The sequence below is a fragment of the Cavia porcellus genome, unplaced genomic scaffold (genome assembly GCF_034190915.1).
Source record: "Cavia porcellus strain 051 isolate PalLab524CR breed Dunkin Hartley unplaced genomic scaffold, mCavPor4.1 scaffold_9, whole genome shotgun sequence".
Taxonomy (NCBI): Eukaryota; Metazoa; Chordata; class Mammalia; order Rodentia; family Caviidae; genus Cavia; species Cavia porcellus.
In genome coordinates, this window is record NW_026947492.1 from 29,216,996 (window position 1) to 29,790,007 (window position 573,012).

Below are 573,012 nucleotides of genomic sequence, written 5' to 3' on the forward strand. Positions count from 1 at the left end.
TACGTACTTTGAAAATTTGCATTCTAATAAGATAGAAAATACAGAAGAAATAAACAGATTCCTAGATACATATGAATTAGCAATGCTGAATGAAGAAGATATAAAAATCCTAAATAATCCAATATCAATAAATGAAATTAAAGATGTAATTAAAAACCTATCAACTGCTTCTCTCGAACAGGAAAACTCAGCTGGCAGCTGGGGTGAGTCCGCGTGCCATCACAAGCCCAGGAGACTGTATTAAGATAATCACTCCCAGAGCTCAAGGACCCGCCCAGGTCCCAGCCACACTAGACTAGCCTTGGGAGGTTTTGCAACCTGAGTAGATTATGCCCAGTGACCTTCTTCAATTACGGGAGTTGAGAGAAGGTGAGGTGATTCCAGGGTATAGGTCTTTGCCCCGGGAGAGCTTTAGCCCATCATCCACAGTGGTTAGGTGCCTGCCCAGCTACTTGGAAAACAGTGAAGATGGCAAGGGAGGGCCTGAGGGCCTGACTGGACTATGCTCAGCAACCTTCATTCAGTCCCAGGAGACTAGGGCATAGGAGATGGTTTCCAACACATCCAGAAAACGACTTAGAAAAACACTTGAAACACAGAAACATAGGAAAAGGACAAAATGAAAGACCAAAATGCAATCTCAAACCTCCAGCCCATCCCAAAAAAGCCTAGGAGGCATGTACATAGAAGAAAACATATGATATACACCTGAAATACCTATAAAAATAGCAACTGAAATAAAGAAGCAACTCCCGGAAGCTTTAAAGGAATTCAAACTAGAAATAATCTCCCAGGTAAAGTAAGAAATGATAAAAATAATGAAAGAAATGCTGAACATATCTAAAGAAGACACAGTTTAAAAATTAGAGGAACAAAACAAAAACATAGAATCCCTGGATGAACAATATAAGAAACAAACAGAACATGAAGCAGATTCAAAGAGATATACAGGAAATCAAAAATTCCATCAAAAGTTGTCAAAAGAAACAACAAAAGTGAAGAGAGAATTTCAGACATTGAAGACAAGATTGCAGCTAGTGAACAGGAAAGAAAGATCTTTTAAAAAATAACAAGGAATCAGGAAATAACAATTCAACAGCTGCAACATGATACAAAGAAAAACAACATAATATTAATAGGGATACATGAAAAAGAAGGGAACAACAAAAATGATATCAAAAGGCTATTCACAGAAGACATAGCTGAAAAGTTCCCAAACATGAGAATGGAAACTGACATTAGGATTAGTGAAGCATATACAACTCCAAATAGACATAAAATAAAACTATACCCAGACATATAATAATCACCCTCCCAGAAATCCATCATAAGAATAGAATACTAAAAGCTGTCAGACACAAAAGACAAATCACCTATAAAGGAAAGACTATCAGAATCACAGCAGACTTCTTAGCACAAACAATAAAGTCAAGATGAGCATGGAGTGAAGTATTTCAGATCCTAAAGGAAAATGATTTTCAACCTGGACTGATGTACCCTGAAAAACTGCACTTCAAAATAGATGGAAAAATAAAATATTTCCCTGGCAAAGAACAGCTGAAGAACTTCATGAACATCAAGCCAAACCTGCAAAGAATACTGAAAGACAGTCTAGATACACATAGGAAAACACCACTAAGAAAGGTAGACAACTAAACAGAATGGAAAGATAAAGATGCAACAACAGAAAGATGACATGTCAAAAATAAGCAAATATATAACAGTTATAACCATTAATGTAAATGGTCTTGATTCACCAATTAAGTGAAAAAGATTGGCAGAATGAATCAAGAAACAAAATCCAAACATATGCTTTCTACAAGAAGCCCGTCTAACCCAAAAGGAAACTCACAGACTGAAAGTCAAAGGATGGAAAACAATACTTCACGCAACATGAACAAAAAAAAAAAAAAAAAAAAAAAAAAAAAAAAGCGGAGGTAGCTATCCTGTTTGCAGACAATGTGAACTTCAAACCAAGAATGATCCTAAGAGATAAAGAAGGTCGTTACATACTGGTTAGGGGAAAGCTTCAAGAGGAAGACATATAATATCATATATATATATATATATATATATATATATATATATTCCAGAGCACCCACTTAAACAAAGCAAGTATTAATAGAAATGAAAAATCAAATTAGCAATAACACAACTATAACAGGAGACCTTAACATACCATTAACACCAAGGGACAGATAAACCAGACAGAAAATCAGCAAAGAAATAACAAAACTGAATCATACCTGTAAACAAATGGACTTGGAAGACATATACAGAGTGTTCCATCCAACAACACCAGAATATACATTCTTCTCAGCAGTGCATGGAACATTCTCTAAAATAGACCATGTACTAGCCCACAGAACATATTTAAATAAATGCAAAAGAATTGAAATTATCCCATACATGTTATCAGATCATAGTGCCATAAAACCAGAAATTCATGATAAAAGAAACTGCAAAAATCCCACAAACACAGGGAAATTGAATAATTCACGCTTGAGCAATCAGTGGGTCACAGAGGAAAGTAAAAAAGAAATTAAACAAAATCTACAAGCAAACAAAAGTACAAATACAACTTACCAGAATCTGGGATGCAGTGAAAGCAGTTCTCAGAGGAAGATGTATTGCGCTGAGTTCCCACATCAGGAAAAGAGAACAAATACAAATAAACAACCTGTTGCTACATCTCTAGAAAATCTAGAAAAAGAAGAGCAAGTCAAGCCCAAAGCCTAAAGAAGGTACAAAATTTAAAAAATCAGAGTAGAAATTAATACAATAGAGACTAAAAATACAACCCAAAGAATCAAGTAATCAAAGAGTTGGTTGTTTGAAAGAATAAAAAAAAAAATGATAAGCCCCTAGCCAATCTTACTTTTAAAAAGGAAACTTACAGCTCAAATTCATGCAATAAGAAATGAAAAAGGCAAAATCGCTACAGACTCTGGAAATACAGAAGATCATCAACACCTATTACAAAAACCTCTACACTCATAGATTCCATAACAGAGAAGAAATGGACAGATTCCTAAAAATATGTGGTACCAAAGCTGGGTCAAGAAGATGTAAGACTGCTGAATAACTCAATTTCTATTAATGAAATTGAAAATGTATTTAAGACCCAACCTACAAAGAGCCCAAGCCCAGATGAATCCATTGCAGAATTCTACAAGAAATTCAAAGAAGATTTAGCGCTGACACTCTTCAAACTATATAATGAAATTGAAAGGGAAGCAATTCTTCCTACGTCATTCCTGCAAGCAAGTATTATTCTAGTACCAAAACCTGAGAAAGACACAACTAAAAAAGTGAACTATAGGCCAATCTCCCTAATGAACACACATGCAAATATCCTCAATAAAATATTGGCAAACAGGATGCAGCAAATCATCAAGAAGATTATACACCACAACCAAGTGGAATTCATTGCAGGCATGCAGGAATGGTTCAACATATGTAAATCAATAAATGCAATCCACCATATCAATAAACCCAAAAGTAAGAATCACATGATCATCTCTTATAGATGCAGAAAAAGTTTGGATGAGGTCCAACACTCATTCATGCTAAGAAACTTACAGAAAATTGGAATAGATGGTCTTTACCTCAATATGATTAAGGCCATCTACGACAAGCCAACAGTCAAAATCATATTAAGTGTTGATAAACTGAAGGCCTTTACCTTAAAATAAGGCACATGACAAGGATGTCCGTTACCACTGCTCCTATTTAATATAGTACTGGAAATACTAGACAAGAGACAGAAATAAAACTGGTGCAGATAGGAAAAGAGGAAGTTAAATTATCATTATTTGTGGATACTCTACATAGAAGACCCCCAAAACTCCATTGAAAGACTCCTAGCTATAATGAATAAATTCAACAATGTAGCTGGATACAAAATCAATAGTCAAAAATTAATAGGATTTCTATACACCAACAACAAAATCACTGAGAGACAAATAAAAACGACACACCCTTTATGCTAACATCCAAAAAAATGAAATACTTAGGAATTAACCTCACAAAAGAAGTAAAAGATCTATACAGGCAAAATTACAATACCCTGAAAAAAGAAATTGAAGAAGATCTCAGAAAATGGAAAGACATCCCATGGGCAGGGATAGGAAGAATAATTATTGTAAAAAGTTCATTCTCCCAAAACTGTTATACATATTCAATGCAATCACAATGAAAATACCATCAACATACCCCATAGATCTAGAGAAATCAATCCTAAAATTCATCTGGAACCAGAAGAGACCTAGAATAGCAAAGGCAATTCTAAGTAGCAAAGACAAGGCAGGAGGCATCACAATCCCTGACTTGAGGTTATACTAAAAGCAAGTATAAAATCAACATGGTACTGGAATAAAAACACAGCTGAAGATCAATGGAATAGATTAGAAGATACAACCACAACTACAAACACATTCAACCACATTATCTTTGATAAAGAGCCCAAACATATTCACTGGAAGAATGACAGTCTCTTTCATAAATGGTGTTGGAAAAACTGGCTCTCCACATGCCAAAAACTAAAACTTGACCCATGTGTATTACCATATAGTAAACTAAATTCTAAGTGGATCACATATCTGAATATTAAAACAGAAACACTAAATCTGTTGGAAGATAACATAGGTAAAACTCTTGAAGACATAAGGGTAGGTAGATAATTCATGAACTAGAATCAAATCACACAGGAAATACTTGCCAGAATCAATAGCTGGGACCACATCTTATTAAAAAGTTTCTACATGTCAAAAGAAATCTCCAGCATAGTGAAAAGTAAACCCACAGACTGGAAAAAATCTTAGTAAACTTACCCTCAGAAAAAGGACTTCTATCTAAACATAAAAAGAATTTTAAAAAGTCAGATGCCCAAAATTCAAAGTCCCAGTCCAAAAATGGGCATCTGAGATGAATAAAAAGTTCTCAGATGAAGAAATACATAGGCAAATAAATACACGAAAAAATGTTCATCATCATTACTCATTAGAGAAATGCAATTTAAAACAACACTGAGATTCCATCTCACTCCTGAAAGAATGGCTAGGATCAAGAAAACTACCAACAACTAATGCTGGAAGGCTGTTGGGAAAAGGGCACTCTCCTGCACTGTTGGTAGGAGTGTAGACAGTTGGAGCCATTGTGGAGGTCAGTCTGGAGATTTCTCAAAAAGCTGGGATTGGAAGTCTCATTTGTTCCAGCTATTCCACTTCTAGGCATATTCCCAGAAGAACTGAAAACATCATACCACAGTGATATATGTGCATCCATGTTTATAGCAGCACAATTTGTAATAGCCAGATCTTGGAAACAATCTAAGTGTCCATCAACTGAGGAATGGATAAAAAAGCTATGGTATTTTATACAATGGAGTACTACTCAGCTATATATATAATGATCACATTGAGATATTTATAAATAAATGGCCTCAACTTGAGACCATACTCATAAGTGAAATAAATCAAACTCTCATATATATATACCATATAGGCTCCCTAGTGTAAGAAATGGTAAGAGTACATAAGAGTTTATAGTAATAATGATTCTCCATTATATTGGTCTGAAGCCTTATAATGTCTGCTTTCATTAGTTGGAATGGTTTTATCCTAGTTTGTTTGATTTTATTATCTGTGAGAGTATAAACAGTTATTTTACAGAAAAGATGACATTAGAATAGCCAGAGATGATTTAGTATCATGTTACTCTGATACTATGCTTTTGTTTTTCTGTTGTGTTTGGGTGTATCTTGCCATATCTTATTGGATATTATTATATGTGATAGTATAAACAAATTTTCTATGGAAAATGAGATAATATAATAGCCATTGTTTGTTCTCTGCTCTTTGGTTCTGAAAGTCCTGAAACGCTTCAATTCTCTTGCATGATTTTATACTGTTTTGTTATGTTTTATATTATTGTATATGAAGTTTTGCTCAACTATTTCAAAAAAGAGACATTATGGTATTTACTGTTAATTATGAATTGTCTTGTGAAATGCTGTGTTACTTGCTTTGTTCTAATGTGATCTGCTTTGTTATGTCCTCTCTTGTCTTAATCTCTTTAAAATACAAATAAATAAAATAAATAAAAATAAAATCCTATCAACGAAGACAGGCCCAGGCCCTGATGTATTCGCTGCCGAATTATACAGGAAATTTAGTGAAGACCTAACACCACTGCTTCACAAAGTCTTTAATGAAATTGAAGGAGAGGCAATACTCTCAAATTCACTCCTGGAAGCAAGTATTACTCTGATTCCAAAACCAGAAAAAGAACTAACCAAGAACGAGAATATAAGCCAATCTTCCTAATGACCATTGATACAAAAATCCTCAATAATTTACTGGCAAACAGCCTGCAACAAATCATCACAAAGATTGTACACCTTGATCAAGTGGATTCATCCCTGTGATATAGGGATGGTTTGATATGCACAAATCAATAAATGTAATGCACAATGTCAATAGAGTCAAAAATAAGAATCACATGTCCATCTCAATAGATGCATAAAAAGCTTTTGATAAATTCTAACACTCATTCATGATAAAAACTTGGATCTTACAAAATTTTTGATGTACTATAAGGTTAGAATTCTTTGCATGTGGGCATCCAATTGTCCCAGTGTATTTATTGAAGGTACAATCCTTTCTTCACTTAGTTGCTTTTTGCTTCTTTGCATGAAATCAGTTGTCTGTTATGAGGGTATCTATTTCGGGACTTCATACTGGTACCTTGGTGGATTTTCTTTCTTGATATCAAACCCATTTTTTCATGATTGGTGTTACTTTGTGATAAGTCATGGGAATGAGGAGGGTTGAAACTAAATTTTTCCCTTTACAAAGTTCTTTAGGACTATTTTGAGTCTTTTATATTTGTACAGAAATGTAAGAATCAAATTGTTAATTTTTATCAAATTGACAGTATTTTGATAAGGGGTTGTGTTTGCTGATCTTTATTATTTTCTTCATATTTTTGGTTTATTCTGTCTTTTATTTCTTATTTAAGGAAAGATATGAGGATATTTCAGAACTTTCTTCTTTTGTATTAAATACACTTGGTGTTAAAAAATATCTGAATTCTGTTTTGTGAGTGGATTTTGAGTGTTAATTCCATAAAGATATAAACATATGATATGATAACATGTCAGATAACTCCATTTGTTCATTCTAGAGTATCTAAATATTTGAGAATACATGTTTATATGATAGATATATTTTTCAATTAATTAATAAAATCATTTTTCAGAGTCATGCACAATGAAGAAATGTTCCCCTTTGTTCTGTGTTCCTTTTTATATTTTTACTTTCTTTCTTATTATTTATTTATTTATTTTTATCTTAAAGAGAATAAAACAAAACAGAACAAAGCAAATCTGAACAGAACAATGCAAGCTACACAAAATTTCTAAAGACAAGAGGATATCGACAGTGGCAACCATAATGTCTTGTTTTGTTCAAAATAGTTGTCCATATGGCAAAGATTTCCTTTTTATATTTTTTAAGACATGAAGTAAATTCTTTGCCAACATTTAAAAACTCAGTTTTTGTATAAAAGTAAAAGCTCTATTTTCCTTTATAAATTGGATAATAGAATAATATTGATCACATAACTTATATGCAACCAATAAATTATAACATCGTTTTCTTCATTTTTGTCTTTTTAAAGACATTTAAGTGTTAAGACATTTGAAGATCAAAATACCTCCTGTACAGATGACAAATTTAAGGTGAAAGACATCGTATGGGTGAGCAGAAACAAGGGAGTTTTAATATCAAATCTCAAAAATATAAAGCTAGAAGCAGTGCTGGAAAAAAGCAGGCCTTGCTGTGCTAGGACCTGATTCTGTAACACTTGTCACATAGAGAAGCAGAGAGAGGAAATGCTCAAAAGAAGACCATGAGAACATTGAGTTCCCAATCCAGATCTTCCTTCAAACTTCAATAACACAATCATCATCTTTCAGAAAGAGTGGATGAGAACACAGAAAGAAAACAGGTGGACCCTCGATTTATTTAGAGAAAGGGGAAAAGAAATTCCTTGGTCTATTTTTGCCCCAAGATAATGTTACTTTTGGCTGTGTGGTCTTTAGCTCAGGGTCTTCCTCTCACAGCAGGTTCTACAGTTTCTCATTATACCTTAGCCAGCTTCCTTCATTAGCTTCATTCTCCACTTTGCCTTTCTGGTGTTCATTTGCAGCCATAAACATTGTTAGATATTATCAATGTAGTTATCACACCACAGAAGTTAATGAAGCAAATAATTCCAGTTCCACCCCTTTATTTTAATGGCACATAAGAATTAAATAGCAGTGTCAATAGGCTTAGGCTTGACTATAGTCAGCTCAGATGGACTGAGCAGAGCATGATGTGTAGGAATAACTACTTATTTCTCTATTTCTTACCTAAAGAATATTTGGCTTTGTTAGAATGGCAGGGACAGGTGTATTGAAGAATCAAAATATATAAAGAGGAAGCAGAGAGTGCTGAAGAGTAAATAAAATCTCTGACTCAGTCCTAATTTCTGCCTCATAGTATCTTACTCCACTTGACTGTCTTAGGCTTGTTGTTTGTCTTATCCATGACTGCACTCTATGTATTTTTATGACCTTCATAGAGAGGCATTTGATAATCTTCTGTTAAATACATGAACAAACATGTCTTGTGGAGTGGACATATTTCAAATAGGAGGACATTGCTTATCATGTATACAGTGACTAGTACTAGAATCTAGATAATAGTAGCTTGATCAGTTTCACTGTAAAACCTTCCCTAATCATCCCTCTATCTCAACTACAAGCAAACTAATATTGCTATGCCATGTAAATATTTATCATGCTTTGTAAGTGTGATCCTTCACTGTTTTGTCAACTTGAGTAAGAAATTAACTGGATTAGTACAGTCTGAGCATAGCTGAGTGAATTTACGGAAGTCAAACTACCTACCCTGGTTGTGAATGGTACCAGCCAACAGGTTTGCAGCTTGAAAGGAATAAAAAGCATAAAGAAGGAAATTTCACTTCAGTTTCTTTGGAGGAGCTCCAGGCTTTTCCATTGTTTCCAGCACAGACCCTCTGTGTTCTAGCTCAGTTTCTTTAGCTTTCTAGTGTAGACTCTTTGGCTACAGGACTCTGTAGTGAGCTCCAGGTTTCCTGAATTTGACTGGAGGATGTATCTTTGCATTGCACAGAGAGCCCTTTTGTATTCTTCCACACATGCTTCTGCTGGTGCCCATCATAAGTTTCACTTGTATATCACACACACACACACACACACACACACAATTTGTTTCTCTAGTGAGTCCTGACTGATACAGTAAGTTAATACTGAATAAGTGGTGATTTTTATATTACATGTGATTTTATCATTGTACTTAACAGTTACATTTAAAAAGGGAGAAGTATACAATACATAAATAAGCATATACAAACATATAAAACATTGAAGTTCTTACAAATGCTCTGAAGCACTTTAACAAACTGAATGCTTCAACCCTTACACCAAATTCATACTTTGAAAATTAATACTCATAAGATAGTATCTAGAGCTAGGAACTTTAGGAGGTAATTAGGAGTATGAGATTAATTCTCTTATACTTTACTCTAGAGCATTCCTTGTCCCTTCTGTTATGATGGGGATACAGAAAAAATGGTTGTATGCAACTAGAAACAGGCATCCATCCCATTCTTTGGTACCCAATTTCCCAAGTTCCTGAACTGTGGGAAATAATTCTTTGCTCCTTATACGTAACCAATTTTACAGTACTAGGAGAAGAATAATAAAATATTTTGAACATAGGAATATTATATGTTCTATTACTTAGATGGGGTGTCCCAATGAGAAAAGATGTTGGGGAAGTGATTGGAAGCTGGTTCGAAAATTATTACAAATAGTGATGGTATCTTGGATCATGTTTACCATAAATAATGTACTGAGTAGGGGTTGGATTTTTTAAATACATATATTTTGTGGCATAAAATGGATTTTGCATATGCTTTATAGAGGATTTATAAAAATATCATTGACATTTAGCCTGCATTTGGTTGAATGGAAAGTCCAATTACTGAGTAGGGTAAGATTATCATGGAAGGAAGTTTGAATGAGAAAAAACACCATCTGGCAATTATTTTTGTCTGCGGTCTGCACTATGCTATAGACTCATCATCAAACATGAAAGAGAAGTTCACTCATTTCCTTAGTGGTTGATGAATGAATTATTTGTGAATGTGAGACAATGTTTTTATTTCTTATATTCTACAGTAACATAAGCTCCACCAAAGGCATGGATTTTGGTTTTGTTCTTCAAGACTTATTTTTATTAGTACAAGTTTGCAGTACATAATGATACATTACTCACAGAGAGTTAGTACATACACACAACACATTTAAACTCTTTTTTATTATCCTCCTCCCCTCCATCCATCAATCCCTGAAAAAGGATTGTCATCCTCCTCCCCTCCCCGCCAAAAAAATCCCTTGAAAAAGATTTATAACCTACTTCATATTATCTATCTGTACTTCATTTTTTATTTATACTTTGGGTTTCTCATATGAAAGGAACTATGCAATATTTAAGTCTGTGCATCTGATTTTTTTTACTTAGCATTTTATTCTCAAGGCACATTCATTTTGCTATAAAGATTTCAAATTTTTATTCTTTTAGTACTACCCAATTGTGTATAAATACCACATTTTCTTTTTCCATTTATTTGTCAATGAACATGTAGGTGACTTCAAGTTTTAGTTATTATGAATTATGCTGCTAAAAATGCAACTATGCAGGTAATACTCTAATATGATATCTTTAATTCTTTTGGAAAGATATTTAGAAGGGAAATAGCTGGGCCAAATGGAATTTGTAGTTTTTGTATTTTGGGAGAATTTCCATAGTCTTCATACTAGTTTATATTCCCAACAACAGTGTGAAGTGTTCCTTTTTCACTGCAGCTTTGCCGGCATTTCTTGTTGCTTTTTTTCTTATTGATTGCCATTCTTTCTGGAATGCAATGAAACCTCAGTGGTGTTTTAATTTGTATTTCTTTAATGGTCAGTTATGGTAAACATCTCTCATGTATTTATTGGTCATTTGTACTTCTGAAAGTGTCTATTCATTTCAATTGCCTTTCTTTTGATTGAATCTTCACATTAGAAGGTTTAATTTTTTAGGGTTTTATATATTATAGATTATTATATCTATATTATAGAGAGTTGGCAAAGATTTATTCCATTATATAGGTTGTTCCTGCATTCTGTTGGTTGTTTTCTTTGCTCTACAGATTTCCTTTAATTTGATTTGTTCTTTTTTTATTCTTAGTATATCTATCATCTGCTATAGATTTCTTAGAAAGTCTTCGCTTGTGCTTATGTATTCAAAAAAGTTTCACATACTTTGTGTTCCAAAAGGTTGTTTCTATTTTAAAATTTAGATCATTGGTCTATTTTGCTTTTAGTTTAATAGTTGATGAGATACATAAGACTAAATTCAGTCTGAATTTAAATGGCCAGTTTTTCTAGCTCCATTTATTTTATTTCCTCCTGTGTCATTTTGGCCTCCTTGTCAAAGATCAAAGAGCTACATGTGCTTATGGTTGTTTCTGCATCTTCTATTTGTTCTGTTGATCCACATGTCTATTTTTGTGCCAGTACTGTGCTGCTCTTATCATTGTAGCTTTATAATATAACTTCAAATCCAAGTTCATGATGCCTCCGGCTTTGCTCTTACCGTCCAGAGGTGCTAGTTCTGTGAGGATTACTGTTGTACTGTGAATGAGATTGTGTTAAGTATGTGCATAAATTTTTGAAGTATGGACATTTAGATAGCATTCAAATTTAAAGAAATCTGTATGTAAAGCATCAACATATAGAATTTCATTGATTCGGTCTATCCAAGAAAATGGAATATCTTCATTTCTGATAATAACTTTGATTTACAGAATATTATAGCTTATATTATACTTTTTAATTCCTTTTTAGGTTAATTCTTATTTTTTCTAATACTATGGTGAATGGTATTACTTTACTGATTTCTTTTTCAGTGAATTAATTATTGATATACAGAAACACTACTGACATTATTCTCTTTTATTTTAGTTTATTAGTACCTGTGTATAGTTCATATTGTTTACATTCTTTGTTGGGAGGTAGTACATGTACTAAACCAAACTTAACTCATTTTCATCACATTTCCCTTCTTTCTATCCCCACTTCAACCGTCTCTTGATCCCCTTCCTTTTCTATTTTCTACATGTTTGTAGTACACAGTATTTACATTCCTTCTGTGGAGTTGATCACTTGATTTTTACATTGATGTTGCATCTTGCTGCATTGCATGGGATTAGTTTTTTGTAACGTGGTTTGGCCCCAGCCATTTAGAAAAGTAAGAAAAAGGAAAAGAGAGAAAAAAATAAACAAACCAAAACCAAAACAAAACAAAACAGAACAGGGAATGCCCTACATGTTTGCTTCTATTTTGTGTGTCTTTGTCCCCAGGCATAATGCTGGGTCACCTAACTTATAACCTTTGATGTAGTATTGTTATTGTGGCTTCAAACTTTTCACACTAAAGTCCATTTGTCCATCTTGTGTGCCCTTTTGGGACCCTGCTGTGTTGCTGGCATTCTCTCTGGCCTTCCTGAGCAGTTTGCTTCAATCATGGCAACATTGAGGGAAGGGACCATTCTCTGGGCCTTTGCCTGGTTCTCCTGAGTCCCAGTGGTGTTGTTGGTGATGAGAGTGGCCATGCTCCATGCTGTTTACCTCAGGCAAGAGTGTATAGTGGCAGAAGATAAAAACGTAATAACAGAGAGAGAGAGAGAGAGAGAGAGAGAGAGAGAGAGAGAGAGAGAGAAAGACAAGTCTCTTTCTATCCCTTTAACTGTATACAGACTACTCATCCTATTGTGTGTGTGTGTATCACTCACATCCTTAATCCTGGCATTGGATCATGAATCAATCACAAACTCTAGATTCATCTCTGAAAAGCCCATCCCTCATGACTGCATGAGGCTTTAAGGGACACCTAGACATAAATTATAAAAGTACATTTTAGATATACATAATGATAGTACTCATCATAGGGAATATGTAACCATTTGCGATATAATTTAATTCTTCTTTCCCCCGCAATCCCCTCTTCCTCCAACTCTGATATTTGTATCTTGATTTTTTTGTTCTAGTTGATCTATTTGTGACAGTGGTGTATTGAGATGACAAAATATGATTGCATTAATGTTTACATGATTTTTAATGTCCAGTAGTATTTGTTTTACGAATTTGAGTGCACTGTTTAGTGCATATGTATATATAATTACTATCTTTTCCTATTGACTCATTCCCTTCACCAATATGTAGAGCTGTTTTTTGCCCATTCTGATCAATTTTGAATTATAATCTACTTAGTATGGGAATAAGATAGCTATTCCTGCTTTGTTTTCAGACACCCATTGCATAGAATATTGTTTTTTATACTTTTATTGTTATTGTCTGATTTTTTAGGAGTTAAATGGGTTTCTTATGTATACTTCATGGTCTCTTGTTTCTTGACTCATTTTGTCCATCTGTGCCTTTTGACTAAGGAAATGAGATCATTTACATCGAGAGTTAATACTGAAAATTATTTCCTTTACTGTCATTGTGGTTTCTTTCTATGGTAGATCTTATTTTACCACTTCTGTTTCACAACTACCTATAATAAAAATAATTAAAAACATTCTGTGAAATAAACATATTTTTGTTCTGTTCTCCTGCTATTTCTTATTTCTGTATCTGTTTCTAGTAATTTTATTCTACCATATTTTTCCATCAATTAACTTACTAAAAAGCTGCTAAGAATAAAAACATAACTTTTATTTCTTATTCAACTGATAGTCACAAACACTTACAAATATGTTTCCTGTATCAAAATCTCTCCACAAATTTTGATCATTATGCATTTTCCTCAGTTTGCTAGATTTCATTGAGAAGGTCACTAGAATATCAGGAAATATATCCAGGCAATCAATTATATTCTGATGGTTCAAAGGGACAGATAGTTGGATTTGTATTTAAATCTTATTTAAATGCCAAACAAATTATTTTTGAACTATTTCTGATTTTCTGCCAATTAAAAGCCACTTTTAAGCTTTTATCTTTGTCTAGGACAAATGTCAAAGCTGGTGGGTGCATATCAGCTCAAGTATAAGCTGCCACTTTTTTTTCAAATTATTTTTCATAGTGGAGACTTGGCTCTCACATGGCCAGACACTAAAAGCCAGATCTGTCTTTGAGTCTTCTCTTATTGAATGGCAAACTTCACTGAAGTTCCTTTTTCAGAACTCCACTGTCTGAGAAAATGCCTTGGAAATTTAGGATATGTACTCCCACTGTCAGATGAATAATGCATTTAAATATCTTGCAGTTAAAATAAAAAAGCTTTTTAAGTCTAGTGCTTTCCTAACTCATGTAACTGTAGGATGATTTTATTATAGAAGAGAGTCACACAATTAAGTTTTGTGAATGTCTTCCTAAAGATTTAGATAGGCTGAGATAGATATGATACTCTTTTTTTTTTATCAACCCCATGTTTCTTGGACTTTTTTGTGTGAAATAACTCTCATCTGTGAAAAATGAAGACTGTGTATGAGGCTCTGAGTTTTCTACCATCACAGAATTATGTAGGAGAAAAAATTTAGTTTGAAAGGCAAACAGCTCCAATTTTTGTCTTTACTCTGTTGCTTGTTGAATGTATGATGTTTTGTAATTTCTGTTGTATCATCTGAGCCATAGTTTTCACATTTTAAAACTGAAATGATAAACTGTATCTTATGTATTATATATGACTGTGCTAAGAATTCCATATTAGAAAAAACTATAGTGAGATAGCAGTAATAAAAATTTTTTCAGAAAGTCTTCTTCTTAAAGAAATACTTATCCATGACACTTATTAGAGATGCTAATATTGTTACTGAAAAGGATATTATTATATTATATGTTCTGTTATATAATATATTCTATTTATATAATAATTATATTCAACTATTACATTTGTTTAATAGTAAATTATATACACTATTATATTTACTGAATAAGAAACTATATCCATTATGTCAAAAGAGGAAAAATGGAAGAATTTACCTCTAATTTTTGCTTAAATACAAACACATAGATTTTTTCACTGAAAAAATATCAATTATGTTTCTTCATCTTGTGTTTCCTTTTCAAATGAACCTAGAACTTTTCACATCTTGATTAGATGGGAAAAAAGAAGAAATGAAAGTCCAGGAAAAAAAAAAAAACTGTAGAGCCACGGGCCAGAGAGAGAACCAGCCAGTATCTCCCAAGATCCCACCATGATGGAACTCGAGGTGCTGGGAAAGAAAGCAACCTACTTGCTTCCCTGGTAGGCAGCCTTGAGCCTACCTGTGAGCACGGCCAAGAATCAAACTTCCCATCATTCCCCAGCTCCCCCACCATTAGCAAATGGGAGCCAGAAGTCTGAGCATCTCTTGGAGGTTTACTGCATGCAATATAGCAAATATGGGGGATTTCCTTCTACCATCTCTTTGAAAACAAATACTGTTTATCACTGTTTTGCTTTGTTCTGATCAATTGTATTGCTCTATTAAATATTCTGTTTTGATAAGTTATATTTGGTTTGATTTTGCTATAGTTGATTGAAAGGGCAACTATTATGAAGGTAATGAGATATACTATGGAATTTATTACTGTTATTTCAGTAACCTGCTGTGACATTCTGTAACACTTTCACTGCATTGTCTCAACTGGCTTTGTTCTGTTGTATTTTGCTACCTTTAAAATTAACAAAAAAATTGTAAGTCCATTGGCTGCTAAGAAGAGGGCTTTTCACAGAGACATGTACAGCAACATGCCACGAGGGGCAATGCTGTCAAGAGGTTGTGTAGCTGTGTCACATTTTGTCCACACTAACAACTTATTAACTCATTATATGGTAAGGGGACAGCTGGGAGGGACACACACTGTGTAAATGTGTGCAGGGTGCAATTTTCTTACTCATTTGCAGATCTGGATAGCTATATATCTATTACCATAATGTTTTTAACAATCTCACCTTACTTTTAAAAAGTCTGTTGCTATGTCATTTTATTTTATACACTCCAATTTTAAAACTATTTTCTATTAATATATTCTGTTTTAGTATAAATGTTAATGAGAATATCTCTATTTTCTAGCTCATTAAAAATTTATGTTTCTCATAACATTTTGAGATATATGGCACATGTCATTATTTCATAGGCATGTGAAAGGTATAATTTCATATTTAGTGTACTCAGAGATGTGTGTTATCATCACAGTAAATTTTAAAACACTTTCAAGATGTTACAAAAAAATTCTGACTTCTTGTCCATTCTGTTAGCTATGGTCAACCACATATCTATTTCTGTGGCTACGCCGTTCTTCACATTTTACAGAAATGGAGTCATGCAGTATGTGGTCTGCAGTGACTAATTTCTTATTACTTTCTTGTTTCCTGGATTTTTATAAATGTCAGCCTTTGTGAAATCTATTTTTGATTGGTAATTGTACACTCTTGAATGGATATATGGCATTTTGTTTATGCCAGTCATCGGATGATGAATGATATTTTTATCCATATTTTGCTACTATTAAAATTCATAAAGGGACTTATGTGAACATATTTTTCACATCTATATTCATTCTTTTCTGTATTTTCCAGAATAGAATTCCTCAGTACAATGGTGACATCATTTCAGATATTTGGAGGAAATGCCAACCATTTTTATTTCCAGTGAATCATTGTAAATTTCAACCAGCAGTTTGAGAAGCAAAATGTAAATAAGAGCCAAAATATACAAAATAATGAAATAGCAAGAAACTTTTCAAAAGAAAAAGAGAACTTGGGAGGATGAAAAGGAGAAAGGGAAAGAAAAAATGAGAAAATGAGAAAATGCGAACAGAACATTGTAGACAGGGAGTAGAGGGGGGTTTGAAAGGATGCAATGGGAATGGGAACAAAAGAAGAATCAAGATGCAACCTGTACAGGTTCCATAAAATAAGTGTGATCACTATGTATTGTTTTTTATTTGAAAAAAACAATAATAAAAACAATAATACAAAATTTCTAAATAAGATAGTAGGAAACTAACAGTGATTAATATGTTTCATATTGTTACCTTCAAAGTAGTTGCTCATATTACAAGATAAAGGCCTAAAAACTGATCAAAGAATATAAACACAAACTTTTCAGTGAACTACTAAAATTAATAGTATAATTGTCTTAACTATTTTGTGTATATGTATATATCTATTTTTTCCTTCCTCTTTTCTCCTTTCATTCATTCCATGTATACCTAAATTGTACCAGTAAACTTAATTAAATTTTAAAAAATCCACAAGAGATTGGTGAGCATTCCAATTTCTCCATGTTTTAATAAGCATTTGTTATTTCCTACCACCTTCATTATAGTGAATGCATTAGTTAGGGTTCTGTTGGGGAATACATTCAATAAATAATATGTGCATGATTATGCAAGAGATTTATAAGGTATGCTTACAGGATCAGAAATGGAAAAGTCCCAATGGCATTATATATCTTAACTCTTCAGTTCTGTTCTAGTGCAAATGCAGCCATAAATAACATGTAAATAAGTGAACATGACTGTATTATAATATACTGTATCAAAATAGAAAACAAACTACACGTAGTCTGTCAGCTCTGGTTTCCTGATCCTTTGTCTGGGAGGTGAAGGATCAAGTTATATTCATTCCTTTGTTACTTGAGCCTCACAAAACAAATAAGCAAACACAAAACAAAATAAGAACAAAAAAATCTTGTATACATTGTAGCCTCAATTAATGTTATTTTGTTTTATTATTTAATAAATTGACTCAACTTCTGTAAAGGACAACTTGGCAACTGATCATAATTTGCCCAAATCACCAACATACAGGAATTTATGCTCCAGATGGATTCTATTGAGTCTCTGAAGTAATGAGGCAAAAGCTTTCATTGCACCACTGTTGTAGTAGGCTAATTGCTTCTGATTTCCTATTTTAACAATTCTGAAACACAAACTGTCTAGATACTCTGGAACCTGAATGCTCAGCAGAGTTATTTCTAGGCCTGGAGGTTTTTACCAGGCAGTCAAATGTATCTTTCAGAGCTGTAAGTGAATATAGAATTGACAGAACACTAATTGACTAGCTCATAAAATGCCTTTTTGCAGATTCTTGGTAGTGCTGACTTTGGTGGAGTGTGAAATGCCAAAAAGTAGCCTATGGTTTCCTGCAGACTTGAATTAGGCAGCAGATAGTGAGTAGAGATATGGATAAGATGGTGTTTATGTTTTGAAAGTCCTCAGTACAGAGATCAGGGTCTCACTATCACACTATCTGCTGGCAACAGAAGATTTGAGGCAGTCCTGAGACATTGGTGTCTAAAACTCATCTATTCTTTGAACTAAAAGAAATGGCTGGTGTCATTTAATCTCGAGATTGCTAATTGGCAAACTGGGAGCTTGTGAGCAAAGATAAGGCACCCAGATCTGTTAAGTATAATATTAAGAATTATACGGTCTCTGAATAATACAGATGACCAAACTTTCTTGAAAAAATAAGAATAGAACAGATTGTCAGCAGATGTGGAAGCCAGAGACCAGCTGGCCTCATACAGGTGCCCCACCCCCAGTCTGGATATTGGAAACCCACTCCATTCCTTTATAGGCAGTTTGTTTGTGGCCCTTTTTGTAACCTAAACATTTTATTTCACAAGTAAGAAGGCCACTTGTTCTCTGGATATATTATTTTGAGTGAAAATAGAGATGAGATGAATTAACCAGAATAATAAAGCAAATTGGTGTCAGAGGGCAGACTACAATCCCAATTTGTTTTTTGTTTTGTTTTTTCTTCCTATCATGTGAGATTCTGAGCATCTCTGCTATATATTTACTGCATGAGAGGGTCAAATTAGAGATATGAATCCACCCAATTGTCTCACCACAGGGACTAATTTTTTTCCTCAGTTTACTACTTATGGATAACAGCTCCTGATCTTTTAACTCTTTGCTATTGCACACAGTGCTTAACAATGTGAGCAATAAGTAGTCAGAAACTGAATGGAGGAGTGTTGAACACCTCAGTGTTAGAGTGCTTGTGCAGCATGCACAAGACCCTTTCTCAAACATCCAGTATCACAAAAATTTGAATGAAGTTAGACTGAATACACTGCATGAAGCTGCTATCTTATCACAGTATCTTCTTCCCACTTCTTTCCATTTGAGTACATTTAGTTCAACTAAAGCTATTAGACAGATGAGCAAGGTGACATGTTGTTTTTATAGGAAATCTTCTTTTCCTCCTTCAATTTACTTAACAGGAAGGGGATGAGAGAGATGTTTACCAGTGCGTATGCACACATGTCAATGTATATATTTTATACATCACCATGTCCACACACATCTGTGTTCATGGGACATCTGGTTTTCTGTGAAGTCCTAACCTCTGACCTCTTACAACTGGCTTGGCTCTGAGTTTAGAGAACGACTGTCAAGGCTAGCTGAAGAACACATGTTTATAAGCAGTTCTCTGGTACTTTATCTTTTTGTGTGTAAGGGGTACATTGTAAAGGGTTACAATTAAAACCTTTTTTAAGTGGTCCTGCTGCCCTGAACAATTTCTCATGGTTGAAGGAATCATTGCCTAGAGACAGTGCTTTTGTGAAAAACTATGCTCTCTAATCTACTTTTTCCATACTTCTCTACCTTATCCCCCAAGCCATCAATAATATTTTACTTTTCAGGCTTTGTGTTGTGGTTGTTGTTTGTATGTTTTTGCTTAGTTCACTATAAACTACTTTGTCATGAAATAAAGGTTGGCAGCATTGGACAAGATGAGCTTTGTAGTTTCATTGTTTCAATGTCCTGCATGTCCCCAGGGAATGATTTGCCACCTCTGAACCTGTGATCACTGAGCAGACCTCAAACCTGGTTTTCTTCCTGAGTTTTTGCTATTTATGCTTACCTGCTAGATATCTTTACTTGATGTTGTAATGAGGGGTTTCAAGGAGGACAAGACAATACAGGATACATAATTCATATTATTATTTATGATAGTCACCAAGAATCAAATACAAAGAAATTATAGGAAATCTGTTCACACACTAAAGACCCAAAGAAATCCAATCAAGCACCTGGACCTCACCGCAACATCTTGCATGAGTCCAGCTGAAGTCTTAGAGCCCACAGCAGAGCACCCCCTCTCAAGTTCAACAGGAGGCTAGAGCCCATGACAATGACTCATCAAGTCTATTTCATGAATCTGTGCTGGGAAGGCCCAGTGATGATTGAAACTAGAAAGTGCCAGCTGAAAGAAGGATCTATGACAAAATGGTTTAGGGATTTACACTGGAACCAAGAAGCAACACTCAAAATAAGACCAGGGTTCCCCTGAAAAGTACCACAGACACACTCAGGGACAGTGAGGCCCCAAGCTCTTCCAATGAATGATGAGAACAGCTGAGTACATATCAGGAAGCCAGCATGACAAGCTTCTCCTTGAGATTAAATAGCACACATCTTCCCCTCCAGAGCGAGGAAATGATGCTCAAAGTAAGCACCAACGGTCCCCCAAAGTGAACTGCAACTATTCTCAGCAATCAGGTCCCAAGCTGCTCCAATGATAGCAGTTGAGTTCATGTCACAGGAGCCATCATGACAAGCTCCTCCAGAAAAACCAATAGCTTCAAACAACAACACTCAGAAGAACCCACAATGCTACTCTTCCTCTCCACTTCTTATGCTTGCAACAGTGCACAGTATGCTATTTCAATTTACTTTATGGTTTCTCCAGGTTGTTTCTGCATTAGTAATTTTTATCCCACAGAGTGAGAATACTGAAATCAGTTGCAAAAATATGCAGTGTAGCTTTCTTAGGATCCAAGTGTAGTGTCATTAGTGAGAGTATATGCTTTACACTGATCCTTGAGAGAAATAGAAAGGAAGGCTCATTTCACTAGTGAATCCAGAGAGCCACAGGGCATGGTTAAGTACTAGAAGAGACACCATGAATTAAAGATAGGCTAAGGGGTTAGGCCAGTAGAAACTCTGAGCATTTTATCCAATTATTCTGGTGGTTCAGAAATTATTATGCAATGATTAAATGCCAGACATAGTATTGAAAACAAAGTAGCAAATAAAGTGTAGCCTCAATCTCCAAGACCATATAAAATTGTCACCTGGTCAAGAAAGCACAAAGGCTTCTGTGATGACACGTGACCACTGCATGTACATGTAGGGCCTCAGACAGCATCCAGGAGACACGGGAGTATTCTAGAAGGAAAGAGGACCCCAGTAAATGGTTTACTTGCTCTGTGGGATTTTTGAGGTCACAGTGACTTCTGACCATGAACTTTTTCTGACCTGTGATTTTCTTTTTTTTTAAAGGAGATTAACACAAAAGAGAATATAACAAAGCAGATCAGAACAGTGCAAGTAACACAGCCTTTTACCACAAGACAACCCATAATTAACAGTAACTACCATAATGTCTCTTTCTTTGAAATAGCTGAGCATCACTTCATATAGGATAGTATCAAGCATAATAAAATAGTATAAAAGCATTCAAGAGAATGAAAGCCCTGAAGGGCTTTCAGGACCAAATAGTAGAAAACGAACAATGGCTACCAAACTATCTCATTTTCCATAGAAAATGTGTTTATACTATCACACATACCCAATAAGATATAATAGGATAGAACCAAATGCAACAGAAAAAGAAAAGCATAGTAGGACTTCAGAGTAAGATGATACTAAATCAGCTCTGGCTATTACTACTGTCTTCTTTTCTGTAAAATAGCTGTTTATACTCTCACAGATAATAAAATTAAACAAACTAGGATAAAACAATTCCAATTAATGAGTGCAGACCTTATAAGGCTTCAGAACAATGTAATGGGGAATCATCATTACTATAAACTCTTATGTACTCTTTCCATTTCTTACACTAGGGAGACTATGTAGTATTTATATATTTGAGTTTGATTTATTTTGCTTATGAGTATGGTCTCAATTTGTGTCCATTTATTTGTAAATATCTTAATGTGATAATTATTTATAGTGGAGTAGTACTGTATTGTATAAAAATTCCATAACTTTTTTAGCCAATCCTCAGTTGATAGACACTTAGGCTATTTCCAAGATCTGGCTATTACAAATTGTGCTGCTATAAACATGGATGCACATATATCACTGTGGTTTGATGTTTTCAGTTCTTCAGGAATATGCCTACCAGTGGAATAGCTGAAACAAATGAGACTTCCTATCCCAGATTTTCGAGAAATCTCCAGACTGACCTCCACAATGGCTGCACCAGTCTACACTGCCACCAACAGTGCAGGAGAGTTCCCTTTTCCCAACAACATTCCAGCATGTGTTGTTGGCAGTTTTCTTGATGCTGGGCACTCTTTCAAGAATGAGATGGAATCTCAGTGTGGTTTTAATTTGCATTTCTCTAATGACTAATGATGATTAACATTTTTTCATATATTTATCTGCCTTTTGTATTTCTTCATCTGAGAATTTTGTATTCATCTCAGATGCCCATTTTTGGATTGGGTCTTTGAAGTTTGGGTATCTGATTTTTTTTAATTCTTTATATGTTTTAGACAGAAGTTCTTTGTCTGAGGGACAGTTCATTAAGAATTTTTACCAGTTTGTGGGTTTTCTTTTCACTATGCTGGAGATTTCTTTTAACATGCAGAAACTTTTTAATAAGACCTGATCCCAGCTATTGATCTTGAGAAGCATTTCCCTTGCGGTTTGATTCCTGTTCAGGAATTCTCTACCTATCCCTATGTCTTCAAGAGTTTTACCTAATTTATCATCCAACAGATTTGGTGTTTCTACTTTAATATTCAGATCTTTGATCCATTTAGATTTTAGTTTAGTATATGGTGATAGGCATGTGTCTAGTTTTAGTTTTCAGCATGTGGAGAGCCAGTTTTTCCAGCACCATTTATTAAAAAGACTGTCATTCTTCCCACCTGTTTGGCCCTTTCATCAAAGTAAGGTGGTTGAGTGTGTTGGTAGTTGTGGTTGTAGCTTGTAATCTATTCCGTTGATCTTCAGCTGTGTTTTCATTCCAGTATCATGTTGATTTTATTATACTTGCTTTTTATATAACCTCAAGTCAGGGATTGTGATGCTTCCTGCCTTGTCTTTGCTACTTATCATTGCCTTTGCTATTCTAGGTCTCTTCTGGATCCAGATGAATTTTAGGATTGATTTCTCTAGATCTATGGGGTATGTTGGTGGTATTTTCATTGGGATTTCATTGAATGTGTATAACAGTTTTTGGAGAATGGCCATTTTTATGATATGTATTCTTCCTATCGATGAGCAAGGGATGTCTTTCCATTTTCTGAGATACACTTCAATTTTTTTCAGGGTATTATCATTTTCCCTATATAGATCTTTTACTTGTTTTGTGAGATTAATTCCTAAGTATTTCATCTTTTTTGGATGTTAGTGTGAAGGGTGTGGCTTCTTTTATTTCTTTGTCAGTGATTTTGTTGTTAGTGTACAGAAATGCTATTGATTTTTGAGTTTTGATTTTGTATCCAGCTACATTGCTGAATTTATTTATTATATCTAAGAGTCTTTCAGTGGAGTTTTGGGGGTGTTTTACATAGAGTATCATGTCATCTACAAACAATGATAATTTAAATTCCTCTTTTCCTACCTTTATCTCTTTTATTTCTCTCTCTTGTCTAATTGCTATGACTAGTATTTCCAGTAATATGTTAAATAGGAGCGGTGATAAGGAACATCTTTGACTTATTTTAAGGTAAAGGCTTTCCGTTTTTGGCCATTTAATATGATGCTGGCTGTAGGTTTATCATAGATGGCCTTTATCATATTGAGGTAAAGACCATCTATTCCAATTTTCTGTAAGTTTGTTAGCATGAATGAGTGGACCTTATCAAAAGCTTTTTCTGCATCTATAGAGATGATCACTTGATTCTTACTTTTGGCTTTATTGATATGGTGGATTACATTTGTTGACTTATGTATGTTGAACCACCCCTGCATGCCTGGGATGAATCCCACTTGGTCATACTGTATAATCTTGATGCTTTGTTGCATCCCATTTGCCAATATGTTATTGAGGATTTTTGCATCTATGTTCATTAGGGAGATTGGCCTGTAATTCTCTTTTTATTTGGTCTTTCTCAGGTTTTGGTACTAATGTTTGCTTCCAAGAATAACTTAGGATGAATTGCTTCCCTTTCAATTTCTTTGAAGAGTTTGAGGTGTGTCAGCATTAAGGCTTGTTTATATTTCTTACAGAATTCCACAGTGATTTCATCTGGGCCTGGGCTCTTCTTTGTAGGTAGAAAATGAATTATATTTTCAATTTCATTAATAGAAATTGCGTCATTCAGCAGATTTACATCTTTTTCACCCTAGCTTTAGTACTTCACATGTTTCTGGGAATCCGGCCATTTCCTCTGTGTTATCGAACCTATGGGAGTAGAGGTTTTTGAAATAGGTGTTCATGATCTTTGGTATTTCCACATAATCTGTAGTGATTTTGCCTTTTTCATTCTTTACCACATGAATTTGAGTTGTTTCTTTCCTTTTTTTAAAGGTTGACTAGGTGCTTATCAATTTTATTTATTCTTTCAAAGAATCAACTCTTTGATTCATTGATTCTTTGGATTGTTTTCTTAGTCTCTATTCCATTAATATCTGCTCTGATTTGTATAATTTCCTTCCTTCTTTTGACTTAGGAGTTTATTTGCTTTTCTTTTTCTAAATGTTTGAGATGTAGGAACAGGTTGTTTATTTTTTTTTTCATTCTGTTATCCTGCTGTGGTAACTCAGTGCAATAACTTTTCTTCTGAGAACTGCTTCCACTTCTTAATTACTTCTTTAGTTTTCTCTGTGACCCACTGATTGCTTAAGAGTGTATTATTAAATTTCCAAGTTTTTTTTTTGGGGGGGGGTTGAGGTTTCTTTTATCATTAATTTCTAGTTTCATGGTACTATGATCTGATAACATACATGGGATAATTTCAACTTTTTGTACTTATTTAAATATGTTCTGTGAGCTAGTATATCATCCATTTTAGAGAATGTCCCATGTGCTGATGAGAAGAATGTATATTATGATGTTGTTGGATGGAACACTGTACAATTCCATTTGTTCACAGATGTGATTCTTTTTTTTTTTTTTTTTTTTTTTTTTTTTTTTTTTTTGTCTTTTTCCTTTTTATCGGTACCGGGGATCGAACTCACGACTGCCTGCTTTCAGGGCAGGCGCTTATGCCGCTGAGCTAAACCCCCAGCCCTGATGTGATTCATTTCTGTTACTTCTTTGCTGATTTTCTGTCTGGATGATCTGTCCTTTGGTGTCAATGGTGTATTAAGGTCTCCTGTTGTAATTGTGTCATTGCTAATTTAATTTTTTATTTGTATTATTACTTGCTTTCTATAACGGGATGCTCTGGAATTTGGTACATATATATTTAAGATAGTTATCTCTTCCTCTTTATCTCTTAGGATCATTCTTGGTTTGAAGTTCACACTGTCTGCAAACAAAATATCCCTGCTTTTTTTGTGGTTCCTCTTGCATGAAGTATTGTTTTCCATCCTTTGACTTTCAGTCTGAGTTTTTTTGAGGGTGTTAGTTCAGTTTCTTGTAGACAGCATATGATCGGATTTTGTTTCTTGATCCATTCTGCCAGTCTGATTCATTTAATTGGTGAATTGAGACCATTTACATTAATGGTTATTAGTGTTACATATTGGCTTATTGTTGACATGTTATCTTTCTGCTGTTGCATCTTTATCTTTCCATTCTGTTTGTCTACCTTGCCTAGTGGTATTTCCTATGTGTATCTAGACTGTCTTTCAGTATTCTTTGCAGGGTTGGCTTGGTGTTCATTAAATTCTTCAGCTGTTCTTTTTCATGGAAGGTTCTTATTTCTCCATCCATTTTGAAGAACAGTTTTTCAGGATACATCAGTCCAGGTTGAAAATCATTTTCCTTTAGGAACTGAAATACTTCTCTCCATGATCTTCTTGACCTCATTGTTTATGTTGAGAAGTCTGCTGTGGTTCTCATAGACTTTCCTTTATAGGTTGATCTGTCTTTTCTCTCTGACAGCTTTTAATATTCTATTCTAATGTTGGATTTCTGGGATGGTGATTATTATATGTCTGGGTGTAGTTTTATGTTGGTTATTACTATTTGGAGTTCCATATGCTTCACTAATCCTAATGTCAGTTTTCCATTCTCATGTTTGAGAACTTTTCAGCTGTAACTTCTGCGAATAGCCTTTAGATATCATTTGTGTTATTCTCTTATTTTTCATTTATCCCCATTAATCTTATGTTGTTTTTCTTTGCATCATCTTGCAGCTGTTGAATTGTTATTTACAGATCCCTTGTTATTTTTAAAAGATCTTTCCTTTCCTGTTCACTAGCTGCAATCTTCTCTTCAAGGTCTGAAATTCTATCTTCACTTTCATTAATCAGTTTTGACAACTTCAGGTGGAATTTTTGATTCCCCGTATATCTTTTTGAATCTGCTTCATGTATTCTGTTTTTTCCTTATATTGTTCATCCAGGGTTTCTATCTTTTTGTTTTATTCCTCTAATTTTTTAACTGTGTCTTCTTTAGATGTGTTCAGCATTTCTTTCATTTCTTTTATCATTTCTCCTTTTACCTGGGAGATTATTTCTAGTTTGAATTCTTTTAAATCATCCTGAAGTTGCTTCTGTATTTCCGTTGTTAATATTACACCTATTTCAGGTGTATGGCATATAATTTTTTCTATGCACATGGCTCTTAGGCTTTCTTGGGATGGGCTGAAGGTTTGAGATTGCATTTTTGTCTTTAGTTTTGTCATTTTCCTATATTTCTATGCTTCATATGTTTTTTTAAGGCTTCCCCTGCATGTGTTGGAAATCATCTCCTATGCCCTAGGCGCCTGGGATTGAATGGAGGTTGCTGATCATGGTCCAGTCAGGGCCTGAGGCCCTCCCGGTTCCCTATAGCTGGGCAGGCATCTAACCACTGTGGATGATGGGCTAAAGCTCTCCCTGGGCAAATATCAATGCCCTGGAACTCACTTCACCTGCTCTCAATTCCCATAATTGAAGAAGGTCACTGGTCATACTTTACTCAGGCCACAAAACCTCCCAAAGCTAGTCTAGTGTGGCTGGGACCTGGGGTGGTCCTTGAGCTTTGGGAGCAATGATCTTAATAAGTCTCCTGGTCTTTGAATGGGGAGTGGACTCACCCCAGCCAACAGCTGAGTTTCCCACCCTGGAGAAGTTCACTGGTCATGGCCTGGGCAGGCCTGAACCCTGTGGAGTGAGTGCATCCTACTGTGGCTGGTCTCTGGGTATGTCCTTGAGCTCTGGGAGTGATGATCTTAACACATTCTCCTGGGGCTTGGCATGGGGAGTGTACTCACCCCAGCCTCCAGCTGAATTTCCCGGTTCTGGAGAAGGTTACTGGGTATGTCCTGGGCAGGCTTAAAACCTGACAAGTAGGGTAGCCTAGTGTGGCTGGGCTCCGGGCAGGCTTTGGGCTTTGGTAGTGATGATCTTAACAGTCTCCTCAGCTCAGGATGGGGAGCGGACTCTGACCTGCCATTTTATGCACCTTGCTTTGCACCATCTACACTGTCACTGTTTGCCAAATGTGACATCTCTTTTTCCTAGGGATTCTTGACCATATAGCATTCTTGGACACTGGCTAGTGAAGGTGAGCAAATTTCTTCCATTCTTTTGCCAAAAATTAAGTTATTTCAAACTGCATGTTAAATACCATGTTTTCTAGTGGGAAAAATAAATTTTCTAAGTTTGAAACTAAATATTGTGAGACTGAGACACCATCACATTACCTAGCAGTTGAAAAAGCAGTTTTCAACTCTGTCAAAGAATGTGAAATGAGAAATGTAGAAAGCAAAATTGCTTTTAAATGTCTGTTTTGTGCTACCATCATTTCATTATTCCCAAAAATATATTTAGAAATGTTAAACCTAAGTCATTATTCAGGTATTGTAGAAAGCCCCCAAGGAACTTGGAACTACATTTTCTCATAGTCAAATTACCAAACAATGATTTTTGTCCTTAGTTTACAGACTAGAGAGGATGGAAACATCTAAGAGAGAGAAGGAAGGGAGTTAAACTGTGCTTCCTCAAATGCAGAATTTATCCAATGTATCTCCAGGCTGCCCTTGACTACTTCACTATATACCCCAGACTAACCTCAAATTTGTTTATCTCAGCCTCTTGAGTGTTGGGATTAGAGCTGCACAGTACCACATCTGGTCAGAATCTTTTTTAGAATCAGGTACTGAAATGAGATTTATATTCAAATACTGAAAGAGTAGAACTGCAAGCATATTCCTCAAAATGAGCTCTCTGAGACACGGAGCATAATAGTTAAACAGGTTGTAATGAAGTGGGAAGAGTGTTGCTCTTTCTACCTGCAAAATACATAGATTAATTTTTGAAGCTTAGTTTTGGGTAAGGATGCATATGCAGTGCCTTATGAGCATTAGGGATAGGCTGCCAATTATAAAACAGGAATGGGGAAGATGTGTTCATCAAAACCTAGTATGTCACTGTGCCAACTGGTGAAACAGCATTCCATAGTGGCACAGGCACATCTAGTATGCATATGTTCAAGATTCATTTGCAAAACAATGCTTGTGAACATCCTTGTATTTCTGGAAATTCTCAATGGCAGGTAGGAAGGAATGCTAGGAAATTATCAAGTGATTGAGGATATATGTTAGGCAGGTAGAGCAAGAAATTTAAAACATTCTGTACAATATGATCTCACATGAACCTGTGTGTCTCAAGGTCTAGGTAAAATCAAAGTGTATGCCCATTGTATAGATATGTAAACCTTAATATAGAGTCGCTGGCTGCAGGCACAGTGCAGGGTTCAGCATGGATTCTTATGTGGAAGAATGCTGACTGCTAAGACTGCTCCTCCCAGGAAAGCTGTGACAATTGCAGATTTCAGATTGAAGTGCTATGTTTTTAAAGACCAGCAAGTCCTATCTATCACTTGAAGAAATGTTGGGCCTTCAATGGACACCCATCAAAAAGAAGTCTGTGTGCAGAGGAATTCACCTGAAGAATCTGGACACATCTTAACTCTCAATAGGGTTCATAAATCCAGTACATCTGGGATGGGAAGTGCACACCAGTGACTCTTGCATATTCTTTAATGAGTTATACTGCTGCTCCATTTTATTTTTCTTGATATCTCCAATAGAAAAGGTGATATTTAAAAAATTTTAAAAATTTTCTTTTCCCTATGTTTTCTAATCTTTCCTTTCCTCAAAAGTAAACTTTTGATCTATTTTTTGTCTTTGATTCCTACTCCTGTCCTGAATTCCATCGTTCCTTTCTTTCTTTTACTACTTGTCTCTTCTGTGGATGTGTGTGTTTTTTGAAAACTTAATATCATATTTTTGCATTTCTGAGCATCAGTAATTAAGAATTTTGCTGTCCAAATTATATATGAAAAAGAAGTGAAAGTTTTAGAACAGTGTGAATAGAAACCAAAATCCATCATATACTTTTAAAATTACCTTAAAATTGTTGTGGATAGAGATGGACAATGGTCCCATCACTCTCCACCCCTTGGCTTGACTCGTAGGACTCTGAGAAATGAATTCAAGTGAAAACTTTTGAAGTTGCAGATTCCAAACGAACTAGTTTGATTTTCAAAATTAAAGAAACTGTATACTTCACAAGGGATTTGTGACAGTATGATTATTCTTAGACATAACAACTTTATTTAAATATGGAGATCTGAATATGCTAAAAATCACCAGTATCTTCAAGATAAAGAACCACTATTTCAAATGCTTTATGTCACTTACTTGTTTACTATAATGAATCACCAATTAGCTTTATTAAATCAGACAAACTGAACTCTTAACTACCTGAATTTTCATTTCATACTTACTGAGAAAAACCTAACCAATCTAAGCAAATGGACCAATTTTAAGGTAACTAAAAAATACGATGGATTTGGGCTTCTATTCCCACTATTCTAAAATTTTTACTTCTTTTTCAGATATAATTTGGACAGCAAAATTTTTAATTACTGATGCTCAGAAGAGCAAAAATATGATATTAAGGTTTCCAAAAATACATCCACATCCACACTGGAGCTGACTGCTCAAAGCAGAAAGGCAGGCAACTAATTATTAAAAAATAAGTCATTATTTGCAATAAGTTTTAAAGTTTTCTGGTCACTCTTTAGTTAACTGGAAAGCAAGGATAAGTGGAATTTTCCATTTGAGGATTGTGTTTAACTATTGTTAACTAAATTCTGTTGCTCAGTGTGTAGGCTGAGACTGAATCCCTAATTCAAAAGCATTCCTGAAACTCCAGCCAGTGGCACACATAGGGCTGGACTAGACACAGGCCCCTCCTGCAACTCTGACCATCTCCGCAGATGATCTTGCAGGATCTGGGAACTTCAGCCAGCAGGATGCACAGGACTGGGCCAAAACCAGGCCCCTCTCATGTCCCACAGTCGTGGCTGCCCACCTCAGGACCTAGGAACTCCAACCAGTGATGTGCACCGCCACAGTCACACCACTGCTATCAGGGACCCCGGATACACACCTTCTGGACCTAATATTGCTATTGATTTTCAGCTCCTACACCTCCCCCCACAATCTTGGACTGCAATGGATTAACCACCAAATATTGAGGGGAGACTCAGGAAGAAGAACTCTGCAAGCTTCCATCAATGAGGTGGGTTTGCCCCTAAAATAGGTGTACAGTTTGCCACCTTCAGTGGGTAAACAAGAGCAATAGAGAAGCCTCCTCCTTAAGTAGGCCTTAGGCAATCTTGGCAAATGGGTGGGTGAGTCCTTCCCCCAGACAGAGAATATCAGGTAGATTGAGGAGGGTATCAACAAGACCTCTTCCAACCTGGAGAAAATTAAGGGGGCCTGTGAGACACCCAAGAGACACAGTAGAGACCCAGATGAGACAAACACTATAAAGAGGGAGATTTGAGGTGACTCTGAACAACCTGAAGACATAACAACAATAGGAACTAGGGGCTGATTACATCGGTACTGCTAGGCTTGTAAGTCTAGGAAGAACACAGGACTCACCCAACAAGCCCTGCCCACATATTCATTGTGGGACCCAACAATTGGACAAACATCAAAATTACAGTAGGACCCCCAAGATACACACTACCAACAGTTGACTGTAGTAGGATTGAAGGACCAAATATTAATCCAAAAGGGGGAAATGCCAAAATGAAAAAGCAAAATACAATCTCAAACATCTTGTCCACAAGGAGATAGTACAGGAAACACTGAAATAGAGAACATCAAAAGTAACACACTAGAAATCTCTGGAAAGACAGCAAGAGAAATTTTTTTAAAAAGCTTCATAAGGCTATAGAGGAAATCAAATTAGAAGTAATGTCTAATGTAAAACAGAAATAACAATCTTAGTAAAGGAGTTGCTTGATGCATCTAGAAATGAAATAAAAAAAAAAGTAACAGGAGCATGGGAAACTGACTGCACCCTTGAATGATCAATATAGAAAACAAGCAGAACTCAGGAACAAAATTCAAAGAGACATCCAAAAAACAAAAACTCTATTCAATCTGGCAAAACCATTTAATGAAGCTGAGGATAGAATTTTGGAGCTTGAGGACAGGATTACAATTAGCAATCATGAAAGGATAGAACTTTTAAAAATAACAAAGCAGCATGAAATCCAGCAGTGTCAAGATGATGCCAAGAGAAACAACATAGGACTATTAGGCATCAGTGAAGATGCAGGTGTCAATGCAAATGACATAACTAAAATATTCACAGATGCAATAGCAGAAAATTTCCCAAACATGGGAAAAAAATCGATATGCAGATAAGTGAAGCATAAAGAACATCAACCAATCACAACCAACATAAAACTAAACCTAGACATATAATAATTAAGATCCCAGACAAGCAGCATAAAAACAGAATACTAAAAGCTGTTAGAGAAAAGACACAACTCATCTATCAATGAAAGCCCATTAAAATCATGGCAGACTTTCCCACACAAACCCTCAAGTCAAGATGATTTTGAAGTGAGGTGTTTCAAGCACTGAAAGAAAACAACTTTCAATCCACACTAAAGTACCCAGAAAAAATTTCATTCAAATTTAATGGAGAAAAAAATTCTTCAAAGACAAAGAACAACTAAAAAAATCATGTCTACCAAAAGAACCCTAGAAAGAGTGCTGAAAGACATACGAGATAGAGATAAAAATGACCACTGTCTCCAAAACAACAACAGAAAGAAACCACCATGTAGGATAAGCAATGAAAGTTAAACCAGAAAGCAAACAACTAGAACATAACATGGCAAACTTGAGCCATAAATATAAATAATCTCAATTCACCTATCGAAAGAATGGATCAAGAAACATCCTACAATGTACTGTAAATAAGAAACATATCTAAACCAAAAGGAAACTCATAGATTAAAATTAGTCAAAGGATGGAAAACAGTATTCCATGCAACAGGAACCCAGAATAAAGCAAGGGTAACTGTTGTATTTCCAGACAATGTGAACTTCAAATCTACAATGAATAAAAGAGATAAAGAAGGTCACTACATACTCTTTAGTGGAAAAATTCAAGAGGAAGAACTAACAATTATAAATATATATGCACCAAATACAGGAGCATCAAACTACATAAGACAAATACTAATGGACATGAAAAACCAAATACACACGAACACAATTATAACAGGGGACGTTAATACCCCATTGTGGCAAAGATGTAGATCAACTAGACAAAAAGTCAGCAAAGAAATAATAGAACTAAATCATATCTGTGAGCAATTGCACTGAGTAGATATTTACCGAGTATGCCACCCAACCACATCAGAATATACATTCTTCTCATCTGCACATGGGACATTCTCCAAAATTGACTATATATTATCCAATAAAACATTATTAAATAAAGACAAAGGTATTGAAATTATTCCATGTGTAATATCTGACCATAGCACAGTGAAATTAGAAATTAATGGTAAAAGAAATTGCAAAACCTGCATAAATGCATGGAACTTAAATAGCAACCTTTTGAACAACCAATGGGCTACAGATGAAATTAAAGAAGGAATAAAGCAATACCTTTAATTCAATGAAAATGCAGAAACAACATACTGCCATCTGCGGGATGCAATGAAAGTGGTCTTAAGATGGATATGTATAGCAATAAGTTGTCATATCAAGAAAAAAGGACAAACACAAATAAACAACATAATGCTTCATCTCAAGTTTCTAGAAAAGAAGAGCAAGTTAAACCCAAAGCTCACAGAAGAGAGGAAATTGTAACGATAAGGGCAGAAATCAATGCAATTGAAACTCAAGAAAAAATATAAAGAATTAATGAGTCAAAAAGCTGTTTTGGGGGAGAATAAACAAAATTGACAAACCTCTAGCTAATCTTATCAGGAAAAAGAAAAAAAAAAAAAAAAAACTAGATCCATGCAATAAGGACCAAAAAGCGGAAAATTACTACAGATCCCAAAGAAATTCAAAAGATCAAGAATATCTACTTTGAAAATCTCTACTCACGAGATCTGGGGTGCCCTCACCGGCCTCTCTGCGTGTCTGGAGGACTCTGGATATCTCCGCCCAGACTGCTGGAGTTCCCCCAGGCTTCCACGTGCAGTGAAGGGGAGATGTGGGTTTGAGGCTTCCACATCAGCCTCCCCATTCCGGCTTCACTTGGAGACCTGCTGAGCTGCCGACGGATGGGCGGGCCCACACTACCAGCCTAGCCCAGCCTGTTTAGCTGCTGCGCCTGGCCATAGGTCTGCAGAGGAGGAGCTGGGCAGATTTGGGATGCCTGCATCGGCCTCTCCATGTGTCTGGAGGACTGTGGATATCTCTGCAACCAGGGAGGGTCCACAGGTTCCTGAAGCACAGCGGCCTGTGGTGAGTACCCTAACGCGGCTGCGATTGAAGAACTGTGGAGCTTCCAAGGGGCAGGTGGGCGCACAGTGTCCCTGAGGCCCAGCTTGTCTGGAACTGCGGAGTTCTGAGCAGGCAGAGGAGGGCAACTGGTTCTGTAGGCCCAATGGCTTGGGGTAGCGCGGTGCCAGAGTCTCAGTAGCTCCAAACATAAAAGGGGATTTTCAACAGATCCTGAGGAACTTTCAAATAACACTTAAAACACAGAAATATAGGAAAATGACAAAACGAAAGACCAAATTACAACCTCAAACATCCAGCCCATCTCAAGAAACCCTAGGAGCGATGTATATAGAAGAAAATATATCCCATCCACCTCATATATCGGACACAATAGCCACTGAAATTGACAAGCAACTCCAGGAAGCTTTAAAGAAATTCAAACTCGAAATAATCTCCCAGATAAAAGAAGAAATGATAAAAGAAATGAAAGAGATTCTAAATATATCTAAAGAAAACATAGATAAAAAATTGGAGGAACTAAACAAAAGATAGAATCCCTAGACGAGCAATATAAGAAACAAACAGAATACATAATGCAGATGCACAGAGATATACAGGAAATAAAAAACTCCACTGAAAGTTGTAAAAACCGCCTTAATGAAAGTGAAGATAGAATTTCAGATCTTGAAGACAGGATTGCAGCTAGTGAACAGGAAAGGAAAGATCTTTTGAAAATAACAAGGAATCAGGAAACAACAATTCAACAACTGCAAGACGATGCAAAGAAGAATAACATAAGAATGATAGGGATTAATGAAAGAGAGGGAGACAACATGAAGGATGTCAGGAGGATATTTAGAGAAGTAATAGCTGAAAATTTCCCAAGCATGAGATCAGAAACTGACATCAGGATCAGTGAAGCATATAGAACTCCAAACAGTCATAACCAAAATAAAACTACACCCAGACATATAATAACCACCGTCCCAGAAATCCAACACAAGAATAGATTATTAAAAGCTGTCAGAGAGAAAAGACAGATCACTTATAAAGGAAAACCTATCAGAATCACAGCAGACTTCTCAGCACAAACAATAAAGTCAAGAAGAGCATGGAGTGAAATATTCCAGATCATAAAGCAAAATGATTTCCAACCAAGGCTGATATATCCTGCAAAACTATCATTCAAAATAGATGGTGCAATACGACACTTCCATGACAAAGAACAGCTGAAGAACTTCATGAACACCAAACCAACCCTGCAAAAAAATATTGAAAGACAGTTTAGATACACAAAGGAAAAAACCACTAAGCAAAGCAAATAATTAAACAGAACAGAAAGATAAAGATGCAACAGCAGAGAGATAACATTCCTACAATTAACCAGCATTTAACAGTAATAACCATTAATGTAAATGGTCTCAATGCACCAATCAAAAGAAACAGACTAGCAGAATGGATCAAGAAACAAAATCCAACCATATGCTGTTTACAGGAAACCCATCTAACCCAGAAGGATACTCACAGACTGAAAGTCAAAGGATGGAAAACAATTCTTCATGCAGCAGGAATCCAAAAAAAGGCAGGAGTAGCCATTCTGTTTGCAGACAACGTGAACTTTAAACCAACAATGACCATAAAGGACAAAGAATGTCACTACATACTCGTAAGGGGAAAACTCCAAGAGGAAGAGATAACTATCTTAAATATATACGCACCAAACTCCAGAGCACCCAGTTATTTAAAACAATTATTAACAGAAATTAAAACTCAAATTATCAGTAACACAATTGTAACAGGAGACCTTAATACACCACTGACACCAAGGGACAGATCAACCAGACAGAAAATGAGCAAAGAAATAACAGAACTGAATAACACCTGGGAACAAATGGGTTTGATAGACATATACAGAATGTTCCACCCAACAACATCAGAATACACATTCTTCTCAGCAGTACATGGATCATTTTCTAAAATAGACCATATATTAGCTCACAGAACATATTTAAGCAAATGCAAAAGAGTTGAAATCATCCCTTGCATATTATCGGATAATAGCGCTCTGAAATTAGAAATTAATGACAAAAGATACTGCAAAAATTCCGCAAACACATGGAAACTAAAAAGCACACTCTTGAGTAATCAGTGGGTCACACAAGAAATTAAAGAAGAAATTAAACAATACCTAAAAGAAAATGAAAATGCAGATACAACCTACCGGAATCTGTGGGATGCAATGAAAGCCGTTCTGAGAGGAAAATTTATTGCACTGAGTTCCCACATCAGGAAAACAGAATGAATACAAATAAATAACTTGATGCTACACCTCAAACAGCTAGAAAAAGAAGAGCAAGTCAAGCCCAAAGCCAAAAGAAGAGAGGAAATTATAAAAATCAGAGCAGAAATCAATGCAATAGAGACTAAGAAAACAATCCAAAGAATCAACGAATCAAAGAGTTGGTTCTTTGAAAGAATAAATAAAATTGATAAGCCCCTAGCCAACCTTATTAAAAAAAGGGAAGAAAAAGTTCAAATTCACGCAATAAGTAATGAAAAAGGAGAAATCACTACAGACCCAATGGAAATACAGAGGATCATCAACACCTATTTCGAAAACCTCTACTCTCAAAAGTTTGATAACACAGAAGAAATAGACAGATTCTTAGAAGCATATGAAGTACCAAAGCTAGATCAAGAGGATATAAAACTGTTGAATAACCCAATCTCTGCTAATGAACTTGAAAATGTAATTAAGGCCTTACCCACCAAGAAGAGCCCAGGCCCAGATGGATTCACTGCAGAATTCTACAAGAAATATAAAGAAGACCTAATGCCGACACTCCTCAAACTATTCAATGAAATTGAAAGGGAAGCAATCCTTCCTAAGTCATTCCTGGGAGCAAATATTACTCTAGTACCAAAACCTGAGAAAGACCCAACTATAAAAGAGAACTATAGACCGATCTCCCTAATGAACACAGATGCAAAAATCCTCAATAAAATATTGGCAAATAGGATCCAGCAAATCATCAAGAAGATTATACACCATGACCAAGTGGGATTCATCCCAGGAATGCAAGGATGGTTCAACATACGAAAATCAATAAATGTAATCCACCATATCAATAAAGCCAAAAATAAGAATCACATGATCATTTCTATAGATGCAGAAAAAGCCTTCGATAAGGTCCAACACTTATTCATGATAAGAACTTTACAGAAAATTGGAATAAATGGTCTTTACCTCAATATAATAAAGGCCATTTATGACAAACCAACAGCCAGCATCATACTAAATGGCCAAAAATTGAAAGCCTTTACTTTAAAATCAGGCACAAGACAAGGATGTCCTTTATCACCACTCCTATTTAATATAGTACTGGAAGTACTAGCCAGAGCAATTAGGCAAGAAAGAGAAATAAAAAGGGTAAAGATAGGAAAAGAAGAAGTTAAATTATCATTGTTTGCAGATGACACGATACTCTACATAGAAGACCCCCTAAACTCCATTGAAAGACTCTTAGATACAATAAATAAATTCAGTAATGTGGCTGGATACAAAATCAATACTCAGAAATCAATAGCATTCCTATACACGAACAACAAAATTACAGAGAGGGAAATAAGAGAAACTGGACTATTCACATTAGCAAGCAAAAAAATGAAATATTTAGGAATTACTCTTACGAAAGAAGTGAAAGACGTATACAGTGAAAATTATAATACACTGAAAAAGGAAATTGAAGTTGATCTCAGAAAATGGAAAGACATCCCTTGTTCATGGATAGGAAGAACAAACATTGTGAAAATGGCCATTCTCCCAAAACTGTTATACAGATTCAATGCAATCCCAATAGAAATACCATCAACATACCTTATAGATCTAGAGAAATCACTCCTAAATTTCATCTGGAACCAGAAGAGACCTAGAATCGCAAAGGCAATTCTAAGCAGCAAAGACAAAGCAGGAGGCATCACAATCCCTGACTTGAAGTTATACTACAATGCAACAGTAGTAAAATCAACATGGTATTGGAATCAAAACAGAGCTGAAGATCAGTGGAATAGATTAGAAGATACAACCACAACTACGAACACACTCAAACACCTTATCTTTGATAAAGGAGCCAAGCAGGTTCACTGGAAGAACGACAGTCTCTTTAATAAATGGTGCTGGAAAACCTGGCTCTCCATTTGCCGAAAACTAAAGCTAGACCCATGTCTATCACCATGTACTAAATTAAAATCTAAATGGGTCAAAGATCTGAATATTAAAACAGAAACACTAAATCTATTGGAAGACAAATTAGGTAGAAACCTTGGAGACATAGGAGTAGGTAAAGAATTCATGAACAGGACTCAAACCGCAAGGGAAATACTTCCCAGAATCAATAACTGGGACCACTTCTTATTAAAAAGTTTCTGCATGTCAAAAGAAATCTCCAGCATAGTGAAAAGAAAACCCACAAACTGGGAAAAGATTTTAGTGAACTCTCTCTCAGACAAGGGCCTCTTGTCTAAAACATATAAAGAATTAAAGAAACTCAGACCTCCAAAATTCAAAGATCCAATCCAAAAATGGGCATCTGAGATGAATACGCAATTCTCAGATGAAGAAATGCAAATGGAAAATAAATACATGAAAAAATGCTCATCATCATTGGTCATTAGAGAAATGCAAATTAAAACCACACTGAGATACCATCTCACTCCTGAAAGAATGGCCAGGATCAAGAAAACCAACAACAAATGCTGGAGAGGCTGTGGGGAAAAAGGAACTCTCCTGCACTGCTGGTGGGAGTGTAGACTGGTACAGCCTTTGTGGAGATCTGTCTGGAGATTTCTCAAAAAGTTGGGACTGGAAATCCCATTTATTCCAGCTATTTCACTTCTAGGCATATTCCCAGAAGAACTGAAAGCATCATACCACAGTGATATATGTGCACCTATGTTTATAGCAGCACAATTTGTAATCGCCAGATCTTGGAAACAACCCAAGTGTCCATCAACTGAGGAATGGATAAAAAAGTTGTAGTATTTCTATACAATGGAGTATTATTCCGCTATAAAGAAGGATCACATTGAGATATTTATCAATAAATGGGCGCAGCTTGAGACCATACTCATAAGTGAAATAAATCAATCTCGCATGTGTGAATACCGAATAGTTTCCCTAATGTAAGTAATGATTCAAATATATAAAAATATGTAGTAATCATGATTCCCCATTAGGTTGCCTTGGAGCCTTATAAAGTTTTCACTCATTAATTAGAAAGGCTTTATTCTGGGCTTCTTGATATGAAAATATTTGAAGCTAGAGTATATGAAGTGTTATCCAAATATTTCAAGGAAAAAGACACTATGGTAACTACTATTAAGTCAGGTTATAAGGTGGTGAAGTACGAGGTTGTTGAAACAGTCATGCTGTGACCTCTATTGTTATATTGTTATGTCCTGTTTTATCTCAATCTCCCCCTTATTGTTTTAAAAAATTATTTAGTCATTTCTTATGTTTGTCTTAATTAAAGAAAAAATTCAAAAAATTAGGATATATAAATAGTAACTCTTTTTGATTTCCTATTAACTTGTTTTGAAGTCCTGTAGTACTCCCACGATCTTGTTTTGACTGATTAGACTCTGTTCCATTCTATATGATAGTATCAAGTTTGAAGACATAGGCAACTACTTTGAAGACAATAAGATTCACTAAGATACCCATTCTGGTTTGACTATTGTCTTCTTTGGAAGTCCTGTAATGTTTACAAAGCCTAAGTTTTATTGGTCTTGTTCTCTACTGTTTTGTCCAACTTTATAATATCTAATGAGATAGACAATTCTTTTTAAGGAAACAAGGGACAACGTTGATAACCATTGTTGATAAACTTGTACTCTGTTCTACACCATGTGCTATTTCTATCCTTGGTATTGACTGACAGCTTTGTTTCGCCATATTTGACTGTATTCTTCCCCCCCCAAAAAAAAAGTAATAAGCACTAAGGAGTAATAAAATCCAAAATGTGTAAATTTTGTTGTAAAAAAGAGAGCGGAAAAAAAAAAAAGAAAAAGAGCTCTAATGGATATAACAGCAAGTGTGTTTAGGGGTGTTAAATAGCTGACTATATCAATGTTTTTGGATCATTGAACACAGCTGTTTGCAGTCTCCCTGTTTGAATGTCCACCTTGTATTCTTTGATACTGTGATTTGAAGGACTATTTTCAAGATGATAATATGTAATCTACTAACAGGTGATTTCTTACTGTTATGTTTTTTTTTTTTGCTTGTTTGTTTTGTTTTGTTTTGTTGTAGTTCTGTATTACGTGTACTCTTACACCACTTTGTTTTGTTTTGTGTTTTTCTCTTTTTCCTCTTAAATAAAAAAAAAAAAAGAAAATCTCTACTCACATAGCATGGCAAACAAAGAGGAAATGGACAGATTTCTAGAAATATATGAACATCAAAGCTCAAGCGAGAAGATACAGCAATTTTGAATAACACAATATCAGCTATTGAAATTGAAAATGTAATTAAAAAGTTAGCACCAAAGAAAAGCCCAGGTCCTGATGGATTAACAGCTGAATTCTACAAGAAATTTAGAGAATATTTGATACCAATCCCCCTTAAACTCTTCAATGAAATTGAAAAGGAAGCAATTATCCCTAAATCATTCTTGGAGGCAAGTATTACTCTATATCAAAACCAGAGAAAGACCCAACCAAAAAGGAGAGGTATAGGACAATCTCACTAATGAACATTGATGCAAAGATTCTCAATAAAATACTGGAAAATAGAATGCCGCAAATCATGAAGAAGATTATACATCATGACCAAGTGGGATTCATTCATGGAATGCAAGGATGTTTTAACATACACAAATCAATAAATGTAATATACCACATCAACAGAGCCAAAAACAAAAACAAAATGATCATCTCAATAGATGCAGAAAGTCTTTTGATAAAGTCCAACAAGTTTATGATAAAAACCCTTTAGCAACTGGGAATACATCATGTCAACCTCAATCTCATAAAGGTCACCTATCACAAACCAACAGACAACATTATACAAAATGGACAAAATCAAAAGCTTTCACACTAAAATCAGGAACAAGACAAGGATGTCCACTATCACCACTTCTATTCAATGTAGTTTTGGAAATACTAGTCAGGGCAATTAGACAAGAGAGAGAAATAAAAGGAATAAAGATATGAAAGGAAGATATTAAGTTATCATTATTTGCCAATGACATTATATTTATGTAGAAGACCCAAAATACCCGTTAAAAGACTTCTAGAGGTAATAAATTCAGAAGTATAGCTGGATTCAAAGTCGATGCTCAAAAATCAATAGCACTCAAGTACATGAACAAAAATCTCAAGAGAGAGAAATTATGGAAATATCACCTTTAACTATAATGTCTAAAATAATGAAATACCAAGAACTCAATCTATCCAAGAATGTAAAAGACCAATATGCTGAAAAGTATACTACTCTAAGAAAGGAGATCAAAAGGATATTAGAAAATGGCAGGATATTCTTTGCTCTTGCTTAGGAAGAGCCAACCTTGTTTAAATGACCAAACTCCCAAAACTATTATGTAGATTTAGTTGAATCCCATTCAAAGTGCCATTAGCATAGCTTTCATATGTAGAGACAACACTCCAAAATTAATTTGGAAACAGAAGAAACTTAGAATAGCAAAGGTGGCTCTGGGCAACAAAGGCAAAGCAGGAGACATCTCAATTGCTGACTTGAAATTATACTACAAAGGCACAGTGCTAAAAATCAGCATGGTACTAGCAAAGAAATAAACCTGAAGATCAGTGGAGCACATTAGAAGATTCAAGCACAAGTAGAAAGACACTGTACAACCTGATATTTGACAAAGGGTCTGAACATGTACACTAGAAATAGGTTAGCTTCTTTAATAAATCATGTTGTAAAAATTTGCCTCTCCACATAGGACTTATATCCAGATATATGACTTATATCACACAAAGGACTTATATCCAGAACATATAAGGAATTTAAAAACATCAAGTCCCCCAAATTCAAAGACCCTTTCCAAAAATGGGCATGTGAGATGAACACATCGTTCTCAGATCAAGATATAGAAATGGCAAAGAAATACATGAATAAATGTTCACCATAACTGGTCATTTAAAAAATGCAAATTAATTTCATCTCACTCTGAAAAGAACAGCTGTCATCAAGAAATCAATGGATAACAAATGTTGGCAAGGCCGTGGGGGGAAACGGAACTCTGCTCCACTGTTGGTAGGAGTATAGATTGGTGCAACCATTATGGAAATCAGTATGGAGATTTCTCAGAAGACTAGGATGGGAAGTTGCATTGAACCCCAGCTCATTCCCTCCTGGGTTTCTTCCCAGAAAAACTGAGAAGGTCATATCACAATGACATATGTGCATCTATGTTCATAGCAGCACAATTTGTAATAGCTAAATTTTGGAAACAACAAAGATGTTCACCAATCACAAAGTAGAAGAAAAATAAGTGGTATTTTTATACAATGGAATATTACTGAGCTATAAAAATGAATGATCTTGAGGCCTTCATAGGTAAATGGAGACACCTTGAAACTACCCTCATAAGTGAAATAAATAAGAATCATATTTATAAATATCACATTGTGTCTCTAGTGAAAGAGAAATAAGAATTGTATGAGTAATAAAACCCAAAATGTGTAATTACTATTGTAAAAAAGAGAGGAATAGAAAGTGCTCTAAATAATATAACTGCAGATATGTTTAAGTGTGTAGGATTAATAACCATATTACTAAGTTTTTATTGAAGCATTGAACAGAACTGTTTGGGGTCTCGCTCTTTGAATGGCCACTTTGTACCCTTTTATTTTGTAACTATAACAACTATTTCTAAAAGGACAATATGTAATTTATCAACTAGTGATTTCTCACTATTTTTTTGAAATTATGTATTATTTAGTATTTCTGTTTTAATATTTAGGTCTTTGATTCATTTGGTTTTCCCTTCCTTTTCCCCTTTTCCATGAGTTATTTTTCCCCTTTGAGCAATTTCTTACCTTTTCACAATATTGATTGAAGATTTTGTACTTATTTACTCTTTCTGTTTCTTACACTAGAGAGACAATACTTTATTTACATATGTGAGTATGACTTACATATGTGAGTTGATCCCTTTTTTTACCTTATTTGCTTTTTCTGTTTCTTACACTAGAGAGACAATACTGCATTGGAATTGTCTTCCTGAATTTCTTGCAAAATTCAACTGTGAATCCATCAGGACCTGGGCTTTTCCTTGTTGGTCAGGTTTTAATTAAATTTTCAATTTCATTAGTTGAAATTGGCACTGGGGATTTAGCTTAGTGGCTTAAGCACTTGCCTGACAAGCACAAGATCATGAGTTTGATCCCCGGTACCAAACAATAAAAAAAAAAAAAAAATGAATTTGGGTTATTCAGCAGTTTCTCATCTTCTTGATCTAGCTTTGTAGTTCATGTTTCTAGGAATCTATCTGTTTCTTCTGTGTTATCAAACCTATGAGAGTAATGGTTTTCAAAGTAGGCATTAATGATCTTCTGTATTGCCTGTGGTGATTTTAGTCTTTTCATTCCTTGTTGCTTGAATTTGCTTTTTTTATAATTAAGTTGGCTAAGAACTTAAATATTTTATTTTTTTTCAAAGAACCAATTCTTTGATTTGTTAATTCTTTGTATGGTTTTCTTAGTCTCTATTGCATCAATTTCTGCTCTGATCTTTATAATTTCCTCAGGTTTTTGGCTTTGGGCTTGACTTTCTCTTCTTTTTCTAGATGATTGAAGTGTAGCATCAGATTGTTTATTTGTGCTCATTCTATTTTTCTCCTGCGGTAATTCAACACAATTAACTTTCCTCTGACAACTGCTTTCATTGCATTGCTGAGATTCCAGTAAGTTGTATTTGGTTTTTATTTGCTTCTGGATATTGTTTAATTTCTTTTTAAAATTTCCTCTGTGACCCGCTGATTGTTCAAGAATGTATTATTTACCTTTCATGTGCTTATGTACTTTTTGCAGTTTCGTCATTAATTTCTTGTTTCATGGCACTATGATCCATAATATGCTTAGGATAAGTTTGATTCTTTTGCATATACTTAAGCATGTTCTATGGACTAGCATATAGTCTATTTTAGAGAACATCCCATGTGCAGCTGAGAAGAATTTATATTCTGATGCTGTCAAGTGGTCCACACTGTACACACATACTAATGAAATTTGTTCACAAGTTTGATTCAGCTCTCAAAATTCTTTGCTGATTTTCTGTCTAGTTGATCTGTCCCTTTATATTAAGTGTTAAAGTCTCCTGTTCTAATTGAGTTACTGCTTATTTGAGTTTTCACTTTACTAATATTTGTTTAGTAGCTGGGTGCTCCCATATTTGGTGAATATATATTTAATATCGTTACCTCTTCCTTTGAAGTGTTCCTCTAACTAGTATGTGGTGACTTTCTTTGTCTCTTTTGATCATTCTTGGTTTGAAGTTCACATTGTCTGCAAAAAGAATGGTTACCCTTGCTTTATTTTTGGGTTCCTGTTGCATGAAGTGTTACTTTCAATCTTTTGAGTTTCAGTCTACAAATTTGTTTTTGGGTTAGATGGGTTTCTCTTATGCAGCTCATGGTTGGATGTTGTTTCTTGATCCATTGTGACAATATGTTTCTTTTAATGGGTCAATTGAGTCCACTTACGTTAATGGTCATAACTGATTTTTATTGGCTTATTTTTGTCATGTTATCTTTCCACTGTTGATTCTTTACCTTTCCCTTGTTTGCCTTGTTCAGTGGATTTTATTCTGCTTGTGTTCTTGAAATGGTATTTATTTTTATGTCTATGTAGAATATCTTTCAGTATTCTTTACAGGGTTGGTTTGGTGATTATGAAGTTCTTCAGCTGTTCTTTGTCATGAAATTATCTTATTTCTCCATCCATTTTGAAGGACAGTTTTTCATGGTACATCAGTCTAGATTGGAAGTAATTACCCTCAATGATTGAAATACTTCACTCCATGATCTTCTTGACTTCATTATTTGTGTTGTCTGCTGGGTTTCTGATGGACTTTCCTTTATAGGTGATCTGTCTCTTCCCTCTAACAGCTTTTAATTTTCTGTTCTTATGTTGAATTTATGAGGTTTTTATTACTAGATGTCTGGGTGTAGAATTATTTTGATAATGGATAATTGGGGTTCCAGATGCTTCATTTGTCAGTTTCATTGCCCATGTTTGGGAAATTTTCTGCTATTACTTCTTTAAATAGTCTTTTGATATCATTTGTGTTGTCACCTTCTTTTGCATTTACACCTATATATAAAATCTTATATTTTTCTCTGCATCATCTTGTATCTATGGAATTGTTGTTTTCTGATTCCTTGTTAGTTTTAAAAGATCTTTCCTTTCCTGTTCACTAACTGCAATCTTGTCTTTGAGGTCTGACAGTCTATCTTCACTTGCATTGAGGCAGTTATGCCAGCTTTTGATGGGATATTTTATTTCCTGGGTATCTTTTTAAAATTTGTTTCATGCATTCTGTTTCTTACTTATGTTGTTCATTGAAGGTTTCCATTGTTTTGCAGTGCATCTCAACTTTTTAAACTATGTCTTCTTTAGATGTGTTCAGCATTTATTTTAATCATTTCTTCTTTTTCCTGGGTGAGTATTTCTGACCTGAGTTCCTTTTACAGCTTCCTGGAGTTGTTTCTTTACTTCAGTTGCTATATTTTGAGATGTTTCAGGTGTATGGCTTACACTTTTTCTATGTCCATGTCTCTTGTTTGGGATAGGCTTTTTGGGATAGTATGGAGTTCTGAGATTTCATTTTGTTCTTTTTCTTTGTCATTTTCCTGTATTTCCCTGGAGAAGCTGAAGTCAAGTTCTCAGTTGTTTTCTGGCTATTTGGTATCTGTCCGTAGTGGAGGGAGTTTCCCAGTTGAGTGTACATCATTAGTCAGGCCTTACCAGGCCTCTAGTGGCACTCCAAGTTTCCTCAAATATGAGAAGTACACTGAACTTCAGCATACCCCACATGGTACTGTGATGCTTCCTGACTGCTTGATGTTAGTGGATCAGACTCTACCAGGTTCTGAGTGGCATATGTAGGCTAAATAGCTAGATGGAGTATGCTATGAAGGCCTTCAGCTCATGCCATGTGGTGCACCAAAACTCTGTAGCTGCTTGGGATCACTGGATGAGGCCTTAGCAGGTTCCAAGTGAGTTGCCGAGGTTGCACAGCTGAATGAAATTTGCTGTGCATCCCTTCATCTCATGTTGCTGAGGGAAAGTGATTCTCCAGCCACTCAGGTTTTCTAGGCAGCTGCAACCAGGCCCTTAGGGACATACCTGAAGGTCCATGGCTGATTAGGGGCCTGAGCAGGGCCTTAGAAAGTTCCATACAACTTGCCAATGTTGCAGGACTGGATGGGTTCACTATGCAGGTCTTCGGCTCATGCCACTGAGCGCAGACAATTCCCTGGCCACTAATACTGACTACTTTCATTGTAATGTTTGAGTGGTGTTTCTAACCTTGAGAGTGTTAATTTCTTTTCTGCAAACTCAGGAGAAAATATTTTCAAATATTTTTCCAGTGGTGCTGTAGCATTAGATGAGAAGAAATGCCTTTCCTGTCTTGTCATGTTCCGGTAAGACTTGTATTTGCAATCCCATAGAAAAATTGTTGGAATTCTAATGAGTTAATTCTAATTTACCACTTCCAGTGCAACCCAAGGCAAGAATAAAGACACTAAGATATATACACAATTAGGGGGAGTCATGGGTGATTCTAAATCCAGCCAAGATGGTAGTCCACCAGAACAAAGGCTACAACCCAGGTCCAAATCAGGATTTTTAAATTTTTCTATGAGAGGAGAGGCTCAGGGATGACTGACAGTGAGAGTGGTGGGAAATATGTTTCTGCCATGAGCTGGGCTATGTAGGAGGTCTGAGATCACTTCTGTGATATACAGAGGCCAAGAAATACAGAGAGAGTAATCTGTATAACACAATAAAGATGGCATCTAATAACCTGATACTTTACAACATTACCTCACTTAATACTTACAATATCTTCACTTTCTTTATTCCAATACAAAGAAACTCTAACCTAAGCTAAAATTATTGGGTCTGGGTCACCAATGCAGCTGAGTAGCAGAACCTTGAATGAGTATTTGTGCAGGATTCACTTCACATTCTTTATAGTCTACACTATGGAGGGGGCACTGTTTCACCAAAGGAACAAGCTTCATTGGATAGATCTTCAGGGAACACATTCTTTCAAAGGGGAACTTTCTCTTACAATAACTCTATTTGTCACCGAGACCATTTTTACTGCTGAAGTAACAAATTGACATAGACTTGTGATCTTCAGTAGTCTGAGTGGCACACCCTAGACATGTATTGCTCAGCCTTTTTGACTGTAGGAGCAGCCATTTACCCAGAATGACTGGACAGAGGATATTCAAGAGTTTGGGAGCTACATAAAAAGAAATATTTCTCAATAGATTAAAATATTATCTATTCAAGCTAGAAAGAGTAAAACTTTTTAGGCTTGCTTAATAATTGTACACAGAGTAGGATGGAAATCTCAGAATTTACTATTTATTCAAAGTTCATTCTTCTTCAGACATTAGAGGCAGAGAGCCTAAGAAAAGCTCTGCAAAGCTGCCCTTTTTGAGTATTTCTAGGAGTACAGAGTTTGCTATACTCTACAGAGATCAGCTCTAGTGGTTATGTACTGCATTGCTTTTAGGAGAAGAATCTGCTTCCTGCTCTTACCAATTTGGTAAATAGAAAGACTAGAGAATTGTATAATTCTGTCTTTATTAAAACATAATATAAACTGGGTCTTGGCATTTCTGCATACATACATTCCTGTGTTTGAGAAACAATTTCCCATTCTTTACAATCAGATTAATCTGGACTTAAATTTTTATTTCAGAACTATTTTAGGTAAATCATTCTAATCTGTATAGACTTGTCATCTTTGTATTTAAAGTGGGAAAGTATTTGCTACTTTGTTAGCTTGTTGTAAATATGAAACATAATAACAATAACAACATATCAGATGTGATTTAATTAGCACAATGATAATAAAGAATAAATATGCATCTACTGATTTCATGGCTAGGAGACTGTTTTTCTAAAATCTCCCACTCATTGATGGTCCATGTGCACTCTGGTGTTGGAAAGAGATATGAGAAATATTTGTTTTAAGAAGGAGCAAAAGGTAAAACCCTTTTGCTAGGGATAAGCTTGATGAATGGATTGAATATTCATATATAAGCTTCTTGTTTTATAATGTGAAGGTTTTGACTCTCTTTTGCAGACCTATGAGTTCGAATAGGAAGGATGAAACTTTTGGACTGTAATGATGATAAGACGTCACTAACATCTTCCCATGGATCTCAGACACACTAAAGTTTGAAAAATGCTGGGCTCGAGAAAACTAAGACATTTTAGTTTTTTATATATATAGAAAAAGGTATACATATATACCTTTTCCCCAGGGGCTACAATGACACTATGATGTCCCAAATTTTGAATTTAAAAATATCTGTGGACCTTAACTATTATCATGCTCCAAAGTTTAATCTATTTGAGGCTATATTGAAGTACTTTACACTTTTATAAGACTCTTATTTGTTGACATGACCACACCTTTAATGAATTTCTAAATTCCCAAATATATATTATTTAATTTTGTGCATACTTAGATGATGGTAAGTCTTGCTACCTTCTTCCATGCTAATTTATTGTTTTCTTTGTAACTCATATTTTCTGGCACTTAAGTTCTAATCCTTCTCATAATTGTTCTGTTTCAAGGAGCACTGCTTTGTGATGAAGCACATGCTGTGATTAACAGATACTGTGCTCTTCCCCAGTTTACGGAGAATCAAATAGTGAACACCCCAAGCAGAGAGTTAGCCCTATGGGAAACAAATCATATTTGGTGCAGACACACAAGACAAATGAACTAATTCAGAATGAATCACAGATTTCAGCCTGAAAGTTGTAGTTTCCATGAAGACTCTAAAAGAAAAAAAAAAAAAAGTGAGCATCTTTATAAATGTGACATATGTAAAAATTTCATGAAGAGAACACAAAAATAATGAAATATCACAAAAAACAAATGAATTGGAGTTAATTAAAATAAAAATCTTTTCATCAAATGACACCAGTAAAAAATAAGTAGATACAAAGCAGAAGAAAATATCTATATAATGTACATCTGATAAAGTATTTTCAAAATATAAAAGGAGTCCCTAAAACTCAATCTTGTACAAGACTCAACAAAAGATTTAAACAAATATGTTTACATATCTACACATATATGTGTAGTGTCTTAGTTACTTTTTACTCATCACTGAGTCAAAATACCTGATGCACAAATTTGGGAAAGGAAAGGTTTATTTCTTACAGTTTTTGGAAGTTTCAGTCCATACTCAGTTGGTTTCAAGGCAGGGTGGCATGGCAGGGCCACAGTTCATGGTGGCTGCAAACAGCAAGGAGGAAACTGCCAAGATAGTGAGACACACATTCTTCCTGTCATTACAAGTGTATGCTGGCTCCACCCCGATGTGGGTGTAGCACTGACACCAACAATCCATGCTCTGGAAAATGAACCAATCACAATTGCATAATTAAAATACATGAGGCCTTGGGGCCACACTGACCTAAACCATGACATTCCACCCCTGACTCTCAGGACTAATGCACATCTTTAAACAAAAGACATTTAGTCCATCTCCAAGAGTTGCCAAAATCCTAGAAGTTTCAGCATTGCTGCAAAGTCCCAGTCCCAAGTCTCCTCCAAGATCCATGGCAAACTCTTAACTGTAACCCCCTATATACATGAAACAAGGTTAAATATTTCTGAAATGCAAAGGTACAAGATAAACATTACCATTCCCAAAATTACAAACAGGGGAATATAAAGCATTGGAAACAAAGCAAGTCCAATTAAGTCGTAGAGTTCCATGCTAAGCATTTGAAGCAATCTGGTTGCAAGTTCTAAAAGGCTTGAGTGATTCCACCCCCAAGGTACTTCCAGGGATTTCAGCTCCCACAGCTTCTGTCTTCAACCATCTCTGCCCACTTTTGCAGCTTTCCTTGGATAATCAATGTTCTTGGCTTTTCCAAACTTCTGGGGTTTCCACTGCACCTTTGGCTTCACCTTTACATCTATACAAATTGCCCTCTCAGAGGCACTCTGCTTGGTATCTCAGGCCCTTTACAATCAAGGTGGAAGTCATCTTACCCTCAGAATTTGTGCATTTTCCTTGCACCTAAAATCAGCACCATGTTGATGTTGCCAAGGTTTGCTGCCAGCTAGAGCAGTAGCCATGCTTTTCTCTCCCTTGGCTGTAGGGGTTGATTGCCTGGATCACTGGACTCTGTGAACCTGATTGTGAAGAAAAGATTTTCTATGTTGCCACCACTCTGGAACTTCATGTGGCCTCTATCATCATGCTGGAGAATGGTGCTCTGCAGGTTTCTCCTCTGAGTAAATTCTTTCACTTTTACAGTTTTAAGGCTGCAAAGGGTAAATACCCACTGCTTTCTGGGATGCCCAGTGTCTATCTATCTTAACTCTCTGTTTCTTCTCAGCAATCAAAGGCTCAGTTCTATCTTTATAATGCACAGCTTTACTGGAGTTTTCATTTTGGCCAAACTCACAGTGCTGTAAATTAGTCTGCTGGGCTCTTTGCTCTTGATTTGCAACATAAAGCTGGGTAAAAGCCCCCAACAATAACCATGCCACAACCTCAACATTTGGCTGCCTTGAAATTTCCTTTGGCAGATTAATCAGTCCATTGCCCTTAGTCTTAGTCTCAGGCAAAATCTCTGGGCATGAGCAAAATGTGGACAAACTTTCAGTCAAGCCATAACACACATCATGGGGAGTCCAACAACCAATACAGTCCTTCTTCCCGGCAGAAACCTCCCAAGCGTGATCTTTACCATGAGGCTTTCTATCAGCCTTCTGGTCTCCTGAGCTCTGACCAGCATCTCCTCTACAGAACAGCCTAATCTGCTCCAGTTCTATGCATCCAGGAAACACCTCTGAACCTTTCCAAACTCTTCCCACAAGCCATTTTCAAAGTCTTTTGAAAAACATGGTCAGATATAGTCACAGCAAATGACCCCTACTTGGTACCAAATTCTATCTTAGTTACTTTTTCCTCCTCACTGAGACAAAATACCTGATGCCCAAAGTTGGAAAAGGAAAGGCATATTTCTTACAGGTTTTAGAGGTTTCAGTTTATTCTCAGTTGGCTTCAAGGCAGGTTGGCATGGTAGGGCTGCAATTCATGGTGGCTGCAAACAGCAAGGAGGAAAATGCTGAGAGAGAGAGAGAGAGAGAGAGAGAAAGAGAGAGAGAGAGGCCTGGGGCCACTGACATAAACCATGACATGTAGCTATAATATATCAATCTACCTATCTATAGATGGCTAATAAACACATAAATGGAAGCAATATAGATATTTATTTGGGAAATAAAATTAAAATTAGATGAGATACATACATAATAGAATGGCTAAAATGAAAAGTGACATACATCAATTTCATGAATGTGAAACAGAAATATTCAAATACTGCTGAGAGAAATTTAAAAATAATAACATCATTTTGGAAAACTATTTACTGGTTTATTGAAAATGCAGTTAACTTCAGCAATTAAACTAACAAGCATTCATCAGGTTGCAAGTCAACCTCTCGGTGTCTACAAAGGACAAATGAAATAATCTGTCCATAAAATCTTGTACAAGATTTTTTATAGTTTGCATTTACTATAACTTATGAGATGTTTGAGACGTGTATTTTATTCTGGGTAGAGTACACTAGAATCTTGAAGATATTAAGTTTGAGTAAATTGTGTGGTGTGTGTACATAAATGTACATGTGGCACTTAATTTGGCAACAAGATCATATAACTGTGCTCATTTAGAGGAAGAAGAATAATGTGACATACTAAACTGAATATTATTTACATTTAAATTTGTTATAAAAATTCCAAAAGATAATATGTTTTTATTACACTAGAAGTGTGTAAAAATTCGGGTATTGATTTTTTACTTAAATTTAGATGTTTATTTGGCAATCATATGATTATCAGGTATATTAAATACATCTAAATTTATCTATATTATGGGGATTAAAATTGTTTCAGAATCATTTATAAAATTTCTCCTGAAGAAACTTTTGACATTAACTTGACTACAATTACACAGAAATGCTAATCTGTCATCAATGTGCTTGCTTTAGTGTAGACATAAGATAGGTGATTAAAATTATCTTTAAATTATGTTATGCATGAAGCACTATCTGATTTCCTTTCCTAAGAATGCCGAGATTGGGGCTAGCATGTTTTTATTGCTGTGGTTGCACTGATGTTTGTCGTTTACCATTAAAAAATCATTCAAGTGTATGTAGGTGGAAAGAGGATAGCAATGGATAATCTGCGGTTAGCAAACAAAGCAAAACTAAGTGCCCAAAATAGAACCTTCCCTGGATAAAATAAGTTTCTGAGCTTTAACTATTAGTTTTGTCTGTCTCAGCAAGATATCAAGGTACCGAGTATGGATATATTCAGCCATGATGGAAAACAGTGGCATATTTTTTCCCAGCTAAAGATATAATTTTTTTTAGTGTTTGCTTATCATGATCATGAGCCTAATTAACCATGGGTTTCAGTTGTAGATCAGAACATTGGTCAGGTAGGAATTCTCAATGGAAAGCTAACAATTGGGACAAATGTTAGAGTTTAGTAAACAAGCTTTGGTAAGCGATTGATTGATATTTTATTTTTAAGTAGTTATAGGCCAAAATCAATAGTATTCATGGCTTTCTTATTTATTCGTAGTATAATCAGTAGTGGTGTTAAATTTTCATAGGAGCACAGACTATTGTGAACTGCACATGAGAAGCATCCAGGTTGTGCAGTTCTTAGGAGAGGCTAATTTCCAACCTTCCCACCTCACTTTCCTAGGTTCACGGAAAAACTATCTTCCATAAAGACATTTCTGACCCTGATGCCAAAAAGGCTGGGGACCTTTGCTTTATATTATCGGATTACCAAGGAAATATGCTACACATTCTATTACATGTGGAGAAGTGGGAGCATGATTGGTTTATACCATGCTACATATCTTGTGAGTGCCAGATGTGGGATTTAGCTCTAGGACTCCTGGTTGCAAAATTCATGATATAGTGGAAAGCAATTTACTGAAAATTGTACCATGCCAGCAATAATTTGATTGCTTGTTCTGTCTGAATTTGGTAACTGAAATAGATTGATTAAAAGCAGATGATTAACTACATTCTTTCATCATCCATGGCTATTAACATATGTAGTAATTTTCACCAGCACAGATTTTAAAAGTGTTTTCGCAGGGGCTGGGGATTTAGCTCAGCGGCATAAGTGCCTGCCTTGCAAGCATGCAGTGGAGGGTTGGATCCCTGATACAAAAAAGCAAACAAAATACTTAAAAGTGCCTTCACAAGTATTACATTGTCTTTGAATGCAGTCACCACCATGAGCACAAACTATTAGAGGCAAATGTTTGTATATTATTGCTGCTAATGTCTAGATGAGGAAATGAAAGTTCAGAGCACTTTAGTAATTCCACATTGTGTGAAAGTTGGACAATGTGCTAGCCCCACTATTTTCTTTCCAGTGTACATGTTAACACTACTACAAAAAGTACTCTTCTGGGTAAAAAAATTGCATTAACTTTCACATGATTGCTTTTCATAACTAAATAACTCTAAGCTTTAGGAAATACCCTCTTCTCACTCTTGTCAGTGTTAGAAAACAAGCTGAGACATGGAGGACTGCTTTTTTGCTTCCTAAAATTTGGTTGAGGCAGTGCCCTATAAAGGGGAAAAATAATATTCAATGGGAAGCTGTCACTTTAGAAAATAACATTTCATGAACTAGGACTTTGTTAAAGGGAATTAAAATGTGTCGATAGTTGTACTTTAAAGATAGCCATAGTGGTAACCACCCTACTAAGGAAAATAATCACCAAGACACTGAGAAGTTACTTAAAGCTAATTTCATTCTAAGGTTTCACTTGATTTCTCTCTATTGAATGGATAAGGTTCTTAATGTCCTCTTCATCTTGTAGATTGTACTTCATCTTGTAGATTGCAGAGTGCACTATAACTTGCTAGATAATATTTGCTAGCTAAGAAAAAGCTTATAAAAATATTTTTAGGTAAAAGGACTCAAGTCTCCTCACTTATCTAAATAACTTTCATCACTGCACTGAAAAAACATGGATTTGTGCTTATCAGGATGTTTTAGTTACTTATCAACAGCTGAATAATTACATTCTATTTTTGTATGAGTCAAATTAACCTCTTCCAGGCCATGCTCAGCAAACACTAAACAGTTGGCAGAGCCCTGAATTCAGTCCTGGACCCTGAGCATGCACAGGTTGAAACCCAGCACACATGCTCCTAAGTAATAAGGCCATGCCCTGCATCTGAAATCACAGGAGGGCACACAGAAGGTCCCCTTGGCCTAACTGACCCATGCCAAATGAACTCCAAGCAGCTGAACTAAGTCCTGGACCCTGAGCATGCATGGATTGAATTCCAGCACACAGGGAAGCCTTGGAACATTACTCCTAAGTGGTAAGAGCATGCCCCACACTCAAATCACAGGAGGACACACTGGAGTCCCCATGGGTCTAACTGGCTCAAGCTCAGCAAACTCCAAGTGGCTAGCTGTTGCCTGCTGTCTTCCCTGGGAGCCAAAGTGAGCCAGGTGATTCTCAGCACACAGGAGAAGCCTTGAAACATTGATCAAAACCCAGAAATATAGGAAAATGCCAAAAGGAAAGAGCAAAATGCAATCTCAAACTTCCAGTCCAAGCAAACCAAGCTTAGGAGACATGGATACAGAAGAAAATATAAGCAATACACTTGAAATTCCTGAAATGATAAAAACAGAAGTAAAGAAACAACTCTGGAAAGCTATAAAAGAACTTAAATCAGAAATAGTCTCCCAGGTAAAAGAAAAAATGATAAATGTAACAAAAGAAATGCTGAACACATCTAAAGAAGACATAGTTTAAAAAAAATTAGAGGAACAATGCAAAAAGATGTAAACTTTGCATGAACAATATAAGAAGCAAACAGAATGCATGAAACAGATTCAAAGAGATATACAGGAAATCAAAAATTCCATTGACAGTTGGCAAAACTGCCTCAGCAAAAGTGAAGATAGAATTTCAGACCTCAAAGACAAGGTTGCAGCTGGTGAACAGGAAAGAAAAGATCTTTTTTCCCTTAATTTTTTTTATTGGTACCAGGGGTTGAACTTATGACTACCTGGTTGCAAGGCAGGCACTTATGCTGCTGAGATAAATCCCCAGCCCCAAGAAAAGATCTTTTAAAAATGACAAGGAATCAGGAAATAACAATTCAACAGCAGCAAGATGATGTAAAGAAAACCAACATAAGATTGATACATATAAATGAAAAGGAAGGTGACCACACAAATGATATCAAGAGGCAATTTACAAAAGTAATAGCTGAAAATTTTCCAAACATGAGAATGGAAACTAAAACACAGATCAGTGAAGCATATAGAACTCCAAATAACCATAACCAAAATAAAACTATACCCAGACATATAATAAAAAGCATCATAGAAATCTAACATAAGAATAGCATATTAAACACTGCTAGAGAGATGAGAAAAATCACCCTTAAAGGAAAGCCTATCAGCAGATTTCTCAACACAAACAATGAATTCCAGAAGAGCATAGAGTGAAAAGTATTTCAGATCCTAAAGGAAAACAACTTCCAACCCACACTGATGAACCCTGCAAAACTGTCCTTCAAAATGGATGGAGAGGGGCTGAGGATTTAGCTCAGGGGCATAAGCACCTGCCTTGCAAGCAGGCAGTCGTGAGTTCAATCCCTGGTACTGATAAAAATGAAAAAGACCAAAAAAAAAAAAAAAAATGGATGGTGAAATAAGATACTTCCACAACAAAGAATAGCTGAAGAGCTTCATGACCACCAAGCCATCCCTGCAAAGAATACTGAAAGACATTCTAGATAGACATAGGAAAAAGACTACTAAGCAAGGCAGACCTTTAAACAGAGTGGAAAGGTAAAGAAGCAACAACAGAAAGATAACCTGTCAAAAGTAAACCAATACAAATGTTATAACCATTAATGTAAATGGCCTCACCATTTTAATTCACCAATTAAAAGAAATAGACTGTTAGAACAGAACAAGAAACATCCATGTACAGATGAATCCCATCCAACCCTAAAGGAAGCTCATAGACAAAGTTAAAGGGTGGAAAACAATACACCATCCAACTCGTGTCCTGTTCCCCCCCCCCCCCCCCCCGCAAACAGGAGTAGCTAGTCTGTTTGCAAACAATGTGAACTTCAAACCAAGAATGATCCAAAGAGATAAAGAAGGCCACTACACACTAGTTAGGGGAAAATTTCAAGAGGATGAGATAACAATCTTAAATATTTATACACCAAATTTTGGAGCACCCAGCTATACAAATTGATCTCTTCCAATATGGGGTTTGTCTTAGTTACTTTTTACTCCCCACTGAGACAAAATACCTGAGGCCCAAAGTTTGGAAAGGAAAGGTTTATTTCTTACAGTTTTTGGAGGTTTCAATCCATACTCAGTTGGCTCCAAAGCAGGGTGACATGACTGGGATGTAGTTCATGGCGGCTGCAAACAGCAAGAAGGAAACAGGCAAAAGAGAGCGAGACACGCCTTCTTCCTGCCATTACATTACATCCTGGTTTCACCCCTAGGCCAGTGTAGCCCAATCCAAGCACTAGACAATGAACCAATCACAAATGCACAATGCAAATGCATGGGGTCTGGGGCCCAGCAATAAAAACCATGACAGGGTTCTTGCTTTTTCTTTTCTTCCCTCTGTAACCTGTTTTGAAGTTCATCTCATTTTCCTCCTAATCAACACCATCTACTGCTGATGTTCAAGATCGTAATGAAGAGAAGGAAATGGAAGCAGATTATTTGGGAAGGTACAGAACAACAAGTTGGCTAAGACTAACTAGTTTTATCTGACTTGCTCATTCCTTGAAGGTGTTTTGTTGCTCTTATCATTATTTTATGTTATCAATTGTTTTTATTTGTCTACATCCCAAAGAGAAAACCACGATGCCCCTCATTAGACAAGTGGCAGCATGTTAAGGATAAAAGGTTTCTAACATATATTAAAATATCACAGGTACTTTAATATATACAGTTTTATATATCAGCTAAAGAATATATTTAAAAAATAAATTAAAGCTACGGTGAGAGCTAAGGCAAAGCCAATAAGCACTGCTAATGATTGTAATGTGTTAACATTATCATGCAGGACAAAAAGAAAATGTATTGATCTGATATTGGTTGACACATTTCTGAGAAACAATTTAAATTCTTTATAACTTTTGCAGCATTCATTGTCTTATTCACTTGCCCCAACAGCAAATTAACTGATTCTGAACACAAATAATAGTGACCACAGAAACTATCCCTTACTCCTTGGAACTACAATGTTTCCTATTCCCTCCTGTAGAACAAAGTTTAAAACTTTGGAAGTACTGATGTTAGAACTAGATAATTATTTGTGTAGAGATCTGTCCTGTGCACTATAGCATGTCAACAGTATCTTTGGCCTCTGCTTAAGAGATGTCCATATAGCAGTCCCACATTTATGACATTCAGAATGTTTCCAAACATCACCAGTGTTACTTGGAAGGTAAACTTGTTCCCAGCAGAGAAATCAGAGAAAATGCTGATTTCAAATTATTTTAGCTATCCCCTACCATCTTGGAACAGCCTTTGTAAGCTAAAAACAACTTATCCTCAGACAAGAGGATTTAACTCATAGAACAAATATGACAGCATTCTAAGACATAAAAACCTTGTACACGTCAGAGATAATGATTGTTGCAGCTATTTAGATACCTAAATACACTAGCCATGGAACAAACACATTTCAAGAGTATCTGATTACAAGCCCAAAAACTGTTCCAGCAAATGTAAGTAGAAAGGACAATCATGGAAAATTTATATTGAGAATAAATCATGAGGTCTTGTCTTTAGGAAGTTCTTGTCTTCCAAGTAATAGGAAACATTGAATGATCTGAAGGTTAATGCATTAAGAAGTTATTTTTAAAATTTAAATTCTGCCATAATTATACACCAAATTTGGAAGCCAGACTCCAAGAAGAGAGCCAGATAGCTTCCTTGTGTCCTGTGAACTTCTGTCCAGGAACAAAACACATCTTATCTTAGGAGATCTTGCAGAAATGTCTACACGTGAGGAAATTAAAATCTAGTACCTAAGATACCACAAAAGTTCACAAAGTTAGTAAATGACTAGAATAAGACTAAAATCAGTTCTATTTAACATCAAAAACTCTATTCGGTTTTATATATCCCATTGCTTTACTTAATTTATTTATGGAACTTCTATTTTCCTATTTATTTGCTGAATCAAAATAAATCACTCAATAGGTGTTTATTGAGAGTGAATATAAAGATACTATGAATACATTAGCAGACCACTCCAGCTAAGTTGTGGAAAACCCACAATTTAATTTGAGAGATAAAGCTAACCACAAATAAAAGAGAACATAAAGCTAACTGCCAAATTGTGTGCTAAAAATCAGAGTAGAAATATTGTTATCCAGTATTATACATTGAAACTGAAATAGAAGGAAAACATGGCTGATGAATATTAGTTGTGTGAGGCAACTTTATACAATCATAATTAAATTAACAGTTGAATATTAAATTAAATTGTGAGTCTTAAAGCAAGGTGTACTCATTTCCTAGGACCATTATAACACACTGCAAGAAACTTAGCATGGTCTGAGATAAAGTTGACAGCTGGGCCAACTATGTTTAAGGTATCGATTAGTTGGAGTGGTTAATTTCTAATTTCTAATTTTCTTGTTCTAGAAGATCTAAGGAATTTCTGTTCTTTTATCTTCTAGATTCTGGGGGCAACTGTCAGTATTACCTTGCTTGTGGTCATGTAGCTTCAATCTCTACTTCTGTTGTGTGGTTCTTCATTGTGGTCTCACCTCTCTGTCAGACTCACTCTTATGGTGACACTTGTCACTAACATTGGGGCCACCATCTTCAGATCTTTATTCATACCTTTATCCAAGTGAGGTTCCAAGGATTCAAATATGGCTCATCATGGAAGCACCATTTAAGCTACAACACAAGAGGGTATGCTTGTAGGCTCTGTCCCTTGATTCTGAATTTACTTCTTAGAGAGAAACAGCACACAGACTTAGAAAAGACTACTACATCATAGTTAAATCATAGATTCTGGAATAAAAGCAAATATTTCACTTAGAATTCTGACACATACAACTTGTGTGTAACTTCTCTTTAAAATTTCCTAAGGCCACTGTATCTCATATGTGTTAATCACCATTGTAATGTTTCTTCATTATACACACATGACACATTTAATCTTAGGAGTAATCATTTGATGTAGGTTATTATGATTGTACTGAAGTGTTATAGAAGTTAAAATGTCCAGAGCAGAAGGTAGAAATATCAAATTCATACCTATGATCTGTGACTATCTTTGCTTTAGGTTATAATATTCCCTAAGTTGGAGGAGGATTGAACATGCTAAGGGAAATTTTAGAGATTGATTATCAAGGTTATGTGATACTTTCAGCAAATAGTCACCATTAATATTGAAACATAACAGAACTTATCATATTTTAAATCATATTTTTAAAAGATAAATACTTCTGGTATTGAGTGTCTATATTTTATCTGAGGTCTCCCAATTTTCTATTGAGTGCTTGAATGCTCTCGCCCTTATAAAGTGTATTTGGGTATATATTAGTAATTCTCTTCATAACTAAAAAACCATCAGTTTTATGCTGCATGGACTCTTAAAACCACTAGCAAAACCACAGTTATTCTTAGGAAAAATTGCACACTCAGAGTTTATTTCAATAAAAGTGGTATGGAAAACAGAACCACTGTTGCCATTCCATTTCAATGCATGTGACCTCTTGCTATGTTGTGTTGTCTCAGTTGTCTTAGTAAGTCTTTATGTTTATGTAAGAATTGCCTCATGTTTATGACTAAGTATCACTTACTGAGTTGAGGGAATATGTTTCTGTTTTTATGCTGGCCAATATAATTTAAAAATGAAACATGCAAGCAAAGCATGATGGTTTGAATAACAATCTTTTAAAAATAAAATACTATTTTCATCTATCTTTGCATTTTATGGAAGAGATAAACAAAGTATTAACTCATTTATTTCATAAAAATTTTAGAGTGTAAAATTTCCACTATATTCTGAAGAAAGTAAATTCAGTTAAAACAATGAGTTGAATGTATTTCTTGTGATCAGAAATCCATGTGTTGTAATGTTAGCAGCACTGTGTTTTAGTTTTCTCAGTTGAATAATTCCTTTCTCTGTAAAATGGAGAGTTTATGTCAGACTCATTCTACTGCCAGAGAACAATGGAAGAATGAAATACAAAAAAAAAAATTAACAACAAACTGTAAGCATCAGAGGAATATTAATGCAGGTGGGTGTGAGATGGAGGAATCTGTTGTTGTCTACCCGCAGTCCAGTACTTTGCTGAAACCCTTGCTTGTTTGTTAGCAGTGAGGAACAAGATCCTGAGCAGAAAACCAGGGCTGAGTCCCACACTCCAGGAGACCAAAGATGCTGAAAATGTATGCAGCCCACTCAACAGGCTAGGGAATGCACTAAAAACTCAGGTATATGCACAAAATCAATAATAGAATTGGACACTCCTTAATTTCTTATTGTCCTCCTTTCTTTCTTGTTATCTAACTCCTTCAACATAACAATGTTAAATAATAAAGCACAAAACTTACAAAAATTGGAAAAATGTATGGGTATTACAAACTTACAAAGGATTCTAAGGATATAAACAAGGATGATTCTCGTCTATTAGATTTGGCTAAAGTAGAAAAGTCTGTCAAAGGCAAAACCTCAAGGATAAACCTTCAATATCCTCCCTTTCTTATAAAAACCCAATCTTGCTTCATTTGGGAGAGGTTTTAGGAATTCCAAGAATAAAGCCTTTTATCTCTGTTTGAGTCACTAAGAGTTCTTCTGGTAAGTGTGCCCTTGGGTCTGTGAGAAAGACTTACCATCATGAAGTTTGTGGGACCAATGCTGCAGGACCAATGGCTCTGAGGAGGAGATGGGAGGCTATCCAGGGGTAGTGAACTGAACATTCACATATGTGCAACAAAAGCCTAGCCAGCCTCATGTGAAACTCACTCTGTCAAGGGGTGTGGCCCAGCATGGATGTCCTCTTCTGGTTGGGGTGAGTCCTACAGATGAACCCAGGTACCAGCACTCATAGCAGCTGGACCAAGTGCCTTATTCTTGAAGTAGAAACCATGACACTAAGTGTAGAGTGACAGCCACCGTTTCCCACACATTCTCTATTGCTCTCAACATCACCCTTCAGAATGGGCTTATTTTACATTTCATTTGTCTTATTTTACAAATTGGTGAAGTCCTCAAAGGCATGAGAGCTAGGATTTCTGCCTGTTTGATGCTTGCTCTCTTGTCTTTTTGCCAGTGATGCCTATCAATGAGACCACTCAATTTTCATTCCCAAGTATATCTGTCCAGCAGCTGCCATGGCCTTAGCCATTTGTCTGGAGCTCCTGGAGACCTAACATGTCCTCAGCCTGACAGGAGATAAAGAACAGCTGGCAGAACCACAACTTCAGCTATGCAGTTGTTGGCATTAACCTCTGCTGACCTGGCAGGGGGAGGTCCATGACCTGTGCTGAGGTAGATGGCAGGCAGGAGGCTGAGTGGACACAGTCCTGTGCTGATGCTTCAGAAAGAATTTTGGCATCAGCTCTTCTAGATGTTTCCCTGCTTGACCCTCAGAGAACAGAGATCGTATTTCCAAGTTTAAATTTAATTTAATTTAACTCAATTCTGTTTTATTGGGAACATTTTATTTGTAAAGCTAAGTGCTTGTTTCTATAGGAAGTAAAGGGCAAATAAAAATCAAGAACTTTCACACAATAATCCTGTTTATAATCCTGTGTGGCTGCCTGTCATGCTCAAACTCAGAGAAACTTCTCTCTCCCCCTCTCTCTGCCTCTCTGTCTTCTGTCTTTTCTCCTTCCTTTACCTTTTTGTTTTCTTTTCCTTTATCTTTTCTTTCTTGTCTGTCTTCCTTCCTTCCTGCCATCCTTTACTTTTATTAAGCATAATGTTTTTTGTCTGGTTGTTTAGTTTAGAAAGAAGGAAAAAATTCAAGAGAGCTCAGAACATGGGTAATATATTTTTAAAAAATAACTGAAATCAAGTGCAAGCAAAATGTCACTTGATATCTACCTTTGTCTTGACACATTATTAGTGCTGAATATCATGATTTCTATGACCATTTGTGACTTTTGAGATAAAATAAATTTGACACAATGAGCCAATATAAAAATCAGAATTTAAGTCTGAATCTGGTCCATAGTTTCAGTATGGTAAATGTGTGCCTTAATTTCCTCTAAATTTTATTTCTAACACCATTACAAAGGAAGAAGTGACAAGAGAAACCATGCGCTGGTTAATGCGGTGATCTCTTTGTCCCTTTCTCTGAAACTGATTTACTTGCTATGGTCTGGAGTACACTTCATCGTCATTTGTGCTATGTACGGTGTGATGACTCATTACACGATGCTGTACTGAGAGACAATGAACACACTCAGTGGCTTTCAAGTCTCTGTAGATCTCTGACACTCTCTTGATAGCACTATTTTCCCGGACCAGCTATGCATCTATCCCTCCTTCTAAGGTCTGGTTTCTTTCATGTGCTGTTATCTGGAAGGCAGCACACTAGTGCCCTCTCACTAGGATTTCTGCTATCAGTGCTTGTTTCTTCTGCTCTTATTGTTCTAAAACAGGAGGGATTGAAGAATCCTTTCCCTGCTCTGTCCTCAGTTCCTAATTATTTGCCATTCCTTCAAGTCCCAAACCATAGACTTAGAAGATCAAAGTGTGATTTACCATTAGTTTTAACTCTAAATTTTTATTTCCATAAAATGTGAGCTCAGAATTTTTTAGCTGCTTTAACAGAGAAAGTGGGTACAAGGATAAAGAGATGATTTTGAGTATCAACAGTTCATGTTTTTAAAATGTATGACAGTTATTAATAACTGTCTTTGCTATTGTTCTATCTTACTGAGATGCTAGGTGTTTAAGAAGGATTTACATTTTATAAAGCAATTTTTTAACATTGCCCAGCAAACATTTAACTTGGGATCTGGTGTGGGATTCAGTAATCCTCATGATTGTCACTTAGTATTCCTAAATCATGTTTGCAAGTTTGTTGACACCTATGCTGTTGAGAAGTGAGGTCTCTGTCACCTTTTCAATTTGTGCTGACTTAAGTGACACACTTATAACCACTTAAGTACAAAAAGAGATTCTATCCTGCTCCAAAAGCAAGCTCAGGCAACTTCTTGGTTCCAGGCAACCATCACACTAGGACTCCTACAACACAATGTAAGAAATCTTTTACCTTGAAATCAATGTGCTGTGTGAGGCATTTCCTCACTTGAAAGGGTCTCCACAGAGATTCCACCAGACAGAGCAAGTGAAGTCCCCATTGATGGGGAATGTGAACCACCATGCACATGAGTGAAGAGCTTCCTTTTTGAGGCCTGTCTGGATTCTTGAGGTCACCCAGCCCTCAAGCTTCTTCAGTGGAGGCCCTGGATATTGTGAAGTTCTCTGAAATCTTGACCTTCAGAATTTGATTAAAAAGTTATCTAGAATGCTTTAAGGTAGTTTGCTATGGATCAATATTAATTAAGCACTTATTAAATTTTCTTCTTCCCTGTTCCTAACCATTGCATTAGCTTAAGTGCTTATGAAAATGTACCAGGCTAAGGAGACATTTATGTTAGAGGCTGAACTTCAGAGTAGTAGATCTTTAATTAACTTCTAACAAACTTCATGAATACTTCCATGGAGTAAGGGCAGTCTTATGAGATACCGAGGATTAAAAAGACTTCTAATATTTCCATCAGAAATTTCCCCTTTGAATGAATCTTGGCAATAACCCTGTCAACTCAAGCATCAATTTAAATGACTCATCCAATGCTATTCTGATTGTTACTATCATCATTTTTTTCCAACATTCCGCTTTAGGCACTCATTCACTTAACTTATTGTCATCTGCAATTTGTCTTCATCTGTTGTTTCCATTTTTACATATTTTTTTGTCTCTTCATTTATTTCTCTCTCTGCATCTTAGCCTAATTTGCTTCTCTACATAGGCTATATTTTACAGTTAATCCTTGCCACAACTCAAGTGCATCATCAACTCTTGCTCTTTTATTTCTGAAGAACTAGACCCTAGATATACTCACCTAGTTTCCCCTTATACTCTAAAATTAACTGATAAAGGAAATTCCAAAGTTAACCTCTGTAATATGTGAATTATGACCCCTTTTAATGTTTATTTTTTAACTTCATTCAGGTATCAACCTCAGTTGGCTTATCTTTTTATGAATCTTTTACCATTACCTTTTCCTGTCTCCTATAGAAACCTTTCAAGATTCACTTCTTTCTTAAACTTAGCATTCATGTCTCCTTCCTCAGATGGGCTCACCTCCTGTGTTACCATGAAAATTGGCTCATTCTCACTATATCTTCTTATTTAACTTTTTAACATTATTATTATTATTATTAAATTTATAGGTACCATTTAGATATATATAATGATCATATTCATCACAGGGATTTTTGTACCTGTACAAGATATATCTTGATTTTTCTTTCTTTCCCCGTTCTCTTCCTCTCCATCCAACCCCTCTTCCCATTTTATTTACAAAGATTTGTTTCATTATTTTTTCTCATTTTTTGCTTTTCCTTTCCTTCCTTTCCCTCTCCCCTCCCTAGTTTCTCTTTCCTTTCTAATTTTTTCTATTTTACACTATCTATTATATAGTTTGATTCTTATTTATACTGTTTCTCATACCAGAGAGACAATACAATACATACATGTTTGATTTATTTCACTTAAGAAATGGTGCCAAAGTACATCCATTTAGCTGCAAATGTCCCAAGTTTATTCTTCTTTATGGCTGAGTAGTACTCCATTATATTAATAAAAAGCACAATTTTTATTCTTCATCAGTTGGTGAGTATTTGGGTTGTTTACAAGATTTAGCTATTATAAATTACAAAGCTATAAACATAGGTGCACATATCATTGTGGCATAATGCTCTTTATTCCTCTGGGAAAACATCAAGAAGGGGAATAGCTAGGTTATATAGGAATTCTAGTACTAGTTCTTTTTAGGAATCTCAGACTGTTTTCCACAGTTATTGTACTAGTCTACACTCCTACCAATAATGCAGAGAGATTCCTTTTCCCCCACAGACTCTGCTAATTTGTTATTGGTTAACTTCTTGATAACAGCCATTGTTTTCTGGAGTGAAATAGAATCTGAGTGTTGTTTTAATTTGCATCTTTTGAATGACCAGTTAGACTGAGCATTTTTTTCTTATATTTAATTGTTCAGATACTACTTCATCTGAGAAGTATGTATTCATATCAGATGTCCATTTGGGGATTGGGTCTTTAAATTTAGGGGTGTAATTTTTTCCAATTCTTTATGTGTTCCAGATATTAATTCTTTGAGGAACAAATGGAAAAAAATTCTCACTCTGTGGGATGCTTTTTTACTCTGTCTGTGGTTTCTTTTGCTATGCCAAACTGAGCTGTGGATTCTGTATAGCATTTCCCATGTAATTGGGGTTTTGTCCTTGAAGTCTTTGTCCACAACGAGGTCTTCAAAACTTCTACTTATTCTATCTTCCAGTAGAGACAGTGCTTCTGCTTAAGTATTTGAATCTTTGATTCATTTTGATTTTAGTTTAGTGAATGGTGATAGATACAGATCTAGTATTAGTGTTTGTCATAAGCAAAGCCAGTTTTTCTAGCACCACCTATTAAAGAGGCCGTCTTTCTTCGAGAGAAGATGTTTGGCCCCTTTCTCAAAGATAAGGTGGCTGAGTGTGTTTATATATGTTTTGGATCTTCTAGTCTGTTCCACTGACCCTCAGGTCTTTTCTTTTTTGCCAGTACTTCAGTTTCATTTCATTTGTGCCATCCTTATGTACAGGACTAGTGGGGGTGTTGTTACTGCACGCATGTATCAAGTCTTCATCTACACTTTTAGTCCTGCTTCCCCTCATAGATCTATCAGTGATTTTATTGTATGTCTTAACCCATTATAATCCCCCCTCTCTCCTCCATCCCTCTCTCCCTTTCTCTAGTTTATTTTATCCTTTGAAAAGCTCACATGGCATCCCTTGGCTCTCAGTTTAAACATACGTAGGTCTCTCTATGTTTTTCCAGACTAAGCCTCTTGTTAATGTCTTTTGTATTCACTGCTTCTATTTCACTTCACCTTTATTCTTCCATGTTTCCATCAGATACCATGGTCTTCCATCAGAAAGTGCAAATAAATCTTTATGTATCTATTTTCCCCTGTAAGTCTAATTTCTTTTTTAATTTTTTTTTTTATTTTGACAGAATAGAACCAAGTGAAATAAAACTGAATAGTTTCAATCAAAACAAAATGAACATGATACAGAACTTCAAAACAAGGTAAAAGGAAATCAGTAATGGCTGCCATAATGTCTTTTGCTATATTCAAAATTACTGCCCATACCATCAGATGTAATAAAATAAATAAAGCAGAATAAAACAAAGCAAAACAAAACAATGAGAGAAGTACAGAACTTAAAAACAAGATAATAGGAAAACAACAACGGCTACCATAATGCTTCTTTATATCGTCAAAGTAGTTGTGGATACCATCAGACATAATAAAATCAAACAAAAAATAGAATAAAATCAATCAGAACAAAACAATGAAAGCAATACAGGGCTTCAAAACAAGATAATAAGAAATCAATAATGGCTACCATAATATATTTTGCTAACTTTTAAATAGCTGTTCATACCATCACATATCATAAAATTAAAAATAAATAAATAAATAAATAAAACCAAACTAAACAGAACAATGAAAATAATACAAGGCTTTAAAACATGATCATAGATTAACAATGGTCACTGCCTTCCCTGTTTAGACATTTCCTCCCCTTTTCCTTTCACAATATCTATTGTGCATTTTGGATCCCACTACCTCCTTTAGATTTTTTTATACTAGGGAGACAACATGATGCTCAGCCTTGTGATTCTGGACTATTTAATCTATGAGTATGGTTTCAAGTTGCATCCATTTACCTACAAAGAGCCTCAAGCTTATCTTTCTTTATAGATAAAGAAAAAATGCCATTCTTTATAATGGCATTATGGTAGCAATCGTTGTTTTCCTATTATCTTGTTTTTAAGTTCTGTACTGCTCTAATTGTTTTGTTTTGTTTTATGACTAGCTTTCCACTGTGTAAAAATGACATATTTTTCTTATCCATTCTGCTGTTTATTGGCAAGCTACTCCTACTTTTTTCTGGTTCCCCTTCACATAGAGCGTTGTTTTCTCTCTTTTGTCTTTCAGTCTATGAGTTTTTCTTTTACATAAAATGTGTTTCTTGTATAAAGTATATTAATGGATCTTCTTTTCCACTCTGTCTGTTTCTTTTGATTGGTAAATTGACGCCATCGACATTAACTCTTAAGGCCAACATATGTTGTCTTGTCTCTGCTGTGCTATTTTCCTGCTTCTGGCTACCTACTTTTCCCCTCCATTCAATTGTGCACCCCACTCAGTGATATTCCTCTTCCACTGTTCCTGGAACTGTGGTCATTTCTCTCTCTCTCTCTCTCTCTCTCTCTCTCTCTCTCTCTCTCTCTCTCATGTGCTTCAGTATTCTTTGTAGAGTTGGTTAGTTGTCATGAGATCCTTCAGCTGTTCTTTGTCATGGAAATACATTGTTTCTCCATTAATTTTGAAAGATAGTATTGCAGAGTACATCAGTCTAGGTTGGAAATTATTTTCTTTCTGGTCTTGAAGCATTTCACTCAAACCTCTTCTTGACTTGATGATTTATGCTGAGAAGTCTATTGTGATTCTGATAAGTTTTACTTTACAGGTAATCTGGGTTTTTTCTAACTGTTTAATATTTTGTTCTTGTGCTGAATTTCTAGGTTCTTGTTTATTATATTCCTAAGTATAAATTTATTTTGGTTATACCTAGCTGGAGTTCTATGTGCCTCACTACCTGAATGTCATGCCTTTTCCATGCCTGGGAGGTTTTATGATATTGCTTCTATAAATAGACTTTTTGTGTCATTTGCATTAACTCCTGCTTTTTTGCTGACACGTACTATTCTTAAATTTTTTTGTATCATCTTGTAGGAATTTTTATTTCCTGGTTCCTTTTTATTTTTAAGACATCTTTCCTTTTACAATCACTAGCTGCAAACTTGTTTTCAAGGTCTTCAAGGTCTACAAGTTTATCTTTAGTTTCTTTTAAGTGGCTTTTCCAGCTTTCAATGGAGTTTTTAATTTCCTGGATATCTCTTTGAATCCGTTTCATGCATTCTAAATCCATCTTATATAGTTCCTTCAAGGTTTCCCTCATTTTCGTATGCTCCTCTTTTTTAATGTATATCTTCGTTAGAGATGCCCAGCAATTATTTTATGTTCTTCATTTCTTCTTTTATCTGAGATATTACTTCTGATCTGATTTCTTTTACAGCCTCATGAAGTTGTTTCTTTACTTCAGTTGCCATCACTTTAGAAACTTCAGGTGTGTGACTCGGGATCTCTTTCTTGTTCACATCTCCTCGACTTGCTCTCCATGCATTGGAAGCCCGAGATTGCCTTTTGCTTCTTCATCTTGACATTTTTCTGGGTTCTTCCAGCTAAGTGAGGAGTGAGATCCCTGGCACTTCTTGTGTTGCCTACAATTTCTCCAAAGTATGACTGTATGGTTCTCCTGGCCAGTGCTGGCTACAAGTATTTGATGGTGGCCATTGGGTGTGCTGATGTGGGGCTGGCTGCTACTTTTTACAGCCTGTGCTGCCTTTTGGCAGAGGGAAGCATCCCAGATGGTGGCTGGTGTGTATGCAGGGGCAAGGCTGGGTGCTGCCTGATGGACCTGAACTGGTTACTGGTAGGAAGTGTCCCAGGTGGCAACTGGTATGTGCAGAGGCCCCAGTTTCTTTTATACCAACTTATGTAGGCATCCCTTGAAAGAGTTCCTTCTCTAACCACCACCACTCCTCTGATATTTCTTTTGTCCAGTCCATTAATTACCCCCCATTATTACACCCCATTGTAGTGTGCAACTGAAGTTTTGAACACTGTCATGACTGGTTGATAGCAACTGATGTGCTTAACCACTTCCACCAATCTTCTGTGTGCATTTTGTGTTCAAACTCTATGTTTTTGGGAGGTATTATTCCCTACTTCCAGGGCCATTCTTTCTCTATCTTCACTCCTGTTTTCTTTTTTTCCTGAGCACTTGTTGATGAAGAATTTCAGGGTTTGGATATTTGTCCTCCTTCTCTTATTGGTCTCAGTGAATCACAGAGTGTTAGTCCCTCTCTATGCTAGCAGAGGCTCAGATTGTTGCAGGCAGAATAAGTTTGTTTCCTCCTTACAGTCAGAAAATGTCCTGAGCTTCAGTAGACCAAAGGCACATGCCTGTTGGGATTATCCACTGCCCAACTGTATACTTAATGTAGGCTTAATGGGATTAATCAACACAGACCTGAGTTCTATAAGCCCACTACTTCTTCCAGATACAGCAGTGTCACACACTGAAATGGATATTTTTTCATTTTTACTTTTATTCCTTTTTATTCCTTTTCACTTTTTCTTCATTGTTTGTTCTTACTTTAATATGAATGTGAACATTGTCTTTAGATTTTTTTGTTGTTTTGTTTGTTTTTTCTGCTCTTTCCTTCTTTCCATCCTTTCTCACCATCTTCCAAAGTTTGTATTATCTTCCTTTTTCTCCATTCTTGTTTCTAATCTTTTACCCTTCTTCTATTATTCTATTTTTCCCCTAACTTCTATAAATTTGCCAACAAGGATACAATTGCCATACTGATGTGATATTTGCTATATAAAATTTTCTAGTTTGTTTTAGATTTTCATATATAACCACAAATATAGTTCATATAGTAAAAGGCGGACAATTAAGAGTTACCACATTTTATCATTTTCTAAGCTGTGTTTCATACAATTGTTATTGCTCATTGAACTACTCTAGTCAAGGTGATATAATTCTAAGCAGGTATACCTCCTCATGTGCCAAGAATGAAATTGCCTGAGTGTCATACAGTTTTATAGGCTGGAGCCAAAGACAGGGACTATATCAAATAGTTAGCAACAGCTACTCCCCAGTAAAATGAAGAGGTAGGATCTTGCTAGAGACTGAAAACCCAAAGTCAGCTATGTCAGCAATACATCTCTAAGTAGTCATTTCGAAGTAGTCTTGATATTAGGCATAAAGCTAAATATCATGAGCAATTTACAAGCATTCATGCAAGATTTAACTTAAAAAAAGAAATAAAGTGAGAAGACGTAGAAGCAAAATACAACCCCAGAGTTTCAGATAGCCAAAGGCAAACTCAGGAGCCTAGGTTCAAGACAGGTGAGGATTCATGGAACAAAGTCCTTGATCACAGGCATCGCCCTACAGTTATTCACTTGTGGAGAAGTGATGTGACTATGAATATGGCAGGAATTATCTGAGTAATATAAGCAGAGCTAGTCAGTTGGAGAGAAAGTATCTTTGCAATATGTAGGAAAAATGGTATACAGAAAGAATAATTTATGTAACTCAATTGAGGAAGCATTACAATGGTTTAGGAGGCTGTTTCTTCTGATACATAAACTTTTGTGTGCTGGGAAATCATAGCCTCTTATCTTGTGAATCGAACCCCTTTTTTATTCCTGGAGCTGACTGTCTCTGCCTAAGTGTTAATAGGGAACATGGTACAAGGAAACAGGAAGCTGTTGGCTGGCCTTAAGGATTACATATCAGTACATTATCTAGCCATATGTGTTTAAATCATGTGTTGTTTAGAAGTCTTTAGATTGCTTTCTCAAATTTTAAAATAGAAATACAATTGAACATTTGCATGGAGAGCACGCATAGGAAGAAAAGGCTTTTTGCATCCAAACTTTTGAAAATCTCCTCAAATTTTTTCTATTGTTTTGTTTAAAAAGTATGCCCAGTAGTGTATCTTTCTAATAGACAAAGTGCAGAAAATGAAAAATTTTTATAGTACTTATTATTTTAGATGTGTAAGTGAAACTTATCTAACTTAGCTGATTGGAAATGTTATCAAAAAGCTACGCATTTGCTTCTTACTGTTCAGAAGTGTCAAAGCATCCCTTTGCTGAGTGACTGATCTGTGTTTATTCTCTGAACTTATAGTGATGGATGTGATAAGGCACGATGTTGGTAAGCTGGTATGTATTTCATAGTGTTACTGAAATGGGGAAGAATGTTAAAGGCTTGGAGCTGAGGAGAGCTCTGCTTCCTCTGAGCAGCAGTTTGTCGATGTGTTCATGTTCCATAATGACCCTGTGTACCGCTCTGACACAGCTGTTGGGTTTACAATTAGGCTCAGAATTAGACTGAGCTGATGCAAATGCTCAGGAATTTACAAGGTAGAGTTATTTGTAGTAACTTCACTCCTGTCCTAGCCATTTCACCCTTTCATTCCATTTGATTTGGGGCTTTTTTTTTTTTTAGCATACTATCTATTACTGCCTAGGGCTGAATCATGACTCCCATAAATTCATACCTTGGAGTGTCAACATCCCCATGCATCTGTGTTTGGGGATAGGGCATTTAGAGAAGTAACTAAGGTTATTTAGAAGACGCAGTTAAGGTTGAATAAGGTTAAAAGATGGGGCCCTGACTCGACAAGACCAATGTTCTTGTGAAAACATAAAAAGAACCAGAGACTCTTCCCTTCCAAGATACGTAGCAGAGAAGCTACTCAAGAACAGAGCAAAAAGGTAACCCACAGGAGCCAGTAAGAAAGGCCCAGCAGAAAACAACCCCACTAACACCTTGTCCTTGAAATTCCACCCTCCAGAACCAAGGGAAAATAAATTGTGTGTTTAAATAACCCAGTCTGTGATACCCTGTTATGTCAGGCTGAGCAGCTCAATACATTACAGATAATTCCAAATTCATTGTTTCTTAATTTTTTTTGGTTCTGTTTAAGTTTTTAAAATCTGTATTAATTTTGAAAGCTTATAATCATTTCTCTATTTTCTTCCTCTCCACCTGACAAAAACTGTTTGTTGCTCCCCAAAGCTTCTTTAATAATTACTGTGTATGTTTTTAACTGTATTCAAGAAGCAACAGTAATTTCTTAAAGGAAAGACCAAACTACCTTAGTGAAATTGCCGAGTGAAAATAAGGAAAAGATCCTAAAATACTCAATAAATAGTCACATTCATAATAAATGAATTCCTTAGTTTCACATAAGTGTATTTAATGTAATTGTTGATACTCTCCCGTGTCAACTTGAGAAGTTTAGAAGTTTAACTAAGAGACTCAGCAGGGGACCAGGGACCTCATTTTGTAAATATGCTAAGCCTGTGCAAGAGGAGGACAGAATGATGGTGGGAGGGCTACACTTACCCTAGGGAGCAGTGGCTTGCTTACAATATAAGGGAGGGGAAAAAAGGTTGCTCTCCCCCTCTCTTTTTGCTCTTGCTGCTTTTGCTGACTTCTGCTGTCTTAAAATGTCTGGCAAGTGTGAGATCATGAGTTCAATCCCCAGTACAAAAAAAAAAATGTTGTCCCTGTGCCATGCCACCTTGCTTTGGAGTCAGCTGATTATGGACTGAAACCTCCACAAACTGCGAGTTAAATAAAACTTTCTTTCCTTAAAGTTGGGTGTCAGGTATTTTGTCACAGCAATGAAAGAAAAATAACCAAGACAACTATCAATGAAAATGCTTGTTGATATTGTCTTGAGAGTTTTAAAGTAAAATCAGAAAACTTTATTTTGTAACTGTCCTGCCTTCAGATATTATTGCATATTCATAGACTCCTAGATATTCCTGTATGTAAATTTTAAACAGCTATGCACTCAGTAGTTATAACACATAAAATCATATCCCACAAAGTTTAACCTGTAAGATGTCATCTATTTAATTTATGTCCTTTGTCCAAGTGTGATTCCTGGAAGCAGTAGCTGAATCATGCTCCTGACTCAGAATTTTCACTTAACAAATTCACATTCAATTCAGATGCACATAAAGTCTGAGCTCTTCTCTAACCAAGAATGCATCTGTCAATCACCTTTAAAATTTGCAAGTACAAATCTTTCAGGCCAGATTTACTGAATGCAAACCTCTGAAAAGAAACCAGAAGTTGCTAAAAATTTTCACAGGTGATTTTCCTGAAAAGCCAAAACTAGAAATTATTGATCAAAGAGTATTCTTTCATGCTGCAAAACAGTCACATTGTTTGACTTTAATAGGCTAAAGAATTAGTCTGCACTTTTGAAAAAGTAGGTTTTGAAAGCATAAAGGAGTACATTCTGTGTGCTCCATAGGCTGATTTAAAAATAGAAACTATCTCAATAGAATGAAAGGTTCACTAAAATCAATGTTTGTATAAACAGTTGTACATTAATAATTCTTTTGCAAAGGAAAATAGCTTAACAGTGAGCAGTCCAACTTGTTTAAATGTTAATATACCACTTGCAAAAGATGGGATGCAGCTGGCTTGCAAAAGATTCAGCAAAATGTCACTAACATAATGATAAGGTACAAAAAATGAAAAAAGCTGAATCCACTCATTTACTTATTTTTATTGTTATGTATTTATTATTAAAAATATTTTACTTTATTGACTGCAACTTGTATGTGTTGGGAGCCGCAGCCGACACCGGTCGCTTTACTTGGCGGACGTGAGGCCTGTAGAAAAGAGCAAAGCCTGAGCTAAGTTACCCCTCCCATCGAGTGAGCCAAGTTGGCGCCTGCTTCCTGCCCCCTGATTGCCCTGGCGACTTAAACAACCCGCTCTGTAAGATAGTCTGCCTAGCAACAACTGATGTTAGCCAGTCAGCCCGCATCGCGCGCTTTGAACTGATTGGCCACTGTTACCCTATAAAAGTGAATGCCTCTCCCGCCACGAGGGAGAAGCACAGAGAGAGATAGAAAAAGTCTACCGGTGAGAAAGGGCTGGTGGCAGAGCGGAGGCCTCGCGGGGCCCACGCGGAGACAAATAAAGGCAAGATTGCACACCATCAGAATCTGTCGCGTGTTCTTCCTGCAGGCCAGGAGCGACACCGACATGTATGTGCATATCTGTATCAGGAACTGAAATACTCTGAGATATTAAACATGTGGATGCAACACAGACATATCTTTATAGTTACATCATGATCATTGACATAGGACACAGACACCGCTTGTATACAGTCACACTTTTACAAAGAACTGCTGCACAAATAAGGTATGTTGACTCTTTATGTCTCATTTGTCTGCCATTAAAATAATATGTTAATAGGTAGGAATGAGTCACTCTATCAAAGGAATTCAAATTACAAAAGAAAAGTTGCTAAGAGAACACAGTTTTTTTTTGTTTGTTTGTTTGTTTTAAGATTAAGATAAAGGAGGACATAACAACACAGGTCAGAACAAAACAATTAAGCAACATAGTGTTTTACCACCAGACAATTTGACATAACATTACGTACCATAGTGTCTCTTTTCTTTAAATATTTGAGTATACCTTAATATACCACAGTATAAAACATAAAAAGACAGTGTAAAACCATTCAAGAGAATGAAAGTATTACAGGGTATTCAGAACCAACTAACACAGAATGAACAATGGTTACTATATTATTTCTTTGTTTACAACAAACTTTGTTTATATTATCACGTATAATAATATCCAATAAGATACAACATGACAAAACTGATGGAGACAAAAAAAACAAAAGCATGGTGGGACTTCAAAACAAGATGATATTAAATCAGCACTAGCTATTATAATGCTTTGTTTTCTTCAAATTAGCTGTTCATACCATCACAGACAATAAAATCAAACAGCCCAAAATATAACCATTCCACTTAATGAATGAAAACATTATAAGGCTTCAAAGCAATATAATGGGGAACTGTAATTACCACATAGCTTTATGTATTTTTACCATTTCATACAATAGGGAAACTATTCAGTATTTATGCATGTGATTTTCATATATTTCACTTATGAGTATGGTCTCAAGCTGCATCCATTTATTTATAAATATCTCAATGTGATCATTCTTTATAGCTGAATAGTATTCCATTGTATAAAAATATCACAACTTTTTATCCATTCCTCAGGTGATGGACACACGGGTTGTTTCCAAGGTCTGGCTATTACAAATTTTGCTGGTATAAACATAGGTGCACATAGTTCACTGTGGTATGATGTTTTCAGTTCTTCTGGGAATATGCCTAGAAGTGGAATAGGTGGAACAAATGGGACTTCCAATCCCAGCTTTCTGAGAAATCTCCAGACTGACCTCCACAATGGTTGCACCAGTCTACACTCCTGCCAGCAGTGCAGGAGAGTTCCCTTTTCCCCACAGCCTCTCCAGCATTTGTTCTTGGTAGTTTTCTTGATCTTGGCCATTCTTCCTGGAGTGAGATGGAATGTCAGTGTGGTTTTAATTTGCATTTCTCTAATGAATAGTGATGATGAACATTTTTTTCATGTATTTATTTTCTATTTGTATTTCTTCATCTGAGAATTGTGTATTCATCTCAGATGTCCATTTTAGGATTGGAGCCTTGAATTTTGGGGGTCTGAGTTTATGTAATTATATGTTTTACACAGAAGTCCTTTGTCTGAGAGACAGTTCACTAAGATGTTTTCCCAGTTTGTGGGTATTATTTTCACTATGCTAGAGATTTCTTTTAAAATGCAGAAACTTTTCAATAAGGCATGATCCCAGTTGTTGATTCTGGGAAGTATTTCCTGTGAGATATGATTCCCATGAATTCTCTACCTATCACTGTCTTCAAGGTTTTTACCCAATTTGTCTTCCAATAGATTTAGTGTTTCTGTTTTAGTATTCAGATCTTTGATCCATTTAGATCTTAATTTAGTATATGGTGATAGACATGGGTCTAGTCTTAGTTTTACGGAGAGCCAGTTTTTCCAACACCATTTATTAAAGAGACTGGCCTTCTTCTAGTGAACCTACTTGGCCCCTTTGTCAAAGATAAGGTGGTTGAGTGTGTTTGTAGTTCTGGTTGCATCTTCTAATCTATTCCATTGATCTTCAGCTCTGTTTTGATTTCAGTACCATGTTGATTTTACTACAGTAGCTTTGTAGTTTAACTTCAAGTCAGGGATTGTGATGCCTCCTGCCTTGCCTTTGCTTCTTAGAACTGTCTTTGCTATTCCAGGTCTCTTCAGGTTCCAGATGAATTTTAGGAGTGATTTCTTGAGATCTAGGAGGTATGTTGAAGGTATTTTTATTGGGATTGCATTGAATCTGTATAACAGTTTTGGGAGAATGACCGTCTTCACAATATTTATTTTTCCTATCCATGAGCAAGGGATGTCTTTTCATTTTCTGAGATCATCTTCATTTCTTTTTTTCAGTATAGTATAATTTTCCTTATATAGATCTTTCACTTGTTTTATAAGAATAATTCCTAAATATTTCATTTTTCTTTTTGCTAGTGTGAAGAGTGTTGCTTCTCTTATTTCGCTGTGATTTTGTTGTTATTAAATAGAAATGCTATTAATTTTTGTGTATTAATGTTGTATCCAGCTACATTGCTGTATTTATTCATTATATCTAGGAGTCTTTCAATGGAATTTTGAGGGTCTTCTATGTAGAATAAATATCATGTTATCCACAAATAATGATAATCCAACTTCTTCTTTTCGTATCTTTACCCCTTTTATTTCTCTCTCTTGGATATTTGCTCTGGCTAGTATTTCTAGTACTGTATTAAATAAGAGCAGTGATAAGAGATATCCTTGTATTGTTCCAGATTTTAAGGTATAGGCCTTCAGTTTTTGGCCATTTCATATAATACTGGCTGTTGATTTGTCATAGATGGCCTTTATTATATTGAGGTAAAAACATCTACCAAATTTCTGTAAAGTTCTGATCATAAATGAATGTTGGACCTTATCAAAAGTTTTTTCAGCATCTATAGAAATGATCATGTGATTCTTATTTTTGGCTTTATTGATATGGTGGATTACATTTATTGATTTAAGTATGTTGAACTATCCCTGCATGCCTGGGATAAATACCACTTGTTCGTGGTGTATAATCTTCTTGATTATTTGCTGCATCCTATTTGCCAATATTTTATTGAGGATTTTTGCATCTGTGTTCATTAGGGAGATTGGCCTGTAGTTCTCTTTTTAGTTGGGTCTTTCTCAGGTTTGGGTTCTAGAGAAATATTTGCTTCCAGGAATGACTTAGAAGGATTGTTTCCTTTTCACTTTCATTGAAGAGTTTGAGGAGTGTCAGCATTAAGTCTTCTTTGTATTTCTTGTAGAATTCTGAAGTCAATCCCTCTGGCCATGTGCTCTTCTTTGTGGATAAGGACTTAATTGTATTTTCAATTTCATTAATAGAAATTGGGTTATTCAGTAGTTTTACATCTTCTTGACCTAGCTTTGGTACTTCACATGTTTCTAGGAACCTGTCTATTTCTTCTGTGTTATCAAACCTATGAGAGTAGAGGTTTTTGAAATAGGTGTTGATGATTTTCTGTTTTTCTACAGAGTCTCTAGTGATTTTGCCTTTTTTATTCTTTTCATTTCCTTGCATGAAATTAAGCTTTTTCTTCCCTTTTTAAACTAAGATTCACTTGGGCCTTCTCAATTTTATTTATTCTTTCAAAGAACCAATGAATCTGATTCATTGATTCTTTGGATTGTTTTCTAATTTTTTTTTTTTTTGTCTTTTTCCTTTTTATCGGTACTGGGGATCGAACTCACGACTGCCTGCTTGCAAGGCAGGAGCTTATGCCACTGAGCTAAATCCCCAGACACTTTGGATTGTTTTCTTAGTCTCTACTGCATTAATTTCTGCTCTTCTTTTGGCTTTGGGGTTGACTTGCTCTTCTTTTTCTAGGTGTTTGAGGTGTAGCATCGGGTTATTTATTTGTATTCATTTTGCTTTCCTGATGTGGGAACTCAGTGCAATAAATTTTCCTCTGAGGACAGCTTTCATTGCATCCCACAGGTTCCAATAAGTGGTATTTGTCTTTTTGTTTGTTTGTTGTTATTTTTAATTTCTTCTTTAATTTCCCCTGTGACCCATTGATTACTCAAGAGTGTGTTATTCAGTTTCCATGTGTTTGTGGGGTTTTTGCAGTATCTTTTATCATTAATTTCTAATTTCATGATGCTATGATCCTATAAAATGCATGGGATAATTTCAACTCTTCTGCATTTATTTAAATATGTTCTGTGGGCTAGTATATGGTCTATTTTAGAGAATGTGCCATGTATTGCTCAGAAGAATGTGTATTATGATGCTTTTTTGATGGAACACTCTGTATATGTCTATCAAGTCCATTTGTTCACAGGTGTGATTCAGTTCTGTTATTGCTTTGCTGATTTTCTGTCTGGTTGATCTGTCCTTTGGTGTCAATGGCGTGTTAAGATCTCCTGTTATAATTGTGTTATTTATAATTTGGTTTTTTTTAAAAAATGGAATGCTTCACGAATTTGTGTGTCATCCTTGTGCAGGGGCCATGCTAATATTCTGTGTGTGGTTCTAATTTTAGTATATGTGCTGACGAAGTGAGCACGAACACACAGTTTTTTTAAATCAAGTTATGTCTGCAAAAGTATCTACTAATACACAACAAAAAATTGCAAATTTATTCCTAGAAATATTATAAGCCCAAAAATGTTACATTCATCTGACAAATGGCATTTGTCTTGTGACTGTGACTTTGCCTTTTCCATTATGCCATGAAATATTCATGCCTTCAATATTATTTAACTCCTATCCTTAATAAAACTCTTAGCAAAATCATCTTCTAACTTGACTTCTGGAAACACTTCAATTAATACCACTTAATGTCTTAAATATATTATTAACTTCACATTCTATCCCGTGGTATTTACGAGTCATTTGCTATCATTCTACAGAGAACTTTTAGGATTCCTGGATAAGATTTTGCATTAATTCCTTTGTTATTCAGATTCCATGGATTAACTTTCTATTTCTGAAAGCTATATAAATGAACTCATTCATTATATATCCTTTTATGTCAAGCATCTTTTGTTTCAATGTTATTGTTTACCTACATGTTGTATGAAAACAAAATTAATTAATTTTCCTTTTTGTACAATAAATACTATAATTTATCCTCCTCCCATATTGGTAGACATGTGAGTTGTATTATGCTGTGTGGTGCTGTTACAAGTACATATTTGTTACAAGTACATGTATTTATAGTGTATATATCTATCTCTGAAACGTTTGGGTCAAAGAATATGTGTATGTTTAACTTCAACAAATACTGACTGCTGAAGACATTTCCACAGAACCTGTAACAATTTATGTTCCAATTTAAAAAATATTAGCTGAATTTCTCCGCATTCTCACAAACACTTGACATTGCCACTTTTAAATTTTACAGAAATGATTAATATCATAATTTAGCACTTTTTCAATGTTTACTCACCATTAAATTTTGCCCTTTCTTAGATTTTCCCTTCAAGTTGTCATTGTTTGTTTCATTTTGCTGATTTGTCAATTGGGGTGGCCTGTTTTTTCCTACTGATTTAGAGGAGCTTTTATGAATATTTGAATGTAAGTTCTTAGATCAAAGTATTGAGTATATGTATTTAATTTGTGGATTTGCCTTTTCATTTTCTTAATAGATCTCAGCAGCCAAATTATTTCAATTTTAATCAAATTAACACTTTTTGAGGTTTTCATGTATCACGAAATTTGATTTGCTAACAATCTGCTTAACATATGTAAAACTGTTTACAAGAAAAAGACAAACTGTCACTGTCTTTTAGTAAATATATTAATTGGGTTTTGATAACAAGATCACACATAGCTCACAACATATCTTGGTATTTTATTCTTATTTATTCTCTAGAAATTTTTTTCTAAGATTGATATCATGATTTTATTAAAAGTTGTCGAGCATTGGTAGAAAATACAAAAACACAGAGTTGTCTTTTAGAGAATGTTTTGATTAGTACTTTCATAGTTATACTAATTTTATTTTCAGAACATATTTGGTAAGATTTGTTTTATAAGATTTTGTGTATTCCATCTGTATTATTCAGCTTTTCCATTACCGGACACAATACCTAATACTTACAAATAAAGGAATGGAGAGTTAATTTGGCTCACAGATTCAGTCTAGGGTCAGTTGATTGTGGGCCAGAAACACCATGCCAAGATGGGACAGCAGTAGGACATGGCAGGGGAGTGGGACAGTGAAACAAAGCTGCTTAGTTCATGGCAGCAGGGAAGCAGATCAGGAGAACAGTACTAGGAAAGAAAGGGTCAGGGATCCAACAGAGAACCAATGTTATGCCTCCATAACCCATCCAGACTCAAAAAGTATGATAGTAATCTGCTAGGTGTTTCTTAATCCAATTAATTTGACATATCATAATTAACATTCACTGATCCAAATTTGCAGAAATAGCACTTTTAACTTATCCATGTAATTCTATTTAATAAAAGTGTACATATTACATTATTTTCTTCCTTCTATTTTGAGTTAGTTTTCTGTTCTTTTCTTAACTTCTTTGATATAAATTCATAGGTCATTGCCATTGATAAATATACAGATCTTTGTTTATAAATTTTTCAAGATACAGATTTAGCTATATTCCATAAGGTATGTGTTTTTGTTTTGTTTTGTTTTGTTTTGTTTTGTTTTGTTTTCTTATTTTGGTGTTGATTTTATACTAAATCTTGAACCCAGATCCTTCACACTACTCTATATCTCTAGCCCATTTTTCAACTTTTTATTCTGGGACAGGATTTCACTAAGTCACAGTTGTCCAGGCAGAGTTATCCATCCTTTTAACGCAGTTCCCAGGATGCTAGTATTGCAAGTGTATGCCTCCACACTCAGTTTGTATTCCAAGTTCCAACATGAGGTGTTTTCACTCTTAATCAGCTCAAAGTATTTCATAAACTTCATTTTAATTTCATCATGAAATCACTGGTTATTTACAAGTGTTTCTTAACTTCTAAATATAAAATAATTTAATTATCGTTTCTATTATTCTAACATCATTCTACCATGGTCAGAAAACATTTTTTTTATATAATTTGAATAATCCTAATATTGTGGAAACTTGTCTTATTATCTACTGTCATGATGTCCCTTGTACATTTAATGAGTGTTATTAAACTTAAATGAAGTGTTATATGTACTCAGTTAGATCAAGTTTATTTAATAACACATTCTATAGTCTTAGTAATCATTCTGTCTTTTTTTTTTTAATCGGTATCAGGGATCGAACTTATGACCATGTGCTTACAAGGCAATCATTCTGTCTTCATTGTGCTACTGAGGAAAGTGTTCCAAAGGCTACCGTTCTTCCCATCAGCCAGTGGCAGCCATAGGCTAGGGGGAGAACCAGGAAGCCAATTTGCCCTTCCCATGAGCCAGTCAGCACACAGGTTGAAAGACAAGAATAGCCAAATCCTGACCCACCAGTAAGCAGCTGGCTTTTTCAGAGGAACACAAATTGAGTTGTTAGCATCTGAGGCACAAAAGAAACTTAATGTTTGTATTGTTTTACTAACTTTGCAAACCTAAAGCTGGTAGTCTGAACATCTATTTAGAGGAAAACAATATGCAGTATAACAACTATGAGGGATTGTCTTCTGTCTTGTTTTTGAAATTCAATATTGTTCTGTTTCGTTCCATTTTATTTTCTTTTATTAAATGTTTTGGTTTGATTATTTTATTCTGTTTTGTTTTGTTTGATTTTATTATGTCTCATGGTATGGGCAGCAATCTTGAGGTATCATGGTGGCAACCATTGATTTCCTATTATCTTGTTCTTAAGTCCTGTATCACTTTCACTGTTTTGTTTTGATTGGCTATATTCTATTTTATTTTGTTTGGTTTTACCTCTTTTTTAAAAAATAGCAGCTGAAAATTAAATGTGATAATCAATAGTTTACAAATCAGATCTTTTAATTTCAGTCGTATCAATAAAATATACTATTTTCTATTTGTACCTTGATTGATACTGTGTGATGTAAAGAAATGTTTTGGTTTCCGATTGCTTACTGGAAGCTTACTGCTGTGTTTAATGAAGCCCAGTCCAGAGTTCCAAAACTGGAAAGACAATGGACTCCGGACCACAATTAAACAATGGTGTTGGCATTAGTAGACAAAGGCTTAGGTCTTGGTATTTATTCCACATACAAAATAGCCATGGAGCATCACTGATCCATTAGTCACTCATTCTAACTGCATATGAAGTATCAAAATGATAACAATCAATTTGTTTGGGCTGCTTTTGTAACACTAAAATCATGGAATTGAGAACAAAGTCTTCACAGTTCTTGAGCATGATAAAAACCTTGGAAACTGGGCATTATCATCTCCCCAGTGACACCATGCCTTAAGATTTACTTGAGTCACAGCATCAAGTTTTTTACTGGGCATTTGGTGTAGCTAAGAACTATTTGCTGAAAGAAACTCTTTGTCTTGCATGAGCAAAGTGGAGAAAACAATAAATCACCTTTCAGTGAGCCTGTAAATCCATGAGACTAGAAGGGTCTCTTTTAGGTTTCAGGAATCTCAAGAAATATCAGCAGAACACAAAAGTCATATGAGAAGAAAAAACTTTTTCCTCTAGGATCACCTCTCCTATGCCTTAACTTTCTATGTCATAGATCACTGGAAGAAAATGTTACATGCATCAACCCTTAAAATTGTATCATCATACTTAAGCTAAATCTTGTTTGTCTTCTCTGCTGGTCCTCCACTTCTTGTGTGAGAACCTAAAGTGGATCCCTATGGATTGCCTTCCAAAGGCAACATCCATTCTCAAAAATGACTAACAGTGTTTCAAGATATATTTTACCTAGAGCCACATGCGTTAGAGCCATCAAAGTATATTTTCAGAAATAATTATTTTAAAGAAATATACCCTTTTAAATCATTTTGGTCAAGTTTTTCAAATCTAGCATTCAACTATCAGTCTTCAAGAAAACAGTACAGTTTGAACATGAATGAAATCAGGAAACAAGTCTTAGTACCTTTGTACACTGGGCTTATGACAAAACTTAGGAAACAGGAACTTCCTTTACCTGTTAAATTTTCAGTCTTCATGACACTACACCACAGAAAAGTTTGTTGTTTGCTTTTGAGGGCCCAGAAGATAAAGACTGAATGTATCCAGGTGTGGTGGCACACACTTATAATTCCAGTTGTTTAGGCAGCTGAGACAGGAAGACTTCAAGTTTGATCCTAATCTAAGCAACTTAGTGACTTAACAAAGCCTTGTCTTAGAATACAAATTTTAAAAGACGATGGTGGTAGGTCAGTGCAAAGGCCCTGATTTCAATCCCCAGTAACACACACACACACACACACAGAGAGAGAGAGAGAGAGAGAGAGAAGCAAATGCAGATGCTTCCCATGCTGAAATTTCCAAATTTAGTCATGACTTCTCAGCAGAAATGGATTGAAGATAATAGCTTTGGCAGGGCAAATTTTTTTAAAAGTCACTCACTCAGGTTGCTGAAAAACTATTTTGAACCAAGATAGGTAGCATTAATTTTGTCGAGAAGGGATTCCTATGATTGTTTACATACATGTTTCAATCATTAAAAGACATAATTCAAAGAATAGGAATTTCCAGGTATCTTCCTAAAGAGTTACCTCTTTCAGGGAAACACCAGACACTTCGAGTTACAACATTCTCTACTGTGTTTAGCCATTGACTCTAGCAAAATCAAGACCATCTGTTCCTGATGAGCTCTAGCCACCCAGCCAGTGGTCTTGAATCTAAGCTCTGCGCATTGGACAAACTCTATTATAAATACTGCCAAATGACTGAAAGTAAGATCAGGCTCACCTAGAATACCATGATAACTTTCACTAAAACCTTTTTCAGTTGAAAGTGACTGGTAGCAGTATTAATACACAGATCCCTGTTGCCTCCCTGCTATGAGTCAAACTCAATACACAGCTAGTAGATCCTTGATACTCCACCGATTCCCAAGATCACTCAAGGTAAGTCAATAGTTTTTCATTCCCTTGCCCATGTCCATTACATTAACATATCTCATCAAATCTCCCTTCTACAAACATTTTAAAGAAACTTATTTCTACATCTCCACTTGTTTATTTTTCCCAACTAACTTATTTCCTCCTCTAGTATGCTTTAATATTCCCAGACTGGCCGCCGACTGTTCACTCCTGCTTCCTTCAAGTCACACTTCACAGAGCTGCAGGAGTAATCTTTTAATAGACAAATCTGATCATATCGACCCTAACGCTCTCCACTGATCTCTTTCCTTTACCTCCAAGTTTATTATGACCTATATCTTCTCTTTTGAAGGGATTAGTTTCCTAAGTCCAGGGACTGTATCTGTTTTGTTCATCACTGGATTCTAAAACCTGAATTAATGAGTGGAGTAAAGGGAACTCGAGGCCAGTCTTCTGCCATAGCTACTCATCACAGGAACAATGAAGCAGATTACCAGCTCAATGCAAGAAACTTGTTTTCAGGTACGATTCTGTAGGCCAGGTCCTGGGATCCTAGTAGCTTTGGCAGGACATTGTGGCATCACCAAAATGATGGTGATGTTGTTGCTGCCCTACTTTTGCACCATGAGATGGGGAAAAGACTTACTGGATGCAGTGCGTAAAGAGAACTTAGTTCCATGCCACAGACAAGAACTAAGCTGACAATGAGACTGCAGATCACACAGGAATATGTGAAGAATAGAAAGGTAAGGAGGCAATTAAGTGAAAAATGAAGGGAACTGGAAAAAGTTTTCGAATCAGATACTGCAGAATAGGGACTTGTTTGTTTTAAATGTAGATAGAATTGTGGGCTTTTAATACTCATAGCCTGACTCTGCTAGGAGTGGAAAAGTGTCAGGAGCAGAATGTATACAAGTTCCAAACCCTGAACTTGCAAAATGTAAATGTAAAATGTAAAAATGAAACAATTCTCTTCAAGATGCACTTGTTTCCTCACTCACTCACCTGTTCTTTCATTCACTTATAATACAAAACCCATGGAGAAATTTTGAATATTTTTTGAAAATATTAAAATAGATTGAAATGCAGCTTATTTTTTTATTTTTATTTTTATTTTTTTGTCTTTTTCTTTTTTATTGGTACCAGGGATCAAACTCACGACTGCCTGCTTGCAAGGCAGGCGCTTATGCCGCTGAGCTAAATCCCCAGCCCCTGAAATGCAGCTTATTTTAAATTCCTGGGTTCAGATTCATTTTTCCCAATTTCTCATACCTTGTCTTCTCATTTTCCTTATCACTAAGCCCATGTCTTCTACCATTAGGATTTTTCAAATTTCCCTTGTTATTTTTTCCCTTATTACAGCTCTCTTGGTATCACATCTTTTAAATTTTGAGGAGTGGTTATCTTATGCATTAACCTGAAGGATTAGCACACTTTATGATGTCAGCTGTGATTCTTCCATGGAATTTGATCCTCCTATGGGAATTTGGTATTATCTCCAGTTTAGAACTCTAGTTAAAGTATTCCTCTTGTTTCTCTTAGTCAGGATATATGAAAAGAGTTTTTTTCAATACTGCAGGATCCTATGCACTCTGTCTGCCAGATACTACCCATTCTTATGTTCTTTCAACTCACTTCATAACATCTCTCCATCTTTCTATCCACAGTGGTAGATTTCTAGTTGGGGCACTAGGGTTACTGGATAGCTCAAATACTTTAAAATTACCTTAGAAATTTTAATACCTTGAAAGTAAATAGATTTTAAATGTATACACAAATTGCATATCCATTTAGAGTACATTAATTAATAAAATGACATTTTCATTTTTATTATATTCATTTCACTTTAAAAGATATACATGTGGCAATTTTGACTGAAAACAAGAAAATTTTTAAACCCCAGTATCTGTCTCTTTATTGTCAGTGAGACAAAATACGTGACCCTTAAAAGAGAAGCAGTTTATTTGGGCTCATATATTCGGACCCTAGACAGCTGGGTCCAAGGTAAAAAGGGACTGGCTGAAGAAAACCATTCATTGCATGGCAGCCAGGAAGCAGAGAAAGAAGGGAAGGGTGGGGAGAGAGATACACCCAGTGACCCACTTATCACTGAGATCGCCCCTTAATACTGAGTCGGCTGTAGTTGCCTTCATTAATACAATCACCTTCCACAGATGCTGCCTCTGAGTACTTGAGGCTTCATGTAGTCAGAAGAACACTTCTGATCCAAATCAGAACTCCTGGCTTCACAGTAAACTCTGTAATTGCAAGCTTACATTTTTATATCTTCTGTCAACTCTTTTTATCTATCCATTTTGAAGCCTGCTTTATTCTCTTTCTACTTCATACTGAAATCAACATATAATACTTACCAGTTCTGATATCCCACTCATATCGTTTACGTTACATGCTTTCATACGTATCTGTCAACTTGTCCTAAGAGGACTGAATGAAATGAGAAGTGCATTGGACAGAATATTATACCAGAAATATCTTTATGTTGTCACATATCCTCGAAACAAGTAATTTAAATATTTTTTAACCTCATGTGTAATTTAACCATTACTAATGTCAAAGTCACCAACTCATTTAAACAGAAGTCTATTTTATGTTGGCTTGTGTCACTGGCCTACTGCATTCAGATGTTTGTGGTGAGATTACACACAAAGACAACTGAAGAATGTGGCTCAGTAGTGGGTGAATAAAAGGGGCAAATCAGTCTGAGGAATCAAAAGAAGGGAGGACAGACAAGGCAGGATAAAACAGATAAAAGCAACTCCCAAGTGAAGTCCTCTTCAGGTTCAACAGCTTTTATGGCTTTTCTCTCCCTCTTTGTACAGATTGGAAGTATAACATTTTAAAGTTAGTTTTTATAGAAATAAATGTCAGGAGAGGTGAGTCATACTAAAAATAAACCCAGGTTGTCAAAAATAATCAAAACTTTTCCCTCTAGCTTAGCTGGTGGGAAAGCAAGAGTTTTCTCACCCATGGCCTGTGCAGCTGCTCGAGGTAATCCCAGAAGTTGAAAGCAGCATGGGGCATGAAGAGCTGAAAATAAGAAGCAGAGCGAATTTGATTTTGGCTTTATTTGACTGGAAATTGACCCTTAGCAAATGCAGTATATGTGTAGGAAATAAATGATTTGATTATTTCAAGTGAGGGCTATAATGGGCCTCATAAGGAAATGCACTCCATTACTCTGCTTTGGAATACACATATGCTTGTTAACAGTGTAAAGACTTATCATGTGATAATGAGTATTTGTGGTCATCTGAGTTCATAAGGAGGAAAAAAATTCCAAATCTGTAACAAGATGTTCAGAATACAAGGCTATGCCTATTCTAACATAGATATATCAATGCCTAAAGCAAGTAAAAATTTAGTTCCTCCTTTAGAAATAACATAGTCATCTGTATTAAGTTCCTTCTCAGATTGTTTCTCCCATTTCAATATTCATCCCTATGGCTAGGAACTTTTGATCTTCCAGGCTTGGCAACAAGGAACATCATGTTACACAGAAATACAGAAAGCTTCACAGCAAAACAAAGCCTCCCTGTGCTATTCTGGTGGTCCAGCCCTGCTAGATACTTCTAAGAGACTGTATAATTCCAGAGGCTGTATACCACCAGGAGACATGCTAATATGCCTCTAGGGGGCTACCACTGGGTTTTTAGATATCTTTCCAAAGATATTCTACATATATGTAAGTGTAGATTAATTTAAATTCCTATGCATATACCATTTTGTTATGAAACCTTTCAAACACAGTAATATGCCACATAATATTCCAGTTAATGGTTGGCTACATACATGATCATGTTCCATATGATTATGTTGTCTAATGTATTATAGCACAGCTGCCTAGCTTTTATAATCCAAGTATACTCTATGATGCCTGCATAAGGATGAAATTGCCTAACAATGCATTTCTCTGAATTTAACATTGTGCCAAAGTGACACATGATTGCACCTAGAAGGTTGAATAAATTGTAAAGTAAATAAATGGTGAGTAGGGCCAGGTGTGGTGTATCTTTTCATATTTTTGTTAAATATATATTTAATGTTTTTTCATGTTATTCATCTAGCATATTATGCAAGAAAACAAGATTAACTTTTTTTTCTAAAACAGGAAGCAAGACAAGGATGCTTGCACTTATTCAACAGTGTGACAGACTCATTTGGTCCCCAGTAATAAAAAAAAGGATGTCTTCTCATGCCAGTTCTATTCAACAAAATATTGGGGAAAATTAAATAATTAAATATCATGATTGAAGAAGTAAAATTACCTCTGCTTGCAGGTGACATAAAGTTACCCAGAGAAAACCCTGAATATTTTACAAAAAGAGTAAAAAATAAAACCTATTAGAATTAGTACACAAATTTATGAAAGAAGCAAGATACAAAATAAAAACTTAAAAATGTTAAAAAATTTAAGAAAACAGTTCAATTAAAATTATAACAAGAGGAAGAAAGTGTTTATGAAAAGTGCTTAAACAAGAGATGATTGAACTGGACACTGAAATAAAGAAAACATAGAAAATGGAAAGACATCCATTTTGTGAAATGGAAGACTGATAATTACTAAATTGTCAGTACTACCCAAAGAGATCTACACATATAAAGAAATTAGTATCAAAATCTCAAAGGTATTTTTAAAAATGAAAATAGTGAAATCTATCATAAAATCCAAGGACTCTCAAAGTACTCTGAATAGCCAGAATGCTGCTGAAAAAGCAAGAGAAAAGTTAGAAGTCTCATCTTTCCTGATTTTAATATTTACTGCAAAACTATAGAAATTAATATAGTGATACAGGGATAGAGATGAGCATAAAAACAAAAAGGTCAAGATATAGAAATAAATACATGTGCATACAATCAAATTTTTTAATAAAAGTTTCAATGTGAGGAAAACATTTTCCAAAAAAAAAAGTTTCTATGAAAACTACATATTAAATTAGATATTAAAAATTATGCAAAATAAGGAAATTAAGCTTTTATGCCATGTATAAAAATTAACTCAACAACACTGAACAAGAGATTGTGAAAGTAAAAAATCAAAAACTCTTACAAAAAAGGGTGAAATGATTAATGACGTTGTATTTAGTAGTAATTTCTTGGATATAATACCAAAAACACAAGCAATAATGAAAAATATAGATTAGTACAACTATATGAAAAGTAAAACCTTACGTGCCTTAAAATGGTGGTCAACACAAAGTAGGTAGATAATTTGAAGACACTGGGGCAGATAGAGTATTTATGAACAAAAATCAAACCATATGGGAAATACTTCCCAGAATCAATAACTGGGATCTCATCTTACTAAAAAGTTTTTGCATGTCAAAAAAATATCCAACAGAGTAAAAAGAAAACCCATGAATTTTGAAAAAATGTTAATCAACTGTACCTCAGACAACGGACTTTTGTCTAGAATCATATAAAGAATTAAAAAAATCAAACTGCTGAAATTCAAAGATCCAATCCAAAAATGGACAACTATGATAAATACAGTTTTCAGATAAAAAAATACAAATGGAAAATAAATACATGAAAAAATGTTCATCATGGTTAGTCATTAGAGAAATGCAAATTAAAACAACACTGAGATTCTATCTCTCTCCAGAAAGAATGGCGAGAATAAAGAAAACTACCAACAACAAATGCTGGAGAGGCTGCGGGGAATAAGGAACTCTTCTGCACTGTTGGTGGGAGTGTAGACTAGTGCAACCACTGTGGAGGTCAGTTTGGAGTTTTCAAAAAGCTGGGGTCGGAAGTCCCATTTTACCGATCTATTCCACATGTGAGCATATTCCCAGAATAATTGAAGACATCATATCACATTGATATATGTGCACCCACGTTTATAGCAGCAAAATTTGTAATAGCCAGATCTTGGAAACAACCAAAATGTCCATTAACTGAGGAATGGATGAAAAAGATGTATTACTTTCATACAATAGAGTACTACTCAGCTATAAAGAATGATCACACTGGGATACTTATACATAAATGGATGAAACTTGAGACCATACTGATAAGTTAAATAAATCAAACTCACATGAGTAAATACTGTATTGTCTCTCTAGTGTAAGAAATGTTAAGAGTACATAAGATACAGAATCCTCCATAAATACAGTGAAAGGGTAAGAATCTTCTTAAAGGGGGAAATAATATCTCAGGGAAAAGCAGGAAAAAGATAAAGGAAGGGAAAAGAAAAAATATCTATATTTGTATAAACACACTTAGGATTGCTAAAATGATTGTGCTATAAATCCTATAAGTTCATAAAATAAAGCAGTTAATATTCATAGGATTGGAACCATTTTGCATGTTTGTGTCAGGTGACATGAGAAACTCTTGAAATGTCAGCCTTAGTTCTGTTCCTACCACCATGTTTTTAAGGCCTGTATCATTGTTTTGGGCTCTTTGATATTTTTATTTATTTGTCTTTTTTATTTCTTATTTCTCTAATAATATGTTTTGTTTTGTTTTTCACTGTAATGCAGAAAGGATAGGTATACATGTAGTTTATACATGTCTAGAACTTCTCCTAAACAGTTTATGAGAATTGATTATATTATATGTGATGAAATGAACATCTATTTTGAAGAAAAACAGATGTTATGGTATCCATTGCTGATTTTGTATTATCATGCTGTGAAATCCAATAATGCTTCTATTCTTTGTTCAGAGTGGTTTTAGTCTGTTTTGTGTTGTTTAATTTCAACATACATGAAGGTATTTTCAGCTACTTTGAAGAGAACAAGAGATATTATGGCAGCCATTTTTAATTTTCATATTTTCTGGTTTTGAAGGCCTATAATGCCTTCGCTGTTCTGTTCTGATCAGTTTTATACAATTTTTTTGTATGAATTCATTATGTGTGAAGATAAAGACAACCATTTAGAAGAAAACAAGAGATATTATGGTAGCCACTATAGATCTCCTATTGTCTTGTTTTGAAATCTGGTCATTTACATTGTTTTCTTCTGATCTGCTTTGTTCTGTTTTGTTAGGTTTAGTTTTATCCCCTTTTTAAAAAATAAATTAAATTTTAGAAGATATGGTGGTCAACAATCCCCAGACAATGGATCTGTATTGGTCCATGTCCAATTAGGAGCTAGGCTGCTTTGTAGAAAATGAATGGTGGGTGAGTTAGTGAATCTTCATCTGTATTTACAGCCATACCCCATCACTTGCATTACTGTCTGAACAGTATGCCCTTTTAGATCAGCAGCAGCATTACATTCTCATAGAAATATGAACTCTACTGAAACCTGCATATGTGAGGAAACTAGATAGTACATTCTTCACTATCTAATTCCTGATGACTGAAGTGGAAGTGAGACCATGAGACTAGCACTGAGGAGCAGCTACAAATACAGATTAACATTAGCAAAGAGGTTTGATGCATAGAGAACATAGTAATTCAGTTGCTTGTAGACTCATATCCAATCACTATCAACAAGTAAATGACAACTGAGCTGCATCAGGCATCAGGCTTTGTAGTGGTGAGTTGTTATACTTCAGTTATACAACTGTATCTGGTATAGACATTAAATAAGAATCCAACATTTATTGTAATCTATGTGGTCTGCCCATGACTTTATTTCTTTCTTTTATTCTTGCCTTTTTCCTACTCTGTACTTGTCTCAATCAGTTTGGGTAAGCCCACAACCCAACCCTAGCCTTATTTGACAAAATATTGATATGTATAATTTTATTAGTCAGCTTTACTGTTGCTGAGACATGATAGGTGACAAAGTTAGGAGATGGGCCTAGAACATACATGTTTTATCCACAGAAATCAAATAACTTTCTAAAAGTAGGTGACTAGTCATAGTTTTTGAGCCATTGCAGAGATTTCTACTGGAAAAACAATCATTTAAGTGACAAAGGATGGGTCATAAAACTTGATTACCTATGAGACATATTCAACCTGAGTAGCAAACTGAATCTGCTGGGAGCATGATAACTGTATTCAAGTCAACAGAAAAAGGGACTACAGTCAAAACCAAACTGTAGTTAAGGGGATGGTGAGTTAACAGTGGGATTTTCTTTTTTACATTTCAAACATCAGGAGAGATATTGAAAGCCTGGTCTTCTGTCTCCCAACAGTAAACACAATCTGTTTTCAAGAGTTTTACTGTTGTTTCTCAGATCCAAAAACAAACTCAAACTAAGAGGCATGGATCTATGACCTATTTTTTAATAATCCAAGAGAAAACTCTGTCCATGCTAGAAGAGGATAAAAAGTTTGAGGTCACAGTTGATGGTGGCCTTAAAAGTATGACTGACAAAACTTTAATTTTATATACTCCAGAAAAGTTTATAGCCTATGATTGCCACCCTAGCACTGAGAAACCTGCTTTCACAAACAATATCCTATTTTTGTGAAGCTGAGTTTTCTGAAGTAAGAGGAACCAAAATGAAATTACAGAATAGATTAGAGATAAGCAACACACTTAGATGTTGCTGTTCCCCATCATTCCAATGGCACTATCTAGCTGCAGGAAAAAATCTCAGGACACCCATTGATTCTCCATTAATGTAAGTCATATAATTATTTTATTATGTATTATAATGCAATAATAGTAGAAATAAAATATATAATAAATGTAATACACTGCAATTATCCAAAATACCCCCTCCTGGTGCACTGAAAAATTCTATTAAACCAGTCCCTGGTCCCAAGAAATGTTGGCAACTATTGTTTTAAGGACAAAAACAATAAAGTGAAAGGCAACCCACAACAGTGGAGAATGTATTTACAAGTCATTTATTTGACAAAAGATTGATATGTATAATTTTATTAGTCAGCTTTCTTGTTGCTGAGACATGATAGGTGACACCCACACTAAAAGTAGGAAAGATCTAGTTGAGTTCACTGTGTCAGGTAGTTCAACCCATGGTCAGCTGGCACCAAGGCAGAATGGTCTGGCAAAAAGTTGCCCAGTTCCTAGAAGCCAGGAAGTAAACCAGGAAAACAGCCCCATAAAGGAAGGGGCAAAGTCTCACACATACCCAAAGACCATGCTCCAGACTTACCCAACATATTCAAAAGCATACTTTAACTTGGTTGGCTGTATGGCTCCCAAGCCAATCAAGTTGACCCAATTGAGCTTAACCACTATATTTTACCCCTTGTCTCCCAAGCATTTACTTAAACTGCATTTAATTGGCTTAACACAGTAACAAGTTAACAAGTATACCTAACATATCACAGCTATCCAGCAAGAACAAAATAATCTCTTCTCCAAGTCTCAACAATTTCAGCATTTTTCAAAATTCAAAGTATCTTCTGAGGCTCAAGGCAAACTGTTAGCTATAAAAATAAAAAATAAATTATGTAATCCCAAGGTATAAATGCACAGTTTAAACTTTCCTATTCCAAGATGGAAAAATAGGGGGATAGAAAAGAATTCAACTAAACTCAACCAAAACACACCAGGGCAAAGACTAAGTTAAGTAGCTCTGTACCTACTATTTGGGGTCTATGGTTGGAAAATGTGAGTTCCAAAAGACTTCATTGTTTCCATCTCTATGGTCATCCTTGTTGCAGGCCACCTGGACTCTCCATGGGCTGCCTCTGCTGAAGACCTGCAGCTTTCCTTGGCAGACAATATATGTTCCTGAAATCTTGAACTTGCTGAGGTCTCCACTGCACCTTTGACCTAATTCCGAAAGCTTTACACACTGCCCTCTCAAAGGCTTCTTTCCTGCTCCATTTGCCCAGGCCTTCCTTTGAAATCTGAGTGTAAGCCTCCCTGATTCCACCATTGTTTCATTCAGAATAGCAGTAAAACCAGTGTCACATCGATGATGTCAAGATCTGCTATCATTGAAAGCACTCAGATTAGGACCATAGCGGTCTCTGAGTTCCCAAATAACTGAACACAGTGAAATGAATCCTGCAGAATTAATTCCCTAGAAGAATCTTCTGGATAGAGTTCCAGAAACTTTTTTCTCACATGAAAGTTTTGCACTTTTATAACCTTGAGCCTATGTTGTTGCTTGAGTTGTGTCTTGCTGATTTATAAAGTGTTCTCTGGCATCTTCTTATCTCTATTCAAAATCATTTTTAATGGCTCTAATCTCAGTAGCCACATCTCTTTTCATCTCAGCTTTACAGATGGCTCTTTCAGAGTCCAAATTTAATCCCAAACCTTTTTTTTTTTTTTTTTTTTTTGTACTGGGGATTGAACTCACAACTTTGTACTTGTCAGGTAAGCGCTTATGCTGCTAAGCTAAATACCTGGCAAGGGTCCAAATTTAAGTATTTCAAATATTGCATTCTACTTTTGCCTACAATTCTCATTATAAATCTGTCTAAATGTAGGCAGCAATCCCCATGCAATGGCCTGAATTTGGAGCTGCCTTTGAATTTCCTCTACCAATTAAATTACACCACCATTCTTAATTTCATTCTCCTGCTGTCTTGGGGTCATGGGTAAAAGATAAAAAAGTTTTCTGCCAGCTGCCAGCAAGGGTGAGCTCCTGCACACCATTCTGAGCCCCAAAGAGTTTAATATCATTGCTCCCTGTGGTCAAGGACACACCCAGCTTCCAGCCACACTAGACTAAGGTCGGGAGGTTTTGTGGCCTAACTAGATTACACACAGTGACCTTCCTAACTCAGGGGAGTTGAGGGCACATGAAGTGAGATCCAATGCATTGGTCCTTGCTAGGTGAGAGTGTTGGACCATCATCCACAGTGGTTAGGTGCCCACCCAGCTTCCTAGAACACTGGAGGTGGCACCATAGGGCATGTGGGCCTGACTAAATGATTCTCAGCAACCTCCATTCAGTCCCATAAGCCGAGGGCATAAGAAGATGATTTCCAACATGTCTAGGGGAAGCCTAAGAACAAAATTTGAAAAAAGAAATATAGGAAAATGACAAACAAAATGCAACTTCAAACCTCCAGCTCATCACAAGAAAGCCAAGGAGCCGTGTACATAGAAGAAAATATGCACCATATACCTGAAATACCTAACACAATAGCAACTAAAATAAAGAAGCAACTCTGGGAAGCTTTAAAGGAATTCAAACTAGAGAAAATCTCCCGGGTAAAAGAAGAAATGATAAAAGTAATGAAAGAGATGCTGAAAACATCTAAAAAAAAAAAAAAAACAGGTTAAAAACTAGAGAAACAAAACAAAAAGGTAGAATGCCTGGATGAACAATATAAGAAACAAACAGAACACATGAAGCAACTTCAAACAGATATACAGGAAATCAAAAATTTCATTGAAAGTTTTCAAAACCACCATAATGAAAGGGAAGATAGAATTTCAAAACTTGAAGACAAGAATGCAGCTAGTGAACAGGAAAGGAAAGATCTTTTAAATATAACAAGGAATCAGGAAATAACAATTCAACAGCTGCAAGATGATGCAAAGAAAAACAACATAAGATTAATAGGGATAAATGAAAAAGAAGGGGACAACACAAATGATATTAAGAGGATATTTACAGAAGTAATAGCTAAAAATTTCCCAAAAATGAGAATAGGAACCGGCATTAGAAGTAGTGAAGCATATACAACTCCAAATAGCCATCACAAAAATATAAATATACTCAGACATATAATAATCAATATTCCAGAAATCCAACATGAGAATAGAATATCAAAACCTGTTAGAGACAAAAGAAAGATAACCTATAAAGGAACTCCTATCAGAAACAGAACAGACTTCTCAACACAAACATTGAAGTCAAGAAGAGCATGGAGTGAAGTATTTCAGATCCTAAATGAGAATGATTTCCAGTCTAGACTGATGTACCATGCAAAACTGTCTTCACAATGGATAGAAAATAAGATACTTTCATGACAAAGAACAGCTGAAAAACTTCATGATCACCAAGCCAACTCTGCAAAGAATACTGAAAAATAGTTTGGAGACATATAGGAAAAACCATGAAGGAAAGCAGACATTTAAACAGATAGAAAAGTAAGATGCAACAGCAGAAGATAACATGTCAACAATAAACTAATATATAATAGTTATAACCATTAATGTAAATGGTATCAATTCACCAATTAAAAGAAACAGACTAGCAGAATGGATCAAGAAATAACATGCAGCCATATGCTGCCTAAAAGAAACCTGTCTAACCCAAAAGGATACTCACATACTGAAAGTCAAAGGATGGAAAATAATACTTCATGCAATAGGAATAAAAAAAAAGTGGGGGTAGCCATTCTGTTTGCAGACAACGTGAACTTCAAACCAATGATGATCTGAAGAGACAAAGAAGGTCATTACATACTGGTAAGGGAACACCTCAAGAGGAAGGCATAACAATCTTAAATATATATGCACCAAATTCCAGAGAACCCAGTTATACAAAGCAAGTATTAGTAGAATAGAAATAAAAAATCAAATAAGCAATAACACAATTAAAACAGGAGACCTCAACACACCAGAGATGCCAAGGGGCACATCAACTAGACAAAAAATCAGCAAAGAAATAACAGAACTGAATCACACCAGTGAACAAATAGACTTGATAGACCTATACAGAGTGTTCCATCTGACAATATCAGCATATACCTTCTTCTCAGGTGTACATGGGAATTTCTCTAAAATAGACCACATACGAGCCCACAGAACATATTTAAATAAATGCAAAAGAATTGAAATTATCCTATGGATGTTTTGGGATCATAGTGCCATGAAACTAGAAATTAATGATAAAAGAAACGGAAAATTGAATAATACACTCTTGAGCAATCAGTGGGTCACAGAGGAAATTAAAGAAGAAATTAAACAATATCTACAAGCAAACGAAAATACAAATACAGCTTACCAGAATCTGTGAGATGCAGTGAAAGCAGTCCTCAGAGGAAAATTTATGGCACTGAGTTCCCACATCAGGAAAACAGAAGAAAAACAAATAAACAACCTGTTGCTACACCTCAAACTTCTAAAAACAGAAGAGCAAGTTGAACCCAAAGCCAAAAGAAGGGAGGAAATTATAAAAATCAGAGCAGAAATTAATGCAATAGAGACTAAGACCATAACCCAAAGAATCAAAGTTGCTTAATTGAAAGAATAAATAAAATTGATAAGCTTCCAGTCAACCTTATTAATGGAAGTAAAGAAAAAGCTCAAATTCATGCAATAAGGAATGAAGTCACTACAGACTCTGTGGAAATACAGAAGATCATCAACACTTATTCAAAAAACTCTACTCTCATAGGTTCAATAACACAGAAGAAATGGAGAGATTCCAAGAAACATATGAAGTACCAAAGCTAGGTCAAAAATAACCCAATTTCTATTAATGCAATTGAAAATGTAATTAAGTCCTTACCTACAAAAAAGAGGCCAGACCCAGACAGAATCACTGCAGAATTCTATAAGAAGTACAAAAAAGATATATTCCAACATTCTTCAGACTCTTCAATGAAATCAAAAGGCACACAATTCTTCCTAATAATTCCTGGAAGCAAATATTACTCTAGTACCAAAACCTGAGAAAGACACAACTAAAAAAGAGAACTAAAGGCCAATCTCCCTAATGAACACAGATGCAAAACTCCTCAATTAAATATTGGTAAACAGGATGCAGCAAATCATAAAGAAGATTATACAGCATGATCCAGTGGGATTCCTCCCAGGCATGCAGGGATGGTTCAACATACGTAAATAGATAAATGAAACACAACATATCAATAAAGCCAAAAATAAGAATCATATCATCATTTCTATAGAAAGCAGAGAAAGTTTGATAAGGCCCAAAATTTATTCATGATACGAAACTTACAGAATTTTGGTATGGATTGTCTTTACCACAAGATATTAAAGGCCATCTATGACAAACCAACAGCCAGCACCATATTAAATGGCCAAAACTAAATCTCTTTACCTTAAAACCAGGCACAAAACAATGATGTCCTTTATCACCACTCCTATTCAACACAGTACTGGAAATACTAGCCAGAGCAATAACAAGAGAAATAAAAGGGGTAAAGATAGGAAAAGAGCAAGATAAATTATCATCATTTGCAGAATACATGATACTCTACATACAAGACCCTTAAACTGCACTGAAAGTCTTCTACATATAATAAACAAATTCAGCAATGTATATGGATACAAAATCAATACTTAAAAATCAATAAAATTCCTTCACACTAACAACAAAATCACTGAGAGAGAAACAAGAGAGAAGCCATACCCTTCACACTGGCATCCAAAAAAAAAAAAAAAAAGAAATACTTAGGAATTAATCTCACAAAAATAGTAAAAGATCTGTACAGGGAAAATTATAATACACTGAAAAAAGAAATTGAAGAGGATCTCAGAAAATGGAAAGGTATCCCTTGTTCATGGATAAGGAAGAATAAATATTGTGAAAATGGTCATTCTCCCAAAAATGTTATATAAATTCAATGGAATCCCAATGAAAATGCCATCAACATACCTCACAGATCTAGAAAAATCACTATTAAAATTCATCTGGAACCAGAAGAGAACTCAAATAGCAAAGGCGGTTCTAAGCAGCAAAAGCAAGGAAGGAGGCATCACAATCCCTGACTTGAAATTATACTACAAGGCTACTGTAATAAAATCAACATGGTACTGAAATAAAAACAGAGATGAAGATCAATGGAATAGATTAGAAGATAAAACCACAACTTCAAACACACTCAACTACCTTATCATTGATAAAGGGGACAAACATGTTCACTGGAAGAATGACAATCTCTTTAATAAATGGTGCTAGAAAAACTGGCTCTCCATATGCTGAGAACTAAAACTAGAACCATGCCTATATCCATGTAATAAATTAAAATCTAAATGGATCAAAGATCTGAATATTAAAACAGAAACACTAAATCTATTGGAAAACAAATTGGGTAAAAATTTTAAAGACATAGAGGTAGGTAGAGAATTCATGAACAGGAATCAAACCACATGGGCAATACTTCTCAGAATCAATAACTGGGATCATGTCTTATTAAAATGTTTCTGCATGTCAAAAGAAATCTCCAGCATAGTGAAAAATAAACCCACAAACTGGGAAAAAATCTCAGTGAACTGTCCCTCAGATGAAGGACTTCTGTGTAAAATGAATAAAGAATTTTAAAAAATCAAACCCTTAAATTTCAAAGACCCAATCCAAAAATGGGCATCTGAGATGAATGCACAGTTCTCAGATGATGAAGTACAAATGGCAAATCCTTGCTCCAGCCCTGGCCAGGGAACTTTGTGTCTTTCTGCTGCACTGGACCAGCTCAGAAGGTCTTGAGCCCACCTCCAACAACTGCACCCCTTCCTGCAATGCTTGGAGGATTCTGGGGTCCTAGGCCTATGGCCGCCCTCATTTCCAGAGGCTCAGCAGCCTGGGGTGAGTGTGCCCACCCCAACCCCCAAGCCCAGGGAGTTTGGGATCCTCTCTCCTGCCCCAACCAGAGAACCTTGTAACTTGCTGCTGCATTGGACCAGCTCAGCAGGTCTTGAGCCCACATGTATCAACTGCCCCACTTCCTGCCATGCTTGACAGACTCTGGAGTTTGCGGCCTTCCAGAACTCTAAATTCTGGAAGACGTGCAGCCTAAGGTGAGTGTCCCTGCACCATCCTGAACCAAGGAGTTTTGGATCATTGCTCCCAACAGCCAAGGAACTTCACAGCTTCCTGTCACACTCAATCTGCACCTTAGGACTTAGACCTGCCTGCCCCATTCCAAGTGACCCTCTCTCAATCCAGGGAACTGGGTGGCAAGAGTCCCAGGAGCTGAGGGCATAGAAGAGGATTTCCAAAAGATCCTGGGGAAGCCTTGGAATAACACCTGAAGCATGGAAATATAGGAAAATGACAAATGAAAGACCAAAATGCAATTTCAAACCTTCAGCCCATCCAAAGAAACCATAGGAGCTATGTACATGGAAGAAAATATATGCCATACACCTGAAATACCTAATATCATAGCACCTGAAATAAAGAAGCAACTTGGGAAAGCTTTAAAGGAATTCAAACTAGAAATAATCTTCCAAGCAAAAGAAGAAATGATAAAAGAAATGAAAGAGATGCTGAACATATCTAAAGAAGACACAGTTCACAAATTGGAGGAACTAAACAAAAAGATAGAATCCCTGGATGAACAATATAAGAAACAAACAGAATACATAAAGCAGATGCAAAGAGATATATAGGAAATCAAAACTTCTATTGAAAGTTATAAAAACCATCTCAATGAAAGTGAAGATAGAATTTCAGACCTCAAAGACAAGATTGCAGCTAGTGAAGAGGAAAGGAAAGATCTTTTAAAAATAACAAGGAATCAGGAAATAACAATTCAAGATTCTTTGCAAGATGATGCAAAGTAAAACAATATAAGATTAATAGGGATAAGTGAAAAAGAAGGGGACAACATAAAGGATGTCAAAATGATATTTAGAGAAGGAATAGGTGAAATTTTCCCAAACATGAGAATGGAAACTGACACCAGGATCAGTGAAGCATATAGAGCTCCAAGTAGCAATAACCAAAATACAAGTACATGCAGACATATAATAAACACCATCCCAGAAATCCAACACAAGAATAGAATATTAAAAGCCGTCAGAGACAAAAGACAGATCACCTATAAAGGAAAACCTGTTAGCCACAGCAGAATTATCAGCACAAACAATAAAGTCAACAAGAGCATGGAGTGAAATATTTCAGATCCTAAAGGAAAATGATTTCCAGCCTAGACTTATGTACTCTGAAAACTGTCCTTTAAAATCGATGGAAAAATAAGATACTTCCATGACAAAGAAAAGCTGAAGGACTTCATGATCACCAAGCTAACCCTGCAAAGAATACGGAAAGACAGATTAGACACACTTAGGAAAAAACCACTAAGCAAAACAGACAATGAAAAAGAATAGAATGATGAAAATGCAACAGCAGCAGGATAACATGTCAGCAATAAAACAATATATAACATTTATAACCAATAATGTAAATGGTCTCAATGCACCAACTAAAAGAAACATCCTGGCAGAATGGATCAAGAAACAACATCCAACCATATACTGTCTGCAAGAAACCCAACTAACACCAAAGGATACTCACAGACTGAAAATCAAAGGATGTAAAACAATACTTCATGCAACTGGAACCAAAAGAAAAGCAGGAGTATCTATTCTGTTTGCAGACAACATGAACTTTAAACCAATAATGATCAGAAGAGATAAAGAAGGTCATTACATACTGGTCAGGAGAAAACTTCAAGAGGAAGTGATAACAATCTTAAATATGTATGCACCAAATTCCAGAGCACACATTTAAACAAAGCAAGTATCAACAGAAATGAAAAGCCAAATTAGCAGTAACACAATTATAGCAGGACATCTTAACACATCATTGACACGAAGGAACAGATCAACCAGACAGAAAATCAGCAAAGAAATAACAGAACTGAATCACACCTGTGAACAAATGGACTTGATAGATGTATACAGAGTGTTCCATTCAACAGCATCAGAATACACATTGTTCTCAGCAGTACATGGGAAATTCTCTAAGATATACCATATATATTTGCCCTCAGAATATATTTAAATAAATGCAAATAAGTTAAAATTATTCCATGCATTTTATCAGGTCACTGTGCAATGAAATTAGAATTTAATGATAAAAGATACTGCAAAAATCCCACAAACACATGGAAGCTGAACAACACACTCTTGAGTAATCAGTGGGTCACAGGAGAAATTAAAGAAAAAATTAAACAATACTTACAAGCAAATGAAAACACCAATACAACTTACCAGAATCTGTGGGATGCAATGAAAGCAGATTTTCCTTTCAGAGGAAAATTTATTGCACTGAGTTCCCACATCAGGAAAACAGAACAAATACAAATAAACAACCTGTTGCTACACCTCAAACATCTAGAAAAAAAAGAGCAAGTCAAGCCCAAAGCCAAAAGAAGGGAGGAAATTTTAAAGATCAGAGCAGAAATTAATGCAATAGAGACTAAGAAAACAATTCAAAGAATAAATGAATCAAAGAGTTTGTTCTTTGAAAGAATAAGTAAAATTGATAAGCTCCTAGCCAACCTTATTTTAATAAAGAAAAGAAACAGCTTTCATTTTGTAACTTGAACAACTATTTCTAAGATAACAATATGTATCTTATCTACTAGTTATTTCTTACTGTTCATTTTTCTGAAATTCTCTATTATTTCTACCTTTTTCTGTTTTTTCTCTTTAAATAAAAAAATTAAAAAGTAAGAATCATATGATCATTTCTATAGATGCAGAAAAAACTTTTGATAATGTCCAGCATTCATTTATGATAAGAATCTTACAGAAAATTGGAATATATGGTCTTTACCTCAATATGAAAAAGGCCATCTATGACAAACCAACAGCCAGTATTATATGAAATGAGCAAAAACTGAAGGACTTTACCTTAAAATCAGGCACAAGACAAGGATGCCCCTAGTTACCACTACTATTTAATATAGTACTCCTATTTCTGGTACTCCTATTTAATATACTCCTATTAGTATTTATGCAATTACATTTATACTATCTATATCCTATGTAATATAGTATTCCTATTTAATATTGTACTCCTATTTAATATAGTACTCTACTTAATATAGTACTGTTCATCATTATTACTCCCTAGAGGAATGCAAATTAAAACCACACTGAGATTACATCTCACTCCTGAAAGAATGGCCTGGATCAAGAAATCTGCCAACAACTAAAGCTGGAGAGGCTCTGGGGAAAAGAGAACTCTCCTGTCCTTTTGGTGAGAGTGTAGTCTGGTGCCGCCATTGTGGAGGTCACTCTGGAGGTTTCTCAAAAAGCTGGGGTTGGGAGTCCCATTTGATTCAGATATTCCACTTCTAGGCATATTCCCAGAAGAACTGAAAACATCATATCACAGTGATATATGTGCACCCATGTTTATAACAGCACAATTTGTAATAGCCAGATCTTTGAAACAATCTAAGTGTCCATCAACTAAGGAATGGATAAAAATGTTTTGGTATTTTTATACAATGGAGTACTACTCAGCTATAAAGAATCATCAGATTGAGATATTTGTAAATAAATGGATGCAACTTGAGAACATTCTCATAAGCAAAATAAATCAAACTCACATGTATAAATACTGAATAGTCTCCCTAGTGTAAGAGATGGTAAGAGTACATAAGAGTTTATTGTAATCATGATTCCCCATTGCATTGCTTTGAAGCCTTATATTGCTTCCATTCATTAGTTGGAATGGTTTTATCCTGAGTTGTTTGATTTTATTATCTGTGATGGTGTGAACAGGTATTTTGAACAAAACAAGACATTATAATAGCCAGTGCTAATTTAATCTCATCTTGTTTTGAAGTCCTACTATGTTTTTGTTCTTCTGTTTCCATTGGTTCTATCATGTAGTGTCTTACTGAATTTTATTATGTGTGGTAGTATAAAAATTTTTATGGACAATGAGATAATATAGTTGCCATTGTTTATTTTCTGTTATTTGGTTCTGAATTCTCTGTAATATTTTCATTCTCTTGAATGGTTTTATACTATTTTGTTATGTTCGATACTATTGTGTGTGAAGGTATGTTCAACTATTTCAAGGAAAGAGACATTATGGTAGATACTGTTATATCGAGTTGCCTTGTGGTGAAATATATGTGTTGCTTAAATTTTACTGTTATGATCTGCTCTGTTATGTCCTCTTTTATCTTAGTTTCTTTAAAATAAAAAAAAAAAGTTTAAAAAAAGAAAAGTTTTCTGCCAGGGTTTAATATATATGGCTTCTATTCCAATTGCCAATGAAGCCATTATTTCCATTATAAACTTTCTGAAGCTGGTCTTCCTGTTCTTATTCTTATCAGCATTCTGGTCTTCTGAATGCCAACCAAAATCACCTATCAAGTTCTGCTTTAGCATTCTAAGGTTTCCCTAGCTCACATCACCAAAATTTTCCAAACTTCTACAAGTCAGTTCCAAAGTTCCTAAGCCATAGTCAGGTAAAAACAGTGTGATTACTCTACTTTCTAACACCTATTTTATATATTAGTCAACTTTCCTGTTTCTGAGACACAACTATTCAAAAGACAACATCAACAATTTAAAAGAAGACATCAATGATTTAAAAGAAGAGATGTCTGATTTAATTTACGGTTTTATTCCATGGGCATAAACCCCCAAGGCCATGCTTCCATGAATGATATAGACACATCCAGATATATGCTTCACTAATTCCTTGGGTAACTTCCAAGCTAATCAAGTTGATACAGGTCAGGTTAATCATTGCAAAAATACATTTCTTTTAAAGTCTTATAATTCAATATCCCCTAAATCAATTTTTTAAATGGACAAAATAAATTGAGTATAGATTTCTCCAAAGATAAACAAATGGCCAGTAAAACCATATAATGCTTGATAACACTAATCAGTAGGCAAAAGTAAATCAAACTGTAGAGAGCTACCACCCCTTATCCATTAGCAGGGATACTAACAAAACACACAAACAATAGAAAGTAATATGTGTTAGTAACAATGTGAGGAATATGCAGTTCTTGCATTTTAGCTGTAGAGATATAAGATAAGGCAGCTGCTGTGGAGAACAATATTGCAATGTCTTGATAAAATAAAAGTATAGTTACTATGTGATCCATTCATTATACTTCTAGATAAATATCCAAAAAAGTTGAAAGCAAGGATTCAAACAAATACTGGCACACTCATTCTTTATAGCAACATTACTGAAATCAAATAAAAGGTGGAAGTTGTCCAAGTGTCTATCATTAGATGAAATGATACACAAAATTTAGTATATACATAAAAAAAGTAAGGAATTCTGATACATGCCACAGCATGCATGAACCTCAAAGACATGAAAGTAAGCTAAAGAAGCCAGGCACAACAGAAAAAAATTTGTATGATTCTATTCATAAGCAGTATTTAGACTATTCAAATGTACAGTGATAGGAAGTAAACAATGTTTACTGGAAATAAACTAGTGGTTACTAACACAGATTATTCCTTTTTACCTGTGGGTTCTCTATATAGGCATTCAACAATTTTTTTAAACAATGAGATCATTCATCCAACTATTCTTATCAGTGCTATTTTATAAGAAAAGAAGTATCTAGGTCAAATTAAATAGCATATTAAAGTTGATTGTGAGAAGCAAAGGGAAGCAGATCTCTCTGGCTAAGAGATCTCTTTGGTTTAACTTTGGAAGAGCATTTACATTTTCTTCAAGGAAAACTCTTCTTTGACATTAAGCACGTCTTCTTCTTGAGCTGATGGCTTTCATTCCTGGAAATGTCTCTGTGCTACACATGCTGTGGTGGCTGATTGATTGTGTCATCTTGAGAGTTTAATTAAAAGAATTTAACTAAATTAGCTAAGTAATTCCATATCCTAGGGTGTGGAAGATTCAACCTAGGATGGTTAGTCACCTGGATGATATAAAGGAAAATAAGGACAGATGAATCTGCTTTTGTTTTCCAGAGGAGCTCCAGGCTTCGCCTTCAGTTTAGGTGTCATCCCATGGCTCCTGTCTTCCAATGGAGCCTCATTGGCATGTGGCTGCAATCTTCGATTGCAGACTCATAGGCCTCTTGATACAGACTTGCATGAGCCCAGACCTTGGACTAAATCTTTTGGTTTCCAGCCTGCAGATAGACCCTGTGGCATGCTGTCTCATCCAACTCTGTGATGACCATTGTAAGTCAACCTTGTAATTTCTTATACATGTGTATATCTTGTGTTATATCTGCTTCTCTAGTAAACACTGACTGAAAATATGCCAATCTGGCAGCAGAACAGTGACTTTGTTCCCCTACTTTTGTTTTCAACAAAATGAGGGGACCCTGGGTCCATGCCAGAAATTTGAGTCAGAAATAAGGAGAACGTGCTCCTTCTCTAGGAGACTAGTACCACCAAATTATCCCAGAGGCATGATAAATATGATTTGCATTGTCAAAATAAAAACCTGACACCATTTAAATTTAAAAGAGTTTACTTGGGCAAACAATGATTCATGAATCAGACAGCATTCTAAGAAGAAAGGGCTGCAGAGAGCTTTTTCTCCTAAACATGGGCAATGAGTGAGAACACTAGAAGTAAAATACAGAATTAGCTTGATTGGGTACAGCTAAGCAGTCGCCTTATTCAGACATAGGATGATCAGTTGGTTGCATACAATTGGCTGAAGCTTGGTTGTCTGTGATTAGCTCAGATATCCTATTACATAAAATGTATTCCTAAATTATGACTTGTTACACAGGAACTCAAATTACAAAGGCAGCTTTAGGCTAAAAGGCCTCCTGATTACTTAACATGTTTGAGAATTTTCCTGTAGATAAATACTGAATAATTTGGGGACTATAAAAAAGGAAACCTTTTTGAAAATGACTGCAAATTTTTATTTCAGCATCTACCACATTGTCAATTTTCTGAGAGGTGACTGAGATTTACCAAATGTTATTGTTACAAACACACTTAAAACAAAACTTTATATCTTAGCATCAAACATTGCATGAATCTTGGAGTGGACAGAAATGGAATAAATTATTTTTACTTTAAGAGACACATTACATAATAGATCAAGCACTGAATAAGTTTTTGACTTTTCTGAAAAATCTAATTCTTTCTCTAATTACTTAGAAATAAGAATATCATGAGACTGGTGCCTATGTTTCACTCTAAAATAGTCTTTATATATATATATATATATATATATATAATTTTTCTAATAAGATGTTTAAAATATAGTACTATAAAAATATCTCATCAAATGCTATTTTGCAAGAAATTGGTACATATTTTAGCAAGAAATACACCGTGAGATATGCATAAGAATGTTTTTTAACAGTGTTATTTTCCATGACAAAAACATGAAAACAATTGAAATATTCACCAGCAATAGAATGAAAAAATGCAGTCTGTTCAAACAACTCTGAAATAGTACATAGTAGTAATAATGAATAAGTACATTTACACAAAACATGAGTAATTTATTAAAGCATAGTATTGACCAGAAAAGGTCACACAAACACATACATGCATACACATACACATGCACACACAAATACACACAAAACAAAATTTCATTTATATAAATTTCAAATGAATTGGACAAGGCTGAACTATATTGTTGAGGATAAAGTTTCAAAGAGTATCAAGTTCTTGCTTTAGGATGGACAGTGATTTACTGTCAGGGTGAAAAAGTATTTTTATTGAGAAGTACTTTGGAATAATAACAGCATTCCACATTTCTACTTGAGTATTTTCTTTATAATCATTTAAACATACACTCTTGCTTTATACTTTTCTATAGGGCTATAATATTCCATAATGAAAAATCATAAAATAAAATTGGAAGTCTATCTTAACTAGTAAAATACCTAGAGCCAACAGTAATTTAAAAGCTAAAACAGTATGGATCTCAGTTATATATAAGGGAAATTTTACATTTGAAGTTACTTCTAGTAACTAAATAGAAAACACTTCAATCGTTTTGTTTGAAATGTTGGAAAAATTTATTTTCAAGGATTCTGATCTTTTAAAAGAAAATAATGACCATTTAAGCCTTATAGGTATGTCAGTTTGTACTTACTGTCTGAGTATATCACTAATAGTATTCTCTCATTTGTAAGTGTCCTGATTTGGATAATTAATGAGGTCTATATGTTTACTCTTAGCATTTTGTAGATTTCTGAAACAAAAAAGTCTTTTCCAAAGATGAATTTTTGTTTATGCAGTAAGAATTTCCAAATGGGTAGATGCAAAGTGGCTTATTCCTTACATACATGGTTTTGGAAAAATATTATTCATTTCCCAAATCATAACAAGTCTTTCATATTAGAAATGTTTTTCCTAAGTTTAATTCTGCCTTGCTTTGTTATGTTTTTCCCTCTAACATAGAAAGGATAGAAATACATGTTAAGACTCAAGCTTACATAAAATATATAAACAGTTTATGAACACTGATCTGATGATACATGATGAAAGGAACAAAACTTTGAAAGAAAGTGGCACTGCAGTACCCAATCGTGATTCCGGAATGTTATGATGTGAAACCCAGCAATATTATTAATCTTTGTTCAGAAGGATTTTAATCTAATATGCTCTGTTAGGTCTCAACATAAATGAAGATATGGATAATCGCATACATGTCTAAGTGTATAGGATTGATAGCCATAATACTTAGTTTTTGTTGGATAGTTGAACAGAACTGTTTGCAGTCTCCCTGGTTGATATACCATATATATTTTCCACTTGTGTACCTTGAACAACTATTTATACGGGGACAATATGTATACATCAGCTAGTGATTTATTACTATTTCTTATTTTTTGAAAGTGTGTACTATTTCTGCCCATTTCCTATCTTGTCTTTCTTTAAATAAGAAAATAAATGTTTTTCCTTTCTCCTCATCTAGAAGGTTTTGACTAACTTAATGATTCTACTGAATTGAATCACTGTTTAACACACCCATTCTATCAAAAAAAAACAAGCTGATATATTAAAGAAACAATGAAAGAAAAGTCATAAACTCATGCAAAGACTCCAAAATTTTTTAAGCCAGTCAAATTTAGCATTGGGGGGGTGGTATACCCTCTTTAGTGACACTAATGTTAATAAGTTCTGATAACCCACTGCCATCGGAACAGCCAAGACTCCAAAACTTAATGACTGTGCATTCAATGCCTGCCATGCCACCTGCTTTAAATTTAAGTATCATTTCAAGATATTTTGTTAATCAGTAAAAACTGAAATCATACAAAATAAGTTCAAAAGATTAGAAAAGGATTAGAGAAATAGACAAAAATCCAAGGATGAATAAAAATAAAAAATGGTGTTTAGTTTCTTCTAATTCAAATGTTATAAGTAAAATCTGCAGCTACAAATCTAGGAACATCAAAGCATTCCCACACTGTCACATTCTCCTCTTGTACAATCCACTCTTGGAAAGGAAAAAGCTAAAGCTTTCAAATCAGATTGAAATAACAGCAAAATTTATTAATACTCACCTAATTCTTAGACTCTCACTATGAACTCCCATTGACGTCAGATTTCTTCTGCAGACAGTTACGAATTTGTCTCAGTATGCTTCAGCTGGGTTATTTAGGGCCCAGCCATTTGGATGGAGCTTTAAAGGGCTTACCTACCACTGGGAAGAAACTGGCTTCAAAAGCCAGAACCCTCAGATGAAATGATTTCTTCCTAGCTGTTTGTGGAAGAAGCTGTTGAATTCTGTATCTGCAATAGGACACAGAAAAGAGTTTGCCTGACTAGAAAGTTGATCCTTCGTACCACTATCAGTTTCAGATTAGCGCTGGTCAAAAGATATGATATTTCTATCTCAGGAGGCAATAATCCATTTATATATCATCTGACTGTTTGCACTCACAGACTGATTTGAGGAGGGGGAGCTAGTTAACTTCAGACATAGACTGTTTTATACAATAACATATCAAGGGATAAGCAAAGAAAGCCCATTTAAGCCAAGTTATGTTAAAGAGAATTTACTTTTGACTAACACAGGCAATTTCACAGACATTTTAGGATAAAGAAAGAAGTCGAGCCAAGCTCTATGGAGACAGACAGTAGAACAGAAAAAATCAGTTACCAGATTACGCTTTCAGTGTTTGCAAAGTATGAGATTGCCCCCTCATCTCTACTATTTTTTCTTGCTTGGCTTCCTGTAGTTCCACATCCTGCTACTTGTCCTGATACTTCAATTTTCAATTAAATTGTTCGCTGTCATCTAACAGTTTCTGTGTCTCAAAATGCAATGTCTCAAGACAAAGAATTTGCTTAGATCGACCCGGATATTTTTGCACTGGTTCTTCTTATGTTGGCATCAATCCTAACTGAAGCAGCTAGTGGTGAGGAGTTGCTCCCTACATTAGATTTGTGAAGGAGAACTGTTAGCAAATGAACAATGGACAAAGTATGCACTCACAAAATGTCCAGAATTAGTTTATACAAATTGTTTAAAATTATTGTAACATTGGCTAGAATTGGAGTTTATACAAATTATTTAAAATTATTATAACTTACCTGGACCATAACATAGATACTAAAAGTGATAACCTTTCTTTTCTTTTTTTCAGAGTCAATATGAAACTTAAGAAACAAATAAATGACAGATAACAATGGAAGTTTTCAGTCTTCTGCAATGGAAATGTATTTTTTTAAAATAAATGGTAATTCTAAAGTACAAGCAATTTTCTCAAAAGTCTCTGAGGCAGGATTTCTCCACTCCACTAAAAATGGTTTTCAAGTTACATATCCTAACATGTTTCTGTTTAACACTGTTCCTCCAAATCTAAAGTGGAGAGTTGTTTTTATTATTACATTCATAACAAAAATACAATTGAATTTTGCCAGCAAATGGCAAGATTTCAAAGACATGATACAATTAGATTTTGCAGAACCTTTTAACACACACTGTAAGAACAAATGGTTGAAGAAAAATCTTGAATTTTGGTTTCCTTGTGATACCAAAGCTTTGCTCTCATCTTGTACTTTAGTTTTCTCCAAAGTTACCCTATTTATTGTATATTCAGAGAAAACAAGTAGATGTTTTAATCCCTTAGAAGTAGTTGTTGCAAAATTATGAATTCAAATCTATACTTACTTCCAAAGAGTTTCAAATGGTATGTCTGATCCATTTCCAGAAAGATCAAACTACTTTTAATGTAGCATGTTTCTAGGCTCTCTCAGACAGTATCTGAAAGTTTGAGAGTTCAATTTCTGTTTGGGTTTCTTAAGCCTTTCAAGGCTTATTTATCATTATTTAAGAATGGCAATGAACTGAATCTTACCATTTATTTATCTCTTTTTAAAAAATAAAATCTTAACTTGGACTTTAAAAGTTTATGGAAGAGAAGAGAGTATCAAGCTTTTTTTAGTTGTTAAATTGCTTCATCTCCAGCCAGAAGGTGCTATGTGTCACTGCTAAGTCAATTCTTGGTATTGAAGCAGGTTGGCCACTTTCACTGTGCCACTGTATACCGGCCATGTGGTAGCATACCTATCACTTAATGAATATTAGCACTCATGAAAATACCAGCTATTAAAGCAGACTAGTTTTTAGTGAGAATCAGATTGATGGATGTAGCTTTATTCACTAATTTATTTAATCATTAATTAAACCAATTAACAACTGTTGATTTAATGTGTTTATTGAGTTTATACTAAACAATTCTACTATGGCTGGGAATAGAGAAAGAAACAAAAAAGACATGGTCCCTACTTAAGGTTAGTGGGGTGATCTTTGAACATAGTTCTTCTGTGAAGATATTATGTGCTGTTGTGAGTTGGTACAGGAAAAATTCAATGTTCATTTTATTGGACTGTAACTAGAAGGGAAGGAATGGAAAAGAAAGGAAAGGGAAGAGGGGAGAGAAAAACATGGCCGGTTGTGAGGTGGGGAAAATATTTATATTTCAGTGACCAGAAGGACAAAGTGCTTACCCTACAGAAATCACTGGGTAAAATGGTTTAAAATAGAATTACAATCTAGAATTATAACCTATTTTACCATCTTCCTTTGAACCTAAATATAATGAAAACAATTGATATATTCTGATTCAGACATGACATGATCTGTTCAGATTAATTCTGGAATGAAGTAGGGTCTGCTATAGCTTGTATCTAGGTGTCCCCCACAAAGCCTCATGCAGTCATAGGTCAGGTTTTTGGAGATGGCTCCATTTAGGGTGTGCTCCTGGGCTCAAAAATGTGATGCTGGGGTTGATTCATGGGGTGATTCTAGGATTAAAACAGTACCACCAAGGGTGTGTGTGCTATCCACCCTATGAGTGGTAACCTGGATAGGATATAAGGGACAGAAAGAAAGTTGTCACTTGTCACTTGCTGCTTTGTTGTCTTCTGCCTGCCATAGCTAGCTTGGAGTCAACTGATTATTGACTGAAACCTTTACAAACTATGAGCTACAACAAACCTTTGCTCTTGTAACTTTGGGTGCCAGTTATTTTGTCTTGACAATAAGAAAAGAAAAGAGTCAAGAAGCCAATGTTAGAAAGAAATGTAGTAATGTGACTTAAAGTAGAAGCATTAGAAATAATGAAAGTTGATTAGTTCAAGACAACTTGAGCAGATGTATACAATCTATCAGGAAGTTCTATTAATTACTGGCATTTTGTAATGATATTCTAAGCTAAGACAGAGGAGCTTGGATGATAACTGTATTTTAAAATGGATGTGGACTAACTGATACACAGCAGTTTTCCTTCACTCTAGTACCAAATAAATATTAGCTGAGCTCTGTCCAGTGGGAACATAAGTCATACATGTAACTTTAAATATTCTAGTTGATATCTTTTAATAAGTACATATATCCACTTTTGCTTCACTTCTTTTACCATTGTATCATCTTTATTGAGATATAATTTGCATGTTTTATAGTTTATTTAAAGGGTACAAATCAATGATCTTTAGTATAGTCACAGTTATGAAATCATCACAATCAGTTATCGAATTTTAATCACCACCTCAAAACCCCATACTAATTAATTGTCAGTACTCCTTTACCTTCCAATCTTGTTCTCAAAAAGTTTATACTGATCTACTTTCTGTCTCTACAGACACGCCTATTGTGAACACTAGTTTTTGTGATCCTCCTATAGTAAAAGTATGTAGCCTTTTAAACATATCTACTTGCTTTTAGCACAAAGCATTTGTGTTTCAGGGGTGTTTTGATAAATACCAGTAGTGCATTCCTTTTAATTGCCAAATAATATTCCATTACATGGACACATTACAGTTATTTGTTCATTCATCTATTTTGTATTATTTCCTGTTTGAGCAACTAAGAATAAAGTTATTATAGACATTTTATATTGTTTTAATGTGAACTCAAGTCTTAACTTCTCTTATGTAAATATCTCAAATGATATAGATAGATCATAAGAAAACCATCACACTTAATTTCATAAGTAATTATCAAACTGTTTTAAATGTTTGTACCACATTGTATTCTTACTAATATGGAAGTTCCATGTGCTTCATATAATTGTCAGTAGTTAGCAAGTCAGATTTTGTTTGTTTGCAGTTTTAATGGATACACAGTAGGTTAGGCACATTTTTTAAAAGTTAAAAAGATGAAATTAACTTCAGTAAAGCATTTTTGTTTGACTTTTCAAATATATTCAAAATAACCTTTACCAAGCAATCTAACACATGGTCAAGACAAATGATTAATTTTATGTAGCATAGGTGGCACTTGGTCTGATAATGTTGTTTCAGGATGATCCTGTCTACAATGAATGATGACACTGACATGTAGTTGAATTTTCCACTTTTCATTGAAGTTTTTTCAGTTTTATGGAAACTCTATTTTGATGACTGCTTTTAGCCCATAGAATAAATTTATGGTCCAGAAAAAGAAACACGCTGGATGATAGATTGATAGTATCTATCCTGCAGGTACTTAATCCTGTCATCGAGGGTCAGAATTATATTTCCATTTTAAAGTCATGCTCACATTCAGAGATGGAAAAAGACAGAATTTTCAGTGAAATTCGTATAAATCCAAAATCTAAAAAGAACATATTGAGAAGAAAATATCTAAGGGTCAATCCAGTGTTCAAAAAAGACACTTAAAAAAGGACCAAGAGAAAACAGGAGAAAAAGAAGCAAAGCTAAAAATCATTTAATATTGAATGGTCAGAAATTATATTTAAGAGGGAGAGATATATGAGTTAAGTTTTGAAAACTGAGACACAAGAAATAGAGTAAGATAAGACAATTGAATCGGTAGAGTAGGTAAGTGGGTATGAAAAGTCACCTGACACCAGGTGTGGCTTACTAACCGTCCTCCACGCCTGACAGCTTCTACGTCATAGTCCTAGAAAAAAATTTTAATTGTTCAAACATTTCAGTATGGAGGAATTTCCCGAACTACATTTTCTTTTCTTTTTTTTCCTTTATCGTTCCTTTCTTTTTCTTCTATGTTGTTTTTCTCTATTACTTTTACTTACTTTTCATATTTTAATTGGAGTTTTTACGTCTCATATTTTTCTCTTCTCTTTCTCATCTATTTCTTATTTTGAACCTTGCATATTTTCCATTTTTCCTTTCTCTATTCTCTCCACTTTTGTTAATACTCTAGTAATATTAATTTTAAATTTTACAACAACAAAAGAATAAAATTCCTCTAGTGTTCTCAGTTCTGTGGTTGTGTCCAAGTCAGAGAGAAAATCTGTGCTGGGCAATCTGCCAAGTCTGCATTAGGATTAGTCCATGGTTCAGGGCTGATATTGGCCTCTGGATTGCAGGGGATGGGGTGAATCTTCAGCCAGGAACTTTCTGTTTTTTCTTTGGCCACTCATCTATGTCTCTTTGCTCTATTTGTCTCTGCTTCATTTTCCCAGCTGCTTTGGTACCCTCAGACAGAGACAGAGACCAACCCAATCTTTCGTACAGCTGACCCTTCCTGGTCCTTGTACAGGCTCCTCTGTCCCACCCCACTGTATGTCTCACAACACTGGGAGCAGGGCAGAGGAAGTGCTGTCTGCTGGCTCACTGCCCCTGCTCTTTTCTCTCTCATGCAGTGGGGAGTAGGGTGGGGAAGCAATGACCTGCCATGGCTTAGAGTGCTCTCTCTCTCTCTCTCTCTCTCTCTCTCTCTCTCTCTCTCTCACACACACACACACACACACACACACACACACACACCACTAGGATCAGGGCAGGAGGGCTGGTGCTGTTGCACTCATGGCTGCCACTGTGCTCCCTCATCCTATTGCTAGAGATTCCAGTTGGCCAGTAGGGCATAGGACAAAAAAAAAAAAAAAAAAAAGAACAAACTACTGGTGGTGGACTATTAAGGAGGGAATAGCTTCCTTGTCACTCTTTCCTTTGTGTTCCAGTTAAATTTGTTGCCAGGCTTCAACGTCTTCAATTTGGAGAAAAACAAGAAGCAAGAGGCCTTATAACCTAAATCTATCCTGCATGGCTTGAGTTTGCCACACTATTGCTGTCTATCAGTTTTTTTGAGAACTTCCCAGAATGGCAATTCCTGCTCTACATCCAGGCAGAGGCTGCCTCACCATTTTATAAAATCCTCAGTCTGTCTTTGATCTTCAAGTCTTTTATTTCAGATTGATTTTGGATTCAGGATATGTTCCAACTCTTTCTTCCAACTACCTGTGTTTTTAGATGATTTTCACTGAGTAACAACAATATGGCTCCTCCTCTATTCAATCATTTTGAATTCCTCAGACACAATTTTTTTCTATTGTTAATAGTGGTAGAGTTATTGTTTTAATTGGCTTGTACTTTATTTTAGTATCTGGCTTGTCTTTGTATTATCATTAATGCAATTTGTTTTCTTCTCTCTGAGCAGTACTGGGAATGAAGCCTTTAAAACAAAGCTGTCATTAAGAAGTCCCTCACATAAAGGTGAAAGAAATCTCTATCCCAGCAGATGCACAGATCTCAATACATAAACTCAAGAAGTATAAAAAACAAGGAATGATTATTCCTCTAAATGTCAATAACATCGTTTAACAGAATTAAAGTATATCAAAATGTTTGAAATGCCAAAGAATTTACAAGACTTATTTTCAAAATGATTAATGAATTCAAGGAAGATACAAATAAACTTCTGAATAAAATTAAGGAAAGCAATACAGAATATAAAGGAGAAATTCAACAAGAGACAGAAATTACAAAGAAGAACCAAAACAAAAATCTTGGAAATATAAAATGCAATGAGGCAAATGAAAACACTCAGTGGAAAGACTAGATCAACCAGACAATAATTTCAGAGCATGAAGGCTGATGAATTGCTGTACTCAGCTGTTAATAAAGATAACAATTTTTTTTAAAAAATCCAAAAAATCGGGAAATAGTCGTAAGTTCAAATTTACTAACTTTCAATTTACAACGGGGTTCCAAAATTCAGACCAAAATTCCACAAAATATAATCAATTTTCTATTTAATAACAAAATTTTCCAAATTTGCAGAATATGGATACCCATATACAGTAAGAATAAGAACTAAAACAGACATGGCCTGAAAAGAACCTCCTCAGATTATAGTATAGCTAACAATGTTAATAACACAGAGCAAGGAAAGGATATGGAAATATAGAATAGAAATACTAAATCATGACAGACTTTTTGCTGAAACTCTAAATGCTAGGAGGGCATAGAACAATGAATTTTAGCCCTGAGAAAAATAACTTCCAGGCTATATTATTATATCTAGAAAACTTATCATTTGAAATCAAAGGAGAAATAGAGATATTTCACCATAGATAAACTAAGGAAATTTATAATTGCTAAACCAGTATTGCAGAACATACTAAAAGGAATCCTTACAAGAGGAAGAGTAGATGAGCTGTTGAGAATTAGGAATCAAACAATACAATCACAGGAATTACTGTATATCAACTAACTGCCAACAATTTTAATTCTCCATTTGAAAGAAATAGGAAGAATAGACTTAAAAAAATACGACTCAACTCTGCTGCAAACACCTCACTAGCAAAGATACGCTAGAAATAAAAGCATGAAAACAGTAGTCCACCAGTGAAATCTGAATGCAAACAATAATTATTATACTAATCAAAGAAGTAAACTTCAAAACAAAGTTAGTGAGCAGACACAAAAAATACCACTACATATTGATGAAGAGGACAGTTGACCAAGAAGATGTAACAAACATCAGTTTAGCCTCTTTCATGTTACAAATCTTAAACATAAAGGGACACATAGAAACTGATTCAATATACTGGATGACTTCAGTTCCCCATGTTCACTAATAGATATGCCATTTAGACCAAATAAATGAAGAAAGAAATATTAAAGTTAAACTATGCCATAGATCAAATGGACTTAAACAACATCTACCAAATGGATGGATAGATCTTATCAAAATATATTTTATACATGTGTGAAAATATCACATTAAAACTCAATATTTGATACAATTACAAGACATTAATAAAAATATATTTTAAAAAACGTACATGCTAGATTGTGCAAACTAGAGATATATAACACTGTTGAATGTTTGAGGATCAACAAAAGGTCTTCTCATTCTAGTAAGCCAAATATATGGGGAGATACTACTATGAAAAAGTAGATAAACCATGTAGTAATAAGCATATTAAGCATCACATACTGTGCTCAGAGCTTCATTATTAGAGACACAACCTAATGATTCATGTTGAACATTAAATATTGTGCTTAGAGCATCTATATCAAAGACTACTTTTTAAAGAAATATTGAACAAACAATAGCAAATAATATGTTGAATAATACATAAATGGTCAGTCATCAAAGAGTCCTTGCTGAGTGAAAAGTATAGGCATTTTGGTCAAGAACAGTAAAGAACAAAACTTAAGGTAGTTGATAATCTTAAGAGCTCAGATTTTATACTAAATGAGACTATTACAGTGCCTTTACCTCACATGTACACTAGAAGTTGCTTAATTATTCTCAACCTTTGTGGAAAAATCTCCACAGGAAGCTTAAGAAGGCAGCCGGATTCTGTTGGAACCTGTGTTAGAGTGAGTGGGCCTTTCATAGCTCCATGATACTTAAAGACCAAGACTTGAGGCGTTTGAGAAAAAGGCAAGGAGGCTGGGAGATTGGAACCAGCCTCAAAAAATAGTACTTTGTAAAAATCATTCTGTTTTGCGAATCTGATTGGTAATTTAAAATTTTTCTCCTCTGAGATTTCTGTGGACATCCAAATGTATTTATGCCTGGCTATATACAGAGCTACTGTTCCCATGCAGAAAATGGTCCCTGGTTGCCTTAATTCAAACGTTCCATTGAATTCACTTGTGCTTTAAAGGTTACTATCTAGGCTTCAGCTACAGGATGTATTGGGCTCAGATCCTGATTTTTTTTAATTTGCTAAATTACTGGATTTCTCTAAAACTCCACTTCATTGCTCAATTGAAAGACTATACTCAGTGGACCAAACATAATGTCATGAGAAAGTAAGAACCTAAAGAAAAAAAAAAAACTAGATTTATTATTATTTTAAGAATTTTTCACTTCACACTTTTACTGGACAAGTTTTGCTTTCAAATAAGCTTTATATATATATATATTTTTTTCAGGTGCCCAGTTAAAAAAGAAATCCCCAGCTTTAATACATGGTACTGGACCAGGGATTTAGCTCAGCCACATAAGCACTTGCTTGGCAAGCATGAGGGTGTGAATTCAATTCCCAGCATCAAAAATAAATAAATAAATAAATTGTACTAATGATAAGTTGTCCAAAATCTTTTTGGTTGTAAGACATGATGACTTTTTAAAAATCTGATAACAAAATTTAACTAGCTACAGAAAAATCTTATGCTTTCTGTGACTATATTCAACTATAGTGAATTTTGTGTTAGTCAACACACTAAATGTATCTGAAAAATTTCTTTGTGACTATTTGTGCCACTATAAAATTTGGATTTAAAAGATTTCAAATTTACTTGGTAACAAAATACACAATGTAGACATAATCAGTTCTAAAAAATAACAAAAAGTCCTTTGTAGAGATGTACTAGGTTTTTAATGAGAAAATAGAAAAGATCTATTATATATTTACAAATTATGAGTAATATTTAATATTTAAATCTTTACCTAACAGAAAAATTTTGCTAATGCAAAAGACTTAATGGTCTAGTTAGAAACTTTAAACAATTTTACAAGGCAATTGTATGGTTTTAAAAATACCTTTTTATTTCATAAAAACCAAAAGAGCTTCACAGTATCTTATTAAACTCTTTCATACTGCCTACATGACTGCCTCTCAAATGGAACATTTTTTCCTTCTGGTTTTCATTTTTATTACTCCTATTTCTACTTTGAGTGAACTCAGTATGATTTTTGCTTGAAAGCAAGAAACTGATAACATCTTCACACACATCAAATTGTGCCAAATGAGATGCCATTTGTCACAGATATTTTAAATGGTGAATAAACTATTAGCATAGCTGTGTTTGTTTTAGTTAATAAATAAAAATGAACTAAATAAATAGATGCATCATACTTTATCAAAAGTAAAAAAAAAAACTGCGATGATATGTGAAAAATCATCCAAATCCTATTAAATCCTTGTGTTCAATCAATGCTAAATTATCTAAAGCACTGGAGAGGAGCAGAAGGCTGGACACTACGAAGACCCATGGCTGCTGCCACTCACTTCTCCAGGAGCTGAGCTCTATATTCAACATCAAATTCCCCCGTGTAGATTCCTGTCCCATTGTTCCTACCACCACTGGCCTGTGCTTTTCTTGTGTTCTCATCATTCAAATTCAAATTCAAATTAAAATTAAAATCAGACCTCATTCAAGTGTGCATCTTACTAAAGATATAAAATGAACTCATCCTCAACTATTTCATAATTTTGGATTTTGTACTCTACAATTAATCAACGATGTGTGCTACTTTTGATGGCCAAATAACATGCTAACACTAGAGAACTTACTATTTCTATGTGAAGTCAGAATTTATATTTATAGTTATACTAAAGGACTCTTTTACCCACTAGAAATTTTCTCCCCTTCTTCTTTGTTACTTTTCCTTTCTCCCCTTTTTTTGCATTTTTTCTTTTCCTTTTTCTTTCCTCACATTTGCTTCTTTTTACCTTTTTGACTTATCATCATTTATAATGTGTACCAGATGTTCATAGTCACAAGTAACGATAATGCAATATCTAATCAATAAATTCTTAATCCATTAATTGACCACTCAATTTATTCAATGAAAAATTAATCAGTGAAACTTTCAAATTATATTTTAAACTTCTAGGCAAATATTTGATTTGATGTTTCTAATACAATGAAAAAAATATTTCAAGATTTTTTTCTGCACTGCAAAGCAGACTTCTACCCACATTTCTGAGTGTTACCTCTTCAAAAAGTCACATTTTTCTTTAAACAATAGAGTTCTTATTAAGGAAAAAAGAAGAAACTAAATAAAAAAAATGACTTTCCTCACACTGCTTTTGTTGAGCAATAAAGAGTTACCTGCATAAGGATGATAATTTGTTATTTTACTACTATTTTAATAGTAGAGGTGCCAACATTGAATTGCTACATTTTTCTTTCTCATGATATGCTTCAATCATAGTTTAGCTACCACTTTCAAATCAGAAGTACTGTGGGTTAAGATTTCATTAGGAAAGCTTTTATTGCAAAGCACTCTGCTAAATGAAATTCAGGGGAAATAAGCTAAACCTGAAATGTACTTGTTTGCCAGTGTTAACATTCAAGTGCTCACAGAATTGAAGTGCTAATTGCAAGTATAGGGGCATATCTTTCCTCACTTGGAAGCACTCACATAGAACTAGATCATTATCAGGCAGAGAAAATTCAAGTCTTAAATTATCAGTGATCCATAGTCACTATGCAATTTGCTCTATAGTGATTGGGGGTCAAGTGAGAAATAAATCTAAGGATTCTTTTGATCCTGATAGAGGGTATAAGAGAAAGCTTTAACTTTATTCTTTTTTCTGAAAAGATTAATATGACTTAAAAGTCATACTTCATTAAAATGAGTGAATTATTAGATTTTGAACATTTGTGTGTTTTTTTAATCTTTCCTAGGAAACACTAAGTTTTTACATATCACTGGCAAGGAATATACAAGCAATGGCAAGATAAAGCAATGAAATCACAATACAGCAGATGGACAGCAAACCTCCTTTATATTTAATGTCAAATAACCATGGCATTCATAAAAGGCATGCTTTCAAGATGGTGAATGGTCTCTCTTTTTCTTTGTTTCAGCTTCTGATGAAATATTTTTGTTTGTTTTTTATTTTTTCTGAAAAAGGTACAGCCCCTTGAATTGGAGACAGATTGTTAAAGTTGTTATTGTTAGAAGTTTCTCCCGGTTAGAAGTTCCTCCTTGAAAAAATAAAGAGATAAAAGTTTGATGCAACATTTTTTAGAGTGTCCTAGTTTTTTTCTCAAGAAAAAAATTAAGTTAATTTAGTTTGATAGACTTAGTTTGAGCAAGAAAAAATTCTAATTAAGCTAGGATAAGGCAAGTTAATTAAATAATCTTTGATGATAGACATGTATGCATATGCTAAATAGTATCAAACATTGCCATTTTAAAAATAGAAGTTATTAAATTTATGTGACTTTAATAATCATGTAATTATATAATAGCAATACTTGTTAATAAAATTTAAGATTCTTTTAACTTGTAAAACAACAATGACTGCAAGACTCCCTGAACTTTCTGGATAACTAAGGAACAAAACTGACAAATAAATTAGAAGGGGCAGTGTTAAAGAAAATGTTATGTGATGTACAAGTTGAACAATAGAATACTTTTTCATACAAAGAAAAACTTCTGCTTCTATACAGAAACCCTGTATCATCTTTTAGCACATTTTAATTAGCAAACACTAATCAGCAGGGTCATATTGACTACACTAATAATTTAGAAATACGAGTAGCCAAGATTCAGTTTATCTTTGTAAGAAATGATAATTCTTTTGTGTTTGAAGATAAGCATAAGCAGCACTAGACTTTACCATGCATTTTTATCCTAGACATTTTAAAAAGTATCCAAGGAAAGTTTGTCTTAGAATCAGTGAACATATTTAGTCCTGCAAGAGCATATATTCACATAATAAAAATAAGCATATTTGGTAGGTTTATTAAATACTACGACAACTTTGATTTACAAAAAAGGCCATAAACACTACATTTTGAGTCACCAAGTGAGTTTACTATATGAGAACAAAGTGTCCTTTTCCAAACTCAGACATGCACAGATATGCCCATATAATGGAGCAACGGCATATAAAACAAATTATGGGTAATTACTAAAAATATTTGGTTGAAAAATTAACTAGGGAGGAAAGGAAGTGAGGGAGTCAGTAGGGGGAAATAATACTTCCTTGTTACTCACCAGCAGACAAATAAATAAAAGGAGCAAGCCTAGTCATTACACTCTCCTGAAAAACAGTTTCTAGTAGGGGTTAGCAAAGTTTTTCTGGGATGCAACAAGTGGTATATAGTTGAAGATTTGCCACCTATGTATATTTCCTGACACATATATTAATGTTTTATTTTTCACTTCACTTTAAATATTTTATGCCATTCTTAGCTTGAAATCTAACAGAAGAGGCTGCAGGCTGCATTTGTCTCCTGGGCTTCACTTTGCAGACTCCCAAATTAGACCAGTGAATGTCAAATTCTCAGAGATGTGAGGAGCACATGTAGGGCTTTCTACAACAAATCGCTGTACTCTGTGTTTCTGCATCTAAGATCTGGGGTGAGGCCTGAGTAATTGTGTTTTTGAATTCTTTTTTGATGCTTACACTGTATATCTAGGAATCACACTGGGAGAATCACTGGTCTACCGGTTAAATAGTAGCATTGAAGAGTAGCAGACTTGGGTTAAAATCCTCATCCGTCTGTCACCATCTGTGAGAACTTTGGCAGCTTGCTTACCTCCACTGAACTCTCAGTTTCTTCAGGTATAGAATGGATAATGATGAAGCTTACTTCTTCAGGGGTCCTATAAAGTTTAGGGTAAGAATGATAGGTGATTTCTATGGTACATACATGTTAACTGTTACTAATCATACCATCTAGCAGGCTGAGGAACAAGAAAATATTATGGACCAGCCTGGACAACTCAACAATTTAGCAAGACCTTGTCTCAAAATAAAATATGAAAATATTACTGGGGATGTATCTCAGTATGAAGATCCTAGGTTCAATCTTCAGTACTGAATTTAATCAATCATTTGTTCTTGAGAGACTAATCATCAGAGAATGTTAAAAAATTAAAGGAAGAGGAAAATAGTAGGAGCATATGTATCACTCAAAAAGAGCATAGTCTTTTAAACATGAGCGGCATTAGCACTTTCCTAGAGATGGATTCATAAATTAATGGCAGGATGTGTACTCCACGACTAAGCATTGTGACAAATCATATACTATGCTGCTGTTGAAAAAGTCAACCAGCTTTAGAGGCTCTTTTGTGCTAGAAACTTCAAACTGATCTCTAGCGCAGCACACACAATTAAGCACCGTTGATATTTCCTTGACCTCACATTTCTGCTGCTCATAAGATACTTAAGCAAAGTCTCTTGTTGCCTGGTTTAGCTGATAGTTTCAAATTCATCCTCAGACTTTGTTTGGGGTTCATTCCTGCTTAGTGGTAAATGAATACAGCTGATCACCCCTAATAAGTTACCAGCTCATCTATCAAAGGCTTATTCAGAAATTGATGGAATATGATTCATCTCCTCAAAGAAATGGTTAAAAAGTAGTCTTCTCAGTTCAAGGATCTGTCCTCTAATGTACCTGTATATAAGTGATGCTAATTGCAATCAGTTGTACAGTGAGCACCATGCTCCTTTCATCCAGTATCTGATAACTATCTGTAAGATCACTGACAAATGACTCATGATGAAGCTGATAAATCCCTTGGTCTTTACTTTAAACTAACTCTATCATATTAGGTGCATCTTTTAAGATACACCTAAAAGACCCCAGACTTTGGATCAGATAGACATGGATATACATTATCAATCTATAGAAAGATCCTATCAAGTTATTAAGCTTTCCTAAACTTCGGCTTCCCTAAACTTTGGAATCCCTATTTGGCCTCCTACTTCACACTCTTTCATTATTAAAATCCATAATCCAGTAAAATCTTTGAAAAATTAAACACATCACTCCAATGTTCAAATTCTCCTGTAGCTTCAACAACCCTGGAATTTTATAATTACTTCATATCAAGACCTAAAATCTTCAAATTGAAATTAACAGTACTATCAGGCCACCTGGTAACAGAAGAGCAATTACTGCCTTTTTTTTAAAGATTTCAAGACAATCCCACACATATTAAAGTCTGAAAAATCTAAAGTCTGGACTATAGGGTAATCCCTGGTGTCTCGTTGGCTTTATCTTCATCTACTCATCCTCTTCTTCCTTATATTCCAGGTAGTTTTTTTTAAACCTAGAATTGAAGAAGTTTAGGTCCTTTGCTCTCTGCCTGTAATATCCAACCGCCAGAATTCAGAAATTTGAGTTTGGCTTAAATTTAAATTCAGAAACACTGTCCCTTGGTGTTCTTTTTTACTGTGTGCTTCTTCCCCATTAGAAATGAGAACCATTAAGAGAAAGGTTCTGCTAAAGCTTATTTACTGCTCTATTACATAGAACAGCGCTTGATATATAATGTTGTAAATAAATAATTTTGAATTAAACAAAAATTATAATTATCTCCTAAGATTATGGTAAATATTTAAAAATATCTGACAAACATTAGTCCTCACTGGCTGCTAACTCAGTGTTAGTTACCACCCTTTTACTTTGCCTTCTGCCTTTTGGATATACAGTACTGATACACAGTGATGCCTATATTAGATTATCTCTGGTCAAATCCAAAATTCTCTATTCTAGGAACTTAAATAAAGCTCTAACTGGGGCATCACTTATTGACTTCTCTGAGCAACAATTTCATTGAAAAATCAATCTCTAATGATTTTTTCAATAGTTAGGAAAGGAGATAGAGACAATATGGAATACTTAGAATACCAGATAAATATATGACTATAACCTGTATTTGTAACAGAATAGTTAGCCTGAGTTCTTATAAGAATAATTCTTGTAAATTAAATAAAGGAAATTTTGAGTGTTAAGAGTTGGAACATAATCAGTTTATTTTATTTTCTGAAATTTGGTTGTAAAAATATGTAATATGCTGTTTGGTAAATATTGAAAATTACCTAGAAATGATAGACAATTAAAATATTTCACTTTTAGTATATATTTTAATGGAAACTATGAGAAAATTCTAGAGGTTTAGAATTAAAGACACTGGAAGTTTAGAACTAAAGGAATGAGCAAAGTTAAAGATCTGCAAAGCTTCGGAAAATGAGTGAAATGTCTACAAGAAAGAGTTTGGAATTATTTTTGTAGTACTAAGATAGATAGACAGGCTGAAACCATTAGGAATAGGTAACTGGAATATTACTTAATCCCTCTAACTCTTACTATGCTAATCTGAAAAAGGGAGAAATATTACTAGCCATTTCCAAGAGCTGGAAGAGGTTTGTGTGTCAATTTCACAACGTACATGGAAGACATAGCAGCTGACACATAATAACCAACCAATACATATTATCGATCTTTAGCTAGCAATAACCAGGGAATAATCTAGTACAGAGCTGCATAAAAAGTGTGTCCTTATGAAAAGTGTGTGTCAGTTTCTTTCACATATCCTTTCCTAAACCTCATACATCTCACTGTCCTATACTTTCTCTAGCTGTCTTCACTATAAGGATTAGCATATAGAAAACACAGAAATGGAAATAGTAAAGAAATAATAAGACAAGACTGATAGGCATATAAGTGACTTATTTTTTGCCTTTGGGTGATTAACCTAAATTTTCATTCCTTTAAGCGAATACAATTGGATTCTTTTGGAAGGCGATCCCACTTGAAATAACGACTCTAGGGGCTGGGGATTTAGCTCAGCGGCATAAGTGCCTGCCTTGCAAGCAGGCAGTCGTGAGTTCGATCCCTGGTACCGATAAAAAAAAAGAAATAACGACTCTAAAAAGGCCATGAATGATAAGCATGAGACCCAAAAGAGGAACAATTTTATCTGTACTGGAATCACATTTCTGTGCTTGCTACATTAACTGCAAGATCATTTTTTCCTTTACCTGGCAAGCTAAAATGAAATTAATATTCCACTTGATCTTATGTAAAAATACAGCACAAATAGAATAATTTACACAGCTTCAGAATAAGTGTGTAATTTATATAATGTAAGACAAGGGACAATGACATTTCATTGTAATTAAATAACGTTTTTTTCTTCGTCCTAAATCTTTTTCCCTTAGCAGCGATCACAAATTTTGAATTGTTACAGTTCATTTTCCATTGTGTTTAGTACACATGCTTTATCTTTTATTAGTTAAAATTAATATGGACAAATGATCCATCTCATGTTTAATAAATATGCCAGAAATACCATTAAAATAGTTTACTGCTTATGTAACCCTCACATTTTTAATGAGGTCTAGAAACCTGAATGGCTTGTCCAAAATACAAGTGAGCAATAGCATCAGGAATGTACTTTAGCTCTCCACTTAAATCTCATCCTAAACTCTTACTCTGACACCATATGGGTGCTTCATACATAGTGCTCTGTAATAGCTTATATGACAAATGCCAGAGACTCCTGGATATTAAACTTGAATTCCTGATATTGTACCACAGGCTTAGGCTTAATTCTAAAACCTGCTATAATTGAAACCAGTGAATTCATTAAATCTTTTTAAGAAGACAATTGTGACATGGCTAGGTTTATTGGACAAATTATATTAGTTCCTTGTTATTGCTTTAAAATTGCCACAAAATGGTTTAAAAATAAAATGTATTTTTATCTTAAAGTTCTGCAAGTCTGAAGTCCAAAATCAACCCTAAGAGATTAAAATCAACAGAGCTGATTTTTCTCAATGATCTATGAAAGAAACCATTGCTTTGTCTTTCCTAATTACCAGAGTCTGTCTACATTCCTTAGCTTACTGTCCTGTATCACTTGGACATCTGTTGTCATATTTTCTTCTCTGTCTTCTTCTTGTAAAGACCCTTGTGAGTAGATTAGACCCATTCACATAATTCAAGATAATCTCCCCATGTCAAGATCCCTCAGTTTAATTACAAAGTTCCTTGCAAGATCCTGAATTAACATAGACACAAATTCTAGGGATTACCAATATCAACATATGCCTATATAAGTTTATTTCAGTTTTTAGCTTGACATGACTGGCTCACTCTTTAGCGAATTTGAGTTGTAATTACTGATATGGTGCCACATCTAGCACAGGTCTAGAAATTTTGGGAGTAAAGGATGCTGGAGGATGAGTAAATAAAAACAAGAGTTAGAAAACTTAAAGCTGAGGTCAGCAGGAGCCCTCTTTCTAGATGGGAAAAAAGGGACTTCTCAGTAACTGCAGCATCAATCTACTGGGCAGATTGATGTTATATGATGCCCCTCTGCCTTGGTGCTCTTTGTTCCTAGGACTGACCTTGCTCCAGCCTCCTCTCTCTCTCTCTCTCTCTCTCTCTCTCTCTCTCTCTCTCTCTCTCTCTCTCTCTGTGTGTGAGTGTGTGTGTGTGTGTGTGTGTGTGTGTGTGTGTGTGTGATATCAATCTCCAGTTTCAGCACTGCCCACGATGTGAGAAAGTGAGGGAAAGAAGTTCAAATGTGCTTCCTTGACTCAATGCGTTCCTATAGGCAGTCTAGCTTGTTGTGATCACGTAACAAAAGAGCCATCTATGAGAACTTTTCACCAACAATTTAATCTGCAAAGTTGAGTCAGTAGTTCCCATATGTGAGCTTTATTCAGCTTTGCTGCATTTTCTATGGGATTTGAGACTGCTTTTATTGTAGTTTGTCCAACCTGGAATGTTCAGAGTTTGCTATTCAAAAATGAATGTCTTCTGTAGACACTAAAACAGAAATCCCCCAAAGGCTGTCAGAAAAGATTGTAGGCATTCCTAGGTAGTCACAGTCCACTGTATTACATCTTCAATGTCTACAGACATCAAAAAAGAATAGATATACCCCAAAATCTCACACTACATTCCAGATAGAGCATTATTTTTAATACCTTTATATGAATTGCTATTCAAGAATTCAATAGAATTTATAAGATTTTGGCTTTCTTTCATGTATCATCCTGTGTTCAGGTATACAAAAGTGAATCTGGAACAGTATCCATGTTAAAGAAAGGCATTATACAATGCGGAGGTTTTAAAAATGTGATCTCTGGACCAATCTGAGAACTTAATAGAAACATAACTTCTTGGACCTGATCCAAAAACTACTGAGTGCAAAATTCAGTGTATGATTCCTGGAAACTTTTTTTTAACATGTCTTCCAGGTGATACTGATGCAAGTTAAAGTTTGAGAACTTCTAGTAAGTTATGTGAAGTGGAAACAGAAACATTAGAATGCAATGTAATCAGTGCTTTAATAATGGTGTTGATTGTAAACCTAGTATTCTGGGAGGCTGAAATAGAAGTATCACAAATTCAATCCCAACCTAGGCAATTTAGCAGTTTAGTAAGACCATGTCTCTAAATAAAAAATAGAAAAGGGTTGGGGATTTAGCTCAGTATAAATGTCCTGTGTTCAATCCCCAGGAATAAAAAGTGATAAATATGTGGTGTGTTCCCTGTAATAAAATCATATACATGAACTTTCTCTTTATATCCCAGAATTCATTCAATAACCTGTAAGTGAACAGATTCTGGGAATTCTTGGAAGCATTAGGTTGATAGTTATGAGGTTGAGTATATATTTCTCACCAGTCTACTAAGAAGTCGTTGGTCTTTGCTTTAGGAATTTTAAGGAATTCAAAGCTGAATAAATCTTAAAATAGATTTCATGTAGTACATGTGAAAATATTGGTATTTGAATAAGAATAGAGATGGGATGGTGTTTTGTGGTCTTCTCTAGCTCCATGTGGGGAAGCAACAGATCTCCACAAAGGATCAGAGTCATGATTTTTCTCACTTTTTTATTTACTTCAGCAAACACATCTTTGGGGAAATTTGACTGATACCGTGTAGTCCTTTAAGCTACACCATATTGGCATCCAAACATTAATGTCTTTCAAAGAGCAGAAGGTTGAAGAACTAAAGGACTTCAAACTATACCTGACATTATTTGAAACATCAAAAGTCTATAATCACTGCAGGTGAGCAAACCCAGCAGCTGGATTAAAGTAACTAATCAACTGCAGGAATACAGGGAGTGGTTTCCTTTCTATGTGCTGCTGTTGGAACAAAAGATTTAAATGTTTACCACACGGTTTCTATTCTTCACTAATATTTTGATTTTAGTGTTAATAATCTGACATCTGAGAATGTCATTTATGGATGCCTTAAAAAGAAAAACAAACAAAAAAACCAGTGAAAAGAACACTGGATTCTAGACTTTGTGCCACTGGTAAGTTTTGGATAAAATTTTTCTTCTTTTCTAATAATTTAGTTTCCTGCTCTGTAAAGTAAAAATTATAATAGTTCATTGATACGGAGTTCTATACATTTGAGTAGAATTTCCCATTAGACATTGGAGCTAGAGTACACAATCTGATTCTTGGGTTTCTTTTCTTCTGTACCCATGTACATGTTAGTGGAATTTCATCTGGTCTCATGTCTTGGAATAATATTAATATGGCAATGACCCAAAATGTATGTTTTATTTCTGTTTCTCTTGAATTTCTGGTGCATATATATCATTGCCTACATAGTATCTCTATTTCCATTTCTAAACTTTTTCACTTTCACTCCTGATGTCCTCATCCTAAACTCTAAAACTGCTTCACTCTCAACCACTTTTATTTCAGTTGGTGACAACTATACTTTCTACTTGTTCAAAAACCTTTCTTTCCACCGTATTTCACATATAACCTGCTTTGACTGTTTGCATTCGAAATTTCTGACACCTTGCTACACTCCTACAATTCTGGTCCAACCACATTACCATCATAAATTGGAGTCAGCCTGGTGTACTAGGTGCTAGCTAGGTGGAGTAGCTAGGTGCTACTCTGCTGTATATATGTATGTATGTATGTATTTACAGGATATCTCAGTTCTTGTAGTTTGCTCTAGAAAATTTGCAAGGAGATTCTCAGAAAAAAAAAAAAAAAACTCAGAAGTTGCAGGTTCCAAAGAAATCCAATTAGGAAGATGAGCTCAACAGAATTTTAAGTAAGTACTATATTAAGGATGGTATATTTATGAGGGTGAGGGGCAGCACAATTTATGACAACTGTATGTGGTACACATGGTATCATAGGAGAGATCTAGATGTACAACTGGATGAAGGACTGTCTGGAGAGAGTTGGGATAGTTTATTAGAGAGGACAGTACACTTGGGAGGGTTCCAAAAGAACAGACCAGAGGTGGTCTGTAATGAAAGTTTCTGTAATGAAAAGGAGGTTGGTCAGGACTCAAAGATATCAACTGCAACGAGGTCTGAGATTAGTTTTCCTAGAATTTGAAGCAAAGTAAAGAGTGACAACTAAATGGGCTTCTTTTCAAATGGCTATGGATTCTCTCCACCATCATTTCAGAAAATGAAGTTTATTTAATATCATCTAATTTTCAAGTCCTACCAAGCTTTTGTTCTTCTGTCTCCATTGGTCTTATCATGTTGTATCTTATTGGATTTTATTATATGTGATAATATAAACAAAATTTATTTTTTATGGACAAGGAGATAATATAGTAACCATTGTTCATTTTCTATTAGTTGGTTATGAATACCCTGTAATACTTTCATTCTCTTGAATGGTTTTATACTGTTTTGTTATGTTTGATACTATAGTGTATGAAGCTATACTGAAATATTTCAAGGAAAGAGATGCTATACTAGCTACTGTTATGTGGGTTGTCTTATGGTGAAACACTATGTTGCTTAAATTGTTCTGTTCTGACCTGTTTTGTTATGTCCTCCTTTATTTTAATCCTTTTTAAAATAAAAAATAAAATAATTTCATATTCCAGTTGTCATTTTCTTATGTATCTATGAATAGAGTGAAGCATACAAAAGAGACATAAATTACATCAGAATACCTGGGTTTGAATCAGGGCTCTATCATTTATCAGATGTGTAATCTTTTTCAATAGCTTAAATATTCCAAGACAGTATTTTTATGTGATTTGAAGATAATTACATACCCACACATATAGCTGAGGATCTGTGTAAAAATACCCACATAGTACAAGTCATACAGTAATTACTTAATGAATAATCTTTTCTTCCTCTACTAGATCTTACAGTTAGGAAACATTCTTCCATGTCGAATTTAAATCTCGTTTGTTCCTTGTTCTCTAATGTGAGTGTAGTAACAAACTACTCACCAGGTATGATGCTTCTCAATTTTATGATAATTCTCCAATGAATGGGGAGATCAAAAGAACAAACTATTTTATAAGAAACATCATACATATACATGATCATTCTTAACATATTATCAGTGCTATGTGTATGTTCTTGCTACAGCAGCATAACTCAGTAGTTAGAACAGAGTGTATGATCCAAAAAGCCTAAGATACATAGTGTTGGCTCTTTAGGGGGAAAAACCATGTCCTTATCTTTTAATCCATGACAAGAAATTTTTAAAGTAAATAAAATATTTAAAACAAAATGTATTCTTTGAAGAACTAATTTTTCTTTTTTTATTTTAAAAAGGTTAAAATAGAACAAAACAGATCAGAAGAAAACAATGTAAATGACACAGATTTCACAGCAAGACAACAGGAAATATGCAGTGGCTACCATAATGTGTTTTGTTTTCTTCTAAATCTTCACACGCAATGAATTTATACAAAACAAAATAGTATAAAACTGATCAGAACAGAGTAAGGAAGGCAATATAGGCCTTCCAAACCAGACAATAAGAAAATCAAGAATTGCTACCATAATGTCTCTTGTTCTCTTCAAAATATCTATTCATACTGAATAACTAATGTTTATGAGAAGAAAAGGCAAAAAATTGGCAGAAGTCTTAGACAATTGACATGTTAATATTTCTTCTACCACTAAGAAGTCAATTCAGAAAATTTGTAAAAATTATTCTTACCTAAGGGAAGAAGGCTTTTCTATTTATAACAGTGGTTTGGAACTAGGGAAATGTCTAGAAACACTTTACTGTTGTGATTACTTGAGGTCTGGAATATAATGGATAAAGGCTAGGGATATTATTAAACATAGGATTGTCCCTTCAGCAAAAATACTATTCAGTCTCAAATGTTAATAGTGCTGAAGCTGATGTTAAACCCATGTAAAATGAGAATGTACATATGCAGTTCCTTTGGAATTTGTCATGGACCCTAGTGTGACTTCCAAAGCTTTTCAGCATGCTGGCTGACTACTCACAAATAATCCAAAACACTCAATAAAATACATATGCTTTCTACTTATGAGTTACTGGCAATACTAAAATCTACAGGATTTTTTTTTCACAATGATACAGATATTCCAGTTGCACCGACATTCCTTCTTCTGAGGGCACCTGTGGTCACAATTTCTTAGATTTTCAGAGAGCTGCTGGCATCTGAGGCGCTGGAACAAACTTCCTCAGATCATTATCCCCTAAATGCCACCCTCTGGCTAGCACTGAGACAATAATATCAAGTGTTCCTGCCGCCAGACCTAGTCAGCATTTCCCCAGTTTGACCCATTATAGGTTGATCCTAAATATAGGTATAAATATTCTTGTTCCTTCTTATTATCAGGCAGTAGACAGAATAAGAAATAGTGAGCACTCTGTATGGAAATTGGCTTCAGCATCTGGTTCCCAAAATAGAATTCAGCTACCTGAAAATGCTTTAGGGAAAATGTAACAGCTATAATGAACATTTATTATATATCATTTTCTCCCCACAGGAGATTAAAATGACAAATGGACAATTTAGTGTACCCTCAATGATTTTGTCATTAAAACTGTTTTTATGCCTAGACTATGCTAACAAAGGTTCTCTGCAAATACATATGGTTCACAATATGCCCTAGATCTGTGTGGGGCTTGTAGATACACCTGGATACTTCTACTGTAACAGCAAGATCAATTCCTTTTCTGGCATCACATTCCACAGCTGTGATATAACGTTTTGCTCTGAACTTATTGTCTTCTTTAATGCACAGTTATTAACTAGATAACAGTGCTTAGTAGCCCTGAATTATTTAAGTGCCAGTAGTTGACACTATGCCTCCCTTTTTACTCAACCACATGAACAAACAAAAAGCCACGGCAGCTAAGCACATATGTGACCCATAAAGATCTAAGGCTGATCTACAGTACTCTATAGTATCCAGAGAAGCAAAACAAATTGGAGACAGACAAAAGATAGGCATAAATGTAGATATGAATATAAATATAAATATAAATGATATACACAGAGATTATAAAGAACTGGCTCACAGGATTATGGAAACTGCAAAATTCCCTTTCTTACAGTTAGAAACCCTGACAACCAGGTAAACTGATGTTGTAAATTCTGATGTATAAAGTCTGAGTTTGAAAGTTAAAAGACATTGCTATCTCAGCTCCAGACTATTGGGCAATGGACAAATTCTCTTTGGCTCAGCTATTTGGTCTATTCAGATCATCATCAAACTGGATGAGTCCCTTTCATAACAAGAAGATCATCTGCTTTACTAGGTTTATTGATACAAATATAAACCTCTTCTAAAAATATTCTCACAAATACTTCCAGAATGTTTAAGCAAATATCTTGCCAGCCTATAACCCAGTCAAGTTGATATATAAAATTAATCATCATATCAACACTCATAATAAAAGCATCAAGGTTATTATAATATAAAAATACATTAGTTTTGTCTTTGTTTGGTGTCAGGAATTGAACTCAGGACCTTGCACCTGCAAGGCAGGTGCTGTGCATGTGTGTATATGTGTGGGTGGTTGTGGGTATGTGTATCTGTATTTGTCCTGGCTGCTGATCAGGTGAGCATTAGATCTTGGCTTTCATCTTCACTTTATCTTTCAGTGATGGCTTTTTAATTCTGAGTGGAGCAGATATAAATGTCATTAGTTTGACATATCATATTTCTAAAATGTTTTAGTCTATTAACTAGGCAAGATCCTGATCTGAATCAAAAGACTGGAATTCTGTAGTTACTTCTGAAGTCAAAATAGGGAAAATTTCAAGTTGGACAAAAACGCTTTTTGAACTAAGACTGGAAGAAACTATAGAAATTCAAGGTCATTTTGTTCACAGGAATACCAATAACGATGCATTGGTACAGTGACATCTCTGGAAAGCTTGGGTAAATATGTATGTTTTCTGAGCATACAAAAACTACTTCAGGAACAGTTTTGTAAAGATCAAATCCACATCCCTTTACATCAACAAAGAGTAAGCATCCTTGTGACAGACAGCAAACCTTTTGCCAACACGGTGTCAGATGAAAGCAATCAGGGAGCAGGTGTATTAAGTGGCTAGTGTGAATTGTAAGAAGAGCTCACTTCAGTGGATATTCTATTACAGAGTTTTTCCCAAAACATTTAAGTGTTGCTAACTGTCGATAAATACCAATATTCATTATTTTCTCTTAAAAAGGATATTTTTTATAAATATTACATGTTCTCACTGATATACCAATACCAAATACCTGATTCAGCAATTCTGTCCTTCCCGGGGTTCCCATCCAGACAAATGATAAAGTATGAAGTCCATGGCCACAGCAGTGGGGAGCAAACCAAATATAGTCTATTGCAACAAAGAAAAGTTCTCATTAACCAGGGACGACTCGAAGGCAGGGCAGCTGCCAAGGGGTCATCAAAATTGAGGCATATATATATATATATATATATATATATATATATACTGTTCCTGGCCCAATAACTCTATGAAGACATATCTATAGAACAGGGGTTCTGTCACACCAGTGAAGAGAGAAAAGCCTAGACCCATGGCTCAACTCTTAGTGGAGGATTCTAAGAGGTCTCTGATAAAGGGATCCTAGGTCACCCTAGAAAGGGGATACCAGGAGAACATCAGTAGCTCATAATGAAGGAGAGCAGCCTGGAGGTAGTAAGCAAGTGGAGTTTTCTATATTGGAATTCAGATGGGATTCAGTTTCCACCAGAGGACCTTTGAACACTCACCTGAGAGCAGCCCCAACCTGAGTCTTACATTTGTCACACTGACATTCCACTCATTCCTCACATTTGGGAGATCTACTTTAGAAAGGAATCCAGCTCCCTATCTTATTAACACTTTGACAGCCCCTGGAGAGCTCACAGAGGATTAATCAGGATATAATGTCTAATATAGATGACCTTGAAACACTAAAAAAAAAAAATAAGAAAGAAAAAAGAAACACAGACAGAGTAGATCAAGAAGCAGTGTCCACCAAGATGCTATATGTAGGAAATATAATTAACCTGAAAAAGAATTTACAGACTGAAAGTCAAATATGAGGAAACAATACCCTATGTGACAGGGAACTGGAGAGTAATACGGGGAACTCATCCAGCACCTACAGATAGGTTGGAAAGACAGGTTTTGTAGGTAATGGAATACAACTTGAGATCAAGTCCAGGAGGGAGAAGGTTCAGAACCACTTAGGTAAACAGCAGGTTTCCCCCTCAATCTAAAAACTGAGGGAGTTGGTGAGACCCAGAAATGCACAGTGCACCCTGTGGGAGTGAAAGGGGAGGAACAGTCTTTTAAAAAGGCAGAGGTTATTGTTAATAGTGTATCAGGATTTAAAACCCACATTACTCACACTGCTCTGTTTACATAGATTATATTCTGTCCCAGTTTGTCTACTTGCACTAGATCTGAGTGCACAGACAGCTATCCCCAAAATAGCAGGATATAGTATGGAAATTATCCTTAATCTCCTATTAAGTTAATCTGAAGCCCCGTATAACTTATACTGTTTCACCATGACGATCTTAGTTGAATCTGGTTTGTTAGACTGCTGAATGAAATCAACGGATTTCATTAAAAATTGTTATGATTGATAGTATCAAGTCTGAGAGTATAGGCAACTACACTAAAGATGACAAGATTCATTATGATATGCATTCTGGTTTGATAACTATCCGTTTTGGAAGTTTTACACTGCATACAATGTTTTGTTTTTGTTAATATTGTTATGTACTGCCATATTCAATTATACTATGCCTGATGATATGGACAATACTGCTGAAGATAACAAGAGACAACACAGTTATCATTGTAGAGCACCTTGTACTGTGGTTTTATATGACTTTTTCATTTGTGTCATTTTTCCATGTGTTTATAGGAATATGTTTTGTTTTGTCTTGCTTTGTTTCTCACTTTAATATTGAAAGGATAGACATACATGTAGAGATTTATACATGAGTAGAACCTATGAACAGTTTATGAGAACTGATCTTATAATACATGATGAAATGAACAACTACATTGAAGAAAAAGAGACACTACAGTACCCAGTGCTGATCCCATACTGTCATGATGTGAAATCCAGCAATACCATTATTCTTTGTTCAGAGTGATTTTAGCCTGCTTTGGTTTGTTTAATTGTATCTTACATGAAGATATGGATAAGTGCATGTATGTTTTAGTGTACAGGACTGTTAACATATTACTAAGTTTTTGTTGGATAGTTGGACAGAACAGTTTACAGTCTCACTGTTTGAATTTCCACTTTGTATGCTTCACTTTTGTAACTTGAACAACTATTTGTAGAGGACAAAATGTAATTATCAACTAGTGATTTCTTACTTTTTATTTTTTCTTTGAAATTATGTATTATCTCTATGCTTTTTCTCTTTTGTTTACTCTTTCTTTAAATATTTTTCTTTTATTTAAATAAATAAAAATACCCCCCAAAACAGGAGATTGCCTGGAGTCTGTCTCGGGTTTTTAGAATGGCAGGCTCTCTAGTAGCTTTCAACTAGTGGCAGGCTACACACTGTCTTTTAGAATGCAAAAGGACAGAGAGAGAAAGCGAAGTTTGGTCATTGAGTCACACTTACCTCTTCATAAAGAAGTGAACCTCATGTCACCTGCCAAATATGTAGTCAATTTTCTTCTCCTTCTGGGCTCTTGTTCTGAAGATAATGAAGTATGAAGCTCACAAACACAATAGTAAGGAACAAACCAAGTATAGGTTATTAGAGTAAAGAAAGACTTGCTAAACAAGAGAAACTCCAAGGAAAGATGCTGAGGAGGCTCCCGAGTGCAGGGATTTATATGTACTTTGTTGGGTATTTTGGACAGTACATAAAAATGAGACAATGAATGCAGTTGCTGCTTTTAGTAGGGCTCTGATGTCAGCAGGAACAGACTTATTTTGCACTACAATTTTCAGAACTTATCTCAGTTTACCCAGGTCCTGTCCTTTGAAACGATGTGGTTGCTTCGTTTAGCTAGACTCTGATGTTAGGAGAACATAGTTCCCTGCCCTCTAGCTTCTAGGGGAAGAATTCAGTAAGTCTCTTCACCCTTGAGTTCCAATTTTCCCAAGGCTTATCTCAGTTTATTCAGTTTCCTATTTTAACAATCTATTGTTTATTGCCTGGTCTCTGGTCTATCTAGACTAGCATTATGTTGTATGACTATAAGAGGTATAACTAAAAATGTGTTTAAATTAAAAATCTATTACACTAAAAGACATTTCTTGAATCCCTATCCACATATCCACTTTGGTTTTAATATACTTATCACTAATGTTCTTGCCACGTTCTGAAACAATGCTTAAAGTTACTGTAATTTTATTTTAGTTGCTTGGTTACTCTTGTCTTGATGTCTTCAACCAATGCAAAATACATTGTCAAGTAAAAACATTAAGGTGGGTCCTTATTAACTATTTTTTATTTAAAAAATCTATAGTGGAGATTAATAAGAAAGAGGACATACCAACACAGGTCAGAACAGAACAATTTAAGCAACATAATGTTTCACCAGAGGATAATCCGACATAGCAGCAGTTACCATAGTGTCTCTTTCCTTGAAATATTTGAGTATAACTTCGTATACTATAGTATCAAGCATAACAAGACAGTGTAAAACCATTCAAGAGGGTAAAAGTATTACAGGGTATTTAGAACCAACTAACAGAAAATGAACAATGGGTTCTATATTATCTCCTTGTCTATAAAATTTTTGTTTATACTATCACATATAATAATATCCAATAAGATACAACATGATAAAACTGATGGAGACAGAAGAACAAAAGCTTCATGGAACATCAAAACAAGACGATATTAAATCAGCACTAGCTATTATAATGTCTTTTCTTCAAAATAGTTGTTCATACCATCACAGACAATGAAAACAAACAACCCAGAATAAAACCATTCCAATTAACGAACGAAAACTTTATAAGGCTTCAACGCCATATAATGGGAGATCATGATTATCACATATTTTATGTATTCTTGCCATTCCTTACACTAGGGAAACTATTTGGTATTTATATATGTGATTTTGATTTATTTTACTTATGTGTATGGTCTCAAGCTGCACCCATTTATTTATAAATATCTCAATGTGATCATTCTTTACAGCTGAGTAGTATTCCACTGTATAAAAATACCACAAATTCTTTATTGATTACTCAGTTGATGAACACTTAGGCTGTTTCTCTAAGATCTGGCTATTATAAATTGTGCTGCTATAAACATGGGTTCACATATATCACTGTGGTATCATGTTTTCAGTTCTGGGAATATGCCTAGAAATGGAAAAGCTGGAACAAATGGGACTTCCAATCCCAGGTTTCTGAGAAATCTCCAGACTGACCTCCACAGTGGTTGTACCAGTCTATGCTCCCACCTACAATGCAGGAGAGTTCCTTTTCCCCACAGCCTCTCCAGCATTTGTTGTTGGTAGTTTTCTTGATACTGGCCATTCTTTCAAGAGTGAGATGGAATCTCAGTGTGGTTTTAATTTGCATGTCTCTAATGAGTAATGATGATCAACATTTTTTCATGTATTTATTTGCCATTTGTACTTCTTCATCTAAGAATTGTGTATTCATCTTAGTTGTCCATTTTTGGATTGGATCTTTGAATTTTGGGAGTTTGATTTTTAAAATTCTTTATATGTTTCAGACAGAAGTCCTTTGTCTGAGGGACAGTTCACTAAGATTTTTTCCCAGTCTGTGGGTTTTCTTTTCACTATGCTGGAGATTCCTTTTGACATGCCAAAACTTTTTAATAAGAGGTGATCCCATTTATTGATTCTGAGAAGTATTTCCTGTGTGGTTTGATTCTTGTTCATGAATTTTCTATCTACCACTATGTCAAGGTTTTTACTCAATTTGTCTTCCAATAAATTTAGTGTTTCTGTTTTAATATTCAGATCTTTGATCCATTTAGATTTTAATTTAGTACATGGTGATAGGCATGGGTATCATTTTAGTTTTTACCATATGGAGAGCCAGTTTTTCCAACACCATTTATAAAAGAGACTGTCTTTCTTCAATGAACATGTTTGGCCCTTTATCAAAGATAAGGTGGTTGAGTGTGTTTATTCACATGGTTCATGTGACTTTTGACTCTTCTGTCAAATTGACCATAAAATGTAAAATTTGAATGAAGTCAGCAAGCTCAAGACACTCATGAAAAAGGACTTCCAGGAGAACCCAGAAGCTGTCAAGACCTTTAAATGTGTTCAAAGTGTGGGGGAATATTTTGAGCAAGATTAATGGCAGTGTATATTTGCCTATAAAAGACTTTAAAATTTTCAGTGTTTACTGTAGTTTTCAGTCAGCTCAATATCACACTTCTGAACTATTTTTGTGTATGTCATTGACACATTTATTGGTGCTTTAAAAAGGTTTTATTTTGCACCACTCTTGAAAAAAATTGTTGAACATAGAGTTCAGTAAACAGACATTCACTTAGTAGAATGGAGACTATCTCAATATCTTGTGGATTCTATTGCTACTATGTCTATTTTTCACTTCTAATAGGAATTTTTTTCTCTTTTATTAAATTTAAGGTGCTTACATCCCAACTTGTGCAGTTTTCCTATGTTCTATTACTTATTGTTCTACTTGGGTATTGTTTTACTTCTGTTTCCTAAAAAGTATGAGTCATTTTTGTTTGAAACTTCCATTTTTCCACTGCCCTTATTCTATTCTCTTGGGCCATTAAGTTAGGCATGCTAGCTCTTCTAATTCTATCCTCTAGTCCTCTTGGTATTTGTTTAGTATTTATACTGTCTGTCTGATATGCTTTCCCAGTTTTTAAATGTGTTCTATAGTCCCTTTTAAAATTCTATAGTCCCTTTCACTATTCTTTTGTAATAATATCTAATTAGGCTTAAAGATTGAAATTTGAATTACATTTTCATATTCATTTATTTCTATTTGTTTATTTTTGTCTATTTTGCTTGCTGTTTGTTATTATAAGGACCCTTTAAGTTTCTTAAAACTATAAAGACATTCATTTTATATTGTATATATATCATTAGTTTTGACATAGAGGAATGAAACTCCCAACCTACTGTATGTCCAGTATGAGTTCAGTTTCTTTAAAATCAAAGAATGAATTTCAGGAACAGTGGAGGTTAAGAGCAGAATATATTTATTGAGAGAAAGAAAGCCTCTTCTTTTTTGAGAGACAGAAGGGGTCCCAAGTGGGTTGCCAAGGACTTTGTTTTTCTAGGGATTTTATGGAATACAACTGAGGTGAAATGGATCCAAGGTGGGGAAAAATGGGAGCTTACAAAGTGGGCATAAGGTGGGACAGAACTATGGTCAACCAATAAGATCAACTGCTCTCATTAAATTGATTAAATCAGGAAAAATGGGGAAACAAGTTACATAGAGCAGGCATGCTTCACACCAGGGACTCTTCCTGTAAGGGTTTGGGATGCTAACTCCTGATTTTCTCAGGGTGAAAAAGAGCTATTTAGTCTATCCATCCTTAGGACTCAGGTGTATTTGCTTGATCCTTTGTCTTGAGATCTGGCCTTCAACAGGAAGTGCTTGCTTCCTCCAAGGTCACAAGACATTTCATCCTGTGCCAGCTCCCTCAAGGGCCCAGCCCTGTCTGACAGCCTATAATATTTCTAACTAACTCAGCTGCCTGTAACAGTTTCAAGGAACAGTGCTTGAAAAATTTTACAGCACTGACTCCTACATTTTTCAGTTATCTATTTCTCAAAGTCACTTTTTTTTACTAGTTGTTGGCATGCTCCTTGAAAACTATCTGACCAAATATCTTCGTGGCTGGGTAAAGGTAGAGTCCTCCAAAACAAAACAAAACAAAACAAAACAAAACAAAACAATACGAAACCACAATTCTTTCTCTTCGGTAATGCCAAACAACCACAGATTGTCCATATTGGTAGCTAAGATGATAACATATTTCTTTTTTTTTTTTCTTTTACTAGTACATGTTTGCAGTACATAATGATCACATTCATCATGTTGAATTTGTTGATGTACATAACCCATTTCAATTCTTTTCCTTTTTCCCCTTCCCTCCCCTCCCTCCAGTTCTTCTGTTCCCTAATCCTTCTTCCTCTCCCCTCTATCCATTCTTTCTTCCCATCCTCTCTCTCCAATCCTTTTTTATCTCAATTTCCAAGGCTCTACTTTCTGATGGATCAATACATAAAAACTTTGTTTTGTGCACACAATATAAAAGTTTTGTAGCCTGCAAGGCATAACATCAATTTTGTCATAAATGTGCATTATTGTGGATGTATAATACCTACATTAATTCAGAATATTTCTATTGATGAACTATTAAATTTTATTTTATTAGTTAATTATTTTAAACAATGAGTACTTAACAGGAAAAATATGAAAACAATAAAGTATTGAATTTTTAATGTTTATTGAGTGTTTATTAATAAAAAGCATCAAAAGTTCCAACATTGACTTTTTGGTGTACAAAGTCTAAAAAACTGACAAAAAAGAGGGCTGGAGATTTAGCTCAGTGGCATAAGCACCTACCTGGCCACTGTGTGGTTGTGAGTTTGATCCCTGGTACCACAAAACAAAAACAAAACAAACAAAAAATTTATATTGGGCTGGGGATTTAGCTCAGCAGCATAAGCATCTGTCTTGCAAGCCTGCAGTCGTGAGTTCAATCCCCTGGTACTGATAAATAAAAAATGACAAAAGAAATAAATTCCTACTACACAAACTTCAGTGAAAATACCAATATAACTGTAACAAAAAATCTTTATCACCACACCTGAGGCAGTCTTCACACATGACAACAGCATGTTCCTTATATACATACCACACTGACAACACATGTTTTCTTTCTTGACACTTTTGTAGAACATACTTGACATCTTGTTGGTCTTTCTGCTTTACCAAGATGTTTTAATCATGTTATAGAATGTATACTTAATAGTAAAATAAAATATTAAAATAAAAGATTATGTTCTTCATGTATTTTGCACATTTAGAAAAAAGTCAACATTTTGATATCCTGTGCCTGCCTGTAGCTATCAATCCTTGTTCACTTCACAATCACAGGAACTTTGGTTTCATGCTCAACATCAAATCAATATCATCTTCATCATTCAAGCATAATTGATCTGATGATTCACTTTTCAGCTTAAAACTTGCAAATCTGGTTTTCATGTACCATTGTACTGATTTGGGCTGCTTCTTCCAGAAAAATCAGAAGAAAATTTTTTAAAAATTCTAAATGCACAGAAATTCCACAACGAACATTTCATGGTAAACTCAGCTGTTCCTGCTTTGCCACTTTAGCTCTTGTCTCCCAGTGAGTTAATGCACAGATGAGGCTTTGCTTTTTCTAGTGCAGGTACTGTGAGTCAATCCACATCTCATTTATGGTAAAATACACATTTGGAACAAAAGACTGACGTACCTGCATTTTATTCCATGATGTTTGGGTAAACATATGCAAAACATGGTCAGGCATTATGTGGGTAAATATCCGTTTCATACTTTTGTACACACGCATACACCTTGCCATTTGTCATACTGAGTAAACACAAAGAGTACCTGCTGCATCCCATAGCCACTGCTGCTGAGAAGCACAGCTGACTACTATTATGCTTACATACAAATTTACAATAGAAAACTATGGGATGGGTTGCTGAACCCATTGTTGTGCTGGTAAAATAGTGTATAAAATTACTTCAGATTACAAACACAAAGGTTAAAATGAAACATAAAAATTTTATGTTTATACTTGTGTCCCAATCCCACAAAATGTCAACACACATATGTAAATATTCAAAACCTAATAAAGGTAAAACATTAAAGCACTTCTAATCCTAAGAATTATTTGGAATGAGAGATATCATGTATGTTTATATGCTTTTTAGTCCAGTATAAAAGAGCTATAAAATTCTAAATGTTGAAATTTTAAGCCTTAATGTGATAATATTAGCAAGTGATATTTTGCAAAGTGGTTGGGTCATGAGGTTGCTTTTGACTCATGTCATTATGGCAGAAGACAAAGGAAGCCTTTTCAACCTTTCTATTATGTTAAACACCTGCCTAGGACACTTTCTATGAGGGAGCTGCAGGCTCTCACCAAACACTGAAGCAGAAAATGCTTTAATTTTGTATTTCTTAGGCTTCAGAATTATGAGAAAGAAATATTCATTTTTTTTATAAACACCAAGTCTATAGTGTTATAATAGCCTAAACAGTTAAGAGAAGGGCAAACTTATTTAGACTGTCATAGTTCTAGTAAACACAGAGTTTTTCTTTAATATTTAAACTGAAAGTTTTCATTATTTGAACTAGCAGTATTAACTGACTTTAGTCATTTTCATTATTCTTATATTTGAATTTACACATTTTATTTTATATTTTTTCTTAACCATGTATATTTCATCTCTCTCTCTCTCTCTCTCTCTCTCTCTCTCTCTATTTGGTGAGAATTACAGATTATTTCTCTTATATTAAGTTTACTTTTAAATTGAAACACAATGTAAAAAGCTTAATCATTTGTGACCTCTTTTCAAAAATGTAAGAACTTAAAAACTTAAATTTGATTAATTACTCCATTATGTGTCATTATTTTATTACTCCATTTTGACTTTTTAAAAAATTTTTCTTAAATTAGCATATGGTTGCTATTTAATATGGTTGTCAGTGTTTACCTGGATTTATCAATGTATTCAATCATATATTTATCTGTATTTTTCCTGTACCTCAGATCTTCTGTCTGAGACATTTTATTTTTCCAGAAATAAGCCCTTAAGGAGATCTTTTGACAAGTTCATCTTTATGCAAAAATGTCTTCATTTTGGCATAAGCCTTGATTTTTAAATTTATAGTTTTTCTCTCAGGACATGAGAATTCTTTCTGGTTTTTTATGGTTATTGAGAATAATATTGCTTGTTTAAATTTTATTCCTTTGTAGGAAATGTCTTGTCCTTGGGTTATATTTAAGGTCTTTTGTATAAAATGGTTCTATTATGTTTACCAAGATGAATAGTGCTTCTTCTTTTCATGACTTTGGCTGCATTTTTTTTTTTTTTTTGTTTGTTTGTGTTTGTGCCTTGTGACAGCCTATCCCTTGTTTGCATGCCTTGAAATATTTACACTGCGAGATACTGTTAGAGTTTTATTTGTGTTTTTTCTGGGCTTAGATAGTAGTAGTATCACTCCAGAGATATTTTGATTTTTTTCATTTTTCCTAGGTATCTGAAAAATTTCACCACAAGGGAAAAAACAACTTTTTATGGTGACATATTTTACAGAATCTAACTCTGGTGTGTGTTCATTAATTCTTAGTGAAAATCATTATTTTTGTCTCACTTAAACCAGAGAGACAGAAAAATGCCTTTAATGGAACTTTCCTGGAGAGGGAGTTTTTATCATTTTCTTTTCCTAGTGCATAATTTTTTTTTTTTTTTTTTTTTACTAATTGCAACCTCATGTAAGTCTAACATTGAGCCTGAGGTTTTTCAATTCCCTATGGCTTATTCTCTTATGTCTGTTAGGTGTTAAAATTTCTTGCTTAATAGGATCAGCAATTAATTTCTTTGTAATCCCACGAGGTTTCTGAGGTATCTGATGCCTTATTTTTGGCTTCTAGATCATCTTTTTGTTTGTGTTATGTGTATACTTTATCTTTCTTTTTTAGCTGTTTCTTTTTTAACCTTTTAGATTATAGAGGTCATTTCTATTTTTTTGTAGAACACCATCCACCAACTAGCCTTCAGTTTAAAAGTTATATCTTCAGTGATTTTGTTCCTCATTCTTATTGCAATCATTTTTCGCCATACTTGGGTTTTCCATGTCAAATCACTCAAAATTTATATTCACAATGTAATTGTACAACTACTTCCACAGTTTCTGCAGTCCCCTCCTATGAGGACAAACATACTACTAAAATAGTTCCAGAGCCCAAAGCAAAGTAGATAAAATGTGAATTCTTACTAAATAATTTAATAAATAAATTAATGAAGAACCTGAGATAGAAGACCAAAAAATGACCAGACATCATTCTTAAGTGTCACAATGGAATCTCTGTAAAGTAATATAACACTAACCTAAAAAGAATAAAAGTACCAAAAAGACCTATTTTTGTATACTACTGCTCACTTGGGTCCATATGCTAAGGTCCCATTTGCTCACCATTAGCCAAATCAAAGCAGATCACTTATTTTTTGAAATAGGTAAAAACCTTCATTCAACACTATTTCCAAGCATAACCAATTTCCTCCCTCTGTACTCTTGTTTGGAAGAATAAAGAATGAAGCCAACAGGACAGATGTGGGGAATGAACTGGGCATTATTTATTAAAAAGAACAAAGAAAAGCCTTTGCTAGCCAAAAGAGGTTCCAACAAGGAAGGACACCACCTAAACACCTAGTATAGTACACTGTGTGAAAACTTTGGCTTACAAAAGGGGCAATTTGCCATTGGCAGGTGTTGTCTGGTACTATTTCCACACTTGATGGGCATATGGGGATGAAGTTATGCCATTACTGCTGTTGCTAAACTTCTCTTGAGAATCGTAGTTCCTTTGTGCTCCAATTAGGCCAATGCTCCTTGCCTCTCATTTCTTAAGGCTTGTATCACTCAGCCCTTGCCAGAAAGCCCTTGCTTCTAAATCATCCTACCCTCTACCCTACCTTCCCTCTATCTCTTGGTCCCACAAGGAGATGGAAGGCCTCACTTGCCATAAATCAACATCTCACCTTGTTTGGGTATGTGATGGTTTTTTATAACAAGTAACAGAGAAGATAGAGACTACAGTCCTTGTTTTCCTTGTGGAAAGGAAACTGGACCCTGAAATCCTGGCATCAGTATCTGCATATTCTGTCCATTCATCTGGCTGGTAGTTATGCCAAAGTATAAAGAAGCTTAGAAAAACAGCTTGTCACAAAAGGAAAAATTTCAATTTTTAAAGTTTGATTTTGCCCTACCAGTTATTCTATCTACCTCTAAGCTTTGTAAAAAGACAAGGGAGTGAACTAAATTTGATGATTAACTCTATAATTTACCAAGATATTTAAGCAATAGTGCTAAACAACTTTCGTAACTGACAGATGACAATGAATACCCACCTGGTAAGACTGAGATGAACATTAAATTAAAAAATGCAAAATTAAGCTTATTATGTAGCTCAAATTAACTAGTAATCATAGCCATTCTTCATTTGGGAAACTTCAGATGAGAATTTAGATAGAAAAATTTAGACTTAAGAAATTCCTCTTATGTGTAAAGGTAAGCAAGAATTGGCTTTGGAGCCCGGGGGTAACTTGTGGATCAGGTGGTCGATTGTATACCTTTTTCTTTTTTTAACCTTTTCCTTTCTTTATCTTAATAAACTGAACATAAATAGGAGAGGTATTTCTGAGATATTTTCTCTTAACTGATTGAGAGGCTTGCTTTACATGTGAATGTGTTACTTCATATTCAGCCTGCATCATCTATTTAAGTTACCTCCCTGCCTCTCACATTAGTGCTAAGTCAAAAGTCATATTATCCTAATGAGACATTCTGAAAATGAAGTGCCAAATCTGTGATTCCAAAGAAAACAATCCTTGATGTATAGAGACAGCTTTTTCAAAATCAGCATTAGTATTGATCATGAACCTCTACCACAAAGGATGTGGAAATTCTTTCAAGTGAATGATAAGGAGCAGGAGAAAGGTAGAGAATCTTTTAAAAGTGGATTTAAATTATGTTTTTACTATGTCTTCACACAGTAGTTTCTATCCCAGAGGCTTTGCCCTCAATGGTATTATTATTTTAAAAGAGGAATGATTTAGCGATGATATTAAAGCTCACATGACATTTTTTCTGGTCAGTTAGCTACCTCCATTCATATGCAGAACAGAAGGCTACCTATACAATGTGGTTTAGAGTACATTATGAAATATCTTTCATTCACAAGTGTTGTTTTCTACATACTACTTCATCACTGTGGATAACTCTTATTTTGAAGATGCAAATATCGCTAAAAAATTGACTTGGTTACACAGGAATAGTAGCTATGTCTAAATTAGGTTTCATATGCTAGAGACTCATAGGCAGATTGAATAATTTGGAAATATTTTCATCATTTTGGTCATCCTGATGAATCTAATCCACTCATTTCCCATTGGATAACAACCAGTCAAAAGCTACATGAATATTTATTTACTGTCACTAACTAACATTATTATTTGCTCAATCTATAACTAACTATGATTGGTTCAATCTATGAGTTACAATCTATCCTTCAGTAATCAAATAGCAACTTCCTCATGTCAAATCAATTAGATTTGCTTCAGGTTTCACATCTGCATAGAATACAATAAAGAGGAAAAATAGAGGTTATTTTCTTCAGTTATTGAACACAAATGCATCTGTTTCCACAAAAGAAGTCAGCTTGAAGAAGTTAATATACAAAGGAGGGTAGAAAAACAGTTACTTGGTATCTGTACATACTGTACACAAATTCCTAATTCTATGCACCTATAAATTGTATTTACTCCTATTTTATTTATTTTTTTGTTATGGTTCAATATTGGGTATTAAACCTGGGGTCTTCACACTGAACTACATTCCCAGTTCTGCCTCCCACTCTCCTTTTCTGAGACAAGGTAACTATAAATCGCTGAATTGCCTGGATTGGGCTTAAATTTGCAATTCTCCTGTTTCAGTCTTCCAGATTGCTGGGATTATAGTCATATACCATCCCTTCTAATTCATTATATACATCTTAAAAGATGGAAATACTTTTGCATCATTGGCTGTTAATGGCTCTGCTATGTTTTAGATTCATAACACTGGGATAATCTCATTCTGATAGTATCCCTTAGAGGCACTAAAAGGCATTGGGAAAGAGATAAGAAAAATTTTATATTTTAAAAAAGACAGTAATAATCACTTTGAAGAATAGAAAACATTTTCTGGTAGTCAGCACAAAGGGTAAATATTCTTGCACAGTAAAAGCATAAAAAAGATAACTATCCATTCTAATAATGACCCTGAATTCACTAAATTGCTAAAATACACTTTTTTTAAACTTATTTCTAAATTAAATTTTTTCACATTCACAAAAAGTGGCTGTATTTGAATTCATTTTCAGGCATTTGAGTCTATCCTGCAACAAGGTGCTATATTTTATAGCCTTATAAAAAGAAATCAAGTGTACTATGATATATTTTGTAAACTTACTTTGAAGCAAAGTCCCAAACAGATTCTCAAAAATGGTTTTAAAACAGTTCCCAAGGTGACTATTTTGAATGACCACTTGGGATCTTAAAGGGAGTCAAGATGACAGAGCTGCTAAATTAAATTTTCTAATTAAATTTGTTTCATAAGTTTTTTTTTTTTTCCATTTTTCACTGTTTCATGAGCAAACGAATGTTCTACAGACAAGTACTGGTGCATGAACCATTGCTTGTGAATCATTTGTCTAGGCAAGAGACAACTGTATCTGCAATGTCAACTGGGAGCAAAAATGAAGACTTGGTGAAAATGAAAAACAACGGGCAGATACTCCAGAGTTTGATAATAGTCGACTTCATCATTTGTTATATTGAATTATGTCTCAGGTTGAGTTTAGTGATCTTATCTCTAAAACTCAGTGACATTTTAAATTTAAATTCTCGTTTTAAAGTGTGCTTAAAGTTACAGGTAAATTGGAGATGACATCCTTTCTCTCAAACTGTATTAAATTAGTCACCTGGGCTCTGAAATGGCACAACTTGCCCAGTTGTCCAGCGATTCTTTCCAAAACTTCAGCCATGGCTCTTTGCGTTCCTTGCTATAAAAGTTCATATTTAGTATTTGAGACCAAATTGGAAGCAGATATTACAATTTTTATTTTCTTTATTTTCTTAGTCTTTTCCTCTTAAAGCTCATCTATATCACCTTATACTTTGTAATATATGAATAAATTTCTCCATGCAAATTGCATTAATCAGCTTTCCCATGGCTGAGACATAATACCTGATGCCTACAACTTAAAGGAAGAAAAGCTTAATGTGGTACACAGTTTCAGTGATTCTATCTGTGCTTTATGACTCCATGGCAGAAACATCATGGTGAAAGGGGATGGGAGGAGTGGCAAAGATGCTTAATCCATGATGAGTGAGAAGAAGAGCAAAGGCACAGTATCAGAGAGGATAGAGGAAAGGACTGGATACAGTACTTAAGATCATACCTCCATGACCCAGCCATATACATCTAGAAGCACACTTCTCCACTATCCCACATGGCTCCCAAGTCAATCTAGTTGGCACAATTAAACTTAATCACATAAATCAACTCATGCAAATAGAGACCCAAGCTCATTCATTCTTAGTTCAGACACTTCGTATTACATTTAATATAACAAAGGATATAGATGTTTAGAATTTATTCACAGGAATGCATTCATATTTGAAAGTCAAGAATGTAGTGAGATGACATGTAGAATAATGCAAAATATTGAAATCAACTACATATTTGAGTAAGAATGAGATTCAGATATCCATGATGTAAGAGCATTGTACTGCAGCCAAATTCTGATGAATGTACATTCAGTAACTTTCTCTATTAACACTTACCTAATCACATTAAGGGCAGTACATATGTAAAATCCTGAGATTGTAATTAAAGACATAATATTGTAAGTTTAGCTTTTGAAAGGAGATGTAATTACAATTTTGGTTTACTAACTCTTCATTACAATAAATTTGAGGGTTCCTGAGACTGAGGTCACCTGAGTCACTAATGTTGTTGCACAGAATTCACATAAAATCCACAGATCCTTTCCCCTTTGTTTATAATTTAGAACAGAACATGTGATTTTACTTGACCCCCTCAAGCCTTCTACACTGAAAAAAAAAGTTTATTAATCATAGATTGAACATCAAAGAGTATTTTAAAATACAAGTCATTTCCGTTTTTGAAATGAGAACATCAGACAAATTACTTACTAAAACAAGGAAATTAGTAACTTCTAAAAAAGCTTAATTGTGTCTTAAAGGAAAGATTCATACCAGGCTTTTCATATAGGGACTTAAGGAAATAGGGGTAGAAAGCTTTGTTCCCTTCAGTGGCTGACAGATTCCATTGTCAAATTAGGTAGGAACATCTTCTTATAATTTTCCAACTAATAATTGAATATTATCACAGATCTACATAATTCCTACTATCAGTCTTTAATCTGTAACATTTCATGCTTCTCTTCATATATGTATCTGTAGTCATAACCTTCAAATGAAAAGCATAAAGCCAGATTAAAATTTGATAAAATACTTTTATAGAATTTCTGTATTTTGAACACTGATATCTTACAGGAATTGTTTCTTCGTAATGGAAAATGTTCTACGCTTGAAGGTCAAATGTGACAACTCTAACTTTTTAGTGGCATTGCAATTAGGTCATTATTTTTTCCTTTTCCTCATTATTATTCCAAGGCAAGGACTCCTCTTGTAGCACCTTGCACCTATCAGATCTTTTGAGATTGTCAGCCCCTTTTCACTTAGTCCCTGGTCCTATGTGGAGAGAGTAGTGATGGGACACTTTGCAGTGGAATCCCTTTCTCTGCAGTAAAGTTCATTCCACAGGAATCTGCCAGAATTAGTGTTTTATTAGGAGGATGTTTGCAGATACAAATCATTTGGTTAGCACAGCTGTGTCCATGAAATCAAATGAAGCAAGACTATCACATAGTTAATACAATTGTGGTTATTGAAGGATTATAGAACTCTTTTAAATAGACATAGACTTAAGCTTGAAATAGTTTATTTTTCCTAGGACTAAAATAGTACATAATTTGAAAATACAAAATATAATGTGATACAAATGGCTAGCCAACCACCAAAATCCTTACTTCTGAATGAGTTTTAATTGAAATTATGAAATTATTTTGTCTACCCATCTAATTTATATATTTGTAAATATGCAAATAAATGAGAGGCTGGAGCAGATGGAACCAGATAACTTGGGTTTTGGTTCATAATTGTCCAGAGGTTTCTGGTGATGGCTGCATGTTACCCAGATCATCTGGTCTTGAGCAACGTGTTGTAACTGAAACATACTTTGTCATCTTACTGGTAGAGGGATACAGAGGCATGCTAATTGTAGATAAAATTATGTAAATCAATAGTTCACAGAGAGAAATGTAATTGTGGCATAACAACTTTCACTTCTTCCTGAGCACAATATCCTGTGTGACTTTGCAGTCTTGGCCTCATCAATCACATGTCAAAGTAGCTACTGCCTTATCTATTTGGTAATAGTGCCAAAGCAAGACAATATATTAGTAACCAACCCAAAAACAATTTAATCTCTGTGTGCTTAAATTATTTTATTTTTAAAATAAACTTTTTATAGAATCATTAATAATTCAGAAAATGTACATAAATGTTTTCTATACTATTTCTGATTTAGAACTATTATAAAATGTTTCTCCTATTTCTTTTGCCTGATCAGTGTCAATTCTCCTATTTCCAGGGATGTAGTTGTCAGTGGCGTCATGGCTTCTGAACAGTAGGTATAAATAAGATGACAAGGTCAAAAAGATAATAACTGTATTTGGGAATTAGGATGATTTTCTTGGGAAATTCTAGAAATGTGTAAAATGGATACGAACAACTGAGACCAAGCAGTGACAGAAGACAGAATTGCAATGGTTTGTATATACTTAGCATCTCTGAAACTCATGGTGGAGTTTAATTCATGCTGTGAAGTTTAATGAGTGGAAACTTAATCTGACTATAGTGGTTAGAGGTGGGAATCTCTGGGTGATGACTGAGATTAGATAAGGAGTAGACTGGGATTAGATAGAGTAGACTGAATGCTGGTGGTTTATAAAAAGTGTAAGAAGATGGAGCGAGATCAGAGGATACATGCAAACCTAGGTTTCTTTTCTCACCATGGGATTCCCTGCACTGCTTCAGGATTCTGCTAGCAGGAAATCTATCTATCACCAGTTGTGACCCCCTAGACATTGGACATTCAGAACCATAGCCAAAGTAAATCTCCTTTTAAACTTCCCTAGTCTATGGTATTATGGTATTAGAAACAGAAAATAAAATTCAAATAAAATAACAAAGATGATTTGATTTTATTTGCTTATATTGCTGGAGTACAGGAATATCAGATTAAGATAGTTTTATTGTAGGTGCATGCTGCATTTAATCTGAATATTGTGTGAGGCCTTCGGCTGGCATTTCTCTATGATAGCACCATGACCCATTTTCTAAATATGCCTTTCAGGAAGCAACTATCTGGTAATAAAACAAAGAAATATGCTTTTTCTGTGTTACATGTAGAGCATATGAAACTAAGAAATTTTGACCTGTGCTCCTTGGATATGTAAGAGAATTACAAGGATATTTTGTAAAATAATTTTATATAAAAATAAGTGAAATGTAGCCCTGCCTAATATATACAATATATTAGCAGCATTTGTGGCATCTAGGTAATGTGTTATAAGTACTCCACTCAGTTATTTGCCTTCTCATTCTTTCATCTGTTGTTCATTCATATTCTTAGTGGTCATTTACTTTGTGAAATATGTTAAAAACGAATCTCCAGACTTCTTGAGTATAATTTATTGATTTAAATGTTTCATAAGTGACAATTTGAATTTTTAAGGTAAATAAACATATGACTTAGACAATTCTGCAACAAATTGTATAAATATAACACACAGTTGTTGTTTCCACTCTGAGAAGAATCTCAGATTTCCATTACTCATTTTCATATACAGGTTCACCTTGCTCTGTAATCTGTAAATACAAAGACTAATGCATCATGAAACATGCTATTTACAATGTGCACAATTTGGAATAATTACAAATAAAATAAGCAAATGAGTAAAATGGAATTACATGAAAAGCAAAACAGATACAGTGAATATTTATAATCCTATAAGTACCTATGTACTTTTTACACATATAGTTTATTCATAAAATTCTAGTGAAATGAGGCATATTTTATCATTTTAATTAGAAAATGTTTCTCTAAAGCTGTATTAATGGACAAAAGTTATCATTTTAAAATATAATGTGAAACAGCAAATGAAACTTTTAAAAATTAATGACACAGGTTTAACAGATGCATCCATTAAAAAAATTGATTGACATTCCAAAATATATGCAATTTAAACATGCCCTACTTATATATATTAGTATGTTTTCCTGGCATTATTTGCTGATATTGTAATTTAAATTTGTGAGAACCAGATTTTTAAAAGAAATGATTCACAAAGTATAATTTAGCAGCAAAATAGCAGATGTATGCATTATTTACATAGCAAGCCAAGCCAAAAATTTAGACCCATAAAATTGTACCAAATTAGCTGAAATTTTAAAGTAATTCAGATATCTGGTTAGATAGAACCATCCCATGCAGTGAAAGCAAATGAAGGCCTAACATATTATAAATATGTATTTTTATTAAGTGAGGAAGCCTATTTATTATTTTAGTTTGCCTGAATGAAAATGCACTGGCTGTTTATTTTATGCACTGAAATGAGCAGGCTACATTTAATTTGTGAAGTACTGTTTGGGAAGAAATCTTTTGTTTTTACAAAATGGCTGCTCACAGTTGAAGAGTCAGGATTCAGATAAATAGATGTTGAGATGAAGAATAATATGTTATTATTTCTGGAATGCATTTAATTGATGTATTTTAAAAGCATAATGAGACTGTTTTGCCACTTAATTACCAAAGCTGTAATGTAGTTAAGGGAAGCTTTTATAAAACTTTAGACATTTTCAAAAGCAAAACTCTTAGGAAGATATTTTTTCTAAATAAAAGACCAATTTTTAAGAACAGAATCAGAAAGTCTCCTCACTGACCACTTTTCTATTGAACCTAACCTGATATCCCTGGTACTTTAGGTATAGTCATAACTATGTCATGATATTATGACTAATTTCCACATAGCTGAGTGATTTTTGCTCTCAATTCTTCAAAGAGACAATGAATTAGTAGTCTGTAAAGTTTTTATATGTGGGTCTTAGATGTCAATTCAGTAGGAAACAACAGAGTGGAAGAACAAGCAGGACTTTGGGTACCAGCTGTCAAATTTTCTAATTGCCATAAAGTACTTGACACATTTAGGAGAATTTCATGTTGATAAATCAATTAACAGTTTCTTTCTCTTAAAGGAGTTTTAACTTAAAATATTGAGAAAAAGGTCCATCAATTATATCATCCGAGTCTCAGAAAGAAATAGCATTCCTTTGTTATCTTTGAAAGTTATTGATACTGAGAAGAGGTACTTCTTGGGAAACAATAAAAGCAGAATTCATCTAGGTATTGAGGTTTCATTTAACAGGGAAATACAGGTTCTTATTAGAGGTGACATAGACATAGTTATATTTTTAATAAAATTATTGTAATATAACATGGCTTTCATTTAGAATTTTATCCTAAGAAATTTAAAGATCTTCACTCAATTCCCTAATGTGAATAACTTGAATACACTCTTGCTATCCTTATCCCTTACATTTTTAAAAATGACAATATTTTCAGCAAAAGTCAAACTTTCAAACAAAAATCAATGTTACAATCTGTAAGTTTGACTTACTTATGATGCCTTCTGCAATGTTTCTAAAACAAATGAAAAATAAAATTCATTGAAATACAATTCCTAATTAGGTGTTATCATCAGAGGATAAAACTTGAAGGAATTCAGAACAAAATTAATTTCTTTCTTATTACTGAAGAAATTGATACAAACTCAAACATCTCTAATATTCTGAATTATGGATATGAGTAAGTTGATTCAATGCAATAAAATATTTTTCTTGAATTATTTTTTAACATACAATTCTGATAAAAAGTGTTCAGATTTGCTATCATCTTTTAAAATTTCTGTCCTAAACAATGTATGGATGAGCAGTTACAAGTCTAGAGAGAAATCTTTGACTAAGACACTCTCTAACAATTTTTAATTTTAAGAGATTGACAGTATACCTTCACATCTCTAACAGGGTACCGCCAAACAATATGGAATGATTCTCTCTCCATTTCAAGTGCTCTGGAGTACTCCCAAAGAGAAGTACAGTCCTGGGGTTACCTAGGACTTTTCCTACTCCAAAGCCAAATACTTACTTATTTTGCTAGCAGGCAAAACCCAATTTAAGAAGAGTTCAAAGAAGAATATAGGATATAGTGTAGGCACCTAAATGATTTTACATGCTTTAAAACAAAAAGCAAATATTTTATAGTCTCTGTTATTAAATTTTCCAATCAGGAAACAATGTAATTTCTATAATTTCAGAGAGAAAGCAGAATGCGTAAAATAAAACACTCTTCCTAAAGAATGCTAACTCAGCCAAGCATGTTATAGGAAAGAAAATGTTTTCTTTTAGTATCACTTGCACACTGACTTCTGTGCTAATTTTAGTAGGCTTCTCTGTGACATATGGCAAAGCTGGTGTTTAGCTTTCTTTATTCATTGAATCCAGATGTCCTGACACTTTCATTTACCTTTATCATTGTAACCAAAGCTAGTTCTACCTGCCAACTTCAGAAAGTTCTATTTATAGTTCTGTGGGCTTCTAATCCCAGTTTCACTGAGCTATGCAGCAGCTGAGAGACTGGGATTGCCTCATAAAATGACTAACAAAGGCTGGTTGAGGTGTTTTGTTTCTGCTTTATTTATTTATTTATTTTGCAACAACCGTGACCACCAATCAAATGAGTCATTTTGCTTTCATTAACCAGAGGCATGTATTGTGAAAACCGCCTCTTTACTGATTCTCTATACCTTCCTGAAGAAAAATGTCAAATCTTTCTTCTTGGGCTCGTTTAAAGAAACTGTCTAATTCATCCCTTAATATGCCCTTTACTGCTGAATTTGATGTATGACTGACCAGCAGCAATATGCAGGGAACCGTCTTTAGAAAGAGAAATTATGCAAAAAAGCAATTTTGCACATCCCTGATTTACTCCAGATATTTTGATTTGGCTCTCTCTCTGTCTCTCTCTGTCTCTCTGTCTCTGTCTCTGTCTCTGTCTCTCTTTCTCTTTCTGTCTCTCTCTACTTATCCATCTTTTCCTCTCACCCACTTTTTCTCCCTCTTTCCTTCCCTTTTCCCTCATCCCTTCTTCTTCTCTTCCCCCTCTCTGTTTTCCTCCCTCCCTCCCTCTCTCACATTCTCATTGGCTTTCAAATAATAAGCAAGAATACTGTACTTTAATATTAACAATGATCTGATTTGAAATGAGATGGATCAACTGAGAAGATAAATTTATTGGATTCAAATTAAATCCTTTTTATTTACTCAAATGTATACTTATTAAGGATGTAAAAACCACTGAAACACAAAAGTATAATGTCAAAACTTTTTCATTCTGTTTCATTTTGATTTTCCAATTGTGGATAGGAAGATATTAAGTTTTACTACCAATAATAGGAAAGTAAAGGTCAAAAAAAAGCAAACCTGCCCATCATTCTAGTAGTATTTATGATTAGAGCAGAGCTTAACTAGCTAGGAATTGTATTTAGATACTTGGAAAACAATAGGAATTGAATTTAGATACTTGGAAATGTATCTAAATTTATATGATAAATAATGATTTGATGTTTATATATTGCTCATTGTAACAAAAATTTGCCAGCTGCTTTTAAGTATAATACTAATACATTACTCTAAACAATGGATGAGTAACAATAGACTGTATTGTTAAGTAACAATAGACTGATATTATTGATAATGCTACATTTCATTAAAAATACTTTAAGAACTCTAAAAACATGAGTTATTCAATTTGACATTTTTAAGATTTAGTGATTCATCATTTGCAAACATTTTAAAACTATACTATAGATAAATTTTAGTCAATCATATTTGTAATAAAAACATTATACTTACTAAACATCTATGTACCTGTCACAGAGAATAATCACACTGAGCTCTTTTTATCTTTGAAGTTTTTAACAAACCAGCATTTTAACTAATGTGTACTTAAAAGTATATTTTTGTACCATCTAATTTTTCAATCAGCTCTTGCTATACTTCATTTTCACTCATCCATCATCCTTAACTTGGTCCTTACTATCTATCATACACAAAAATCTGAAGATTTGTGCAGCACAACAAATAACACAAAAACCTTTTTAAAAGAAGCAGAAAACATTATGCAAGGTATTTTTAAATTATACACCAGAAATAATCTGATATATTAATTTCTTTATAGCATGTTTGCAAACAAATGACTTCTGAGATAGATTGAGCACGTTATTTACTCAAATATTTTCTTTCCATCATCATTGATGCTCATTTTGCTACAAAATGGTGAATATCATTAAAAAGTTCATACCAGCTACATTATTGCTTATATAAACCATGTCTTTATTTTCTCAAAGGTTCTATATAATGCAGAGAAGTGCACATTTTGTATGGCATCATCATCATGGCTTAAATTATTGCTTGGAATGTTGTTATAAGGTATTGCTAGGAAGTCACTCTTAGATGAATGCACAATTCTATGTGAAAAATATTGTTAGTGCTTTATCATAATATAAAGTGTAAAGCATTCAGAAGTAAGGCTGTCACTCCCAAATTTGTTTCTGTGTTCTAAAATTTATAACATATGCTGCAGTGGTGGGGATCAGCAAATAGGACATACTACATGGCTGCAGCAGTTACTAAAGAAAATGGTACGACAGCTAGCATGCCTAATGGCCATATTGTGAGCAAGATTCATTCCTCATGCTTATCAGTATTGACTTCTGACTCTAATAAGTTTGAAAACTCATACTAATAAAGCAGACTACACTTTAAAACTAAAGTTAAAATTTGTGGGAAAGACAATGGCTTGAAGCTCAGAGAATGTTTAACTTTAAAAATAACTACACTCGAGTTGATGTGTTATTATTTCCGTAAACTTGTCTTGACTTCTAGTAGTTGAGTTTTTTTTTTTGTACACTCTCCAAAGATCTACAAGTCTGGCTATATGACAGCATTACTTAGAGTGGTTTTTTAAGTGCAGATTCCAAGGTCCTACCTGAGACCTACTGAATCTAGATCTTTGAAAGTAAAGTCCAGTAATCTGTATTCCCAGAACTGCCTAGGTAATTCTTATGAAGGCTTCCAGATATTTCCAAGAAGATCGGTTGAATCATTGAATTAGGTGATTTCTTATTAGGTACGGAATGACAATAAGGTGTTTACTGGAGCCATGATCTGGTCACAACATTTTAGAAATAAAATCTACATTCCCAAATCTTCCCCAAAATTTTAGTCATGAAACATCTATATTTTAATAAAAACTTATGAACTAAGAATATGCATATGTGCAGAATAAAGTCAGCTGCAATTCCACCTGTATTATAAACATACTAATGACTTTTTTAAATGAAAAGAAAGACAGAACAAAGGTAGGAGACAGACAGATGGCAGGACAATAATACTTAAGCTGCAATTGTTTGAATCAAGTGTGAGGAAGGAATGTTGCACACTACCTCAATATTCTCTGAAAAGATTATAATAATCTTTATATAAAATCAATGTCTGCTATTCATTCACCACTGAGAGAATCCCAAAATTGAGTTCATGGTTAGGATTAATTTACCCATTTAACAGTAGGTCTTATTCCACCATGTTAACCCAATTCACACGCATATTATATTGACTATGAATTAGGTATAGGTAGTCATAGGAAGAGATGCCCATAAAGCCATTCAGAATGCATATTTTAAGTTTCAGTAATTCACTGTCATTAGCATCTGGATGTCTGTATTATCTCCAGCAAGTTATACTTTTAGAAGCCTCTGAAAAAACATGATCTTTGTAGTTGGAGTTCTATAATCTAATAATAGTATTCAATAAGTTAAAATATAGGGCTTGGTTCTTGAATTTCTAGGTTTTTATTGAGTAAAATCATCTCGTGCCATCCAAAGAATATTCAGATTCTGTATAATTAATTCCAAAGGAAAATTCGGAGGAGTTGCACAAAGAGCTTTCATTTAGACTATATTTTGAAGAAAGAACACAGGAAGAAACTGCAGATATAAGCAATACCCAAACACCTCAGACAAAAGTGAGTACTCTAATGGAGGCCTGAAACTGTGTTGGGTCACCTGCTTGATTCAGGCATCAGTAACTCTTTCTGCAGTCACCTACAGTTCAAAAGTAGAGAATAAAGTTTGCTATGCCTATCTTAATGCAGTGAGACTGTTTTGAGTGACAGCATGGAGTAAGAGGGTCCAGGCTGGATAACTCTCACTCAGAATGCCTGGCAAGGTGGGACCCATGTACAAAGCTTTGCCTTTCTGTGCTAGTCATCCATAGCACCTGCCTTCAACAGGTCAGAAACCAAAGGAGTCTTCAACAAATATAGCTAATGATGCTCATAATCTGAGCTCCCTGTTGCTAAGATGAAACTTCAGTCACACAATTTCAATCAGTAGAAATAAAATTCTGTACAAAACACAATATGGTGGATTTCAAAATTCTTCATGGCTTTGCCTTTTATATCTTATCAGTTTGCTTTTGTTTTACTGGTGAAACTTTTTGAAGAAATTTCCAAATATAAATCATTGTCATAGAACAAGAGGAAGAAGTGTGGGACTATGAGAGATAACACTTAGGGCTAGTTCCACCAGTCCATTCTCAAATCTCAGGCATTAGTATCTAACTCAGAGTCACAACATCTTACAGTTCACTACAAATTAAAAGACAAACTCAAAATACTTCAAAATAAAACAGAAAAGATGAATATAGAGGTAAACACTTATGTAAGGGTAAGTTAGAAGCTTTATCTTCTTCACTTTTACATTATACAACTAAGAAATCCAATTAATGTGTTGCTTAGGTATACTATTATTTTTAACCATAGTCACTATTATCTGTTTGTTACATTTCACAAAGCAGATATGGAATAATAAGTTTTAAGTAAATATTTGAGGATTCTGATTTTGTTAGATTATCAATTTATTTGCAGACGATAGCATTCAATCCAGTAAAATAATCATGACACCAAAGTGAAGGTTTAGTACTAATGGCTAGTTATAAGGATATTTCTCTAAATTATCTCCTTTAAAGAGTAAGAGGACAGTTATAGGTACCAGAATAAAAATGAAAGTACTCCTTTTAGGGAAAGGTATATTAATTAATATCATTTAGTTTCTAAGGGGATATTATTAAATTCCCTTTAATCTAATTTAAAGGCATGATATTCCTAACAGTTTATAAGTAAATGAAAATACTGTACATGTAATAGTCTAACAAAATACAGATGCTGGCACATTTTACAGTCACAGTTTCTAAGCTAAGACATATGCACTGTATTGTATAGGGCAAATGAAAATATAACGCTTTTTTCACAGCATTTCATTTCTGACTGCAGCTAGAATAACAGACATTTTATACAGTATCTTGTAAACATAAGTAGTGACAGTATAACTCTAATAATCATCTTTAATAGGTTGATAAAATGATTAAAAGTTTAGCCCATTGCCTCAAAATAACCTCAAAAATATATAGATTATATATAGAGAGAGTATGAAAAATGTATTTTTCATCCTGTGATATATAATAGATCTCTGGAATGTGACATTTGTGACAGTGTAAATGGCTACTTCTCTATATGAAATCATATAAACCATTATAGTGTGAGATTCTTCTGAGAAGTTCAGAGTATACACAGAAATTCTTCTCTGGAGCCCTACTAACAATTATCAAATAATGGAGTGGATTTCCAATGTTTGTTTTAAAATATAGACAGTCCCCATAGATATTTTTAAGTACAGAGATAACAACCATATGTTTAGAATAGTTGCTTAAGCGATTTTTTACAAAAAGCAGAGAAATAGATTGGGCAAAATTCCATTTCAGCCATATGGTAACAAAACACATTATCACCAGAATATTTTTTAATTTTTAAATTAAATATACCAAAATAAGCTCTAAGTCACTGAATGGAATAAGCATACATGATTGGAATGATATTGGGTCTGTCCTCACACTACTACGCTCTGAGGAGCCCTTCAGAACTTCTCAGGCAATTTTCTAGCATTTCCATGAGGACTGAGGTGCTTCCACCCCCTAACAGTATTGGTGGTAACACCCACCACCACCCCTGCCCCGTGCCCTGTAAAGGACAAGTTCACTGCAGATATTTCTTATAATCACCATCATGAAAATACCCTGTCTTTAGCCTACACAGACTTCTGTAGATAACCTGGCCCTTGCTTTCCATAAAGGTAAAATCAGAGACCTGGACTCAGCAAAGAGTGGGTCAGGCAAGGTTAGAAGCTCAGTATCTGTGTCTTGTATTCTCCATAGGAAGACTGCTGCAGTAATGGTTTCTTAGACCACAGGATGAGAAAAAGAGCTCAAATTATAAAAAATATTACAACTATACCAAATAGTTTGCAAATCTATAAATGTTTTCTAGCCACACATTTAGCTTAAAAACATTAATTATGCCTCACAGACTGCACTGGAAATTAGTTAATATATACCTTAGTTGAGTTATATCATAACCAGATCATAATGCAACCAAAATCCCTGAAAAAAAATATTGGATTTAGTAGAAACAAACTACTAATGAGTATACCTACTGGAATAGAAAGTGTCTACTCCGAAGACTTTAAAGTAACAACACTTCCAGCTCATTAACCTTAATAGAAATTTAGGTTTAGATCTGATCCAAAACAGGAAAACTCTGGACATACTGTTGTCATAATTTTACCATGAGCCTGTAACAATATTTCTCATGCAATGTTGATTAACGGGGGGAATAGGATTTCATTATAGCAGAACATAGGATGGAAACTTATCTGTATCTACAGTGATTACTAGTTTAGAAAGTTAGAACTTCTTCCATGTTCGTGAAGATGATTCACTGAATTTAAAAGCCACATCAAACAAACTAGAGAAGAACACGTAAAAGAAAATCTCAATGCTATAAAGCACAGGATATTCCTTGCTTTGTATTATGCAATAAGAAAGAATATTCTTAGAAAAATGTCTGAATCTTTTTTGTGTCAGTAATGCCAGTATCTTGGGAATTTGCTTCCTGGAATGGCAGTCAGCTCTTATGACGCATCAATTTGGGAAGGCAAGGGGAATTACTAACATGTTACTTAGAAGGATGCTGTTCATTAGAATGCAGTTGAATGTTAAACTACATATATTTATAACTGCTAAATTGAAAAGGGTCCAAGGTAACAAAGCATTTTGGCATGATGGCAAAAAACAGAACTTTCATTAATCTTAGTTACAAATGTATCTGCTATGAGGAAATTCTATTACCTCTGGACTCCATACTGCATTAATTAAATCTAAAAGATATATTTACTAACAGAAGTACAACACTTTCTCAGCATCTGAAATCCTTGATTATATGTATTCCCAGTCCAGGCACTAATCTCTCTAAAGAAGCAAAATTATATTAGATTACTAGGTTAGCATTACGTAATATACCAACAATGTGTAGCAGATTCTGGAAATCTAATAATGTTGTGTGAAATGTTATTATCTAGAAGAAGAGATATGTATAAAAATAGGTAATATTCCTTAAATATTTTGCTGAGTTACAATTCTTCCTGCTGGGAAGTTTACCACATTGCCATGATATATGTATGAAATGCCTGTTCAGAAAAAGCAAATTAGAAAATATTCCTCATCAACTCACTAAATGTAGGAATATATACTCAAAACTGGCTTTCAAAAGTGATACAAATATACAGGGAAAGATAACTGTGTAGGTGAAAAACAAGACAATAGGAGTCTATTGGTTTTCTTTTAAAAGGAATCATATATATATATATATATATATATATATATATATATCCAAAATACTTATACAGATTCAGCCTTTTATGGACAACATTCACACAACTTTTTCTAGGATTATTGCCTGACATAGCAGAAATTCCACCATTTATTCTCAAGAAAGTCTCAAGAGAGAAGCATCTCTTTCCACCCTCCTGTAGGGACTCTTGGTCTAGGCTTGTGCTTTTCGGAGGAGTCTTTGATCTGCAGGTTTTAGAGGCTTGTCTCTCGGAGGAACATGGTGCCGATGTTGTAGGAAACCTTTTTTATTCTGGATGAAGAAAGAGAAGGCTTTGGCTGCTTTGGACCAGTCCTTACCTCCAGGAAATAGCAGATCCCGGGGATTTCTTTTGGAAAGTTGTCTGGAAGTTCTTCACGGGACCGAGGAATGAATGTGAAACTTTCTTCTCGTTTTAATAATCTACGAAGAAAATGTAGATGGTGTGAATCAAAATAGCAGGGGAAATGTGAATAAATGAAGAGATATCCTAAAGTTTCAGGAACCTGATCCAGAACTATGCCCATACTATGATCACCTCTATTTCTTTGAAAGAGATGTGACTACAATAGGACTCCAAATAATAGGAAAGATTTTAACTCAGAAAAAAATTGTTCCATGTAATAGCTGTAGAAAATAACAGCTGCAACAACAAAAGCCGCTTATGGTGCTACTTAAAAATATTTGTTTGACTGTGTTTTGCTTCTAAACAATATTCCTTGAAAAATATTTGTTTCAATTTGATTTCCCCCCAAAAAATAGCAGTAAGAAAAATGCATAAGGCAAGACTTCACATCAAAGATGCAGGAATTTTTCTGCTTTGAAAACCTTTCCAAATTCTATAGTACTACTTTTATGCTTTGTAGATTCTCAATAAATTTTAGGGTGTATCCTCCTTGTCCAACACATAAACAAAGTATTGAAATCTGTAGAACATTTCAGGATGCCAAGGGTTTCTGCTGATTACTGATTTCTAGAATACAATACATATTTTCTAAACTCACTAACATTTATTAGTTAAAAACCTGATTCTTTCCTTTCAGTCACACTTAGATACTCTTTTTCATAACAAGCTGAAAGAGATTTAGTTTTTACACTTGTCAAGTTTCATGAAAGGTTCAATTTGATACTCATATCTGAAAATTTGGCTAAACCATTCAATTCAACTCAACTCAGCTCAGTTCAGCTCAGTTCAATTCAATAACTCCTTATGTACTATTTACTGCCCAAGAAAAGTATGTAGATGTAGGAAATAAAACAACAGCAAAAAACACCTCTATACACACTCGAAAAGCAGAGTAATATAAAAGTAATTTGGAATGGAATAGAGGACATCAGAAAACTAGATAAAAAGATAAATTTTGAAAAAGCTACATAAGCCCAGAAGAGAAAAGATGTTTCCAGTAGAAGGACCACATAGACTTCGTGATTGAGAGGCTTTTTAAGAAGTGCATTTATCATATGATTTCTGTTACATGAGAAACCCTAAAAAAAAGTAAAATAAAAGATAGATGATGGGAAATAGGCAGACAGCTCTTTTGCAGAAGGGAAAAAGACAAAGAAATGGAGTGAGGAAGGAAGGGAGGGGAGAGATACAGGAAAAAGAATCAATATGTGTTATGTACATGTACCAACTCCACATGAGGAATGTAATCATTATGTACTGAAAATATGTACTAATAAAAAATAAAAATTGTTACAGCAGTGAAAGTAAGCAGTGAATGTGAAAGATTGCTCTACATGGGGCCAAGTGCTGAGGGCTCAGTCATCCTGTGGGAGAGAGCCATTTGCTGTGAGCTAACATGGAGAAGGCCAACTGAACTCAGAACTCAGAACTTCTGGGTCCATTTAATGACTCCCAGCTGAGTTCAAGCCTGAAGGTGTGCTGACTGCTGCAGGCTGAATGCATCTGGTCTCAAGCTCGATGAAATTATCCACTACCCTGCCATAAAGCTACTACTGGCTTCCTTGGATAAATTAACACAGATCTGGACTCTATCTCCATGTCTGCCAATGATAACAAAGACAAACCTGGAAGTGGATTTTTGTATTTTTCTTCTTTCCTTCTATCTCTCCCTCTCTCTTTCTCTTTTTGTTTCTTTTTTGTTGTTTGGTTGGTATGGGTTTTTTTTTTTTCTCCTTCCTTGTTTGATCTTATTTTTATATGAGTATAAACATGGTTTCTAGCTTCTTGGTTGTTGTTCTGTTCTGTTCTTTCTTTTATTTCTCCCTTCTCTCTTTCCCTCTTGTCTTCTGTTTTCTGCACCAGTTTCCCAAAGTTTGCATGATTCCCCTTTGTCCTGCAGCCTTGCCTCTAATCTCTTCTTCATATACTTCTCTATTTTTTCCCTAACGTCTTTTCAATTTTCTCCCTCAAGGGTAAAAATAACATATTAAGGACTTATTTACTACGTATAGTTTTTTGGTGTATTTTAGATTTTCTTATATAACTACAAAGTTCATTCAGTTAAAGGTGGCAAATTAATGTTTGTCATTTTTAAGTTGTGTTTTGCTATTGTTATTGCTAATTGTACCACTTTAGTCAAAGTGACATGATTGTTTTAACCAGCTGTTCTTCTTGGTATTTCAAAATTGAGATTGCCTGAGTCCTAGGAAATACTTTGGGCCAGTGCCAAAAAACCTACACCAAATTGTCAGCAACTTTTCTTTCTCAATTAATTAAAGAGGTAGGATTTTGCAACAGACTTAAAAACCAAAAGCTAGCTATACCTGAAAGGCACTTCTGAGAAACATTCATTTCTTAAGGGTTCTAAATACTAGCCATAAAGCAACACACCATAAACAATTTACAAGCAACAACCCAAGAATTAAACTAAAAAAGAAAAAAAAGGAAAGAAATAAGAGAATGATTAAATAAGTTGCAACTTCAGACATCCAGTTCACCAAAGGTAAACTAGGGAGCAATGAAATGGGACAATGTGAAGACCAGCACTTGGTCTTTCTGAAGTGGTAACAGCAAAGCAAATGAATGAGGTTCTAGAAAGTATCAAATCAGAAAAAAAAAATTCTCAGATAACTAGAGTGGTGGACACAAAGAAAACCACGTTTAGTAACTCTACAACAGATAAAGTCCAAAAAAATGGAACAAGAAAATGATGTAAGCCATGAATTCTCATCAAAGGAAAAGAAATGGAATCCATAAAACAGATTCAAGCAGATATCCAGGAGAACACAAATTCTATTGAAAGTATCCAGAGCAGAATGAGCCAATGAGAGGACATAATCTCAGATGCAAAAGACAGGCTTTTGGTTAGCAATCATGAAAACAAAGATTCCCTAAAATAGCAAGAGATCACAAGAAATCAATCTAGTAGCAGTTAGATGGTGCAAAGAAGAATAGTATAAGATCAACAGGAGTTGATGAAAAAGCAGGAAATAGAGTAAATAATATAAAAGACAATATTCACAGACATCAGATATCATGGCAGAAAACTTCTCTGACAAGGAAAAAGAATTTGACATGCAGATAAGTAAGTCATATAGAGCTTTAATTAGCCACAATTTAAAAAATCCGTAGCCAGGCATATCATAATCAAGATTCTAGAAATGTGACCCAAGAATAGAATCCTACACTCTGTTAGGAAAAAGAAAAAAATCACCTATCAAGAAAATCACCTATCACTCATCAGAATCATAGTTGCCTTCTCAACACAAAACCTCAAGTCAAGGAGAGCTTGAACTGAAGCATTTCAAGCCCTAAATGAAAACCACCTCCAACCAAGATTGATGTATTGTGAAAAACTATCTTTCAAAATTAATGGAGAAATAAGATACTTTCATGACAAAGAGCACCTGAGGAAATTCATGAATACCAAGCCAGCTCTCAAAAATGTTGTGAAGAACATTCTAGGAAAAGTTAACAAGGACAACTCCATGAACCCCAACACAAGGAATCCACCAGGCAATGCAAACAATTAAACTGGGGGGGGATAGGGTAGCCAAAAACAGGAAAATAACATAACAAGGATGCCAATATATATCAGTTATAATCATCAATATTAATATTCTCAATTCACCAATCCAAACACATATGCGCGCGCGCACACACACACACACACACACACACACACACACACAATGATGGAATGGATCAAGAAGCAAGATCTAACAATATGCTGCACAAAAGAAACACACTTAATTTAAAAAATAAGTCATAGACTGAAATTCAAAGGATGGAAAACATACTCCATGTCGCAGGAACCCCATAAAAAGCAGAGATCAGCTATTCTTTTTGCAGACAAAGTGAATTTCAAGCCAATACTGATTAAAAGGGATAAAGAAGGTCACCATATCCTTGTATAGGGAACAATCCAAGAGGAATATATATAAAGTCATAAATATACATACACCAAATACCAGTGCACCCAACTACATAAAACAAATATTAATGGACTTGAAAAATCACATAAGCACTGATGCAAATGTATTGCATTGCGCAATCACAGATACACAGATCAACTAGACAAAAAATTAATAATCAAATATTAAAACTGAGCCAAATTTTTTCAACAAATGGACTTAGTAAATGTCTATAATATGGACACAGATTGTTCCATTCTACAACATCAGAATACACATTCTTCTCAGCTGCATGTACAATTGTTCTCCAAAACAGACCACATACTAGCTCCTAGGATATGTTTAAGGAAATACAAAGGAATTGAAATTATTCCATGCATATTATCAGACCATAATGCAATGGGACTGGAAATCAATGGCAAAAGAAAACATATGAACTTCATAAACACATGGAAATTAAATAGCACCATGCTGAACAACCAGTAGGTACAGATAAAAACTAAAAGAAAAAATAGTTTCTATAATTAAATGATAATGACAATACAATACATTGGAACTTATGGGGCAATATGAAAGCAGTCCTATGAGGTAAATTTATAGCAGAAAATCCTCATATCTGGATAACAAAGCAAACTCACATAAACAACTTAATGTAGAATCTTAAACTTCTCAAAAAGGAAGAGCAGGCCAAGCCCAATGCTCATATAAGGGAGGAAATTATAAAATCAGAGCTGAAATTACTTCATTGGAGACTAAGAAAAAGCCAGACTTACAAAAAATAAGGAAAGAAAGTGAGTCATACAGAGCTTGCAATGAGGAATGAAAAAGGTGAAATCAGAGTGGATCCTACAGAATTTGAGAACATCATCTATACCTACTTTGAGAACTAGTGTTCCAATATGCTGGAAAATGCAGAACAAATGGACAGATTGTTAGATACGTATAAACTGCAAAAGCTGGATCAAAAAGATTAAAATAAAACCCTAAATAAATCAGTATAAATCAATGTAATAAAAAGTACCAACAAAGAAAATTACAGGCCCTTATGGTTTTACTGTTGAATTCTACAAGAAATTTAGAGACAATCTAACATCACTACTTTTCAAACTCGTTAATAAAATTTAATGGGAAGCAAGGCTTGAGAGCAGGGGTCCTATGGAGCTCTGCCTAACAAATGCAAAAATGAAGCTGAAGCTAGTGTCTGATTCACCCCTGACTTTCTTGAAAAGGTCTTTCCAAAAAATAGTTACTTTTTATCAGCTGAGTTGACCTTATGGATGACTCCATGGATCAGACAGCTCCATATTCTACCTGGGACCAACCAGTGTATGGTGCCCAATAAACCTGGCCTTCTGAAATCATCATGTCTATTTGAAAGCCTGTTTATTTCAACAACTAAAAAGATTTGTTATGTCCAGAGCTACAAGAGTTGCAATCTTAGAATGCTTTCTTAGAGGGTAATCACAAATTTGTTTGATAACTACTTGGCTATTGCTCACCAAGAGATGCATTAGACAATGTGAAAGGGAGTAAAATACGGTATATCTTGCAGACCTGAGGGAACCAAAGGACATGTGGATAGCAAAATTTTAAAGATTTTGATTGGGAAAAGTATCTTTAGTTCACCCTACTGTTTTTTTATTTAAACAAAAAAATTAAGCAAAACGGAAAAAAGGATAGAAATGATACAGAATTTCAAAAAAAATTCTAAGAATCATTAGTTGATAAATTACATACTGTCATCTTAGAAATAGCTGTTCAAGTCACAAAATTAAAGCACAGAAAGTGGACAATCAAACAACGAGAGTGCAAACTGTTCTGTTCAATGATCCAACAAAAACTTAGTAATGTGGCTATCTGTCTTATACAAATATACATGCAGTTATTTCCTTTAGAGCATTTTCCTTCCCTTTTTTTAACAATTATTACACATTTACTCTACTCTTTTTTAGTTTGATTTAGCATTAAATTCGTTAAAACTTATTTTTCCCTCAGTATTTGGTGGTTAAAAAATTAGATTTCATTGTTTACTAATCCCATCAACCTGAATTATCCCTTAGATTCTATTATCTTCATCAACATTTTTATATATCTTACTGTGAGAAATGATAGTAACATGCCTCGAAGCAATATTTTACTCATTCCAGTGACTAATAGTGGAATGTTTGATATGGCAAGTTATACCTTTCATTTTGGGAAAATTTTTGATTGTTATTTATTTCCTAAAGTTTATACTTTTTACAGATTTCTGTTTAGGTAGACACTGGAATTAGTAAACTAATGCTCCAATTTGCTTTCTTTTCTTTCTAAAGGCTCTCTTGCTTTTATTGCATTTTCAGAAAGTTATCAATATCTTCTAATATATAAAATTGCAAATTTTCAGATATCAGATTTTAATTTTCCAGGAATTCATTCTAGTTATGTGATTTTTTTCATTATGTTGTATTCTTACTATCCTCAATCCATGAAAATACTAATCATGGGAGTTCCAGTAAAGATGGCAGGTAGATAAGAGTAGGTTACAGAAACTCCCAGAGATAGCCAACTTAGATGCCAAAATAACTGCATAGAGTCCCAGATAGAGGGAGATGGATGCTCTTGACCCAGGAAGAAACTAAGGTAAGAAGAATCAATCAAATATACCAATCCTGGTGTTACTATTGGAACAGCTAAAGGTTGAGTGCTTAGCTGCAGTGCCTGAACTCACGTGGCCATGATCAACCTGCCCAAACTCCCGCTGTTTCGGCTCACTGGAACAGCAGTTGTACCGAGGTTGAGGGTCAATGGGCCCAACGGAGAGGTGAGCTGACCAGAGACCTGCATCGACCTGTGGTGAGTGCCGGAAATAAAACCCTTCTATGGAAAAGGGTTCCACATTGTGGAACCAGGCAAGTCCGGTAAGACCAAGAAACAGCAGTGGCTTCAGTCAGTAGTTCGCTTCCCAGATGGGATTGGTGGGGTGTCCTTGGCCTGGGTCACGCCCCTGGATGAGGCCAAATATGTCATCTCAAACCAATTCCTTGTATGTGCCACACACTAATGCATTGAAGGCCTCAGGAGGTTGACTGACCCAGAGGAGTGGGGCCAGCATTTGCTGCCCCTGTTTGTATCACAGTAACACACTGGAGGGGGCAGGATGACCTAGCCAATGTGCACCAGAAAAACCATAGCCAACAAAAAAAGAGACTGGGACGCCTATATATGCCTTTATGGAAGAAACAAAACATATGAGAAGAGGAAGCAACAAGAAAAAGTCCCCAGCTCCCAACCCTGAAAACACTGATCCAGGAAAGGTAAATACAAAGGAGACTGAGGACAGCAAACATGCAATATCAGACATGGCGTCAATGGACATAAAAAGATATCTTTAGGACCTCATAGACGAATTCAAAAGTGAAATATTTAACCAAGTAAAGCAAGATATAAATAGATTAATAAAAGAAATGCTAAGCACCTCTCAAGAAGATACAGATGGAAGAATGGAGAAACACACAAAAAAGGAGAGAATCGTTTGATGAAGAGTATAAGGAAAACATAGACTACATGAGGCAGGTTCAAAGGTATTACCAGGAAACTAAAAAAACACATTGAAAGCTGGCAAAACTGCTTCAAAGAAACTAAGGATAGATTATTCAAACTGGAGGACAGGCTTGCAATGTGGGATCATGAAAGGAAAAATTTCTTAAAAACAACAAGGAAACAAGCAGTAACAATACAAAGGCTAGAAGATGACAAGAGGATACATAACTTAAGAATAAAGAGTCTGAATGAAGAAGCAGGGGTACAAACAAAGGAACTACAAAGGCTATTCACAAAAATAACTAAGGAAAACTTCCCAAATGTAGGAAACGGAAATGATATTCAGGTGTATGAGGCATACAGAACTCAAGCTACCTACAACCAAAGCAGAGGTACACCCAGTCATATAATAATCAAGATCCCAGAAATTCAATATAAAAACAGAATATTAAACGCTGTCAGAGACAACAAACAGATCACTTATAAAGGAAAAACCCATCAAAATTACATCAAACTTCTCGACACAGACCATCAAATCAAGAAGAACTTGGAGCAAAGTATTCCAAGCCTTTAAATAAAATATCCTCCAGCCCAGATTGATGTATCCTGAAAAACTGTTTCTAGAAATTATTGGAGAAACAAGATGCTTCAAAGAAAAAGAGGAACTGGGGGAATTCATGACTACCAATTCAACTTTACAAAGAATACTGCAGGACATTCAAGAGAGAGGAAAAAGTACCAGGATTCCAGGAACAGTGGCAGAGAGGTCTCAATGAATGGATCAGAAAATGAAATGAAGAAGACAAATAGATAACTAATGGCAGAAAAAGAGCACAACAGAAATGAGGCAGAGAAGGTTGGCTATAATCTCTAATATAGATGACCTTGATACACTAAATAAAAAAAGAGAATTACAGACAGAGTAGATCAGGAGGTAGGGTCCACTGAGCTGCTCTTTATAGGAAATATAATTAACCTGAAAAAGGGCATATGGACCAAAAATCAAATATGAGAAAACAAATGCTCTATGTGACAAGGAACCAGAGAGTAATAGGGGCAACTAGACTAGCATTTGTGGATAGGTTGCAGGGACAGGCTTTAATAGGTAAAGGAATAAAACTAGAGGTCAAGCCCAGGAGGGAGAAGGTTGATAACCACTTAGGTAAATAGCAGGTTGCCACCTCAATCTAAAAACTGAGGGAGTTGGTGGGAGGGAAAGGGGAAGAATAGTCTTAAAAATATAGCAGAAGATATTGTTAATAGCGTATCAGGAATTAAAACCCATATTACTCACACCTCTCTGCTTAGATAGAATAAATTCTGTCCCAGTTTGCACTATACATGCACTGTATCTGAGGGTATAGACAGCTATCCCAAAAATATCAGGATATAGCATAGTAATCATATTTAATTTCCTATTAACTTAATCTGGAGCTCTGTGTAACTTAATACTTTTTTATCATGACTGATTTTAGTTAAATCTGGTTTGATTGCTGTTTGTTATCCATAGATTTTATTCAAAACTGTTACGTTTGATAGTATCAAGTCTGAGAATGTAGGCAACTACACTGAAGATGACAAGATTCACAATTCTATTGAAGATAACAAGAGACAACACAGTAATCATGGTAGAACCCTTTGTACAGTGATTTTATATGTCTTTTTTGTTTTATGTGTTTATAGGAATATGTTTTGTTTTGTCCTGCTATGTTTTGTTTCTCCCTGTAATATAGAAAGGATAGAAATACATGTTAAGACTCAGGCATGTGTAGAACCTATAAACAGTTTAAGAGAACTGATCTTATGACACATAATGAACTCAACAAATAACTTGAAAAAAAAAAGACACTACAGTACCCAGTGCTAATCCTGCAGTGTTATGATGTGAAATCCAGCAAAACTATTATTCTTTGTTCAGAGTGATTTTAGCCTATTTTGGTTTGTTTAATCTCAACCTAAATGAAGATATAGATAACTGCATGTATGTTTAAGTGTATAGGATTGATAACCATATTACTAAGTTTTTGTTGGATAGTTGAACAGAACTGTTTGCAGTCTTGCTGTTTGAATCCCCATTTTATATGTTCCACTTTTGTATGTTGAACAACTATTTGTAAGAGAACAATATGTAAACATCAACCAGTGATTTCTTACTTTTTTGCTTTGAAAGTATGTATCATTTCTACCCATTTTCTGTTTTGTTTAGTCTTTTTAAAATAAAATTTAAAAAAAAAGAAAATACTAATCATTATTTTATGGAGTTTTCTTTCATTTTCAATAACTCCAGTAATTCCAAACTTTTATTTGCTTGTTTCGTTGTTATGTCTGTTGTTTGCTTCTTTTGATTCCTTTCCTTCATGTCCAAAATTTCATAAATGACAAATATATTTTCTATTTTAAATGTAAAACATTAAAATATGATTAGAAGCTTTTTATGTGGAAAGATCTTAAGGAAATATTGATTTTAGTCTGATAATTTCATTAGGACTGCCAAATAACAAAATCTATCTTCATTTTCTCTCTTAGAAATAGTCTATTTTTTAAAAATTCAGAAATATTTTGTTTACCTATTTATTTTAGTACATATTAGTTAACAGAATAGTGTGTTTCATTTTGTCATTTTCATACATGCATCCAACTTAGTCACACTTGGAATATGTCCCTTGTCCCTTTTCCCCCCATTGTCCCTATTCCCAACGGCATCCTTTCCTCTAATTGTCTTGTTTCTACTTTCATTTCATCTCTTTTTTATATTTACAGTAATAAAAATTTAATAAGTACAAGGCTATACAGTAAAACTACACTTTCCAATTTCTGTTGCAACTAATGCTCTGAGTGATGATTAGGTTCCTACAATTGTATGAACATGACATGGATTTGAGTGAGAGATGCAAAATAGATTCTATTTCTCTTGACAACTGACAACACAAACTATCAACACTGGAGTTTCATAGAAGTCAGTTCTACTTTCTAGCTTCGTGAGTAGCAGGGGAAAAAAAGGCCAGTATTTATTTTTCCAGCTAGAATGATACTCATGGAATCCAGTTTTTAATTTACTGATGTTCAAGATGGTATGCCTGTAGTTATAGCTCCAAACCTGCACTATCACTACAAAAGTAGGAGCTTGCCTAACTTGCTAGTTCTATATTTAATAAGAATCAATTAAAGGGGGCTGGAGATTTAGCTCAGCGGCATAAGGGTCTGCCTTATGCAAGCAGGCAGTCATGAGTTCGATCCCCAGTACCGAGAAAAAGGAAAAAGACAAAAAAAAAAAAAAAAAGAATCAGTTAAAGATATCCAGATTAGAACTTGATTTTTATGCCTTTCAATGATTCTGTAAGAACATTATTCTCTGCTTTAAATCCCTATACTTCAAATAATTCCTTGAGTAGTTTTTCTGGAATTCCTCTCAGTCAAATGTTGCACATGCTATATTAATACTCTAAGTAGGCTTCCTAAGTGTTTGTTCATGTGAATAAGCTGATTGATTTTAGAGATAATATTTTTTAGAGATAATATATTTGCTTCTAAGTTTCTCTCTTTTCCATAGGAACGGAGACTTCAGCATTTTTTCCTGATCTAAGCAAAATCTCACTTCACTTGTGTATACTGTTGATCTTGCTTTCTTCCATTCTTCCACTATAAAGTTCTTTTCAATTTGCCCATTTACACACACAAACACACACACACACACACACACACACACACACACACACACACACACACACATGCAAACACTCATCTCTGCATACAGACAAGAAGTAGTATATTTTTTGCTTTTAGTATCATTTTACCATTATTTGCACAAAGGATTACTCTAAATTTCAAAAAAGGATAATGATAAACTTAGATGTTTAGTCTGCTGGATAATAAATTAGCAGTTTTTGTTCTTCCTAATTATTCACTTAAAATCTTTTTTGCTAAGGAACACACTTGGGCTCTATTATGATGACATTAGGAAGCATGTCTCTAAGTGTTAGAGAAAGATGGTAGTTCTAAAAATTGCAATGAAGTTATCTTATGTTTGTCTAAGTTTTCTAAAGTTTCTGTGTCCCTCCTGTTCTCCTTTATCTTTCCATCTGAGTGGAATCATATTGAAACTCTGTTCTGTACTTTTGTTTTGTGCTTCACTGCTCCAAGTTATCATACAATTTGAAGATAGGTTCAATGAAATATACTTAATGAGTTAGCTAGCCAGCCTTAAATCCCTAGAAACTCAATCATTCATTTTCTGGAAATAACACTCCTGTCCCATTAAGGAAAGCACAAATCTAGCTGGCTATGAAATAAAACAGTAGAGATCTCACCATTTTTTTTATGCATTTGAAGATTACTAACATTCTTAGTTGTAAATTTTGAGGCCATATAACTGCCAGTTTGTTCTAAAAGCCTTGTTAATAGACAAGTTCTGAAAAAGGGAGAGGTGTCCCTATGTCTATTGAAAAATGTAATGCAGTCTCAGAAGCATCTCTGTGATTCCTCAGTTCATTCAGTTCAACCTGCATTAAATACTGAGGACAATGAATGCTTTCTACAAAACCGATGCCCTGCTTGCCTGATGCTTTGGAGAGAGCATACACCCTACCATGTTCCTATTTGAGTAGCAAAACTGATGCCTCCTAAATTCTTGAATTTTAAGATGCTGAATAGCTAATGATGATTCTACATTATTACCTTTTTTGAGGTAATAATGAAAATCTGCAAATTTTCACATTTAATAACCTAACATCTTCATTTTCAGTAAATGATAAGAAATTTAAAATTTAAAGCACACAAAAATTTTTACAAATAACAAAAGAACTTTAAAAAGAGTTGACAAATGAGAGACTAGAAAAGATACCTGCACATAATTCTTATAAATTAAATAATTATATCACATTTAAAAAATTCTTTGACTAAAAGCCTTACTGTAAAAAAAAAGTCTATCATCACACAGAATTTTCTTTCTAAAATTAACAGGAAAATTAGAAATATGAAAGTATGCACACATATATTTTTAAATGAACAATTTTGATTTGATTTCATCATTTAAAGATTTAGGAGAAGAACTGATTACAAACAATTCTGTATCCTTTGTTTTCTATATTCAGGAACAATTCAGAAGTAGAGTAAGTCCATGTATCATAAGAAGAACATTTGGAATTGTGAGTTTTAGAGATTATAATCAAAGGATGTACTTTGTCCCTTTTGTTTAAGTGTCCACCTGAGTGTGGTGTCACATGCCTGTAATTTTAAAATTCCAGGTGGCTGAGTGAAGCAAGGAAATCACAAGTTTGAGTCCAGCAAGAAAAACTTAGAAACTTAGCACGATACCACTTAAACAACGAATTTATACATTGTATGCTCTAAACATGGCATAAGAGAAACAATATATAACATCAAGAATGCAAGACATGGAGGGAAGTAGATTGGTGGGCAGACAAAGATGAATACAAAAAGAAACAAGCTGTATTTTATACATGTATCTACTCGCTAAGGTGAATCTAACACACATTGTAAACATATACTAATAAAATAAAAAAGTGTTAAAAGTATGGAAATTCTGCTCAGTGCAAAAGTTCCATGTTCAGTCCTAGTACTATAAAAAAGAGTTTAATCTACTTCTTTCATTTACCTTCAATAATGCTTTATATCAAATATTCACTGCAGTCTCCTAAAATCATGTTTCCTAGACATGCTAAGTTTTATAGAAGAAAAGTACAGTAAGGTAGTTAATAAAAATAAGATGAGAGACAAACTATACATAAACACTATAAATTTGATCTCCTACCTTATAAAGGTATGTACTCCCCCATAGAGATGAGCTAATGGGCAAATTAATTAATTGTCCTGGATAAGTAATTCAAATTATCTAGTTCTCAATTTACTTGTGGAAAAGGAAAGATTCTGCTAAAAAGTAATTTATTTCAAAGATTATTTATAGTTCTAACTCTTAGTGAAGTTTAAGAATTTACAGGCTACTCAGATAATAGAGGGTCACAGAAAGCAATATAATCAAACACATTAGTCTTAGACTTGCAAATATGAAACACTCTCCAAATCTTCAGGGAAAACAATGTTGTGTTTACCAATATTGCAAAAACTGATTATACAGCAATTTTGATTTACTAACAGGTGATTAATGCATGTGAATCTCTGCACTTCAATCAGCACCATAAAAGGATTCTTAACTACAGTGGAGCTGTCAGATTTCTCTTAATGTACGAACCATAACACTGTTAAAGAACAGTGAGGTAAACTGGCTGTTCAAAGACTAACAAACAATTAACACTAGATTCTGTTCTTTATATTTAAAAAATGAGTTTTCTGAACGTACTATATTTTATAAAATACTAAAAAATATTTATACAATTATTGTGAAATTTTTGAAGACAGGAATTAAACTTAGGACCTTGCACTGGCCAGGCAGAGGTTGTAAAACTAAACTATATCCCCAACTTAAAGGCAGACTATGTTTTGGGGAGGATTTATTTGATACGGTCAATACATTATACAAATAATCTAATATAGAAAAGTATATTTTTTCTATTAAAGAATAAAATACATAAAAAAAGGAAAAATATAAAATGATATTGGAACTTCATTACATATAAATCTAAAAGTAAAATCATTAAATGGGAAATAAATTCCTAAAAAATCAGTATATGATTTTCTCTCCAATGCCCAGTGTTGACTGTAACACACAAAGAATAATGATATGCTCTTTCCCTGTTGATTAACTCTTTAAAGGTATCCATACCTTATAAACGTTTTTTCCCACTCCAGGGTCTAATGCATGACTGACCATACCTCACACCCAGAACCTCTCTCACCTCTTTCTCATCAATACATCTCTGTTCTCTATTCTACAATCTATGGAGCAATACCTTCAGAGACTTCTTCCTTTTACTTATCCCCAAGTTTAAAAAATTCAATTATCAGTAACAGCATATAAGATCCTTCACTATGTAAGTAGAAAATACAGTCTCAGACTTAGTTTATATTAGAAGTATAATAATTATTTGTGTAAACATTTTATTTTAGAAAAAAATTAGATTTACAAAAGAGTTACAAACATGGCATAGGGAGTTCTCTAATACTTTTTGGTGAATTTGCCTCAATACTGATGTTCTATAAAACACATTTGACAAAACTAAAAAATTAACAGTAGCAGGATACCATCACCTAAACTACTGACTTCAGATTTCACTGCTTTTCCACTAGTGTCATTTTTCTTTTTCAGCATTGAGTACAAAATATTTAAATTATCTAGACAAAGTTAGGTTTCATAATTTATGAAGAAACAGGAGTTGAAGTCATATATGTGGCTCACCAAGGGTCATAACCTGATCAATTGTAGAACAGGAATGTGAACTTCATATTCTTTTATTTGGTCATTTGTAAAAATTTAGTCAGTAGTGTAACTAATATTTTCTGAATTGTGGAGTACTTTTGAAATTCTAGTTTCCTCTCATTCGAAAAATGAAGATAATACCAATGCCTACCTCATAAGCTAGCTATGAGGATTAAATGACATAATGTGAATAAATTTCTCAGAAAGAATAAATGATCCAATAAATTTTCATTATGATTATGATGAGATTTTAGAGCTAAAAGTCCTTTTAGTGACCATCAAGGTCAGTAGTGTTGAACTTTTAGCATGTGTGCTGTAGCAGGCTGTTTGTGTCATTGAAAACTCTAAAAAGTTCACCACCACTGATCTAGGTCATTAATATTAGATCAGATATCTTAAGCCCTATAATATAAATTTATTAGATGAGATGTCTTAATTTCTAGAATAGGAATTTATGTACTATCTTAAACTCTAACACAAAAAAGTGGTCTAAGGACTTTGAAGTCTGGTGCTAGTGGTCTGAGGATAACAACAGAATAGAGGCTGCAGAAATAACTTTAGGCACATTCAGCCATTTGATCTTTGATAAAAGAGGCCAAAACCACAGGCTAGAAAAAGATAGCCTCTTTAATAAACAATGCCAGGAAGTTAGCCAGTTTTCAATATCTACATGCAGGTGACTGAATCTAGAGCCATATGGCTCACCATGTACTAACCTAAAATCAAAATGAATCAAAGATCTAAATATTAAAACAGAAACTCTTAACCTGCTGGAAGTTAAAACACTTTAAGAGATAGATATCAATGAGGATTTTCTGAACAGAACCTAAAATACAAAAGAAAAAAGATCAAGCATCAACAAATGGGGCCATACCATATTAAAAAGCTTCTGCCTAGGGGATGCGGGAGGTGACATCCAGCACAACAGCTCGGGCCCAGGGAGAGTTTAAAATCATCTCTCCCAGTGGTCAAGGACCTGCCCAGCTTCTAGTCACACTAGCCTGGGTTCTGCAGGTTTTCAGCATGGCTGGGCAACACCCAGCAAGCTTCTTTCAATCCAGGAAACTAGGGGTGCCCGAAGTGAGTCCAGCATACCAGCACCAGCACATGAAGAGTTTAAGATCATCACTCCAGTGGTAAAGTGCCTGCCCAGCTTCCAGCCACACTAGAATAGACTTGGGAGGTTTTGTGGCCAAGTAGACCACACCCAGTGACCTTCTTCAATGAGGGCAGCTGAGGGCATGTAAAGTGAGTTCTAGCGCATCTGTGCTTGCCTGGGGAGAGCTTTAGACCATCACCCACATGGATAGGAGCACACCCAGCTTTCTAGAATACCACCAAAGGTGGCATAGGAGGTCCTGTGGGCCCAACTGGACCATGCTCAGCAACCTCCATTCAGTCCCATAAGCCAAGGGCATAGGATGTGATTTCCAACATGCCCAAGAGAAGCTTTCAACATCACTTGAAACATGGAAATATAGGAAAATTACAAGACAAAAGATCAAAATGCAATCTCAAACATCTAGCCCATCCCAAGAAAGTCTAGGAGCCATGTACATAGAAGAAAATATATTCCATATACCTGAAATACCCAAAATAATAGCAACTGAAATAAAGAAGCAACTCTGGGGAGCTTTAAAGGAATTTAAATTAGAAATGATCTCCGAGGTAAAAGAAGAAGTGATAAAAGTAATGAAAGAGATGCTGAACACATCTAAAGAAGACGCAGTTAAAAAATTAGAGGAACAAAACAAAAACATAGAATCCCTGGATGAACAATACAAGAAACATACAGAAAACATGAAGCAAATTCAAAGAGATATACAGAAAATAAAAAATTGCATTGAAAGTTGTCAAAACCACCTCACAGAAGTAAAGATAGAATTTCAGACCTCAAAGACAAGATTGCAGCTAGTGAACAGGAAAGATCTTTTAAAAAAGTAACAAGGAATCAGAAAATAACAATTCAACAGCTGCAAGATGATGCAAAGAAAAACAACATAAGATTGATAGGGATAAATGAAAAAGAAGGGGACAACACAAATGATATCAAGAGGTTATTTACAGAAGTAATAGCTGAAAATTTCCCCAAACATGAGAATGGAAACTGACATTTGGATTAGTGAAGCATATAAAAATCTAAATAGCCATAACCAAAATAAAACTACACCCAGACATATAATAATCACCATCCCAGAAATCCAACATAAGATCAGAATATTAAAAACTGTTAGAGAGAAAAGACAGATCACCTATAAAGGAAAGCCTATCAGACCACAGCAGACTTCTCAACACAAACAATGAAGTAAAGAAGAGCATGCAGCGAAGTATTTCAGATCCTAAAGGAAAATTATTTACAACCTCGACTGATGTACCTGGAAAAATTGTCCTTCAAAATGGATGAAGAAATAAGATAATTCCATGACAAAGAACAGCTGAAGAACTTCATGATCACCAAACCAACCCTGTAAAGAATACTGAAAGATAGTCTAGCTACACATAGGAAAAAAACACTAAGCAAGGCACACAATGAAAAAGAATGGAAAGATAAAGATGCAATAGCAGAAAGATAACATGTTAACAATAAAACAATATATGTTATAACCATTAATGTAAATAGTCTCAATTAATAAATTAAAAGAAACAGACTGGAAGAATGGAACAAGAAACAACATCCAACCATATACTATCTACAAGAAACCCATCTAACTCAAAAGGAAACTTACAGAGTGAAAATCAAAGGAAGGAAAACAATACTTCATGAAACAGAAACCCCCCAAAAAGAAGGGGTAGCTATTTTGTTTGCAGCCAATGTGAACTTCAAACCAAGAATGATCTGAAGAGATAAAGAAGGTCACTGCATATTAGTTAGGGGAAAACTTCATGAGGGAGAGATACAATCTTAAATATATATGCACCAAAGTCCAGGGCACCCATACAAAGCAAGTATTAACAGAAATGAAAAATCAAACAAGCAATAACACAATTATAACAGGAGACCTTAACACACCATTGACAACAAGGAACACATCAACCAGACAGAAAAGAAATCAACAAAGAAATAACAGAACTGAATCACAACAAATGGAACAAATAGACTTGATAGATATATAGTGTTCCATCCAACATCAGAATATACATTTTTCTCAGCAATACATCAGAAATTCTCTAAAATAGAACATATACTAGCCCACAGAACATATTTAACTAAATGCAAAAGAGCTGAAATTATTCCATGCATGCTATTGATCATAGCACCATAAAACTGGAAACTAATGATAAAAAAAACTGCAAAGCTCCGACAAACACATGGAAACTAAATAATAAACGTGTGTGCAATCAGGGGTCACAGCAGAAATTAAAGAAAAAATTAAACTCTACCTACAAGCAAACAAAAATACAAATGCAATCTACTGGAAACTGTGCAATGCAATGAAAGAAGTCCTCAGAAGAAAATTTATTGCACTGAGTTCTCACATCAGGAAAACAGAACAAATATAAATAACCTAACGCCTCAAATATCCAGAACCAGAAGAGCAAGTCAAGCCCTAAGCCAAAAGAAGGGAGGAAATTACAAAAATCAGAGTGAAATTAATGCAATAGAGACTAATAAAACAAACCAAAAATCAATGAATTGAAGACTTGGTTCTTTGAAACAATAAATAAAATTGATAAGCCCTTAGCCAACCTTATTTTAAAAAGGAAAGAAAAAACTCAAATTCATGCAAAAAGGAATGAAAAACGTGAAATCACTACAGACTCAGTGGAAATACAGAAGATCATCAACACCCATTTCAAAAACCTCAATCTCCTAGATTTGATAACACAGAAGAAATGGATAGATTCCTAGAAACATATGAAGTACCAAAGCAGGGTCAAGAAGATGAAAAACTGCTCAATAACCCAATTTCTATTAAAGAAATTGAAAATGTAATTAAGTCCTTATCTACAAAGAAGAGCCCAGGCCCAGACGAATTCACTGCAGAATTCTAGAAGAAATACAAAGAAGACTTAATGCCATCCTCCTCAAACTCTTAAATGAAATTGAAAGGGAAGCAATTCTTCACAAGTCACTCCTGGAAGCAAACATTACTCTAGTACCTGAGAGAGACCCAACTATAAAAGAGAACTACAGGCCCATCTCCCTAATGAACATAGAATCAAAAATCCTCAATAAAATATTGGCAAACAGGATGTAGCAAATCATCAGGAAGATTATGCACCACAATGAAGTGGGATTCATCCTGGGCATTCAGTGATGGTTGAACATTTGCAAATCAATAAATGTAACCCACCATATCAACAGAGCCAAAAGTAAGAATCACATGCTCATTTCTATAGATGCAGAGAAAGCTTTTGATAATGTCCAACACTCATTCATGACAAGAACCTTAGAGAAAATTGGAATAGATTGTCTTTACCTCAATATGATAAAGTTCATCTATCACAAACCAACAGCCACCATCATATTAAATGGTCCCATCTGAAGGCCTTTACTTTACAATCAGGCACAAGACAAGGATGTCCCTTATCACCAATCCTATTCAACATAGTATTGGAAATACTGGCCAGAGCAAATAGATAAGAGAGAGAAATAAAGGGGTAAAGATAGGAAAAGAGGAAGTTAACTTATCATTGTTTGCAGATGATATGATATTCTACATAGAAGACCCCCAAAACTCCACTAAAAGACTGAAAGATATAATAAATAAATTTGGTAATGTAGCTAGATACAATATCAAATTAATAGCATTCCTATATACTAACAAAAAATCACTGAGAGAGAAATAAGAGAAACTACACCCTTCATACTAGCATCCAAAAAAAATGAAATAATTAGGAATTAATCTCAAGAAAGAAGTAAAAGATCAATACAGGGATAATTATAATATCCTGAAAAAAGAAATCATAGAGGATCTCAGAAAACGGAAAGACATCACTTGCTCATGGATAGGAAGAATAAACACTGTGAAAATGGCCATTCTCCCAAAACTGTTATACAGATTCAATGCAGTCCCAATGAAAATGCCATCAGCATACCTCATGGATCTAGAGAAATCACTGCTAAAATTCTTCTGGAACCCAAAAAGACCTAGAGTAACAAAGTCAATTCTAAGCAGCAAAGGCAAGGCAGGAGACATCACAGTCCCTGACTTGAAGTTACACTACAAAGCTACTGTAATAAAATCAACATGGTACTGGAATAAAAACAGATCTGAAGATAAATGGAGTAGATTAGAAGATACAACCACAACTACAACCACCTTATCTTTGATAAAGGGGACTAACATGTTCATTGGAAGGACCACAGTTTCTTGAATAAGTGGTCCTGGAAAAACTGGCTCTTCATATGCTGAGCACTAAAACTAAACCCATACCTATCACCATGTACTATACTAAAATCTAAATAAATCAAAGATCCGAATATTAAAACAGAAACACTAAATCTGTTGGAAGACAAATTAGGAAAAAACTTTGAAGACATAGGGGTAAGTAGAGAATTCATGAACAGGAATCAAATCTCACAGGAAATACTTCCCATAATCAATAATTGGATTCAGATCTTATTAAAAAGTTTCTGCATTTCAAAAGAAATTTCCACCAAAGTGAAACAAAAACCCAAATCTGTGAAAAAATCTTGGTGAACTGTCCCTCAGACAGAGGACTTCTGTATAAAACATAGGAAGAATTAAAAAATATAGGACCCCTGAAATTCAAAGATACAATCCAAAAATGGTCATCTGAGATGAATACACCATTCTCAGATAAGAAATACAAATGGCAAATAAATATATGAAAAAATGCTCATCATCATTAGTCATTAGAGAAATGCAAATTAAAACCACATTGAGATTCCATCTCACTCCCGAAAGAATGGCCAGGATCAAGAAAACTACCAACAACAAATTCTTGATAGGCTATAGGGAAAAAGGAATTTTGCTGCACTATTGGTGGGAGTGTAGACTGGTGCAACCACTGTGGAGATCAGTCTGTAGCTTCCTCATAAACCTGGGATTGGAAGTCCCATTTGACCCAGCTCTTCCAGTTTTAGGCATATTCCCAGAAGAACTGAAAACATCATACCACAATGATGTATGTTCACCCATGTTTACAGCAGCACAATTTGTAATAGCCAGATCTTGGAAACAACCTAATTGTCCATCCACTGAGGAATGGATAAAAACGTTGTGGTATTTTTATACAATGGAATACTACTCAGCTATAAAGAATGATCACATTGAGATATTTGTAAATAAGTGTACACAACCTGAGACCATACTCTAAGCAAAAAATATGAAACTCACATGTATAAATACCGTATATTCTCCCTAGTGTAAGAAATGGTAAGAATACATAAGATTTTATGGTAATCATGATTCACCACTACATTGCTTTGAAGTCTTGTAGTTTGCATTCATTAGTTGGAATGGTTTTATTCTGGTTTGTTTGATTTTATTGTGTGATAATATGAACAGCTATTTTGAAGAAAAGAAAACATTACAATAACTATTGCTGATTTAATATCATCTTGCTTTGAAGTCCTACTCTGCTTCTGTTCTTTTGTTTCCACTGCACCTACCGTGTTGTATCTTATTGGATTTTATCATGTGTGATAGCATAAACAAAATTTTTATGGAAAATGAGATAATATAGTAGCCATTGTTCATCTTCTGTTATTTGGTTTTTAATGACCTATAATACTTTCATTCTCTTGGATGTTTTTTTACTCTCTTGTTATGCTTGATACTACTGTATGTGAAGGCATGCTCAACTATTTTAAAGAAAGAGACATTATGGTAGCTACTGTTAATATCAAGTTGTCTTGTGGTGAAGTATTGTTTGCTTACATTGTTCTGTTCTGATCTGCTTTGTTCTGTCCTCTTTTGTCTTAATCTCTTTAAAATAAAAAAATTAAAAAGGAAAATAAAATGCTTCTGCATAGCAAAAGAAACAACCAAGAGAGTGAAGAGACAACCTACAGAAGGGAATATTGTTTTCTAACTTCTCCTTGGACAGAGGTCCGAGAGCTAAAATATATAAAAAAACTTAAAAAATTAATTTAGGCTCCATCAAATCAAAAGACTCAATTTAAACATGGGCACCTGAGATAATAGACATTTCTTAGAAAAAAGAACTCTGAGTGGGCAATATGTACATGAAAAAACATTCACTATCTCTACCCATTAGAAAAGTTGAAATTAAAATAACACTGAGCTTCTACCTTACTCCAGAAAGAATGGACATCTTTCAGAAATCAAATAACAACAAATGCTGGCAAGGCTGTGGGGGAAAAAGGAACTCTTCCACATTGTTAGTGGAAATGTAAACTTGTACAACCTCTATGAAAATTGGTATGGAGATTCCTCAAAATCTAAAACTAGAGACAACATTCAACCTAGACATTACCCTTCTAGTTATGTTCCTGAAAGAGTTAAATATGTTATTACGGTGACACCTGTGTACGCATTTGCTAAATCTTGCAAATGGCTTCTATAAACAGATAAGTAGATAAAGAAAATATTTATAAACAATGAAATACAACTACTCTGCCATGAATAAGGATAAAAGTTGAGTCACTTGTAGGAAAATAGATGCACCTTAAGGCAAAATGTTCAGAGAAATATATTAGACATGTAAGTTTAAATATTTCACGGTTACTCTCATGTGAGAAACTCAACATATAAATAACTACAGAGCAAAATAAAAGATAATGGGAAACAGGGAGATAAAAAGTTAAGAGGACCAAGAGATGGAAGATGAAGTTAGGAATGTAATCATCACGTACTGTAAACATGTACTAATTTTTAAAAATTACAATATCCCAAGCACTTAGCTTCTTTAGAGGTTATTATAGGAGTAGCTGTGTCTGATGGTGGATTCTGAAATATAAATTTCCACATTTTTCAGAACTGTTCATTTCTTTCTACAGTCAAGGATTCTACTACTCCTTAAATACAGAAATATAATTCAGTCTTGTAACAGTTGTTCTCTTCGGGAATCTATATCTTTAGTTTTAATAAAAATTCTTTGGAAGTCCAATATTCATAAAAGTCCTTTTGCTTCTTGGATTTTGCTTTCATAATTAGTGTGTTAAATAAAGTTCTCAAGAACAAGGGTGAACCTAGGACTGGGATTATGTTTCTAGACTGTTTTAGACTTAAAATTTTCCTTTGTTGTAGACAGATTAATCATGCCTCCCAAATCTACATCTTATTTACTAAAACCTTGAAGCATATTACGTTATATGACAAGGGAATTCAGGTAGCTAGCTCATTAGTGAACCTTAAGAAAATTGTCCTAAATTATGCACTGGGCCCAAGAAATCCCTAAAAGTGGAAGAAGGGATAATAAAAGTCGGAAAACAAGAGATGCAATGATAGAGGAAAAGTCAGAGCCAGGATAACTGCTTTGACAGCGAAGAGAAAAACCAAGAACCAGGGGATGAGTGATCTCTAGGATGTGCAAAGACAAGAAAACACATGGTCTCCTAGGTCTTCTAGAAAAACACGAAGTCCTGATAGCTATATTTTACCTCAGTGACATACGTGTCAGTTAGACTTCTATTGATTTATAAAATGATGAATTTGTGTTGTTGAAGCCAACAGGAAGTGATCAATTGATTAGGAGGTTAATTATATTTAATTTCTTTATATAGATATCTATGTCTATACATATAAACAGATACAATCATTTGAGGTAGTTATATATATCTGCATAGCTTGGGGATATTCCAAGAAACTAGACAGTTTTTAATCATAAGACTATGAGTTATACAGTCATTAATAAGATGATTTTGCTAATAAAAACTTACAGGAATAAACTGATCACTAGTTCAGCTGTGAGTCACAGCTCAGATTGCTTTCAGCCAATTTACCAGACTCATTCATTCCTTTGGATTTTCAGATGAAGCCTTTAATTGAATAAACACACATTATTCAACAAAGCTAAGTTTATAAAATATGAACATCAAGTGCCAGAATAAGATGGTGTCTTTCTTCATGGAAAAAACAGAATGAAGCAATAAATGAATGTGTACTCTGCTCCCAGTCATACATAAAAGATTATAAACATGAGCTCAGGAGGCCGAGGCAGGAGAATAGCTGTGAGTTCTAGGCCAGCCTCTATTGTGAGTTCAAGGCCAGTCTGAACCACACAGTGAAAATCTGTCTCAAAAAAAAAAACCCACAAAAGATTATAAACATCATATTGAATGAAAACAATATTGTTCTGAAATAAATACTCATTTTAAAGATGAGGAAACTGGATCCAAAGAAATTCAGTTAGAGACACTAAGATTTTTTCTTTTGTTTTTTGCAGTATTAAGGATGGAAGCCAGAGCCTTGTGTGCCTTAGCCAAGCACTCTAACTTGAAGCTCCAGAACTCCAGCTAAGTTTTAAAGACAGGATTACTACATAAGCATCTAATGCTCAGCTTGTGCATTTAGCCACTGCCCTATTCTCTCCACCCTGTCACATGATAAGGTCCTTAAGTAGCAAGGTGAAGATGTAGTTTAGTTTTAGTAGAAAAAGAGCCTGGGATAACAGAGGCAAACAGGGATTTTACAGTTGATATATTGTAAAATTAGAAAAGTAAAAATGTTTATAAGTTACGGACAGTTTCATACCAAAGAAATTAGTCTTTCCACATTTTTACTTTGCACATAGCAAGGAAAAACAACTCTGCTCAGACAAGTCATTCAATTACTCATGACACTTCAGATTTTGCAAAAGGTACGTCCTTGATACAAGCTACTGTTTCAATTTCCTGCATTGGTGGCAGAAAAAATGTATGTAATATATCCACTATTTTTACATAGGAATGGCTAGGGACACAAGTGTAAATATCACTTCCACTGGAGAAAATAAAAACATCAAATATGGAAAATTCAAGACCAAAATAATCAAGATTTCTTTTTTTTTTTTAGAAAAAACATAGTAGTAAACTATTTTAGGTGAAGAGGTAGGGTCGGTAGGCATTACTTCATATGGTCAGATGATTCTCCACATTTGTTTAAAAAAACTTAGAACTATCAAATCAAAGTTATGATCCTGATCTAAAAGACTTTTTTTCTACATGCCTGCAATTAATTTTCAAGTAAATAGCATATAATAATTTAAAATCTATTAACATTTAAGAAGGGCTATTATTATTCCAGATAAAATTTAAAATAATCTATATTATATAACATAATTAGGAATAAATTTTCTAAGAATCAGAGTAAAGATAACTTAATTCTAAAATAAATTATCCTTATTAGCTCAAGGAATGGTCAATTTTTCTCTTTAGAAAATATTCTTACAAGGTCAATCCTGGCATTTCACTTGAGCATCCTATGAGAAGTATGCTATAGTTCTGTAGGCTGATAAATTGCCTGCACAATGTGGAGTTAACAGAACTGCCCATGGCTGAATGGTGTAGACTAAAATGGATGAAAACAACAAGTACTTGGGCACATCAGATACAGGAAATGAAAACTCAGTCAGTCACACTGAGATCATGTCCTTGATTTGGATTTAACTGTCTAGAGAATTACCAGGAGGCAAGGTGCTTTTTTGTTTAACAGTACACTGGATTAAAATGAATATCAACACATGGAATCCAACCACTCTACTGATGCACTGGAAACACATTGAAATGACTAATGGTTGGGACTCCAGGATCGCAGTAACAGCAGTGCATTTTTCTGTCAGTAAAGTGAGGATAAGGACACCTGCTCTCAATCACTGGATTGTCACCTCCCACCTCATAAACCCCTGCTCCTTTCTACAATCATAGAAATCTTTGTAATGTATAAACCTGATCAAATCTTTTTTCTGTGTGTAAGTTCTCACTGTTCACCTTTGTTCCTAGGATTAGGTATAACTTCTTCAATATGACTTGCCTGTTCCTGTAGGTCTGGCTTCAACTTATGTTTCCATTTTTATTTGAGATTTTTCCTCTTTTTGCTTTAATATTTTTAATTCAGGGTTCTTAGCCCAGTAGTAGTCTATTTGTAATTAATTGTTCATTCAGGTACATCTAACATCAAGTCTGTAATGTCCTCCATATGGACAGAGATTACTTTTATGCTGTGCGTTGTTACAACTTTAAATGCTCACTACAGTGTTTGCATTATAAGTAGCTGATTAATAAATATTTGCTAAAAATAAAGCATAGGGAAAGAGGAAGAAAAATGGTTAATTTGAAAATGGGCTACATGCAAACATGATTTTAAAAGGTGTCATTAACAATTACATTATTGGGATCATGAAAATGTCTCTTAGAAAGCATTCACATAGCAGTGCAATATGTTAATCTATGGCCTCACTTCATCTTTTTGGCAGATATTTACAGGAAAATCACAGAACAATCACAGGACATGCATTCACATTAGAGTTATTGAAATTATTCAATTTTCCAGACCTCAGTCAATACAAAGGATCACCACAAGCTTAATTAATATGAAAAATACTATAAAATCCAAATCAGCACCAGAGTTCACAGATATTGTGTAGCTGGTCTCACATAAACAAAGCCAGCCACAGATATGATGTCCAAATTCAGATTGTGAACTTCTCAAACAGTTGATTCACTCTTTACATACTTTTTTAATGATATACACTAAGTTACCCAACCATGGAAAATAAATACTGACACCATGATGGGAAATATGACCACAGAAAGAGGACAAGAGTGAAGTTGCTGATTCTTAAGAAATTATTTTTACTCTACAGTCTAGAGGAGAAGTGCCACTTCATTGATCTTATGGAGAAGTTTCCAAAATTCAATTTGATATGCCAATTACTGATGCCTGGAATTATGATAGAAAAACTGGAAGAAGTTGCAAAGGAAAAAACTCTTTTACCAACATCCTAAAAATGGTATGTAGTTCTTAAATGAAGTGAAGATATATCCCTGGGAGCTTGGTCCAGAAGTTCTGTCAGATTTCCTAAATCTCTTGAGTTCCTTAAATTGGCAAAATGTGTTTCTTTTTTCCCAACCACTGGTAGAACTGTATTTATTACTTTAATGAGCTTAGACAGAACCTTAAAAATACATTTTCAAACTCAACTTTTGGGGCTGGGGATTTAGCTCAGCGGCATAAGTGCCTGCCTTGCAAGCAGGCAGTCGTGAGTTCGATCCCTGGTACTGATAAAAAAGAAAAAGACAAAAAAAAAAAACAAAAAAAAAACCACTCAACTTTCAGTCAATTTTATATGTATAATTTTAGTTCCTCAGGAAATTGGATGCACATAAATTTTATGTAAAAGATTTTAAATTCTCTTTCATTGGAGGTGGTGTCAAAACATTACCATTTTATTCATTATTACAATCAAATTTTACTATTTTTATTTTCAAAGATTTTGTGATCAGTTTAATAAAAATAACTCATTGCTATTTCTACTACAGCATTCAATATGATTTCTAAGCCATCAAATACTTGGTACTAATCAAATAGCTTGCATACTACTACTTACTATAAAGCCAAAGTCAGAGATAGGATAAAAGATTTTTGTATAACTCTCTGCTATTAATTCTAAAGAGGTGTATCTTGTTGATAATTTATTTATTAATTGAATAATTATCTGAAGAATGCATTTTGAATGCTAAACATTTTTCCTAAGTACTTGGAATATAAATGATGAAGTGAAACCACTTGTGTTTCTTCTTACATTGCGATTAATATCTAGTAGGGAAGATGACATCTACCAGACACAAAATAAGGGTGAGCTTAAGAGGCAAATAGGAGTAGCACTGTCAAAGAGAACATTAAAAATAGAGTTCAAAGTTTTACTTTTCATTAAGTATATATTCAACTTTAGATTTCTTTTTTATATTTATTAAAAAGACTAAAAGCAGAGATATTACCTTTTCTATTTTATTCATTTGATTTTTATAGATGATGAGGAATATTTTGACATATTGAGCTTATAGAATAAAGCAGACCTTTAGCATGTTCTACCCTGCATTTTAAACAGATATACCAGAGAAGGACAGATACTGTGGGAAATGGCAAACCTGTATTTACCTCTCAGTCAAATCAGATTTTCCATGCATTCTCTCAAGGTGCAAATAAAAGTTGTGGCACAATTACTATCTTTTAGACTGCACAGATTTACTCATATTCTAGAGAATGACAGAATCAAGGAAAAGAATAGACTCTGAAAAAACGACAGAGTATAAGGTCAAGTCAACGCCAAAGACATGAGGGAAGAAGTCAGAGAACACTTACTGGTAGGTGGTCGGGCTGACATTGATGCGCCGAGGGTGGCTTCCTGATTCAAATTTGCTTGCCAGAGTGACATTATTTCCAAAGAGACAGTATCGAGGCATTCTCACCCCAACAACACCAGCCAGCACGGAGCCTGAATGAATGCCTATCCTCATCTAAAAGAAGAAAAAGGAAAAAGGTAAAGAAGGAAAAGAAAATACGTATTTGTTTCCATTTGGTATGCAATTATTTTAATGGGAAGTACTTCTAATTATTAAATAATTAAATTAAGAACTGAAAACATAAACTGAATCTAAGTCATTTTGTGAGCTTATATAATGCTTAATCAACATTATAGTTCTCAATCAACATAAATGTGAAATGAACAGGTTAAGTATATGAAAAAATTCACTGCATAACTGTTTCTATTACAGGTTCAATCAGCTTTCATTTGCACATAATATTCTTCAATAAAATATACATTACACCAGATTCTCTTTTATAGAAAGCCCTGCTTTTTCCCTTTATAGCATTAAACTCAATTGTAAGTTAATATTTGTATTTCTGTATTGTTTAATTAGGCATTAGATTTTCCCATGAGAAGACTGTATGTGTATTTTCTTACTTTGGAATATTCAGCACTTAGAATAACACACGAAGGAAACCATTATTTACTGAATAGTAAATAATGAAAGTAGCATAAATTTCCAGAATTCCACAGCATATAACTAAAATGGAGTAACAGAGCACTCAATCCTGGAGTCAGCCAAGGCACTGACAAAACGAAAAGTACACTAACCACCATGCTTTACTCTCTGAGAATCTGATTTAAGTAAGTCTGTCCCACATCATGAAGGTGCCCTCAACATGCTGCTGCTGTACACTCAAATGGGATCCATAATGAAGCTTTATTAACAGAGTCCACACCAAAAACTAGTGAACTGAAACTAGTGGGGGAAAAAGTAGGAAATGATATCCTTAGTTTTAAGACAATGCAGCCAGAACATCTAATTTCTAGATACAGAACAGGAAGGCAAACTGTCAACCCTTCACTACCACATCCTTCTTGCCACTACAGTTGTGAGGACAAGGTGGTGATTCTAGACAATGGTGGTGAACCTATAACATTTATGTTATTGTGTTTTTCCTTTAAGACAAAAGATGTTAGTGTATAAATCCTTTTTTAAAAAAAGTAAAAGTTCAGTGTTCAGGTGTAATTGCAATGTTGGCACTCTGCAATAAATAACAGGCTTTAGGGTTGCAGTTTGGACACGTATTTCTAAAAGCTTTGCCATCACTGCTCTACATCAACACTAGTTGACAGACTGAAATGAACGTCATGCAACTGTGGACTCCAATCATATCCTCATTTGCTATTTAAATACTATAAAATTTATTTGGAAAGTTGATATGATTGGAAGTGCTAAGATACAGCAGAAAAAGTAAACAATGGAGTAATTTATCCTGCCAGATATTGTTTTAGTGCAAATATATTTAATTAAAGTATGAATATCGTTATATAAAGAAATAGACTACTGAAATCAGTGATATAAGTTAATGTTTCACATTAGTGCAAAAAGATGGCTTTGAGTTAGAATGTTCTCAATCAACTCTGTCTTCATATGAAAACAAATTCCAAGTAAACTGAAGACCTAAATATTAAAGGCATAACTTTACAGCTTTAAAAAAATTGCATTAATTAAGAAAAGGTCAATCTGCTGTATTAATAAAATGTAAAACACAAACACTTTTAAAAAGTAGCTTTGCTAGATATATTGGTGCATTTCTATAATCCCAGCACTCTGAGAGCATGAGACCGGAGCAAACTGAAGCTCAGTCTAAGCAATTTAGCATTATAGTGAGACTCTGTCTTAAGGCAAGGTTGAGGGAAGGGAAGGCTGGGACGTAGCTCAGTGCAAAGGCCTTGAGTTAAATCGTAGCAAAATCGAAAAAAATAAAACAAAAGCCTTTAATTTGTCTCTCAATATCAGTTTTTGGGAAAGTGTTGTGAATGGTCAGTAGCCCTGACCCCTCCAGTCCTCTGTATTGCACTCCTCTTCCATGTCTTATATCCCTATGTTCTAGATTATGGAATGGAGGAAGATGGATGGCAAAAGTTCAACACAAGCATCATGAAGTAATCATTTGATATGATTTTCATTTCACTGTGTAGGTCCAGACTGAATGTGATATCGTTTTCATTCTGCCTGAAGGACTTCAACATTTCTACACTAAGTTCACTCATACTGAATTCGATCAGCCTTTATGTGCTCAAAAAAACTTTATTTTGCCTTTCCATTTGAAAGATATTTTGGTTTTGAAAGAATTCTAGGTTGACAGTTTGTTGTTTTCTTTGCTTGTTTGTTTATTTGCTCTTCTTTTCGGTACTTAAAACATATTTCCCATTATCTCCAACTCCATTGCTTCTGGTGAGAAATCACCAGCCATGCTTATTTAACTTCTCTATACATCACATCTGTTTATCCTGGCTGCTTTTAAGTGTTTCTTATATTGCTAACTTAAGTAATTTGGTTATGATTTCTTTGTTGATCGCATTATATTTCATGTACTCTTAGTTGTTACACAAAAATCTCAAATCTATGGTTTGTATTAAAACTAAAAAATTTCCATACATTTTTAGGTTTTTGTTTTCTGTACACACCTCCCTCTCAGAGATTAAGACCATGTATGTTGGGATACTTGATTTTTTTCCCCAAAGTTACTGATGATACATTGATTTGAAATATTTTCTCTGTTTCAGTTTATTTTTGGATTTCTACATGCCTCCAAATTGGCTAATCTTTTCTCTTGCAATGTCTAGTCTCTTGTTAATCATAACCAGTATATTTTGCATCATAGATATATAATTTTCTTCTCTAGAAGTTAAATTTAGGAGTTTCAAATTAAAGTATCAATTTAACCTTCTAGCATATGAAATATAGCTAAAATAACAGTCTTAATATTCTTGTCTGCTACTTGTAAATTGGTTTTTCCATTGTGCATCAGTCAGTTTTGATGGACTGATTTTTCTTTTCATTGAGTCATATTATTTTTTAGCTTCACTTCATGTTTAGTAATTTTTATTGGACATCAGATATTATAGATTTGACTTTATTGAGTGCTGGACACATATATTCTAAATGTTCTTGAATTTTTTTCTGGGGTGTTTTCCGGGGTGAAAAGAGTGTTTTTTTTTTTTCCTTTCATGTCTTAATTTTTAAGATTTGTTGGGGAAGTCTGGAGCAGTATTTTGTGAAGGGTTTATTATCTTCCATCATTAAGGCAAGAACATCTGAATATTATCCCTAATGCAAATTTATGAACTTTTCCATTCTGCCTGATGGAAAGAGACATTCTTTTTTCCCCAAAACTTACATGACAATCAGACATTTCTTTCTTCAATGACATTGTATGTCCTCTTCCCCTTCTTTTGGGGCTCAGGTAGTTCCTCAGATTCATGCAGTAACCAATACTCTACTGAGTACATGAGAAGGACCCTTGGAACATCTAAGGTGGCCTTTGTACAACTCTGGTGTATCTGATAATCCGTATGCTACCTCTATCCTCTTAGGGTTCCCCAGCTGCTCAGCTCAATCTCTTCAATTCTAGGAGTGTGTCAGGGCCTCCTTGTTACCTCTCCTTGAACCACAGTCTGGAAGTCTCCTGTTACGGATTAAAAAGTTGTGGTCAACTTAATGCTAGCCGAATTAAATAACCATGGTGTGGAGTATACATGTTCCACATGAGGAAAGTTGCCAACGTAAATAGAGATGCGGAGAAGGAGAAGGAAGGTGTTGAGGCATTGAGCCATTGTAGCATTGTGGCACTGTGGATTGTCCCACGTGTTGCTGTTTGAGCCATTGGTTCTCCTGAAGAAGCTTTGGTCCTCACATGAAGCACTGCTTCCTGACACTGGAGAGAAGGACTTTTGCTGCTTAATCTCCAGGACAACTCATCATGCTGACTTCCTGGCATGCACTCAACTGTGTTTATCCTCAGAGGAGCTTGTGATCTCCGTGTTGCTGAGAATAGCTGTGGTGCTTTTCAGAACAGCCCTGGTCTTTGTTTTGAGTGTGACTTCTTGGCTCTAACATAGAATCCTCAACCTACCACACAGCTCCTTCACCCTGTTGGCATAGACTTTCTAGATTCCACCACTGACATTTGGACCTTCCTAGCACGGATCCATAAAAGAGATGGGCGTGAGTCTTTCCTGTGTGCTCTAGACCTCCAGTTGTACTCATGGGTGGCACTGTCATAGGCTCTAGGTCTTTATCTGGACTCATGCAGGACATTGCTGTGGGATTCAGGCCCTTGGCTAAATATTCTATGTTTTTAGTGTTGTGGATAGATTTCCTGCACTTTCTTGTGTTAACTCTGGGTTAACATCATAAAATAATATTATAAACTCCATGTCCTGATTTTAATTGTTCTCCTTACAACCCCTGACTACATCTCCCAAGGCAGAAAGGTAAAATAATGACAGAGTTCATCTCGTTTCTTTGCTAGTGCTCAAGGACTACTGTCTTCCACTGCCTAGCATCCAATGTCCTGAGCACAATTCTTTTACATAATTTGTCCAGACTTTTCATTTTATAAAGATGGAATAAAACTCCAATTCTTGTAACTCTTTTTTTTTTTTTTTGTCTTTTTCATTTTTTTCTGTACCAGGGATCGAACTCACAACGACACACTTGAAAGGCAGGTGCTTATACCACTGAGCTAAATCCCCAGCCCCTGTAACTCTTATTTTAAAAGCAAAAGCAGTGAATCTTCTAAAAAACAAGTCTATTTCTGATGAGAGACTGTTTCCTTTCAAACAAGGTATTTGTAAAAGCGCCTTTCCCAAAAATTAGCAACATACCCTTTCGTATTATATTCACTTGAGTTTCTGTAATTTCAGAAAGTTTATATCTATTGTTACCTTGTACAACAGGCTTGCCAAAACAACACCCAGACCTTATATTGTAAGACTATCACATTGAGTCTATGATTACTGCTGTAATCCTTTTAAGCAGATGAACAGGACAGAGTCCCTGTTAACAAATTTCCTGGCCTCTCTATTCTGTGCTTTCTATTTGAGAAAGACTTCCATCAAATATGTAGACAGCTTATGTAGTTCTACTTCTGACTCCTTTCAAAATGTGTAACTAAAAATATCATCAGTATAAGCGCTATTAGAAAGTGAAAATGGTTATGGAGGACTCTGATATTCTTGGGCAAAGTGGAGGAAAGAATTGTCCCTAAGAAAAAAAATTCTTCAGACAGCCATCTAAAAAGTCTACCAGATTTTCAATACAGCAAAAACAAATAATGGAAAAGATTTGAGAGTTATTTAGTTTAGGAACTAAGAAGATATCACTGAAAACTTAAAAGCTGAATCATCAGACTCAGATTTCTTTTGATGACTTAACTGAGATTTCCCAGGAACTGTGGCCTATATAAAGAAGCCACTGATTACCCCAATCAGAAAGTGCCAAGAATGTCTAAAAGTTAGATAAAATAGAGATATACATTTAACCATAAATGGGAGTTTAGATTCATCTTGGCAAATTTATCTATATTTAAATCAGTTAGTCACATTTGAATCCATCTAGCCAGTTTGCCTAGGTAAATATTTATTTGCACCAAAATAATGGCTCTCAATTAAGGCCATTTGTACTCCCTGACAAACATGTGGTAATGTCTGGATTTTTTGCCATTGGTATCTACATAGTAGAATTAGAGATTCATGGGACAGAGTTGTCTACCAGTAAAGAATACTCCAGTCCAAAAACTCAATAGTAACAAGACTGAAAAAATTCTACATTAAACATGCAAGCTACAAATACTTAAAAAACTAGGAAAAACAAAAATGCAAATGTTTTAATCAGATTAAAGCTCTGGTGAAACATACTAGACTGTAGCCTTAATAGATCATAAACAGGAGTATTTCCATAGATACTGATAGAAAAACAAAGTAACTTTTTGATATGCCCCCAGGTTAGGATATTTATTACTCTACTTCCAGATGCGCAATTAAGTCAGTCTCCTGCTTTCAGTGAATTAACAGTATAATACTCTGGGACATATCAAAGTCCCTAATTGCCAACGAATTCAGTTATTTGTTTAGTTTTCTGCTTATTATTTATCAACTGGAGTTCATAAGCAATTTTTAAAAATTTCTCCTACAACTTTTTAAAAATAGAAAGCTCATACATAAGCCCAAAACCTCTTTGCTTAGTAAAGAAGGAATGTTAGGGTTGAAAGGATAAGCACAGGTCCATGAGTGTAGCTCTCTCATTTTACAAATAAATTGAAATCCAGAATGCACAATGAAAAGAGTAAGTTAGTATAAGTGTCAGCTCTATAAGCTAAGTCGTATGACTCTGAGCTCAGTACACTGTAGAAAGTGCATAAACCACAGTGATGCTGCAGTCTGTTTTTACAGGACCCAACATATTAAACTAAATGATATTCTATCTATAAAGAAAGACTAGCCACTTTCTCATTCAAATTTAGAAAAGACAAAACACACATTAATGAAATCTGATAACACCGCTTCCATCCCTTCTCCATCTGATTGTTAATGCCCTTCTGCACTAAAGCATTTCTGACTGGTTTATTAGTCATATTCCTCCCAAACTGCCTGATGCATCCATGCCTCTGAGCCACAGCTTGCACTGAAAGCCTCATCCTGAAATATTATCCTTAGACTCTGTGCAACACGCTCAGTGTATAAGGGAAACAAAAGAGTTTCCATTTGTTGCTAAAGAGATATTTTTGATATAACAATAAAATAGTTCACTGAAATTATGATAAATGCTAAAAGACTAAAGTGTAAAAGAGAGCAGGAGCCAGGAGATGCTGAGGTTGACTAAATCTAAAGAACTAGTGACATCTCCTTTCAGAAAGTCCCTTAGAGCTGAGTGCTGAAAGACAAATCGCTTTGGCAGGTAGGGAAGAAGGGCCCAGCTATATAGCCAGAAAGGAAAGAGAACGTGAAGGCGTTCACCCAGGTCAAAATTTTGAAATATTTAAACAACTGAAAGGAGACCAATAAAAGTGATGAAAAGAGGTGCTTGAAGAAAAGAGGTGCAATTCAGGGCACAGGCTGAGGGCAGTTAGCCATCAAATCAAACAAGGTTTTCAAGTCTTGGCACTGTTGCCACTTAGACTGGATAACTCTTCTTAGGAGGTCAGTATACATTATCTGATAGATTATCTGACAAGTACTTACTAGAAGTAAGTTTAAACAAGACAGAAATCATGTGCTGGTAATTCTGTCACATACAGAAAAAAAGTATGGATATGATACTTAATTTTGAGTCACATATTAACTTAGTACTGGGAGACATTCAATGGTAATCAACCAATAGCAACTGATTTTTCTTTCAGCAATTTACTTTCTCTCATTCTCACTGCTGTAAGTTTCATGAGACTGACTCCATCTCCATCTTTATCTCCATTCTCAATGTTGTAGGTTTCTGAGACTGACTTCATCTGCATGTATAGCAGCAGATCTGAATTGGCAATGGTATGACCGTCCTCCATATTAGCAATTAATTTAAAAAGAGAACAAGTGATATCATGTAAGCCAATAACAATGATTCTCAGGAGTAATAAGGAGAAACTGTTCTTTCTAGATCACATGATATAAGATTGTGAACAGTAGAGTCAACCTGACACCACAGTTGGGGAGCAAAAGGACTGGAATTATAGGTGCCTAAGTTGTAGAGCCTGAAAATGAAACCAATACCAGAAAGGCAAATCAAAGAGAAGAAAAGAAAAGCCAAATTCATGATAACACCAACCTTGCAGCTACATTTGGCTTCATGCAGGCAATTCCTAACTCCCAGCTTCTGTTTTGGAGTCACTATCTTCCTTTAATTATTTAAGGAATTTGGGTTTTTGTCACTTGCAAAGAGAAAGGCTTTCAAGTAATACATTAGCTATGTATATTTAGGCAGGTTAACCCCTGTGAGATTTTCATTCATAAAATAATAGTGATAATACCAAACTCTGGCAAGACTGCTAAGACAAATAAAATGAACTATAGGCCCACAGCAGACACTCAAAAAACGTATTAGATCCCTTTCCACATTTCACAGTACTTATTCCGTTGATTACAGTGTCAATGATGGCGCTACTTATAATACAGTAAATAGACATATTAACTCTGGAATATTCAAATCAAACTAAAAACATTATTAATATGAGTTAACAAATTAACAAATAATAAGTAAAAATTTATGTAGAATTACTCCTATTTGAGAAAGAAAAATGTCAAAATAGAAGATCTATAGTAGGAAAAAGACTTTCAGTTAAAAAAGCAATTAACTATATACATGTTTATACTTAAATATTAAGATTTTAGGTGTTTGAATTTTTAACTATTTTATAGTAAGGCATTTAGAATCATTCAGAATGTTGGAGAAAAGGAGGACAACATTTACTTCATTATTTCATTAGAATAACTAAAATTTTATCAGTATTTGTTTTACAAGAAAATACTTTTCCAACCCATAAAATTAGATATGTATTTTTGTCTCATTCATTCATTAATAATCACTATTTTGTTAATAAGTAGTCAATGTTTTAAATCCTAATTTTAAAAGTTTGAGGTTTGTAGGAAGCATACAATCAATTTAATGACTGTCATTTTTACAATTTCTACTCATTTGCCAGATGTGCAAGCAAACAGTAAAAAATAAATTACATGCTATGCATTATTGTTTTTTTTTTTTTTTTTTTTTTTTTTTTTTAATTAGGGGGACTTGGCCTCCAGGCTAATAGTGTCAGACCATCTTATTCTCAAATAATATAGTTCAACAAATAGAAATTTGGGCAAAATATCTTAGATTTCATTCTGAACATTACAGAAGTACTATTCTTAAATAAAATTTCAAATTACAGAAAATATTTGACTAAATAATTGTTCTCATCCCTAGTATGATAACATATATTTGAAGATATATAAACACTATTGTTTAGTGACTGTTTAAAAAATATAGTGAAACTTTAAATTATTAGTACTCTGAAATTGGAGAAAAATTGAATTTAAAATCTGGACTTTTTTATCTTTTTATTTTTGGATGAAGCAAAATAGAATCCTACTAAAGACCGATTAGAACAGCATGCTTGGAATTATATAGATGATGGTACTGAATAAAATATCAGAGATTGCTAAGAAAATAGAACAATATGACTCAACTTTAGTAACTTTAATATCTTCTCATTGGGTACTCATTAATGTGTATGCTATTATATAAATATATTTCATACTTAATAAATTTAAATTTTGTTCAGTTTATCTTAGTACAGAAAAATGAACTAACTTCTTTTCAAAGTGAGATGTGATTTAATTGAAATATTTTGATTAACATGCATCTATTTAGAAATAATATAAAATGTATTACTTTAAAAATATAATTCTGCAAAAGAAATATAACTAATTGACAATCTTTAAAAATAGTCACTGATAATTATAATAAAAATTAAAAGATGATAAAAGCATTTAAGGAGTTAAAAGCGATTTTCAGTATTTTTCATCAACATTTAGTTTTTATTTGGGTATGCAGAAAGCAATTAGAAACTCTTTTGACATCCAATTTCAGGCTATTTAACTAGTCACATTGCTATGGTTTGTGTCTAGATGTACCCAAAGCCTCATGTAGTCACAGAGGCTCTTCAGAGGTGGCTGAATCTGGAGTGTGTTTTTGTTTCATAGTCCAAGGCTGGTATTGAGACTGAGAGTACTACACCAGCCCCAGGGTGGGCAGCTTGCACACAGTACAAGGTACAGAAAGAGGCTTGTCCCTCCCCTTTCTTATTGCTCTTACTGTTTTCTGCCACCACGAACAGTTGCCCCTCTGCCATGGGCCAGGCTGACTTGAAACCAGCAGATTATGGATTGAAACTTCTACAAACTGTGAGTTAAATCAGCCTTCCCTCCCTTAACCTTGGGTGTCAGTTGTTTTGTCTCAGCAACAAGAGAAGTAACTAAGGCACTTAGGAAAACACTCCACTGATCACATCTATGACAATCAAATCACTCTGTGATATTTTACTTAGTCCATTAAATACATCTTTATTGTATAATTGGCCACATTAAAACTTACCTATTCCTAATATCATAAAAGTGTTCTTTTTAATGTTGTTTTTTTTAAACAAAGTCTGTTAGTTGCTAAAACTCTGAAGTACTTGAAGTTTCTATTTTGAGACTATCATTGAAAAATATTGCTACTGACTTACTAACCCACTCTGTAAACTGAGGAAAATATGCCTCAAAATTTAGCTCCTATCAGGTAATATGGAATAAAATTTCTAATAAACTTCATAGAGGCATGGATAAAAATACTTTCAATTTTTGAATACCCAGAAATGGTACCCTTTCAAAGGGATAAAGGGTTTTGGAAATCAAATGTGCAACCTCTACTTTACTTTTAGCCATGTAAATTATCTATCAAAGTGGTTTTGTATGTCCAGAGAGAAGGGAGGGAGGGAGGAAGGGAGAAGAGAGAGAGAGAGAGAGAGAGAGAGAGAGAGAGAGAGAGAGAGAGAGAGAGAGAGAGAGAGAAATACGAATTCTCAAGACCAAAGTTTATATTCAACCAGTAGAATGACTTCATTTTCAAAAACAAAAATCCCTCAGTTTGAGCCACTTTAATGGGAACCTAGGAGATGCAGTTTCAGAGAATAAGAAATAATCTCTACTCTATTATCCTTTAAAGAAAAAGTACATAACAAAACGTGGGAACATTTGTTTGCCTTTTATCTTTTTCTTCTTTTCCCTTCTTATTCTCATTTCTCTTCCAAAAGCTATTATGGACCAACTCAGTCCCAAACACAAGACTTTACCTTCTTTAAGGAACTTGAAATATTATCAAGTTGAAAGGTACAAATCTTCATCCTTAACAAGGTGGACATATATGTTCAAGATATCCCCTCCAAATGTTAGTTATTTAAATTGTTCAGTCTTTTACAGCTCTACTATGATGGATTAAAAACTGGTCTACTTAACGCTAGCTGAATTAAATCAGCATGGTGCTGAGCATAGATGTTCCACCTGAGGAAAGTTGCCAGCATAAATAGAGATATGGAGTAGAAGATCTAGGTGTTGTGGGTTTCTTTAAATGTTGCTGTTTCAAGCCATTGGTTCTCCTGGAGGAGAGCATCAAGACTAGCTTCCCCAATATGAGTTCAACCATTATTATCAAAGGAACTCGGGACCTTGGCGGTAGTGGCCATGGTACACTGTGTGGGGAGCTGTGGTCCTTACATCAAGCATCGCTTCCTTGCTCCAGAGAGAAAGATGTGTGCTGCTTAATCTCTAGGAGAAACTTTCCATGCTGGCTTTCTGACATGTATGTACTTGACTGTTTTTACTGTCAGAGGAGCTTGGGGTCTTTGTTTTGCTGAGGATGGCTCTGGTGCTTTTCAGGACAGCCTTGATCCTTATTGTGAATATGAATTCTTGCTTCCAGTGTAGAACCCTCAACCTAACAGCACAGCTCCTTCACCCCACTGGCATAGACTTTCTAGCTTCCATTGCTGATCTTTGGGCTTTCCCAGCACAGATCCGTAAAATATACCGGTGTAAGTCCTTCTCATGGGCTCTGGACCTCCAGTGGGACTCATGGGAGGGAGGTCTTCATCTGGACTCATGCAGGACACCCTTGTGGGATCCAGACTCTGGGCTATTTGAATATTCTGGATCTTTGTGTTGTAGACAGATTTCCTGTACTTTCTTGTGTTTAACTCTGGTGAGCATCATAAAATAATATTATAAATTCTGTGTCTTGATTCTAATTGTTCTCCTAGAACCAATTAAAAAATAAAACTTTCAAATATATGATTTTCAATTCAGAGGCTACCTAATAAAAATAAAAAAAATACTTCTATGAAAAAATATTATCAAAATACTCATAATGTTACCTAATTGAACTGCTTGAGGAAAAATGTAGTTCCCAAAAGTTCTCTTTCTCAGGAGAAAACAATAAAATTGGTAGATGTGTAAATAACAACAAAACTAATGATTTTTAAACATTAATTGTTCCTAATTTCTGTCATAACCAAACTTCCTTTTTATACTATAAGAATAAATAGCATATCTGTTTATGCTCCAGAATGAAAGGACAAGGACATGAAACCCTGAGTTAGAATGACTTTAGAACTCTTGGATACACATTATAATTCCCTGAAGACTTATAAAGAGCTGTTCAGTAACTCATCTCCAGAATTCGCAATTTAGTGAGTCTGCAATGGAGTCTGAGCACTGAAAATTCCAAACTTTCCCAAGAGTTTCTAATGTGCATTCAATACTGAGATCCAGGAAGGTAAAGGAACCATTTAATAAGTTTCATAAATATATTTACAAATTATCACTGCAGGAGCCAAGTAGTTTATATAGCTCTCCTCTGCTCAGCAAACCATTTTGAACTAGCATTTTACAAATTCTTTTATATATATATATATATAAACATATATACTACTTCAGTTTTGAGGAAAAAACCATGATATTACATATTGTTTCCAACCGCAAAATATTCCTGTATATATTTTAAAGACCTTTAGATGTGATAAAAATGTGTTTAATTAAAATAGAAGCAAATACGTCAGAATTGGGAATATTCCTCAGATATATTCCATTTCAGCTGGTGTGTGACTGAAGTTTTCTTGAGATTTTAGCACACTGACATTTAATTATGATTAAGTAATTTTAATGTCACATTTAACTGCTTTGTATAGGATGAAAATAAAGTATTTTCCTGAATGTCAAATTCTGAGCAAGAGAGATGGTAATGGTACTTAAAAATGTAGCTGAAGCTGCTCATAGGTTGCTGATAAAAACTGGAACACACCTGCAGATAAAAAGGTGTGCAACATCTGAAGTAAAATGGTAGTGGTGTAAGGTGAACAGAACTAGGAAAGTGGTTAAAACACAGACCTTAACGAACATATCCAAAGACTGGCAGCCTAGGTATTTCAAGTCTCTATTGTATTGCGTGATTTAGTTTTGGAACTGGAGTTTATGAGCAAATTTATCTTATAAAATGAAACTATTCTTTTGAAACTGGATTTTAAACTTCTATAACAACTCTCTTATTTTTAGGGGTTTTAGCTAGTCTAGGGGACAGGAAGTTAAGCTCCAAGTATTAACTTATGTGCAGACCCACAAACGGTTGGTCATGCAATTCCCAAAGCAGGAGCCCAACATATCCATGAATATCTTAGTGGTTTCATAAATTCTGGGCAAAACTACAAAATAAGTAGTAATTAATTAAATAAAAATATAAGTGCATCCCAATGGAGTCTCTACACATTCCAGAATAATCCGTTAAATAAGAACTTTAAAAAATAAGTATAGTTATTCAGATTTCACACAAACCTTTTACACCAAGATCCCAAACACTTTACTAAGTGCATTTCCTCCACAAATAAAACTAACACTAGGATTCGTCAGAAGATTTAAGTGAGTTATATCCTTTATATATGAAGTCAGCTGAATCACTGTGTATGGAATCTGTTCATCATAAACTTGGGTCTCACATATAATTCCTTTTTGTTATCCACAGCTGGTACATCTATTTTTAAGCTGGTTGAAACTCAGCCTCAATTAAACAGCATTTTGCATATAGGTAGTGCCTGGGGACAATGGGACTCTAATAATAGAACTCCAAAGGACCCCTGGCTTTCTGGGTATGTGAGTTATTCATTCTAGGAGCTCTAACAATAACACAGCCCCTGAGGTGGTAGACAGTTTAGGGTTATAAATGATGAAACTGTATTGTCTCTTTGGAAGTTATCATAGGCTTTGGAATCTGATCCATCATTAATTTTGTTTGTATGACTCTGGGAAAATTACTTCTTGAAAGCTCATTATCTAAGATATAGAAAAGTAACATGTACTAGCTTAGACTGATACATAGTAAGTGATCATGCATAGCTAATCTGAAATACTCATTATTAACTTTTACTCAAAAAATAATGTTCAATTTTATTTACTTTCTACTGGCACAAGAAGTGAAAACATTTTTTGGTTCATATACTTTATTCTACAGATGTGTAAACTGAATACAAAGAGGGAATGACCTGCTGAAGAACCCACAGCCATTAAGGAGTGTCCAAATGGACACATGACTTCTACTGCATCAATTTTTCCACCACAAGAGCTTCCTAATTCTTTCTCCTTCTTTTATTCGAATGACAAATGCATAATGATAATTTTGTTTATACAAGCCCCCATGAAACTGCTTAGTTATACAGCATTATCAAAGAAACAAGAAAAAGAAAGTGCTTTCTGAATAAACTGTTAAAAGACCTTGCATAAAAACAAATCAATAAATTAAAATTCAAAGACACACAACATCAATTGTACATCAAACAACCACAACAAAGTTGAAAGAGGCATGACTACTACATAAATGTAATATGGGGGTTGGGGAGTTAGCTCAGCGGCATAAGCACCTGCCTTGCAAGCAGGCAGTCATGAGTTCGATCCCTGGTACCGATAAAACGAAAAAGACAAAAAAGAAAATGCAAAAAATATATAAATAAATGTAATATGGTAGCCTAGACATGAACTCACAGCATAAAAAAGGATGCTGGGTAAAAATTAGGAAAGGCTGAGTGAACTCTACTGTTTAGTTAATAATGTATCAATACTGGCTCATTAATTAAATAGTTTTACTATACTTCTATTTTGGAAAAACTGGCCTTGGGTATTTTTGAAGACCTCTATGAAGTAGCTCTGAGCAGGATTTAAAATTAACTAATTGGCGTTCTGTGTTTATCTGTGAGTTTGACCTAGGCCTCAGCCTCTTGTCTGGCAACGGAAACTGGTTCATAGTATGTGAACCTCTATGAATCACTGGTCCTGGGTAAGGCCTATAGTGGCCTGTGAGGCCAGGGATACCTCAAAAGGGCAAGATAAGGCCACAGCTAAAGACACCTTGGCTCCAACACTATTAAGTAAATAGAGACTGCAGCTGAAAAAAATTCACTACTGCAGTTACAATCTTACCATAAATGTCATCTTAGAGATAGGACAGTTATCCTAAACTGGCATAATTTACTACTTGGAGAAGACTTTAAAATGACTCCCAAGGTCCTGCTCATTTCCCATGCTTTCCTCAGTTTCTCTGCCTCTTGTTTTGTTCCTAATAGAAGTTGGCTGATCCAGAGAAGTCTTTGTCTTAGCCCTCAGCATCTTGAGCTCAGCAAAGGTTTTGACCTTCCTGGAACACTAAAATCATGTACTTGTCTCAATTTATTTAAACCTCCACCATACGGTCATTTGGGATATCGGGGATCTAGGTCAGGACCCGATAGGTATTTGAAGATTCTGTATTATCTTCATAATTATTCTTAAAGTCTAAAAATATTCTAAAATTAAAACTTTTAAAAATAAAATATAAATAATATACCCTCTAAAAATAAAAACAAATTTACAATATGCTGATTTTAAAAATATTTCCTACTTTCTAAATCAGACAACAGCTAATTTAGGGACTGTGATGTTGAGTAAAAGCATTGAACATTATAGTAAGAATAGCAATATATAAACATTAGAGAAAATGAACTAATCAACTAACCAAACAGCATTAGCAGCCATAAACTCTTGCGTGCCTATGTCTAAATCTTAATCACATTAATGCTATTATCAACATTTACCCCACTTGGGCATTAGATGGCACTCGTGCTCATTCTACAGACCAGGTTGGCTCCTTAGTTTCAGTAACAGGTTTCTCAACCAGAAGTATGTCTGGAAGGTTAGACCCACTAACACTTGCAGGGTACAATGCGAAACAAAACAAACCTCCTGATGAAGCTAAAAAAAACTTAGGGTTTGGAAGCAAAATTCAAACAATGAAGAAAACTGGAAGTTAAGAAATCAGTAGGCAAAATTCCAAATCCCTGTAGGTGCAATGATGGGCTTCAACACACCCTCAGACCCACTGAAGTTCTATGAGTACTCTTTATGGTGTCTCTCTAGTATTTATCAGCTGTACAAAGGACTCCACAGACTCCAAATTTTAAGAACCATTGCTTTAAGTTTCTTTTAAATTTGAAATCATGCCTGTATTATCAACTACTATCAATGTATTTTATATTTAGTAGACAATCTTAAAGTATTTGTTGCTTGAATGAATAAATTAAAGCAAAGAATAATGAAATGAAAGGACTTTTAATGCTACACAGAAATGTCAACTTCTTCCTCTAAGTAAACAGTATTTTTACCACTTGAGGCATTAAACCTCATTCATCTTTGACTTCCTCAGCAATATTTGCAAACTAAAATAAAAAATCTTTTAATATAGCATCTTCAGTCCATGCATAATACAAAATCTTTCTGCTTATTACATTACCCCAATAATTGATATAATAACTCCATCCTAGTCTTTATAAAATTATGTGTTTAGATCTTCTCAAACCTGGTTAAATATGAGGGCAAAAACATAAGTTATTGCAAAAAGAAAAACATAACAATTATTAATTGGGGCTAAAATAACTACTCAAAACTCAAAGTTATTCTTCTAGTACAGCTTCAATCCAGTTATAATGTTTTCAAAACTATGTGGTGCCCTAGTACAAAATAATAACATAGCAATATATTCTCATGGATCAATGAGTCTATGGACTAGAATAAGTCATGTAACTGTGACTCTTTTAGCCGGAGCCTTATGAAAAATCTCAGAAGTTTTAAATGAAAGCCTCTAGTACAATTAACATATCATGGATCTCATTCAAGAAAACATAACAAAGAGTAGTAAAAAAAAAATGTCTTTCACAGGGGAAATGCTAAATGAAAAATGCACACAAAGTAGTCATTAAAGATGACCAACACCAATTCCACATATGTGCACACACATTTGTCTGGGTTAACACCAGACTGATTTTAAGGAATCTCTCTGCACACAGAATTCCTAGAACCATTAGGACTGAGTTGTTTCATGCTTATACCTTTCTTCCAAACACATGAAATGCAGAATAAGGAATCTGTAATATGAGCAAATCAATGTGATTACTAAGAAACAAACAGCTGCATGTTTTTTATGCCTATTATATGACTTAGGGACTACTAAGTAGTTATTGTGATATATTTTATGATGATATCAAATCACTTGCAGATCCCAAAGACACTATGTTGTTTTTATCCCCTGAGCTTTAATTGCTACATTTTCTCTGCCCTGCCTGCCTTTCATCCAGTGTCCTTCACCTTCACACCTTAGCTTAACCATCCAACACCTCTGCTCAAGGGCTTTCAATCTTCCATATATCTGGACAGTTTTTCACCATTGAGGACACAGATTAGAAGTCACTTTCTCTGGGAAGCCTTTCATCAAAAACTCTCTTCTAACATTTACTAAACATTGATTTTTTTTTTTTCATTGCCTGTCTTCAGTGCTTGGTCCTGAACTCTAGGAAAATAAGTATAATACATATCTACATATCTCATATACTTACAGTTCCTTTCAAAATTTGCCTGGCACATATCAGTGGCTCAATATGTAGGTGAAAGAAGAACTAAAACATTTAAAAACTTCTGAGCATACATTAATATGCTTTTTTACCCCTTATATGAATTTTATTTTAACTTTTAAAGAGATAAAGATAAAGATAAAAGAGGACATAACAAAGCAGATCATAACAGAACAATTTAAGCAACACAGTATTTCACCAAAAGACAACTTGATATAATAGTATCTACCATAATGTCATTTTCCTTGAAATTCTTATATGCATTTTGAATTAGTTGAGAAGTATTTTTTTTCAACTGTTCTTCATAGCTTCCTAAAAAATTAATTTAAGTAAAGAATAATTTGCCAGAAACTTGTCTGAAGTATTCTCCCATCCGCTTTCACTCTCTTATCTTAAAAACAAAACAAAATAAAACAACAAAAAAACAAAAAGAAAAGAAAATAACACAATGAACACAGTGAAACCAGCTAACTCGGGTTGAGTGAATGTCCCAGGCTGCAGTATTGTTGCAGGCAGCTGAATTAGTTAAAAATATTATAGGCAGTGAGACAGGACTAGGTCCTTGATGGAGCTAGTGCAGACACAGCTGACACCTCCTGCTGTGGCCTTAAGTCAAAAGACCATACAAATGCACCTATATCCTGAGAATTGACACCCTAAACAGTTTCCATCCCCCTAAGAAAGAGTCACTGCTCTGTAAGAATGCCCACTTTCTAAATGATTTGCTTCCCCATTTGTCCCTAATGTAATCAATTTGCCCTGAACTATTGATCTTATTGGCCAACTATAGTTATGCCCCACCTTATGCTCATCTGCTTTTTGAGTTCCCAGTCTTCCTCCACCTTGAACCCCTGGCTTTACTCTATAAAAGTCCCTGAAAAAGACAAGAGTCCTTGGCAACTAGCTTGCCAACATAATGACAGTGAAACCAGCATAACCTACAAAAATCAGCTCCAGTTCCTACCGTCTGTCTCTCTCAGACAGAAGCTTTCTTTCTCTCAATAAATATATTCTACTCTTCAACTCCATTGTTCTTAAAATCCATTCTTCGGTTTTAGAGAATACGAACATGCAGATATAGCAGGCTGGGCATTTCATTCCCCTGTATCATTTGGCAGTATGTGCCCTGTGGAGCTACCTACAGGTGCTTTGCACCTCTTTCAGAAGTGACACCAGGTGCCAGGAGCACAGCAAAATGAGACCTGCACAGCTTCTGTGGACTTCAGTGCTGTGAATCATCTTGATATGGCTTCAGACATATGGCAGGAAGAACTGGTCATCACAAGAACTTATTCATCAAACTCAAGAATACAGACTCTTCTACCTTCCATGTGAGAAGAAAGAAGAAATTATAAGTAATTTGTGGTGGCCTGCACTTATTTCTCATACGGTCACACATTTAGACCTACAAAAATCAGCCCTAGTTCCCACCCTGCCCAGTCCCATCCTCAGTTGCTCCTAGGGGCCTTTATTCTGAATATGCAGGAATCAGATGTGGTGGTCTTGCTCTCTCATGTTGTCTTTTATTCCTTTTTGGTCATCAGGAACCAATATTCTTCACATTCTGATAAGCCCTTGCTCAAATAGTGGCTTAAAAACTTGCAGCTTAATTCCCTTTGAAAAGCCAGTGTTCTAGTCTTGATTACAGAGCCTCAAGTGAGCCCTTGTTATATCTTCATTTATAAAAGGGGGTAATATGGATACTTCAGAGTAATAGTTGTCCTTAACATAATTATTAATAATATAATTATTTTTAACATTATTCCTAGTATTCTATGTTTAAAATGTACTACATGTCGTGATAAATCCCTAACATATTATCTTATTTGATTTCATTATCTCATTACTAGATTATCTGGGACTAAAGTTTGCCCTCCTGTGTCCTTAGATACACTGCCTCCAAGTATAGAGACAGCTTATCTGGATTATGTTTATTTAAAAAGCCTCCAACAGTTGATGTTATTACTTTTTATAATAGTAATGTTTGCAATAACTTAATTACATTATTGATTTCTTCCTTAAAGAAATCAAAGATAACTATTTAAGAAATATTTCATATGGTAAAATGTTATTTAAAATACCTATCTTCTTACTGACATTAGTGGAAAACATTATAACAATATTTATTTGAATTAGGTATATACTGGAGAAGATATATGTATTAAAATGCTTGTAATTATGCTAAATAGTTTGATTTTAAAACATAGCTTTACAGGTTATTTTAATTAGGTAATGTTATCAAAACAAAATTCAAATCATAGGAGACTATCACTTTAGAGAATAAAGTAATAGGTTTACATACATAATTACATTTTTTCATGAAACTAATAAAGAGAATGTTCCATTTGCAGGGATTAGTAAAATTTCAGTATATTTTGAACAAAAAGGGTAAAACATTGTTTGCATGTTTGATTAAATGCCATAATCTTCCATGGTTATCACAGTGACAGCAGAGAATCATAGTTTTTTTTTAATCATAGCTTTTTTGCCTTTTGTTTACACTGACTGGAATGTACTAGAAGTTATGCAGAGGTAATATAGTATATATTCTGCAGAATAATTCCCTTTTCATTCAATAGGTAGATATGATTAAAGCATATATTTCAAGCATTCAAATAACTTTGACATGAATCTATGTTTATGTCTTTTACTATGATAAACCTGCACCCATTCACAGGGCCTGGCAAGTAAAAAAGCTGATCAATAAATGTTTATGTCCTCAGTACACAAGCTAACCTTAAATAATATACTAACAGATTATATTTCTGTACTAAATGGGCTACAGGATGGAGGATGAATTTAGATGTGGGATTGGATTAGAAAGGCTACAAGCAAAAAGAGATTTTAGTTTAATTAGAGTGGTAATGCTAAAGGAAAGTAGATGACCAATAAGATAAATACATAGGAAGTTCATTGATAAAACTGAGTGATTGACTAGATACTAAAAATAAGAGTATTACAAAGGAGAATAAAGACTTAGTATTTGGACTGATGGATTGGAAACAAGGCTAAAGAAGAAGGATCAAATTTTCTTTTGGTGTGATGGAGATGGTGATCTTGAATTTGGGGATAATTGATGTGTTTCTAAAAGCCCATGAATATGAAAGCGCCACCAAAGAATGTGTAGCATGGGAGAAAAGAGCTAGAAAAATAATGTTGGAACATCAGTGTATAACTGAAGGATCTAAAATCATATCAAGAGTCTGAAATTTTAAAGCAGACAACTTGGGAGTCTTAAGTCAGAGTAAAATGGAGAGATAAAACCAGGAAGCAACAGATACAGGAAAAGTCAACTAATAAATGTGAGGTGATAGAAAAAAGGAGACTTTGGTATTAACACAGACTGTTAGAATAAGATTCATTTCTATTGCAGAGACTGCCCAAAGTCGTGAGAGAAATAAGCTGGTAAGAAGAACATCCTTATGGTGAACAAAGAGTAAGGGGCTCATCTTGACAAGAGGAAGCCAAATTCAAGAGCCGGTCTGTGAGAGGTGGCCATATTGAAAGTTTCCTTGCTCTGTCTCTGACCAGACTCATTGACTCTGTCAGACAGAATTACTGCCATTTTTCCACATTTAAAAGATGACAACTAGCAATGGATGACATCAGCTTCTTGGTTAGATGACCTTAGTCTCTTGATCTTGGAAAAAAACCACAGACATTCTTAATTTCTTAAGTCTCAGAAGAATTTTCAGTCTTCTAAACACAGCATGTAAGGTCACATTTTTTAATTGTTCCTTTTCCCGGTCATTTAAAAGAATTTGACAAAAAGAAAAACAATGTACCAATTCATGGCAAAAAAATATTACAGATTTCTAAAAACAACAACAACAAAAACATATTCAGGATCAAGTCTTTACAGAAAATCATCTAGAATGTGTCGTGACAATTCTGCCTTCTTCATGTCCCTCTAAATGACTTTTTTTCTTCAATTCTACTTTTCTTACCTTGGCTGGATCTTGTGTTCTCTTACCTTGACTACCAAACAGACCACTTTATTCTCTAGCCTATTTCTTCTTGAGACTTCCAACATACAGCTGCCAGATGTCTTGTTCTCAAACATTAATCTGAGCCAGTCTCTTCTCAGTTAGAATCTCCCAGTGGCTCCTAACTTACTACCACTGAATATCTAGGTGCCTTTGCAAGGAAATCAACTCTTAATGGGTTAGCTCATCAAAATATATCATTTCATCTGATATTCTTCCTGCTCATGTAATTATTGCTCATAAAATGCCATGTACCTTGTTTTTCCTAGATTTACTGAATAATTACACACATCTATGCATTTGCACATGCTTGTTTTGTCCTCCTTATCTTAATTACTTGACAATTTCCTACTCAATCTACGCATCCTCAATACTCAACTCATACCCCTCTCAATAAAGGCTTTCCTGAATTTCTGCTTTACCCTCATCCTCTCTTAACCAACCAGCTTATCATGTCATTCTCATAGTTTTCTCTCTCTCTTTAGGCCATATAAATAATAATAGATTCTTGAAATTGTGCTAAAAAGATAGGCAAGTAAAAAAAAAATAGGCAAGTCATCTCTCTGAAAATACAAAGAAACTTTGAGAATTTCTAAATTCACAGTGCCATGGGATCAAATAATTTTTTCTGAAAACATTTATGACTGAGACAGAACACAAGCCATGTGGCTGTGCAAATGGTAAACAGTTCTCTAAATTCACTAACTAGCTTCCTACCCAAGCCTTGCAGCATGAGTGATTTAAATGTGTCCCCAAGTGAAAAGATATTTACTATTTATAACTACTCTGAATTCACGTTAGAAGAGTTAAAGCTGAGGATATAAACTTTATAATAAACAAGGATCAATATTATGGCATGAATTTGTTTATTCTTTTACAGCTCCTCTATTACACTTATTTGTATGTATATTCATGATCCCTTCTAAATCACTGAAACAATAGACTAATTATCTTTGTGTAGAAGTTGATATTTAATAAATGTTAAATGAAACAATAAATGAAAAACAAAGTAAAATACAAATATAATATTTAAACAGTCATCAATTACTCATTCCCTTATCCAGCTACTTTTGAGAAAGATAGGACAATGTCTTCTTATTTATAAAGATTATGATTATTAAAAGAATTTCTTTGTTCCATATTGATTTTCTTTTACCTGTTGCATTTGTAACATACAGTAATACTGTCATAGGGTTAGGGTAGAGGAATAAATAAGAGAAGTCTCTGCTTGTATGTTTAAAATAATGGAAACACAATAAGCAAATGAATAAAAACCTGATTCTATCACAATTTCATTTTTAAAATTATGTTTGTTTTAAAACATGAGGAGTTAGGGGAAGGAACAGGGGTAGAAGCTGGAGGAAAGACTGGTGGGATCTGCCCTATATTGCTGCTACCATACAATAAAAACCAAGTGGCATTATATTCTGAACACTTTTGAAATCCTCTGATGTTTCCAACCTGCTTGTATAAAAAGCACTGCCAATCAAGTGTTTCAGTTTTTTTTAAACTTCTATGGGCAGAATGTGTGATTCCACAAATGAACAACTTCTCCAGGAAACTGGGAGCTAGTCTCCAAAGATCTTTTTTGTTTTTTTAAAACAAAAACCACATTTCAGCTAAGACAACTGAAGAAAAGTGATAAGAATACATAACCATTTAGTGGGAACTGTTCCTTAGCAGTTCAGGAGAAGTTAATTAGATACCACTTGATGCAATGACACATGCCAGCTTATTATTGTAAAGTCAGCAAGGAACAATGATTTCTGCAAAGACAAAAAAGATCTTTTGGCAAATTTAGAGTGTCTTAATTTGCCAGAGTGGCCACTATTAATTACACCAGAGTATGAAGAGTTAACCCATGCTGATGGTAACTCATTCCTCTTTTGGAATAATTTCTTCGCCGTGTGTCCTTTACAAGTTTTTCCCCTTTCTCTTTAGACAATTAATCTTTCCTTCTTCAGCTACAATTCTATCCAGTGTATTCAGCTAGTTCAATGATCACACAGAATTTTAATGATTTTTATAAGCCTGTTCCTACAAAAGATTACAATCTCATGTTTACATGAATTTTTAATTATCATAAGTTATTCTTCAGGGATGAATAGGTTGACTAAATAATTATAGCTTATTTGCTGTGCTGACATAACCAATCACATTATTCCCAAGTAATAAGAAAAAAGTAGCTTTTAAAATAGAATAACAGCTTTCTCTCATGATATATTTTATACTCATATTCTTTAATTTTATGTCCATAAATTAGCTCACTAAGACATTTATCCAGTTTATTCACAATGACAAAATGGTATATTTAATGAAACTTTAACTTTTCAGATAGTATATTTGCCTTTCCACACTGCCAACAATATATTTATATGGTGGGGTAATGATGATGATGAGGAGGAGGCATCTTCCTGAAGGAAAACAAAACAAAAATGTTATCCCTCACAATAAAATGTTTAATATGATTAGTCTTAATGTGAACAAATATGAGAGCAGGAAATTCTTCCAACTATCTTTAGGATGGAATTTTTTTTTTCCTCACTAAAGAAATTAAGGAATGTAAACCAATTGACTTATTTGTGAACCTAGAGACATAAGGAAAATAGATGTAGAGGCCATTTCTTAACCAAAGCTAAGTGATAGATAAATTCAATATAGGACTGAAGAAAACAGAAGCACATTGGAAGAAAATACAAATTAGATTTTATAAAAACAATATTCTTACTTTTCCTCTCTCATTCATCTGCTATAAAATCACATGTGTAACTTTAGTCTCTGAGAGAAAGATGGCATACAAATAGATAATTCAGATTTGGAATAATCATAAGCAGTTATAATCTAAGAGTATTTGTTATAATTTTCTTTCATGAATGTAAGTCTTTCTGCAGCACTGTTTCCCAGCAAAGCCATTTACAAGCCACCAAACACATTTCCAATGTAGTTTGCCGAAAGGACTTACAAATTCTCTAAACAAGTATTTTTTAACGTGCCAACTGCATAACTTTAGTGAATCTTCAGGTCAAGAATTTAATTTTTAATTAATAATTTTCATTAATTATATAATAGAGCTAGAGAGAACTAGAAATAGAGGTAGAGATAGATAAGGACAAAATATATACACATCTCTTTCAGAAGAAAAAAAATAATATGGTATTTTTTCAACAGATGCTGTTTTGATGTTACTCTCATATAGGGTACCCTAAAAGATGTCATATACCACAAAAAACCTTCTGAACTACCAGTCCTTAAAGAAGTTGAAAATACATGTGCAGCAATCTCAATGACCAAGGGTGCCCAAGCATCCCAGCAGCAGTTCACTTTAACAAATGTCAAGAAGTTAATAGTCAACACTTTGAGCACCTCTTATAGATGCCAAAGGAACTAAAAGTCTCAAAGGAATTTCATGATGTCTCAATAAATTTAATATTACAATATTTATACAAGTTTTCCTTTTCCTGAATTATGCATACATTTTGGTGTTTCTTTCTCTCTCTCTCTCTCTCTCTCTCTCTCTCTCTCTCTCTCTCTCCCTCTCTCTCTCTCTCTCTCTCTCCCTCTCTCTCTCTCTCTCTCTCTCTCTCTCTCTCTCTCTCTTTCTCTCCCTCCCTCCCAACCTCCCTCCCTCCCTTCCTCCTTTCCTCCTTTGCTCCATCACACACACACACACACACACACACACACACACACACACACACACACAAACACACACATGATTAGCAGGCAAAATGGGTTGATATGCAGTCACTGTTTTAAGGAATATGAATGTTAAGGATGTTTAATGGATATGCATGTTTATAATCTGTTGATGGAGGTTATAAAGAACACTTCTTAGAGAATTTAACTTCCTATACACTAGAAAAAGCATCACTTTTTTCTTTCTATCTTTTAAGAAAGTTTTACCATTACTATCTCTTTAAAGTTAAAAGAGTTACTGGTTATCATTTTTAAATACCATTTTTTATTTACATGAGATAAATTGTCTAACTCATGATATTAGCTATTTAGTAGACTATGACACAAAAACTATTTTGAGGGAATAAGAAACACAGAGCACACACCACATTTTCCTGTGTGTGAGCCAGCAAGTAGGGGAAAAAGCAAGAGACATTGATGGGAAGTGAGGACAGGACAAGGTATCTGGTCACCTCAGTCAGGAGGGATGAAAGATGCAGAGCCAAGAGCAGGAGGAACCTTGATAAAGTGTCACAATCAAGCACACTGAATTCTTTTAACTCCTCAGCTAGATAATTGCTTCATGATTTTGACAAATGACCTCACTACACGTACTTGGTATTGCTTACCTAGCAATTACCATCTTTAAGCTGATCTTCTATTTAAATTATTTTATCATAGTTCATGTTGCTATTAAATAGACTCAACAAAATCAAATAAGTGGAAAAATGTTAAGCCAATGTAGAATTTCAAATGGATGAATTTTAAATAAGTAACCATTTTTAAGGTTTTCTTGTATTTTAGTGGTTATTTTCTTTAAGTAGTACACGTTTGTATTACATAAGGATTACATTCATACTGGAGAACTGGGCATCTCATTGTTTTTCATACCTTTACTCTTTCTACAATTTATATTTATTTAGGGTTTCTCATATAAAAGTCATACAATGTTTATGTTTGTGTGTGTAAGATGCCTGCACTTCAGAAATATATTTCATGAAGATCCAATTTTGGTTCTGTTTGATATTAGTCTGCCAATCTAAGAGTTAGATTTTAGTAATAAAGAAAAGTAAATACAAGTCTAAATATATTATTTTGATCTGTAATAGCTCCTGTTAACATCATAGTATCACATCACTAAATTGGTGGCCCAGAGCTAGGATCCTGGGTGTGGTGTTTTATTTCTTCATGTATCCCATCTAATCAAATAATAAGTTATTTCAATTTAGAGTCATATAAGTTTTTAAATCCTTCTCTATCTCTTTTTCTTCTTGTTTTTGTTTACTATCTCCTCAGTTCAAGCATTTTCTAATTGACATTTCTGTTGCAAAGTCTAGCCCTTCAAATTCAGAATCCATAGCACAACCCAAGCTATTTAGCCTGACCACAAGCATCTGTCTGAATCTGTGTTGCTGGATAATTCTCCATTTTCTGTCTGTTAAAACTGAATTGGTGCTTTTCATAGCTACACACTTAAACTGGGTATTCTTTTATCTTTTATAAACTATGCACACACAATAGCAACTTTCTGATTTGTTATGTGTTTTATATATGTGTTTTTGTCGTCAAAGTCAGAGAAAACCACTAATTTAAAAATCTTTCATTATTTGCCAGGTGCTTGGTGAGAGAACATAAATCCTAGGATAGCATTTCATACATACACAATACTCAGTAAATGTTCATCAAAATGAATTATACCAATGAGTATGCACAGATTTGGATACATATTTCCAGAGTTTAATGCAATATTCAAAAAACTAAAACTTTAATTCAGTTTTTTTATTTTTTTGCAAGTTCCTAGTTTAAGTATCCACCCAGTCTTAGGTGAATCATATTCTAATTGAGAAACTGAATGGGAAATAAACTACCAAGATATACTGTATACATCACTACTAAATTATGAGTATACCTACCTACCATCCATTACTGCATTTAAAAAAGGAAATGCAGCTTGCTGTCACTCAGAATTGAAAAGGATATCAAAAGCAAGAAAGTGGAGAAACATATTAAGACCTTTAGAAAATTCCACTATAGCAAACATCTTTCTGTGTGTTCATCAAAATGAATGTGTCTTATGAAGTAGCACAATGATTGCTTTCTTGAAAAATTTACCTATGTCCTATCCAAGTGTTCCTCACCTCTATCCTTTTGACATGATATTTTCCTAGACATTTTGGGAGATATGGTTGTGAAAATAATGAGCAGCAAGATTTCCCTGTCATATCTTGCAATGAGATTCTTTATGGGACTGCTTGAAAAGCAATGTAGAAACTGAGTCACTGAGGGAAAATAGATCTTGCAAAGACTTCTTTAAATTCTGAAATTAGTAATTTTCCATCAACAGACTGATGAGATAGAAGGGAAGCAACATTAATTTTATTGTCCATGTAAAATCAGCTAATAATATGCTTAATCAAAAATTATATTTTGATGCACTTTAATGTTAAAATCAGTAATGACTAACTTGTCTTTGTCCTTAAACTGTGATATGCCTAAGAACTATATTTCGTAAATGGCTGTCCAGTCAAACATTTTGGGTTCATTTTTTTAAGCTTCAGAGTATATACTGCTTTGTGCAAAATTATTAAGGGCTATAAAGCAGTGTTAATTACTAAAAATCAGAGGATTTCAGAAAGAAAAAAAGTAAATTGATTTAACAGAGAATATAAAAAGGAAAGGAGCCTTTAGTTACTTGGCACAGATTTGCCATTTCTAAATAGTTCACTGAAAGTACAACTAGCAGTTATTAAATTACAACATTTAGATTATGTATTTACTTCCTGTATTTTTATTTCATGATGTGTATTTGTAAGGGTCTTTCTAAACTTCAGTGATTCTTGGAGAGAAAATATATAGTGGAATGTGTGTACATGTCAACACATCTCTCTCTTTAAAAATTAACTATTTTGTCATCAGCTTTTTCTTTCCTAAAAAGCAGTGTCATTAGGCATTTTATTAAATTAATGTGGATCATATTCCTCATTAAATTGCATCCCATTTCTAGACAAAAATATCATGTCACATATGAATTTCAGTTACCATTTGTTGATACATATCAGGTTGATATTTTAATATCAAATACTTTTTGTGATAGTATAGACATTGATCATTGTTTATTCCATAACAACAGGAGCTAAGGAATAATCCCTTATTACGTATTAACTGATCTACCCAGACAGACAATCATGACTATGTATATGTAATGGCTGCTCTAATATGAAGCCATAACTGCTCTTAGAATAAATCTATATTTGCAGCTTGGGCCTCTCATAGTCATTGGAGTGTTGCATTTAGGCATTCTGCACTAGAGAGCCTAGTAAATATGTTTGCTAGTCAATGTAACTTCAGTTTATGCCAGTTTATATGACACAATACAGAATTATGTGAGAGATAAAGTTCTGTTGTTTCAAGGAATGAGAGCATTTTCCAAAGAAATTGGTGTTAGTGCATTGCCCCCCCAAAAAGGAGTATCACATATCCAAGACAAAACAATAAAACTGTTGTCAAAATTTTTCTTTCCATACTGAATTGTGCAAAAAGCCACAATCTTTCAAGGGAAAAAATATATTTTATGAAATAATAAATGTGGGGAATATTGGGTTAAAAAATTAAACTCCTTAACCCTGAGAATTTTCAGAAACTTCACTATTCCAAAGTGCTTTGTAAAACTTCATGTTAAAGGCAACAATTTCCAAAGTTATATCACCACCAGCCATTTCACAAGAAGTTCATTAACAAGGTAAGATGTTGCTCTAATGGAAAATCCCTTGTAATGGGAAGAAAGCAACAAGTGCCTACAAAGTAATACTAAAAGTATTGATTAGGAACAACTGTGAAGTCTCCAATAATTGAAAGATAATTACAATTTTGATTTTATAAGAATTTAGTATGGAGAGGTAGCCTATGGATTTATACTTGTGCTATCTTCCCTGGGAGACAGATTTGCAGGAATGCTAAACTCTGGTTAGGAGTGGGAACTCCCAGAAGGTGCTGCAAGGGAAGAGTTCTTAACCAGGAAGAGCCTTGTGGAAAGTTGCATCTGAGGTGATGTTTGCTGTCTCCTAATTTGCTCATGTATCCCTTAGCAGTGCCTTTTATGAGACACGTTTCACAATGGCAATGCCTGTGGATCCCCTGGGAGTGGTATCTTTAAAAACACAATAGCTGACAAGAGGAAGAGCAGCCAAAGCTTACAGAAGCTTGGTGGGATTTCCCAAATTCTTGAGTTCGCATTTCCTCCAAAGAAAAAAAAGAGATAGGAATAAAATAGTTCCTTAAAAAAAATGATTTGATTTTGAGGGCAAAGTGGGTGGTTGAATTATTATGATACACCTTCAGAGCAAGAAAATTACAGGTAATTTTCTCTTTTCTAAAAGGTGATTATCATAATAGGGCTCTGCTCTTAAGAAACTAGAAGCTCTTTCCCTATAAAAGAGCAAAAAAGCTTAAAGATGACAACTGTCAAAACAACAAGCCTGAAACAAACATAAAATTCAAGTGGATTTGAGACATCATGCTAGCCAGTTCTACCACCGAGATAGACACACACGGAAATGCATGTGGTTGTGCAGGGTGCATACATTTGCTGTTCTCACTGTATACACTCACACTGGAGCAGGAGGAAACACAGCCGCCAAAGTGAAAAGCACTCGTTATGCAACCCCTTCTGTGTTTCCACTCTGTTCATTCTCTTAGGGAGCTCAATGTTCTTTATCCCTTTATAGATTCTGAAACACTGATGGTTGAAATTCAGATTCATAGAACATGAACTCAGGCAACCCTAATATCTTAAAATTCACTATATCCTTTTTTTAAACTGACATTGATAGTATGACCTTTATATCTTAAAATTTCACTGTAGATAGTTCCAGGTCACATGATTTCAATTAATATATCATCATTTACTTTCTTAGGTAAATTAATTTAATTATCTTTCAGCCAGTGTTTTCCCAATCACGAGTTTAAAATTACTTTAGGGAGTTATGAATAGCATTCTGTAATTAAATAGAACAGAACAGAACACAATGGAGTGGAACAACACAGCATATCATGGAATAGGAAATATCAAATTGCACTGCTCACAGTAAGGTTATTTCATACATTTTTGTCTGCATAATCAGTAGAATCATATATTGTTTCATTTTTTTACTGTTGTTCACAAGATCAAAAAATGTAAAATCTATTGTTTTAGGTGGCAGCTATGAAATTTTCATTTATTTTGTAGGATTTATCACATTGCTTGCCTTATATTTAATGTATCCCCTGTTACCCTCCTACACAGCCCCCAGGATTGCCTCTGAGTTCACTTACAGATATTGGACAATTCTAGGAGCTCTTAAACTTACTTTGCAATTAAAACTTTTTGACTCAGTCATGAATTTTTTAGTTTTCACTTTAACTGACAAATAGTAACTGTACTGGTCATATTATAAGGTACAAAGTGATATTTCAATACATTTATACATTTTGGAATGATCAAATCAGGTTTACTACTATAACCATTGCCTCAAATATTCATTGTGGTGGGAAAATTTAAACTGTTTAGTGGCTATTTTGAAATATACACTGTACTGTTTTTAACTATAGTGATCATGCCATGCAATAGAAAACCAGAACTTATTCCTCTAACTAATGAAATTATATACTCATTTGCCATATGTCTTTCTTGTCCATGTCCAATCACTTGCCTTTCATGCCTACCACGCTATTCTCCATCTCTTAGTGTTGCACTCTTTTGGATTCCTTGTAAAAGTGAGATCATGGTTTCTTCATTCCTGGCTTCTTTTACTCAACAAAATATCTTAAAGGTTCATGAATGTTGTTGCAAATGACCATATGTTCTGATTTTTAAGAGCTGAATAGTATTCATTGTGTTTATGTAGCACATTGTTTTGATCCATTCTAATGATTTTGGATATATAGCTTCTTCCGTATTTTGAATATCTGAAAAAATACTAAAATCACATTATGGTGGGAAGAAAAGTCTCTTTAACAAATTGTAGTGGGAAAACTCAATAGCCAATGTAGACAAATAAAAATATTTCTTTACTTTCACCCTTTCTAAAAGAATCAACTAAGCATATATTAACATATATACGAACTGAAACTATAAAACTACCAGAAGAAAACACAGGAGGAAGGGCTGGGACATGGTGTAGGTAGTAATTTCTTAGACATGATTCCAAAGTACAGACAAAAAATGCACAAATAAATTGTATACTCCATCAAACTAAAAACCTTCACAGCAAAGGAAATAACAGAGTGAGTGGCTAACCAATAGAATGGAAGAAAATATTTACACATCATTAATTGGATTAATATCCAAATATACAAGCAAGTCACAAAAAAATCAAGAAAACAAGAAATAGTACCAAAATAGGCCAAGTACATATATCTCAAAGGATACAAATAGCTAACAGACATGAAAAATGTTTAACATTTCTAATCACTCAGATTCATATTAAAATCATAATGAGATTTGGTGAGAATGTAGAGAAAAGAGGACAATAATATACTGTTGGTAGTATTATATATCAGTAAAACCATTTTGAGAAAAAATATGGCAGTTCCTCAAAAAACTGAAAATAGAACTACAGTATGCTTCGTCTGTTTCAATACTAGGCATATACCCAAAGGAATTAAAATCAGTATGCTGAAGAGATAGCTATACTCTCATGGTCACTGTAGAGTTATTCACAACAGCCACGATACAATCCATGTCTTTTCACTTTTACTTGATGCTTCTCATGCTGTAAATCTTACGGGGGAAAATTATCACAACCAGGACATGACAATTAATGTCATTGGGACATTAATTAATTTAGGACAAAGGCAATGGACACACAGTCTTTCTTCTGTTTCCCTAGAGCAATAATTTAAGAGAACTTTATGCTTTCTCAGAGGACCACATCCTCACCCAGAAGAATCAAGTTTATATTAATCACAAGTGCATGACTGTTGTGTCTAGATGGCCATGTACAAATCTTATGCAGTCATAGATGGGAATTTTTCAGAGGTGGCTGGATCTAGAGTGTGTGAAGCTGGAATTAAGGGTGTGTAATTGCTAAATCACAGTCCAGTGGTTGGTTGGATGCCTGCCCTAAGCCTGGCCTAAGCCTGCCTGCCCTAAGACTGGTAGCCTAAATTGAATATAAAAGGTGCAGAAAGAGCCTGCTAAGGTCACTTAGACTTGCTCCTTGCTGCCTTCTGGCTGCCCTGTTTTGCCACGGACTAGTTCTCCTCTGTGACGCCCCTCTGCCATACTGCCTGCCTTAGACCCAGCGAACTATGGACTAAAAACCTCCTTGAACTGTGAGTAAAATAAACCTTACCTTCTTAACTCTGGGTGTTGGGTATTTTGCTTCAACAACAAGAAAACTAAACGATAATGACCTTGGAAATGTCAAAAGTTGTTGCTCTTTCTTCTTTCTCTGACTTACTCCTCATTCGTACTCCTAGTTATTTTAAATTTTCTAAACCCAACATCTTACTTTAGACTCTTGAGAACTCATACCATATCATTATCTTGGTTAATTTTCTTTCATTGGTGAGACAAAATACTTGATATCCAAAATGAAGCAAGAAAAGGTTTATTTAGTTACAGTTTCTGAAGGTTCCAGAACATAATCAGCTGACTGCAAGGCAGGGTGGCATGGCACTGGGGCAACACTTCAAGGCAGCAGCCAGAGAAACTAAAGGGGAAAACAAGACTTTTCTCCCTTATATTGTACACAGGCCACACACACACACACACACACACACACACACACACAGACACACACACACACACACACATACATACATACATACATACATATATCGCGTGGCAGGGTGTAGCACTCACAAAATGTCTCTGGCCTTGCTGAGTCTCTCAGTTAAATTTCTATACTTTCCCAAGTTGACAAAAAGTATGGCTATAACAATCATATAAAAATTTTACATTAAATTTACCAGTAATAACAAATTAGGGGCTCTCCTATAAGTTATTTTAAAAAGCTAAAGTTTCAAAGATAAACTTTGCTGCAATACAGTATGAATTTGGATTTAATAAAATACAGAATTGTACTACATAAATAAAAAGAATTACATATCATTATACATGAATGATAAATTTTCTGAGAAATCAGAGCATGTATGAGCATGAACAAATCAAAGCATGAACATTAGCACTGAGAGGTAAGTTTAGAAACTGCCTTTAAGGGATAGCATTTGTAATCCACTGGTTCATGGGCCCCTTTTTTGATGGAGCCTGACATTTTGTCATAAGTACCTGTAGCTTTAGTTATAATTATCTCTAAATTTTTGATGATATGAGAACTAGATTAAAATTATCTTGTGTAAATGATAACAAACTTCAAGTATCATACAGATAAAACCAATAACAAGTATATTAGATTCCTTTTACTGGAATTCATCACATCTTGTCCAGAAAAAAAGGTTATATGACACATATCAAGGCCCTAACTAACTATACTCAAATGACCTTAAATGGCCTTAAATGACAACACAATTGGTGTCTCTCTCCTAAGTAAAAATTAAATTAATGAGACAGGCCATCCATCAAAATCAGATGGCATTACACATTCTAACGGGAGCACGGGGGGCGGGGGTATGTGTGTAACTGTAAAAACTGAATGTTTTGTGTACATTCCTGACCCTCTGCTAATATCTCAATAGCTGTTCATGATATTAGATGACAAATCAATAACATGTCAGACTCTGAAATTTCCTGGACCTTATCCTTATCCTTCTATGAGAAGTCATTAGTAGCTCCAGTTGGTGAAAAGCTTTGTTTACTGTACTTATTCATAATTATCCCGTTGACTCTATTATTCATCCTAGGCATACTTAATTGTTTTGTTTTCTTTGTCTCCTCCAGACTTAAAGTTGTACGCCTATCCAAGATAAAAATGCCTAGCATCTATCAAGGGCTTTTAGATAGACCCTCTGTAGAGTATCCCTGATTGGCAAACAACAACAACCCTTCAGACTGAGGCAGACCTATCATTCATTGACCATTGCTCCTTCATGGCAGTTTGGGTTACTTCTTCAGAGTAGGGAATGTTACAGGCAACTAAGTTAGATAAAAATATTATAGACAGTCAGATAAGGCTAGACCCTTAAAAGAATCAGTACAGAAGACCAGATACCTTCCAACTGTTGGGAAGACAGATACCTCCAGCTGTGGTCCAGATTTCAAGACAAAATATAAAACAAATGCACCCACATACTTTATAATGATAAGGAACAGGGACTGATATTCTAAATATGTATCCATTACCTTAAGGAAATCAGAAAGAAGCATTAACCCAACCCCTACAGAAAAAGCCCTATTCTGTATGCATGCCTGCTTTTTAAGTGATTGGCTTCCCTGTTTGTCGTTGACTTAATCAATTTTAACTGAGCAATTACACTTGTGATCTTATTGGTTGATCATAGTTCTGTTCCACTTCATGACCACCTTGCAAGTTTCCATTTTTCCCCACCTTGGACTCACTTCCCTGTGTGGTTCATAAAAATCCCTAGAAAAGGCAGAGTCTTCGGTGACTCACTCAGGACCATGTCTACCTGTTTTGGACAGAAGCATTATTTCTCTCAATACATATATTCTGCCCTTTAACAAAGTGAATGTTAAATAATAATGTAGAGTATCATCTGTATTGGTTAGCACAAAAACAAGGCATTTTTCTCAGTGTAGTGCTTTTAGCACAATAGTGAATAGGGGAAAATTTTTATATTTTATTCTCAAGTAATTTCTTAATCATAAATGCAGGTTTCTTTTTTCTCCTCTATATATTTCTTTTCTCTTGGGAAATCTTTTCAACGTATCCCTGAATTACAAGAATAGAAACACATTGATGTGTGCTACTTGTCAATCAAACTGACAGTTATAAAAAATTAATCATTCTGCTAAAGGATAACTTTAAAGGATGAATTTTTAGCAGAGAATTTAATCATCTGCGTGCTTCTTAAGTGAAATGATCATGCCTAGCTAAATCTCTCAATATGCCACTGGATACTAATCCATACATTGCCTTTTTAAGGATACTATTTTCATAAGGAGATGTTGCTATGAAAAATATAAGACTAACCCAAATATAGGTGCAGTTCAGTCTTGTCACTTAAAAGGGTTGATAATGACAATTCTTATAACTAGTTAATATAACTAATTATTCTACATTTAGTAATTTTAGCAAATTATAGAAGTAATATCCTAGATTCAAGAAAATAAATGCAAGGGGCTGGGGATTTAGCTCAGCAGCTTAAGTGCCTGCCTTGCAAGCAGGCGGTCGTGAGTTCGATCCCTGGTACCTATAAAAAGGAAAAAAAGACAAAAAAAAAAAAAGAAAAAAGAAAGAAAGAAAGAAAATAAATGCACACACATCTAAAGGAAGAATATTAATCTATTTCTAGAGTCTTGTAAACTAAGACAGTAAATCATGAATGGAAGAATTGGAAATTATTTGTTTAATTAAAACCAGGTCATGAAGACTTTATAGATGTTATATTTTTCTATGGCAGCTGTCATGAGTTTACCAATGAGACTTTTCACATTCTCTTTTCTCTTACTGTTTTCTTTCTTGGGACAAGACACAGGACTGCTTCCCTGTATGTCTGACATAAAAAACTATACTACAACCAAGGTCTTGAACCATAATTATTAATATGCCACATGTAAACACCAGCAAGAATTTATTTTTTGTTGTCTATAATAGAGTTCCATCTTTTAAACTTAAAATGTAAAATCAATACCATACTCTCCAAATGGTGCCATAATGAGATTACTTATACAGCTAAATTATAGGGTGTTCCAATATTTTATACTTATTTAGTACCTGATGACCAATACATAGTATCTTGATAAATATTTTACATGGAAAAAATAATGTATGAAAAAAATGAATAGAGAATAAGACACATCAGAACATCATTTTTCCTATTCTATAACAGTATATCAATTTTCATTTAATTCACAGATACTAAATGGTTTGCATGACAATCACAGATTTATGCAAGACACAGCACCAGATCTTAAAAAAAGATCTTGAACTCAAGTGCTCAAATTTGTAAAGTCATGTACCATATATAAAACAAGAATTTAACAATTTGCTCACTCTATATTACATGTGTAACAGTTTATTTTGATGGTATGAATTTCCTTAAAAAGTAAATAATCACCATTAAAGAGAGTGTGATTGTTGAAAATTACTTCATAGAGCTTGAATGGGTCAAGAAAAATAGCATAGGAGAGTAAGTAAACAAAAAACAGATAAAACTAGGTCAAGAACAACAATGCAACCAAAATAAAGACGCAGAAAGGGCAGAATCACCATCAGCCTAGTATGTCCAGTGCAATAATATTATGGTGGTGACAGGCTTACTTAACATATTCTGCATTTGGACACCTAGCTGGGAACAGATTTAAGGCACTAATTTGGATGTAACCCTTATTTCAGTGACAGTGAAGAGCCAACAGAGTGACAGGTTACTGTTGCTGCTATTTATCATATTTGGAGAAGCAGAAGGAGGCACAGAGAAGGAAACCTTCAAAGAAAATGACAATTCTGAATTAATAAAAGAAAATTTTGTTGAAACATTAGGGTCAAAAGAAGAGGAGTGATGAAAGAGGTAAAGGAAGACAGTTTAAAAAGAATATTTGGCAGGGCTGTAGAAGAAAAGTTCAGATTATTCATATTGACATCTTGCATCATTCACTTAATTACTGAAGCAAGGGGTTGCTGGGAATAAAAGCAATAACATAGAAAAACAAAGGCAGAAAAAATATTTGCTACAATAACAGCTAGCAGGTAATAAGATACTTGCAATTTTAGACTCTGCTGAATTCAGAGGAGATGCATTCTTGATGGATATTTAATTACTAAGTATGTAATTTTCTCCAGTAGCACAGAGCAGCTCTAAAGCAATAATTTGCAACATAAGCCATCCATATAACAGAAGATAAAAAAGAGTAAAACAAGAGGGCACACAAAAGCAATGAGACAAGAGAAATGATGCTGACAGATAAGGTGCTATACGTCAGACTGTGAAATGTCCCACCCCTCCAAATTCTTACATTGAAGTTCAAGTCCACAATATCTCAGAATATAATCTTGTTTGGAAACACAATTGATTCAGTGTAAGTTTGTAAGAGTTGATTTTGAAGTAAGACAGACCCATAAACCAACAGGATCAGTGCCCTTATAGGGGGCAGGAGAAATGTGGACACATACATAGAGGGAGAATGCCATGTAGACTGTGCCTCCCAAAAGCCAAGGAAGTACTGAAATCTAGAGGACAGGCCTGGAAAGATCTTCCCAGGTGTCTTCAGTTGGAGCACAACCCTGCCAACACCTTGGTCTAAGCCTTCCAGCTTCTACACTTAGGAGACAACATATTTCTGTTGTTCTAAATCACTTGATTTGTGAGTCTTCAATACAGCAGTCATATCAAGCTAGTATAGAAGGGAAATATAGGAAACAAAGAAGAATGGAAAACCTAAGAATGGATAAAGCTTGAAACATGACAGTGATCAACAAGAATGGCAGAATAGGAGATGGAAGAACAAGTGTTCATGATTAGGAAAGGAGCTTTTGACCTGAGATTCTAGAGTAAAAGCAGTTCCTCACTAGGATGAGTTCAGAGGCATAAATTTCAGCATAAATTTTTGAAGTAAGCTGAATTTCAAGGAATGGTAAGTACATGCTAGAAGAGCAATATATTTATCTGAGCATAGGTTTTTATGCTGGTCATATTTTTCTTTAAAATAGCATTATAATGTATGAAGAATATTTAAGCTCTAGAAAAAGTACGTTGTAAGGAATGAGGCTAAAGAATCATGGGACTTCAGAAGGTACTCATTTACTTTTTTTAACCCTTTTACAGAATAACAAATAATTTATCCAGTGTGCCAGTGAGAATTTTAAGGGTTAAAAGGATAAAGATATATTTAGCAATTTCAGGCGAGTTCAATGTCAAGCCAGGCCTGGTGGTACATGCCCCTAAACCCAGTAATTTCAGAAGGTGAAGCAGGAAGGTTGAAAACTTAAGCCTAGGCTGGGCAACTTAGATGCTTGTGAGACCCTGTCTCAAACGGAAAAGAAAAGAAGAAAAAAGACACAGACAGACAGAAACACAGAGAAGGCACTGGGGAAGCCTGGGGATATAAATCAATGAGAAGGCCTCAGGTTCAATCCCTAGTACTGAAAATTAAAAACCCAGGTGGATAGTTGCTCCATATCCACAAGAAGCAGCTCTTGCAAAAGGACTCAAGAAGCCTGAAATAAATTAGACTTTAAAATAATTAAAATGAATTAAAAATGGTATTACTTTAATAACATAAATGATAACGAGTGAAAAATAATTGGACTCTGCACCTTCATTTTGTGCGGTGTTTCCCATCTCTTCTATAGAATAGGCTGTAACATCCTTCCCAGTTGACAGTCCTTCTATCACAACAAACAGTTGCTGGAAAAATGGCAACAACCAAAAAGAAAAGAAGAAAACAAAAGGAAAGGAAAGGAAAGCAGAGAAAAGAAAGGAAAATACTCAAAAGCATTTCTCCCTCTTCTGACTGGTCTTGTCATCTTCATTAGCTTCCTTGATAAATTTCAAATAACCAGGTCCTACAGCTCTTTATTTATTTATTTTTTTTTTATTTTGTACTGAGGATTGAACTCATGACCTTACACTTACCAGGCAGGTGCTTTTGCCCTGGGCTAACTCCTTAGGCCCAAATTTTTAACTTTCAAAAATCTCACAATTAGGAATTATTATTCATAAGAGAATTTCCTAAAATTACTATGTAATTATCTTTCTGTAAATTATCTCTGTCCAAACTAATCCAGTGCTGGCTAAGCTAGTCTAGCAAGAAAGAAGGAAGGGTATTGCGCTCAGGTTCAGTAAAGCAAAACAAGTAGAATTTATAATCATAATGACATCGCTTTTTTATACAGAAGCAGTAAATTGAGAAAACATCTGGAGGTGAATACATTTGGCTCTAGAATATGGCATGCATTGACAATCCAAACAACGCCGCAGAAATGATAGATATGTTTGCCTAATGTAAGCTTTTGGATCAAAATATCAATCTTGAAAACACTAATAAGCAATTGAAATACAAATTAGTCATTTTGCAGCAAATTTTTGAATGCATAAGCTGTCCTTGAAGCACCAACCTTAAAAGGGAAGTTTTGATATGACTGTTTATGGTTGATATAACATACTGAGACTTCCAATAGACTACATTCTAAATCTAAGATAAAATCTTGCTTCCTCAAGCATGCCTTTTTAACCATAAAAATGGGCATTTTTCACAAATGAGTTAAGAAGAAAACAAAAACTATATACAATATTGATTGTATATAGCTCGCTACAACAGCTAAATAGTAAAGTCATTTTAATACACTGTAAGATGTTCTACTTCATAGAGTATAAATATCACTCCATTCATAACCTCTTTGTGTAGTCTCTACACTAGTATAACGAGTTGGTTTCACTTTATTTCATCATAGCTTTGTTAGCAAGTTTACTGTCTTGAATGCTAAAGGTAAAAAATGAGTATAGGATGAATTTAGTATTTTCCAGAGATATGAAACTAAATGTGTAATTTTGGGAAAAGAACATAAGAACATTAAAGAAAAGGAATGTGAAGTAATATAAATTTATATAAACATCATAGATCATTGCATTTGTATTTACTTGTACACTAAGTAAGTTATACAGTAAACAATTTGAAAATATAAAAAAATATTGGCTTCTATATGAAAGGATTCAAGAAAAAACAAACTTAAAGATATGTCATCAATATCATAACTAAATGAATTTCACTACTTTCTTCTATTATTTTGTAAATTTGATTAAATTTATTCAGGATGCATAACTAGAAGAATGTATCTTCATTAATTAATCAAATATGTTCTTTGGTTAATAAAACATTACATCTGAGACATTTGGACTCCATCAAAGGAGAACAAAGATTAAATGCAGAAGGTAACAATGTTCAAAAGTAATTCAGAACATCTGATTTTCTAAATGTCATTAAATTAATTTAATTTATTGATCAGTTTTCTATATAATACACTGATTCTATTTTTCACTCCCTGTTGTGGTTCATATATACTGAGGGTTAAACCCAGGTTCTTCACACTGAGTAGTAAGCACACCACATTTATTTTAAAACATATATCTTAAGTTGCAAGATTGGGCTCAAACTTTCCATCCCTTTGCCTCATCCTCCCACAGTGCTGGGATTACAGGCAGGCACCACCATTCATTGCTCTCATTTAAATTTTATAGTGATGATTTGTTACTCATTAATTAGTTATTTAATCATACTAATTCTACTATTCCTTATAGTTTTCTTTTACAACCAATATTTCTACCAATTAACTTCCTTGGTCAAATGTTTCACAGAATAATTTTTTCAAAGAGATTCGACATTCCACTCATTTTTCATTAATAAGGATTTTACCCTGTATAATTTCAGGCATTATTTCCCGATTATTCCAAATTAATTGACTATATAGAAGAGAGCTTGTGTTTTTTCATTTTAAAATTATACTTATGAGTTATTTATAGACCTACAAATAAGAAAATAAAAAGTGATGACATCACTGATATAATTTCTAAAAATAAATGCAGATTTTAAATTAATTTATGTACAAATTTGGAAAATGTATACAACAAATGTAAAACTGCAGGGTTCAAAATGATAGAAAAAGTTTTTCCTAAATTAACCAATATGAACAGTTTTACGTTCATTATTCAGTACCTAGATGTTTTTCAGGCATTCTACAGAATGACAGCCACTTTTATGAAACTGAGTAAGAAGAGAAAACCTGAGAGGTCCCAAGAGTTGGGGGCATCTAGAGATGAAGAAAACAAGCTCAGAAAAGAAACTGAACATGAAGGAGAAGGCAGAGAATGACATGTGTGTAAACATTTGATTGAGGTAAGAGAAACACAATCATGTTTCCTTGGTTTCCTACTTCTTTGTATAGATAAGATGCCAAGCGCTGTAGAATAACAACACAGGCTACTGCATATGTGGCATGGCTTTCAAATAAACTAATTGAAGCAAAACAATTTGAATGGAATCTTGGAGTGTGAAGATCTGGGGTTTAATTCAGATTTTGACTGAATGGATTTAAGTGACCAGATGTTTTGGTATTGTGTAGAGTTTTGACTTGAGAGCAGAAAGAGAGAGAGAGAGGAGAAAAGACATTATTATTTGGCACATGTACAGTTTGTTCTGCCACTCAATTACACAGTTTTTCACACGACAGAAATTTGTACATGACAAAAATTTAGTAAATCATTGCTGACTAACTTATCCACCATTTGATTATATTTTGTACTTTCAGTGCTTTTGGTTATTATAAATATGAAAGCAACCATAAATAGCTTAATATCCAGAAAAGATTAGCTTAAGCTGATCCCATTTAGACAGTATGTCCAAAAAAGTTAAGTATGACTTTCAGATTCTCTATTATGGCTTCATATATCTGTTTTCCTGAGTTTGTATTATACTGCCACACAGAAAAGTTCCTATTTTCTATCTTTTATAAAAAGCTAGTATTATAGAAATTTATGGTACAATATTATTCCCAACTCAACTTTTCTTTAGAGAATTTGAAATTCTATAGAAGTACCAATTTTTGACCCCTTATATTAAATACAGACATAATGATCCTCATAATTTCAACATCTCCATGTACAGCTATAGTCAACAGAATTTGCCTCAAAGTAGAATTCCTATAAGACACTGCACTGCTAATATTACTATTAACATTTCTTTAAGTAACAGGGAAGAGTAACACTTTTTTGAGAAGAATAGAAGTTATTAACTTAGTTACAAGATTAAAAATCACATTATCTAATTACATTGTGGGAGGTGAGATAGGGTAATGGTTAGAACATGAACTTTGAAAAATCAAATTTGAATCATAAGTTTGAGTCCACTCTTAGTGTTATATTTTCTCTCATGTGAGAAGTCCCTTCACCTTTCTGAATCTTGGTTTTCTAAATTATAATAGAAACAATAATATTTATGATCCATGATTGTTGTGTGACTTATACAATGACACATGTATACAAATAGATTTCACAATTATAAAATACTTTAAAATGCATATTCATATGTAAATACATTAATACATGTGATATGTATAAGAAAGAAAGAAAGAAACAAAGAAAGAAACAAAGAAAGAGCACACACAGTCTAGCTTAGCATAACACTTTGCACACAGTAAGCACTTAGTAAGTTAAGAAGTAACTTACTAAGTTCTCACACAAAAAATATTCTACCATGGGAATTCTGGTGATGATCTGGCAAGTCTGATATAATGAAAATATTAGATTTTTAAAAATTTGCAGCAGATATAACTAAATTCAAATTCAGTTCTTTAATTGACTGCATATTCTTAGTCAAATTATGTAAAATTTCTGAATCTCAAACTCATTAAATGTAAAATAACTCAATGAGACTTTGAAGAATTTGAAGTGGATGGAGAAAACACTAACAGTGTATTGAACATTTGCTGTAAGTGACATATAAAAGATGCATAAAATATAGTTTTTCATGACCTTATATATACTTAATTCTGTGATATCTTATTTTCTTGATCTTTAAGGTTTATAAAAACTGCATATAGAAACTTTTACAGTTAAGCAGATTAAATGATACTAAACCCTTGGCAGTTGGTTTTCAATGTCTTTTCATTTTATTTTTTTCTAAAACATGAAATCTACAAAGACACCAAAATAATATAATGCCTAATGTGAACAATGGTATCTTTAATATTTACTCTACGAAAAACTTCATCTGTGCCAAATATATTTAAAAGCCTAAGAAAAATCTTGTAATATTAAGACAAATGGTATGGGAAAAAAACTGTCTAATTTTACTCAGTCAGTCATTATATCTGAGGAACCCATAAATTGTAATTCTTGGAAACGCCAGAAACATAAAACTTGGTTTGCTAGTCCTGCATCTCTAATGCCCAATCAGTTGTTTAGAAAATAGCAAACATCCAAAAACATTTACTGGACAAATGAGCAAAGTCATTCCCAGAAAGACCCTAATCAGACCTCTGAAGAAACAGATTTTATCTGAGTTGAAACTGAAAGTTGTTTCCAAAATAAGCACTGTTCCCTCGGGGATACTCTGTGTACACTCTAGAACTGTGTCCCATGAATTTCCTCATTCCACAGTCATTTTGACCATCAGAATTACTCTGCTTCTTCAACTTCCACAGGCCTCCCACTAGGAACTATCTGCATGCATTTCAGATATTGTTGTCAAAATTACCATTATTTCCTCAGAGTCTGCATTAATGAGATTATACTAAATTCATTTTTTATGACTGGCTTAACTTTGAACAAACATATTAAAGCTAAGTGACAAAGCAGAACAATTTCTTAGAATTAAATCTACATGTAAATTTTATCTTGTAACATTTGCGCACAACGTGACAATTTCTGATGCAGTAGGAAGCATTACAAATATGCATAAATCAATTCAGCCATTAGGAAAAAGCAAGAGTTGCTAGGAAACAACATTCTAAATAAGGACATTTTAGTGGTGACCCAGACAATTACCACATGCCTGACATGACATCAACACAAAGCTTAACAGATTTTTAAAAGCACTTTGACACTGAATTATTAGTACCATATTTGCAAGTCAGGAGATTAAAAGAGTTGCCTTTCGATGACTCAAAATTTCAAGGGCAGCAACAGGAAAATAAAAAATCAAAGTGAATTACAATGAAAGATGTGTCTTAGTGCATCTTGCATAACCAAGTCTTTCTCCCATATTTAAATTGCATGTACAGTTTTGTTATCCTACACTGATTTAAGTGAAGACCACTCAGTTTTTAAAATATCTTATTTTTCAAATCTGTGCCTTCTACTTTTATGCTTTTGTATATTCACATAGAAATAAACGTACATAACTAAATGTAAAATATTGTTAGAATTTACCAATAATTTTGATAATCTACATGATAGATTTCAGGGTTCATTTTAATTTTTGTATTTTTAGAAGACTCATAAAATTACTTTAAAATAATTTGAAACTTTCATTTGGGACTAGTTATGAGATTTCAAGTCAGAATATTAAATCCAAAATTAAGTCTAAGTCACCTATTGGTTAGCATGCAAATAGCACATTTCTGTCTTACATATTACTGTATCTTACTATTTTCATATTGTAAGATTGAAGTGGCTAATGTAGGCATATTGCATAATAGCTTATAAAAGACAGTAGGTTAAGCTGGCAGTAAGATAATCTCTTGTTTACTGAATTACTTAATTTTATTTTTTATTTAATGAAAAAATAAAACAGAAAAAGGGTAGAAATAATACATAATTTCAAAAAAAATAAACAATAAGAAATCACTAGTCGATAATTACATATTGTCTTCTTAGAAATAGTTGTTTAAGTTACAAAAGTGAAGCATACAAAGTGGACATTCAAATAGCGAGACTGCAAATAGTTCTGTTCAACTACCCAACAAAAACTTAGTAATATGGTTATCAATCCTACACACTTAAACATACGTGCAGTTATATCCTTTAGAACACTTTCTTTTCCTCTCTTTTTTTTTTTTTACAATCGCAATTACACATTTTGGGTTTTATTACTCCTACATTTCTTATTACTTTTTACACTAGAGACACAATGTGATATTTATAAATACGATTCTTACTTACTTCACTAATAGGGATAGCCTAAAGTTGTCTCCATTTGCCTATGAAGGCCTCAATCCTCCTTTTTATAGCTGAGTAATATCCCGTTGCATAAAATACATCTTTTGCCTCCACTAGGTTGTGGATGTGCATGTTGGTTGTTTCCAAGATTTAACTATTACAAATTGTGCTGCTATGAACATGGGTGCACATATATCACTGTGATATTACCTTTTCAGTTTTTCTGGAAAATACCCAGGAGGGGAATACCCAGGAGGGGAATAGCTGGGTTGAATGGAACTTTTAATTCTAGTCTGAGAATTTTCCATAGTGGTTGCAACAGTCTACACTCTCATCAACAGTGGAGCAGTGTTTCTTTCTCCCCTGCAGCCTTGCCAACATTTGTTATCAGTTGATTTCTTGATGGCAGCTATTCTTTCCGGAGTGAGATGAAATCTCAATGCTGTTTTAATTTGCATTTCTCAAATGACCAGTGTTGGTAAACATTTCTTCATGTGTTTATTTGCCACTTATATATCTTCATCTGAGAACTGTTTGTTCAACTCCCATGCCCATTTTAGAGAGGGTTTTTGAGTTTTGGGGCTTGATATTTTTCAGTTCTTTATATGTTCTGGATATAAGTCCTTTTTCTGAGGGATTGCTAGCTAAAATTCTTTCCTATTCTGTGGGTTTTCTTTTCACTCTGTTGGTGATTTCTTTTGAAGTGCAGAAACTTTTCAATAATATGAAGTTTCAGTTGTTGATAATTTGAAGTGTTTTTCATGCAGTTTGCATTTTGTTCATGAATTCTTTGCCTATCCCTATGTCTCCAAGAATTCTACCTATCTTGTCTTCCAGTAGATTTAGTGCTTCTGTTTTAATATTTAGGTCTTTGATCTATTTAGAATTTAGTTTTGTGCACGGGGACAAGCATGGATCTAGATTGTCTGTGGCATGTGTAGAGCCAATTTTTCCAACACCAGTTATTAAGAAGCCTATCCTTTTGCCAGGGAACATGTTTAGCCCCTTTGTCAAGTATCAGGTGGGTAAGTGTATTTGTAATTGTGTTTGTATCTTCTAATCTGTTCCATTGATCCTCAGGTCTATTTCTTTGCCAGAACCATGCTGATTTTTATCGCTGTGGTTTTGTAGCATAATTTCAAGTCAGGAAGTGAGATGCCTCTTGCCTTGCCTTTGTTACTCAGAACTGCCTTTGCTATTCTACGTTTCTTCTGTTTCCAAATGAATTTTAGGAGTGTTTTCTCTAGATCTTTGAGGTATGGTAATGCTATATTGATTGGGATTGTGTTAAATCTGTATAAGAATTTTGGCATTGTGGCCATTTTCACAATGTTGGTTCTTCTAGCCAAGAGCAAGAAATATTCTTCCATTTTTAAATATCCTCTTCAATCTCCTTTATTAGCACAGCATAATTTTCAGCACATAGGCCTTTTACATTCTTAGGTTGAATCCTAAGTATTTCATTTATTTACATGCTATTGTGAAGGGCAATATTTCCATAACTGCTCTCTGAGTTTTTTGTTTGTGTACAGGAATGCTATTGATTTTTGAACATTGACTTTGTACCCAACTACACTGCTGAATTTGTTTATTACTTCTAATCATCTTTTAATAGAGTTTTTGGGGTTTTCTATATAGAGTATCATGTCATCTGCAAATAGTGATACTTTGACTTCTTCCTTTTCTATCTTTATTCCTATTATTTCTCTTTCCTGTCTGATTACTCTGGCTAGTGTTTCCAGAACTATATTGAATAAGAGTGGTGATAGTTGACATCCTTGTCTTGTTCCTGATTTTAAAGTGAAACCTTTCAGTTTTTGTCCATTTAGGATAATGTTGGCTGTTGGTTTGCTATAGATGGCCTTTTTAAGATTGAGGTAGATACCATGTATTCCGAGTTTCTAAAGGATTTTTATCATGAACATGTGTTGGACTTTATTGAAAGCTTTTTCTGCATCTATTGATATGATCATGTGGTTTTTGTTTTTGGCTCTGTTGATGTGGTGCATTACATTTATTGATTTGCATATGTGAAACCATCCCTGCATTCCTGGAATGAATCCCACTTGGTCATGATGTATAATCTTGATGATCTGCTGCATTGTTTGCCAGTATTTTATTGAGAATCTTTGCCTCAATGTTTATTAGTGAGATTGGCTTATACCTCCCCTTTTTGGTTGGGTCTTTCTCTGGTTTTGGTGTCAGAGTAATACTTGCCTCTAGGAATGATTCAGACAGGATTGCTTCCTTTTCAATTTCATTGAAGTATTTAAGGAGTATTGGCATCAAATCTGCTCTAAACTTTTTGTAGAATTCAGGCCTGAATCCATCAGGACCTGGGCTTTTCTTTGTTGCTAAGTTTTAAATTACGTTTTCAATTTCAATAGCTAACACTGGGTTATTCAAAATTGCTATATCTTCTTGGGTGAGCCCTGGTAGATCATAAATTTCTAGAAATCTGTCTTACTTCCACTGTGTTTTCCATTCTATTTGAGCAGAGATTTTTAAAGTAGGTATGCATGATCTTTTGAATTTCCATCGGATCTGTAGTAATTTCCCCCTTTTCTGTCCTTATTGTGTGAATTTGGGCTTTTTCTTTTTTTTCTTTTTCTCTATAAGGTTAACTAGGGATTTGTTAATTTTGCTTATTCTCTCAAAAAACAGCTTTTTGATTAATTCTTTGTTTTTTTTTTAATTTTCAATTGTATTCATTTCTGTTCTAATCTTTACAATTTCCTTTCTTCTATGAGCTTTGGGTTTAACTTGCTCTTCTTTTTCTAGAAACTTGAGATGAAGTATTAGGTTATTTATTTGAGCTCATTCTATTTTCTTGATATGACAATTTATTGCTATATATTTCCTCTTAAGACTGCTTTCATTGCATCCCACAGATTACAGTGTGTTGTTTCCACATTTTCACTGGTTGTTCAAAAGGTTATTTTAATTTCCATGTATTTATGCAGGTTTTGTGATTTTTTTACCATTAATTTCTAATTTCATTGAGCTATGGTCAGATATTATACATGGGATAATTTTAGTATCTTTGCAGTTACTTAAGAATGTTTTATGGGATAATATATGTCTACTTTAGAGAATGTCCCATGCACAGCTGAAAAGAATATGTATTTTGATGTGGTTCGGTGGAACACTCTGTAAACACCTACTAAGTGTAATTGCTCACAGTATGATTCAGTTTTATTATTTCTTTGCTTTTTGTCTAGTTGATCTATCTTTTTGCAAAAGTGGGGTATTAAGGTCCCCTGTTATAACTGTGTTCTTGTGTATTTGGTTTTTCATGTCTATTAGTATCTGTCTTATATAATTGGGTGCTCCTGTATTTGCTGCATATATATTTAAAATTGTTAGTTCTTCCTCTTGAATTTTTCCACTAATGAGTATGTAGTGACCTTCTTTATCTCTTTTAATCATTTTAGGTTTGAAGTTCATGTTGTCTGCAAATAGAATGGTTATTCCTGATTTTTTCTGGATTCCTGTTGCCTGGAATACTGTTTTCTATCCTTTGACTTTTAATCTATGAAGTTCTTTTTGGGTCAGATGTGTTTTTTGTATACAGCATATTGTGGGATCATGTTTCTTGACCCTGTTTCTTTTGATAGGTGATTTGAGCCTATTTACATTTATGCGTATCACTGATATGTACTGGCTTGACTTTGCCATTTTGTGTTCCTATTGCTGGTTTCCAGTTTTTCTCCCTTGTTTATTTTCTTGTCCAACCTGGTGGTTCCCATGGATTAATTAATAATAATTAATGATTCCATGGGATTAATTAAATATTGCATGATTTGCAAAGAACAAGTCCTTTCAAATACTAAAATAACATCAGATTGGTTTTGCAAGAGCAACAAGCATCTAAAAATTATTTGGGAAATAATTATTTTGTACTCTAAAAATCTTGTAATTTCATTAAAAATTGAAGTTGAACTAGAATTTAGAGTATTACAATGCATGCAAATTATACATTAATATTTTTGCTGTTGGACTAGAAAGTTAGAAAAATTTGTAATATTTCCTTGTTTGCAATTGAGATTGCTAACCACATTCGTATTAATGATAACACATTGCTTTTTAACTCTATTTTACCATCTCTCTATAACTGCCTCACTATATAAAATGTGCCACTGTGAACTAAGGAGATTTGAATTTCTGTGTTTCTGAGATTAAATTAAGTGAATTTTAAAAAATGATGTCCAGAATTAAAACAGACAGTTGGACATGTTCAGCGTGGTTCAATACTCTTAAATTCTATAATTGCTCCTTGTTTTTCTAATATATCCTTAATCACATTTTCTAATCAATCCACAACCAAATTTCCCCTTTCTTATCAGCATTAAAAAAAATTCAGAGCAAGTAATAACAAACTGTTTAGCTGTGAAAACTTCGTACATCTATAAGAATAGGCTCACAAGATTAAAAATAAATGAGCTACATAGTTTACAACAAAATCACAATATAACCAGCACAAATGAAAAAGAAGAAAAATTGACTTTACTATTCAATTGTCAATTTTAAAAAATATAAAATAAAACATAGACCCCATTTAGAGAGGGATAAAAAAAAATAGCCATAATGCTGCCTTTCCATAATCTGCACCCAGAACATGTGTCGAGCACATTTATCAAGCGTGATAGATTTCAAATCACTTTTTTAAAAAAACAGTTACACTGAAAGCAACTGTGAGCTAAAATTTTTGTAATTCATTGTATAGATCACATTTACATATACTTTATATTTTGTAGAACTAACCTCTGAATTTCATCGCAATATCTTTATTGAACAATAATTTGCTTCAAGGCCAGAGATTTAGCTTAGCAGCACAAATGCCTCCCTAGCAAGCACCAAGTCTTGAGTACCATCCTGGGTACCGAAATAACAGCCATAATAATAAAAATAATAATCATAATTTGCTTTAATATATACAGATGAAACAATCAAAACTTATAGACATAACATTTTTAAATTAAAAATAAAAATAGCTTCAAGCTGTCTTAAAATTAATGAGTCAGACATATTACAAATCATTGCCAAGAAATTATAACTCCTTGCGCTGGTTCCCATTTGCCATCATTACAGGACAATCCATAGAACAACTTACAAATATTGAGATGTGTTATGTACGTGTACCAACTTCCCACAAGGAATGTAAACATTATGCACTATACACATATACTAATAAACTAAACTAAAATAAAACATCTTCTATTTTTTAAAAAGAAAAATTATTTAAAAATCAGACAAGTTTAAAAAACTTTCTTAGGGCAATTATTACACTTTAAACAGATACATTTTGAATAGCATAAAACTTACGTAATTTCAGGTAACCAGTTAACCGATCACCTGTGATTCCTACCGCAACACCAAGCATTTCAAATGAAAGATTCTCTCAATAAGTTTAGAAAAATTCCCATGGCATCAAGTGAGAAGGCATTTCAAAATCAAATTAATATGCCAAAAAAGAATCCCAAGCCATGCAAATACTATAAATTAGTAATGGAGCTAAAATTATTACTGTGGCTTTATTATTTTTAATTCTCCTTTTGCATTCTTATTAAATATGTATTGACATTTCCTCTTCTGATTTAATAAGACTCTCTGATTCATAAGACAGAGCAAATGTTATATCCCACAAATGAAAATAATGATGAATACACTGTGAAATATAATTCTCTGGTTTTGCTCTCTGGAAATTTAAGTTTGCTTTGACAATGTGGAAACCAATTTAAAATGTGATATACCCTACCAAAGAAAGTTCGAGAAAACAGGAAAACAGTCCCAAATAGTAAGATGTTCAGCTGATAAGCTTGAAAACTTAAGACCTGATATAAACTCTCTCTAGAAAATATATATTCATCTGCAGTTTGCAACAGATTTAAAGCAGTATTCGGGTTTTGTTTTGTTTTGTTTTGTTTTTTGGTACTGGGGATTGAACTCATAACTTCAAGCTTGCCAGGCAGGCAGTTATGCCATTGAGCTAAATCCCCAGCCCGGAAGCAGTATTCTTTTAGTGTTTTCCTGATAGTGGTCAAAATGTCTCTTCATATATTTGAATAACAATAACCATACTCTGAGAGAATTTAAACATTTTTTAATGGTTCATACTTTCCTATTTTCACCACCAGCAAAAATGATCACAAAGCTCTCCTTTGAATTTTTTAAATGGTCAATATAAACATGTATGTGCACATTAAAGAATAGTAATCAAAAGACGAATTTTGCACTAGGTTCACTCCTCGCGCATCCTCTTTTCCCATAGTCCTCTTTCAGTCCCTTCAAGAAAACCATCATCTTGAATTTTCTGTTAATCATTCCCTTTGTTCCTTTACACTTTTAAAAAATCAATGCAGGTATGCCTAGGTAGTATGTTTTCTCAATTTTGCCAATTTTAAACCGTATTTAAATAGGATACTACTATAAAATTCTTCAAAGATAGTTCAAAATTTTTATATTCATCCATGGAAATGTCAGTATCTTATGGCTTTCATCTTCCCAAATGAATGGTACAATATAGTATAAATATATCATGGTGTGATATTGAACTGTTGGTAGACATTTGAGTTATCTCCAATTTTAAGCCATTATGAAAATTACTGCTATGAATAGTATATGTGAGTTCTGTTACATGTGTCTGAGTATTTTGCTAGAGCAAACATCTAAGGGAGGAATTGGTAGTTTGTAGAATATGCACGTTATATTTTCCAACTGCCGAGTGAATCCTCACCAGCTGGGAGTGAGACCTCCTACTGCTTTGGGTTCTCATAGATGATTAGATTGTGAGACCTCAAAAGATGGATATAACTAAAACTCGGGAATTCTGTGTCAGTCATAGTATTAATTTATATTAATCCAAATACTGATGAGACAAACCGAAAATAATGTTATTGGTGATATGCAAAAAATAGTCCACTAATTTGTAGCCGTTGTTTACTCTTTTTAGGTGTTCCTTGATGAACAAAAAAATTTCATGTAGTAATATTCACACATATTCTTTTATGCAATGTTTGAACTGAATAGTTCACAAAAATATCTTCCTCTACTCTAAGTAAAAATTTAAGTAATTACATATTTATAGTGTCACAGTATGTCATTTCACATTTAACTCACCCAAAACTGATTTATATATAGATTGTTCACAGAGTAGAGAAACAACCTCAATTTTTTTCACATGGATAGGTAGTTAAAACTCAAAAAAGAATTTATTGAGTTGCTATCCTTTCCCCAATGATTAACATTACTTTAACAATTTGTCAAATGTTCCTGTTCTCTAATGTACTATAGTCTCATTAAGATGTATTTAGAATATCTTTTGTAGAACTCTTTAACAATACTGTGTCTGACAAATGATTGATATCTTAATAATTCCAGGAGGAAAATTCGTTTTTTGCATTCTCTGTGTATCTATTTGGAATCCCAACAGAATGTTTGTTGCAAACTTCCACTCTAATTCTAGCATATATTTTACACATTTCCTCATTGTCAGTTCTTGAGCTCAATCATTGAGAATTTTTCAGTTCTAATTTTTAGTGTATGAATTCTTGCTTCATCTTTATCTATTTGTGTTTGTCTACTGAGCTTCACCTCTTTTTTAAAGTATGTGATTCTTTAGAAGGTGTCTGGTTGTTTTTCATATTTACTTCATCCTTTCTTTTATTTCCCAGCTTCTCTTTTGTTTCTTTAAGTGTATTTAATATTATCAGATTAAATCTGCATCTGATAATTTTGATATCCGAAAGCACTACACATCTATTTTTCTTCATGCATGCTTCCAACTGACTCTGAATCATCATACTTTTTCTTTTTTGCATGTTTTTTTTTTTTTGCTATTGTTTAGTTTGATGCTGTTTGTTGTTTAAGTATTTGCTACTCACTTTACAGAGCATTTTACTGTGAGCATTCATTGAGGATATAATGGAAACATAACTTCCAGGAAGGAACAAAATTTTCCAATTTTCCAACTATATTGCTGATTACAGAGCACCGAATTTAAATTCATCAACTTAAGTTTTTAAATCTATACACAGTGCAATCACAGCATCTTAACCTTTCCTCTAACTTCAATTATGTGCTTAATAGTCTTTTAAAAATACTTTCATTTTAGACATAGCATTTTAATAGTTGTTATCATAAATGCCACTCAGAGTATCTAATTTGGCATAATACTAGAACTAGAATTCACACATATTTTGTGCCCTTGTTCCCCCTTCATTTCTTTCTTACCTATAATTGGTGGGTTGTTCTAAAAGGGCTGCTTTGAATCCTCTGCATACAATATTTCTGGTTTACAAACCATCAGCAATAATGATGGCTCTGGTATTTGTCCTGGGAGTCTGGTAGAAACGCCAGTAGATGACCTCAACTATTGCCAGAGATTGCAGAAAGCCACTGATACAAAAATATGTACAACCATCCAGTGCTATATTTTTCCTCTTGAGTTCTTAAATTTCATACAGACCATTTGTACTCTTACCTACAAGATACTTGTCCTTCTTTTCCTTGCTTCTGATTTATTTTTGGGCTTTTTCCTTTTCCTTTTTTCATTTTATTTATTTTGAGACAGTCTTGCTTTGTAATTCGGGCTGACCTTGAATTCACTATGTAGCCGAGACTGGCCTGGAGCTTATGGAAACCTTCTTGCTCATTCTTCGTGAATGCTGGGATTTCAGGTATGCACCAGCACTCTCGAGTAGTGTACTAGTTACTTTTCTGATTATCTCTCAGACTCTTGTTCCAATGTATTGACTTGGTCACTAACATTAAATTTTCCTTGGCCTAATCATGTAGTTCTTTGTTTTATGGTAATTAATTCCTTCCACATGCCTATTTCTATTTTTGTACCATACTCCATTTTTTATTTCCTGGATCTGTGAGTTATTACTAGTCATTCTTTGTCCTCTTTCAGTACCTGACTGATATACATTTATAAATTACAGTAAAAGAATTCAGAAGAAAATTTCTGGTCTCCTTTAGCAAAAGGTGCATGTACCACTCATACCAGATTGTTGACAAGGTTACCTGAATTGGTCTTCCGTCAGGTGTCAGTACCTCCTCTGAAAGTTCCATCATCTTCAAGGCCATCAGAGCGATGGGTTTGGCATGGCAGAGGCTTTTCCTGTGCAGTCCTGCTGCAACACAGTATGCATCACCTATTGTTTCCACCTGCAGCAATCAGATGAATCAAATGCAAACATATGATAATGTCTCCACAGAAATAATTAGTTATTTGCAATCACAAATGCTGCTGAAAAACATGTCAGGAAAACATCAACGAATTAGGCAATTAGATAACTGCATGTAATCACAGCAGAGTTTACAAACAGCTGCAATGAAATACTGACATCTCACTCTAGGGCTGTTCATTATAACCATAGCTGATCATTGAAATTAGGAACAACTGAAATATAAAGTAATTATTCCCCACAAAAATAAAATCATCAGTATTTACCAGATAACTTCCAAATCATGATCCTTTCAACAGCTTCCATCTCATTTTCTTCAAACTTTCAATACTCATACTTTGAAAACCTTGATTTTCTGAATTTTTCCACCTTCCAAATTGGTACATACACACACACACACACACACACACACACACACACACACACACACAAATCTGTAATTTGCTATAATTCACTGTCAGGTTTGCTTCCCACTTATTTTTTTTAACAGTTGTGATACTTAAAATTTCTTAAATTCATGCTCAATGCTATTGTATCAAGCATTTTATGTATATTACAGTATGTCTCGTTTTTATCAAGGCTATTTTAAAAAAAATAGAAGAAACTAGTATAAATTATGTTTGAGAGATAAATTGAGCTATAGGGACCTAACCATGACCATACAAACAGTTAATAAAGTCTTGAGGACCTTTCCAGATCTTATTTTAAATCTGTCATCAGCATCTATCCTGAATGACCATTCCTGCTGTTAAATACTTAAAATATCTGCCCCAGATTAAAGTTCCCAAATTTCCAAAGCAGACAACAGTGTATAAAAGTTAGACATAACTTATCTTCAGAGAAAAATGCTCTAATGATATGCTCTAGATATGGTGGTAAATCCTCAATAGTTGTATTATTAATGAGAATGATGTGATAAATAGTGTATTAAATGTCCAATTCCTATATCACATTTTCTGTGAAGCAATCAATGGGTCTTTCATTAATTCATAATAAAAAGAACAGATCTTTTTCACTATTTTGTTTCAAAAGAATTTCTTTATCTTTCTGCAACCACTCTTACCATAGGCCATAATCAATTTTACCTATGTATAAATAATAAGGACATCCAGTAAATATGGCAGATAGATAAGAGTAGAATAGACAGCCTCCGGAGACAGACAACTCAGATGCCAAAATAACACATTGTGTGGAATCTTAGACAGAAAGAGGTAGATCCTCTTGACCCAAGAAGAAACTAGAGTGAAAAGAACCAGTCAAACATGCAGTCCTGGGGCTACTATTGAGGTAGCTAAGATTCTGTCTTCTTGCAGGCCCAAATTCCCACTACTTCGACTCGCTACAACCCCAGTTGCACTGAAAGGCAGTTGCACTGAAAGACAGTCACACTGATGTCAGTAAACCCAACGGAGAATGGAGCCGGCAAGAGACCAGCATTGACCTACAGTGAGTGCCAGGAATAAAACCATTCCACGGGAAAGGGGCACCAACAGGACAACATTTTGGAATCCGGCAGGACTAGCAAGAAGGAACAGCAGTGACTTCAGGCAGTTTTCTCTTCCCATACGAGATTGGTGGGGTATGCTTGGCCTGGGTCAGGCCCCTGGCTGTGACCCAGTAGATTTCCCCAAAACAATTCTCCACGCACAGCGCACACTAACACAGTGAAGGCCTTAGCAGGTTGACTGATCTGGAGAGAGGAACCAGCATACACCACCCACAACTCAATTACACACTGGAGTGGGCAGGATCACATAGCCAGCATGTTTTAGAAGAACCATACCCAACAAGGAAAGGGAGTGGGACCTCCTCTATACTCCAGTATGGAAGAAACAACAAACATGAGAAGAGGAAGCAACAAGTAAAGTCTCCAGCCCCAACCCTGAGAACATTGATCCAGGAAAGATAAATACAAAAGAGATTGAGGACAGCAAACATGCAATATCAGACACCGCATCAGTGGACATAAAGAGATATCTATGGGACCTCACAGATGAGTTCAAAAGTGAAATATTGAAGCAAGACATAAGTAGACTAATAAAAAAATGTTAAGTGCCTCTCAAGAAGACACAGATGGAAGAATTGAAGAACACAAAAAAGGGAGAGAAATGCTTGATGAAGAATATAAAGAAAACATAGACTACATGAAGGAGGTTCAAAGAAATTACCAGTAAATAAAAAACTCCATTGAAAGCTGGCAAAACTGCTTGAAAGAAACTAAGGATATATTATCCAAACTGTAAGACAGGTTTGCAATGTGTCATAATGAAAGGAAAAATTTCTTAAAAATAACAAGGAAACAGGCAGTAAAATACAAAGGTTAGAAGACAAGAGGATCTATAACTTAAGAATAAAGAATGTGAATGAAGAAGCAGGGAAACAAAGAAAGGAACTGAAAAGGCTATTCACAGAAATAATTAAGGAAAATTTTCCAAGCATAGGAAAAGGAAACGATATTCAGATGTATGAGGCATACAGAACTCCAGCTACCTACAACCAAAACAGAGTTACACGCAGGCATATGATAATCAAGATCCCAGAAATTCAATATAAGAACAGAATATTAAAAGCCATCAGAGAAAAGAAATAGATCACCAATAAAGGAAAACTCATCAAAATCATGGCAGATTTCTTGACACAGACCATCAAATCAAGAAGAGCCTGGAGCAAAGTATCCAATCCCTGAAAGAAAATAACCTCCCCAGATCGATCTATCCTGAAAAACTGTTTCTAGCAATTAATGGAGAAACAAGATGCTTCCAAGACGAAGAGGAAATGAGGGAAATCGCGACCACCAATCCAACTATACAGAGAATACTGTAGGACACTCTAGAGAGAGGAAAAAGTACCAGTATACTAGGAACAGTGGCAGAGAGGCCTCAATGAATGGAGCAGAAAGTGGAATGAAGGAAAAAGTAGACAACTAATGGCAGAAAAAGAGCACAACAGAAATGAGGCAGAGAAGGTTGGCTATAATTTCTAATATAGATGGCCTTGATACACTAAAAACAAAGAAAGAGAGACAGAGAAGGTTGGCTATAATCTCTAATACAGATGGCCTTGATACACTAAAAACAGAGAGAGAGAGAGAGAGAGAGAGAGAGAGAGAGAGAGAGAGAGAGAGAGAGAAACACAGGCGGAATAGATCTAGAAAGTAGGGTCCACTGAGAGGCTCTGTATAGGAAATATAATTAACCTGATTTTATAGACTTGAAAATCAAGTATGAGAAAAACAATGCTCTATGTGACAGGGAACCAGAGAGTAATAGGGGCAACTAGACCAGCATTTGTGGATAGGTTGGAAAGACATGCTTTAATAGGAAAAGAATACCACTAGAGGTCAAGTCCAGGAGGGAGAAGCTTTGGAACCACTTAGATAAATAGCAGGTTGCCCCCTCAATCTAAAAACTGAGGAGTTGGTGGGACCCAAAAATGCACAGTGCACCCTGGGGAAGTAAAAGGGGAGGAATAGTCTTTAAAAAGATGGCAGAAAGTATTGTTAACAGTGTATCAGAAATTAAAACCCATATTACTCACACGGTTCTGCTTAGACAGAATTTATTCTGTCCCAGTTTGTCTACATGCACTAGATCTGAGGGCACAGACAGCTATCTCCAAAATAGCAGGATAGAGCATGGTAATCATCCTTAATCTTCTATTAACTTAATCTCAAGCCCTGTATAACTTACACTGTTTTACCATGACTGATCTTAGTTGAATCTGGTTTGTTAGACTGTTGTTTCAATGGATTTCATTCAAAACTGTTATGATTGATAGTATGAAGTCTGAGAGTATAGGCAACTACAGTGAAGATGACAAGATTCACTATGATACAAACTCTGGTTTGATTATTACCTGTTTTTGAAGTTTTACACTGTCTACAATGTTTTGTTTTTATTAATATGCTATGTACTGTTATATTCAATTATACTATTCCTGATGATATAGAGAATTCTATTGAAGATAACAAGAGATAATACAGTAACAATTGTAAAACCCCTTGTACTGTGGTTTTATATGAATTATTTTTATCCATTTTCTGGGGGTATTTTTGTCTTACTTTAAATAAAATTTAAAAAAATAATAAATAAGCATTCGTATCTGTGATGTGAGCACTTTAAGTGGTTGCCATATATTTTTCATCTCTTCATCCACAAAGCTTAGCACACAGGTATTTAACAATGATTTAAAAAATGAATTAATGGATAACTAATCAGGTTAACCATAATATCAATACCAGTCAATCTAATTATTTGCTTATTTTTATTAGCCATTCATGAGTACCATGGAGATCTTTGTACTATATAGATCCCTCTAAGAAAAATATATGTTCCAATGGCTCATTGATATTTTATTCTATCAACAAAAATTTAATATCAGTAATTAAATTTTGTGTGAATGTATCATAATACCACATTCTTCTTAAAAAGATATCTTAAATTCTTTGAGCAATAACATAGAAATATTATGAAAACACTTAAAAAGTTCATAGGATTACAACTACCAAACTTTATTATCAGAGTCTCATCACTTGATTATCGGTAAATATGCATAAAATGATTAAATACATTCAGATCTATGAAGATACTAAAAAATTTCACCTCAAGACTTGCTTTCTGATGCCAGAAAAATTGAAATAAAATTATGCTTAATTTATGCTGGAAGAATAGAAAGACAATGTAATGTAAGTTGGCAGAAGTTTCATTCCAAATGCTAAAAAAACTCTTACTGAGGAAGTCACTGTGTAAACAATAAATATCTGAAAGTAACTGTTTACCATTTTCCCCTAATAACAATTGTCCACTGCTAATTTTCAAATCATCACATTCTTTCCTAATGTTACACAGTTTTAAAATCTAAAAGCCTATTAATTGAGTAGGTTTGAAATTAACTTCTGATTTTCAGATATAATAATTCCTGGGCAGTAAATTATCTGCACAAATTGAATTGCTTTGTAGTCACTCTGAACAATTAAGTTCCTGGAACATGATCTCTTCTTAGAATTTTTATCATCTTCCTCCTCATCATGATCTTGTACATCATTTCCATTACTTTTTCAGCATGAAACATTGAGTTCCACAAAAGGTATCTTGTTTTAGAAATTGCATCACAAGAATTCATAATATTTAGTTATATGTTTCAGCTTCTTCTTAGGAGGATGCAATATATTAGCATGGAGAAGATAAATCAGTTTGCTACCAAGTGATATAACAGATAAATGTGTTTCAAAGTAAATGAGTATATGAAAGACAAAATCAAAATATGCACAATTTACATAAAGCAAATTCACATTACAAACCATACATAATCATGTAAACATTTTAAAGCCTTTAGCTTCCAAAGATTTGAAGGCATCTACTTATCACAACTATCAAGATAAGAAATCCATGGCAAAAACAAAACAAAAGACAGCAAAAAATAGTGACAGGAGGTTGTTAAATTCTCACAATTACTTATAAAAATTCAACATCCAAACAAAATCCTTAGAAAATGCTGATTTTATAGACTAAGCTAAATTGTGTGGTAGTAGTTATATAACTTCCAAATCAGAGTTTCTTAGAACAAAAAGGGTTTTCCTTCTTTATGGTAAATATTTATGAATGTTAAGAAACTGAGTGGGAGAAGAAACCTTGGGGTACATCTTTTCACTCTAGGAATAAGGCTAATAGAAAAGCCACATCTGGAACTCATTGTCATGGTAGAGGAAAAGAGGTTCTGACAAATTTTACAGAAACATGTAATACTTCCCCTCAAATGTGGCACATGTGGCTTGTTCTCAGGATTCACCAAGCAAGTCACATGGCCACATATAATGTAAGTGGGACAGAAAAATTCAAACTACCTTGTGTACAAAAGACAGAGACAGAAATGTTTGGTGAATACATTAACAAGAGAGAGCATGAGTGAATAGGTAATCACATAGAAACTTTCAAATATGCAGATGTCTATAACGTGTAAATAAGGTATTTATGTGATGCTTTTCTTTCTTCCCAGATACATTCAGCATCTGAAACTAAAAACTTGGAGAAACACTACCACCTTAGTAATGTGACTACTCCCTTCATCAAAGGCAGTTCTCTGCGAGTGAAACAGAAAGAAATGCATTATATGTGATCATTTTAGTTGACCTCCTTCAAAATGACTGGCTGACATTGCTGCATAAGGGGCAGGAAAATATAAAGCATTCTATGTCACTTTTAACTGTTCTTGAGATTATTTACTTGAGCTACACCAGAGTGAAAAAGTTAATACTTAAAACAGACTATGCAAAAACTCTTTAAAACATCCACTATGTTCTGAAACCTTTTATAACTACCTCAGTATTTCTATGTGGTTTTAAATACAAGACACATCATCTAAAATAGTGCATCTCATTTATTTTGAGCAGCGCCTCCTGTTCTCCCACAATACAGCATAAAAATAAAGATGTCTAAACTAAGCACATAGTGGGAAAAGGATAATGCTTATGCAAATGTGTGAGAAAAGGTGATATCATATCTGAATGTAAGGAGGCTTAAGAAAAATATTATGCACAACTGCTGCCCTACATATTATCATATTATCATAGAAGTTTTTATAAAGTTGAAAGAATTCACCCCCTTGCATATCTTTTGTCAACATTTTACGATCCAAACTTTCATATTATTCCAGAATAAACGCAGCACAAATAAATTTGATACAGCTGTGTACCCACCTCATCTATATATCCTTTATTTTAGTTTTAAATCACTTAAAAGAATTGGTTTTAGATCCTAACAGAATCTCACTCCCAAACATACTTCCCCCCATTCTGCTAAGCTCATAATCTAGAAATAATTGGATAGTTTCTACCTCAGGACTCAACCTACACTTTTTTCAAGTTCCGTTGCTCTATTTCTGGATCTATAACTTTTTCCTTCTTTCTTCTTTTCATCTTTCTTTCTTTCTTTCTTTCTTTCTTTCTTTCTTTCTTTCTTTCTATTTTTCTTTTGTGGGGTTGAGGCAGGACATAAAACCTTCTTCTACCTGCTTGTGCAGAAAAAATTTCTATCACAATGATGGTGTAAATCACATTGGTGTGTTTGGGTTTGTGTGTGTGTGTGTGTGTGTGTAAGCCTATATACCATGTCTTCTCCTGCCCCCAGTAGAGATTCATTTAATTTTTTATCCCTGAAAATGCATAACTCAGTACTACTTACATAAGAATTGCTGGAGGATACTTTTGAAAAACCTATCAAGAGGCCCTACCTGGCTTTATCAAATCAAAATCCAGGTATAATGCAGCCAAACTGCATTTTCACACACTTCCAAGAGCTTTTTTATTATTACCTAAATTTGAAGATTTCTGGTATGTGATGTAAGATTGATACAATAATTACCCAGATATTCACTTTTTTCTCAAGAGCCAAAGTCCTTTTAGAAAGCAGAGAAGCACTCCCTTCCTTGAACACTGACCACTACCACGTATTCCATGCCTCTCTTGCATTCTTTTCATAGAGGTAATAAGCTTTTCCAGATATTCCCACATTTGTCTGAACTATAGTCAACTCCTACCCCAAATATGAGCATATATTTTTCTGTGAATGATTTGTCACAGTTGATACTCAGTGATCCAAACAGTTTGTTGAATTTAATTAAATATATTCAAAGGAAATGTACATAATGACTTAACAATTCAAGTGGAAATAATTATAACTAAAGATTTACTGATCAGAGTGTCTCAAAAACATCTCTTCACTCTTTAAAAAATCTAATTAAACTTATTTTGGTTCATATTTTTGACCCACATACTTCTTTCAAAGATGTTTCTTTAGTGCTCAGCTGACACAGCTTGGTAAAGGAGGTCACTGATATAAATAGAACAATGATTTAGCCTGAGAATAATTCTCAGATGAGGAAAAATGGACTCCAAATGACTACCTATCAAAGAAAGTTCTTCCAATAAATTCTTAGTAGATCTATCATTATAAATTACAGCGGGAACCCCATTATATGGAAAATACTGATACTAGGACGTGGGCCTCTTATCATAAAGATTATTGACTACTGAGGCATATTAGCCAAGAAAAATTTATTGAAATAGATCATCCAATTTTGATTTCAAATCCTTTAGTTAGATGTGTGCAATTTAGAAATTGTATTGTGTAAACAACTTTTAAGATCTTTAACAATAAGACTCCAATTGCCCAAGCTCAAACCAGTATCATTCTAATTTACTCTGTTCCAATCAAAATGAAACACTGAATTTTCTTATCATAAGGCCCTTGCCTTTTACTACTGTTCTCCTGTTAAAATATGTTGCTCTACTCAATTCCTTACTCTCATCCTATATAAGATAATTTTTAAGAGTCTATTATTTGTAAGACCAGTTTTCTAGAGATTCTTGACTTGCCAGAATTTTAAACATGGCCTCAGAGAATATTAATATCTGCTACACTTTCAATTAACACATAAGTAGTAAATGATATTAACTGATGTAACAAAAGTGAATAACATGGTCTAAATAACAAATCAAGCGAGAACATCTCATCTTATTTCTCAAAGAAGATTTCTAAGTACTATTAAATCTTAACTTTATTTTTAGATATTTGTGCAAATAATATTTTACATCCCCTGGGATTAAATCTAGTTTTAGAAAATAAACCTTCCTTAGGCAGTCTTTCTTCGAGGAATCAAATTCATTATACACTTCCAAGTCTATCTCTCATGCCATATCTGGTTTGAAGCTATCCCCTATCTTTCATCAGTACATTAGCATTTCTTCTTTTGGGATACCAATAGAATTTGCTTTTCTGTATTTTTCATGTACTTTCTCAACCATCATGCTGTCTATATTGCTAAATAAGTTCTGAAGCAAGAACAATGCCTTATTATCTTTTCAAGTATGAAAGGAACTAGCATAGTAGACATATATAGAGACACATAAATATCTTAATATTTTATATCATGATAATCACAAACTAGCACAATATAGATGAGTGAATCCGTTTTTGAAGTTAAAATCACTGTTATATGAGTCTAAAATTTTTAGGCCGCTCACAATGAGCAAAACAAGAACATACTGAGGTTATCAGATTATTTGCATGAATGATGACATGGAAGTGTTTACGTTATTTACTAAAGAAAATTAACCATTTCCTTCAGAGTTCCAACACTGACAAAATCTTCTTGTATGTGACTTTCTTGTCCAGGAAATGCTGCCATTAATTATCACTTGAGTTATGGTTATAACAATTATCACTTGAATTATGTTCTCTCATCCACTTCCCAACCTTAAAAGTTATACCCCACACTACATTTTCGCAAAGTTTTAAAAAAGTTTCATTGGTACATTTTAGATACACATAATGACAACAATCATCATAGGGAATTTGAATATGTGCATATATATCTTGATTCTTCTTTCTTCCATTCCCCTCCCTTCTTCAGTCCCTCCCCCTATTTATTTACAAAAGCTTTTGTTTCCATTTTTCCCTTCTACTCTTTTTTCTTTGTGCTTTTTACTTTCTCTCTTCCCCTTCCCTTGTTCTCATTATCATTTGAACATTTTCTTCCCAATTCTCAGTATCTACTATATATTTTGGTACTTATGTACACTTTGGTTCCTCATGAGAGAAACAATATGGTACTTAAACATGTTTTTCTGATTTATTTCACTTAAGAGAATGTCTCCACGATCTGGTTATTACAAATTGTGCAACTATAGGGTGCACATATATCACTGTGGTATAATGTTTTCAACTCTTCTGAGAAGATACCCAGAAAAGGGATAGCTGGGTTTAATGAACCTTCTAATTCTAATTTTTTAAGGAATCTCCACACTGATTTCTAGAGATTTTACCCAAATGCCCATCAACTGAGGAATAGATAAAAAAGATATGGTATTTTCATGGAATACCACTCAGCTATAAAGAATGATAAACTTGAAGTAAATGGATGCAAATTGAGGCCTACTCATAAGTGAAATAAGTCAGACTTGCACGTGTAAACATGTGTGTTTTCTCCTTAGTGTAAGTAGTTGAAAGAGTAAATAAGATCCAAAAGTTACAATAGATATAATAAAAGGGAAAGAAACTGCTGAAAGAGAATGAACAACTGGGATGGAGGAAAGAAGAAAGGAAAAAAAGAAAAAAAATTATATACACACACACACACACACACACACACACAAGATAGTATAAATAATTGTACCACTAATGCTTAGTTCATGGAAAGGAACAGTACACACAGTGTTTCATCAGTTTTGTGAGCCTGTATCTGGTAATGTTAGCAACTACTTTAAAGATAACAATATGCAGGGCTGGGGATATAGCTAAGCGGCATAAGCACCTGCCTTGCAAGCGTGCAGTCCTGAGTTCAATCCCTGGTACCGATTAAAAAAAAAAAAAAAAAAACAAAACAATATGCAATATAACAACCATTGTTACATTCCTACTATCTTGTTTTGAAATCTTATGTCACTATTGTTTGCTTTGCTGTTATTGTCATTGTTTTTGTTTTTGATCTTTATGTGTTTTTCTTTAAAATAAAAATAAGATAAGCAAATAAATAGAATGTCTCAAGGTGTATCCATTTACTAGAAATGTCTAAAGCTTATATATATATTATCTTCTTTATCCATTCATCAGTTAATATATATTTGAGCTGTTTAGCTAATACAAACTGTGCCACCATAAACATGGGTGTGAATTTATCACTGGTATGATGCTTTAATTCTTTCAGGAAGATACTTATTTGAAGTAAGCAAATCATCTATTAATGTCATCTATGCAAAACTATTTCATAATTTCAACTTACTACTCTGATACAAATCAAAATATTTGAAATATCTGTAAGTTCTGGCTCCTACCTAATCTATAGTTTTATCTTGTGTCATTCATCTTCATTCTTTGTTTCAGCCACATTGTTTTATTTATTGACTCCAACTCTATCACTTTTTTTAAAACATTATCTACTGTTTAGAATCTTTTCCTCTCACTATTTCATTTGCTGAAAGTAACTTCTACTAATCATTTAGATCTCAATTTACACATCACTTCTTCACGGGTATCTTCATGCACTCCACAGATCAAAGCAGATATATCTATTAAATTCTGCAGTAACATCATATAATCTTTTAGTTGCTCTTATTGAGTTAGTAATTACATACTTTTATGAGTACAGCTTAAATTCTGTCTTCCTTTTAGATAGAAAACTCCACTTCTTCCTAAAGATTTGGTGTGGAGGCTGATACACGGAAAGTTCTTTTGAAACATTTTTTTTAAGATATAAATGGGTGAAAATGCTCAGATAAGTTTTTAAACCTTCAATATCATATAGTTTGAGATATTTCAGAGAATGCTGCTAATAGAAAATGCTAAACCCATCACAAAAACAGCTGTTAAATCTTTTAGGTTTTCATTTTCTTCTACTAAAGACAAAATAATTTGTTTTACAAAGTTACTGAGAGGATTAAATGAGACTTCAAACATCTCCAGGAATAATCATTATTTTAACTGATTAATCATTAGCTGACTGTGCAATTATTTAATGTCTATTCTCAAACCTCAATTACAGGCACTTAAGAATACGAGAAGACTCAAATAAATATAATTATAAAGAAAGCATAAACAACAAATATCACAGAAGTGCAAAGGATCATAAAAGAATATAATGAATAACTGGATAACCTAGGAAAATAAATAAATTACTACAAATATACAGCTTAGTAAGAATGAGTCATGAAGTAGAAAATATGAACATACTAAAACCAAATATATTGAATCAGGAACCAAAAACCTCCCAATAAATAGAAACTCAGAACTTGGTGACTTCAAATATGAGTTGTAACAAATATTTAAAGAATTAATATTAAACTTTTGCAAACTTCAAAAAATTGAATAGGAAAAATGCTTCCAACTCATTTTGTAAACCATCATAAGCCTAATTTCAAACTGAGTTAAGGACACAGTAAGAAAGTTATGGGCCAACATGCCAAGTGAACAGAGACATAAAATTCTCAGCAAAACACTAGCTAACCAAATTCAATGACACATTGAATAAATCCCGTGGGATTTATTCTCAGGATGCAAAGATGTAGAATGCTTAACATCTTCAATCAGTTAGTGTGATATACTACATTAATGTAATACAATGAAGTACTACTCAGCAACAAAAGAGTGATAAAGTAGAGTCATTTGTAGGAAAATGGGACACCTTGAGATAATACTATCAAGTGAAATAACAAAAACAGAAGCACAAATATTCTATGCTTTCTCCTATATTAAAGACTTGAAGTATAATTGAGTTGAAAAGCCAAATAAAAGATAGTTGATAACAAAATAGGGTGATAGATCCTTCACAAATTGCAAGTGGATCTAGAGATGCAGAAAGGGAAAAGGAAGGGAAGTGAAAAGAATTAAGATGTTTTGTACATTTACCACCTCCCTACAATGAATGGGGCCATTATGTGCAGAAAATATGTATTAATAAACAAAAGAAAATCCATAGGATCATCTCAACAGATGCAGAAAAAACATTTGATAAAATTGAGCACTATTTTATGAAAAATAGTAGAAAATTAGGTATGTGTTTGTATATATATATATTGGGGGGGTATCAGAAATCGAACTCACAACCTCTTGCTTGCCAGGCAGGTGCTTATGCCCCTGAGCTAAATCCCTGGCCTGCAAATTAGATGCTTTAGAATGTCATGAAGATAAATATTATCCCATGATACATGTGAAAGATTATCATTAATCTTATGAGTATGACTGCACCAATATCCAATATCAATTTTTTATTAGTCAATATTTAAAAAGTTAAAATCTCAACTTAAATTACTTACTTTCAATTGTTACTACTATTTAATATGAGCAATTAACTTTTAGTTTGTGCATATTTTGCAATTTTAACTTACTACCAGGTAATTAGTCCAAAGTGTTTGTCAGAAAATCACTTAGCGATACCATATTTTCTTGAGAGAGAGAAAAACTGTCATAAATAATTGTTTCAGATACCTTGAGCTGTTTTGGAAAGGATTTCTGGCATGCTTTTGAATGTGGATATATTAGTTATTGCTCCAACATTTATAATACCCAAGTTTTAGGTGAGTTTCACAAAATGGAAGTTGATCAGTTGATCTTCCAGATACCACAACTATCTCTCACTTATCTGACAAGATAACATCAATGCAATGTATATATCTTGATTATATTTTATAATATAATCAACTAATATTGTTTCATAGCAGAAATTCTGTAAATGTCTCCCACTAATTACCATTGAACAGTAGTGATTTAAGAAGTGTAAATCCCTTAAAGGAAAATGAAACTAAATGGCTACATATTTATTAAAGATAAGCTGTGTTCCAGTCACATTGATAAATGCTTTGTGATACAGCATTTTCCAGAATAATCTTATGGTTTAGGTGACATTATGTCCCTTTTGCAAATGTGTTTAGTAAAGAGTAGAAATTGTGTTTGAATTTGATGCTATTTCAGTTAATAGCTCATATTTTAGGAAACAGTAGATCAAATCATTCATGTACTAGGTAATTAACATTCCTAATCAATTATACATAAAACCAGTACCAAAGATTGCTTTGACATACATAAAACTATATATGTTGCTTTTCTTTATCAGTTAATACCCTTCCTGTGGTCCTTTTGACAATTACCAGTCAGATTTCATCTCTTTAAAATGAGAACAATAGTATGTTCTACTGGTGCCATGAAACTGAAAGGAACTGATAACCAAAAGTCCATATTATTACGAGGACTCTCGATATTGTACTTGCAGGAGAGTTTAAATTTGTAAATTGCAATTTGAACCTAACCCTAGAGTTTTAAGAGTATAAGTAGATCTCATTTTTCAAGGTGTTCTGCAAATCAGGATTATTTCTCAATATGTATTGGATATAACAGGCTTCTCTTTGAAAAAGGAAGTGAAAGAGGACCTTCATACAAAAATTAAAACAATAATTTCAGTGTAGTAGAAGATCAGTGTAGTAGAAGATCGTATGAAATTCAATGTTTCAATCAGTGAAATAGACTGGCTAAAGCATACAATCTGGTAACCAGAATGATTCAAAATATAAGCTAACATCTTTTAATGGGGCAACTGAAAGAAATTCTTTTTTTTTTTTTTTTTTTTTTTTTTTTTTTTTTTTTTTCTTTTTATCGGTACCGGGGATCGAACTCACGACTGCCTGCTTTCAAGGCAGGCGCTTATGCCGCTGAGCTAAATCCCCAGCCCCTAGCTAAATCCCCAGCCCCTCTGAAAGAAATTCTTAAAGGCCTCCTGATTTTACAAAATTCTGAAATTTCAGTATTGGAGCTATATATGGTTGCTAGGAAAATCTTTCTAAAGCACAAATTACATGTTTGAAATAGTTTGTCCATCTTTAAAATGTATCTTAAACTAGAAAAAAATGAGAATTTAACTAAATCATATATCAAACCTATATCAAACAATATACTCAAGAGTGAAAATCTAAAATCTTTTCCTCTAAGAAGAACAACAGGACACATTTAACCAGTATTCCCACTACTGCTAATTTGGAACATAACAATGGCGAAATGGTTCATCCTTTCCATTTTTACTATAAATTTGTACTTTAGAATAATTGTAGCCAGTTCTGCATATCAGTGCCTTTTGCTGAGGGATACAGCGCCAATCTATGTGTTTACCCATTGGGTTTGATGAACAGTAAATTGTGTGTAAAAGTGGCAAAATGGAATTTTACCCAAATTATGCTTCCTATAATTGTTTTTGCATATGTTTATCTGGGTATTACAGAATACCAAAGAGGTATACTGACACACACCACTCCAAGATTTGATAAAGAATAAATAAATAAAAAGTTTTCTCTTGACATTTCTGGTAGAAGTAGCCCAATTCAGTATAATGGCACATGAAAAACCAGATTTGAAAGTTTTGAAGGCGGTCAAAAGGGAATCATTAGATTACTCCTGAATGAACAATTAAGATGATGCCTTATCATACAATACATGCTTTCATAACAGAACAGTGGTGTTAATGGAAGATGATGATGATGATGATAATGACTTTGACTTTGGCTCTGTGTGCCAAAGTTCCTATGACAGCGAAATGGTACAAAAATTGACTGATACAGACAGAGGGAATACACACCTCCTTGGTTTAGTTGACAAAGAAAACAGCAATGTAGGCACACATTCGACTGGTCACAATGCTAGGAAATGGACACATAACCCATGATACAATGTTTGAACTAGGTCCAAAAATATAATAGGTATCTTAGCAGGAGTGAAATTGAAGTACTAGAAATTTAAAAGTTAAAAACAAGATGCTGTTTCTCAGCTAGAAGCAGTACTGGGCCTCATGACTTAGTCCAAACTCAGCTCCTAGGGAGGATCAAAAAGAAAACATCTGCAGCTGTGATATGCTAGGACTGTGCTGTGCCAGGGAACTCAGAGATAGAGCCTGCCGATTACGCTAATCAGGGTTGTAGAAACATGTCAAACTCGAGCCTTACAGAAACCAGGTGTCCTAAAGATAAGTTGTGCAGAACAAGACAGTTAATTAACTCTGACCCACTGGTCATCCCTTATGAGCTGACCAACCACAAGTAGGTAAACTGCCGACTACCCCGCTCTAACTGCTACGATTGGCTTCTGTAAAAAACTGCTTGCTTTGCGATTTTTTCCTGTAAAAGCACCTGCCTCACCTACACTCGGGGCCCTCTGTTACCACTTGTTCGGAGGGCCCCGTGTGCACGGAACAATAAAGACCCCTTTGTTCTTGCATGAGGGTGGAGCCCTTGGAGTCTCCTTTGCGACACCGGTCATACAAAATGTATTAGGCAGAATGCCAGCACTGCCATTCAGTGTTGGAAATTGTAAAATACAAAATGCTACGAATATAAAGGTATGTCTTTATAGATGTAAAGATTCATGCTTTCAATTTATACATTTATATCTGAGAAATGAGCCATTCAAAAAATAATAGACCAAATGATTTTGTGAACAGACTTGTTGCTCCAGTTCTCAAACTACTTGGAATGTGACATTCAATAATTAGCTTACCAGTTTCCAACTGATGTTACATTTGCTAACAGAGCAGAAGTTGACAAGCACAATAACCATACATAAAAACAAAGCAGACATTGCAAAGAGAATTTTGTGATTTCAAAACAGAGAACTGTATAGTACAATCTTTGGGATTCAGAAAGATGTAACATTGGCCTCATATATGGCATAGAATTTGATCCCCAGTACCACGAGAAAAAAGAAAAAGCAAACTGATACTGCTGATCTCAACAATTCACCAGGATAGAAATACTGAAAGGGAACCCTCAGCAAGATGGAAGTCTGGGATGAACTTTCTACAACAGAACCAGAGGACGGAGTAGATATACTTGAAGAGTTATGCAGCCACTATATGTCACTTGAAGCACAAAGCTTTGGCCAATGGTTGTGTTTTATGTGATCTTAAATATGTGTGGCATAGTTCGATAATAGACAAATAAAATAAGTGCAAAATATCACATAGAAATTTTTTTTAAGAGGATTGAGAATGGAGCTCTTAAAAGATCATTTATGTCAGAAGAAAAACAAAATAGTTCTGCCCAGGCAGCTACACAAAATAGTTGTGGAGCACACTGGTAAACTGACAGGTGAACAGGTAGGCACAGTATCACAAATACGTACGACAACTAGAAAAAAAAATGATATCAACTGTGCCACGAATAAAAGACAGGAAAACAAACATGCAGTTGTCATATATGAAGATGGCCTCGGATGTAACAGTTGAAGCAAGGCTGATTTCTGTGACAGAGTTCAATTGATATTTTAATTGTAGTCCATAAAGGACTTTATTTCTCATGTTGCATTTTAGGTTTTGCAAAGAAGTACACAGCTGATGTGAAAACGATGAATACACAATAAATGCATAATATAAGCTAAAAATTTAATGTTTTATCTTATTTATATTTTATGTTCCTGTTGTCTACACATTATTTAATATAGTAAGACTCTCCTGGAAAAACAATAAAATCAGTGAAATGGCACGTATGTGCTACAAATGGCCAGGAAAGCAAAACAAATACATGTGCTATCAGTATAAGCAATACATGTGTATGGCATGTGCTATTGTCATGTGTGCAGACTGCCTTAACTGTGATAATTGAAGTTAAGGATATTTTTTGTAAAGTGCCCCTGGTATTTTCATTGTAGTTCTTCTAAGAATTTATTTATGTTGTTCTTTTTCAGACTTTGTATACCAAAAACATATTTGATGTTGAAAATTTTGACATTTTTAATAAACATTCAATAAATATTAAAAATTCAATAGTTTATTTTTGTGATTTTTTCTCTTAAGTACACATCATTTAACACAATAAAACTCATAAAATTAAAATTAATAATTCAACAATGAAAAATTTTAAAGAATAAACATGGGTCTGACAAAATTTTCTGATGACAAAATTAATGTTTTGCTCTAAATACTGCATTATAAATCTTATTGAGAACAATTAGATGGAAAAGAAAAAAAAAACAAAACAGTAAAAGAAAAAAATCCAACTCAAAAAGGACTAAGTCAGATTGTCCCTGTATGCAGATGACGTGGTCAAATACACTGAAAATGCTAAACTCTGCACACACACGCACATGCACACATGCACATGCACACACGCTGGTAAAACTAGAAAACAAATTCAGTAAAACTTCAGAACACATAAAAGCACTTGTGATTCTATGCATGAACAACAAACTACATCAACCTCCAAAATTTTTAAAACTCATTTATAATAACAACAAAATAGAATAACATACTTAAGAATAAATTTAACCAAGAGAGTAAAAGAACTTAGGGAAGATGATACAAATGCACTTCAAGAAGCTCTTTCTCTTGTCTGTTCTTTTTTACATCTATCATTCCTTCTGAGTCCTTCTACTGTATCCAAATAATGCCAATAACCTCAAAGAATAAACCCAAACACAGAAGTGTATTTCTATTGCTGTGAACAATTTATGTGCAATGTTCGTGCACACAGAAACACACCTATGCTAACATTAATGAGTACATATACGATGTATGGACATACATGCATATATCCTAGGAAGGCACAGAAATACCTGCTTGAGAATTAATTGTAGCTAACATTTTTATCTGCTTCCACTGAAATATCTGCTTGTTAATTGTAGCTAACATTTTTATCTGCTACCACTGAAAAGACAGTGTTCAAAGAATTTTGCATGGATTTTATTTGAAGATTCCTAAAATATAACTATATGGTATATACAACTATTGTCTTTATTTACTTAGGAAATTGAGACAGAGAAGCTAAGTAAGCCATTAAAGTGGAACATGAGAAGTTCCCAATGGTGTACTGAAGTTAACACTGAAGTTGCACAGCCTCAGTTGAATACAAGCAGAGGAACAGAAAGAAGGATCCAACCGTCAACTTGCTTCTTCATTATCAGCAACTTAAGTACTTGCCAAAGGCAAAGAACACATACAACAAAACCCTCTTCAACAATTTTTAGAGCACTGTGGTATTTTGAAACTAAAAATATCTCTTAGTAGAAAAGATAACAGAATAGAATGCTTATCTGTGATTTTCACCTCTCCTGTTAAGGCACATAAATTAGTTTTCTTCAATTCATTAAAATTTTGCTAAAAATACACTCAATTTTACTACCTTTTATTAGCTTCTCAGGGAGTTATGCTCCTTTATCAAGCAAGACAAAAATGTTTATTGAATGACAAAATAAATGAATCCAGTAACTATTTTCTCCAAAATCCCTCTTTTCTAAATTATTGGAAGGCACTAGCAGCAGGAAAAATAAATGAACTGATGTGGATGGAGACGAAAAGAATCAGTATAAATTTCTAGGAGTGTTCAATTTCAAAAGTGTGTGCACTGATTATTAAAGCAGAAAATACGCTAACCTTGGAGAAAAAAAGTAGTCAGTTAGTCTTTGTCAAATGTAACTTGCACTTAGTAAATAAAATAAAATGATATACCCAGTTGTAGAATTCCAAGAAAAACCTAAGCACTTTCAAAGACTCTTGTATTGCAGAACAGAACAAGAGGAGAAGGAAATATTTCATTTTTTCTGCAAAACTCAATTCATTCTTGAGATTTTGCTTTATTTTCTAAAGGCTCACTGAAAGTCCAGTAAACAGCTTTAGTGGCTGCACATTGTCAAATATTAAAACAAATCAAAATTCTTGAGGCATAAAGTTCTGCAACGTTGGAACTTTATGTGAGAAATGCCTATTTGCATCTCTCATCAAGGAGGTTGAAAAATGGGGATCTAGGTCTGGGATACTTTCTTCTCTAGTATACAATCCATGTGTTCCCACAGCCTAGGTGATCTTCAAACCTGAAGGGCTTGCCTGGAACTTGGTCCCTCTGGGACATTAATATAAATTAAGGTGGGCATTTCATGCCTTATAAACAAGCCTTTTACTATGGATATTTATCACTATTTATTCTAAATTCGATAAGCCCTTTAGATTATGTTACAGTTAGAACACATCTCTCAAAATTCACGTACTAAACATGTGTTTGGTCCCTGAGGGCTCCACTTATGAACAAATCTATGCCACTTGCGGGCAGAAGTGGGTTGATTTGTTCTCTATCCCTTCAGACTTCTGCCATGTAAGGGTGCATCAAAAAGGTCCACATCAAGTGCTGGCCCCTCAGTTGTGGACCTTCAGTCCTAGACCTTCAGAAGTATGAGAGAATAAATTTCTCTTCTTGATAATCTACCCAAGCTCTGGGGTTCTGCTTTAAAAATATAAACATATAAGACAGAATTATGGACTTTTTTCTTACAATATAGTTAAACAACTACAAGACCTTAAAGTTAATAGGAGACCAAGTTAAAAGAATCTACTTATATAAATGAAATATACATGATCTTAATGGTTTTTGTAAAGCTTTACTTTGGTATTGTATTCATGGAGGTTTGTAGCTTAAACAGTGTTTTCAAGGGCCCAAAGAGACTTTTTCCAGAGGAACTTGAAACATCTGGCAACTTTCCAATAGTATCAATGCAAGGGTATCCCTGAATACTTTCCTATGTATTTTCAAATATGGATATAGATAATCAGCTAACTCTAGTATCTTTATGGGTCTGATTCTCATCTCAGCATTTAAAAGGTTATCTCTGTATCCTTTGAAGATGTTGAGATCTTTTGTTCCCCTTCTATATTAGTGTACTGTATACCCAGCTCTTCCCAGCCTGGTCGTCCTCAGGGCAAAGTCTGATTTCATGTCAGAATTATACTGATGCTTACCTTTGTATTTGCTTCAGGACATATTGTTGGGTATGATTTACACTTCATGTGCCCAGACTAAGGTCTTATGTCCTCTGAGATTGTCTCTAGATTTCTGTTTCCTCCTATTTTGCTGATTGTCCTAGACTCTGTTTTTCTAGGTGGATTTATAACAATTGCATTCTCTTCCAATATGAACACTGTATCATTGTTTTTTCAGTTCTCTGCACAAAATCTCATGTATAATTGAATTCTGCTCCTGGATGCCCCATATTTTTGCTGTTCCTTTTCCCCAATTCAGGTGCAACACTGGTTCTAATAATGTTAGGTCCAACAACATACGCAAACTATGGTAGAAAATTTCCCCTCTTCCCTGATAGCAGTAAATACTTTATCATTTTTCTTAGACTTGGCTAAGCAAGGTGATTTTTTAAAAAATCTTACCAACCTTTACAGAGTTTCTGCTTTAAAGTATACTCTTGATTGCTAGCACCTGGAAATATTTTTGTTACATCTCTGTCTTGGAAGGCTACTTCTCCTTGGGAAAAATAAAGGGAGATGTGGGGGAAGCACAAGCTGTTTTTAACTCAGGGAGAATGGCAGGTGAGATGCAGCATCTCAGATGACCTTACCATTTGCAATGAAGAAAGAATGGCAGATTTGGTTATAGATCACACAGTTTAACAGCACTTAACAGCAGAATATTAGTCAGATATCAAGTATACTTAGGGATCACGCATTGAACTTAAAGTAGTTTTCACTGCTTTTATAATTCAACTTTTGTGCAGTTCCTAACCTAGACTTCTGAGAAGAGTATAGACTTTAGAATCAGAAATTCTCAATTCAAATTTTAATAACTATCTGGATTATTTATCTTTTTGGACACATTTTCTTTATCTGCAGACAGAAATACTATAGTGACACTGGGCGTCATAAGGAACAAAATGAGATCATTTATATTTTACTTATTTCTAAAAAACATTGTGTAGCCTATAGTTAGGTACACTAAAACACATTCTAACATAACCGTATAACACCTCTACATGTCCAGATACACCCATCTGAGAAATAATAATGGCAGCTAGCTTTACATTTGCTGTTTATACCAGATGTTATTCTAATCACTTTGCTCCATGAGCTCATTAAATTGCTTAAAATGTAACAGTGACATACAAATACTTTGTACCTTGAGTGAAAGGAGAAAAGAGATGAACCATGAGGAGTATATGGCACTGAGACATTACTGCCTTGACAAAATGAATGAGGAAGACTAAAATACGGCATAGGCTTCTCCTTGTTTCTTCCCTATCTCACACTAAAGGGCTTCTTGAAGGCAAAGACAAAATGAAGTGAAAACTGCGTTAATTTTTGATTATCCAATGCTGCTGTTATTATTACTATTATCTTCCTCGTCATCAATAGTGATTGATATAATAAGCTTGAGTTATTGTTCTTTATTTTCTAAACTCTATAATCCCTAAGGAGAAAAATTTAAATTTAACATTATTTATGTTGTTTTTACTGAATATATCTGCCTTTATAATTGTAAGAGAATCAAAATTATAATCCACGCTTTCTATAATTTGCCTAGCTCTTGTTTAGTATTCACACACCTATAACGTCTTGACAGTCAAGCCTTGTGAAGGCTTTAATTTTCTGAATGTTTTGAATGTGCATAGTAAAATCTATTGCTTCTCTCTATACCACCTACTTTATATCAAGCTTGATTATGCTAGCAGAACCTTCTTATTATAGCTTAGTTTCACTGAACTCTCCCCTATGATTATAATTTGTCACTGCAGTCCCCAGTGATAGAGAAATGTTAAAAAATGGGAAAGGAAACCAGAAGTTTAGAAACTTGGGTCTTGTGATACAGTGGCTTTAAATTACCCTTTCAGCCACTCCTTATAGTTCTTCTGACAGTCAACTTTACCTGGTATATGTCCATATTTCTACATACAACCAAAATATATTGTACATTTTTCTTTTTTGTAGGATGATTCCGTTCAAAATTACACCCATAATTTAAATGTAGCAAAACTCTTTCTCATTTTAGAAAATCAGCAGAGTTGGAATCATTAAAATAACATAGCACTTCTGACTTTAAAGATTTCAACAGCAATTAAGATTTTTTCAAATAGTGTATGATATAAAATAGCAAATAGTTCACAATATAAAAAAAACGGAGTAGGCAGGAACAGTGGCATATACCTACAATCCTTATTCATGGAGTCTGAGACCAGAGGATTGTTGAGTTCAAGTACAGCCTGGAAATTTAGAAACTTACTAAGATCCTGTGTTAAAATTCTAAAAACACAAATAAAAAGGGCTGCGAATGTAGCTCAGTGTGAAAGCCCTAGATTGAGTCCCTAGTAACACAACAAAAGAAAGGAAGGGAGGGAGGGAGAGAAGGAAAGGGGCAGAGAGGAAGAAAAGCAAATAGTTCATGGTGTAAATTTTCTAAGAAATAAAGAATGATTGTATGTATAGAAAATAGGCATTTCAAATAGAGAATTTTGAGAATTGATAACTTATATGCCTTCACATTTATTTTTCATAATGTACTTGTTTTTACCCTATACACTGAGGTAATTTTCTTTTTTTTGTCTCTCTCTCTCTAGTCATACATACTATCACTCTTGTTTCCGCACACCGTGTGCTTAGCCTGGATTCTCCCAAACTCAGCAACTCAAATCCTGAGTAAACAGCCAAAGCTGCCTTATATATCTGTATCTCAGGGACATGTATATACAGCATCAAAAATATGTTAAAAAACACCAGCTCAGGAATCTCATCACTGATACTTTATTGGCTAAATGTTATAAGCAAATTTAGATTCAGAAAATGTGTGAACTATACTTTTTTTTAATACATGCAAATGAAAGAGTAAAACACCAGTTGAGTATCACAGAGACAGAAGCTCCATTTTGCAAATTAAACCTTGCCAATAGTTATTTATGACTATATGGAAGTGTCCATGGTTTAATACCATATAGCAAAGTTTGATGGTGATACAGAGCTTTTCCACAGATTTTCCTTTTTTCTGTACAGCGTCCTAGTTCATCACAAGGAAAGGAACACTCGATGCCTATGAATGTAATTATAATTTTAAGCTTTGATACTATTTTGGCAGCCTCACAGGACATTATAGTTTTCCTTTCTCAAAACCTGGCACTTCTATTTAAATAGAGGATTTCCATGTTTTTTTTTTTTTTTTTTTTTTTTTTTTTTTTCAAAAGTGAATCTGTATCTCATTCTTATTTACCTATACTAAATTTAGGGCTTAAAAAAAAAAAATCATTGTTTTAGCCGGAGGAAGTTAACGCTAAAACTCCATGATTTAGAAGAAAAAAAGAGGCTAGAGAATTTGATGCAATGATGCCCCAAGCCTAGAGGAAGAAAAAGTGCTGGCAAACGTGGGCTGATGCCCAATCTCTCTTGCAGATGACAGGCTATCACAATGACAGATTTTAGTGTCACTCTGGCTTAGAATCAGACACTTCGCTACCTCTGCAAGAGTATAAAGAAGTTAGAGATAATTTATGTAATAATTCTTATTTTTTGTAAGAAGACAAATCCCTCATATATCTTCCATACTTTACCATGCATAAGAGACTAAATGAAATATTGTACACTGTATCTTGCATAAAATAGAGCTACAGTATTGTTTCCTCCACAAATCCACACCTTAATGAAAACACCCTTTAGATCATAATATGAACTTTACAAAGTCAATCTGGTTTTTTTCCTAATCTGCCTATATGGAGATCATACTATAAAAAGAAGTGGGTGGTCTAGATGGATTATGAAAGAAGAAAACAAAAATTTGCTGTTTGTAACTTTTAATAGTTACTGATGTCACCACTCTTTGTATAAAAAACCATCCATTCTGACATTGAGTACTTTATGTAAAATTCCACATAAAGTTGCAGAGTTGTTCATTAAGTAGATGTGGGAATGAATTATTTGATGTATTGCAATGATTTTAATAAGAAATTAACAAAGACTCTGCCAAATCAAACAAATAAAAGGTGAATGATACACATTTAGAGTTTTTCATTAAATAATTTGGAAATAAAGTGCTTACGTTAAAAGCCATTGGTCATTTGTGAAACACCACTATCTTTTCATTCATCCTTTTAGAATTAAAGAGGTCTCAGTTAACTGAAAATGTATAAAACAGATTAATCATTGTTTAAATGATAATCCATTTCAATATATATTTCAATATTTTATTTCCTTTTAATTGTCAACTAAAAATCTTAGCTTATATTTGAAAATGATTTCTTAAACAAGAATAACTACATTATTCAAAGTTGCCTGGAATTCAGCAAGTTTAATTTTAATAATAATAATAATGAAGTTAGATTACTAGCTATGTAGATATTCTTCCTTCCTGAGCAATCTCATCATTCAAGGTTTATGTCAGTACTGTAAGTTGTCTCATAAAGAATGTTTACTCATCAACCAGAAATGTAAAACTTTCTAAAATTAAGAAGTACAGATTAATTTCTACCAAGTTTAAATTTAGCAATATATTTTTGCAATTTAATTAAGATGTTGATTTACTATTTAATCCCCATTACCTTGTAAATATCCAGAAATCCGCACTGGTGGTCAAATCTGGTGTACAGTTCATTCAGCATGCTGATCACTTGCATCGGAGTGCACTGGGCACAAATAGCTGTAAAGCCAACAATGTCTGAAAAGAGCATGGTGACATCATCAAACTTTCTGGCCTGCACTTGCTGTCCTTGCCACAACTGTTGGGCTACATCACCAGGGAAAATAGAATATAGGAGATCCACTGTCTTCTTTTTCTCTTCTTCCAGGGCCTGATGAGTCCTTTCTAACGTGGCCTTTAATTTATCCATTCTCTTCTTCAAGCCATCTTGGGCCTTTGCCTGCTCACCCACCAGAATGACATCCCGGGTAGCATCGTGGATAGGGATGTCTGAGAGATGCAGCCCTCGACCCATGAGTTCATCCAACTTGTCCACACATGGGGAGCCCAAAAACAAGATGGAACTTGATTCTGGTACATGAATCATTTGTCCTTTGATTTCCATAACCTGTGAAATTAACATGGAATGCTGATTAGTAGTCTTCACACTGTAAGTTAACAAATAATAATGCTATTTGATGAAGAATTAGAAATGTTTCTTTTATCATGCTGACTTGGTGCACTCATGTATGCAAATTTTAATCTGATGTACAGTCAATATAAACTGCATGTTTCAGAATAGAAACAATTATTTTGTATCTCACTCAACTACCTTTTTTTTTTTTTCTTTTTTGTGGTACCGAGGATTGAACTCACAACCTCACACTTGCCAGGCGGGCGCTTATGCCACTGAACTAAATCCCCAGCCTCAACTACCTTTCTAAAGAGAAATAATAAAATGCAAAATGAGATCATGAAAAGTGAAGTAGGAAACATTTTCTATTCAAGATCAGATTACTCCCAGGTATGTAATGGAAATGTTTTATATGTCAATTTAAAAACTTTCAGACTGGGTCATAATACAATTAGGATAAATGTCAAAATAATTACATTTAACTGTCACTAAAATAACACTTCTTTCAAAATATAAATCTAAAAGCTTAAAATGAATCAAAATAATTATTTGGTGCCATCTACATTTATTTTAAACCAGTCATTGTTATTGGAAAATGTAAGTCACTACAACAGACTAAAGTAAACGGTTCACAAAGTATTAAAAGCAGCTTAAATCAAGTATTATTGAGCCAATATTAATAGAAAATAACTACTATTCAATCAATATGTTAATAAAACTAAAAACAAACCCCCAAATTAAAGTATCATTATAGAATTCAATCAATAAGTCAGAATCTGAGGGTTACTAATTTAACCCTCTCCCTCCACTTTATGTTCATTCTGTGAATTTGGGGGATTAACAGTTTAAAAAAATGTGAATGTAAGATTCAGTAATCTTAGCTGGGTACCTCAATGAGCAACTTCAGAAAGGATGAGCACCAGTACAAAAGGAAAAAAGACACAGGTTTTAGCTATCTATATAGTCACTTGGACTAAACTGAGGTATTTCAGCACACCTGGAGAAGAAATATTGTACCAGAAACAAACTGGAAAAGTGCTGACCAACTGGAACTGTGCACCAGTGTCATCTATGTCATTTTCCACCATTTCCACATGGAATGCATTCAGCAAAATTATTTTCCTTTATTTTTCATTTCATGAAGTAATTTGGCTTATTAATGAAACAAACAAACAGTATGTAACAATTATTGTTGAGTAGCTTTAATCTGTGATGGGTTCAATTTTCAGAACCCAAGGATTTTTTATGGAAAAAACTAAAATGTAGCCAGATACAGTGGCATATGCCTACAATCTCAAATCTGGCAGGCTGAAGCAGAAGGAGTTATAGTCCACTCTGGATTACTTAGCAATATCCTGTATCAAAACTTAAAAAATAATATAATATAAGCTTTTTAAAAAGCACTAGAGAGATAAATAAATGCAAAGCTTCTGTGTTCAGTTCCCAGTACCACCAAAAAACCCTCCAAAACCCAATAACTTCCCAGAATTCTATTAGAATTAATAAATTAATTAAATCAATCTGACAAAATCAGTAGTATTTTTATATACAAACAGCAACTATCCAAAAAAGGAACCAATAAAACAATTCCATTTAAAATAATATCAAATAAAAAGTAATAAATAAAAAGACAAATTGTAAAAAGTATTAGGCATCACTTTAACCAAGGAGAGAGCTACACATTGAAAATTATAAAGCACTGATGAAAAATACTGAACAAGAATCAAAAGGACAGCTAGACTATGGTTATGCATTGAAGATATTACAATTGTGAAAATGTTCACACTATAGAAAACCAAACATGAAATTAGTAAGCCATTACAAAAAAAAAAAAAGAAACAGTCAAAGAAATCTTAAACAAAGAACAAAGCTTAGGCATCATAGTTTCTAACCTTCAAAAAATATATTCCATAGCTAAACTAAGTGTAACAGCATGCATGCATATTAACAGACAGACAAACCACTAAAGTAAATAGTGAGTCTGGCAACAAGACCACATATTTACAATAAATAATCTTTGACAAAAATGTCAGGGGCATAGAATGAAAAAATGGCAATCTCTTTGATAAAGGGTGATGAAAAACTGAATATCCCACATGCAGAAGAACTTAACTAGACCCTTACAGAGACCCTTAAGTAGATCCCTACCTAGACCCTTAACTAGATACCTATCCATACAATAAAACATCAACACAAAAGAGATTATAGACTTATAAGGAATCATAAGGCCCAAAATTGTAAAGTTACTGGCAGAAAATATGGTGAGACAGCTCGTTGGTAATAGTCTAGGTGACAATGTCTTTGGAAGTGACTGTAAAGCTACAGGAAACAAAGTTAAAACATAAACAAGTAAGATTACATTAAACTAAAAATCTCTCTGGCAAATAAAACAACAGAATAGGAGACAATCTTCATAATGGGATGAAATATTTACAAATTAAACACGATTAAAAAATAAACATATAAGGTATTGAACTGGATAGCACAAATAAGCAGTAATGATTAAATGAACAAACAGCCTAAACATTTCTCAAAAGAAGACATACATATGGCCGAGAGGTATAGTCATGCATCTCATAATGATGCTGTGGTCAATGAAAAACCACACATAAAACAGTGGTCCTACAAGATTATATCATCCAGTAAAATAGCGATACTAGTTTGTATAAGACAGTGTGTATGTGTTCAAACACCAGTAAAGTCACCTAACAATGCATTTCTCACAATATATTCTGATCCTTACACAATGGAATATTATAAAAAATTTAAAATCATTATTCATGAGGGAAGTGCTAATTAAAGCCACAGTGAGATATCACTTCACATATAGTAGAATGACTATAATAAAAATGAAAGTACAATAAAAATACTTATACTATAATAAATACTATAAAGCTACAATACAATACTATAATAAAAATGTCAGTATGTTAGTTAGTATATCTATAATGTGGAGGTGCTGCAAAAAACTACAAGTCCGCCTACAATATGACCCGTTAATCTCATTATTTGTTGTGTATCTAAAGGAAAGGAAATAGCCATGTTGAAGTCATACTTACATCCCTATGTTAATTATAGCATTGTTTACAACAGCCAAAATATATAATTAACCTAAGTGCTCATTAAGGCACGAATGAATATATGTGGTATGCATACACCATAAAAGTACCATATATGTACAATGGAATGGAATGTCCTTCAGATTCCAGAAGGAAATCCTGTTACATACAACAAAGATAAAACTAAACACATTTAGGGACAAAATTTCAAACATAAAAATAAATAATAAATAAATACAAACAATACAGATAAGTTTTTATTTCCTTTTTGCAATTCATATGTATCTTTTCATTTGTGTGATTGTGCTTTGGTTCTTAGACTATACTTAGTGAAAGAAATGTTTTGAAACAAAACCTATTTTCTCCCAAAAGGCTACTGACATTTTAACATGCCACACTGACTGAACTGATGACAATTACTCATTCACTTATTTATTCATTGTTTTTATACATATTTATTATATATATATATATATATATATATATATATATAACCTCAAATTATACTATGCAGAAAGTTAATCAGAAAATCTCTCCCTTTTACTGAGATAAATGATGAAAAATGATGTATCTGTATGTTTGGGATAATAACATGAGGCTAACTAAACTATTATTTATTCAATAGATTGAAATTTTGACTTTGTTCAAATGTGATTATATAAAATTCATGTTTTTATTTTAAAAATTAATCAAAAAAGCTTCAAAACGTAACTTCTCACACATTTAGTCCTTCTGTACTTTATTTTTCCATGTGTTAGTATTTAGCTTTACTTGCACTCTATTCTTAGAAACTTACTGTAAAAATGGATTTGAATTCTGTCTTGATAGATAAGCCGGTGAACAACATAACCAAGACTATTATTCCACGATTAGATGCTATTTTTTAAGTCATAACAGAATTCATTTACTATTTAGATGAAACAGATTTGTGCTTTACGGTTAAAAGAAGTACACCAATAAATGTTTTTGGCATTCTTTAGAGTGAATCTTCCAATCATGAAATATTTATTTATTCATTTTTATATAACATGCATTAAATTTCACACTATGAGGGGAATATTAAATTGATATGTAGTTTTTAATATGCTGCATTGCACAGATTGCCTTTTTCCCCAAAGGATGAAAATGATTTTATTTTTCAGTACATTCCTATAATCAGTAAATCATACACATTAAAAGGCATAGAGTTGACTATCTCCCTTGTTTTGTTGCCTGCAGTTACCCTGTTCTTTTGAGGTGCTTTTTCACTACACTGTCACACATATATTGCATGGGGAATTTGGATTGTACTTTAATAGCTGGTATATATATATATATATTTAAATATTCTGCAAAAACATGAAATACTACCCTTTTTCCAAGAAAAGTTCTAACACTGTTGCATAAAGATAATGAAACCTCCTCATAGTAATAGAGAGCCTTTAGGCTGACTAAAATCTCCCTGACCACTGTGCCCCAGCCAATTTAACACAAGAATATTCCGATAGGCTAAAAGAAGATAAACTTTCAATTACTACAATTAATGTGACTATGTGTGTATGTGTATGCATTTATGTTAAAACTTTTTTCTCTTCCTTCATTTATCCTATGAATCAGAAATAGGGTATATATCAAGGGTGGCTGTTTAATTTGCTTCTTAGTAACAAAAAATATTTGGGCATTTTTGCCAAATTGTATTAACTATTTAAAAAAAAATCTAGAATTTCTGCTGTGATTGGCAAAACTTACTGTTACATACTGGAAAGCTTGGCAATAAATAAGTAAACTTAAAGAAATAATAATGCAGATGGAATTTTCTAATGCAAATAACAGGACAATTGCTTAGTCATGGGCATTTACCGTGGCTAAAGAAATTATAAAATCTAGTTTCAAGGCAAAAAATTTATATAAATTATCGTTGTTCAAAAGAAATTCCTATGATGGTGCAAATATGGTTAGCAGGACTGAAGAACTAAATTATAAGTTATAAATTTCAAATTTTATCTAATATAATCATATTAGCTACTGACTCATGTATTAAACAACATAACTCCCCAGTTAAATCTATAGTTCCAGTATTTAGGCCATTACTTTGGCTAGGAATTATGTTTTATTTGTTTATTGGTAAGAAATGAATTAATACTTGAATCACAGAGATTTTTTATATTTAAAGATGTTACACAGAAATTTGAAAAATTATTTGTATGAATTTTACTCTACTAAAAACAGATAAGTTTAAAACAGCATCCGCTCTCTTGATACTTGTATATATTCTAGCTCGAGATAGATCTATTATATTATGCACATTGTATACTGTATAATGCATGTACATTGTATATGTATATATATTCTACTCTTCATATATATATGAAGACTAGGAAGATAGGAAAGAAGGGAAGGGGGACGAAGGGAGGAAGAGAGAAAAGAAAAGAGGGAAGGAGGGAACGAAGAAAGAGTGATAAGCAGAACTATGAAAATTACAGCACAGGCAGATGAAATTTTCTAATAGAATAATAGAGCAAATCATATTGGGAAAGGACCTAGAGAGGGAGAGAAGGATAAAAGAAAGAAAAAGTTATAGGATGAGAGACCCTTCAGCTATAGCACAGATGGATTCTAATAAAGTATCTTTGAAGCATTGGCATTGATAGTCTCTAAAGTGATAGCAGAAGTGTCCAAAAACACTTCTCCAAAGCAAAAAAATACATTATAAAACTAACAGCTAAAAAAAGAATGAGCTTGATCAGGTCCATGGATGGGGCAGAGACAAGGTGGATTGCCCAACAACTATATGGAAACAACACCACTTTGAGGTTTTGAGCCTTGGGACTGCATAATGGGAGTCCAGTTGGAGTTTCCAGAGTTGAATCTTCATCCTCAAAGAAGACTACAGTCACTGGCATCTAAAATATTCTCCAATTTAGGCTCTCAAAATGCTCAATATTGAAAGCAAACACTAAATGTAAATATCCAAAACTATAGATATTGGAACAGTTAAGAGTATTAATAACAAGTGAGTGTACAATCATAAAGACAAACAAGCAACAAAGGAATGAGACAGTTAAAAAAAACTGGAAAACATCTTAAAGGAAATGATGGCAGCATTTATCTTAAACAGCTGTAATACAAATGCAAATGGGCCTGTAGTGAATCAACCATAGTACCTGGCCGCATTGGCCTTCAATAAATGTTATCTCATTGTATTATAGATTCTGTACTACCCTAAATTTGAATCAGAAATCTCTGTTTTTGGGCTCAGCAATTATTTATTTCAACACAATCTATATGTGATTCTAAACATCAACCATAATTGAGAAATTCTGTCTCAAATATCAATTGTCCAGTAAGTATAAATTAAAAAGGGAACCTGATGAAATATGGTGGACAGATAGCAGCAGCTATGCAGGCTTTCTGCGAGACCCAGCTTAGAATCCAGGAATGGTTCAGAGTGAGGAATCCTAACCAAGAGGAGATATACCCTGCTTACCCAAGAATGAACTGGGCTGAGAGATACCAACTGGGAATGCAATCCTGGTGCTATAACAGGAACAGATAAAACCTGAGCATGGAAGCTGGAGCCCTCACCACTGGAAGCCACAATCTGGGGTTCCTGCCACCACTGCTGCATCTGAATTGGCTCAGCAGGGAGAGAGACAGGCGAGAGCTCTGAGAACAGGAATCAGTGAACGGAGTTAAGAGCAGGGCGGGCAGGGAGTCCTGCATCGACCTCCAGTGAGTGAGGGAAACTGGGACTCTCCATGGTCTAGGAGGCGCCATCAGAGGACATTCTGGGACTGGGCAGACTTGCTGGAACAGGGCGCTGTAGTGATTTCAGTCACATATCCCCCTCTCAAGCAGGATTGGTGAGCAGCGCCTAGCCTACGTGACGCTGCTGGCTGAGACCCAGTAGGCTAGCACAACCCAGGTCCCAGCGCCTGAAGGTGCACCCTAGTGGTGAAGCCTTAGGTAGCTTGACCTGGAGGGGCGGGCCCCGCATAGGCTGCCCAATCCGTAACTCCCTGGTGTGCCGCCGTGGGCAGGAAGACCTAGCTGGCGCAATTCAATCAGACTGTGGCCGACAGGGAAGGAAGTTTGGCCTCCTATATATGCTTGCATATAAAAGGGACAAAGAATATGGGAAGAGCGAGCAAAAAGAAAGGCTCTTCTCACCATTTCCCCAATCCTGAGAAGCAGGCAATAGCAGACATGCCACCAAAAGACAAAAAAGGCTATCTCCAGAGCCTCATAGATGAGTTCAGGAATGAAGTTATTAATGACCTGAAGCAAGACATAAGCAGAATAGTCAGAGAAATGCTAAGCACCACCAAAGAAAAAGCAGATAGTGGAATGGAAGAACTGAAAAAGAGGGGAGAATTGTTTGATGGAGAAAATAGAGAACACGTAGAATACATGAAGCAGGTTCAAAGAGATTACCAGGAAACTGAAAACTCTATCGAAAACTGGCATAACAGTTTGAAAGAAACTAAGGACAGATTATCTGAACTGGAGGGCAGATTTGTAATACGGGAACATGAAATGAAAAACTTCTTAAAAATAACAAAAAAACAAACAGCAACAATACAAAAACTAGAAGATGATAAGAGGATCTATAACATAAGAATTAAGAACATAAGAGAAGAAGTGGGGACACAAACAAATGGACTACAACAAAAGCTATTCACAGAAATAATCCAAGAGAATTTCCCTAATTTAGCAAATGGTAAAGATACTCAGATATATGAGGCATACAGGACTCCAGCTACCTACAACCCAAATAGAGCTATACCCAAGCAAATAATAATCAAAATTCCAAAAACCCAATATAAGAACAGAATATTAAAATCCGTCAGAGACAAGAAACAGATCACTTACAAGGGAACACCCATCAGAATTACAGCAGACTTCTCAGCACAAACCATCAAATTACAAAGAGCATGGGGGGAAATAATTCAAGTTTTGAAAGATAATAACCTCCAACCAAGATTGAGATATCCTGAACAACTATCCCTGGAAATTGATGCAAAAAAAACTTGCTTTCAGGATAAAGAGGAACTAGGGGAATATCCAACCACAAATTCAACTCTACAGAGAATATTGCAGGATATTCTAAAAAAGAAAAATACAAAGAATCCAGAAACAGTGACAGAGAGGCCACAATGAATGGAGCAGAAAACAAAATGAAGAAGACAAACTGACAACTAATGACAGAAAAAGAGCTCAAGAGAAATGAGGCAGAGAGGATTGGATGATAGGAACAGCTATATTGGAGAAAATGACCTCATAATAGGTAGTGCTGATTTGGTATCATCTTATTTTGAAGTCTCATCAGGCTTTTGTTCTTCTGTCTCCATAGGTCTTAACATGTTGTATCTTATTGGATTTTATCATATGTGATAGTATAAACAAAAACTTTTATAGACAAGGAGATTATACAGAAACTATAGTTCATTATCTGTTAGTTGACTCTAAATACCCTGTAATACTGTCATTCTCTTGAATGGTTTAACATTGTTTTGATATATTTGATGCTACAGTATACGAAGTTATACTCAAAGATCTCAAGGAAAGAGACAATATGGTAACTATTTTTATGTCGGGATTATTTTGTGGTGAAACACTAATTTGCTTAAATGGTTATGTTTTGATCTGCACTGTTTAGTTGTTATGCCCGCTCTTATCTCAACCTCCATTTTACTATTTACTTTATTATTTACTTTTTTATTTTTATCCTTTTAATTAAAGGAAAAATAAATTTTAAAAAGCAGGATATATTATAGTAACCCACTTTGATAGTCTATTAACTTGATTTGAAGCCCTGTATTGCTCTCACCATCTTGTTTTGACTGATGTTCCTCTATTCTGCTTTGCTTGATAGTACCAGGTTCGAAAGATTAGGCAACAGCTGTGAAGATAGTGCAATTCATTATGACGCCCATACTGGTTGACTATTATCTACTTTTGAAGACCTGTAATGTCCCCAATGTTTTGGTTTTGTTGGTCTCGTTCTTGACAGTTTTGTTCAATTTTCTTGTAACTGATGATATTTGAAATAGCAGGAGGCATTATGGTAACCATTGTTGATCACCTTGTATTATGTTTTTACATTATCTATTATGTCCACCCTTTTGATTCAACCAACTCTGTTCTGTTAAGTCATATTTGGTTTTACTCTCTTCCAAAAAAAGGTAATAAGAACTGTGGGAGCAATAAAACCCAAAATGTGTAATAGTCAATGTACAAAAGAGAGGAAAAGAAAGTGCTCTAAATAGTATAATGACATGTATATTTAAGTGTATAAGATAGACAATGATATTACTGAGTTTTGTTGGATCACTGAACAGAACTGTTTGCAGTCTCACTGTTTGAATATCCACTTTATATGCTTTAATCTTGTAACTTGAACAAATATTTTTAAGATGACAATATGTAATCGATTAACTGTAGGGAGCGGCTTTGAATAGCTGCTGCTGGCCTGCCCCTCCTGCCTGAGGGCATTTTGTGTGTCAGCCTACATTTCCCATGATCCTCATGTCCACCTAAACTACCCATAATCCTCTCCTGCTTACGTCATATATCTGGATGTGATGATGACCTATCAGATAACACTCTGTGCCCTCTTCCTGTCCTTGGCCCGCCCCCCACCCTATATAAGTGTTAGCCATTTTGAAACTAAACGAGACTCGATTGGAATCACATCCTGTCTCCATCTCTCTTTTCTCTTGCCCTGCCCCCCATCCCCTGTCCCCTCTCCAGGTGAGACCCACGGACTGGTCCGCAGGCCGGATCAAGTGGCGCCCAACGTGGGGCGGATCAAGTTGCGACCACGAAGGGACCCCACCTGGCACGAGGGATAACGACGCGGGACCGTTCACAGGAGTAAAGCGCTGGCCAGCGTGACTGATTCAAAGACTTCATTCCTGTGATCCGTGCAGACAGCCACCTTACGTCTCGCCTGAATCACGGTAGGTGAACGGCATTAGCATGGGCAAGCACTCAGTGAGCACGAATTGTTCGTGACTGGCCTCAGGGAGGCACTCAAGACTAGAGAGATTAAGGTTATAAGACAAAGATTTGATAAAGTAGTTTCAGTTTATACATTCAGTGTGTCCATGGTTCCCCCTAGAGGGTACCATTAATTTAAACAGGTGGAATAGAGTAGGAGATGCTCTTAAGGACTATTATGAAGTTTTTGGTCCGAAAAAGGTTCCTGTAACTGCTTTTTCATATTGGATTTTAGTCTCTGAGCTGCATTATCTGCCTTCTGCAATTGTACTCCACCCAGCTTATCTAAGGCACCCAGCCCTCCTGGCTCTGTGGTCCTTGATATCCTGGAGCCTTTTCAAGATGGCGACATGCTGCCACTCCCTTTGTCTGGAGGCAACGAGGGTACTCAAAATGGCGTGCACCGCCCGATACTCAAAATGGCACAGCCTCCATACTGACTCTGGTGGTGAAAAAAAAAAAGGGGGGGGGGCTGGGGATTCAGCTCAGCGGCATAATCACCTGCCTTGCAAGCAGGCGGTTGTGAGTTCAATCCCTGGTACTGATAAAAAAGGAAAAAGACAAAAAAAAAAAAAAAAAAAAAAAACCCAGTGATTAGATGATGCAGAAGAAATTCATTCTAAAATCAAGTCAAGAAAACAACTGGGTAGGATCAGGCTGAAAGGAGATAATATTACTCTGCTGCAAAGTGTCTCCAACTAGACATGATCAATGAATTAAGACAGCAGTGAGAAGCAATGGCAGGCAATTAAGATAAATGTCAATTATAGTGTGTACCCATATAAAAAAGGCAGCTGATTAAGTGATTTTCCTTGGGAGTATTTGTAAAATGTTTGTTCATATTGTTCTGTCTACCCTTACGTTTTTACTGGGAGCAATAAATGTAGGGTTGTTTTTATTTAAAAAGACAAAAAAAAAAATGGCGTTGCCACGCTCCCTTCTCCGTACCGCCCTATCTACCCTGGAAATGGGAGCTTATCCATTCTTACAAGTCGAGGTAAAAAAAAAAAAAAAAAAAAAAAGAAAGAAAGAAAGAAAGAAAGAAAGAAAGAAAGAAAGAAAGAAAGAAATGGGAGCTTAGTCACTGGAAAGACCAAGAGGTGGTTTGGACTTGGATAGAATCAGGAAGTCCATGGTTTGCGCCCACACCCTGTTGGTTCTTTTCAGGGCTCCGATGTCCCAAACAAAGTCATTTTTACCTTTGTCCCGCAGCAACTGGGGGCAGATCATATTGTAATTCCCCGGGAGAATATTTTTGTGCTTATTGGGGCTGTGAAACAGCTGCAACAGGGTGGCAACCTGCCTTCCCCAATAAACACCTTAAACTGACATGGGGGCCGCCGGGGTGCAGCCTAGGTGACTACCCACTGGCCAATCAAAGATCCTGTCAGGTTCTAAACGTCACTGTCACCACTCCTGAGGACCCAGGTTGGCTGACAGGACGCACCTGGGGACTGCGAGTTTATGAGTCAGGTAAAGACAGGGGAAGTCTTATTCTCATAAAAAAGGTTCCCCTACAGACTTCATTTGTGCCCATAGGCCCAAACATTGCTCTAAAGCCAAAATATTATCCAAATCCAAAATACAATCAGCCCACTACAGATCCTGTTACTACTTTTCAAATAACCACAGTAAGTCCTTTAGCCATAACGGTTTCTCAAGCTCTGCTACACCAGACAGATCATGTACCTGCCCCTCAATATTCACATTCTAACCTATTGAGTTTGATTAAAGGAGCATACATGGCTTTAAATCATACCTGACCTGATCTCACCCAATCATGTTGGTTATGCTTGGCTGCTCCTCCCCCATATTATGAAGGAAAGGCCCTCAATTTAACCTTTATCAGTTCTTCTAGCTCATCTGCCTGTGACTGGGACAATCACCACAAGCTGACTCTCCCTGACGTCTCAGGTAGAGGAACTTGTCTTGAGGACTCTAGCCGTCCACCAGCACTGGCAGCACAACTCTGTGCCCAGCTTCATTCCAAATTCAAGCCAAATAATTACCTCATTCCACCCCCAGGAACATCTTGGGCCTGCAATTTTGGCCTCTCACCCTGTATAGCAACTGCTGTTTTTAACAAGTCTGCAGATTTTTGTGTTCTTGTACAGGTTCTTCCACGCATAACCTTCCACCCAGGAGACTACTACCTCCAGGCATCGCAGATCAGCTATATATCTAAGAGAGAACCTGTGACACTCACCTTAGCTGTGTTACTAGGATTAGGAGTAGCAACGGGAATAGGGACAGGGACCACAGCTCTAGTGTTGGGAAATAAGCATCTAGCTCAATTACAGGCAGCAGTGGATCAGGATTTAAAAGAAATAGAAGCATCTGTGACAGCTCTACAGGTGTCCCTGACGTCTCTATCTGAGGTAGTCCTGCAAAATAGAAGAGGACTAGACCTCCTATTTATGAAGGAGGGTGGCTTATGTGCAGCTCTCACGGAAGAGTGTTGTTTTTATGCTGACCACTCGGGAGTAGTCAAAGAGTCCATGAGTAAACTGAGAGAGCGCCTCAAAGAGAGAAAAGGAGCGCATCGGAGCAACCACCTTCTCCTCCATGTGGGGGGGTCTCTTCCCTTACATTGCCCCCCTCTTGGGACCCCTAGCTGCCTTGCTGTTGCTGCTTACTGTAGGACCTTGTATTTTTCAGAGGATCATGACACTCATTAATAACGTTAATAACAAGGTTGACACATTTATGGCAAAGCCCATTCAGGTATATTACCATCGGTTGGAAATGGCAGAACAACAAACTTATCGGGAAAATTCACCCACTGACGGCCCACATGATGCTGTGGCCCAGATGCCCTGAGGCACTGGACAGGCAGTCAGAGACGGGCAACTAGGACACATATGTAATGCCAATTGGCCACCTAAGACAGGTCCAGGACCAACAGCTGTCCTGTAGGCCCATGACGGGTAAGGCTCGATTGGGTTCATATGAGAAGTCCTTGACCCAAGACAGGCGCTGTCCTCCCAGGGCCTGCCATGTTCCAAAAAATATATATAATAATAAGGGAGGAGATGTAGGGAGCGGCTTTGAATAGCTGCTGCTGGCCTGCCCCTCCTGCCTGAGGGCATTTTGTGTGTCAGCCTACATTTCCCATGATCCTCATGTCCGCCTAAATTACCCATAATCCTCTCCTGCTTACGTCATATATCCGGATGTGATGATGACCTATCAGATAACACTCTGTGCCCTCTTCCTGCCCTTGGCCCACCCCCCACCCTATATAAGTGTTAGCCATTTTGAAAATAAACGAGACTCGATTGGAATCACATCCTGTCTCCATCTCTCTTTTCTCTTGCCCTGCCCCCCATCCCCTGTCCCCTCTCCAGGTGAGACCCACGGACTGGTCCACAGGCCGGATCAATTAACTAGTGATATCCTACTGTTTTTTTTTTTTTCTGAAATTCTGTATAACTTGTACCTTTTTTCTGCTTTTTTTTTCCTTTTTCTCCTTAAATAAAAAAAAAAAAAAAAGAAAAAAGTATAAATGAAAAAATGAACTGGACAGCATGTATGGGGTCATAACTTCAAAATGGAAAAAAGAGACGGACTTGAACACAGACCCCCTCAATATCCCCAACTCCACATCACTTTCCACACTATCATAAATATGTTTTAAATAAAATAGAGCGCAACATGGTGTTAGGTGGTATCTCAGAGCTAGAGCATGAGCAAGTCCATCAGGTAGCTGATAATTATATTAATCAAAGGTGAATTGCAAAATTATTTCAACAAATGTTTTAGACTACACTTGTTTTAACAATTTTATGAATGATTTTCCTCCATATTTAGAAGAATTCTATATTCTTCTTCCCATTTGAATATTTTCTCTCAACTAGGGAGGGGGAGGAGAATAGGAAGCAAGAAAAAAGAGAAAAAAATGATGAGAAAAAAAGAAAATGTAAAGATTTTGTAAACAGGAAAGGGAAGAGAGGTTGAAGAGAGGGTAAGGGTATGGGGGGAAAAGAATCAAGTTATATCATGCACAGGTACAAATCCCCCACAATGAATGTGATCATTATAAATACCTAAAATGTATCAATAACCTTAATTAACTAAAAAAAGAAAAATTATATGTACTCTGTTTTAATATTTCAGTTTTCTTAATGTTGGGCAAAGTTCTATTTGACAACAAAAGCCTATGCATGACCAATTAATAAGCTGTTTTACTTGGCTACTGGGGATTGAGGCCAGAATCTTCCATATGCTAGGCAAGTACTCCATCACTAATCTATACAACTAGCTCTTTTTATTTTATGTTGAAACAGTCATTAAGTTACTCAGGCTGGTTTTGAACTTCCAATGTCAGGCCCCTAAGTAGCTCAATTACAAGTAGGTATCACCATACCCAGCCTATAAAAAATTCTTAACGAGCCTTTGAATATGCATAGCATGCTTCAAAGTGCTACCAAGTACACTTTAATTTTGCCTTCCCAATGTTATGGAACACAAAATCAAGATTACTGTTATTGGGGAGCTAAAACCAGGGAAGGTAGAATGAAGCTGCAAAAATCTAACAGTGGTTAAAGTTAGAGAGGCCTCTGTGGGGCCTGCACAGTCTATATTAGTTTCTATTGACACATAAGGTGGAGGGGTAAGAGGAATAATGCCTTTGAAACTAAAAATTATCTCAGTTTAAAGCCCAATTCTACTACTAGGTGGAAGAGTAATCATAGGCACATGGCCTCTCGGGGCCTTAGCAATCACATCTGTGAGACTAAGATAAGGATAATTTTAACATAACAACATTGGAATAAAGTGTTAATAAGATAATATATAATAACAAAAACATAGCCTAGCAACCATATATACATGTATTCTATAATTTTATCAATTGTTGCTACTGTTGTTATGGTTAGGCACTATAACAATGATAATGCTTATTTAGCTAGTATGCGATATTACAAATAGGAGCTGATAATTGAATTATGTTGAATTATTTACAAAGATACAGTTTAAGAAGCTATTTCAAATAGGCACAAAATGTGACTTTAAAAAGATATCCATTATTCCTCACAGTGTTTTCAACAGTGAAAATACTTTTAAAAGTATATAAATAGATTTTTGTTTTATTTCATCAATTAAAAAAATTCACAAGCTGCACAAAATGCCACACAAATTACAATACCATGATGAAAGTTGACTTTGCATGGGCAAAATGTTTTAAATACACATCATCAGAATTTGTTTTTCTAGACATTCCTGTGAATACGAACAATGGGTAAAAAGCTTCTGGCAAGATAATTCAACTGAAGAATCATTACTTGGAGGCTGGCCATGATAATGAAAAGCACATGAGCTTCTGATGGTAAGGAAGCAGTCCAAGATGGATGAGAAATTAAAGGTCCAGAGGGAAAAGAACTTATATGTAGGGCCCTGAAGAAAGTCCAATCTGATTACAGCAGAAATCAAGGGATGAAGAAGAATCCAGTGAAGTTAAACCATGTGACAGAGCTATGATCTTTGGAGCATGAGCCTAGGCATATGATTGTCTCTCTCTATCTTCTCCTCAGTATGGAGCCACTTAACAAAGTTAGTAAAATCACAAGATAGGAGACTGTCTTACAGCAATCTTTCTTAGAGCAGAACTGCTCAGGAGCAATACTCAATCTCCCTCAGAACTACAAAGGTATCAAAAATAAACACTGACTTTGTAAGCACTGAATTTGAAGACTAATGCCTGGATTAGTGTACTAGGTTAGAATAAAAGTCATCTTCTCCATCTCCATCATACTTTTAAAAAGTGATCTGAACTTGCTAGTCCTTTGGAAGAAAGAATCCATCGTGATTCTTTCCTGACTGACTGACCTGGACTACAGTCACCACTGTCCTCCTAAATATTCTGATTTAAGATTCCATGCCCTAAGTAAAAGACAATGGTCTGAGATCAATCTATATTTCAATCTATACATCTGAGTTGAAACCTTTTCTTGAAATACCAGTTTAATACTCATCCAACATTAATCATCATGAATTTTAACTTGATATCAATTTTATTCCTTTGAAATTAAATGACCTGTATGTCTTGCATTTCAGTTGATACTTTCAAGTCTTTCAAGTTACTGTAAATAATTTTATAATTCCAAGTTTTTATCCTTGATCAGCATCTCTCTATCTTATACCTGAATGTTCACAAGTAGTACACAAATTAATACATTGCTTGACAGGATAGTGAAAGAATAAATCCTATAAAACTGAAAATCTCTAGGGTATGCTATGAATCAGAGACTTTACTTTTTTGATATTTACTTAAATATTTAAATTTATCCTCCAACTTAATTTTATTGGAACCTAGATAGTAAGAATACAATAAGAAAGGAGAATTAAAAAAGTACATGGTGTCTCCAAACTCTTTACTTAGGAAATGCAGAGGCAGTTCTAGAACATAGATATACTTGTGTTGAGCATGTCTGCTGACTGTATCATTCACTGTTTTCCTGAAGAAGTATTTGTTAAAACTACATAAATATGCATTGGGAAACACTCAAAAAGCCTTTTACATGGTGCCCAGGAATCTCTATCCTGTTATGTAATGTTTGAAATTTCCCTTCTCTTGGTAAGTAGATTTCATGACCAAAAGATAGTGACACATCTTCAAAAGGAAAATAAAAAATGAACCTATATAGCAGGATTGTTATTTGGACATATACTGATTAATAAATTAGAACAATCTTTGGCACATAATAAAGATCACATGTTTGCTAAATTAAATGAAAATGAAAATTTCTTGCTTATAGTAAGTTAGAAGCAACTTGACTCACATTAACCATTGTCCTACATATAATTTAGCTTAGTTTGCTAGTGCAAGAAAACACCACAAATAGAACAGCTTCATGAAAAGAAACTCATTCTCTCACATTCTGAAGTTACAAAGCTGAGCACAAGGTTTTGGCAGAATCCTGTTTCACCTAGGTGCTGGTAGTTCCTTCACTTGAAGCAACAAGACTAGACTTCACATGGTATCACCTTTCTGTATGTGTCTATTTCTGTGTTCATGATTTCTTCCTTTTATAAAGACAAAGTAGCTTGGATTAGGATCCATAGTAATGGCTTCATATTATCCAGATTACGTCTGTGACAAATAAGGTTATATTTTGAAGTTTTAGGTGTTAAGACTTTAACCTATCTTTGGGGACTGGAAACAATTCAACACAAAATATTACCTCTCTTAAACAACCAAATCACCTGATTACTGAAATGATCCTGCTGTGACATAGCAGTCTATGGATTGCTAAGGTTCATTAATATACTACTCAGAAATTCATCATCACATCTAATACAGCAACAACTTGTGCCATTCTTAATCGCTCTTCCAATATTATTTTCCTTGTTAGCATTCACTAACTAGCACACTACTTTACTACTTCTCCTTGTTTCCATCTTTATTATAAAATAAAAGATGCGTTAAGTGTGGGGCTTTTCTGTCACTTTGTTTCTTGCTACATTTCTTACTGTGTGGAATCGTACATACTACATAGTAGGCTCTCTACAAACATTACATAAACAAACTCATATGAAAGTATTAAGTATAAAGGGATAAAGATTAGATAATGGAAATACTGGCAAAAACTTAACTTTTTATTTACTTCAGGTCTTAGTCTTTTTAATGGATCACCTCTACCATTATTCTTCCCTTGATCATGTAAAGCATATTTGAATAAGAAAAAAAGAAAATTTAAGAAAAACTATACAATAGTCCCCTACTAACCTAGTTATTTCTTCTTTTAAAAGGAATATTTTCTTAGGGCATAATTGACAGATAAAACTGTGCACAGAGTGTACATATAGTATGTTATTTTGATAAATGTATACATTGTGAAATGATTACCAAAATGGAACTTAATGTCTATTCTCTCAGTATGTTTCAAGTCTGTTGAACATTAAGATGAACTGTAATAGCCATACTGTACATGAGTTTTCCAGAGTTCATTTGTTTTGTAACTCCAGATTTATACCCCTGACCAACATCTCTCCATCCTCTTACTCTGACCACTTCTAACCATTCTTGTACTCCCTGCTTCTATGCATTTAGGATTTCAAATATAAATGAGATCATGCAATAGGGCTTTTATATGTCTGGTTTATTTCATTCAGCATAAAGTTCCCTGAGTTCATTTTAAATATTTTGTTAATGTAATACTTTAGGTTTCATTCAAAAACCACAAAATAGCAAGAAATCAGTATAAACCACTAACTTAGACAAACCAAATGCTAAGTTAGTTTTCTTTGTTTTGAAGCATTCTTATTTGGCCCAGCTATGTTGATGAAACTAACTTGATAATCCCCAGACTGACATTTTGCTCTAGACAATGATTCATTCAGCTTCTGGTGGTAGGCTGATTAGATACTGCAAAGGAGCCTCTAGAAAAATAAACAAAAATAATAACACAATTTTTACAATAGTGTTGGCCTTCAAATAAATAAGAAAAAGTCTCCCAGCAAAAATCCATGAGCTAAAACCTCAAGTTGAAATAAGCTGAAAAAGCTAACTTCAGACAGAAAAGTGTGAGGGAAAGATTTGGCCTCTGGGTAGAACTGAGAGTTTGAGATGATTCCTCAGATTCTGAAGGGGCAAAAGTGGCGCTGTCTCTGCACTGTCCCCAAAATCTCCGTGGAAACATGAACCTTTTCTTACATGGAGTGAAACATACATTTAGGGTCATAAATGTGTTTTCATAATAAAATAAAGTAAAATATAAAATAATAAATAATAATAATAAAATATAAAATAATAATCTTTATACTCCTGGCTTGTGTCACACTGATCTGTGGCTTGATAAGGCTTGATAAGGAAACTCACCATCCGGAATAAAAGTCAGAAAAAACAAAAGTCAATTAATTTAAACTATGAAAGAAATCAAATAATGGATTATCAGACTTAATATACTGCATAATATATACAATATTGAAGAAGTAAAGAATAGTGTCATAAAAATATGCACAATGAGAGACAATGAAAACTAATGACATTTGGAAAATATAATTAAGTCTTTATGAATGGAAAATATAGTGGTTAAAAGTAAAACAGAAAAAGCAGATAGATTAGAGTATTAGATATCACCAAAGAAAATGAACTAAAACTAAAGACAAAACTTCAAACACTATAAAATATCACACAGCAAGATAAACAACAGACAAGATGAGAGACCAAGCAATATAAAAATAAAAAATGAAAATCAAAGTTAACTTGTATACACAAAGAAGAATAGAGAGAATAGGTATTTATATATGTGCCACCAAAGTAAGCATGAGAGAATAGATATCTGAAGCACTGAAGTTTGTGAATTCTAGTGGACTTATATTTATCCAGTGATAGCATTTTATAAGTGACCAAACTGAGAAAGGCAGATTTATTTACACTCCTGGCTTGTGTCACACTGGTCTGTGGCTTAACAGTGGCTGTTCTTTCCACTAAAGGCAAGCACCCTGGTGCCGGGCTCCTCCCTAGAGCACTCCCTAAGATCCACTTCTGCTCCCTCTCCAAGAAATTAGAGATGTCAATGATTCCTATGGCCACTAGTCTCTGGGTGCTTGTTCCTTGTTGGTTTGCTAAAACCTGTGTACAATTCTTTTACTACCTCCTTTATTTAAAAAGTCTCTTCCATTATTCTTACTGAATGTGACATTATGTTCTTGCTGGACTGTTGATTGATACACTGGTATAAAGTATATACATTATACATTTGCCTCCTTCAGAGCAATACTGTAGAATAGACAGATGACTGGATAGTCTATAAATTAAAAAGAAATAAAAACATTGTATTTTATAAGTTCTGAAAAAGTAATTGCTGCCACTATATCTTGTTTTGCCCACTGGCTTCCAGTGGAGAGTCAGCCAGCATATTTTGTGAGAGAATAAAATTAGCACTAAGCATGCTGTGTTAACCACCTGAGTGGTTCATTTTCAAATGAACTTCCATGCATCTCTAGAGCAGAGATTCAAAATCTTTCCTGCGAAAGAGATCTCTAGGCTACCTATTAGAAAGTCAATTCTCATTTATTAGAACAAACACTATAAAACACTATACGAGTATCCTCACGTTCCCCTCGTCAACTGCCATTTCACATTTTGTAGAGGAGGAGGGGGGAGCCTCAGAGAGGATTTTTATTCACAAGTGGTACCCACGACTTCCTGGATAGATAAAGCAGCTACTGAGGCTCTCTGACAAAGCTAGCTTAGAATCCAGGAATGGTGCAGTGTGAGGAGTCTTAAGCAAGGGGAGATATACCCTGCCGACCCAGGAATGAACTAAGCTGAGAGAAACCAACTGGAAATGCAATCCCAGTGCTATAACTGGAACAGATAAAAATCTCAGCACTGAAGCTGGAACTCATGCCTCTGGAAACCGCAATTTGAATTTTTTGCTGCTGCTGCTGCTGCTGCATCTGAATTGGCACAGCAAGGACAGAGAGGCAAAACCTCTAAGATCAAGAATCAGCCAATGGAGTTGAGAGTGGGACTGGTGGGGAGCCCTGCATTAACCTGTGGTGAGTGAGAGGAACAGGGACCCTTCCATAGACTAGGAGGCTCCAACAGAGGACATTCTGGGATGGGGCAGACTAGCCAGAACAGGATGCTGCAGTGACTTTAGTCGCATATTCTCCTCTCAAGCGGGATTGGTGGGGAGCACTTAGCCTGGGTGACATTGCAATAAGACCCAGTAGGCTAGCCCAAACTAGGTCCCAGCGCCTGGCGGTACACCCCAACAGTGAAACCTTCAGTAGGTTGACTGCCCTGGAGGGGTGGGCCAGCAGAGGCTGCCCAGGTCTGTGTCTCCCTTGTACACTGCAGTGGGTGGAAACACCTACCCAGCGTAATTCAAACAAACTGTAACCGACAAAGAAAGAAACTGGGCCTCCTGTATACACTTGTATGGAAGGAACAAAAAGAATGGGAAGAGGGAGCAACAAGAAAGGGTACTCAGCTCCCAATCCTGAGAACACTGATCCAGGAAAGGTAAATGCAAAGGAGAATGAGGGCAGAAAACATGCAATATCAGACACGGCACCAATAGACATAAAGTGATATCTCCAGAGCCTCATAGACGAGTTCAAAAGTGAAGTATTTAATGACCTAAAGCAAGATATAAGTAGAATAGTTAGAAAAATGCTAAGCACCCCCCAAGAAAAAACAGATGGTGGAATGGAAGAACAGAAAAAAAGGAGAAATGTTTGATGGAGAAAATAGAGAAAACATAGAATACATGAAGCAGGTTCAAAGAGATTACCAGGAAACTAAAAACCTTATTAAAAGCTGGCATAACAGCTTGAAAGAAACTAAGGATAGATTATCTGAACTGGAGGACAGATTTGTAATATGGGAACATGAAATGAAAAACTTCTTAAAAATAACAGGAAAACAAACAGCAATAATACAAAGGCTAGAAGATGATAAGAGGATCTATAACTTAAGAATTAAGAATGTAAAAGAAGAAGTAGGGACACAAACAAATGAACTACAAAGGCTATTCACAGAAGTAATCCAGGAGAATTTCCCTAATTTAGCAAAAAGTAAAGATACTCAGATGTATGAGGCATACAGGATTCCAGCCACCTACAACCCAAACAGAACCAATTGTCCTTCACAATCTCCAACTAACTTCAGAGATGCTGCATCACAAAGCAGCAGGGGCCACAGGCTCCTAGATCACTGTGTGAGTAGCAGGGCCCTTAGATACATGCAACAGTGTCTTCAAGTTGGTCTCAGAAGTTAGGCAGTCTGAGAGAGTAGGAGTCAGGAACCTGGTCTCCTATATTTTTGCATTAATCTGTTCTATACATAATGATTCCAAGTAAGATTCAATATGAGGGAATTTTGAAATTTTTATGAACTACTAGAATACTAGCCTAATGCTTTCTTTGCAAGTGAAGTCAATACATGTGATTTAACCTAAATCTCTACTGAGATGAGATAGATACTATTAGAATCTGTCTCCTGACCGCATAGCCAGTTATTCTTACCTCTTTACAGCTTCTGATATTTTACCTCTCTCTTCTATTTGAAATGACAGCTACTTTGAAAATTGGGAGAGAAATCTTCTATTTATTTCTTAAATAAGTAGGTAAGTCTCAGCACAGCCACCTAGAACTTTCTAAGGAATAGGATATAACACTGAATAACCATCTTGTTGTCATGCTGGAGGGCAATCCTATAGTAACCATCTTCTTATACAAATTCTCCAGTAGTGTTGAATCTATGGCACATGTTTTAGTTACTTTAATTTTAAGACAAAATACGTTAATGCATGGTTATTTTTTCTAAGATAAATCTTCAGTATTCATGTTTAATTGCAGTGTTGGCACTTTATGATAAATAAGTGGGTTTGTGGTTACAGTTTGGGTATTTGATCTCTAAAAGGTTTACAATAACTCAAACCTAGACCATATTTACAAATATAAAGAAAAATAGTGGTTATGCTTCAGATTTGTTTGGCATTATATTTCCTAAGTACTCTGAAATCCTCAAACATAAATATTTTAAACCTCAAGTACTAGTTTAAATTTCTATGTTATGATAGACAAGAAAACATAGTCCATATTATTTAGCATTTTGTTTACACAATTTTTCAAAAACTAGTGCTTTAGAGAAAGACAAGAAGATGGCGGGTTGATAGGTAGCTGGGTGGAGAGCTTCTCTGGGAAAAACAGGTCAGATGCTGGACTTTGACAACATGGAGATAGGCTGGATGAGGTGAGAGGGATTTACGTAACCCAGGAGGAAACTGAGGAAAAAGAAAAAAGGGAAGAGGAAGGAAAAACATGGGTGGAGGCCTGGAGCCAGACTCACTCATTGAGACCAGTCCAGCACTGTGCAGGGCACACCCTGCAGTCAGAGGATTCACTGTCATACTGAAGCTGCAGCCACCAATAATGGAAGTTGGTGAGTCCCGACCCTTGGCAGGAGGAAGCAATGCAGTGTGGAGTAGAGCCAAGGTGGAGAACTGCATTAATTCACAGTGAGTGCTGGAAATTTGGTCCCATGGTGGGTGTGGCCAGATGGAAGACATATTAGAGTTGGACAGGATAGGCCTTAGTATGGGGCCACAGTAGCATCAGTCAGCCACCCCTGGCCCAAAGAGGCCTGGTGGGACCTGCTTGGGCTGAGCCACACCCCTCTTGGGACCCAATAGCCGGGGACAAAACTTTCTGGACCCTGTGATGCCCACCACAGCACAGCCTAAGTTGCTGAAGGCACTCGGCAGTTGACTGGCTCAGAGAAGAGGGGCTAGCCCACATCTTCTCTGTGTGCACCTCAGATAACAGCAAACTGCAGAAGGCAGGAAGCTCCCAGCCAGCACGCTTTAGAAAAACCATAAGCAATTCAGAGAGGGCCTGAGATCTCTACCTAACATCTGTCTGAAAGAAACCAGAAACATGTCAAAAGAAAGAAACAAGAAAAAAACCTCCAGCTGCTGACCTGGGAAAATGAGTCCAGGAGAAGTAAATACAAAAGAGATCCAGTGCAGCAATCATGCAATATTGGCCATGACATCAACGGACATAAAGAAATAGCTTCATGACCTCAGAGTTGAACTTAAAACTGAAATTCTAATCCAAGTGAGGCAAGATATAAAAATATTAATAAAGGAAATGCTAAGTCTCTCTGAATAAGACACAGACGGAAGAAGGGAGAAACCCAGTAAAGGAAGAGAAGCCTTTAGTGAAGAATATAAACAAAAGCTAGAATACATGAAACAGATCCAAAGAGATTACAAGAAAATGAAAAACTCCATTGAAAGCTGGCAAAATGCCTTGACAGAAGCTTACGTTAGCCTTTCAAAACCTGAAGATAGATTTATAAAGTGTGATTGTGAAAGAAAAGATCTATTAAAAATAACAAGGAACCAGGTAGTAACAATTCAAAGGCTAGAAGATGACAAGAGGATCTATAATTTAAGAATAAAAAATGTGAGTGAAGACTCAGGAGTAACCACAAATGAATTACAAAGGCTATTCATAGAAATAATTAAGGAAAACTTCCCAAGTATAGGAAAAAGAAATGATATCCAGATAAATGAGGCATACAGAACTCCAGCTAACTACAACCAAAACAGATGTACACCCAGACATATAATAAAGATCACAGAAATTCACCACTAGAAGAATATTAAAAGCAGTCAGAGAAAAGAAACAGATTATCTATAAATGAAAATCCATCAAAATACGACAGATTTCTCAATACAAACTATCAAACTATCTTCTTAATTTAAGATCTTGGAGTGAAGTCAAGACCTGAAAGAAAATAACTTCCAACCCAGATTGATGTATCCTGATGTACTCTCTCAAAATTAATGGAGAAACAAGATGTTTCCATGACAAGGGAGAACAGTGGGAGTTTGTGACCACCAATCCAACCCTACAAAAAATATTGAAGGACATTCTAGCAACAGATAGAAATCAATACCAGGATTCCAGCAACAGTGGCAGAGAGGCCTCAGAGATGGGGCAGACAGTGGAATGAAGGATAAAAGCAGACAGATAATAGCAGGAAAGTAGAATAGCAGAGATGAAGCAGAGAAGGTAATTTAAAATCTCTAATATAGATAGCCTTGGTACACTAAAAAAAAAAAGAAACACAGGCAGAGTAGATTAGGAGGCAGTACCCATCGAGATGCTCTGAAGAGAAAATATACTCAATCTGAAAGTGGGTTAATAAACTGAAAGTCAAACATGAGAAAATGATGCTCTATGTGAGAGGAAACCAGAAAGAAATAGAGACAACTCATCCAGCAGCTGCAGATAGGTTGGAAAGTCATGAAACTGTTGTGCAGTGGAGAGCTACTCAGCTCTAAGGAAGGAAAACCTTGTGGCTTTAGTAAGCAAAGGAATACACAACCTCAGGGGTAAAAAGGATCAACACCACTTAGATATATAATGGGTTGCCCCCCTAATGTAAAAAGTAAAGGAGTTAGTGGGACTCAAAATATACATAGCACCCTGATAAAGGGAAAGGGGAGGAACTGCCTAAAAAAGGAAGGCACAGGACATTGTTAATAGTGTATCAGGATTTAAAAGCCACACTCTTCTTATTGCTCTGTTTAGTTTGATTTTATTTTGTTCTGGTCTGTCTACTCATACTAGATTTGAGGGCACAGACAGCTACCCCAAAAATAGCAGTATATACTATGGTAAATATCCTTAATTCCCTATAAACTTAAACTGAAGCCCTGTATTATTTACATTGTCTAACTATGACTGATCTTATTTGAAGCCGGTTTGTTACACCGCTGTTTTGTCTTGACTGATTTTATTCAAATTTGGTATGCTTCATAGTATCAAGTCTAAGAGTAGAGACAACAACTCTGAAGATGACAAGATTTAATAAGATACCCATTCCGGTTTGATTATTAACTGCTTTTGAAGTCCTACAATGTCTCCAACGTTGTTTTTATTAAAATTGCTATGTAATGCTATTTTCAATTATATTATGTCTGATGATGTAGACAATTCTATTGAAAATAACAAGAGAAAGCATAGTAACTACTATAGATCACCTAATATTGTGGCTTTATATATCTTTCTCATTTCAAGTTTTTCTAGTAATTTGTTTTGTAGTCTTATTTTGATCTGTTTTTCCCGATAATACCAAAAGGATAGATATACATGTAGAGATTCGCACATGTGGAGAATTTCTAAACAGTTTATGGGACTAGATTATATAATGCACAATGTAATGAACAGATACTCTGAAGAAGAAGAGACACTAAAATACCCAGTGCTAAGTCTGTAGCATTATGTTATAAAATCTAGCAATATTATTATTCAGTTTTCAGTGATATTGGTCTAGTCTCTTATGTTTAATTTTAAGATATGGACAGCTACTTCAAAGAGAATGTGAGACATTATGGCAGCCATTGTTGACTTCCCTAATGTCAGGTCTTGAAGACCTAAAAAGCCTTCATCATCCTGTCCTGATTAGATTAGTACTATAATGTTCAGTATGTATTTACTGTGTGTGAAGATGGAGATAACTATTTGGAAGAAAACTAGAGACAATATGATAGACAGTGAAGCTCTCCAGTGGACTTGCTTTGAAATCTGCGTTTCTTAAAATTGTTCCCTTGTTTTGTTCTGTTGTGTTATGTTTAATCTTACCCTCTTTAAAAAATAATTAGTGCTTTTCTGAAAATGAAAACTAGGAACAGAAAACATTTCCAATGGGTTTCATTTCCTTTCCATGGTATGCGCACTTTCAGATTAGGAAGATGAATAAAACCTAAGAGTTATTATCCACCAAATTCAATAGTACTAGTCATCAGTATTTATTCATATTCATTTTCTATTTGGTTATTTCCCCATGGAAATCACAGGTATAACCTCATTCTAATCTGAAGCCCTGAGGAAGTTAATTTTATGCTTTTCATCTAGGAGGTATCTGTGACTCACCATTTTGATTACTATTTCTTCAAAATATTTACATGATATTTCTTATGTCTCATAAAAACTATTTACAGACTTGATATTCACTTTTAAACCCATGCTCAAAGCAGAAAACTAAGAGCCAAAATAAAATACTTGTTTTGCTCGTTTACAATTTCATTACTGTGTCAGACATATTTTTAATAAACTATGTTTTGTTTAATGCCTTGCCAAGAAACAAAGGATATAATTTTCTTCTACCAATAGTTTCATGTAATAGGGTTGGGCTGGAAAGGCTTATTGTACTATAAATGATTAGCTTCAGGGTATTGTGAGGAGCAACATTTAATGTCTCTCTGATATCACAGAAATACTTCTATAATTTTTACAAATGAGTCAGATTTGTTGGATCATCATTTAAGTTACTTTTCAAATAAATATTCCAGGAAAAAAGTCATCATAAATGCGAAAGAAGAGAAAATTTATGCCATCTTATTCTTGGCCCATAGTCTTCTCTTCATTTGTAGTTAGCTTCCTTAATCTCCACATATCCAAATTTTACTCATATTTCAGGCTGCAGCTAACTTTCCTTGAGTAAATGTTCTCATCCTAGTCTGCCCATTAAATCACTTGAAGGTGCTTTAAAGCACCAATATCCAAAGAACACTCCAAATGAAAAAAAATTAAAAATTAGAAATCTGGTGGTTTGTTTCAGAAAAGCAATGTTATCTTGTTTAAAACAATACAAATCACTTTTAGGCACATTTTAAATACTTTCCATTTTGCAACAGTAAATTAATTTGTAAGGCTTCTAATGTTTTCAAAGTAATATTTTCAACTAGATTTTTTTTAACATTTTACTTTAAGGAGACCATGAGTTTAAAAGTAAATTCAAATCCAAGGCTGAGTGCTGGAGAAAAACATGCCATGTGGATTTTTTTCTTTTCCATCCCTAAAAGTCTTTCAGGCACTTGTTGAATTTCCCCACCATATTGGAAGAAGTTAGAGTACAATGCCAGTATATTTTATGTTTGTTCCTCCTATCTCTAAAACATCTATCAAAACTTATAACTTTTTATAAGATTTCATTTATAATCCACTAAACTCAAAAAAGAGCTCTAGAAAACCTGAGGAAGCTAGAGATACTTGTTAATGAAGTCATAGTTGTAATTAAAATAATATGGGGCAGAATTTTAAAGTATTATTCCAGCACTAATGTAACAACTGATTTAGATGAGGACTATTAATGAATTATACATTAAACTACTGACTGGAAGTCTATTGGATAATATGTTCATCTGATTCAAAATGTGGAACTATAGGTAGCAGGGAGCTGCTACATGTGAGCTGAAGCCTGCCACAGAGATCCCAACCTAGTTGTGCAGCCACGGGACTGCCTGGAACCTGGTAGACTCTGTCCAGCATTCCAAAAACTGTAGGACCTCTGGGTCATCACTCCCGTCCTGGCTGGACCCTCCCCAGAAACTTCTAGGTAGCAGGGAGCCACTGTGTGAGGTGAAGCCTGCCACAGTGATCCCTAACTAATTGTGCAACCACAGGACTCTGCCAGGAACCTAGTAGAAGCCTACAAAACATCCCTAAACACTTCAGGTCTTTTAGGTTGTCACTTGGGTCTTGATTGTGCCTCACCAAGCATCCTCCAGGTAGTCGGAGCTTGCCTATGAGCTGAAGCCTATCACAGTGATCCCCACCTAGCTGTGCAGCAGCAGGTCTTTCCTTGGAACCTGGTGGAGTCACACTCAGAAACCCCAAGAAGCTGGGGAGCTTTGGTGTATAATGTGGAATGAGTTGAATGCCTGCCCACCCAGTATTCTCCACAGACCATTCAGCCTTACTATACCACTCAGAATCTAGTAGGATCCTGCCCAGTGACCTCAAGCAGCTGAGGTGCTTCGGTGAGCCATGTGGGGAGTGCAAAATGTCCACCCAGTGCACACTGCCCATACAGGGAGTCTCTAAGTGCCAGTAGGGAACAATGAAATACAGGAAAATAATAAAACAAAAGATAAAAATGCACCCTCAAACCTCCACCCAACCCAAACAAGCCTAGCAAACATGGACATAGAAGAAAATATAAGCCATCACCTGAAATTTCTGAGATGATAGCAACTGAAATAAAGAAGCAATTCCATGAACCTACAAAGGAACTCATATCACAAATATTCATCCAGGTAAAAGAAGAAATGATAAACATAATAAAAGAAATCTTGAACACATCTAAAACAGACGTAATAAAAAAATTGATAAACACTGCAAAAAAGATGGAACCTCGCATGAACAACATAACAAAACAACAGAATGCATGAAACAGATTCAAGGAGACATCCAGGAAATCAGAAATACCATCAAAAGCTATCAAAATTGCATTAATGAATGTGAAGATAAACTTTCAGACCTAGAAGACAAGTTTGCAGTTAGTGAACAAGAAAGGAAAGATCTTTTGCAAATAACAAGGAATCAGGAAATAACAATTCAACAGGGTACTGGCGATTTAGCTCAGTGGCATAAGTGCCTGTCTGGCAAGGCAGAGGTCATTAGTTCAATCCCTGGTACCAAAAACAAAACAAACAAAACAGATGCAAGATGATGCAAAGAAAGATAACATAAGATTGATAGATGTAAGTGAAAAAGAAGGTGACAAAGTAAATATCAAAAGACTATTTATAGAAATAGTAGTAGAAAAATTCCCAAACACGGGAAAGGAAACTGATATACAGATAAGCGAAGCATGTAGAACTCCAATTCAACCAGGCATATAACAACCCACAACTCAGAAATTCAACATAAGAACAGAATATTAAAAGTTGTTACAGAAAAGAGAAAGAACACCCATAGAGGAAAGCCCATCAGAATCACAACAAACTTCTCAATACAAAGAATGAAGTAAAAAAGAACATGGAATGAAGTGTTTCAGATCAATGGAAAACAACTTCTAATCCAGATTAATGTGTCCTGCAAAACTGTCCTTCAAAATTCATGGACAGTAAGATACTTCCACAACAAAGAACAGCTTAAGAACTTCATGATCACCAAAATAACCCTGTAAAGAATACCTGAAAGAAGGCTGGGGGGTTTAGCTCAGCAGTGTAAGTGCCTGACTAAAAAGTATGATGCAAAGTATGAGGTATTCAGTTCAATCCCTGGCACACACACACACACACACACACACACACACACACACAAAACCCTGAAAGATGTTCTAGATAGACATGAAAAGAGCTAATCTCCAAGAACACCAACAGAAAAAAGCCACTAAGCAGGTCAGACAAAGAGAGGGGAAAGGTAGAGAACAAATAGCAGAAAGATAACATCACAAAAATGAGCCAATATCTATCAGCTATACCATTAATGTAAATGACCTCAATTCACCAATTAAAAGAAACAGAATGCCAGAATGGATCAAGAAATAACCATGTGCTGTGTACAAGAAATCTATCTAACCCAAAATGAAATTCATAGACTGAAAATCAAATGATGGAAAACAATACTTCTTCCAATAGGAACCTCAAAAATAACCGGTGTAGCTGTACTGTTTGCAAACAATGTGAACTTCAAAGCAAGGATGATCAGAAGAGATAAAGAAAATCCCTACACATTAGTTTAGGAGAAAACTTCAAGAGGAAGCAAGAACAATCCCAAATATATATATATATATATATATATATATATATATATACATATATATATATATGCACTAAATATGGGAACATTCAACAATGTAAAATTAATATCAATAGAAATGAAAAATTAATTAAACAAAAACATAAATGGAATGGGAGACTTTAACAACATTTTGACACAATGAGATAGATCAACTAGCTAGAAAGTCAGCAAAGAACTAACACAAGTAAATGAAACTTGTAAGCAAATGGGCTTTTTATATGCGTACAGAGTGTTCCACTCAACAACATCAGAATACACATTCTTCTCAGTTGCACATGGGACATTCTCTAAATTAAATCATACCAGCTCACTGAACATGCTTAAGAAAATGCAAAAAATTGAAATCATCCCATGTATGTCATCGAATGAAACTAGAAATTAATGACAAAAGAAACTGGAAAAACTCCACAAACACATGGAAATTAAATAATAAAATCCTGAATAATCCATGGGTCATAGAAATTAAACAGTATCTACTAGTAAATGAAAATACAAATATGTATTACTGGAACCTGTGGGATGCAATGAAAGCAGTCTCCAAGGAAAGTTTATTGTGGATAATTCCCACATCAAGAAAACAGAATGAACAACAATAAATAACCTGATGCTACACTTCAAAAGTCTAGACAAAAAAGAGCAAACCAAGACCAAAGTCAAAACAAGAGAAGAAATTATAAAGATCAGAGTCAAAGTCAATGCAATAGAGGCTAAGAAAACAATACAAAGAATTAATGAATTCAAGAGTTGGCTCTTGAAACAATAAATAAAAACAATAAGCCACTAGCCAACCTTATTTAAAAAAGGAAAGAAAAAACTCAAATTCAGGCAATAGAGAATGAAAAGCTTGAAACCCCTGCAGACCCTGTGGGAATACAGAAGATCATCAATACCTAATTTGAAAATCTTTATTTTCATAGGTTTGATAACACAGAAGAAATAGGCAGATTCCTAGAAATATATGAATTACCAAAGCTGAATCAAGAAGGTGTATAATAGTTGAGTAACCCAATTTCAGTTAATGAAATTTAAAATGTAATTAGAACCTTATCGACAAAGAAAAGCCAAAATCCTGATGAACTTACAGCTGAATGCTACAAGGAATTCAAGGAAGACTTAATGCTAACACTCTTCAAACTCTTCAATGAAATTGAAAGAGAAGCAATTCTCCCTAAATAATTCCTGGAACAAATCATTACCCTAATACCAAAACCAAAGAAAGACCCAACCAAAAAAGAGAACTACAGGCCATTCTCCCTAATGAACATTGATGCAAAAATCCTCAGTAAAACACTGGCAAACATAATGCAGCAAGTCATCCAGAAAATTACACACCACAACCAAGTGGGATTCATTTCAGGAATTCAGTGATAGTTCAACATATCCAAATCAATAAGCATAATACGTCATATCAATAAAGCCAAAGATAAAACCCAAATGACCATCTCAATAGATGCAGAAAAAGCTTTTGATAAGGTCTAACATTTATTCATGATAAGAACCCTATGAAAAATTGGAATAGATAGTCTTTACCTCAAACTGATAAAAGCCATCTATGACAAACCAATAGCATCATATTAAATGGTCAAAAACTGAAAGCTTTCACTCTCAAATCAGGAACAAGTCAAGGCTGTCCACTATCACCACACCTATTCAATATAGTGCTGGAAATATTAGCCAAAGCATTTAGACAACAGATAGAAATAAAAGAAATAAAGATAGAAAAGAAAAAAGTTAAGCTATCATTATTTGCAGATGACATGTTACTCTATTAGAAGGCCCTGAAAAACTCCATTGGAGGGCTTCTAGATGTAATAACCAAATTCAGGAATGTAGCTGGATACAAATCAACACTCAAAAATCAATAACATTCCTCTTCACAGACAACAAACCCCCTGAGAGGGAAAGCACACCCTTCACAGTAACATCCAAAAAAGGAATCAATCTAACAAAAGAAGTAAAAGATCTATTCAGTGCAAAAAAAGAAAAAAGAAATTGAAAAAGAAATTGAAGAGGATCTCAAAAAATGGAAAATATTTTTATTCATTGATAGGAAGAACAAATATTGTGAAAATAGCCATTCTTCCAAAATTGTTAGCCAGATTTAATGCAATTCCAATTAAAATACCATCAGCATGCCTCATAGATCTAGAAAAATTATTCCTAAAATTCATCTTGAACCAGAAGAGCCCTAGAAGAGCAAAGGCAATTCTTGACAAAAAGGAAAGGCAGGAGGCTTGATATTCTATAACAAACATAAAATCAGCATAGTACTGGAATAAAAACAGACCTGAAGATCAATGAAATAGATTAAAAGATATAACCACAACTACAAACACCCCCAGCCACCTTATCTTTAACCAAGAGGCTAAATATGTTCACTGGAATAAAGATAGCCTTTTTAATAAGGGGTGTTGGAAAAACTGACTTTCCATATGCTGAAAACTAAAACTAGATCCATGCCTATCACCATGCACTAAACTAAAGGCAAAACGGATCAAAGATCTAAATATTAAAACAGAAACACAAAATCTGCTGGAAGTCAAGTAGATATGAATCTTGGAGACATAGGAGTCAGCAGAAAATTCACGAATAAAAATGAAATTGCATGGGAAATACTTCACAAAATTAACAAGTGAGATCTCATCTTATTAAAAAGTTTTACATGTCACATGAAATCTTCAGAGTGAAAAGAAAACATAAATAAGGAAAAAAAATCTTAGTCAACTATCCCTTAGACAAAGAATTTCTATGAAGAACATAAAAAGAATTTTAAAAAATGTCAGGCCTCCAAAATTCAAAGACCCATTCCAAAAATGAGAATTTGAGATAAATGCACACTTCTCAGCTGAAGAAATACAAATGGCAAATAAATACATGAAAAAATGTTCAGCATTATTGGTCATTAGAGAAATGCAAATTAAAGGTACACTGATATTCCATCTCACTCTAGAAAGAATAGCCAGGATCAAGAAAACCACCAATAACAAATGCTGGAGAGGCTCTGGGGGAAAGGAACACTTATACACTGTTGTTGACAGTGTAGAATGGTGCAGTCCCTTTGGAGATTTCTCAAAAAGCTGAGATTGGAGATTCCACCCAGCTATTCCACTTCTGGGCATATTCCCAGAAGAACTGAAAACATCATACCACAGTGATATATGTGCATCCACATTTATAGCAGCACAATTTGTAACAGCTAAATCTTGTAAACAACCCAAATGCCCATCAACTGAGGAATGAATAAAAAAGATGTGGCATTTTTATACAATGGAATACTACTCAGATACAAAAAAAACACCACATTGAGGCATGTATAAGTAAATGGAAGCAACTTGAGACCATACTCATAATTGAAATAAATCAAACTCACATGTGTAAGAACCTGAAAGAGTAAATAAGATACAAAATATTTAATAAATATTGTGAAGTGATAAGAAATTTCTCAAAGAGAAAAAAATTAAAAAATTAATTTAAATAGATAAAAAAGGAAAAGAAATGAAATAAAATATAAATTTGTATATATATATATATATATAAAATTAAGATTACTAAGATGATAGTGCTACTATTAGTTCTTGGAACGAAACAGATAATATCCATAGGATTAGATCAATTTTGCATAACTATATCTGGTAATTTAAATAAGACTTATGAAGGTAACTATGCAAAACAACAAAAAATGTTATGTCCCTACCACCTTGTTTTGAAAGCCTACTGTTATTGTTTTGGGGTCTTAGATATAGTTTTTATTTGTTTGTTGGAAACCATTGCCCAGTAGCTGTGAGCAGGATTTAAAATTAACTAATTGGCTTTCTATGTTTATCTGTGAGTCTGTCCTAGGCCTCAGCCCCTTGTCTGGCAACCAGAGTGATTCACAGTAAGTGAACCTCTATGAATCACTAGTCCTGGCTGAGACCTGTAGTGGCCTGTGAGGCCAGAGATACCTCAAAGGGCAGGCTAAGGGCACAGCTGCAGACCCTTGGCTCAAACATCAATTAAGTAGATAGGACTGCAGCTGCAGAAATTACTCCTACAGTCTCACTCCTACCATGTTTTCATGATAAAACAGTTCTACTACATTGAAATGATTCATTACTTGGAGACATCTTTGAAGTGACTCCCAAGGTCTCGCTCATTGCCTGTGCTTTCCTCGGTTTCCCCACTCTTTGTTTTTTGGACCTAATAAAAAAAAAGTAGGTGGTCCAGAGAAATCATTATCTTAGCTCTGGGAGTCTGGAGCTCAGCTAAAGAGTTTTGACCCTCCTGAGCCCTAAAATCATACCACTTGTCTCATTTTATTTAAACCTCTACTGTACACTCGTTTGGGAGATAAGGGATCTAGGTCAGGGCCCAATATTTGTTGTTTTGTTTTTCCAATACAGAAAGGATAGATGTACATGTATAGGCTTATACATGCCTAGAACTTAAAGAGTTTACAAGAATTGATTTGAATATTATGATAGTATGAACTACACTGAATAAAACAACACACCATGGTAGCCATTGATGATTTCCTATCATTTTGATTCAAAAGCCAATAATGCTTTTATTCTTGGTTATTATTTGTTTTAATCTGTTTTCAGTTGATTCCAATATGTATGAAGATATGGAAAGCTGTTTTGAAGAAAACAAGAGACATTATTGTAGCCTTTATTGATTTCCTAGTGTCTAGTCTTGAAAGCCATTAAGGCTCTCATTATTGTGCTTTGATTGCTTTTATATTATTTTGTTGTATACTAATTTATTGGGTGTGATGGTATGGACAACTACATTGAAGAAAACAAGAGACATGGTAGCCACTGTTGATTTCCTGCTATATTTTTCTGAAATCCTGTGTTATTTACATTGTTTAACTCTGCTCTGCTGTGTTCTGTTTCGGTTTGCTTTGTTTTGTTTTATTCTCTTTAAAACAAAAATTTAAAAAGTAAAAAAAAAAAGTGTGGAACTTTACATAAAACTTCTCCATTTCCAAATGAAAGAAATGAAGCAGCCAACATCTAGAACAAGTGATCTAAACTAACATTATGAAGAATAGGGTATCATGTGTCTGGTCAGTCTCTTCATTTGGCACAACAGGAAGTACAAAATGTCACTTGTGCAATATTCTTGCTAAAAACATTCAATATATTTTAATTACGAGAAAATCAGAAAAATTTAGATTGTAAGTTTGTTAACATGATGCAACAAGGAAAGTATTAGAATAAAGTTTGCTAAAGAAATGCAATGTGTGCAATACTCAACCAATGTTGAGATAACTATTCTGAAGACAATAAGACAAATTTGAATCTAAGTTACGTGTTTGTAAAGTGTTTTCAAATTTAATTTTTGAGATTTGATATTGGTACAATGGCTATGTAGATGAATGTTGTTAGAAGACATGTGCTAACATTTTGGAGAAAAGAAGGTAAAATATAATTTCAACCAATGAACTGTTGATAAGCAGTGAAATTTCAAAACCTATTTTGCTAGTTTCCAATTTTTCACCAGGCTTAGGAGTTTTAAATTTAAATGTGAGAAAAGTTCTGGATTTTTAATTAAATTATTTATGTTTTTATAGAAGTTCAATACAATAAAGTCATGTGACAATAGTTAAATATTATTTGAAAAACTAGTTGAAGCAGTGGGCTTTATTTTATATGGTAGAAATTTTATGATGGTTGATAAAGAGATTAAGAGAAGAATTTTCATTGAGTTTCTGACCTCTTCAGTAATAGCTGTCTTGAATTGTATACTTGACACCGATCATTAACCTTTGATATTTTTGTGTAGTTAGACAAAAAAAAATCCAATTATTTTAATTTCCCTTTTATTTGCTTGAGGTGGAGACCTAAACGAATACAAAGTAAAAATATTCAGAAATGTAACAGAGAAAATTCCCTATGAAATAGAGAATTCAATCTTCAGATGAAAACAACATACTGCATTATCAGGAGGAAAGGTCACTAAACTTCAAGATTAAACTGAGGACTCTTTAGGTTATTCAAGTAGAAAAAAAGTAAATCTATTACAAGGAACCCCAAACAGATACATTTCAAACATCTCTAGAAGTGCATCAGATATTGGAGGGAAAATTGGGGAGCATGTAACTCAGGGTTATTTTGCCACGATTTTTTTATTATTAGTGGAAGTAATTTTTACTAAAAAAGTGTTTTTATACAGATTGAATATCCCTAATCTCAAAGCTGAAAAGTTCCAAATCTGAAACTTTTAAACACTGATAACAACACAAAGCAGAAAATTACATACTTAACCTCATGGTACAGATTTCAAGGAAAAGTAAACTAATGAAAACTAAATATATTTTATAAAATTACCTTCAGATTATGTCTTAAAAAGTGTAAATGAAACACAAATTTCATATTTAAAACTGGTTCCTATGTTAATATGTTCAAGATATCTTACCAGGTATATATAAATATTTCCAAATCTGAAAATATTCCAAAATTTAAAACACTTCTGGTATTGAACATTTTGGGTAAGTGATCAATCCACTTCCATGTGCATCTGTGGATGTGTGTGTGCATGCATATGTGCATGCATGTGTGTGAGAGAGAGAGAAAGACAGGCAGACAGAGAAAGAGACCAAGAGACAAATGATCACAATAACTTCAGTGAAAAATAATTGTGAGAAAGTAAGATCTTATACACAGCTCCTGGCTTATAGGAAATGCTTAATCAATAGTAGTCATTATTTTTGTTATTTAAGACAAATAATAGAAATTATACATGAATTATTGCAATTAGAGGCAAAGTAAACAAAACTCCAGGATTTCAAAAACAAGTCATTTTATCCCAGCCTTATAAGTGGAAGTTTCATGATAAGGTGAAACTTTATTTAATATGCCCTGAATAAATCTCAGTGACATGAAAAAAGAGATGCCATTAATTAAAAATTGAATATGTAGAAGAAAAGTCTTAGAATGTTTGAAACATACTAACTCAATTGTCGTTTCCTTCTTTTTCAACAAACAGGCCTAATTTTTAATGGAATAGAATCTAAAGGGAAAAAAAGGTTAAATAATAAATAGGAAAGTGTTTAGTCTTCAAACACTCAAAGTGAAATAAACATTCTTAAAATGAGAAATAAGTAAGATAAATAACTAGAAAATCTTGACTTTCAACAATATGCTTTAATTCTGTCTCTGCAAATATCAATCCTATTGTAGTCATCAGAATACCACCACTGTAGTAATGGTGCATAAAACCAGAATTAAAAAAAAAGATTTCTGCACTTCTCACTTAAAATAATCTAATGTATTCAAATATGCAAGGTGAACTATGTTTACTATGGAAACATTTAGAAATGAGCAGAGGGCATCATAGAGCTCTGCCTGTCATAAGCAAGGAGGTATGAAAGGCTGGCAAGAACTCTGAAGCAAGTTTCCTTTTAGTTATTGCTTACTTTTGCTTCTACAGTAAAGCATAAGTGGATAAATGAACAGAGGATATAATAATACAAATAAATTGAAAGTTGCTTCATGAACAGTATCAAATAGTTCAAATAGCAAATACAGAAACAGTAAATGAAGTAATTGATTTTAAGAAACATACAGAAACTGTTAAAGGAGTACAGTATTATTTTCTTCAAAGTAATACAAGCATGATATTAATTTATTCACTTATTCACTCATTCAACCAACATTTATTTTTTTAACCAACATTTAATTAGATGCTCAGTATGTGCCTGGCAGCAAACCAAGGCATATAGTCATTATAGTAATATTCCAAATTCGATATTCCAATATTCGATAAATCCATCATTGAAAACTATTACTGATAGTATGACTTCCTGTTTTGAGGTTGGATATAACTTGGAAGCATTCTAAAGTGACTCTCAGCTAAGCCTGAAATAAAGGGGTTGACTAAATGAGTAAAATAATTTGATTATAAACAACAAATGATTTAGAAGTACCAAGATTGTTTATTCAGGTTATTTGTACACTGGGATGATAGAAATTCCAAAATAGCACCCCAAAATGCTTTTATAATAGCAGCATTGATGGAAAAAAATATACTGCCTTCCAAGGACCTCTCATCAAAGATGCTTATATGAATAAGCATTTATAAAAAATTCTACATTATTACTATGTTATACCTTGTCCTTGTAGAACACATGTACCACATGAAGTATATGATGCATTTATTTTTACCTTAAAAATATATGGGAGGTAAAGTTATACAGTATTTTGAACTTTATGTGGAATACCAAGAAGTCAAAGTCTTCTAGGCAAAGTATATTTAACAAAACTCTATCATTTTCTGGACAAATACTAACTATTAAATTATGAGCCTTGTTATGCTACAATTTTCTGGATTAGTGATAAGGGCCATTCCCATCCTTTTCTCTGGCAGAGAGAGTGGCATGTAATAGCCAAATACAGTGGCACATGTCTGTAACCACAGGACTCTGGAAAGCTGAAGGGAGAGGACTATAGGTTAGAGCCCAGCAAGGCAACTCAGCAAGATAGAAAGACCCTATCTCAAAAACTAAAAAGTAAAAAAAGGCTGAGGATGAATCCCATTGAAAAGGCCTTGGATTTAATCTCCAACACTTGGGAAAAAGTCCAACTATTAGTATACTAATGTGCTCATGTCTCTAGGGAACTGTGTTAGGTCTTCAAGAAACCAAAACATTCTATCTTCTACCATGTTAGAATTTACAAATTAAATTAAACACTTAAGTCTATACAAACGGCATGGATTAATTGGTAAAACAGATTGTGGAAAAAGAAGTGTCACAGAAGTTTAGTGGAGGTGCAACTAGTGTTTTGTGGTTTAAGCTAATGTTTTATCATAAATAGTTACCATAAATGGTCATGGTATATTTGCTCACTGGAGTCTGTTTCAAGAAAGAACGAAAAGGGGCTGGGGATTTAGCTCAGTGGCATAAGCACCTGCCTTGCAAGCAGGCGGTCGTGAGTTCGATCCCCGGTACCAATAAAAAAAGAAAAAGACAAAAAAAAAAAAAAAAAAAGAAAGAACGAAAAAGAAACATATTTAAAATGTCACCAAGCTCCTTCTCCACCTCTAAAACTGCATTTAAATTTATCAAATATCTACAGCCTCATTTATAGAATTATTTTCATGTTATATTTTCTTATGAAAAGTACACTATAGAAAACCACAAACTTGTTTCAGCAAAGGTAGCATAATCAACCTCAGATGGGCATTATAATTAACTTCTTTTTCTAGGAGAATTTACAAAACATTTATAGGTAGGAGGATACAAAAGGTATGGAAGCCCCTTTTCCTTTATTTTTAATGCTCCATTGAGATATAACTCACATACTATAAAATCTACCTATTTAAGGGTTCAATTGAGCAGATTTTACAATTAATCTCACAAAATAGTAAAATCATCACCAAACTCAGAATATTTTCATTCCCCTCTAAAATAAACATACTTTAATTTATTAGCAATCTATTCCCTACCCTATGCCCAGCCATAGATAATTATCAAGCTACTTATTTCCATAGATTGCCCCTTCTGAATATGTCATATAATTGAAATAATACACTAATGATTCCATTCATTAGTTTATTTTGGTCTTACATCATAGAGGTTTTTGAACTATTGGGATTTAATTTGTATGTGGTATAAGCTAAATTTTAATCTTTTATGTGTACATACGTAGTTATCCCAATACTATTTACTGAAAAGACTATTCATTTCCTATTACATTATCTTGACACCCTTTCCAAAAATAAGCTGATTATAAATGTAAGTTTTTGTTTTCTGGCTTTCAATTTTATGCAATTTATTTATATGTCTATCCATATCCCATTCTTTTTTGCATTCTTTATTGCATTGGATTATTAGATTGATTTTCTTGTATTGCTGGAATAAATCACACTTGGCCATGATGTGTAACCATTTTTGTATATTGCTATTAGTTTTTAGTATTTCATTGAGAAATTTGCATCCATATTAATAAAGAACATTGGTTTCTGATTTTTTTTTTTTTTTGGTTTTGCTATCAGGGCAATATTTGCTTCATGGGATATTTAGAAAGTTTTCCAATTGCTTCAATTTTTTGACTAATTTTGCAAGTTGGCAGTAATTCTTAAAATGTTTTGTAGAACTCACTAGTGAATTTTGTACATTTCTATGTGTGTCAGTTTTAAAAATAATGGAAAAAAGAAAATGACTAGAGAAGACCAATGTTTTCTCCTGTTTCTACAATTAAGAAGCTATTTGACGTTTGGCAGTTTAATTTTGCATATTTGTGATGATTAGTCCCCATAGTGTTTTTCCAGGCTATAAAACCACAGCCAATATCCCAGTGGTTTTCTTCTAAAATGGACTGTTTTCTACCTAGTAAATTACCTAAATAAGCTATCATATATTTATCTCTCAACTTAAGCCTAACATTAAGTAAATTAATTCATTCATTTCCGTAATATGAAGAAGAAATTTAGTTCCTGTCTTAGTCTGTAAGATGGTTATAATAAACTATCATTTTAAATGAAAAGCATTTATATATTTCTAGTAATTCTATAGGTCTGTAAATAAAAATAGGGTCTGAGTAGGGTTGAGTTCTTGGGAAGGACCTTCATCTAAGTTTCAGAATGAATTATTTACTGTACTCTCACATGGCAGAAAGACATCTGACTGGCTCTCTGTTCTTTCCTTAGAAGGGCCATAACCTCATTCATGAGAGGCATGCTTATAACATGATTACTTCGTAAAGCCCTCACTTGCAAATACCACTACATTCAATTTAGTGTTTCAAACATGTGGATTTGTGGGGGAGGAGGAGACAGACACGGTTCATTGTAGTTCACTACTTTGATCTACATCAACATAAAACAGCTATCGCTGTTTCTCACCTCTTGCTATCTCAACCTTTATTATTCCATATGCTGTCTGCTCTATGGATTCTGGGTCCTACTACCTTTATGAAAGGATTCATAGGATTTAGAGAATGGATGCTTAGAAAAGAAAGAAATATTTATGAGAGAAAGTAAACTTCTAAGAGCTGAACCCAGGATGAACTTCTGCAATGCCCAGTAACCTGAATGACACAGTGTCACAAAGATACCTTTGCCTACTGTACCTGTAGATTATGCTTTTATTATGTTACCTGAAATACTCAACAACTGCACTGCAGAAAATAAGAAATCTCTTCTTACAACACAAATAGTTCTAGGGGAGTTATGGTTAAAATTAAGTCTTCCAAGATCAACCTAAATTGTATCAGTAAACTCTAAGGAATAAATACGTTATTTAGGTGGGGGAAAGTACACTAAGGTAATTTTTAGTTAGGAGAATTTATGAAGTTGGTAAGTTTCACTAATATGTATACGGACTTAGGTGGTCCTAACTTATAGTGATAATTATCACCTATTTCGAAAGTTGTAGACAAAATTCCAAATGGATTATTCCCTTTAATCCTCTGAAAATTCTGTGTGTTAGGTACCATTATTTTCTTTATTGCATAGGTAAGAAAACTAAGGGAGATTAGGAAACTTGACTATGGGATGTTTCATCAAGAAACACAGTTGGATATACATGAATTTAGATCTATCTTCAGATCTAAGAATTCAGATTCTGTGTTCCAGATCTCTGTGATGATGACCACCTAAAAGCCCAAGGCTAGAGCATTGGGTTTATGCAGTGGATGAGGACAGAATGCAGAAATGTGGCACAAAATTTAGCAAAGGAAGAATAAAATCACACTGCAAGCCCACGGCCTACTTTCTTGAGATTAGGATGTTAGATGAGCAAAATCCGCATCCACCTCTTCTACGTAACAGGTTTTCATAAAACAACCTGGGGGCTTAGGAACTTATAATGCCATGTAATTAGATAATCACCATCTAAACTGCAAATAATTGATTTTAAAGTGATCCATTGGAACAACACTCATTCCTAGCTCAAATTCATTCATTACCTATAAACACAAGTAGATTGTGAAATGCTAAATTTTAATTAATCTGAGCTCCTTTTGTCATAGTTTTTAGAAATTGTGGTTTATGGTTATAATAATATGACCCTGACATCATATAAAATTAATTATACTGGCATCATATAAAATTAATTAAAGAATTTGGATTAAATGAAACATATGATTCTAGTAACTTAAAATGTTCTTATATCTAAAATTAGAACATTAGATACTAATTGTAAACAAAGTTGTTCTAAAATGAGTTTTTTATTTGAATTAAATCTTGTATTAAGGCTTTTTTCTTTGTACAAACATTTACACTCTAAAAAATAGTATTTCTAATGAACAGAGGATAATAGTCTTATTCTTAACATGTTCATACATGTTAACTTAGATATTTGTTTTGCTCAATTTTGTACCTTTATTATCCCTATCCTATTAAGAAATTAACTACAGCAAAGGACACAGGGTCAATAAAATTTTACAATAGATTTCATCATTACCATAATAAAAGTAAAATATTCAAATATTCCTCAACGTGTTGGTCTCAATAAGCTTACACTTTAAGAAGTAGAATAGAATTTTATGAAATATGATGATATTAATAATAATGCTGAATAGAAGTACTATAAGGTGACTAACTGCAACAATATTTGTCTGATATAGCATAACATAAATGAAATAACATGATCTAATACACCTAGAGTACTTAATATATCCATTAAGAAATAGTAACTAGTATTAGACAACATATTTAAATTTTATGAATTACTTAAATTTATGTCTTTAAATACAAACCATGTTTTGACTTTAGCATTTTGGGTTAAAAAACGCTATTACATATATGCTAATTCACACAGAGTACCATAAATCTCTCAAAATATTGAACATTGATTTTTTTGCTACAATATAGTCCAGTAGGGATGGGGATTTAGCTCAGCAGCATAAGCACCCACCTGGTAAGCACAAGGTCCTGAGTTTGATCCCCAATACAATATATATATATATATATATATATTCCAGTAATATTTTCAGAATAAAAAAATAAAAGAACTACCATGAGCTATTTGTAGTATTTGTTCAATATTTTATATGTTAAAACCATATTAAAATATATATATTGTATTCTCCATACCATTAGTTTGTTTCAAATTATAAAGATCCTTAGAGATCCATTGATATCAGTTTTCTACCTTCATACTTCCTATAACTAGAAAAATTTTCCATATATAGTAACTTTTAAATATTATTCTATCTAATCTGTTGTAGACTGTAAAAGCAGATAACCACTTTAAGCTAACCAAAAACAGACTGAGTGAAGGCTTAAAAGAATAGCTTAATTAAAGCACGTGTGACAGTTTTCATACTCTATGTTTTGACTTAGAGATTTTGTCTTTTCCAAAAACACTCAACTGAGTTCAAGAAGCTTGAGATTGTCAGACAAATCAACTTCATATAAAAGAGATTACTTCATACAGTGGCTGAATTAACTTAAGATAGTGCATCTTCCTTGCTGTAACTGAATGCGTGATGCTATTACATATAGTTGAAGAATACCCATCCCAAACCACATTTCAGCCTGTTTCCATCCAACAGATAATCATAAATCAGAAAGGGAAGCACCACTCACTCCTTCTAAGGTAAAGATTTATTCTTCTTTTCCTATAATAAGAAAGGAAGAAGCAACCTTGTTTTTCTCTCTCCTGAAAGAAATCTCTCTTGAGTCCTTGCTCTAACCTGTTGGAAGGAAACTGGACCTTTCCAGGTTCTACATAAACCCAGTCTCCATACAACGTAATTCAAAGATATCTCCAAGGTAGCAGTCCTCTTGCCTCCTTTCACTGTAAATATTCACTTCCAGAGTTAATCCAATATCTTATCCTGAGGAATGTTGTGGCATTTTAATATGCTTTGCTGTTTGAATTCTGTGGAATTCCATTTTGACTTTCTAGTTTTTGTGGGCTATCTACATTCATATACTCTGCTGTATTTACTAGATAACAAATCAGTGTCTTTTTATCTTTGTAGATAAGTGTTTTCATTCCCCATACAAATCCCTCTGTCAGCCATGTCCCTGCAAATCTTGATCCTGACATAATCTCCCTTCCCAGAGAACCAAATTTCTCACACAGGTTTGAGCTCTGTGATTTAAGAATTCTCACAGCTAGAATTATAACTGCAGACAGTGAGCATGCTGTTTTGATAATATAGCCCTAACTCTGAAGGCTGAATTGTATATAAAAGAATATCATTTAAAATTAGGATTTCTTTTTATATATTATATACTTAAGCATTTAAAATATGCTAATTGCAAAATTTTTCTTGAACAAACATGCTATTAAAATGAAACACTCAAAATTACATATGGAAAAATTACTCAATTTTTTAAGTATTGTTTTATCTCACTTCCCTGTTATAGTCTCTTAACAGTATTTACCACTCATCATCTAAAATAAGCTTTTATTTCACTAAGTACAATTTACATACAGTAAAAATCATCCAGAAATCAGACAAGAATTTCTTCATACAAAATTATCTATCAACTAACAAAATTCTAACAAACTAATTGTGAAAAGAGAAAATCTTGTTTGGTTTTCTTCCGCATTAAACACTATACAAAAAAATCTGTAAAGACACTAAAAATTAAAACTGTAAAAGTATTTAATGGATCTCATTCCTCCTCTTTAAGGGGAAGGAAAGCATTGTACTCGCCTATGAGAATAACTTCAGGTAACTTTGAAAACAAGAAATAGCATCATTTGTCCCATGTATCTCCTCAATACATTTAGAATGCTACCTTTTTCATAAAAGACTTCTTAATAGTGGAAAGCATATTGTTACACACAGCTGAGCTAGTTAGAAATAGGATAGACAGTGAAGAGGGGGCTTGGCCCTAGAAGAAGCCTGCACAGAGGACCAGATGTCTGATGACTTTGGAGGAGACATACACCTCATACATCTCCGGACAGAAGGCAAAACAAATGCAACCACATCCTTGAGTATAATCCTTAGGGATTACGTCTGGATCACCCTGAGAAGTCAACAGTCACCATTCCATCCTCGTATAGGAAGAGTCACTAGTTTTACCTGAACAATTAAATTTATTGGTTTACCGTAGCTCTGTCCCACCTCATGCCCATCTTTCTTGTGAGTTCCCAATTTTCCCCAACTTTTCCCCAATTTACCTCATGATTTTACTCTATAAAAATCCCAAGAAAATACAGAATTTTTGGCAACCTGCTCAGGACCCCTTTTGTCTCTCTCTGACAGAAGTTTTCTTTCTCTCAATAAACAGTTCTGCTCTTAACTTCCATTGTTCCTAAAATTCATTCTTCGATTTTAGAGAACCCAAACTCATTTTACACATATAGTACATCAGGAGTTTCATTCCCCTATATCAGTGTGAAGACTAAATAAGATATAAATGTATTAGTTTCTACTACAAATAAAGAGATTAAATAGTAGCTAGTATTTTATTGTTATAATTACTATTAAGCTATCTTTAGTGTCCCAGGCAGAGGCAGCATGATCTCCTCTGGACAAGTTTTAAATTTTATGTAACCTTTTATGAATAAATGTTTTCCTATTGTGCAACTAGAAGAACAATCACCTTCCTGAAAAAGTGGAAAGATATTTAAGACTTTAATTTAAACTCTAATGAATAACCGGAGAAGGATGATAATTGACTTCTCCCTTAGGCAATTAAGTGTAAGGTTTTTGTTAGATTGGAGACTGTTCAGTCTACTCCTTGCCCAGACATTGAGTGAAGGAGGGAGTCAGCAGAGATTTCTCTGGTTTTTCTTCTCAGTGTTTGGCTTTGACTGAAGAGACACATGGAAGGAGCTCCATAAACTGCTGTGGTCAAAAGATCTCTGACTCAGCTTTCAGATATATTAAGACAAGAAACCTGGGAAATAAAATTCCTCCTTGTTTCTCATAACACAATCGCTTTTATGTTTCTCTTTTTTCATTTAGATTGTCAGAGAAGGATTCTTTTGAAATATGCTGCATTTTAGAAACTAAAAAGGGAGGTCCTGATTTTTGGAGCATTTTTAATCATTTGTGCCTCAGGTACTGAGGTGCCTATGGCTATGCCTGGTTATATCAGTCTACCACAGTAGTCTGCATACTTCACAGATAAACTGATAGTTAAAGAGATATGGAATAGGACAAAAACAAAGAGGCCAAGTGAAAGTTAATAGCAGACTTAGGTACTTTCCACTTAGAATTTATAAACTCTTGCTTATTATCATCTATATTTTCCCTTATAAAAATTTTGAGGAAATAATCTTTATCTCATTCACCTTCATGCCTCTAGAATATCTATCAAAGCACCTTATAGATAGTAAATAGTATATATGTATTAAGGCTTGTACCATATGTTTACACTCTCATTAAAACAGGTCTATCACAAGGAATAGTATACTCCCTGTGGCAAGAAAGAACTTGATCAAGGACATGTAAGGGCTAGTTCTCCTTGTGGTAATGCTAAACCTACCTAGATTCTTGTTTCCACAAGTGATAAAGTGATTAATTATCTCCAATTTAGTTTCTAGTTCTAAAACAAAAGAGAGGAAAGAAGAAAGGAAGGATAGGAAAAGGGCATAGCAGGTATACCAACACATGCAAGAAAGTTACCCATGAGAAGAGGAGAAGTGTCCTCCCCTTATCAGACTACTGAATCACGCAATCTTACTTAAGAAAGCATAATTGCTGTTTATACCAGTTTGAGAGATTGGAAATCAGTTAAAGAATGTCGATGAAGTGAAAAGGATTCAGAAAGAGAATGAATTATTCCATGCTCAAGTAGATGACAGAAAGAGAATGTGAATGAACCATTATGAATCCTCAATTTCCAGTGCTGTTCTGCAAATTGGTCCTGTCTTGACTTAATACATTTACACCTTTTATTTAGACTCTTGTCCCATGTATCTCAATACATTTAGAATGCTACCTTTTTCATAAAAGACTTCTTAATAGTGGAAAGCATATTGTTACACACAGCTGAGCTAGTTAGAAATAGTATAGGCAGTGAAGAGGGGGCTTGGCCCTAGAAGAAGCCTCCACAGAGGACCAGATGTCTGCTGACCTTGAAGGAGACATACACCTCTTGTTGTGAGCCATATCTCCGGACAGAAGGCAAAAAAAGCAAGAGTCTAAATATTGAGCATGCTTCCAGATCCTATTCTTTGTAATTCTTCAGGAGACACCCTAAATCAGTCAATTAAAATGTGAGGTATCAGTGGTGTCTGTTTAAATGGTGTAGAATTGTTATCTGCTACTTCAGAAATAACATAGGACTGTTTTTTTCTAAAATGAAGATAACAGGAACCTTATCTTGCAGTAACAACCTCCAGTAATCAATTATGTTACCCGTTGACAGTAATAAAACCTTTTCCAATACAAAAATCTTTTTGAAAGATAGCACAGATCCTATCTACCCACCAAATTTCTGCAAGCCCTAAATATTTTCATCTTTTAAGTGTAAGTAATTCTTTCGAATGTCTTCTACATACTTCAACACAGAATATTGTTTCTCCCTAATTAATGAATCAATTAATTAAAAATTAAGTACTACTGTTATAGATCGCTGAGTTAGACAGACTATTTATTATATGCAGTCAGACAGAGTTGGGCCCTCCATGGAGCCAGTGCTGAAGACCAGATACCTTGCAACTGTGAGGGAAAACAAACACCTCCAGCTTTGGGTCAGATTTCAAGACAAAAGACGAAACAAATGCAGCCATACTCTAAGGATAAACATCAAGGATTGATTAATAGAAATAGGTATCAATCATCTTGAGGATGCCAGAAGGAGCCACTAACACAAGACTTGATTCCCCATTTGCTCCCATGTAATCAATCAATTTTACCTGAGTAAATACACTTGTCCTACTTCATGCCTGCCTGCCTTACAAGTTTCCATTTTTGCCCCACCGTGGACCTGTCTCTCCTCATGGTTTTGCTCTATGAAAATCACTAGAAAAGGCTGGATCCTCGCAACCACTTGGACCCCTTCTGTCTCTCTCAGACCGAAGCTTTCTTTCTCTCAATAAATATATTCTGCTCTTAACCTACAATGTTCCTAAAATTCATTCTTCAATTTTAGAGAACATAAACTCATACCAGACATCTTGCAGGTTGGGAGTTCCTTTTCCATACATATATCACTGCTATATCCACTTGTAGAAGAAACTAAACTAACTGAAGCTTCTCAAAGGAAGGCAATAACAGATATTACTGTATGTATGGTTTATTTGTAAAATTGTCATACAAAGAATATTATTTGATAAATACTTTATAGAAAATAACATAAAAGTAAGGTGTTTATTAGCCTGTTTTCATAATCTGAATCTTTATTTTTTACCAATCTGTTTCCACCGGATTTGGGAGATACTTATACAGTATATGACATTTCAACATAAACTATGAGCAATAGGAGCTTCCCAGTTAGGAAAGGAAAACAGAACACATACTAAAAATAGAATCCTTTTCCAGTTAAAATTAGTCAAGAAGTCATTTTAATTTTTCAGTAAAAAAAGTATTCAGACTGATTTTTAGTCTTGGCTTGACCATGTTTTAAAACATCTAACCTTTATCTTATGACATATTTCGCATAAAATGAAACAAATTAAATCCAAGTTCAAGGTTACAACATGAGTACTGTAAAAGATTATAACATTTTAAGAGAAAAATTAAAGTCTAATAGACTTTTAGAAGTAGCCAAAATTTTCAAAACAAAAGAGTTTAATACATTTTTGAGGCATCCTACTACAAATTCTACTTTCTATAAAAGATTAGAATGGCTTTACTACATTGAAATAACACTTTTTCTGATGTTTGAAGGACACAGAAAAAGAAAATGAAATGACATAGTATTCAGATGTTATGGACCATCGTTATCATAGTTCAATACTGGTAAATGCAGAACTATTTATAAAAAATCTGCATATAGAATAGCATGAATTCCAAATTTATTCTTGAACCTATATAAAAAATTACTTTTCCAACTTTTATTCCCCTCTCCCCAAAGAAAAATTCTCACATTTTATAACAGATACACAGAACAAAGTTTTTAAAAATCCTAGAAGTTTTGTTATTCAGGTTCGTTAAAATGTACAATTTCATTCCATGATGTCCATAACAAAATATTGAATAAAACTCATGTTTTGGGAGCGTAATCTGAAAGCTGTATCTAAAAAGCCACATCTGTAAATGGACAAGATAAGACTGGGTAGACAAAGTGATAAACAGTCATCACGATGAATGATGATTTGCAATTAATGTAAAAGTAATGCAGTTTTCATTACAAGCCCATCACAAATGTTACTTGAGGATAATTAGAGGTCTCACATGAATAAAGTGATACTGAAAGACACGTGATTTCAGGAAAATATATAGGCAAAATGTCTGGTAATTAGCACAATGTGAAGTGTCACTGCTTTTTTGTGAACTCCAGATATAACTGCTATCTGAATGGCCAATTTAAGCTCTGATTTCTCAGGCTGACACAGGTACATACATGAACACAAAGACTTTCTTGATGCCAATGTATTTCCAATGAACTGGTTTCATGACATGTGAATTGTTTATAACTCTGCAAATTATCTGTGATGTTCTATGTCTCTGTGTTTGCATATCACGTTTTGTTTGCCATGCTCTTACTTGCCCAAGTTTTAAATTAAAAAAAAAAAAACTGATTCAAAGATTAGATTTTTGTAGTGCCTCTGAATATATACAATCTATATCTAATCTATATCTATATCTTTTAATCCATATATCTCTTTCTTGAAGGGTGTTTTAGTACCTTATTCTCATATCAATCTCATTTGATCAAGATCTTTAGCAAGAGACTGTATGGATTTCATCTATCTCTAATGTCAAGTACAATGTCTACTAATTAATAAATAATCAAAAATATTTGATGAATTGATGTTATGGAGCACACTCTCCTGCTGAGTAGGAGGCTGTGCTGGACAAACTTCAAAGGCTCTTTGAAATCTAATGGAATCTAGACATTGTATAATAGGACTTAATACAGAAACAAAATAGTTCAAAAATAAATTCATAAAGAGGTAGCAGGTAAAAAATAATGAAAATATCACCAATCACAGAGTGGCCTGATACTGATTAAAAAGTAGTCTATCTATCCAAGAACAAAAGTTTTTCATCTTCCCTCCTCAAAGGTCTCAACATAAAGTAGTTCTGAAATCCACTCAAAATTCTGAAAAATTATCTCAATTCCTTTGATTTTTTTCCAAATAATTCGAGAATGAAAATGTTATTTGCTGAATATTTTAGTAGTGCCACTTATATGTAAAATCTAGGTAGCTTTCCTTTTCAAAGAAGAATGCTGATCCTACTATTGATATAAAAATTTCAATAAACCAAAAAAGAGGAATGGCAAATCTTTTAAAGACATAGTACCCAAACTACAATCCAAAACTCACTTATTTATTGCAGAATGCCAACATTGCAATTAAATCTGAATACTGAGGTTTAGTTTAGGAAAAGAACCTCATATATTAACACCTTTTGTCTTAAAGAAAAGCAACACATGTGTCATATCAATGTATTCGATTTAACAACAGAACTATACTCTCTCTGCTTGCTTAGTTATGTGGAGTTATCAAAATAGAAAGATACTAAAAAAAGTTAGACACATTATTTTCATATTTAACCTTAACTTTTTTCTTAAAATTTTCCTTTAAGAACAAATTATATAAGAATTATACTTAATTCCTATGATTTACTAGATACCATTCATTCAATAAAATCTTTTGAGGTTATTCGAAAAAAATATATCTATACTAATTTTAGGTATCCCAGACCTCCTAAAAATTCATCACTATTGAAATATGGAAGTGACTCATACTGGTAATAAATTGAAGCCAGTCATGTACGTGCCTATAATTCCAAAAAAATTAAGACAAGAGGAGTCACATTTAGTTGTCCAATTAAGAGAGTTTAATTATTTTTGTCAAAAAAAATCTTCTGTTGATGCCACTAAAAATACTATATTTTCAGACAGCTGTATGGTTCTGTCAGGAAACAGTGGGGGACCCCACTCACTCTTTCTCTTAACATAAAATGCAAAAACTAAAAGAAATCATTTTGAAGACTGATCAATTTGCCAGAGAAGAACCCTGAAAAGACCTTAAAATCCAAATGAGAATTCAAGGCATTATCTGTGTAGAGTATTAGAGTAGACTCTTACCCGAAAGTGATAGATGTACAACTAAATTTAATTTAAATAATGAACAAAATATAATCACTTATAAACCAAAGCAGGAAGGAAGAGATTTTAGTTTCAGTCACTGTTGGATTAAAGAGTCAAATCATCTCACCAGAAATAAGATGCTCTTTTTTATTGACTTACACTTCTCTGCCTTAACTTCCTGGTCAAGAAAACTAAAGTAACTATCCAAGGGCCCACAGTTTAGGCCCCACCAGTTTAAAATGGCAACAAGGAGTGAGCTCCTCAATCCCAGCACTTCTAGGAAGTTCTACACCTCCTTAATTCAATTTAGGCTATAAACTAACTATAGAAACAAACATTCTAACAGACCATCAAATGTTGAGTTGGAGGGAGGGCAAAATTTGTAGACTGTAACAGAGGAAGAATGGACAAGTTACTACCAGTTAAAAAAAAAAAAAAAGCATGAATGTTATGTAAGCTAAAGAAATCACTGTCTATTATAGAAAAGCCCTTTCATTCTGTTTCCAGCAAAAATAGGCTGTTCACACTGATATTAAATATAATTAGGACCACATGATCTTGGGACATTCCAAAAACCACATCACAAGTGACATCTCATTACAATTAGAAAGCTGAATCCTTCTTATCCAGTTAACTACTGACCCTTTCCAGATTAAAACAATAAAAGCTCCAGGTAATATGCATTGAAAGTAAAATATTCATTGTGATATAAGTAATCTTCCACCTTGGAAAAATTCAATAATATCATAAATTATTAGAATGAATAAATAAAAATTTATAACAATGTAGAAAGCAATTTATCATTCTTAACATAACTGTTACTTTCAAAGGAACAAAGAAACTTTCTCCAAATGAGAAGCAAGAGTCCTTTCAGAATAGCTTTTGAAATGTACATGTTAACTAAGCCAAAAGGAAAAATAATGAAGTAAAGAAAAAGTGTTGACTGCCAAGTAATGAATTAGAGTCTTGCTTCAGAAGACGACCAATGTCATGAGAGATAACCACAATTATGGCTCAAATATAGGTACTGTGGAAAATTACTGACTTGTGGGAAGTTTAATAATTGTTATGCTAATTCAAGTGTTTAATCAAATAAATAATCTATAAAAATGAACTGTGTCCTACAACTACAAAGAGTGACAAAAAATACAGTGAGTGTTTAAATTAAGAAATGCAATTTTTATTACAGTAAAGGATGCATTGCTACTATTCCCTTTCAAAATACTCTCATTTTAAACACACTTATGCCATTATTTTTGCCAATTTCTGAAGCAACTCTGGAAGTCCTTTTTCTTGAGTGATTTCTGACCTTTCCCTGAGATATGGACACAATTTATTTATTTATTTATTTATTTATTTATTTATTTTATTGCAGAAAATTCTTTCTTTTGTAGTGTGTTGATTTTCTCAAGCTTTTGAATAGGAAGGATCACTAGAGTGAATGTTTCCCATACTCAAACTGTAACTTTGGACTTCACGGATAATGCCTGCCCTTCTTGTATTTGTATTCAATCAGCAAGCATTCAGTAAGAATGTGATTCAAGGAAAATAACCTGCCAATACCTGTGGAACATAGTAAAAAGTAAAGGTACCATCTTGGTTCTCTAGAACAATAGCTAAAGATAAGTAAAACATATGCTCAGCTAACTAAAAGAAGTCCAGAACAGGCTAAATTAAATTACAGAACCAGAAAGGAAAAGGTTTACTACTAGACATGGGAGAGTTAAATTCATTGGAGGATTCAAGATTAATATTATGCAAGACACATTACCTTTTTATCTTTACTATGCCCATGTTTGATGGTCTTCACTCTTTTCTCCTTCCTTCACTAATTGTCTTCCTTATGTCACTTTCATGTATTTTTATTTGGTTTGATAATTACCCCTAGTGATAAATGGGTCTGGAAAACTTTTTTTCTTTGAAATGGCTCTGGCTCTGTTTCTTCTCATTCTGTTTCATTTGCCACAGCCTAACACCACATAATAAATTTCTAGTTGAAATCATCATTTCCCTATCAATTGTCACTATAGAAAGCTTTATTTCTCTTTTCAGATGAAGACTTGAAAGCACTTGTGGAACACTAATCTTACCGTTTCAAAATTGTCTATGTACATTAAAGTATCTGTATGACATTATTGGTTAACCCAATTTAAAACTGAATTCATTTAATTAAACTGTATACTGCAATAATTAAAAAGTAGTATAATACCATAATGTTATTCATACTTTTTTCCTGAAAATGTGCCGGGCGTTTCATATAATAATGTTCAAAATTTTGCTAAGAGTGTATTACAGTTATATAAATTCCTTTCCTAGAGGGTATTCTGAGTTTTTCTTACAAGTACACCGTGAATCACCAAGGGAATACAGGATACAACATTTTAAAGGTGTACGCTAGCAAAAATTCTAGCTTTATTATTATTTTTTAGTTTTGTTTCTTGTGGTTTAATATAAACAATTCTGGAAATGATCATTTGGAAAATACCAGTATAGTGGAAAATACCAATATTGTGGGAAGGAAACAGAAAACTCTGAAATTTTACTTTTAGTATTAAGTAGCTGTATGATTAAAGCTTCTGTAGACTACAATAATTTCCCTATTTATAACTGAGGAGATTAAATTAGATTATGCCTGATGTTCCTTCCAGCTCTAAACTTCTATGATTAGGTTTCCTATGAATTAACCTAATTGTCGAGTAGCTTGGATTATATTCAAACATAAACAACTAATATTTTCACTACCAATTGCATTTGGCTCTAGAAAAGCTTTGAAATGTTGAAAGTTCCATAAAAACATTATATACACGCACAGCAAGGTTGTATATATGTTTAATCACATGTGAATTTATCTAATTTGTAAAGGTCAAAGACCAAGTGAAATACAAACAACGTAATTATTAGACAAATATCTCAAGTAGTATTCAAAAGATAGACATAACTTCAGTCAACCTCTGACTTCATGAATTATTGTAGTTTTTTTTTAAATGTTTACCAGGAGTCCATTAAGAACCAGAAAGATTTTAGAACCTATTTGCTCAAATTCACAAAAATAGGGACTAAGTCTGCCCTCAGTGTAGCATTATTATTAAAATGTCTTATACACATGAAAAAGAATCACAAAGAATATCAATTTACTCATCATCTATCTAAAATAGTAAAATGTTGCCAAAATGACAGATGCTCCCCTAGGTACCTCCTTCCAGACTACAATCTCTTTTCTCCACAGAGGTAATTCAAGGTACTTTCATTAGTAAATAAAACAAGAAAATAAAAATGAAAGCTCTAAAGTAAATACCAATTGAAAAATTCTGAAGAATTATCCAGAATAATTTGACACGTCAATATTATTTAAATATTATTTGTATGAACACATATTTTGTTTCATGTAATTTTGAACTGTTAATCACTAACATAGTGTATGTTGTATGTTACATACTTTAAGTGGAAATGAATCAGGAATATAAATATAAATATATAAATGTTATCACAGTAGAAAAGAGGAAGGGGTCAAGAGTCCTTTACTACATTCCAGACTTTGCACTGCAAGTATCTAGCCTGATGATTAACTTTCTCACCACCAGAAATTTTCACACAGCAATCTTTTTCTTTCTTTCCTTCTTCCTCTTTTCCTTTTTTCCTTCCTACTTCTTTTCTGCATGTTTTTCCCCAAAAAACAAACAAAAATCAATTTGACTTTCCCATTCATTTCAGTTCATAATACTTGGAGGTAGGAGGTTTACAGATACATCACCACTGTCTAAGTAGCCAAGCTTTTACTGAAGTTTATTACATAATGTGTGGAGATGCTAAAGGCAAGATATAGTGAGTGTGGGATGGAAGTTAGCATTGTTCAAAATGGAACTTTGTATGACTGTAATTACTTAGATGATTGCCAACTGTGCACTTTACTTTTCACCAATAGCTCTACTTTCCAAAATGTTCTTGCAAGAATTTAATAAAGTTAAGATTTATAAAGCTGCTGAAAACTGGGGCAAAGGCTGAACGGAATGAAAGAGAACACACTGTTTGAACAATAATTAAATTACTGTTTCCCAATGGCCAGGGCAAGATAAAATGTATGATCTAAGATTTAAAATTTCCAGTGCACACAGACACAAAGTACTCCCCTAAGACTATACAACTCAATCACAAGAGAAGCTCTCTGGACCTAGGCATTGATATTTGATGCTCAACCTCATTTGACATTATCTGTAACTTTCCTGCTATTATTCCACAGAAAGTTATACATGTCAAAATATACATTTATTGCCTTCAAAAATTTCTCCCAAAAGAATAAAATTTCTCTCTGGAGGGAAAAATTATATGCTTTTTAAGGGAAGGATATAAGAATATAATACACTTATATGTTGATTAGAGATCTGTTGTTAAAATTTTATCAGATCTGACAACTAAGTAATAAACCAAACCAAGTTAATAGTCTCACAATTAATCATTCAATTCTTGTCTAGAAACACACACACACAAAAAAAATGAATACTGAAGGATCATCACTCAGTTAAGTAGTAAACCTTCAGTACTTCTATATTAGCCTCTCAAAGAAAAATAAAAACTGCCTTTGATATTACATATTGAAGGTATCCAAAAAAAGCAAACTATTGTTGAAGGGACTAAAATGACACAACCTAATCATTAACATCCACTGTGGCCTGTTCCTGTTAAATCTTTTAAGTCCTATGACACTCCGAATACTCTTCATTCTACTCAGGAAACTTAATGATTTGAAACTCATCTTTCATTTTTTGACTATGCTTAAACCTAAATTCAGTTGAGAAGTGAGGAGACGTCCGATATACTTATTTGCTTCTTTATTTTTATCCGTAACATGCATTCATTCAGTCATTCAAAGATGTTTATTGTGCACTTAGTATGTTACAAAATTGTATTAGATACTGGAGATTAAGTTGTGAAAAGAAAAAAAAAAAAAAAGATAGTTGCTAGATCCAGGGAGCTGCCTGAAGCGCTGTTAAGATGAGCTGAAATGATACTGTAAGAAAAAGTACTTGAAATTTTACTAACCAAGTTACTGAATGAGTCATGATGAAACTTAGATATAAACAACCAATGGGAGCTAACCAGGTAGAGATTAAAGAAGAATCTGTATCAGAAAAGAAAACAGCATGTACAAATGCTCTGGTATGATGCAGAGTGGTAAAGATAGTAAAAGCAAGGGAGTTTGGGAGGGGCAGGGAGAGGACAGAAGGAAAGGAAAGAAGGGTAACAGGCTGAGGCGACATCAATCATCCAGAAAAGTAAATCAAGCAGAAGGATGCAGTCTTTGAAAGAGAAAAGAAACAATGAAGTCAAGAAAACCAAAGAAAAAAAAGTATTTCAAAAATTAGTGGGCATTTAATACTAGTTAATATTATTGAGCAGAGGACCAATAAAAAGACACTGGAGGTTATTGTTAGGAAGGATCTCTTCTACTAGTTTTTACAGTTTATAACTTATTTAAAAAATCATGCCAGATCACTCTTCTTAACTTGTGATTATTGATCAGTTTGATTGATTAAAACTGAACCATCACTTGGGTTTTTAACGAAAAATTCTTTCCAAAAGAGCTGGCTCAGTTCCACACATAATAGTGATTCAGCTGCATTTTCTTTTGATACTTTGAAGACTAAAATATCATAAGCAAGCTCAGTTCCACAGATGAGAGGCTAAAAGCACTTTATATTAATCTGAATGACCAGTGTAACAGAAATTATAAGACATAAGCTCTAAAGCAATGTATAACACCAGTCCAAAATATTTTGATTTGAATCAGTTATGAAAGTGTTGCATTTTTCCATTATGATAATCACATTTACTGTTTTTATGCATTATTTTTGCAGTAGAACAAAGACAGTTGAATTCTTTCATTTGATTATTCTATACAGTGACTATATCAAAACAATTATGAATAAGGGTTTTTCATTGCAAGTGCAGAGAAATGACTGGTGATAAATGTATCTACAGGCTGATATTAACTGAGTAACACCAAAAAATATGTGAAATCTTGTGAGAAGATAAAAACAGTCACACCTACGGGAAAATAGGTGACCTCTGACTATGGTCAAAATAGCAATTCTCAGGTAAGAGAGGAAACCTATTCCTCAGTGTTGTGTTTACAAAATAATTGTAAAAATAGCATATGCTTATTTAAACTACTATATAAATTACTTTCTAATTACTCTTTGTTTCTGTACCATTATTCTCTAGATTAAGAGGAACAACCCTAAAGTAGAAATCAAGGAACACAAATCCTGCTTTCAACAGGATAGGCAAATACTCTACACAAAAGCAACTTCGTATAACTGTTATATGTAGTATGTACTGTCAAAATGCTTATACTTATAAAATGTTATTGTAGCACACAAAATGTATGTTCATGAGAATATATCAATTATATATTAATATACTCAGTCTTTACAGATAATAACTGAGCTTATGAAAGGACTAACTACTTACAGATGCTACATAGTTCTCATGCTATATATCTTCTATTTGTTCATAGAAGAGCCCCTACTGCTAACTAGGCATATTGTCATTCAGAAATAACAATATTTTATACATCTGCCTACAGCCGAATGAAGATTCATGTTAAGTTCTGGCAGGTAGATGTAAGTTGAAAAGTCATGTTAAGTCTTCTTCCATTCCTCTTTCCTGTTAGCTGAAACATGTATATGGTCCTGGAAATCAAGTAGATAGCCTAGGACATGAGGCAGAATCTATATGATGTGGGAAGGAGAGCAAAGGGTCAAAAGCTATCCAGGTTTCTGGCACAGAAATATCAACTCTGGATGTCCTATATACTCATTCATATGAAACAAATAAACTTCTGTTTTGTTGTCTTTTGTTACAAGAAAAGCTCATTCTACCTGGACATACTCTGTCTCTCTGTCTCTCTTTGTGTCTGTCTCTCCCTGTCTGTTTTTCTCTCTCCCTTTATCTCTTTTTCTCTCTGTCACATATGCACATATATTTATACACATATATAAACAGGTAACATATATCTATATGTATATGTCCAACTTTATAAACAGAAACATAAATATATAAAGATATTAACAAATGTATACACCAATATTTGTACCCACTTTATATGAAATAACACTCTCTAATGGACAAAAACTATAAACATAGAATGGGCCAAAAAGATTACAATATTGCTTTTCCCAATATAATTCCTTCAGTATGAGCTCTTGTGACTTTCAAAAGACCCAAAACATCACGTAAATGGAAGATCAAAGAAGGACAATCAGACAAAAAGTAAAATGACAAAAAGTAAATACGTGATCATGTAACAGATTTTCACAAACTTCTGAAGATAGCATAGAATCTTGGCTTTCTCATCTCTGATGTTCCTAAATCCAGCCCTTCAAATCTCAAGCACTTCAAAATCTATTGCTACCATCTCATAGCTCACTTTTCCAGGAAGGAAAAATCCAGTAGAGATACATTTATTACAGGACCTTTGAAACCTGAAAGATTTTAGAGCAAAATGAAACGAGATTTATTTTGCTCAAGTGCTAAAGTTGTCGAGAGTCATTTTTATTATTTTAAAATCTCTTGAGATGTCTGCAAAACTATTATGTCTTGCGTTTTTCTTCTCCTGTCAAGGAAAATTCCAGGCATTTTATAGTATTCACCAATAACTTATAGTACACATGCATGGTTTACATATTTCTGAAAAGTGTCTAAACTTAGAAGCCTATATTACAACGAAAGCTCCTGCAGAGTGACAGTGCATATTAAATTTTGGCATTATGTTATTTGATGGCTTTTAGTGGATTTTTAATACTGATTTTAAAACTTATAATAGAAAAGCAGTTATCACAAGAGCTATAAGCTTGGGAAAACTTCTGTAGTGACAGCTCATCCAACACATACAAAACCTGTTAAAGTTCTGGTTCTCCGCTAAAATGATATACCTCCAAAAACTTGCCAATAGTTTACATTGTATAATAGACTCTAATATCATGACCTAGCTCATTAACTTCTTCTGCATATTAAACATCCCTAATTTATAAATTTCCACCTGATTTTTATTGCCCATTAAATTTGCCACAATATGTTTTTCTTCCTTTAAGGCTAAAGCTTACTTTACAGATAAATTTATTATCTATATTCAATAGAAATACTCCATTAAAATCCAACTCGACTAAATGTTTCTCTAGTCTTAAATTCATTTATGACTGTATAACCAGCAACTTGTTCTATGTAAATTGAATAACTTCTTTGCTATGACATTTCATCTCACCCTCTCTACTGGTGCGGTGAACCTGGGGCACACATGCTACAGCAGGCAGCTGCTTATCACTGAAAGCTCTAAAAGGTTCACCATCAGTGAACTACTGCCAAGATGACACAATGCAGCCCTTTCTTGTTCTGATGAGACCTCCTAGGGCAGCTTTTCTCACTTTTAGGTGGATTTATTCCTTCTACCGAAAGCTTGAGTTCTCTGGAAGGCCTGGACATAACTATTACTATACTACTCTATATTCGCTGTCTGGGAAGTATAAAATTCTAAATCCTCCTGTAGAAGATGTTTCATAACTAATCTCCCACACTTCATGGTATTTCTTGCTAGATACAGAACAGCAACAGTTGTATATTATGATATCCAAATATTTTTACACAAAACTTTATGTAGGTGAGTCACTCGCAACCACCTATCACTACAATTGTCACAGATCTTTGTATTGTATAAACACTGTAAAAAACTTCATTCAAAGAAGATTAGGCTTCTGATCAAGATTGTTTTTTAAGCCTACAGAAAACACTGAAGTTCCATTATTTACCAATGATGACCAAATAAAACAAACATTATGACACTGTAACCCGTTAAGAACTTTTGGGTTGTTTTTATGCTTTAGAAGTTTATAAAACTACTAAAAACATTCTTGTGTAAGTTTTTTTTTATAAATATTGCATTTATTTCTCTTGGAAATATGTCCAATAATGAAAGTGGAAGGTCATAAGGTAGGAGAGTATAATAGCTCTATTAATGATTATCAGGTTTTGCAAAGTTGTTAAACCCATTACATACCCATCAGCAGTGTGTGAGGTTCTATTTGTTCATATTTGTCTACTAGGAGTATCGTCCTTCTTTCTAATGTAAATCATTCTATAGCAGCATATCATCGTGGTTTTAATTTCCATTTCCTTGATGACAATAATATACAGTCTGTTTCATTCACATAAAATGTCTGGTCAGGACGTCTACCCATATTCCAATTGGGTTATTTTTTATTGGTTCCAAGGATTATTAATGTACTCTAGATACAAACTGTTTATCAAATGTGTATATTTCAAGTCTTTATTATTTGAATATGGATGATCTTTTCATTGTCTGTTTTATGGAGTGAATATTTTATTTTCATTACATTTAATTTTTAAATATTTTATAAAGTTTTAGCTTATTAAATCCTGTTTTAAAAAAAAATCTTTGCTTTTCCAATGGTTATATATTTTGTGATTTGTCTAGAAGCGTAATAATTTTTACTTTTATATTTTAAGTCTGTGAGTTTTGAATTGTTAATTTTTATTAATGAGGTTGTTGACAAGATTGTTTTCCTTATAAATATTCAGACATTATAATACTATTTAATGTAAAGTTCTTTTGCTCCTTATTGAATTGCTTTGTGTCATTGTCAAAAATAAAATATATGTTTAGGGACTGGGTACGTAGCTCAGTAATAGAGTACTTGCTGAGAATGTAAAGACCCTGGGTTTGATCCCAGTACCACAAAATAATATATATATACATACTTACATATGTTTGGATTTATTTCTAAATTATATTGTTTCCATTGAACTATTTATCAGTTATTATGCCAGAATTTTGTCAATTACTGTTACCTTGTAATAAGCCTTGAGGCTGGTATGTCTTTCAACTTTATTTTTTTTCTCCTCCAGAGTATCTTGGCTTTTTTTTCTTTTTTCCTTTTATTTATTTATTTATTTTTTTTTTGAGACAGAGTTTTGCTGCATAATCCAGGCTGTCTATGAACTTGCTTAAATAGCACTAATTGGCCTCAAACTCACAAAATCTAGCCTCAGCCTCACAACTGCAGGAGTTACAGGTGTGCACCACCACACCCAGGTATCTTGGCTATTCTAGCCATTTTACATTTTCACATAAATTTCAGAATCATTAGCTTCTCCAGAAAGTTAACTAGACTTTTACTGGGCTGCACCAAAGCTATAAATAAATGAGGACAAAACACAAAGAAATAGTGTTTTTAAATTCATTACACACCATTTAGTTAAGTTTTCCTTAAATTCTCTTAGCAGAATTTTGTAGTTTTAAGTGAATACTTTATATTAAATTTCTTTCTAAATATTTCTATTTTTCATATTTCCCATATAACTAGTTGGCTGGCAAAACAGATATAATGCGATGTTATTAGATATGTTATCTTAAAAATGAGTATGTACTGTAATTTATTCCACTTTGCTAATGAATTGATTATGGCATATACACTTATCTATGCTAATGCAATAACAGTAACTACAACTTTGGGACGATTTTATTCTGATACATGCCATTTCTTATGTTCAGAAATCAGAACATTTTAGACTTGTAATACATTTGCTTTCATCGTCCTAGACAGATTTTAATAGAAATCAATAATCACTTATTGATTTGCAAGCTGCCACTAAAGTTATAGGACATTATTATTTTCTTTTTTTAATTGATACAAATGTACTTTCTCAAGGATTTTTGAATGTCTAAAATGTCTGCCTCCTCTTACTTTTGGGCTAAAATATATATTAAGTTAGCTCGTCCAGCACTCTGCCCACTACAGTTCTCAAGTTTATTTGGTGCCTTTACTTCTTCAGAAAAAGTGTTCAGAGAATTCATCGTATGTCATATTTCCTGACCTTAATAAATAATGCTCAGAAAATCCTTTGATATTTTCTTCCAGGAATCAATGTTCAAAATATCACTGCAAAAGTATGTTGAAATGTGGTGGTGATCTTCAAATGGCAACTATCAAACAAAAACTAGGAGGTTGGCAAAACAGATATTCAGTAAACTTTGATTAATGCCATTATTATGTACAAGATATGCTTAAAGCCTTTCAACTCCAAAATTTAATGATGCTAAAGCAATTATTAAATAAAATAATTATATTTAGCTCACCGTGCATTATTTGAACTTAGAGACTAGAAAATTTGGGAAAATGCATTTCTTTATAAGGATGTTAACAACAAAAAGTTTTCTGCAAAGAAAGGTGCTCACTCTTGAAGATCTTCTTTCTAGAAAACATCAGAAAAAAATTCAAGAGGAGCTTGAAAGGGATCTGTGATTCTGACATTTTTAATATACAAACTAAAATCAGATAATCTTATAAGATCACTACTGAGGACCACTGCAGCCCCAAGGAAATAGGATCACATATAGGACATAATTTTAGGCTAAGCCAGGAAGGTTTTGGACAGTGGCCAACAACACATAGTTATTTAGCTCAGTCAACTTTTGGCATATTGATTAAAAACATTTAGTTAAATTGAAAATGTACAGATTTTCACAGAATAAAAAGTCTTTGCTACTTGAAAAAAGGGAAAACTTCTTCAATTTTTGGAAATAAAAAATAATTTTGTTTGTTTCATTATTTCTGTCACATAATATTCTCAAGCCAAATATAAATAACATGTATGTTGAAATACAACACAGATTACTAGATGAGCTATATACTTAAAAAATATATGCTGTGTGATCTTTTAAGTTGTGACCCAGGCCCAAGAGGCTTTAAAGTTACAAACTCTGCCTAATAATCAGTGAAAAACTAAACAAACAGAAAAACCAGTAAGTCATCTTAGATGCGCAAGACAAATAATATCACAGGACAAACTGCTGCCCCAAATAGAAGGCAGGCACAGAAAGTTCCTTACCAAATAGTGCCAGGAAGACAAAACATGAACATTAAATGACAAATTGCTGAAGCATCAGTGTGGAAAAGTTTGACAGATTAAAAATTTCTGGGTGTCTCAGTCATACAGTGGCCTATACACTTCAGAGACTTTCACTTCTGGGAACTCTACCAAGTTCTTATCTTGAATATTGATAAAAATCTCTCACAATTTCTGAAAAGGAACTGTAAGACAGTTGTAGGGGTTGTGCAGAGAACAATTAGAATCAGGATATGCAGTTTATAATATTGTTTTATGATGGTCACACAGAGTTAATACAGAAAACTGCACGAAATCTATCTACAACACCAAAAACACAGAATATTTAGTCAAGGGCCTAAATCCCACAGCAATGTCTCTCAAGAGTCCAGATGAAAACTCTGAGCTCAGGACAATGCCTCCCATGAGTCCAACTGGAGGTCCAGAGCCCACAAGAAGGAATCATGCCAGTCTTTTTACAGATCCCTGCTGGGAAGGCCCAAAGGTAGTGGTGGAAGCCAGAAGGTCCGTGCCAGCGGGGTGAAGGTGCTGGTGGGATGAGAGTTCTATGCTGTAGCCGAGTAGTCACACTCACAACAAAGACCAGGGCTATCCTGAAAAGCGCCACAGCCATTCTCAGTGACACAGTGGCTCTAAGCTCCTCCAATGACAAGCACAATTGAGTACCTGCCAGGAAGCCAGCGTGACGAGTTCATCCTGGAGACCAGGCAGCACACGTCTTCCTCTCCAGAGCCAGGAAGCAACTCAAACAGCAACTCACAGGAGAATCCACAATGCCTCAACACCTCAACACAATAATACATTAATGCCTTCCTTCTCCTTCTCCACCTCTCTATTTATGCTGGCACCTTTCCTCAGGTGGACCATGTACACTTGGTGCCATGCTGATATAATCCAGCTGGCATTAAGCTGACCACCAGCTCTTAATCCATAACAACAGTCATTTTGAAATGCACCATAATATTTTACTTTTCAGAGCAAAATCTCCCCTCAGGAGAAACAACCAGAGGTTAACCTACTGGGGTTTTATTAGAACCTAAATGACTTAAACCCCATCAATTCATATCTTCCACCTGCAGGAAATGAAACAAACAACAAAGCAAAAAAAATAGAGCAAGGAAAGTTATCAAGAAGAAAGGCTCTAGACAATGACAAGAGTTAATCCTTCAAGAAGGCATAACAACCTTAAAATACTTACATCTACCAAAAATATTCAAAGCACTCACAGCAAAAGTTGAAAAATAAAACTATAAGGAGAAACAAATCCATTCTTACAGTTGGAGATGTAACATACTTTTATAAAGAGAGAAATGCCCATCATTAATTTAATAAACATATAATTGAACCCAACAATATCACAATCAATCGAATATAATAGACATTTATGGATCATTTAATTCAACAAGAACAGATTATAAATTCTTCTTAATTTCACAAGCAAAGGTCACCAAAATAGAGCATACCCTGACTAAAAGCAAACCTTAACAAACAGAAAAAAAAAAAAAAAAAAAAAAAGTCTTACAAGGTTTGCTCTCAAACTACAGTGGAATTAAACTAGAAATTAATAACAAATACTGCTGGAAATTCCAAAATATTTGTAACAACACACCTCTAAATAATGAATGTGAAAGAAGAAGTCTGAAAAAAATCTAAATATTTTTTTTTTTAAAATGACACTGAAAGGAATTTGCCCTAGATAGGACTCTACAGCAGTGAAAATCGGGGACCCAGGGACTTTACCTTGAGGTCATTTTCCCCACCCCCTAAGCTATTTTCTTGTGGTGTGAAAGGAATTCCAATGGGCTGCTTGAGCATCACAATGCCCCTCTGGGCACCATCTCAGACCAAAGCTATATGTATGCCCCCTACATCATGTGTCCAGCAGAAAAAGCCAGACCCCCAGTGGTCATGGGATATTCTCCACATCCTTAAAATAAAGGCAACTTTACTTTATATTCTGTCTTCTAACCACGCCAAAAATCCCTATCAGACACCAAAATATAACATTAAAATTTGTGTGATGCAGGAAAAACAGTGTTTAGGGGATAATTAATAGCACTGAATGAATGTTTAAAACAAGAAAAAAAGGAATAAAATCAATCAATTAAGCACCAACTTTAGAAAACAAAGCCAAAAACCAAAGTAAACAAAACAAAAAAATAAAATTTGCACACAGCACAATGAAATTGAAATAATATATGGATAAAAAATGAACAGAACCAAAAAATTTTTTCAAGACATGTTTCAATCTAGTCTTGACATCATTATGTAGCTCAGGCTGGCCTCAAACTCTTAGTGATTTTCTTGCCTCCACCTTCCAAGTTCTGGGCTTACTAACTGGTTCTTATAGAAGATAAAAGCATTATCTAGTCATACTTTAAAAAAAAAAAGAACAAGATTATTACTATCCCCATAAATCACATGGATGTTATAAAGACTTAAAAAATACTATGAACAACTTTATGCCCACAAATTTGATAACCTAGACGAAATAGACCAATTCCTCAAAGATGTAATCTGACAAAATTTACACAAGAAAAACAAAAGACACTCTGAATAGGCTTTTATCTGTTAAAAAAATTGAATCAATAATTAATAATCTCCCAAAACAGAAAGAACAAGTCCTGGATGTGTTCATATGGGACATAAAGAATGTATCGTTTTCTACAATCTAGTTCAGAATACAGAAGCAAAGAAAGTACCTCCGAACTCATAATCCCCATGTCACTGAGAAAAAAAAAAAAAAAAAAAAAAAAAATCAGACAAAAGCATTAACGACAGACACAAACTTTCTCAGCAAAATCTTGGCAATTAATGGATAAAAATACTCCTACAGCATGACCAAGTGGGACCTATTCCAGGCATGCAAACTATTTGAAAAACAATGTAATCAATCATATCTACAGGTGAAAAACAGAAACACTCCTGTGATGGTTTTGTTATAGGCAGCTGAGTTAGTTAGAAATATTATCAGGGCAGTCAGACAGGGCTGAACCCTGAAAGGAGCCAGGGCAGATACCTTGCAGCCTTGGAAGAGAAATTAACCTCCTGCTGTGGGCCAGATCTCAAGACATAAGGCAAAGCAAATACAGCCAATCCTAAGGATCCACAGTCCAAATACTTCTCTGTCACCCTGAGGAAGTCAGGAGTCAGCATCCCATCCCCCTGCAGGAAGAGTCTACATGACTGGCTACCCCATTTCCTAATTTAATCAATTTTACCTGAGCAATTAATCTTGTTGGTTGACCACAGTTCTATCCCACCCATTTCTCCCACCTTTGATCCATTTAATCTCATGATTCTACACTTTAAAAAGTCCCTAAAAAAGACAGAGTTCTTGGCAACCTGCTTGAGACCCCTCCTGTCTCTCAGTCACTCTTGCTCTCAATAAATATATTCTACTCTTAACCTCCATTAGTCCTAAAGTTCATTTTTCTATTTTAAAAAACACCAACTCATACTGGATCTGTAGTAGGTCAAGAGCTTCATTCTCCTCTGTCAATACGATGTCTTTAGCTATTTTGGGAAGATACCTAGAAGGAGAATAGTTAGGTCAAATGGAAATTCCAATTCTAGTTCTTTGAATATCACTGTACTGAGTTCCATAATAGCTATAATGCACATGAGTTCTTTTTTCCACTACAGGCATGTCAACATTTGTTACTAGATTTTTCACTACTGGACATCAAATGCTGAGTCTTACAAATACTAGACAAGTACTTTACCAATAAGTCACACATCCACCACCCTGATGATAAATTTTTAGATACAACATCAAAGGTAATATCCATATAAGAAAAAAATGATAAATTGGAGTTCATTAAAATTAGAAATTTACATTCCACAAAATATTGTTCAGAGAATGAAAAGACAAGCCAGAAGTTGGGAGAAAATACTTGAATCTATAGATAGATATAGATATTTAATGGTTATTAAAAATGTACAAAGAGCTCTTAAATCTCAACAACAGGAAAGCATAGAATCAAATTAAAAATTGTTAGTAATCTTATAATTACTTCCCTGGGTAGGCAGACAGATAGAAACTAGTCATACAAAGTTTTCACGTGATATGTCATCAAGAAAATAAAGTAGCACTCCACGACTTGAGAAAGGCCTAAGTCAAGAATACTGACAACATCAAATGCCAGTGTTACGGATTAAGAACTGGTGGTCAGGTTAACACCAGCTGGATTACATCAGCATGGCATTGCGTTATTGCATTGAGGCACTGTGGGTTCTCCTACGAGTTGGTGTTTGAGCTGTTGTTTCTCCTGGAGAAGCTTTGATCCTCACATTGAGCATTGCTTCCTGGCTCTGGAGGGGAAAGACGTGTGCTGCTTGGTCTCCAGGATGAACTCGTCACGCTGCTTCCTGGCATGTACCCGACTGTGCTTGTCCTCGGAGGAGCTCGGGGCCTCGCTGGGGATGGCCGTAGTGCCTTTCGGGATAGCCCTGGTCTTTGTTGTGTGACTTTTGGCTCCAGTGTAGAGCCCTCATCCCACCAGCACAGCTCCTTCATCCTGCTGGCATAGACTTTCTGGCTTCCACCGCTGGCCCTTGGGTCTTCCTGGCATGGATCCGTAAAAAGAGACTGGCGTGAGTCCTTCTTGTGGGCTCTGGACCTCCAGCTGGACTCATGGGAGGCACTGTCCTGAGGTCTGGGTGTGTATCTGGATTCATGTAGGACAGCTGTGAGATTTAGGCTCTTAACTAAATAAACTATGTCTTTGGTGTTACGGATAGATTTCCTGCATTTTTCTGTTAACTCCTGGTGACCATTATAAAAATAACATTATAAACTTCATGTCCTGATGATCCTAATTGTTCTCTGTGTACAACTTCTAACTACAACAGCCAGCAGTGGCACAGAGCAGTGAGAGTATCAGTCATTCTGCTGAGAATGAGAAGCAATATGCCCACTTTGAAAGACAGTTTGGCAGTTTCCCACAAAGTTAAATATACTTTTGCCATATGATCCAGCAATTAAGCTTCTTGGCATTTAGCCAAATAAGTTGAATACATCTTTCCACAAATAGGTACACATGAGTGTTTGTAACACCTTTGTGCAAAATTGCCAAACCTTGAAAGCACCAAAGTATCCTTTCATCGGTGAATGTAAAAACTGTAGAATGCCTAGAAAACTTAGGTAATGAAAAGACAAGCAGGAACCTCATAGTCCTATTATGTATGAAAGAAGCCAATCTGAAAGTGTATAGATTGTATAATTCCAAGTAGGCAACCTTCTGGAAAAGGTAAAAAGGGAGACAGGAAAATAATTAGTAGTTATAAGGGATTAAGAAATAAGGAAGGATGGAGAAGAGGGCCATATACAAATTTTAGGACAGTGAAAATACCACTTAGCACGTCATGGTAGGCATACGTCATAATATACTTGTCCAAATCCATACAAAATGCAATACCACGAATGCAGACCATAGACTTTGGGTAAGGATATATGTCACTGAAGATTTATCAGTTTTAACAAACGTATCCATCTGTTGAAGGTTGGTGATACTGGGAGAAGCTATGATACCTGATAGTAAAGAAGATTTGAAAATACTGTATACCTTCCGCTCATTTTTTTTTTTTTTTCTGTGAACCAGACAGCTCTTAAAAATCAACTTAAAAATGCATCATCAGGGCCAACGATTTAGCTCAGTGGCTCAAGTGCTTCCCTGGTAAGTGCAAGGTAGTGAGTTTGATCCCCAGTACAAAAAAAAAGTATTATTTAATGTGTTGAACCCTTTAACATATATAAATTATACCTCAACAAAAATTAAAATAGAAAATGTGGTAGAGATATATGCACAGAAAACATTCTGTAATGAGGCCTCCAAAACTGAAAAATATTTTGCAAGAAGGCAGAAAAATATACCATTTTAAAAATAACCAAACAAAAACACTGGGAACAAGTTATGACAAAGACATCAAACCATGTAATGAAAAGCTCACTCATTCAGAATACATTTTAAAAGAATATTAAACTTTAATGTATTTCAACAAAGCTTAAGAACAATAAAAATATAGAATATATTGTTAGATATAAAAGTAGAAATATCCTACTTGTGGAAAATTTAGTAGCAGCCTAATGATGCTGTTTCCAAAGAGAGATAAATAGAACAAGTGTGGGTGAATTTCATGTACTGTAAATCAATTCAGACATAATTAAAGCACTTAGGTTTTGTCTATATAACGTCCAAAACAACAATTACAGAGAAAGGATTCAGCCAACCAAATGAGTCATCTATCTTCTGTTTAAAATATTTTCTTCATAGAATTAAAATAAAGTACTTATGCTCATCTCTTTAAATATAGAATAACTGGTGTAAGTATTTGTAAGAAATTCTTTTAATCTTGTAAAACACCATCCCAAGAAACTGATAATGTATGAAATTTTACACATTTATGAAGGAGTTTCATGGACCTCTGTCTCTTAGCTGGTAGATTAAAAAACTATGACACAGGCAGTCAATCAATCTGTAGTATGTGGCAAATGCTAAGATGTTTCAATAAAACAAACTTAATTATTAATATATAATTCATGATCTCATGGCCTCAACAGAAACAAAAAATATATTTGCTTAACTATGTTATCTAAAAACTAAAATATTTCTGATGTTTCCTTTTTCAAATACATTCTAAGAACATTTTTTTAAGAAAGCACTTCTAGCTTTTCCACATTCTTCTAGATTCTTATATAAATCCCAGGACATTTTAGGAAAAATATAAGAAACTATTTTAAAAAATCATCAGTGAAAAATGTTACTATTTTTCTTACTCTTAATCAAAAATTACAAGTAAGGTTCTCCTCAAGCTATTATCATTCTTCTGAAGAAAAAGTGGAAATTTTAGCATTAAAGAAATAACTATTCCTGATATCGTGGAATCAGGGAGTTTTCAAACGAAAGAACTGAATCCTAAAAATCAAAAAGAAGAAATAACCATAAGAGAAGGGAGATGCCACTGCTTCTTATAAGTCCTAGACTGAGATATTTTGCACTTAGAAAGTGGTCTTTGGACTGCCATAAGTCCCTGGCATCATTTCAGTGAAAGATTAGAACTATTTTTATAAAAAGGACTATAATATTATCTGTCTTTCCCACCATATCGGTATTTTCAAGGATAATACAGAAGCAGGTGAGTAAAACTGACAGTGCCTTAGCACAAATGAAGGCAGTGGCCCCAAACCACAGTGGAAGTCCAATGGTATCAGTTTTCTGTCAATTTTGTGAAAACACACATCTTGTGATTATGAACTTATGTCCTACAGATTAATCAGATATAAGAACTCTAATTCAGCTTTAAATATTTGTTCAATGATTCACTCTGTCCTCATCTAATTACATTTAGAGTCTAAACTAAAAGATGAAAACTAAATATATGATATTAACTAGATATGATAAATGAATAGGAAAATACTAAATGAAGATTAAATAATTACTATATCTCTTTAAGTGATTTCAAGATTTATCGCCATTTTCTAAGGTTTCTCACAGTCAATTTCATTCCACTGCTCTCTAATGCTATCTGGCCACATTCAATTTTCTCAGTTCAATCCCACTGCCTCGTTATCTTGATTCAATTTAAGTTTGACCCTCACTGAAGTGTTTCTATAGAAATAATGATTTGAAGTTTCTTTGTATTGCATATCAGCTTTACACATCCTACCATGGATTATATTGCACCAAAACATAAAAGCAAAGTCTTTTACAACCTTACAAAACAGCCTTACAGAATTTTTCAAACAAAGGGATTTCTATGAAGTATTATTATCCCCATTATAAGTTTTGTTGTTGTTGTTTTATGCTTTCTTTCTGTCTTTTTGAGGAAGGTTTCACAAGACAGTTCAGAATGACGTTTAACTTATTTTGTAGCCCAGCTGGCTTCTAACTTGCAATGATCCTCTGGTCTCAGCCTCCTAAGTGCAGGGATTATAGGCATGTGCCACCACGGTTTTGCCTTATAATTTTGTTTTAGTTTTTTCAGACAACGTCTCACTATAATCCAGACTGGCCTTGAATTTACTGTGCAACCCAGGCTGGCCTGGAACGTGCAGAGCCTCTCCTGCATCAGACAATGAAGTGTTTGGGATCACAGTCCTGTGCCACCATGCCCAGCTGTATCATTTCCCCTTAATTTACCATCAGAATGCTGTATGTCACTATTAGGTAAAATTATCTACAATTGCTTTCAAGCCTTCTTGTAGAATCTTCGAACACAGTACCCCATAATTCTCAGCTAATAATATAAAAATGGCACAACTGATAGAAAACATTTTTTAGAAGATAAAAAGCATTTTTCCAATACAGTTTCTAAGCTTTTGTTAAATCATCAACTGAGGTAGAATAAAAGAAAATGAAGTAACCAGAATTACATTCTGCTTCAACGAACAGAAAAAGTGCCTGGTCTCTCCTAGCTAACAATTTAACCTAAGATTTTTTTCTAAACAACCAAACTTACTGGATAACAGCTACAGAGCCAGAGCTATTGATAATAATAGGTTTTCAAAATAAGGTTCCTGTTTGAAGACAACAAGAGGCACTATGGTAACCATTGATTTTCTATTGTCTTGATTTGAAGTCATGTGTTGTGTTCACTGCTTTGATTGGCTCCTTTCTGTTTTGTTTTGTTTGGTCTTATTCTCTTCAAATAAAAAAAAAAAAAAGATAAGGATAGTGTAGACACCTGACATGTATTCCTCAATCAACTCACATCTGTTTTTCAAGGAAAGAAGAGGCTGATGGTCCACAACAAAAACTGGAATATATATGACATATTTAGCCTGCATCATATTCAGAATGGAGATGAGTAACATCTTGAAAGTGTTTCTCACAAGTTTTCCCTATTTTTCTTATTGGTGATGATAATCACAATGACCTAATTTCAATGTTACCACAATATTCCCTTATGTTGACTAAATGTTTACAATGTATAATCAGTTTATTGCTAATAAACATCTATTTCCCAGTGATGCAAGTTTCAATGAAACTTTTCAGAGATGCTTGGCAAAATTTTTCTTTAAAAAGCACTTTAAAAATCAACTTGAGGGGGTGGGGATTTAGCTCAGTGGCATAAGCACCTGCCTTGCAAGCAGGCAGTCGTGAGTTCGATCCCTGGTACCAAGAAAAAAAAAAGTTAAAATTTAAGAAAAAAAAATCAACTTGAGAATGTTTCAAACTAATGCATAAATTAATTTTGAAACATTTATATATATAATGTATATTAAATATCTAGGGATTCATTCTCTTAATATGTTTCATGGACTGAGGTAAGTGTTAAAAGTAAGTGAAAGAAAGAAAGTAAATGAAAGACAAAATTTCTTTCTCATATTTATCATCAAATGCAAATTCTATTAAAATTCAAAATCTACTACAAATTTAATATATTAAAATTAAGAAAAAACCTCAAAAATATAAGAAAATATCAGATTTCCATAGCTTTTTAAGAAGAAAAATATACAGTGCCAATTGATATAAAAATAGTTAAGAGCAATTATCTAATTTTCTAGCTGGCTCTGAATTGTAAAACGACTCCTGCTTTGAAGAAGTATATTATGGTGCATAGTCAATAATATTTTGCATTTCAGAAGCCTAGCTTCCAACATGTCTCAGATGATCTAATTAAATTAAACTGCAAAATAACTTCATATCCTGAAATAAGAAAAGGCAGGAAATGATGCATAAAGCTTAATCATGATTCTAAAGCACTGAGGTGGTTAGAAACAGTAGGTTGTCATTTCATGTTGTACATTAGGAGTCATCAAACATGGAAAGTTACAACCAAAGGTTCATTTAATTTCTTTAATGTCTATATATAGTGGAACAAAATTAGATTTATAATGATTTGTAATAGAAACTTGACTCATAATTCTATCTTCCAAAGCATTAATTAATATGACAATCACTCTCATGCCATACTTAGTATCTTAGTCAGCTAGGACTGCAATAACAAAAGTATCAGGGACTGAATGGCTAAAACAATGAATTATTTTCTCATAATTCTGGAAATACAATATCCAAGTGCTAGCATGGTCGGTTCTGGTGAATTCTCTGCCTGACTTCACTGAGTTCTCACCTGGTGAAAGGGAAGCTCTTCTGTCTCTTTCTCTTTTTATAAGGGTACCCATTGTATGGGATCAGGACTCCAGCATTAGGGCTTCATTTAACTTTAATCACTTTCTTAAAGACTGTACCTAATTCATTTGTATAGGAAATTAGGACTTTAACATGAATTTGGTAAGAACAAAATTCTGTCTATAACACTAACTGAAATCAAGCACACACTACCATCAAAAAAAAGAAGTTCAAATAAGCCAGCTCTTCTCAGATTGTCTTAGCAGTAGCCAAAATAAGGCAATTTCATTAGTATGCAAACAAATCGATCCACACAATTTCAAGAAGAGGAAACTAGGATTTCAAATCTTTTGAACAGACTGTTGTAACTGAAAAATTACACGACCAAAATACAATAACAGAAAATCTTGTAAGGATTATAACGCAAACCTACCTACATGTTAGTAGTTCAATAACAACCTAAATGTTAATTTGTGTACAGAAAAGGAATAAAAATAACTCAAGGTGAAATAGTTAAAGCATCTGAGGCAAATTATGGTACCCCTTACTCATTTCTCTTCAAGAAAGAAAGGAAATATAGACACTACCCAGTGTACTCCTTATTAAAGTTTCTTTACTAAGCATGCTCTATATAAATTGAAAAGTTCAGTTCTACTCAGACTTATTTCTATATTCAATGTAATCTTAACCAAAACTCTACTTGAATATTTTACTTGAGGATTGCCATAAACTCATAAACAAATTTATATAGAAAAATAAAGATTCATATATTACTAAACAGATACATGCCACAGAAATATTTATGTAAATGTGAAATACATACAAAATTCTATACATTCAATGCCGTACACGTTACAAACTAAAATAGAAAAATGTCAAGTATTAAATTTTGAGCTAGTAATAAAGAATTAGTAAACAACCAAAGAATAAAGAGTAAGAAACACTTTGCACAGATAGGTAACGATCAAGTGTTTCAAACTGGGAGCATGAGGACTATCTTCAGGCAAGCTCTACTTTAACCAATCTTTAAAATAACAAGTGAACATAATAAGATTCTTCAGTGATAAAAGAACACTGTTAACAAGAAAATTCATTGACCTAGAGCATATAAATAGGTACAATCAGTTCATATGCACAAAAACAACTAGTGTTGACCAAGAAGTTCTTGTCAATTACCTCTAGAAAAAAAATTAAAGTTAAAAAAAAATCAATCTTGATTCAGAACTACCCTAAAGATAGATTAGTAAAGATTCATGATCATAAAAAAAAACAAATCACAATCATATGTCTGAAAAAAAGATAAAGAAATATTTTTCTAATTACTATTATATCACAAAAGTCAAAAAAAGGAAAAGAAGAAAACAGGGAAAGAAACAAAAAGTGCTTTTAACTATATTTTGATCGTTAACTACTGACCAGCAGTAGTAGACAAGGATAAGAAAAATATAGTTTCCTGATTGCAATTACAGAAAAACTTTCTATGGACATTATATGGGAAATGCTTAAGCTACAGAAAAACTTTCTATGGACATTATATGGGAAATGCTTAAGCTACGGGATAAACTAAATGTAATGCACTATTCTGAATAAACTGTTTACTTTGAGACAATTATAAAGTAACATGTGGATAGTATAAAACATAACAGAGATATTACATGTCATTTACAAATTTCCCCAGTGAACATATCTTGCAAAACTATAGTACAGTATTACAAATTGAATGATGTTACTGATAAAATCTACAACTTGTCTTACTGTGATTTCCAGTTTCACTCATTCACATGTATGAATAGTGTGTGTGTGTGTCTGTGTGTCTGTGTGTCTGTGTTAGTTTTATAGAATTTCATAATTGTGGGTTTGAGAACCCAATATCACAGTAAGAATGCTGAACAGTTCCCAGATCAGGAGGTCTCCTAGTGTTGTCCTTTATTATCATGCTTACTCCTTATTTTTTCTTCCCCTGTTTTTAATCCATGGCAACAACTAACCTATTTTCCATTATTATTTTTGCATCCAAAAATGTTATATAAATGAAATCATACAAAGTTTAACACTCTGGGAGTGTCTTTCGTATACTCAGCATAATTCACTAGAGGTTCATCTAAGGTTTACATTTATCAATAGCTCATTCTTTTTTGTTTCTGAGAAGTAGTCTATGACATAGATGCATCAATGCTTTACCCATTTATCCATTAAAGGCCACTTGCACTGGTTCTAGTTTTTACTTACTAATGAACAAAGTTACTATGAAAGTTCCTGCCTAGGATTCTAAATTAATGTAAGGTCTTATTTCACTGGTTGATACCCAACAGTATAACCACTAGATCCATCTGTTAACTGAATACATAATATATGCACATTCATTCCAGTTACTGAGAAGAAAAGTTAACATAAACTCTTTGAAGATCAAATAAAGAGGAATTAGTAAGAACTTTACATATAGACCTAGACTTGGAATCATTAAGCTCAGTCAGGTAATAGTTACAAAAGTGGTCATGTATTTGTGTTAAAAGCTAGTTATCAGAATTATGGTAGAAAATGAAAATATTATCTATTCTCATCAAGGAGAAAATGATTAATAAATTGTTGTAGATCCTTATGAGAAAAATATAGTCATAAAATATTTTCACTGGCCTGAAAAAAGCTCAAATTATTATTTCTTACTGGCCTGAAAAAAGCTCAAATTATTATTTTTTAAAAATTCAATAACCAGAGATACTATGATCCCAGCAATATTTTAAAATGTATGTTAAAGACTAGAAGAGAACACAGTAGCATTATGATAAAATTCTCTTGTCTATATGATTTAGATCAGATACAACATTCTATTTCATTTCTGTTTTCCTTGTAGTTAGTATGTGTTTGTGACCATAAAATGTGAATGGAAATTATACATGAAATTTTTAAGTTCTGTCCAAAAACCAACTTAATCAATAAATTCTTCATGCTTTTTTTGTCTCTTTGCATAGGCTAAAATGACAAAGACCCATGAAGCCATGTTTCAACCTGGACCCCTCAAAAGCTATGTATGAGAGTCTCCTCTTCCCCATTTGAAATATTTGCTAGTACTTGTTTCCTCAGAAATAGTTCAACTTTGCCTCACCTTCGACATTATAACTAAATACATATAATACTAATGCAGACTACCTATTAACATAGTGAGTGAGTCTGAGGGAAGAGACCATACATCAAAGCATCAGCTGGCTATTTGGAGAGTTATCTGATTATACCTTGGTCATCCATGAAAACTGAAATTTCTTCCAGGGCCCGACTATTAAGATGATAAATACCCAGCACATAAGTTTATTAAGAACATTAAAGGAAGAGAAGAAAGGAAAACAGAAGTGAGAAGAAGAGAATAAAAACTAGCAGAGGCAGTTGAAGGAGAAAAGTAAACCCTCAGGAAAAGTATGTGCTAAACACACTGAACACTAATTGTTCAATTTAAACATTTTTACCCAGAGCTAACCTGAATAAATATATCAAAGATAAAATGTATGGCTACTTATACTGAAGACAAGAAAATTAAACCAAAATAAAAGTAAATCTTGGTAATTCATAAGAAGGAAGACAAAAGTTATCTGAAAGCTACAGATCATGTTAAATACTATTTTAACCAACCTTCTTAAAGCCTTTTCTCCCAAACACTAACCTTTAGTAATAAAATTAATTAATTTGCATTACAGGATCTCTTTGTTCCTGGTCTTCCTCCTAAAAGAAGTTATTATTTAGTTTTAAAAAATCAGTAACAAACTCAAGCAGCAGAAATTAAAGCTCAGGATTTAGATAATCTTCAGATTTGATAATTACCCTTTAAATGAACAAGCATTAATTTTGCATGTAAATATAATTTGAAAATCTCAAGATTGGTAAAGCTTACATGCATAATATCTAACACTTACATTGTATTATCAAGAAATAATTTATTTTCGTATAGACATCAATTACACTTTGGAAATACAATGTAAGAGTTTAAAAAACAAAGCAAATTATTGAAAGATATCCCTAAGCACATATTAGCTTAAGAACTCAGAACTTCCTCAAAATTTGAAGATATACTATATAATAATTTACTTTATTGCTTATGACAAAACAATGGATTATCCTAATAATTTTGATAATTCAGTAATCACATCTAATTAGTTTCATAATTACTAAATGTACATACAGTATATAAAAGTAGCTGTTTATTGCTAAGCATTGGTAAAAATAGAAATTCAAAACTACCCCATAATCACTTGCCTAATCTTAATTTTTTGGTTCTCCTGCATTTTTTATTCTTTGTTTCTTTATTTCTCCTATTACAAGAAAATAAAAATGTTTCCAAATCATGTTGACGTCACCTGAATGTTTTCAATATACTAGAGCTTATTTTAACTCACAGTGATATTGTGTGATGGATTCAAAAGATAGATTCCAAATTCTTGTTTGACAAGCACAAAGAATCGCAAATGCACACCTGATAGTAAAAGAAACTGTACCATTTATTTCCTAAATGTGCTATAAATAGGCTTCAGCTGTTGTGCCTGTGTTAAAATTTAAGATATTTTAAGAATACCAATAGTTATGGCATGTTCATTAAGTATAGACATAGTGACAAGATTAAAAGTTTTCATAAAAAACTAAAAGAGAAAATAAAGACAACATTTTAAAAATATAAGCCTGAGAATATTAAGGATGTTGTACAAGTATCTGGAATTGTATAAAGCATTTAGAGGACAAAGGAACTTTAAGGTTCAGCTCTCATATACAAAGAGCTCAGAAATTAGTTTGATGTTCAAGAAAAAAAGAGAAAGTGAAAAACCAGCAACTTCCTTTAGATCAAACAATGGAAGGGAAAAGAGAACGAATTCAAATACTTCCTTTAAAAATTTCTTAAGACATAAGCATAAATAAAAACTTTCTGAAACAAACGAGGAATATTACTGTTAGCATATTTGAAAGGCAGAAAATGAAAAACGTCTCTTCACGGAAAAACATGACATAGGACAAAACTTGAATCTATATAAAGAAATAAAGAGGGTTAGGGAATAATAAAGAAAAATCCATTCTTATGTTTAATACATAACTTCCACAAAATAATAGTAACTGTATTGTATAATAATAGTATGTGAATTATAGTATATAGATAAGATAAATAAATGACAGCAATGTGACAATGGATAAGGAGAGAGAAATTGAGTACACATCATTATAGGATATTCTGATTACCTGTAGAACAGTTTACAGTTCATTTGAAAAATCTGGGACAGCCAGGGTTATAGCTCAGTGTTTGCCTCTCAAACACTGAATTTGATTCCTGGTCCAAAAAAAAAAAAAAAAAAAAAGAAAGAAGAAGAAGACAAAAGAGAGAGAGAAAGCAAGAAAGAAAGAAAAAAAAAGCAAATAAAAATCTAGGGCAACCATTAAGAGTAACTTAAGAAAAATGTCATCTATATCATTGAAAATTTATCACCAAGAGATGGAAAAAACTTCTGAAGATATGACTAAACGTTGTATATTTGTGAGTTTATTATTAACCCTGGATAAGATGAAAAGTACATTCAAAAATTAGGAGTGTAGATCAGTGGTAGAACACATAGAGGGTCTGGATTTTATCTCCAGCAGCAAAAACATTTAAAAAATTTATTCCAGAATATGAAGGAAATAGTGACTGTCTTCCCAGGGATTCAGCAGCCATAGAAGGTCCTACAGCTACTTCTAGAGATCATTAACAAAGACAGACTCTTGTTTCAACACATTTTCAATATAGACAAATCGAGTAAACCAGAAGAAAAGGTATTGGACCTGATTTGAAGGATTTATACAATTCACATATGTTAAATCTCATCCAGTAAACATTTTACTAGAAATGCATTTCAGTATGACAGCTAAAATTGCCTTCACTATTATGGATTTAAAAGCAAGTAAAAAGCAGATTTCTGGGACCTAGCATGAAATAGGAGAGCTACTATCCACTTAGTATTATTTTTCAATCATGGTCATTGTTACTGTTACTGTAAAAAAGAATATACAAAGGATTGTAGATTCACATGAGAAGAAGATTCATACAGGATATGATCAAAAGGCACTAAGATCAATACACTAATATGTGACTTTTTATGAAAACAGGTTTCTAAACAGGGGCCACAAAAAGTATTCCATTAAGGAAAGTTGAAAAGACAAAAGATTTATTGGCAAGCTAGCCACAAGCATAATGTGCTTTATGGTTGAATATTAAATTTAGGCTGCTTTGCAAATCATAAATGACAGCAGCTGTTATATAAATCCTGTTTTTTATCAGTTTTACTTGTGAAAAGAAAAAATGTTTTGCAAAAGCTAAAAATATGATTGCAAAATAATCAGTTTACACATGTGAAATAAGTGTCATGACTTGCTGACTCTCCAATTCTCATTGGTAAAATGGAGACAATGACAGGTAACTCTTTCAACGGTTGTAGATAGAACTGTAGGTAATAAATCAGAGCAGTTAGTCCTGGCTCTACTATAAGCTCTCAAATACCAGTTCCTGTTTCAAAAAGAGAATGTACCTTACCTAGATGAGTCATACTTTAATTGGAATGAACTGTGATTTACGTTAACATGTACATACATTTATATGTTTTTACATATAAGTACAGCATGTTAAAATTTACATCAGAGGATAAGTGGCAAGTTCCATCATGCAGAGTTCTGTCATGTTTTTATTTATCGTTAAGCAAGCAGACCTGTTGGTGCAGTTTAGATACGTCCTGATTACAGATACCATTGCAGGAAAACCTGAGCTGAGTTTACTCTTCCATGTGAAAATCAATTCACATAAAATTTGTAAGTTGGAGCTGGACATGGTGGCACACCCCTGTAATCTAAAACTCAAGAGACTACATCTGAAGAATCACTACCAGTTCAAGGCGAGACTGAATTACAGGGCAAGATCTTGTCTCAAAATAGACAGATAAATATTTATAAATCCTGGCATAATGAAGACATTCTGGTTACACAGAAAAACTATGAAATGTTCAAGCCAGAAATTGTAGAACTAAAAATTAATCTTTTTTGAACTGATTTTAAAAGACTTAATGAGGAACTACTACTCAGGCAAACTATTGTAATAGGAACTAACCAGTAAAACAAGATGCAGAACAAAATAAAATAGTCAGGTTTTGCCTTCACAACACATCTGAGTGAGGACAAAGAACAATAAATAAATAAACTGGTACAGATAATAAATAGTGCTAGGAAGGTAACAGAGTACCAAGACCAGGCCATTTCCGCTTTATGTAGATCAAGAGAAGCCTTTGAGTTGACATTTAAGCAGAAATTTGAACACTAAGAAACAGACAAGTCATATAAAGAAGTAGGGAAAGATCATTTCAGACAAAACAAGCAACGTGTTAAAAAGTCCCTCAACAACAGAAAGGAGTGTGTCATGCTAAAGGGAGATGCAAGGGCAGCTGGAGAAGAGTGATTTAGGCAGCGAGAAGACAAGGAATTGGAGAAAACAGCAGCAATGGATCAGGCAACCCTGTTAGAGATCAGGAAAGCCTGATTATAAAAAGTGGACACATGGACAATATTCTGGTCAGGCTGTTTTGCATACATCCCAGAATGCCAAGAATGTTATTTACTCGATTTTAAATGTACCCATAATGTGTTAATTTATAATTAATTGATTTACATAGAAATCTACTTGGTGGCTAAGATTCTTCTCTTAGATATGATTTTTAAAACAAAGTTCACTTTTTGATTGAATCACATGCTGTTAAGTACAAGTGAAGCTATTTATGGAACTGCAATGCATTAAAATTTCTATTTAAATTTACTAACCTGTAAAATATGTACCAGTTATATGTATCAAGAGGTTGTTCTTGAGTCTTTTTATGTGCTGCTTTTTCCTGTGAATTACTGGAAAAAGGCATTTTCTTTCTATGCCTTTGAACATCTGGTTCCCCAAGTATGTATATACAACATTTTAAATTACCACCTTAAATTTCAATTAGAATACCTCTTCACTAAGTCATTAAGCTAAACTAGTGACCACACTCCTCACAGTCACTGCAAGCTGCGTTCTATATTTTGCTAGATATCATTCTCTGATATCATGGGCTATTGCTTCACAGAACACAGTAATCTTCAGCACAATTTATTCATCTGACTTCACATTTCTTCTTGTCCTTTCACAGGAAGTGTCTTTTGAGTGACACAAGAATTCACAGTAGTTCCCAATACATTGGGGGTATTTTTATGTATAACAACTATTTAGCTTCCTTAAATTATTAGAAATGGTCAGCTGATGGTGGAGTTAATGTTTCCCAGTCTTCCACTATAAGTCTCAAACAGAAATCAACCACCAGGAGTAGTATATTTTTCCTAGAGTTAGAAATAAGTATCAATGTTCATAAATTCTTCTATGATTCTGTAAATGAGACTCAAGAATTAGGGCAATATATATGCTTCTACAATTTACTGTCTTCAGATGGCCAGGGAAACTTCATCATTTGTAAAATAAAGAAAAAAGGTAAGCTTCAGATGTTGTTGTAAGAATTAAATTATGGAGAGTTTTATAGTTTTCATTGTTTGGCTTACAGTAGGACATCTTTAGAAGATGCTGAACGATTTGAGAACCTAGCAGCAAAGTACTTTAATAGATTTCATTCTCTCTTTTATTTTATCTCACATTTCTATTTACCAACCCCTTGTTCTTTATTGACTCAGCCATGTAGTTGGTGATGGTCTTAGGCAGATAGCTTTGGTACATATTGAAGCTGGCCACTCATACATCTCCTTTGGTAGCCATTTCCAGACTATGTCCGGTCGAACTTTACTCTCCATGGCTACTGAAAATTATCTATTTGCATCTGTTACTGTGGGCTGCTGAACTAGTCTGCACAGCAGCTTTAAGTCAGATGCAGTGCTTCCATATGCTAAATTCTGCTGTGCATTAAAGATCACTTATCCCTCCCTAAGTTCCAACATTGTGCACTCTGGCAAATGTGCCCCATATGCTCACAAAATCCTTTGGGCAACCCTTCATCGCTCTGTTCTGTGAGTTGGTAAGTAACCATCAGTCAACTTGAACCTGTATTTAACATTTACTTTAATCCATGCAAAAAAAAGTAAACCAAAGTTAACCAATCCAAATGTATTCTTATCGTTCTTTTGTTTGTTCCCATCTTAAAAACGACTTGACTAGGAGAACACTCATTCATTCCATTTATAGAAGGAAATTCAGCCTGCACTCTAAAATCACAAAACCCAATCTAATCTCTACATTTGCTGAAATTTTGTCTCATGGCAGCATAACCCTATGTAGGTTCTTTACTTGCATCTTTTCCTGAAATTCTACAAAGAATTATATCAAAACTCTTGTAACTAAATTCTAAAGGAGAGTTAATAAAAACTCAAAGCATGGGGCTGGGGATTTAGCTCAGCGGCATAAGCACCTGCCTTGCAAGCAGGCGGTCGTGAGTTCGATCCCTGGTACCGATAAAAATGAAAAAAAAGACAAAAAAAAAAAAAAAAAAAAACCTCAAAGCATACATAACCAGGGAATATAGAGGGACAAAAGCTGATTTATTGTTTACTGCTGAGAATTTTATTGGTGCTTTCTGGAAGGAAATACAAATACTATAAAATCTATCACTAAAATAATTATAGAAAGAATCTTTAAAATGTCAGTCATAAAATTAGTAATATAAATGCATTTTCTAAGTCACTTGAAAATATGTACAAATAATTAAAAATAGGGAAAATAGGTCATCCATGTAGACAGACAAATAGTAATTATACTTTGAACAGATGTATCATCAATATGATCTTGGCACTAGTAATTGCCCCTGAAAGTTGATTTAAATCACTAAAGATGCTTATATTAGTGAAAATAGTATCTACTAATGTTTTATTTTAGAACAAAAAAAGATTCAGAATTTCAAAATAATATATTAACAATGGCTAAAATATTAAATATTGTTATCTTCAAAGTAGTTGCTTAGATTATAAGACATAGGTATAAAAATGATCAATGAAAACACAAATTATTCTTTTTGATGAACTAATAGAGATTAGAAGTATACTTATCTATCTTATATATAAGTGTGTGGGGGGATATATGTATTTACTTATATATAAAATCTTTTCCCTTCTTTCTTTTCTTCTTTCCCCCATGCAGCTGTTGTTTCCTTTTGAGCAGTTTCTTCTCCTTTCACTTTTACAATATCTATTGTACATTTAGGATCTTTTATACTCTTTCAACCTTTTATACTAGGGAGGTAATAAGATGTTTACACATGTGAGTCCAATTAACAATGGGTACTGTTAAAACATTTACAAGCCTCATATGAAGTGTTTTTGATAGTATATTCCCATTGCATTGTTCCATCTTTCTTCCAGTCTTACAGACATGCTAAGAAAGCAGCAGGAGGAAAATACTATTAGACTGATGACAGAACCAGTCTTTTAAACTATTTCAGTGACTAGGACTATATGCTAAAAGTAATAAGGTGAAATTTAATAGTGGCTAATAACTTTTACAAAATAAAATTCAAAGGCAAAGAGAAAAACTTAGGATAAAATACATCATTTCAAAATGATCTAGGTATAGCCACTGACTATGAATTCAACATGAGGCAAAAGAATACTATATTTCCTGGGAAGAAGAAAAGTCCCAGTTGCCCTAATGAAAGGTGGATTTCCTCCTTGGGCTTTCACAGGTCCTTGCTGCTAAAACTACATCAGCGTTATAGAGCTTGGATCAAGTCCTAGTGACAAAGGAGAACAAGCTGCAAGACACAATCTCTAAAAAATTCCCCATGAGGAGCAGTTTAATAAACTAACAATGCTCAATCTCAGTAATAAATAATTTAGAGCTTCCATGGTCTTTCAGCAGTATTCTGAGAATGAGTTAGACTATCCATAGTTACCCGACACTTGAAGAAACTCTCAAGACGCACAGACCTACTTGCCTAAAACAGTGCCATGATCAGCTTGCAGAAATACTTTCTTTCCCTCACTAGAAATGAATGCAAATGTTAAATCATTAAGTTACATTCTACACGTTTAAAAGTAAAATATCAATGTGGGTAAAGTATAAATTCATTAAATTTTATTGAAAATATAAACAGGATTGTTATTTTGGGGTAATCATAAGCTATTAAAAGAAAGTGAATTACATTTAATGGCTTAAACTTTCCAAGTGTATGCCATTTGGTTCTATTAATTATAAATGACTCATGTAACCACTAAGCAAACCCAGTAAGTGTCATCTGGTTGACACTTTGTTAGTTCAACTAAGCAGCAGAACATTGTTATTTTTTTTTTTCTGAGAACTGAATAAAGACAACTGTAATAAAATTGCATTTTTGCAAAAAGAATTTATATTTCATGAGTTTTCCTTAGACTCTACTAAAATTACACTCAAATAATGGCATATTCAGTGCAATGACATTTCAGTAATAATAAAAGGATGGAGTCTCTTTTTTCTCAGAAAGTTTATTATACTTACAATCCTGTGATGAGTTTAGTTTTGACTTTTCCTTTTATATTTTACACTCAATTAAATACTTGTAATATTTACTAAAGCCAGCAAAAAAATACCAGGATGTCAGGTCAACTCTTATACCCTCTGCTATACTCCATGTGCAATATAATTTAACTATGTGACACCATGGGAAAGATTAGAAACAGGTCATGAAAGTCACCTATTTTTAAATTTTGTTTATGGTTTTCTCATCATTATTTCCATGTTCACTAAGTTCAATTTCCCATATCCTAAAATGCTCTAAGACCAAAACTTGCAGCATGATTTCTGCTTCTACTGGACCTGACCAGAAAAAAAATCCCTCAGCTATTTCTACACTTCCAGCCAACTGGAACATTCTAAGATGTCCTTTCCACATATTCCCAGGGATCCATGCCAGAAATATGATCCTGAAGACTAAATGTGATCCAAAAAAGGCTTTAACTGATTAATGCATTTAAATAATTCTAATGAAAACTGCAATCTTCTGTAATGAATATATAAATCTTTTACATCTTTATTGGTCCAACTTGAACATCCCATTCTCCTCTTCTCTATTTCCTCTAATTCCTCCTCAAAGAAAAATTATGCACTCTTGGATGGTTCCAGAATACAATATTCACGCCACAATTTTATTTATCTTTAAAATAGAGATACAGATTTAACCTTATAGAGTTGTCAAAAAATATTTAATGAAATTCTATATATGAACTATTTATTCCAGGGCCTTTCTCATTTTAAGCACCTTATAAATAGTAATTAAGAAAATAAGAAAACAAATTTCTTCCATGTAAGTGGTTACAGCAATATATCTGGGCCTTGCCTTCCTTTCTGGTAGAATCTCACTAACAAATGGTTTGTTTTATTAGATCATCTGCATAACACAACACAGTGACTAGTACAAAGTAGTCTCTCAGGAAGCTGCTAGGTTTATTAAAAGAAATGCTTGTTTCTTTGTCTAAGTGGCACACTGTCATCAGATACAGATCAATCACCAACTCAATCCCCCAAAGAGCACTTTTATTCTGTAACATTTGGAAAAGTGCTGAGTGTTTAACACTTCTACACTTAGCTTTTTGCACAGGATACCTTCTTCCTAAAATTTATTAGGAAACAAGCATTACCTGACCAAGTGCTAACACCACAGATTATGGTAAATCGATTGTAGCATCTGCCTCTCTCTTTCTTCAACTATAAAACTGGGATACAAATACCTGTCCTCTTACCTCAAAATGCTAAGTAAAAGAAAAATTTAATTTGAAGTTTACAAATGAAAAAATTTTACTTGAGTTCCTAAAGTAAAGTACTTAGTAGTTTGTGTTTATGCACACAATTTGTATAATGAATTTTAAGATATTGTTATAGAGTAGAAATGGGTTATACTCACATCTATTCCCAATAAAGTTGGAATGAAATAAAAGTTCAACATACGGTCATGCAACTTTGGTTGAATATATACAAGCAACAGTAGGAACAGAAAAAAGGAAAAGAAAAACAATTAGGGACTTGTAATATCCACTGAAGAAACATTCTAGAAAAACGAAGAAGAAATATAATGCAATTAAATTGCTTATGTGATAGGAAATTATTGAAATTAAACCTATAACCATAAATGAGGATCCATTGTGAAATTACCCTAGGATTTTTTTAAGAGAATAAAACTAACAATATAATAGTTCATACTAGATCCACTTAAACCATGAAATTATCAAAATGGTGCTTAAGGGAAACCCTGCAAATACATACACTCTATCTTAAGACTTTAAGAAGTCACCCAACACATTTTTTTAAATTAAATTACTTTGAAGCGTTATATGGTAATGATGAGAAACAGCTTTATAAAATGAATATTGGCAGCAGCCAGGTCACACTGTAGAAGAGTTACCCTCTTGCAAAAAATGAGGAAAACTAAAATCAAATCATACATAAAATTTATAAGATAATGTACTTTAAGAAAATCAAACACTATTGTAGTATTAAATGATCCTTTTCAGAAACAGAAAATAATAATGTTTCTTCTAATACACCAACAAAAGTATTTATTCTAGTATATAATTTAGCATTGTAGATTCAAGGTCAAAAGTTTTATTCTACTTAAGAATAACGAAAGTGAAAAAGTGAGATGTAAATGTATTGAACGCATAATCATATAAAATCAAGATTTCAGAGAAACAGAAAATATATGCATAATTTATAGATATCATTTCTTTTTATAAGCTAGAGAATGAGCACTCTAACGTCACAAAACTTTATTTCCTTTAGACCTTATATAGAATGTAATTACTGCATTTAAAATCACACAATGTATTATTTCATAGAAAGATAAACTCAGTGCATGGAAAAACCTCTCAAAAATCACAGATCAAGACAGAACAATAATTAAAATCTAACTTAGTCTAATAAGATTTCCATAATTGTCTGATAAATCATAAAATAAGAATTAATAACTTTCTTTGGAAATCTACAGGGTAGCATAATCTTTTTAACATAAAACATTCATAAGAATTTTTATCTCTTGTTTATGGCAATTCAAATATCTGATCTAGGCTTATTGTATTCACAATAACATCTAAATTAGAAAAATATGGAAATGTGAGATGCTGTAAGTCACATATTCCTGTATATGTATTAAAATAGAATGATTTCCCACACTGAAGTTGAAAGACTTCTGAAATTAGAGCCAAATGGCCACCAGAAATTCATTCAGTCACACCTAATTTGAGCCTTGTGAACTTTAAATCTCAAGCCTTTGAAGGAGCTATGCAAGTAATCACAAGACTTCTTAACATGAAACATCAAAACACAAATAGATGTGTCTGTTCTGACAAAAGATAAAAAGTTCTTGTCTTTTCTTTCAAAAAGTAAAATTTCAGGATTAATGTTCTTACCTGTAAATATAAAATCAGTTTTTTTTATTCTCTTCAACCTCATTAAAAAACACATACTGTCTTCAGTTAACAGAAAAGAAAAAACAAAACAAGAGCATCATGTGATTCAAACATAAATACATTGACTTTTTTCAGAAAAACAAAATGGTGAATTATATTCATTCTGTCACAGAATAATGAAGTATTATAAGTCTAATCAACAATTTTGGATATATTTAAAGTACAAATAGAAACAGGTCTGATAAGATAAATCTCCTAGCCTAGCATTTCTGAAAGGTCTAATTTCATGAGTGCTAAAAACATAAGCAGTTTACCTATAAGATATCATGTAAGATAAAAATATTTTCTACTTTCACCATGTTTAACTATTCATAACAGATCACAGAAATCAAGCTTTCATTGCATCTTGAGGAATAAAAATTGGATATTAAATGAGCTCAAATATAAGCAGCACTTCAAAGAAACTTCATGGATTTGAATTTTGAAGGATATTATGGACTGAGCTTTGGAAGAACAGAGACTGCTAAACAGAATTACAGTTTTTATAAATATCGCTATTCTCCTAATTCAGTACTTCTTAATGTTAAACCATTATCACTATGAAAACCAAATACAAAATCTTTCTCCACAAAGCATAAGGGTAAAATATAGGTATGACTCTTCTTCCTTGAAACTAGTACCATATTTTATTGTTTAATTCTAAAAAAAATTTGCATTTCCTGCATTATCTTCAGTAAAATACCTCTGAATGGTTGTAATCCAATTTCTCTGTGAACCTCTAAGTATTGCAGAACTCACCATCTCCCAAGGCAATCCATTCCATTTTTTATACCTTTAATTGATGGAAGGTTTCTCTTAAAAGTAAATCAAACCTATTTCTAATGTCCACTTTTCAATTATGGTATTTTATTATAAAACAAAAAAGTAATAACTATTCAAATATTTGAAGGCAGTTTCTACATATCCATATTCTCATACAAGGTATGCAAAATAATATCCAAAATTATATAAATATATATAGTGTTTTTTAAGTATTAGACCACATTTTGACACTTCTCTAAGAATGAATGACATTTAAATGTAGCAAAATGACTCTAATTTAACCAAAAGTAAAAATTAAAAGGGAGAGAAAACAATAAAGAAAGAAAGTTTTAAATGAGTATGTATTAGCTTGTATGTATGGTGCTGAGACCAAACCAAGGACAGACAAAACACTGCCACTAAGCAACATATCCAGCCCTCAAGTCAATGTTTGGTGGTAAAACCAAAACAAACCTTCTGTCTGAAAGACAAAGTATGAGAGTTATTTTACAAGAAAATAAGAAAGGCCCTCTGCCTATCAGGTTGGCAAATAAAACAAGATTTAACAAGTAAAACTATTCAAAGTCTCCAAACTAGTTAAAAAGATAAGTAGGATTTAAACTTCGGAAGTCCTGCTGCAGAGTCTGTATTCTTCACAACACACAACATCGTCTTCCAGCGCTATTTTTCTGTTTGTTCAGCTATGGTGTCCAATGAAGGCACATGCAAAGCTGATTGTTTCAATTATAATAATTAAACATTACATAAAAACCCACTTGGAAAAAGAAAGATTGCACAGTTCAAATCATAATTTAATAGTTGCTATTACAATCAAGAATCAGTTTTAATCTGAGTTCTGGAACCCAATTATACCCAATCTCAGAATTCTTACCAATTAATATGCAAGATGAAGAAAAAAGCCAAAAACATAGCATATTAAGTTGCTTTGTTTCTGATACCTTTTTCTGTCATGCATATAATTCAGGATTATTGAGACAGCTATCATGACTATTTAAGCCATCTTCCCACCACAGTGATGACACATCAAGGGGCAGGATATGGGCACCTCCTTTGGTAAAAGCAAGGTAGAAAATGCAAAACTACTACAGCTACACTTGGAATGAAGGCAAGTGTTTTTTTACATAATGTATCATGTGATGTCATCATGACAATGTTGACATGACATTGATATTTCTCTAATGTTCATGGACTGCTCCATTGCCTTCTAGAGTTCAATTTGTTGTTCAAAGAAAGAAAGAGAAAAAAAAAAAAAAAAAAGGAACACACTAATCCTTCTGTTTAACTGGAACTGCTAGAGTACTATACAGCTCCAAAAAGATAATATATCCAGAGAAAAACTTGTCATTTTAGTTTAAGTTGTCAATAAATCTAGAAGAAAGTTCAGTGCACTAAAAGGTGATAGTGAAATAAATACAAATCATACTAACCAATAAAATGTAGAATTATATTTCTTTAGAACTTCCTTCACAAAAGTTTCTGAATGAAAGGTTTATTCACAATCATTTTAAAAATGAATAAATTAAACATTATACAAGAAAGTTGGGTGTGCTTTTTTTCTATCAAGCAAGCTTTCTTGCTGAGGAGGTGGGTTCCCGCACAACATCAGATTCCAGGGAGAGTTTGAAACCATTGCTCCCAGGGGTCAGGGACCCGCCTGGCTTGCAGCCACTCTGGACAGGGCTATGCAGGTTTCGGGCCTGCCTGGCCATGCCAAGTGACCTTCTTTCAATCTGGGTAGTTGTGCTGCCAGAGGAGTCCCAGGAGTCCAGGACAGAAGAGACGATTTCCAACATGCCCAGGGGAGGCTTTGGAACAACACTTGAAACATGGAAATACTGAAAAATGACAAAACAAAAGGCCAAAATGCAATATCAAACATTCAGCCAACCCAAGAAAACCTAGTAGCCACGTACATAGAAGAAAATATATGCCATAAACCTTACCTGAAATAATATTAACTGATATAAAGAAGCAACTCCAGGAAGCTTTAAAGGAATTCCAACAAGAATAATCTCCCAGGTAAAAGAAGAAAAGATAAAAGTAATGAAAGACATGCTGAAAACATCTAAAGAAGACACAGATAAACAATTAGAGAAACAAAACCAAAAGAAGTAATCCCTGGATAAACAATATGAGAAACAAACAGAATACATAAAGCAGTTTCAAAGAGATATACAGGAAATTAAGAATTCCATTGAAAGTTGGCAAAACCACCTCAACAAAAGGGAAGACACAATTTCAGACCTCAAAGACAAGATCGCAGCTAGTGAACAGGAAAGGTAAGATCTCTTAAAAATAACAAGGAATCAGCAAATAAAAACTCAACAGCTGCAAGTTGATTCAAAGAAAAACAACATAAGGTTGATAGGGATAAATGAAAAAGAAGGGGACAACACAAACATTATCAAGAGTCTATTTACAGAAGTAATCGTTGAAAATTTCCCAAACATGAGAATGGAAACTGACATTGGGATTAGTGATCCCAATGTTATGGATCCAAAGATCCATAACAAAAATAAAACTACACCCACACATGTAATAATCACCATCTCAAAAATCCAACATAAAAATAGAAGATTAAAACCTATTAGAGAAAAGAGACAGATCACCTATAAAGAAAAACCTATCAGAATCAGGGCATACTTCTCAACACAAACAATGAAGTCAAAAAGAGCATGAAATGAAGTATTTCAGATCCTAATGCAAAATGATTTCCAACCAGTGTCCTTCAAAATGGATGGAGAAATAAGATACTTCCATGACAAAGAACAGCTGAAGAAATTCATGAATACCAAGCCATCGCTGCAAAGAATAATGACATTCTAGGTACACATAGGAAAAATTACTAAGCAAAGCAGACAATTAAACACAACGGAAAGATAAAGACGCAACAGCAGAAGGATAACATGTCAGCAACCAATATATAACAGATATAACCATTAAAGTAAATATCTCAATTCAACAATTAAACAATTAAAAGAAACACAAGCAGAATGGATCAACAAACAACATCCAAACATATGCTGTCTACAAGAAACTCATCTAACCCAAAACGAAACTCACAGAAGAAAATCAAAGGATGGAAAACAATACTTCACATAACAGGAACAGAAAAAAACTGTAAATTATTCTGTTTGCAGCAATGTGCACTTCAAACCAAGAATGATGCTAAGAGATAAAGAAGGTTGCTACATACTGGTTAGGAGTAAACTTCAAGAGGAAGAGATAACAATCTTAAAGATATATGCACCAAATTCCAAGTACCCCGTTATACGAAGCAAGTATTAATAGAAATGAAAAATCAAATTAGCAATAATATAATTGTAACAGGAGACTTTAACACACCATTGACACCAAGGGACACATCAACCAACAGAAAATCAGCAAAGAAATAACGGAACTGAATCACACCTGTGAAGAAATGGATTTGATAGACATATACAGAGTGTTCTATCCAACATCAGAATATATATTCTTCTCAGCAGTACATGGGACATTCTAAAAAATAGACCATACACTAGCCCAAAGAACATATTTAAATAAATGCAAAAGAGTTGAAATTATCCCATACATGTTATCAGATCATAGTGCCATGAAAGGAGCCAAACATGTTCACTGGAAGAACGACAGTCACTTTAATAAATGGTGCTGCAAAAACTGATTCTCCATATGCTGCAAACTAAAACTAGACCCATGCCTATCACCATGTACTAAACTAAAATTTAAATTGATTAAAGATCTGAATATTAAAACAGGAACACTAAATTTGCTGGAAGACAAATTGGGTAAAAATCTTGAAGAAATAGGGGTTGGTGGAGAAATCATGAACAGGAATCAAATGACACTGGAACCTCTTCCCAGAAACAATAACTGGGATCATGTCTGATTTAAAAGTTTCTGCATGCCGAAAGAAATCTCCAGCACAATGAAAAGAAAACTCACAAACTGGGAAAAAATCTTAGTGAACTGTTCCTCAGACAAAGGATTTCTGTCTAAAACATAGAAAGAAATAAAAAAAATCAGACCCCCAAAATTCAAAGACCCAACCAAAAGTGGGCATCTGAGATGAATACACAGTTTTCAGGTGAAAAAATACAAATAGCAAATAAATACATGAAAAAATGCTCATAATCATTACTCATTAGATAAATACAAATTAAAGCCACACTGAGATTCCATCTCACTCCTGAAAGAATGGCCAGGGTCAAGAATACTACCAACAACAAATGCTGGAGAGCCTGTGGGGGAAAAGGAACTCTCCTGCACTTTTGGTGGGAGTGTAGACTGGTACAAGCACTGTGGAGATCAGTCTGGGCATTCCTCAAAAGCTGGGATTGGAAGTCCCATTTGACCCAGCTATTCCACTTCTAGGCATATTCCCAGAAGAACTGAAAACATCATACCACAGTGATATATGTGCACCCATGTTTAGAGCAGCACAATTTGTAATAGCCAGATCTTGGGAAACAACCTAAGTGTTCATCAATTGAGGAATGGATGAAAAGTTGTGGTAATTTTATACAATGGAGTACTACTCAGCTATAAAGAATGATCACATTGAGATATTTATAAATAAGTGGACACAACTTGAGACCATACTTATAAGCGAAATAAATCAAGCTCACATGTATAAATATTGTATAGTCTCCCTAATGTAGGAAATGGTAAGAGTGTGCAAGAGTTCCTCTGTTTCCATTGGTTCTATCATATTGTATCTTATTGGATTGCACTATGTGTGATAGTATAAACAAATTTTCTATGGAAAATGAGATAATAGAAAAGCCATTGTTCGTTTTCTGTTATTTGGTTCAGAATGCCCTTAATACTTTCATTCTCTTGAATGGTTTTATACTATTTTGTTATGTTTGATACTATTGTATATGAAGTTATGCTCAGTTATTTCAAAGAAAGACATTAGGGTAGTAACTGTTAATTATGGGTTGTCTTCTGGTGGAATACTATGTTTCTTACATTGTTCTGTTCTGATCTGCTTTGTTATGTCCTGTTTTAGTTTAATCTCTTTAAAATAAAACAAAGAAAGTTGGGAGTAATAGATATGCTGAAATGTCACAACCATTATAAGCATTTAAAGAAAATATGCAGAAAATAACTATAATACTAATGAAAAATAAAAATAAATTTTAAACATCAAATGAGACACAAGAAATTATTAAACTACTTTTATCAGAGACAATATTTTTATAATTTTAATTATCTTCACCTACATATCTAATGAGATTTGTAGGGAAAAGATTTATACCAAAATTATACATATGCACATGTATATTCTGCAATAGCCAAAAAAACACAAGATACAGACCTATTTATGGGGCAGAAGAGTGAATATACAAGAAAAAAAAGAAGAAATTAAACTGGATATCTCACCAAAATATCTTACCACAAATGTATCAAAAGGTATAATGGAATTACCACTTTAAGAATTCTATCAGTATAAGGATGAAAGAAATAAAACAAACCTTATATATTCCTTTTTAAAAGGTCATACATCAACTTGGCAGTAACGTTTTCCCTATTCAATTATTTTTTTCAATCTTTAAGTTCAGTCACTTTCTGTCACAGCCCTATGTTCTACTTTGTGCACTGATGACCAAGAAACATTGAAGAATATAGTCAGTATGCTGGAAAAAGAAACTAAACAATTTCACACCAAGGAGTCAATATTCACAAAAATTATCAAGTGAAGATGAAATAAAGTCATTCTCAGATGAATAAAGAGTAGCAATTGGTTGCTAGTAGAACTATTCTACAAAATATACTAAATAAACTCAAGTTGAAAATAAATAAACAGACTAAAGGAACTCACATTGAAAGAAAGTGAAAGCAAACTCTAGCTGTCTGTAAGAGGCATCTTTTAGATTCAAAAGCAAACGCAGGTTGAAAGGTTAAAAAAAAGAGGAGATGATGTAAATAGTAATTATTAAAAAGCTAAGAAGGATATATTAATATCAAACAAAATGAGCTGTAAGCCCACAAATATTAAAAAACAAAAAACAAAATAGTGTTTCATACTTTATTTTTAATAGAATCACTATAAAAGTATATACACAGTCCCTAAAAAGCACCAAATAAAAATTGAGAAAATTAAAAAAAGAAAGTCTATCAAATGACCATTGATGATGCAATAGTCTACCCTCAATAACTGAAAAAACAACCAAATGAAAATATTAGATGTAGAAGACTTAACAATCTCATCAATCAATTCAACCTGACATTTAAAGAATATTAGACTTCAAAAAAGCAGAAAATATATTGATCAACAATGATTCTAACCACTGTATTTGATTCAGTTGTCTTCCAATTCATTTTGCAATCAGAATTGTAGAACGCATTAGGTTTGTGAACTGTGAGCATATACTTTTCAAGGACAAGATGAAACATTATCTAGGAAAGAACATATGCTGAATGATAAAGTAAGTCTTAAGAAATTTAAAAGGATCAAAATTATTCAAGGAATCATCTCTGGCATAATGAATTACATTAAGAAACAGTGATGGGAAGAAACAAGAAAAAGTTGAATATTTGTAAATTAGCATAATTGCAATTACTAGTCAAACAAGAAATCACAAAGTAAACTGACACAAAGGCAAACAAAAGCATTACAGATTGGAAATTATGTGATGCAGACAATGACTAAGGGGAAATTTATAAAGAACAATATTTTGAAGATGTCAACTCAGTAATTTAAGTTTCTACCTTTAAAACCTGGGGAAAATGTAAATTAAACATAATATAAGCAGAAGAAAGAAAAATCAGAGATTTGGATGTAACTCATGACAGAAAACAATAAAGAATCTGTTCTTTAAAAAGATTAATAAAATTGAAAAATTTTCATAAAATATTACCACGAAATAAATGACAGAAAAATAAATGATTAATCACCAAAATCAGGAATGAAAAACAAGGTGTCACCAACCACACTAAGAAAATTAAAGGGATTACATGAAAATACTACTTAGAAACTTTATGTCAATGAACTAAAAAACGTATACAAAGTGAACAAATTTATAGAAATATATAATTGTCAAAATAAATTGAGGAAATAGAAAAACTGAATAGATCTCTAATAATTAAAATAATTGAATTGGTAATTTAAAATCATTCCATTAATAAAAGCCCAGATCCAGATGTTTCGCTGGTGACTTTTACCAAATTTTCTTCTTAAAGAAGAAATATCAGCAATCTTACACAAATTCTTTTAGGAATAAAGGAACTGTAAACACTTCCTGAATCGTTCTTTGAGTTCAAAAAAATCACAAGAAAAAATGCATAATATAAGGAATGATTAAATTAGATGGTGAGTGTTTAAATAAAACATGATTACATTTAAGGACAAATTGACATTAATCACCCTCAAAATACTCCTCTTTACTTAAAGCACATTTATTTCTTCATTATTGCACTTTCTGAAGCTGTCCTGGAAGTCATTTTTCAAGAGTGTCTTTATTGGAAGTGTGATCAAAAAAACAGCACTGCTGCTGAATACTATTCAAAGGAAAGACAAGCTCACAAAAACACCACAATGAAACCTTATCCACCTTATTCACTAGATCTAGCATCAAAGACTTCTGGCTCTTCCACAAAGTCAAAATGATCATGAAAAATAAATGTTTTTAATTCATTCAGGACACTGAGGCAACCATGACAGTTAAGCAAAGACATTTATAAAAAACAGACTCCCAGAATGCTTCAGAAAATGTCAATAATTGTAGAATATGTGTTCAAAGAGACGGAGAGTATTTTGAGGAATATTAATCACAATGAGTCTTTTACTGCAACAATATCTTTTAAAGAGAATAAAACCAAGCAAAATAAAACAGAACAGAGCCAATCACAACAAAACAGTGAATGTGATACAGGACCTCAAAACCAAATAATAAGAAATCAACAATGACTACCACAATAACTATTTATCTTCACAGTAGCTGCCTATATCATCAGAAATAATAAAATCAAACAAATTTTTTTATAAATTTAAACATTCACCATAAGTTTTGAGCATGCCTCATCTATAGACCAATATCTCATAAACACAGGCAAAATTCCTTAACAAAATATTAACAAATTAAATCTAGAAAAACATCATAAGGTTTATATATCACTATCCACCATGACTAAGTAGGATTTATATTAAGATTTTAAATTTAGTTTTACATCTGAAAATCAGTTAATATAACAGGTATGCCAAATTAACAGTCTAAAAGGCAACACTACATAACTATCACAGTAGATACCAAAAGTAGACTTTGTAATCCAATTTGCACTCGTGATAAAAAGTCTCAACATACTACAGCTAGAAAAGACTTCTCTTAATATTAGAAAAATCAGCTAACATCTAGCTATTGTAAAAGACTCACTGTTTATCTTCTAAGTTCAAAAATGGCAAGAATGATCACTGTCACTACATCTGTTCAATATTGTACAGGTTCTAGCTAGTGCAATAAGGAAAAGAAGAGAGATAACAAAAAGAAGAAAGATGGCTGTCTCAACTTTCAGATTAAATGATCATGATGTAAATATTCTTATCTATGAACAAAAATGAAAAAAACGTTTAAAATGCTTCCGTTTCCAAGAATATTGGAACAAAAAATACAGAGATAAACTTTCTAGAAGTGCAAGAATCACACATTAAAAACAATAAAATAATTCCTAACAAAAATTAAGGATCCAAAAGAGATAAAAATATAATATTCATGAAATGTTTATGATAGCCTTTCTTCCTAAACTGATCTAGAGAATCAGCTTAGCCTCTATCAATATTCCAGCAGTTGGACAGAAGGTAAAGTTAATGGTAGAGTGTTTGCTTAGCACAACCAAAGCCCTGGGTTTGGGTGGTTTTGTTTTGTTTTGTTTTTGTCTTTCTCAGACAGGGTCTCGATATGCAGTTCAGGCTGGCCTTGAGCTCACTTTGTAGCCCAGGCTGGTCTGTAATTTGCAGTGATCCTCCTCCCTCAGCCTCCTGAGTGCTAGGATTACAGGCATGAGCCACCACAAGACCTGTGTTTGAAAAGAAAAAGAAAAGAAAAAGAAAAAGAAAGAGTCTAGCAGCATTTTTTTTTTGGAAATTGACATGTAGGTCTCAAACTTTATATAGGTACTGAAGCAAAGCTCTTGTAAATAAGGAGAGGAAGAAAAGTAGAAAGGAATGAGGAAAAAGAAGAAAACAGGTATATATTATGCACAGGCATAAATTCCCTATGACGAATGTGATCATGTTGCATATCAAAAGAGTGTCAAAATTAATTTTTATAAGTTTATATAGAAAAACAAAGGACCCAGAATATGTCAAAGCAATTTTGCAGATTGTTTTGTTTTGGTATCAGGAATCAAACCAGGGCCTCACACTTGTCAGGCAGGTGCTGTACCGTTGAGCTACATCCCCAAATGGTCAAATCAATTTTTAAAAAGAACAAAGTTGGAGTACTTTTAATACCCAAAACTTGGTTTTATAAAGTACCTAAAACATGTATTATCAACAAGTGCTTAGATAAGGAAAATACTGGAAATGAATAGAATATAACACAATATCTGCATGTATAGAAGGATCATGTGGTACCCCATAAACGTGTAAATTATGGTCAAGAGATGGTTTCATACAACAGAAAGCCACTCAGACATAAAGAAGCATAATCTCTCGAGGCTCTTATAGGTAAACAGATACAACTTGAGATCATGCTTATGGGTAATATGCATATGAGTAAACGTCACGTTATTTCATAGCATAAAAAACTGAAGGAGTTGGATCCAAAGTGAACATAGATATTATGAAAGGGATAGGGAGGAAATGTCTTAAAAAAAACCAAAGATGGTAACCCTTATAAATTTCCTTCTATCTTGTTTTGAACTCTTGTACTGTTTTCATAGTTTTATTAAGTTTGGTTTTATTCTGTCGTTTTGTTTGACTTTACTGTGTCTGATGGTATGGGCAGCTATTTTAAAGATAACAAGATATATTATGGAAGCTATTGTTGATTTCCTATTATCATGCTTTAAATTCCTGTAATGCTTTCATTCTTTTGTTTTGATTGACTTTATTGTTTTGTTTGATTTTTTTATGTCTGATGGTATGGACAGCTATTTTGAAAAAATAGACATTATGGTAGCCACTGTTGACTTCCTATTATCTTGTTTTGAAGTTCTGTATAGCTTTCATTGTTCTATTTCATTTTGTTTAGTTTTATTCTCTTCAAAAGAAAAAAAAGAGGTTGTTTTAACCAAGTTACAAAAGCAACTCATATTTACTACAAATAGTTTTACAACACTGGGCTATTCACAGTGAAAAATAAACACAAATTACCTCAAACATTACCTCAAAATGGAATTCAATCCTAATGTGACCACTGAAATTATAAAAATTCCTGAGAAAAGTCTCTTATCTTGAATTGCACCGATTTTTTAACTATCATTTTGTATCTTTTGAGGGAATATAATATCTAGAATGTACACCTTTTAAAATACAATTCAATAGTAGGAAAGTAAATGAAGCAGTTAAGTATTAGTGAAACATTTGACTGAACATTTGGCCAAAGAAGTGAAATCAAATGCTAATAAGCACCCTAAAATTGTTTAGAGTCAGTAGTCATCAGAGAAATATGAATTAAATTAAATTGTGAGTTAAAATACCAGACACTACAACTATTAGGATGGTATGGTTTAAAAGACTGACAATACATGTGGTTAAAACTAAAAAAGCCGAAGTCTCATGTTGTTAATCAAATAGAAAATGATACAGCCTCCTTGGAAGACCATTCATATCTTCTTTAAATGCCTATATATAGCCAGGCATGGTGGCATAGCCTGTAATCCCAGGGCTCAGGAGGCTCAGAAAAGAGGATTTCCTTGAGTTTGAGGGCATCCTGGGTTACATAGTGAATTTAAACCCAGTCTGAACTACATAATGAGGCCCTGTCTCAAAAACAATAACAAAACACATAGGTAGATAGAGAGAGAGATACAGATATTGACTATAAAACACAGCAATCTCTTATGAATCTTCCCAAGTGGAAAAATACCCATGAAAAGTGTTGTATGTAGATATTGATCGCAACGTTACTCTTAAGAAACCAAATCAGAAAACAACCTAATCAATGTCCATCATGTGAAAAGCTAAACAAACTGCATTGTATCTATGCAAGAGAATATTTTTCAGTAACAAAAATGAACTCCTGATATATGCTATAAATAGGTAAGTTTCAAAAATAAAAACTATGCCAAATCAATAACAATAAAAATATAGCATGTTGTCTTTTTGTTCATAGGCTTACAAAATATACCTACAGAAGGTATCTATAGCTATGAAAGTAGGACAGAGGTTGGAATAGAGACAAGGATTAACTACAAATAGGCACAGGAGAGTAAAAGTTTTCTAAAACTGCATTACTGTGATACTTGTACAATTATATACACTTACAAAAAGCCATTGCACTATACACTTACAAAAATATTCAAATGAATATAGAGAGCACCTTTACAACTGAAGACACAGTATGTTCAAAAGACTTGTTCAGCTTTTTTAATTTACTTAGATAAAGCTACTGGCAAAACAAAATTATTCTAATTTTAAATTAAGAACATTTAAATGAACACTGTAATCATTTAACAAAAGGGACTAATGTTTCCTTCTCAGAACCTACAACAATAAAACTAAATAATATTTGATATCTAATAGAAGGCTGTTGTAGGTTTAGGATTTAAATCTTGCTGACAAAAACTAAAACATGGTAAAAGATGCATTTTAAATACAAGGATACTGATAGAAGTTTATAGACTATATAATGTACATAGCTCACCATGTAATCTCAATGGTGCTCTCCACACAAAATGCAGTGACTATACAGTAACACAATAACAGCATTATATTTTAATTTTAATACTATAGATATTTTTAAAAGATGAAGATAAACACTGCTTATTTTCATCAAAATATTAATTTCTCCAATCTACTTTAAAGAGTAATCAGTGTTCAAATGGAGAAATGTGAGCAACACAAAAATTAAAATGAAAGATCTCAAATTGTTCTTACAATAGAAAATAAATTGTAGGTAATTTTGAATGAAGATATGTTTCATATTCTGCTAACATAATGAGAAAGGTGTAATGTCAAGTTGTCCATCACTAAAACAACAGTTCAATATCTGAAATCTCTAATAGAATATTAAGATCTCAATAGAGAAGAAACACTCATATTTCCCAATGTAAAGTTGAAGTAGAAAAATATATTCTTGACAGCCAACTGAAACTTGTCTTTCAGCAGTTTCATTATGGTATCACAAATTTAAAAATACATTTAAACTGTTTCAATCATTATGTCATAAAAAGATTGGCAGTTGTCTAAAATGATAAAGAAACATTTTGAAAAGAGATATTCATACTTAGTTCTTGTTTTTTCCTAGTATTTATTTGCAACAGCTAATCAATAAAACATAGGTAAGGATATTTCTGAGGATTAAAAAAAATAGGATCTTTGTTATGCTCCTCCTCAATGCTAACCCTGAAAAGTGAAGATGAATAATAATACTATTGTTCTGCTTTACAATGATATATTTCAAATGTTGGGTCCCTTCCGGGGTGTTACTAAAGTTCTTTGAAGCACTTCCACTAGCCAACAACAAAAATGTTAAAGTAACTCATTTTATTCATTGTTTTCAAAATCTATTGCTACTTCAGTGTGTGCCTATTAATCTATTTCATTTCACAAGTCACTGCAAAATAAGTGAACATGAAAAATATTAATAGAGAGCTAAAGAAAACTTGATTCCAATTTTTTTTAACTCTACAAAGGAGACCAGGGATATAAAAACTATCATACTATGTGAATGAAAAGTAGACTTAAACAGAGCTCCTATCAGATTTGTAAGAAGGCATATTCTTGTCCTTTCTAAGGAAAAAAACAGAGCGTAATCTCTGTTTTGTTAAGATATCATGAGCTGGTGTTTCTCTAAACTTATTAAACATATTGATATTCACTACTTTGTTCTATAAGGCAAGAAGTGAGTAGGGGAATGAGGTAGAAAGAACACTACAAGTGGAAAAGAATACTAATAATAATAGTGGTAAAAGTAATAATAATGACTATATATTCATTATTAACCATACAGCTGAACATGCTAAAAATTTTGAATGGATTATGTCATTTAATCCTCACACATCTTTCTCTGTAGGAAGTCTAAGATTTCAGAGAATGAATTTAATTTAGTCTTGAAAATAGGAGGAATTTTTCATAATTAGGCATATTCACTCTGTCATTTCTTTAAGAATGTATCTGACCTCACAAAATCATGGGAATGAGATAAAGCTTTATTCATACAAACTGACCTTGCATAAGTGTATTAAACTGACCTCAAATAAACACCATACATTAATAATAACTTGTAAAAGAATAAAAATATTCAATTATTCATTTAGGATTATTTCCAGATGGACATCTGACATTCAGAGAATAAAAAGATTTAATCTCTTTCCCAATCTATTGATACTTTCCCCATATATCATGACCCTGCTTACAGTCAAGACAAGAAAGTTATGTGCCACTGTTCTCATCTATCTTTAAGTATGTTCCACTCCATACAAACCATCACATCAGTTTTCATGGGTTAGATTTGTATGACTAAATATTAAAACCTAGACTGCCCACTAGACTGCAGCAAATTTTTTCTCAAATTTACCACAATGCAGGGCCAGGGATTTAGCTCAGCGGTGTAAGTGCCTGCCTAGCAAGCATGAGGTCATGAATGTGTTCCCCAGTACAAAAAAAAAAAAAAAAAAAAAAATTACCACAATGCTTTGGAACTCAAAGGAAATTTCCAGTTTTCAGAAAAATATTAGCTCTCAATGACATGCAAAGAAATCACAAATTAGTATGAATTTCTAATTCAGTCTTTATAACTGGCATATCTTGTTTTTTTTAATAATTTACTCATATTTAATGCCTTATATTAGACAAGAACATGATGAAGAAGTGGAGCTTAAGGAAAGATGAAAAAACAAAAAGTTAAATGGTGAAAAAAGAAAAAGGTAGGGCGGTAAGAACACAGGCAGCACAAATGAGGACTTACAGACTTGGAAGAGACCAAGAGACAGGATCAAACCCTTGTCAGGCTGTCTGGAAGTTTCCTCTGATCTCAAGACTGCTGAATTAAAACTGCCTTGGATTACTGAGACAAACGTCTCTCAGGGACATGCTTGTGACTGGTGGCCAACATTTTCATGTTTACAGCCATGTTCACAGCAAGATCAAGATGCAAATCCTTTGGAGTTAGAAAAATGCCTTTCTGTTGGCTTAGTTTTTCACCACGATACTCACAAGCATGTGCTTCTTCTATTCAAACAGTTATCCTGTGACTATCATCACAAAACAACAAAGATCACAGTTTCTCAAAGCTTTTTCAGTTTAATCTAAAAATGTTTTACGAACCTTCTCTCAACCAGGAAAGTCAGCTGGCAGCTGGGGGGAGTCCATGTGCCATCCAAGCCCCGGGAGACTTTAAAATCATCACTCCCAGAGCTCAAGGAACCGCCCAGCTCCCAGGCACACTAGACTAGCCTTGGGAGGTTTTGTGGACCCACTGTACTACATCCAGCAACCTTCTTCAAGCATGGGAGTTGAGAGCAGGTGAAGTGAGTTCCAGGGCATTGGTCTTTGGCAGGGGAGAGCTTTAGCCAATCATTCATAGTGGTTAGGTGCTGGTCCAGCTACCGGGGAAAACTAGGGTGGCACAGGAGAGCCAGAGCGCCTGACAGGACCATATTCAGCAACATCCATTCAATCCCAGGAGTGCATGGCATAGGAGACGGTTTCCAACACATCCAGGGAAAGCCTTGAAACACAGAAATATAGGAGAATGACCAAAAAAAGACCAAAATGCAATCTGAAACCTCCAGCCCATCCCAAGAAATGCTAGGAGCCATGTACATAGAAGAAAATACATGCCATACAACTGAAATACCTGTAAAAATAGCAACTGAAGTAACAAAGCAACTCCGGGAAGCTTTAAACAAGAAATTTAAACAAGGAATTCAAACAAGAAATAATTTCTCAGGTAAAGGAAGAAATGATAAAAGTAATGAAAGAGATTCTAAACACATCTAAAGAAGACACAGTTAAAAAATTAGAGGTACAAAATAAAAAGATAGAATCCCTGGATGAACAATATAAGAAACAAACAATACATGAAGCAGATTCAAAGAGATATACAGAAAATCAAAAATTCCATCGAAAGTTGTCAAAACTGACTCAACAAAAGTGAAGATAAAATTTCAGACCTCAAAGACAAGATTGCAGCTAGTGAACAGGAAAGGAAAGTTCTCTTAAAAATAACAAGAAATCAGGAAATAACAATTCAACAGCTGCAAGATGATTTAAAGAAAAACAACATAAGATTGATAGGTATAAATGAAAAAGAAAGGGACAACACAAATGCTATCAAGAGACTATTTACAGAAGTAATAGTTGAAAATTTCCCAAACATGAGAATGGAAACTGACATTAGGATTAGTGAAGCATATAGAACTCCAAATAGCCACAACAAAAATAAAACTACACCCAGACATATAATAATCAACATCTCAGAAATTCAACTTAAGAATAGAATACAAAAATCTTCCAGAGACAAAAGACAGATCACCTATAAAGGAAAGCCTATCAGAATCAGGGAAGACGTCTCAATAAAATGAAGTCAAAAAGAGCATGGAGTGAAGTATTTCAGATCCTAAAGGAAAATGATTTTCAACTTAAACTGATATACCCTGAAAAACTGTCCTTCAAAATAGATGGAGAAGATACTTCCATGACAAAGAATAGCCGAAGAACTTCATGATCAACAAGCCAACCCTGCAAAGAATACTGAAAGACAGTTTAGATGCACGTAGGCAAAAAACCACTAAGCAAAGCAGACAATTAAACAAAACAGAAAGATAAAAATGTACCAGCAGAAAGACAACATGTCAACAATAAACCAGTATATAATAGTTATAACCATTAATGTAAATGGTCTCAATGCACCGATTAAAAGAAACAGACTGGCAGAATGGATCAAGAAACAACATCCAACCATATGCTGTGTAGAAGATACCAATATAACCTAAGAGGACACTCACAGATTGAAAGTCAAAGGATGGAAAACAATATATCACGGTACAGGAACCCAAAAAAAAGTGGGGGTAGCTCTTCTGTTTGCAGACAATCTGAACTTCAAACCAATAATGATCAGAAGATATAAAGAAGGTCATTACATACCGGTTAGAGTAAAAGTTCAAGAGGAAGAGATAACAATCTTAAAGATATATGCGCCAAATTCCAGAGCATCCAGTTATATAAAGCAAGTATTAATAGAAAGAAAAAATCAAATTAGCATTAACACAATTATAACAGGAGACCTTAACACACCATTGACACCAAGGGACACATCAACCAACAGAAAATCAGCAAAGAAATAACAAAACTAAATCACACATGTGAACAAATGGACTTGATAGATATATGCAGAGTGTTCCAACCAACAACATCAGAATATATATTCTTCTCAGCAGCACACAGGACATTCTCTAAAATAGACCATATACTAGCTCACAAAACATATTTAATTAAATGCAAAAGGGTTGAAATTACCCCATGCTTGTTATCAGATCATAGTGCCATGAAAATAGAAATTAATGATAAGAGAAACTGCAAAAACCCCATAAACACATGGGAATTGAGTAATACACACTTGAGCAATCAGTGGGTCACAGAGGAAATTAAAGAAGAAATTAAACAATATCTAAAAAAACAAAAATTCAAATACAACTTACTAGAATCTGTGGGGTGCAATGAAACAGTGCTCAGAAGAAAATTTATTGCACTGAGTTCCCACATCGGGAAAAAAGAACGAATACAAATAAACAAACTGATGTTACACCTCAAACATCTAGAAAAAGAAGAGCAAGTCAAGCCCAAAGCCAAAAGAAAGGATGAAATTACAAAAATCAGAGCAAAAATTAATTCAAGACAGACTAAGAAAACAATCCAAAAAAATCAATGAATCACAGAGTTGGTTCTTTGAAAGAATAAATAAAATTGATAAGTCCCTAGGCGACCTTATTTAAAAAAGGAAAGAAACAGCTCAAATTCATGAAAGAAGGAATGAAAAAGGTGAAATCACTTCAAACTCTGTGGAAATACAGAAGATCATGGACACCTATTTCAAAAACCTCTACTCTGATAGGTTCCATAACACAGAAGAAATGGACAGATTCCTAGAAACAGATGAAATACCAAAGCTAGGCAAGAAGATGAAAAACTGCTAAATAACCCAATCTCTATTAATGAAATTTTGGAAAATGTAATTAAGTCCCTACCTACAAAGAAGAGCCCAGGCCCAGACGAACTGAATTCACTTCGGAATTATACAAGAAATACAGAGAAGATTTAATACCGACACTCTTCAAACTCTTCAATGAAATTGAAAGGGAGACAATTCTTCCTAAGTCAATCCTGGAAGCAAATATTACTCTAGAACCAAAACCTGAGAAAGACCCAACTAAAAAAGAGAACTACAGACCAATCTCCCTAATGAACACAGATGTAAAAATCCTCAATAAAATATTGGCAAATAGGATGCAGCAAATCATCAAGAAAATTATACACTGCGATCAAGTGGGATTCATCGCAGGCATGCAGGGGTGGTTTAACATACGTAAATCAATAAATGTAGTCCACCATTTCAATAAAGTCAAAAGTAAGAATCAAAGGATCACTTTTATAGATACAGAAAAAGCTTTTGATAAGGTCCAACACTCATTCATGATAAGAACCGTACAGAAAATTGGAATACATGGTCCTTACCTCAATATGATAAAGGCCATCTATGACAAACCAACAGCCAGCATCATATTAAATGGCCAAAACCTCAAGGCTTTAACCTTAAAATCAGGCACAAGACAAAGAGGTCCTTTATCACCACTTATAATTAACATAGTACTGGATACACTAGCCAGAGCAATTAGACAAGAGAAAGAAATGAAAGGGGTAAAGATAGGAAAAGAGGAAGTTAACATATCATTATTTGCAGATGACATGATACTCTACATAGACCTCCAAAACCCCACTGAAAGACTCCTAGATATATATAATAAACAAATTCAGCAGTGCAACTAGATACAAAATCAATACTCAAAGATCAACAGAATTTCTATTCACTAACAACAATATCACTGAGAGAGAAATAAAAGAAGCCACACTCTTCACACTAACATCCAAAAAAATGAAATACTTAGATATTAACCTCACAAAAGACCAAAAGACCTATACAGGGAAAATTATAATACTCTGAAAAAAGAAATCAAAGATCACAGGAAATGGAAAGACATCCCTTTTTCATGGATAGGAAGAATAAATACTGTAAAAATATCCATTCTCCAAAAACTGTTATACAGATTCAATGCAATTCCAATGAAAATACCATCAACATACCTCATAGATCTAGAGAAATCATTGCTAAAATTCATCTGGAACCAGTAGAGACTTAAAATAGTAAAGACAGTACTAAGCAGCAAAGGCAAGACAGGGGGCATCACAATCCCTGACTTGAAGTTATACTACAAAGCAACTGTAGGAAAATCAACATGGTACTGGAATAAAAACAGAGCCAAAGATCAATGGATTAGATTAGATGATACAACCACATCTAGCAACACACTCAACCACCTCCTCTTTGATAAAGGGGCCAAACATGTTCACTGGAAGAACGACAGTCACTTTAATAAATGGTGTTGGGAAAACTGGCTCTCCATACGCCAAAAACTAAAACTAGACCCATGCCTATCACCATGTACTAAACTAAAATCTAAATGGATCAAAGATCTGAATATTAAAACAGAAACACTAAATCTGTTGAAAGACAAATTACGTAAAACTCTTGAAGACATAGGGGTAGGTAGAGAATTCATGAACAGGAATCAATCCACACGGGAAATATTTCTCACAATCAATAGCTGTGATCACATCTTATTAAAAAGTTTCTGCATGTCAAAAGAAATCTCCAGCATGGTGAAAAGAAAACCCACAACTGGGAAAAAATCTTAGTGAACTATCCCTCAGACAAAGGACTTCTGTCTAAAACATTGAAAGAACTAAAAAAAAGTCAGACCCCCGAAATTTAAAGACCCAATCCAAAAAGGGGCATCTGAGATGAATACACAGTTCTCAGATGAAGAAATACAAATAGCCAATAAATACATGAAAAAATGTTCATCATCATTACTCATTAGAGAAATGCCAAGTAAAACAACACTGAGATTCCATCTCACTCCAGAAAGAATGGCCAGATTTAAGAAAACTACCAACAATAAATGCTGGAGAGGCTGTAGGGAAAAAGGAACTCTCCTGCACTGTTGGTGGGAGTGTAGACTGGTACATCCAGTGCAGTGTAGACTCCTGCACTGTTGGTGGGAGTGTAGACTGATTAGTCTGGAGATTTCTCTAAAAGCTGTGTTTGGAAGTCCCATTTGTTCCCGCTATTCCACTCCTAGGTATGTTCCCAGAAGAATTGAAAACACCATACCACAGTCATATATGCGCACTCATCTTTATAGCAACACCATTTGTAATAGCCAGATCTTGTAAACAACCTAAGTATCCATCAACTGAGGAATGGATAAGAAAGATGTGGTATTTTTATACAATGGAGTACTACTCAGCTATAAAGAATGATCACATTCATATATTGACAAATAAAAGGACACAACTTGAGACCATACTCATTAGCAAAATTAATCAAACTCATGTATATAAATACCAGATAGTCTCCCTAGTATTAGAAATAGTAAGAATACATAGGAGTTTATGGTAATCATGATTCCCCATTACATTCTTTGAAGCCGTATAATGTCTGCATTCATTAGTTTGAATGGTTTAATCCTAGTTTGTTTGAATTTATTATCTGTGATAGTATGAACAGCTATTTTGAACAAAACAAAACAATAGAATTGCCAGAGCTCAATTAGCATCATCTTCCTCTGAAGTCCTGCTATGCTTTGGTTTTTCTGTTTCCTTTGGTTCTATCATTCTATCATGTTATATCTTACTGGATATTATGTGTGATAGTATAAACAAATTTTCTATGGAAAATGAAACAATGTCATAGCCATTGTTCATTCTCTGCTATTTAATTCTGAAAGCCCTTTAATGCTTTCATTGTCTTGAATGGTTGTATACTGTTTGGTTATGTTTGATACTATCGCATATGAAGCTATGCTTAACTATTTCAAAGAAAGAGACATTATGGGGGTTACTGTTAATTAAGGGTTGTCTTGTAGTAAAATGCCATATTGCTTGCATTGTTCTAATCTGATCTGCTTTGTTATGCCCTCTTTTGTCTAAATCGCTTTAAAATTTAAAAAAATATAATTAAAAAATAAAAAATTTTTAAGGTCATGTGGTTATTTATTAACTCTTGGCATTTTCTTAATGGCAGTGGTGGCAGTTCACTGGTGTTAAGTACATAGACAAAACAGGTAAATAATGAAAGCCTTCAAGTGTTATACTAAGAAATAAATATGTTTAGTTATTGTAAAATAGCATTTCTTAGGAAAGTGAACTAAAGAATTATGGACTTCAGGTAGGATGGAATAATCTAATAATAAAAAGCTATTATGGGAAATAGTACATGTCAAAGGTCAAATTTATAATTTTTAAGCCAGACTTTCTTTCTACTTTTTATATTTTAAAACAACACATATTGGAAATTTGGTGATATACTAATTAGAAGATGGTATTCATCTAGCTAAGACAATTTAGGACAACTGTAACTTCTCGGACCAAAGTAGAAGAGTAGAAAGAAATGTAAATGTAAGGATGAGCAGCTTATTATCCATTTCTAACTAAGAATCTTGCCTATAACTTGATTTTTAAACTGACAGGAACATGTTTAAATAATAATTGTATTTTCTCAATGAGCACAGTTCCTTATTACTGGAATTGGCAAGGGGCTTTGACTGATTTGAGTCATGATTTAATTATGTCTATTTCTTACCCTGTTATAGAAATTAAATGGAAATGCAACACAAATGAAATATAGGGTGAAAACTCCAAGTAAATTTATATTGAATTGATGTTTTCAAAACTATAAGACATAAAACAAACAGCATTGGTTGTAACATAGTGTGGTTCAGACATACTTTCAAAAATACGGACTTCAATTCTGAAGCCCAAAACTACATAAACTCTCCTAGCTAAATGCTGAACTTCCATAAAACCGTGCTGGCAGCTTCAATAGTCTCTAAATTAAACAGCTACAACAATTTCAGTTTAAAAGCAATTATAAATGTGGGAAAAATACATATTTTATAAGTTTTCTCCATGCTAAAATCCATCAAAATGGGCAGTAATTACTGAACATATACATATATATATATATACATATATATGAATTTCACATTAAGATACTTTCAAAATGTGATTAAACAACTGTAATAATTCATCCAGACTAAAATATCTAAATATGCCAAACTGAAACCTGTATTTTCCACAAGTAATTTTCCACAAGTAAAAATGTATTTTCCTACATCACTTAATTCAGTCATTGTGAATAAATATGCATCATCCCATTTCTCTCATATACTTTTTAAAAAATGTTTACATCAGCCATTTGACTGGACTATGCACAAAATAGTGCCAGTGCACTTCAAAATTTTAGAATTTAATCAATTATGAAACCGGTACTGCATTAAATCTTCAAAAACTCCTCTGATTCTTCTTTTAGCGGCTATTTGCCATTTATTTATTGCAAACACTCCAGAATATGTATAGGTTATAAGTGTTATGGTTTAGATTTAGAATTTCCCTCCAAATTCTCATTCATTCAAAAGTGGAGCTTTTGGAAGTAGATTGGCTTATGAGTGTGGATAAGTGTACTATTGCAAGATGGCCTAGATACAGCCTGGTCACTGGAGGCTGAGTCCTGACCTGAAAGAGCATTTCCCTCCCCAATTACTCCCGTCTCTCTGTTGCCTGGAACCCATATCCCTCTGCATGCTGTTGCCACCTTAAACCCTGCTGACTAGGGACTGAAATCTCAAAAAATTGTCAGCAAAAATAAACTTCTCTTTTAAATAGTTGGTGTCCCCATGACAAAAAAAATTGACTAAGAAATTAAATTTGTCATTATTTTTGTAATCTTGCCTATCTTTAGGTCACAGAAATCTGTTTATTTCCAGAAACTAATAGCTTCCCCTAAGTACTTGAAAACAAACCGAGTAGCCAAAATTTATTCAACCTGACAGAAAATGTTCAAAAGACACTTTATTCAAAACTGAATGATAATATATTCAAATATCTATCTTAAAAATTGATATAATTTCCTTTTAATAACGAAAAGGTATTATCAAAAATAAGAAGTCACTGATGAATCTTTTTATGTTTTACATTTTAGCATTTTTTTACATTTTAGCATTGCCTTTTCAAAATATTTTTTCTGAGGAACACAATGTGTGCTTAAGTCTAACTACCTTAAGATTTATTTGTAATGTGTTTTCTTTAGCTATTTATAATTTATAACTCAAATTTCCCAAAATGAATTCAAAGAAATCCACAATAAAGATACTTAGCAGTCACATTATTCTCTCAAGGTTATGCTCTGAAAGGAATGAATCTCTATTTCAATACTAGAAAATAATTAAAAGTATTAAAACAGTTAATCCCAACATTTGAGGAATATATTGTACTATAAATTAAGGTAAATGTAGGATGTAAACCAAGTTTTCCTAGATTATGAAATTTAGAAGAAAATATATTCATCGTACAGCTTAATTTTCACCTACATTTATTTAAAGATAAGATAAATGGTCAAGACCCACAATGCTGAAGTCAGTCTTAACATTTCTCTCACAGTCTGACTTCAATCAGTGGAACTATTCATGAGTTTATATTAGATTTTTAGCAAGTCCTATCATTTTCATAATTGCTATGAAATGTCTTCTTTTTATGTGCTGAAATAAATTAATGAATGATGCAGACGCTCATTCATTGGGAGTATAATGGCTGGGAGCAGGGCCAAATCTTTATACATACATCTGGGGACAAGTAATCTTCTAAATGGCACTTAAAACTCTCTTGCCTAAATACAAGTACAGCCAGCAAGTTAATTTATCAAAATAATTATCCATTCTGCTATTTACTATCACTCATCTCAAATTCAGGCCTACTTTACTCACCTTGTCTTTATTTTCAGTACTAGAAGCCTCAGGCTTGGTCCTAATCACAAATGGGGTGGACAGTCGCAGAAGGACCCTCTCAAAGGTGGCATCGACCTTTGGAGAAACAATCTCAAAGCAGTCCTCAAACTTGAGCACTTTGTGAGTGTCACAGCGGAGTTGCTTTCTTAGACCTTCCCCCAGCTGAAGGACTGACATGTTGGGATCAAACATCAAGTGAAAAGGGAAGGCTCTACAGAAGGTGCTGATGCTAATCCTAAGGTCCGCTGGAACTTGGGAGGTTCCCTGTGGAAGATTCTTCGTGACGTTGGTATTTTCACATTCTTTGATCAGGAAAGTAAGACAGTTACAGTTGCCTGGGTTTGAACCATCAGAGCACAGCTTCTCATGTGCAACCTGTTCCACTTCCACATCCAGGTGATAGATCTTCTTTCCTGCAGCTTTAATCATCCCCAGCATTGCAAACCCCACAACATGGTGAGGATGGTAGTAGTGGAGCATAAGCGACCCTTCAGGAAGCTCTTTGCATAGAAAAGATGGTGACTCCAGAGTAGCCTGTTTTCCAAAAGAAGTTCTAATGTGTTCCAACAAAGCATCAAACCCATTAAAAAAGTCCTGCAATGTGCCACCTACAGCTCGAAGAACTCGCTCATTTTCATCAAAGCATATCTTAAAGAATTCCTCTCCAAATCTTTCTTGAATTTCCTCAAACTTCAAACCTAAAGGTAAATGAGAAGTAAATGTTAGTAACAGAGAATATAAGTGACTGAGTCATAACTTTCAAAGTATTTATCATTTTATGCTCCCCAACTACTGAATTGAAATCTAGAAAACCAATGTCTTTATTGCAGGCAGCGAGATGAATGCTCATTGAAGAAAAGATTAAATGTTTCAATTTTAATAAATTTTGAAAATTTTAAAAAGCGTTTATCAAGAGGTAATTAGTGCGTGAATCAACAGAGCTATTTCTCCCAGGCTCAGAATTTCACACATAGATTAATTCATTTACTTTTGAATCAGAGAAAGTAAACTTTAATTCATGTTTTGCGTGCTTCTAAAGTATTAATGAGAATGAATATTTGCTCATTGTTTTTAAACATATTCTAATTCTAGATCACTTCTGCTTTTGTTGTAAAATTAAGTGAAGATACAGATTATTCCCAATATGTCCTCTGCACCTGCACATGCAAAGCTTCCCCCTTTATCAACCACCAGAGTAGTATATTTGTAAAATAAATGAATCTACCCTGATTCATCATTACTACCTATAAAGTAAGCAGTTACATAAGAATTTGCTCTTTATGTTTTGACACAAAGTCTTTGTGTAAGCCAGGCTGGCCTCAAATGATAACTTGTTCTTTTTCTAACAATTTCTCCAATATTACGGAATTCCTAAGATGTCTTTATATTACATTCATATACCATCTATATTACCATCTGACTTATCAAAATTCATTCATCAGGTAAAAAATATCCAAAGAGTCGGGGCTGGGGATTTAGCTCAGTGACATAAGCACCTGCCTGGTAAGTGCGAGGTCCTGAGTTTGATCCCTGGTACCAAAAAATAATATTGGATAAATATATATATATATATATATATATATATAGATAGATAGATAGATATAGATATAGATATATATAGATATATATATATACATATACACAAAGAGGGGATCTGTGGTACCACAGTAAGGCAGAACATTGAACTACCAAGTAGAAACACAGGAATAGTGTTAGTAGTCTCACAGGTAATCACGCAGGTCAGCTAGACCTCAAAGAGAAAAAGACCTAAAAGAAATTTAAAATGGCAGAACTTGGAATTATTTGTATTTTTCAATGAGAGACAGACAGACAGAGAGAAGCCAAGAGTAAAGTACATATTGATCAGACAGAATTAAGGTCTGTTTTTTCAACATACTTATTTCCAGATGGCCTGGCAAAAGGGGCTGGGGGTTTAGCTCAGCGGCATAAGCGCCTGCCCTGAAAGCAGGCAGTCATGAGTGACTTCGATCCCCGGTACCGATAAAAAGGAAAAAGACAAAAAAAAAAAAAAGGAATTCTACCTTGTAGCACTAAAATTACAATGAAAACAATGCATAAGTAAATGCACACAACTCATTACAATTTAGAGCAAGATCACAGATGAACTAGTGAGACTCACTGTTGAGAATGATCTGATGACAATTACTGAGGGAATTTATGCTTCAAAAAAGAGTAGAGAATACATAGAAGAGCTGAGTTTGTAAGCTAAAGGTAACTTCAACGGTCACTATTACTCTTCCTTTGACTTTAACTGAAACAAGCACATCTACTTATATATTCACATTTTCTTATCTAGTCTAATTCATTTTATGAGAAAATCCTGAAAAGCTGGAAGGACTGAAAAATGACAGAAGCATACCTAACTAACACCCAGAAAATATAGGCTGTCTGTGGTTTGGTTTGCTGTTCCTAGCATTATCATCCCCTTAATTTTCTCTCTATTCAGAAGTAAGATAATAATAGTCCTAAAATATAATAAATGTATTTCAAGAGCTTACACAGGTCTAAGAGTTGTGGCAGCAAAATTAAGAGTTCTTTTCACATATGCTTAAAATCAATGTGAAATGAAAATACAAAAACTTAAAAGAGAGTCCCTTTATTAAGACACACTTTACATTAATTGTGGTTTCATAGATTTGGTGTTCAAGGCTAGCTGAGAAAGTCATCTGTTAAGATAAAAACATTCCATGCATTTTACATTGCTATGGGATTGCTCTTCAGCATATGCTGCATTTATTAACATTAACACCAGCTATAGTTGCTAATAATAGAATAAATCTGCCCAGTTATCTAGTAAGGAGAGAGAAAATAAGATAGATAATATTCACTGAAATTTGGTTCTTTCTGTGACTGCTGTGTTGAAACTGCTTTCAGAATTATTAAAATCAGTGTACACTGTTGTGTCCTTATCTCAGTTAACCTTGTCTGTTACTTTTCCTTAGCTTTGATGCTATCATTTCTTCCTTCTAAAACTCTTATCTCTTTTAGTTCTCAAATACATACCCTCCAGTTTGATATTTGAAAATTCATATTCATTTCCTTCACTGAAACTTGTTTCTAAGCCAAATCCATACATCACCATTACTAGTTATTACATTGCAATTAAAAATTTATACACAAATTAAAGCTATAGCTACATTCAATGATGGTGCTCTTTGTTGCTATTAAACTTTTTAATTATGAAATTCTTCTGAAAAACTAAATTCAAAGTAAAATTCCTATAACTTGGATATCTTTGCTGAGCAGCATTATTTTATATTCACTAAAAATATTACATAGATTTTGTCTAAAGTTTGAAAAACTATCTTTCAAGGGCTTAGTGTTTATAAGCAGAGATTAAAAGAATTATTTCTAACTGGAATTTCTCCTAACACTGAAATACCCTCACAGTTATTAAGTGAAGAACACAGACATATAAAAGACAATAGAGTAAGCTCATGTTTTATCCCTGATAGTAGAATTTTAAATAATCATCCAGAATGTAACCAGTAAATAAATACATGAGACAACAAAATAAAAGCTCTGGATATAGCAATCTAATCAACTAGCAATACTTGTGTTCTGAAAAAATATCCCTGCATTTTAAGACACATGGACTGTTTTATTTCAAATAATGCCTTTAAGGCCCACAGGATGTTGTCATGGATATTCAGTAACTTTTATAACACTGAAATAAAATTATTTTAGATAGTATATTTAAATACAATACACATGAATTCTATTTAAACTGTAATATTCAATTAACTAATAAATATTTTTATTCCTACAATTATTAAACATCATAAGATCAGAACAGAAGAAAATAATTCTTAAAGTTTTAAAAGTTAAAACTAGAGAACAATCATTTCAACTTTAGCAAATTGATTCATATACTATGAATCAATAGCTAGTACTTCTATTTTAAATCTTATCTCAAATATCAGAAAGCACAAAGCTGTTCAGCTCAGACAATTGCTGCAGTTTTGACTCTCAAGTTTCTGCCTATATATAATTAACACAAACCCCTATTTAACAATAAATCAATTGAAATATATATACTTTTCATCTCCTCACATCACAAGATGTTAGAAAGCTTGACACCTGAGTCTATAAGAATACATTTCTCCAAGAGGTAGAATTTATAATACTGCTCTCATTAATGGGTAAGTTTAAACTGCCATTAATTCACCCTTCTTAAAACATGAGTGGCCTAAATACTGACATCTTTTAGCTCTAAATGAAATATAGTCTGTTCCTTCATGAATGGTCTATTGTCTCTTACCTGCTATCCCATCTCACCTCAGACCATGCATTTCTTAAAGATGTGGATCTCATCCAAGGGTCCTGAATTACCTAGCACTAGTATAATACCTTGGCATGGAGAGTATCACTCTTGTACATAAACAACACATTTGTTTAAGTATTTGTTTGAAAAATATCATCAAACTTTTAAGGCCCCAGTTGTACCACATTGAGGATATCAAGACAAAATTTTGTTGTGGTTGTGGTTGTTGGATTTTTTTGTTTTATGTTTTTGTTTTCCCTTCATGCCCCTACTAGATCATTACAATACATTGTGATTGGGATACCACAGGGACAAGCAGGAGAAATTCAGAAGGGTATGAAAAGAGAACATCACTTCTGCATAAGGAAATGTGTGAAGAGAACCTTAAAGGAAAAGCAAGTCTTTAAAAATCTAACCAGGAAGGGAAGAGCCCCCAGAAGACACACTATGTGGAATACGGAAGGAGGAAGTTAAGAGAGCTCAGAATGGTCAGGGAAGAGAAGGTAATAGTATAATGGCTGGCAAACAGGAGAGAGGCTGAAGAATTAAAGAATCAGCATTGCAGAAGTTGTTCTTGAGATCACCAAAACTAGAGTCCAGAACACCAGTCAGAGACTCAACCACTCTTGCATTCTGCATGCACCTAAAACCAGCACCACGTGAATGATGCCAAAGTCTGCTGCCAGCTGGAGCAGTAGTCAGGCTTCCTCCTCTCATGGCTGTAGGGATGGAGACCCTATAAACCAAATCCCGAAGAACAATTTCTCTAGGCTACCACCATTCTAGATGGTGCTCTGGCGCTCTCCTCTAAAAGCAAAGTCTTTTATCTTTGCAACTCTGGGGCTGCAAAGACTGAAATCCTCTTGGTTCTAGTGACATCCTCAGCCCACCTTTTCTGTTGGCTTCTTCTGAAAAGGTTGGCTTTTGCTTGCTAGTCTTTTCAGTGACCAATTTCTGTTCCATTTTTGCAAGCCACTGGAGTTTCCTTTCTAGCCAAACTCACATCATTTTAAATCATTCTAGATCTTTGTTCTTTAAGTTCAACAAAAATCTGGCTAAAAAGCCCCAACAGTAGCCATACTGCTATCTTAACATTTTTCTGCCTTGAAATTTCTCCAAAGAAATTACTAGTCTATTGTCTTCAATCTGAGTTTCAGCAAAGATCTCTGGACATGAGCAAAATGCAGACAAACTTTCTGCCAAGGTAAAACATGCATCATCTGGAGTTTAACAGCCAATGCAGCCCCTCCTCCTAGCAGAAACCTCCTGAGCCCGTCTTTACCAGCACAACTTCTGATATCATACTAGTCTTCTAAATTCTGTCCAGATTTTCCCATGAGGTCAGGCTAAGGGATTACAGCTCCACTTTCTCAGCCAGCACCTCGGAAGCTTTCCTCACTCTTCCCCTTCCCACAAGCCACCTTCAAAGGTTCCTAAACTACACGGCAAAGTACAGTTACAGCAATAACTCCACTTCTCTGGTACAAAATTCTGCCTTGGCTACTTTTATCACTGCTAAAAAATATATCCAATGTCCAAAGTTAGAAGTGGAAAGATTTTTTAACTCACAGTATACAGAGGTTTCAGTCCATAATTGGCTGGCTCCATAGCAGCATGGCATACCAGACAGCCACTGCAGTGGAGAAACAGTTCATGGCTAGTACAGGAAGGAGCAACCAAGCAGGAGAAGGAGGCAAGCCTATTTTTGTTCCCTATTGTAGACCTAGGCTACTGAGTTTAGAGGGATACCAAACCAATCAGTGTACCAATTTAGCAATCACATACCTTCAGTCCCAGCATCACACAGTCTAGATTCACCTCTGAAAAAGCCTCACCTGTGACTTCATGAGGCTTTGGGAGGACATCTAAACCCAAACCATAACAGCCTTCTTATACACTAACAGTAAAAACAGAGAGTTTCAAGTAGTATGCTAATATTTTCATATATTATTTAATCCTTTTCAAATCCCTATGTAAGAATCTTTATTCCCCTCATTTTATAGGTAAAGAACATTAAGAAATTTCTTCAGGACTACACAGCTGTATGTGGCACAACCAACTCAAAGATGAAGTCTGTATAACAGTGACCCTTGCCATAAGCATAACACCAAAAGAGTAAAACCTCTGCACATGCCAAAGTACACACATTCTCACTATTACATCATCTGGATCAACAAATACTGGCTGAACATTGTATCACTGAAGTGAACAGAAAGAGTAACAGAAGACATTCAACAGTTATCAAATCAAGTAAGATCAAATCAACAAGATCAAGTAAGATTAGGACAGAAAAGATCTCAAGGGATTTGTCAGTCTGTGGGGGCTTTTGACAGAGCAGCTTCGATGTAAACAAGGTGGAATTCAGAGAAGTGTTGAACTGAATAGAGATATTATACAACAAAATCACAATCTATGAAGTACACATAAAAGGCATAAACCAAGCAACACTGCAGCTAAGCATATAAAGCAAAAGCAGATAGCAATTCATTGCAAATGGGTATGGGATTTCTTTTTTGGAGGAAAACGTTCTAAAGTTGTTTTAGCAGTGGTAGCACAATTTATAAGTATCTCTTGAGTCTTACATTCTAAATAAGTGAATTTACTCATATGTGAATTATATTTCCATAAAGTAATTATATATTCTTAAAGTTAAGAGTGAATAAAACATTCCAATTATAATTAAGATGGGAAACTTCATTAGCTCTCTTAGGATCATATGTGTCTTCCAGATAAAAAGGCAAAGGCATAGATAAAATAAATAAAAATACATACAATAAAACAATGAGGATATTAAAAGCCTTAAGAAAAATAAAATTTTAGTGGAAAACATGAAAGTGACTATCAGGACCAAAAAGATAAACAAAGTCATGAAGAAATTAAATATTAACTACAAAAAAATTAACTGAAACTAAGGTCAGAAAAAGAATTTAAAAACGAAGAAACTCAAAAGCATATATAATACACACACACACACACACACACACACACACATATACACAGTATTTATCGTGCATTTACAAAGAAATTGCAAAACCTGCTCAAATCCTTAGTTACAAAATCTCACATTTCTTTCTTTCTTTCTTTTTTTTTTTGTCCTGTTTTTTGGCCTTTTTTTATCGGTACCAGGGATCGAACTCACAACTGCCTGCTTGCAAGGCAGTCACTTATGCCACTGAGCTAAATCCCCAGCCCCAAATCTCACATTTCTAATATCAATAAAAATTAATAATAAACGTTTTAAATAATAAAAAGGTGTGAAGACAATCTTATCTACTTGGAAATTAGTTAAGAAAACCCATGGATCAAAGAGAAAATCAAAACTGAAATTATAACTTACAAAACTCAATGAAAAAGCCTACATCATACAAAACCCTATAAAGAACAACAAAAACTATACTCAAAAAAATGTATGCTGTAAATTTAAGCAACAAAAATAAGAAAAGCCAAAAAAAGCTTCTAAATTGAGAAAATTGTGCCAAGTATAAGAAAAATAAAACATCAGGAAGAAGAAATATATAAAACAAAAGTTAGTCAAGAAAATTATATGAACATGAAATGAGAAAAAAGACTAGGTACACATTTAAAAGAAAGTGGAACACATGCCTATAATCTCAGCTACTCAGGAGACTGAAGTTGGAGGATCTCAACTTGGAGCCAGCAGGGACAAACCACAGGGTCTCAAAAAGCAAGCAAACCAAAAAGGTACAGGTGTGAAGATGCAAACCTGTAATGCCAGTTCATGGTCCGGGGAGAGTCAGAGAGAAATGGAGGAATAAGAAAAACCCATGCAGCTTTCTGCAAACGTGTGTGTAATGGAATGGATGTAAATGGATAGTTGGCAAAATATAAATGACTATACTTGTTCCAGAAAGAAATAGGTAGTCTGAGTTCTGGCTAATGTATAAGAAAGAAAATAAAAATTCTAAAGTTATTTATAAATTGTCAACTGTGGAAGGAATTTTTAACTACTCAATTTTTTTCTAAGTCTATAATAAAACTTTTTAAAGTCCAGTATAATATACTAAGTCTAATTTGTTTTATGAATATTTTCTAAAATAGTGACAGGTAGAATCTAGCAATTTACACAGGAAAAATACATCATAGTACTTATATCAGAAATAAAAGACAGTTTAACAGTAGAAATCTATCAACATAAATTATTACATTTGTAAAATTAAATAAGAAAATAAAAGGAGCTGTCAGAAGATTCTGAAAAGCCTAAGATTCAACTGACAACCTTAATAAAAATTTTGAGTAAAATAAGAATATAAGGAAATTGCTCAAGTAATAAAAAATAAAACTATTTTCCAAAAGCAGAAGCAAAGCTTATTCTAAATAGTGACAGATTAAAAATCATTTCAACTAAAATTAGAAATTAGACAAGTATACTTGATGTCCCCTTTGCTATTCAATACTATCTTCGATATTGCAGCAAGAGCTGTTAGATATGATAACAAAATAATTAATTTACAACTTGGAGAGAAGATTAAAGTGTCATCTTTTTGCAGAAATAAATCTGTGTATATGAGATTTTTTATCCTGCAGAAATATTTTTTAATTCAGTGGGAAAAGAAGGGTACTAGCCACCTGGTAAATAATGCAATTATATTTCATCTCACACCTCAAATTAAATTTATGATCAAGGAAAAATTTAAAATCAGAAGACACATTTTAAAAGAAAATCTAATAGAGTATATGCATGTCTTAATTAAAGCAGGCAAACATACAAAAAGGACTTGAAAACATTTGACTTGTACTCTACAAAGCTATGATAAAACTGTCAACAGTGAAGAGAATATGATTTTATTTTAGTTAACACATAGGTGTTTTGTATTCTGCGTATGTTCAGGAGGCATCTCCCCTGAATATTACTACTTTGTTTTGGTTGCCATGATCAGTTATTTTATTCAGCTTCCCAATTTTCAGCTTCTTCCAGTGTCTCTCCAATCTATTCTCCACACATCCTCTCTACATAACAAATCTTATTACCATTTCTTTGCTTAAGACTGTCCACAGCTATCCAGGGTCTTTAAAATGAAGTTCAAACTCAGGAGAGCTTAACCCACTCCTGACTTGATGCACGTGGTCCATTTGATCTTTCAGTGCTCCTATTTCACCACTTTACATTTGGACATGCTCAACAACCACTCACTTCTGGGCTTTTTAGTACCTGCTGGTTTTGTGTTTTGTTTTGTTTTGTTTTGTTTTACCAGATTTCTGTTCCCCTACCTAACCCACTTAGGTATCTGCTTACTCTCAGCTTACATATTTTTAGATCTAAATTTGTCCAGAATCGTTTCCTTGACACTTTAAAACTGAAACTGATGCTTCTATGTTTTAGATTTCCAAAGAATATTGTGATTATCCGCATTATAGCTTTTATCACAGAATAACTGCTGGTTTTCTGCTTTCTTAACCAGACCTAATCTCTTTGAAGAGAAGGTTTGAATCCTGCTCATCATTTATTTATTCCTTCATTTCAAACAAAAATATCTGTATCAGTTTCAGAACTGAGCAGAGGTGATACATGGTTGAAAAAGAAGTGAGCCTTACTTTTACTATGTGACAATTAAAATAATCCAAAAATAATTGTACTCATAAACTTAACAACTGTAATAGAAAACACAAATAATGATGGGATATATGGTGGTGAGGGGCTAAATTATTTAAAAGCAGATTACTGGAGTCACAGAAAGCTTCCTTTAAGAAGTGCCACATCCAAAGGATACAGAAGAGTTAAGCAGTCTGCCAAGAAGCTGTTAGGAAAGGAACGTAACAATTCCATGCCAATGAAACATATATGCAAAAGTCCTGGGAGAGAAACCAACAGAGAACTTTCAAGAAGCTAAGTGAAGACTATTATTGTAATCTTTACACATGGCACAATGTTTCGTCTGTAGTGAATTTTTTGAATGAACAGATAAAAGAATCAATCAATTAATAAATGATCAAATAAATATAGCAGTGTGTGAATTATATGATTCTAATTTATGTGAGTCTAATATATATATATATACACATATATATATATACACACACACACATAACATATATAATATGTATTATTCGTGGGCATATGGTATGAATAATACATATTATATATGTTATGTGTGTGTATTATATATATATATATATATATATATATATATAATACACACGTGTCTATAGATAGGCTTTTTTACTCATTGCTGACCAAATTATGCCACATGACTAATTTGATAGGAACAAATACTTTCTATTTGATATATTCTTGCTCTTTGGTCAACAAATAGTCACTGGTGTTGATTACTAAGAAATGGACTATTAGAAAAGCACATGTAAAATCAGACAGCTTTATCAGGGCTCTGTACTATGCTTCCTGGTTAGGTAAAAAAGCGTTTATCACATTCTTCTGCCTTCTTTTCCTAGCACCATAGAATGTTGCTGCAAGCCAAAAGCCCAGCAGCAATGTGGTTCAGAGTTCAGAACTCATATACGTAAGCTAATTACAAAGATAAGCTGCAGGAGCACTTGCTGATGCTCTGACCCACACTTGGCCCTGTTTCTGAAATGCAATCTGCCACACTGTGAAAATATGGCAGAGGTTCACAGGATTTGTAGAGAGCTACAGAGAAGCATCCTACCATTGCCCACACCCACATTTTTACCAGTCTTTTACCTGCTGAAGATGAGGGAGGAGAGTGCTATATAAATACATGGATTCTGGCTTCACTGTTGATGACTAGCCCTAGTCAAATTGGAAACCACAGTGCTGGCACCAAGAGAGCATAATTTCCACATGGATGGATCCTCAGAGGGCTTACTCAGAGCTGTTAATCACTGCTAATGCCTCTTTGATTATTATGCTTTTTAAAATTTTTAAACTGTGAACTCCCTTTTGTCCATCAGTAGCTCCAAAAAAGTCTTGGGAGCTGTAATGCTTTCCGTTCTGCACAGAGAAGATTAACATTTAGATTAATTTTTACAAAGTTATATATGGCAAAAAATAAATTTTATGAGCATCTGAATTTTTTTTACAATTTCCCTAATTGAATTAGATAATGAACATTTAGCCTAATTCCTAAAATATGTGTTTCATTAGTCAAATGGCACCAGGTTTTAAGTATGACAGAAATGAGTATACTGTATTATCACGAGTCCTGCTATTACTGTAGCATCTGAAAAAATTTTTTTTCAGTTTTCACAAGCAAGCAGTTCTAATACCTTTATACTTTTGGATGATGATAGCATGTCATTATGTAGATACTGGCTTAAAAGATAATTTGGGTGTTGCATTGCATCATATCAATGATGAAGCTATCAAATGCAGTGGAATGCCACAGATAACCAATCTAACCTCCTAAACAGCAGCATTTCTTCCACTACTAAATATCATCAGTAACAAACAATTCATGAAGCCTACTCTCCCAATCCTGAGTATTTCTAAAAGTTACAAGATGTTGCATCTTACATTTAAAATTTGTTCTTATAATTTTAATCTACTACTTATGGTATAAACTCTGTAGTGATTTAAACAAATCTAACTCCTCTCTTTACAGAACTCCTTTAAAGTACCTAAGAAGAGCTCTTATATTGTCTGTTGTCTTCTCAGCTTACATTTTTAAAGAACTAATTCAAAATGCATTAAAGGCAATACTAAAGAACAGTTTAAAATAGAACATCAGGAAAGACACATGACATGTGATTTGGAAGAATATTGTTTTAGTCAGGAGATGCAAGGAAAATAACTATATACATGACATAATTTATAGTATTATTTTGTAATAGTCATCCAAAGAAATAACATGAAAAGTGCAGGAAATCTGTCCACACTGAAGACCTGGAGAATCTACCTGAGAGCCAGGATCCCATTGCAATATCCTGCAGGAGTTCATTTGAAAACCTAGAGCCCATGACAATGTCTCCAATGAGTCCAACTGGAGGCCTAGAGCCCATGAGGACAATTCATGCAAGTCTGTTTTACAGATCTGCCCTGGGAAAACCCCAGTGGAAGCTAGAAAGTATGTGGCAGTAGGATGAAGGATCTGTGCCAGTATGCTGAGGGTTGTGCACTGGAACCAGGAAACAACACTCAAAGTAAGCCCCAGAGCTCTCCCAAAAAGTATCGCAATCCTCGACAATGAGGTCCTAAGCTCCTCTGATAATGAGAATGGCCAAGTCCGTATCAGGAGGCCAGCACAAGCTTCTCCTGGAGACGGAGCAGCACACTGTCTTCCACTCCAGAGCCAGGAAGTGACGCCAAAAGAATGAACTAGAGAAGTCTCAAAGTGAGCTACAGCCATTCTCCATTCTCAGCAGCAACAAGGCCCCGAGCTCCTTTGATAACATGCAAGTTAATGTCAGGAAAGAAGTTCAACAAGCTCCTTCAGGAGCACCCACAGTGACAGCAGAACTAACAGCAACAACACTAAAGAACTCTCTTCCCCCACTCCCCCAGGTCTCTTTTTTTTGTTTGTTTGTTTTGTTTGCAGTACTCATGACGTCACATTTGTCGGGTAGGTGTTTATGCCCCTGAGCTAAATCCACGGCCCTCCAGGTCACCTTTTTATGCTGACAACAACCCCCTGGTGGGCCCTCTACACTCAGCATCACGCTCATTCAGTTCAGCTGGTATTAAGTTGACCACATTTTCAATCTACCACAGATACAAGCTAAGCTTTGGAAGCAAAGAAGAAAGCAGTAGAGATACAGAAAGTCTATTTCAGATTTAAAAAATAAAAATTAAACAAAAGGAGCTATCATGAGAAGTTCTATGCCATGGTTACAGTCGTGTAAGCACATATGCTTTAACTCATTAAAATAGGTCTACCTATCTCTACTCAATAGAGTGTATACTTAAAATTGTTTTGCAGTACTCTCTGGTTTCTTTGCCCCATGTCATCCATATTTTTCATACCCAGTTGGACATTTCCTTTCAAGTGCACACACAAAATAACCAGCTATGAGTAAGGAACCAACATTGGGCAGTGACAATGAGTGTCAATAGAATATGTAGGGCTCAGACCCATATCCACTGCCTATTTAGCATCCTGGGTAAGGCCACCCTGGAAAATGTTGAAGTTAAAACTCAAAGCACAGCAACTAGTCATACTTGTTACAGTCTCAAAGCAGAGCTGACAGAACACTGAGCTGTGTTTGTCTTTACCACACCCTGCCGAATTCCACACAGAGAACACGTGGAAAAGTCTAAGAATGTAATAACTGACAAAAAATGGTCATCTTTTAAAATTGGGAGGCGAGAAGACAATCTATAGTTATACCTTGATATGCTACTGCTTTGAAACCCATTGAATTTGGCACTTCAAGTATTTATATGGGAAAATGTTATCGTAGAATTCAACATTTGTCACACACTGCACAGGCAAGCTAGAACATCTTGGGTCAGTTGCCTCATGACTCACTGCCCTTTCTGGTCAAAACAATTTGTTTGGTACTCATCATTTTGGGACTTTTCACACCTCCTGGAAACATTCAAAGAGTACCAACAAATCACTGTATACCTGAATTCTTCCATTATTGCAAAAGAAACAATAATCTGCTTGGTTGAATTATTTGATAAAAGAGTCATTTTCATAAATTCTTCCATTTTGTAACAGATTTTTTTTCTGTGTATTCTTCCCATTTTTGTACATATTCACAATGCTTTATAGTTGGATTTATAATGCTCATAATGTATATAAATACTTTGCATTTTTCTTCTTGAGTAATAATAAATCTAGACTCAGTGTTTCTAGCAGCCATCTCTCAGCTGACTCTTGACTCTGTAGTTGCCTTAAATTGAACAGAGATGCGTGGCTCCATTATGGCCTTCCTTTGACATCCTGCACCCAAAGGTAGGAGAAGTATTTGGGAAATAGAAAGTTGTAGTATGAAGATTCTACTTTCTTGACGTAATTGGGAAAAATTATGAAGAGATCAACTGAAATTCTGCTGTGATGGTATCACATAGCAATTTAACTTCTCCCATAGCCCCATCTACTTTTTCCAATCTTCACAAGGAAATACTCTGGGGAAACCTGTCAGGTACAAACATGCTACTTTTCATGAAAATAAAGGATAACTCAGTGGAGGTGTGTCATGGTTTATGTCTGACCTCATGAGTTTGCATTGTGCATTTGTGATTGGTTCATTGTCTAGTGCTTGGATTGATGGTGTCAGTGCTACACCCACAAAGCAGTGGAGCCAGGATGTGATGTAATGGCAGGAAGAAGGTGTGTCTTGCTTTTTTGCTGGCTCCTGCTTGCTGTTTGCAGTTGCCATGAACTGCGGTCAAGCCATGCCTGCCTGCCTTGGAGCCAACTGAGTGTGGACTGAAACCTCCAAAAACTGTAAGAAATAAACCTTTCCTTTACCAACTTTGGGCTTCAGGTATTTTGACTCAGCAACAAGTAAAAAGTAACTAAGACAAGGTGAGAAGCACCTTGGATTATTCCCAGGCTTCAAGAATCAATGGGATTTCCCTGGTTGGATCAGTGATCCTGAGTGCAAATCTCTACCTGATTCTGTTCCCTAAGGAGGCAAAACTGTAACATCATAAAGATTTTCCCATGCTATAGCATAATTTTTCAATGTTTCTATTTAAATGACTGTTCAATAGTCTACATAAAGTTATATTTTAATTGACCACTCCTTATCTTTGAATTATTTGTTATTACCAATATTTTGTCAATATAAAGAACGTTTAGAGCCAGGCTTGGCGACACACACCTATAATCCTAGCACTTGGCTGAGACTTGACGATTCCAAGTTTGAGGTCTGCCTGGTTACATAGCAAGACCTTGACAAAAAAGATGAAACAAAGAAAGAAAGGAAGAAAGAAAAGAGAGAGGCCAATCAATAAACCTCCTGAAGTCATTATTGATGGTTCTGTTTTCAACTACTTTTTAAAAAAAATTCTCAGATAGAAGTTCTTACTAAGACAAAAATATAAAGGTCTTCACTTCACTGACATTGAAATTTTATAGATTACATTATTATAAAGGTAAATTCAATACAAACGTATTTCACCAGGATGCTAAAGAATTTGGACAAATTCTTTTCTGTACTAACATGTCTTCAACACAAATATCAAAATACAATGTTTGAGAATTCCAAGTAGAAAACAGAGAGTTATATAATTAACTTATGCAGCATTCTAGTATAGTTGACTGAGTCTATTCATACACAAAGCCATAACCCAATACACAATTCTTATAAGTATTTATAGAATGAATAAATGAATATCCAAGTTACTTTACATTTTAACATAGTCAAGGAGGTGCTTTAATGAAGAAATGTAACAGATAACACTAAAAAGGTGGACTGTATACTAACAAGCCATTGGCTTTACCTTCTTAAAACATACTCCTTTGAAAGCAAAGGTGATCATTGTGGTGACAGTAATAAAACACATGTGGGTAGGTTAGATCCTTTTTCATTAAGATGTTAGCATCAGAGATTAAAATACAGTTTAGAAGAAATGCACTAAAATCAATAAAATGCAAGAAAATCAGAACCAACCAAAAAATACCAGTCAAGATTATAATTATTTCACCAGGACACATGCCATAATTTCTTAGAAAGGAATGTCAGAAATCAGAAGATATTGAGCTTAATCTAAAGCCTTAAACTTTGTGACAAGTAGGAAAGAAGAAGACTATAAATTGTATTTGTTGTATATGGTGCAACATACTGGCAGATCCTAATAGTACAGAATAAATGTCATTTTCTGTTCTCATTTCTCACATATCCCAGAAGAATCATCTCCCGAATCAAACTTCTTTCTTCAATACCTCATGTTCACACATTGGTCATTCAAGCCTGTGTCATATTACCTACATTCCTACTCTTGGAATGCCCAAATGAAAGGTCATAAGCAGAGAAGAAAGAAAAGCACCCCACTCCTTACTGAGGTAAATCAGGAAAACATATGTCCGTCCTTAAAAGGAGCTGGAGATGCTTCACATGTACAAGGCTTAGGATTTGATTACCAGTTCCACAAAAATAAAACCACACAGTAGGTAGAAAATGTTAAAAACAAAAGCTGAAAAACAAGGAAACAGTACTAAAGATATGGTTTATTCTATTAAAGGCAGGTTTAGGCGTATTTAACCCAAAAGAGATATAAAACAAAAAATATCTAAATTTAGAGCTCTTCTTTAAACTTTCATCATTGCTACAACACTCTTTAACTCCTAAAGAAAACAAAAAGTTATATGAGAGATCTCTCTTAAGATGTGAAAGCAAACAAAAATGCATTATCCAAAAGGTCAACTAAATCTAATACTTGACAGAAAAAAAGATATTACAAACCTGTAAGGTCTTGAATTCATACACAGAGAAAGATGTCACACTTCTTTCAAAAAGAGTCATAATTAAAAATAAAAGAGCAAGTAGGCTTTTCTCTTTTCAGCCTTGCCAGAATATTATTGTTTTTTTCTTGCTGTTTTCCAGAGATGTCAACAATCAAAATACTTTTGTTTTTTCTATCCCACTCACAGTGAAATGGTTGGCCCTAGGAAATCTAGAAGACAAATAGATATTTGAGCTTTGGGGTGTGTGTGTGTGTGTGTGTGTGTGTGTGTGTGTGTGTGTCTATGTGTGTGTGTGTCTGTGTGTGTGTTTGTCTGTGTGTGTGTGTGTGTGTGCATGTACAACTATGGGGATCTCATTCCAAGTGCATAGCTCTTGATATTAACAATCATACTTTTAAATAATTTGTCTTTAAAACTAAATTCTGTGTGTAGAATCTATACTACAGTAAAGCTTATTGTTAATATCTTGGTTTCACTACTGAGAATTATTCAAGTAATTAGATAAGCAAAATGAGTACAAAGCCAAATATAGTAAAGTCCCCATTTAGTAATTTCAACATTTACTCTGTACCATACATCTCACCTATTAGCCTATATTGTATTTATAGTGCACTAAGGTGAGAGTGAAGACAATAATCTGTGAATACCATTGCTATTTGAGTTTTTCTCTCCCATTCGCAGGACTAGATCCATCCCAATGTTTAGTTTAAAATGTTCTTTCCAAAGGAACAAGACTATAATGTAAGACAGCACAAAATTGTGCTTGTGTGTGTTGTGCATGTGTACATGCATGGGGATTGAGAGAACAGGGGAAGCAAGGCAAAAAAAGAAAAAGCAAAAAACCATAAAACACAAATGATAGAATTTCATGTTTGTTTAGGATTCTAAGTTTGAAGTGTGAATATAGTTCACCTAAATTCAATTATTTCTATACAACAAAGATTTGGGAAAAAATCATCTAAATGGATCCCAGTTTTGAAACTGATACTTTATACGGTTACCCTAAGTAAAGAAAAAATGCATATTCAACCTGTGCTGCATGGTGTGACCTATTACTAATTTAAAGTTCCAAGTAATAGTAATACCTTTAACCATCATATACGTATCAGCACAGGGATTTTTGACTTTTTGGAAATGGCTCACATTACACACCAATAAGCTCAATTTGAACACTAACTACCTAATTCATATGATATTCTGCCTCAAATAAAGTTCTGTTTAATTGAACACACTACTGTATGTAAATGCAAAACCACTGCTACTAAATATGGAAGCACTTTTATAGTACATTGCAATATTATCTAATAACTGATGACAGACTGTGAAAAATAATTTGCCCTGGCATTTAAAATGTCAGAGAAGCAATAAAAAAAGTCAGAGTCTACAGAAAAGAGTATGTTAATGACTGAAGAAGCTTTAAAATTCAAGCAAAGTATTGAGGAAGTCCAAAATTATAATAGTAAGAGCATTATAAGAAAGTTATATTCCTAGTACAGCTATGAGTCACTTAATATCAAGAAAATAGGTAACATAAGCAATAGAAGTAGTCAGTAGTTTTTGTTTTCTAAAATGTGTTGCTTGTAGATAGTACTATGTTAAAAAACAATTAATAAGATATTCTGCAATATGGAAAACCAACCACTTACTCTGGTATCAGTTTCCCTCCAACATTAGCCAAGCAGAACAAAACTGTGCTTAGATTCTACTGAAATTTCACCATGTCACTAAATCAGATGGATTATAAGTGAGACCACAAAAAATAGCTGGCGTCTAATGCAGACACTGATTAAGTAGAAGTTGGTGCTTTCATTGATGATACTAGAAATAATAAAATACATGTAAGTGTAAAAACAGACTGCAAAGTTTTACACTTACTTATGTTTGTTAGTTTAGTGTTGCTTTGTTTCAATTAGGACTATAATCCAGTAGAAACCAAAAGTCCCTTTGGATTTATGATCTATTTAAATCTACCTTATGTTTTTATTTTTCTTTTCGGTACCAGGCATTGAACTCAGATTGTATTTGCCATGTAGGTGCTGTGCTGCTGAGTCCTTAAATCTATCATTATCCCTGGCCCTTAAGTCTATCATTAATTAACAAATTTTATACTTAGAACAAAATCACAAAAATTTTTTTAATTCTCACATTGTTTTACCAAGTTTAATTTGTCAGCAATTTGCTTCGTTTAATTTCATACACACACACACACACACACACACACCATTCGAAAGTAAGTAGCAGATATTATCCCCCTTTTCTCCTGAGTAGCTAAGTATGTTTCGGTTAACAACTACTATCTAATCTTTACTTCACAGTCAAATTTTGCTTATTGTCAGCTAGTTTTTTCTCTATTCCAGGATACAGTATAACACCATGCTTTTCATTCATCTTTTGACTTTAGTTTCTCTTCCTCTAGAAAATTTCCTCAGTTTCCCTCAGCTCTCAAGCCATATTTCTTTACTACCTAAACTTCTGGGCACTCTGCCTTGGTGGTGTAGTTACAAAACGTTAAACATAACACCTGACCACTTGGTACCCATTTGAAGAGAAGGCCATATAAACAATTAGGAAGCAAGCTGTAACAGAAATGCAAGGAAGATTCTTCTCATTTTGATCAGCTCAAAGTTCTTGATCTCTAGATATTTTTCCAAATGGAATTAAGAAAATATTCCAGAATCATTATTGACAAGAATCATTCATGAATGTTTTTTAATTCAAAGTTTACCAAAGTAATACAAAGTGCTATAAAGTAGCATACAATAATATATACATACACAGTTGGGGCTTATTTAAGAAACAAATAGTTTTTATAACGTGTTACCATCATCATTTATTTTTGGAAACAGAGAAACATGTGGTATGGGGGAAAAATCTATACTCCTTTTCTGTAATTAGAAAATCTATTTTTAAATCCATTCTCAATTATTTGTTAGCTAAGTGATTTGGAGTAAGTCACACACTAAGCCCTAATTATTTCATATACAAGATGAGAATAATTCCTAACCATAGAGGTCAACAACATATGAAATAATACTTATAAAAGTCATTTTTAAATAGCAAAGCATTACCTAATTTATACATGTATACAAGTGTATATACATGAACTAATGCATATATACATATATCTCTGAATATTCTCTATGAAGAAAGACAGTGAGAAAAATCTTGAAGGTGCATTTGATTTGTAGATTTTTTTCTGACTGGATCTTCCTTTATCACTAGAAAAGTTTTGAATCCCACATTTGCCAGAACTTGTGGGTAGTGTTTCCAGTTTCCTCACGATAAATCTCTTCTAGTGGCTACATCTAAGAAGTCTTCTAATCTGTCCACAGAATTAGAAAAGCTCCTAAGTTCATGCTCTAAAACCTTCTCATTAGCATCTACACTAACAATTCAGGAGAGCATAAAACACATCTGCTTTATTTACTGTCAAATCTCTTCAGTCAGCACAGGTCTGACACATGGAAAGTACTCAGCAAATCCTTGTGGGACGAATGAACAGCAGTTGAGACACTGACCAGACCAAAAGTCAATGGCACAGCCTCACCGGCTCTTTCTTAAGTCAGCTGCCACCTAGACATCAGTAGGAAAACAAAACTTTCATCACCTCTACCTTAAAATGTTTTTTTAAAAAAATTAATCCCTGGAGCTTTCAAACCAGAAATACCACTGAAACAGCAAATAGTGTGCTCATATAGAAATCCTACTATAATTGCTTAAGGGAATACACAAATTTTTAAAGATTATCATTAATGTTATTTCAACTCTTACAGCTGTCACATATCATTGTCTTATTTTTCCTAACAACATACATCACTCTAAAGTTATCTTGTTTCTCTGTTATTTTTATTATCTACTTTAAACCTGGTCTGCTTTTTTCTGCTAATTATCAGTACCTAGAACAGTAACTGAAATTAGAAGATAATAAATATTGGCACTGATGGAAAAAAGTACTTGAAACTACTCCTTTAATAGTGCAACCATCACCTCTATAATATGTACAGATTTCACTAGACATCTTTTCCTATGGTTAATAGAATAAACTTCAATCCAAATGAAATTTTTCCCAGTGATCATTTAGAGCCCTAAGTTAAAGAAATTTTTTTGATTTGCAAGAACCCAGTCTCTTGATGACTAAATTCTCTCTCTAAAATGTTAAGGTTGAGTTTGAAACTAAAGCAAAAGCATAATGACAAATTAATAGAAGCGAAGGGAATAGCAAGCTATACAAAGATAGGGATTCATTTTAAATTTACACAGCTAAGAAAAAGAAGCCAGCAAAAAAGACATCATGATGTATGATGTATGATTTCACTTATATGACATTCTGAAAAACCTAAAAGTAGGAGCAGCAAACCCAGAGTACTTGCCAAGGATCTGGAGAGAATATATATAATCTTCACACTTTGCTTCATACATATAAATGTATGTCATTTGTGTGTGTATATATGCAAATAATATACACACATATGTTAAGGTATTCTAGGGTAGAAATAAACACCACAGTAGAAGAATCTAGATGTGTTACAAATGTGTGTGTGTGGGGGGGTGCTCACTAAAGGTGGTCAAAGATCCTGTCCTGCATAACCATGAAAATGAGTGAAGTCTTCCATAACTCTGTTTGCCAAAATTGCCTATAAGCACTATCATGTAGCTGGTAAAACTGCTTTGCATGGGAGTTTGTATTAATAAGTTTGAAACAATCATACATGTACCCTAGATTTGAATAACGGAGTAAATGTACCCAGCGTTCTCATCAATAGAACAGGAGGTTCCAGACAATTAAGGGAAGGGTCACAGTGGTTTCTGAAGCACTGTTAATGCTTTGCCATTGCATTCCTTTTAGATCTGCCTACTCCCTCTAATTATTTCTGGATAAATATGTAAGCAGAAAGTACAGTACAGAAGTCCTCTACAATTTACAGAGCCTTAACGCAAGGTCTCTGTTAGGGATTAATAAATAAGATGCTGCAACAATATTCTTCAATTCTTCCATTTAAAAAAATCATTGGCAGGTGGCTATAGTATGCATATCTAAAATCCCAGCACCCTTGGAGGCTGCCGGAAGATTACTAGTTCAAGCCCAGTCTGGGCAACTTAGTGACTTCTCAAAATCCCTCCTCAAAATTTAAAAATAGAATTGAAAAGTCTTAGAAAAGGTCAGAAAAGGACCTGGATTCAATCCGCACTGAAAAAGAGAGAGAGAGAGAGAGAGGCAACACCTAAATATGGCCCTTTGCAGCCTTTTTTTTTTAACCAGCCTAATAACATCTAACATATTAAGCCACCTGTATAACAGAATCAGCTTGAAATCTGAAGGTCAAAAGAACTGACCCAATGTTTATTAAAGCATCACCATGAATCATATTTGTTTCATGACAGTAAATATCATCACTCTAAATTTTCATTTTCAACACCTGAAATCTAAAGAAAAACCAGGATATTTGTAAATAGAAAATGAGCCAAATTACAATGAAACTGCACAGTCAAATTACAATGAAAGTTCATGACCCTCAGTACTGATGAGAAATCATCTTCAATAGTAATGATACTACTTGTCACACACTGACAAGTCACCTACGTACATTTTGAAAGAAAACAAAATAAAACAAACATTGCAATTCTGAAAATGCAAAGAACTAGAAAGACTATATAATTAGCACTAAAGGGATGATGACATACAAATCTCAGTCCAATGACCAAATAATAGAAAGAAGTAGTGCAAAGAACACGGTGAAGGGGGCTGGGGGTTTAGCTCAGCGGCATAAGCACCTGCCTTGCAAGCAGGCGGTCGTGAGTTTGATCCCCGGTACCGATAAAAATGAAAAAGACAAAAAAAAAAAAAAAAAAAAAAAAAAAAGAACACGGTGTTTTAGTCAGCCCGCCAGATTTAAATCCTGCTTCTGTAATCTATTAACTATGACCAAAACTGACAATGAAAGTAAGCCTCAAAAAGCACTAGTTAATTCATCTAAAATAAATGAGCAATATTAACCTCCCAGATCTGTTGCAAACATTATTTGTAAATAATAAAAATAAGAGCAATAATAATTATACCAAATATTTCTTACATATCAGACTATTCTAAGTACTTCTAAGTACTTAACATAAATTAACTTACAATATCTCCCCAACAACACCTACAAAGGAGACAAATATTATGTTATCTCTATTTGATAAATGAGGAAAATGAAGTAAAAAAGAGTAAATAATCACTCTAGTTCACACAGTATTAAGTAGCTGAAGCTGTATTTTCAACCCTAGTGATATATTTCTGCTCTTTCGCCCAAATTATTATATTGTAATTACATCATGAACTTATTGCCTCTGCCACAACTTTAATTTAAATTCATCTGATTAAAATACTGAAACTATTTGTAATGAAAGAGAAAACGATCAGTTAGCAAGTTATAGTATAAGAACTATATAGACAGAATGTATTTATAGCCATCAATCTTAATTCATCAGTAAAAATAGTTAATGGTTCTTCTACCAGCTAGTGCTTCAAGATGTTAAATATTAATCCACTGAATAATTATAGGATTAAGTTTATTCTGAATGCACAGCTCATTGCTGCCTGTGCGACAGCCAGAACCCAACCTTCTCCCAAGAGTCTGCGCCATTTGTAGACTATGGGGAAAAGAACAAGAGAAAGAAGTCCTCCCTGTGAGCCAGCACCATGTGTAGGCTGCCACCAGGCAGCCAGCCAGATCCCAGCCCCTTGGGCATGTGGGCTGGGAAACAAGAAGAGCTAACCCCTCTTCCATCCGAACTCAGCTCCACCCCACCCCAATGAGCAACCTGCTGTTCAGGAGATACAGGATGCAAGGATAGTTACTGAGGTGAAATGCAATTTGATGCTTGTGTTTGGTGTTTTACTGACTTTGCAGATCTAGGGCTGATGATCTGATCATTTATTCAGAGGATAATGGTATGCAGTGTGGAACCTGTGGGGGATCACCTCCAGAGAGTGGTAGCCATTGTTAATTCCCTATCATCTTGTTTTGAAATACTATATCACTCTCATTGTTTTTGTTGGATTGGGTTTTATTCTGTTTTGTTTTGTTTGATTTTGTTATATCTGATGGTATGGGCAGCTATTTCAAAGATAACAAGATATATTATGGTAGCCATTTTGGATTTACTATTATCTTGTTTTGAAGCCCTTTGTTGCATTCATTGTTATGTTTTTATTGGTTCTACTATGTTCTGTTTTGTTGGATTTTTACTATGTCTGAAGTTATCTATAGCTATTTTAAGGGCAACAAGGGACATTATGGTAATCGTTGTTGATTTCATATTGTTTTGAAGTCTTGTGTCACTTACACTGGTTGGTGTTGATTGGCTTTGTCCTGTTTTAATTTGCTTGATTCTATTCTCTTTACAATAAAATTAAGAAAAAAGAGTTTATTCTGAAAAATCCCTAAAGAAGAGGCTTTAATGTAAGGCTGATTTTTCAGTTTTTCCATCAATTAAAAAGGTCCCAAGGACATAACTCCAAATCATAATGAAACTAAAAGTTCACACAAGGGTTAATATCAACAAATTATTACTTCTGATAAGCAACAACACAAAAAAATTCCATAGCAGCTAAAGATTTCTGGAGTCTGTGGCACCATATAAAGAGCTCTGCTTCCACAGAACCATATTTCAAAACCTGACAGCAAGAAAACAGAGTGAGGAATAAGCCCCAGAGGTCGCTTCCTCCAGCTTCCTCTCTAACACTTCCCAAACAAAATAATCCCATGATAACATCACTCTTCTTCTGATTCTAAACGTGTTAACTTTTTGAAGAAGATAGAACACCACTGACAGAGCTTTTTGAAACATAAAGATGTTAATGAATGTCCTGTCATAGCACTTATCTGCTCCATTATTTTGAGAGAAAATGCCCTTAGGATGGGCAGTATAAGACTATGTTTTTTGAAATGCTTATCAAATAGCAAAAACTAATGTGCTACAATCATCAGTAAATGAATTAACCCAGAGCTATCATTTTTATTTGATTTCTGACCTAAGAGACATCTTTCTGCAGCACTGTCTCCCCGTCTTGTAGCTCTTGCAGCTCCACAACTGAAACACCCGCAACCTCCTCAGTAGCATCAAAACTCAATACAATGGAAACAGTCATAACTGCATTTAAATTTCACTCCTGATGGCAAAGAGGATGATGCAATGTGTCACCTCTTAGACTTAACTCTCTCCTCTGACTCTTTCACTACACTTCTTCAGTCCAAGCCACAGGGTCAAGCAGAATGCTGGAGCAGCAAATACGTCACAGAGCCTTTAACATTTGCTTCAACATTACCATTCAACCATTAACATTTACAAGAAAATACTAAATGGCATGCATTATAGAAGTATAAACACATTTTTTACTATTTAATTTGAACTAAAAATAAGATTTTCAAATTATGACTAAAGTAGGATTGTATCTTTCAGACAACTAAAATTAGATCATTTCAGTATGCAAAAGACATTACATACCAAATACAGAAGTAAACTTAACATTAAAAGCTTCCAGTTTAGAGGGCATTATTTATAATTATCTTGTTTTGCATAATCTTTTTCCAGAGTTTTAAGGGCTTTAGAGTACTGGACTGCATTGCCACAGTGATGACCAGAGCACCAAAATGATAGCCGGCTGGGAGCAAATTGTGCTCACTTTTCCAAAGAAATACATATATATATATATATATATATATATATATATATATATATATATATTATATCTGGGAAAAGTTTTCTCTCCAATTACCAGAAGGACATGAACCACTATCATAAGCATGAATTTTCCAGGCGTCCTACAGAGGAGGTGAGAAAAGAAATGCATGATGGAAACTGTAAACTGTACTTGTCTACCTCAAATCTCTCTCTTCTGGTCTCCCTCTCTCTCTCCAGATCCCCTTTTCATTCCTTGTTCCTAACCTCAAACTTCAGCCTGATCCCCCAGGAAATGGTCAAATTATATTGAAGTTTATGCTAAACAGATGGAAATGGTCATTTTGGAAGCAGAAAAGTTTGTTGCTATGTTCATATTTTCTGGCTTACAGCATCACATCTTTCTTGAGAGTAGGAAAAGCATAAATAATATACAAATATTAAGCACATATAAGCAAGCACATTTCCAGTCTCTATTACAACACTACAACAAAAAGTAAAAGCAGCACATATTCACCAGTGTAAACACACTTCCCTAAGTGACAAATGCAAATCTCACAGGTGGACCACTTCTCTGGAATAGCCACAGGGAAGGTTCCTATGAGTAAAGGTTTTTCTTAACCCATTTGAAATTCCATTCCTCCATGCCATTCTCCATCTCCTTCCCAAAAAACTCCTTTTCTTATATGTTTTGCTGTCCAATGAGCTGACCAATTTCTTCATTTTTATAAATTATTACAAAACAGAATTTATGTAATTTTTAAAAACATGAAATCTTAGCAAGTTAAGATCATAGCTTAGTGACTTATTAAAAGCAAAGCTTTTCGGGGCTGGGGATTTAGCTCAGTGGCATAAGCGCCTGCCTTGCAAGCAGGCAGTCGTGAGTTCGATCCCTGGTACCGATAAAAAGGAAAAAGACCAAAAAAAAGCAAAGCTTTTGTTGAATATGACCAACAAACCTCTTTTTGTCCTCAGTCCATATTTCAAGAGGGATGGAAAGAAGGCCATTACTCAGAAATCTACAGCTACCTTCTGAGCATATGGTCATCTTTTGTGTCTACAGCAACATGTGGTCAACAAGTGGCAGATATTTTATTTTTATTCTCCATATTTAAACTGTGCTTTAAAAATCTTGAAAACACCAATCATTACTTAGAGAAGGAAAAAAATCAGGTCTACTATCTCTTTTCTAAAAGACACAGTTAACTTCTAAATTATAAACATTTAAAACTACTAGTTCCTGATTATCACCAGGTGTCCCTAATATCACTCTTGCTGCTGTTTTCTCTCACTGCTTACTCTGTGTCTCCTGGAAGCACAATCTGAAGAGCAGCTAAGCTGTACCAGGCCAACAGTTTCCCCTCATGGTGGCCATGTTAAATTGTCAAACCCAGCATTTCTTCTCTGCATGCTTATGTACAACTCACTGATCAGTATGCCTTTAACACACTTTACATGAACAATGTTTTTTAATACCTCTCATTCCCCCTAACTCAGTGATTCTCAAACTATAGAACATAAGCAAAGGAGGTGCAAAGGGCAAGAAAACATTGATAAACTGGACAAGAAGCAATTTTTCAAAATGTTAAAGATCTCTCTATGGAGATTTTGATAGATCTCTCTTTGTGAGGTATCATCTTGCCCTACCCTCTGAAAATATGCCATGAGTCTTAACTGCAAAAATCAGAAAACTTTGATCAACTCTTAAGTAATGTCCAGCTGTGCCTGCTATAATTCTTATCCGTCATCCTCTCCAATAATAAGGTTTACTTCAGTAGTTTGATGCTCCCAAAATTTATAGTAAGAGTGAGATAAATGAATCTTTGGTCTTCTGTTCACTGTCCATCACTATCTTGTATCCTATTATAGATAAACCAGTTGTGTCCATCTATGCCTCCTCTCACAAAAGATCCATTTTCTTATTACAATATTTTGCATTTACAAAAGTTACCTAGGAGGAAAGAGAGGTCATTTGGTAGCTGCAGTACCAGCTTCAGTGTAAAAGTGATCTCCCTCTGGGAATTAGATACAATAAAGAAACCTACCAGTAGCTAGAGGTCACCCAGAATCTATGGAAGGATATCTCTGGAGAAAGTATTTTCCATAAAGGAAAAGAATGCCAGGCAAAGAAGTTTGCTCCAGTGTCCACCACTAGATTCTGAAGGAGAGGTAACCCTGACTTCTATATGGAAGCAATCACTAGGATATGTTGTTCTTCACTACCAGAACCATGAGCAATCTGTGAATTCCTGAGTGACATGGGAACAGCAGAAAATTCCAAACAGAACTGGAAAAGGTATTTTTTTGCTAAACACCTATGTACAACATTGGGGCAAAAAAATATGCTTGCATATCATCTACTTTGTATGAATACAATATAACTCTCACACACCAAAACTTTCAGGCAGTACAACAGTACAACTCAGTTATAGATACCTTAATATATACCATGATTCAGTGCAGTTTATAACAGTACTTTTAGCTATGTTAAATGCATACAAAAACTAGAAGATAAATACTGGTGTCTAAGATGTATACCTCCCAAACCCCAAGCAGAGCACCTAAGTACATGATCTGCCTCACTGATCAGGTCATGAAAGAAACTTCTGAGTCATAGAAAACATCATGAGTACAGGACTGACACTCTCCAGCCTCAAGCAGGACCTCCCAGGAATGAGAATATGACCTTGAGGAGAAGAAAGATTCTACTTTTTAACTTAGAATGATAACCAGAGAAATATGGATCATACTAGTCTTGTGATACTATCATGAATAGTTAGAGAAGCATTTTGGTATTGTATTTTTAAATTTTCAAGTAAATGGCATGTATGTAATTTCCAATCCAACATCTTCAAGAGTCTTAAAACTAAATCACTTGAAGACAAGATCCTGGTTTCAATTTGCCTACTCCCCAAGTCTCTCTTGAATAGAAAAATGAAACGTTTATATCTTTATTTTCCTCTTTTCAACCAAAAATAATAGATAGTTAATATACCTAGTATGTTAGCAGTACACTGAAGAATTCCTGAGACATCTTCAATTTCCTCTTTGTTGGAATAGTCTGCATAGGAGCATCTGTTAGAGATATTGTGGAAATTCTTTTCTGCATCCCTGTAACTAAGAAGAAAATAAAATTAGCATATGGGAAAATTTTTGAGAGCATTTGCAAATGCATTCATGCATACACATATAAGCACACAAATCTATGCTTTGAGCAAATTATATTTTAAAATAATTGAATCTTCAGACATACTTCTGGTATAACCCACCATTCCCAACAGTATTAGCAGGATGGCCCTACAATTGGAGGTGTCTACTAATAGAATAACTTTTGGCAAAATATTTTTCCCTTGTCCTCAATTTCCTCTTCCATAAAATGAGTGTAATATAATGAGTCTGCAAAACATATGCTTACGAGCTGGGGATTCAGTTCAGCAGTGTAAGCACCTGCCTTGGCAAGCGTTAAGTCATGAGTTCAATCCCAGTTACTCCCCCAAAAGAAAGATACATATGCTTAGAATAAAATACATAATCACCCAAAATGTTGCATCAGACATAGTAGGCAGTCATTCTTAATAAATATATGGAAAAGAACTAGATCACTTTTAAATAAAATAATTTACAGCTACAAAATTTGACCATAAAAGCATAAGTGGTATATTTGAAATTTGTTTCTTAGAATAATCAGGGCTTCCTCCTCCGCACATAATTTTACTTCTTACCCTGTGTTACAATTATTCTGGCTTAATCTGTCATCCATTGTCAAAAGAAGAAACGAACAGAAGGTTGGCTGTATAAATAAACACAGGGCCCACAGCAATAATGGGAGTAATAAAAGTTAATTTTAGATGACTGTGGGAAACAATAGTCCAGACGTCAACTAGATGTTGACAACAGTCCTAACTGTGATATTAACACAACAGTGTGCATCCTGCTCAGAAGAATAAAATGAATAGCATAATTCTGTGTATAACTTCCTTAAGTTTTATTGTTTAAAACATATAACTAATGAACAATGTATCTCAGGGATATTAATTATTAATTGTTTTCCATGATAGTTTACTACAAAAATTGCAATCAACACTGCCATAGCAAGCCATTTGTGTCAGTATAGGCCAGAAGGAATCATAGAATATAAACATGAGTAAGAACAGTTGGGTCAGACATGCTACAGACAGATATTTGGGTTTTAAAAAATTCAGAAGAAAAGAACTTCATAAGGAAATTGCACCTGGAATATGAACTAAGAATGTGTGGCTTTTGATATTAAGCAATGGATTCCTAACTTTCAGAAGCCCAGGGGAAACAGGGAAGGAAAAGCAAGAGATAAAGGAAATAACAATAAGTAAAAACCAATGCACCAAACAGTTGTTACCAGTGGTAATCATAATCAAACCAGCACGGTGATGATCTTGATGTACCAGGTCCTGCAGTGACTATATTATATGACTCAACATATTAAAATTTCATGTAAACATCACCCCAACTCTGTTGTTATTCTCATTTTTAAAATGAGAAAACTGAGTTTCAGGAATTCTAAGTAACCTGCCCAAAATGACAGTAAGAGAACACGCCTTTAATTCTATGAAGGTCTTATACATCTCCCTCCACATCACAATCTCTCCCCAAGAAAGACACACCAAGAGAAGAAAAGGCACAAGAAACTGTCAAAAAGAACATTAGAAAAAAAAATGCCATCATAAACCGATATTCCCCAATTGAGTTCCTTTTAACTACAAAACTGAACCCTGTCTGCCTCTATCGTCCACCCTTCACTGCCCCAAAAAAAAACTAGTCATTTCTGGAAGTTTTAGATTAAAAGGAATCTACATAAAGGGGGCACCCTTGCTGCCCCCTTACTCATTTTGAGTCGAGGGAAGAAGACTACAAACTGGAGGTTCCCTGAGTCAGCACCAATGTGTAGAGTTTGTATGTTTAAGCAAAGGCAGACACACTGTGGCAGAATATTAAGCATAAATTAGAAGCTATATAAAGAAATATGTGTAATTTATATCATGAAGAAAAGGACTTAGAATACTATAATGATAAATTTTACCAGTGTAAGGGGCAGGGCAGATCATTTCAACCTCTCATTTTATACCAACTTTTCCCAACCTTAATTTACTCATGCTCATTATGCTTCTAAAAAACATCTCTGAACGCACTTCTAGAGTATTATTTATTTATTCACCGCTCCCTCAGTCCCCCCAAAACGCTGGTCTTTCATATGTGTCAAGCAGTTATACAAGCATACGAATGTAGAAATAAACATGACAAATGAGAAAATAAGATAATATCATCTAATGACAAGCACTTCGAAAAGAAATTATAGAGGTTAGTACAACAGAAAATGACTGATGTTGGAGACTAAGAGAAAATAGAGTGCAACTTGAGATTATGTACTAAAGATAAGCCATTTCTGAAGAGTTGATATTCTAGAGAAACCTGATAATATAGAAAAATAAATAATGTGAACACCTGAATATAGAATAGTAAATACAAAGGCCTGAAGGCTAAGTTTAATATAGTGATAAAATCAAAAACAACAGTTGGAGCAGAGTGAACAATGAGTGATGGAAGAGGATGAAATTCGCATAGCATATCACAGAATGAACTCAGATATCATTCAGTCCTAATAAGCCATTACATAATTTAAGGAAAATGCCCTTATCTGTGATGTTGGAACAGTAGCATAAACATCACCTGAGAAGTTGCTAGAAAGATCAGTCTATGACCCTCTCCAGACTTGATGAACCACAAACTTTCTCAGTACAGCAGTGAATCTTGGTTGATAACTTGCCAAACTGAAGGATTGCCTAGAAAACTAGAAAAGCATGCTTCAGGGTATAAGCGTAAGGGTGTTTCCTGTGGGTCAGTGACCTGGTGGAAAGGCCCTCCCTGAATGCAGGCAGCACCATTAAGCTGGGAGCCTGGATAAAACAAAAGATAAAAGACAAAGGGCACACATGCACAAACACAGATGCAGGCATATATGTGTTGAGCTTTTTTTATGTAAGTGTATTTTTTTTTGGCTGCTGCTACCAGCTGTGGATAACAGAGTCCAGATTCCTCAGCCTTTGAGTCTAGACCTGTACCAGTGTCTCTTAGGCTGGCTTCCAGGCTTTTAACCTCCTACTGGGACTACAGAACTGGCTCTTCTTAGTCTGAGGTTTCCAGCTTCTTGGACTGAGCACCTACAGGTTTCCCTAACGCTCCAGTTTGTGTTGCCCATTGTGAGACTTTTTAGCTTCTGATTATGTAAGCCTAATAAATTCCTTATTCTTATATATGTAACATATATGGTATATATACACATATTATATATTAATATATATTATAGAACATACTGTATTTTAGTAGGTTCTGTTTCTCTGGGGAACTCTAATACAGTGGGCCTTATCTACATTTCAATAAGCTCCCAAAATGACTGTGATTAATATTTGAGTAGCATTGGCTTCAAGTAAGAAAGTAGCAGTAGCTAAGTTTTTAATCTCTTTTCCTGTGATTAAAAAAAAAAAAACTCAATATTGGGTGAGAGGAGGAAAAGCTAGAAAATGAGATCAGAATGCCGCAGTCAGAGATGATGGAGACAGTAGAGATGAAAAAAAGATTTATTACATGGCATAAATAAATTATTTCAACACTCATTTCCCCAATGAAAATGATCTCCATGAATAGATAAATGAGTGAATGGACAAATTAAGGAGTACAATAAATGATTAAAGACAAGTGTTCAGAGTAAGTGTTTGAGGTACAGAGAAGTTATCTTACTCCCTTATTTTATAATAAGTTCCCTCATCTACTGCCTGGTACTCCATCTGTGATCCTTTGAACAGATGCTCCTCACATTCAAGTCTAGGTCTTGGGAGATGAAAAAAACCAAAGGCTCAGAATTTCTACAGGCAACCAGTAGAAGAATTTAAGAAACAGATTTTACAATTCTAGAAGATGATAAATAAATCTGATTCCAGGGCATATTTTTAAAGACAGGAAAGGCACAGTGGGAAAGTCAGTAATGTAGGGGTGTTGGGGTAAATTAAGATATAAAAAAAGAAATGCTATCTCTTATGCTCTATACCTTGCTTCAGCCTTGTAGTCCAAGGCTCTAGAAAGCTGAACTACTTCAAGACAAGTCTTCAGGAATCTCAATTTCAGAAATTAAGCATTTTTTCTTCCCAGCTCCAAAAACTCTAAAAACTCTGTTAATTCATCAAGAAGTATGGTTTGTGCTTTCATTTTTTATTATTTTTGATGCCTATATATTGTAATCTGAGCATCGACTTTGAAGATAACGATATACAATATAGTAATGACCGTTAATCTGTTATTTTGTTTTGAAATTCTGCATTTTTTTCATTTAAATTTTTTTTAAAAACTGCAGAAACTAATGCTCACCAGCACTTATTCTCCATTGCCTGAAATCCCCATAATTATAGGAAACACATTCCTTTTCACAGTTAGGAGAAAAAAAGCTTTAAATTGTGTTTTCTTTAGAAAAACAACACATAAGTGTGAAAACATTTCAGTCCAAGTGTTAATGATATTAGTTACACTCCTTTCATAGTTTCAAAAGGATAAATAAGAAGTAAAACGTCAGAGGTAAAAAGATTTGGAAAAGGAAGCCATATGATGAGTGGAAAAGGAAGAAAAAGAACAAAGACAGGTAAAGCTGACCACACTGTCTCTAACTAATCTCTATGTCTTTGTCAGCATTGCTATAAATAAAGGGACTGAGCAAAGGTATTTCATCTCCTAAAAATGAGCCAACACTCAAGCAAAAACATGCTTGACTCCATCAAGACACCACTTCAGAACAGCCCAATTCTCTGTTTGCTCTATGTTGTGTCTATAATAAGCAGGAGGAAAAAACCATTGTCAGTGAACAAAAGAACTACCACAGATGAAGAGAAGAGTTGAAACACTTAGATAAAAGAGAATGCTGTTCTACTAAAGGTAACAGTAATGTCCTGCTAATTACTGAAATACAGTTTAGATATCTATTTTAGTCATACGATAAGAGTATCACTTCAATTAACCTTAAAGCAATAATTTAGTTCACAAATTGAAATAGCTCACCAGTTCATTAATTTCAAAACAAGAAAGCATTCACAATTCCAGGAAATGATTTGAGTTTGATGACTAGTATTGCCCTAAAATTATTAGTAAGAGAATAACAAAAGGGTAAATAGGTACATACTGCTTACCACATATGAGAAAGTGTTCTAAGTATACTAACTAATTTAAACCTACTTACCATACTCTGAAAGTAATAAATGGAGTAAAAGAATATTAAGTTTTATTTTAGAATGTGTGAGAAAAGATAATTTGACATTCTTTAGCTCTGTTAGGATAAACTATTTGGAATCACTAATGACCTCAAACTAAAAGCCATCTCATAAGTTTAAATAATATGCTTTTCCTAGTACTCCATTCTTGATATTAATACAACAAAGTAATTCCCTTTGAAATGCAATTAACACATCACCAATCATCACTTAAAGTATATGACATCGTGCTAGGTACCGGAGATGATTTTTTTCAATTTCTTCTTTTCTGTTTTGTTAATAAATTATTAATAGCTAAAAACCTGTCTTGATGTCCATGATAATGACTATGAGTCATTGATGTAAAATGGTAATATTGGAAAGAGTACTAAAATTTGAATCTTGAGCCCCTCAAAGTTCTTAAAACCTTATAAAGATAAATCGCTGTAATAACAGAAAATACTAATATGCCGAATTAAACTATACATCTAATGACAAAGAATTTAATTTAAAAAGTTAGATTCTGTGAGAAAGTACATTTAGGCTTTTGTTATTTATCATTGCTTTCTGCCATAACCAATTAAAGATCTACCTTACACTCGTCTGGAGTTTTCTGTTATAAAATATTTTCATGAAGATTATCTCATCTAATCATGATGTTTAATCCTTGATTTAGTTACTATCATTATTACCACATTTTACAAAAGAGAAAATATCACTCATTAAAAATTACATGTACTAATAAGGGCTTGAATTCCTACTCTTTTTGACATCAAGTCTTTATACTTCATACTATCACAAGTATGAAACAGGAGACCATAAAAATAACGTAGCCCTGACTCTAGCTCAGCCAACAATTTTCACTGAAAGTTGTTAATCTCACAGGGATTTTGACTGAATTCTATGTAAGAATTCTAAAAACTGATTCAAAAGTTCCCAGATTGTATCAATAAACCTTCCCACAGTAGTAAGGCAAAATTAAGAGACAAGAGAACAAGAATACAGAAGGAAAATAAAGGAAGAAATCAATACCAAAAGGAATTTTATTTTTAAAAACTAAGCGCAAATAAACCAAAGGAAATCACTCTAAAGGGCCCTCGTCACTCCCTGTTCACACTTTGCGAAATAGCCACTACAAGAGAGGAGACGGCTGACCTGAATAGTAGCGTAACCATATGCTCGAATGTAACAATTTGAGTAGTAATCTTTAATTTGTTTCAATAATGACGAAGTTCATTTTTACTCACCCAATAACTTGATGCTCATAATACTGCAATGTCCTCTTGAGAGTCTGCTGTATTGTCTGAGGCTACAGGATAATAATAATAAAAAAATATTATCAATAAATCAGTGTCGTTCCCATTCTGAACATCATAAGCAGATATGTAGTTTGTGATTAATCTCAAGAGAGTTTTCACTTTACAATATTAACTCGTTTTGCATTGAACCATGTATTTTCCAGATTGGAACTTATGAGGTACTCAGCAAATACCTAAATTTCCAGTTTCAAGTATGATTCAATTTCCTAGTCATATTTTTTTAACTCTATTGAACTAGTTATAAGGTCCAACACAATATTCTTTGGTTGCCTATAGTCCAAGTGGGCCTTGGGAGTAATGGGCAGGGTATGCTGCAGAAACATGAGTCATAGTTCTTTCTGTCCGGGGAGAGTAATCTGCATGTGTAACAACCAACTGAAATGAAAGGACACATCTATGCATCTTAATATTTTCTTTCACATTTCAACAAAACTTTTAAGGATGGTCTACCAAGTAAAGTAAAGTAAGATAAATTAAAAAGAATCAACTTTATAAAAGATAGTTTTAAATATAGGTCATCTTTTTCATTCTGCATTTGAGGGGACAAATAGAAAAGTTGGTCTAAGATGGAGAGCAAACATTCCAGAGCCCCACAGTCATCATTTCAAGCAGAACAGAAGTCAGTCCAACTTCCTTCATATCCCAAGAGATTTCAAGCAAAGAGTCTTTCTAGAATCTCCTAGAGGAAACATAGAAGAGTGAGGGGTGACAGAGGCAAATAGTCAAGAAGCCTATGACTGAACTGAATACTCCTCTCTTCCTCCTGACAGCCCAAGATGTAGTTTTTTTTAAAATCCTAGACCAAGAAATTACATAAAGACTTACTTAAACTGCAAGGCTTAAACTTGGTGTTTCAAACAGCGCAAATGGGACACAAAGACTCAAGAACCTAGATTTCATTAAGAAGTTATGATGAGAAATCAAATTTTCAATGCCAAGAGTTTTCAAAAATAATGAAAACTTTTAGTTAAACAAAAAAAGTCATCAAAGGTTTATCAAACCATCCATCCATTACAACCAAAGACAGTTTTTCAAGGAAAGTGACTCTAATGCAACATATCCAGTACCACCATAGCTTGGTAATCTTGGGGTCACTACTAATTAACTAAACAAACTTGATACTTCTAAAACAATAATCCAGAGAAAACCCAGCACACTGCTCCTACCTAAGAAGCAGCTAATAAATATTAATGTCTAATTGTTAATCCTTTCATAATGTAAGGAAGACCCCTGAGATTTGTCAGAATTCCATGTTCACACTTTTAAAAAAATAACCATGATAGTTATGACAGTCTCTCTACACTTGCCAAACCATGTGCCTTGGTAGGAAATGGTTATTTTAAGCTAGGAAAGTAAATTTAACTTAAACAGGGCATTCCATGAGATCTCTATCATACTATGTAGAAAGACCTTTTCACAGTGCAAATCTAGAGCCTAGGATATATTCTTCGCATTCACCAAGCCAATTCACAAACCATCTTTAGAAAGGATCAGGCAGGTATTCAAAGGAAAGGCACAAATCAACTTCTTTCAGCAGCTATTTTTCATTCCAGGCTAAAAAGATGAACAAGATCTCAGGTGGGTTTAGATGTTTCTACTCATTAGAATAGAATCAAAGCACAGTAAATGGAATGCAACTAGAAAAGAAAAATAGTTCCTGGACCAAGAATTAGTGACTCAGTGAAGCAATTAAGAAATGTAAAGAGAATGAAGCAGGTACAGGGGTTGCAGTATGTCAGAAAAGCGCATTTAACAACCACACGCACAGTCAGCCTAGACCAAATCATTATCAGTGACTGCCTCAGCTTCCCTGTAATCTGGGCCTCTTGCACTGGTTTGGCAGTTTCTGAGCTAGGATAACTTTCCCTCTGGCAACATGCACCCAAGGCAGTGAATATTCACAGAGGCATTATCCTTCTAATAACCTCTGTCACAAAACATGGAACAGAAAGCAGGAGCTCAAGTGCACAGGGCCAATTAAGACCAGAATGACCTCATTTGTACAAAAAGACATTTATTTCCTACACTAGGAATTTCCCAGTTATTAAAAGCCAATTGTTTGTGAAAGGACGTAAGCCATTAAAAGAGATGACTTTTTTCTTGTGTGAAGCAATTACTTCTGCACTCAGTAGGAATTAAATTTATAGTTTCCAGATACATTAAAAGGAAATGTTCTGTGGGAACAATCAACAAAGCTTCAAGTTGGTAGAGCATTTATGCACTTCCTCTTTCTTGCCAAAGCCAGTGGGTACATTTTTTGTTGTTGTTGTTGTTACATTGAATGGAGCAAAAAGACATTTTATTTTCCTAATTCACCAATTAAGCTAGAGACTTCAGACAAGTAACTTAGTGGATATGCCTTCCTACTCTGTAATGTTTAACAAGTATATAATCATAAATATAAGACACACATAGATGCACACATACATACATATATGAGTCTTCATGTCTCTTAAATTGACACGGCTAGGTATCAGTTGAAAAAAGCAGTACTATAAATAGTACTTATCACCCATTTTAAGAATGCATAGTCATCTAGTTATATTGCCATATATATATATATATATATATATATATATAGACACATACGTGTGTGTCATTTGATAACTGAATTTTCAATGGTTAAAAACAGTAAAAAGAACTTTTAATTTTAAAGAAGATAAAACCAACGAAAACAAAACAGAATAAAACCAATCAAAATAAACCAGTGTAAGTGATACAGGACTTCAAACCTTATGAAACCAACAATAGTAACCATAATGGCTTTTGTTGTTTTCAAAACAGCTGCAGATACTTTCAAACATACTATAAATTGAACAGAACAGAATAGAACAGAGACCATAAAAATGAAAAAAATGAATGCAAATAAGGGCTTCAAAACAAGCCCGAAGTAAATCCAAAACGGCTACCATAATGTCTTGCCATCTTTAAAACTGCTGCTCATGCCATCAGATTTAACATCATCAAACAAAACAAAAGAGAATAAAACTCAACAAAACAATGAAAATCATACAGTTTCCAGGTGGGAATCATCTTGGGATGAGGCCTGGTTCTCTCCCTAGAGACTTGAGTCTGGCTCTGTCAACTCCAGCAGCGGTCCACGTGGGGCACTCCCAGTGGGTACATTCTAATAGCCTAACCCACAGCATAAGGGCTAAGTGCAGAGTATACCCTGCAAGTCAAGATTGCCTTCACACAGTTCTCACCCCTCTGGAATGTCTCATTCCCATGCATTCGCCTTCTCTTTCTTCAGACTTTGACTAATTGCCTCAACCCTGGTTTTATCAGTGTCACCTGAATGAACATGAAATTAAGACCCACAAATAGGCCAAAACTTTAATAGAAGTGACTTCTGCCTTCATGGTGATAGGGTTCATTTCCTCAGCAAGCCTCTACTAAGTTCTCATGCATGCCAGTAATGCTTCCCAAGGGTTTTGAGGACATACAATCTTTCTAATCTCTCCTCTGGGAATGCATCTCAGCTGTCTCTGACCAGTGAAACTTCCTCAGATACAAAAGAATGAAAAACAGGGGATTTGAGAGGTCCGATAACTTTAAAGCCATATCCAGGAGGATCCTAGAGTCAAGGATGAGAAAGGTAACAGAATCTACACAATCACACAAGTAAAATCACACGGGTAAAATCAAGAAAGAAAATTTTTCTCTATGATTCTTTTTCCCAACTAAGTTTTAGATATTGGCCTCAAATTGTCCCAACCTAACACAATGAAGCAAGGTTCGGAAGACAATTGGAAAGAGAAAGCAAACATATATATTCTGCACAAGTATTTCTGAGGCTGGAACAGAGAATAGCCAGAAGCTTCTACTATGTGACAAGAAGAAGCCCGTCATTTAATCTCATGAACAGCATCAGGCTATTTGGCAAGCAGTGACTGACCCCACCAACAAAATGTTACGCTCATGGAAGGTTGTGAGATCCAAATAGCCATCCTGAAACAGTCCCACCGGAGCCAGAGATATGATCCCTGAAGTGTGGGAGGGAGCATTTCCCAACAGCTGGCCCCACAGGCCCAGAGAGTCCTGGTGAGGCTCCCACACAGCCCCTGCTCTGGATATCGGCACCAGATGGTCCAAGCATCATGCAGGAGGCATAAGAATTACAAAATCACAGAGACAGCGAGTAAATAAGTCACTGCAAGTCAGGACTGGCTTCAAAGTGCATGCTCTTTACACTAGATGACCTTGAGAATCCCTCCCACAGTGCATATCCTGTGATTCTATATTCTTGTTTAAAATACTCAGCCCTTCATTATGGTAAAAAAAAGATAATTTAAAATCGTTGTCTTTAATAAAAATAATAGTTCTACCTTATAGAAACATCTATAAATAGCAACATCACTTTATTTATGATAAATTACCAATCAATGTCAGAAACTTACAGGGTATATACTAAATTACTAATAGAATAAGTCAGTAGTATCCAACTGTATCTGCACACTGCAATCACTTGGGGAGTTTGTTTTTTGTTTGTTTTTGTTTTTGTAATATCTATGCCTGAATGCACACACACACGCACACACACACACACACACACACACACACACACACACACACAGTTTCCAGTTCAACTGTCTGGGGAGATCCAGTAGCTTGTAAAGTATAGTCAGGGTCAGAACTTTTCATTTAAAGTATTAACATGATGAGTAAGACTGGTACACTATAAATCTTATCTGAGAAAGTCAGCACTAATGAGAATAATTTCATTTAAATATCAAGAAAAGTAAGAGACAAGTTCAACTCATAATTGCTAAATTCACATAGTACCATTTAACTGTCACTAAAATCTTGTAATCAAATACGATTTGCTAGACAAAGAACTATATTATTTAAAGCAAAAATAAAGGATTTTTCATTTCCAAATAATTCACTCTCAAACCTCTAAGTCAGCATTCAGTTATGTGCTGACGTGCACATAAAAATACAAAACTTGAATAAGTATTGTACTTTCTGTCAAGCACTGCTTTAAGCCCATTATATATGCTAACTTCTTTATCTTCATAACAACATTATAAGGTGTTATTATTTCTCTCATCTTACAGATGAGAAAACTAAGATAAAGAAAACTATAATTTACCCTGTGTCACACAGGTAAAAAGTCAGGATTAAAAACCAAATAAAGTGGCTCCAAAATTGAGTCACATAATATTCCATGCATAGACACTCAGTGTTTTGTATTTGGTCTAGTACACTATAGATTACATTTTGAATATGTATTATCCTAATTCATCTTTGCACCAATCCAGGGAAATAGATTAGTGTTACCACTTGAGTAATAGTCAACCAAAATGAGGTTAGGTGATGTGATCAACACTACATGACTGATGAAAAAGAAACCCTCTTTAAAAAAAAATTCCCTCCTCTAAGAAACTCTCTTTGGAAAGCATTTTAATATAAACACAAAATTAAAGAATCACATGTATTCAATTGTTTCTCGGAGCACACATTCTTTAGATCACACCTATATTAAGGAAGGTCACAGGTGACCTTCCTTCAAAATAGTGAAAAAGGTCCAAATAAATACACTTCTGCTTTCCCTTCCTTAGCCTTCTCTCACCTCCTTCCCCACTTCTTTCTCCCTTACAATCTAGGAATCCAGTATCTTTATGCTACTTTCGGTTACACAGCACACCTATAATCTAAATTAGAATCCCTCACTATACCCTAAACTCCTAAACAAGTCCTCCCAAACCGTTCTTCAGACACTTTTCAAAATTCCACATCCCCTGCAGTACCATGATCTCAGAAAGTGCTCAGAAGGAATCCTATCTCCAGTCTCTCAAAAACTCAACCCTCGATCCTTACTGAGAAAAATGGTGGCACTGTGCTGCTAAAAGAAAAGAAAAAATAAAAAGGTAGATATGCAGTATATAATATGAGTTCCTCTACCCAAACTGGCTGCAATCTGCAAAATTTTACCCAGTCTCTACAAGTGTTCACTTACAAGTATACACTTGTAATTTGTGTTCAGATTTCATGAATGCTGAGGATAAACACTAACAGGCTCAATAATCTATAGAAGCTTTAAATTGATTATCATCACCTTGTTAGGCAGATGGTCTAATTAGCAAAATACAATAATCATTATCACTGTAATTGTTGTTACTGAATATAACAACATATAATCAATATAATTAAGTTTTCCTATACACTTGCTTTCCAAGTGTTTTCTTGTTACTTCATTTTAATGCCTTTTCAAAATTATTCACTGAAATTCAATCTGATACAAGAGCTAATTCCCCTCCTTGAAGTGAAATGCATCCAAAGGGTTTATTTAGCCCTTCTCTTACCTTACTTACAATTATACTTAAGTCATTCAAGAATTTCTGATGTTTTTAAACAACTCCAGAGAGCAATAACACCGCCTTTGGTTTTGCATAACACTTCACAGTTTATAAATCACTTTCTTTTCTTTCATTCCATTAAGTATTCACAACAACCCCCTGGGTTTCAGATTTAATTACCCACATTTCACAGATGAAAAAACTGAAAATCAGAGGTGAAAGTGTTTTGCCTCAGCTACAGAGCCAATAAGAAGCACCAAACCAAAGACTTAAGTCTTTCCTTCACAAACTGCTGCTCAGGCAGTAACACTGGTGGATCACTAGGAAATGCTTTCAGGTGCCTAAGTGAAATTCTTTATTTCCTTTTCTATCATTAATGGATATGAAAATGATATTAACAAATTGGTTTCTCAAGTTTTAAAATAATATATTATTTAAAGTCATTGACTTCTCCCCAGGGAGATTTTAGGAGACACTTAATTCACTATCTTGGCCAACTGGGCTCAGTTTGAGTGAAAATACTATAAGATAAGATAGCACAGCTTCTAGATATTTTCTAAGGATAGTAAGTCATGTTATATCAACAACCTATAAGAAGGGAGATATGACTCTAGTCCTGAACACCCACACCAGATAGAACTACACAGACGACACAGACTGACTCAGTCCTTAAAGTAAAATGAAAGTTATTTTTCTGGGCTAATGTAATAGCAGTCAACAATGTGTGGAGTACTAAGGTCAAGCACTGGAATTAACATACTACATGCACCGTCATTGAATCTTCATAGTAAGAGAGGAAGAATTATTACCCCAATTTTATGAATATGAAAACAACCAAAATCCAGAGAAGTTAAAAGAAAAATAAAACTTGCCCAAAGTCAGTCAGAATTAGAATGTAATCTAGGTTTACTACTTGCAAAAAAAACCAAACAAACAAATAAAAAAAAGCTTCTAACTTTTTTTAATTGGAACATTTTATCAATATTGTTCAAGGGACAGTCTCCTGGTCACACTGTGATTATGGATATAGTATTTTTTATTTATTTATTTATTTTTTATTTTTTTATTTTTATTTTTTTGTCTTTCGTTTTTATCAGTACCAAGGATTGAACTCACGACTGCCTGCTTGCAAGGCAGGCACTTATGCCACTGAGCTAAATCCCCAGCCCCTTACAGTATTTCTTTTTCAGAACTTCAATTTCCTTTTTAAAATAAAATAGTAGATTCCTGGACTTCTTATAAGATCAAATATAATAAAACTATAAATTATTACAAAAATATGTTACATGATGGATCCGTGCATAAATCTCTTAAGGTAGTCAAATCTCTAAGTCTAAAGTTGTTAAACTGCATTAAATTGATCATGTCTTACATCTAGGACTGTTGCCAGATATGCCTTTTAGTCCAAAGATGCCAATTAGTAAATGCTGCAAAATTAATTGGTGCTTTTTCAACTTATGGGTATCCTACTGGATAGCAATGAATTGGGTAAGAAAATAACTTCTGGGCTTTAAAAATGTTCCATTTATATTTCTAAAAGAATTCTTTATTGTTTCCAGGACTTGGAAACAACAGAAAAGTGTCTTCCTGTGTTTGGGAATAAAAGACTATTAAAGACTATTATTGGGAATATCCGACTATTAAATTATAAAAATACAATAAAAGAAGGAGATTTGTTGTCAACTCTAAATGCATTGCCTTAAGCCATAAAGTGTACATGGATGGCAAAGAATTACTTTCAAAAACATTTAGGTAATAACTGCATGTAAAATAGGTCGCTGAGTGACGGATGTAACAAGTCTGTTGGTCACAACAGGAAGGACATAAAGGGAGCAGGTGAAGTTAAGAGAGGGGAACCCAGAGTGAAAAGAAGTGGGGAGGAGCTCCTTATGAAGCAGCACTTTTATATCTAGTGCTGTTTAGGTTCTTATGAGCTTTTCATCACACTGAGAAAGGTTACTTTTCAAGTACAAAAACTCTTCAACATCACAACAGAGAGATACTCTATGAATGCAGTTGTCGCTTACAGTCTTACTAACAGGTCTCCCCTAAAACCCAAATGCTCCATAAGCTGAAGAATTTGGTACAAAATTCATTTTTCTTTAATTCCAAATAGATCAAATCAAGTTTTTGCTTCAGACTTGGAAATGTGCTGACCATGAAGACTTTGAGTAATGAGATTCATTTCACAGTTTTTGCTCAAAGTATGTAAGTAAATTATCATGCAGCTGCCAACCAAATTGCCATGTGCATTTTTGTTTAGCCAGTCTGGGTCTGAGAATATGATCAGGACACTGACAAGAGCAAGTCCTTGGAGTTTAAAGGCCTCAGATACTGAGACATTCAGAAATCATTAAAATACTATGAAGGATGGGTGCCACCCAACTCCACTGCTTCCACATCTCTTGAAAGAAAAATTCAACAACAGTCAATATAATCAGGTCAGATCCTGTGTTGACTGTGATCTAATGATCCAAAAGGTATGAAACATACTTATTAGGCAGATGTTTGGCAGATAATGACAGCTCATCATCAGTGTCTGCAATGCATTCAATTCCTAAGTCAGACATATAAAATAATCACATGTTTTCTAGGGGGAAAACACATCTGCACAAAATACTAGGACTACATGAGATACAATCTTACTATCATCTTACATTTAGTTTGACTCTAAGCACATTTGTGTTTATCATTCTATAACTATTATATTCCTTCATTCCTTATACTAAATTATCTAATTATACCCAAGATTGACAGTTTATAGAGAGAAAAATCTACCCTTATTTATGTAACTATTTTTATAATTATCATGACTTCCTTCATATTTAGAGATCAAACTTTCAACTACCGTCATCACTCTCCCCAGAGTCCAGAGCAGAAACTAAGCTGCTGGCAGCAACCACGGTTTCTAGGTCTGCCCATCACTGCACCTCCAGTGGGAGCCTGGAGCATACAAACCTGTGACTGTGGACAGGAAAACAAGGTCAGCCTAGAGGCAGAGCCCAACCGAAGAAACAGCCCACTTGCATTTGTAACACAGGACTGTCAAACAGAACTAAACTGCTAAGCGTACCAGGGCTCAACAAAACCCACTGGAAACTGTCACCAGCCCTCCTTGGCAAGTCACAAAACAGGGGAGAGAAATAGAAGATGAGACAGGGAGTCTACACTGGACAATATTTTATATTGTGCATTGAGGATGAAACCATTTAATGGCCATGTTAGAGGTATGACATAGCAGAAAGAGCTTTTGCTCTGAAAAGGAAGGATTAAAATGTAATTTGTTGACCTTGGGCAAGCCAATTCCTCTCTGAGCCTGTTTTCTTATTTTTCTCCTATCTACCTCAAATATTTCCTAGACAAATCAGAGTGAGATAATGTATATTAAAACCATGTTTGTAAACTTTAAACAGATGTTACTTCTTACTAGTGGCATTTCTGCGTAAAAATTATAGCTCAGCATACCAATCCCTTACAGACTTGAGTGGGAAAAATTTAAAAGAAAAAAGTAATGTTACTATTTTTTTTCTGTATTTTAGGTGTTAAAAAACAGTACATTTTGTGAAGTCCAGATTTTCCAAAATTCTCTTCAAACCTGATTCCATTAAAAATAAAAATAAACTGTTGATTACAAAATGACCATCTACATGTAAATTATTGTAGAGGATATTTAAAAGACCTCTAGCAAAAGACCAAAACTAGCTAACAAGAGAATCAATTTTTTAACTATGCAATATCTCTAGTCATTTGTTTGTCTCATTAACTATTGGAAAATTAATAACTAGCGCAAGAAGTTGAAAGTATGAATAATAAAAAGATATTTAGGAACAGAAGAAGGCAGATGTTTTTGCAGAGATATATATTTTTTGATAATACTACATGAGTTTTAAATATCTTATTCTGCCATTCGGTTTCACAGAAATCAATTAAACACTGACCCATGCATTATGGAAATAAACACATACAAACACTTATGGAAACCAATAGGGAATTTAATGAGATGATCTTTAGGCACAAGATACTCATTGGATATCATTCACTATTTTCGTGTTTCTAAATATATTTTAATTTCTTTGCACCTTTAGATCTCCTAAGTGGAATCAGAAGATAAATGCAGTGCAGGAGCATCTATTAGTGGCATAACACATACTAATCCACAAATTAATCATATAAATGGCAAAATCTTTGGAATCTCTAAGCATTATAAAACATATAGTCAAAATCAACCATATTTGGTCCTATAAACATTGTTTAAAATAAATACTAAAGTAGTAAGAATGATCCTTTATAGGATATAGTATTAGCCAAAGTTTTAAAGTATTACTATGTCTTTACCTACCCATATATCTACATTATTTTATAGACCAAGAACACTAAATATTTCATTGTAGCCCCAGACAGAAATCTCTAGATAGAGCCTGACTACCTTATATTCATCATTACATGATAAAACACTGTGGGACTAGACACTAGAATTGATTTTAGGAGCATCAGGAGAACTATTTCTGCCCAGTCATCCCTAATCTTCCCCCATAAACCTTGTTTTCCACCTCTACACAGGTGCTTGAAATTAAGGACTGTGACTCTTCATTAGTTTAAAATAAGATATTTCAAATGTACACAGTTAAAATCTGTCTTTTGGGAGAGACTCATAGTAGATTTTTGTGCTATAAGATATTGATTTAGTGATCACGAGAGATGAGAAAAAGTGGAAGGAGAGAGACAGAAGCAGAGGGGAGAGAAGAAGAAAAGGATTTGAAAGAGAGGAGAGAAGGACCTTGGGAAGGACATTTTTTCACCCCGAATCTACCCCAGAGGTTAAACTACTATAGGCAAGGAGCAAACTTTGATAGATTTTACTTTGATATGCCCTTGCTTTTACTTCTGTTACTGTAGAAAGACTAAACGATTAACTTTTAGATCTTTTAAGATATTTTCAGGTGAGCATATTTACATTTGATTTTTAAATAATATAAAGTAACTGAATACCTTATATAAAACCTTAATAGTCAAATATTGTTGGTGTCTTGGTTACTTTTCTCATTGTTGAAACAAAATAGCCAACACACAAATTTAAGAAAGAAATGTTTATTGTCGCTCACAGATTGTAGAAGTTTTAGTCAACAGTGGCTGGCTCCAAGGCAGGATGACATTGCTGAGGGGCACCGCAGACGAGAAAGGGTCGATGGCAGGCAGAAACTAGCAAAAGTATGCAAGCAGCAAGCAACAAACTTGTTTCTTCGCTTATATTTTAATCAGACCACCCACGCTTAGGATGGGTAGCACTCATACCCTGAAACCCAGCATCACAAATGTGATCCAGCATCACAAACCCTGTGTCTAGCCACCTCCAAAAAGCTCCACCTATGACTGCATGAGGATTTAGAGGGGAACATCTAGATACAAACCATAAAAGTTGGTTTGATATTACTTTTAACTCAGGATTAGGATTCATATTTTATACTTGTAAAATGTAGTTTTTGTGGATTCATATTTGAAAGTAACTTTCTAGTACATATTCTTTGAAAAGCTGTTACGTTACGTGAATTTACTTTTTTCAGTGTCATACAATATAATGGAGTTGCTAGTTTTTATCACTTCAGTCATCATTAATATCACTAAATGACGTATTTTTATTTCTATAATTAAAATAGGATATCTGTGTCAAATTGGTGTTTAAAATCTAGATTATTTGGATTTTTTCCAAAAAAGGACAGATAAATGTGGAAAATATATTAATTATATTAATTTGACATCTGATTTCCTCCAACTACCTCCACTCCACCCCACGAATGCAGCTAAACAAAGAGAAAAATGCCTAAATGCTTAAAAGATCAAAGACATCAAGACCCCCAGCCCACAACTCACAGTTAACCACTCTAACAAACTGAATATGTATCTCATGCATTATTTTTTTAGCCCAAAAGTTAGCTTACTCTTTGCAAGCACACTTCAGCAGAAAGAATTTAGTTCAAAACAAAAGAAGAGATTAATTTTCTTTGAAATGTGTTTATAAGGGTAATAAGTTAGCAGGAGAAAAGAAAGAGAGGTTTTATAGCTTGCAAACACTGTCAGGTCCACAAAGCATTTATTGATCTTTGTATCAAGTGGAAACAATAAATCTCTCTCCCAGCATGCACACCAGAAACTGGTATCTGTCTGAAGCTTCAAATGGACTTAACAATAGTCTGTAGCTGAGATGTACTCTTTTCCTTAGTTTCTGTTTTATTACAATGCAATCTCATCATCACTCCCAAGAATAAATTTCTTTGGAAGCAGATTCTTTTGTTAAAGAGGTAAAAGATATTTTTCATTATGTGGGGCAAATATTAAAAAGACAATGAAAGTGATTATGCTATTTTACCTCTCTACTAACTTTTTCAGAAATCAATGACAGTCATTTCTATCGGATATAATCAATGGTTAGAAAGATACATAGAAACAGACGTTGATTTAAAAAATAGATATTTCAAATGTTATTAAACTCAACTTCTTGTGTAAATACTATGATTAAAACAAAATCTGTATTAATCTCTTCCTTTCTTGGAAACAACCTCCTTACACTATAAACCAAAATTCTGTTAATACAACATTGAAAAATCAAATCATGCATAAATTACGCCAATCATACAGAAAAAATAAATTAAATTCGAAAAGAAGCTGGCCAACCCGGAGTTCTCAGGCACTGAGTTTGGTCAATGAGCATTTAAATGAGATACTTTTTCTTTTAGTTGCAGTCAACAGAATCCCACCAAATGAAAATGATGGGCTTTTTGCTAGAGCAGCGACAGGTACTCCTAAAAGTTGAGGTTGGGGTAATATGAATTTTTCTTCCAAGAGTTCTTGCTTTCCCTTGGGAAGATATCATACAAGAAAGAGTTTGGTATAAAGATAAAATCTTTCTGAATTTCAGTCATGGAATGCTTGCAGCAAAAATCACAAGACAAATGCAGGTGGGGGTACAAGTGTTTTGCTCACATAAGTAAGACATATCAAAGTCCTGTCACAGTAAAGGTCAATAGTAAGTATTTGTTTAATGAAATAGTGTTGAATATTTTTAAAAATATACTTAGATCATATAAAAAATTTATTCTTTCTTCTTGGCACAGAATATAAACTGAATGGCATAGCAGATGTTAAGAGCATGTAAGAAAAATACAACACTTTTTATATGAATTCTATAGATAACCAGAGTGATTTTCTTGCTCCCTAGATCTTGGTTCTTATTCATGACACAGTAGAGTCAAGCACACATAGCAGGCATGCAGTAACTATTTGATGAAGAAATAAAATGAATAAGACACTGTTATTACATACATCTATTCTTCCTACAATATATATATAACTATTACTGATTCTTCTAAGTGAACTTGTATTTATTATCTTGTTTGGTTTTTACATTTGTATAGCATTCTTAAAATAAATATGTTTATATTCACTCTATATTCATTTAAAAGCACTTATTGATCAAGTGCAATGCATAAAATTTATTCGTTGTAACAAGATAAAATCTACTCTCAGCTCCTGATACTTCAGAAATTCTTTCCATAGTGACCTTTGCACCAGTATCAAACAAGTGTCCAAAAGAACTCTAAGAGTGAACAAAGTCATGTCAGACATGGAAAAGATAAGAATAGCTTACGTGTCCATAAATAGATGAATGGTAACTGAAAATGTATCTAATCAGAACGTAGTGCCGCTCTGCCACAGAGAAAGATAAACTTGAGGCAATTGTAGGCAAACGAATGAAACAGGAGACCATAATGTTACGTGAAATAAGTCAGACACACAAGCTTAAATACCACAGTGGGTTTTTCTTAGTATGACAAACAAAAAATATAGACACACACACGCGCACACACACACACACACGGCACAGAATAGAAGACAGATAAATAGGAAGTGGGGAGAAATGTAAATAATTTCCCAAATTACTTATTCCATTGCTTTAAAATATTTTAATATCTCTGCTAATTTGTTTCATTTATACTACTAGTTTTCATAGTTCATCAAGAGCATTTTGTGCTGTTATCAATTCTTCTTTGTGTTTTTTATCTATCTTGTATCACACAAAACATATTAACTATTCTTATTCTCTTATTAGTCTGTTAAAAATTTTCTTTTTTCATAAAATAAAAAAGTATAATACTGAAATAAGAACTGATGTGTTGTACCTATGTGTGTGTACTCACATCTGTACTTTAACAGTGAAATGAAACAAGCTAATGTAAACACAAACTTGAAATCAGTTGTTTCTACATGCTTTTCAACGTATAAACTATCTTTAGGAGGATAAGAAAAAACCTGAAGTCTAACTACCAGACAATCCAAAAGTTATTACAGCAGTGAATTATACAAATTCAAAAGATACACTGAACCATTTGACCATAAAACTACTGAAGGATGGATTATTGTTTCCAACCTGATTTGACATCCTCTGATCAGTGCAGCCACCATCAATAAAATGTACCTAGAGAACTGAAAATAGCATGGCAATTTAAATGTGATAACACTAAATGTACAAAAGTATTGACCAGTGACCTTGAGTGATAGACAGAGATAAAATTTTAACAAATTAGGTGTAAATGAAACCAAAATCCTGTAGCACTCTTTGTACTATTCTTGGGAAGAGAGAAAAGGTGGGCTATGAGACAGTCTTGAAGAAGCCTCAGTTGCCTCCACGTGAAGTTTTGGCTTCAGAACTGCCTCAATTAGTAGAAGAGGGCCAAGGCTCCTAATCTATGTAGATTACTCACAGAAATGGCCCTGGGCAAACATACAAGGGACTGACTGCTGAGGTTTCCTCTCAGCACTATTCCTAACATCTAGGGAGTTAAGTGCTTCATCCCTAAAAGGGCACATAAACAGCATTTCACAACGTCCACCACATTCAATGAGTCTTAAAATATGTAACACTAAGAAAGGATTATGGAGATGGAGGTTAAATCAAGATCCTAATTTTATCTCCATTTCTAATTACTGTGATCACAGGCAAGTTATTCAACTCTGAATCTAAATTTCCTTAAAATAAGTTTGAAAGGTCAATGATACATACTATGAAAATGATAAATGCTAGGTCCCTTGTAGCTGCCTAATACATGCTAGTTCTCTTTCTCTTATCCCATGTTTTTTGTTTGTTTTGTTTTTTGGGGTTTTTTTTTTGTTTTATTTTAATATGCCCTTTCATTTCCATGTTATAAAGTTGGTGTTAGGTCATTTCCATGTCCTAAGGTGTTTTTAACCATGCCTTTTCATCTCTATGTCCTAGGACTTCTTTCAAAATAATACCAAATACATCAACAAGGATGTACTGAGAACTCACCTCTAGCTAGGACCACTCAGGGTATTATAAAAAATCACAAGGCACAGCCCAGACAAGGTCCCTGTCCTTGTAGTACTTCTATTACAAAAAGATGATGATATTCAGTAAACAGGTTTACTGAAGGATCATTTCTGCGGTAAGTACAGTACTAGAAACATGATATGAGAGACAATGGTTGGTAGGGAAAGACTATGATGTGATGAGGTGATACTGAACTTATAGAGTAATTTGTGGGTGTGGAGCTTTTATGACAGTGGAGAAGAGGACAAAAGACTTGAGGTGAGAATGCTTGCTTGTCATATCCAAGGAGAACAGTACATGCCCAAGAGTATGGATTATGGCTCCATTAGATGAGGTCAGAGATCCAGACTCATTACATCTTGTATATAAACCATGGAAAGCATCACTCCCACACAACTGTTATTTTTAAGGGAATAAAATGTGGTGATCACTTACCACATGATAAGGACTCGATAAATCAAAGCTGGGCCGGGGGTTTAGCTCTGAGGCACAAGTGCCTGCTTGCACAAGTGCAAGGTCATGAGTTTGATAAATCAAAGCTTTTCATGAATATCATCATGATGATTATAGTTTCAACCAGTCTTTTTGAACACAGATTGTTCCTTTACCACATCTTACCAGAAGAGGAAAGGGCAGGATAGAGTGAAGAGCAGCCACAGAGAGAGGAGCAGAGGTGAGTTGTCATTTTTAAATGTATTTTAATTTTTTAAATCCAAACGACTGTAGGAAATTTATGTATGAGTGCCCCATTTCAATACAATGTGTAAAGAATACTGAGTGTACATTTAATAAATTAGTAAAACTTCTCATTTGCAAAGAAAATGCTAAATAAATAAATGTGAAAGGTGCTGAACAAATAAATAAGAAATCATAAAAATCATATTTGCTGGGATGGAACTTCATTTGGAAACATAATAGAACTACAGAATAATTCTGAAATGTCACATATCCAGTAATGATGAAAATATTTTTCCATTAAAAGCATGAGAGCACCAAATAAGAACTATAAAGGAAAGTAGTATCTATATATTTTGACACAGATTGTGGCCAGGGATAACTGCAGGTATCAGGAAATATGATTACCGCTATGTATATAAATAAGACAAGTGAAGAGTCAGGAAAAGCCATCAGAATTTATAGGCCATTTGCTGTGTTCCAAATATTATAACTTTAGTCTTCATAGCCCTTAAATCATGACCCTCATTTGACAGACAAAAAACAAAAAAACCTGAGCCTTAGGAAAGTAAATTCATCCAAATATACACAAGGTAACAGGAAGTTTGCCTGGCTCCAAATATTCTCTTTGCCCAAAAAGTAGTGAGCAAAGAATTCTTAGTGAATGCTCTGGTCCTCAAGAAAGCAGGGAAGCAGAACTATGAAGTCATTAATAATAGTAAACATATATTCAGTTCACTACTCACACTTTATTGCTTGAGTGAAAGATTAGTAGTCATATCTGAATTCAGAAGTGTGGAAGGTGGAGGTAGAGAAGATATTTCCTCAAAGTTAAATTAGAAGGAAAATAAGAATGCAACCTTTATTGAGCTCTAATACCCACCTTTCACTCATCCTGTGTACACACAGACAGAAACAGGCTTCGGGGCAGTTTTGTTTTGTTTTGCTTTGTTTTGTTTTTTTTTTTTTTTGAGAAAAACAAGGAAAGCCCATTAACCAAATCACGTATAAAATCATAAAAGCTAGAAACACTTTTGTTAAAAGGCTCCACTATTACCTCTTCCTTTGCCTCCCTGGTAGCATATGAGAAACTGAATTTGCACATTAAGTTTTTCAAAACGCAACAGTTCATGTCCTCAGTGCTTGCATATAGAGGAAATCTGCTGTTCCGGAACATGTGGCCTAAAACACCCCATTTACCAGGATATCCACACGTCAGTAGCAGTAGGATAAGTACCCTGGAGGAACTGAAACACAGCAAATCTTTGGTACTATTAAAGACTGATTAGTTAAGTGAAAATTGTTTAACTCTGGATATTATATTGACTTTCATCTTCTCACTTACAAATTAATACTACAAACGTGATAGTGTACTTAGAATGCTTGGTTCACCACCACTAATTTTTACCTTTTCAGCTAAGAAAGTACCTTCTACACTCTCCAATAAGGTATGAAATATTTTGGGAGCTACCCATTACTCTAAATGTCATATCTTGTACTCAAGAAGTGGTGTGCTGAATCAAAGTCAAGGACTCTGTTGTAACAACTAGAAAGCATAAATAATGCATTGAATTATGTAGCTGAATGCTTTTAAGTTTTTCAAGGATTGGTTATAACTCTGAACACATGCTGTAAATACAAATGAAACAGCTAGTTTCAAAGACTAATGTATTAATCAGATTACCTGATTCTGCTTGGGGTAGAGGAAAAACTAATCTCTTAGCTGCCAGAAGAGAACAAATACTGAAAGCGTAAAACCCAGTTATATAATAATGTTAACAAAACGCCTTTAAGTTATTACACTTTGTCCCATTTGGCAGTCACTCTCATTATTTCCCAACACATAACCCTCCACTCCAATAAACTCCCCCAAATACCTCCAACTCAATCTGACAAATAAGCCTTTTAGTATGCAATCAACACCTTCACTGCTTTGTATATCTCCATATTACTTTCATTCACTGTTTGGCCCACAAATTATCTCCAACTTCAACTGGGCCCTAATATTATATATATATATATATATAATTTATATTAATATATAAATATAATATATAATATATAAATAATATATTAATATATAACTATATATATAATTTATATTAAAATATAAATAATTATACTTCTACCAGCTTTTAGTCAGTTTTCTCTCCCATTTCTTACATAAGTAATTTCTAACATCACCATTTTTCCTAAGAATTCTATCTCTCCAGTGCCACTATAATGTCTGTTGATATTTACTGCAAAATAAGATGTAGGAATGTGCTGGTTTGGCGAGGTATTTTTAGTAGAATACCTTTCCTTTAACACAAAACTTATTGCATACTGAAACAATAATGAACAAAACAGAAAGATGTATCATCTCTTTAATCTATAGAGGTGTACACATGTCTATTATTAAGAGGTTGTATGCAATCAGGCATGGTGGTATGTGCGTATGATTACAGATTCTTAAGACGTTTGGGCAGGAGGATCACAATTTGAAGGTCAGCCTGAGCAACTTAAGGAGACACTGTCTCAAAAGAAAAAATAGAAGTGGTAGGCATTTGGCTCACTGTTGGTTCTTGGGTTTAATCCCCAATACTGAGATACTATTCAGGGACAGGAGGATACAAATCCTTTTAAGAGGCAACAATATACACCCCAAGTAGTTTGTGTATCTGCAAGCATTTTAAGATAATCACAATAGCCAGTTAAATACAATTTGCATAAAATCTACAGTTTGTTGTGAAGTTCCAATAAAACACCAGGTATAGAAGTGTTTTGAAACTGTTGCCACATTTTAGAAAAAATACACATAAATATATCTACTCTTATGTCTAGGAATAAGCTATAAAAAGCATTTAAATAAAATAATCAACTAAAATATGTCAGCACAAAACACTGTTAACTATAAAGCAGTGCCAGGTATATTACAAACTACTAGGGATTTATTTAGTCCCTCTAACAAGTACTTATTGAGGATCTTTATAATGCAGACTGTCTGTTAGACACGGGCATACACCAACAAGTGAGACACGAATTCTTAATTCAGAATAAAGCAAAGTCACCGTACAATACAGTAAATCCTACACTAGAGATGTAATAACTTAGCATTATACAGGGGAAAAAAACGAAGGGATAGGAAACAGGATGTGTGTGTGTGATAAAAATAGAAAAACTATTCTCTTTCAAAACTAAACTGGAAGGTTCATGCATGAGTGAGCACAGGTGTAACACAATAAAGAGCAAGGCTTTTTTCTCTGAACATTTTTATTCCTCCCAGTTGCCACAGAAGACTTACATAACATGCACAGGCAGTGGATGGCAAAGAAGTCAAATGGACTTGAAGGACTTGCAAGTAATGTAAAATCAGGACTTTCACACGGATACCCTCTTCATGATTGCTTGATTCTAGAGTTATCTAAAATTCAAATTCTTAAGGAGCTTGGAACATAGTTCAGCAGTGCAGCACCTGCTAAGCATAAGGACTGGGTTCAATGCTTGATACTCCAAAAGATTTTTTAAAAATTAAAATTCTTTAAATATTAGATTATCATTTATTTGGAGTTCAACTGGACTCCTGCCCAACATGCCAATAAATGACAGAAAAATTAACTAAGGTTGTAGACAGTAAAACTCATTACATTTTTGTGATATTTTGGTATGATTTGAGAAGTGGCCTTATACAACTGGTAAATGACCATCCATTATTTTTTCTCCAAAAACAATATTCTGAATTCAGATCTGTTTTTCTTTCCCTTTATCTTTTTAAATGTTTCGTTGGCATAGACATAAATCCTTCCTCTAAAGTAAGCCAGTAGATGGAGCACTTTAGAATTCTTAAGACATATTTCTTAATTTCATTCAGGATAAAGCTGACGGTCATGTCAAATTGATAGGGACAACAACCTTTCATCTCCCTTTTCCTTTACAATCCCCAGCTTTTCTGAAAATCTGTTCCTTCATCTAGACAAGGGAGTCATAAGACATCTATGGGAACAATGAATCTGATCTATTGAATATACACATACATGGAGGAAATGTCAGGAAAAATGGGAAGGAGCTCAAAAATAATTAAGGTAACAAATATTGAAACCTTAAATGCCTTCTTCCACACAACCAACAAGTTTATTACACAACAATGGATACAACCATAGAATATAGCAATAAAGGCACCAACCCACCACTTTTATTCCTGTCCTCATACCAACTAATTCCTGGATATCATCACTACCAGTGTTATTATTATTATTATTAAATCAGTCCACATTGTTCAGCAAGCATAGGCCAGTAGTCTTCATGGCATGAAATCTGGTCACCTTTGAACATAATTTTGGAGCCCCTAACAATCACCTGCAACTTTGTTCAAATCGTGGGGTACTACCATCTTTCTGATATAATCAAACGGACTGAGGATGAGGTCCCGGAATCTTCATTCTAACAGTTTTCTTCAGTTATGCCTTAAGTTCATGAACTTTGACATCCACTGACTAAAATAAATTCTGTTCAGAAACTGATTTGTCACTATTTTATTCATAAAAATATTCACTGTTTCTCAATTCCCAATGACAACCCCAACAAATCTCTAGCCGTCAAAGATATTTTTAGCTCCTGTAGTTCCTAAATCACATGAGAACTGGAATTTTCAATTTTATGAGGCACTCTGAGCTTAAAGCACATAATTCTAGATCTTCAGATCTTGTCCTGAAGTGACATTTGAAGACCAAGATGATGTCATTTCCATCTCTTAACAATGCATTTTTGGCAACAGTAGCCCACTTGCTGACAAACAATTCTTCCTCATTTGACAGAGAATTGCATGGAAAGTATAAGCAATCCAGACTGGAGGAGAGTTGTTACATTTACCTAATATCTTAAAATATAAATGGGCCACTTGAAGAGGCCCGGAAGGATAGCGTTCCACCTGAGTATGTTCCACACACCTGAGTATGTCTCTCTCATAGAATGAACGTAAAAATCTAAGCATTTTGTTTGACAGAATCAAATATAGCACAAAAAAATTTAAACCCAAAAGAAACATAAACATAATTGGAAAGTTTTCATGTAATTACTAGCTCCTATATCAAACTAAGACCTGCTAAGAAAACTCAGCCAGTAGATAGCTCTTGGCAAATATCTTCTCTGCCAATTCCACTAATTTTTTTTTCTTCCTAGCTGTGTGCAAAATCCCAAAAGAGAAAATTATACATTGATAATTCATGATGAACAATACATATGTCCAGAGATAATATATTTACTTTATTACACTGAATAAAATAAGTATTATTTTTCCTTTTACTTTTAACTTCCTATAAAAGAGGTAACAAAACATTAACAATTGTGAGTGAAAAGTTACAATGATATGGAGGGGATTATTACACAATAATATCTAGGTATTCTCTCCATGTACTTAGGAATCTTTGAAAGCAGACAAACTATACACTAAAAATGAACAGGTCATCACTAGTACATACAAAATAATAATCACTGATGTCGTATCTCACTGTCAAATTTTATCTTTAAAATGAAGGTCTTATATGGTAACATCTGGTAGTCAAAGAGTCCACACACACGCCAAGCATATATCCCATTAACTGGGTATCTGTTACATCTCACAGCTGAGCCCTTTCAACACATATACAAATTAATTTGAAAGCAAAAAGTGAAGAATGCCTGAAATTTTCAAACAAGTAGTTTTTCATCTTCTTTTCTAATCTAAAATCAGTTATGAGGAAACAACATTCTACCACTTGTAACTGTCCTTGTTTTCATATTGCCACACAGCATTAGGTAATTTGATGGAAATGTTTCAACGTGAATGATTATATATGCCTGTGTATATGTGCGAGTCATTGCCCAGGAGTCACAAAAGGGCTGTTTTAATTCTTTAATGGATTGGATGGCTATGCCAACAATATAAAATGTTGTTATCCTTATGTTTTTAGGGACTTAACATCTGAGGTTTTCTACAAACATTTCCAACAAAGTTACTAGTAAATTAATTAATGGCAAAAAAAAAAGGGAAAAAATAGAATCTCTAGGAGGTGCTCAAGTTTTGTTGAAATGAATGGATCTCATCCTAAAACTATTATTTACTGAATTCAGGGAGTTTTACAAAGAATACTGCTCCTTGTAGTTTTGATAACAAAACTACAAGGTAGTTATTAATCCTACTTCACAAAAGAAGAAACTAAGGTTCACGGAAGGTAGGAAATGGCTTTCCCAGAATCTCACTCCTAGCTCAGCACGGGATTAGTCAAATTCTGACATATTTTTGCAATGATTAGAAATAAAGCATAGAGAGACAGCTACTGAATTCAGAGTTCAAATTATGCCATCTAATGCCAGTGACATTTAACTACTGGCATTCATTTTATCTAATTTTATAATTCTTATGAGTCTGCTTCTCACAACTTTTTAGTCTCTTGGAGCCCCAAAATTAAAAAGCTTTCATTAAAATACATACATCATCAAACATCCTACCTTGCAGATAAATCACATGTACTTTTCATTAAGGGTTTACACAAGTTGGACAGCTATTTTTATTTAATTTCAGGAGAGACAGAAAGCATAATTTTAATGTCTTTTTATCTTTTCATAAACATATATTAACATAATTTTCTTTTCAAAACTAGACCTTTTTTCACTTGAATTCCAGTATAAGATAATTCCCCATGTCATCAGCTTTGTTCTCCTTATCTGCCCTCCTTCCAATTCCATTACTTTTTTTCATGCCATTTTGTTCTGGGAAGATTCTGAAGTCATCAAAGCCACCTGCAAAGTAACAACTAGCAGTTCTCTGACAAAAATCTTAAGGAAGCCTTGATCTCATAAGGTTTTGAAACCCTGTAAACACTTACTGGTTTATTTTGATTAGTTTTATTTTCCTTTGTTTTATCCTCTTTAAAAATAAAAACAAAAAATAAAATATCTTAGGGAAACCTTGCCAACAAGTTGGTCTACGAGTGCATCTTCACTGACAGGCTGACATCAGCAAACCCAAAAGGGATGTGAAAGTGATGAAGCAACTAAGCAATTCTGCATATATTTTTTTTTTTGTCTTTTTCCTTTTTATCGGTACCAGGGATCAAACTCACGACTGCCTGCTTGCAAGGCAGACGCTTATGCTGCTGAGCTAAATCCCCAGCCCCAGCAATTCTGGTTCATAAAAATAATGCCCAAACGCATGAGTTACTAAATTAACCTTCGATGTAAAATTCCCAGCTGTTTCTCCATATGTGTTCTCAAACATTAAGTTATTTCAAAATAAATAACCTAATAAGTGACTTATACATCTTCAATCAGGCCTTTAGGATTATATTTATTATAATGACTGCACTCCAGAAATTCATAATGAACAAAACCACCCAAAGTGGATGATAAAACTTCTTTTGGGCATCTCCAAGATACAGTTTCCTTAATATAAAGAAAAGATTAAGGAAGCACCATGAGTTCAAAGGTTGGATACATTGTTATGTTTTGTTCAGTGGTTTTATCATCAGTACTCTCCACAGTACTTGGCCAAATAGATCCTCAAAAATGTTTAATAATTAATTAAATAGAACTTTGATTTCCCTACTTTTAAAAATGTTTTAAATCTAACATATATCCTATTTTTCTTTTAAATGCATTGTCAGTTTATTCAAATCCTGATATTACAATGTATGTCTTGTAGAGCCTCAGCACAGGGAGGAACCCTAAGAATAACACTTTAGAGATGCGAAGTATCCCAGAAAGTAAAAGTAGCTTGCTCAGAGATATATGTATAAGCATTTGGCTGTTCAAAAGGCAAAAATAAGAATCAGCTCTCCTGAATTATGTAATTCTATTTCATCAACTTGACTTACTTGTGTCCTTTAAATAAAGTATTATAAACTTTACATCCAACATGGGTGTGTCTAAAAATGACTATTAAATGTCAAAAACCTGAATTTGACTATTCCCTGGATCAAATAACTAATTAATTACTTGACAATGTCCTAGTATTAATTAAATTCATTTCCTCATTCCTCATTGCAAATCATTCTGAATAAAAAGCAAATCCCAATAGATTAAAACATGTCAATATTGGATCACTAAGTGAAAAGGCACTCCCAGCGCAAGTACAGTTCATATTGAAATACAAACACTATCATAATGGAATGCAGGAAAGCACACAACACTAAACAGGACTAGAAATTGTCATCTAAAAATGCCCTGGGGGCCGGGATATAGCTCAACCACACAAGTGCCTGCCTGGCAAGTGCAAGGTCCTGAGTTAAACGGTACCAAAAAATAAAATAAAATAAAATAAAGCAAAGCCAAGCCCTGGAGTTAACTATTCTATGTGGTTAAAAAAAAGCCAAAACATAACAAAAAGCCATAACATAACAAGAGCAGAATGATCATATCTCATCTCCCCGAGTATTTTTAGGGAAACTTAGGACTCTAAAAATGTAGGAGAATGAATCTAATCAAACTACACAAGGCAGTCTCCTGCTTGCTAAAAAAAAAAAAAAAAGAAAGAAAAAGAAAAAGAAAAGAAAATGGACACAGACACACAGAAATAAGTCACTGCTCTGTATACACCAGCCTGTGGTATGAATTACCAGTGAGAATTTTTTCTATACAATCTGTGTGAGGCTGAAAATGTTTATTTATACTGCATGTGCCCTAACAGACATCTTTAAAAGTAGAAAATAATTATAGCATAAAAAATACATAGAGATGCTGCATAGTTTGATCACCATATTTTCAAACTCCTTTTAAAAACTATCATCTGGGTACGCGTTTGTCATGTCAGAGTCATTCAAATTTTATTACAGAGATAATAGAGACTATTTCCTCTCAGTCTGGCAGTAAATATTTACAGTTTACTTTAGTAGTTCCTCAAGCAAGTGGTTGAAAGTAGCTGGTTAAATTAACAATATCAAAGGCACTGCCAATACTTTCTAAAAATTTGTAAAATCTGATTCTTAGACAAGAGAAAACAGAGTTATGAAGGCAATTCCACCAAAACTAATCATTACTTTCAGTATAATCACTGCATTAAACACAAACCTGTTGTAGTGAAGAATTAATGTACTGCACCTACGTTGCTGCAGATATAGTTACTGGATTCCTCTGGTAAAGCATTATGTTCAGCAATTTGTAACACTGAATGGTACCTGAGATTGTGCTGCCTGGGAAATATTTCCGGAAAAGAATAGCTAACAGCAACCAACCCATTGTGGGTTTTCCTTCTGGATTATCAAGTGGAAACGTGGCAATAGGTATTTTAAAGGGTAAAATATAAACGAAGACGACAAATGAAAAGGAGTGTCACTGCTATAAGAATAAGTACGACTGTGTACTTGTAAGATTGCCTGGTACCAGAACCTGGTGCCTCACTGGTCCACTCCTCAGGTCCTTCCTCCCATAGCTTGCAAGGTATATTCAACAGAGAAACTGAAGAAGAATCAAACAAGACCAACATTTAGGTTCATTATGAAACTTTGAAAGAGATAATGTCTCTGTGATGAATAGGGGGAATTAAAGTCTTTGTTTCCAAGATCTGCACGAGGATAAGAAGTGGATGGAAATTTCGTATTGAATCCCCTTGAATTCTGTCTGCCATACAGTGGTTTCCTTGAAAACAGAGTTCGCCCCAACAGGGAAAACTGGATTAGAGTCTAGCATTCCTGCAATGGTAAGGAATACGGAAAGCCAGGGAGAGTCTGATATGTCTCTAGAACAGCTGAATCCCGAGATTAGCACAAGTTGGAGAAGTCTTGGAAGGCCTTTATTCATTCAACAAATATTTATGAAGAGCCTAATACAAGAGAGGCACGAAAAAAGTAAGGAAGAAAGCCCGGAAGAATCCAAGGAAGGGAAAATAGAAATATCAGACAAGTGTAGAAAATCACACCAGCCTTGCCAAAGAAGACTGAGCCATAAATGCCCAGTGAATAAGAGAAAAAGGCAGAGAACAAGACACTTTAGGGTTTGCCATCAGAAACCAACCTAGAAAAGTTTCTGACAATTCCCAAAGACTTGCAAAAGGGAGACAGCTTGTGGAATTCAAAGATGTCACAGAAGGTCACGCTCAGACCAAGAGCGCGTGGGAAATGAGAGGAAGGGCTTCCTGTAAGGGCTCGGGGCTCCTTCGGGAGGCTGGAGAGCAGAGATGAAAGACTTGGAAATGGAACTGCAGAACCAGGGGCCTGGGAAAGTTTGGGGCAAAGAGAACAGGTGGGTGGGCAGCAGCCCTGGGGCCATGAGAGGGGACAGGGGCCACGCCGGGTCCATGCAGAGGCGGGCAGACCGGCGCACGGCCCGGAGACCCGGCAGGCGCGGACTGTGGGTACTTAGGGTGCCCTAACTGGAGCGCGAGGCTCGGGTCCCCCCGGGTCGCTGCAGCCCTAGGCCGCAGGACGAGGCCGGGCCGCCCCCCAGCGGCCGGCAGGGCGCGCTCGCCCGGGTCCGCGGCTCCAACTTTGCCGAGCCCCGTGCCCTCCCCGGACGCGGCCCCGGGTTCCCGCTCACCGAGGGCGCCGTCAGGCGGCTGATGCTCTCGCCCAGAGAGTCCAGATTGACCCGCCGGCGGCGCTGCGCCCTCCTGGCCCCGGACGCGGCCGAGGCGGCGGCGGCGGCGGAAGCGGCCGGGGCCGGGGCGAGGGCGGCGGCGGCCGCGCTGGGCTCGCGCCGGCCGGGCGGACTGCGACTGCCGTTCCAGCAGAGCCGGGACAGCGGGCACTCGCTCTCCTCCTCCGGGCTGGTCTCCAGGCAGTCGGAGCCCAGCGAGCTGAAGGACTCGGACGAGATCTTCCTCCGAGACATGCTGGGGGCTGCGCTGCGGCGGCCGCGGCGGGCGGCGCTGGGGACGCGGGGACGCGGGCGAGGGCGGCGGCGGCGGCGCGGGACCGACCGGCGAGGGCGGCGTTAGGCGCTGCGGTCGCGGCCGGCCGGGCTGGGGTCCCCGGGGCCCATGGCGGGAACTCGGGGCTCCGCCGAGCTCGGGGCCGGGCCGGGCCGGGCCGGCGAGGGGCCGCCGCTGCCTCCCGCCGCCGCCTGGCCGTGCGCCGTGCGCCGTGCGCCGTGCGCCGCGCTCCCCGCGGGGCTGCGAGCGGGGCCGGGCGGGCGCCGCGGCCGCGGAGCTCGGAGCTCGGAGCTGAGGCTGACGCGGAGGCTTCGCCGCCAGCGCCGGTCTCGCCCCTTCCCCTCTCCGCCTCCCGCCTCTCCGCTCGCCGCCGCCTCCCCGCTTCCTTTATCCCCACCCACCGTGCTCTCCCTCCGCCGGTATCACGTGTCGCCATCATACTCATTGCGAGTCTCTGTCTTGCCTGTCGCCACGTTTCAGGAGCAACGAGGACACTGCGTCGCTGTCCTCTGCGCGCCCTCCCTGTGGCCACTTGCGCGGCTACGAGGAGGGGCGCTCCGAGGCCCGGGTGGGACGGGGGTGGTCGGCCCCGAGGGTCCCACCCCTGGGCCCTAGGGAGGCTGCTGGGCGAGGAGGGGACGCGGGGCTGGGGGCGCAGATCGCCCCCTAGAGCCACCTCGGGGAAGCCAGACTGGGGCTGAGGGTCCGCTTTGGTCTCTTCCCTGCTCTCTTCTATGAGTTTATTTTGGAAGTTCGGGGGTGAAAGAGAAGGCCGGCGAGGTTCATTTACAGGGGCGGGAAGGACAGGGGCGACACGCTGGCGCCCATCCTGCTGGAGCGGCTCAGGGAGGACCTGCGTTCTCGCCTCGGGCGAGGCTGTGTAGGCGCCCGAGCGAGCCCTGCACCCGGAGGCAGCGAGCGAGGACAGCGTCTACTCGGGCAACAACCCTGTTGCTTAGCCTGGCCAGCGGGGCGCGCGGGCTCTCGCCTCCTGCTGGCTCCTCACTAGTGCTGGACAGCTCCGCCTGCCACCTGCAGCCGCGTGTGCCCGTGTGGCAGACAGGCCAAGAAAACCGTTGTTCTGCAGACTCCACCATGTAAGACATGGCCCGCAGGAAACTAGAGAGGAATCCCTCATCCCTCGGCCTCTCAGCTCTTGGCGCCAAATATGCGATCTGTTTGACCTTGGCTGCAGATGCTGCTCAGAAAGCTAAAGAGAAGAAAAACAGGCATTTCAAACCCAAGGACAGACTCCCTAGGGCTCCCGCACATCTCTAGCCCCGAGTTTTCACTGAAGCGCTTTCATTCTAAAACTTGCCTCACTGTAGCCAGTCCTTCCTAGTGTTTGACCCTACTGTCCTTGCGAGATAGCTCCAGAAAAGCTTTGGGCTCCTTCTAACATTTGGATAAGGGTCCAGAAGAAGGGGAGGAGGACAGTCCCAGGCTGTGATTTCCTCATAGCATAGCAGATGAGCACTCTCCAGACCTTCCCCACGAGTGAAAGGGAAAGTTCAAGAGACCTAATGTTAGTCCCCCACTTTCCTGAGAGTCACATGTTTCTGTTTTCCAAAGGATTGATTCAGGTGATGGCTGATGGGTTTGTTTAAACTATTTGTTTAAAAACAGAACTTACTGCACACCACCTCAAATTTGTTTCTAATTCTAAATCTTTCCAATTGTTCATGAGAATATAAACACAATTTTTTCAGTTTTTCTTTTAAAAAAAATTTGGAAGAATGCACTCCCACTCAGACATGCCTCATTCTCAGATTTTAAATGAGCATTAAGGATACAAAAAGTGTGATCACCATCTTACACTTGCTTACATATCCAACATACTCTATATAGTGTGGCCTGCTATGAAGTTGCTCACTGCATACTTCTCATTTTAGGAAAAAAAAAAAAGAATCCAGGGATTTATTTCAAATTTATTTTGATTGTGTGCTGCTTCTACACTTGATTTACCCATTCAATTAGTATTAAATACAAATTAGAGACAAGATACACTTTTTTGTCATAAAAAATAGCCATCAACTCAGCTAAAAAGTTCTGTAGCATTTGTTTTTCCTAATTACAATGGACAACACGTTTGCAAATGACCTTCTTGGACTGGGGCTATGGTTCAGCAGGCACAAGTGCCTGCCTGACAAGCACTGGGTCCTGAGTTTGATTCCCAATACCAAAAGAGACATTCTTCCACTTTGAGGAAGCTAATACTCTTCCCTGTTCAGTATCAGTCAGCATGATGAGTTGGAATTCCTGGTTCTTTTCTTTAATAACGATGCAATTGTCAGATTGTTTAAACCATAATTTTAGAGCTCTCACTAAAGGTAGTATATAATATATACCTTTCCCAGTCTTTCAGTAAACTGCTGTGGAATCCCCCCAAAAGGAATTTCAATTACAATAATGGTACTAAACCCTCATGTTAAATTTAGGATTCAAACATTTTTACTAATCATTCCAACTCTTTTCTCAAAATCAGAATTATTAAGTGCAAGGCAATGAGTATCATTTGTTTCTAAGTTTTCAAGAGGACTTAGTCTTCATGTTTACACTGAACGTTTATTGCCAGAAGGAACTCTGAACCAGTGGAACATTTTTTTCATCATGTGCACCATTTGAATCAAAGACTGTTTACAGAACTTAATCACATGAAATGGTCTTACAATATCTGTATGAATTACCCTGTCTTTGATCATGATTTTCCCACTGATTTTGAAAATATAAATTAAATGGCGACCTAAATATAATCAGTTCATTGTCTACTTTGCTGTCAAGAGTTTCATTTGTAATTCTGTTCAGGAGCAGGCTTCAAAACCTTTCCATAAAAAGAGTGCTGCATTTGAATTAACAATTTTTGTATGTGAGTTAACATTTTTAAAGGAGGTGCTACCTATTCTTCATTATAAAAAAAAAAGTCTTAGAGCTAGTAAAATGCAATACAAATACTTTAGGCAAAGAGTAGTCTGTGTTTTGATTCTAGGAAAAGAAATCTGCAAAATGTATGTTCTCAAATCTAGTCCCTCTGCTTATACTGCGCTTTGGTAGCATACTTAAAGCTTAATATACCATTGCAAAAGGAAAATACAGAGATAGCCTTTTTCCATTCGTGAATATATTATTGGCACCTGAGGATTCATTCCAATTAACCAAGCCTTGGGAAAGATTCCCCAAGAAAGGAGACAGCCTACCTTAGCCAAGATAGTGACTACCACACCTTCATATAAAGCATACTATTTATAACCTCCTTTCACATCAATTGCTTCATTTAATTTGATTTTCAGCCTTCCCAGAGAAGTAAAGAAAAATCACTTCTGTCAAATTCTAATAAAGGCTATAATCAGTCCTCATTCCCTAAATTCTTTGAAATCAAGGCTTCAAACTCTTCTAATTTCTTTTCATCTATCTAAGTCTCCAGCTATCTCCATCTATCTAAGTCTCCATAAGTGTTCCCTGGGGCTGAGTTTTTTCCTAATATCAAAAGACTAAGGAAATCTGTCCCTTTAGTCAATCTTTACATAAGTGTGGCAACTCATAGGAATTGTACATGTAACATTAAAGTAAATTCTCTAAAGAAATATAGTAGCTGGTGAATTCTTAACTAGGGTTAAGTTTTCCTGGATTCCCAGCCTAGAAAGTTAAACACGTACATACCCCCCCCCCATACACACACACACACACACACACACACACACACACACATACTCCTCAACTGCAGGTCTGTGTTCATTTTACTTAAATGAGACTAAGGCCTGTACTCTGGAACTTGCCATATTTCCCTTTTAAAAGAGGATAGATATACTTTCTTAGTGAAAGACCATGAGCAAATAATATACTTCATATTCTTGCATAATTTTATGTTAAAATACCAATTAAGGATAATATCTAAGTAAGAGCCATCTGCTTTGTTTATATACAAAGGATCACATGGAATGAAACAGTCAGGGGGACAGACTCCTGGGACTCTGTACAAAGGACAAATTCCTGGGCTATTAAACTGCTGCTCATTAAAAAGCAATTTCTTAGTGACTTCCTCATTGGTGGGACAAAACACCAATACGCACAAATTAAAAAAGAAAAGGTTTATTTTAGCTCACAGTTTGTACAAGTTCGAGTCCATAGTCAGCTGGCTCCAAGGCAGGGCAGTACAGCAAAGGAGAGATAGTTCATGGCATGGCAGATAAGTGGCAGCAAACCTTTCTTTCTCCTTCCCCGCTTTATTCCATCTAGGCTACACACTGATTGGTTGGTGCCATTCACCCATAGGATAGATATTCTACTATCTTCAGTAAATCAGTTCAGTCCTACCTGGATCTGTACTAATCCAATCAATGGGCAAATCTCATTATTCCACACCCATAATCCATATTCACACACACTAGATTCAGCCATCTCCAAAAAGCTGGACTGGAGATGTAAAGCTGTGGGTGAAATGTAGATACAAGCCATAAGAAGCATGATTTGTGTTTTCTCTGAGGCAACTACGGGCCTGATAGCTGGTTTTTTGGTGAAGAGCAATGACCCTTTACCTGGGCTTCCAGATGCCCATTAGGTAATGAAAACCAGAACAAAATTTGACTTTCATTTGTTATGTTCCCTTTATTATGTTAAGACTTTGGTTCAGATCCTTACTCAACCCTGCATATAAACATTAGCCCTGAATTTAGGTAACATATCTCTTCTCTCTTCGAAACTGATGTCATCGAGGTAAAAGATTTCCAAGGACATTCAACTACCAAAAAGGACTCAGGAATCTCAAGTTATCACCTGAAACTGTAGTCACTTTAAATTACAGCAGAGCCTCTACACAACTGAGACTGTCCCAAGAGGAAATAATCATCTCATGCAGACAAGACATCTTGTAAACCTAAAATGAGAAAATTGTCAGTCTCTTCACCACCCCAGAAAACCTCTAAAACCTGGTCTCATTCTTTTGTAAATGGGCCAATCCAATTCTCATCTTAGAACTGTATCTCCTTCAGCTCCGGAAGTTTTAGCCTCTTCTAATTGTCTATTACTTTCTAATTTTGTCTAATAATCCATTCTATGGCTCTCACATCCTAAAAAAATTCTTTTCCTATGACAAGAATCAACAAGTCTTTCCATGCAATGAGTAGGGTTGTGAGATGAGGTAAGCATCCTTTCTTTGGGGGTCCTCCTCCAATCCTGTCTCATGACAGAAAGACAATGTAATCCATCGCCTATGGTTATATTTCACCACTAAATCATGCCAAGGGACAGGGCACTTGTTGCAGATGTCAAGTAACCAGTGTGTTTTGATATCTCTTTGACATCGCTCTTTTTCTTAAGTGAATTTGGACTAAACTACACACTACAGAAGCCATCTTCCCCTGGAGAAAAGTCTCTGTGAATCATTGCCTCAAATACTAACACTGGTACCATAGCTTCCTACAATTCTCAACCCTTTTACCTGCAGACTCAATAATTCTAGAATCATTAGGTTTTATATACTTTGTACTCAGATTCTTTGGAAGCACTCATTAGAGCCTATATTGAAAGATTATTGTACCTTTCTATATGTTTTATTGACCAAAATACTGGCAGCCTATGTTTAATAACCACAGTATTTTATAAACAATTGATAAGATGATGGTCCACTGTAGCTGTTAGTGATTTTCCTAAATACTTATTTCTTCTCCTTGTATCCATTTCCAAACCCTTTTGCCTGCTGAGTCTACTTAAGTAAAGATAAATTAACATTTTTGGGGAAACTATTACATACCAGGCATTGTTGCTTCATTTAACCCCTGCAATGCCACTCTAAGATATATTCTTCTAATTATATAAAGAAATCCTGACATAGAGATTTCAAACATCTTCCCAATGTCAAGGAGTCCAAAAATATTTAGTCAGAATTCCAATCCTAACTCCTAAGCCCATGCTTTTCCCATGCTTTCTGCTTGTCTCTTACAATTGTCTTCAAATGTCCTAAAAACACAGAGAAAAACCTAACTTAAAATCACAACATGCATGATTTCTTGCATAAAAATATTACATACATAATTAGCCTGTTTGAGTTATTTTCTGAAATGAAACATAACCTCATTGAAAAGAACGGATATATGCAACAACTCTCTACTCCAGTAATTGCTTTATTAGTAACTAGCTATGTGACCAAAACAAGTTACTTAACTGCTCTGTGACTTAGATTCTTCATATTTAAACTAGAAAGATTGGATAAAATCCTTAAACATCATCAAATTTTGACATTCTATAATTTTACTACTTGTTGAGAAATTAATTTTATTAATTTTATTTTATTAATTTTATTCCCAAAAATTTCTCCTCACACATCACAAGGTTCACTTCTTTTTCTTCCCTATTACATCTTTCTGAAAATTTAATCTCTTTGTGAAACCCTTTTTTTACTATTCAAGACTGTCTCCTCATATAAAACTGCTATAAAAAGTTTATAGAATTAAGTGACTAAAAAAGAAAAATTTCAACTCAATCCTACTTGATTAGATATTTAACATGTTCCTGTCTTTTCATAACCTGATTATTTTGCCTGCTTTATTATATTACAGAAAGGAATCATATTTTTCTGTCTACAATTTATTAGGCTTGACAGCTAACAAAAACAAGTATAGAGTATCTGTAAGAATATCTTGATGTAACATTTTAATGGTATCAAACACTTATATGTTTTCAATTTGTTATATATGCAATTTGTTTTTTAATAATTGTTTTAAAACAACAAACCTATTCTAATCCAATTTAATATAAATATTAGAAGTATTAATATTAAGAATGAAATGTGCTCTTTATGAAATAAGAAAATATGAAATAAAGGAAAATTAGAAAAGTATTATTAATAATAATTAAATTCCAATGCACTAAAACTCTAATAGAAATAATTTTGATTTTAATACACTAACAAATAAATCACTATTGATAATCATTTTATAATAATTTATGGAAAATATTTCAAGTTAAATACTGAAATGAGTGACCTAAGCAATGTATTGATTAGTTCAAACCTAACACACACACACACACACACACACACACACACACACATTTAATGTCACAATAACTCTAAACCATTTCCCCACTAAAAGTAGCAGAACTGAACACATTGGCTGGTCACTTCTGGCAGTTTTCCTGGTAGTGACTGAAACAGCATTAATTTCTCTCTTTTGTGTTTAAAATAAACAGGTATCTGGACCATCATAGTGGACTGAAATCAAATACTCCATTATTCTAATTCATTTGGAATCCTATCAGGACACCATAAGTACAAAAGTTTTTGCCTCCAGATAAGGAACATATGTACAGCCAATAAAAATAAAGCTTTCCAGTCCTTTCCACCAATATCCCAAAAGTGCTGTGTTTTCTTCCGTGGTATGCAGACATAAGCTTGACCCATCTTTGCTCCAACTCCAATGAAATCATTGTGTTTCTATCTCAGAAACAAAACGCAGATTTTCTTTGGAAATTATAGATGTTTCAGAGTTTCTCAAGAATGTTGTTGTTGTTGTTGTTTCTGTTGTTGTTGTTGTTATCCGCTTGATTTTTATTGGGGTCGGGGGAGAACTGAGGATTGAACCAAGGAAGTGCTGAAGTATCCGCAGCCCTGTCTATTTGGAGATAAGGTCTCCGTAAGTTGCCCTCAGGGTTTCAAGTAGCTGTGAATTACAGGTAACCACCCCCATTCCAACCTACTTCTTGTTCATTCTTTACAGGATACTAGGTTCAAACCTACCTGTCAGCATTTATATCCTGACAACTTAGTAGTATTTGAAATAAGATTATCTGTAAAGTTTAAAAATATTTTATTTCAAGATAACTGTAATCATTTATTTTATTATATTAACTAATTGAGTGCTGCAGAGCTTCTCCAACTTTGGGGACATATTAGATATTTTCCCTCTCATTTCTTGTTTCACACTGACTTTCTGGTGGTTCTTGCTTTTCATCCTAGCAACCTCCAAAATCCAGCTTTCCAAATGTATGAAGTCATTGAAATAATGCAGCATAATTCAATGTCAAAACTACCTACTAGAGATAACAGTTTTCTCAAGGTGAACAGATTTTAAGTATCGCTGTGTTTCCCTGAAAATCTTAAAATGCTCCTAAGCACACTGGTGCACGCCCTCCAGCATCCTTGCACCCTTTGGTAAAAAGTTTGAGGATGTGACTCCAGGTGCTTCACTATTGCAAAATTCTCAGCAAAGTTGGCTATTATATTGAACATGGACTATAAGTAAATACATAAGACCTTACAAATATAAAATTAAAAGTATGTATTTGAATGTTATTTTTGGTCTAAAATATTTGTGTATAGAATATTTTTATGTATTTGCATGTAATATATGCTATAATTTAAAATGTATAAAATTTAAAATCACTATCAACTAAACTTTGAAGACATAATAAAAAATAAAATAATTTATAAATTATTTTATTTTTATAATATACAATATTTTCTTTTCATATTTCCTAAACAGACAATAACTTTTCCAAGGATTATACATGTGATACAGGGTAGCAAAATAATGCTATTTCATAAATATTCATTTTTAAAGATTTCAGATATATTTTTCTTTTAAAAATTGCCCTTGAAACTTTGGTGACTATTTTTCATTTGTAAAGAACAAGAAAGGTAAGGGTAGGGCATGTTATTCCTTCCAACCCTTACTGTCAAACAGGGAAAAGGCATTTTATTGTGTTTTGTTGGTAAAGAAACAAAGGTATCCAAAGATTGAAAGACCTGTCGCAGGTCCAGTGGCATACAGTTAATCACAGATAGGCTCTTAGCACTGCAAAACTTCATTTCATAGTGCTATTGTAGGCTGTCTCCAAAACAGACTATCCCTTGAGGAGGAAAACACGTCTGGCTCATTCACTAAAAATATTACTGGACTTATTCTCTCAGGTACAGTAGTGCTTTTTTATCCACAGCTTTGCTCCCTACAGTTGTAATAACCCAAGGCCACCCACGGTCTGAAAATATTAAATAGAAAATTCTGGAAATGAACAATTCATAAGTTTTAAATTGTGTATCCCTCTGAATAGTTATCTAATTGCCCATCCTTCTATTGCCCCCATCTGGTTCTGCTCCATTCCTCTCTACATCTGAATCACCCCTGGTCCAGCATATCCATGCTGCATAGCAGTGGGTGTTGCTCCCGTTAATATCCATCATAGCTATGTTAATTCATCCACATCTATTTCTATCCAAGCACATTGGAGTAACTAGATCCTTAATAATATACCAGACATTGTGAACATTATGAAGAGAAGATGCAGCCCCCACCTTTGAGAAATGCATGCTGTAATAAGAATACAAAAAAGTTAAATAATATAAAAAGTTAAATGACCATGGAAAAACATTGTCAGATTAGATTTAGCAAAAGAAAAGATGTCTCCAGATACTCCTTCTTGAAGGAAATGCGACTTTAGAATTAAACTTTGAAGAGTAAGTAAAGTACAAATAGAAATAAATGAATTGGGCAAGAAGGGAGAAAGTAAGTTGTGTTTAGAAACACTACATATCATATCCAAACTTGGTCAAAGAATGCATATTGACAAATAGTGAAAAATAGAATAGGAAGACAAAATACACAGAATGGGAAAAGCCTCACTCTGAGATTTCTCTCAAAGACATTGAAAAAAAGATGATTTTCACATTTTGACCTAGGAAGTGCTATAAAAAGAGTTTTGTTTGGGTCAAAAAAAAGTCATTTATTTAACTTTTTTGTGAGATAGTATTAGTGTCTTACTGGGTAGTTCAGGCTGGCCTTGAGTTCATTAACCCAGGCTGACCTTGATCTCTAAGTGATTCTCCTGCTTTTGCCTTTTAAGTGCTGAGATTACAAGTCTGCACTACCACATCCAGCCAAGATTATACACGAGAAAAAAGATTGCCTCGGTTATCTAGGAAATGAGCCTTATTCCATAAAAACCAAGTATTTGTCTTCTGTATAATCCTCTTCTGCACATACATACACAATGGTATGCAAATAGAAAACCATTTTCTATAGCATTCAATTTTTTGGCACATTTGCTATGAATTACCTACAGAGTATATTGTCTAAGAATATAAACCCAATTATTAAAGTATATCACCTCTCTAGCACAGATTATAATTTACCTAAATCAGCCAATTTTCTTTGTTTCTTTTTCTTCACTATGTGATTTTCTTGCTAATTTTTATCTCTAAAATCAATAATCCGTGATCATAGACAGTGGCACCTCATATACCAGTGGGGATTGGGAGAAAGATACAGCAGATAATATAATAACATGAGTATGTAAATGTGTTTTTTATCTAGAGAATTTGTTTTGTGGCCAATTTTCAAAATATGTAAATCTTTAATAAATATATAAGATCAAAAGTTGATCTTTAAAGAAAGTATATTTTAAAATGGAACTCTAAAAAGACCTAACAATTACTGCGGTATCTTTAACTTAATGGACCAAAACAAATCCTTCATTTAGTATCCAAAACAGCAAATTGAGGAGCTCAAGGAAGAAGACTGTTAACCAGATTCATTTTAAAAAGACTCCTGTTCTGATTCATCCCTAATAGAGTATACTCTTATATTCAAACTAATATATTTCCTTCGGAGAAAGATTGTCAGTGTCCATTGGTTTTTGACAACTGAAAAATGAATGTCCACTCACACAAACTGAAAAAATTGGCTCTCTGGCCAGTGGGCCAAAGACATACACGTAGTAGAAGCCCCTGTAGCCAGGTTCAGAAAGTACTAGAGGCAGAGAGGAGAACAGAGATATGGATGGATAGTTATAGAGATTTGTCAAGGTGACTATAGAATACCTGGGAGCATTCAGGGTGGACATGATATGATCAGCTTCTAAATACTATCCTAGAACAAAAAAGGCCAACAAAGAAGAAGATGTAGGAGTTGGAATCACCAGACTAAAAAGATACTAAAACAATAAGTAGGTGAGTTTGCTAGAAAAGTATAATATAGAAAACAGAAGTTAGGGAAGAGCATTAATTAATTAACAAATTAATGAACAGTTTAAGAAATTTTGTGTTTTGCTTGTCTGGATTAAACCAAGGGATTCTGTGTCTAACTGGTTATCCAGACTGGCATGACATTTTTGATCCTCCTGCCTTTACTTCCCAAATAGCTGGGATTACAGATATCTGCTGCCAGAGCTGGCAACAGACAGGATTCTCATTTAGACATAGCACACTGACAGTGTTCACTAATCACATATGAAAAAACAAAATCAAGTTTCCCTCAAATTTTCTATATGAACTGTCTATTTTTATAAGGCAGGAGCCACAAGTGCAACGTTTTAAACATGTCTTTAAAAGTGATTCATACAAATTTAGTGGAGTAGAAATCCAAGCGTCCCACCCAAATATCACAAATGATTACTTTCAAGTGTTTTTCAGTATGATAACAAAAGTATTTTGGAAACCAAAATGCCATTAAAGGCACCAATGGAAATGCTGGACTTGCTCTGTTTCAGTAGTTGCACTACTGCTCCTTCATTTCTCTTAGTTTATTTGATGCTTATGTTTTCAGGAGGTTATGTAATGGACCATAATAAAATTAATTGTCTCCTGGATAATGAGGTCATAGATTTTCAGTGTCCTCAAGTCCCAATTACTTTAGCAGAATTTCTTCCTCAATTGTTCCTATTTTATTTGGTGTCCTATTTTTTAAAAATGCTTTTGCATTTTGCTCTTTGCTTTTGGTTGGTAGTTTTCCATCAATAAAAAATACTTTATTCTTATTAGAACTATGACATAGTGTAATTTTGTGCAATCCAGCAAGACTGAAATTAATGAAGTCACTGTAAAACACTAGTGGTGCCAATCTAAAATATTAGTTTATAATATTCTTCATATACCTATGAATTAAGTAAACATCAACACTGATAAAGCTTGATTGTAACTGAAATTCACTTGCGTATAGTATCAGTAATAGGAAAGGTTGGCACTAGATTGTAGTGAAGTTCAAAATCAAAATCTAGATCAAAGATAGGTGTTGTTTTCCCAAAGAAGAACAATATTTTTCGGGTTATTGATCCTGATATACAAAATAGACATATTGCTTTTGGGTAAATTGACAGCTTGAAGGAAGTCATTGGTGATTTCATGCTTAAATGCATGTATAAAAACAGGAAAAAATTTTACCTCTATCACTAGTCATGAGAAATTTAAATTGTATCTATAAAGTTGTGTTGTATTTTTTCTTTATTACACCTTCAGCTTATATTGAACAAGACAAAAACAGAAAATGCTTTTTTTTTCTCTTGTGTGGAAAAATGAATGTGTAAATAAGGACCAAAATGGATGAGAGATATTGAGAAGTAGGAAGAAAATGTTCAAATGGGAAGGGGAAAAAGGAGCGGGAGAGAAAGGGAAAGAGAGGGAAAAGAAAATAGAAGGAAAAAATGGAAACTATACCTTTGCAAATGAGGAAGAGAAGAAAAATTAAAGGAAAAGGAGGGAATGGGTAAAAATCAAGATATATTATGTACAGGTACAAACTCCCTATAAATGTGATCATTATGTATATAAAATTATACCAATAAAATTAATTTAAAAAAATAAAAATTTAAAAAACAGAAAATGATTTCTTGGGGCAATAAAACCATTCTTTTTACAGTAAACCTTTAATTCTTTGATCTATATTATTCATTTTCTTTTCTTATTGATAACTTCCTTCACTATGATCATTGTCAAAAATACTTACAGACAATTGATTCTAGCAGATAACACAAAAAACTTACTTCTGGCCCTGATAAGAAAAATAATAAAGACTAAAATATAATTTATTTACTCTAAATTATTTATTGAATAATATTCTCTGCCCAACACTATTCTAAATATTATGAAGAGACACATAAACATAGTTTTCCTTATCAAAGGTCCAGCAAAAAATATATCAGATTATGTTTCTGTTTCTTCTCCCAATTTTTTTAGCATGGTAGGTTAAATAATGGGGACATATAGGATAGAGAGGAATACCTAATACAAATTAGGAAAAAGGACATTTAAGTGCCTTTCTGATAATGTCTGAGCTGAGTTTTAAAGGAATTTAAAGCAGGAGAGTTCAGGGAATAGTTTAGGTTAAGGATCAATCAGAATAAGAAAACAATTGAGAAACGACAGATCTGCATCCGAAAATACAAGTAGTTCATAGTTGCCAAGACTGTGGATTAAAAACAAGACACAAGTCAGTAAAATACAGTAATAAGATGTAGACAGAATCCAGATTCTAGAGTGGTGGAGCCATGTTTGCATCGTAGATTGTGCCACAATATAAGGGATAGATTTCCAGAACCAAAACTGCTATTAAGGAAGATGAATAAGAAGGTGTTTGAATATCACTAAAAAGATATGAAGAATCTAATTGGAGTAGCTAAGAACCCAAGCCTCATATTACAATCCCCATTCTCATTAAGTAAACTTATACAAGACCCTGATCTCTCTGTGCTGTAATTTGTTTAACTGTAAGATTGGTATAATGAAGCTTACAATTATTAAACACCATCATCTTATTTCATGAATGAAGAAAATGACAATTGAAATGTGTATGCATCAGAAGGAGTAGATTAGACAAATATAGAATAAAAATTGGCTAGTCATGACAAGTGATTTAATACAGGACCTGAAAGAAACATTTAAGAATGACCCTGTGTTTCAGTTTTGGAGATTATCAACAGATATAGAGTACACAGAAAGAGAAAATGATCTAAGAAAGATGATAAAGTCTATTTGTTATAATTTAATTTGATATAGGCCCAGATGAAAATGTCGGCAAACAAATATATGGATCTTGAGGGCAGAAGAGAGAGATGGGTAGGAGTTGCACACACCAAAAAAACATCATTTAAGCCTTAATCAAAACCAAGGAGATAAAACAGATTACTAAGAGTATGGCAGCCTGAATAGTAACCCTACCACTACTGCCAAGATCTCCACATTATAATCCCTAGAACTTATATATTGTCTTACATGACAAAAGAAACTTTCACATGTGATTAAGTTAACAAATTCGAAATAGGGCAATTATTCTCGATGACAAAGGTCTCTGTAATAACAAGATCCAAATGAGAAGAATGTTAGAGGAGACAGTCATAAAAGGTGATAAAATGACACAATCAGAGGTTTACACAGTTCCCTTTGAAGGTGGAACTAAGTACCATAATCCAGGGAACGAAAGGCAGCCACTAGAATTTGCACAAGATCGAGAAATCTGTTCTTAACAGTCTCCCTTCCAGAGAGCTAAACCTTGAATTTAGTCTAAAGAAATTGGGTTTGACTTCTGACCTCTAGATCTGTAAGAGGAAAAATTTGGTTGTCTCAAACCACTAAGTGTTTTGTTACAGAGGAAATAAGAAACACACAGAGAAGTTATAGCGAAGAAAAAAGCCAGATCAAAATATTTTAAGAATGGAAAGTTCAAGAGTCAAACATAGCACAGTAGTCCAATGGTAGCTTTTTTAACACTCTACTCTCTGTTTACATATGTGAATCTGATTTATTTCACTTATGATCATGGTATCTAGTTACATACATTTATCTATAATTCTCAAGTTTATACTTCTTTATGGCTGAGTAGTACTCTACTATTCTAAAAAATAATATCTTTTTTTTATCCATTCCTCGGTTGATGGGCATTTGTGTTGTTTCCAAGATTTAGCTCTTATGAATTATGTTGTTATAAATATGAGTGCACATATTTTGCTCTGTGTGGTATAATGTTTTTAATTCTTTTGAGAAGATACCCAGAAAGGGAATCAATGGATCAACTGTTGCCTCTATTCCTAGATTTTTAAGGAATCTCCATATCTTTTTTAAAGAATTTCCACAATGGTTGCAACAGTAAATAAGATTGGAAATGTACATTAGAGGTTGTGAATTGGGAAGAAACTGTTCAAAAGAAAAGAGAAACTGTGATGGGAAGAAGGAAGGAAGGGAGAAGGAAAAATTATAGATATGACAGTTAAGATAGTTGTACAGCTAGTTTCTCTTAGGTCATTGACAATAAAGGTTTGTGTTTGTATGTTTGGACAATATTTCATTCCTATATCTTGTATTCTGAATAACTACTATAAAGATAACAATACTCAATGTATTAATCATTGTTACTCTCCTACCAACCTGTTTTGAAACTGTTTCATTATTTTTTATTTAAAATTTAAAAATTTGAAAAATAATACTCTATTCTCTCTCTTAAATATATTTGCATACATGTTGATCACATTCACTGTAGGACATTTGTACCTATACACAGCAATCTCAGTTTTTTTCCTGTTCCCATTCCTCTTTCAATTCATCTTCCCCTCCCCATCTACAAAACCTTTGTTTTCATTTCTTTCTTCCATTCTCTTTTTTCTTTTCCCTTTTTTCCTTCCCCTTCTCTCTCCCTCATTCTTCTTCCCATTTGAACATGTTCTTCGTACTTCTAAAAATCAATCTTTCATTACGTTTCTCACACAATAGAAACAATGAAATATTCAAACATGCAAGTTTAATATTTCACTTAGGAAAATTGGTTCAAGGTACATCCATTTTCCTACAAGTGATTTAAGTTCATCTTCTTCAAGACACAGTAGAACTCCACTGTGTGTAAAACCACATTTTATTTTTTTATTTAAAGAGAAAAAAGAAAAGCCATTTTAAAAAGCAGTAAAACAATACAAGTAATACAAAAATTCAAGAGAAAATATACAGTAAGAAATCACTAGTTAATAGGTTACATATTGTCTTCTTAGAAACAGTTGTCCAAATTATAAAATTAAAGCATATAAAGTGCACACTCATACAGTAATATTGGAGACAGTTCCGTTCAATAATCCAACAAAAGCTCAGTAATATGGTTTTCCATCCTACACACTCAAACATACCTGCGGTTATATCCCTTAGTCCACCTTCCTTTCCTCTCTTTTTTACAATAACAATTACACTTTTGGGGTTTTATTACTCCCACAGTTCTTGTTACTATTTTTGAAGAGAATAAAACCAAACGTAACTAAGCAAAACAGAGTCAGTTAGAACAGAAGGGTGCACATAGTACATGATGCAAAAATAGAATATCAGGTGATCAAATGTGGTTACCATTGTGCCTCTTGCTATTTTTAAATTGAGTTGCCTATATCAGCAGGTATAATAGAATTGATCAAAACAGTACAGAACAATACCAATAAAAACTACACTGAAGACCTTACAGGACTTCAAAAGAAGATAATAGTCAAACCATAATGGGCATCATAGTATATCTTATTGCCTTCAAAGTGGTTGCCTATACCCTCAAACTTGATACTGTCAAACAAAATAGAATATAGTATAATCAGACAGAACAAGATGCGGAGAGCAATACTGGGGTTCAAATAGGAAAACAAAAAAGTTACTATAATATGTCCTATTTTTTAATTTAGTTTTTCCTTAAATAAAAAAATGAGAAAAAAATAAATTTAAAAAGGGGGGAAGATTGAGATAAAAGAGGACTTTGTAACAGAACAACGCAGGTCAGAACTGAATAATTTAAGCATCATTGTGTTTCACCACCAGATAATCTAACATAATAGTAGTTGCCATAGTGCCTCTTTCCTTGAATTATTTGAGTATAACTTCATATGCTATAGCATCAAGCATATCAAGACAGTGTGAAGCCATTCAAGAGAATGAAAGAATTACAGGATATTTAGAACCAGCTAGTAGAAAATGAACAACGGTTTCTATATTATCTCTTTGCCTTTGGGTTAGATAGGTTTCTTGTAGACAACATAGGGTTGGATTTTGTTTCTTGATCCATTCTGCCAGTCTGTTTCTTTTAATTGGTGCATTGAGACCATTTACATTAATGGTTATAACTGTTATAAATTGTTTAGGGTTGGCATGTTATCTTTCTGCTGTTGCATCTTTATCTTCCAGTTCTTTTTAATTGTCTGCTTGGTTTAGTGGTTTTTTCCTAGATGCATCTAGGCTGTCTTTCAGTATTCTTTGCAGGGTTGGCTTGGTGATCATGTAGTTTTTCAGCTATTCTTTGTCATGGAAGTATCTTATTTCTCCATTAATTTTGAAGCACAGTTTTGCAGGGTACATCAGCCTAGGTTGGAAATCATTTTCCTTTAGGATCTGAAATACTTCACTCCGTGCTCTTCTTGACTTTATTGTTTGTGCTGAGAAGTCTGCTGTGAATCTGATAGGTTTTCCTTTATAGATGATCTGTCTTTTCTCTCTGACAGATTTTAATATTCCATTCTTGTGCTCAATTTCTGGGATGGCCATTATTATGTGACTGAGCGTATTTTTATTTTGGTTATGACTATTTGTATTTCTATATGCTTCATTGATCTTGATATCAGTTTCCAATCTCATGTTTGGGAAATTTTCAGCTATTACTTCTCTAAATATCCCTTGACATCCTTTATGTTGTCCTTTTCTTTTTCATTTATCCCTATCAACCTTATGTTGTTCCTCTTTACATCATCTTGCAGGTGTTAAATTGTTATTTCCTGATTTCTTGTTATTTTTAAAAGATCTTTCCTTTCCTGTTCACTGGCTGCAATCTTGTCTTCAAGGTCTGAAATTCTATCTTCACATTCATTGAGGTGGTTTTTACAACTTTTGATGGAGTTTTTGATTTCCTGTATGTCTCTTTGCATCTTCTTTATATATTCTGTTTGTTTCTTATATTGTTCATGCAGGAATTCTACTTTTTGTTTAGTTCCTCCAATTTTTTTTTTACTGTCTTCTTTAGATATGTTCAGCATCTCCTTCATTTCTTTTATCATTTCTTCTTTTATCTGAGAGATTATTTCTAGTTTGAATTTCTTTAAGGCTTCCCAGAGTTGCTTCTTTATTTCAGTTACTATTATTTCAGGTATTTCAGGTATGTGGCATATATTTTCTTCTATACATATGGCTCCTAGGCTTTCTTGGGGTGGGCTGGATGTGTGAAATTGCATTTTGGTCTTTCGTTTTGTCATTTTCCTATATTTTCAAGCTTCAAGCGTTGCTCCAAGTGAGGGAGAGAGGTCAGCCAGGCTAGGACCAGTTCTGTGGCTTGGCTGGACTCACTGTTCCTGGCAGGAAGCCATGGTCTGGACCCCAGGTGAGGGAGAGAGTTCCACCAGGCTGGGACGGGATTCCCTGCCCCCTCCTGACTCATTGATCCCGGCAAGAAGCTGCGGCCTGGACCCCAAGCAAGGGAGAGGGTTCCACCGGACTAGGGTGGGGTTCTGCGCCTCAGCTTGACTTACTGGTCCTCACAGGAAGCCTTGGCCTGGCCCTCAGGCAAGGGAGAGAGTTCTACTGGACTGGGGCGGGGTTCCATGGCTCTGCTCAGCTTACTGGTCCTGACAGAAAGCCTGGGCCTGGGCCCCAGGTAAGGGAGAGAGTTCCGCCCGGCTGGGACAGGGTTCCCTGCCTCCGCTTGACTTAAAAAACCACATTTTCTTTATCCATTCATCTGTTCATGGGCATATGGGCTGTTTCCAAGATTTAGCTATTACATGTCATGCTGCCAAAAACATGAGTATGCATTTGTCATTGTGGTATAATGCTTTCAACTCTTTCGGGAAGATACCTAATAGAGGAATAGCTAGGTCAAATGAAACCACTATTCTTGAGGAATATCCAGCATGGTTGTAGGCAAAGAAAAGAAAAAGGAAGGGTTTCTTTTTCCTTACAGCATTGACAGCATTTGTTACTGGTTGAGTTCTTGATGATAGCCATTCCTTCTGTAGTGAAATGGAACCTCAGCGTTGTTTGAATTTGTTTTTTCTCAAATGAGCAGTGATATTGAGCATTTTATTATATATTTATTAGATGTTTGCATTTCTTCATTGGAGAAATATCTATTCATTTCAGATGCCCCTTTTAGATTGGATATATAAATTGTTGTGTAGTCTTATTTTTTAAGTAAATTATATATTCTAGACGTTAGTCCTTTGCCTGAGGAGTAGTCTGTAAAACTTTTCCCATTCCATGGGTTGTCTTTTCATTCCTTTGGTGCTTTTTCTTGCTATACAGAAGCTTTTTAATTTGATGTGACCCACTTGTTGATTCTAATATTTCCTGTGCAATCAGGGTTTTGATCCTAAAGTCTTTGCCTATGTCTATATCTTTGAGAGGTCTACCTAATCTATCTACCAGAAGATTTGGTGTTTCTGTTTTAATATTTAGATCTTTGATCCATTTTAATTTTATTATAGTGCATGAAGACAGACATGGATCTGGGTTCAATTTTAAGCATGGGGAAAGTCAGTTTTCTCAGTGCCATTTATTAAAGAGGGTATCTTTCTTCCAGTGAAAGTGTTTGGACTCTTTGGCAAAGATAAGGTAGCTGAGTGTTCTTACAAATTTTCCTGCATCTTTTATTATGTTCCATTGATCATTTGATCTGTTTTTTTCCAGTATCATGCTATTTTTATCATGGTAGGTTTGTAATATAACTTTGAATCAGGGTCTGTGATGAATTGTACCTTATTCCTGCTACCCAGAATTGCTTTTGCTATTGTACATCTCCTCTGGTTCCATAAGAATTTTAGAATTATTTTTTTCTAGTTCTGTGAGGTGGCTGTTGGTGTTTTGATTGGGACTGAATTAAATGTGTATTGTGGTTTTGGGAGTATGAACATTTTCCTTGGTTCTGCTTACTCAAAAACAAGGACTATCTTTCCATCATTTTATTTCATTTATTGGGAATAATATAGTTCTCAATGTATAGATCTTTTACTCACTTGGCTATATTGATTCTTATTATTTCATTTTTATGATACTATTGTGAATGGTATGATTTCCCTCATTTCTCTCAATGAGTTTGTTACATGTGCCAGAATGCTATAGAATTTTGAATGTTGACTTTGTATACTGCTACACTGGTGAATTTGGTTATTAATTCTAAGAGTCTTCTGTTGAAATTTCTGGAGTCTTCTACATAGAATATCATGTCATCAGCAAACAACGATAATTTAAATTCTTACTTTCCTACCCTTATTCTTTGTATTTCTTTCTCTTGTCTTAAGTAGTCCAAGTTAGCCTTGAACTCACTACATAGTCCAGACTTAACTCAAACTTACAACTACCTCAGCTTCCTGAGTTCTGGGGTTATAGATGGATGCCACCACTCTGGCTTAAGGCAGTAAATTTTAATTGTCAAATTGACTGGATTAAGAGGCTAGCTCTTAAGGGTACTATATTCCTTAATGGATTAGTCCACTGATGTCCATAGCTAAATATGCTGCTAAGATTGGGCACTTGTCAAAGGACATGAGTCATTCAGAGCATATTTTTGGAGGGTGGACTTTGACTAGCACTCTTCTCCATGATGCTCCTGCCCTTGAACCAGCCAACCTAAAAACTTTAAAACATAAACCAAATTAAACCCCTCCTCCTTTCACTTGTAGGTATTGGATATTTAGTTCTAGTAGTGGGAAAGCTGATTATATCCAAAATATATTCAAGTATATGTCATCAAAAAGACACGTACAACAATATCTATAATTCCAAATTAATATTTAGCAAAAAGAACAAAGATAATGATATAATACTAACTGGGTGAATTCAAAATCTAATATAAACCTGTGGTAATAAAGTTTATGTTATAAATACAAAAATTCAAACTCATTTATCAAATAAAAATTATAAGTCAGTCTGCCTTGCTGTTTGCACCTGCCATGAACTGTGGCCCTGCCATGCCATCCTGCCTGGGAGCCAACTGAGTATGGACTGAAACCTTCAAAAACTCACTTGAACTTGCACAGCCAAGACTTACCAAGCTACCTGAAAGCCTGCTGCTGCTTTAACTCATGGGACACGCACTTGCACTGAGGATGGGAGTCAGCGAACTGAATGGAGAGCTGAGCTGGCAGGGAACCTGCATTGACCTGTGATGAATGATGGGAATAAAACCTTTCCATAGAAAAAGGGGCTCCCGCAGATGACATTCTGGGACTAGGCAGACTGGCGAGAACAAGGAACTGCAGTGACTTCAGTCAGTTGTTCCCACCTCAATTGGGATTGGTGGGGAGTGCTTGACCTGTGTCACACCCCAGACTGAAACCAATAGACTATCCCAAACCAAGTCCCTACACGTGGCAGCACGCCCTAATGCAGTGAAGTCCTCAGCAGGTTGACTGACCTGGAGGGGAGGGCCCAGCATAGACTGTCTCAGTATGTACCTCTGTAGTACACTGAAGTGAGTGGAGCACCTAGTCAGCATGCTTCAGACAAACTGAAACCAGCAAAGAAAGAAATGGGCCCCTATATACACCTCTTTGGAAGGAACAAAAAATATGAGAAGAGGAAGCAAAAAGAAAGGGTCCCTAGCTGCCAACCCTGAGAACACTGATCTAGGAAAGGTATTGTGCAAAGGAGATTGAGGATGGCAAACATGCAATATCAGACACAGCACCAGTGGACATAAAGCTATATCTTCGGGACCTCATAGATGAGTTCAAAAGTGAAATATTTATCCAAGTAGAGCAAGATATAAACAGAATAATAAAAGAAATGCTAAGCACCTTTCAAGAAAAAACAGATGGAAGAATGGAGGAACACAAAAAAAGGGGAGAACTGTTTGATGAAGAAAATAAAGAAAACAAAGAATACATGAAGCAGGTTCAAAGAGATTACCAGGAAGTTAAAAACTCAATTGAAAACTGGAAAAACTACTTGAAAGAAACTAAGGATAGATTATCCAAGTTGGAGGACAGTTTTGCAATGTGGAATCATGAAAGGAAAATTTTCTTAAAAATAACAAGGAAACAAGCAGTAATAATACAAAGGCTAGAAGGCGACAAGAGGATCGGTAAGTTAAGAATAAAGAATGTGAATGAAGAAACGGATACAAAGAAAGGAACTGAAAAGGCTATTCACAGTAATAATTAAGGAAAACTTTCCAAACATAGGAAAAGGAAAAGATATTCAGAGATATGAGGTATACAGAACTCCAGCCACCTACAACCAAAACAGAGCTATACCCAGGCATATAGTAATGAAGATCCCAGAAATTCAATATAAGAACAAAATATTAAAAGCTGTCAGAGACAAGAAACATATTGCCTACAAGGGAAAGCCCATCAGAATTATGGCAGACTTCTCGGCATAAACTATCAAATCAAGAAGAGCCTGGAGCAAAGTATTCCAAGCCCTGAAAGAAAATAACCTCCAGCCAAGATTGATTTACCCTGAAAAATTGTCCCTAGAAATTAATGGAGAAACAGATGCTTCCAGGATAAAGAGGCACTGGAGGAATTCGCAACCACCAATTCAACTCTACAGAGAATATTACAGTACATTCTAAAGAGAGAGAAAAGCAACAAGATTTCAGGAACAATGGCAGAGAGGCCCCAATGAATGGAGTAAAAAATGAAATGAAGAAGACAAACAGACAACTAATGATGAAAAAAGAGCACAACAGAAATGAAGCAGAGAAAGTTGGATACAATTTGTAATATACATGGCCTAGATACACTAAATTAAGGAAAAAAAGAGAGAATCACAGACAGAGTGGATCAAAAGGTAGAGTCCACTGAGATGCTCTGTATAGGAAATATAATTAACCTGAAGAAGGGTATATGGACCAAAAATAAAATATGAGAAAACAGAACTCTATGTGATAGGGTACCAGAGAGTAATAGGAGCAGCAGGACCAGTATTTATGGACAGGTTGGAAAGACAGTCTTTAATAGGTAAAGAAATGCAACTAGAGATCAAGCCCAGGAGTGAGAAAGTTTGAAAATGCTTAGGTAAATACAAGATTGCTCCCTCAATATAAACCTGAGGGTATTGGGGAGACCCAAAAATGCACAGTGCACCCTGGAGGAGTGAAAGGGGAGAAATAGTCTTAAAAAAGACAACAGAAGATATTGCTAATAGTGTATCAGGAATTAAAACCCATATTACTCACACCATTCTGCTTAGATAGAACTTATTCTGTCCCAATTTGTACACAAGCACTAGATCTGAAGGCATAGACAGCTATCCCAAAAATATGAGGATATAGCACAGTAATCGCCTTTAATTTCCTATTAACTTAATCTGGATCCCTGTATAACTTACACTGTTATATCATCCCTGATCTTAGTTAAATCTGATTTATTTGATTGCTGTTTGTTATTGACAGATTTTATTCAAAACTGTTAAGGTTGATATTATCAAGTCAGAGAGTATAGACAACTATACAGAAAATGACAATGATTCATTACGATACCTATTCTGGTTTGATTACTACCTGTTTTTGTAGTTCTACACTACCTACAAAGTTGTATTTCTGTTAATACTGTTATGTGATATATGCAATTATACTTTATCTGATAATATAGCCAATTCTATTGATGATAACAAGAGACAACACAGTGACCATGGTAGAACTCCTTGAACAGCACTTTTATATGTCTTTTTAGTTTTATGTGTCTATAGGAATATGTTTCATTCTGTCCTGCTTTGTTCTGTTTCTCCCTCTAATACAGAAAGGATAGAAATACATGTTAAGACTCATGCTTGCATAAAACCTATAAACAGTTTATGGGAACTGATCTTATGACACATGATGAAATGAACAAATACTCCAATACCCAATGCTGATTTTGGAGTGTCATGATGTGAAATTTAGCAATATGATTCTTTGTTCAGAATGATTTTAGTCTGTTGGTTTGTTTAATCTCAACATAAATGAAGGTATGGATGAATGCATGTATGTTTAAGTGCATAGGATTGATAAGCATATTACTAAGTTTTTATTAGATAGTTGCAGACTCCCTGTTTGAATTCCCATTTATACGTTCCATTTTTGTATCTTGAACAATTATTTGTAAGAAGACAATATGTAAACATCAACTAGTGATTTATTACTGTTTATTTTTTTTCTTTGAAAGTATATACTATTTCTACCCATTTGCTGTTTAGTTTTGTCATTCTTTAAATAAATTTTTTTAAAAAATAAAAAATTATATATACACTGACAAAAGTAGGTCATGTGGGAAGAAGTAATACTTAATGCAGAGTTGTTTTTAAGTATGTTAATTATTAAAGTTTTTAAGCTTTATATACTCCACAGCATGTACGTAAGCTTTGTTACATACTCAACAGCAACAGCAAAATTAAAATCAGGTAGCTCCCTGTTCTGATGGACCACAAAAGTAATTGTCTACTTACAATTTAGCCCCACCTTGTGGTATTGTAGGAAACTGTGACTAAAGGCTTCCACTGTCCTACTGTGTTTTTGAAACTATAGGCATAAATGACACACTATTTCCTGTTGAGTTTGGGCTAAAAGAAGCTAGTCTAAGAGAAATACACAGCCAAACAGCGAATGTTTTCCCATTCCTCAGATACACAATAAAGACATTTAAAAGAGTTTCTGAAGTACTTGAGATTCATCTAACAAACCACTTCTCAGTGTAGTTGTTTTCCAAGATCTGTGCTAAATAAGACAAACTTTAATGTAACTTTTCTCTTGTGCTACAGCAAACCAAAAGCAAGAAAGCTCAAGAGCTATTTTTGGAAACCAGATGGAAAAAGTCAGACCACTTAAAAAGAACAGAATGATTTTGTTCTACCTCTTGCACTGCCACTACACTTTGGAGCAAATGACAGTTTACTAAGTTACTGAAGGAGACATTTTAGCAAAGATTCATGCTGGTCAGTGACATTCAGCTAAAACTTGAAATTGGAATTTATTTCTGTCGTTTCCTTTTTTTTCACATTCTAAATTATGCAGGAAACACATTTTTGACTGCCTTTTGACGATACAAGCACAGCAGATTTTGAAAGTGCCATTTAGAAATGTCTGTAGCTTGACCTTTCAGTGTTAAATGAAACATGGTCTTTGTAATCCAAACTTGATATTTATTTCAATCTAATTTGGTTAGTTAACCATAATATATCTCCAAAAATCATAATTTTGATTTTATATATCATTGGATTACATACTTCAGTAATTTACAAAAATATTTAAAGTTGAGATCTTGTCAAGGTGGTCTCCAAGTGTAAACATGAAAATAAGTATAAATTGCAAATATAATTCAAGTATTATTGCCCAGTAATTGATTTACCTCATTGATGTGACATAACACTAAAAATTCTAAGAACTCTTTTCATACTGACTTAACTTTAACAAGAAGAATTTGTATCTAGGTAAATGTTATACTTTAGATAAAACAGGTGTCCTGTTGTTTGACACAATAAAGTAGGCTTCTGAAATATCATATACAATTCAATTATAAGTTGAATGCTTTCATATTGAATTAAACAAGTGCATCATATGTTATCATACCTGTTTTTATTTTAAATGAACCTAAATTGGCATATAAAATGTATGAAGGTATCCATTCTTCAAAAGGTGCCCACCTTATAAATCTTTGCTGAAAGGAAAAATAATTTAGTGCTGTGAAGATGCTTTTGATTTGTATCTGCTTGATGCATCTAATTGTACTTCATAGTATTTCTTAAATCAAGGCAAACATGTGCCATAAAAATGTTTTCACAGTCTCTAATATTCTTTCCAGTGGATAGTAAATTTCTCATGACTACATTTTAACCATTCTAACACTGTTAGACAGTCACTTGGATAAGTAAATGAATTGATCAAACAAATATATCTTTCTTTAAAAAAATTAATAAATTTTAAGCATGTGTGTGTTTGTGTGTGTGTGCTCCCACTGACCTTAATTTTACAACAGTACAACTTTAATACATTTCAATCCCTCAGATATGTCATAAAATCACATCATTCTCCGTATACTAGACTCTGCTCTCTTTTTTCTGCACTCATCCTTATCTCTCTACCCTCACTTGCTTTTCTCCAATCACTTTTTCCTTCTTTTTTTAAATTGACACGCATAGTAAATACTCAGTAAATTATATGATTTTTTTATCTTTTATCATTTCATCTTCACATTTCTCTCTGTAGTCCTGTTTTCTATTTCTTCCACATTGCAAAGTAGATTCAATGATTAAATCATGTGTATTCACAAAACCAATATATATTAATAGCAATTTTAACAATGACTTACTACAGAAAAGTATTAACACATACTTTATAAAGTATTTTAAATATTTTATCATTATATTGAAATAGTTAATTTTTATTATTTGTGGGAACTATTTCCATTAAGCAACTATGAACATTGAGTTGGTGAGTAATGAAGCATTGCTACTAGAGGAAATAATGAAGTAGATTATTGAAAGTTGTGGTCACATTCATGACTTCGTTCACATGTATGGGTCACATGTATTGACTTTGTGGTCAATACATGACTTTGTTCTACGTTTCTTTTAAAACATCTTCTCTCATATAGATTGTTGGTTGATTGTCAATGACCTCACAGCCAAATGCACTATAATTTACTAACACACCTGCATTCTTTGTTAAACCTATCACAGGTTATTTATGCTTAGGAGCACTGGAAAGCTTCTGGATACTACATGGGAGAACATATTGAATCGAATTCACCAAGAGAAACAATTGAAGTCTGCTAAATAGACTTCAAGAATGACCACTGACATAATATGAGAAATTATAAAGCAAGAAAGCAGACACTGGCCTTGTCTGTCTGCCACCATGAAGTGACAGATTTCTCACTGCTCTGTTCATGTCTGTCAGGGGCCACAAAAGTGCTGCAAGCACTGATTTGGGGTTAGTGAGTAGGCAAACTTGCAAACATAGAAACAATGAATAATGAGGTGCAGTTGCATATTGTTCACAGAAAAATCTGATGTTATGGTTAATGTTTGAGTACAGAAACATAAAGGTAACATTCTATAGAGAAAATGGAATAAAAATACAGCACCAAAGAGAAAAAGGAGTGATGAAGTATTTCTGACTCCTGTACGTGTGTTTTGTGGCTATACAATGATCGCAGCACACAGTAAGGCACATTTAAAAGACTGATATATCTGACACTCTGAATATGTTCAAAAATTTAGATTTCAAACTATTTAAATTTGTGATGAAAAATTTTAGGTATCAGCTTAGAATTTTGGGCCTGATTTTGAAGCTGAAATCTTAGAATAGCTGTGATAGTGGACAAGTCAATTGTATTTTGTTACTCTCTGTTTCTTAACACTATGGGAACAAAAGTCTACCTGAAGGGATTATTCTTATGAATTAAATGAGATAACACAAGAAAACTTTTCATAATTTTATAAATTATAACTGCAGTTATAATCAATAAATAACAAATGCATGATTCTAGGACACTGGTGGTGAACTTATGGCATGTATGCCTCAGAGGGCTGTTTGTTTTCATTGAAAGCTCTAAAAGGTTAACCATCATTGTTCTAGGACACTGAGTTTTTAAAGATTCCTACTGGACTATGAGAGCACTAATAAAGCTTGTAAAGGCTTTTTTCCCATTATTATTAAGGGATAACTAGTGTCAATTATATATCTCTAAATTGTTAAAAAAAAATCTGACCAAAACATTTTTTCTTAGCTATAATCATATCAACAGAGCAGAACTGAAATATGGCTGCTATTACTAATTAAAATGGAAAAAATTACTTAATACTCTATAAGCATTTTTATAGACAGCATTTTTCAAAATACAATATGCTTGATAGAGATGAGAAATAAAAGAAATCCTTAATGATTAAAAGAATAGAAATAATTTATAACCAAGAGTTACTCTTTAAAGTATCAGAGTCCTGCTGGGGTTTTAACCACACTTCCCATAGAGACACCACCTGCATTTCTCTCCAAAAGACATTCTTAAGAAAAATGATACTTTGCCAGGCAAAGACTAAGTCTTCTAAAATGTAAATGAAGACAAATTAGTGGCTATTTATAGCAAACAATAAGCTGGTGGCATGTAATTAATTGTACATAGCAATAAGGAGATGTATTTGTAGTTTAAGAACATTCTAAGCCCATCTCTTTTGCAGTCAAGAGAGACTATCACACACTTCCCTCTGGCACAAATAAAATCATCCTCAGCTCTGGGTCCACACTGTGCATCTGTGCACAAACAGGACGAATCAACAATGGAACAAACAGGACAACAGATTGATCTCACTACTTGCCTGCAGCAATGAATCTGGCTTGGCCATAAACTTGGGATCAGCGTAGTGCATTACAATGAAGCTTCTCAGTCACAGGATCTTGTTGGCAATGCTCTTCTTTTGTCTTTATGCTTGACCTTTTCTCTGTAATTTCTTTTAAATGCTCACCTGTTCCCCTCATAATAACACAATACTACATACTACTTTATATGCTTAAACACTGTCATTAATGTGGCTGTGGGAGATACATGACAACTATTAAGAAACTAAGTAGTTCTCTGTCACAGCACACAAAGCATTTTATTAATATCATATTTAGTTGAAATTTATAAGAAACAAAGTCAAGAAAAACACTGCCTTGGAGCAACTCTAGGCTTTGCCATGTTCATGGTTTGCATTTTGATATCAAGATTCAGTGTTTATACTAACCACAGGGGCAATACAGTGGCAATGTTGGTATCATAACTGCCATCTCATGAACTCTAGCCCTTGCATTACTGACTTGTATTTGAGCATGGAATCAAACTGATAAGACATAGCTCAAAACAGCCTTTTCACACGAGGTTTCAACTCTGTATTTATTAATTTCTTTCCATAATTAATAGCATGTAGCACAAAGAGATGAGACAATATTTTCTCAGGCTTAACTGACTGTGATTATTACAAGAAAAACTAAGGCCACTTCAGCCACCATTTAATTTTCTTCCCCAGGAGATACTCACTCTCTTTCCCACATTATTACTGCATGAAAGGTCCAAAACACTTTTTGTATGATTTATATGGGTAACAGATTCTTTCCTAGTCTGGATATCCTTATCTGAATTGTCAGTGTTTCTTTTCTAACACTGATAAGGTGCCTATTAGAACTTTATATTTCTATGGCCTCAAAATAAAATAATAATAATAGCTACCATTTTTGGCATATGCCAGTCAGTATGCTGTGTTTTATAAAAATTACCACTTTTTAAAAATTTTTATTTTGAAGAAGGTAAAACTACGCATAATAAAACAACAAAGCAGATCACAAGAAAACAATGTAAGTGACACAGATTTCAAGCAAGACAACAGGAGATCTACTACAGTGGCTACCATAATGTCTCTTGTTTTCTTACAAATAGTTGTTCATATCTTCACACACAATGAATTCATAAGAAACAAAATAGTATTAAGCTGATCAGAACAGAGTGGTGAAGGCATTATAGGCCTTCAAAACCAGGCACTAAGAAAGTCAACAGTGGCTGCAACAATGTCTCTGTCTCTTGTTCTCTTCAAAATAGCTGTCCATACCTTCATATATGTTGAAATTAAATAATACAAAACAAACTAAAACCACTCTAAACAACGAATAAAAGCATTGCTGGTTTTTGCAGCATTGTTTTGGGCTCTTTGCTAGTGTTATTTTTTTTTCATGTTTTTCTAGTAACTTTTTTGGTTGCTTTTGTTTTTTCCTCTAATACAGAAAGGATAAGTATACATGTACAGGCTTTTACATGTATAGAACTTCTCCTAAATAGTTTATGAGAATCGATTACATTATGCATGATGAAATGAATAATTACTTTGAAGAAAAAGAGACACTATGGTACTCACTTCTGATCTCCTAAAAATTACCTCTTGATGCTTATTTAAACATTATTACTTCAGTGTACTAAAGAAGGAATTGATATGCATGGAGCCTGAATAAATCATAAAGTAACTTACAGCTATTAAAGAGTCAATGTACACAAACAGTTGTTGCTCCAAAGTAATCACTGAAATGTGATGCAATTGAATATATATCAGTAAAATATGCCATAAACATTACAGATCATATTTCCTTGATTCTAAGAAATAATTACTTTTCTACTTTTTAACTTTTCTAGAAAAAGAATTGGTGTGGACAGCAAATGTATTATTACTTTGTCCTTCTCCACTTCCTGCAAAACAGTTAGTTTTAAGAGGCTCACCTTCCAATTGACAACAAAATAAAATTAAGGAAGTATTTGACTTACACTTGGTGTTCTTAGGCCTCATCCACCTGTCTGCCTTCAGATAAAAGAACTTCAATAATGATAATAGATGTTCTAGTAACTTTACCCAGCTGACTCTGGCAATATCTTAGCCCTCTGGAAAGGGCCCCAAGTGCATCTACATTTCAGTTCTACAAGTTTCCTAAATCTAAGAGAACCAATATTGCCCATCTGGGCTGACGCACAGCTTATATCTCTACATTTCACAGATACCTTTGTTAAAGAGCTCCTATATATCTGGAACAAAAGAAAAGATTCCATTCTGGCCTCCCTATCACACCCACATTGCATAGCCTCTCCACAAACCCTTACAGCTACATAAGCAAACTAATCAAGGAGATATCTCTGTATTACATGCTCCAATATATCATCTGATACTCCAAATAAGCCTGAATTCCACTAGGCTGGTTCATCCTTAAGACTTTATCTTATCCACTCTGTATATGTTTGTCCCATGTGAATAGTAACTCCTGTATGGTTCTGTCATGGGAACAACATCTTTCTCTAATACATAATTATAATTATTTCCTGAAATAGAACCAGAATTCTGGAGATTAGATATTCTCATAAAATGGAGGAAATCCAAGAGAAGACCTAGCAACTAAATTCTTACAATTAAGAGAATACAAACTATAAGATAGCATAGGAAGACTATTTAGGATAGGGACATTTTATTCTAAATCATTCTGTATAGTAATACCTTAAAGCTAGCATTTAACAAATACATGCTTCTCTGATATCAATGATGAACATTAACAATAAAAATCAGTCTTCTTCATTAAAGCTTCTTCATTAAAACATCCATCTTGGAGAAATGAGACTCTAAGTTAGGACAGCAGAAACTAAGTCAGAGAGTTTGTGAGTCTAGTCACAAGAGATGGATTAACTCAGGGAGAGATGACAGGGCACATAGTTATCTAGCAAAATCCTTTTTAATATAAGTACTAAGATAAAGTGTGATGCGCATTATCCTAGCATCAGGAATCACATTAGTATACACTATTAAACAATAATTTAAACCTTTCAAAAATAACAATAGTAGCATCATTTATTGAATGCCTTTCCTGAGTGGCTATAAGATAGTTAGTTACTAAGTATAAGCAGCCCAGGCATGAGAGCACATGCCTACAATCCCAGCACTCTGGAGACCCAGGTAGGAGGATCCTTATGAGCTTAAGGCAAGCCTCAACTGAAGAGCAAGACCCTATCTCTGAAAGACCAAAGGAAAAAAATGTATAAACAAAATGGATTTTACAAACAGAGTTTTGTTATTCCTAAGCTGATAATTAAAAAGAAATCAGGGTTCAAAACTAAAATGGTGGTTGTCTGGCTGGTGAGAGAAGATAAGGAGTCACTGTTTAATGAATATGTAGGTTCAGTTGCACAAAGTGAAAAGTAATGCAGATGGGTGGTGGTGCTGGTTCCACATTAGGGATGTGTTTCATGTCACTGAACTATACACCTGCAAATGATTATGGTCACAGGTTTTATGAATATTTTATCAAAATTTCAGAAACTAAATAAAACATGTCCAAAGAAAACCAAATGGAACTGCATTTACCAAATACCATGTAACATTGTGGATAGTACTCAAACTGTAGGCTTTGGTGAACACATAAAAATGTAAGCAAGACCATTAAGCAGTCCTCAGAAGAATTGCCAGTATACTCATTGCCTCCAGGAATATCAGGAAATGTTTAATTCTGGGAATCTGTGACTTTTGAGGATCATGCAATATCCAAAGCCCTAGCCCAGAAAAATTGTTCTTATATCTAGGGTCCAAGAGGGGACTTGGTGGTCCTTTGCATTCAACTTTTATGTGAGTAGACTGCACTGCACAAACTCATACCTAAATTGAAAACCTGAACTTTGTTTCAAAAGACACTTGAAAGTCTCCAGTGCCCTGAGGATAACATTCAGGCCCCTTAATATAACATTCAAGATTTTTAATGACCTTAATGGCCTGACTAACTTTGTTAATATCACATCGTAACTTCTGACTCTCATTTTCTTCCTTGTCAACCAGCACAGTGTTTCCAGCTCCAAGAATTATACTGAGAACATAATGGAAGCTTATAATAGTTGCTGGATTGATGCATGAGCTTGTTAACATTTATTTACTATCAAACTAGTTTTGAAGGAACCATCTGTACAAATTTTCAGATTTAAACCACTGAAAACTCCTGTATGGCACAGAGGTAGAGGAAAAAAGACTTGTAATTCCTGATAAGAGCACACCAATAGGATTAAATCCTAGGTCTTCCAATCATATTACCTTAACACACAAGCTGTTTAATATCTCAGCTTCCCCTCTATAAAACATAGAAAATAATGACTACTTCAAGACTATTAGAAAGATTAGATAAAACTAATATAATCCATGGAAATATATATGCTCTATGAAGGGATTTTTGTTTATTCCCCCAGTTCTAGATTAGTACCTTGATGGGCAAGGTGTCTTTGATGGGTGCTTTGAATCAATGATCAATTAAGTCAATACACCAATGGTCCCAGATGGCACCTGAGATATATTACAGGCATAAAAACACAATTTTCTTCCTCATTCTTTCTCTGTCAGATAGAGACAGAAAACACTGGATATTTAGAAGAAAATATTCCTGAGCAAAGAAATAATTCGGTTAAAACCCTGTGAACATCAGAGACCCAGGAAGCAATGCCCTCCCCATGAGTCAGCTTGTGCGTGGGCAGAGAGTTTGATTGACTTTGCAGACCTAAACATAGTAGTCTTAGTATCTATTTAGAGGATAACAGTAACCATGGTGAATTTCCTCCTGTGTTGTTTCTGAAGTCCAATATCATTCTTATTGTTTTGTTTTGTTTTGTTGTTTCATTCTCTTTAAAAGAAAAAGAAAATATCCTGTGAACATACTGGGTTATATAACAAGTGGGTTATATAAATCATAAAAATTCTTAGAAGTGAGGTCAAAAATCTCGTCCTTTTATTTCTGGGACTTTATAATTTTGTCATTGTCATCACATAAAGCAAACATTAAAGGCTACACCATAAATGTAGATTCGCATATTCATTCTGGACTCAAATAATCTGTCTGATCACGTCCTCCATTACTTTGCAACCCAAGTCCCGTGTCCCCTCAAATCAGCACTTGTTCCTAAACTTTGTCTCCAAGACATTTGTGGCAGTCATGGCTCAAGCCAAGGCTAGGCACCAAATAACCTCCCAGTTCAGAAAATCATAGAGGTACACACCAAGGGGGCGGGGGGCGGGATGACTATGAAACACATTTAATGCACTTTTTAAAATACAATGTCTAAGAACACACTGAATAATTTAGAAGCCCTTAAAATAATGAGGGAAATTTTTTGGCTAATAAGTAATAATATAATGCTAAAGCTATCCATTGGCCCTTTAATAGTAAGATTTGTGATTCTAAATACAGTTTCAGGTTTTCAATGTTATCTCCCTCCTGGATCCCTTGACCATTTTAATCTGCATTATCTTCCTTTCATTATAACTTGCACTTTTGCAGAAAAAGAAAGAAAATCTGTGCTCCTCGAAGAAAGTATTTTTAAAAAGTCACAAAAAGCATAACGATGTTGAACCAAATGTATATTTAGTGTGATTCCATTGGATGCCAAGTCTAGTTTTCTTTGATATATTAGTGATTTCTGCCCCAGCAGCCAGAGGAATCTATAGCCCACCCTCTAAAGGGTAGATTGGAAGTATGACACATACTGACTGCTTTGATAATTTTTTCATTAAAATATTAATTCTTAAAAATTTTATTATAAAACCAATACTAATATAAAATTACTATAATCAAAGAGAATATCTGGTTTTATGAATAAAAGCCTTATCTATATGCCTGCATAATTTTATGTCAGTAGGATCATAGCAGAACACATTTTATATAACACATATAGTAGTATTTTTCCAAGTGACATTCATAATGACCACATTTGCAGTCAAATGCTTTACCCCTGAGCTATGCCTCTATAATGACCACATTTGGTTATCATGTAGGATTCCACAGAGTAAATGAAGTATATTTATGTAATTTGCCTCTATGATAAATGTGAGAGACAACTCCAGTGACTCCCTTTAAGTCCAAAACAATTGCTGTGACTTTGATTACTTGGAGACTCATTTCCTTACACTGATATATAAAAGGCTGCTCAGGTATTTCCTTCGCTCTTCAACTGGCTCTGAACATTGCAAATAAGGCTAGCCAAGGTGCTAATATGCAAAATCTATAGCCATCAGACAGTCCTGTTTCCTCGCATAGTGTTCTCTACAATACAGGATTGAGTATGGGAGATGCTAGAGCAAATAGCTCCAGGAATGTCAAGGAGCCTCAAGATAAGAGGCTATGACTCCCCAGGGCACAAGAGTTTGCATATAGGAAACTGAAGCAGTAGCCCCCCCAAAACAATTCCACTGCTGCTTTAATTGGATTATGTAAATTGATCCTTCTGCATATCTTTATCTCTGCAAATTACAGAGATACCATGCACCTGGCCAGCCAGCTCCAGTTACTCAGTATTGCCCGACATCCTCACTATCACTCATCCCTGAGCCACCCACTCCCCTTTCTTCATAAGATAATAAATGCTGAGAGAGACCTAGGATTGAGGCTTTTGTCTTCATGTCCTCACAGGGATTGGATTTATGACTCCTTGGCTGCCCTTAACTTGGAATATGTCTTGTTGTTTTTATTCTTGCCATGGGTTGCATTGGTGGTGGTAGATTGGAATTAACTTGCTAGAATTCCAATGACGTCTCAATGGGATTACAAATATAACCTTTTAGATTGTGAGGAAAACCAAAAAAAAAGGATTACAGTACTTGGGTGACTGAACTTGGTATTTGGATTTACAATAATAAACAATTAAGGTTGCTTTAATTGTATCTTTATTGTGAGTAATGTAAGAAACATGTCAGTGGGATATAAGCTTTAAAACTTCTCTGTAATTTATCTTTACAAAAATTTTCAAAATTCAGTTAAAAATCATTCATTCATTTAAGAAATTTATATAGAAGTTTGTAACTTCCTATTAAGTTTAATGTTTTGTTTACAGAGTCACTTGCTCAAAAATGTTTTCCTTATTCCTTGGTGTCATTCTTTGATGACCACTGCCATTTAATAATATGCAAGGAATTCTGTAGTGGATGTATTTTTTTTAAAAATCCCTAATATCAAGAAGCCTGAGTACCAGAATTCCTCTCATCTACACATTTCTTTTTGTGTTAGTCTTCTCAAGCTGTCACTTGGCGGGGGGGGGGGGGATTGAGGGAGAGAAAAGAATTTATTTCTCATAGTGCTGGAGGCTGGGAAACCCAAGATCAAGGTTCTAAGAGGTCTGGGTGCTGAGGAGGCCTCTATCCTGGCTTGCAGTTGTCTACCTTCCCTTTTTGTCCTCTTATATTTTTGCCTCTGTATTTAGATGGGAGGCACAGGAACACTCTCCAAAGATTCTTCTTATAAGGACACTGATTCTGCAGGATCAGGGTCCTATCCTCGTGGCCTCATTTAACTTTAATTACTTCTTTAAAGCTTGCCTCTCTAACTACAGCAGGAGTGGGAATTGATGCTGCAACATATGAATTTTGAGAGAGTCACAAACTTTTGGTCCATGATATTCTATACATATGGAAGATATTACATCATATTAGATAGAATTCTGACCTCGCTGTTATCTCAATTTTGAGATTATTTATAATTTAAGGGGATGTGCACAGGTGTCAAGTAGACACAGTAGCATTGTGATGATTAATTTTATGTCTCAACTTGGTTAGGCAATTGGTCTTAGATATGTGGTCAAACATTGTGGAATTTCACTGAGGTTTTTGAAAAATTTAATCCTCAAATTGATACACTTAGTAAGGTGGATTGACCTCCCTAATATGAATGGGCATCATTTAATCAACTGAAGGCATGAGGAAAAAGAAAATGTTGCTTTTCCCCCAAGTAAAAGAAAATCTCACTTGCCAACTGCCTTTGAGCTGGGTTATTTTTTCCCTGCCTTCAGACTCAAACTCAAAGAGTATTATCTCTTTCTAGGTCTCAAGACTGTAGCATTTGGACAGAATCCGCACTATTATACTTTCTGTGACTATGGCTTGCTAACTACAGATTGTAGGGCTTGTGAACCTCCATAATCATAGGATCCAATCCCATATAAACCTTCCCTACACACACACACACACACACACACACACACACACACACACACACACACCACATGCATGCACACATACACATACACACACACAATCACATCTTACTGATTTATTTCTCTGAAGAATCCTAATTCACTCTTTCTTCCAGACTTTGCTTTAAAAAAGAAAAATAGAAAAAAAAGGATAGAAATGATACTTAAACATCCTCAAATGTACCTTAGTTAAGAAGCAGTTGTGGGAGTAACTTAGACCAATAAAACACCACAGTCCTTGTGTCCATAAAACTTTCAATGCGGGCTTGGGGTTTAGCTCAACGGCATAAGTGCCTGCCTTGCAAACGTGCAATCATGAGTTTAATATTGGTACCAATATTAAAAAAATAATTAAAAAAAAAACATTTCAATGCATGAATGTTTGGCCTTAAATCAGAATGGTGGAAATTTTTTTATATTTTAACAGAACTCTACTCAAGTTCAAATCATAGGCTCCATAGGAAGACTCAACTTGTTCAAAAGAAAGTATCATAACAAGAAGCAACCATTTTAATATTCCAAATAAAATTCAGCATTGGAGATGTGAACAGATGGACCACGTCCTGATGCTTAACAAACTTCAGGCACAAGCCCTATTCTCCCTATTTAATGCAATACAAAAAGTCTTTTAAAAAGTATATGCATATATAAATGATATAGATGTGAGTGCATGTGTGTGCATGTGTGTGTGTGTGTGATGGGTGTGTATGTGTGTGATTGGAAGGAGATTTGGGAACAGTGATAAGGATAGAGGAAGAGAGATAGAACATTACAAAGTTCTTAGAAAGAAGCACCTCATTTTTCTCTTCCATATCCAGAAAGGGGGGTATTACATTTATTCTATATTTAAACCTGAAAGTACCAAAACAGCCTGTGAATGAAAGAAATGACCTTTTAAAATAATAAATTTATCTCTCTTTTTAATGATCATCTGCAAGGAAGACAATCTTCAAAGTACTAGCTCTGGGTCATCCAATCTTTCACTTGCAAGTCAAGATGAACAAATGAAAATGTATTTTAAGAATAACTCACCAAGATAAGAAAAATTATTATGATGTATTTGAAGGGCAAACAGAGACAAAATTGCTTTTTAAGATGCTTTGCTCACTTATAAAGGCATTTAGATCATCATAGTCTCTAAAATATGTAACCAGAGACATCCCATACAATATGTCAGATAATTTTTAGAACTATCCTCTGTACACAAAAAATCACTAGTCACTCATTCTTTTGACATACAAGCTTTCTTTCTTTCCCGATTTCTTTCTCTTACTTAATTTTTTTTTCAAGACATTAAGACAAAAGAGAACATAACAAAACAGGTCATAACAGAACAATTTAAGCAAGACAGTATTTCATCACAAGACAAACCGATATAACAGTAGCTACCATAATGTCTTTTTCTTTGAAACAGTTGAACATACCTTCACACACAATAGTATCAAACATAACAAAACAGTATAAAACCATACAAGAGAATGAAGGTGTTACAGGGCATTCAGAACCAAATAACAGAAAACAAACAATGGCTACTATATTATCTAATTTTCCATAAAAATTTTGTTTATACTATCACACACAATAAAATCCAGTAAGATACAACGTAATAGAACCAATGGAAACAGAAGAACAAAAGCATGGTAAGACTTCAAAGCAAGATGATATTAAATTAGCACTGGCTATTATAATGTCTTGTTTTCTTCAAAATAGCCGTTCATACCATCACAGATAATAAAATCAAACAAACCATAATAAAACCATTTCAACTGACCCTCTTTCAATCTTGGGAACTGGGAAGTTGGAGGTGAGTGTCTGCACATCATCCCAACCCCCGGGAGTTCGGGATCATTGCCAGTCAAGGAACTTCCCAGCTTCCTGCCATACTCAACTGGCTCCTCAGGTCTTGGGCCTGACTGCTCCAAATTCTCAGCTTCCTGCCACATTTGGCCACCTCTGGGGTCTTGGGTCTGCCTGCGCCCTCAATTCTGGAAACTGAGAAGCCAGAGGTGAGTGTCTCTGCACCATCCCGAGCCACAAGAGTTTAAGTTCATTGCTCCCACTGGCCAAGGAATTTCTCTGCTTCCTGCCACATTTGACCAGCTATGCAGATCTTGGGCCTGCCTGCCCTACCCCCAGTGACCCTCTGTCAATCCAGGGAACTATGTGGATGGAATCCCAAGAGCTGAGGATATAGAAGAGGATTTCCAACAAGTCCAGGGTAAGCCTTGGAACAACCCTTGATCCACAGGAATATAGGAAAATGACAAATTGAAAGACCAAAATACAATCTCAAACCTCCATCCCATCCCAAGAAAAATCTTAGGAGCTATATACATAGAAGAAAATATATGCTATACACCTGAAATAATAGCAACTGAAATAAAGAAGCAACTCTGGGAGGCTTTAAAGGAATTCAAACTAGAAATAATCTCCCAGGTAAAAAAAGAAATGATGAAAGAAATGAAAGAGATGCTGAGCATATCTAAAGAAGACACAGTAAAAAAAAAAAAAAAATTGGAGGAACAAAACAAAAACATAGAATCCCTGGATGAACAGTCTAAGAAAACAACAGAATATATGAAGCAGATTCAAAGAGATATACAGAAAATCAAAAACTCCATTGAAAGTTCTCAACACTGCTTCAATGAAAGTGAAGATAGAATTTCAGACACTGAAGACAAGATTGCAGCTAGTGAACAGGAAAGGAAAGATGCTTTAAAAATAACAAGGAATCAGGAAATAACAATTCAATAGCTGCAAGACAATGCAAAGAAAAGAATCACAAGGTTAATAGGGATGAATGAAAAAGAAGGGGACAATATAAAGGATATCAAGAGAATATTTAGAGAAGTAATAGCTTAAAATTTCTGAACATGAGAATGGAAACTGACATCAGAATCAGTCAAGCATATAGAAAGCCAAGGAGTAATGACCAAAATAAAACTACACCCAGACATATAATAATCACCTTCCCAGAAATCCAACATAAGAATACAATATTAAAAGCTGTCAGAGAAAAAAGACAGATCACCTATAAAGTAAAACCTATCAGGATCACAGCAGACTTCTCACCACAAAAAATAAAGTCAAGGAGAACATGGAATGAAGTATTTCACATCCTAAAGGAAAATGATTTATAAACTAGACAGATGTACCTTGCAAAATGGATCTTCAAAATTGATGGAGAAATAAGATACTTCCATGACAAAGAACAGCTGATTAACTTCATGATCATAAAGCCAACCCTGCAAAGAATACTGAAAGACAGTTTAGATACACTTAGGAAAAAACCACTAAGCAAACCAGACAACTAAACTGAATGGAAAGATAAAGGTGCAACAGCAGAACGATAATATGTCAACAATAAACCAATATATAACATTTATAACCATTAATGTAAATGGTCTCAATTCACCAATTAAAAGAAGCAGACTGGTAGAATGGATCAAGAAACAACATCTAACAATATGCTGTCTACAAGACACCCATCTAATCCAAAAGGATACTCATAGACTGAAAGTCAAAGGATGGAAACAATAGGAACAGGAACCAAAAAAAAAAAAAAAAAAAAAAAAGCGTAGCTATTCTGTTTGCAGAAAATGTGAGCTTCAAACCAAGAATGATCACAAAAGATAAAGAAGGTCATTACATACTGGTTAAGGGAAAACTTCAAGAGGAAGAGATAACCATCTTAAATATATATGCATCAAATTCCAGAGCACACAGTTATATAAAGCAAGTATTAATAGAATTGAAAAAATCAAATTAGCAACAGCACAATTATAACAGGAGATATCAACACACCATTTACACCAAAGGACAGATCAATCAGAGAGAAAATCAGCAAAAAAATAACAAAACTGAATCATACCTGGGACCAAATGAACTTAATAGACATATATTGAGTGTTGCATCCAAAAATATTAGAATATACATTCTTCTCAGCAGTACATGAGACATTCTCTAAAATAGAACATGTACTAGCCAATAGAACATATTTAAATTAATGGAAAAGAGTTGAAATTATTCCATGCATGTTATCATATCATAGCAAAATGAAACCGGACATTAATGATAATAGAAACTGCAAAAACCCCACAAACACATGGAAACTGAATAACACACTCTTGAGCAATCAGTGGGTCACAGGGGAAATTAAAGAAGAAATTAAACAATACCTAAAGCAAATGAAAATACAAATACAACATACCAGAATCTCTGGGATGCAATGGAAGTGCTTGGCAAGGGAAAATTTATTGCACTGTGTTTCTACATCAGGAAAACAGAATGAACACAAATAAACAACCTGATACTATACCTCAAACATCTAGAAAAAGAACAGCAAGTTGAGCCAAATCCATAAGAAGGGAGGAAATTATAAAAATCAGAGTAGAAATTAATGCAATGGAGACTAAGAAAACAATCCAAAAATTAATGAATCAAAGAGTTGGTTCTTTGAAACAATAAATAAAATTGATAAGTCCCTAGACAATGTAATTAAGAGAAGGGAAGAAAAAGCTCAAATTGATGCCATAAGGAATCAAAAAGGCACTACAAAGGAATCAAAAATCACTACAGACTCTGTAGAAATGCAGAAGATCATCAACACCTACTTCAAAAACCTCTACTTTCAAAGTTTTGATAACACAGAAGAAATAGACAGATTTCTTGAAACATATGAAGTACCAAGGCTAGGTCAAGAAGATATAAAACTGCTGAATAACCCAATTTCTATTAATGAAATTGAAAATATAACTAAGTCCTTATTTGTAAAGAAGACCCAAGCCCAGATGGATTCAATGTGGAATTCTAAAAGACATACAAAGAAGACATAATGTTGACAATCCTCAAACTGTTCAATGAAATTGAAAGGGAAACAATCATTCCTGGAATGAGTCATTCCTGGAAGCAAATATTACTCTAGTACCAAAACCTGAGAAAGACCCAACTAAAAAAGAAAAGAACAGGCCATTCTCCCTGATGAACACAGATGCAAAAATTCTCAATAAAATATTGGCAAATAGGATGCAACAAATCATCAAGAAGATTATACACCATGGCCAAGTGGGATTCGTCCCAGGCATGCAGGGATGGTCCAACATATGTAAACCAATAAATGTAATGACCATATCAATAAAGCCAAAAATAAGAATCACATGATCAAACCAGCAGCATTACATTAATAGGTCAAAACTGAAGGCCTTTACTTTAAAATTAGGCACAAGACAAGGATATCTCTTATTACTGTTCCTATTTAATATAGTACTGGAAATACTAGCCAGCACAATTAGACAAGAAAGAGATATAAAAGGGGGTAAAGATAGGAGAAGAGGAAGCTAAATTATCATTATTTTCAGATGACATGATACTCTACATAAAAGACCACCAAAACTCCATTGGAAGACTCCTGGATATAATAAGTAAATTCAGCAATGTAGCTGGATAAAAATCAATACTCAAAAATCAATAGCATTTCTATTCACTAACAACATCACTGAGAGAGAAATAAAAGAAGCCACAACCTTCACACTAACATCCAAAAAATGAAATACTTAGGAATTAATCTCACAAAAGAAGTAAAAGATCTATACAGGGTAAATTATAATACCCTGAAAAAAGAAATCGAAGAGGATCTCAGAAAATGGAAAGATATCCCTTGTTCATGGATAGGAAGAATAAATATTGTGAAAATGGCCATTCTCCCAAAACTGTTATACAGATGCAATGCAATCCCAATAAAAATACCATTAACATACCTCATAGATCTAGAGAAATCAACCCCAAAATTCATCTGGAACCAGAAGAGACCTAAAATAGCAAAGACAGTTCTAATCAGGAAAGGCAAGGCAGGAGGTATCCCAATCTTTGACTTGAGGTTATACTACAAAGCAACTGTAGTAAAATCAACCTGGTACTGGAATCAAAACAGATCTGAAGATCAATGGAATAGATTAGAGCATACAACAACAACTACACACACTCAATCACCTTATCTTTGACAAAGAGGCCAAATATGTTCACTGGAAGAATGAGTCTCTTTAATAAATTGTATTGGAAAAATTGGCTCTCCTTTCTTTTGGCTTTGGGCTTGACATGCTCTTCCTTTTCTAGATGTTTGAGGTGTAGCATCAGGTTATTTGTATATGTTCTGTTTTCTTAATGTGGGAACTCAGTGCAATAAATTTTCCTCTTAGGACCAATTTCATTGCATCCCACACATTCTGGTATGTTGTATTTGTATTTTCATTTGCTTGTAGGTATTGTTTAATTTATTCGGTGACCCACAGATTGCTCGAGTGTGTTATTCAATTTCCAGGTTTTTGTGGGGCTTTTGCAATTTCTTTTATCATTAATTTCTGGTTTTATATTGCTATGATGTGATAACATGCATAGGATAACTTCAAATCTTTTGAATTTATTTAAATATGTTCTGTAGGCTGGTATATGGTCTATTTTAGAGTATGTCCCATGTACTGCTGAGAACAATGTATATTCTGATGTTGTTGGATGGAACACTCTGTATATGTCTATCAAGTCCATTTGTTCACTGCTGTGATTCAGCTCTGTTATTTCTTTTCTGATTTTCTCTCTGGTTGATCTGTCCCTTAATGTCAATGGTGTGTTAAGGACTCCTGTTATAATTTTGTTATTGCTTATTTAATTTTTAATTTCTGTTAATACATGCTTTGTTTAGCTGAGTGCTCTGGAATTTGGTGCATATATATTTAAGATTATTATCTCTTCCTCTTGAAGTTTCCTGTAACTAGTAGTTAGTGACCTTTGTCTCTTCAGATCATTCTTGGTTTGAAGTTCACATTGTCTGCAAACAGAATAGCTACTCCCACTCTTTGAGGGGATTCCTGTTGCATGAAGTATTGTTTTCCATCCTTTGACTTTCAGTCTGTGAGTTTCTTCTTGGGTTACATAGGTTTCTTGTAGACGGCATATGGTTGGATGTTGTTTCTTGATCTATTCTGCCAATCTGTTTCTTTTAATTGGTGAATTGAGACCATTTACATTAGTGATTATAGCCATTATATAATTGACTTACTGTTGAAAAGTTAACTTTGTGCTGTTACATCTTTACCTTTCCATTTTGCTAATTGTCAGCATTATTTAATGGCTTCTTTCTATGTGTATCTAGACTGCCTTTCTTTGTAGGGTTGGTTTGGTGATCATGAAGTTCTTCAGCTGTTCTTTGTCATGGAAATATCTTATTTCTCCATTCATTTTGAAGAACAGTTTTACACAGTACATCAGTCTAGGTTGGAAATCATTTTTTCTTTAGGTTCTGAAATACTTTGCTCCATGCTTTTCTTGACTTCATTTTTTGTGCTGAGAAGTCTGGTGTGATTCTTATAGGTTTTACTTTATAGGTGATCTGTCTTTTCTCTCTGACAGCTTTTAATATTCTGTTTGTATGTTGACTTTCTGGGAAGGTGATTATTATATATCTGGGTATAGTTTTATTTTGGTTTGGCTCTTTGGAGTTCTATATGCTTCACTAATCCTAATGTCAGTTTCCATTCTCATGTTTGGGAACTCTTCATCTAATACTCCTCTGTAAATAGCCTCTTGATATCATTTGTGTTTTCCCCTTCTTTTTCATTTATCCCTATCAATCTTATGTTGCTTTTCTTTGCATTATGTTAGAACTGTTGAATTGTTATTTCCTGATTCCTTATTCTTTTCCTGTTCACTAACTGCGATCTTGTCTTCGAGGTCTGAAATTCTATCTTCACTTTTTTTGAGGCAGTTTTGACAACATTCATGGAGTTTTTGATTTTCTGTATATCTCTTTGAATCTTCTTCTTGTATTGTGCTTGTTTCTTATATTGTTCATCCAGGGATTCTATGTTTTTGTTTTGTTCCTCCAATTTTTTACTGTGTCTTCTTTAGATATGTTCAGCATCTCTTTCTTTTGTCATTTCTTCTTTTAGCTAGAAGGTTATTTCTATTTTGAACTCCTTTAAATCTTCCTGGAGTTGCTTCTTCATTTTAGTTGCTATTACTCCAGGTATTTCAGGTGTATGGCATATATTTTCTTCTATATACATGGCTCCTACACTTTCTTGGGATCAGTTGGTGGTTTGAGATAGCAATTTGGTCTTTTGTCTTGTCATTAGGAAAATGACAATATTTCTGTGTTTAAAGTGATGTTGCAAAGCTTCCCATGGGCATGTTGGCAATTGTCTCCTATGCCCTTGGCTCCTAGGACTGAATGGTGTTTGCTGATCTTGGTCCAGTCAGGCCCACAGGACCTCCTGTGCCACCTCCAGTGTCCCAGGAAGCTGGACAGGCCCTTCTCCACTGTAGATGATGGTCTGAATCTCTCCAGAGGCAAGCACCAATGCACTGGAACTCACTTCACATGCCCTTCACTCCCCTGATTTAAGAAGGTTGCTGGGCATGATATAGTCAGGCTGCAAATCCTCCCAAGCCTAGTCTAGTGTAGCTGGAACCTGCGCTGATCCTTGACCACTGTGAACAGTGATCTTACACTCTCTTGGGGCCTGAACTGGTGTGCAGGAACTCACCTCTGGCAGCGCAGTTCCTCAGATTAAAAGAAGGTCACTGTGCATGGCCCAGCCAGGCTGGAAACCTGAAGATTCTAGTCTAGTGTGGCTTGATTGGGTGGGTCCTTAACCACTGGGAGAAATGATCTTAAACTCTCTCTGGGCTGGTGCTGGTGTCTCTTTCTTCATTTCTTTCTTTTTTTCAAATGTATTTGGCAAGGTCCTGTTTTTCTTTGCAATATGCAAAACTTCTCATCACCATCTCTTGACCCTAACACCATCATCAAATCTCTTGATAATTTTTTTTTAGGATAAGATTTCATGCTGTTCTTTAGGCTGGTTTCTAACTCTTGGCCTTAATTGATCCTCCTATAGGAGTCTCCTGAGTAGCTGGAACTACAAGATTTTCAAATACCTTTTAAAGGACCAATCCAGATTTTCTCCCCCTTAAAGTATCTTAAATTCTGAACATCTGCTTCAACATCTCTTGTTTAATGGACACACACACACACACACACACACACACACACAACCTTCCAGCCCATCAGCTAGTTGAATGTTTAATTTAGACTGATGAGTAAAAGCTTTTCCACATGTAAACACATGAATACTTAAATATTAATTAGTGGATTATGAGATATTCTGAAAAAGAAATTATAGCAAATATACTCTGTTCTCAACAAATACCACCTACTCTCATGTCATACACAAATATAGACACCCACATTGTTGGGAAAGTAGGGATTAAAACCTTAGTGATAGACTTGAGAAACTTTTGTGCTTGTATAATGTTGCCAAATTATTTCCTTTTTTTGAAAATAATACATTTTAATTGAAAGAAACATAAAACAAACTGCATAATGGTGCCCTTTCATGGAATTCATGATAGCTGTTAATTTTGAAAAGGTAAGTAAACTGCTTATAACGTAGTTATTCAGAAATAGAAGGCATATATTAAGAAGGACTATTTTGGGATAATAAGAAGTATGGAATAAAAGTAGTGACTATTTAAAATCTCGGTATCTTCCAAATTTAGTCTGTGACCTAGAAAACTTTAATGACTCAATACCTATGAGCAACTTTACAGCAGATCAATCACCCACTAATTTGGACATTTTAATCAACATAATGGAATCCAAACACATTAAAGATACAAACATTACAATCAGAAAGTGATTCAGCTATGAAATGAATTGAATGATAAAAAGTCATAGAAATTTAGAGCTAGAAACCTTTACAAGTAATCTAGTAAAATTAGCTTTGATACAAATGGAAGAAATGAGGTCACAAGACTGCAAGCAATGCTTAAAATCACAAATAAAAAACTTCTAAAACCATAAATTTTTACAGCTGATTTAAATATGGTCCCTGGAACACATAATATAATATTAAGAAATTTTAGATGAATGAATCAATATATAAATAAGTACTTAGCTTTGAAGAACCTATTTATTAAACACTTAACTTTGCATAGTTTTTTTATTTTAAAGAGGGTAAAATTAAACATAACAAAACAGATCATAAGGAAACAATTTTAAGAAAAACAGATTTCAAAGCAAGGCCACTGGAGATCTCCACAGTCTATCATATTTCTTCCAAATAATTGTCCACATCTTCACACACAGTGGATACATACTGAACATTATAGTACTGAACTACTCAGAGCATGAATTGAACTAATCAGATGATAAAGGCTTTTTAGGTCTTCAAGACCAGAAAAAAAGGGACGTCAACAATGGCTGCCATAGTGTCTCTCATTGTCTTCAAAATAGCTGTCCAAATCTTTATGTATGTTGAAATTAAACATAAGAGACTAGGCTAATATCACTCTGAACAGTTAAAAATAGTATTGCTAGATTTTATATCATAATGCTACAGAATTAGCACTGAGTATCTTAGTGTCTCTTCTTTAGAGTATCTGTTCATTTCATCGTGCATTATATAATCTGTTCCTGTAAACTGTTTAGAAATTCCACACGTGTGTATCTCAACATGTATACGTATCTTTTGTGTATTATAGGGAAAAACAGATCAAAGCAAGACAACAAAACAAATTTCCAGAAAAACATGAAATGAAAAATACATATAAAGCCACAATAATAGGTGATCTACAGTAGTTACTATGCTGTCTCTTGTTATTATCAATAGAATTGTCTACATCATCAGGCATAATATAATTGAACATAGAACTACATAGCAATTTTAATAAAAACACAACTTTGGAGACATTGAAGGACTTCAAAAGCAGTTAATCATCAAACTGGAATGGGTATTCCATTGCATCTTGTAATCTTCAGAGTAGCTGCCTCTGCTATTAGACTTGATATTATGAAGCATACAAAATTCAAATAAAATCAGTCAAGACAAAACAATGATCTAGCAAATCAGATTCAAATAAAATCTGTCATAGTAAGACAAAGTGAGTAATACAGGGCTTCAGTTTAAGTTAATAGGAAATTAAGGATAGTTACTGTAGTATATCCTGCTATTTTTGGGATAGCTGTCTGTGCCCTTATATCTAGTATGAGTAGACAGACTAGAACAGAATTAAGTCAAACTAAACAGAGTGATAAGACTAATGTGGCTTTTAAATCCTGATACACTATTAACCATGTCCTCTGCCTTCCTTTTTTAGACAATTCCTCCCCTTTTCCTTTCTCAGGGTGCTTTGTATATTTTGGGTCCCACTAACTCCTTTAGTTTTTGGATTAAGGGGGGGGGGCAACCCAGTATCTATCTGAGTGTGCTTAACCTTTTTACTCCTGAGCTTGGTCTTGAGCTGTGTTCCTTTACTTACTAAACCTTCAAGGTTTTCCTTCCTTATAGCTGAGTAGTTCTCCACTGGACAAGAGTATCATGACTTTCCAACCTATCTTCAGCTGCTGAATGAGTTGTCCCTATTTCTCTCTGGTTCACTGTAACAAAGAGTACCACTTTCTCATCTTTGACTTTCAGTTTATTAACCCTCTTTCAGGTTGAGTATATTTCCTATTCAGAGCATCTCGATGGATTCTATCTCCTGATGTACTCTGCCTGTGTTTCTTTTTTTAGTGTATCAAGGCCATCTATACTACAGATTATAGCCAACCTTTGCTGCCTCATCTCTCTTATGCTGTTTTTCTGCTATTATTTGTCCACTTTTCTTCTTCATTCCACTGTCTGGCCCATCTTTGAGGCCTCTCTTCCACTGTTGCTGGAATACTGGTATTTTTTTCCTCTCTCTCTAGAATGTCCTTCAGTATTTTTTGTAGGGTTGGATTGATGACCATGAAATCCCACAGTTCCTCCTTGTAATGGAAACATCTTGTTTCTCCATTAATTTTGAGAGATAGTTTTTTGGGGTACATCAATCTGGGTTGGAGGTTATTTTCTTTCTTGGCTTGGACTACTTCACGCCAAGCTCTTTTTGATTTGATAGTTTGTGTTGAGAAGTCTGTCATGTCCTTTATAGGTAATCTGTTTCTTTTTTCTGACTACTTTCAATATTCTGTTTTTGTGATGAATTTCTGGGATCTTGATTATTATGTCTGGGTGTAGATATGCTTTGGTTGTAGTTGACTGGAGTTATGTATGGCTCATTTATCTGGATATCACTTGTTTTACTTGGGAAGTTATCCTTAAGTGTGTGAATAGCCTCCATAATTCATTTGTAGTTACTCCTGCTTCTTCACTAACGTTTTTTATTCTTATGTTATAGATCCTCTTGCCATCTTCTAGCATTTGTATTGTTACTTCCTTGTTCCTTGTTCTTTTTAAGAGGTCTTTTCTTTCACAATTACACATTGCAAATCTATCTTCAAATTTTGAAAGGCTAACTTTAGTTTCTGTCAAGGTATTTTTCCAGCTTTCAATGGAATTTTTAATTTCCTGGTAATCTCTTGGGATGTGTTTCTAGCTTTTGTGTTCATGTATTCTAGTTTTTGTTTATATTCTTCATCAAAGGTTTCTCTTCTTTTTCTGGATTACTCCATTCTTCCATCTGTGTCTTCCTGAGAGGGGCTTAGTTTTTTTTCTTTTTTCTTTTTATTAATCTTTTTATATGTTGCCTCACTTGGATTAGGATTTCAGTTTTAATTTCATCTATGAGGTCACGAAGCTATTTCTTTATGTCTTCTAATGCTGTTGCCAATGTTGCATGATTGCTGCCCTGGATCTTTTCAGTATTTACCTCTCCTGGACTTATTTTCCCAGGGTCAGCAGCTGGAGGCTTTTTCTTGTTTCTTTTACTTGTCATGTTTCTGGTTTCTTTCAGAAAGGTGTGTGGTGGAGGTCTCAGGCCCTCTCCATATTGCTTACGTTTTTTCTAAAGCATGCTGGCTGGGGGCGTGCTGCCTTCTCCAGTTTACTGTTATCTGAAGTGCATGCAGGCACAATTCAGGCTAGTCACTCTTCTCTAAGCCAATCAACTTGTGAATGCCATCAGCATGTTAGTCTGTGCTGTGGAGGGATCACAATTTTGTCCCTGGCTATTGGGTCCCATCTAGGGGCATGACACAGCCCAAGCAGATCCCACCAGTCCTCTCTGGGCCTAGTGCAGCTGACTGATGCCACTGCAGTTCCAGGTTCAGGCCCATCTTGCCCATCTCCAATATGTCCTCCAGCCCACAACACCCACCATGGGACCCAATTTCCAGCACTCACTGCGATTTAATGCAGCTCTCTACCTTGGCTACAGTCTATGCTATGCTGTGTCCTCCCACCAAGGGCCATGGACTCAACAACTCCCAATTTCGGTGGCCATGGCTTCAGTGCAACTGTGAAGAGTCCAGCTCCATGAAATGCCCAGCCCAATGCAGTATCAGTTCTAGTGAGCACGTTTGGTTCCAGCCTTTCATCCATGTTTTTCTTTCCTTTCTTTCTTTTTCTTTTTCAATTTCTTCCTGGGTTGTGACAATCCATCTCCTTTCATCAGGTCTTCTCCATGCTGTTAAATTCTAGCATCTGCATTGTCTTCCTCAGAGAAGCTCTTTACCCTGCTTGCCAAATTATTTCTAAAAATAACCAATCAAAGACATCTGAAAACACAGTGCAAAAGAAAATATAACCTATCTTAAATACGTGAGAAAGATTTACTTATTTTGTTTTATATAGAGGTCTAACTAAAAGGCAGTGCTGAGTTACTACTTTATCATTCTTTTTTTTTTTTTTTTTTTTTTGAACTGGGATTCAAACTCAAGGCCTTACACATCCCAGGCATGTGTGTAAGAGCTGGGGATGTAGCTTAGTGGCACAATTCTTGCTACATCCTTGGTGCCTCATCACTCTTTACATAGTGTTCATCTTTGTCGTTATTATTATCTAATCTTTAAATGTTAGAATTAGGGAAAATTATCTAGTCTGCAAAACTTTCCACAAAAACTGAGGTTAATTCTATCACAGGGTTATAATGTTGGAAACTATTCATTTTCTTCCTTTCTTGTTAACAAATATCACACTTAACCTATCATAAAAATGAAGACGGATAGTGAGTCTTCTTTTGACTTTGCATTCCTATATCTTTGGCTGTGTATCAAAAGCACTCAAGTGCTTCATCATAATTCTTGCCATCATAATTCTTTAATAATGTGGCTTGTAGTATTGATTTCAGTAAATAGACCTTAGATAGCTTAACAGATTTTAGAAATGTTATGAATGATAAGTAGGCCCATTTGATCATGACTTACAGAGAATTAAATGTGTAGGCCAATTTCCTTTGCCTTTGCACATTTGATACCCTCTCTTTGCCTAATTCAAGTGCTGAAGGGAAGATAACTGGCTAAGAGCTTAGGCTCTAGCACCTTACTACCACAACTGGAAACTGACTACCTTGTGGTTTGAGAACTATTATCCTTTGAAAAACATTGATCAATAAATCAAAAATATTTATTGAATATTGACAATCAGTCAGGTGCTACTTTAAATGCTTTAGCTATATTAAAGAACAAAACTCCATGCCCTTCTAGAGCTTATATTCTAACAAGGAAAGAGAGAATAAACAATAGTCTATAAAAATATAACTTTACATTGCATATTAGAATGTGGTAAGTGTGTATTAGTTACTTTTCTCTCACTGCTGAGACAAAAGACCTGAAACCTAAACTTAAGAATGGAAAGGTGTTTTTGCTTACCCTTTGTAGGTTCAGATTGTGTCAACTTGAGACATTTAGAAACTTGACAAATAGGTTTAGCAATTGTACCCCCAAGTGTAGAAGAAGACCCACCCTAGGGTGGTTCATCACCTGGAGATACAAAAGAGAAGGAAGGACAAATGCATTCTTTTCTTGGGAGAAGCTCCAATCTTTGCCTTTGATTTAGACCTCATCTCCTGGCTTCCAGTGTAGACTCTTCAGCCTTTTATCATAGAGCCTTCAGTCTTCAGTTGCAGACACACCATCCTGCTGGTGTAGACTTGTACAAGACAGTAGATTGAACACCAGACCTTGAATTTAATCCTTTGACCTCCAGTGTGTAGCTACCCTCTGCATGCTTCCTCATCTGACTCTGGGGCTGATCATCATAAGCCAATCTTGTTGTTTCTTTTACATTTGTATATTTCATGTTAAATCTGTTCTCTCTAGTAAAACCCTGACTAACACACAATCCATAATCAGCTGGCTCCAAAGCAGGATGGCATCGTGGAGGGGCAATAGTTCATGACAGCAGAAGACAGAAAAGCAACAAGAGCAAAAAGAGAAGAAGACCCTCATTGCCTCCCTTATATTGAGGCTATCTACCCTCAGGCAGGTGTGGCACTCACACCATCTCTGAGCCCTACTCTTGCATACTCTCAGAATGTTTGCAAAGTGAGGAACTTGGCCCTCTGCTGATTTGAGCTGGAACCATTGGAACTATTCTGAGGTGCAGCCATGAAAATAAGAGGTCTAGGTTTAAGAAGTTAGTCGAAAAACCCACTCTCCATGAGCACATGAGGCTTTGGGAGACATTCATACACAAAAAATGTATTTGGGAAAAATATACAGTGGAAGAGAAAGGACAGTGTAGACCTTAGTGACATTCTCACAACAATGTGAAGTAGATAAAGGATTTTGTTTTACATGTAGAGTTCAAGGAACATCATGGAATCCAGTTTGGCTAGTACAAAATAAGCTAAGAGTTCTAGTCTGAGGAATATTGGGCAGAGAGGTGACTGCACAGATTTAAAACAGAGGAGTGGCATAATCTGATAAGTATTTAAAATGATTTCCCTCTTTTCTGTGTTAAAATTATACTGAAGTAGAGAAAAACAGAAAGAATATATGCTAAGAAAATATTTCTATAACTTAAAGAAATATGGGGTTGATTGCACTAGGCATAGTGAACATAATTTGACTCTGGGTGTATTTTGAAAGTAAAATTTAAAAGATTTTCTGGAAGATTTGAAGATAGATATTGAGAAGAAAAAGATTTAGAGGAGTGACTCTGCCTGAGTCTAGTAGTTACATAAAAGAACAGAGATACTGCAAATTGGAAGGAGGGGGTTGTTGTACTGAAATGCTAAAAAACTAAAATAGTTAGTTAAAAAGATAGTTATTAGCAAAAATAGTTAAGAGGATAGTTATTAGCAGTTTTGTCATTCTGTTCTGTGCTCATTACCCTAGGAACCACGCACCAACCTGCGTCGTCATGCTGTCCTGTATGCATACTCCACATGAGTAACCTGTTTGCTGTGGCAACCTTGTTCCCTTTGTAAGAGACAAATGATGCTGTGTCAACCATTGTTCCCTTTGTTAGAGAAATGTTCCTGGAATGGACAGACCAAGGGCTATGAATTGGCTAACCGCCCACTGTGAAATGCCTCTGACCTCAAGCAAAGGGGAACAAAGGCCCACCTTGTTTCTGTTTCTTATCACTATTTACTTAATGATCAATGAGCTAACCATAAATGAACTATAAAAGTCTGTCAAAATTCTAACCCAGTGCACAGCTTTGCAAACTCCATCTGCACTGAGCTACTGGGTACCAGCTTAAACCAGATGTCTTGCCCCCCATTGTGATTAATATCTTGGGGCCTTGTTTTGGGGTACAACAGAAGGTTGTAGGTAGAACAGGTTTGGGAGGCAGAGTCCATACTGGAACATATTGATCTGAAAATCAACATGAGAGGTCTTTCAGTAAACATGACAAGTAAGTAACTGACCTGTATACAGAGAAATAAAAGACAAAGGATTGATCTGTGAGGTACTCCCACACCAAGAGGTAAAGGGAGAAGAGAAAGAGTTGGCAGATGTAGCCTTATAATGGAATGACAGTGAAGAAGAAGAGGAAAAAAGTAAGAGATGGTGGAATTCTGAAAGTTAAATAAAGCATAAGTAGAAAAAAGTGAACTACTCTAAATGTTCATGAAAATTCAATTACAATGAATGAGAATCAATTACTGAATTTAACAACTTAACGGTTATTAATGATAGTGACAAGAACAATTTAGCTGAAGTGGTTGAAGTAAAATCTTAATATGAATTGGTTTAAGAGAAAAAGGGAGAATACATTAAAATAGTGAAAATAGTAAGTATAAATATCTTCTGTGAAAAGTTTCTGAAAAAGTGATGTAAAGAAATATGTCTGTGGGAAAATTTGGAAAGAAAAGACACAACTGAAATCAAAGAACCAGTCAAATTTAGTAAAATCTAAGATAGCCTTATGGGAATGACCCGCTGAGGGACAGTTAAAGATAGACCACTAGAGTAGATGACACCAAAGCATAAGCGTACTATTAGAAGGGTCAAGTGTATTGAAAAATGTGAATTATGACAGGAGTAATATTAAAGACTTCCAGTTATACAGGAGCTAAAGTCATGGGAAAATTAAAAGAAATGCTTCTAGAATGAGAAGATTAATGAAACAATGAGTCTGATGATATAGCTCAGTGGCACAGCACCAATCTGGCAAACACAAGGCTGTGAATTTGATTCCTAGCACCAAAAAAGAAAAAATAAATAAATAAAAAGAAACAATGAAACACACTTATAATGGAATGAGAAACATATATATACTTAATGGAGAGTCAAAGATAGAATATTTAGCAAAGAAAGAGTTATCAGGTTCTGTCCTAGATCCCTGAACTCCCAAATGAGTATATGGTGGAGATTAAATAAAAAGACAAATTTTATGATTTTTAGGGCTCCAGGAGGGTCAAAACCCTTTAATTAAGTTCAAAGCTTCAAGGGTAAAGACAAAAGCTTCTCTGGACCAGTCCTCTCATATTAGGACCAAAGACAAAGGGCGGAGAGACTCAGGAAAATGCAGGAAGTGACCAGGACCTTGGGAGTCACTTCAAGGACATCTCTAAGTCATGAATCAAGTCAGGTTAGTAGCACTGTCTTATCATGAAGACATGGTAGAAGTGAAACTGAAGGAATAATCTTTGCTGCTGCAGTTGGGGTTGAAGCCAGAGTGTCCGCAGCTGTGGCCTTATCTTGCCCTCTGAGATATCTCTGGCCTCACAGGCCACTACGGGCCTCAGCCAGGCCAGTGATTCATAGAGGTTCACTTAGTATGAATCAGCTCCCATCACCAGGCAAGGGGCCTAGGCCTAGGACAGACTCACAGATAAACATAAAAAGCCAATTAGTAAAGTTTAAATCCTGCTTAAAACTGCTTCGTAGTGGTCTCCAACAAAGAGTGAAAATAGCCCTTTAGAAAAGAGAGAGTGTACATCAATGGAAAGCTGAATAGGAACCTCCCAGTCTCTAGGCCTGTCTGGATTATGGAAGTAAAGCAACCACTATTTAGGTTGACTGTAAGGAAGGCTGAATTCTCCAGAAAGCATTAGGATTCCATTCCAAAATGGAGAAAATATTAAATATGTAATAATAATAATGTAGTAAAGGAACTAGATTTCTAATAATGAATATATAACGATCAAGTAACGATCAAGATGAAATACTGCTATGAACTCAAAGTAGATAGTGTTATGAAGATGCTGTGAGAGTTGGAAAAATGGATGACAATTTAATAAATATGTAGCCACCTTCAAGCTAAATGCATCAAATCTGGCCCCACCCCACACCTCACTGAGTCTTTCCTATTGCAAATCCCAAATCCCAGGAGCATTCCTGATTCTCATGTCATCTGCCTTCTCACCAACTTTCAACAGAGTTGACTTCTCCCAACACTAATCAGCTTCCTCTCTGCTTCAGCAATACCACTCCCTCCAGAGTTTTCTCCTCTGTCTCCAGGCATTGTTCCTGTATTAGTTAGCTTTCCCATCACTGGGACAAATTCCTGGCCCTCACATATTAAAGAAGGAGTTCATTTTGGCTCACAGGTTCAGAGAATCTAGTCATGATTAACTGGTTCCAACGGAGAAATTTCACAGTAGAAGAAAATCTGAAAGCAAAGAGATAGAGAATAGAGGAGCCAGGAATAAGGAAACTCCTTCCACAGTATCCCTTCTGTTATCCACTGCCTCCAACCATACCCCACCTCCTAGTGGCACATCCAGCTATGAACTCATCAATGGACTGCTCCACTGATGAGTAGAGCACGTTCATTATCTAGTGACCTTCCAAAAGCCCCAACTATGAACACTTGAGACTGCTGGGGGAATATTTTAGATCTAACTCACAACAGCTTGTCACTTCCTTTGTTGACTTCTTCTCCTTTGCCCTAATATATTACATGTCTACCCTAGAACTGTATATTTTCTCTCACAAAATATCTCCATCACTAATTTCAATCTTTTACATTTTTGTGAATATCACTGACATCTATCCAGGTGCAAAAGAAAGAAACATGGAAAGCAGACTTTATTTCTCCCTATCCACTATCTTAATGGATAATGAATCACTGCCCACACAGTTTGGAGCTAGCTTGCAACTGTCCGCTTTTTCCTAAGAGACTCAATAGGCATCATCATATTTTTGCAACCTTACAGGTCTCCATGCACCCATTTTTGCTTTCCTTAAATCCAGGCATCAATATCACCAAAAATGAACTTTTAATATATAAATTAAATATATTTATTTTTTATAAATAAAATTTTACCTTGCTTAAAATATTCAAACTAATACTTCCAGAAGAAAAGTAACTGAACATAGATACAATTTACTTAGGTTGTGGGAATGGAAAAGATCTTTGAAATCATGACACAGAACTTAAGTATCATAAAGAGCAAGTTGATACATTTGACTACCTCAAATCGAAACCTTGGATAGCAAAATACTAAATTATTAAAATATATGTGTTACAATATTGCCAGGCATATTTCCCTAAATTATAAACTGTTTACTACATAAGGGATTCAGATAAATCAATGACTTCGCTGAAAATAGTTAAAATGTATTAGTAGTCACAAAATCTAGAAAAACAACAAGAAAAAAAAACCCAATTCTGTTCCCAATTCATGGAAATTCATTTTAGAACACATCCAGATACAAGTTGCTATTTACCAAATAGACAAAAATGAAAATATTTACAGATACCCAGTATTCAAGAGGGTGTAAACTAGGCACTCTCACACACTTGGAGAGAATAGTTTTAAATCAAAGTCATTCAAAAGGACAATTCACCACTTTCTTTCAAAAGTTTAAAAATAGACAATAATGATATTCCATGATAACACTTGCAAAATATTTTCCTACAAAGATCATTTGCATATATATACTTAAGATGGATAAGATGATTTTACTGCTAATTCTGTTAATTCTTCTAACAAAACAGCATTCATAGGATTTGATTAATATTGTACATCTGTACCTGGTAATTTGGGGAACTCTTTCAAAGATAACTATGCAAAATAACAATCTTTGTTAAGTTACTACCACCTGATTTTGAAAACCTTTATTATTATTGTTTTGAAGTTTTTGTTGCTGTTGTTTGTTTCTTGTTTTTCTTGTATTTTGTTTTGTTTTGATTTTTATTCTTAAAATAAAATTTTAAAAGATATTTTAGATGTATTGTATATTATGCAACAAAAGACACAAAATACGTTAATTAGCTGATTGATTTATTTTAAAAAGCACACATCCACAGAATATAAAAATATGTAGCTTTTAATAAGAATGATATAACTTGTATGCTGATAAAGTTTAGGTGAAAATATAGCATACAGAATCTGATGTAAATGTCCAATTTACATATGTGTATACAGATAAATATGTATGTATTTGCACAAAATTTTGAAGGACACATGAGTAATTATTCAATAATGATTTTCTCTGGTAAAACTGTATAGGTATCAGGGCAAGAAAGAGTGGTGTGTGTGTGTATGTATGTGTGTGTGTGTGTGTGTGTGTGTGTGAACAGCAAAGCTTTTCCATTTCATCAAAAATATTATTAGTCTATGTAAGTAGGAGTGACAGATAACTTTTATATTATTCTATATTACAGTACAAACTGAATGTTTAACAAAGTCTTTTTGTTGTTGGTGGTGGTGTTTGGGATTGAATCCAGGACCTTGCACGTGTTAGGTGAGTATTCTACCATTGAACCACACTCTCAACCTTTAAATGTTGTCCAATTTGAAAAGAAACAACTTGACTTTATAGAAGACAATAAGATTGTTTTAGAATCTCTTCTTTGGCTTCTTACTATCCATAGAATTGACCCAGATTTCATACTATGTTCTGGAACCTAATCCCTACCTCAAATGATAATTATTCTCCAAACTTCTAAATATGTCTTTATTGCACTTGACTGAAAAACAATACAATGCAAATAGTCCTTGAGAAATATTTCTAACTTTGAGAAGGGATTTTTCAAGGTAGAATTCAAAACCAGAGTTAAATATGTTGTCAATTTCCTTCTAAATTGTGATAATCAAATTAATGAGAATTAATTTTATTTCCCACTGTGTAGACAGCATAAATTATAAATCAGTAAGGGTTTAGTAACATATCTGCTATGATCAATCTTATTAAATAATTCACCTAGCACAATAGCCTGGAGAATTATCCATTTATCAGTGCCATCACATGTACTTGTATTCAGACACACTGAATGAAAGATAGCCTACAAGCTTGAAATTCATAAAACTCTAAGATGCCCAAACAACTCAAAGCGACAGTCATATTCCTTCTCAAGTTGTTTGTACAATAACATGAGTTCAATGGGCCTAAGTTCAAACCAAACTCAAATAATGATTATAGTATTATTTAACCTTCTTCCTTGGTTTTTTCTCTTTCCAAATTATTTCAATGATATCTAACTTGAGAATTTTGTGAAAGTCAAGTGAAAACCATGGAAAAATCTTATTATCCAATCAACGACTTGCCCTGTACCTAGCATGTATCAAACGATCAGTAAACATAATTTCTTTTACATTTTATCTTCCTACACTCAACCTCCACAGATCAGTATGTGTTTCCACAATACACTCCAACTTAACTTACTTGATTAACTTTCCAGGGGAACGTGTTTTGCATGTAACTATGAAAGCAAATCCAAAGGTGCAGTGGAGACTCCAGGAAAATGGAGATGCCAGCAACATGGAACACCTGCTGAGGAAAGCTGCAGGCAGTGAGAAGAGCCATCCCAAAAAAGCAGTGATGTGGGCTTTAGCCAACAAGAACATAGAGGCAAAGGTGCACTCTGGAGTTCATATCTCACCACAGCCTGACCTGACTACTGGACACAGAACTACAAAATTTAACATTTGCCTTGCTAGGTTTTGGTCTTATTTTGGTCTATTCCCCTTTTCTTCCCTTTAGGAATGGGAATATACTGTGCCATTGGATTTTGGGAGTTTTTAACTTTCTTTCTGAGTTTTACAGGGACTCACAAATGAGTTTACCTTGAGTCTGAGAGATTTTGGACTTGGACTTTTCAGCAATACTGAAACTGTTAAAACTTTGGTGACTTTTGTAGATAGACTAATTGCACTTTGCACAAGGGAAGGACAAGAGCCTTTCAGGACCCAGGGTCACAATGTTATGGCTTGGATCTAAACATTCCCCCAAAAGTCTCACTTTTGGAGGTGAGATGTCACTGAAAGTGGCAGGTCACTGGAGATTGGCTTGGAAGAGTTTATTGCAGTCTCCAACTCATCTCTCTTCTCTTTGCTTTCTGTGTGTCACATGATGAACAGCTTTCCTCCATCCTGTTATTCTACCATGTTATTTCTGCCTTAATTCCAGACAAGCATAGACTGAATTCACTGAACCTGAACCAAAATAAACCTCTCCTTTTACATTTTGGGTGCAGGATATTTTGTTCCATTGACAGAAAAACTGATACTCAGAATTACCTAAGAATTTGTGACTGGATATAGGCTTTGTGTAGGCTATCAATAAAAGGATAAAGACCAAATGTAGGGTAGGATAGTATATATTATAAGCATTTCTTGCATGGCAACCTAATAAGCTGAAAACTGAGTGCTGCTTTTAAGATTTGAGAGTATTTATGGTATAAAACTAGACACAGCATGAGATCCCACTTCAACAACTTCCATCATGACCTTAGATACTGACCTCATTGCAGCACTCTGTTAATGAACATGTCTGCAATTGATCACACATCTCAAATAAAAGAGACAAAGAGTCCAAACATCAGCAGGGTCTTTTCTTTTTATAGTATTGGGAACTAGGCTGGACACTATCATTTAAATGATACGTCAGTCTTAGAAGGTAGCTTAAGGATTAGAACTCTATAGAGTTTACAGGTTTTGGTAGCATTCACAGTTCCTCTTCCCATATGACTTCACCTGAAAACCTAAGCCCCAGAGTTTTAAAGTTTCTTTGCTAGTCATGTTACATACCTTTATTCAAGGAGGATTTTACTGAAAGCCCTCCAGAACTCCTGAGCTAGTTACTCAAATTGGATTCACTATTGGAATTCTTACTACCCAAAACATCAACTAAGAAATTTTAAATTCCCAAAGGAAAATATTGTCCAAAATATGAATCTAATCTTATCAAATGTCTTTTCAAAGCTGCTGGGTTTTTTTGTGCACAACATGAATGCAATTAGTAATCAGTGTTTGAAGCTTCTTTTCATCTACATAAAGCTTCAGCTCAAAATATTTTAGTATCTGTCCTTTCTCTCAGCAGTGACAAATGAAGCATTGCAAATTTAGCCTTACACACAATAATTTTAAAAAATAAATCCCCAAAAGATATAATTACTCAAATTTAATTTCATAAAAACTGTAGGGGGAAAAACAAAAAAAGAATCTATGTAGCACTCTGGGCACCAGCAGTGGCCATGCCAGCTGGGGAGAATCAAGAAGGAAATAGGCATTAGCCAGGGAATATCAGAAAGGAGGTTACATACTTTCTGTGTGCCAGTGGTGGTCCTGACAGCTGAGGAGAACAAGGAAGGAAGCTCCACAGCTCTATGTGTGCCAGCAGCTGTCACACTGGCCAGGGAGAACAAGGAAGGAAGCTATGCAGTCCCCTATGTGCCAGTAGTGACCCTTCCAGCAAGGGAGAACCAGGAAGGAGCCCCTCCATTCAGTGAGCTAGCCAGTGAGCAGGCTGGGAGAGAAGAAACCTCATTTACCCCTGAAAAGGTTGATTTTAAGGAACACAAGCTAAGATAATAACAACTGAAGTAAAGAAACAACCTAGGTTAGGCCTCACCCAGTGAATTGAAACACCTGGGGAACCTCTGCATGCCACGCTGCCTCCCATGTGGCGTGAGCTAAAGCCTGCATAGTGAACTCCTCATAGCTGTATAGCCTTGCTACATCACTCGGAACTTGGAAAAGCCACATCCCCTGAGCCAGGGAGCTTTGGAATGTTGCTTGAGTCCTGGTGGGGCCCCACTCAGTGACTCCAAATAGCAGAGAACCTCTGTGCAACAAGCTGCATGTCTTGTGGTATGATATGAAGGCCTGCACAGTGAAATCTACCCAGCTGTACAGCCTTGCTATGAACCAGGAAAGGACCTACCCAGCAACCTCAATCATTCAGGAAACTGGTTTGCCACTTGGGGTTTGCTGAAGGTCCACTAGTGTACTCCCCACAATTTGGGATGCTATGAGTGTTGCTAGGGACTAGGTAAGGCCTGACTAACAACCTCCACTCAACTAGAGAAACTCCTTCTGGTACAAACAGCCATCCTCAACTCAGGAAACAACTGAGACTTTGCATTCAGCTGGCCTAGGGGAATTCAGAAAAATGACAAAATGAAAGAGCAAAATGCAATCTCAAACTTTTACCACCCAAAAAATATAGGAGATATGGACATAGAAGAAATTGTAAGACACACACCTCAAACTTATGAAAAAATAGTAATTAAAGTAAAGGAACAACTTCATTAAGCTGTAAAGGTACTCAGACCACAAATAATATCTCAGGTAAAAAAAGAAATGATAAACATAATGAAAGAAATGCTGAGAACATCTAAAGAAGACATAGTTAAAAATAGAGGAGCATGGAAAAGTGATGGAAACCTTGAATGAACAATTTAGGAAAACACGATAATACATGAAACAGCTTCAAAGAGATATCCAGGAAATCAAAAACTCCACTGAAATCTGGCAAAACTACTTGAATAAATGTGAAGATAGAATTTCAGACATTAAAGACACAATTATAACTAGTGAACAGGAAAGATCTTTTAAAAATAACAATCAAGAAAGAACAAACCAACAGTTGCAAAATGATGCAAAGAGAAACAATATAAGATTGACAGGAGTAAATGAAAAAGGTGACAATACAAATGATAAAAAATACTATTTATATGGGCAATAGCAGAAAATTATCCAAACATGGGAAAGAAAACTGACATGTAGATAAATGAAGCATATAGAATTCCAATTAGCCATAATCAAAATAAAACTACATCCAGACATATAATAATCAACATCCCAGAAATTTGACATCAGAACAGAATAATAAAACCTGTTAGAGTAAAAAAAATACACCTATAAAGTAAAGCCCATTAGAATCACAGCAGACTTCTCAATACAAAAAATGAAATCAAGAAGAGCATGCAGGGAAATATTTCAAATCCTAAGGGAAAATTACTTTAACCCAGATTGATGTACCCTGCAAAATTACCCTTCAGAATCAAGGGAGAAATAAGATACTTCCATGATAAAGAACAACTAAAGAATTTCATGACCACCGAACCAACACTGCAAAGAATACTGAAAGATATTCTAAATAAATGTAAAAATATGTAGGACTTCAGAAATATCAACAAAACAAAACCACAAAGCAGGGCAAACTAAATAGAGTGCAAAGGTGAAGAACCAACAGCAGAAAGATAACATGACAAAAATAAGCCAATATGTGTCCATTATAACCATTAAGTAAATAACATTATTGTAACATTAAATAAGTGGCTTCAATTCACCAATTAAAAGAAACAGGCTGTAAGAATCAATCAAGAAACAATATCCAATCATATGATATATACAAGAAACCCATTTAACCCAAAAACAAATTCATAGACTGAAAGTCAAAGGATGTAAAACAATACTCCATGCAACAAGAACCCCCCCAAAAGGAGGAGTAGTTATTCTATTTGTGGATAATGTGAACTTTAAATGAAGAATGATTAAGAGATAAAGAAGGTCACTACATAAGGGTTAGGAGAAAACTTCAAGAGGAAGGAATAACAATCCTAGGTGTATATGCACCAAATATGGGAGCATCCAGTTATATAAAACAAACCTTAATAGAAATGAAAAATTAAATATACAATAACACAATTATAACAAGAGACCTTAACACCCCACTGGCACAAGAGATAGATCAACAAGACAGAAAATCAGCAAAGAAATAACAGAACTGAACCAAACATGTGAAGAAATGGATTTAGTATCTGTGTACATAGTGTTCCATCCAACAACATCAGAATATACATTCTTCTCAGCTGCCCATGGGACATTTTCTAAAATACACTATATACTAACCCATAGAACATGATTAAGTAAAAACAAAAGAATCAAAATTATCCCATGCATAGTATCTGATCATAGTGCCATGAAACTAGAAAACTAACAAAAAATGAAAAATACTCCATAAACATATGGAAACTAAATAATACTCTCCTGAATAATCAACGAGTAATGGAGAAAATTAAAGAAAAAATTAAGCAATATCTATAAGCAAACAAAAATCCAAATACAAAACTTACTGGGAACCTGTGGGGTGCAATGCAAGCTGTCTTCAGACAGAAGTTAATTGTGTTAAATTTCCACGTCAGGAAAACAGAACAAACACAAATAAACAACCAGAAACCTCAGACATTTATAAAAAGGAGGGCGAGTAAAGCTCAAAACCAAAAGAAGGAAATAAATTATGAAAATTAGAGCAGAAATTAATGCAATAGATACTGGGGAAACAATACAAAGAATTAATGAATCAAAGAGATGGTTCTTTGAAAAAATAAATAACGTTGATAGGCTCCTAGCCAACTTTATTTTAAAAAGGAAAGAAAAAAACTCAAATTCATGCAATAAGGAATGAAAAGGTTGAAATCATTACAGATGCTTTGGAAATACAGATCATCATATCTACTTTGAAAACCTTTAGTCTCACAGGATTGATAACATAGAAGAAATGTACAGATTCCTAGAAACATATGAATTATCAAAGCTAAATCAAAAAGATGTAAAACTGTTGAATAATCCAATATCAGTTAATGAAATTGCAAATGTAATTAGAAACTTAGGAGCAAAGAAAAGCCCAGGTCCTGATGGATTCACTGTTGAATTCTACTAGAAATTCAAGAAAGACTTAATGCCAAAACTGCTCAAACTCTTCAATGAAATCAAAAGAAAAGCAATTCTTTCTAAATCATTCCTAGAAGCAAGTATCACCTTAGCACCAAAACCAGAGAAAGACCCAACAAAAAAAGAGAACTACAGTCCAATCTCTCTAATGAACATAGATGCAAAAATTCTCAATAAAATACTGGCATACAGAATGCAGCAAATCACCAGGAAGATTATATACCATGATCAAGTGGGATTCCTTCCAAGAACGCAAGTATGGTTCAAAGTACATATATTTATAAATGTAATTCACCATATCAATAAAGCCAAAGATAAGAATCACATGATCATCTCAATAGATGCAGAAAAAGCTTTTGATAAAGTCCAACACTGATTTATGATAAGAATCCTACAGAAAATCAGAATAAACGATCTTTACTTCATCTTATAAAAGCCCTCTATGACAAACCAACAAACATTATATTGAATCATCAAAAACTGATAGCTTTCACTCTAAAATCAGGAACAAGACAAAGATGTCCATTATCACCACTCCTATTCAATATAGTGCTGCAAACATTAACCAAAACAATTAGACAAAGGATAAAAATAAAAGGAATAAGGATAGGGCAGGAAGAAGTTAAATTATCACTATTTGAAGATGACATGATACTCTACATAAATGACCCCAAAACTCCATTGAAAGTCTTCTAGATGTAATAACTGAATTCAGTAATGGAGTGGGATACAAAGTTAACATTCAAAAATCAATAGCATTTCTGTACAAAAACAACAAACTCACTGAGAGAGAAATAAGAGAAGCCACACCCTTCACAATAGCATCCAAAAAAAATGAGATACTTAGGAATCAATCTAACAAAGGAATTAAAAGCTCTATTCAGTGGAAATTACAGTACTTTGAAAAAAGAAATTGAAGAGGATTTCAGAAAATGGGAAGATATTCCTTGCTTGTGGATGGAGAAGGCCAATAGGAAAATAGCCAATCTCCCAAAATTGCTTTATAGATTTAATGCAATTCCAATGAAAATACCATTAGCATCTCTCACAGATCTAGAGAATTCATTCCTAAAATTCATTTGGAATCAGAAGACTTAGAATAGCAAAGACAATTCTTGGCAACAAAGGCAAGGCAGGTAGCATCACAATTCCTGACTTGAAGTTATACTACAGAGCTACTCTAATAAAATCAACATGGTACTGGAATAAAAATAGACCTGAAGATCAATAAAATAGATCAGAAGATATAACCACAAATACAAATACACTCAGCCACTTTATCTTTGACAAAGGGACCAAACATGGAAGAAAAATAGCCTCATTATTAAGTGGTGCTGGAAAAACTGACTTTCCATACGTCAAAAACTAAAACTAGATTCCTGCCTTTCACCATGCACTAAACTAAAGTCAAAATAGATCAAAGCTCTAAATGTTAACACAAATACTAAATCTGCTGGAAGACAAAGTATGTAGAAATCTTGAACATGTAGTGGTAAGCAAAGAATTCATGAACAAAAATCAAACTGCACAGGAAATACTTCCAAAAATCAGCAACTGGGATCTCATCTTATTAAAATGTTTTTACATGTTAAAAGAAATCTCCAACAGAGTTAAAAGAATTAGGAAAAAATCTTAGCTAACTGTCCCTCAGATGAAGGACTCCTATCTAGAATATATAAAGATTAGAAAAAATCAGGCCCCCACAATTCAAAGACAAAATCCAAAACTGGTCATCTGAAATGAATACACACTTCTCAGCTGAAGAAATACAAAGGGCAAATAAATAGATGAAAATTTGTTCAGCATCATTGGTCATTAGAGAACTGCAAATTAAAATAACACTGAGATTCCATCTCACTCCAGAAAGAATGATCAGGTAAAGGAAATTACCAATAACAAGTGCTGGATGGGCTGCACTGTTGATGGGAGTGTAGACTGGTACAACCACTGTGGAAATCAGTCTGGAGGGTCCTCAAAAAGCTGATATTGGAGGACCCACTTGATCCAGCCACCCCACTTTTGGGCACATTCCCAGAAGAACTGAAAATACCATCTCACAATGATATATGTGCTTCCATGTTTATAGCAGCACAATTTGTAGCAGCCAAACCTGCGAAACAATCCAAATGCCCAATAACCAAAGAATGGATAAAAAAGATGTAGGATTCTTATACAATAGAGTACTATTCAGCTATAAAGAAGGATTACATTGAGGCTTTCATAGGTAAATGGATATGACTTGAGATCATACTTATATGTGAAATAAATCAAACTCACATGTGTAAATGCCTAGTGTCTCTCTGGTATAAGAAACTGAAAGAGTAAATAAGATACAAAATCTCCAATAAATGTTGTGAAAGGATAAGAAATTGCTCAAAGGGAAAATATAACTCAGATGGGAAAAAGGAGAAAAGAAGGAAAAGAAAAAAGATATAAATTTGTTTGTATATACTTAGATGATTATACTACTATTAGTTCTTAGAATAAAACAGCTAATATTCATAGGGTTATATCACTTTTGCATGTCTTTATCTGGTAATCTGAGTGACTCTTTTAAAGATAATTAGGCAACCTCTACCAACTTGTTTTGAAAGCCTATATTGTTATTGTTTGAGTTTTCTGTTATTTTTATTTCTTTGTCTCTTTTGTTTCTTGTTTCTTGTACTTTTGTTTTGTTTTTTCCTCTAATACAGAAAGGATAGATGTATATGTATAGCATTATACATGCCTAGAATTTCTCCTAAAAAGTTTACAAAGATTGAGTTTATTAGATGTGATGATATGAATAGCTATTTTGAAGAAAATGAGACATATGGTAGCATGGTAGCATTGTTGATTTTCTATCATCTTGTTTTGAAGCACTATAATGCTTTTATGCTTTGTTTTGATCAGTTCTAGTCTTCTTTCTCTTTTTGACTTCAATATATATGAGGGTATGGATAGAAAGGATAGATGTATATCATTTGAAGGGAACAAGAGACAGTATAGTAGCCATTGTTCATTTCCTGTTGTCTGAGTATAAAGGCCCATGCCTTCACAATGTTTTCAAATGAAATGCTTTCATTTTTTTGTTTTGATTGGTGTCATGGTTTGCTTTTATCAGTGGCCCCCAAGCCTCATAAATTATGGACTCGACCAAATGTAGAATTTGTGATTGGTTCATTGTCTAGCACTTGGATTGGTGATGTGAGTGCTACACCCACCTACGGTGAAGCCAGCACACTATATAATGGCAGGAAGAAGGTGTTCCTCTCTCTCTCTTGATGGCTCGCATTCTGCTTTTTGCAACCACTGTAAGGGCTGCCCCACCATGCCATGCTGCCTTGGAGACAACTTGAAGTATGTACTGAAACCTCCAAGAGCTGTAAGAAATAAACCTCTCCTTCCTTAACATTGGGCACCAGGCATTTTGTCTGAGCGACAAGTAACAAGTGACTAATACAACTGGTTTTATACTATTTTGCTTTGTTTGAATTTATTGTGTGTGAAGATATGGGCAACTATTTTGAAAAAAACAAAAGACATTATGGTAGCCACTGTTGATTTCCTATTGTCTTGTTTTGAATGCCTGTATTGTTTATATTGTCCTATTCTGATCTGCTTTGTTCTGTTTGATTTTGTTTTATTCTCTTTAAACTAAAAAAAAAAAATCTAGCACTTGTATTGTTTGATTGACTTTGCAAACCCAAAACCAGTAGTCTGAGCAATTATTTAACAATATGCAATACAGTAACTACTGTGGTTATTACTGTCTTATCACTGTTTTGTTTTGTTCCATTTTATTGTTATTTTTATCCCCTTTAAAATTTTTTAAAAAAAGATTGTTACTGCTTGAAAAAAATGAAAATAATTACCAAAAAACATCACTGATTTTTTTGGTTAACAAAATACAACAGAATAGAGTAAGTTATTGTACATTGTGCACTGAATGTAAATGAATGGTGCGTTTGTTATAAAGATAATGCACATTTATTTTTATGACAATGTCCTGCTCCAGAGCCCTGCTTTAATGATAATAAGTTATGAATAGTAAGAGGTTGAATGAAGTGGTATTGCATTTTATCTTAAAAGTGGCAGAGGTATTTTAGATCATCTGAGCATATGATATTAGATTTCTTTTTTCATTCTTAGTTGCACTGACCTATATTATTTTTCAGACTTAGTTGTATGAATATATATTAGTTTCTCTGAAAAAAAAACATATAAAATCTATGTATTCCTACCTCTAGTTATCACAGCTCTTGAAGTCTTCTGCATCTGGAAAATTTACCTCAGACTTATCTCTCTCGCCTGAAATTAAACTCAAACCCTAAAGGAATGTTACTTTTATGGTTTAGATTTAAAATACCTCTGCAAGGTGTCATGTGTTTGGAAGGAGACTGGGTCATGCTGTACTCATCAGTGAATTTATCCATTCATGAGTTCATAAATGACTGCTGTTCTAAGGTGGGACCTGGTGAGAAGAGGCTGTCATTGGGGAATGTGACCTGAAAAGTTGTGCATCCCTTCCTGCATCTTTCTTTTACTCTGTTTCCTGACTGCCAAGGATTGAGCCCTTTTCCCTCTACCATGCCAGTCTGCCATTTTGTTTCTGCTTTGGAGCCATCTGACCATGGACTGAAACTGTGAGCCAAAACAAACCCCTCCTTCCTTAAGTTGCAGATTTCAGGCACTATATCCCAGTGACTGAAGTTGACTTACACACAGAAGACCTGCATTATATTGGCAACTTGTTCATTAACTTCAGGGGATCAAGAAACACCTAGTAGATTAGAAAAGTACTTTCCAGGTTGTTTCTGGATATGTTATGGAGGTGTAACCTTGGTTTTTCTCATTTCCCAGACAAAATATATGACACCCAAAATGCAAGAAGGAAAGGTATAGTTAGCTCACAGTTTGTGAGGAGGTTTCAGTCCAAAATCTGTTGGTTCCAGGTTAGCGTGGCATGGCTGAGAGGCAACATGGTGGCTGCAGCAGATACCAGAAGTGACCAGAGCAAAAGAGCAAAAAGGGAAAGGGGGAAAAGCATGCTTCTTCCTCCCTTATACTGTAGGCTAGCCACCCACCCCTAGGCAGACGCCACACTCACACCCTCAATCCCAGCGCTTAGACAACAAACCAATCACAAATGCTAGACTCAGCTACTTTCAAAAGGCCTGCCCTCTATGACTGCATGAGGTTCTGGGGCTCATCAAAACACAAATCATAACACTCAGGTACTGTATATGGCCCCTAACCCATTCCTCTCTAGTACTGTTCCCTTTGTCTGCTTTCCAATCCCCATGAATTTAGCACTTTGCTCTGCTAAGACTTTCTGCCAGGAAGTTTCTGGTTTTGAGTCTAATGACCACACATAGAATCTCCTTAAACTTTGAGCTAAACTAATGTCACCCTCATTTAAATTGTAGGTGTCAAGTATTGTGTTTCAGAAACAAGCAAAGTAACTAATATTGTATCTCTACAGTAGTTTTCTCAGCTTAAGATCCCTTTATAAAAGTGTATTTCTGATTGCTTTCACATCTTTAAAATAATGGTGTGAATACTTAATTTACAGTGCTCCTGTGAAGATTAAACAGACTGTTCATAGATAAACCCTAATTTGGAGTTACTACATTCTAAATTCTGGATTAGAGAGGACTGCAGCCTTTATGTTGCCTCCAGATCCCATGACTTCAATGTTAAACATTCTTTACTTAAATCAAGTCCAAGGCACTATAAAATTAATGGCAATGACACCTAACCCTTAATATGTTGTAACAATTACATTGACCAAGTATATCTACTCTGTGTTGGATGAAAACTATGAAACATCAAGGTCCTTAAAATTTTATTATTAACAGCACTGACTTTTCTATCAGGTTCTGACCTAGATCCCCAATCTCCTAAACAAGTGTATGGTGTAAATTAAATAAAAAGAGACAAATTGTATGATTTTTAGGGCTCTGGGAGGGTCAAAACCCTTTAATTATGCTCAAGACTTCGAGGGTTAAGACAAAAGCTTCTCTGGACCAGTCCACTCATATTAGGACCAAGGATAAAAGGCGAAGAAACTAAGGAAAGTGCAAGTAGTGAGCAGGACCTTGGGAGTAACTTCAAGGATGACTCCAAGTAATAAATTAAGTAAACTTAGTAGCACTGGCAAATCATGAAGACATGGTATAAGTGAGACTGTAGGAGTAATTTCTGCAGCTGCAGTCTCTACCGTGTTAACTGGGATTGGAGCCAAGTGTCTGCAGCTGTGGCCTTATCTTGCCCTTTGAGGTATCTCTGGCCTCACAGGCCACTACAGGACTCAGCCAGGACCAGCGATTCATAGAGGTTCACTTACTATGAATCAGCTCTGTTCACCAGGTAAGGGGCCGAGGCCTAGGACAGACTCACAGATTAACATAGAAAGCCAATTAGTAAAATTAAATCCTGCTCAGAGCTGCTTTATAGTGGTCTCCAACACTTTTCTATACTTTTATTCTGTTTAAAATATTATAAAAGGACTTAAATTTCTAAAATATTTTCTATTGTCTATCTATTGAAATGTGAAAATTAACCCTGAAACTTAGAAGTTTAAAATAAAATAATCAACAAAAAAGCAAACTTTTTGAGTCACAAATTTCAGGACAGCTTAGCTGGGGGCCCCAGTTCCAAGGTTACAATGAGGTTGCATTCAAATTATGAGCTGGGGCTGTGAAGCCAATACTGAGCAGGACCCGCTTCAAGTTCTCACACCCGTTATGCAACTGTTAGGAGAGGCCTCTGTCCCTCATAACAGGTGACTGTCTGCAAAACATGCCAGTTGAATTTATCAGAGCAGTGACCTAAAAGAATACAATACAGTTACCGCTTCATGCTATTACAGTTGCAAATATTAGTGACAGTAAGACAGGGGGATTGCTTGGGCCTAGGGGTTCAAGGCCAGACTGGACAATGTATTGGAGCCCTGTCTCAAAATATAACAGTAATAAATAAAAGAGTGAGAGTGAACTGGCAGTATGCCAATGCTCTGTTCTCCACTTTTCCAAATTAAGGTGAACTGGAAATTTATACATTTTAGAAGAGTTATATCTGACATATGACAGTATTTCAGATCATGCTTATATCTAATTAAGATTTACTGCATTTTCATGATACGATTTCATGGAAAGAATAGAGAATGTAATCCAGAACAGCATTATCACTGGTGTATCTGTCCAAATTCTACTCCTTACCAAGAAAATGTCATATAATTAGAATGACCCTAGTATTTATTTACAAGTATTCCAACCTACGGTAAGCATGAATATTTTCATAAGCATTAGTTTCATTCTTTAGAAAGATTTTCATGACCCATGGAATGCACCAGTGTATTAAATTTAATGATGGTACTGTTGGAATTTGCTAAATATTTCTCCTCCGACCTGAAAAAGTTAATGTGATACACTTGATTTAACATGTAATAAGGATGACATATGAGCACTGAAGATAATATAACACTTTATACTGGCATCCTTCTGAGATCTTGTTTCATATTTTCTGAAAACAATGAATAAACACATAATTAATTTTTCTTTTGTGCCTGAAGAACTAGAAATAATATTAAATAACATTTTACCTCAAAGTCAATCACCAAAAGTAACACACTGCTAATCTGAAAGCCAAGAATCTTTGCTTCAAATGTGATAAAAGATAATATTACTGTTATTCATTAAAAATGAATAGTCATAGTTATATAGTTATAGTCATAACTATAGTTATATAGTTATAGTCATAACTATAGTTATATAGTTATAGTCATAACTATAAAGACAAATGAAGACCCTGATCATCAAACAATGTTTAAAGCAGCCCTTGGATTCCTCCTAGATGCTCCAAGCATCCACAGGGAAGGGTAAAGTGAACAATCCTGAGCTGGGCCCCTCTTCAGTGAAGATAGATCTATATTGTTCCATTTTATAGATAGGCTTATCTTAAAATATTATACAGAAATTGAAAAGATCTAGGAAGGTAAGTTTCTAAGAAGTGAGATCTTATGTACCGTAGGTAAGAATGCTAATTATTACACAGCTTTAGAGAGCCATCAATCTTTAGTTTGTACCACAATTTAACTGTGAATACTTTTTGCCCCAGAGATTCAGCATGTAAAGCCGCGGACAGACAAATATCTGACTCTCATGCAACATAAACTCAGGGTACTACATTAAATAGCAGAGAATACTCCTGACTTTGGAGTGATGTAGGCTCTAACTGATTAGGCTCTGACTGATTATTTGTTTACTGACTATAAATTAAGCTAGTCTCCCCTTTTTTGATAGCTGAAAATACAGACACATCTATAAAATTTTAAGGGAAGACTACATGTAGGACAATGTGTTATATCTCTCAGGACAGTAATTTTTGTTTGTAAAAGGAATGATAGTTTGTGTTTCGTATCTAGTACCAAATCATAGCCTGATAAAGAGAAAGCATTCAAAATATGTCTGCCAAGTACATAAATGAATACATATTGAGTAACATGAAAATATAATAAGAAACTGTGGTAATGACTACCTTTTTGACTGTAACTGAAAATGCTCTTTTCAATAAAACCAAACAGCCCCCTTCTTATGCACTCTGTCAGTGAAACACATACACATGCACACACAAACATAGCATCATAGAAAGTGATAAACAGACTTCTCATGGCCATGGAAAGGATATTAAGCTATATAACCATGACAGTAATATGCTTTAAAGTATTTTCATTATCATAAGGGGAATCACAATTTTTTGATATTTCCAAATAATGTCAATTAGCTATCCTGTCATAAAATTGTAACTCTACCCACTATTTGCTGTGTTAAGTGATAGTCTATAGGGAAAGTTTGTCTGATTTGGAGCACAGTTTCCCTGTACACACTCTGTGTCACTTTATAAAAACTGAATGAACAAGATACAGAAATATAATATAGGTTTTTATCAAATACTCATAAAATAAAATCTATACCACAGTGCCATCTACTTGGCACTTAACCATGAAGTAAAATATAAATTTAACTCACAAACTACAGTGTTTTCTCAGTAAGGACAGAGAATGTACTATTTATATTTTATAAACAGTAACTAGTATCTAATTTGACATACATTAGATGTTAATATGTATTTGTTTTTTATGGTATTCCCAGCCTGAAGGTCACTACACACATGTACTCAATGTCATTTGCCTTTTCTGCCCACTCCTACCATTGCAAATCAGTGGCAACATTGTTAAACAATTTATTCAGGTGTAATTTAAATACTATAAAATTCATTTGGATGGTGGAATTTTTCATTTCCTAGAGAGCCAAATCTCTGTAGTACCTATCACTTGCAAAGTTTCTTCTACTGAGTTCTACCCAGTCGCCTTCCTATCTGCTTTCATGTAAGTCACTTCACCCCTCAAACCAGCATTCACCTGGGTTTATAAATTTGCACCCCAAGTACTAAGGCAGCCAATCCATGTGTCCTCTGCACCACAAGGGAATCATAGTAATCTCCCGTTTACCAGAAAAGACAGTGAATGCCTACCTTGATCACATTCATCTCTTTAAACTTGAGATAGAGAACTAAAGACATAGAGCCTAAACTAAAATACTTAGAGTTGATTTGAGGAAAATGAGATGTTATACCACAGTACAGGACAGAACACAGAACCCCGGGTGTGAAAAGTCAATCAGATTACCTGATTCCTATTCCAACTCAACTCCAAGAGAAGAAAGTTAGCATTAAGTAGCCACAGAGGGATATGGTTAACCGGAGACTGAACTCACAATCTTGAGCTCGCAGGCAGGTGCCTATACCAGTGAGCTAAATCCCCAGCCCTTGTCCACAGATTTTTGATAAAGCCACAGCAACACTAGATGTTTGCATTATTGTTTTAAGCTGCTAGCCAGAGTAGATTTAGTAATTTATTTTTCTCTAAGCCAATGTCACATCTAAGGAAAATGATAATAGCAATATCTTATATTGCCTGATCATTTATTTTTTATCCAGCCCATCATGATCAGATTAAATCCTCCCTTCCAAAAGGCATACGTAAAATTAGTCATTATTCTCATAGTACAAGTGGACTAAGTGTTGCTAAATATTAAATAAGCTGACTACATAGCACATAGCCAGTAACTATAATCTCAAGATTCAAGCCAGGGTTGCCAGATGACAGGTCTTGAGCATTAAGTTTCTAATCACACTGCCTTGATTTCAAAAGATGTGGATATGACTCTTAGATTTCTCAAGTATATTTATGCAACAGTGAAAACCTAAGGAAATATTTCTAGAAGCACCTAGGGATATCTTTGTTTGCTAAAGTCTTTTTAAATCTGTTTTTTCAAAATACTAGTTTCCCCTATAGAGACCTTTTATGTTTTTCTTTTATCTAGGAAATGATTCCAAATTATATATTTATTTTAGATGTTACCATGAATGAGTTTGTTTTCCTGATTTCTTTCTTAGTGGGTTTGTTACTGGTGTGTAGAAACAATATTGAGTTTCTTGTGTTTATTTTGTATCCTGAACTTTGCTGAATCTTTGAATCAGCTCTAAGAAGGCACTGGGTAATTTGGAGTCTCATGTGTAAAAGATCATATCATCTGCAAATACAGTTTGACTTCTTCCTTTCATATTCATATCCCTTCTATGCTTTCTTTTGCTTGATTGCTCTGGAAAGATTTCAAGTACTATGTTTAACGGGATCAGTAAGAGTGGACAAGTTTCTTTCATTCTGATTGAAGAGGGAATGCTTTCAGTTTTTCCTCACAACACTTACTTTAGTCGAATTCTTTCATTCTTTCTTTCTTTTCTTCCTTCCTTTCTTTTTCTACCCTTTAATCTGAAATCACAAATTCCTATGATTACTTTCCTACACACATGATTTGAATCACCAAAATGGGACTTAAAAATTGTTGACACCATCATAATCATCATCATCATCATCAATGATGAAATGTAATATATATACCTTACCTATTCATTTACTCAAAAGTTGTTTATAACATTATTTTATTCTTGGGCATACACAAAACATTAAGGCAAAATTTATGCCTTATGCAATACAAGTAGGAAAGTGTGATCAGAAAATATTTTGGCAGTTTAAATTATGTTTAAAAACTCTTAGTACATTATAAGGTACATTGCCAAAAATTATAGGATGCATGTTCAAAATGAGGGAGCATATTTTGAGAGAATGGATGGCAATCTGTTATTCACTGTAGTAATTTTTAATTTAAATATTCATCATATTTTTTAACATCGAATGTTTACAGCAATTTTTGCTAAATTAAAACATTAAAAAGCATAAATCTAGCACTGGGTGACTTTTGGCTCTTCCCCAACTAAAATGAACAAGAAAGTTAAATGTTCTGAATTGAGTCAATACATGAAAGTTATGACAGTACAACTAAAAATATGAAATGGGACTTTCAGAACCATTCAGAAAATAATACCTATGATGGGACAAATGTATTTGCAGTGGCAAGGAAGTATTTTGAGAGCAATTAATGACAATGTGTCCTTTACTGTAACAAATTTTTTATATTTGAAATTTAATATATGTATTGACCACACCACATAATATTGGACAGACAAAATTTAAATACCATTTGGACTCTTTGCAAATTTATGTACATTTTATAAATGTCAGAAATTCTAAGTTTTATGTGCAATTATTCACTGCTATCAATTACTGTTAGTTATTTAGTGCCATGGACCTTTGTTCTAAGCTACAGTCTCATATCTTTTACATTTCTTTTTCCTCTGGGACAGGGCCTTACTAAGTACAAAGGTTTCCAGGCCAGTATTCAATTTGCAATCTTCCTGCCTCAGGCTCCCAGAGTGCTGAGTATATGCCAACACACCCAGGTAAGAATTCCATTTTTGAAGGATTAAATTTCTCTTAGCTCTCTTAGGGAAAAAATTATTAAGGAATTATCATTTATCAGGCATAATGTAAAGCCCCAGGCATACAAAGAAATAACCTCAATTTATAGGCTTAGGTTCTAATCAGCAACACAGATGCACACTGATAACTGTCAAGGTTAAGTGCTAAGTTAAGAAGGTGATTAAGTATTGTTTGGGGCCTACAAATGTAGGGTAGAATAATAGTTGTTGCCCAAATGCTTTGAAATAAATATTGTTCTGAAAACTACATATATTAAATGATGTTTCAAAGCTGGAATAGTCCAACTTACCAATCCTTCATACACTGTTGATATACATACATTCTTATATATATATGATCATTTTAAATAGAATAGTACAATAATACTAGATTTATATGAAATATAGAATTTTTCTTTTGGTGATGTAGTTCTTTAAAATTACTTAATAACCCAAAGTCATGAGTATATATAGATATACTTGTCACAGTTTCTACTCTGAGTGAAACATGTTGGAACTATGTAATCCTTTTCCATTTACCAAATTTAATTTACCCAAGAGTAGATTTTTCAACATATATTAGCCAATTTGCTTCAAATATTTAAAAAAATAAAACTTAGAGCCTAAGACAAATTCTACTGATCTAAATTCTAAGTAATTCTATCGACTTCTGTGTTAGTCAGTTTTCCATCACTGTGACAAAATGCCTGAGAAAAACCAGGTAAGAGCAAGAAAGAATCTTAATACCTGCTTCCAGAGCATTTCTTTAGTGATCTAACTTCCTTCCTAAATAGCCCACTTCTAAAGGATCCAGCAACTCCAAGTAGTGATATCAGATAAGGATCAAGACTTTAACAGATGAACCATCAGGAGATGCTCAAGATCCAAAACATAAACACTCTTCTTGCTATTTTTCCCCCAAAATACTCTTCAAATTCCTGCTGATTTCCTGTGTCGGTATGCAGTCATCAGACAGAATCCACACGAATTATTTCAATGGAGAGAACTTTTGAGGAAGAATTATTAAGCAGCCATTGAAGAATAAGAAGCAGGAAGAGTAAGAAAAAAGATATCACTGATTTAGCAAGTACAAGAAGTAGCTCCTGTGAAACTGTGGAAATAAAGAAAGAAAGAAAAAAGTATTAAACTCAGAGGACTACTCTACATATCCTCACTGTCTTGCAATGCTAGTAGTAGACAGGAGGCAGTCTAAAGAAAGCTGGTGTGTGGTCAGCTGTGGGTGAGATCTCAGTTTGGATGTGGCTTAGTGTAGGTGTCCTCGCTCTCCACAAGGAGATTAAAAAGGAGCTAGTAGTATTTTGGGAGTGAGGAGCTGAAAGAGACGGCCAAAGTACTGCAGATTGAAAACAGTTCTGAAGTAAAATCTGTTGTAAAATGAGAACTGCAGAGACTTTAAGAAATAATTTTAATCTGGATTGAATTAAGTTAATTGAGTACTTGAGAGGAATTATGCTCTCTGAGGACTGCAAATCCCTGAAACCTCCACGGAGCTTATTGTTATTTAGTACAAAACCAATACTGTCTGTTCTCCAAGGGCCCCATAATTTGAAAACAATTCCTTGCAAGTCACTGTGAATTCATATCTTAAGATGCCAGAGCAAATGATAAATTTCCTGGGAACTTAGTATAGGAAAAGAGTATAGGAAGGCTTTGGAGTCTAACATTAATAACTAGACACCGAATCATAGCTCAATCATTTAGTTACCTTGAGAAAAGCCCTACAGCTTTCAATTTTATTGTATACAAAAGAGATATTTATATAGTTCTCATAGATTATACAGAGAATATTGTTGTACATAAGTATAATTAATACTTTCTGACTTTCAATAACAGAAGACTCATTCACATGCTAGGAAAAGTGACCGATATAGAATATTCTATATATTAATGTACCATGACTAGTTGATACAGTCTAGTCCTGAGGAAGCTTATCTTCCTGTTCAATTCAACATGCATTTATTAAGTTAATACTGTATGTCACAGCGTGTGCAGAACTATGGAGTACCATCTTGAGCAAGTCATGCTCTTAACCTTAAAAGGGGTAACTAGCAGAGTAGCTGAGCAAGCAAATGGCAATCTTTGATGGTGAGCAACTCTTTGATGCTTTGCTAAAACAATATTTCATTAGGGCAGCTGACCCGGTTATCATCTCTTATTACATAGAACACAGGGAACCTGTATGTTGTATGCCAGCTATTTCATCATATCGCCTGCTAAAATTTCTAAGAGGCTACTAAGTACTCTAGAATGACCAAGACTTTGAGTAGTAAAACAGTTACATTTTAAGAAATTTTGCCTTATAAATTCAATAAAATCATAGATTTTTGAAAGACAAAAGTTCAATTGTTTCTAAAATCCAGCTGCAGAACTCAGACAGAGAATCACTATGATAACTGTTGGCTTTGATTAAGGCACAGAGCCTCCAATCAACATATTATGGCCAAACCAACAAAGCCTCTGGCCCCAAAGCTAAATATTTCTGAAAGATAAACTACCTATGTTTATTTTTCAAAATGGGTGCACCATTGTAATCCCATGAGTTATCTAGTCCCAAAGTCAAAATGAAAAATCAGGTACAGTGTTATAATTTCAGGCATCTTTGCAGTCAAATATCATTAATAGGCAATTTATTGTCATTTATGTGTAGTCTGTTTTGAAGAAACAGTTACAGCCTTTTTTAAGCATTGTTATTTGAGAAATTACTAGACAGACTTCACAATGCGTGTACAATATTAGGAAGACCGGTGATCTATCTCCTTAAGTGAAGCAATGATGCTTTTACAACCCTGACATGAGTCTTTGGTCCCAGTGTAGTCCCTTATGGAAATCAGTCTTGTTTAGACAAAAACATAAGTAATACAGTTAGCCAAATTACATCCACCATTTAGGCATTCCGGGTTTTAAACGTACTGGTTACTATCCAGATTATTATTGATATGCATGCTCCTTTTTATAATTTTAAAGAAAATATTTTTTTTCAAATTACCTAGCAATAGCCATAATGTTTAAATGCTTTAAAATTTTAAATGCTTCCTTATTTAATTTCCTTGAAGGTTGAAATTCATGTGAATGTACAATAATAAAAATGCTCTGGATAGGAATAATTCAAGTTTTATATAACTACGTAAGTTAGAATTTGATTTAAGATAATACCTTCACCAGTCAGCCTCAGATCCCCAGTTACACCACAGTGTGAGGCTTATCTCATGTCCTAGTCTCAAACTCACTGATTCTCGTGTTTTAAGATTATTTATTAATATCTTAAAATTCAGATAAACAGTCTTCACAAATATCTTTCCAAGAATTCAAGAAATTGATTGTTGTACCTACACAGTGTAGCAATTTAGATTATTTCTAGAAAACCTGCCATTCTAAGAAGTGAAACAGTCCAGCATTTTTTAGGTAAGGTGATAACTGAAATAAGATCAGAAAAATTAAACTCAGTAATGCATCCTTTACAATGTAGGGTTATTATGTACTTCTAGAGCCTGTAACTCAGTATATCATAATGTAATTAGCATATTCTGGTCATCGTGAGAATTTTCCAAATCTCTATTCCTTTGGTGACTTTTTAGAGAAGTATCAATAAAAGGCTTATAAATAACCATAGTTTTTCCCTCTGTCTTCCTTCAGAGCCTGAAACTGCCTTGGTATGGAGCAAAAAGGATTGAAAACTTAAATATTCACAAGCTGTGGGCACAGTGTTCCAGAGCCTGGGGACATAAAACTGAACTGTTCCAGTTTGAGTGAGTCAAGCAATTATCAGAGGAATGTATACAGCATATAAAAGGCTTTAAAATACAGCAATGCAATCAAGGAATATGATTAGAGCTATTAGGTTGAGAGGCAGGAAAAACACTGGTCAATCAATATAGTCACATTGCAGCCTTTAATATTAGAAAACACCCTGAATTTAGGTTAGAAGACCTCATTCTACCACAGCTCTACCATTATAACCCATATTACCTGAGACAAATGACTTACAGTCTCTGGTACAGTTCCTATAGAAATAACACAATCTTCCTAGGACAGTTACAGGACTTTTTAAGAATAAAAGCACCTCTAATCTAAGGAGTTAGACCTAGGTCTTGGTTTTTAACTACATGAGTGTCATTAAGTATGTCACTTGAACTTTTTAAACCTGTTTCTTCCAAGTACATATAAAAATTGCTGATGTGACTCTGATGCTCATACAGGCTACCAGAAGGGCAAACACATGCCATGTCAGTACCAGATGATCAGAACTGGAAGAATGAGAGCCAAAAATAGTCTGTGCTAGATGGATAATAAACACTGGTATCTTCCTATATCTAAAAGGGAGTTTTGAAAACTGGTAAGTTAATCATAACTTTATGAATCTGTCTGTTCTGGGAATTTGTGGTCTTATTCATTTTGATTGCCTGAGGCTCAAGAAGTTGCATCAATCTGTTGGATAAGACCCATTGTTTAAAGGGAATAAATGCAATTTATGTTGAGAAAATTCCTGACAGGTGGATTTGGGGCACACTCTTTGAAATGAAGATTCTTACACGGTTCTTTACAATAAAGTCCTTCTCTTATCTCATTGAACTCCTATTACTCCATAGTCAAACACTGACCCAGCCCTAAAGAAAAAAAGGATGGCAGATACTTTAACATTTTAACTAAACTAAAACCTACTACGTAAACGTTTTTAGTTAGCGTTTCTTTGGCATTTCACAATATTTTTCCTAAAACAAAAACTAGTGAAAAGAATGAAAAACACCCAAGAAAAATAGAAATCTTCACTGTCTGTAATAAAATAGGAAATCACTATTACACCAAGTCAAAATCTATAACAGTGCTCAAGTACAGCACAATTTGAACCAATTTCAGTGCAAAGTTGAGAAAAGAAACATCTCTGGAGAACAAAAGCAATGCCCCAAATTTATTCAAAGTGTGTTGCAAAAAAGATACAACAAATCAATAATATATTGCTTTAAATAGTAGCTCCTAGGAGCCTGGACTAAAGGAAAGTCACTGAATCATGAAGAAGTAACAGCACTTTTAGAGGACTGATAAATTCATTCTTGAGCTTATGAAAAAGAAAGCTTTCAGTAAGGCAGGAAAGAAGAGCAGTGAGCAGCGATATGCCCTGGAGTTATAGAGAAGTCAGTGTTAGACTGTGGTGTCAAGGGCAACGAGAGGAAGAGTATCACTATTACCCAGGAAAATATTCAGGTCACCTGGGAGACAGATGTAACTAAAATCTTATCACCAACAGGCACAATAATCAAAGTTGTCAACTGGTCCTGCTTGTTCTCCTAATCTTTCCCTTTCATCGTCCTTCCACCAAGGAGCAGGCACAGTAAAAATGGCCCGTACTTAAAGAGCAATCATTTAGAAAAGTGGAAGAAATAGTGCATTATATAGTATAATGAAATTAAATATAAATCAGCCAAAGTTAGCAGTATTATATAAGAAAATACAAAGAGTCAACCACTTTTCCATGAATTGTATATTGTCTTTCTAAAATAAGAGATTCAAAGTGAATGATAAGACAATCAAATTGAGCTCAATTTACAGTGTTATGGGTACAAATATGAAATAAGGAGAAAAACAATTACCAAGATAAAATTACTTTGAAAGATACAAAAGAAGAAACATGATTAGGTCCAGCACATGATGAACAGCACTCTGAAGGGTGATAGCATAAAATTAGAAATACTAGAGTTTAATAGAATTATAGAGACCATAATCGGCTGGTTACAAGGCAAGGTGGCGTGGTAGAGGGCCACCTTGGAGGAGAAATAATCCACAGCAAGTAGGCAAATGAAAGTAAAATTAAGCAAGGGAGAGACAAGACTGTTGCAATCCCTGTATGCAGGCTACCTGCCCTAGGCACATGCAGCATTCACACCTTTAATCCTAGTCCAAACTATGTCAAACCAATCAGTGGACTAATATACTAATCACACATCTTTAATCTGAGCATCACACACTCTACATTCAGGCACCTCTGAAAAGGCCCTATAATTCCATGAACATATATCATAACAATACATATATTTGGATATGCATACTAGAATCAATAGCAAAAGAATAATAGAAAGATTCAAAAATATGGAAAACACATCCTTTACTGGGCAAAAAAAAATCAAAAGAGCAATTAGAAAATTTCTTAAGACAAAAGAAATAAAACTATGACATACTAAGACTTATAGGATGCAGCGAAGTATTCAAAGATGAAATTACCACATGGAGAGCACACACTCCAGACATCTGCAGCAATTCTCTTTCAGATATTAAGCAGAGCACAAATAGTACATTTTTTCTGTTAAATATTGTATGTTCACATACTTATAGCAATATATTAATAACAAACACATACATGAGAAAAGTACCAACATTAATGGTTATAAGGAAAATTTAAACTTTACTCACAAGATGCCACTCATTAGAATGGCTCAGATTTAAAAACCTTATCATACCATGTTTGACAAGCATATAGAACAACTGGAACTCCCAAGAAGTATATTCTGAAATGTAAAATGGTATAACAGCTTTGGAAAACAGTATTGTAATTTCTTAAAATAAATATACACTTACCACATTACTCAGCTTTCCCACTCTAAATGGTTATCTAGGTGCAGTAGTATCAGTAATTGTCCACACGAAGACTTGTACACAAATAACAGTTTGATTTGTCAAAGATGAAACAATTTATAAGCAGGTAAATAAATAAACAATCTTTGGTATATAGACATAAAATAAATATTACTCCCTAACAAGAACAAGCAATTAGTACATACAATTACATTAAAAAGTTCAATTACAATATCAAATCAAAACATTCATCTTTTCAAATATTTATTACGTGTTTATTTTTAAATTTTAAAATTTTTTCTTCTAAGTTTTTGAAATGTATAATACAGTATCCTCTATAGTCACCCTACTGTACAATAGCTAACCAGAACTTTTTGCTCCTATTTATTTATAATTTAGTACCCCTTGGTTAATGTTTCTCAATCTTTACTTTCCCTAACCTCTGGTAATCATTTTCCTCTCTATTTGAATGAGAGTATTTTTAGATTCCACGTAAGAGTGAGTTCACATAATATTTTTATGCCTGGTTTATTTCACCAAACATAATAATTTCAAATTTCAACCATGTTACCAAAATAACAAGATTTCATTTTTAATGGCTAAGTAGTGTTCCATATGTGTATGTATCATGTTTTATTTATCCACTCATCAGTTAATGGAAATTTAAGTTGTTTCCATTTCATGTTTTTTGTGAATACTGTTACAATGAAAATGGAATGCAGGTGTCTCTTTCAAATGTCTGATTTCATTTTCTTGGGATATATCCATAGTGGGACTTGTGGGTCTTATGGTAATTCTATGGTAGTTCGTATGGTAGTATGAACTAGTAGTTTTGAGGAACTTCCATACTATTTTATATAATGGCTATAAATAGCATGCAAAAAATATACAAGGGTTCCCTTTTTCCATATCCTCATCAGAACTTGTTATCTCTAATCTTTTTAATAGTAGCCATTCTTAGTGGAATGAGGTGAGATCTCACTATGAGTTGGGGTTATATTTCCCTGATATTTCATTTATTAAAATATTAGAACATACAAAGTAATTTATACTAGGAAGCATATTAGTGATTGATTGTACATGACATGAACAATGAAAACATTTACAAAGGAGTATAAGGAAATTTTTGAAGGTGATGGATTAAGTTATGAATTTGATTGCAATTATGGTGTCAGGGACATACTCATATACCAAAGTGTATCAAATTGTTCTCTTTAAATAGATGCAGCTTATTCTATATCACACAGTTCTACAAAGCTGAGAAAGAAAGTGATATTCTAAGTATCTGACATCCAATGTTTGTGAAAAATATTTTAGATGATTTTATAACTGTAGCTAGTATATATTTAATGTATAATTATGTCTCCAAGTGGTCATCTCAAATGAAAAAGTATCATTGTTAATCTCCTTTCCTTTCCTCTCTCCTGTCCCACTTTAGATTAAGCCTTATTTGAAACACTGTGTGAGCTCACTGTAACTTCTGGCACTTTAGATAGGTTTTGTAATTACTGATTCCTTCTGCAGCTGATTATGACAAAGCTGAATGAAATAGAAGTACAACTGACATTTTCTAAGTCTAAAACTACAGAAAGACTCACATTTTTAATATAAAATGTCAGCCAAAGAGCACACATATCTGTCATAATAAAAATGAGAAAAACTGATCTATTAAAGAGAAAGCATTGTCAAATTGTGTTTGTGAAAACTGCCCATAAGAAATCAGTCCATGTACAGGAAAGTCATTTAGAAACAGTAGAAGTGAAAAAAAAAAAAACAATTATACTAGGAAGACATAACACAGAAGGACACAGGGAAATGAAATGAGAAAAAAGTGCAGAAACAAAGAGAAATGATAGCAAAGAAGTATAAATTTTAAGTACATTTTGATGCATCAAATAGTATATTATCACCATTGTTAGAGTAAGCTGGAAACCAGTGGGGAATTTTAGATGTGATCGTAATTACACTTATAAAAGATCTTTCTAAGTTCTGCATTCCAAAAAGATTTTATGAACACTATGGAGGAAGCAGAGAAAGCATTTAGGAGATATGGCAATAATCCAGACAAGAAATGACAGTGTAAACCAGGAGAGAATCCAGGTGAACATGATACAATGGGCAGAATGCTGACATTCTGGACTTTGAAGTCAGTACTGTGATAGGATGAGATTCTGCAAAGCCTTCGTGAAGTGGGGTGGGGCATGTGTATTTTGCATGTAAGAAAGATGTGAACTGGTGGCCAGAGTGTAGCACTCACCCTCTCATGTGACTGCCAATGATCCCCATTTTCTAGAATTCACATCCTTGTGCAGTCTCCTACATATACTTAGGTTGGTCTAAGTGATGCCAAGTGGCCGCCTGTCACTTTCAGACACATTATAACATACATTTTTCTGTCTTTTTTCTTTCAAGGGACCTGAGGGGACACAGCGAACCTGTCTGTCATGAGCAGTCCACATAAGTAAAGACCTGAGGTCTCTATCCAACAGCCTGTGGAGACAAAAGCCTATGTTAATAGCTAACTAAGGACATTTAGAAATACATTTAATCATTCCAAGAAGCTTTTCAAATAATCGCATCTTCAGTTAAAATCTGGACTACAACTTCATAGTAGACCCTGATCTAGAAGACCAAACTAAAACTTGACCCACTGAAGCTGTGATATATAAATGTGTCAAACCGTTATGTTTTGGAGTAACTTGTTACACAGTGATAAATAACTAACACAGGCCTCACAATCTGTCTTTCACGACTCATCTGTTCTTTTTATAATTTGCCTCTCTGTATCTGAACACTACATTACAGACAAATTCATTCAATCTCTTGGTCAGAATTTATTCTATTGACTGCACTTTTTTATTTCAGTAACTTTATTTTTCATACACTTTTATCTTCTTTTCTACTTCATTTGTTTCAAACTTTCTGGTTCTTTCTGAATGAAGTTACACCTTCACTTAGACCTTTAAACATCTTCAAAATATTCTAGAATTTTTCAAGCTATATTATAAAATTAATGTCACCTGAAATAATAATTTCTGATTGTTGATTCTTTTTAAGCTTGAAATGCTGGTGTCAACCTCATTATGCACAGGAAATGTCGTGTTGCTGCCGCTGCTGCTGCTGTAGTTGTGCCACGTTGTATCTCCCTTCCTGCTCTTTCTTCCCTCTATCCCACAAATCTGATTTCAGATGATCTCTACCAAGGCATCTGAATCATCAGCTAGAACCAAGAGTCACAGTGAGACCCTCAAAGCAAATATCCTACAGTAATAATGAGAACATTGTAAATCAAATCAAAAAGTCAATAAATGCCTTTGTTTTGATTCTCCCTAAGAAACCATAGCCAATCCTGTCTCCTAGACCTTGACATTGTAGCAGCTATATAACCCTGAGCATCAGTTCAGAGCAGTTTTCTTTCAGTCTCTTCTCAACATATGGAAGGTTACAGTTTCTTACACCTGGCTTCAAGAAGTGGGTCTGAACAATCCATTTCAAGTGACATCTTTAGGTTTCTAATAGCTCGTCCTAACTAACTATTTTAAAAGACTATTTAGAAAAGTAATAAATAATGCTACCGAAATCCATGTTTATGGTCTTTCTTGAAGATGAAATGATCAGAAATAAGTCTGCACTGAGAACATAGATTCATGCTTTGCAAGTAATGTTCTTAAGCTGTATAAGGAAAAGCCCATAGGATAACACACACCTACTTTGAGGGGTTCTCTAAAACTTCAGAATTCAAATTACATAATTACTGAATAACACAGTGTTACATTCAATGTCTTTTACAACGTACATAAGCAAATAATCTGAAATGAGCTTTTCTCAATCAGAAAGCACATTTTTTCTTTCCTGACTTTGACGAGCCTTACTTATATTCTTGTATTAAAATGCCTTCATGATATTCATCCAGTCATCACACTTTCATGCTTTAAATACATAGATTTCAGCATTCCATCATTTGTTTTTGTTCATTCATGTGTCCATCCATTTTCATCTTTGAATTAATGTTCCTTTAAGGATGAATGATAAGATTTTAGAAAATATTGTAAAAGGCTTAGGCCCAACAATATAGGATATTAGGATAGATTGCTGTATGTAACAAAATATTGTATGGGGGGTTAATAAGAAAACATTGTGCCATTCTCAGTAATGTTTTCCACTAAATACATGACATCTTGAAAGGCAAGCAAGAGAAAATTCCAAAGATTTGTTATGATACATTTAGATTAATCTACATATGTAGTCATGGGAAAGAGTTATTATTTATCACCCTACTTCATAAGATAATAGACTAGAAAATTAGTACTGGGTGATTGTCTTAGTCACTTGTCATTGGGACAAAATACCTGATGTGCACAACTTAAAAGGAGGAGATGTTTATTTTGGCTCACTGTTTCAGTCCATGCTTGGCTGTTTCAGTACATTATTGGATATTTCAGTCCATGATTGGCTGTTTGAGTCCATGGTTGGCTGTTTCAGTCCATGATTGGCTGTTTTAGTTTTTGGTTGGCTTTTTCAGTCCACGATTGGTTGTTTCAGTCCCTGGTTGGCTACTACAGTCCATGCTTGGCTGTTTCAGTCCCTGGTTGGCTGGCTCAAACATAGGAATGGCATAGCAGAAGGATCTGGTACAGAAGGAAGCTGTTCACAGCACTGTTCTCAGGAAGCAAAGAGAGACACCCATCCATGTGAGGCCCCGGTGACCCATCTCTTTTGATGAGGCCCATCTCCTGACACATTTAGGCATGGATTCATCAGTAAAACCAATCCACTGATAAATATGGTACCTTCATGATCCAATCGCCTTCCGAGAACCCTACCTCTGAACACATGAGGCTTTTAGGGGAGATGCTAAATCTAAACCACAACAGTGGAGGTAAGTCATCTAGGCCCACCTCACCACTCACCAGCACTCCATGGACAAATGCTATACTATTGCTCTGTATCTTGATTTTCTCATCTAGCTTCAGGGCAACTTCAAGGATATACATTTCTCTGATCTTCACTTAAGAAAATAAACTGCTTTTTCCAATAAACTTACATAATACCTAGGTATACATATATTTTAGATTCATTAAACTCACTATTTAAATATGTGATTAGATCTTAGGCTTGACATCTCAAGGACTAACTCCTGTGAAAGGGTCAGCAACAGGGATGCTTGCTAAGGGAAGCCTTCCTTGACTCTCACAGGAATGCTGATATCTCCCTTTATTAATGCTTTCCCTATTCTTAATAAGAATTTCTATTATAGTAATTGCTATATTATATATACATTATATATGTAATTGTTCACATGTTTCTCTATCATAAGTCACCTCTTGTTAAAACAGAGAATATTTTTCTCTTGATATCTAATTTCCTCAACAATTAATTGTTTGGTATAAGAATTGGATACATTGAACTTTGAAACTGGGCGGCCAGAGGTGAGTGTTCCCACACCATCCTAAGCCCCAGGAGTTTAAGATCCTTGCTTCCATCAGCCAAAGAACTTCACAGCTTCCTGCCACACTCCACCATCTTGACAGGCCTTGGGCCTGCCTGCACCAACTACCCAGGTTCTTGCTATGCTCGGCCGGCTCCAGGGATCTTGGGTCAGCCTGCACCCTCAAATCTGGAGACTGGGTGGCCAGTGGTGAGTGTCCCCACTTACCCCAAACCCTGAGAGTTTGGGATCATTGCCCCTCCTGTCAGGGAACTTCCCGGCTTCCTGCTGCACTTGGCTGACACCAGGGGTTTTGGGTCTGCTTGCATCAACTCTCCAGCTTCCTGCCATGCTTGGCTGGCTCTGGGAAACTTGGGTCTGCCTGTGCCCTCAATCCTGGAAATGGAGCGGCTGGAGGTGGGTGTCCCTGCAACATCCCGTGCTCCAGGAGTTTAAGATCATTGATTCCACCGGCCAAGGAACTTCACAACTTCCTGCCACACTCCACTGGCTCTGGAAGTCTTGGGCCTGCCCACCCCACCTAAAGTGACCCTCTCTCAATCCTGGGAACTGGGCAGACAGAGTGCCAGGAGCTGAGGGCAAAGAAGAGCATTTTCAACAGGCCATGGGTAAATCTTGGAATAACACTTGAAACACGGAAATATAGGAAAATGACAAAATGAAAGACCAAAACACAATCTCAAACCTCCAGCCCATCCCAAGAAACATTAGGAGCTATGCATATGGAAGAAAATATATGCCATACACCTGAAACAATAGCAGCTGAAATAAAGAAGCAACTCTGGGAAGCTTTAAAGGAATTCAAACTAGAAATAATCTCCAAGGTAAAAAAAGAAATGGTAAAAGAAATGAAAGAGATGCTGAACATATCTAAAGAAGATACAGTTAAAAAATTAGAGGCACTAAACAAAAAGATAGAATCCCTGGATGAACAATATAAGAGACAAACAGAATACATGAAGCAGATTCAAAGATATATACAAGAAATAAAAAATTCCATTGAAAGTTGTCAACACTGCCTCAATGAAAGTGAAGATAGAATTTCAGACACTGGAGACAAGATTGCAACTAGTGAACAGGAAAGGAAAGATCTTTCAAAAATAACAAGGGATCAGGAAATAACAATTCACCAGCTTCAAGATGGTGCAAAGAAAAAACCATAAGATTGATAGGTATAAATGAAAAAGAAGGGGACAACATAAAGGCTATCAAGAGGATATTTAGAGAAGTAATATCTGAAAATTTGCAAAACATGAGAATGGAAACTGACATATGGATCAGTGAAGCATAAAGAACTCAAAATAGCCATAACCAAAATAAAACTATACCCAGACATATAATAATCACCATCTCAGAAGTCCAACATAAGAATAGGATACTAAAAGCTGTTGCAGAGAAAAGATATATCATCCATAAAGGAAAACCTATCAGAATCACAGCAGACTTTTCAGCACAAACAATAAAGTCAAGATGAGAATGGAGTGAAGTATTTCAGATCCTAAAGGCAAATGAGTTACAACCTAGACTGATGGACCCTGCAAAACTGTCCTTCAAAATGGATGGAGAAATAAGATACTTCCATGAGAAAGAATAGTTGAAAATTTTCATGATCACCAAGCCAGCCCTGCAAAGAAAACTGAAAGACAGTTTAGATGCACTTAGGAAAAAACCACTAAGCAAAGCAGACAACTAAACAGAATGGAATGAAAAAGATGCAACAGCAGAAGGATAACATGTCAACAATAAACCAATATGAAAGTTATGACAATTAATGTAAATGGTCTCAATTCAACAATTAAAAGAAACAGACTGGCAGAATGGATCAAGAAACAATATCCAACATATGCTGTCTACAGGAAACCCATCTAATCCAAAAGGATACTCATAGACTGAAAGTCAAAGGATGGAAAACAATACTTCCTACAACATGAATCCCCGCCCAAAGCGGTGTAACTATTCTGTTTGCAGACAATGTGAAATTCATAGCAAGAATGATCAGAAGAGATAAAGAAGGTCATTGCATACTAATTAGGGGAAAACTTCAAGAGGAAGAGATAACAATCTTAAATATATATGCACCCAATTCCAGAGCACCCAGTTATATAAAGCAAGTATTAATAGAAATGAAAAATCAAATTAGCAATAACACAATTATAACAAGAGTCTCAAATTTGTGTAATAAGGAATGAAACAGGCAAAATCACTACAGACTCTGTAGAAATACAGAAGGTCATTAACACCTATTTTGAAAACCTCTACTCTCATAGGTTTGATAACACAGAAGAAATAGACAGGTTCCTAGAAAAATATGAAGTACCAAAGCTAGGTCAAGAAGATGTAAAACTGCTGAATAACCCAATCTATTAATGAACTTGAAAATGAAATTAAGTCCTTACCTACAAAGAAGAGCGCAGATCCCGAATGATTCACTGTGGAATTCTACAAGAAATACAAAGACTTAATACCAACACTCCTCAAACTCTTCAATGAAATTGAAAGGGAAGCATTTCTTCCTAAGTCAGTCATGGAAGCAAATATTACTCTGGCACCAAAATCTGGGAATGACCCAACTAAAAAAGATAACTACAGACCAATCTCCCTAATGAAAACAGATGCAAAAATCCTCAATATAATATTGGCAAATAGGATGCAGCAAATCATCAAGAAAATTACACACCATGACAAAGTGGGACTCATTTCAGGCAAGGAGGGATGGTTCAACATATGTAAATCAATAAATGTAATCCACCATATCAATAAAGCCAAAAGTAAGAATCACATGATCATTTCTATAGATGCAGAAAAAGCCTTCGATAAGGTCCAACATTCATTCATGATCAGGACCTCACAGAAAATTGGAATAGATGGTTTTTACCTCAATATGATAAAGGCCTTCTATGACAAAAATAACAGTCAGTATCATACTAAATGGCCAAAAACTGAAGGCCTTTATTTAAAATCAGGCACAAGACAAGGATGTCCCTTATCCCCACTCCTGTTCAACATGGTACTGGAAATACTAGACAGAGAAATTAGATAAGAGAGAGATATAAAAGGGATAAATATAGGAAAAGAAGAAGTTAAATTATCATTATTTGCAGATGACATGACACTCTACATAGAAGACCCTCGAAACTCCATTGAAAGACTCCTAGATATAATGAATAAATTCAGCAATGTAGCCGGATACAAAATCAATACTTAAAACTCAATACAATTCCTATACACTAACAACAAAATCACTAAGAGAAAAATAAGAGAACCACAACCTTCACACTAGCAACTAAAAAGTGAAATATTTAGGAATTATTCTCACAAAAGAAGTGAAAAATCTATATAGGGAAAATTATAATACACTGAAAAAAAGAAATTGAAGAGGATCTCAGAAAATGGAAAATCATCCCTTGCTCATGGATAGGAAGAATAAATATTGTGAAAATGGCCATTCTCCCAAAACTGTTATACAAATGCAATGCAATCCCAATAAAAATACCATTAACATACCTCATAGATCTAGAGAAATCACTCCTAAAATTCATCTGGAGTGAGAAGAGACTTAGAATAGCAAAGACAGTTTGAAGCAGCAAAGGCAAGCAGGAAGCATGACAATCCCTGACTTGAAGTTATACTACAAAGCAACTGTAGTAAAATCAACATGATACTGGAATCAAAACAGAGCCCAAGATCAATAGAATAGATTAGAAGATACAACCACAACTACAAACACACTTAAGTACCTTATCTTTGGTAAAGGGGCCAAACATGATCACTGGAAGAATGATAGTCTTTTTAATAAATGATGTTGGAAAAACTGACTCTCCACATGCAAAAAACTAAAACTAGACTCATGTCTATCATCATGTATTAAATTAAAATCTAAATGGATCAAAGATCTGAATATTAAAACAGATACACTAAATCTATTGGAAGACAAATTGGTTAAAAACCTTGAAGACATAGAGGTAGGTAGAGAACTCATGAACAGGAATCCAACCACAAAGGAAATACTTCCCAGAATCAATAACTGTGATCGCATCTTATTAAAATATTTCTGCACGTCAAAAGAAATCTCCAGCATAGTGAAAACAAAACCCACAAACTGGGAAAAATTCTTAGTAAACCGTCCCTCAGAAAAAGGACTTCTGTCTAAAACATATAAAGAGTTTAAAAAAATAAGACCCCCAAAATTCAAAGATCTAATCCAATATGGGCATCTGAGATGAATACACAATTCTCAGATGAAGAAATAGAAATGGCAAATAAATAGGTGAAAAATTGTTCATCATCCTTACTCATTAGGGAAATGCAAATTAAAACTATACTGAGATTCCATCTCACTCCTGAAAGAATGGCCAGGACCAAGAAAACTACCAACAACAAATGCTGGAGAGGCTGTGGAGAAAAAGGAACTCTCCTGCACTCTTGGTGGTAGTGTAGACTGGTGCAAGCATTGTGGAGGTCAGTTTGGAGATTTCTCAAAAAGCTGGGATTGGAAGTTCCATTTGTTCCAGCTATTCCACTTCTAGACATATTCCCAGATGAACTGAAAACATAATACCACAGTAATAAATACGCATCCATGTTTAATGCAGCACAATTTGTAATAGCCAGATCTTGGAAACAACCTAAGTGTCCATCAACTGAGGAATGTGAAAAATTACTTTCTATTTCCCAATATCTGGTGTAAATTTTGGTCCTTATTTACACATTCAGTTTTTCACACAAAGGAAATAATGTAATGTTTACATATGCCTGTCCAGTTTACCTCACTTAAGAGAATACCCTCAACGTATATTCTTTACCTAGAAATGTCTCAATTTTATCTTCTTTGTAGCTGAGTAGCACTCTAATGTATAAAAAATGCCACATCTTTTGTGGTATTTTTATTGAATGCAGTACTATTCAGTCATAAAAAAGGATAAACTTGAAACTTTTCAAGTTGATGCAATTAGAGACTACACTCTTAAGAGAAATAAATCACTCACGTGTATAAATATTGTATTATCCCCCTAGTGTGAGAAGGCCAAAGAGATAATATATATATGATATTCAAGGTAATTATACTAATAATTATTCTTAGTTTATTGAAAACAAAGATTTGTGATAATATTGCTTGGACAATTTTTGTACTCTGAGCAACTAATTCAAAAATAACAATATGCATCATGAGAAACCAGCATGGGCAAGGAGGTGCAGCCAGCTCAGCCCCCACAAGAATTCAGGGTGCCATCGGTTCTGTCTCACAGGTATCCAGCAGGAGCCAGGAGAATCAGCTAGCCATGGCTTGGAAAAAACATCAGTGTCTGGAGAAGCCTGACCTACATGCCAAGGCATCATGGGGTACCTGGGCTAGGAAAAAACTGAGTGCCTGACTCATTCCCCTGTGCTGTGCATGGGTAGTCAAAGTGGGAAACACCTGGGAACCCACAACCTGCTTATCCAGAGGAACTCAGAAAAATGTCAACACAGAGCAACAAATAGCCATCTCTGGCTTCCAGCCCAAACATAATAAGTCCAGAAGACCTGCACATGGAAGAAAGTAGAAGTTGCATACCTGAAATCTCTGGGATGATGGCAACTGGAGAAATAAACTACTTCATGAGGCTACAAAAGAAATCAGATAAGAAATAGTATCTCAGGTAAAAAGAAGAAATGATAAACATAATAAAAGTGTTGCTGAGTATATCTAAAGAAAACATAGACTTAAGAAAAGAGATACATAGGAAAGTGAGGGAAACCTTGAATGACTATAGAAAAGAATTGGAATGCATGAAACATATCCAAGAAATTAAAAACTTCATTAAAAGCTGACAAAACTGCTTAAAAGAAACTGAGGATAGAATTTCAGATCTCAAAGACAAGGTGGCAGCTAGAGATTACAAAATGAAAGATTTCTTAAAAATAACAAGGAACCAGGAAATAGCAATTCATTGGCTACAAGACAATAAAAAGAAAAATAATTTAAGAATGATAGATGCCAGTGATAAAACAGGAGTCAACACAAATGACATAAAGAGACTATTTACAGAAGTAATATCATAGAGCTTCCCAAGTATGGGAAAGGACCTGACATTCAGATAAGTGAGGCATGTAGAACTCCATCTAGACATAACCAAAATAAATCTACACTTAGACATATAATAACCAAGACCCCAGAACTTCAGCACAAGAGCAGAATACTAAAGGCTGTTAGAGGAAAGAAATAGATCACCCAAAAAGGAAAACCCATCAGAATCACAACCTTCTTCTCCACACAAACCATTAAGTCAAGAAGAACTTGGAGCAAAGTATTCAAAGTCCTGAAAGCAAATAACTTCCAACCCAGATTGAGGTACCCTGCAAAATTATTTTCAAAATTAATAGAGAAATAGGATACTTCACTGACAAAGAACAACTGACCACAAAACCAGCCCTACAAAGAGTACTAAAGGATATTACAGAGAGAAAGATGACCACAGTCTTGGGAAGAGCAACAGAGTGGGATCACCAAGTGCGGTAGACAATCGAATGAAGGGTAAAAGTAGGGAGCCAATAGGAGGACAAAAGCATGGCAGAAACAAACCAGTGCATGTTGGCTATAACTATTAATGTATATGGCTTCAATTCACCAATAAAAAGAAACACAGGCAGATCGAATCATTAAACAAGACCCATCAATATGCAATATACAAGAAACACATTACCTTGAAAGGAAATTAGTAGACTGAAAGTCAAAGGAGAGAAAACAATGTTTCATGTGTCAGGGAACCAGAAGAAAAGCAGGAATAACTTCCCCATCAACTACAAAGTAGCTAAGAAAGATATGGCATTTTTAAATAGAAAGCAATTAAGAAGGATAATTATAAGCTTTTTTAGGCTTATATAAGCTTGATCATGCTTTTGGGTGAAATGGCTTGGACTCACATACGTAAACCTCAATTTGTTCCCCTAATATAAGAAACTGAAGGAGTTAATGGGATCCAAAATGTACAACAGATATTTTGAAAGTGAAAGAGGAGGAGATATTCAAAAAGGGAAAATGATAGCCCTTGTTAATTTCTTATTATTTCCTGTATAACTTTCATTGTTTTGTTTTGATTTGTTTTACTCCATTTTGTTTGGTTTGATTTTATTATATCAGATGACATGGGCAGATATTTTAAAGATAACAAGATATATTACAGTAGCCATTGCTGATTTTGAATTATCTTATTTTTAAGTCCTGTATCACTTTCAGTTTTGCTTTGATTGGTTTTATTCATTTTTTATTTGATTTTATTAGGTCTCATGATATGGGCAGTTACTTTAAAGATAAGGGGCTAGGGATTTAGCTCAGCAGCATAAGCACCTGCCTTGCAAGCAGGGGGTCATGAGTTCGATCCCTGATACCAATAAAAAAAAAAAAACAACTAAAGATAACAAGAGGCATCATGATAACCATTGTTGATTTCCTATTGTCTTGTTTTAAAGTACTGTATCATTTTCACTGTTTTGTTTTGATTGGTTTTCTTTTGTTTTATCTAGTTTGATTTTAATATTTCTCATGGTATGGACAGCTATTTTGAAGATAACAAGAGGCATTATGGCAAATATTATTGATTTCCTAGTATCTTGTGTTAAAATCTTGTATCACTTTCACTGTTTTGTTTTGATGGACTTTATTCTGTTTTATTTTGCTCGGTTGTATTCTCTTAAAATACAAATTAAAAATATATTATAATATGCAATGCATTGATCATTGTTATCCTCTATCATTTTCTGAAATGTTTTTCTCTTTAATATAAAAAATAAAAATATATCATATCTTTTCATCCATTCCTTGACTGATGCACATTTGGGCTGTTTCCAAGATTTAGCTATTACAAATTGGGCTGCTGTAAACACAAGTGCATATATATCACTCTGGAATGATGCTTTTGATCATTCTGGGAAGATACACAGAAAGGGAACAACTGGGTTGAATGGAACCTCTTTTTCTAGCTTTTTGAGCAATCTCCAGATTGATTTCCACAGTGGTTGTGCCAGTCTATATTCCCACCAACAGTGGAGAAGGGTTCCTTTTTCATCACAGCCCCTCCAGCATGTTTTATTGGTCGATTTCTTGATAATACCCATTCTTTCCTGAGTGAGGTGAAACTTTAGTGTTGTTTTAATTTGCATCTCTCCAATGACCAATGATGTTCAGCATTTTTTCATATATTTATTTGCTGTTTGTATTTCTTCCTGTGTGAAATGTGTGTTCATTCCAGATGCCCTTTTTTGGACTGGGTCTTTAAATTTGGGTGGTCTATAAAGAAAGATAAACTGGAGACTTTTATAGGTAAATGGATGTTAACTTGAGACCATACTCATTAGTGAAATGAGACACATGTATAAACATCATATTGTCTCAGTGTGAGAAGCTGAAACAATATATGTATATGTATATGTATATATATATAAAAATAGTTAAGGTAGTTATACTACAGATTTCTCTGAGTTCACTGAAGAGAAATTTTGTGCTGGTATTGTTTGGATAATTGAATGCAGATGTCTTGTGCTCTGGGTAAAAGATCCAGGGATGACAATGTGCAAAATATGTACCATTGTTGACCTCTGATTATAGTGTTTTGAAAATTTGTTTTACTTTTTTTTCTACCTTTTTTCTTTTTCTCCTTGAAATAAAATGGATTTAGAAAAAATAAATAAATTTGAGGGGCCTGATATTTTTCAATTATTTATATGTTGTAGATATAAGTACTTTGTCTGAGGGACAATTAATATTTTTCTACTTTGTGGGTTGTTTTTTACTCTGTTGGTAATTTCTTTTGCTGTGCCAAATCTTTTTAATTGGATGAAATCTCAGTTTTTGATTCTTTGTGTTATTTCCTGATATATTACACCTAATCATAGAGTTGCTGAACACAGAAATAAAAAGGGAAATTTGGCTTTTTATTACTGTCTCTGACATACATTAAATGAATTTATAAGCTTATCAAGACTTCAATTGCTTCTTGTAATTTTCTTAGTCTTTCAGTTTCATATTCTGAATTCATATTCATATGAATTCATATTCATATGAATTCATATTCATATTCCATATTCTTGACTTTATCATTCCCAACAACTGATTCATATCAGAAATCCATTGTTCTGAGCGTCAATCCCTTTAATCATTACCTCTAAATCCCCTTCCCATCTCTCAGACATTATCCTGCATTTCCCCATTATCAAGCACTTCTCTCCTGTTCACCTCTCCTGACACAATCCATCTACACACCTCTGCCATGTTTCTTTCCATATTATCTTACCTTGAAAAATATTTAATGCTATTTGATCATAAATGTTACATTTTGTGAGTCATTATTTCAATACCTAAACGTGAGTGGAGACTAATAACACATTTTCTAACTGATACTTATTTAACTTAAATTCCAATTTCAAGGGGGTACATACGATGGCAATTCTGTCACATTTCTCTATTTTTTATTCTCCCACCCTCAACCACTTCACAACTTTGCTCCATAGATCTCTTTACGTTCTGAATAGCACCCAGTTGATAACTTTGATCAGATTTCATTGAAGAAAAGTAAAATAAAAAGGCAGGAACACTATCTCCTTTTTACCTCAGGTACTTATCACCACATTCTGTTTTGCTTCCTATTATTGTGCATAAGGAATTCCTGCTACTATTATCAGCCGCCCTCCCACCCAGGTCAGGGGTTCAACCCCTCTAACATTCTTGAGGACTTCATTTCCTCCATTTCCCTATTCTCTCCTGCATTATTGTTACCATCCAATAAGAATTATGACATACACTGAGAAATGATTGATAAGTGAATCAGAATAAGTGACATTTAGATGCTGCTGACCACGGACATCTTAATGACAATTTGTAAATTAAACCTTATTCCCAATTTTATATTATGGAATGTATTTGAAGGTCTCTAAAAGTGAGAGTGGCTCATAGGAGGAAGAGCTTTTTTTTTTTTTTTTTGTACTGGGGATCGAACTCATGACCTTGTGCTTGCCAGGCAGGTGCTTGCGCTACTGAGCTAAATCCTTGACCCAAGGAAATGGCTTTTTAAAGCAATGATATTATATCCAGTGGCAGAAAAAAATGTTTCAAGAAATTTTTAATGGCTTAAGCTACAGACCAATATGCAAAACATGTGGTCATAAACATGTTAAGAAAGTCTTGCTGTCACACATTATTGAGTAATCAGCACCCTCATTGCAGTATGATTTATTTAAAAGGTACAAAGGGCTGGTGATGTGGCACAGTGGTGCAACACTAACCTAGCATGCTCAGAACCCTGAGTTCAATTGTGTATTAATCATGCTTCTCATTGCTAAAATACAACACCCAACATCCACAACAAAAAGAAGTTTAATTTTGCTTATGGTTTTAGAAACTTCTGGTTCAAGGATGACTGTTTCCAAGGCAAGGATGCTGTGGCAGAAGGTCTTGCTGGAGCCAAACTGCTACATTCATGGTGGCTGGGAAGCAGGGTAGGGAGATATTACTAGGCAGGAAGGGGCCCAAGACCAAGCATACCCAACGCCATGCCTCTACGATCTAACCAGACACCCCAAATATGCTCCCACTATTCCCTTAGCAAAGCCCAAAGTGAATCATTTGACACTCAACCTTAACTTCCACATCTCAACTATTATCAAATCAAGTCTAAACATATCTCCATAAACATAATTAATCTAAACAAAGACAATAGTAGGTTTAAAATTCCACCTAATGTAATACAACTGTCCTGTATACAAGTAGAAATGCAACAATCTCTTCCTGAAAGTTTCAACAATTCTAGCATTTTTAAGGAATTTAATACCAAATCTATTCTGATACTGAAGGTAAACTCTTAATTATAAAAATAAAAATCTAAGTAATCCCGAGGAACCATAGTACTGCACACAATATTCTCAATCCAAAATACAGAGGAATAGAAATGAATTGGATCAGAACAGGGCCAAAATACATCAGGGAAACATTAAGTCCTGTCATTCCACATCTAGTATCCGGGACACGCTGTGTGGAACACACAGTAAGTCTCAAAGGGCTTGGGTGGCCTCACCCCTATGCTCTTAGCAATTGATGCCTACACAGTCCCTTTGTTGAACTGATTATAATGAGTCATCTCCAATTCACATCTCCAAATCTCTCTAAACTCCTTCTACAAACCATTTCCAAAAACTTCTAAACCATATGGTGAGGTACAGTTACAGCAAAGCCACTTATTCAGTAACCAAATTATCTGTTAGATTCACCTTTTTTCATTGTTGGGATGCAATACTCAGCAACCAAAACTTAAAGAACAGTTTTAATTTGAATGATAGCTTTAGAGGTTTTCAGTCCAAGGTCAGCTGTCTCCAAGGCAAGAATGTATGTCATGGTAGGAGGGATAATGGAACAAAACTACTTAGTTCTCAGTGGCCAAGGAGCAAAGCAGAGCAATACTGTCAAAGAGGAAGGCACAAAGCAATAAACACATCCAAGGCCCATGTCTGTAAGACCCACCACCAAGACATATCCAAGTACGTCTCACCAATTCTCTGAGTAGATGCCAAAGCAAATCAAGTTGATACCCACACTAACAGCCACAAATCCTCAGCACCATCAAAAGAAAAAAAGGAACAAAAGCACCATAAATCCATAAGGTGCTAGCTGTTTTCCCAGTTGTCTCAGGATATATAATGATTTCTATAAAATTTTCATCACTATTATTGTTAATCAGAAGTTTGCAATAACCTTGAGAAATGAAAATTGGAAAACTTGTTCTGATGTTCAAAGTCACACACACACATTAACCAGTTCCATAAATTCTACTTGCTGCCCTACCTTTACAATAATTGTCAAAAAAGGTAAGACAGGAAAATATAACTCATGAGTAATCATAAATTACAAACAAAGAGCGGTATTGGACAGTAGTACTTCACTGTAGGGAGCCGAGTGACAGCCCATTGCTGCCTCCCTGTCTCTCTCTCCTATGGGCACAATGCGTCTGCCTACATTAACCATAATTCTCTCCTGCTTACGTCATGTATCCGGATGTGATGGTGACCCTGTTGTATTCACCCCTTAACCTCTTCCTGTCCCATCTCCCACCCTTGGCCTATAAAAGATGTGATCATTTCCTGAATAAACGGAGGCTTGATCAGATTATTTCGACTTGCTTTCATCTCTCTTTGTCTCCCCCATGTCTTTTATTTAATCCCCGTTCCCCCTTCAGGAATTTCCCATGGATTGATCTGCAGGCCAGATCACTTCACTAGTCTTACAAGGTTCAAATTAGACCTCACTTGAGAAAATTAATTATGAAAACTCATTCTTGTCATATGCTGTTTTTATGAGTTAAAGATCTTAGATTTCAAGGATTGGAAACTCACAGTAGCTAGAGCAAAAGAACGAAAACTGTTAGAGTGATAAGGAAGAAGCTTATGAGACAAATGTAAAAATGCACTTAAAAATAGGTAGCAACCAAAGCAGAAACTGCTGAAAAAATACTGCCAGAGTGAATAAGTGCCTACAAAGATGCAGATTTCAGTGTAAAAGCATCTGGCTGGCCAACATTTGTCAATTTACTGTTTGTTAGGACTTATATCTAGATGTGACCACCACTACCACAAAGCTTCATCTGCTCCTATATGGGACTATGGGAGGTGTCTTATCATGGGTGTGTGTCACTAGATTAGTCCACTGACTGGCTTATAGCTGTGTTGTTAGGAGTTGTAGCTTTGTGGGAAAAGGTGGGTCACTGTGTGCATGGACCTTGATTATTTCCTGCTTCCCTCTGCCTTGTCACGAATTGTTTTTCCTCTGCCATGCCATTATGCCTTGGAGCCAGCTGACGATAGACACAAACCTTTGACTGTGAGGCAAAAAAACTTATCTTTTAACTTGTGGGTATAGAGTGTTTTGTTCCAACAAGAAAGTAACTGAGTACTATGGTTCTTATTTACATGTGCCCTAAAGCCTCATGCAGTCATGGAGGAAGCTGAATCTAGCATTTGTCATTGGTTGGTTGGTGGTGTGAGTGCTGCACCTGCCCAGGGGCAAGTAGCCAGCATACAATGTGAGGGAGGGAAGAAAGAATGCTTTTCCCTTTTTGTGCTCTTTGCTTGTCACTTGTGACCATCATGAATAGTTACCTCATGGCCACACCAACCTGACTAGGAACCAATTGAGTATGGACTGAAACCTATAAAAACTAAACTAAATAAACCTTTTCTTCTTTCCTTTTGGGATCAGGTATTTTTGTCTCAGCAATGAGAGAAAATTAACCAACACACTAAGACACGGTTCCTTGGCTAAGGAGATCAAAATGTACATGCATATTTCCACCAAATTGTATATAATGAATTCAATAATAGTATTTCCTCAAAGTAATTTAGAATGCTTTTATGTAGGAGAAATCAATACCTAATCAACTGACAAGAAAAAAAAAACACATCAATGAGATCTGAAAAGAAAATAATAATACTTGTGTTATGTGTACTAGATGTCCTTCCCTGGCAGTTCTATTGCTGAATCAAAATGAGGCTGTGGAGGCTTATTTAACAGATTTGGGTATTCTGAGTTTTTCTAGTGATGTATCTCCTTTCTAATTAACAGCTAGAGATAATTAATGATGCCGACATTTACAGCCCTCATTTGTGTCAGCAATTCCTACAGCATTTTGAGCCATAGGAAACATGTTTTTTAGCTGAACGCTGACACTATCATGCTGTTGCAGTTTTTTTGAACTCAAAGACCTATTGTCCTGCTTGGTATAATTTTCTAACTGTGCTTACTTAGAGAAATTACTCTGAATACATAATGTTTGAGTATGTACACAGTATGCCTACTTTTACATTTAGGAGAGAAGTTATAAATGTGAGCTCTCTATCTAAGGTAATTTTCAGTATTTATGCAAAGCTAATATACAACAAGAATGATTACATGGACTTGGGTTGAGTAGGAGACAGTCAGTATTCCCTGAATTAAGAGAAAAAAATACCTTACTAAAAAGCTGCAGAGACAAAACTGCCAAATTTATAAGCCAGATATTTTGGGCTCTGACCCTTTTGTTTGCATCACACTATAAAATAATTTGTATTCTGTGTTACTTAGAAAATTGCATCTATTTTACAGTGTTTTGATATATGGAAAGAGAGATAAGAGGTTTCAGAAAAGAAGGGACAGAGGGGAAATGAAAGAAGAGAATGGAAAGCTTAAGAGTTGATAAGGATTGTTTCTCTTTTATGTGAGGACCAAATACATAATTAATTTTCAACAATCTGAGTGATTCATCTATAGTCACAAGTGCCACATGACCACCACCATTAATTTACATAATTTATTGAAGTGATTAATAGATGTAAACACAGTATTTCCTGGGCTTTCAAGGACTAATAGTATGTTGCTAATTTTATCTCTCACAGAATGCAGCTCTTTAAATGCTATACAAACCTCAAATGTGGATTATTATAAGGAGTAAAACATGAGCCTTATCAGATCCATTACCATCTGAGGCCCACATCTCACTCAATGAAAGTAGATACACTCTGCCATGTCAGCTGTTCCTACTTGTTATGATTTGTGTCTAGATGTCCCCACAGAGCCTCATGTGGTCATAAGTTTTTTTCCAGAGAACTTTTGAGAGGCCGAATCTAGAGTGTGTAATTAATTTGTAGTGCAATGCAGGGATTAAGGGATCTGGAATTAAGAATCAGTGGATCAGTCCACTGATTGAACTGCACTACCCTAATCCTGGTAGACTGGATACAATATAAGGGACAGAAAGAGGCTAGTCTTTTTCTCCATGGTTGCTTTTGTTGTGTTCCACCACCATGAATTGTTGCCTCTCTGCCTCCCTGCCTTAGAGCCCCCAACTGAGACCTCTGCAAATTGTGAGCTAAATAAACCTTTATTTAACTCAGATATTATGTCTCAGAAACAAGAAAAGTAACTAAGACACTGTTTTGTTTCTGGTTCCTCTCTGTGACATCCTGTTGCCTCACAGTTTCTCTTTCAGGGTGGGTAAAGATCATTTTGCACTAATTCTGTTAAAGATATACTTCTACTGATCTTCTCCTTTCCATGTCTTCTGATAGTTTCTACAGGGGATATGGTCAAGCCAAAGAAAGGAGACATAGTGAGGCCTAGTCTATCAGTGAGGATCTCATTGGAAAGTAGATGGAAGAACTATATGAGAGTAATTCAAGATTGATGTAATGAAGGAATTTCTCACAAAGTCATAAATGTATCTCCAATGATAGTGTTCAGGTCAGCCTTAGAATCACTTATAAAAACACATATGGTCAGCCTTTACTTAGACCTCCTGAGTTACAAATTCTGGGGATGGGACCAAGCAAGCACTGGAGGTAAATCTTATATATGTTAACATTAAAAAGCCATTGTTATAGGAAACAACAAAGGAGAGATAGGACCTGTTACCACCCTTTGGTCTAGATTTGGAAAGCAAGATGGTGGTTCACAGGACTCAGAGAAGATTTTTGTGGATATTGTTACCTTAACGGAGCTCTAATCTTTGGATCTGGAGTGTAGATAACCTGAGAAGACACACTGAGGAAATTAAAATAAACTGCTCCAATATCAATCTCCTCTCTCCTCCTGATCTCTCATCAGGGCTTCTCATTGGAGAAACTAGATGTTATGTGGGATCCTCCCTGCCCCTTGTCTTCCTGTGGGAATAGGACAAATAAAAGTAGATAGCATCTCTGGAGAGACAAAGAGTTCATCTCTGCCCCTCATACTCATCTAGTTCCACATGGCTCAGCAATATAACCTCATCTTTGATGTAATTTATATGGTTTGCTAACCATGCACTCCAGTATATTCTTGAATCAACACTAATACTAAGCTAAAGAGATTCATGGTGGTTTCATTGTTGGTAAGAACAGGTAGTTCAAAGATGAACAGATATCAGGAATGTTATTCACCTTGTGATCTAATGCATCACTAAGGAAAAAAGTGCTGTTCTCCTCAAATAAGCACATATTTCCCCATCGTTTTTCATTTTTCCATTATCTCTTCCATAAAACCTCCTTCACCCCAAGAGAATATGTGGAAGGAAAGGTGACCCCTGGGCCTAGCAGTTTCCAAGGAACCATTAGGGAACTATAATTCACACAAGGACAACATTTTGTTTTACAGCTCAGATGCCCAAATGTCCTTAACAGCCACTGAATGAATCATGGGATGTCTTTCACCTTTTCCTGGATGCTAAATTAATTTTTCTAAATCCTTAATCATCCCTCTTGGCAATATTCCAAAAGAATGTTCTTCAGAAGCACTTAGTCTAATTAATTACCTTGGGTTTTACCTACTTAGGCATTCAAATTACTCCTTTAGTAACAGATATTTTGCTTGCTAATATTTAATTCTTCATATACAATGTTAAAACTGATTTGGGCCCTTCATCTCTACTGCATTAATATCAAGGAGACTATACTTTGATTCTTTTTAAAGAAGTTTCCAAATACATTCTTTTCATAAAAGTCTAGGAGCTCTTTTCCTTCTTTTTATTTTTCCCTCAAGTCTCTATAACGGGGGAGTAAAAACTCATATGAAAAATGTTCACATCAAACTCTTTTAAAAAGAAAATGCATTCAACTGATCTATTCTAGTGTTTAACCAAACAGACTTATTTCTGTGATTTAGACAATGGAACAGCTGTACATGGTAATATTGCAACCTTAAGAAGCACGTAACTATTGCACAAGGCTCTGGTAGCCTGAAAGGAGTGAGAGAGATTGTGCTTTCACATACCACATAAAATTAACCCCCAAATCCCGATAATTTTATCTCCTCCCAGTATTTCTTTAAACCAAACTTTCCTGCTTAATAATCACCTGAGCCCGTTTAAAAGCTTGTATATTTATTATCTACCACTTGAACTATATTAACTTTATAACTAACCCTTTACTCTGGTTCTTTCCTATGCAAATCTATGTCCACCAAACTGGTCATTCTTAAACTCAAATATGATATGTAATCTTTCAGTTTAAAATTCTTTAAATGACTCTTCATTCCCTATAAATAAAACTCACTAATAAGGCACACAGGACCCTCCAAGTTTTATGATGCCAACTCTGTATTCTTATCTCCTTACAAAGCCTATATCACTCACATTCCAATTCCCTGATACAGTGTAAAATTTATACTTCCATGTCATCTCATACTGTTCTTTCATGTGTAATGGTCTTATCCTTCTCCATTTGTTTATCTATTTCCTTCCTACTCTATGAGCTGTCTTTCTCTTATTATTGCAATAAGAGAGGAGTAGGAGAGAGAGGGAGGAACAAAGAGAGACAGAGGGAGACAAACCTCTTCCTGTCCCTTCTACTGTAGGCAGGTTACCTAGGGTTTTCCTGTCCTCTCTTACTGCTTTGGCATCTTCCAGCACCATGGATGGTTACCCCACTACCTCCTTATCTTGCCTTGGAGCAAACAGACTACACACTGAAACCCCCATAAGCTGTGAGTAAAATAAATCTTTCCTCCTTTACCTTTGGGTGTCAGTTATTCTGTCTCAGAAATGAGAGAAAAATAACTAAGACAAGGGCTCACTTCATCCTAGAGCCTATACTTATTCAGCATCAGCATCCTAAAAATCCCTCTTTATTTCTCCAACATGTGTGCATTTCTGTCCTTGTACTAGACACAGACTGGAAAGATCTGGTATTATCTAGAGAATTCCATTTCCTCTATGTAAGTGCATGAATTATAATTCCTTTTCTTTGTGTGTCCCTGGCTAAAAAATGCCTGTTTATGTATGTACTTGCTGAGTCAATATAGAAACTATTGCTAAAGACAATAGCTTTACTACACTCCCAGATTCTTTGCTGCTATCACAGTAATAATATGATTGTCTATTATAGGGTTCAAATTTTGGTGGGAAAATAAAATAGATGTGATCCAATAACTGAGGTTCTCACTTTGCATGGGATAAATACAAATAAAATATTTCTCCATAAATATAGTATTAAAGTTAGAATAGATTAGTTGATATTGAGTGTGACCTTTACATCTAGTAGAGGAGGAAAGAACGTAGTTATCATTAAATCATATAAAAGAAACAGGAAAGTTATCTCAACCAGGTCCTAGTTACCTGGAAGAAGAAGAGGAAGAGGAACAGGAATGAGGAGGAAAATGAGAAGAAAATGGAGAGGGAAGAGGAGGAGGAGGAAGAAGAAGAGAAGCAGTCACGTTTGCTTTCCCAGTCCTCTCTAGCTTTGTGTCTCTTTACCACAAAAGGAGTTGGTGATGTAGCTTGAGATCTTATCCTATCACGTTGCTCCTTCATGGTCCACCTCTCCATTTAATATCATGAAAGAGCAGGGAACAAAGGTGTAAAATCCAGGAGGCCCACTTCAACAACAAACACAGCACCAGCCCAACTCCCTCTCAACAGAGGATCCATAATAATTAGAATGCATCCACAGGACCAGCTTGTTGGATGCAGCGAGTGAAATGGTAGATAACAATAGGAAAGGACAGGAAATTTTTAGGAAGTACAAGTGAGGTAAGTTCATTTAGAACAGAAAAGTTAAAAGGAAAGGGAAATTCCTTACATGGATTTCTAACCAACACATTATAAAACTGAAATGCAGCATTTTGCTAAAGAGAAAGGATTTCATCCTAGTTATAAATTCACCTTTAGGATTTTTCAATTGTTCCTTATTTATCTGGCTACTGGTTTTTGCTCCCCTCTGGTTCTTACATTGTAATATGGTGACTTTAACTCCAACGGAATAGAGACGGCCATGCAAAAAAGTTTTGGATTGCCTTTCTTTTTTATTGTCTTTTAAACATTTTGCAAAAATGTTTATTATAGAAAAATTACTCTGAATAAATAAAAAAACAACGCATATCTAGGATTAAAATAGCATTATAGTACTTGAGAAACTTGTTTTTTAAAGTTAACAATAGGTTTTGAACATTCTATCCATGTTGCAAATTGTCATAACTTATTCAACCAATTATAAACTGATGGACATTTAGGTTATTTCAAAATTTTCCCACTATTAGTATTTCTGTGATAGGTATCTTTAATCCTTGCAGATAAAGTGTTTACAATTTATAATAATTGACCTAGGAGAAACTGCTGTACCTAGAATTACTATGTCAAAAGATTATGGAATACTGCAACTATTTGTGTGAAAAGATAAGAAATTATGCACTAATTTGTGCTCCCACCAAGAAGGAATAAAAAGTGTTTCTTTCCCAAATCCCTACAGGGAGTTTTTGACAGCTGAGCAATTGAAAATATTCCACAAAACTTCTACTTAGAAACCAGTCTACTGAACACAGTTTATTGATCAACTTGACTGAGGACCTATCTATACTAACCAGTATAGATAGAAAGAAGACATTTACTTAGTCTAACAATGTGATCAGTTTGATCAGTCACACTGGCTTATGCAGAAACACTGGCAAAAAATGATTTTAAAGTATTTTAAACTTTCTATTTGGAAATCCATCTTTTATAATTTGTGATATTCATTCAGAATGAATGACAGAGCATTCACTACTTGTCTAAGTCATTTTCTCTTCCCTGGCAAACAATACCTGATACAAAAAGAAGAGGTTTAGCTTGGCTCACAGTCTGTATTGGAACCAACTCTAAGACAGAACAGCATGACAGAGAGGCATAGCATATCATGGTGGTCTAGAAGCAGAGATAAAAGCCAGGGGAAGAGAACACACCCTTCCATTTCCTGCTCCCAGTGATCCTCCCCTCCATCCAGATTCCACTTCTTAATAGCAAGTGAGTTATGTCACTTTTCAAAAACCCTGTCTATGAGTGCACAAGGCCTTCAAGGTACATTTTTTTGTTTTGCATCTAAATTGTAACACCACAAGTTCAAGCTGTGCCCAAGTTGAGTGCTCACTTAGGGAAAGAAATCCATTGAATCCAAAATTGCTCCCTGAATGTTCTACACATTAGTTTACTACTATTTGACAAGAGCTTATCTCCTGTTCAAATACTTTATCTATTCTACAAAACAAATAGTCCCAAATACTTTCCACATTCCTTATAAACATTAGTTCCAAAACATTGCTTCTGCTCTCTGGAAAGTTTATAATTACAATGTTTCTCTTTCCTTAACCCTGATGAGCTCCTTCTGAACCCCAAGGTACAACTCATGTCATCTTCCTTGACTTTTCACCTACTATATCATCTGTTCTGAATTAATTACTCTCTTTTATATTCTCATAACATTTTGGATACATCTTTAGTATAAACCTTCATTATTTAGTGTTCTAATTATTTGCTCCATGATGCCCCACCATCTGTGCAACTTTTAGGTAGTTCATGCAAAACACTGAATGATAGGTACCCAAAAATCTGTTATAAAATGGAACAGCAAGTATTCAGAATTGATTATTATTATATCATATAATAATATAAATAGATACATAAATAAACTTTTATTTAATTTTAATTCATTAAACTATGTAACTAAACATAACAAAACAGAACAAAGCAGATCAGAAGAAAACAATGTAACTGACACAGATTTCAAAGCAAGACAACAAGAAATCTATAGTGGCTACCATAATGTCTCCTGTTTTCTTCTAAATGGTTGTCTATATCTTCACACACAATGAATTTTTACAAAATAAAATAGTATAAAACTGATCAGAACAAAATAATGAAGGTAATTCAGGCCTTCAAAAATAGACAATAGGAAAATCAACAATGGCTGCCATAATGTCTCTTGTTCTCCTCAAAATAGCTGTCCATACCTTCACGTATGTTGAAATTAAACAGTACAAAACAGACTAAAACCCCTCTGAACAAAGAATAAAATCACTACTGGATTTCATAGCATGACAATAGAGAATTAGCAACGATACCATAATGTCTCTTTCTGCAAAGTAGCTGTTCATTTCATCACACATAATATAATTGATCTTGTAAACTGTTTAGGAGAAGTTCTAGGCATGTATAAGCCTCTACATGTATATCTATTCTTTTGATAAATAAATAATTATCAAGTAAGATGTAGACAATAGTATCATATGATGATTACCTTTAGTATCTGCAAAAATGCAAAGATAAGGCAGAAAAATGAATGGTGAACACATTATGCATTGTGTGAAAGTTATTTCAGAGAGCAGACCAGGAAAAAAGTTCACTGATTCACTAATAAAAAATATATAAAAAATAAGTATATAGCTATTACAAATTTTGCTGCTATAAACATAAATGCACATATAGTGCTGTAACATAATGTTTTTAAGTATTCTGGGAAAATACCCAGAAGGGGTATAACTAGGTGAAAAAGAAGGCCTAATCATAGTTTTTTTGAAGAATCTCCACACTAATTCACACAGTGATTGCACCAGTCTACACTCCCATCAACAGTGCAGAAGGGTTCCTTTATCCCTACAGCCCCTCCAGCACTTGTATTGGTTGATTTCTTGATGATAGTCATTCTTTCTGGAGTGAGTTGCAGTTGCAGTGTTGTTTTAATTTGTATTATTCAGCTATAAATAAGGATAAATTTCAGGCTTTTATAGGTAAATGGATGCAACTAGAGACTATACTCATAAGTGAAATAAATCAGACTTGCATGTGTAAACATCATAATGTCTTCCTAGTGTAAGACACTGAAAGAAGAAGTAAGATCCAAAAGCTATAACAATATAGTGAAAGGTACAGAAACTGCTTGAAAGGAAAGAACAACTGGAATGGGGCAAAGGAGAAAAGAAGGAGAGAAAAAAAATATATATACAAGTGAGCTAAGATAATTATACTACCAGTTTCTATTAATTCATTAAAAAGAACAGTTTGTGCTGTGTAGTTTGATCAATTTTGCACGTTTTTACCTTGTCATCTGAGCAGTTATTTTGAAAATAACAATATGCAATAAATTAATCACTATTAATTTCCTATTATATTGATCTGAAACTCTGTATCATTGTTTTATTGGGTTTTTTTCTCTTTAAAATAAAAAAAAATCAGTAAGGATTAGACATAGGATCTGGGATTATGTTTCAGGTGAGACCACAAGGAAACTTCTCAATTATAGTCAGCCCAAGGGTAACAAGTTTGTTTTACTTATGAGGAGACAAAAGGAAAAGATCCACATAAAATGAACCACCTTAAGGCTGAGAGACAGTCTGCCAGAATGAGCCAATATCTGTTAAGATCATTTGCCAATGTGTCAGTGCTATAATGTCACAGTCAAGTTTCAGTCTCTGTATAAAAATACAGTACTTCTTTGTTTGAACAATGGACAGCTCAAAGTCAAAGCCAGTGATCTTTTAAATGTTCATTTGGAACATACATAAAATCAAGAGAGAGAGAATGTATTGTAACAAATTAACCTATCATAAGCAGTAATTTCAAATCACGTTGAAATGCTGGTGAGTCAGAAAGACAAGTTCTTTTGTGAAAGACAATACAGATGTTCCTCAGCTTGCAATTAACTATATTCCAGTAAATCCATGAAAATGTCATAAACTAAAGTGCTCTTATTAATAGCACCTAATATACTAACTTCATAGCCTTGCAATACAGATAATACTATAGAGTGCTTTCATTTACTTTGTGATTGTGTGCCAAAAAGCTGAGGCTTGCTGCTGTTGTCCAGTGTCATGAGAGAATATCCTATCACATAATGCTGCCCTGACAAAATATCAAAATTCAAATTTTAAAGAATGGTTGCTATTGAGTATAAATTACTTTCATACCACCATAAAATTGAAACATCCTAAACTGAACCATGATAAGTTGGTGACTGTATGTTTTATGGAAGCTAAGCCCAAAGGAAGAGAAGTTAGTCATATATGCTTCATGAATTTCAGAATCTTAGCAATTTAATCACAGTGAATATAATAACATAAACTTTGATGATGACAAGATCGCCACTGTAATTTATGGATTCCCTATTATGTTTCAGACTTCTTACATATCTTGTCTCTTTTGATTCATAGACAAATCAGTTAGTCAGAATTTCTAAATTTACAGATAAGAAAATAAATGCATAAAGTTTAAGTGACTGCCTCATGTCACATGGTTAATAAGTGACAAAGTAGGGTTACAACTCAAATCTCCCTTACTCATGTAAAACTGAGTTGTTTCTCACTGTCTATACTGCTTCACAATAACTCCCTGTGATCAAATCGACTGAGGCAGCTCCATTTTACTCTTTGAAAGTCAGCCTTTCACCTATAAAACAAGTATTATTTGGCAGCTTTCTGTCTCTGCAGGACTGGGCAATGCCAGGCTCTGACCACACTTCAGGCATTTCAGAACAGTAGAACATGTAATTTACATAATGATACAAAACTATTGCCATCTTGGAGCCGCACCAGATAGTAAAGCAAATCTGGCTGGCAGCTCCCAATACCTTACGGAGCAGAATACTTTCACCAAAATGATGTTACCTAAAAACCAACACTACCCACATAAGGAATGGATGTGCACGTGGATTTTGAAATGTCAAGCAGTAAACTCTATTTCTTCATACCAACTATTTACCCTACCAAAGTCTAGAGATAGAAAGGAAGATAAGTTTCCCATCCTGCCTTCTGCTGGCATGTGTCATGGTATGCTGAGAAAACATATAGTCATCACAATGTGTGGCACAGAATGTTAACTCGGACTTCATGGATAGGTGGATGGGATTTTAGTCTCACTGCCAAGTATTACTGATCATGTTCTCCCATGCTGGGTTACTGCAAATCCCAAGGTTTTATCAATGCAATTTAAAAATCTACACAAATCACACTGCGATTTGCTGTCATATATGATTGGCCCTTCTTGCCAAAATGAATCACACACATCTCAAGAAGTACTTAAAGGAAAACAGAAGTATCACGTCATTTTCATTCCTGAATAAGTTTCAGGACATGAAAGATTATCAAGCCTTCCCTCTGTGTCCTAAAACAGAAGAACAGGGTCTTTTGGTTCTCACTATGCTATGAAAATGAGAGTATCCTGGCTCAGATTGGGTATCCTTAGGTGAAAACTGCTGTTCTAGATTCAGAACAAGAATGGATGCACTTCTTTGATTCACAGAGAAGGTGTTGCCTTGCCTAGGTACTTGGTCAAGTGAAAGCAACATAGAGAAATAAAACAGGCAAGAAATGAAGTAGGCTAGTAATGTCATACTAGCTGTGCTTACATTTGGTGTGTCATCAGTAAAATAAATGTGATTTTTTTTCCAGTACCAATATTTCATGAGTCAATAAAAGACCCACAGAGACTGCACCTTTTAAATAGACCACTACCTATTCAGAATAACCTGAAATTTACTACTTAACTAATACAAGGTGATACTCTGTCAACCTACTTTCTTATTGTAGAAGAAGATTAAATAATCTTTGATGTGAAAAATGAATATCTATAAGTCTATAGTTGGTATGTAAATAAATGAGTGAGTAAATGAAGGAGAACAGACCATTCTCCCATGCAAAAATATTCCAAATGATTTATGGACATAGCATGGCCCAGAACTCTTTATTTAAGTGAGGGCTATATAGTGACTGCCTTGCAAATTGTACAGTATTGAATGAGAGAAAAGTAAATAAATTTACAGTACAGAAACCTGACACAAACTATCTAAGCAAAGTGACCAAAGTCAACTTTAACAGCAATAAATTATAGAGCTAGTATGCATTCTTGATAAATAATGAAAATGGCAGTTTAAGTTGGTGATTTTCCCCCAAAAACCTCCAACTTAATAGTCCAGAAAAAAACTATTAGACAAATTTCAGTAAAAGCACATCTGTTATGGCTTATATTTAAAATGTCTCCTATTTTTAAAATGCCTAATGGGTTCAGAGGTAGAGCTTTAGGTAGTGACAGGATCATGGGTGTGTGATACTGGATCAGCCTACTGATTGGGTTAGTATAGTTCTCTTGTGGATGATGAATTTACTAAAGACAGTGTTGATGGCACTAACCAATAGGCTTGTAGCCTGGACAGAATGAAAAGGAGAAGGAGGAAGCAAGGCTTGTTGCCTCCTCCCTGCCATGCCATGAACTGTTTCTCCTCTTCCACGCTGCCTTCCCTTGAAACCAGCCAACTGTGAACTGAAACCTTTACAAACTGCGAGCTAAAATAAACCTTTCCTCCTTTACACTGTGGATGTCAAGTATTTTGTCCTAGCAACAAGAAAGTAACTAAAACATCTTACAAAATACTTGATCAATGCTCCTCAAAACAGCCAGAGTCCTCAAAACAAAAGTCTGAATGTTTGCGTCCTTCAAAATTTATGATGTTGAAATTGTATCACAAAGGTTATGATAGTAGGAAATGGGGCATTTTGGAGGTGACTAGGTTATAAGAGTATAATCCTCATGACTAGGATTAGTATCTTATAATGACTGATACTCCTCTCCTCTTCTGTCAAGCAAAGACAGGAAGAGGGTGCTGTTTGAGGAAGGATATCCTAAGCAGACACTGAAGCACTGAATTGATAAGCTATAGGACCCTTAACATTAGCTTAATTATTTAAGGATAATAATGCTTACCTCATAGTCTCAAACTGAAGGTTAAGTGAGATAGTATGTTTGGGAGCACATAGAAAACCCTGGAAAGTATGCAGGAGTAGTCACTGGGAGCCTCTCCAGGAATAAAGCCCTCTGGGTACAAGCATGACTAGACAAAGCTGTGTGACCCATTGCCAGCAGGAGGATTTATTCTCAGGTAAGCAGCAGGGAAGGCAGAGACAATGTCAGATCTGCACCTTATACACAGAGCTTGGAAGAGGAGGACTCCTTGCCTCCTTTAGGCAGCTGGTGTGATATCCACCCCTGCGAAGGACCACAAAGTAATAACATAGAGCAGAGCCGCTTGTTTCAATCTATAGATGGAGTGGAACCAGCTGGCAGTGTCTATCTTGGAAAATTTATAAAGAAATCAAAGGACAGTTTTATTTGAGCTGCTTAATGGAGCACATTTTGTTCGTGGATATAGAAATCCTCATTTCTTTTAGAAGAATAATTGCTGTACCTTCCTTTTTCAGAACACTCAAGTAAAGATTTGAAACAGAATACAACGTTTTCTAGGCCAATTGGGGTTGAGACTTTTGCTGTAAGTTTCCTCACACCTTCAGCACACATCAAAAAATGTACCTCAAGCAAACAAGGGTCCCTCCCTCTCATTCTGTTTCATGAAGCCAAAGCACCAAGAGCACTGGGCCAGGGCTACTCTGAACTTCCCATGAAAAAGATGCAAAATTCAGGCTCATACTTGGAATCCTTTGAGGCTTATCTAGTCCTGTAGAAAAATGAAAAATTCATTTTTTTATCTACTGTGACCCTAAAAAGGCACATTTTAAATAATTAGCTTTACATGGGGGAATACACAGACTTCATCAGTTTTGTCTAACATTACCTCAGGATGATGAAAAAACTAATGCAATGATGACTCTTCACATCCCCACACCTTCAAAAACAGAGAAAGGAGAAAACAGAAAGGCTCTGGATCAGAGAAGAAGGAATTAAAATCTTGATTCTCCTTCTTGCTATCTGGGTAGACCTTCAGAGATGTTATTTAATGTCTTTGAGTCTTAGTTTCTTTATGTCTAGAAAGACAATATGTTATTTTTAAGACTCAAATTAGAAGATGAATGCAAAGTCCCTAGCATTATACTGAGTATATGCTTATCATCCAAACTATAGTAGGATTATCACAATAAGCATTTACAATGAAACAGAGATGGTCTCAGAGAACTTGGGGAGCTTGCTTAACATGATAGAAAAAAGTACATTCCAACTAACTTGACATTGGTTGAGAAAAAATTCACACTCAATAAGATTGTGAGTCATTCCAGTTGTTTGCTTGGATTTATTTCAAGCTTAGTTATCATGACTTTATAAAATCAGATTGGGCATCTTCTGAGACCAAATGGAGCAACATGAGGGCAGTCTGACCAATCCCTGCCACTCCTCACCCAGCAAAATCAACACCAACCAGTAGCTCTTCCACGTCCTGAAGCCTCTCATATGAACTCCCCACAAGAAACAGAGTATTCTTATATATGACCGTGATGGAAGAGATTGCATTTTTTTCCTGCCACGTGTAACAAAAGGTCCATCAAGGCTCTCAAAATACAACCCAACCCATGTGCTCACTGTGGTTAATGTACTATATGAATGAAGGCTGAAAAGTCCAGACAGATTGAGAACAGCTTCAATGCCCTAAGGCTCATTTGTTCCTTTCTAAAAATTTTGCAATGTTTACCAGCTGCTTCTGTTCATAAAAGGCCAAGGAAACATTAGCAGCATATGTCCTCTGGTTATCTGGATGTCTGATGGAAAATGTAATTAAAGGAGTCATCGGATCTTAATAGAAAAGCTAGTAAAGGAATCAGCCTAAACTGAGAGGTCATTTCCTGCAAACACATCAAGCTTTCACTCCTGCTTCTCTCCCTGAGTGAAGCCATGACTTGTAGCCCCAGGTCCTCCCAGCTATTCATTCTGCCTCTTCAGTTTGCTATGGGTAAAACTTTGGACCTGGTACTTAGTAGATATGTATCAAATTTAAGGAAACCATGAATTCAAGGAGGTTTCCCTAGTCATACAATCAATTTAAAAGCAGAGGGCTGAAACTAATCTTAAATTTGAGGTCTTTTATTAAATTTTGGAAATAGATTTGCTTATAATGAATAATATACTTAAGTTTCTGTGATTGGCAGTATTTTGGTGCAGTGTCAAGTGTCTATTTATGACTTTTGAGGCATTAAATTGAATACCTTGCTTTCAGTTTACAGACTGAAGAGACTATTCTCATTTACCACTTGCCATGGGTGAGCATAGACAACCACTCCCCTGACAGAAGTCTCAAATTAACTGCCTATTTCAGACAATGAAACTACACCCTTTGATTTAAATTCAATAGTTAACAATCCCAAGGATTTACTGGAAAAAAAAGTACTCAGTACTTTCCTGGTACCCAGTACTTGTCTATATCATTGGCAAGTTTTGTCAAGTTGTAGTCCACTGATCTTGTCTGGTTGTTTTACTATAAAGACTGAACATCTCTACATCTCTTAAAGGAAGGAACTGCACAGTTGTCTATATTCCCAGCATCATGACAAGCAGCACTGCAAAAAGAGGAGAGCAGAGACTGAATTACATATTTGTTGAAATAGTTAAGATTAAGTAACTGTATTAATAATAAAGGTGAGTTATAAAGGGATACAGCAGACACTTTCCAGGACTGCTCAAGAGAAAAATGGATCTCATAGGAATGATGTAACTGAGACCTAATCAAGAATCTTTCTACACATAAACTATCAGTACCTTGTACTGTCTTCTCTGAAATCCCCTCTATAAGGCACTCTCCCCATTGTACAACAAAACTAGAAACAGTATTTGCAGAAGTCCACAGTGAATATATATCTAAAGATATCTAGCCCTTGACCACCTTATATTCTACATTTTGCTCGGCACCAGCATAAGGAATGCCACTACACCTGGAAGTGTGATCCTTCATCTGCTGTGAGTTAACTCGAGTTACACACCGTCTCCTGATAAGAGGAACGTGTCTTTGGTCCCCGATAAGTTTATTACCTCTAAGTCCCTGACAGTCAGTCTTCCTTGTGCCCAACTTATTTCAGCTTCATCAGAGAAATTCACTGTTTCTTGCACTGTTTCTTGGAACCATGCAAATGGTTATCTGGAAATCTATTGGAAACAGTTTCTTGAAAACAAATGCAGAGTAACAGGATCATTCTTATTTTTAAGTAATTTTCAAGAACATGCAAAATATTTTAAATCACACAGTATCCAATTAAGTAAAATCTAGTCTAAAAGCCCAAGTAATTATGGGTTAGCTAGAAAGGAGTCCAGGTGGGCCTAGCTGAAAATTCTTCTTAATCAGAAAATTACAAGGAGGAGGAAATTAAGAGAGATAGTCATATCTGTTGACTCAGATTTTCTGAGCGAAGATGGTATTTATTAAGGAATTTGATGTGCCACACTCAGGATGTTAGCAGTTGGAAGCATGGTTTGTCTGATATGAAAATACAAGGGAAATTTCAATTCTATGTACCACATTACAGCACAGAATTATCCTCCTCCTCTTCCTCCCTTTCTTTCTTTTCCCGCTCCCTTTTTCTCCTTCCTCTCCTCCTCTTCCTTTTCCTCTTTCTTCTTCTTTACTTTGAGTTTCTATTTTTGTAATATGTTCCTAGATGCAGGAAAACATTATTGAGTACTTTGTCAGTTTTAGTTTATTTAATTTGGCAGACTATAAATTCTCCTCTCCTGGTAGATTTTTGTGGGATGAAGGCAAGGATGGGACTATTTACCTCACTATTTCCTGAGAGGTCAGTATAGAGCATTGGATGCTGCTGGACATCTTTCAGCACAAGTCAGTGTTGTATTTGGCTTTCACCTGCTAGAGGGGACAGAATGCTTGGAAACAGTTTTTCTCTGATGAGTAGTTGGTAGATATTTAGAGACACATCTACATGGACAACAAGAAGCAACTTTTAATACTTACGGAAATGGAGCTTAGTTCTTCAAAATTTGAACTAGTGAAAGAGAAGAGTGAAAAATGAAAATCTCATCTATATTACAAATTGATATTTGTAATATAGAATTCCAAAAGTAATTAATAGAAATTAGCCATAAGTAAAACACTCATTTATTTTAGGCCTCAGATCCTACTTCCTTTCCACTCCCTTCTCCCCTATCCTTGTATCTCTTCTTTTTGACAGTGTTTCCCTCTTCTTTCTCTCCCCTCTTCATTTTAAGTAACCAGAAGGCCATGAAGAAGACAAAGAACACACACTCTACTGAGACTTGAAAATAACTTTAATTGGGAGGTTGAGACAGGAGGACCACTCATTTGAGAACAGTGTTGGCAATACAGAACAACTCAGTCTCAAAGACAAAAAGAAAAAGAAAAGTTTTACATTAAAAAAAAACACTAAATTTGTAACTTTTGAAGGGTATAGGGGTTTGGGGATTTGGGGATAAAGGGCAGGAGTAAGCATTAATCTTCAACTTAGTTAAATGTGAGCAGAGAGCACCTGGTCATTTTTTTTTCTGATTATTTTCCTACACTGTCTCTCTCCTCTGGTTAATCTACACATGGAGATGTTACTGGTGGAAAGAATCACACAGATGTTACAGCTGAATGTTCACTGGCCTCCTAAAATTCTTTCCCCAGCATCTAACTCTGGTGTGTTCCCCTGGAGTCTCCTTCCTCACCCTATATTGCCGACTTCATTACTGAACACAACCTGCAACTGCAGGGCCACAAAACTACTCCAAGGCTTGGTCTTCTTTCCTGGGATCTGCCTTCCTTTGAGTGAACAACTCCACCATTCAGCCTTCAAAGTACGTCTCTTAAGATCACACCGAAAACTCCGCTGGCTGAGTCTTGCAAACCACAACAACTATATATATTTAGAAGTACAACTGCTAAATCATTTCAGTAACTCTTTAACTTTTTGTGAAACTACAGATTGCTTTACAAGGTACCTACAACATTCCCATTCAAAATGTCTGAAAAGTTTCAATAGCTCCACATTTTCACCAGTAATTCTTGTAGTATTTTGTACTTTTCCTTGTAAAAAAATTATGTGTCATTAGATTTTCCTAAGTATTTTCTTCATTTTATTAGTATCACAATTATTTTTCTTTAATTTCATTTTGTATTATTCATTACTGACATAATATTTCAAGGAAAGTGACACTATGGTAGCTACGGGTTGTCTTGTGGTGAAACACTATGTTGCTTAAATTGTTCTGTTCTGATCTGTTTTGTTATATCCTCTTTTATCTTGAACTTTTAAAATAAAAAAGAAACACAATTGAGTTTTTAATCACCTTACATTGCAGATCTCAGGTCACATGTCTTTTTTTAAGACAATAAAACAAATAATATGTGTTATAAGCACATCAACAAAATTTTATAATTATTAGGTTACACAGTTCTCTTTTAAATCAGATAGCATTAAGGATGTTAATATTTTCATTTACGTAGTTACTTTGCCAGTGCTCTATATCTCCTTTTGGCTTCATGTTATTGTCTATTGTTATGGTTTACATCTAAAATATCTCCCAAAAGTCTCATGTGTTTGGAAGGCGATTGAATCATGGGGTGGTTATACTCCATCAGTGGATTCACTGATGAGTTCAGTTATTAAATGTGCTGTTGGAAAGTGGGATCTCTGATATAGGCTACTGAACTTCAGTAGCCTATATCAGAGATCCCACTTTCCACACCTGGAAGAATGTGTTAATGTCCTTGGCTCCTCCCTTCTCTAAGCTTCCTAACTGCTGCAGGGTGACCAGATACTCTCCACATTTTATCTTGACACTTCTGTCTTGAAACTATCTAACTTTGGACTAGATCCACTAGAAAATGCGAACCAAATAAATTTCTCCTCATTTAAGTTGCAGTGTTGGGCATTTTCTCCTAGCAATGGAAAAATGACTGATACGTACCCTCTGTTAGTCTGACATACTGCCTTTAACATTTCTTGTAGGGCATATTTGCTAACCACAAATTCAATCAGTTACTATTTATTTGGGAAGGTCTTAATTTCTTCATTTTTGAATCATACTTTTTATGATATATAAATCTTTTTATTTCAGCACATCAAATGTTATCTCATTGCTTACTTGTCCACTGCTTTTGATTGGAACCGTAAGCTATTCATGTTATTGAAAATCTCAGTGTGAGAAGTCATTTTTCTCTTGCTATTTTCAAGATTTTCTTTTTGTCTTTGGGTTTCAGAAGTTTGACTTTGATGAGTCTAGGTGTGGATCAATTCAAATTTGTTTTACACGGTGTTTACTGAGTTTCTCAGATGCATAAAGATTCCTCAAATTTGGAGAACTGGATTTGGGCCCGCCAGTGGCGCCCTCAATTCTGGAGACTGGGAGGCCTGGGATGAGTGTCCCTGCACCATCCCCCAAGCCAAAGGAGTTTAAGATCCTTGCTCCCACCGGCCAGGGAAATTCATAGCTTCCTGCCACACTGGACCAGCTCAGCAGCTCTTGGGCTTGCCTACATAACTTCCCGGCTTCCTGCCATTGCCAGCCAGCTCCAGGGATTTGGGCCTGCCTGCGCCCTCAATTCTGGAAGCTGGGGGGCCTGAAGTGAGTGTCCCTGAACCACCTCAAGCCTGGGAGTTTGGGATCTTTGCTCGCACCAGTCAAGGAATTTAACAGCTTCCTAACACACTGGACCAGCCCTGCAGGGATTGGGTCTGCCTGCCACACCACCAGTGACATTCTCTGAATCCTGGGAACTGGGAGGCCAGAGTCCCAGCAGCTGAGGATAGAAGACGATTTCCAACAGGCCACAGGGAAGCCTTGGAACACTTGAAACATGGAAATATAGGAAAATAACAAAATGAAAGACCAAAATACAATCTCAAATCACCAGCCCATCCCAAGCAACCTTAGGAGCTACATACATAGAAGAAAATATATGCCATAAACCTGAAATGCCTGAAATGATAGCAACAGAAATAAGAAGCAACTCCGGGAAGCTTTAAAGGAATTCAAACTAGAAATAATCTCTCAGGTGAAAGAAGAAATGATAAAAGAAATGAAAGAGATCCTGAACATATCTAAAGAAGATACAGTTAAAAATTTGGAGGAACTAAACAAAAAGATAGAATCCCTGGATGAACAATATGAGAAAAAAAAAAACAGAATAAATAAAGCAGATTCAAAGAAATATACAGGAAATCAAAAATTCCATCAAAAGTTGTCAAAATCACCTCAATGAAAATGAAGATAGAATTTCAGACCTTGAAGACAAGATTGCAGCTAGTGAACAGGAAAGGAAAGATGCTTTAAAAATAACAAGGAATCAGGAAATAACAACACAACAGCTTCAAGGTGATGCAAAGAGAAACAACATAAGATTGATAGGGATAAACACAAAAGAAAGGGACAACTTAAAGGATGTCAAGAGGATATTTAGAGAAGCAATAGCTGAAAATTTCCCAAACATGAAAATGGAAACTGACATATGGATCAGTGAAGCAAATAGGACTGCAAATAGCCATAACCAAGGCAAAATCAAACCCAGACATATAATAATCACCATTCCAGAAATCCAACATAAGAATAGAATATTAAAAGCTATCAGAGAGAAAAGACAAATCACCTATAAAGGAAAACCTATCAGAACCACAGCAGACTTTTCAGCACAAACAATAAAGTAAAGAAGAGCATGCAGTGAAGTATTTCAGATCCTAAAGAAAAATGATTTACAACCTATTCTGGTGTACCTTGAAAAACTTTCCTTCAAAATGGATGGAGAAATAAGATACTTCCATGACAAAGAACAGCAGAAGAACTGCATGATCACCAATCCAACCCTGCAAAGAATACTGAAAGACAGTTTAGATGCACTTAGGAAAAAAACACTAAGCAAAGCAGTAACAATTAAATAGAATGGAAAGATAAAAATGCAATAGCAGGAAGATAACATATCAACAATAAACCAATATATAATAGTTATAACCATTAAGGTAAATGTACTCAATGCACCAATTAAAATAAACAGACTGGTAGAATGGATCAAGAAACAACATCCAACCATATGCTGTCTACAAGACACCCATTTCACCCAAGAGGATACTCACAGACTGAAAGTAAAAGGATGGAAAACAATATTTCATGCAACAGGAACCCCAAAAAAAAAGGTGGGGTAGCTATTCTATTTGCAGACAATGTGAACTTCAAACCAATAATGATCAGAAGACATAAAGAAGGTTATTACACACTGGTTAGGGGAAAACTTCAAGAGGAAGAGTTAATAATCTTAAATATATATGCACAAAATTCCAGAGCATCCAGTTATATAAAGCAAGTTTTAATAGAAATGAAAAACCAAATTAGCAGTAACACAATTTTACCAGGAGACTTTAACGCATCATTGACATCAAGGGACAGATCAACCAGACAGAAAGTTAGCAAAGAAATAATAGAGCTGAATCACACCTGGGAACAAATGGACTTGATAGAAATATGCAGAGTGTTCCATCCAACAGCATCAGAATACACATTCTTCTCAGCAGTACATGGGATATTCTCTAAAATATCCCATGTACTAGCCCACAGAACATATTAAAATGAATGCAAAAGAGTTGAAATTATCCCATGCATGCTATCAGATCATAGCATCATGAAATCAGAAACTAATGATAAAAGATACTTCAAAAACCCCACAAACACATGGAAACTGAACAACATACTTTGGAGTAGTCAGTAGGTCACAGGGGAAATTAAAGAAGAAATTAAACATATATGAAATAGCTGATTTGAAATATGTGTATTAGGTCCATTTCCTTGAACCCATAATTGTCCCAGTATTTTCTGAGAGGCTTCATAAATGGTTGAGGCATGGCTATTGTGTTCAAGCAGTTTACAATCTGCCTTATTCATCTCTTCCTCATTAAACCGCTTTAAGTTAGCCAAAGTTAATCAGGTCTTTTTTTTTTAAGTGTGTACATATCTGATGACACATGTGCAGGCGTCTAGATTCCCAGGAATATATCTGGGCTTTTCATATGAAGTTTTTTGGTCAGCCTATTCAGACTCCAACTGGTCATATCACTTCAGGTATGATTAAATATTACTACTAACTATTTTTGACAAATACAGAGAGTGAGCTCAGAGCCAAGTTAAATGAAGATAAAACCTAAGAACGAAGGACATGTAAAATAAGCTGCCAGAAAGGACATTTAGGGAACTGTAATTCCAGTTCCAATTCTATTCCCACTAATAACTTCCAGAGTGCTAGTTATCACAGCTATAATAGTAGTGAGCATATCAGTTTTCAAAACTACTGCAGATCAAGGAAAAGGAACATGGTATTAGAGCAACTAGAAGTACCACAAAGCTTACTATTCTCACCTTTATCCCACTGATATTTTTTGAATATTTCTCAAAATGTTTCATTTCTTTAATTTTCAGAAAATTTAATTTTGACGGCCTGCCAATGCTACTGCTTTTCTAGAGGATTTTCAAAGGTCTGTATTCCACTATTTCAGAAGTGTTTCTCCATATGAAACTTTTATCTGATTCTGTATTTTATAATAGCCTTCCAAATTTCTATCTCCACACTTATAAATTTGTTTTGCTCTTTTATTTTTATTTTTAAGGGAATAAAACAAAACAAGAAAACAGAACAAAATGAAACAGTGAGAACAATATTGAATTTCAAAATCAAGACAGAAGGAAAATCCCCCATAGTTGATATATTGCATACGGTTATCCTCTACAGATGCTCAGACTACTGGTTTTAGGCCTGCAAAGTCAATCAATCAATACAAGCATTAAGCAGTTTTTGTAGCTCAGTTGCTATCATCCCAGCCTGTGTTCCTCCAGATCAGCTGGTTGTTTACACAGTGTGTGTGTGTGTGTGTGTGTGTGTGTGTGTGTGTTCTTGTCTCCCAGACCATAACAGCTAGCTCACAGGAAGAGCAGGCCAATTTCCTTGTTCTTTTCCCAGCCCACATCAGCTACTGGCCCTCCAGAGAAGCAGGCTGACTTCCTGGTTGTTTTTGCAGCCTATGGCCACCACTCCACACTGATAACATTGCATACATTTAAATCAATGGCATTTACACAAAACACATGCTATTATGAAAAAGCTTTATCACATATTAATATACTCTTGATTTTTCCATATCAGTAGCTATAACATAAATTTAAATAGCTATATACCACTTAAGACATATTTTCATATTTTGAAAAGGTTATATTTGATACATGATACATGTATTTAAATTAGAGTGCATAACCACAAAATGAACCCCATGAGCATAACACCTAACTTAAAAAATATAAATATGTCTTTCAAAACATTAAACTATACTGAACAAATGAGATAAACTTTTTGCTCATGAACAGCAAAACTCAACATTCAAAGAATGTTAATTCTACCCAGATAAACCTATAGAATAATGCAGTATTAAAAATCTCAACAAGACTGTTGAGAAACATGACAAGCTGATTTTAAAATTGATACAAAAGGCCAAAGACCTAACAAACACTTACAATATTTACTTTACTAGACGTTAAAAATAATTATAAAGCTATAATTAATAGGATTTATTGAATAAGACCACAAAGCATAAAGGAAAGATTTGAAAAAAATAATTTCTTTAAAATGAATAATTTCTAAAAGAATTTTTAAAAAGTTACACAGCAAAGAGCAACATGACCAAATGGAGTAACTAGTTACAATCTCCACAAAGAAGAACAAGTAAATCGCTTTATTCCAAGGTGAATGAAACTGTAGTCAAGAAAAGGAGACACAGATACCTACTAAGACACAGAGACATGAAGCAGTGACACAAATAGTGGAATAAACTGAGCCAATCTCTACCCAATATAGGAGAAAAAGCAAACAGAAGGGTTCTAGTAGATTCCATAACTAGGCATATTGACAACCTTGCCAAAAATACTGGCAACATCAGCAGCATGAAGAATAGGCTTGATGCCAAGTTACAGGAGCTTCCTGAGGTCTGCACTAGAGTTTGCACCAAAGAAGAAATTTGTATATCCTTCCTGCCCTTCCAAATGCCAAACTGCTTGTATCATGGCTGAAATGTTGGTGATGAAGCTTTGCTTCTCTTCCGGCTACCACCAAACCTTGTAGTCAGCCAAGCTGCTACCCTCATCCACCCAGGCTGAGTAATCATCCAAAGCCGCCTCTCTAATTGGGCTTAGATTCTGGTTTAATCAGCCTGGTCTGCTTAGTCAGCTCTGCTGGTATATTGCCACTGCTGAAAAAGTCACTGTTCTGTGTTTCAAATACCAGTACTTCCAGTTCCACACAGTTTATGCCCACCTCTCCTGATGTGTGCACCACACTTGCCTAGGCCCCTAAAGTACCTTCTTCCTTGTGTGTTTCCTGGAGACATAGGGATCCCTGATCGTTCCATAATATACACAATGCCCAAAGCCACTGATGACAGATGAAGAAACAATACAGAGACTGTACTATGGTTCCCAATTGGAACCAAAGTCAACATACTAAACTGACCCCTCTCCAGTGTATACCCTCAGAAAATAGTTTTTCCCTATGAATGCCATCTATTAAAAGTAGAAAGGATAACTGATCACTACATAAGCAAACCTCAGCCTGGGGTCAAAAGAAATATGAAAAAAAAACAAGGTAAAATCATATTTCCAAGGAAAATAAATAACTCTATGACTCAGAAAAAGGATATTAATGAAATTCTTGTTAAATAATTTAAAAGAATAATTGTAAGAATACTAAATGAAATATAAAAGAATATAGAAAGAATTTAGAAAAACTGGAAAAAATTTGATACAAATGATATATTTGTCAAGAAAATATATTGAAAAAGAGTTGTGCTAAAATATTAAAAACAAAAAAATATTAAAATAATATATAATATAATAATAAATATTAAAAATAAAAAACTTGAAAGCCTCAATAATACAGTTGATCAAGTTTATTAGAAAAACTTATAGGATATGAAGTAGAAGAGTCTCATAATGCATAATGGAGAACCAGAGGGTCCAGTAGCAGTCAAATTTGAAAGTCTGCAAGCTCACTGTAGAATCAGCAGTCGGGGTCTATGTAATTAGTTGAAGCCTGTGTTGGGCAGCTAGAAAGTCTACACTGGAAAGTTAAAGAAACTGAAGACTAATGTTCAAGAGCAGCAGTAAAGACCAGAGCACCTTCAAACAGGAAAAAATTCCCACTTTCCCTTTCTAGGCTACAGGCCTATTAAATTGATGCTGACAATATCTGTGGCATCCTTTCCACAACTGTTTCCTGACAACTATCTTGTACACAACCAAGATTGCAGTAATCTCTTCTCCTTCCTGAAAATCTCAACAGTTCAAGCATTTTTCAAAATTCCAAGTTTCTTCTGAGACTCAAGGCAAACTTTCAGCTATGAACCTCTGTAAAAAATTTTTTAAAAAGTTACAGAACCCCAAGATACAAAAGCACAGGGTAAACATTTTCATTCCAAAAGTCAGGAATATATAAATAGAAAAGAATTGGACCAAAGCAAAACTAAAACCCACTGAGACAAACATTAAGTGTTGTGGCTCATAGCATACAGGGTATATGACGGGGACATGTGAGATCCAAATGGCTTGGGGAACACCATCCCTATGGCCTTGTGAGTTATAGAACATATGAATTTTACCTTGGGCTGGCTGTACTCACAATTAGCAGCTTTTTTTTGGCAAATATTGCACATTCCTGCCATGTTTTACTTCCTGGGGTTCCCACTGGCACTTTCAGTTCGTACATACACATTAATGCACAGATCTCTCAGGAGCTCCTTGCCAAGTATCTCAGATCTTGCTTTGAAATTTGGATGGAAGTCAACAACTCTTACTCTCAGCATGCTTATAAAACTAGCATCACATGGATTATGTCAAGATTTTCTATCAGTGCAGGCAGTAGCGAGGCAAGAGTGTAACATATATGACTTGTAATCCAACTGACAGTGGAGTTATCATTCTCATTTGAAAATTCCTGATCCCAGCCTTAATTTCTTACTTAATTTTCTTATTTATTGAGTGACGTATTGCATCTTTGCACTGAGTTATAAACCTAAGAGGAACGCCCACCCTATTTTTTTAAATGAATTCTAAATTGCCCATGCTACACTCAATTCTGCAATCCTCCTGCCTTGGCCTACCATAGTACTAGGATAACAAATGTACACCACTTTACCTGGAAAGCCTGGTATTTACTGACTGCATTCTTATCAGTATTCTGGTATTGTGAGCTCCTATCAGAATCACCTATCAAGATTTGTTTAGGGCATTGTAGGGCTTTTCTACCCAGAATCTCCATACCTTTCCAAATTCCCTCTGAAAACAAGTTTCAGAGTCTTCTAAACAACATGGTCAAGTTCAGTCACAGCAATACCCCACTTCTCTCATGCAAGTTTCTCAACTGAAGGCAAAGTCTTTCCCTCTGATCATTTTGGGCTTCTTGTGCCTCTGAGTCACTAGGATCAAAAGAGAGTTATGATGTTAGCATGGATTATTGATCCAAACTATCAAGGGGAAATTGCACTGTAACCCTACAATGGAGATAAGAAAAACTATATTTGAAATTCAGAAGATTCATTAAGGAGGTCTCCTAGTACTACCATGCCATTTTATTAAGGTCATTAGGAAACTGTAACAGTCCAAGACAAGCACAGTGGCTGATAATCTAGAACTTTATTTAAGTAATATGAAATCAATATTATAATACTTTCATTATGGGATGTCAGAAAAATAGTATGTATTATACAAAGAAAAACTGCTTTTAATTGTAGGAAGTAATTGTGTGTTTTAGTTTGTATCTTGGATAATGTGTGTCATGCTAGGCATAATTATGTACTATTGTATTTGGAGGTTCAGAGATTGTCAAGTTGACAAGGATGAATTATGATAATTAATTGGACATGTGAACACAGTTGAGTAAGAAATTCCTAGCAAATTAATAGAGTTTCAGGTATGACTATGGATGAGAGACATGTATGTCAGAAAACAGAGAGGGGAAGACTCACCATTGATGTGGGTGATACCAACCAACAGCTTGTAGCCTAGACAGATAAAATGGGGAAGAAGAAAGAAATGCTCCAGGTCATTGATTCTATTCCTCTAAACAACCCTAAATACTACAGTTGTATTGTATTTCTTCTTATACCTTGTATATATGCCTTGCTAGCACTTTTTATACTTAATTTTTATATTCACAAAGGATACTTGCCAGTAATATTTCTATCTGTGCTATTCTTTCTTTTTGGTTTACAAGGTTCTATCTACTTGTATAAACTATTTTTGAGAAGTTATTCCTCTTCTTTCTAAGCCCTAAGAAGAATTTTTATAACTGTGGAATGATCTTTTTACTGAAAGTTTTATTTTTACTGTATTTTCTATGTACTTTACTATAAAAAGAGTATAGGGATTTACTTTAGCCAATGCTTATAAAAATTCATGTTTTCCATTTTATGTTATTTTTCTAGAAATACAAATTTATTGGTGTATATAACCGGTCATTTCACACATGATCAAACTGAAGACCAGAGGATAAATGACCTAAATAATAGAACCAAATTAGTAAAGTCTTTAAAAGTTAAATATTTTCAAATTGTACTTTTGATTAATATCTCTTGACAATGTGTCTATATAAAGAAAGCTATAAAAATATGATATTCCAAAAAGCATAAACTATAAATTTTAGTGTTTCATTAAACATTATTTGGGATTACACATTCAACAATTACATACTTTGAGGAAATATTTAAAAGATATATATCATGTATACAAATGTCTGATGGATCAAAACCAGAGACAATTTGGCTGGAAGCCACACAAAATTTGGATACCAGAGGCATGATACATAGGCTATAAAATCTGTGAGTTAAAAGTGTTTTTGTTTTGTTTTCTTTTGTTTTTAATTGCAAGAAAGGCCATAAAGTTCAAAAATATGGGCCAGACAAAACAATGGTGGAGAGGAACTTGGAATCAATCCACCGACTGAAAGTGGTTCAGCAAGGGATAGAGAGTTTCCCTTCAGCCATGTTAAATGTTAGTAAGTATTAGTCCAGAACACTAGCCTGCCTTATAGGGATGAACATAAAGGAAAAGAGTTTCTACAGGAAGACATAGCATGGCAATATGAAATACAAAGCAAGCAGTAGTCTTGACTCAAAAATCAGAAAATTGGTATTAAAAACTTGCAATCAGAGAATTCTAATTCCTGAATCATTAAAGGGAGCAATTTAAAGTCTAGGCTTCAAGGAAAGAAGAACTAGGAATAACAGAGATCGATGAGGTCAGATCCAAAGGAAATTGGATGAAATGGTGTCCAGATATTAAGGGCTAAATAAATATCAGGCAACAAAATGTTCTTAAGACCAGATAGATGCCACTTACTTAAAAAATGAGATAATATCAAAGTTGTATAAACTCAAATGTAGCTTGACTTTAAACCTTGCAGCACCAGTAAGAAGGTATCTGAATTCTCCCAAATTGCAGGAGTGGCTGGCTAGCCAATGAGGAATATACATATGTCCTTTCTATATTAAAGCATCTTTCCCTTTAAGAAAACCACTATAAGCCATTTCACATGGTTTTGTCATCTCCACAATCAGTGATAGTTATATGATTCAGAGCTAGAAAATACTAGCTATCTTCCCCAATAAAAGAGATTTGTCCTGAGGGTGAGGCTGTGTTCTAATAGGGACCAGCCAATGTCTCTCACTGGGGAAGATTTTCAGATATAAGAAATAGAACGTTCTTTCTGTTGGAATTGCTATGCTGTGAGAATGTCACTGAGTTTAACTAGGTCACTTTCCACATAGTCTTTCTGCAAGATAAAATCAAGCAGAGCCAATACATATGAAAGAGAAAATCCTAGGGAGTTTCTCTTAAAACTAGATTTTCTATGATATGAGTGATGCTTTAAAATGTTATAGGTTAGGTGGCTTTAAAAAGAGAAACAATTCTCACAACTCTGGAAGCTAGAAACTCAGTACAGCACCATTCTATTAACTAATCTATAAAAATGACACCAGGTGATAGTATTTTTTTCTCAACAGAATTTTTTCAATAACTTTTACTTATCCAACCAAGGTGTTAGGAAATAATCAAGAAAGACTCTTCCTTTAGAGAACTTCTGTTCTCTCTATTACACCTTCCCT

General features: G+C 34.6%; 1 protein-coding gene and 1 non-coding gene across 2 annotated transcripts; both read right to left on the bottom strand.

Annotated features, from left to right (window-relative positions):
• Window positions 1–78,710: 78,710 nt before the first annotated feature.
• On the bottom strand, window positions 78,711–78,817 carry LOC111757690 (U6 spliceosomal RNA). Its single transcript, XR_002791977.2, has one exon. It is a non-coding gene; the product is annotated as a U6 spliceosomal RNA (small nuclear RNA).
• A 73,904-nt stretch (window positions 78,818–152,721) lies between these two features.
• On the bottom strand, window positions 152,722–444,320 carry Gucy1a2 (guanylate cyclase 1 soluble subunit alpha 2). Its single transcript, XM_063256136.1, has 8 exons — window positions 443,878–444,320; window positions 417,001–417,062; window positions 410,485–410,606; window positions 382,230–382,948; window positions 270,128–270,613; window positions 245,149–245,292; window positions 191,309–191,463; window positions 152,722–163,345 (listed from the first exon to the last, which is right to left on the bottom strand). Exons 1-8 carry the CDS (start codon window positions 444,169–444,171, stop codon window positions 163,138–163,140), a joined length of 2,190 nt encoding a protein of 729 aa, XP_063112206.1. The 5' UTR covers window positions 444,172–444,320; the 3' UTR covers window positions 152,722–163,137.
• Between the last annotated feature and the right edge of the window lie 128,692 nt (window positions 444,321–573,012).

What these genes read in the sequence shown, in the direction of transcription:
- Gucy1a2 (XM_063256136.1), bottom strand. Translation starts at nt 444,171, where the DNA reads ATGTCTCGGAGGAAGATCTCGTCCGAGTCCTTCAGCTCGCTGGGCTCC. An exon ending in TATGAGCATCAAGTTATTGG is followed by an intron (nt 410,607 to 417,000) that starts GTGAGTAAAAAT and finishes TTTTCTTCTTAG; the next exon opens with TTACAGGGATGCAGAAAAGA. An exon ending in CTGACGGAAGACCAATTCAG is followed by an intron (nt 191,464 to 245,148) that starts GTAACCTTGTCA and finishes TTCTTCTTTTAG; the next exon opens with ATGAGGATAGGCATTCATTC.